Source organism: Delphinapterus leucas, chromosome 21 (assembly GCF_059928025.1).
Source record: "Delphinapterus leucas isolate spDelLeu-1000000601 "Yukka" chromosome 21, BTC_Dleu_Yukka2, whole genome shotgun sequence".
Lineage (NCBI taxonomy): Eukaryota > Metazoa > Chordata > Mammalia > Artiodactyla > Monodontidae > Delphinapterus > Delphinapterus leucas.
This window is the reverse complement of record NC_143149.1, coordinates 29,347,967-29,922,300: the sequence shown is the minus strand read 5'-3', so window position 1 is coordinate 29,922,300 and position 574,334 is coordinate 29,347,967. Positions and strand designations below refer to the sequence as shown.

At 45.4% G+C, this 574,334-nt stretch overlaps 14 protein-coding genes, 3 long non-coding RNA genes and 2 pseudogenes across 49 annotated transcripts; 10 read left to right on the top strand and 9 right to left on the bottom strand.

Annotated features, from left to right (window-relative positions):
* The first annotated feature begins 170,508 nt into the window (after positions 1 to 170,508).
* FGFR1 (fibroblast growth factor receptor 1) lies at positions 170,509 to 218,929 on the top strand. 3 transcript variants are annotated; one of them, XM_022571242.2, is made up of 18 exons: positions 170,509 to 170,805; positions 178,521 to 178,699; positions 203,510 to 203,776; positions 205,150 to 205,239; positions 205,512 to 205,684; positions 207,303 to 207,426; positions 208,489 to 208,679; positions 210,570 to 210,714; positions 212,709 to 212,905; positions 213,867 to 214,012; positions 214,483 to 214,604; positions 215,032 to 215,142; positions 215,668 to 215,858; positions 216,519 to 216,641; positions 216,778 to 216,848; positions 217,116 to 217,253; positions 217,449 to 217,554; positions 217,669 to 218,929. In XM_022571242.2, the coding sequence occupies exons 2-18, from the start codon at positions 178,609 to 178,611 to the stop codon at positions 217,843 to 217,845; spliced, it is 2,463 nt and encodes an 820-aa protein (XP_022426950.1). In that variant the 5' UTR covers positions 170,509 to 170,805; positions 178,521 to 178,608; the 3' UTR covers positions 217,846 to 218,929. The 3 variants fall into 3 exon arrangements, with proteins under 3 accessions (XP_022426950.1, XP_022426958.1, XP_022426957.1); XM_022571250.2 differs by lacking the exons at positions 170,509 to 170,805; positions 203,510 to 203,776 and having other exon boundaries at positions 178,525 to 178,699; positions 205,150 to 205,233; positions 217,669 to 218,928; XM_022571249.2 differs by lacking the exons at positions 170,509 to 170,805; positions 203,510 to 203,776 and having other exon boundaries at positions 178,525 to 178,699; positions 217,669 to 218,928.
* Positions 218,930 to 223,514: 4,585 nt separating this feature from the next.
* LOC111173522 (LETM1 domain-containing protein LETM2, mitochondrial) lies at positions 223,515 to 236,450 on the bottom strand. The gene is made up of 8 exons (XM_089903554.1): positions 236,304 to 236,450; positions 234,580 to 234,662; positions 231,866 to 232,001; positions 231,255 to 231,449; positions 229,529 to 229,648; positions 226,643 to 226,756; positions 224,144 to 224,236; positions 223,515 to 223,825 (listed from the first exon to the last, which is right to left on the bottom strand). The coding sequence occupies exons 1-8, from the start codon at positions 236,406 to 236,408 to the stop codon at positions 223,715 to 223,717; spliced, it is 957 nt and encodes a 318-aa protein (XP_089759680.1). The 5' UTR covers positions 236,409 to 236,450; the 3' UTR covers positions 223,515 to 223,714.
* An 803-nt stretch (positions 236,451 to 237,253) lies between these two features.
* Positions 237,254 to 237,755, bottom strand: LETM2 (leucine zipper and EF-hand containing transmembrane protein 2). The gene is given in 1 exon segment (XM_089903553.1): positions 237,254 to 237,755. A coding segment is annotated over 1 exon segment (384 nt). The 5' UTR covers positions 237,638 to 237,755.
* Positions 237,756 to 244,279: 6,524 nt separating this feature from the next.
* Positions 244,280 to 353,517, top strand: NSD3 (nuclear receptor binding SET domain protein 3). 12 transcript variants are annotated; one of them, XM_089903760.1, is made up of 25 exons: positions 260,758 to 260,776; positions 263,568 to 263,673; positions 280,198 to 280,916; positions 289,427 to 289,498; positions 289,866 to 290,028; positions 300,651 to 300,805; positions 302,314 to 302,829; positions 304,983 to 305,109; positions 308,573 to 308,673; positions 310,807 to 310,852; positions 313,803 to 313,933; positions 314,296 to 314,424; positions 315,063 to 315,189; positions 322,109 to 322,306; positions 322,768 to 322,941; positions 327,376 to 327,522; positions 330,799 to 330,955; positions 336,145 to 336,347; positions 337,053 to 337,165; positions 337,750 to 338,019; positions 343,736 to 343,852; positions 345,500 to 345,641; positions 347,153 to 347,259; positions 347,817 to 348,021; positions 348,450 to 349,953. In XM_089903760.1, the coding sequence occupies exons 3-25, from the start codon at positions 280,242 to 280,244 to the stop codon at positions 348,689 to 348,691; spliced, it is 4,317 nt and encodes a 1,438-aa protein (XP_089759886.1). In that variant the 5' UTR covers positions 260,758 to 260,776; positions 263,568 to 263,673; positions 280,198 to 280,241; the 3' UTR covers positions 348,692 to 349,953. The 12 variants fall into 12 exon arrangements, 11 of the variants coding, with proteins under 11 accessions (XP_089759887.1, XP_022426933.1, XP_089759886.1 ...); XM_089903761.1 differs by lacking the exons at positions 260,758 to 260,776; positions 263,568 to 263,673 and adding an exon at positions 244,280 to 244,342; XM_022571225.3 differs by lacking the exons at positions 260,758 to 260,776; positions 263,568 to 263,673 and adding an exon at positions 244,881 to 245,370.
* On the bottom strand, positions 296,864 to 298,780 carry LOC115803227 (glutathione S-transferase LANCL1 pseudogene; annotated as a pseudogene).
* A 120-nt stretch (positions 353,518 to 353,637) lies between the features above and the next one.
* On the top strand, positions 353,638 to 362,664 carry PLPP5 (phospholipid phosphatase 5). 12 transcript variants are annotated; one of them, XM_089903771.1, is made up of 8 exons: positions 353,638 to 354,812; positions 354,914 to 354,982; positions 355,464 to 355,554; positions 355,945 to 356,008; positions 356,484 to 356,608; positions 357,250 to 357,420; positions 358,302 to 358,493; positions 359,184 to 359,478. In XM_089903771.1, the coding sequence occupies exons 1-7, from the start codon at positions 354,315 to 354,317 to the stop codon at positions 358,463 to 358,465; spliced, it is 1,182 nt and encodes a 393-aa protein (XP_089759897.1). In that variant the 5' UTR covers positions 353,638 to 354,314; the 3' UTR covers positions 358,466 to 358,493; positions 359,184 to 359,478. The 12 variants fall into 12 exon arrangements, 8 of the variants coding, with proteins under 8 accessions (XP_089759897.1, XP_089759896.1, XP_022426945.2 ...); XM_089903770.1 differs by having other exon boundaries at positions 354,914 to 355,022; positions 355,393 to 355,554; XM_022571230.3 differs by having other exon boundaries at positions 354,739 to 354,777; positions 354,914 to 355,022; positions 355,393 to 355,554.
* DDHD2 (DDHD domain containing 2) lies at positions 359,790 to 388,866 on the bottom strand. Of its 2 annotated transcripts, XM_022571209.3 has the most exons (17): positions 386,095 to 388,866; positions 384,620 to 384,847; positions 383,610 to 383,800; positions 382,726 to 382,815; positions 382,047 to 382,167; positions 380,812 to 380,901; positions 379,724 to 379,859; positions 377,685 to 377,893; positions 377,336 to 377,403; positions 376,559 to 376,681; positions 375,598 to 375,693; positions 374,421 to 374,549; positions 374,158 to 374,313; positions 373,762 to 373,864; positions 373,453 to 373,623; positions 372,587 to 372,749; positions 359,790 to 363,006 (listed from the first exon to the last, which is right to left on the bottom strand). In XM_022571209.3, exons 2-17 carry the CDS (start codon positions 384,837 to 384,839, stop codon positions 362,925 to 362,927), a joined length of 2,148 nt encoding a protein of 715 aa, XP_022426917.1. In that variant the 5' UTR covers positions 384,840 to 384,847; positions 386,095 to 388,866; the 3' UTR covers positions 359,790 to 362,924. The 2 variants fall into 2 exon arrangements, with proteins under 2 accessions (XP_022426917.1, XP_089759895.1); XM_089903769.1 differs by lacking the exon at positions 386,095 to 388,866 and having other exon boundaries at positions 384,620 to 385,935.
* LOC111173515 (uncharacterized) lies at positions 385,361 to 390,855 on the top strand. The gene is made up of 3 exons (XR_002644224.3): positions 385,361 to 385,578; positions 385,713 to 386,300; positions 387,536 to 390,855. It is a non-coding gene; the product is annotated as an uncharacterized LOC111173515 (long non-coding RNA).
* Positions 390,856 to 394,798: 3,943 nt separating this feature from the next.
* BAG4 (BAG cochaperone 4) lies at positions 394,799 to 428,743 on the bottom strand. 5 transcript variants are annotated; one of them, XM_089903774.1, is made up of 6 exons: positions 428,260 to 428,604; positions 412,121 to 412,228; positions 403,667 to 403,921; positions 402,545 to 402,799; positions 401,621 to 401,816; positions 394,799 to 399,216 (listed from the first exon to the last, which is right to left on the bottom strand). In XM_089903774.1, the coding sequence occupies exons 1-6, from the start codon at positions 428,527 to 428,529 to the stop codon at positions 399,152 to 399,154; spliced, it is 1,149 nt and encodes a 382-aa protein (XP_089759900.1). In that variant the 5' UTR covers positions 428,530 to 428,604; the 3' UTR covers positions 394,799 to 399,151. The 5 variants fall into 5 exon arrangements, with proteins under 5 accessions (XP_089759900.1, XP_089759902.1, XP_089759903.1 ...); XM_089903776.1 differs by having other exon boundaries at positions 394,799 to 400,447; positions 428,260 to 428,603; XM_089903777.1 differs by having other exon boundaries at positions 394,799 to 401,816; positions 428,260 to 428,743.
* Positions 406,980 to 408,346, top strand: LOC111173625 (origin recognition complex subunit 3 pseudogene; annotated as a pseudogene).
* Positions 428,672 to 438,436, top strand: LSM1 (LSM1 homolog, mRNA degradation associated). The gene is made up of 4 exons (XM_022571214.3): positions 428,672 to 429,121; positions 433,000 to 433,068; positions 434,439 to 434,554; positions 437,926 to 438,436. Exons 1-4 carry the CDS (start codon positions 429,076 to 429,078, stop codon positions 438,094 to 438,096), a joined length of 402 nt encoding a protein of 133 aa, XP_022426922.1. The 5' UTR covers positions 428,672 to 429,075; the 3' UTR covers positions 438,097 to 438,436.
* An 8,381-nt stretch (positions 438,437 to 446,817) lies between these two features.
* LOC111173514 (uncharacterized) lies at positions 446,818 to 452,088 on the bottom strand. Its single transcript, XR_002644223.3, has 4 exons — positions 451,474 to 452,088; positions 450,338 to 451,097; positions 448,886 to 449,023; positions 446,818 to 448,439 (listed from the first exon to the last, which is right to left on the bottom strand). It is a non-coding gene; the product is annotated as an uncharacterized LOC111173514 (long non-coding RNA).
* Positions 450,053 to 457,836, top strand: STAR (steroidogenic acute regulatory protein). The gene is made up of 7 exons (XM_022571215.3): positions 450,053 to 450,189; positions 451,178 to 451,291; positions 451,579 to 451,706; positions 452,833 to 452,991; positions 453,108 to 453,292; positions 454,168 to 454,261; positions 454,789 to 457,836. Exons 1-7 carry the CDS (start codon positions 450,126 to 450,128, stop codon positions 454,900 to 454,902), a joined length of 858 nt encoding a protein of 285 aa, XP_022426923.1. The 5' UTR covers positions 450,053 to 450,125; the 3' UTR covers positions 454,903 to 457,836.
* A 367-nt stretch (positions 457,837 to 458,203) lies between these two features.
* Positions 458,204 to 485,830, bottom strand: ASH2L (ASH2 like, histone lysine methyltransferase complex subunit). 2 transcript variants are annotated; one of them, XM_022571211.3, is made up of 16 exons: positions 485,604 to 485,830; positions 484,877 to 484,943; positions 484,612 to 484,763; positions 481,599 to 481,687; positions 481,223 to 481,317; positions 477,596 to 477,691; positions 476,819 to 476,914; positions 475,875 to 475,950; positions 473,314 to 473,407; positions 472,354 to 472,571; positions 464,982 to 465,149; positions 464,498 to 464,691; positions 461,488 to 461,580; positions 459,818 to 459,916; positions 459,031 to 459,090; positions 458,204 to 458,934 (listed from the first exon to the last, which is right to left on the bottom strand). In XM_022571211.3, exons 1-16 carry the CDS (start codon positions 485,789 to 485,791, stop codon positions 458,827 to 458,829), a joined length of 1,893 nt encoding a protein of 630 aa, XP_022426919.1. In that variant the 5' UTR covers positions 485,792 to 485,830; the 3' UTR covers positions 458,204 to 458,826. The 2 variants fall into 2 exon arrangements, with proteins under 2 accessions (XP_022426919.1, XP_022426920.1); XM_022571212.3 differs by having other exon boundaries at positions 484,612 to 484,757; positions 485,604 to 485,829.
* LOC111173516 (uncharacterized) lies at positions 485,185 to 491,800 on the top strand. 3 transcript variants are annotated; one of them, XR_016391177.1, is made up of 3 exons: positions 485,185 to 485,885; positions 488,967 to 489,091; positions 489,441 to 491,800. It is a non-coding gene; the product is annotated as an uncharacterized LOC111173516 (long non-coding RNA). The 3 variants fall into 3 exon arrangements; XR_016391179.1 differs by lacking the exon at positions 485,185 to 485,885 and adding an exon at positions 485,931 to 486,010; XR_016391178.1 differs by lacking the exon at positions 485,185 to 485,885 and adding an exon at positions 486,017 to 486,458.
* Positions 491,801 to 504,439: 12,639 nt separating this feature from the next.
* On the bottom strand, positions 504,440 to 526,477 carry EIF4EBP1 (eukaryotic translation initiation factor 4E binding protein 1). The gene is made up of 3 exons (XM_022571206.3): positions 526,253 to 526,477; positions 507,064 to 507,243; positions 504,440 to 504,879 (listed from the first exon to the last, which is right to left on the bottom strand). Exons 1-3 carry the CDS (start codon positions 526,395 to 526,397, stop codon positions 504,848 to 504,850), a joined length of 357 nt encoding a protein of 118 aa, XP_022426914.1. The 5' UTR covers positions 526,398 to 526,477; the 3' UTR covers positions 504,440 to 504,847.
* Positions 526,478 to 533,495: 7,018 nt separating this feature from the next.
* LOC111173617 (biogenesis of lysosome-related organelles complex 1 subunit 5) lies at positions 533,496 to 534,350 on the bottom strand. Its single transcript, XM_022571419.2, has one exon. It carries the CDS (start codon positions 534,333 to 534,335, stop codon positions 533,739 to 533,741), a length of 597 nt encoding a protein of 198 aa, XP_022427127.1. The 5' UTR covers positions 534,336 to 534,350; the 3' UTR covers positions 533,496 to 533,738.
* Positions 534,351 to 545,159: 10,809 nt separating this feature from the next.
* On the top strand, positions 545,160 to 548,489 carry ADRB3 (adrenoceptor beta 3). The gene is given in 4 exon segments (XM_022571404.2): positions 545,160 to 546,291; positions 546,293 to 546,911; positions 546,913 to 547,300; positions 547,303 to 548,489. Coding segments are annotated over 4 exon segments (1,515 nt in total). The 5' UTR covers positions 545,160 to 545,842; the 3' UTR covers positions 547,362 to 548,489.
* Positions 548,490 to 560,876: 12,387 nt separating this feature from the next.
* Positions 560,877 to 565,659, top strand: GOT1L1 (glutamic-oxaloacetic transaminase 1 like 1). Its single transcript, XM_022571418.2, is given in 9 exon segments — positions 560,877 to 561,134; positions 562,011 to 562,192; positions 562,935 to 563,046; positions 563,303 to 563,412; positions 563,624 to 563,716; positions 563,810 to 563,960; positions 564,448 to 564,613; positions 565,092 to 565,234; positions 565,484 to 565,659. Coding segments are annotated over 9 exon segments (1,239 nt in total). The 5' UTR covers positions 560,877 to 561,028.
* The last annotated feature ends 8,675 nt before the right edge of the window (positions 565,660 to 574,334 follow it).

Here is a 574,334-nt window from a genome sequence, read left to right as displayed (position 1 = left end):
TTGGTGGGGCTAATGGCAGACTCTGGGAGAGCTCATGCCAAGGAGTACTTCCCAGAACTTCTGCTGCCCATGCCCTTGTCCTCACGGTGAGACACAGGCACCCCCCACCTCTGCAGGAGACCCTCCAACACTAGCAAGTAGGTCTGGTTCAGTCTCCTATGGTGTCACTGCTCCTTCCCCTAGGTCCTGATGCGCACACTACTTTGTGTGTGTCCTCCAAGAGTGGTGTCTCTGTTTCCCCCAGTCCTGTCGAAGTCCTGCAATCAAATCCCGCTAGCCTTCAATGTCTGATTCTCTAGGAATTCCTCCTCCCATTGCTAGACACCAGGTTGGGAAGCCTGACGTGGGGCTCAGAATCTTCTCTCCAGTGGGTGGACTTCTGTGGTATAACTGTTCTCCAGTTTGTGAGTCACCCACCCAGCAGTTATGGGATTTGATTTTATTGTGGTTGCTCCCCTCCTACCATCTCATTGAAGCTTCTCCTTTGTCTTTGGATGTGAGGTATCTTTTTTGGTGAGTTCCAGTCCCTTCCTGTCGATGATTGTTCAGCAGTTAGTTGTGATTCCAGTGCTCTCACAAGAAGAAGTGAACACACATCCTTCTACTCTGCCATCTTGAACCAATCTCCTGAAGCTTTCCTCTTGTCATCACTGATGACATGGTTTGTAGTATCTGAAAGTCATTGTTACCATCCATCTTCTGCTTGACCAGCCTGGAATGAGGTTGTATTCAGCTGACAGCAGGAGAAGGATGCACATAACCACATTCTTCATGGTGCCAAACTGCCTTTTTTTTTAAAATAAATATATTTATTTATTTTATTTATTTTTGGCTGGGTTGGGTCTTTGCTGCTTTGTGTGGGCTTTCTCTAGTTGTGGCGAGCTGGGCTACTCTTCGTTGTGGTGCATGGACCTCTCATTGTGGGGGCTTCTCTTGTTGTGGAACATGGGCTCTAGGCGTGCGGTTCAGTAGTTGCAGTGCATGGGCTCAGTAGTTGTAGCTCGTGGGCTCTAGAGCACAGGTTCAATAGTTGTGGCACACAGGCTTAGCTGCTCCATGGCATGTGGGATCTTCCCAGACCACAGATTGAACCCATGTCCCTTGCTTTGGCAGGCAGATTCTTAACCAGTGTGCCACCAGGGAAGTCCCGAGACTGCCTTCTTATTAGAACTGGAAGAAAGAAGAAAGGATGATGGGTTAGTCCTCTCATGATTCCCTGGGCTGGAATTGCTGAAGAGCTGATATTTCTGTATAAAATTGTCTTTGCAGAAATCAACTTTTCCGAATTCATTGGGAATGCAGAGCCAGGGGTCTGGCTGCATTGAGATGAAAGGGTTCATTGGGACAAAATTGGTTTTTGCCACTTTGCTACTTCGCAGAGCTGTAATGCTAAAGTCTCTCAGGGTTTTTAGTTTTTACAAGGTAATTATTTTCAGAGTCAAAAAGGTGCAGGTTCCCTTACCAAAAACCTCCTGATGCAAGAGAAATGAGATCTTGTTATACATTACTCAGATCACTCTGCTTCCTCTGTCTAAATCCACTCTGCTGGTAGAGTGAAAACCACAGCTTCATTCCCAGGTATACAGAACGACAGTAATCACGTCAAATGTTAATGTGATGAATCCATTTAAATAGAGATAAATTCCAAATGCAAATATATCTTTATTTTGAATTAACACACTTACGAAGAAAATGCTTGTGCTTTTGGAATAGAAGGCAGATTTCTGAACCACCTCTCCACAACCCTGATTAAATAAAAGATTTGCTGAGAGCAAATAGTGTCAGTTGAAAAACAGTGGCAAGAACCTACTTAGTGGTTCCTATCTTTTAATCCATATTGACAGCACAAAAAGTGTACTTTAATTATGATTTCCAAATCTCACCTTGATACTCTGTGAAGTAAAAGAGAAAACCCTACATTCTGATATGTACCATAGTTACTTTGTATTTTTCAGGTGCTCTAAGAGCGCTTTATTCCCAAAGGTTGCTGATATAAGGATTCCTCGGAGCCAGAGTGGCAGGTAGAGCCCTGCGCTAAGAGCCCCAAGGCCTGAACCAAACTGGAGTCAGATGTATCCACTATTGAAGCCACAGGCCACAGGGAAGGAGACCAAGGGTGGGACTTGCTTTGTGGAGCTGTAAGTTGCACCTTGTGGATAGAAAGCATCCCCCTGACTTCAGGTTGGTCTTATGGCTGAGGTGTAGCACTATGGCTACACCAAATGGATATTCAGAGCAAAAGTTAGGAGGTTTATGCCCTCTTCACCAGCAACAATTAGAATTTTCATCACCTAAATTGAGCCTCTAAGTAAATGAGTGTAATCTCTAGAAAGCTGAAACTGCACAAATAAACAATGGAAGGAAAGGAGAAAGGTGGTTTGAATGCAAGGGATATCTTTCTAAAATGCAAGATGAAGGTGATGTCGACTCAGAATCTTCGCCTCAATCTTTCCAAGGCCATCATAAAACTAAGTTCTGTAAAGGAACACAAAGAGACTAAAGAAACAGACTCCTAACTAGCTCACATAATGAACAGCTCATCCTCGCCGCCTCAAGCACCATCCCTGATTGAAGGGCGCTGTGAACTGTGCTCCCAACTTGCCAGCCCGGGCAGCTGAGATTGATGTGTAGACTGGGAACATGAACCCTGGGCTTCAGGAGCAGCTTGAGGTCAAGTCAGAATTTGTTTCTGTCCTGCCTTTCAATGCTTTGTTTTTATATGAACCATCCATACTAACGACTCAGCATTGCTGGGCCTGGGAGAGCCGGGGGTGGACACCTTCAAGGAGAAATCATTCAGGATGTAAATTCATTAGCTATGTGGAGGGCTGGGGCTTTTCCTATAAGGATCAATGAAAGCTGGAAATTCCCAGTTTAACCACTGACCAGGCCCTTCTACCCCACCACCCCACCAAATCCCGCCCCACCCTGATGGTTGCTCTAACCAAAATAAATCATAAATGTGTAAAGCTCAACAGTCATCCTATTCAGAGTCACTGCCACCCATTTCTAAAGCCCAGGCCGATGTAGAGTAACCCAAGATTTCAATTCTCTTCAAGGGGCTACTGCACATCCTTGGTGACAATTAAATCACAGAACCTGTGTAAGTAAGATTTTAATTTTTTTTACTCTATTTGCTTTATTGTTTGCTGTTTCTCTTCCATATACATCTAGATCGACACGTATTGATGGGATGTGATCATCACACATAAATGAAGGATAGTTCTTTAACATACTAACGCTGACAACAACTAATTAATACCTTTCCTTTGTAAAGCATTTAGAGTTTCCACCAAGTATCTTCACATGAATCATCTCTTTTATTTTCAGAACCATATCGTAGGCAGGACGTGCATTATTATTGACGTTAAGTGAATAAAGAAACTGAGACTTCCTGGAGGTTAATAGGGTTGCCTTGAGTAACAGAAATGATTGGCGTTGGTTGTAGGATTAGGACAGACTCCAAGTCCAATACTTGTTCCAAGCCATCCCACTGTCTCTACAAAGAAATCTTTCCTTCTCTGGAAAGCTTTGAATTTTATAAATTGTTTAAGTGCTTATTATTTTGTTTGATGGAAATGAAATACAGCTAACACTTGTTGAGTCATGACTAAGTCGAGTCATCGTACAGAGTATCAAGTGCTCAACGTGAACTTTCTCATTTATGGAATGGGTGTTATTATCCCTGCTGTTATAGATGAGGAAACCGAGCACAGAGAGGCTTTTACAATTTGCCCAAATCACACAGCAGGTAAGTAGCAGGGATTTGAAAACAGGCAGCATGACTCCAGAGCCTCCCAGCCTCATCTGTCTGCTGAGGTAGGCAGGTTTGCAACTTCTCGAATTGATAATCGAAGAACCATAGGTCTAGTTGCTGGTAGGCAGAACTGTCAACATTGCCAAAATGTTTGGGATCGTTTGGGTCTGTGTTGATTGTTCCAGCTAGGAGGCCAAGCTGGAATCAATAGAAATAAGCAATAAGCAATAGAAATAAACCAAATAACCAAAAGAAACCAGACACTCTGTTGTGAGATGGGGTTCCTCCCCCTGCTACTCTCCCACCCTGCGATAGCCTTCCTTCCCAATCAGTTTTTTCTCCACAGTGGCACCAGTATTACTCCTATTTCTGATACCAAAAACCACTAAGTGCCTTCTCCTTCAGGTCCCATATCCAGTCAGCTGTCAGGAATTCCTATTTCGTGGTTGTGTGCGTCTCTAGAACCTGCTTCTTCCCCTTCTCCCCTTCTGCCATGACCACAGTCCAGTTGAATAACTAGACAATAGCCTCTCCAGCTTCAGACACTTCCCACAGTGTAGTCAATGTTGTCCCCAAGCATCCTAAAAACACAGCTGTCCTCACCTCTTCCCATGCTGCGCTCCTACACATGGCACCCCATTGTCTATCGCAAGCCCTGCGGTTTACATCTTCCATTGTCTAGCTCTTCCGTTTTCTGCCCATTTTCCTACCAATTCATTGTCTCTGGCTTCTCCTTTCTTTTTTCTTTTTGGCTGCACCACGTGGCATACAGGATCCTCTTCCCCGACCGGGGATCAAACTTGCGCCCCCTGCAGCGGAAGCGCAGAGTCTTAACCACTGGACCGCCAGGGAAGCCCCCCTTCCTTCTCCTCTTGTCAAGTAGGTCTCACAGTCCCCGGCACATGCCCACGAGCCCATCGCCTCACCTCGTGCCTTCATTGTTATTTTCCCCATCCTGTTATTTCTCTTCCTTCATGCTTATCCCAATCTAGACATCCCTCCAGTCTGTGAGATCTTCTCATATTCTTCCTTCTGGGATTCCTATTGTTCCTACAGAAAGCGCCACAGAGTTTAGAGTGTTTAATTTTGTTTTCTAATTGTCTCACTATTTATCTCCTCCGCTGGACTGTAAGTTTCCTAGGTCAAGGACCCTCTCATATTTTTTTTCATGATCGTCACTGGGCATAATGGAGTATTGGACTCAGAGGAGGCGCTTGTTTGGTGGACTGATTTCACTTGGTGGAGGGACTTGGCATCAGACCAGAAGGCAAATGAGCATTGGCTGATTTAGTAGCTCTGATGAGCAAGCCAGTGACCTTGCTCCACAAGGGTTACTTCTCTAATACTTGATGCCGACGACATCGAGTGAAGGTCAGGATATTACAAACCAGACAATTTATTTTCTGTAGTAGAGTTGTCTTTTCCCTACCTCTTAAGCATCTGAGGAACCCATCTTTTCTGATTCCTTTCCCAGGTCGCAGTGGCTGTTCTCTAAGGAGGTACGATAATGGGGCGGGGTGAGGGGGGGTAAACTGAGTTGTCCAAGTGAAAGACCACCACAAGTAGAATCTGATTTATAATCTCCAAAGTAATACATTAGAAATGGAAAGTAGCTCAGGGCAGATGTTTCAGAATAATTCATGAAACAGTTTTTTACCAGAAGAGAAGTTGTTGGACACGGCGAAGCCTTTTTCAGAATCAGAATGTTTAATGGCCATTCATCCAAGTTCAAGTTGCCCCAGGCAGATTTCAGAGAGACTAGCACTTTGGAAATCTAATAGCAGAAGTAATCAAGTTAGTATATATGGACACATTTGAAAAGAGTGTCATACTTTCCAAATTGTGTTCTCAAGCACCATCTTAGGAGTTAAATCCTTTTGAGTTGGAAGGAGTTCTGAAGGTTATATGGTTGAAAGAGGTATAACATGTCTGGAATACTATTAACATAATTTTCACTTTTGTATTTCATGGGTCGACCTACCCCTTCACTTTCCCATTTTCTCAGACATATGTCCACCTTTAGATTTCTACAGCATGAATGCAAAAAAAAAAAATCTAATGTGCAGGTTCTCGCAACCCAAAATGGGAATTTTGTAGGCATAATAGCTGTAAAAACTAGGCTTTGGTGAGAGAGAAATAGGATTTCCTAAATTTATTTAGCTCCCATTTAGCATAACTTGCTAAACAGCCAAGCTTGTAGGTAGGACTCAGATCATAGAACTGCTTCCATGCATGCAAGGTCTGGTTCTGTCTATGACAACTGGGCCAGGAGGCTTGAATTGTAGAGGCAGGAAACCTGCCCATTTCTGGTCCCAAAAGACCATGAGAAGGAGAAGGGAGACAGAGGCTGGAGAGATATTCATCTTGATTTTCTGTCTCTGGGATGCCCAGAGGGGGAGGTGTGTTAGATGTTAAAATCGACACAAGGCCTCCCCTTCATCTGAGACTGCATGGAACGCAGGCTCCCCACACCCATGTGGGCGTGGCCACATCAGAGTAAACTCAGCAACACAGCGTGATTAGACAGTGGAAGGGCTAGCATTTAGCTTTCCAAGCCACCCTCAGTTCCTGTGTGGTGTGGAAGGAACTCAGAATCTCCTGTGTGTCCCTGAAGTGGGTGAGGCACAGATGCTGGTTGGAATCTGGCTAGAGAACATACCAGAGAGGAATGACCATAGTGGGGACAAGATGGCGCTGTGGGCAAGGGTTGCAAAATGAACTGCCTGGACCCTGACCTCACAACCAGACCCAGGGGCTCAACAACAAGGCGGACCCAGGGGCCCACGGTGCCAAGGGAGAGCCAGAGGCCCAGCACCAAGGGGGACCCAGGGGCGGCCAAACTAGGGAAAAAAGAAGCTGGACTCCACCTCAACCACGATAGAAAATGAACCACAAGCTACCCAACCCAGCAACAAACACCAGCCTAAAGCCAAGGAACGGGACAAGCTGAACATTTGTCGTCAACAGTCCAGAGAGCAGCCCAGACCAACCACCCTACAGCAGACATGGGGAGGATCCAGAAAATACCATGTGGACGTGAGCCTGCCCCCCTCCACCCCTGAGAAGACAGTCAGCCCCCCTCACACACCCAGGCAAAGACTGAATTATCTAAAGAAAACTGCTCCCGAGCAGGAGATTGGACTGAGATTAAAGGCTGGAGTAAACCTAGTTTCCCACACCACAGTGGGATGGGGACTCACCGAAAAACTCAGCATTTTCACAAGTCTGGGTGCTTTGGTGACGTTGCTCCCCAGCGTGACGTTCTCCTTCACGTTCGGGAAAAGGCGCATAGTGACTGTGGGAGCAGGTGAAGCAGACGTTACCATCTTCATTTTACATGTGCAGAAGCCAAGGTCCAGAGATGAAATGTCTCATCCATGGCCAAGAGGCACTGGGTGCAAAACCACAGCAGGAGTTAGACCTTCTGATTCCAGCTCCACGCTCCTCCCACAGGGCTGAGAGCCCCTCTCGTGACCAGGCAGGAGATGCCCACCTACTCCAGCCCGGGGAACAATGGTGAAAAGTGTTTATGCTCAGAAGCAGCCTTAGGTTTCCCTTTTGGGCCCCAGTCATATCTTCAGTCTTCATTCAGGGGAATGTTACGGCTGAAGATGTACCTTTGGCATATTTGCACCTGGTGGTGGAGTGGCAGAGGCATAATTCTACGTCTGTTCATGATGCCAAATGTTTGGAACCGCACAGAGCTGATAGGACAGTGATGGAACAAAATGTTTCTTTTTCTGTCTTTTCTCCCAAGGATCGCCTAAAATTGAAACCTCTATATTGGCTGCAGTTTTCATCCATCTGCAGAAACACATTAGAAAGAGAAAGAGGTTGGCAACTGACTTCAGGCTTTTCCCCCAGAGTGTTACTTACCTGACTTTAACCAGATGCTGTGCCTGTCTCTCCCCTCCATGCTCAGTGGGCAAAAGACAGAAGAAATACAAGGAATGCTTGTAACGCTCTGGACTCTCTCCCCCTCTCTTTTTCTTTCTGTCTTTCCTTTTTTTCTTTTTTAATCCCAGGACCGGATATACAAGTTCCAGAAGAGGAATATATATCCCCAGAGTCTGAAATCAAATCTGGAATTCATATCCTCTGTAAATGTACTTTATTAAAAGCAGGAATCAAGAAAGGTTTTGGAATTATTATATTGGAGAGGTTGATTGTTTAGAGAGGACTTGGAATTAGGGATAATTTTAGACATGTTTTGCAGGCAGCCACCTCCTTGGATGAATGGAAAAACTGGGTACTTTGGCATCAATCCTATCCCAAAGGTCTTAAAACCAGCCCTTAGACTGTTACCAACGCAGGAAGGAAAGCAGGACATTGCGTTAAGACACATTCATCTATAATCACCATAATAGGGTGAATTGAAAATGTTGCAGGAACACATAGTAGGTAACATTTCCAGGCATCACACTGTCAGTTTGGCGCTAATCTTTGTAAAATCCACTTGCTGCCACTTCATGATGGTTAAGTGCAACCCCACGGCTTCCAGGGATGGAAGGCATGTGTGTGTGCGTGTCGGTCTGTGTCTGTGTCTCTGTGTGTGCCTGTGTGGGCATGTGTGTGAAGAAGCTGAAAGTGTTGTTTGAGATCCAGAAATGGAGCCAGTGGAGGCTGCAAGGGGAGGAAGGAAGCGGGGCGAATCACATGCACCATCCCGGGACATGCCTGCAGCCTGTACTACCGGCCATTCTCTGGGTGGGGAACCAGGAACTTGTCCGTCGTTCCCAGAAGGCCCAGACGGTTTTATATCAGTAAACTGTCTCTGAACTATTTTTTTCCCCTCGGTTTGAAATCACATTCTTCTGAATACCATTGCAGCTCACGGTATGTCTCTGATGAAAACCATCATTTCACAGGGGTCGGCCAACTCAACAGCGGGAGCAAAGTGATTACGGGATTCACATTCCAGTAATAGAAGAAGAGCTCAGCCCTCTAACCGGTCAGAGAAAGGTGGGAGCCCCTGGTGACCCAGAAGAAACCTCTGGACCCTCAGAGGTCCCAGAAGAACGGAGAGGGAGGTAGCGGTTCTGGGCTAATTTAAAGGACAGCTTTTGCTGTATTTGATGGAAAGCTTGGAGGAAAAAGGTTGGAATGCTGAATGGATGCTTCGGTGCGGGGGCGGTGGGGGGGGCGTGGCTAGCTGGCTCTCCGCCACTGTCTAGCTCCATCACCCACATCCCTGCTTTTCATTCACATCCAGTATCTCCCCTGCTGCTTTATTTAAAAAGTCCCCTCTTTCAGAACATGTGGGAAGGTACAGCGAACATTGGGATGGCTAAGGTCCTTGAATTCTCATGTTGGCTGCCTTGCTATGACTTTTGAGTTCTTGTCTTAATTAGAGCAGCCCTAAAGGGGAATTTGAAATCACCCCTGCAGCCGCTCCCAGGAGAAGCAGCTGTGGGCTCCTCTTCCTGTGTTCCTGTCTCCTGGAGGGACCTGGGTTTCCCCCACCTCTTTCTCTCTCCCTCCGCAGGGTTCTGGCCTCCAGAGACAGCGTGGGCCTGGGGCCTCTGCTCCCAGCTTCTCTGCAGAGAGAGAGCCTGTTCAGATTCCACGCTTCCTGCCTGGACCAGGGATGCCTCTGACACCCCCTCAGGGAGATGGTTTGTAATGTTTGTCCTGTAAACTCTTAGGTAACTGTTCTTTTCCACCAGGGGAGGTCACGTGGCTTAGAGGGAAAAGATGTGTTTTTCTTGTGGGTATCTAAGGACATTGAGCCACGGCCAGGCGGCCACACCGACAGAACCCCCGCTCTGAACAGAGACCACTGTTCAGGAAGCCAAGGGGAAATGACACTCCCGGTCAAGTGCAAACCACTGTGCCGCAAAAGCTCTGGGCACTGGGCCTGTGACACGCGCCCTTCTTCCAAAACTTCCCTGCAGAAACGCCCCTTTTCAAAAGGCAGAGTCCGTGAACGGATACCCGACTGGTGAAGAAAGACTGTCTGGAATTCTCAGGCCCCTAGACCAGAGTGTTCCAGGGCTTTGGTTCTCCTTGTGTTCACTTATTTTTTAAAAATTAATTAATTATTTTTGGCTGTGTTGGGTCTTCGTTGCAGTGCGTGGGCTTTCTCTAGCTGCGGCGAGCGGGGGCTACTCTTCTTTGCGGTGCGCAGGCTTCTCACTGCGGTGGCTTCTCTTGCTGCCGAGCTCGGGCTCTAGGTGTGTGGGCTTCAGTAGTTGTGGCTCCCGGGCTCTAGAGCGCAGGCTCAGTAGTTGTGGCGCACGGGCTTAGTTGCTCCGCGGCATGCGGGATCTTCCCAGACCAGGGCTCGAAGCCGGGTGCCCTGCATTGGCAGACGGATTCTTAACCACTGCACCACCAGGGAAGTCCCGTTTGTGTTTACTTATGGCTGCGATTTCCATCATTACTTCAGCCCTGGTTCTGAGTCTCCACCTGCTTCAGCTCAGGCCACCCTGTTGGTCTCTAAGAGTCAAACGCTTTCCCCCAAATGCATTGAGACGGCGGGTTCTGCATGTCTGGGGACAAGGGAGCTGCAGCCCAGGACTCCCTGGGCCCAGGCTGGGCTCTGCCCAGAGACTTCTCCTGGTGGCCCTGCTAGCTGCCGCACCACAGGTGAAAACAGGGCCGTCACTCTCCACTAGGATGTTTTATCTTCTTCTTGGTTGTTTTTTTTTTTTTTTTAATTGGAGGTATAATTGACATACAGTAAAATGCACATATATATTTATCAAAATATTCTCCATTTAACCGCCACCCAAATCAAGCATATAGACCTTCTCCCCAGGAACTCTTCTGGCGCCCATCCTCCTATTGAACATTTGAAGTCATCACAGGAAGGTCTTGTAATGTGATCAAGCTCTCTTCTCACTTGGAGCTTCTTGCCCCACAGCGGGGTGAGGCAGCTGCAGCAGATTCCTATGACTCCTTTTTAAAACTTGAAGCTCAGAGAGGTCAAGCGATTAGCTCCTGGCCACACAGCCAGTAAGGGATGTTCAGTGGCTGGAACCCAGCTCTGGGCTCTCTTTCCTCCTCCTGGGCTCCCAGAAGAGTGCAGACCTATGTGCTACTGGAATGAGAGCAGACCAGGATGCAGACCACATGGAGGCCACAGGAGCAGATGCCAGGAGCCCACCTTTGTCCAGGTTAGACAGTGTGCAGGCTTCAGATTCCAGGCTGCTTCTCACATGGGGGCCACCCCTGCCTCGCATGTGATGTGTGTTCTCTCCCCGTGCCCCTCTTCCTTTTTCTACCCCAGATGTAAATGAGTAGTACTCTTGTCCTCAAACCTCAGGATGCCCAAGAATCCTCTGTAGAACAAATTGTACGTGCCGATTCTCAGACCTGGGGCAGGGCCCAGGAGTCTGCATTTTCACAAGGCTTGCTCTCCTCCTCTCCCTCCCCTCCACCCACCCAGGGCATCTGGGGGACCAACTGCACTTTGACCAACACTGTGTAAGGGGAGCTCTCTCAGTCTCCTCCACTGAGGAAGTAGCATCGGTTGTTTCCAAGGTTCCACCCCCATCACACCCAGATCCCACCCTTCCTGGAAGATTTCCCCTTTCCTTAATTCCTTCCTTCTTTATCGTTGCTATCTACCTTTTCCCTAGATTATTGGGTTCCTCTTGATCATGATTCTAATTTTCAACCTGCTCATCTAACCTCTAGTCCTTTCCTGAACTGTCCCTTAATCTCTAGAAAGCCTTAATGTCTGTGGTGATTTAAGGCAGTCCACACATACCAGGTACACAGATAAACACACATTCTACTGAAAACCCTTCTACAGCGTCAACTCCAGACTCCTTCAAGTAGCACTTAAGACTCTCCAGTATCTACTGCTTGCCTTCCAGTTTCATTTCCTTCTCTGAAACCTACCCTTCCTCCTTACCACGATTTTCCAGCTACTTTCACACCTTCGTGCTCAGGCAAACTCGGCTCCCTTTGCCTGGAAAAGCCCTCCCTTTGGGCCCATCTGTGAACACTTACTCAGTTTTCAGGACAAAGGTTGAAGGAAGATTCCTTCCTTCAGGAAACATCCCAGCCTCTTCCAACACCCCCCAGGAAAGAATTGCTCCTTCTTTTGGGGCTATGCCTTCTCTCCCTAGTGAATCGGGAGCCATGAATCTTTAGAGCCTGCATGGGGTCTGGGCCCACACAGTGGAGGCTGAGGGTGGAGCCCTAATCCAACACTTTCCTGGACAAAGGGCTGTGGCCATTTTTACATGGTGGTCCTGAGCTAAAATAGCATGAATGCAAATGTTTATTGTGTGTCCTATGTGCCAGGCACCGTTTTAAGTGCTTTTTTCCTGTTAAGCTTATTTGTATAAAATATGGTTTTCTCTAATGTTGGTAATTAGGGTGACCTCATGTCTGTATAGTGTAATGTCTTAGGTTTCAGAGGGAGCAACTTAACTTTTAACTGTAGCATCTACAAGAATCAGTAAAGGCCATTGTCTCCCGTTGATCTGAGGGTTCCACTTCTATGCTGAGCATCTCTGATTCATTCATCCCAGTGGGACGTTTTTTCCTTGTTTTCTTTTTCTTGTAGGCTTAAAAAGATGCTAGTTGAATAATTTGAAGGGTGATTTTATTTATTATGTCAGTTCCATCCACAGTATATCTAAAAGTTTGAATAAAAGTCAATGGGAAAAAAAAAAAAAGTCAATGGGAAAAATGATTCAAAATATACAAATGATTCAACATACAGACATTTATTTTAAAAGCAGCTCTCCTGACTGTCTGTTCCTGTCCAGACATTTGAGATGCCACAAGGAAGAGGACCATTTCTCTAGACAGAGGCTTCACGCTCCCCTCGATTTATGATTCAGGACGGAGCCGAGGTGGCTCCATGAAGAAAGGAGAAAGCAGTAACGGAACCTTCTAGATGCCTAGTGATCACTGGAATGTGCTGGCATTTCCCAGGAGGCAGTCAGTTTCAAGCCACCAAAATGTGCTTCTCGATTCATTAATCTCTTAGTTAGGGTGGGAGTGGAGACCAGGAAATCTGCTCAAGATAAGCATGAAGTGCAATATGACTTTGCCTTCTTAGAAAGAGCCATCATTCATATAAATTGCATCCTTCAACCTTTCAAGGGATTAAATGCTACAAGACAGACAGCATCTGGTTCAAACAGCAGCAAATCAAAGGGGGTAACAATACACCGCGTGGTGAATAACAGGCAGGCTCCTATATCCCTAAGAGGCCAACAGCAGAGGGAAAAAGAAACCTGTGAGAGGCACAGTAAGAAAGGGTACACCTGTAGATGTGTCGGGGAAGACAGTGATGACGGCCCGGCATAATAACGCCTTTCTTCCAAAGTGACCCAAAGCGGCCGGCAGCCGCCCTCCTTCAGGAGCTGGAACACAGCTCTCCTTGACCCAGGGACCAGAAAAGAGAATAGGGGACAGAGACTCTCCCTTCCAAAAGCCACCAGCCCGGGCCATTAATTAACGTGCAGACTCAAATTGGCTTCTTAGAGAGTCTCTTCAGAGAGCAGAGGGAGAGGCTATTCGTCTGGAATTAGATAAAAAGTAGTTGGAGTTTGACTTCTTTGTTTCGGCCTCCCTTTTCTCCTCCTCCCCTTCATCTCCATCTCAGGCTCTCATTACTCTCATGACCTCTGCCCTTTGACCCTTCCAAGGAAGGATCAGATGCATGCCATTCACACCTCTGTGTAAAGTTAATCCTCTGGCATTTCCCAGGTATTCTGTTTTAGCCATAACCCCATCTGAAAAGCTCTCCTCTGTTAAAGGAATTTCAGGTTGAGATGAGTGTCTTTTTGGGGGACTGGTAAGAACCAAATTCTGGAAGTTTTGAGTGACACCTGCCTTGAGCATCTCAGGCCACCCTTTTCTGGGACTTTCCACGACCCCCATTGGGAGTATTAACATATTGAAGGGTAGAGTGCCCAGAACTATGCTATGTGCTTTATTTATATATTAATCTCTTTTAAAGTTAGTTTTAATTTCTATCAAAGTTATACATGCACCTTTTTTTCAGTGGTTCTCAAACATGGCTGAAACTTAGACTCCTCTGGGAAAATGTTTTAAAATCCTGAAGCTTAGACTTCACTCCAGGCCAGCTAAGCAAAACACTATTGGAGGTATGGCCCAGGTCCTGGGGATTCTGAAGAGCCCCAAGTGATGCAGCCTGGATGTCAGCCATCAACATAGATTTGAGGGAGATAATCTTACAAGACCTATTTAAAACCAGACCAAACCAAACAGCAATATCCCCGAGCCTTTCCTGTCCCCACTTACTTTCCATCCTCCAGAAACAACAAATTCAACTATCTGAGCTGACGCATGTTGCCGTTACCCTCATATTTCTAAATTCCATGATTACGTTGCTACTCCTTGATTTTTTTTGGCTTTAATCATCTCTTGACTTCCCACCACGGAAAATATGATTCAGTTCTCCTCCACCACCACCACCTACACCTCTAAAAGTCACACGGCCCGGCCCTCACGTCATCCCAATACTGCTATCGTTTGGTTCCATCGATATGCAATTGTGTCCCTCTTCTCTGCTTCCTGAGTTTTCTCTGTACTCATCATTAATTCAACCCCCAACTCTTCCCAAAGTGCTCTCCTCGCGCTCGGTTGAAATCTCTTGAGGAATTCTCTCTCACTGCCCAGGGACCTCCCATCTGGACCGGCCCCTCTTCGGGCTGCTGCAGGGTGACCCTCCCACCATCAGCCCGGGGATGCCACCCTTTCTCGTGTTGGATCCCTTGTCTTCTTTTTTGGTTTTTTCCTTCTTTTGTGGATTTTATCCTCCGGGAGCTTCTGGGGAGAGAGTACATGGGAGTAAAGGTTTTGAGGTCTTGACTGTCTGAAAATTCACTATTCTCTCATGGAGTTTGGCTGGAGATAGAATTTTAGGCCGGAAATAATTTTCCCTCGGAATTTCTAAGGCATTGCTCTGTTGGCTTCTACCTTTCTAGGTTGCTATTGAGAAATCCAGTGCCATCTTGATTCTTGATAATTTAGATGAAACGCTCTCTCTCTCTCTCTCTCTCTCTGATAACTTGTTGGATCTTCTCCTTGATCCTAAAGTTCTGAAATTCCATGAGGATGTACTTGGGGCAGCTCTATTGTCATCCACTGTGCCAGGTACTCAGAGAGCCCTTTCAATCAAGAAACACAAGCCCTAGAGTCTGAGAAATTGAATTTTTTCATTAATAATTTCCTCCTTCCGTTTACTCTGTTCTCTCTTTTTGGACCTTGTCTTGTTCGAATATTGAACCCCAAGGATTTGCCCTCCAAATTTCTTATATTTTTCTCTACTATTTTCTAATTCTTTGTCTTTTGGTCCTGCTTTCTAGGTGACTTCTTCATTGCTGCTTCCAACTCTTCCATTAAATTTTTTATCTTCTGTTAAATTTCTAAGGTGTCCTGTTTTCAGGACGTCCCTTGTGTAGTGCATCCTGCTGTTTCAAGAGTGCAATATTTTGTGGAGAAGGGAACCCTCCTACACTGTTGGTGGGAATGTAAATTGGTGCAGCCACTATGGAGAGCAGTATGGAGGTTCCTTTAAAAACTAAAAATAGAGCTACCACATGATCCAGCAATCCCACTCCTGGGCATATATCCAGATAAGACAAAAACTCTAATCGAAATGATACATGCACCCCAGTGTTCATAGCAGCACTATTTACAATAGCTAAGACATGGAAGCATCCTAAATGTCCATCAACAGATGAATGAATATATAATGGACTATTATTCAGCCATAAAAAAAAGAATGAAATCATGCCATTTGCAGCAACATGGATGGACCTAGAGATTATCATACTAAGTGAAGTAAGTCAGACAGAAAGACAAATACCATATGATATCATTTATATGTGGAATCTAAAAAACGACACAAATGAACTTATTTACATAATCGAAACTGACTCACAGACATAGAAAACAAACTTATGGTTACCAAGGGGAAATGTGGAGGGAGGGATAAATGAGGAGTTTGGGATTAACATATACACGCTACTATATATAAAATAGGTAATCAACAAGGACCTACTGTAAGGCACAGGGGACTATATTCAGTGTCTTGTAATAACCTATAATGGAAAAGAATCTGGAAAAGAATAGATATATATGTATAACTGAATAACTTTGCTGTGCACCTGAAACATTGTAAATCAACTATACTTCAATAAAAGAAAAAAGAGAATGCAATATCTTATCCCATCAAGGACTTTGGACATTACACAGTGAGAAGGGCAATGTGCGGCCCCGCAGCCCAGATGTAAAACCGCCTCTGGGACTCACCCTGTTACACACCTGGGTGAAGTGAATAGGGGACCATCTCCAGGAGATGGAAGAGAGGTTTCACCAGCATAATATGTGGACAAAATAGTATACAGGCCCAGAAAGACACTGCCTCCTTCTAACCATACGGGAAGTCTCTTGTCCATTACAATTGGCCTTGAAGGTCAGAAAAGAAAGAGTAAATCCTTTTTTGATGGCTTTAGAATAATACAGAAACATTTGTTCTAATTTATAATCCATTTGTTAAAGATGAAAACTACGTAGTGAACTGTATGTCAGTAATAATCCCCTTTCTCGGACTTCCCTGGTGGCACAGTGGTTAGGAATCCGCCTGCCAATGCAGGGGACATGGGTTCGAGCCCTTGTCCGGGAAGATCCCACACGCCGCGGAGCAACTGAGCCGGGATTGTGCTTAGGTGCTGGAGGTATCGAGTTGGATAAGACACAGTTCTTGTCTCCAAATTGCCTACAATTTGGCTGAGAAGACAGATATAAACCAAAAAAGAAGCGGTTTTCTATCATCATATATGAACATATGCCTTGAAAGACCAACAGACGGCGTTAATTAATTCCACCTGGAGAATAAAAGCAGGGAAGTTTTCAAAGGCGAAAACCAAATCATCTTTATTGTTTTTTTTTTTAAATAACAGTAATACATTGTTTCAAGAAAATTCAAACAAAATATGATTCATAGAAAGTGAAGAATCACCATAACTACCTTCCCATCAAGAGATGAGTGCTACTAATTTGATGTTTATTGGGAGATGACATTTGATCTATGTTTTAAAGGACCAGCGGAGGTTTGCCTGACATGAAAGGTGGCAGAAGTTGGAAGAAGAGTTCAAGGCAAAGGAGACCTGCAAAAGGGGGGAGCTGGAAGGGTACAGCATGTTTGGGGCACAAGTGAGGGTAAATTGTGATGAAATGGCAGGAAATAAAGCAGGAGAGCAAAGCAGCTATCAGAACAGAAGGTTCTACCACGCTGAGGATTTTGGACTGCATTCTACAGAAATTGGGGAACCATGGAAGTAGTTTAAGTCGGGAAGTAGTTGAAGTCTGCATTTAATATACCAGTCAGTGGCATCGTGGGACAAGGCAAGACCAGTCAGAGAGACCAGTAAGGAAATCTAGGTGAAAATGGTGAGCTTGAACTAAGGCAGTAGAGTGAAGATAGAAAGGGAGGGGTAGATTTGATAGACTTTAGGAAGGTGGTATTAATAAGAGACAAATTAACTGGAGGTAAAGATAAAGGAATAGAGGAGTCTAGGATGGCTCTTTGATTTCTGGTTGAATAACTAACTGAGCAACTACTTATACTACTAACAAAGAGAAAAAAAATGCAGGGGGAAGGGCATGATAGGGTTAGGGGATTAAGATGTCCAAACTATTATATATAAAATAAGCTACAAGGGTATATTGAACAACATAGGGAATATAGCCATTATTTTGTAATAACTATAAACAGAGTATAACCTTTAAAAATTGTGAATCACTGTGTTGTACACCTGTAACTTATACTATGTTGTATACCTGTAACTTATTGCACATCAACTACCTCTCAATAAAAAATACAGGAAAAGGAACAGGTTTGGGGGAGAGGATAATGCCTAGAAGATGTCTCAGGGAAGCTATCCAGAAAGTATTGAATATATGACTCTGGCAATGTTGAGATCCCAGTCGTCAATCCTAGGCAACTCCCAGGACAAGTACTAGCCAAGGGAGGTTCAGCTGGACCAGAAGATATGTTTACCTGGTAGAGCAGAAAGCAGTGAGAGAGCACTGTTAGTACCAGAGGAATATTATTAAGTGTCTGATCCAAGCTGTGAATGAGAAACCACAATAGGAAATAAGTCCAAGGTCAGGAAGTTAGGGGATGAGACACAGCATCGGAGGCAGAGTATAAATTTATAAAGGCAGGGTACAGGATGTGGGCTGCAAGAGAGACAAATAGGACAGGTCCTTTTTAAATTATTGGTTCTGACTTAGGAGCTGAGAGCCCACCTCCTGGCTGACAGTGCCCTTCCCGGGTCCAGGAATGGCCTGGCCACAGTGTGTTCAGGTTTGCCCGGTGGAAACTCCAAGCCAGTCTGAGATAGGAGGGTCCTTGGAGATACCCTCTCTCTGGTTCTCTCTCTTCCTCTACACCAAGTGCTCAAGCTGGCTTCAGTTCCGGCTTGCAAGATGAAAGGAGTAGGGAAGCTAGAGACAGAAGGTGAAGGGATACGATTTCTGGTTCATTGGAAAGACCTAAGAAATGGAACTGGGGTTTGTATTAGAGTCTTACCCCATTATCACAGGATGCTGGGCCCCCTTGAGGTGGTGTCTCCAGGCTTCAAGGGCAACAATTTCTCACTTCCAAACCAAATGGATGGCCTCAATCAGTACCTGCTTGGCTCTAAATCTTCACCAGAGCCTTCTTTTTATTTCCCAGAGAAGTGGTCATACTTGCTGTATGCTTGATTTAGATGGGCCAGGATTGGGGCAGATGTAAAAAAGCCCTTAAAAGAATCTCGCTGCAGCAGAAGTCCAGACAAAGTCTCATCCTCCTCAGTTGGACTGTATTAATACTGCAAGGGCCTCAGAAGAGTCCAGCCAGTGGGCTCCTATGGGACCAGGTCCCATAAGAATAAAATGTGAACACTCCTGTTTTTATGTCCCAGGGTGTAAAGAGGTTCTACTCACTAGACCAAAGGACTTCGATCAGAGTAACGTATAAACTAAAGAGGGTTATTAAGGCTTTGAGTCTTTAAAATGCCCCAGGTGAATCAGAAATGCAGGATTCCTCCCCACCCGCCCTCTGAGATATTTAATCAGGTTGGAAGATATCCAGAAAAATCCAAGCACCTGTAGGAAAACAGACTGGTCTGCAGTGCCATCTGCTGTTTGTAGTCTGATGCCCTGGTTTCAGTGGGGTGACAGCGCCCCACCCTCACCCCCAGCATTGAGAGCCTCACCAGCATCTCCTCCCGCGCTGGCTCCTGCGTCGACAGTTGTGTTGGTCAAACCAAGGCGAGACAACACCTTCCCAGATGTCCTGGACCGCACCCCGACTCAGGTCTGCAGTTGGGACCCCTCACCTTTCCTCTCCTTCTCATCCCACCCCACCAACACAACCCATACCCCAAAGCGGAGACAGATAAGAATAAAGAGAGGGATGGAGGCGGGGAAAGGAGGGAAAGAGGGAAGAAATATGTTCTTTACTTCAGAGGAAAGGAAAAGGAGTTAAGAGAGTTCCCATCTGAAGGCTCCTGTTTCTCTGGGTGGATTAGAAGGACTGATATGATGAAAGGCCAAAGCAGTGAGGGCACTGAACCCTTGGGGAGGGTGAGGTGGAACTGACAATGAGGGGGTCTAGTTGCGGGGCAGGGTTGGAGGAGCAGGGGAGTGAACCTAGGGGACCACTGATAACCTGTGAGAACAGGAAGTGAATGAGGACGGGATAATGTGATGCAGCTGAAAAGCACATTCACTGGGAGTAGAAAACTGGGTAGGGAAGCAGGTGTGGAAGGCTGAACAAAGCCCCCGCCCCCCAAAAAAGATATCCATGACCCAATCCCTACTCTAGGGCCTGTGATTGTTACCTTATATGGCTAAAAAAAAAAAAAAAAAAAAAAAACTTTGCCGATGTGATTCAGTTAGGGATCTTGAGATGGAGAGATTATTCTGAGTTATCCAGGTAGGCTGTAAATGCAATCACAAGGGTCCTTACAAAGGGATGTCTGACACACAGAAGAGGAGAAGGCAGAGACTGAAGTGAGGTGGCCACAAGCCAAGGACCGTGTGCAGCCACCAGAAGCTGAAAGAGGCAAGAATTCTCCCCTAGAGCCTCCAGAGGGAGGAAGGTAAGGGCCCTGCCAACACCCTGATTTCAGCGCAGTAATACTGCTTTTGGACTTCTAGCCTCTGGAACTGTGAGACACTAAATATCTGTGGTTTTAAACCACCAAGTTTGCAGTGATTTGTTACAGCAGCCTCAGGGAACTAATACAGCTGGTTACGCAGATAAGATCACAGAGTCGTACATCACGAGAGGAGAGTTGTTTGGGGTGAGAATAAAATCCAACCTGTAGCCATGTGATTGCTAAAGCAGAGTGAAGTGAAGTGAAGTTGAAATAATCTTCACAAGCACTTACCCGGTGCTCAGCATCTGAAGTGCATTATTGCATTCAATTCTTACAGCCATTTCTTAAGGTGGGTTTCTTATCCCATCTTCTTTTGTAGGTGAGGAGATTGAAGTGCAGAGTGATTAGGAACATGCTGATGGTGGAAGTGGAACTTTGAGGTCCCATATATCCATCTCCAAAGTTGGGGTTCTATTCGCAACACCCAGCAAAGCTGAGACTTGAATGATTACTAGGTTCCCAGTACAGACACTGAAGGGGATGACAGAAGTTGGAGAGGAGAGGAAGACTAAAGTGTCTTTAATAAATGCTCAACCCCTCCCCTGAATCTCAGATGCACATGTGCTTTGAAAGGCTGGGAGGGGAGTATTGGGCCCTTCGCTTGAGAGGGTTTCAGGGACAATGGCATCATCAGGGCAAAGCCAGCCCAGTTAGGACAAGAAAGCAGAGTGGGCACATTCCAGAAAAGCCTGAGGATGAAGGGAACTTCCTTGGCTGTGAAACTGGTAATTACACAAGGCACAGTGAGAGGCATCAGGAAGGGGACCTTAGAGACCAGCCAGTGGCTGTAGGGTAGCATAGAAACCCTCTCATACGAACACTGAGAAAATTCTTATAAAATAAAACTCTTAAAATGCATGACAACAACAACAATAAAATAACCCGATTAAACCATGGGCAAAGGACTTCAACAGACATTTCTCCAAAGAAAATATACAAATGGCCAATAAGCACATGAAAAGATGCTCAACTGGTCATCAGGGAAATGGAAACCAAAACCACAATGAGATACCACTTCTTACTCATTAGGAGGGCTGCTATAAAAACGAAACAGAAAAATAGAAAATAGCAAGTGTTAGCTGGGATGTGGAGAAACTGGAACACTTGTGCACTGTTGGTGGGAATGTAAAATGGTGCAGCTGCTATGAAGAATGATATAGCAGTTCCTCAAAAAATTAGAAATAGAACTACCATATGATTGGCAATTCCTCTTCCGGGTACATGTCCAAAAGAATTGAAAACGGGGTGTTGAAGAGATATTTGCACACCCACATTCCTAGCAGCATTATTCACAATAAGCAAAAGGTGGAGGCCACCCAAGTGTCCATCCAGGGATGAATGGGTAAACGAAATGCGCTGTATGCATACAGCAGAGTATTATTCAGCCTTAAAAAAGAAGGCAATTCTAACACATACTACAACATAGATGAACTTTGAAGTCATAAGGCTAAGTGAAATATGCCCATCACAAAAGGACAGATTGTATGATTCCACTTATAGGAGACAAATTCATAGAGACAGAAAGTAGAATGGTGGGTACCAGGGGTTGGGGAAGGGGCAGATGGGGAGCTATATCGTCTCATGGGTACAAAATGTCAGTTTTGTAAGATGAAAAGAGTTCCGTGGATGGATGGTGGTGATGGTGACGCAAAAATGTGAACTGGTTAAGATGGTACATTTTATGCTATGTGTATTTAATCATGATTTTATTTTTTTTCTTTTTTTTTTTGCTGTACACAGGCCTCTCACTGTTGTGGCCTCTCCCGTTGCGGAGCACAGGCTCCGGACGCACAGGCTCAGCAGCCATGGCTCACGGGCCCAGCCGCTCCGCGGCATGTGGGATCTTCCCAGACCGGGGCACGAACCCGTGTCCCCTACATTGGCAGGCGGACTCTCAACCACTGTGCCACCAGGGAAGCCCTTTAATCATGATTTTTAAAAATAAATAAAGCACGGACAAACTTAATAGGTAGAACAGGGAATTTTCAGAGTCCAAAGTGAAGAGAAAACCGAAAGCTGGAACAGCAGACTCTGGAACGTATGCTGCAGTGGTCATGGGGAGATGATCTGACCCAGAAATGGCTGTGGACTTGGATTTTAACACCCATGCAGGGACGGGAGATGAGTTCTCAAGTCTGGGTGAAACGAGGGGTTGGAACTGAGTCCCCTACATAAAGCCCAGATGCTCTCAGAGAAGCCAAACATCAACCCAGAAAGACATCAAAGGAAGCTCATCTCTACCCTGACTCTAAATGGGGAAAAATAGTCCCCCATGAAAATTCAAAACCCCAGTCATGTGCCTGGCGGAAGTTCAGAGTCCAAATATCTACTACCTGCACCACAAGAAAACCCCAAGCCAAGAAATTAACATAAAATTGGTCTTTCACCAGTGATACCCCTAGGATACCTGACAGGAGCAAATATAAAACCACTCTGAAATTAAACTTCAACACTCCAGGCCACAGAGAATTCCCACAGGAGAAGAAAGCTCTGCTTGCAATAAAAAATTATAAAAACAGAAGGAAATAATCTACCATGTGTAAGAGTCAGCCGTCAAAAATAAACAGCAGGATTAAACTCTGCAAAACTTTAGATAGTAGATAAACTACTAAATAGAGACAATAAAATTAGTGTTTTTGTATGATTTTACAAATCAAAGAAGGACATTCCTAAGAATAGTATAAGACACTATTTTTAAAAAATAGATCCGAGGGCTTCCCTGGTGGTGCAGTGGTTGAGAGTCCGCCTGCCGATGCAGGGGACATGGGTTTGTGCCCCGGTCCGGGAGGATCCCACATGCCGTGGAGCGGCTAGGCCCATGGGCCATGGCCGCTGAGCCTGTGCTCTGCAACGGGAGAGGCCACAACAGTGAGAGGCCCGCATACCGCAAAAAAAAAAAAAAAAAAAAAAAGATCTGAAATGAGACAGAGGGAACTTTTAGAAATGAAAAATATGGTTACTGAAACTAAAAGTGCAAGGGGTGCTTGAATAGCAGAATAGACACACACAAGAGAGAATTAGTGAAATGGAGGAGAGATCTGCAGAAATATTTCAGAATGCTCCACAGAGAGACAAAGAGATTAAATACATAGAAAAAAACAGGTGAAAAGACAAGGATGAATGAAAATAGTCAACATATGTCTCCTAGGAGTACAGAAAAGATAATAGAAAGAAGAAATGATATTCAAAATTTAATATCTGGATTCAAAAACTGGCCTTGCCAATTACTATCTTACCTTGGGCAAATAATTTAACCTCTCTGTGACCCAATTTCCTTGACTGTATAATGGATATAGGACTCTGTTGTGAGAAATAAGATAACATATGTAAAGCAGAGCACATAAGAAATGTATAATATATGCGGCTATTATTGTTATTAATGAGAATTATTCCAGATTGGTAAAAGATTCAAACCACTGTTTAAAGAATCACGTCCTACTGTAGAGCACATAGAACTATATTCAATCTCCTGTGATAAACCATAATGGAAAAGAATATAAAAAAGAATGTATATACATGTATAGCTGAGTCACTTTGCTGTACAGCAGAAATTAACACATTGTAAATCAACTATAGTTCAATTTTTAAAAAATCAATATCTTAGACTTAAATTTTTTTTTAATTTATTTTTTTTCATTTTAACATCTTTATTGGAGTATAATTGCTTTACAATGGTATGTTAGTTTCAGCTTCACAGCAAAATGAATCAGTTATATATATACATATGTTCCCATATCTCTTCCCGCTTGCATCTCCCTCCCTCCCACCCTCCCTATCCCACCCCTCCAGGCGGTCACAAAGCACCGAGCTGATCTCCCTGTGCTATGCGGCTGCTTCCCACTAGCTATCTACCTTACGTTTGGTAGTATATATATGTCCATGCCTCTCTCTCGCTTTGTCACAGTTTACCCTTCCCCCTCCCCATATAGACTTCAAATTTTTAAAAAATTTAAATAAAGAATCACGTGGAAGATAAATAAAAATAAATCCATACCTAGATACATTATATTAAACTGCAGGACATCACAGACAAAGAGAAAAACCTTAAAAGCAACCAGAAAGGAAAGACATATTTCTTACAAAGTGACAATAACTAGACTCACAGTGAGGATCCTTCTCAACGGCAACAAAAGAGGCCAGAAGAGAAAGGAAAATGTCTTCAACTCACGCAGGGAAAAAACAGTCAACTTAAAATTCAATACCCAGATAAACTGCCATTTCCAATTGAGGGTGAAATAAAGGTACTTTTCAAATTAAAATGGGACTTATTAATTTTTTTTACCACTCACAAACTCTCACCCAAAGAACCACTAAAGGATGTACTTCAAGAAAGAAATTGTGGAATTCCCTGGAGGTGCAGTGGCTAGGACCCCACACTTTAACTGCCGGGCCTGGGTTCGATCCCTGGTCAGGCAACTAAGATCCTACAAGCTGCGTGGCAAAAAAAAAAAGAAGGAAACTGATTCCAGAGGGAAGACATGGTGTGGAAGAAGCAGTTGTGAGAAAAGAGGAGGATCTTGTTGGGGTACGGGTTGGGGGTGGGAGAAGATTCAAGGAAAAGGGTCTGCCGGAGAGGAAAGGGGGCCAAAGGAGTTGAAGCCCTGATGACCATCACAAGTCACAGAGGAGGCTGCAGTGAGGATTAAGGAATCGTGGACAAGAGAAGAGAATGAAATGGACAAGCTTTGTGCCGCTGATTAGAATCTTGGTGAAGGGACATAGGTCCCCTCCCAGGGGTTTTGAAGGAACCAAGTGGCTTTCTGGACCTCAATTTCCTCGTCTGTAGTGGGGGGTTGGAGTTAACAATCTCCAATGTCCCTCCCAGCTCTGACGTTCCATAGCATTGGATAAAGTGAGGGACATGGGAAGTTCTTGAGAATAGCTGGGCTAAGTGTATGGAGACTTTGAAAGGTGAGCTCAACCCATTTCTGAAAGCAAGGCGGCAACCGATATCGGACTAAAGTCCCAATGAAAAGGGAAAAAGAGGTGCATTGAGATGACCAGAGCAGAGGATGGGCCTGAGCCTGGCCCAGACAAAAATGCAAGAGGTACAGTTAGGACAGGGGAAGTCCTCAAAAGCCACATCCTGACTTCCAAACTGCTTTCCAAAGGCTCTCAGTTTGACAGAAATTCAAACATGTCTTGTCTCAGGCACTTTCCCCTTTAATTTTCAAACTGATGTATATTTTGAGGGAAACTTAATCCATGTGGCTCTGAATCATGTACAACAAACTTCTCTAAGAGACACTTGATGCTGGGAGCTTTTCCAGAACTTGGAACAGTTCATTACATGATGCTCTTTTTTAACTGATTCTGTTTCCAGACTCTCTCTAGCCCTCCACCCAAGGTCCAAGATTTTGGTCAGATGCTAGGAACCTGCTGGATCAGGGCTCTGCACTTTTCTTCCTCTTCTTCCTTGGCGGTCAAAGGGAACGCATCCAAGCCATGGGGGCGTAGGGCTTGGCTCTGTCAAAGAAACAGTGTGGTCCTTGATGCTCGCACGAACAGGGCCTGAATTGGCTTCTCCGGCACAGTGGCTGCATTTGAGGCAGGGCTGGCAAACAGAACTCCAGTTTCCAAGCCATGTTTCCTTAGGTTTCAATAAGGGCTCCACCCACTCTTGTTAAACAGTGCAAACTCCACATGCTGGTGGTTCCTACCCTTCTGCTAACCAGAGCCTGGTCCCACAATCTCCGGGAGAGGAAGGCATTCAGCCAGGATGGGCTGCACAGTGTCTTCCTTTAATCGTTCTCAAGATCCGCTGACTCACTGTGCGTGGTCCCAGCTGACCTCGATGCTTCAGCGGTCCTGTGGTGTACCTCACTTCCAGGAATCCTACACAGCCCGGGGCCGAGAGCCTTGTCACGTCTTTACCCACAGACTGGTTCCAAGATGTAGAATCAAAGCACTGGAAAGAATCCAGTCTGTGACTTTGGACCCCGCAATTTCCACATTTGCTTTACAACCGGTAATGATATAGGTGTCCCTTTAAAGCACATCCCTCATACTTTCACGTTCTTACCCATTTAATTTTTTAGCTGACCTTGAGCCGGGCTACACAAACCAATCCAATGGAAGAGTCAAATCTTGCCACTTAAAAAGTGTCATGGGAGCCGAAAACCACCTCGGGGCTGGTTTTCTACATTGTTTTCTTTTTTTCTTGTTTAGGGTTGGAGTTACTCAAAGTAACTGCTTATGTGGCATAATCTTAAGGATGACTTTCCTTCAATAATATCAGTGACATCTGTTATTCCATTATGAACTGTTATTAGCCATCCTTTCTGGGTCAAGACTGTTGGAGGAGAAAAGGAGGGGAATTTGGAATATGCTTGTAAAATGCGTATACTCTTAAAAATGAAGGCACATTGAGTCCAAAACAGCCTGATGTAAATGAGTTAATTAGAGCACGAAGCCCAGCGAGACAATGTGGTTTAGCAGAAAGAACGCTGGGCTTGGAGTCCAAAAAAATAGGGATTGAATTCTGGCTCTGCTGTCTTTCTCTGCCTTAATTTCCTCGTCTGTAAATGGGCGATAGCCATCCCTGTCTCTTTATAAAGGTGTGATCAAGATCTAAGAGAGAGAGAGAGAGAGAGAGAGTGTGTGTGTGTGTGTGTCCATGAACATACTCTCTGTAATGACTCTGTGAATGTCGGCACATCACCAGGGCGGGGACCACAGGAAAGGATGGAGGAAGGAGGACGGGGCTCCAGGGTTTGCTACTGGCTGGTGCAGTACAGGGTCCTAATGAACCCCCCGGGGGCTAGTCACTGAGCGTGCCAGCTTACCGCTGGACCAGGCTTCCCCATGGTGATGCTCAGGAACTGAAAAAGGACTGGGGTTCCACTCCAACTCACCCCAGAGCCTATCTGAGTTAGCCCGTCAGCCCTGGTTCCCTCCCTCGCCGGATGAGGGTCTGCCCTCCGCCCTGACCTGTCAGTGGAAGGCTTGGAGAGCAGCCTGGACCACTGGAAGCCCCCGGTGGCATTTTAATGAAGACTGTTGTACCTCAGGTGTAACTTTTACTGACTCCTGGGGAAACCTGCTCACCTCTGCTTGGGGCACCTTTACCCTGGCTTCATAAAAAATTGTTTATAAGGCCAGGCTCAAATAAAGCTAGAATAGCACCGCAGAGCGGTGGGGATGGCTTATGAAAGACTCCAGCCCGTTACACAAGCAGATTCCCTTGTAGCCCCTGGGTCTGGAGGCTGGTGGATCGCTCCCAAGAGTTCTTTTTCTATTCATTTTGGCAGATTTTTCCCCCCAAAGCAGGCCTCTGGAGCTGCCAGACCAGGGTAATGGGGAGAAACGTGGAGCTGGCATGTGAGCCTCAGCAGCAGGGCCAGGGGAGTTGTTTCACCTCCAGGTTTGGAAATGTAGCCTGACTTTTGGGCGGGAGCCTAACTGACTCTACCGGTGGCGGCCGGCACTGTGGTGGAGACCCCTGGGGCCAGGGTACCAGCCCCGAAGGCACACACACTTCCTTTAATTAACAGGAGCATGATGCCAACAGACACACCAGCATCTGGGAAGTGAGGGCGGCTAAATGGGAAACCTCTTGACTGCCTCAGGGAGCGGCCTGCCTGCCAGGATTGTCCCCTCTTCCTGTTTCCTCACAAAAAAGCCCCTGTGTTTCTTGAGAGGCCTGCCCAGGCGGTGGCAGAGCCCCAGCCTGGCTGCACTGCCTGGGCTTGTCTGCCCGCCTCCCTGGCAGGGATGTTTTCCTTGAGTAGCTGGTTTGAAGCATTTAGAAAAGCCAAGAGACCTTCCCAGGGTTGTCCCGGCCTTAAATGGTCATCTTCTGCCAATCTCATCCACTCATTTGGCACTTCAGCACTTTGGTTTTTTCTGTTGATCAGCTGCATCTCCTTCTCTCTCCAGGCGTCCCACAGTCGCCACCTCCCCTCGCCCCATGCAGGGTGCGATGTAGTCTCCACACGCGTGAAGCTGGTCCAGGCAAAGGGGGTGACACAGCCCGTGGCTTTCCTTGCTGACAAGGTCAGGGCCTTTCATTTCCAGAGTAGTCTTTTCAATGCTCTGTGAGTCTCTTTTGATTATTGGGCATTGCCAGCCTGGCCGAGAGACAGTGATTCATTCAACAGGCATATATATCCAGTGTCTGATGTGTGCCAGGCACTGTGCTGGGTGCGGAGGATTCCAGGCACCTGAGGTGGGACTCCGCCCCAGGTAAGGGGCCAGAGGCAGGAACTGAAGCAAGAGCACACTGTGAGGGGCTCCGATAGGTACATCCAAGAGGCTATGGGCAGACAGGGGAAGGACCATCCTGGCTGTGCACAGACCATCTGAACCAGATTCAGACTTGTTACAAATGTAGATTCCCAGAACTTCCAAATCATAATCTCAGGGAGATTATTTTAATGAAGAAGATGTATTTTAATGAGTTTCTCAGTTGATTCTTATTCACACTAAACTTTGAGAACCACTGACCAATTTAAAAGCCACTGGCCAAGGGGTAGTTAGGGAGAGTGATGACATTTGGGTTTTTTTTTTTTTTAAGGAATAGCCTTTATTTAAATTTTGATTTTCCTTGAAAGAAATCCTCAAAAGATACTTTGTCATTATGTCCTTTATATACGGAGAGGATCCCACTTTCATGGGGCAGTAAGACTCGTGTGGCCCTTTTTATCTTAATTATTTTTATTATTATTATTATTTTTGTGTGTGTGGTACGCGGGCCTCTCACTGCTGTGGCCTCTCCCGTTGCGGAGCACAGGCTCCGGACGCGCAGGCTCAGCGGCCACGGCTCACGGGCCCAGCCGCTCCGCGGCATGTGGAATCTTCCCGGACCGGGGCACGAGCCCGCGTCCCCTGCATCGGCAGGCGGACTCTCGATCCCACATGTCGCGGAGCGGCTGGGCCCGTGAGCCGTGGCCGCTGAGCCTGCGCGTCCGGAGCCTGTGCTCCGCAACGGGAGAGGCCACAGCAGTGAGAGGCCCGCGTACCGCAAAAGAAAAAAGAAAGAAAGAAAGAGGGTCATTTTGGGCCTAGAGTTAATCATACTAAGAGCACTAAGTCAGACAAAGAAAAACGAATATTATATGACATCACTTACGTGTGGAATCTAAAAAAAAAAACATGAGACAAATGAACTTATTTACAAAACAGAAACAGACTCACAGACATAGAAAACAAACTTATGGTTACCAAAGGGGAAAGGGGGGTAGGGATAAATTAGGAGTTTGGGATTGACATATACACACTGCTATACCTAAAATAGATAATCAACAAGGACCTACTGTATAGCACAGGGAACTCTGCTCAACATGGTGAGGGAGAAAAAGAAAGAGGGTCATTTAATACATAAATTCACTCTCTCAGCACCACTAACACAGATAAGAGATACGTATATGTTTGTATATAATATAGACACTCATTCAACAATTACTTTTGGCAAGTCTACTATGGGCCAGGCTCTTCTATAAGGCAAGCATTGTTATCTCCTTTTACACAAGAGATAACTGAAGCTCAGAGAACTTGATAAGTGGTGGAAAGAGAATTCAAGCCAAGGTCTTTAAGCTATGTGTATAAAGCCCATTTTGACCGATTTGGGGTTTTTTCAGTAATGCAACTAGGAGAACTCTGTCTCTCTGTGTCCCTGAGTTGGGATTAGATCCTGCAGGCAACAGACACTGAGTGTTTTTGAGCAAAGGGATTACATTATCAGATCTTTGTCTTGGAAAGATAACTCTGATCACCAGATATAATCCAGGCAGGAAATGACAAAGGCAAGAAACGATGGAGGCCACTGCAGTGGAAATAGAGGACAGGAGAAGGGCTGGGAAAATAGAAGGTCTTCGATAAGACTGGGAAGGAGATGGAGATGTGTAAATGCTCCAAAACAATTCTCTCCTGTGGCTTTAGAAAACTGAGTGGGCAGTCCTGCCGCTCCCCGAGGGAGAGAAATCCCAGAAGAAGACAAGTGTGACTGTCATGAGGACACAGTGTCTGAGATACTGGACCACTGCTCCTCTCCCTCCCCCACAGGGCACTGGGGTTTCCCAACCCAGTTCTTTACCGTCTTCCCAATGTCTGACAAGCTCTCACACAGTGCATGAGAACATCATCGCCGCTCAGCTCTGGGCAAGAGAAAACAGTGGGTTTGGTAAGTGCTTTGCCCATGACGGGATTTTACCATAATGTCTGTGGGTAGCTTCACGATTCCCGATTCAGACAGTTCTCTCAACTGCAAAAGCCACTGAAAGGTCTCTGGGTGAGCATCTCATGCTCTCTGTCTACTGCAGAGAGGTGAGGGATACCATTCATTTGCAGATGTTTTTCTGGTCAGTGGCTTTCACAAACCACACACAAGGCAACAAGTCACATCCGACAAGCAGACCCGAGCTTGCACGGTACTTGGTGGCACTGTTTGATGTACCCACAGCCGGGGGACCCTCTGGCAAACCCAGAGCAGTGACCGAGGCCGAGTCAATCACCGAAAGGAGTTTTCAGAGCCTTGAAATGGAAAGAGCTGGTACCCATTTGGTCCCAGGAAAAAGTGTGTTGCCATCAGATGCCCTGGTTCTGCTGAGCCTGGACAAAGCGCAGGCTGAGCTGAAGGCCAGAGTACAGAGTTGCAGTTGACCCAGAAGGGGATGGTGTTCAGTGATAGTGGCTGAAAACAACACATATGTGTTTTTTCACAGAGTTCCTGTGGGTCTGGAAGCTAGGAGCAGCTTGGTCGGTGGTTCTGGCTCAGTGACTCTTATGAGGTTGTCATCAAGCTATTGGCTGGGCTAAGTCATCTGAAGACTCGAATGGGGCTGGAGGATCCATTTCCCAGCTCGTTCACATGGCTGCTTGTGGAAAGTCTCAATTCCTTGCTCTGTGGGCCAGCTTTCATGCCATGGAAGCTGGCTTTGCCCAGTGCACATGGGAGAGAGAGAGAAAGAGAAAGAGAGAGAGAGAAAGAGAGAGGTGGAAGCCACAGTGTTTTTGAAAATCTAATCTCAGAAGTGCATACCATTACTTCTACCATATTCTATTGGTTACCCAGGCCAACCCTGGGACGGTGGGAGAGAGCCACACAAGATTGCGAACACCAGGATGCAGGGATCCCCGGGGCCATGTTGGAGGATGACTACCATACGGTGAAATTTCTGGTGAGCACAGGACACCTGTTAAACGGCCAGAAGGAAAGACAATTCAGCCCATGATACTTTCTCTTCATGTGCTTTTCCCAACCTTATTACAACGTAGGAAACTTTGTGAACTTTAAGTTGCCTGCATTTTGACCACAAGCTTTTCCATCCCATTCCCTCCCGTGAACCCTAAGGTACCTGAACCCTCTAAACTTCAATTGCATTTTGACTCAACGCTATACAGCTCACACTTTATCATTTTCTTTTTGTTTTACATGTACTTAGCTGGTTTCCCCCACTAGACTGTGGGCTCCTGATGAGAAAGGACCACATCTTTTTATCTGTAAGGGGTCATAGCAGCAAGCCCGATGCCCGACACAGGGTAGTTGTTTAATCAAGATGATTCACTGACTGATTTAGGGGCTGTCCTCAGGCAAGAAGACGGGTTCTCAATCTGGGGCTCAGAGGCTGCCCGCGGCATTTACTGGGGTTAACAATCAAGCCTGTCTTGCCCTGAGCTGCCCAATAACTCACGAGGCTGTTGGAAGCCTCGTTTCTGTACAACCCCGGCTGGTTGTGCGCGGTCTGCAGGGCAAGCAGTGATGCTGCAGAAGGAAATGGTTCCTAACAAGAGGAACTTCCCTCTACATGTCTTGGTGATTTGTTGTTGTTGTTTTATACATTTATTTATTTATTTATTTATGGCTGCGTTGGGTCTTCATGCGGTGCACGGGCTTCTCACTGCGGTGGATTCTCTTGTTGCAGAGCACGGGCTCTAGGCGCGTGGGCTTCAGTAGTTGTGGCTTGCGGGCTCTAGAGAACAGGCTCAGTAGTTGTGGTGCACGGGCTCAGTAGTTGCAGCACGTGGGCTCAGTGGTTGTGGCATGTGGGCTCAGTAGTTGCAGCATGTGGGCTCAGTAGTTGTGGCTCGCGGGCTCTAGAGTGCAAGCCCAGTCGTTGCGGTGCATGGGCTTAGTGGCTCCGTGGCATGTGGGATCTTCCCAGACCAAGGCTTGAGCCCGTGTCCCCTGCACTGGCAGACGGATTCTTAACCACTGCGCCACCAGCGAAGTCCCTCTCTCGGTGATTTGTGACAGGGCTCTGAAATGGGAAGCAGGTCTGCTCTGCAGAGCGGAAGAAGGGCACTTGCCTGTGCCATGCCATCAGCACACACCAGTGGGTCCTATGGATCTGATTCCAGTCTGCGCCTCAGCACCAGATCAGACGAGAGTCGGTGATGAGGAAAGGAAGCTGTATTCAGCCCGGTGCTAGTGAAAGAAGACAGTGGTGCCACCAATTGCCATCTGCAGTTGACGTATCTAAGTGGCAGCACCAATATCTTGGACTGAAATCCCAGTGAGGAAAACTAGCCCCCAATCCCCGCCCTGCCTGGGTTCACCTGGGGTAAATGGGTCCCCACCGTGTTGGGTTGTTCAAAATGGCCTTTGGAAAACTGTGCCTTTTTTTCTTTCAGTAAATTTACCTTGGTTCCTGTGTTGTCTGCACCTCAGCTTTTCCTACCAGTGGTTTTACATTTGTGGTAGGTGAGGGAGAATGCCTGTGAAAAATGCTTTGTTATATTACATTGCCCCCTGGCTCCAATGAATTGCTCCGTAAATCACGTTATTGTTAAAGTGTCCTGGCAAAACCACACCACTTTCAGGGTCTGAGAGAGCACAGGATATTAATCAGAGGCAACCGTTGCAGAAGGGACATTTAAAAAAATAAAACAGAAAAAAACATAAAAAACACAGTTTTTAATGTGTGGAGTCTGGAGAAGAGTATACATTGGGACTGGGGCCAAACCAGACCATCTTGACTCTTTCATAAATACTCCGATATAGGAATGCATTATCGCGGAACACTTTAAGCCCATTTAGTTTTATAGCAAAACAATATTGAATACCTGCTGCATCCTAACGATCTAGTTCAAGCAACACAGGGTGAGGATGGGGGGTGGGAATGGGGGCTCCATAAATCAGGAAGGACTTTTAATCTCGTTCAGCCTGGACCCGCAGCGTTTGCTGAGAGGACGACAGGCACCAGCATCTCACGGATGTTCCCGGGAGCGCCTGTCCCTGACCATAGCACAACAGCGGCAGTGAACGAAGCTCCTCGAGTCCAAGGCTCTAAGTGCAAACCTTAGGCAGGGGAAATGGGTGCAACAGCGTTATAACAGATTATTGCTGAGGACAGCTAGTTCGCGGGCCAACAGCCTTTACTGAGAGTCTGTAAACCCCTCGACCTTAGGTGTGATGGAAGAACACAAGCGAAAAGAAAGCCAAATTCTGCTGTAACAAACTCTAAATTCTGGTACTTTGGTCAACAGCACATTGCTCCAAATAAGGGGCACTTCCCTGTCTTGTTACTCGGATTTCTTGTTACAGGATTTGGTTTCTTCTTTTCTTTTCCCAGCTTTACTGAGATACAGTTGAAACACAACATTGCATGAGTTTAGTTTGTACAATGTGATGATTTTTTCTTTTACTTAATGGTTATTGGAGTATAGTTGATTTACAATGTTGTGTTAGTTTTGGGTGTACAGCAAAGCGAATCAGTTATACATATATCCACTCTTTTTTAGATTCTATTCCCATATAAGTCATTACAGAATTGAGATCCCTGTCTTACACAGCACGTTCTTAGTAGTTATCTATTTTATATATAGTAGTGTGTATATGTCAATCTCAATCTCCCAATGTATCCCTCCCCCCACTTCAGCCTTGGTAACCATAAGTTTGTTTTCTACATCTGTGACTCTATTTCTGTTTTGTAAATAGGTTCATTTGTACCATTTTTTAGATTCCACATATAAGCCACATCGTATGGTATTTGTCTTTCTGTCTGACTTACTTCACTCAGTATGACAATCTCTAGGTCCACCCATGTCACTGCAAATGGCATCATTTCATTCTCTTCAACATGATGATTTGAAACACGTAGACACTGTGAAATGTTTACCACAATGAGGTTAGTTAACACAACCTTCACGTCACATCATTTCCATGTTGTTGTTGTCATGGTGAGAACACTAAACCTCTACTCTTTTTTGTTTAATTGAAGTATAGTTGGTGTGCAATATTATATAAATTACAGGTGTACGATATGCTGATTCAGAATTTTTAAAGTTCATACCCCATTTATAGCTATTATAAAATATTTGCTATATTCCCCATGTTGTACAATATATCCTTGCAGCTTATTTTATACCTAATAGTTTGTACCCCTTAATCCCCTCCCCCTATATTGCCCCTCCCCCTTCCCTCTTAAAGCTCTACTCTTGTGGCATCTTTGAAGTATACAGTACTGTGACTTAAATCCCTAAACTTACTATATAGATATAGATCTATCTCACATATTCTTTCTTATTGAAGTATAGTTGATGTACAATATAATATGTTACAATTGTACAATGTAGTGATTTACAATTTTAAAGGTTTTACTCCATGTATAGTTATTATAAAATATTGGGTATATTCCCTGTGTTGTACTATATATCTTATTTTATACTTAACAGTTTGTATCTCTCAATCCCCTACCCTTACACTACCTCTCCCCTGTTCCCTGTCCCCACTGGTAACCACTAGCTTGTTCTCTATATCTGTGAGTCTGCTTCTTTTTTGTTATATTCACTCGTTTGTTGTATTTTTTAGACTCCACATATAAGTGATATCATACAGTATTTGTCTTTCTCTGCCTGACTTATTTCACTTAACATACTACCCTGCAAGTCCATCCATGTTGCTGAAAATGGCAAAATTTTTTTACAGCTGAGTAGTATTCCATTGTACATAGATGCCACATCTTCTTTATCCATTCATCTCAATCACATATTCTCTATCCATTCACCCAGTGATGGACACTTAGGTCGTTTCCATGTCTTTGGGAATGATCCCACAGCGAACATGGGGATGCAGATATCTCTTCATGGCAGTGGTTTCATTTCCTTCAGATGTACAAACAGAAGCAGAACTGCTGGACCATATGCTAGTTCTATTCTTAGTTTTTTGAGGATTCCCCGTATTGTTTTCCGCAGTGGCTGCACCCACCATTCCCACCAACAGTAAAAAAGGGTTCCCTTTCCTCTACATCCTTGCCAACACTTATCTCTTGTCTTTTTTGATGACAGACTTTCTAACAGGTATGAGGTGATATTTCTTTGTTGTTTTGATTTGCTTTTCAGGGTTTGCTTTCTAAGGGACTCTGACTTAAAGTAGATGGCTTATTCCCTCAGAAGACTTATCATCTAATGATATGTGACAACCACAAAAAAGTACTGTCCCTAAACATAGATTAGAGACAGCTGTTTAAACCCCAGACCTCACAAACAAAATCTAACAAATGGGGAGAGAGGTGGTATTCCACTGATAAATTGCAAAGAAAACATTGCAACAACGGTCAACCTTTTCAAACCTCTTCTTATTGCTTCACCCTCTTCCTCACTCCCTAAACACACAAAGAAAATAAAGCCCACTTGACATGACTTCCCCTTTTAATATTTTGATTATGGTCTATAATGATTATGATCAAGCAGACAGACTCTGGGGTCCGCAGGCCTAGGTGTGAATCATGGCTCTATGTGCCCCTGGTCAATTACATAAAGTTTCTAGACCTCAGTTTCTTCATCAGTAAAATAGAAAGAATAATAGCACTAACCTCATATAACTGTTGTGAGAATGAACTAAGACAATCTACATAAGGGACTCAGAACATTCCCAGGCAAGCAGTAAGTGCTCAGTAATACTATTATTATAAGCATTATTATATATACATAGATCATTGCCATATTATTTATGTATACACACATTCACAGACTCTTTTTTTAAAAAAAGGGATCATAGGGGCTTCCCTGGTGGCACAGTGGTTGAGAGTCCGCCTGCCGATGCAGGGGACGTGGGTTCGTGCCCCGGTCCGGGAGGATCCCACATGCCGCGGAGCGGCTAGGCCCGTGAGCCATGGCCACTGAGCCTGCGGGTCCGGAGCCTGTGCTCCGCAACGGGAGAGGCCACAACAGTGACAGGCCCGCGTACTGCAAAAAAAAAAAAAAAAAAAAAAAAAAAAAAGGATCATACTTTACATACTGTTTTGGTAATCTTTTTTAAACTTACGATGTAGTACGAACATTTTTACACATCCTTAGTCTCCCACAACATCATTTTTAATGGTTTCCAAGTACGCAATTACATGAATGTACCCCGAAGTGTTTAACCAACCTCCTATTGTCAGACAGTTAGGTTATTTCCATTGTTTGACTTTATAAACACCCTGGGAGGAACCACCTCATAGAACTTTCTTGTACACATTTTTGTTTGTTGCCTTAGGATGAATTCCCAGAACTGGATCAAAAGAAATGCAATTAAAATATTCTAAAAAGAATATAAACACATTACAGAAAACAGGAAAAAGAGGGGAAAAAATACAATTCTACCACACTAATACAACTACTAATATAATTGGGACGGTTAAGATATTCCGAGGTTTTCATTTTTACGTAGAAGAATACAGGCTTCAAACAAAAAGTGGGCAGATGTTTGTTTATTATTTCTGCTCCTTTCTGAAATCCACTAAAATGACAAAAAAGAACTAAAAAGAAATTAATAATAAGCATAAACCCACAATGAAAAGGAGAATGGAAATGGATGACAACAACCGGAAGATGTGATCAAGATTCTGAGAACTGAAAAGCAGGCCAGAGGAGTGATAACTGACTTAGTGGATGGGAGGAAACTAAAATCCGTGCCATGACTTAAAATCCACGACTGACTTTAGAAGAAGCAGCTCGACCCTCCAGAGCCCCTCCTTGACCCTGAAAGGCAGAAGGTTTACCCTCTAGAGAGGCTGAACCGGACGGGTTCTGGATCAAGGACATCAGGCACTGCTGAGGGAAGGAGGAAGCATCTTAGTGAAAGAAGCGCACTTAAGTGAAAGTGGACATACCTACTGAAAGGTAAGATTCTCCGCCCTTTCCCCAGCTTGGTTCCCAGAATGCCGGCAGCAAAGCTCACGCACTGCCCACCCCCACCCTAGACAGGAGACCGGAAAACTCTTCTGTGAGCAACTTACAGATCTAAGAGAAAAGGCTGGGGAGTTTGCCCCAAGGAAATGTCAGCTACCTGCATAAGCTATGGTGAAGCTTGTCCCTGCGTGGAGGGCAAGCACCCTCCCACCACATCGGAAAAGATCAAGAGACATTTGAGAAGGGCCCCTAACATGAAACACCCCAAAACAAACCAGACTAACCAAAAAGAAGAACTCAGAAAAAACAAGGAGGACACAAGAGAATGTCTCTAAAAAAGAGAAAATACTGCATTCTTGAAATAAGAGCAAGAAGCTCTAAAAGATTTAGAAAGCAAGAAAATGCTCTGAGCAGTTAAATGTATGAGAAAAAAATATCAACTTTTCTTTTGAAAGATAAAGTTGAGGAAATCTTCCAGAAAGTGGAAAAAAAGAAAAAGTTATAGAAGTCATAAAGGATAGGAAATTTGGAGACAGAGGCTCTAGAAAGCAAGAACCAAGAAAATGAATGGGAGGAAATCATTCAAAAATTAATACTGGGTCTGAACTGAAGGACAGCATAGTGAATGAGGAAAGGCATGCCCAAGCGCATCATTCTAAAATTTCATATCATCAAGAATAAAAAAATCATGAAAGTTTCTAAAAAGAAAAAAATTTTTTTAATTAATTTTTTTATTAGTTATCCATTTAATACATATTAGTGTATATATGTCAATCCCAATCTCCCAATTCATCCCACCACCACCCGCCACCCACCACTTTCCCCCCTTGGTGTCCATACGTTTGTTCTCTACATCTGTGTCTCTATTTCTGCCCTGCAAACCAGTTCATCTGTATCATTTTTCTAGATTCCACATATATGCATTAATATATGATATTTGTTTTTCTCTTTCTGACTTGCTTCACTCTGTATGACAGTCTCTAGGTCCATCCACGTCTCTCTGCAAATGACCCAATTTTGTTCCTTTTTATGGCTGAGTAATATTCCATCGTATATATGTACCACATCTTCTTTAGCCATTCATCTGTCAAAGGGCATTTAGGTTTCTTCCATGACCTAGCTATTGTAAATAGTGCTGCAATGAACATTGGGGTGCATGTGTCTTTTTTTTTTTTTTTTTTTTTTGCTGTGTTGGGTCTTCGTTGCTGTGCGCAGGCTTTCTCTAGTTGCAGTGAGCGGGAGGCTACTCTTCGTTGCGGTGCACAGGCTTCTCATTGTGGTGGCTTCTCTTGTTGCGGAGCCCAGGTTCTAGATGCGTGGGCTTCAGAAGTTGTGGCTCACAGGCTCTAGAGCGCAGGCCCAGTAGTTGTGGCACATGGGCTTAGTTGCTCCACGACATGTGGGATCTTCCCGAACCAGGGCTCGAACCTGTGTCCCCTGCATTGGCAGGCATATTCTTAACACTGCGCCACCAGGGAAGCCCATATATGTCTTTCTGAATGATGGTTTTCTCAGGGTATATGCCCAGTAGTGGGATTGCTGGGTCATATGGTAATTCTAATTGTAGTTTTTTAAGGAACCTCCATACTATTCTCCATAGTGGCTATACCAACTTACATTCCCACCAACAGGGCAAGAGGGTTCCCTTTCCTCCACACCCTCTCTAGCTTGTTGTTTATAGATTTTCTGATGATGCCCATTTAGAAAAAAAATTTGTAAAGTCATTTAAAAAGACTGAGAATTAGAATAGCAATTGAAGACAAAGGAGAAATTCTGAGGGAGATGGTTTTAACCCTGAATTCTCTTCCCAGCCAAACTATAAATCAAGTGCACTCATATAAAAACACAGTTTCAGACACTCAATGTCTCAAGAAATGTGCCTTCTTTTCTCAGGAAGCTCTTGATGGATGTGCTTTGATAAAACAGGGGAGTAAGGAAAGGAGAAGAAGAAATGGTGATGGGAAAGCTGACTGGAGATCCAAAAAGAATTTAGTGGCTAATGAAGACATAATTTTTCCCCCCTCACATAACAGTCAAAGGTAAGTGCTCCAGGTCTGCAGGGTAAATCTGCTCCATTTAGTCATTCAGGGAACCAGATTCCTTCTATCTTGCTTCTCTGCCGCCCCTTACAGCAGTGGTGCTCGCAGAGTGATCCTACCAGCATCACTTGAGAACCTGTTAGAAATGCACGTTTTCAGGTCCCAACATCAGGTCTAAAGAATCGGAAACTCTGGGATGGATCCCAGAAATGTGTTTTAACAAGGCTTCCTTGTAATTTTGATAGATGCTAAAGTTTGAGAATGACTATTTTAGGACATTGTCCTTTTCTATATGATCAAAGTTCGATTGCAGGCACTTTCATGTTCCAGTTCACTAGAGGGAAAAGTGTGGAGGTTTTTATGGAAAGGCCAGGAAGTGGCATACATTGCTTCCACTTGCATCCACTGGCAAAACCTAGTCACGTGGTAAAGCCTAGCTTCAAGGGTGAGTTGGGAAGTGTAGTCTTCAGCTGGGTAGCCACATATTAGATACAATTCCGTTCCTGTGGAAGAAGGAAAGAATGGATTTGGGAGGATAAACAGCAGTTTCTACCATGTATATGATCCAGGCAACCAGGACTCCAGTACAGGAAAGCAGAAAAGATAAATGCCAGGATGATGTTCTAGGGACCTCCCAGAATGTCCCAGTCACAAACCAGAGCTGTGACTCAGGTCACAGAGCAACCAGTCCAGATGAACAGGAGACCTGCAAAAGCTCCAGGAGGATTGCCAAGGAAAATAATGAACCCAAGAGAATACCTGTATTTGAATGTATTGACAGGAGATTTTGTGGATGAATTAATAGTAGGTACATAGAACACTAAACAGAATACAAAAAAAAAAGATAGAAAAGTATTAATTCCAGGGAAAACAAAAAGTTGAGTGAGAAAGGAAACATAATTACATGATTCTATGTGGCTTAGCTGGGAATAATATTTACATAGTCATAATGTAAATACTTAATATTGAGCTAACCAAAAACGGTGATGTAACTATACTGGTAGAATGAGCAGAGGGAAAATGTGTGCAGGCCAGGTTAGCGATGATAAACAACATTCATATAGCTGCGTATATTATACTGTGTGCCAGAAATTATTCTAAGCTCTTTATATATTCAACTTTTAATCTTTATAAACATTCTAGGAGGTAAATACTATTACCATCCATATTACACATGGGAAAACTGAGGCACACAGCAGTTAAGCAACTTGCATAAATTCACAAAATTAATAAGTATTAGACTTGGGATTTAAACCAGGTAATTTCTCTCCAGACTCCACGCTCTCAGTTACTATGCCACCTAGTCTCACTTTCCGTGGTAGAAGTCAAGAGACAAGACTTGGGCTTCCCTGGTGGCGCAGTGGTTGAGAGTCCGCCTGCTGATGCAGGCTACACGGATTCGTGCCCCGGTCCGGGAAGATCCCACATGCCGCGGAGCGGCGGGGCCCGTGAGCCATGGCCGCTGAGCCTGCGCGTCCGGAGCCTGTGCTCCGCAACGGGAGAGGCCACAAAGGTGAGAGGCCCGCGAACCGAAAAGAAAAAAAAAAAAAGACAAGACCTAAAAAAATCAATAAACTGAGAAATACAAGCTAAGTATGTTATTTACAAGGACATAAATCCTGAGAAGAAACAGATAAGTTTAAAGTGATTGCTTCTGATCAGGAGGTAACTGGAAGTGGTCCAGGAATTGCTGTTTCTCTTGTTATGGTCGTTACAGGCCCAGTAGTCATGTTTGTTTGGCTTTTTAAATCTTTTAAACAGCACTTTGATCAAAATAAATTTTTAAAAAGAGAGATGACAGAAAGAATGGGGCTGGCTAAGTTACCTTAGAGAATGGAGAGAGTGACCCAGAAGAGAAGGTCAAAAAGTCCCTAATGGGTAAAATAGGCAAGGGAGCTATGAACTGGGAAAGTTACAGAAAAAGAGAGAAGTTTCCACAAGAAGTGGAAGCAAAAGGATGGTATTCTTGGAGAAATGACAAGCAGAAAGTAAGAGAGCCAGACAGAATGAGAAGGGGAGAGATTGAATAAGATGGAGCAGAGACATTTGTCCTGGGCTGTACACCCAAAATGGGAGCAGCAAACTCCATGGAAATTCTGGGGGCTAAATCCAGGGAATCTTCTGAGGTAGCATTCCAGGGGCTTGTAGAGCAGTTTTGACGTGTGCCTCTATCATGAGACTCCTTCCTCAGCTGAAATAAACAACTCTGGCCTTAAAACTGAAGGTAGCAGGAAGGATGAACTGCAAAGCCATACTGAGGTGACTGATTAAAAGCCAATTGCGTGCCAATCTAAGCCAAACCAAAGTAAGTAAGAAAACGTTAGTTGTCTACTCTGTGGCCTTGGGGCAGGCAGGTAAGTCAATTTCTCCCAGCCTGGTGTTTCTGTTGCAAAAAAAATTCGCTATGTAACAAATCCTGCATACGTATAGTACTCATAACTTTCAGAGTCATTTTTCATTTTCCATTCCCCTGAGCCAGTTTTTCCGGAGATAAAATTGAGGGGGGGGAGGTGTGGAGGGGTGGGAGGGGGTGAGGAATGAGATGTGTTGCACAAAATCACATAACTAGTTAATAGTGGAACCCAAATTCTAGTCCCACACATAGTTCACTTTTGTTTGTAAACATTGTCTCAACTGAGTCAGTAGAAAAACAAGCAAACAACAAAAATATATACGTATGTATGTATATATGATTCCAATTTATAAAGGAGGAAACCAAGATATAGCTCACATCAGCTGGCTGGCTGGCATCAGAACCAGGACACAAACCCAAGTGTTTCGGTGCTAAATTAAGGGCTTTTCAAATACACAATATCTGTTGTGAGTAAATAAGACAGTCAATTATAATTACGGGGCGGGAGGAGAGAAGCAGCGGCTCCCAGCCTCCGGGTTGGAGACCAGCAGACATGGGCGTGGGCACCCGTCTCCCCAGGAAGGCCAGATTTTAAACTCTGTCCTGTTTTCAGAACATCCATTTGCCCGATGTTTGTTTTTTTTGTTTTGTTTTGTTTTGTTCTTTGCGGTACGCGGGCCTCTCACCGCTGTGGCCTCTCCCGTTGCGGAGCCCAGGCTCCGGACGCGCAGGCTCAGCGGCCATGGCTCACGGGCCCAGCCGCTCCGCGGCATGTGGGATCTTCCCAGACCGGGGCACGAACTCGTGTCCCCTGCATCGGCAGGCGGACTCTCAACCACTGCGCCACCAGGGAAGCCCCTGCCCGATGTTTTGATTTAGAAAATACGATCATAGAAATAGTGACAGCTAAGATTTACTCATGGGCCGTGACTGTGGTGAGTCCAGGTCACGGATTCAGGAGACACAGCTGAGCGAAGCTAGAGGCGGGAGGGCCGAGGGCATAACCCCTGCATTTCCTCCGGTTCTGGGCCCTGGGCCACAGCATCCCTCCCGGAGCAGCCCCGCTCGCAGCCCCGTCGGCCCCGCGCTCACATCAGGAGGCCGCTCCGCCCTCCCCACGGGGCCGCGAGCCGGAATCCGGGCCCTAGGCCGGCGCTTCAGGCCCAGCTCGGCCCACGTGGCCGGTCCCAGACACTCCCTCCGGGTCTGCGTTCCGGTCTCCAAGCCTGGCCCGCAGTGATCGCGACAGGAACGAGCCGCCGGGCCCTCGGCCGCCGCGGAGCCGGGAAGCTTGCGCGGCCTGCCCTGCCGGGCTCCCCGAGGAGGCCCGGCAGCGGCCACGGAGGGGCGATCGGAGAGCCGGGCCCCGCGGCCCACCGTCCCGGAGACCCTCCTCTCTGGGAGGGACAGCTGGGCTTCCAGGGCCACGCCTCCCGGTGGACGCCGAGGCTCGGCGTCCCAGACCAGCAAAGCAAAGATTTACCCGGCTGCCCGGGGCCCGCACCCCTGCCCGCGGCCGTGCGCCCCACCCCACCGCCTTTTAACGGGGAATGCTGACAAGTCGAATACAGCGGGAATAACAGCCATTTGTTCTGGTTATCGCTGCCGGTATTGAAGCCAGATGTGTGTGTTGCTGACATTGACATGGTACATCTGGCTGGGTTTTTGGTTTCCATCGCGGAGTCTACCACATCCACCCTGGTCTGCGGGAAGAGAGGACGTGACCATCTGGAAGTCATTGCAGCTGTCACGCTTCAAGGGGACCCTGTACCACAGAGAAGAGAATTCAATACATAACTGAGCGAAATTATCCAGCTCGTCTTGTCAGTCCAGATTTCAAACACATGCAGGAAAACAGCACCCGCGTTCTGGCGCCCTTCCTCCGCCGGTGGTGCCCGCGGGCACCTTCACCCACCGCGCCAGGGGCCTGAGGGGTCCCTGTGGGAAGACACTGGCTGCGAGGTCGCGTTCATCACTGCCAGAATCTTTTGTTGCTCTTGGGTAGGCGGGGCTCAAAAGGCTCTTTCTTCTTCCTTTTGATCGCAGTTTGCTGGAAGTTTTAAATTAAACATTGCTTAGTCTTTCCCCCCCACTTCCGCTTATAACCCCCTCCTTCTCATGGCATTCAAGGCTCTAGCCCTACCCTACCCATTCAATTTCGTCTCCCTTCCTTTCCCAAGGCAAATACTACTCACCATCAAGGCTGAAATGGGTCATGCTTATTCTGATCCCAACCTTGCCTTTTGTCTGAAATCCCTTTCTCTGTTCTCTTCATGCCAATCCAAATCTTTTTTTTTTTTGATGTGGACAGTTTTAAAAGTTTTTGTTGAATTTATTGCAATATTGCTTCTGTTTTATGTTTTGGGTTTTTTTGGCCGCAAGGCATGTGGGATCTTAGCTTCCCGACCAGGGATCGAACCTGCACCCCGCTGCACTAACCACTGGACCGCCAGGGAAGTCCCAATCCAAATCTTCCTAAGGCTTCAAGATCTACCTCAAGTTTATTTTCATCGTTGAAGCCCTTCCTGACCACTCAAGCCTCCACTGATCTTTCCTTCTGTGTGTTTTAATGAAGTATAAACACTTGGAGAGGAAATACTGGTTTACATTTTTCTTCTATCTCCTTCAGCAGCCAGCATTGCATCCTAAAGTATAGTAAGCCATCCATAAACACCTGTCAAATAAAAGCACAAGTTAGTGTTTTCTTTCCACATAATTTCCTTGCCTTCTACTTTACCTTTCATGACAAGACTCAATGTCTATGTAAAATGTGTCTTGAACTATTTGGAAAGATGGGTTTAAAAAGCTAGCAAATGAGTAATATTAATATTTGAAGAGGGACTTCCCTGGCAGTCCAGTGGCTGAGACTTCGCCTCCCAAGGCAGGGGGTGCGGGTTGGATCCCTAGTCGGGGAGCTAGGATCCCACATGCCTCGTGGCCAAGAAGCCAGAACATAGAACAGAAGCAATGTTGTAACAAATTCAATAAAGACTTTAAAAGATGGACCACATTAAAAATATATATATATTTAAAAACAAAAATACTTGAAGAATTCTATCAGTTGGAGAGTCCATTAATTTGGAGTCTTCCTGCTACAGTGCACTGATAATTGATTTTTTTTTTTTTAAGTGAAGTGCATTGGAAACAGAGCAAGATCATAAGACAGGGGGTCTGAATCCTATTCCCGAGAGTGTCCCTGACTTGCTTGGTGACCTTGGACAGTCACTTACCTTCCTTATACCTCAAATCTCCCTCTGTAAAAAGGGTGGGATGTAGCCTCTTCCTGGTAATGAACAGAGCTGGGGCCGCTTTCCTGTGAAGAGGTAGATTCCTCACAGAACAGCTTTTCTCCACCAGTTCTGGAACTATTCTGGAGTTAGAGGGCAGCAATCTTCATCATTTAGTGTTTCACCTGCCCAGCACCAAAACAACATGTATACATAAATGACGTGGAGGAAATGCAGAGTAAGGAATCAGGCACGTGGAAGAGTGGGATTTAACCTTTGTGAGGGTCCAACATTTTCCAAATCAAGACAAGCCATTGCAGCAAGTGTTGGGAAAGACTGGGCATTCCAGCCATAGATAAAGTCTCTTGGGGGGTGTTCCTCTTTGTGCATTGACAAGGACGCGAAGCGCCCTGATCTAGCCTTGCTATAGAGGATGGATAAGAGCACAGGAGGATAAGTAGAATCTAGAAATAAAGGGGAGGGATGGAGAGAGGGGAATACTAAAGAAGAAAGAGAATACACCTCCCTGGTGGGACCACCCAGCCAAAGAGGATGTTTAACTTGCTGGGAAGAAGCCACGTTACAGGAAAAGAAGGGAATCGGCAGACCGAGGTTCCAGTAGGTCTCAGCTCTGTGGGTGAGCAGGTGCATTTTCCTCTCTGACCCTCATCTGTAAAATGAGACACTTAGATGAATTATATCTAAGGTCTGTTAGCTCTTACATTATATAATTCATTTAGAAACCATCTCTGAGCCCAAACCAGCATTTCCTTCTGACTAAACTCCAAATCCCAGCCCTAGTCTGTCCTGAACTCTTGGGGCTCTAAGACGTAGAAGGGAGTTTCAGGCATCAAATTCCTGAAATCTCTTTATTCCATTCCTTCAAATTTCTTCAAATGGAAGAAGAAACTTTCTTCCCTTCTCCCAGACAAGTTACAGTAGGAAGATTGCAGATTAATGACCTAGAAAAATCTTCCTCAAGTGGAATGATAATTAAGCTCCATTAAATCATAACTCCTGGCTTCTGCTTTTGGCTCTTGCTACAAAGTCCAGAATTGAATAATTCCTGCCCCCCCCCCCCCGGGGCTGTTGGATTAAAAGTGCATAAGCTCTAGGGAACAATCTGCTCACTTCCACTATATCCGCAGTCACCCTCCTTCCTGTCTGAACACTCAAAAAAAAAAAATCACTAGGCATGTCTGACTCCAGGAACTAGGATGGTCATTTCTAATTTGTCTCGGTTTATGGACAACTTGACAATCCGACTAACTACTAAAGATCCAGGACTGTATCATCCTCTCATAAAAAGCCAATAAAAAAGCCTATTAATGCAGCCCATTAGTTGGCAAAAAATGAGAGGTTATGCAATCATTGTCTTAGCTGAGAGAAACTAAGCTCTCCAGGAAGAGTTCACTCCACACCCAGAGGCATCAAAAGGGAAGTTCATGTCTCTCTGCTGCCATTTGCTTGGCTTAGATATTTAAGCATGTGACCCTTTCTTCTCTCCCTGAACTATTCTTCTGTCTAAGTGGACCTCTTGCTTTCCTTGTAAAATGCCTTTCTCCAAATCTACTCCCTCTCCAGGACACTTCCTTTCGCCTTTCTCTGCTGTGCTGTCTTGTGGGTGAAGCCCTACAAGTCTCCATTCTTAGGCCTTCCTTACATCATCACGCAATTTGAGGGGTTCCAGGAAAGCCTTCAAAAAATGCTCTCCTCAATTCTGCTCTTAGATTCCTCAGGACCCTTGAAAGCCCCCTGGATGGCATTATGGGTGCCACATCCTTTTATCCTGAGCAAAGGGTTCTCTCCTTTTCTAAATTCCTAGAGTTCTGAGTGATTTCTCCGGCACTCTTCATCCGGCGATTTGCTCTAGGACCTTGGGCAGATCACTTTCCTTTCTAGACCACAGTTTCCCCTTTGTAGAATGACTACAAGAAGAGACACCGTAACTCGTAGCAGGAAACTCTGGCGCAGCCCAAAGACAAGCTCTGGCTGGAAAGATGGTAGAAGAACCAAGTCTCAACAATCTTTCATTCTGACCACATAGGGCCAAACCACCTTGACATGCAGTCTCATCTCTGTGGGCATCTTGTCACACGTGTGTGTATTAAAAGGATGATGTGTGGACCATGTTAGGTCCCCTCCACTTGCCTAGCATTGTCTAGAACATGAAAATTAATATGTGATTGATTTCATCTTGTGCTCAACTTAACTTTCAATATAACTCAAGGTACCTCTGAAGAAGGATATAGTTCAGGATCCATCTAAATGGAATCCATCTGAAGGAATCAGAAGGAATTGATACTTTCTGGCACGGAGAATGTTCTGCTTCTGATATTTTAGCAATAAATTCAGACTTTGTTTTTCTGGCAGCCAAGGCATAAGGGGTCATGCTTGCTGGACAAATAGTGGGTTCAATAAATATCTTTTTTCATTGACTCTCGACCACCTTTTAGATGGGAAGGAAAAATACTGATTGAGAAGTCCTAGAAGAATGGAGAATAGGATAAGTGGATAGAGAGGTCTTCAGCAAAGGAAGAACCCTAAAAACAAGCTTCAAACTCCCTTGTTTCCACCCTGTTGCCAAGGGTGGACCCTTCTGAGAAATTCCCATGATGCATGCGGGCCACCGGCATGGCCCCGGGGTGTGCGGCATGTCCATGACTCCACGGCCAACGGGCGCAGGCCCCGTGGCTCCCCACAGCAGTTCCCTTCTAGGAAGGAAGCTCCATCTTGATCTGAAGGTCAGATGATTCTTTGAGGAGAATATACTATTTTCTCTTTTACCCAATCACACATCTTTGGAAGGGAGAAAAAGCAACCCTCTACCATAGATCCTAAGGAGAGCCCTGAGAGCCCACCAGCTGCACAGCTGTCCCAGAGAACCCCTCATTACATAAAGCCTCTGCCACTGATTAGGGGATGAACGCAGCAACCCACCCCCCGCCCCCTGCCCCACCGGCAGTCAGCTGTTGCCCCTCAGATTCCCAAAGCCTGCCCCTGGGATCCATTGTCAAGCCCAAGCTCAGCCCCAATCGTCCTTGTGTGAAAGGTTGCTTAGTTAGATCCCTGAAATTCTCTGGCTTTCCCAACAGATGGGGAAGTCCTCTTTATCCTTACTTCTCCTCAGCTGCCACACTCCTGCCCAGCTGCCACTCTGAAAAGCACTTTCTCTGCTGCTCTCTCCCAGATGCATGCTCTTTCTACCATGGGATCCTCAAAGTTATTTCTGTTTGCTCCAGTGGGGCGCGTAAGTCCCCCCAACCCTGTATCTGGCATCCTTACGGCCCTCTCCACCAACTCAGTCGCATTTGGAGACCTAATTGGCCTTGCTCCACGGTGCCCCAACCCCGGACTCTTAAGACCAATAAGACAGGGTTGGAAATGACCTTACGAGGTCATGGGGTCCAGCCTCTTGGACAGGTGAACATGCAAATCATATTGAGACAATGATTCTACCCCATCTCCCGCTGAACCACCCTTGCAGGTGATGAGTTCTTCCTTAAATAAACCTGACTTTTTCCTGCCCTAATTGAGGCTCCAATTCTCATCTCGTCCATTGGGTCCGTGACAAATCCCTAACTAGTGTTTTCTTTCTGTCCTTGGCTTTCTCCTCAGCAGGGAAAGTTTCCCCAGAAATAAAACTCTGATTCTTCTGCTCCTTCCTTCCCGCCCGCCTCCTCTAAGCACCCTCTAAATCAGACCCAAGGCTCCAGAGGGACTAATATCCTTTCTCTCGCAGCTGGTCTGAGTTTTGCCGTCTGGGAGACTGGGCTTAGAGCAGCTTGAAGTTAGCACAGAGGCGAAAGAAGCTTTAAATCTCCAGCACTTAACAGCTTCTCTGCAGCCTCAGAGGTAACCGGATTTTGTTGCCTGCTTCCTCTCATCTCTCGGTATATCTATGTAATCTCTGTTCACTGGAACCTGACTCCAACTCTCTGTCTGCAGTGCTGAAAGAGAGAAGGTGGGAGAAGAAAAATTAATAGACACGGACCCATAAAAATAACAGGCTCTCTAGAGCACACATGAAGAAATAATTAAACAGATTAAATTTGGAGGGTGGGGAGAGGGGCAGAGGGCTGAGCAGGCTGAGACTGGTGCCTCTGACTTCCACTCTTGGAGGGACTATGGCTCAGCGGAGAGGGATTTGGGGGCTTTTTTCCTTTGTTCTGTTGGGTTGGACTCTCTAAGCTCTTTAAAGGCTGGGAGGGTGCCTTATACTTCTTTGTATTCCCCATAGGGTTCTCAAACCATGCCGCACCCCAGTGAGAAAAGGAAATTTGATATTTATTGAGGGTTCATTGTGTGCCAGGTACAGTGTCGGATGCTTTACGTCCTGGCTGATGATCAGTGAGTGTGTTTCAGACTTCAGAGATGCCTGCAATCTCTTTCCAGTGCCGCGGGATCAATCCCACATCCCTACTACTTCAAGAGCTTGTGATGCTGAGGCCAAAAAATACCTTCTCACACCTTACCTGGACTACCTTCTTCCTTTCCTCCCTTCAGTTGGCAGAAGCTTTTGCTGTGATGGCAAGGGAAGGAAGGAGGCTAGTATTTAGAGATCACTTAAATATCTAAAAATGTGTAAGTCAGGACTTCCCTGGTGGTCCAGTGGTTAAGACTCTGCACTTCCACTGCAGGGGTCGTGGGTTGGATCCCTGGTCGGGGACCTAAGATCCCACATGCATGTGGTGTGGGCAAAAAAACAGAAATAAAACAAAAAACTACACTTCAATATTTTTTAATTAATTAAAAAATAAAAATGTGCAGATTAGGATAGGGAGAGGACTGAGGGATGGATACGGCGTCCTCCCTTTCTCACAAGTCTGTCCATCCCTCTTGCCTCCATCATTTTTTTTTCTTTTTTGCCTTCATCATTTTGACTAAAGGAAAATACCTTGAAGAGGAACGATCCTCCGCTGCTATGACTTTCCATCAATACTCTGTGATCATTACTTTCTAATTTTTCAACAATTTGAGGATAAATATGTGATGTTGTGATTTATAATAAGAAATATGTGTTTGGTCTTCATCCCTGTGTGAGACTAGTTCTTCAGCCCTTGGAACTGCCTAAGTGAGGAGAGCCTTGAAGGTGTCTTTAGTTATGTTAAGGAGGTGACTTTGGGAAAGCCCTTAGGTCACCTAGGATGGGAGCTGGTCACTAGGGAAACCAACCGTGTGTTTAGAGGTTTGAAACTCCAAGTCCCGCCCCCACCCCACCTCACAGACACCTTCGGGGGAGGGGGGAGGAGCTGGAGACTGAGTTCAATCACCAATGGCCAATGTGTTAATCAATCATGCATGTGTGACAAAGCCTCCGTAACACCCAGAAGGTTGGGGTTCAGAGAGCTTCCGGGTTGTGGAGATGTGAAGCGAATGGCTCCCCTGGAGGGGGCGTGGAAACTCCGCACCCCTTCCCACATAACTTGCTCTGCACATCTCTTGCATCGGGCTGTTCCTGAATTGCATCCTTTTATAATAAACTGGTGATCTAGTAAGTAAAACTTTCTTAGTTCTGTGAGTCACTCCAGCAAAGTAACCGAACCCAAGGTCATAGGAATCTCCAATCTGTAGTTGGTGGGTCAGAAGCATAGGTAATAATGTGGACTTGCAGTTGACATCTGAAGGGGAGGGGGGTGGGGGCTGGAGGTAGTCTCGTGGGACTAAGCCCTTAACCTGTGGGATCGGATGCTCTCTCCGGGTCAATAGTGGCAGAGTTGGGTTCAATTGTAGGACACCCAGCTGGTGTCTGAGAACTGCCTGGTGTAGAAAAGCCCCCCAGTATCATAATTTTTTTTTTGGCGGTACGCGGGCCTCTCACTGTTGTGGCCTCTCCCGTTGCGGAGCACAGGCTCCGGACGCGCAGGCTCAGCGGCCATGGCTCACGGGCCCAGCCGCTCCACGGCATGTGGGATCTTCCCAGACCAGGGCACGAACCCGTGTCCCCTGCATCGGCAGGCGGACTCTCAACCACCGCGCCACCAGGGAAGCCCCAATATCATAATATTAAATGAGAAGTTTCAGAATACAGAGAAGGCAGACCTGGATGAGCACCCGGAACAGCAACTGGCAGCGGGAACGCTGAGCATTGGGAATAAGACAGACTGGATTCACCTCCTGATTCCTTCGTTTCCCATCTGTGGAAATGTTACTTCACTTCTCTGGATGCCTCTCTCACTCTTTTGCTCTATTTTTAATTAATAGACTATATTTTTAAAAAATGGTCATGAAGAACCTAGGGGCAGGATGGGAATAAATACGCAGACCTACTAGAGAATGGACTTGAGGACATGGGGAGGGGGAAGGGTAAGCTGTGACAAAGTGAGAGAGTGGCAGGGACATATATACACTACCAAACGTAAAACAGATAGCTAGTGGGAAGCAGCCGCATAGCACAGGGAGATCAGCTCGGTGCTTTGTGACCACCTAGAGGGGTGGGATGGGGAGGGAGACGCAAGAGGGAAGAGATGTGGGGATATATGTATATGTATAGCTGATTCACTTCATTATAAAGCAGAAACTAACACACCACTGTAAAGCAATTATACTCCAATAAAGATGTTAAAGAAAAGTAGACTATATTTTTGAGCAGTTTCAGGTCTACAGAAAAATTGAGCAGAAAGTAGAGTTCCCTTAAACCCTCGCATCTGCCACCCTCAGTTTCCCCTGTCATTAATACCTTCACTCTCGGTGGTGTACATTCTAGGGGTTTTGACAAATGTATAATGACATGTATCCTCATTGCAGTAACATATAGACTCATTTCGCTGCCTAAAAGTCCTCTGTGCTCCACCTATTCATCCTTCCCCTACCCCAACCCCAGGCAACCAATCATCTTTTGACTGTCTCTATAGTTTTTCCTTTCCCAGAACATCATATCGTTGGCGTCATATAGTATGCAGCCTTGGCTTCTCTCATTTAGCAATGGGCATTTAAAGATCTCTTGTGTCTTTTTGTGGCTTGGTAGCTCATTTGTCTTTATCACTGAATCTAATTTTTTTTATTGAAGCATAACACATATACATTAAATCCCAATGAATTTTTACAAAGTGAGCACCCAAATGCATTAGGATAGTTACCAGCACCCCAGCACTCATTTCCCCTAGAGCCCCCTCCCAGTTATTACCAACCCCCCCAAAAAATGACCACATTAGCCCTTCTAGAATCATAAATTAATTCAGCCAGTCTTTGAAGTTCATTTAAATGCAATCATAAAGTAAGTACTCTTTTGTGCCTGGTTTCTTTTCTTTGATATTTAGGTTCATCTGATCATAGTAATTTGTTCTTTTTTTAATTGCATGGTATACCACAATTCATCTCTCCATTTTACTGTTTACTGGGAAAATCTCTCTCTCTCTCTCTCTCTCTCTCTCTTTTTTTTTTTTGGCTGCACTGCAGGGCTTGCGGGATCTTAGCTCCCAGACCTTGGATTGAACCCGGGCCCTCGGCAGTGAAAGCCTGGAGTCCTAACCACTGGACTGCCGGGGAATTACCGCTGCATTTTACTGTTGATGAGCATTTGTGTTACTTCCAGCTTGGGATTATTACAATACTGCTGCTATGAATATTCTTATACAGGTCTTTCAGTGAACATATGCTCACATTCCATTTGGGAATACACCCAAGAGTGGAATTTCCTGGGTATCTGTATTTTTAACTCTAATAGATAATGCCAGTTTACCAAAGTACCTGGATCAGTTTACACTCCCACAGTTTTTCAACCTCACCAACACTTTGTATTGTCAATATTTTCTTTTCAGCCATTTTAGTCACGTGGTAGCTTGAGTTTGTATTATTCTGATGACTAATCAAATTGAGGACTGTCTCAGGTCAGGTCCTTGAGAAGCAGACTGAGATGGAGATTTATATGCAGGAAGCTGGTTGGAGAACGCCCCTCAGAAGAGAGAAGGCAGCAGGATTGACATCCCACTGAAATCGGCTTCTGCAGATCCCATGGGCAGCTCTGGAGCTGGCAGGACCTTCAGGATTGTCCTGCCTTGAGACGGAGGCCAGATCTTCATACCAGTACTGACCAATCGCTGGGATGTGGGCTGTCCCTGGGGAGGAGTATGACTTGGGGTAAAACGTTCTCTTTTGCCAAAGGCAATTCTCAGAGAGGGACACAGCTGAGTGCAACTCTCCCAGAAGCTAAGGGATTGAGTGCTTTAGTCCTGAAGGAGATCTGAGCTGCAGACTGTAGCCCCATCTATAAGCACCTCTTCACATGCTCATTGGTTACTTAGAGATCCTCTCTTGTGAATTACCTATACTGGCCATTTGCCAAATTCATTGTTTATTGGGTTGTCTTTTTTTTTTTTTCTTTTACTGAGTTGTATGAGTTCTTTGTATATTTTGAAGAAGAGTCCTTTGTCAGATATATGTAGTACAAAAACATATTGACTTTTCACTCATCGTGGTCTTTTTTAATGAATGGAAAGTCTTAATTTAAACAAAGTTTTCTCCTTTTTGATGAGTTGGTTTGTGTGTGTGTGTGTGTGTGTGTGTGTGTGTGTGTGTGACCTGTTTATAAATCTTTACATACCATAAGGTCATGAAAATGTTCACATATGTTATCTTCTAGAAAATTTGTTTTACCCTTCACATTTGTCTTTGATCCTCCCAGAATTGTGTATAGCTGTGTGGTAGGGATCTAATGTTTTTATCCAGTTGGACATGTATTTAATCTAGTAACATTTATTAAAATGATCGTCCTTATCTCACTACATTTTAGTGATACCTTTGCCATGAGCCGGTGACTGCATGTATGAGGATCTGTTTCTGAATCCTATTCTGTTCTATTGGTCTGTATGTCTATTTTTGCACCAATTCCACACAGTTTTAATTATGGTAAATCTATGTCTTATATCTGATAATATAACTCATGGGGCCTCATTTCTTTTCTTCAAGGTGGTCTTTGCTTTCCATTTCCACACAGATTTTAGAATCAGCTTGTCAATTTCCACCAAAGAAACAACTCTGCTTGGATTTCTGTTGGAATTGTATTGAGTCTATTGATAAATTTGGGGGGAACTGACTCTTCACAGTACTGACTTTCCAGTCCTTGAACATGGTATCTTCCATGGTGTATTTAATTACCTCTTCTTTACTATCTTTCAATAATGTTTTGTAATTTTCAGTGAAGAGATCTTACATATCTTTTGTTAGATTTAGCCCTAAATATTTGACTGTTTATGTTGTTATAAATGGTATCATTTAAAAGTTTTCATTTCCTAAGTGTTATTGCTAGAATATAGAAATACAATTGATTTTTGCATATTGCTTTTTTTTTCTTGAAGTGTAGTTGATTTACAATGTTGTGTTAGTTTCAGGTATACAGCAAAGTGATTCAGTTTTACATACATATATTTTTTTCAGATTCTTTTCCCTTATAGGTTATCACAAAATATTGAGTATAGTTCCCTGTGCTATACAGTAGCTCCTTGTTAGTTATCTATTTTATATATAGTAGTGTGTATATCTCAATCTCAAACTCCTAATTTATCCTTCCCGCCACCTTTACCCTTTGGCAACCATAAGTTTGTTTTCTATGTCTGTGGGTGTATTTCTGCTTTGTATATAAGTTCATTTGTATCTTTTTTTTTCTTTTTATATCTAGTGACCTTGATAAAATCACTTATTAATTCTGAGTTTATCTGAGGATTCTCTCAGATTTCCCAAGTATACAGTCATGTAACCTGTGAGCAATGACAATTTTGTTTCTTTCTCTCTAATCCTTTTACTTTTTATTTCTCTTTATTGCCCTTAAAAGTGAAAATTAAAAGAAATATCTATAAAACACCTAATATTGATATATAGTTCCAGGTTTGTTGAATGAATATACGAATAATCTATCCCTAGGCAAAAACCCATTTATCGGTATATAATTCATTTACACTTATAGGTTCCTATGCTGGATTAGGGAACGGCTAGAATAAAATAAAAAGAAGAACAGAACATGGGGGAAGAGATGAAAAAGTGAGATGGGGGACTTCCCTGGTGGTGCAGTGGTTAAGAATCCGCCTGCCAATGCAGGGGACACGGGTTCAAGCCCTGGTCCAGGAAGATCCCACATGTTGCAGAGCAACTAAGCCCGTGCGCCACAACTACTGAGCCTGCACTCTAGAGCCCGTGAGCCACAACTACTGAGCCCACACGCCACAACTACTGAAGCCCATGTGCCTAGAGCCCGTGCTCCGCAACAAGAGAAACCACTGCAATGAGAAGCCCATGCTCCACAACACAGAGTAGCCCCCACTCGCCACAACTAGAGAAAGCCCGTGTGCAGCAACGAAGACCAAATGCAGCCAAAAAAAAAAAAATTTAATTAATTAGTTAATTAAAAAAAAAGTGAGATGGAAGGCCATACCATTCATTCATGTTCATTCACTTAAACGAATATTTGTTAAGTGCCTACTCGGTGCCAGGCTCCATCTCTGGACAGAATCTGCCTCTCATGGATTTACAGGCAAACAATTTAAAAATGAAAAACAAGATAATTTAATTTTATGATTTGTCTCTGAAGGAATCAGGAAGTCCCAGATCTTGAGCATATTAGTGGGGATTTGACTATCTCAGGAGTCAGTGGGGCATTCACCCCAAGGCTTTCAGGGCATCTGGCCTTGACAGTGACCTGGTCTTATACACTGTTTCGAAACTCTGCCTCTTTGGAATTTGCTGGAATGTCACTGAGGGTTTTTCCCACCCCCAGATGTGAGCTCTCTTCCTTTCTGCCTCCAAAGGCTCTGGAAGACAGAGCTCAGAGTTAGCTTGTCTAGAGTAGACCTCAGATGCTCTCATCAGTGTTCTCATCCAGGAAAACTCTGGAGGCCCTTGGAGTGGAAGGAGCTCACTGAACAAACCCTGGACAGTCTCCACCCCTTGATGAGGCTTCTTCTAACTCTGGGTGGGCTATCTGACGTCCTAGATCCTACCAGCCCCAGGGACTGGGACAGGACAAGCCTCCTTGTGGACAGACCTAACCGCTAGCCCCAAAGATGTCTTCTCCACTTCTGACTCATAAAATAGTCCTGAGAGCCAGACCTGATTAACCAGATTTCATGAGGTCCCCCCTTCACTATGACACTCACTAAGTTTGAACTCTACCCACAATATATAAATTTCTTATTTATTGATTCCTTATTTATAAAGCACTTTGACTCACATGATCTCATAAAATCACAACTATCTGAATATAGAGATGAGGAACCTGAGGTTCACAAAGGCCAACAGGCCTTCCCAAGGTCACGCTTCTGGTGAATAGGCAGGACAGAATTCAAGGCAAAATCTTCTGACCTTACAATGGGCTGGTGGGCTGACAGGAAGAGAAACCTGGCAGGCCTGTCTGCAAATGGTGAGACTTCGCAGGTCCCCATGGAGATCTCCTCCAGCTCTGAATAAAGCCATCTCCTAAGGCTCTTGTTCTTGTCTAAGGGGACAGAATCTCAACCTCCAGCCAGGCTCTTCCCCTCCCTATTTCTTCTGCTTTTCCACTGGGTAGTTGGAAGCCAAGAGTGTGAAAACTGGAGGCATTTCAGGGCTGAGGTGCCCATCATCCTGATGAATGGCTGTCTCCTTCATCCCCAGGCTGGGTGAGGAGCCAGCTGCCAGGGCCAGCCCATCTGTAGGCACCCCTCCCCAGCTGGCATCAGAAGTCGGGGCACCCTCTGCCCAGGGTGCAAGGCTGTCTGTACTGAAGCATCCGACTTGAGCTAATGAGCTCTTGGCGTGGACGGCCAATTATTTGAGCTCTTTATAAACCTGCCAAACTCTCTTTTTTTCACCATGGCATTCCCTTAATGACTGAGGACTGAAATCAAATCCTGTGTCAAAGGCATCGGCCCTGGCCTAGGACACTCTCCACCCCTTTTACTGCCTCAGGCCATGGGCCCAAGAGTAGAGTGGAGCCAGCATGTTTTCCCCTGGAGCCTAACTCACTTCAACTCCCCACACCTCAGAGGCCAGAATCCAAGGAGGGGCTCGGAAGCCTTGCTCCATTGCAGGAGGCCCCAGCGTATTCCTGGACCAGAACAGAGGCCAAGGCCTCTCACCTGAGTCCTGGAGCCCCAGTGAGCTCCTGCCTCCAGAGGGACCGGAAGCCTTCAGGATGGGTGTGTTGTGGACCTGGACTGCAGCTCCCGACACAACTCCAGCTCCCCTGGCCTCCCACTCCCCACAATGTGGTGCCCTAGTGGCTCTTTCCCCAGCCTGTAAGCTGCTCCCAATAGAGAGCCTGACAAGCCACGTCTCCAACCTCAAGTACTTGTATCAAAGAAGACACACCCGTTGGAGTGGGCGCCGTGGAGCACATTCTCCAAATGGCACCATTTCACACTTTTTTTTTTTTTTAAAAGAAGATGTTGGGGGCAGGAGTTTATTAATTAATTTATTTTCGCTGTGTTGGGTCTTCGTTTCTGTGCGAGGGCTTTCTCTAGTTGCGGCAATTGGGGGGCCACTCTTCATCGCGGTGCGTGGGCCTCTCACTATCGCGGCCTCTCTAGTTGCCAAGCACAGGCTCCAGACGCGCAGGTTCAGTAGTTGTGGCTCACGGGCCTAATCGCTCCGCGGCATGTGGGATCTTCCCAGACCAGGGCTCGAACCCCAGGCGGATTCTCAACCACTGCGCCACCAGGGAAGCCCCCATTTCACACTTTTTAAAGGTAGCTACTAGACATGATGACTGTAAGACCCCTCTGAGCACATAGTGGATGGGGCCGTGAGAAAGCAGGCCTGTGTGGGGCAGAGACAAGGCTGTCCAAGGCTAGGCCCCTGTTAGGAACTCGCTCTCCATGGGCTGGACGCCCAGGCTCTGCCTGGCCGCCGTCAACTCCGGGGTCTGCGCAGAGCACCGTGGGCTTTGCAGGATGGAGAAGCCCCCTTGCTGCTTCCCAGGGAAAGTCATCAGCCTCCTTTCTGCCCAATAGCGCAGCAGGGTAGCAGGGTAGCCAGAGGGAGATGCTCACTCCTTCTGCGCCTGGCGCAGCAGCCCATCCAGGAACCACAACCCAGGGGCCCAAGGGAGCGCTCTCCTCTTCCCCCTCTCGGCCCAGCTCTTTGTCCCTCCCTCTCTCCTCCCCATCATTTTCCCCCTGCTCCTCCCCCACAGAGACCGTTTCTCTGGCAGTGTCCTTCTTCATGGAGAGCTCTTAGAACCCAGGCGCACGAGGTCCCTCCCAGAGACGGGCCGGCCTCTCCTGCCTGATTTGTGCCGCCCACTCCTTGCACACAGCAGGGCTCACGGTCTCCACAGCAGGCGAGGCTGTGGTGTCTTGTTCTTTCCCGGCCTTAAAGAAGGGGTCCAGATAACAGGTGGAAGACGGTACAGGTGTGGAGCCATTCATCCGGATTGATTTCTCCGGGTCTCTCTGTCCACTCAGTGAGGGCTGTTTATTGCGCATGGCTCTGGGCTGGGGTCCCGGAAGCGGAGGTGAGTGATGGGACGGAGGCCGTATCCATCCGCGGTGAAGAGCTCCAGCCTTCGTCACGTGGAACCCCCCGGGAATTGTTCTGTCTCTGTGCCTCAGACAAGTTATTCCAAGCCTCTCTTGGCTTCTTTGTAAAATTAAACTTCGATTTCATTAAATGACGTGGTGCACTTAGCGTAGTGCTGTCCATGTAAGCTCTCAAGATGTGTCAGCAAAGATGGTGGTGATGATGCAGGGATGCAGGGTCGGAATCTTTCCCTCTGGTAACTTTCGTCTAGAGAGGGAGAGCAGACAGCAACTCAAGGTGGACAAGGAAATCAGGAAGGCACAGATGAAGAACTCCGGGGGGTGAGGGGGAAAACCCCTCTCCTTGCAGTGATGAAGGAAGACTTTGCGGAGAAGGCAGCCCTCAGCAGAACACGGGAGGGCGCGAGTTAGATGTGCCACAGCCAGGGAGACATTCCCGGTGGAGGAGGCTCCATAAGCAAAGGTCCAGCAACAGGAAAGTGGGTGGCTCATTCAGGGAATGGAGATAGTATCTCTAAAATTGATACGTGTGTGAAATAAAGAGGGGCAGTGAGAGAGAGTCTGGAAAGCCAGTTTAGGATTACTAGAACTTTTGCAGTCACACGGTAGAGCGGTACTTTGCTGCATTTGTGCACTGGATCACATCCCCTCTTGTCTGTTCAAGGACATCTCTCCAGCGATTTCCCTTCCTCTCCTGCATCACAGCTTCTCCTTTCCATTCCCATCACCATACAAACATACTGTTATTTCACCTACATTAACTTAACAACATAAAACAAAACAAATAAACCTCCTTGACACCACTTCTCTGCTCCCCTTTGAGCAAAGCTCCTAGACAGGCAGCTACACTCGCCCCAATTCTTTTCCACTCCATCTCTCTCAACCCATTCATTCCAGCTTTTGTTCCCACCGTTCCACTGAAATTGTTCCTGCCAAGGTCATCAGTGGCCCCCACATTGCTCAATCCAATGTTTATCTTTCTTGACCCTCAAGAGCCTTTGACACAGTGAATCAACCCCTTCACTGTGGGGCACTTTCTCCACTTGGCTTCCAGACACCACCCTCCTCCCACCTTATTAGATGCTGCTTGTCATCAGGCTCTTCTACATTCTCCCCAGCTCCCTGACCTCCTCTTGTTGGAGTACCCCAGGGCTCTGATTTGGACCTCCTCACTTTTTTGGGAAGCCAGTGTTTGTTTATTTTAACTTTAAAAATTATTTTAACTATGGTAAAATATATATAACATGAAATTTACCATCTTACTCTTTCTTTTCTTTTTTCACCATGCCAAGTGGCTTGCGGGGATCTTAGTTCCCTGACCAGGGATTGAACCCATGCCCTCGGCAGTGAAAGTGCAGAGTCCTAACCACTGGACCACCAGGGAATTCCCACTATCTTACTCTTTTTTTTTTTTTTTTTTTTTTTGCGGTACGCGGGCCTGTCACTGTTGTGGCCTCTCCCGTTGTGGAGCACAGGCTCCGGATGCGCAGGCTCAGAGGCCATGGCTCACGGGCCCAGCCGCTCCGCGGCATGTGGGATCTTCCCGGACCGGGACACTAACCCGTGTCTGCTGCATCGGCAAGCGGACTCTCAACCACTGCGCCACCAGGGAAGCCCCCATCTTACTCATTTTTAAGCTACCTCCAGAACTCTTTTCATCTTGGAAACCTGAAACTCCATACCCACTAAACATCGACTCCCCTGTCTCCCCTCCCCCAGCCCCTGGCAACCACTATTCTATTTTCTGTCTCTATGAATGGGACGACTCTAGGTACCCCTTATACGTAAAATCATACAGTATTTGTCTCTTTGTGACTGGTTCATTTCACTTAGCATGATGCCCTCTGGGTTCATCCATGTTGTAGATGTGACAGGATCTCTTTCTCTTTTTAGGTTGAATAATATTCCACTGTATGTACAGACCCTATTTTGTTTATGCATTCATCCATCGATGGACACGTGGGTTGCTTCTGCCTCTTGGCTATTGTGAATAATGCTGCTATGGACATGGGTGTGCAAATATCTCTTTGAGACCCTGTTTTCAACTCTTTTGGGTATTTACCCGGAGGTGGAATTGCTAATCACACGGTGGACTTCTTCACTTCTCTCCATGCCATGGTGACCTCATCCAGTCCCATAGATTGAAATATATTTGCTGATGACTTCCAAATTTACCTCTCCAGCTCAGACCTTTCCCCTGATCTCTCGACTTGTATATCCAACAGTCTACCTACATCTCCATTTGGATATCCAGTAGGCATCTAGAACTGAATTTGTAATTCTCTCACCATAACCTGATCTTCCCCTAGTCTTCTCATTTGATAGCAACCCCATCCTTCCACATGCTCCATCAAAAAATGTGGGGTCATCCTTGCCTCCCTCTTTCTCTCACATCTTACGCCCAGTCCATCAGAAAATCCTGTTGGCTCTATTTCACAATAAATTCAGATTCTAACCACTTCCCATCACCTGGACTGCTACTCCCATGGTCCAAGCCAGCATCATCTCATCTGGATTATTGCAATAGCCTGCGAACAGGTCTCCCTGCTTCCATAACTGCCCCCTTTTCTAAATCTCTTCTCCAGGCAGCAATCAAAATAATCTTTTCGAAGATTTTAAAGTCCGATTACATCCCATCCCACTTCTCCTTTAAACCCTCTGATGGCTCCTGCCTCACCCAGGAAAATGCCAAAGGGCTTTCATAAACAACAAACTCGACAGGTCCAGATCCCATTAGGTCTGTGATCTCATCTCTTACTGGTCTCCCCTTGGGCGTGACTTATCTATGACTGCATAACAAATTACCCCCAAGCTTAGTGACCTACAACAGCAAACATTTCTTACCTCAGTTTCCTGGCAGGAGACAGGGTGTGGCGGCATAGTTGTGTCCTAGGGCTCTGCGCGTCTCTCACGAGGCTGCCATCATGGTGTGACTTGGAACCGAGGTCATCTCAAGGCTCAACACTTCCAAGCTCACCCACCTGATTGTTGGCAGGACTCAGAGCCTCGTGGGCTCTGGGACTGAGGGCCTCAGCCGCTCACTGGCTGTAGGCGGCAGGCCATGGGGTCTCTCCAGAAGGAGCTCACGACATGGCAGGCACTTCCATCAGAGCAAGTGAGCAAACAAGAGGAGGAAGGCGAGGCAGAAGCCAGAGTCTTTTGGTTACTTTTTGCCAGAAATGGCAAACCATCATCTTTGCCATGTTATATTTGTTGGAAGCAAACCTCTAGGTCCAGCCCACACTCAAGGGCAGGGGATTATATAAAAGCATGGCCCCCAGGAAGCAGGGAGCAGCGGAGCCACTGTAGCAATGGCTGCGTCTTCATCTGCCCTGGCCTCCTGTCCTTCCTTCCACACAGGAGGTGCTCCAACCTCGGACCTTTGTCCCAGTGGGTCCCCCGCCTGGACCACGCTTCCCACATGGCTCCCTCAAGTCTCCGCTCAAGCGTTACCTCTTCACTCCACACTCTCTATTCCTTCTCCCGCCTTTACTTTTCTCCATAACACTTAACGCCTTCAAACATCCCACAGTGTTGTCTTGTCTGTTTGTCTGTCTCTGTTAGCACACAAGCTCCGGAGGGCAGGGCTTTTTGTCTGTTTCACTGCTGTATCCCCAGTACTTAGAACAATGTCTGGTACATAGTAGGTGCTCAATAAATGAATGAAGCCTGTAGGCCAGGGACTTTCAACTTCCCAGTGCGTAGCCCTCTCTTCAAAAAATATTGTAAGGGACTCCCATACATCAGACAAATAAAAGCAAAGGGGACACGCAGCCCTGCTCAAGCTCCCACCCCCCACCCTGTTACTCCCCTTTGTGGTGTTTGAGGGGCTCACAGACCCCAGGCTCTCGGACACCGTGAGACATTCCATTCAAAGCTCACGGCTCCAGCCCCTGTGTGAGTACTGGATGCTGCTGGAAACTGGCCTGGGAATTTGAGCTATAATAAAGGAGCCCTGTAGCCCCGTCCAATTCCTACCACAGCCATTAATGACTCAGTGTGTGTACCCAGCTCTCTCCCATTCAAAACTGCTCTATTCCTGGCCTCTGAAAAGCGAGAAAACACTCAGAGACTCCCAGAGAGTCACTGTTGGAAAAGACCTTAGACGTCACTTAACACTACCTTCTGCCCTATGGTTTTTTTTTTGTTTGTTTGCGGTACGCGGGCCTCTCACTGCTGCGGAGCACAGGTTCTGGACACGCAGGCCCGGCGGCCATGGCTCACGGGCCCAGCCACTCCGCGACATGTGGGATCCTCCCGGACCGGGGCACGAACCCGCGTCCCCTGCATCGGCAGGCAGACTCCCAACCACTGCGCCACCAGGGAAGCTTGCCCTATGGTTTTTAATCATTAATTCATTCAGCAAACATTGAGTACCTGCTATGTACATGCCGGGCACTCTCTAGAGACATAAAAAGCAGGGTACCTCCCTTCCAGAAGCACATGAGGAGACAGCAGATACTGAGATGCCCCTCTCCAAATTCCCTCTGTTTGAATGCCTCCAGTGCTGGGGAGCTCACTACCTCCCAAGGCTACACATTCCACTGCCCGATGCCACCAGCAGCAAAACTGTTCTTCTTTTTATTGAGCCCTACATCTGCTTTCTTATAACTTCTACCTTTGGTCTTAATTTTCTCCTCTGGCTCCACACCAAATAAATGTACCTCTCTTCCAAATGATAGCCTGTTAAGTACTTGAAAACAGTAATCAAGTCCCACAGAGAGTTCTCCATAGACCTGTGGCCACTTTGGGGGGCCTGTGTTTGGCGGCTGCCGCTAACGACCTGGGATTTTGGAACCAGACGGAGCTCAGTTGCTCCTGATCATGGAACAGGGCTCTAGTGCTGGGAACTCCCTCTCAGAGTCGGGGTCCCACCCCACCCTAGCAAGAGGGAGTTCCAAAATGCTTTCACTAGAGGGGTGAAGGGTTCAAGCAAGAATCCAGCCCTGGACCACAGGTTTCCTGCTGTCTCCGTACTGCCCTGTCTAGTGGGACAGCTTCTCCTCCGGGTGCAGGGTTTCAACCTGCTTGTTTGATTTCAAAGCAGCCGAGTCCCAGTTCTCTGGGGTGAGCGGGGCACAGTGAGGGAAACCATCGGTGACACGGGAAAGCATAGCCATAGTTGGGGGAGACAGCAACAAGGAATTCCATGATTTTTTTGGTCTGTTCTTCGTTTCCACAAAACATAGTTTTCCAAGTAATTGTTTGCCTGATGCAATAGGGCCCGCTGGGCCTCCGGTGTAAATCTTCCCAACAAGGGGGCAGAGTTCTGCTTTTCCTGCAAGGCCAAAGCCCTGCTCTCTCTCTGGGCCAGCCCAGCAGGTCTTGCATTCATTAGTTCAGGCCACTTGGCTATACTGTCTCTGGCATTTCTGCCAGAGCTGTGGGCACCTCTGCACACTCCTGTCTGCCCTTGAATGCAAGAGGCCAGGCTCACCCAGGAGAGAAGAGGGAGGTTAGTTCGGTGGAGGAGAGAAAGGAGGGGGACGGGAGGAGGGGCCCAGTTGGGGAGGGGCAGGGAGAGGGGAGAGAGCCTTCACTATTTGCTGCCTGGCTGGGAAGCCTCAGCGGGAGGAGAAAAAGCCTCACAAAATATTCGCAGTCTCAGAAGAAGAGCCAGGATGTTTTTCAGGATACGTGTGCATCTACCCTGCACCACTGCCCAAGGAAGCATGTTCCTGAGAAATATCTTGGGTCCTGGCTGCAGGGAGAGTAAAGGGATAAGAGGCCATTTTTTTTTTTTTTTTTTTTTTGCGGTACGCGGACCTCTCATTGCTGTGGCCTCTCCCGTTGCGGAGCACAGGCTCTGGACACGCAGGCTCAGCGGCCATGGCTCATGGGCCCAGCCGCTCCGCGGCATGTGGGATCCTCCCGGACCGGGGCACGAACCCGTGTCCCTCGCATCGGCGGGCGGACTCTCAACCACTGCGCCACCAGGGAAGCCCAAGAGGCCCATTTTGGAGGGACTGAAAAGCCTCTGGACTGCACTTCCCTTCCCTGGCCTTCTCTTTTTCCCATGCACTTGTTTCCATGTAGAATGTAAAGAAAGACCATTCTGAGCTTCTTTTCCTTCCTCCTCCTTCCCCTTCTTCACCCCCAACTCCCTGCCCATCTCACATTCCATCCTAGCCCCACTTCTTCAACACTCACAAGTGCCGGAGGAAATGGGACTCTTCGCTGCTTCCCAACAGCGTCCCTCTCTCAGTGGCACCTGCTTCCCCTTTCCCATTAAGTCACCTGTGATTACACGAAGTGGAGTCTTGGCATCCTTGGTGACATCAACGCATCTTAAATGAACAGAGAAGAGAAAAGTTCTGTCCTTCAAAGTTCATTAGAACATGAGCTCGTTGAGGGCAGGAATACATCGGGAATCCACAAGCTCCCATCACATGGCGTCCCCCAGATTCCACCCATCAATCCACCTCTACCAACCCCACCCCCCTGACTTCCAATAGAACAGGGCCATTCTGGTCTACAAAGGCCTGTAACCCATGATCTTAAGTCAAGGCTTTGGGCAGAACTGTTCATTGGGTACCAGTTCCACTCCTTTGCAAACCCGTCCCTACCAAGTTTGTAAAACCTAGAGCCCGGCAAAACATGCCCTTAGGAAAATACTTTGAGCTCAATCCTTTAGACTTATGTGTGAATTTAAAACCCTGGTTAGGTCAACCTAGAGATATTTGCTTTTCAATCATCCCTAATCATGGAATTAAAGGTTTTAAAATGACCTCAGGCAGCATCGATCAAGGGAAAGGAGTTTAAGGGAGCAACGGTGCTCTTTCATTTTCCTCATGTAGACTCTGTAGGCAGCTGCATCCTCATTGCCCTCCGAGGCCAGCCTAGAACCCAATCCTGGAAACCAAGTTAAGAGGCTTCTCGTCCTCACTTCTGGGCTAGAGAAGGACTATGAAATGCCACCAGCAATGAACAAGGGCACTTGTGAAATCATCCCTCCCGTCCCACCAGTCTGAAGAGACACAGCTCAGTGTACTCGTTATAATTAGGTGAACCTAGATACATTCCTGCCCGGACACAGAATCCTGGGCTGGAGGCTCTGGGAGCCCCGTTTTCATGGGCTCTCTACGGGCACAGCCCATGGTTTCTACCCGAGCTGGACACAGCAAGAAACCCCACGTCTCACTCTAGGGCTTGGATCAAAACAGCAGCACCGCCTGGTGTGTGGTTATACAGGGGGAGAACATTTGTCTGGGACTTTGATGTGCATCTCGCCCAAGAGTTCTTTGGGGAGCGATGCTATCACACCAACATCGTCATCAAATGGCACTTTTTCTCAGAGTGTCCAGATGCGCATGACACCGTGATGGGCCAATTAAGTGGCTCACTCTGCAGTGTTTGGAGTTTTCAGCATCAAGAGCTGTTGCTTATTATACACCCATATGATTGTGTTCTACACCCAGCCTCTCCTCTCTGTGTTAGTCTGAAAGTAGAAGGCGAGCAAACTTATCTTCTCCAAAAAGGCTGCAGAGGTCTTTGGGGATCTTGCGGAGGCTAAACCACAACCCTTATTTGATTTGGTTAGTGGTCTGGGCCACAGAGCTAATGAGCTGCAAATACTCCCCTTCAAAAGGTTGGGCTGAGCCTTTGAAGCCTGGGGACCCGCCCAGAAAGAACACCATAGCCTCCAGCCACAGCCAGCACTTGGAGAGCTCCTTGGGATGGCAATCAGAGGGCATCCTCCAGCCACCCTCCAGGGCACACCCAGCCTCGCCTCCCCATTGGAAAAGTGGAGCTGTTTTGCTTTGCACCCTGCATTTTGGGCTTGACAGGAAGAGTATAACAAGCACCATTTGTTGAGTAATTAATTCCATGCCAGCCCCTGTGCCAAGCACTGTCCATGTGTCATTTTCTCTGTTTCTCCCACAGGTCTTATTTTAAAGATACAGAAACTGGGGCACAGAGAGGTGCCATAATTAGACCAAGTTCACACAGCTAGTAGGTGACAGATCCAGAACTCAATCCCAAGTCTAGCTGACTTCCAAGACCATACATTTCAACACATGGCAACTGGTTTTCTTTCTATAAAATCCTAGAAATAAGCCTTGATCTACATGTGTCTGGGAGTCATGTGCTTAAGACCAAATAGAACTTGGTCTACGGTTGAAAGAAAACGTGCCATTGGGCCAATGACCATCTCTGAGAGAACATGGGGAGAAGCTCTCTCATTTAGAGCACCTCCCCGCTCTTCAGCTAAGCATCTGTTTGGTGGGAAGATTTTGAGTATATACACTGTCAACGCTAGTGAAAGGAGTGGTTGTAATTGGGCAGCCAGATAGGATCTCAGCTTCCTAAGGATTTCTGAGAACTGGCTGGAGGTTACCTGCCTGATCCCTGCACAGGAGCAGCCAGCACCGGGACAAGAAGGCAGAGAGTCAAGCAGAATGAAAGAAAAGCAAGTCGTGGAAGTAGAAAAAGAGCACCGGAAAACTAACAAGACTGTATTGGGTACGTGTTGGGTCAGCCAAAACGTTCATTCGGTTTTAAGTAAAAATAAAAGACGCATATTTCATTTTCACCAAGAACTTTATTGAACAACGTATTCATTAACCAAACGAACTTTTTGGCCAACCCAGTACCTAATGCTTAAAACTCATAGCAGTATGTGTGCGTGTATCTGTGTGTGTGTGTCTGTGTGTGTCTGTTGGGTCAGAGAGGATGGGGAAGGGGAGAAACTTGCAAACTAGTTGAAAAGTGACCAATATTATATATAAAATAACAGTCCAGAGTGGTTTGCATCGCTCCATGTGTAAGTGTGAGATGATTCAGTACCGACTATAACAGCAGTCGGGGGCCGGAGAGCAGTCAGCAGGGGCTTCTTGGAGTACGAAGGGGACGTCAGCTGGCCAAGAAGGCGGAGTGAGAGGCAATCGGGGGCCGAGGACAGGAGGGCTTTCCTGCCAAGGAGCACACATAGGAAGACTGGACATAAAAGCTCAAATCACATCTGCATTGTACTTAAAATCACAAGCTGTTAGGGCTCAAAGGGATCTCAGAGGCCGTGGAGTTCAGCCCTTCCCTTTGCCGACAAGAGGACAGAGGCCAGGAGAAAACAAGTTGCGGTGGATGAGCCATTAACCTCCTTGGGCTCAGTGCATGTTGGTCTCCACAGAAGCGGGATTGCTTGGTAGGCAAGATCTCCGTTAACCCTTGGGAACCGGCCAGACACGGAGATGGTGACCAGAGCAGTGGTGGAGATTTGATCCCTTGTGTTGTAGTGAGTTGGAAAAGAACCAGGTCCCCCAACTGTGCTGTGTCAGACTCCCCAGCTGCAAAGCCGTTGGAAAGGGGGTGCTGTGTGAAAGATGGGGGATGAGGGCAACATTAGCCTCCTACTGGTCTCCTAGCATCCACTTCTCCTCCCTTCCCATCTGCTCAGCACACTGCAGCCAGGTATGATTTTGTACAGTAAAACTCACCCATTTCAAGTGCGAAGTTCGATAAAATTTTAGTGACTGCATATACTCCTGGACACATGACCACACTCAAGATACAGATGTTTCCATCACCATAAAAACTTTACCTGAGCAACCATTGTGTCGATCCTTCCACCGACCCTTGCCCCAGGTGGCCACTGATCTGTTTTCTGTCACTATAACTTCGCCTTTTCTAAAATTCCATGTAAATGGACTGAGGCAGTATGCAGTCATTTGTTTTGACTTTGTTCACTTAGCAAGGTGTTTTTGAGATTCATTCATGTTGCCTGTGTTAATATTTCATTCCTTTTTATTGCCAAGTGGTGGATGGATATTCCACAATCTGATTATCTATTCTGCAGTAGATAGACATTGGAATTCTTTCCCATTTTTAGATATTTTAAATAAAGCTTCTAGGAACATTCATGTACAGGTCTTTGTGTGGACATTTTTCATTTCTCTTGGGTAAATATCTAGGAGTGGGATTGCTGGGTCACAGGGTGAGTATATGTTTAATTTTGTAAGACACTGCCAAACTGCTTTCTAAAGTGGCTGTATAATTTTGCATTCCCTCGAGCAATGTGGAAGAGTTCTGGTTGCTCCACATCCTTGTCAACACTTGGTTTTATCAGTCTTTGTAACTTTACCCACTTAGTGGGTATGTAGTAATATTTCATTGGAGGGTTAATATGCATTTACCTCATAACTAGTGATGTTGGCATTTTTTTATATGTTTACTGGTCATTCTTTTTTTTTAATATTTATTTATTTATTTATCTTTGGCCACATTGGGTCTTCATTGCTGTGCGCGGGCTTTCTCTAGTTGCAGCGAGTGGGGGCTACTCTTCGTTGTGGTGTGTGGGCTTCTCATTGCGGTGGCTTCTCTTGTTGCGGAGCATGGGCTCTAGGCATGCAGGATCCAGTAGTTGTGGCATGCGGGCTCAGTAGTTGTGGCGCACAGGCTTAGTTGCTCCGTGGCATGTGGGATCTTCCTGGACTGGGCTCGAACCTGTGTTCTCTGCATTGGCAGGAGGATTCTTAACCACTGTGCCACCAGGGAAGCCCTACTGGCCATTCTTATATCTTCTGTATCTATTCAAACTGTTTGCCCTTTTTTTTTTTTTTTTTTTGGCCATGCTGCACAGCTTGCAGGATCTTAGTTCCCTGACCAGGGATCGAACCCAGGCCCATGGCAGTGAAAGCACAGAGTCCTAACCACTGGACTTCCAGGGAATTCCTGCCCATTTTTTTTTAACCTGTTGCTTGTCTTATTATTGAGCTGTAAGAGTTCTCCATATGTTCTGAATACATATCCTTTGTCATAAATATGCTTTGCAAATACTTTTTCTCAATCAGAGACGTGTTTTTGTTTTCTTAACTGTATCTTTTGAAGAGCAAAAGTCTTTAATTTTGATGAAGCTGATTTTATCAACTGATTTGTACCCTCTGTATCTTTATGAAATGTTTGCTTAACCTAATGTAACAGAGGTACTTATTTGATATTTTCTTCCAGATTTAGTTCTCACCTTTAGGTCTATAATTCATTTTGAGTTAATTTTTCTGCATGGTTTAAGGTAAGGAACAAGGTTTAATATTTTTCATACACTTATTCAGTGGTCCCAGCACCATATGTTGAAAAGTCTATTTTTTTCTAAGTGAATTGCCTTGGCACTTTTTTTTTTTTTTTTTTTTTTGGCTTTCTTCTGATTTAGTTCTGCGGCCTTTTCTCGCAACCCATTTCATTATTCTGATTTAGGAAAGCCCAGGTGAGTCTCTGGACCATGTTCCCCCACCTTCAACTTGGACCTCCCCCTTTGTATGCCTTGGCACTTTTGTCAAAAATCAGTTGTTGGGCTTCCCTGGTGGCACAGTGGTTAAGAATCCGCCTACTAATGCAGGGGACACGGGTTCGAGCCCTGGGCCAGGAAGATCCCACATGCTACAGAGCAACTAAGCCCATGCGCCACAACTACTAAGCCCACACACCTAGAGCCCTTGAGCCACAACTACTGAGCCCATGTGCCACAACTACTGAAGCCCACACGCTGAGGGCCCTTGCTCCACAACAAGGGAAGCCACCGCAATGAGAAGCCCGCACACCCCAATAAAGAGTAACCCCCGCTCGCCACAACTAGAGAAAGCCCGCGCACAGCAACGAAGACCCACGCACAGCAAAGGAGCCAAAAATAAATAAAAATTTAAATAAATAAATAAAAGTAATGAGTCCTATTAATTGAATGCCCACCGTGAAAAGTAGCCCTTTCCTTTATTTGTCCTAGAATTACTTCTTTCAAGTGTTGGAGGCTGTCCCGAACCCCAAGTTGGGGATTTTCAGATGAGGTAGCCATGTCTGTGTTCACCTTTCTACCATGTTTTTGCAGCCTTCTCTTCTCTTAAAACGCATTTGATTTTCCAGTCAAAAAGGGCTTCCTCTCTGGAGTCTCTTTATACTTGGCCAGACTTCAGCCCCTAGAGTACGTTATTCCTTTCTTCTAGAATCTGTCAAACTCTATCATGGATTATTGGTCAGCCAAGATCAGAAATGCCCATAGAACTGTGTTCAACGGCTAGGATCTTGCATCAAAGAAGGATGGCTCTTCCTCCTTCTTTCCAGTCCTTGTCCTGATGAGCAAGTCAATCAAATCCTTGGAGAGTCAGTGTCTTCATCTGTAAAACAGCAGCAGTGTCTGATGTACTAGTTATATGTTGCTGAGTAACAAAACACCCCAAAATTTAGTGCCTTAAAACAATCATTTTATTTGCTCATGACTATTGTGAGTCAACTATTTGGGTTGGGTTCAGTTGGCAGTTCTTCTGCTGGACGCTGACCGCCAGGGTCACTCATGCAGCTACAGTCAGCTATCAGGTCATCTGGAGGCTGGTTGGTTTAGGGAGCCTCAACTGGGACAGTCTTCTCTGCCCCTTGAAGTCTCATTCTCTGTAGGCCAGTCCAGGCTTCTTCACGTGATAGCAGAAGAGTTCCCAGCAACAAGAGAAGGCGAACCCCCATTATCTAAGCACCTTTCGAGCCTATACTTGTATTACACTTACTAATATTCCATTGTCCAAAGCAAGTCATCAAGCCAAGCTCAGAATCATTGTCAAAGGGGCTACACAAAGAAAAGACGTAGATACGGGAAGAATGATTCATTAAGGACCATCACTGTAACAACCTACCACATCTGTTTCCTCCAGAGACCCATGGCAAGGATCAAAGGAGATGGTGTTTGCACACCACAAGGTACAATGCAAGTTATTATTTTGTAATGTATGTAATTCCATTACTTTCATCTTATTTGCAATGTATCTGAGGTCTTTCAATGTCCCCTCTGAAATTCAAGTTCCTTTGGGATAGAATTTGGGTAAAAAAAATATTGTATTGCCCCCAAAAGACAAGTTGACCTTATTTGGAAATAAGGTCACTACAGTTGTAATCAGTTAAGATGAGGTCATACTAGTGCAGGGTGGGTCCTTAATCCAGTATGACTGGTGTCTTTATAAGAAGATGGCCATGGAAAGACATGGAAATACACAGGGAGAGCGCCATGTAAAAACCAAGTGGAGACTGGAGTTATGCTGCCGTAAACCAAGGAACATCTCGGACTACCAGAAGCTAGAAGAAGCAAGGAAGGTTCCTCCCCCGAAGGGTTCAGAAGGAGCATGGCCCCCTTGATTTTGGACTTCTAGCCTCCAGAACCATGAGAGCAAATATTTCTATTATTTTAAGCCATCCAGTTTGTGATACATTTTTACTGCCTCCCTAGGAAACTAATACAGGTGGTAAGTATCTTTAACCCGCTTCATCTAAAGAGGTATGAGATAGAATGGACCACGAGTCTTTGATTGAGAGTCAAGAGTGCAGGCCGTCACCATTGGTGGAACTTGAGCAAGTCACTCAACCGCTCTGGGCCTTAGTTTTCATATCTGTTCAGGAAGAGGGTTGCAGGAAATCCACGTTTCCAAAAGCATGGTGTGGAGGTACCACAGTAAGGTACTTGGGATCATTTTACATGGGTACATGGGAAAACATTTTTAAATTTTAATGGTTAATATTGATCATGGTTATCTTAAATGAGTGGCAGGTAAGGCTGGTTTTCCGTTTATGTTGGTAATATAAAAAATGCAGGTTTTTGAAAAGTCTCAATTTAAATAAAGCTATGAGTAAATAATAGAACGGTTGGCATATGTATATGGCAAAAACTGTGAAAGTGGTGTGTGAAAGACTGACATTTGGGGAAATGCTGAATTACGTATTCTCAAAGGATTCTTCCAGATGGGAAATGCTAGGATTCTGTGGATCCATAAATATGACCACTAAAGTAAAAGACAGGCGAGGCTCTAGGGGAAGACAGGTGGGCAGTTAATGAGAGGTGAGAGAGGCTTCGGCAGCTCTGCCAGAATCCAAGAGGGGCAGTGAGTCCCTTGTTACTCTTGGGAAGTGTCGTCTGATTCAGTACCTGTTTGCTCTGTATCCATCATATATCCTTACCCCCAAAGCCGCCATCTCACTATGTGTCTTTGCCAGGATATGTCTTACCCTGTTTAAGCTTCCATGAATGGAAGTCCCAGGTCCTGAGACACAAACCACCTCTCCACTCAAGAGGCAAACGGAGGTAACTGTCAAGGTGTTTAGTTGGAGAACCTTACAGTTAGGCTTTGTGCTGTGGTCTGGTTTTCACAGTTGGATGTAATATGGGGTCACATTTGACTGTAAGTGGCTAATGGTGGCTGAAGAAAGGGCGAGGAGTATAAAGAGGTATGACTCATAGCCTCATAGAGGTCCCTAAGTGCAGGGGGAGACTGTGGAAGTCATCTAGCCTCCAGTGCATCCCCACTGGATATCTCCCAGCTCCACAGAGACATATCCATTGACGAGATAACCATTCCATTGTCAAATGGCACTTAGGGTAAGAAATGTTCTTCTCTATGATGGGCTACAGTCTCCCTTCTATTAACTAACATTAGTGGATCTCTGAGCTGGAAGGACCCTCAAGCAATCATCTTGTTGGCCCCTGCCTTTGCACAGGGCAGGTGTTTTTATTTTTCATAGGAGACAGCTGAGACCCAGAGGGGTTAATGGCAGAGGGAGGCTCCCCTCTTCCAGTTCCATAACTTCCAGCTATGCCACAGTGTTTCATGCACATTCTGATTGACCTCTTAGAGTTGAGTGGACCAAAAGGACATCAGTCCTTCTTTCCTCCCATGCAGGCCTGGCTCCTACAGCATGTTTGATGTGTGGCCATGTTTATCACCTTCCCTCCAAACCCTGTGCTTGCTCTCACCATCCTCCACCAGTCCCAGGAGAAAATCTAAAGCCTAGTTATCAAATATACTTGTCTGGTTTCTGTTCCATTGTTGGCACTGACTTGGTTTTTGTATTATTACCCCTTGGTCCCTGTTCTGCACTCAGTATCTCTCTGCAGTAAGCCCTTCTTCCAGCTAGCAACCCTCCACGTACTTGATAAGATCCCTCTCACATCCATGTAAATCTCGCCTTCTGTAGACTAGCATTGCCAATTCTCCCACTGTTTCCCAAGGTCACAGTTTCCAAGTCTCCGGACACTTTTGCTGTGGTCTTCTCGAGTGCTCCAACCTGTGATGCTCAGAACTGAATTCAATAGTCTAGATACAGCACAGTTGTAATGTCACCACTATTATCTGGCCGCTAAGCTTCTGTTAATGCAACATTGGCTTTTGGGCAACCACAGGACCCTCAGGACTCTTGGTGAGCTTGCAGTCAACTAAATCCCTAAGTTATGAACCATTGTTAGACTAGGGTTTCCATACCTTTTGTTTGTACAATGGATATTTTTAACCTAATTTTTAAAAAAATCTCAGATATTCATGTGGATTACTTGCTCATCTCCTTCAGGTCTTTGCATAAATGTCATCTTCTTGGTGAGGTCTTCTGGACAAGCCCATCAGACTTTGCCTAAACACAGCTTTTCTAGCGTTTCCTATCTCCTCTGCTTTATTTTTCTCTATAGCAGTGGTCCCCAACCTTTTTGGCACCGGGGACCATTTTTGTGGAAGACAACTTTTCCACAGATGGAGGGGAGTGGGGGAGGGATGATTCAGGCGGTAATGTGAGCGATGGGGAGCGATGGGGATCGGCAGATGAAGCTTCTCTCACTCGCCCGCCGCTCACCTCCTGCTGTGCGGCCCGGTTCCTAACAGGCCACAGACCAGTACCGGTCCACGGCCCGCGGGGTTGGAGACCCCTGCTCTATAGTATTGATCGCCGTTTAACATTTACTGTACTTATTTAACATATTTACTGTACTTATTCATTCTTTTTTTCTGTCTGTCTTTCCCCCATTAGAACGTAAGCTCCACGGGGAAGGAACTTTTTTATCTATTTGTTCACCACCACCCCACAGAGATAGTAGTTCCTGACGCAGTAAACACTCAGTAAATACTGGTTGTATCAGTAGGTGAATACAACGTAGCTGTGTTAGGCAGCTGGGGCTGCTATCACAAATACCATAGACTGGGTGGCTTAAACAAAAGAGATTTTTTTCTCACAGCTCTAGAAGCTGGGAAGTCCAAGATCAGCGTCCAGCAGGGTTTGACTTCTGGTGAGGGCTCTTGTCTGCAGATGGCTGCCTTCTCACTGGGCCAAACATGGCCTTTACTCGGTGTGTGTGCATGGAGATCTCTCTCTCTCTCTCTTTCTCTTTTATTATAAGGCCACTAATACTATGGGATTAGAACCCCACCCTTAGGACCTCAGTTAACCTTAATTACCTCCCCAAAGCCCTAGCTCCGAAAACAGTCAACTCAGGAGTTGAGGGGGGACACAATCCAGCCATAGCGGCAGGACACTGGGGATAGCCTACTAAACCATTCATACAGTAAGGAAACTAGGGCCCTGAGATGCTGAGGCAACATCTTGCGCGTTCACCTGCCAAGAAGCCCTCATGTAAGGGCTACCAAAGGGGCCTTGGGATTGATGTGGGCTCCATCCAGAAATCATATGTGAATCTAGTGGCTCAGTTCTCCTTCTTGCTGCAGCCTCATCTCCAAATTTCAGGACCAAAGACCCTCCTTCCAATCTACCCTATGGAAGATGGTCAGGTGAACAACCCTCTTCCACTGGAAGAACTTGCCATCTTTCCAAGAACCCATCCGTCAACCTGAACTTACTGAGTCCATCCCAGTCTGCAACCAGTCTGGGCTCTCTAAGTGATGACGACAAGCTGGTAAGACAGAGCTAATTTTCATGAAGCTGTTAGAGAAAAATTAAGTGCTAAAAGCATGTGTGGGACCAACTCCAGGATGTCAAGAGTTCCAAGAAGAGAGGAATTACAGTGAGTGGCAGGGAGCCTCATGGAAGCCGTGGGACTTGAGTCAGGTCTGGAAGGATGTGTGGGACCTGGACAAGCAGAGGGAGGAAGGAGGACATTGCAGATGACGGAAAGAGTGGGGTTGGTGACAGTTCGTTATGAACTATGAACGAAGGGCTGAATGGGGTTGGGAGGGGGATGAGAGGTCCAGTGTTCATGTTGAGGATGTGGGAGAAAAGCACTGGGAGAGACAACCTCTTTTGCCAAGTTGAATTATTTTATTCTTTTTTTTTCCTTCTCCCCACCTGGGTTGGCCAAGGCAGAGAGGCCCAGAGCTTCTCTAACAGGGTTTGTAGGGAGCTTCCCAAGAATGTTTATCAACAGCAGATCTTTTATTTTTCCATCAGCACAGGCAGCTCCTCAGATTTCTTTGCTGTCCTTTGTTACCCAGATTTTTCCTCCACCAGCAGCCAGTTTGGGGGCTGGGGAGCTTCAACTCACTCACTTGAGCAGAGTCCAAGTTCCCTGGGGTCTGAGGTACAGCGGGGTAAAGGGTTTGGCCCATAGGTCCCTTCCTTCTTGGGTTAGACAAGAAGTGGGAAGGTCAGAGGCAGCTGTGCTGAGTATTTATGTTACGCAGAAGGCCGACTCAGCCCTCCTTCCTGCCAAGGTCAGCAAGCTGTGTTCCGGGCAGTTTGGGTGTGTGGGTGTCTTCTGGACAAGCAGGAACGTGGGCCAGGAGCCCAGGCCTTCGCCTGTGGGACCCCACGGAGCCTGGGGGGTTTCTGTGCCCACGAGGAGCGCCAGGGACCTCTTGGATCTCTTCTTTCACCCCGACCTTCCACCCTTTCTTCTCTAGGCTTCTCTGTTCACCCGTGGAAACAGGCTCCCGTGGGGGGGCTAAGGGTTGCGAAGAGGGGGCCCTGGAGAGGCTGTGGCAGGGTGTGGTGCAGAGAGACTGCAGTCATGCATCCGCTGACACAGCTTCCGTCAAAGCCCCGGGGGGGGGTCGCCTCCCCAGCCCCACCAAGGTCATCTGCCGCCACATTCACACACATTCTCAGCCCCTCAGGGTTCACCTCCAGGTCCAGCTTCTCCGGAAAGCCCTCCATCCCTCATCCATCTCCCATGAACCAGGGACCCTGAGGTTCAGAATACATCTAAGTAAACCTCCGCCCACTGAGCTCTTGGAGAAGACTGGATGATATGATTCTACCACCTCGAATTTCCCTGGGTCCTTAAAGACCTAAGCCACCCCAATTCACTGTCAAGAAAGACACAAAGAGCAAGAAGAGTGGGCTGGCAAGAGAAACACAGGAAGAGAGGCCATCAAGTGTTTTCCCTAGAGATGTGTTTGAAATAAAGCTCAAGGCCTCTTCCCAGCATCAGTGCAGGGCCCCAGCCCTCTGCAGCCACTGCGGAGGCAAGCAGGGAACTCCCTCACCCCCTCACCCCCCTACCCTCCCCCCGAGCCGGTCGTCTCTGCAGGTAGCATTCAAGAGTATGACCTGCCCGGTGGGGCCTGAAAGGCAGAGTCTGGTGCTGAGCTCTCTGTAAGCGAGACCCAGGAGCCCCAGTTTAATTAGAATTCCTGCCCGGGATGAAGGCTTACGGCTGCCAGCCCAGGCCTTGAGCCATTAGTCATGGCCCATAAAGGCCACACATGAGACATGGATCCAGGGCGGGGCCTGCTTCCCTGGAGGGGGCAGCCTCAGAAGTTTCTGTGATCCCTGCCTGCAACCCCAAGCTCCCCAGGACTCCATCAAAAAGCCCCCTCTCTGTAGGTCACATGTGTAATGACACCCGAGGAGGACTTGGACCTCTCTTCTGGGCCACTCAGGGGGGTTTCTGTGCTCTCCCCATGCCTTCCAAGAGGCCATTCCAGTCGCCAGCATCCCAGCTGCGGGGACTGCCGTTCAAGGCCCCATGTGTCCAAGACGGCTGCGGGGTTGGCACGAGGACCAAGCCGACCTGCCCCAGGAGGGTGAGTAGTTCGAGAAGATTTACATCAAAAGCACACTTTTAAAACTGTGAAATATGCTATAAACTTCATACCAGGTTTGCTAACGACAGAGTTGGTGGTGGCTGGCAGCTGCTATGCTCTGCAATGTTCCCCAGCAGAGCCAGCAGAGACCATGAACACGGGTCTGCAGGCAGCATGGGGCAAGGCTGAGGCTCCGCCCAGCTCCATCCTCCTGGCAGCCAGGTCACCAAACAATGGGAGCCCACCGGTCTGCAGAGTGTGACCCCGAAGGGTCCAAATCCCACTCACAACACACATTCCAGAAGTTACTTCAGATTCCACCTTTAATAAAGCTTCATCCCTTCAGTTTATCATTCCAGATCCTGCTAAAATGTTTTCCAGGGAGGGGTATCCCTCTAAGGGATTCTCAGTCCTTTACACTTTAGTGTGAATGAAGGCTCCGAGACCAGATTAATTTAGAAAATTACGAGGTGGGAGCCTAGGGTACCAGGGTTCTGAGGGGAAGGGATGTACCCAACTGAGCCAAAGACAGACGAAGTCATTTAAGTCAGGGCAAGTTCTGCTCCTTCATCAGTGATGCAGTGGCTGAGGGTGTTATTGAGGCCAGATCGCTGAGGCTCTGAGTCCTAGAGCTGCCACGTATTCGCCACTAACTGTGTGCCTGTTTCCTCAGCTGTAAAAGGAAACTCTTAGCACCATACTGTAACATTGTGGTAAGGATTTAGCAAGTCAATGCATGTGCAAAGCATCTTGAGAACAGAGTGCGGCACAGAAGCTGTAAGTAAGCACCACATCAGTGTTGCCATTATTATCTACAAAATGAAGGACCAAGATGGGACAGTCTTGGCATCCTGTTGTCAGGTGTGCAGTGCTGCTGAAAGCCATCTTTGCGAATGGTCTCCTGCTTGGAAAGGGACTACCTCTTCTCCCCTGAGAAAGGCTCCTGGAGTGGCTGGGCAGGGAAAAGTTCAAAGATATCCCCGCGGAGGCTACCTCAGTGGCCCCAAACCCTCCATCCCTCTGCCTGCAAAATCCCACTCTGGGTTATTACCAACTTTCTGTCTTGCATGCAAATGTGGTGTCGTGCTAATAAATCAATTCCCAGCCATTAGAAGCCTGTAATAATCCCTTTCTCTTGGCCCTTCAAGCCTTTTTCCCCCAGCACCTAATTAACAAATAGCTAAGACTTGGGGCTTCTTTGTCCTGGGTAACTCGTCACCGTCACCGAATCCCTCCCCGCAGAGTGCTCCCCTGTTCCCTTAGGTTGTCTTGCTGTCAGAACCCATCTCACAGGGTGGATTGGCCCAGCCAGGAGATGATCAAGCAATTAGAATGTGGGAAGATGGGGCCACTATACTAATGGAGATGAGGGATAAATAAAAACATTTAATTTAATTAACCAAGCAATCAATCATGACTCAAATGTTATATCCTCCCTGTAAGGTCCTATCTTAATGTTTCTACTAAGAGAAGTCAATAAATCATAATGTTAATCTATGAGGGAGGCCTCAGTTTGCTCCCTCTCCACACTTACTTATTTTCAAAATAGTCATATTCTTCAAAATCGAGCTCTAACTCATTCGTTATTCATCCGTCCCATACCTACTGCATGTCAGGCCCTGAGCGAGGCATGGGGGGTACAAACATGCACTGAGAGCAGTGGTCTCCCAAAGGGCTACACACACCCTGGGGAGGGGCACCAGGTGAGTTAGGGATCGGTAGGAAAATATTGGAAGTTCCATTTCTATCTATTTTTAAGCGTGCCTTCTATTAATTTCTATTTTTGTGCTTCCTTTATTATGACTGTAATATATGAATACAGAAGTACATGGATGTCATTTTTAAATTAATAAATACCCAAATATTGAGGGTACGTGCTTAAAGATTTTAATCCACAGGTACCCAATCCAAAAAGTTTAGAGACAACAGGAGTAGAGCAGTGGTTCTCCAAGAGGAAAGTGGGAAGTGGGTGAGAGAATCAGAATCCTCTGGAGAGGGCTTCCCTGGTGGCGCAGTGGTTGAGAAACTGCCTGTTAATGCAGGGGACACGGGTTCGAGTCCTGGTCTGGGAAGATCCCACATGCCGTGGAGCAACTAGGCCCGTGAGCCACAACTACTGAGCCTGCGCGTCTGGAGCTTGCGCTCCGCAACTGGAGAGGCCGCGACAGAGAGACCCGCACACCGCGATGAAGCGTGGCCCCCGCTCGCCGCAACTAGAGAAAGCCCGCGCACAGAAACTAAGACCCAACACAGCAAAAATAAATAAATAAATAAAATTTTAAAAAAAGAATCCTCTGGAGAGAACCTTTCCAAAATGCTCTTGCCCATCCCCCTGCCAAAAGCCCTAAGAATCACAGGAGAAAGATGGAAACAGGATGCAATTTTTTAAATCTCCAGGTGGTTCTGATACTAATCCTACCCCTCCCTAGTCCCTGGCGAGAATTGTCCAATCACTGACTTCTTTGGGGAAGTTCTCCTCCACCCGCTCCCCAGCCTGCACTGGACGGTCCTGGGGTGTCCAGGTCTGAGGGTAGGCTCAGTGCCAGATACCACACTGCTGGGGTGCCTCTTTCCAGAAGGTAGGAGAAGGGGAAGACATTGCATTAAAACACACACGTCATGGGGCAGGGCTGGAAGGGGGATATCTGGGACTTGGTCACCTTGCGAGTCCCTGAGGTCTCACCCCTCCAGGCAGGACACAGAGAGCCAGGCTGCTCGGCACACGGCCTCACCACCCTTTCTGTGGACCTTTTCTCCCGACTTTCAGCACCCCTCCTCTCCAGCAGCACCCACTGCCCTCCTGTTGCCTCTCTTGTCCCAGAGGAATTGACACTGAGGGAAAGTATAGACTTAGCCCGTCCAGAGGGCTGATTTGGGAAGAGAAGACGTTGGGAAGGGACTGAACGATCGCTGTGAAGCAAGCGCTCCAACCAGACCTGTCAGTTACAAAGCTGCCCCGCCCAGAACTCTGCCGGAGGGGGCGGCGCCAAGAGGCTCTGCCCGGGGCTGGCCCGAGTGGGAGACCCCAGGGCATCCCGCCCACAGGCCGGCTGGCATCCCTCGAGGTGGCCTGACGGGAAGAATCCGGCCCATCTGACTGCATGCGTGACGTAGACAGAGAAGATGGGGAAGCTGGTCAGAAATGGGACACCCGGAGAGAAGGAGTGTGCGGGGCCGGGGAGACCACGTAGCCAGAGCGAGCTCTGCGGCGAGCGGGCTCCAGAGCCGCCTTGGCGCGGCTGCAACTCCTGCTTCTGGTTCCGAGGCAGCGCTGCCCCTTGCTCTCCAGGGGGTCTGGGAGCATCGGGTCCTTGCACCAGCCAGAGCCAGGCAAAGCCAAACCTCGGTTAATTGACCCCTTCCCAGGCGGGGCCTCCAGGTATGGAAGGGGGAACAGACACGTGGGCAAGGCCACCCCACGTCCCCCCACCTCACAGCAGCCACCCTGGCCTGCTCCGGTCCCCACAGGACATCTTCGGAGGGACCCAGGCAAGAGAGCCATCTGGGGCTCCGCAAACCGCTGGCCCAACTCTGTGACAAGCAGGCAGCCCCAGCCAGGAATCTGCAGAGGACATGAGCTAAGATCTGGGTCCGCTGAGGACCCATGCCTCCTCCTTCACTAGAACCAAGGCAAGGCTTGAGGCTGGACTCCCCGTCTGCACACCCACCTTGGATTTCAGGCTGAACTGTGACCTTTCCACGTTCAGGTCAGCCCTGGACAGTCACAGCAGCGGGATTCCCCCACTAAAAAACACTGACTGGGAAAGAAACCTACTGAGGTTCCCCTTTCCCCTCAGGGATTGTCCGAAACCCAGCCCTCCCTGGAGGTAGCCCAAAGGCTAGGTGAGCTTCTTTCTGAGGCAGCTTGGACCTTGGGGACTTGTCTCCATCTTCACATGGTCTCTTCTAGGAGGACATCAGTCCTACTGGGTTAGCGGTCCCCTGCCCCAGGAGTCTGCTCTCTCTTACCTTAGAGAATCGGGAGCAGGTGGCCACACGTCACAGCCTGTTCAGGCTCCTCTGGCGAAGCAGAGGGTCTGCTCTAAAGGAGGGAACCAGGTGATGGATGGGACTCTGCTGGTTGCCCAGGATAATGGCCAGGACCCAGGATGAGGGCAAGAGAGGCAAACTACAGTCAGACCTCACGTTCTATGTTCAGTGCTACCAACCAGGTCACCTAGGACAGGTGAAGAGGAGCCAGAAACAGCAGGGCTGCCACCAGCCCAGGCCATAGGAGGTGGATCTGAGGACAAGAAGCAGGGACACTGGTCTGAAGAACACCGTGGTGATCATGAGGGTGCTTTCTGTGACCCAAAGAGGAGTAAGGGGGACTCCAAGAGAACCACTAATCAAGGTTAGAAATGCCTGAAAGAAGGAAAGACTGGCATCTCATCCCCCACTAGACAATGACAGAGCTGCAGAACTTACTGGAATGGAAGGTGACGAGAAACTCTTCAAAGAACCTTCTGGAAGCCTAAGCGCATGAGGCAATGGCGTTTCAGCCTCCCTCCTCCACCCATGGGCACCAAAAAGAGGGTGCTTGTCATGTGTTCCTTTACATTTGTGAGCAGAGGTACTATCTCAGTTTCCCAGGGCTGCCATAACAAAGAACCACAGATAGGGTGGCATAAGACAACACATATTTATTGCCTCTCAGTTCTGGAGATCAGAAGTCCGAAATCAAGGTGTGGGCAGTGCCGTGCTCCCTCTGAAGCCTGCAGGGGAGAATCCCTCCCTGCCTCTCCCTGGCTTCTGGTGGCTTGCCAGCAAGCCTTAGGGTTCCTTGGCTTGTAGCTGCAACACTTCAATCTCTGCCTCTGTCATCATATGGCATCCTCCCTGTGTCTGCCTTCACATGGTCCCTTCTTACAAGGACATCAGTCATCTTAGATTAGGAGTCCACCCTCCTCCAGACCTCATCCTAACCAATTATATCTACAGTGACCCTGTTTCCAAGTAAGGTCACATTCTGGGGTACCAGAGTTTAAGATTCAACATAGCTTTTGGGGGGGGGACACAATTCCACCCATAACAGATACTGTTATGGAGCATTTCTGGGCCAAAGAATTTCTGAAGGTGGAAGGCTCACTGGACTGGCCAGTGCCAGCTGAACATGAAGGGTCGGAAGCATAGAGCACCTAAAAGGAAGGCCGGCCGGTAACTCCCATCTATTCCAGTGCTCTGTGGATGCCGGAGGATATAGAGATGAGCCCGGGGACTCCTATGGTTGTGTGTGAAGGGGTCTATGGTTAGCAGACAGGACCAGCGGCTCTGGGGCAGCCATAGGGCCACGTAGTAGGGCATCCAAACCAGAAGCGGCGCACGCTCCACACAGGACCAAAAGGAGCTTCTGCTGTCCCTGCAACCCCAAAGGGTGTTCCTCACCTTGAAGGAGGCCAGGGTGAAGCTGAACATCACCCCCAAGAAAGCCAGGCTGGAACACCTCCCCACATTGACACAGGGCTGGTCCGGGAAAGAAATCTCTACCTCCTGTACCCGTCCTTCCTGCCCCGCAACCCCTTCCAGGAGAGACAAAAGGAGCAAGGGTCTCAGAAACAGACTGCACCCTCTTCCCGCTCTGTAAGCAGCTGGGAGTCAACACTCTTGCCAGCCCAAGAGGAGGGAGGGGACAAGCCTTGTTTTGTGCTTAAGACTGAAGTCTTAAATACTGGAATGAGACAGGGCAGATGACTCAAAGTGACAGGAAATTCAGCACACAGCCAAGAAGTCATTAAGGAATGCACTAACCAGTGGGACAGAGCGTCTACACTGTATAAATAAAAGCAGTGACTGGAAAAAAATCATGCCGTTTCAAGATCACACTCCAACAAATTGAGATTCCTCCATCTACTAGCTACAATGAGTTTCTCTGAAACTGATTTATAAAAGTGTCACATGCAGGCTGCTGCCCCCACCAGATAGGCTGTGCCCTTCATCATGTACTTGGGACCTGAGCTCAGACAGCCGTCTTCCTGTCCAGGTGAGAACAGGTCCCAGCCCTCATCACTCCAAAACCAGACCCTAAACGACACATAGAGGCCTTTGTCGGCATTCATCCTCGGAGGATCTCAATATTCCTCCCATCAGATTGCAAGTGTCAGAAAGCAAGGAACTTTCTCCAAGGAGGTACAGCTAAGTAAGGGCTGTTGGGCTACCAAGAAGCCAGCTCCACCATGTATTTCACAGAACCAAGCTTTTCAGAGTGACACAGACCAGGGAGAAAAATGCTACGGGCAACTGACTTCTTCTTGAGCTTGTTACTGCTCCAGGGCAAGGTATGAAGAAAGCATTCTGACAGATGCTGCACTGTGGAAATAAGGTGTAAGGAGTAGGAGAACCTTGCTCACTGCTAACAGGTAACAACAGCAAAACGAAAGAGCAGGAGAACGTGGCCAAACAATTCAGTTAGACTAAATCCATCAAATACTTATCAGGAACCCAATGTTGTAAGGCATAGTTAGGAATACAAACATGGGTAGGGCAGGATCCTTGCTCTCAAGCTTGAAATCCAGGAGGAAGGGCCTAGGAAAAGTCCACAAGTAACTGTAAATCAGGACAGGATATAATATGTGCCACAAGGGATAAAAATTAATGGCATGGGATTTTCAAGAAAAGGAGCAATCATCTGGTTGGGAGAATCAGGAAATGCTTTAGGAAGAAGGTAGTATTTGGACAATGGATAATAAAATTCATTTTTTAATTGCACATGATTTTTTTTAATTCCGAAAGAATCATACTTAATGGTGAGAAACTCAAAGCCTTCCCTTTAGGATCAGGTACAAAGCAGGATTTTCCCTCTCACCACTCCTTTTCAACATTGTACTGGAAGTTCTAGTTAATGCAAAAGACAAGAAAATAAATAAAGGGTATACAGGAACTTCCCTGGTGGTGCAGTGGTTAAGAATCCTCTTGCCAATGCAGGAGATACGGGTTCGAGCCCTGGTCTGGGAAGATCCTACGTGCCGCGGAGCAACAAAGCCCGTGAGCCACAACTACTGAGCCTGCGCTCTAGAGCCCATGAGCTACAACTACTGAGCCTGTGTGTCATAACTACTAAAGCCTGTGCGCCTAGAGCCCATGCTCCATGACAAGGGAAGCCACTGCAATGAGAACCCTGTGCACTGCAACGAAGAGTAGCCCCCACTCACCGCAACTAGAGAAAGCCCTCATGCAGCAACAAAGACCCAACACAGCCAAAAAATAAATAAATAAGTAAAATTTAAAAAAAAAAAAAAAAGGTATACAGATTGGGATGGAAGAAATAAAACTGAGATCTAAAAAAAAAAAAAAGTGTTCATGGACCTCCACTACGTTCTGTGTAAATTATGAGACTCAGTTACTCTTCACATGCCTATTTCTCCCTGAATCTAGATGATTCTCCTCCTTGATTTCCACACAGATCAATTTTTCTAAAAATTTTATGTGTTTTTTATTGGGTACAGGGCTCTCTAAATCTCCATTAGATCAAGCTTAAAAATTGTATTACTCAAGTCTTCTGTACTCTTACTAATTTTTTGGCCTAATTGACCTATTAATTATTAAGAGAGAAATATAAAAATTTACCACTGTGATTATAAAACTACCAATTTCTTCTTCTAAGTCAGTCCACTTTTGTTTATACTTTTTTTTTTTCTTTTTCTTTTTTGCAGTATGCGGGCCTCTCACCGCTGTGGCCTCTTCTGTTGCGGAACACAGGCTCAGGACGTGCAGGCTCAGCAGCCATGGCTCACGGGCCCAGCCGCTCCACGGCCTGTGGGATCCTCCCGGACCGGGGCACGAACCCGTGTCCCCTGCATCGGCAGGCGGACTCTCAACCACTGCGCCACCAGGGAAGCCCTGTTTATACTTTTTGAGGCTATATTATTGATATATACATGTTCATAATTGTTGTCCTAAGGATTTGTACCTTATATTGTGTATCTTCACCCTAATAATCCTTTTTATCTTGAATCTATTTTGTCAGTTATTAGTATAGCTACACCAGCTTTTTTTTAGCTGGTATTGTTTTTTTTACATTCAGTTTTTCCTGTAGACTGATGTTTTAGGTGTGCATGTTCAGAGCTTATTTTGCTTTTTTGTTCCTTGAAACAATCTGGCAATCTGTATTTTAACGGGCAAGCTAATCCAGTTACATTCATTATGATTACTGATATATTTAGATTTATTTCTACCATGTTATATTTATAACTACCATGTTATGTTTCACCGATTTTTTTCCATACCAATTCAATTTTCTTCTTCTCTTGTTTTAGAAATTATATTTTATACTTCAATTTTGAGGAGTTGTTCTCTAAACTTTTTTTTTGGCTGCGTTGGGTCTTTGCTGCTGTGCTCAGGCTTTCTCTAGTTGCGTTGAGTGGGAGCTACTCTTTGTTGTGGTGCGTGGGCTTCTCATTGGGGTGGCTTCTCTTGTTGCGGAGCATGGGCTCTAGGCACACAGGCTTCAGTAGTTGTGGTGTGCAGGCTCAGTAGTTGTGACTCACAGGCTCTAGAGTGCAGGCTCAGCAGTTGTGGCGCATGGGCTTAGTTGCTCTGCGGCACGTGGGATCTTCCCAGACGAGGGCTCGAACCTGTGTCCCCTGCATTGGCAGGTGGATTCTTAACCATTGCACCACCAGGGAAGCCCCGTGTTCCCTAAACTTTTTAACCTGTATCACAAGTTCAGGTTCTTCTGGAAACAAATGCTGAGATGGAAGTATTTGTGCAAAGGGATTTTGGGGGAGTAACACTGTGAAAGAGAAAAGAAGCAGGCGGAATTGAGCAAGGGGGAGCTTTCAGACTATGGTGCAGGTTCAACAAAGTCTCTGCTGGTCCCACAGGAAGCTGTGAAGTCCCACATCAGATAGAAATAGCCAGGCCCTTGTTCCACAACCTTAGCTACTATCACCTTGCTCAGTCATTGGCCAGAGGCTGCTCCGAGAATAGCATGACCTTGACTTGGAAGCCAAAGTAGATTCTGATGAAACTAGAAACTGGAGGCTGCCAGGTATCCTTGAAGCTGGGCTACAAGTGTTTTCTGGAAGGAAGAGTTAGGCTGTACATTTCCATGTCTGCCATAGCATGTATATTTGCCTTCATCAATATCTCTAGCCCCTTTCTAAATAATAATAGAATTTTAGCATTCTAACTCCAATCATTTCTGCCCATCTTTTATGTAGTTGTCTAGTACCTACCTCTTGTTACACCTTCCAAATTAATCATCATTATCATTATTTTGTAAAATCAGTACTTGTTCAGATTTTTGTATATTTACTAATTTCTTTGTTCATCATTCCTACTTACACCTCAATCCTTCCCTTTGCTTTCAGTCTTACTCTTTCTTAAGAACATCTTCTACTTCTTTCAACAAGGGTGTGTTAGAGCCTCGCAGTCTTCATTCTGAAAATGTTTTTATTTAGCCCTCGCTCTTGAATGATAGTTTAGCCAGGTATAAAAATTTTTGTCAGCCTTCTGAAATTTTACTACATGATTTTCAGGCTTCTGTTATTACTGTTGAGAAATCTGGTAATTATCTAATTGCTCTTTCTTTGTGGATTGCTCTGTTTTGAAGACTTCCTTTTAGTCTCTGCTGTTCTGACTTTTTACCACAATGTGTCTAGTTGTGGATTTAGTTTAATTTATTCTGCCATGAATCTACAACCCATGTCTGTCATCAACTCTGGAAAATTATTAGTCATTACCCCTTTAAATATTGACTCTCCTTCATTCTTTTATTTATTTTTCTTTCTGGAACTTCTATTAGCTATATATTGAAACATTTTACTCTATCCCCCATGTCTCTTAACATTTCTTTAATATTTCATATCTCTTTAACCCTTTGCAATAAATTCTGGACAATGTCTTCAGCTCTAGCTTTCAGTTTGTTTATTCTTTTTTGTGTATCAATTTGCTGTTTCATACAATTATTATGTTTTCATTTCATATGCCCACTATGTTTCCATTATATCTTTCTCTTTTCTTGCATTTTTATTACTTCATTTATGTCTTTAATCATTTTAAGCATCTATTTTTAAGAATTCATATCTCTTACATTTTCCAAAATTCTTAGTCATATCCATGGACACATATTCATTATGGATTGTTTCCTTGTGAGTTTTAAGTTTTGAGCCCATATTCAGCAGAACTCCATCTGTGAGAATCCTGTGTCAGGGTGTGTCCTTCTAGTGGGATTTTGTGTTTGCTTTTTCCAGTCTCCCTGGAGGTATCACCAGCCTTGGGCCATGTGTATGTTAATGTCTTAGCCTGAGGATTCCTGGACCACCCGGATAGTATAAATTAGAACCAAACTCAGGCAAGGTACAGGCTGTGACTACAAGTTCTCAGGGAGTACTCTCCCCCATCCAGACCCAACCCAAAGCAGACAAGTGTCTTTGCTGGCTCCTTCTGCTGATGAGTGGATATTTTTTTAGCCCATGATTTTACTGAGCATGTAGCCCATAAGTGACTCTAGCTTTAGGCAAGAGCCTCAGTTCCAACCCCCCTGCTTGATGCAGGTCCAAGGCTTTGTCTCCTAGGGGTTTCAGACCGAATCCCTATCCGTTACCAAGTCTGAGAACAAGCTGGCCTCCTCCCAGGGCTGCTACAGTCTTTGATCACATATTGTATTTACCAGTCTGGTTTTCAGTTTGCTCTTCATTTTGGGCCCCAGGGATTTCTTTTACTTTTTTATAAGCTTAGCTATGTATTGAAAAGGGTGTTTGTTCTATCGTATCCAAGACTTTTAGGTGTTTTGTAGCAAAAGAGTTCCGCAAATCATATTGGTTCACCATACTGACGAAGTCTGAACCTCCTCATAGTTGCTGCCTTCTCATGGTTTGCTGATTCAGATACTTTATTACTCCCATACTAATAATTTTATTGCCTCTCTGGGCAATATGTCAGCCTCAGCTCCTCTTGTTAAATACATGGCCTCTCCACCTGTCTTTTTTTTTTTTATGATTTATTGATTCATTCAACAATTACTTATTGTCTGTTAGGCAGTATTCTTGATGCTGGGGAATACAGCAGCCAGAGATTTTTCTTAGGGCAATTTAGAACATATCCATGCTAATGGAACCAGTGCTGTGTTTTTTTTTGTTTGTGTTTTGGGGGGTTTTATGGCCACACCACATGGCATGTGGGATCTTAGTTCCCCGACCAGGGATCAAACCCATGCCCCCTGCATTGGAAGTGCGGAATCTTAACTACTGGACCACCAGGGAGGCCCCCTTCCACCTGTCTTAATACAAATTCCTGGGAATAGGTACTGTCTTGGGCCAGTCCACTGGGCCATGGGCAGCACATGAGTCGGCTGCTTTTGAGTCAGGTCCAGTCAGATGCAGCCAGAGGAGGAGAGGGGTCCCATGGTGTAAGATACTGTAGCCTGATGCTGCCTCAAGCAACATAATTTCCTCAGAAGGGCCTGTGGATACAGCAGGCCCTGCCGTAGACATTTCGAACCCAGTCCTCCACCCAGCACCATCGGAACAAGATTCCATCCTCGTCCGAGTAGCATTTTTCCCGTGAACAAATGAATAAATGCACAAATAGCTAGTCGAACAGCCCATAGCCAATTGTGATGGTGAATATAGGTTCGATTGGAAAGGCAGTCTCTAATGGGCTGCTGGTCAACATTTTTTGTCCATGATTTAGACGTTGAGATGAGTCAGTTTATAAATTTAATGCATGAGACAAAGCTGAAAGGGACGGATAACACATTCCAGAAACAAAGTTCAAATGGTTTCGACTGATGAGAATAAACAGGATTAAATGTAATAAGGATTAGGTAAAGCCCTGAAGTTAGGTCCAAAATACCAATTGGGAAGCACAGGATTGCTGGCTTGACAGCAATTCGTGGACAAAGGACCTGGGGGTTTCAGCAACCATAACTGCAACCTGACCCTGGCTGGTCCTGCTCAGCTTCCACTCAAATCCTCCTAGCCTTGGTGAGACGCACGGGCCCGCAGAAAATAGCTCCCCCGTGGTCGCCCAGCACCCATAGGCTTAGAGGCTAAATTGCTTCATCAGACCCACACTTACTCTGACCTCTGCGCATTCGCTTCTATACCCCAACCTACTCCCTCTCGTTTTATCCACAGTTTGGTTTCTTGGAGCCTCCTTTCACATCTCTGCTCCTTAGACATTTTACTTGGAGCCTTTTGGGTCTCTGAAAGCCACTTCACACTAGGACCTTGGAAGAAACTAAGGAAACATTATCCTGGAGAAGAGACCGTGGGAAGCATAACGGGCATCCCTGAATGGAAGCAGGAGCAGACACGTCATGTGTTGCTCCAGGCAGAGGGGAGAGTCACATGGAGCAGATATGTCTGTTCAACAGAAGGCGTTCGTGTTTCAATTAGTATGTGCAAGCAGTCATTCTACGCAATGTAATAGGTGCCCTGGGCCATCCAAAGGAAGGACTTTGCAACAAACGGAATTAATTCCAGCTAGCTGCAGTGTTGGAGGGGGATCCCTGACCCTTTATCAGGAGTACTGCAGAGTTGATTCCTGCCCTGGAGAAGCAGGGCTAGACTCTGACCTGTAAGGTCCCATCTGATGGCAAAATTCTGGTTCTATCATATTATATTCAAGCCAGGCCAGCTCGCTCAGAAAAGCACCGACAAGAACTAATCTTTTGAACGCAGAAAGGGTGACGACCACAGCTTGTCATTCCAAAAGAATCAGAATGGCCTGCAAAAACACCTGCAAATACCTCTCTACCTATCCACTTTGCTTCTGGTCCTTTAAGTCAGCCCAACCCAACCCCAGGCTGTACCTGCAGAAGATAAAGCCTGGCTGAAAATAGCCACGGGTGTTCAGAGCAATTTCCCAGAACCTCCATCCTGATTGGGCTCAGATTCCATCTCACCCTCCTCCAGTCTCTTGGCTCTGACTTTACCTCAGTTATTTGAACCTTGGCTTTACTTATCCTGCAGACCAGAGAGTTTCGGGTTTTAGCATTAGAATCACCAAGAGGACTTGTTAAAACATGATTGCTGGTCTCCATCCCCAGAGTTTTGAGTTAAATAGTTCTGGGATGGCCCAAGAATTCACATTTCTGACAAGTTTCCAGGGAACACTGATGCTGCTGGTCCAGGGACCACGCTTTGGGACCCGCTGCTCTAGACCGTGGCCCAGCTCCCACCTCTGCAGGAACCCCCAGTCTAACTCAGCCCCATCTCTGTCCCCTAAGCTGCTGCAGCCCCAGCCATCCCCCTGGTACCAGTGGTGTCTTTGGATGCTATCGACAGAGGGATGCCTAAAATTCCCCAGGTTGCATTCCTGAGGCCACAGGCTTCCTTGATCTGTTCAAATGCAAGTGCTCCAGAAGGTATTTTGCCACAGTTTTATAGAAATAATTAATTACAAATCCTCTGGGTATGGTGTTCTTTCCTTGAGAGTGAGCATGTTTAAAAAAAACAAAACCCAAAAAATCTCATTCCCCCACATCTTCTTAAGTCAGTGGAGACCCAGCTGGTGACCTTCTAGCTGCAGGACTGAAGGGCCTGAGCAAACAGCTGAAGGTAGACAGTGGGGGCCAATTATTAAAGCTAACTCTAAGTTAACTCTCATTTTGTGCCAGGCTCTCTCATAAGCACTTTACATATATTTGTTGTTGCATTCCTCATAGCCAAACTGTAAGGAAGATATTATTATTATCCTCATTTCACAGATGAGACAATCGGGCACAGAGAGGTCAGGTAACTTGCTTTAGGTCACACAGCTAGATCCTGACAGAGCCAGGATCAACCCCTGGAGCAGGGGCCCCAGAGTGCATTCCCGACTACACTGCAAGCCTGGGGTGACTTGCAGACTCTGAAATCTGTGTTCTGGGTTCAGGCTCCTCTTTCTGCTGAAACTTTAACCCCAGTTGGGTGCCAATTCTCAGGTCTTCTACCCCTTCCTCACCACCCCCATTCACACTGAGACTTGTTCCCTTGTCTGAGAACATAATTTCAGGTGTCAGCAAACAGAAGATTTGGGGGAGCCAATGGGGAGGGCCTAAGCCCATTCTGGGTGTACCCAGCTGACCATGAACATAAACCTGGCTTTAATTAGGGTCTTGGGGACTTCCCTGGTGGCGCAGTGGTTAAGAACTCCCCTGCCAATGCAAGGGACACGGGTTCAATCCCTGGTCCGGGAAGATCTCACATGCCACGGAGCAACTAAGCCCATGCACCACGATTACTGAGGCTGCGCTCTAGAGCCCATGAGCCACAACCACTGAGCCTGCATGCCACAACTACTGAAGCCCACACCCCTAGAGCTGTGCTCCGCAACAAGAGAAGCCACCACAATGAGACGCCCGCGCACCGCAACGAAGAGTAGCCCCTGCTCGCCACAACTAGAGAAAGCCCACGTGCAGCAACAAAGACCAAACACAGACAAAAATAAATAAATAAATAAATTTATTTTTAAAAATTAGGGTCCTGACTCTTTTCCAATGACTTAGTGGAGGCGGGAACTCTGGGAGCACAGGGTTCTTCAGCGCTGCCTGAGACGGTAGGCATCCTTGCAAGTCAAGGTAGGTCTGAACCACTTTTAGGTTTTGAAGATATTTCCAAAAGAGGGGCTATTACAAATGTTTACATCAAGCAAACATCTTTAAAACAAGAAATATACAGTGCAACATAATGGTGAAATTCACAAGATGACTGATTCCAGGATTCAATGAAACACCTGTGAACTCAGTGTGCCCTGGTCATGCGGTGGGGTAACAGTCTGCCATCTGAGGGTGGCGTGAGGGGTCTCCTCCCACACCTGTCGGGTAGCTCGATGCCTGTGTATGAAACCTCGTTTGCAGAGAATATCCACACCCCAATGCTGGGGCCCTCTCTCGTGCCCGATGGCCATCACTCCCACCTGGGATGGTCCCAGCTCCCTGGAGATGCTGAGGCTCCAGCAGCAGAAGGGCTTCCCCTCCGGTTTCTCTCGGAGTCTGGACCAGCCTGTCCCAGCACCTCTGTCCGCCCCTGGTCTTCTCTCTTCAGACCTTCTCCCTTCCTACATCTCTGCTGAATTTCTCCCAGTCCCATTCACTGCTGCCTGAAAACGGAAAATTCATGATGTTCCAGCTGAATACCAACAGTTTAATTGGTATCTAATGGCTGTCTCAAATCCAGGAACACGTCTCTAAACCTTTATGTTATTTCCACCTCTGGCTGTGAAACTTGACCAAATAAACAGAGTCCTTGGCCTGCCTATTCTATCAGAAGAGAGGGGCACTGTTCTGTTTTGGGTTTGCCTCTCTAACCTTTCAGAGGGGCTGTACATCCACACAGAACCTGTTCCCACCTGATATCTGCTTACAAGAAAACCACAGCTGGACCAAGAGCTGAACTTTTTCTAGGAGTGGGTGCATCTCAGCAGACTGATAAGGTTGGCAGATAAGATACAGGATGCCCAGTCAAATTTGAATTTCAGATAAACAATGAATACTTTTGTAGTATAAGTATACCCCAGGCAATATGGAGGACCTATTGTAACATAGAGTATAAGTTACTTTAAAGGTATTTGCTGTTTATCTGAAATTCAGATTTAATTGAACATGCTGTATTTTTATTTGCTAAATTTGGCAACACTAAGAATATATCAGATAAGCCAGTTAAATAAGAGTTCTACGAAAATGTTAAAATACTACCAATAAGTACAGGCATTCAGCTGGCCTAGCAAAGCTCATGTGCTGCCCCTCAGCTAAGGGCAGGCAGGCGTCTGATTAACCATCACAACTGATCCAGTGGAGGAGGGTTAATTCTCCAAAAGCGTGTCGCAGTGCTACTCAAAAAAGAAAAGAAAAAGAGAGAATAAGAAACACTCCTTGGGGGCTTCCCTGGTGGCGCAGTGGTTAAGAATCCTCCTGCCGATGCAGGGGACACAAGTTCGAGCCCAGTTCCAGGAAGATCCCACATGCCATGGAGCAACTAAGCCCGTGTGCCACAACTACTGAGCCTGTGTGCCACAACTACTGAAGCCCACGCACCTAGAGCCTGTGCTCGGCAACAAGAGAAGCCACTGCAGTGAGAAGCCCGCACACTGCAACGAAGAGTAGCCTCCACTCGCCGCAACTAGAGAAAGCCCACACGCAGCAATGTAGATCCAACACACATATATGTATAGCTGATTCACTTTGTTATACAGCAGAAACTAACACACCATTGTAAAGCAATTATACTCCAAGAAAGATGTTAAAAAAATAAAAAGACCCAACACAGCCATAAATAAATTTATATATTAAAAAAAAAAAAAAGCAAAGGGAGATTAAGGAGTTGGATGTCCTTTTTCTGCCCCAGGATTGATCCCTGCATGATTTGGGACCACACACTTTATAGTAACCCCACCCCATCCGCAGTGCCTACATTTCATCCTAGATGCAAAACCAATTTCTCCTGTATCCGGAAATCATCTTAAGGTCCTCAGAAGAAAAAGTGGGAAATAGTCAAGGAAGCCTTCTACCTTCTAAATAACTAGCTACACTGAGGTAGCCCTGCCCCTCAGATGAAAGGGGAGGAAAACAGCCTCATTAGAAAACATTTTTTAATAAAAAATTTTATCAGAAACATTCACAGAAGGATTTTAATCAAATGACACAATAATTTTACGGCAATAATAACCATACTTTTGAAAGCCAGTGCCGATTACCAGGTGTATTAAAAACGGCCTTGGGGGAAATCTCTGTACAAATATTTCTTTATTAGTTTCAAAGGGAGGATATCTGAAGTAGTAAAGTAGCGATCATTTGCACCTGGACAGCCTATGTTTCATCCTAGAATCTGGAGCATTTTGCGCACAGATGGAAGAGCCCGTGTGTGCCCAGGGAGCCCTGGGGTCGGGGGGAGGGGCATGGCAGAGAGACGAGGTGCCCCTGACAAGGTCAAACGGAAAAACAGGTGGACTTGAGGGCTCCGCTCCCACCTGATTACTATCACGGAGCCTCTCTGCTCTGAAGGGAGCATGGACGTGCTATGCGGGGTCCCTCCCATAGGGAGCTTCGGGATCGCAGCCTCTGCAGCTACAGGGAAGCCGAGGAGGCTAGGGCCAAGTTCACTGAGCATCTGCTACGTGCACAGCACTGTTAGGCATCCTGGGGGAGGATGCAGGTGGACACGACACATTCTCCAACAAGTGTGAGGCTAGCTCACAAGACTCTTTGGGAAGATATGAGACCTGCCAATGAGGATGTGGTGGGTATTCAGACCTTTCCCTTGGCCTCCAAGCCTAGGAGGGTGTAGATACAGATGTTCACAAATGTGTCAGGACACCCTATATCCTACCCAACTGAAGAACCCCTGTCTTTTCCCCATGTCATGCCAAGGCAGCTCAATGCTGGCCTCCAAGCTGTTTGCTGAAGATCAGACCTGTGTGGTCTCCTCCAAGAAGTTCAGAAGGGATTTTGGATGGTGTGCTCCCATTCTGTTTGTGTTTTGCTTTGCGTTTGTGTTTGTTTCGCCCCACCCAGTCCTTTCTTCTGCTCTCTCTTTTCTTCTTTTCCTTCCCGCAGAAGAAAAACACATGCTTAGACCTCAAGACAAGGAGAGCAGAGAAGCTTCTGGATTCTCACCCATTTCCCTGAACTGTTGGGCAACCATGGTTCATGTTAGGGCTGAACCAGGGCCTGTGCCCAGAGGAGGGCCTGACTGACAAGCGTGCGCCCATTTGTCTCCATTCTTTAAACGATCTGGAATAAAGGATGAGATGGAGGTCAGCGGATGGGAGTCACCAGGGGACCCACCATCACTCACTACCGCAATGTGGCCACCAGGCAGCCTGGATTTTCTAGGACAGTTCCAACTTCAGATATCCTGTTGACCCCATAATCCATCCAAATGGCCTGGAAATTATAACATTTCAGTGTCCAAACTACAGTTTCAAAACTGCCCCTCACTTTGGAATTGGTACAAAAATCTCTCATCACCCAAATGTCCCAGCTGGGTTTTAGAAACTGTGATCACTGCAGCTAGAGACTGATTGGAAAGGAGGTGTGTTTGGTCCTCACGCTGTCCCCATGTCCGTCCCCTGTCAGCTATGCTCTCCCCTCACACAGTACTTCCTGCTGCCCACTCCAATCCATCCTCCCGCTGGTCTCCCCTTGGTTGAAAACAGCCCCAGGTGGGGTCTGGTAAGAGCACAGGGGAGCTAGGTGTCTGAAGAGGATGTTAGGCTCTGTGCATCCTCACAAGAGGTAGGGTCTTGAGACCAAAGGGTGGAATCCTAATAAGGAATTAGGGGATAAGTAAACTATAAGAGAATCTGGGGGGATGGAGAGAGAGGGGTCTCTGGAGCCCCTTGAGCTAAGTGGCTGCTACCCGCTCTGCCTGTGTGCCAGCTTAAACCTCCTGCCTCTGAATGCGGTGGAGGAAACACAGCTGCCACGGTCGAAGGAGAGGGCAGGTATCAAGCAGGTATCAAGTAGGTCTGAGCATCCCTCAGTGAGTGGTCGCACACGCTTCTGAAGGCAAGGCCACGTGGCAGGAATATGCACCCTGATGGCCACACCCGAGGACCCCCGGCTGCTGGCTGCAAGCCTGAAGGTGACTCCTATATATTTCTGCACTTCTGCCCCAGGGAAAACATGAACGCTGCCCGCCAGAAAGCTGCACAGTGGCTGATACAACAGTACCCAGACCTCTGGGGCACTGAGCTACCCACCGTGATGGTCTTCATGTCACAGGGGCCACAGCCTCTGGGGACAAGGGTCACTCTGGCCTGAGACAGGGGAAGCAGAGGTCTGCTATGGCTCATCACAGGACGTGAGCCCAGACTCCCACCCAGAACATGGTCTCCCTCAGTCGGGGGAGTCTTGCTGGGACCCACCTAAAAGGCGCACCCCCCAGGCTGCCCAGGGCTGGAGGTCTAGGTCCTGAGCAGCTCCCCCTGCTCTGCCCACCCCATGCTCACTCCTCTCCACTCTGCTCCCTGATAGATGACAACTGTCTCGCCTCTGCTCTGCCTCCAGCAACTCAGCTAGGGCCTGCCTAGCACCTTCCGAGTCTCCTGTTTGCTTTCATTCTCTCCTCTGTTGTTCTCTCCACTGCAGAAGAGTAACCTTCAGCCTTTCCAAATCCTTCCTCTGGTAAAAGAGGATACATGACAGTCGTTGAAGAAAGTGTCCATAGCAGGTTGTCTCACCCTCAACTTTTTTCCTCTGACTCTTCCTCTTATGGCCAGATATTTCCACACTTAGAAATTAATTTCTTTGACTTTGTGAAAATACTAATAAGCTGGGGAAAGGTAACTGCTATTTGTGTTTCAGAGTAAATGTGCTTATTCTGAGGGCATACTTTAACAGAGAGAGAATTTCCTTTGATAGAGAGAGAAAGAATTGGAGAAAAAGAATTGGCAAATAAAGGAGTTAGGAACAGTTAAGAGATGCCTCAAACAGGGAGCAACTGCAGAACAGAAAGATGGAAGGGGGCCCAAGGCACACTTTTCCTGTTTCAGAGCTTTGCACTCGCCGAATGAATTTGAGCCAGGTCTCAAATCAACAAGGGGAAAGGGGAGGGATATACTGGCGCCAGTTCAGGCATTAAACACAAAGACCTACTTTAGTCTGGAGACTATGTAGGCACCAGGGATGCAAAGACCCAGCTCCTGCCCTCAAGGAGATCACGGACTCATGGGGAGAAACACATCACCTGAGTGATGCACACAGGAGAGGTGCATGGTGACCGGGGATGGACACAGCCTGGGGAAGGGGGAGGATCTGACAAGTGGGCTGACTATTAAGATACAAGTAAGAAGGAATCTAGCAGCAGAGGGAAAGGAACACCTGGCAGAGGGAACAGCCTAAGCAAAGTCTCATGAAAAAGCAAACTTCGATGTGGTTGGAGTCTAGGGTCCTTAAGGTGATGTGACGGGAGATGGGGCTGGAAAGGTGCCTGGCCATCCGAGCACTGAAGGTCATGCCCAGACATGTAAAAGCTTTCTTAGGAAAGCAGCGAGGAGCTCGCTGGTGGGTCTTAAGCAGGGGTCTACAAGGGCAGTTTGCATCTGAATGATCATCTGAAGGTAGGCAGGTGATGGAGCGGAAGGGAATGAGGCTAGAGACAGGAGGTGCTGGTAATAGATGCGAGAGGAAGGACTGACCCAACGCAGGGGCAGAGGGGCTGGAGGAAGCTTGGGAAGTAGCACCTATGAGACCCGGGGACCAATGCAGGCACAGAGGGAATGTAAGAAGGTAAAAACAATGCCTGGATTTCTGGAAGGGCCACTGGGGAATGGTTTACTGTCCACTGAGAAAGGAATGCAGGGGAGTCATCCAGGGATGAGGTTTGGAAGTCTGGATATAAGTATAACCTCATTAGGTCAACATTCTGCTTGAAAATCCCTTCAATTACCCATAAACTCCGGTTGCTTTGGAAGAGTCCCATCCTCTCTCTCATCCTCACTCCAGGGCTTTCAGTCATGGGTTGGATGACCGGCAGGTACCCCAAGCATCGTTTAAGTCAGAGGTTCTCAACGGAGAGGCTGCATGTTAGATCCACCTGGGGTTAAGATGATGGCTGAGTCCCACCCCCAGAGGTTCTGACTTAACCCTCTGAAGCACAGCCTGGGGATCTGGATGAGCAAAAGCTCCTGGGAGATTCTAAAGTGCGGACAAGGTTGAGACTCTCTGATTCAGATTGTTCGCTCTCCTTCTCAATGCATCTGAATTCCCATGAGTTAAAGGTCAATGAGTGAGTTCCGTGTGTGACTTATGGTGACTGGCAGAGGTTCAAACAGAGGCATCTTCGGCCCTCCCCTAATGATCCCTCTGGATCTCATAGTAAATGTTTATCCAGGCAGCCCCGGGTCCAGCAGTGGCTCCTGATTGCTGGGTACACTTGATAGCATGGGGAAGAAGCTCTTCCAGACAGTAGTTCCAGACAGCTTGGCTCAGAAACACAAACAAACAGAAAATAGTCCCTCTGCCTCCCAACCTGTTCATCACTGGGGAGGCAGTGGGATGAGGATCGGGGAAGATTTCAAACAAGGGCAACATTTACTAGGCTTTTCCAACCTGTGCGAGAATAGTTATTACTGCAAAGAGCCATTTGGGCTGCTACGAGTCTATAATTTCCACCTCTGAAGTAACATGTTCTCAGAGCCCCTGGTATCTCATTTTTGGTGACACAACGAGGAAAGTCCAGGGACAGGGTGTAAGGCAAGTCTCACCCCCCCAGCTGCTGGTGCTGTGACTACCAGGATCTTCAAAATCAGGTTCTGAGATTTTACAAGGAGGATCCTCCAGGTGCAGGTTGGGGCTTAATTCTTCTTTTTCTTGCCATCCTTGTAATCTGCATACCTTCCCCTTAAAATGGTCCTAGTTGCTCTGGGTATCTTCCCTGGAGCATCTTTGAAATGCTAACTTACCTAGTGAACCTTGACCCATCAGAGACAATGGCTACTGAGTCAATTTATCCACGAGCCCGTAGCATGGCCTTCTAGCTCAGCAATCAGACCAGAAAAGCCACACGCATCTGGAGTGGAGGCCACCAAGCATAGCGGAGACCCCCTCAGCTACTCCCTCTTCCCTGACCCCTAGGGCAACAGTAGGGCATCCCCATGAGGGCCCTGGGAGAAGAAGAGGTACACAGTCTTAGTCTTTGGGGGGAAGAAAGGTATATACCAGCCCCAGCCTTTGGGGCACTTAAATCCAATCAGTGTTCATCAAGCCCCGGACAGAGAAGGCTCAAGACACCAGATGAAAACCTGAACTCTGGGGAGCCCCAAGGTTGATCCTGATTTCCTAGAGCTGCAGCTTTAACCCATTATGAAGGCAGCTCTGTAGTGGGAGCCCAGACCAGCCAGCCCACCAGTGAGCCAGGGCAAGAGCTTTGGTAGTGCGAGTCAGCCCCAGGCGCCCAGCTGACCGGCTCCTGTGTGCCTCGCTGTGCTGTGTGAGTAACCCCAACCCTGCTGACAGCCGGTCACCCTGTGACAAGTGTCTTCTAACTCGAGGATGAGGGACAGGGATGCTCATCTTTCTCTTGGGGAGTCCCCAGATGTGCAGCGACTTCAGCAGGTGGCTGTGAAGTTCTCCAAACCAAAGTCATTTGAATTCATTGGCATTTTTTTTTTAATTAATACCTAATCAGAGAGTACTTAGTGGGAGCCAAGTAGAAGGAAAGATGTCACAAATTTTACAAATTCCTCTTTGTTTTAGTTGTCATATTTGATTGACACATTTACACAATTCATTCATTTCAACAGATACCCACCATGTGCCTAGTTCTGTGTGATGTCCCTGAGCTTCGAACAGGAATCAGGCAGGGCCTTGGCCTGACAAGGTCTCGATTTGGTTTACGAGGCAGGTGATTGTCAGAGTGTGTGAACAATAGTGTGTGTGGGACTAACAGAGGTGCTGTGGCAGCCCACATGGTGTGCTAGCACTGCCCAGGGTGTCAGGAAAATGTGCGGAAAGATTGGGAGGAATTCACCAGGACCTAAAAACAAGAAGTGCAGGGAGGGGTGGTGGGCGCAGAGTTACAGAGGCGTGGGGAAAGGTGATGCCTTCAGGAGTCAACTTCTGCAGGCCTGGACCTCACCCTGGGTGCCCGGCTGAGGCAAACCACGGGATGCTGGTGCTCTGCCTGGTCCAGGAACTTTCCTGGCACTTTCTTAGTGAAATTTCTTCTCCACCCACACTGGGTCAATGTGCACATGTCTGATAAGCACCGCAATAGGTATGTGGCCTTCAAAGTCACCTACGTCATCCTATTCGGGATGCTAAAAGTAACTTACCCATCTGCTGCCTGCCCCATCTCACCTGTCCAGACAGAAGGTGGGCAGGTGGGCCGCGTCAGAAGCGGAAGTTGGCAGAAGGGGACTCTGGAAATTTTGCACCGTTTGAGTAACTATCCACTGGCTTCCAAGCGTATCGGGAGACGAGAGTCTTGCCCCACAAAGACACTGGCCTAGAGGACCCTCCAAAGGAGAAGAGAGGACAGCCAGTGCTTATTGATGGTCCACTCTCCGTCAGCCCAGTGTCAGCTGCTTCTTGTATGTTACCGTCATCTCTGCTTAAAGAGGAACTCCAGGATGCCAGCCCCCCAGCTGGAAGGGCTTAGGTCAACCCCATGCCCACACCTGTCGGCACTCACACCGCCCTCCCTTCACCTTCCTGGCTTCCCCCTCACCCCCTCACCTGCACCACCTTGGCTGCTGGGTTTGGAGGGGCCTCATTCTGGGCTGTGACCCCTCCTTTCCACACAACTGCTCCAGCGGGAGCTGTCAGCACCGGCACACACGGGAGCGGGTGTTCGCGAACATTCGGAACTACCTTCCTTTAACGACGATAATGTGTGGATCCTTGAACAGGTAGCATATTTGTGTATTTTTTTCCAAGACAAGCCCTCACTTGCATGCATCAGAGAAAAGGAATATGGGACAGAAGACACAGAAGAAAATAAAAGAAAATCAGGTTTGGAAATTAAATCCTTACACGTTTAAAAAAAAATGAAACTAACAGGGAATTCCCTGGCGGTTCAGTGTTTAGGACTTCGCGCTTTCACTGCTATGGCCGGGGTTCAGTCCCTAGTTGGGGAGTTAACATCCCGCGAGGCGCAGCCAAAAAGTAAAATAAATAAAATAAAGTAAAATGAAATATAACTGGGCATTTGTAGTAAAGAAAAAAAGAAACCAACAAATTCCTAACCCTTTTTTCCACACACAAGTACCCCCATGGAACCCTAGAGTTTGGGGTCCCCCTGTGATAGGACATGATGTCCACTTATTTCAATGCCTCTGAATGTCCGCCACTCTGTAACACATGCACCTTCTCAGGGCATGGTTCCCTGGCCCGCCATGTCCTACGAGGCACCCAATCTCTCTTCTCACTTCCTCCCCACCCTTCCCCACCCCCCCCCCCAAAGCCAGGGCAACAGGAAGTTTTTCTGACTCTTCTGACTTCTGCTCCATTCAGAAAACACTGCCTTTAGCTCATTTCTCCTGAACCTTCAGTCTCAGAGATGCTATTGTTTCTCTGCTTTTTAGAAGTTATCACCCGTGAGTCATCTCTTCATTTTCACTCTTCTTCTCTCTCTCTAGTCTCCTACTTATGCCCCATTCAAGGATGTGAGAGTTCAACCTTATCTTTGACTCGAGACATGAAAGAAGGGTGAGGGAGACAAGTCCGTGTGTGACCACACAGAGGATGCAGGGCAGAATCGCAGAGGAGGTAGAGGGCTAAGGAGTCGGGGTGGGTGTACGGAGGGAGTTGGGAGGGAAGCTGATGAGAGGAAAGAGCTGAAACTCTGGAGTTAGACTTCACTTTTTCCCCTATGCTTCAGTTTCCTTTTCCATAAAATGGGAAAGATAATACCCAACAGGAAAGGTTATTAAAGGACTAACTTGATGCGTAGTACTTTACCTACTTGACCTCACACTCTGACTCCCTTTTTTTTTCTTAACAAGTGAAGAGATTAGAGCTTCAAGGTGAAGTAACTTGCCCAAAGCCACAAGACTGGTAAACAGCAGAGTGGAGATCCAAACCCAAGCTGGTCTGCTTCCCCCACCCCTGCTTTTAGTCACCACCGATGCTGCGATGCTGCCTCACACTTTACATCCGGCATCGAATTCTCAGGAGCACCATGTCCTCAGCTGACAAATCACAGCTACTGCATCTCAAGGAAGGAGTATGTACCTCCCAATCTTAATCATCTCTAGGAGAGAGATCCTTTCCCCCCTAACCATTCCCCCCCTCACCCACTCCTCTTTATCACTTAACATACAGGTTGGTCAACAACCTGCCAGGTTAACTATGACTCTATTATCGCCAGAGCTGCGATGCCCCAGAGGGGAACGGATACAGGCTCCTTGAAAGCAAGGACCATTTATTCCCTTCAGATCTATCTCCTCAGCTAGTGAGGCATTTACTAACTGCCCAATTAAATACAGTCATCCTTGGTCTCTTGGTAGGGGGTAGGGAGATTGGTTCCAGGACTCCCGAGGATACCAAAATCCGAGGATGCTCAAGACCCTTACATAAAATGGCATAGTATTTGTGTATAACCTATAACACATCCTCCCTTATACTTTAAATCATCTCTAGATTACTTAGGAGAACTAATACAATGTAAATGCTATGTAAATCGTTGTAAACACAATGTAAATACTATCGCAAATTCAGCAAAGCAGAAGTTTTGCTTTTTGGAACTTTCTGGATTTTTTTCTTCTTGCATATCTTCAGTCCGCGATTGGTTGAAACACTGATGCAGAACCCACGGATACGGAAGGCAACTGTAGTTATTTGTTGATATCCAGCCAAGACAAGGACTGGTAAAGGATGGGAGTAACCATATTTCTCATAACGTCTGTGGTTCACTGTGAGATCCTGCCTTCTTAAAATGTGTCACTGGCAGACAGGCCACTGAACAGCCTCTGGGTCCCAAGTGCCATTCAATTCTGAATTCTCAGGGGACCCCAGGAGCCTGGGGCAGATAGAGGAGGGAGAAACATATATCATCTCATAACATTCGTGTGGATTTTAAGTGTTTAGTTTTTTTGGGTTTTTTTTTTTGCGGTACGCGGGCCTCTCACTGTTGTGGCTTCTCCCGTTGCGGAGCACAGGCTCCGGACGAGCAGGCTCAGCGGCCATGGCTCACAGGCCGAGCCGCTCCGCGGCATGTGGGATCTTCCCGGACCGGGGCACGAACCCGCGTCCCCTGCATCGGCAGGCGGACTCTCAGCCACTGCGCCACCAGGGAAGCCCTAAGTGTTTAGTTTTAATCACAATTGGTAGGTTTCATTTTTTAAAAAATCCTTAGAAGTAATTTACATGAAAACATGTCCTCACCAAAATTTGCACGCGAATGTTCATAGCAGCATTATTCAGAATAGCCAAAAGTGGGAAATAATCCAAATGTCCATTAACCAATGAATGGATACATGAAATGTGGTTATCTCCATAAAATAGAATATTATTCAGGAAAAAAAAATGAATGAAGCACTGATACATACTACAACATGAAGGAACCTTGAAAATTATGCTAAGTGAAAGAAGCCAGACACAAAAGACCGTGCATGGTATGAGTCCATTTATATGAAATATCCAGAGAGAGAAAAGCAGATTTGTAGTTGCCAGGGGCTAAAAGGAGATGGGGAAAATGGGGAATGACTGCTAATGTGTATGGGGTTTATTTGAGGGTGATGAAAATGTTCTAAAATTGAGCATGGTGACGACTGCACAACTCTGAGAATATACTAAAAACTCATTGAATTCTACAGTTCAAATGGGTGACTCATATAGTATATGAATGATTCCTCAATAAAGTTGTTACAAATAAAAAATAATTTACAGTGAACACAATTGTTTTTTACAATTGATACTGACTTCAGTTATGCCAACCATTGAGATGTCTTCTCTTTTAAGGTAGCTCTTTTTCACCTTGTTTACTCTCAAATCAGCTCCTTTTCAAGGACACTTACTGATTTTATTTTCCTTTCAAGCCCACAAAAAAAAGGCACAAGGATTTTTTTTCAAATCTGAGATGTTTTTATGATCAAAGTGATACATTGTTAAAAATTCATACAATACAGAAATAGTATAATAAACATCAAACATCTACTCATAACCCCTTTCCCAAAGATTGACACTCTAATAGTTTGGTTTACAGCCTTCCTGAGTTTTAATGCATATATAAATATAGGGGCTTCCCCGGTGGCGCAGTGGTTGAGAGTCCGCCTGCCGATGCAGGGGACGCGGGTTCATGCCCCGGTCTGGGAATATCCCACATGCTGTGGAGCGTCTGGGCCCGTGAGCCATGGCCGCTGAGCCTGCACGTCCGGAGCCTGTGCTCCGCAACGGGAGAGTCCACAACAGTGAGAGGCCCGCGTACCGCAAAAAAAAAAAAAAAAAAAAAAAAATATATATATATATATATATAAATGTAATTTGCACGCACTTGATCATCCAAATACACTGTTCTGAGACCAGCTTTCTTTCTTTGACAGTCTGTCATAGATAGCTTTCAATGACCAAACGTTTTGATATACACCATAATTTTTAACACCTGCTTAATATTCTGTTGAAGAGACAACCCCCCAGTTATAGCAGTCAACACCACATTAATGTGTTATTTAAGCTGTTGTCATGGTTTTGCTATGCTAAACAAGTTACAATGGACGTTCTTTGAGATAAATTCCCAGAAATGGGAACGCTTGGCCAAAGGAGTTGCATATTTTACATTTGGATGTATATTCCTCCATCACCTTCTAGAAAGGAGGCTAATTGAGAAGATCCTACATAAAGAAGTATCTTTCCTACCTGGGCATCAAGAGCCAGGGAACTGGCAAGGGGCTCCATTCGGCTGTCCATCACTCCCCACCTGGAGGCAGAGGTGGGGACATCACATCTCTTCATGATTTCTTGTGTGTTTCCACAGGTGGGAACCAGGCAAATTCTTGAATTATAGCTATGTTTTCAATTCTAAGATTCCAAGGATTTCCCCTCTCAATTTCTAGTTCATGGTGATTTCCCAATTTAGACAAAATTCATTATGTCTGAAAGTAACTATAAGAAAGTGAACGGTCACAGAGTACACAATATGTTAGTACCGACTGAGGATAAGTTGACAGAACTAGTTAGAGCAAAAGGAATAACTTTCCGAGATTCCAAAGCACCACTTGATCTTTCTGATCTTCTCCAAAACAAGCTCATTTTCGGAACCAGGCTTTCAAGATGGTCTAACTACGTGGCCTAGCTCCATGGTAAACTTTAAAGCCTACATCCCCTAAAGAAACCCCACTTTTCTCTAGTGAAACAGAAGTTATTGCCTCTTCCTTGGACATTTGGACTTTCTTGTTTTGTGTCTTTGTAGTTAATAATAAAAAGCTGACACCATTTCCTGAGAATATATTATACGCCAGGACCCTACTATGTGCTTTTGGTGGGATATTTAAGGTAATCTTCGAGCAGTTCTATGAGGCAAGTACTATTTCTCCCCATAAACATATAAGGGAAAATGAAGCTCAGAAAGGTTGAGTGACTTACCTAGAGCCACACAGCCATTCAGAGAAACCAGGTCATCCTAATGCCAATGCTTCTGCTCTAAATCTCTCCCCTGCATTGCCTGTCATCCCCCACTCTCTCCAGCTCCCAACAATCTAAATCCCTCAAGATGCAGCTCAAATCCCATCTCTTCTGACAGCTGCCCACCTTCAACCCAATGGAAGTTGTCTTTCATCATTCTGAATTCTTGTTGTCTGAACTCTGAAGGGAGTATTGTCCTCGACACAGTTTGCCACTCCTTTTTTCAGTTTAATTCATTCAGTTGTCCCTTCCTTCATGTCTTTTCCATGAGCCAGGCTCTGCCAGATGCCCAGCCCGCAGCCGCAGTTCTCAAGGAGGTGAGACCAGGATTGTACCTGCCCCTAGACTTCGGACTCATCAGAGGCAGGGGTGATGGTTACTCTCTGTATTCCCCGGAGCAGCGGCAGAGCCCATGAGGCACGCAGCAGACATTTCTGGATTCATTGGTGAGTTGGATGGTCAATGACAGTGCAGGGGGAGGGCTGCTTTTCTCCCCCCAAAGCAGTGCCACTGAGTCTCTCCCTGTACCCCATGACCTGCCTATTCTGTAAATTCACCCCTTCCTGCTCTGAGGCATTTCTCCTCTCACCCGGGAGGCAGCTCTGGCCAGATCATTTATCTCCGTGCCCTGTCTTCTGCAGAGAGGGACGTGCAGCCCAGCAGGTGCCAGATAACAAGCCCATTAAACTTCCGTCTCTGCTCTCGGCATGAGCTGCAGGCGCTCCACGGTGTTTATCTTCCCTACCAAGCAGCTGGGTGGATGACGAGGGTCTCCCTCAACGTGAGAAAAGCAGGAAAGAGACTGTACCTGGAGCCCCAGGTCACGGAACAACAGGCACGGCACCCAGTGTGGTGCCCCCCATCCTGAGTACCAGGGTTGGGCCCAGACTACGAGAAAACCAAACCCTGATGTCTACCCCCATTCATCCTTCCGACGGCTCTTCTGGCCCAAGACACACACACACACACACACACACACACATATATACGGACAGCCCCTCCTTCCCTGGCCCCCTGGCAGGAAAATTCAAAAGAGAACACATAAAGCAACTCTACTCCAAAAAAATTAATTAAAAAAAAAAGAACACAGGTGACGGAAAAGCCAAGGAAACTACCTTGTACGAGGGAACTGGGGTAGGTGGTCCCCGATCCCCGTGCTGCAATTTGAGAGCATCAGGCAGGACTAACTCCTCAGCCACCTGGCACCAGGGCCTGAAAGTTCTCATTTAGGGTTGTTTTCTGAGATGGCCCCAAAGTCTCTCTTTGAGGGCTGGCTTCATGGCACTCGGAAGGGCCCTACACGTAGTTTTACGCTCTTCTGGGGCCATATTGAGAATCTAACAATTTTTTAATGAGAGTGACCCTGTGTTTTCATTGTGCACTGGGCCCCACGAATCACAAAGCAAGATTCTTCAGGAAATGGATGCAGGACGGAACAGGCTCTTGATGGGGGGAGAGGGGCTGGTGAGGGCCAAAGGGCTGACCCTGAGGGCTGGGGCAGCTTCAGTGGCCCCGCTCAAGCCCCAGCAGCTCAGAGAACCTAACTGAAGCTGGGCCACCCTGTGTCTTGTCCCTCCGCCACCAGCCTTTCCCAAGACACCGAAGCCAGCAGAGCACTGAGAGCTTCTGGGTCTCACTGTGTCCCTGGGAAGACGCCAGAAAGCGTCCCCCGAATGTAAACTGGTGCAGCCACTATGGAGAACAGTATGGAGGTTCCTTAAGAAACTAAAAATAGAACTACCCTGTGATCCAACAATCCCACTCCTGGGCATATATCTGGAAAAGTTGAAAGCTCTAATTCAAAAAGATACATGCACCCCAGTGTTCATAGCAGCCCTATTTACAATAGCCAAGATATGAAGCAACTCAGGTGCCCATCAAGAGATGACTGGATAAGGAAGATGTGGTATATATATATATACAATGGAATATTACTCAGCCATAAAAAGAATGAAATAAGGCCATTTTCAGCAACATGGATGGACCTAGAGATTATCATACTAAGTGAAGTAAGTCAGACAGAGAAAGACAAATACCACGTGATATCACTTCTATATGCAATCTAAAAAAAATACAAATGAATCTATATACAAAACAGAATCACAAACATTGAAAACAAACTTATGGTTACCAAAGGGGAAGCAGAGGGAGGGATATATTAGAAATATGGAATTAACAGATACAAACTACTACACATAAAATAGATAAGCAACAAGGATTTATTGTATAGCACAGGGAACTATATTCAATATCTTGGAAAATAATCTGAACTATATATATGTATATATATAAACTGAATCACTTTGCTGTACACCTGGAACCAACACAATATTGTAAATCAACTACACTCTAATTAAAAAAAAAAAAAGCATCCCCCTGCCTCCCAGCCCTGGGTGTGCACACGGAGTGTGATGGTGGCTCACCCCCATGGTTACACGCTTCTGTCCGTCTACCAGGCCCTGGGCTCAGCCTCCAGCTGCAAATCCTCCTACAGCCACCAGGGCTGTAACAAGGTCAACTCTAAGGACCGTGCTGTAGTTTGCCGGGTGCCTTCAGCCACAGCAAAATGGGACTGGAAGCCCCTGGTTCACTAGGGCTGAGCCCACCCCACAGAGAGCCCATTTCAGACTCCTTGTGATTCAAAGCCCAACTAGGGAGCAAAAGTTCACCCCCAACCCCATCCCCATCAGAAGCCCTGCCCCCTCTTCTGGGAAAACCAGCACTTTATTAAAGCGGGGAGTTGGGTGTGTGGCGTGAGAGTGAAAGGAGGGGGCTCCTTTCAGGCAAGAGCCAGGTCTTAGACTCCTTTGCATCCCAGTGTCAAGCTCAGAGCCCTGGTAGGAAAGAAGGAAGGAAAGAGGGAGGGAGGGAGGGAGGGAAGGATTACCTAGGCAGAATTATTTAGGATAGCACCTAGGAAACCCTCCTATCTTCCAATCTCCTCCAAAACAGCCTGTCAGGTTCCACCAATATTACTGCATTTCTTAAGGACCTTTTGAAGCCTTCAGAAGCCCCAATAAAATTCAAATATTCCTGGAAATAACTCTGTGAGCTTTCTTCCAGGGAGATAAAGGGTGGTACTTAGAGTCTGGTGAAAGCAGAAGGAAGGCAGGGAGAGGGGGAGAGGCAGCGGTGACAAAGGAAGGAACACACGGGCGGCCACACTGTGGAGGAGCCCTGTGCAGTCACTTGTGGCTACAGAGCAGACAGACGCGGCTCCAAGTGGCTTCTGAGCCGTGGCTTGCTGAGTTTTGCTTGTCCTAAGCTTCTTCCTGTCCCAGCTCCCTGCTGCCCCGGATCCTGAATCCCCCTCCCTTCCTGAGCAATAGAAAAGCAGGCCCTCCCTTCATGGAGGGGAAGAACCAAGCTACATAGCGGGTGGGAGCACGGATGGGCGGCTGGCACTCCTGCAAAGTGTCCCCGAGCCCTGCCTTCCAGCCCCTCTTCCCAGCATCCTGCCTGCCTGTGTGGATGTTGGCCCAGCCCAGCCCACTGAGGCCCCAAGGAGGCTGCGCTGAAACAGGCCTCCCACTTGGTCCTACCTCAGAGGGGCGTCGGGAAAGAAGGACCTGGAGGGCCTGCCCCCAGACACTCCCTGGAAACCCGGTCCCACTCAGCAGAATGAGACCTCATTAGGAGGGCCTGCTGCAAAGCGGATTAGGCATCCCAGTGAGTTCCCGTCACGCGCTTGTTATTATCAGTAGTTTTCATCATAATTCAGGACTCATAAGTAGTTCGGAACCGGTGCCCCTCTCGCCAGCTGCAGCTGCCCCGGGATCAGCTGATCAGCACCAGGCCCCCCCAAACCTACATTCCCACTTCAAATCCACAAGCATGTGGATTCATCAAGGGCTCGGGCCTCTAGACCTGCCTGAAAGTGCAGGGGAGCCTCCCCTCCCCGAGAAGGGAGAATCAGCGCTAGCGGTCCTTGGGGAGGCCTCCGGAGGGGGCAGGGGCAGAGCTGGGTCTAGCAGGATGGGGACAGGGGCACCTGAATTGGGGGGTGCAGCAAAGGCAGCCAGAGATCTCTTTCTACCTTAAGCACGTCTCTGCTCCCCTGCCTGGTCCCTAATAGCCTGGAAGTTTCCCTGTAACTGCCCCCAAAGCAGCAAAAAGCATTCTCCTGTGAATTCTAGGGATCAAAGTGGTCTTTTCTACCCTCCCCTAAGTTCCCCCATAGACCTGGGGAGTGAGGATAATGTATCTCAGTTCCTCTTCATACCTGCTGCTGCAACCCGTCAGAGGGCAGCCTCCAGGGTCCTCCACCCTCTCCATCCTGCTCCAACCTGGAACTGTCTCCTGGGGTGTCTCTAAGGCTGGAGGACAATTCAGCCCCAGGGAGCCCCTTAGCTAGTTCTCAATGCTCTCCTGACTGGAGAAGCTCATCTCAGGGCTGGACAGGGTTGCTGTTCTCACACACAAGGACGGCCCTGCAGGTAGTGGCCCCCAGGATCCTGTCTCACCCATCCATGTTCACTCATTGGCTCCGCTGGACATCTGCTGAGGACCTCAAGCCGAGTGCTTGCCGGGACAGAGGACAGCAAACCCTTCATCCTCACTGAGCTCCCCACCTGGGGAGCAGATAAGGAGCAGAGCTGGGGTGGAGGTCGTCCATTGTGTAGGAGGCACCGCTGGGAGTTCCACGGCCTTTGCCCTCAAGGAGCTTAGAGTCTCCAAGCTGACACAGTGTGATGAGGCTGGGGGCAGGGGGTGCCAGCAGGATGCAGAGTGAGCAGCTGTGGCGGGGGGGCCTAAGCAGTGCTAAAGAAGGGGGGGAGCAAGGGACAGAGGCCTGGCAGGCCTAACAGCCATGGATCTGGGAACTGGAGCTCAGGAAGAAGAGGAGAAGCGCTCTGCTCTAAACAGAGCCAGGCACGGTCAGATTTACATTCTAGAAGGTGACTGGCCAGAGCTGAAGGACGCTGTCCTGGAAGAGCCTGCCTTCTTTGTCTAGTGAGCGATGCCTGACAACTGCACTAAAGCGACGGAGGTGAGGCAGCGCAGAGGGACAGAGTGGATGGATTTAAGGAGGGTGCACGGACAGGATGTGGCAACTAATGGAAGCAGGTTGTGCGTGAGAAGGAAGACGACACCAGCTTCTGGCTTGATCGGCCGGGAGGACAGCTGAGCAATTAACAAAGGCTGGGAATACGGACAAGGGGCAGGATGGTAGGGATGATAAAGGGCTCAGTTTTAAACTCGTTGACTTTGAGGTGTTTGTGGGATGAATAGGAGACGCTGAAAAACTGTTAGACGGTGTTATGGATTTGGAAGATAATGGCAAACTGAAAGCATACAAGTACTTGAGGTCATCCAGTTTGTAAATGACAGCAAGGTTAAACCTCGAGGAAGGGCTTCCCTGGTGGCGCAGTGGTTGAGAGTCCGCCTGCTGATGCAGGGGACACGGGTTCGTGCCCCGGTCCGGGAAGATTCCACATGCCGCAGAGCGGCTGGGCCCGTGAGCCATGGCCGCTGAGCCTGCGCGTCTAGAGCCTGTGCTCCGCAACGGGAGAGGCCACAACAGTGAGAGGCCCGCGTACCGCAAAAAAAAAAAAAAAAACAAAAAACCCGAGGAACACCATCATATAATCCAAAGGAAAAGGAAGAGGGACCTGGGGAAAGTTGAATGGAATGATCAGAGATAGAAGAAAAATCAGGAGAGAAAGAGAGGACTTTTCTGCATGTAATCAAAGGACTGCATGTAATCAGGACTTTTCTGCATGTAATCAAAGAAGCCAATGCAAACTGGCCTAAATAATAAAAGTGATTTAAAGGTGCGTGTAATTGGAAATCCAGGGCCAACACTGGCTTCAGGTTTAGTTTGATCCAGCTGCTCAACAATGACATCAAGGATTCAGTTTCTTTCTGTCTCTTGGCTCTGCCTTATGTGGGATTAGCGTTCTTCTAATGCCAATTGCCAAAACTCCTAGGTTTCATATCGTCCCCTCTGAGTTCAGAGGAAAAAGACCCACACACCCAGATATCTCCCAGAGGAGCAAGAAACTTTCTTACCTGGAAAGCTATCAAATTTTTCCCCACCCCTGAACCAATGTCTGTGGCTCTAATTAGATGTGCAAACCATTTTCCCCAGATTTAGAGCATGAGATGGACTTGATTTTCCACAAAGTGCATACACAGAGGAGTAGAGTCCTTAAATTAAAAAAAAAAAAGTATTACCAAAAAAATAGAAAGAATGGATGTTAGAGGAAAGTATTGCAGATGAGATATTTTCAAGGAGGAAGTGGTCAACAGCATCAAAAACAGAGAGATTAAGGGTCACCTTTTTTTGAATGAGGTGGGATGGTAATAGCCATCCATCCTACGGTTATTAGGAAGGGGGGGTCCATCTAGAAATTCTTCCTGGAAATTGTGGTACCCAAGGGAGTCAAACCATGCCTAGGCTTTGGACAGTATGTGTGAGCAGAAGTGCATATGTGTGAGTACAGCGGATCACATGGCCACAGTGAATTTTAGGAAACTCACTCTGGCCTCAGAGTAGGGATGCAGTGAAGGAGCCAGGGGCAGGCAACAAGAGCAGGGGAGGCTCTCACAGGTACTTGGGAGGCCTCATCCAGGTGATGGTGGTGATGGTGGCCAGGGATGGAGAAGAGGATAGAGTGAGCAATATTAAAGAGGATAAGACAGGGCTTCCCTGATGGCGCAGTGGTTAAGAATCCACCTAGCAATGCAGGGGACACGGCTTCAATCCCTGGTCTGGGAAGATCCCACATGCCACGGAGCACCTAAGCCCGTGCGCCACAACTACCAAGCCTGTGCTCTAGAGCCCACGAGCCACAACTACTGAGCCCACGTGCCACAACTACTGAAGCCCACATGCCTACAACCCATGCTCTGCAACAAGAGAAGCCACTGCAATGAGAAGCCCGCGCACCGCAACGAAGATCCAATGCCGCCAAAAATAAATAAATAAAACAAATAAATTTTTTTTAAAAAAAGAGAGCGGATAGGACAAAGATCCAATGCCGCCAAAAATAAATAAATAAAACAAATAAATTTTTTTAAAAAAAAGAGAGCGGATAGGACAGCAGGACTGGGGGGTGTTTGGAAATGAAGCGTGAGGAGGGGAGGTACCCTGGATGTGAGGGCAGGACTGGACAGCCCCCACCAGCCACCACCAAGGATGAGGGCCCAGCCAGAACTCTCCTTCCCTCCCCAGCCAGTTCATCCACTGAGATGCCAGTGATGTCAGATGTGCTGCCACGGTCAGGATGACTAACTATTCACCGTGGAAAGGAAATTGCATATACACGTGTGGGAAATGCTTCAGGCTCCAGCTGGCTCCCCCGGTGGGGGGAGGAGGGTGAGCTCCAAGAGGAAGGAACTAAAGGGGAGAGATGCTCCCCCATTAAATGTTTTATAGAAATGCAAGTAGAAGAGAATTTTGCCCCAAGGAGCAGAAGAACAGGATCCTAAGTCTTCATTTTGGAGGCAGCTCCCTCAGTGGCTGGTGATTTTTCTTCTGGAAGGTAAAGTGTTTGCAGTCTCTGTTCCAAGAACTTGGACCCCAAGTCTTTTTTTTTTTTTTTTTTTTCTCCCAGACTTTGGCTTTGGTCGAATAGGCGATGCTGGAATCCTTTCTGCAGGAGACCGGACCCAGTTGCACTCTTGGCCACGCTTCCTTGGCCCTGGCTCCAGTTTGGGGGGAAAGGGAGAGGGCTGGGGGACTGATGGAGTGGAGAACACACAAGGGGATGATGGAGGAGGGATGGACCGCTCTTCCCAACAGGAAGAGAGAGTCCTGGCAAAACAGCTAATCCCCTGCCTCTGCTTTCTCGCTTAGCATCCTCAGGCCTGAACTTCTTGCCCTCGTCTGACTCTAGGGGAGGAAGAGGTGGAAGAGCTGTGGACGAACGTGTTTCCAAGACCCGCTCCACCAAAACACAAGCCACCAATCTGGAAAACACAACCCCTGGCTCACCACGGCCGCACCTGCCTCCACCCACACAAGTGAGGCCACTCCGTTTGTGTCTCCAGGATGTGGTCCACATCCAACCCTGGCGTCCAAGGAAAGAGGCGGGAGCTGCAGTTGGCTGGAGGATGTCTACGCTCAATGCTTTGGCCTTCTCTGCCCCAAAGCAGCAGGAGAATCTGGAAAGAGTCAAACCAGAGGTCCCGGTTACTATTTTCAGAAGATGCTCAAGGAAATCTCTTCTTCAATCTAAAAACCTCTCCACCCAATCACCAGGAAGGCCACAAGGTCAAAAGCGGCCTTTTGCCTCATACTCCGCCCCTTCTTCCCCCTCACTGAGCACCAAGAATAACTTCCTGCTGGGGGTGAGGTGGGTAAAAAAAGATTTAATTACAGTTTCTGTTTCTGACCTCACTCCCCCACCCCAGGGGCCGCCATGCTGCCCTGCCTGGCTGTGGTGTCAATAAAAGGGCACCAGCCTGGCTGACACCACCGCAGGCCAAGACGCCACCCAGAGAGAGCCTGGGAGCTGGAGGGTCATCTATCTCCAAGGCCAAGCTCACTCGTTCTCACAGCAATCCCTGAGCAATCTCTGGTAATACCAGAACATTTGGTCTTGGGGTATCTTCTTCAGATGCCTAAGGCAGGATGGAAGGGGCTTCTAAGTCTTTGAAAGAGAGGGTCGTTTTCCCCTGGATATCTCTAGGCCAGCATTGCCTTCTCCTCCAGTTTCCAAATCTCGCCCCTTACCCCCCTACCCTCACCCTGACCACATCCTTGCTGCTCTGTGGCTGTCCATCAGGACTGCTTCCTGCTAAGTGCCTTCTCACACGCAGCTCTCAGCAGCATGAAACAGGGCTTCGTATTGTGTGGCCTGCCCTCCATTGTTGACAAGCCCGGGTAACACACCTCTCTGGATCCTCCACCCTCACCTCCGGCTTCCAATGGAAAATTTTTTTAAGTCCAGTATTCACCAAGCAAACATTTTGCAAGTCGTTCTCTGCCCATGGCCAGCCCTTAGCTATCCTCTTAAACTCTGACAAGCAGGTGAAGAGGGTCCTTCTCCCCACAAAGCCCCCTAAACTCCTTACAGTTTGAACCTGGTCATCAGATGTTTCTGAAAAATGAAGGCTGATCCAGGAAGGGCATCTATGGCGCTGTGTGAAAGCTATTTTTCTGATTTGGGACCTCACCCACTGGGATTCCGTTAACAGCCTTTGTTGTCCAAGAATGTGAGTTAGGAATCCCTCCAGGAGGTAAGAGGGGTGATTAAAACGAAGAAGAGAATAAAAGCTTTTAGACATGGTCCCTCCGTGCCAAGAACCGCTCCGGAGGCTTACAAGTGCTCGCAGGCCCATCAAAGGGAAGCCGGGGCCGATAACGCTGTTTGTTGACTCGGTGAAATACTACATCTCAGGGTTATTGCCACTGAAAACATCTCCTCTATCTGGGATCTTTTCTACACCAAGCACACAATTGCTTCATTCATCTCCTCAGAGGAATCTGTCACCAAATCCATAAGCTGCCTCTGCCAGCAGGCGGGTTGGGACACCCACCTGCCCAGCCTCCGCCCACTGGGATGAGACAAGGATGCGGTTAATAAAACCCAGATTCTCTCCCACCCTGTGGGCAGAACACTCCTCCCTCCCCCGACCTAGCCCAGCCCGCCTCACCATCAGAAAAAACCAAAGCAAGGGGAGAGGGATGGGAGCAGGAATTTGGTCTCAGTCAATGTTCAGGGAGCTTCACATACACATACGATGTAGTCCTCTGCCCAAGAAAGGAAATCTAACCTCACAGTGTGCCTTCTACGTGCCAGGTATATGCTATGTCACACGACTGATCTTTACAATGACCCAGTGAGGCTGGTCTTTCGTGGAGGAAAAAGTTGCCCAAGATCACAGTGGCAAGAGTAGGACTCGAAAGCAACTCCCACCCCTGACGGGAAGAATGTGGGCAAACCATGGCGAATCTGAGCTCTGTGTCACCTGCCTCTTTACTGAGGGTAGTAATGGTACCTCCGCGCCCCACCTCCCAGCCCTGTGCAGAGGGGAATCGAGCATAAGTCTAAGTGCGCTGTAACCTGGAAAGCAGTAGCCAAACGTCAACGGGGCTGTGACTTCATCGAGGGCAGCAGGGTGTCCTGCTTCATCTCCGTGTCCTGGTACCCAGATCACCCTCTATGGATGTCGGGGTGGGAATGAAGCAGTGCCCACAATCACGGGCCATAGGGAGCAGGGAGAGACCTCCCCATGGTGCGGTGGGGTGTAGAGATAGATTGGGGCTGGAGAGGTGGCAGGGGAGCCAGGCTTCACGTGGCGGACCACCCCGAGGGAAGATTAAGCACGTGCTCTGTTCTGGGAGTGGGAAGCGGCTCAGGGGACCCTCCGCCCGACAAGGCTAGTCAGTCAGATCAGCAAAATCTGCTGAGGTCTTACAGGAAGAGCCATGTGACCCTGTCAGAAGAGGTGAGAGCTGAATCGATGCCCAAAGCACTCTCACTCTGATGGAACAGTGGGGCAGGCAGAGGGGTGATGCCTGCCTGATGCCACCTTAAAGAAGCCCTGCAGCTCCTAACAGAAAGGCAGCCCCTGCCGCGCGGGCTTGACTCATCTAAGAGCAAAAAGCAGCTGCTCTGGGCAGGTTTTAGCTGGGGGGAGTGGGGTCCCCACAGACCCAGGTCAGCCTTGTAGGGAGGGGGCTCCTGCCAGAGACACCAACATCACCATCACCTCACACCTCTGGGGACGCCCCCTCTGCCCCCTATGAGAGAGGCTGAATCCCCAGGGCACTTCTCTGTACCTATTAGTGCACTGACTGCTTTCTGAGTTTTCCTGCAGGCCCTGCGGTCCTGTCTCTTCCTTGTGGAACCGAGGGCGGGGCCCTTATGCCTCCTGTGTCCTCTCAGCAGCTCCCACGGGGCCCCGCCTGGCGAGTGTGCGCCACGGACAGCCGTGAAGATGAAGGTGGGTTCAGGTGAGGAAGGGGATGAACGCAGAGGAACGTCGGAATGGCCCGCTTATCCCATCGCCCCCTGCCCTGCCGGCCCACCGCCCACCCCAGGCCCCCCGACATGGCCCTCCGGGGTGCCAGGCACATTTCAGGCCTGCCCCCCCCCTCCCCAGGTCCCCAGATCCCCAGGTCAGCCGGGTGTGAGCCCGAGCGCCGCCTCCCCGCCCCGGCAGGAAGCGCTGCCGCGGCTTCACCGCATCTGCATCACGGCCATAATGGAGCCCCGCTCCCCTGGAGTGATTTGTGTGTCGAAAATACGCCCAGGCTGTGAAGGAAGGCGGTAGGAAGCTCTGTCGCCTGTTTTCCTGCTCAACCAGAGGGAGACGAAATGTACTACCACGGGCTCCCCAGTCTGCAAAACCGCGTCTGATTTCAGAGGAGATTTGTAACAGGCATTAGCGCGGGCCAGTGCTGGGGGGGCCGGGCTCCCGGCGCTCCCTCCCGCCCTCCTCCTCCGCAGCTGGGGCTTAACCGGCGGGGGACCTGAGGACCAGGTGCCCGACAAGCCCTGGTGTTCAAGAGTAGCTGCTCCAGCGCTTCCCTGGTGGCGCAGTGGTTGAGAGTCCGCCTGCCGATGCAGGAGACACGGGTTCGTGCCGCGGTCCGGGAAGATCCCACATGCCGCGGAGCGGCTGGGCCCGTGAGCCGTGGCCGCTGAGCCTGTGCGTCCGGAGCCTGTGCTCCGCAACGGGAGAGGCCAAAGCAGTGAGAGGCCCGCGCACCGCAAAAAAAAAAAAGGCGGAGGATTCCTCCCCAGGAGAATCTGTGGGTAATTTTCCACTGCCCAGTTCAATGGAGCTCTCACCTGCCCTGACTGGTCACAGTGAGGAGAGCAGGAAGGTGGGGAACCCGCACGGAAGCCCCGCCCCCCATCCCTGCAGCATCCGTGCGCGTCCCGAGTAGGTTTTGTTTGTTTCCCCTGGGCCCCAGCTCCCCCTTACTATCCCCTGGTCCTGGAACGCCGGGGTGTGTGAAGGTGCTGTCGGTGGGAACCAGGCACCCTCTGGGTAAGAACGAGAGAATCAAGGCCCGGGTTTCAGGGAGCGGGGACAAAAGCCAGTGAGTCGCCTCCCTCGCTAGGACACCCGGCGCGGGTGGATGCACCCTCCTTCTCTCCCTCCCAGCCTCCCTGCCTCCCTGCCTCTGCTCCTCCCCCTCCCCGGAACCGCTCCCACCCCCAGCCCTGAGCCGCTGATGCCCTCTGGGTCCTGTTTTCATTCCAGGCTGTGGATCCGGTCGTGGGAAGCAGGTAGGAAACCATGATTCTGGAGGTTAAATGAAGAACTATATTTAGTGCTCACAGAAAGCCAAATATTGGGTTAGCAGCCAGAAACGGAGAGGGAAAAAACCCAAAGCAAACAGCAGAGGAAAGAAATTCCTACCAAACAAGGTCCCTATTCATCCTTCCAATCCCAGGTGCAGGGGCCTGCAGGGGTGAGACCCGCTGAATGCGAGCAGCCCATCCTGTGTTTGTGGCTACGGACAAACGCGTGGACCCCAGACTTTGATGAGCCCCCAAACTCTGATCCCTTACTGCCTGTCCCCATGGGACCCAGGGACTCTCAGCCCTGCCCACAAAGGTTGTCCATATCTCCACTGGCAGGGGTACCCCAAGCTCACTGTGTTGGCCCCAAAGCCCTTTGGGAGCCAGGGGTGGGGTAAGGAGGGGCAAAGCAAAGTGAAATGTCCCTGGTTTGACCTCAGATGAGTGATTTAACCTCCCTGAGCCTCACGTATGGAACGCAGGGCTGGATTATGATTTCACAGCTCCTAACATTCTATTATTCTGTTTCTGCCTAAAATAAATAGTAAGAGTAAGAGCGTGAACAAGACCGCGACAGCAGTACCTATCTGCTTCCATCAGAGCTTAGGGTGAGGCCCAGACATAACGTGCTGTACTCCCCACACCCGCCGGGGAACCTACCCTAACCCTAACCCCGGACTTCGACCCTCCGCAGAGTGAACTTCTGGGATCTGAGCTGACTCCGCTGGACTCCAGTGATGTTTCTGGAACCTGCTCTGACTGCTGTGAAGTCAGATAACAGCCTGGGCTGGGGGAGGACTGGAGGTTCAGGAAGAGGTTGAGAGTAGGTGGGAGAGAGAAGGAGGAACCATCGCAGACCCCGCCCAGTCCCCTCTCCCCAGCCAGCATCTTCTGTGGGATCACGGGAGAAGGCAGTTTATCCTCCTAACTCCAAGGCTCATTTGTATCCAGCCTCTGGATTTTCTAATTATCTTCCCCTCCTATGGATTTCTCCCGCGGGGGAGACCTATGGTAGGAGGCTGGATCCCAGGTAATGAAGGACCTTTAAAAGAAAAGTTGCTAGTCAGGGGGCAAAGCACTGAATTCTGACCAACCAGAGAGGAAAGACTGCTCCTAAGTCTATCTGTTTGTCTCTATGTGTCTCTATTTATTTCTCAAATGCTTGACGCTCTCTGCCTCCCATGCCTTAGTTGCATTTCCTGTACACTGATGAACGCTCACTCCAAAGAGCTCAGCCTGAGGGCAGACCTGTCTACTAGCTCATCCCCCACCCATCCCTGTCTTCCCAGGTTCCAGCCCTCATCAGCAGGGACTCAGAAACAGGTGTCTGTCTGGTGAGTCAGGGCCAGAACCTCGGGAGAGGACACACAGAGCCACCCACTGACAAAATTGTGAAATAAAATGAATTCCCACAAACCTGCCACTTCTTTTGCATGCCTTAAGCTCAGCAAGTTACACCACCTTCCACCAGTCTCCCAGAAGCTAAAAATCGCCCTTGCCATCCATCCAATCCGCCACCTCCTATTTATCTCCCCAATTTATCTCTGAAATCTCACCAGCCCCACTACAATGGTATTGGGAGGATAAAGGGACAAAAGAGTATCTGCATGTGTTGAGAAGGAAGGGAGAGAGCCCTAAAGCCTTATTGTCTATGGATGGAAGTCTATCAATGATACCTAGAGCTGAAAAATAAAGAGACAGGAATAGAAGCATATTTTTTAGCGATATAGAGGTAAACGCCAAAAAAATCAGTTAGAAGAGTTGAAAAACGTTACCTCTGGAGAAGGGGAAAGGAGAGGCAGGGAGTAGGGGTCCACCGTTTTTCATAACAAGTCTTACAGAGCTACTTAACTTTTTCATTTAAATGTATGTATGATTTCAAGCAAAGATGAAACTAAAAAAAACGATAAGAGCAGAAATTACCAAAACAAAAAAACCAAAGAAACAACAGAAAGGATCAATGTAAAATGCTGGTTCTTGAAAGAAAATTCTAAACCAGACAAATCTCTAGCACACCTTGACCATTAAAAAAGAAAGAAAGATCCACTAACAAACAAAATTAGGAATAAAAAATGTACAGTCTCCACCTACACAGAAGATTTTCAAATACAGTGAATGACTTTGTGTGTTTGAAAACTCAGATGAAATGGATAATTTTCTAGAAATAAATAAATTACCAAAGTTGGTGCAAAAATAACTAGAAAGCTATTAAAATTTTTAAATTGATAATCAGAGGTCTCTCACCCTAAAAGATATCTGGTTCAGATGGTTTTAGAAGCTCATTTTCTTAAACTTTAAGGCACAAGTAAATTCTTAAACAAATGTCATCCTCCCAAATCCTTCTGATAAAAGTTTTGCAGGACACAGGATCACCCACCTATAAGCTACGTTTCCCAGCCTCCCTTGCAACTAGGCGTGGCCATATGACTAAATTCCCACCTTTAATTATGAGCAGAAGTGGTTGGCTACTTCTCCACCACTTGCCGTATTAATTCCCTAGGGCTGCTGTGACAAAGTACCACAAACTGCATGACTTAAGCAACAGAAATGTATTCTCTCACAGTCGAAGGAAGCTAGAAGTCCGAGATCAAGGAGTCATTGCAGTTGGTCCCTTCTGAGGGTTATGAGGGGAAATCTGTTCCATCCCTCCTAACTTCTGATAGTTTACTGGAAATCTGTGGTATTCCTTGGCCAATCTCTGTCTTCATGTTCGTGTGGCATTCTCCCTGTATCACTTCATCTCAACTGCAACCCCTTTATTCGTTTGCTCAATTATATCTGCAATGACACTGGTTCCAAATAAGGTCACATTTTGAAGTACTGAGGGTTAGAACATCAACGTATGAATTTGAGGAACACAATACTTGCTTAAAAGGAAATCGCTTGTCCTCCACTTTCTTATTTTCCCCTTCCCATCGGCTGGAACACAGACACAGAACTGAACCACCTTTGACCATGTTGATGAAGACAGATACCTTAGGAGATGACAGAAACATAAAATGGAAAACCCCTGGGTCTCCACATGACTACACGGAGGAGATCTGGACCATTCATTTCCAGACTGTGAGTGAGAAAGAGACTTCCATCTTATTTAAGCAACTGTACTTGGGTGGCTTGTCATAGGAGCTTAGCTTTTACCCCAACAAATACAGCTACTCAACTTACTTTATAAGAATCTTAACTTTAATACCAAAACCCAATAAGCACAGAATAAACAGAAAAAATGTAGAAGCATATCAGTTATAATCATAGATGCAGATAAAGAAATGCTAGCAAATTAAATTCTAGGAAATGTATATTAAAAATAAAGCATGACGGGCTTCCCTGGTGGCGCAGTGGTTGAGAGTCCGCCTGCCGATGCAGGGGACACGGGTTTGTGCCCCGGTCCGGGAAGATCCCACATGCCGCAGAGCGGCTGGGCCCGTGAGCCATGGCCGCTAAGCCTGCGCGTCTGGAGCCTGTGCTCCGCAACGGGAGAGGCCACAACAGTGAGAGGCCCACGTACCACAAAATAAATAAATAAAGCATGACCTAGTGTGTTTGTCTCAGTAATTCAAAAATGGAATGGTTCAACAGAAAATCTATTAAAGTTTGCTAATTTAACAGATTAAAAGAGAAAAAACCCACTTAATTAGCACAATCGATTCTGAAAAAATATTTACCGAAGCTCAATACTAATACAATTGGGTACACAAACAAAGAGTGCATAGTTAATAATGGGAAGGATTTCTTGTTAAATTTGTTTGGTAATAGCACTACAGTTATTTTTCTTTTTTAAAGAATTCTTATCTTAAAAAAAAAAAAAGAATTCTTATCTTTTAGGTATAGACACTAAAATGTTTAGAGGTAACATGGTGTAATATCTGACATTTGTTTCAAATGACACAGAATGGGGAGAAGTTAGCAGAGTATGGATAAAACAAGACTGACCATGTGCCAACAGTTATTGAGGCTGTGTAATGCATAGACAGAGGTTTATTATATTAGTCTGTGTGTTTTTATATGTTTAATTTTCCTATAACGAGGAGTTAAGAACATTCAAACTCATTCATGACTTTAAAAGGAAGTAGGAACAGAAGTCAATGTGCTTAACCTGACAAAAGTCATCTATCAAACTTAGAGGAAAAATCACTTTTGTAGGGAAACTTAAAAGCATTGCCATTAAGTTGAAGAACTAGACAAAGATGCCTGTTGTTGCTGCTTCTACCCAACTACTAGAGGTCCTAGCCTATGCAAGAAAAGAAAGAAGAGAAGATGTATAAGTATTGGGGATTGAGGGAAGAGACTAAACTATCCCTATGTACAGATAATATGATAGTATATAGAAAATCCAAAAAAACCTGACAAACTATTAAAACTAATAGTAGAGCTCAGCAAGGAAATCTAATTTTTAAAAAACATGATATTCACAGTAACAACAAAAATGATCCAGTACCCAGGAATACTTCTGATAAAAGATTTGTTTTCTGAAGAAAATTATAAAACATTATTAAAAACCTAAGAGGAGACTTGAATAAATGGATAGGTATATCATGTTTATGGAGAGGAGGACTCACACTTGTAAAGATATCAATTATCCCAAAATTAATATATTAATTCAATGCAATGCCAATCAAAATCCCAACCAGATTTTTCTTGTAACTTGACAATCTTATCCTAAAATTCATGTGAAAGATCAAGTGTCAAGAAAAGCTAAACAATTTTGAAAAGCAAGGTGAGAGAACTTCTTCTAAATCTGTAATAGTTATTTCAGTAAGATAACTGAGTAGGAATAGACAATCAGACCAATGAAATAGAATAAAGAGCCCAGAAACCCACATATCTTTGGAAATTTGATATATGACAGAGGAGATATCTCTAAACATCAGTAGGGAAAGAATGAATTATTTGGTAAATGGTACCAGGGCACTGGTTATTCACCTGGAAAAAAAATTAGATGTCTACTTCACACCATATAGAACACATAAATTCCAGGCGTTCAAAAGACATAAATATAAAAAAGGAAAAATTTTAATTTTCAGAAGAAAATGTAAGAGGAAACAAGAAAATACAGTAGGATACCTTTATGACCTCAGTATTGAAAAGGAGTACTTAAATAGAACATAAAATCCTGACCCATAAAGGAAATGATTGATAAATCTGACTATAATAAGATGTAAAGCTTCATTCAAGAAGAGAAAACCTCTAAAAATTTAAAGACCAGGACTAGAAAAAGATACGTGCAGCACACACAATAAGAGTTTAGGGAATTCCCTGGTGGTCCAGTGGTTAGGACTCGCATTTTCACTGCTGAGGGCACGTGTTCAGTCCCTGGCAGGGAACTGAGATCCCACAAGCTGTGTGGCGTGGCCAAAAAAAAAAAGAAAGAAAGAAAAAGAAAGAGTTTAATAAACTAACACAACATTGTAAATTAACTATACTTCAATTTAAAAAAGATAGTTTAATATCAGTATTTTATCCATACTTTATAAGGACCTCTTAAAGATCAGTTTAAGAGAGGTTCCATTTCCAGTGGATGGAGTAAGCATGTCCTGCCTGCCTCCGCCATTGAATGCAACTATAAATCCCACACAGATTGTGTGGGGCAGTTAGCTCTCCAAGGACACTGAAAAGTAAGTGGTAATAGGCTGATGGGAGAAGGATGCCAGAATTCAAAGTTCTACCCAGTCAGTGGTGAGGGTACCTATTTTTCCCCTTTGATATCACCTGACCTGAAGGAAACCCGAAACCCAGAAGTACATACTAGATGAGGACAGAAAGAGCTCCCAGGGAAACCTTTTCCTGGTCTGTAGAAGGGGAAAAGGGTCAGAAAGGGTTCAGTACTTTTGTTGTTGCTGTTCTCTTTTTTAGCTCTCTCCCACTCCAATCGCCAGGTATTACCAAAGTGAAGGCATGATATTGGCAAGTGCCAAAGCCCTGAGGGACACAGAGGAGGGGTGGCCTCCAGAGTGGGGGGCAAATTTCCTGTTTGTTACTCTCTGATTTGAATGACTGAAGATTTCTCATCAGATACCATAGAGGCCAGAAGGAGGAGGAACAACATTTTTCAAGTGCTGAAAGGAAAAAAACTGAACCAAGAATTCTATATCCAATTCAACACAATGCTTATCAAAGTTCCAACTGTGTTTTTTGTCAGAAATAGACAAGCCGACCCTAAAATTCATACAGAATGACAAGGGACCTTTAATAGCCAAATCAATTTTGAAAAAGAGGAATAGGGAGTTTCCTGGTGGTCTAATGGTAAAGAAGCTGCCTTACAATGCAGGGGACGCAGGTTGGATCCCTTGTCAGGGAACAAAGATCCCATGTGCCACGGGGCAACTAAGCCTGCGTGCCACAACTACTGAGCTTGGGCACCTCAACTAGAGCCCACATGCCACAAACAACAGAGCCCACGCACTCTGGAACCCACACGCTGCAACTACAGAGCCCATGTTCCCTGGAGCCTGTGCACCACAACTAGAGAAGAGAAAACCCACATGCCACAACTAGAGAGAAGCCCACGCACCACAACAAAGAACTTGCCCACTGCAACAAAAGATCCCATGCGCCGCAACTAAGGCCCAACACAGCCAAAACTAAATAAAATAAATAAATAATAAATCTTAAAAAAAAAAAGAAAAAGAGGAATGAAGTTGGAGGACTCATACTTCCCACTTTCAAAACTTACTACAAAGCTACAGTAATCAAAAAAGTGTAGTACTCAACAGACGAATGGAAAAAGATGTGATACACACACACACAATAGAATATTACTCAGCCATAAAAAAGAATGAAATAAGGCCATTTGAAGCAACATGGATGGACCTAGATATAATCATACTAAGTGAAGTAAGTCAGACAGAGGAAGACAAATGTCATATGATATCACTCACATGTGGAATCTAAAAAAAAATGATACAAATGAACTTATTTACAAAACAGGAATAAACTCACAGACATAGAAAACAAACTTATTGTTACCAGAAGGGAAGGGGGGGTGGTAAATTAGGAGTTTGGAATTAACAGATACATAGTACTATATATAAAATAGATAAACAACAAGGACCTGATATATAGCACAGGGAGCTATATTCAGTATCTTGTAACAACCTATAATGGAAAAGAATCTGAAAAATATATATACTCTTTATTATATATATTCTATATAATATATATTATATATACATATATATAACTGAATCACTTTGCGGTACACCTGAAACATTGTAAATCAACTATATTTCAATAAAAAAAAGAACAGTGTAGTTACTGGCATAAGGATAAACATATAGATCAAGGGAATAGAACTGAGAGTCCAGAAATAAACCCATTTATCTATAGTCAATTGATTGTTGACAAGGGTGTCAAGACTGTTGCATGGAGGAAAGAACAGTCTTCAACAAATAATACTGGAACAACTAGATAACCAAAAATACAAAAGACTGAAATTGGGCTCTTACCTCACATTATATACAAAAAATAACTCAAAATAGATCAAAGACCCAACTACAAGAGTTAAAACAATAAATCTCTCAGAATAAAACATAGACGTAGCTCTCTGTGATCTTAAATTTGGTAATAAAGTCTTAGATATGACACAAAAGGCATAAGCAACAAAATAAGAAATAGAAAAATTGGACTTTATCAAAAGTTTAAACTTCTTTAAATCAAAAGACACTGTCAAGGAAGTGAAAAGACAATCTACAGAATAGGAGAAAATATTTATATATCATATATCTAGTATCTATGATATATAAAGAACTCTTACAACTCAACAACAAAAAGACAAATAAACCAATTCAAAAATGGACAAAAGACTTGGCCAGATATTTATCTAAAGAAGATATACAAATGGCCAATAAGCACATGAAAAGATACTCAACGTCATTAGTTATTAGGAAAATACAAATTAAAAAAAAACAGTGAGATACCACTTCACATCCACTAGGTTGGCTATAATAAAATAAAATAAACAGGAAATAACAAGTGTTAGTAAGGCTGTGGAAAAATTGGAACCCTCATAATTTGCTGGTGGGAATATATAATGGTGCAGCCACTGTGGAAAACATTTTGGCAGCTTCTCAAAAAGTTAAACATAGAATTATTACATGACCTAGCAATTCTATTCCTAGATCTATATCCAAGAGAATTGAAAACAGGTGTTCACACAAAAACTTGTACACAGATGTTCATAGCAGCATTATCCATAATAGCTGAGAAGTGAAAACAACCCAAATGTCTGTTGACTGATGAATGGAAAAACAAAATGTGATATATCCATACAATGCAACATTAACTAATCATAGGAAAGAATGAAATATTGATACAAGCTACAACGTGGATAAACCTTGAAAACATTGTGCCAAGTGAAAGAAGCCAAACATAAAAGTCACATATTGCATGACTCCATTTATATGAAATGTCCAGAATAGGTAAATCCATAAAGACAGAAAGTAGATTAGTGGGAACGGGGACAGGGGGAAATAGGGAGAAACTGCTTAATGAGTAGAATTTCTTTTTTGGGGTAATGAAGATGTTTTGGAGGTAGATACTGGTGATGGTTGAGCAACATTATGAATGTACTAAAAGCCACTAAATTGTGCAGTTTAAAATGGTTAAAATGGTAGATTATCTATCACATGAATTTTATCTCAGTTTTTAAAAAAGCATTCTAAATCCAGTGAAAATATTCTTCAAGAATGAGAGTGAAATAAAGATATTCTCAGATAAAAGAAAACTAAGATAATTTGTCATCAGCAGACTTGTTCTAAAATAAATGCTAAAGGGATTTCCTTGGCAGTCCAGTGGTTAAAACTCCACACTTCCAGTGCAGGGGGCACAGGTTCAATTCCTGGTCGGGGAACTAAGATCCCAGGTGCCACACAGCCCAAAATAAATAAAAATATAATAAATGCTAAAGAAAATTCTTCAAGCTAGGAGGAAAATGATACCTAAAAGAAACTTAGGGCATCAGGAATGAAGAAAGAGAAAAATGGTAAATAGAATAGAGTATTTGTCTCCTCTTAAGTTCTTTAAAATATGTATGACAATTGAAAGCAAAAATTATAACATGGTTCAGTGAATTTCTGGTGTACATAGATGTGATACACATGACAACTACAAGATGAAGGGAGAGGGTAAAGGAACCTATAGCGTGGTAAACTTTCTACATGTTACATGAAGTGGTAAAATATTAAATATATATTATAATCCCTGGAGAAACCACTGAAAACAATTATTTAAAACTATGCAAAGAGACACAGTTAAAAGCTCAACAGATAAACTGGAATACAAAATACTAAAAATGTTGACCTAGTTTTAAACATATCAATACACATATGAAATAAAAGTTGTCTAAAAAGACAGGGATTGTCAGATTCAATTTAAAATGAAACAAACAACAAGATCCAACTATTTGCTGTCTACAATTTTGTAGTATAGATACGTTAAAAGTATAACAATGGAAAAAGAAATACCGTACAAACACTAATCAAAAGAAAGGTGAAGTGGCTGTATTAACGTTAGACGAAAGAGACTGCATAGCAAGGATAATTTCCAAGAATAAAGAGGAGAAATATACAATAATTAAAGAATCAATTCACCAAGAAGATGTAACAGTTTTAAATGTGTATGCACTTAGCAAAAGAGCTTCAAAATACACACAGCAAATGCTGATAGAATTGAGAGAATTAGACAAATCCACAATTATAGTTGGAGACTTCAACACTCCTCTCTCAGTAATTGATAAACAAGCCAACAGAAAATCAGCAAATATATAGAAGAACTGAACTATTCCATCTAGCAACTGATCCAATTGATATTTACAGAACACTCCACCCAACAAGCAGAGAATACATTCTTCTCAAATGATAGATCATATGCAGAGTCATAAAACAATACACACAATAGACTTGAAATCATACAAAGTATGTTCTCTGACCATAATGGAATTAAACTAGTAATCAATAACAGAAAGATAACTGGAAAAACTCCAAACACTTGGAAATTAAACAACATAATAATCCATGGGTCAAAGAGGAAGTCTTGAGGGAAATTAAAAAATACTTTGACCTGAATGAAAACACCACATATCAGAATTTGTGGGATGCAGCTAAAGCCATGCTTAGAGGGAAATGTATACTGTTAAATGCTTCTATTAATAATTGAAATGAAGGAAGATCTCAAGACAATATTCTAAACTCCCACATTAAGAAAGTAGAAAAAGAAGAGCAAAGTAAACCCAAAACAATTAGAATGAAGGAAAGAAAGACAAAAAAGAAACCAATGAAATTAAAAGCAAAAACAATAGAGAACATCAAGGATAAGCTCAAAGCTGATTCTTTGAAAATTGCAATAAAAGTAGATAAATCTCTAGCTAGAGTAACAAAAAAGGGGGTGGAGCAGAAGAGAAGACACAAATTACAGTCCTCCATCGTTATCTGGGAGGGATTCGTTTCACGACTCACCTCAGATACCAAAGTCTGTGGATGCTTAAGTCCCTTAAGTCCCTTATATAAAATGGCAAAGTACAGTAAGCTCTCTGAATCCACGGGTTCCACATCCACCAATAGGGAGGGCCGACCATACCAACTTCTGGAGTAACAGAGAGGATTCCCCTATAGACCCCACAGACATTGAAAGAATAATAAGAGAATACTAGGAACAATTCTACACGAATAAATTTGACAATTTAGATAGAATGAACCAATTCCTTGAAAGCCACAAATTAACAAAGTTTACCTAAGAAGAGATAGATGACCCAAATAATACTGTATCTATTAAAGACATTGAATTTATAGTTTAAAGTATTCTCATAGTTTCTTTTAATTTCATTGGTTTCTTTTTTTTTAACATGTGTTAAGACTTAGAACTGCAAAACCCCCTCCTCGAAAAATTCAATTTTACTCTGATTTTTAAAATCAATTAAGAAAAAAACCAAATGAATAAATATCAAGGCGGACATAAGTAAGTAGAAAATTCACACAAGAAACAAAGAAAAACTATGAAGACGTTCAACTTCCCTAGTAATCAGAGAATGCAATTAAGATGACAGTAAGAAGTCATTTGGTACCCAGAGTTTGATCACAGCAAGTACTGGGAAGATGCAGAACCACAGGGCTGTCACTTACTTCTGGTAGGAATACAGTTGGCCAATCCGTTTGGAGAGGAATTTCACAAGATAAAGATAAAAATGGTCCTGCCTTTCCCCGCAGCAATGCCCCTTCTAAAATTATCAAAGGAGTGCAAAAGAGAACATGCCAAGAAAGTTCATTGCAGCATTGTCTGTAAAAATATTTTATGCAAAATATTTTTAAGCCAGAGATTTATACATGGTGTATTATTCATATGATGTAATACTATACGATATTTTAAATGCTATTTGATAATATGCTATTTTAAATAAATGACCTTAGAACCATGGAATCAACATAGATAAAAATCTCAAAGATAGAATGTGGAGCGCAAAAGCAAGCTGTAAAGTGACACTATGTATGTAAAGTTTGAAAACATGCAAAACAATGTTATATATGGGTACATGCAAATGCTTTAATAGTATAAAAATATGCCTTGGAAATGTAAACACAAATTCAGGGCAGGCATTACCTCAGGGGATAGAGAGGAATGTGTTCAGTGTAGAATACACAAGGGGACTTCAACTGTACCTATAATTGCTTTTCTTTCTTTCTCCTTTTTTTTTTTTTTTTTGACCGTGCTGCGTGGCCTGCGAGATCCCAGTTCCCCAACCAGGGATTGAACCCAGGCCCTCGGCAGTGAAGGCATGGAGTCCCAACCACTGGGCCACCAGGGAATCCCCTCTTTTCATTTTTAAGAAATACGATGCAAGCAAGGCAAAATGCTGGAATTCAATGGAGATGGATGATGGGATTCACGGGATTTCATTATGTTATTCTTTGTATTTTTCTAGACATTTGAAGTATTTCATAATGGAAATGATAATCACCATTGCACACAGTAATGCATTCTAGTGGGTTAGAGTCCTTAGCCATGAGCACTGCGGCTCGGCTGCCCAGGCTCCGATGCCACTTGTGCTTCTCCCTGGTTGCGGGACTTAGGAAAATTACTTAACTTCTCTGGGCCTCAGTTTCCTGAACTATAAAATAAGGATAATATTAGGACTTTCCTTACAGTATTTTTGTGAGGGTTACATGAGATAAAATGTAAGATGCTTGGTATAATGCCAGGCACATAGCAAATATAATTTGTGTTAGTTTTTTTAATTATATTTTTTCCTCAACCTTTGAAACTCAACTATCAACTCTGTGCCACCGTCCCCAACACTGCCTTCATGTCAAATCCATCTATCAACCCTGGACTAAGGAGAGCTGGGCACTCCATTCTGACTGTTCACCTTGCTCACCTGTGTAGCTTAGCTATTTGTTTTGCCTGTCTTCCTGACTATACTATTTTCTTATTTACCTTTGCATCCCAAATGTCTGGCAATGGTAGGAATATGAGTCATTATGGATGCCTAAAAGAACAAAACAAACAAATGAACGTGAATATCCCCCCGTCTCCAAATAAACCCACTAGTGTTTTCTCTCCCTACCCCCTCCTCTTCCCAAGGGCCCTGGACCTTTACAGACCAGCTCAAATCCCTCGAATCACAGAAGAAATACTTAAGGGTCAGTACTCCGAACACATGTGTAGAAGACAAGCTTAAAACAGAAGAAGAGTCTCTAATGGTGGAATTTCAGACCCTAAGGGGCACATACCACACACACACACACACACACACACACGCACACACACGCACACACACCATCTATCTCTGCTCAGAGAGGAACTATATCAACCAGTAAGAAATATTGAAAGATAATGTGGGAACAGAGCTCTCAGAAAAAATAAAGTTGTGAATGTTATCTTGAAAAGTTGTGGTGAGTCACACTTAAAAAAAAAACAACACACAAATCATATTCTTTGTGAATAAAAGAATGTTTTTCATTTACCGGCGAAGAGGGCTAGTTAAGTCTTCTTGTGAATTCTTTATTAAAGACTGAAGTAAGGAATTCTTTTGTTAAGTAAATATTCAGTCCCTTCCTTGCCAAAGAGCTTTTGAAATCCTTGCTGTAATTATGCTGATGTTTTCTGTGTTTATATGTTAAATGCCTAGAGCTTAATTGTTAATGGGCAAATAAGAGAAACCGCACAGTCCCTGCCAAAGGAGGCCGGATCGCTGGGGCCGGGAGGACAATGGCTCGGCAGGACTCCCCGGAGGGGCTGGAGGGCGGTTAGGACAGAGCGGTGGCCCCGGCTCTGCTCTCTGTGGACGCGGCTCACTTGGGCCAGGGAAGACACAGCCCTACAGGGAGAACAAAGGCAATGGTCAGGTCGTGGACCTGGGCCTGAACTCTAGACCGAGTTTCCTTTCTCCTCACCGCCCCCAGGTCAAGAATTCCCGCTGCCCCAAGAAACCAGCTGGAGAATTCTGATGCTGTCCGAATAACCAGAAACCAGGCGGAGAGCTTGGTCACAGGCTCTTATCCCAGGGCAGGTGTCCTGGGCTGGAGACCCACACCCCGCACTCACCAGCCACGCTCGCTCTTTCCTCCCTTTCCGGGGTCCTCATCGGCAGGATGGGGATGAGGGTACCCTTTCATAAGGGTTTTATGAAAATTAAATCAATGCATATTGTAGAAGCATGCTTAGAACCATGTCTGGCACAAAGTAAGTGCTATTTAAGTTAAAGATTTAACTGAGAGTTCAAAAAATATTGTGTTAAGTTTCCAGGTATTGAATTCATCTGGAACAGAAGTGCAAGTAACACCCTATGCGTGGATCTTGCGGATCGTTTGCGGCGTTACAGGGAACTGCCGTACATATGTGGTTGGTCCTCCCACACATCAATGCATGTTTAATTATAGTGTAGTCTTTCTCGTCTCTGCCAACATCCTCTGGAAGATTACACACAGAAGATGGGAATTAGTGAGGAAACTTCTGTGTACCCCTACTGAAAGTCAAACAGGGCCTGGTCTGATCAACCCTGTCTTCTCTTTCTCTTAAACTCCTCCCCTTTAGGGGTTGGGGTCCTGGCAGAAGCGGGCTGGGACCTGCGGAGCCTGCTAGGGTATCTCCAAGATAATCTGAGCTATTCCATGCAAAATAACCTTAAATCCAAAGTTAGAAGATCCGTTGGAAGGAAGGAGTTAACTGGAAATCTCCCTAAGAATGTTTGCTGAGAAGCCTTCCAGTAGTGTTGGAGTGGGGAGGAGAGCAGAGGAAACTCAGAGGGTGCAGGCTTGGTGCAGAGACTCAGTCGGCCAAGGCAAGGTAGTACCCTCTGAGATCCAGACCTTCAGATGGGTTGAATGTGGTCAGAGATAAGGTTCTCACACAAGTAGCAGGGGTGGGGGGGAAAGCTCTCAAGGCTTATTAGGCTCTTAAAATTTCAGAGTTGAAAAGGGGCATTTCAGCCCTCAGCTACCAGCAGCTAGCCAAGAGCTGAGTTTCCATGTTTCTGGGCACGAAAAGCTCCTTGGTTCTCAGCATCACTGGACCAGCGCCTACTTGGGCGTGAACTCCTTCAAGCACAGCCCCCGCCCGTCTGTCCTCTCTCCTGGAGAGAGGAATTCATCAAAGCACTGTCACATAATCTCCTTGGCTCTGCACAACCACATCTTTGGGATAGACAGAGAGGTGATATTAAGGCATTTGACAGCCGAGGAAGCAGATGCTCATGGTGGCTAATGACATGCCCAGGACCACGTGGCTGCTTCACCAGACTTAGGTACCCCCTCTCGGTTTCTGAGAGATTCCCAAGGGAAGGAGGAAAAGCCAGGGTTCTACTCCTTGTGCAGGCACCAGGACCTGTTCCCCATCTTCCGATTAGAACCATGGCCAGTGGCCACATCAGGTGAAGGCCAGTCAGCAAGGACCGCACACAGACCTCGGTGCTCACGAGCCCCTCCTTCCTCGGCACCTTCAGAAGCAGCTGGTCCTGATCGATGCCCAGAGGTGGGCTCTCCAGAAGCCCCTCCACTTCCTTCTGCCTGGGATACTGGGAAGAGGGGGGTTTTCAGAGATGCTGGAGACCACACTCCATAGGTGCCCGCACTTCCATCATGTGACAGCTCAATTCCCCTCACTCTGTGAAGGGGGCACAGATATTGGAGAGCCTCCTGCCAAGACCCTGGGAGGAAGCCAGGAAGAGATGCCTGGCCAGGGAAGGGGTGAGCCCCATGGGGAAAGGACTGCTCACAGTTGAGAAGATTATTCAAAGAGACTTGGACTTGGAAAGGGCCCTGGAGATGGTGCGGTCCAGTCCCGGAAACTGGCTGAGGAGCATTGGAGCAAGAGACCGAAACCAGCCAAGTAGAGGAGGACGGGAAGGAGAGGGTTGAACAGTGATCAGAAAGACAAAGAACAGGCGGTTTGGAAGAGCCAAGAGCGTAATCATAAATCGCTTGCAGACGCCGGTGCAATACACAACCGAGGCTCCCGCGGGGGTGCCCGTTCGGGCACGTCTACTCAGCACAGTGGGTGTGAGCCTGTGCGTGTGAGCAAAACCCCCAGTGAGTCATCCAGTGCATGTAATGGTCCTGTCAGTTCGTGAATCATGGAGTGTGTGTCAGAGCTGGGGTGTGTGTGCGTGTGTGTGTTTCAGTGCACAAGGCAGTGATGCCCAGAGTGATGCCGGGAGGAGGATGAAAGCCAGCCCTCCCGGGGTGAACTGTGTTTAAAGGGCACCACGCTTCATTCACACCCTGCATCACGCTCCACATTTCTGAACCTGGTCCAGAGAAAGCCATCTGTCCTCCCTTCCTGATGAAACCCCCCCTATGGAGCAGCAGTGTGAAATTCTTCAGGATTGTGGGGTTGTTTTCAGAGTCAGAGATGGCCAGGATCTTAGAATCCCAAATTTCAACCCCTGCATTTTAAAGACAGAGGAACAGCGGCAGGGAAAGCCAGCCCCACGGTCCCAGAGTCACAGGGAGAGCTCATAGCAAAGCCAGATGCAGACCCAGGTATCCTGGCCACCCCCATCCTGCTGTCCTTGTTCCACCTGCAGGTCCTTTTCCCTTTTTGCTCAAGGATGTGATGAGATCACTCCTTTTTACTAAAATGCACTGGACCCACCCATGAAGTGAAACACTGTTGTTGCGTCTTAGAGGCTGGAGTCCATGAATAACCTCATAGGCAAAGCTGGGGTGTCTCCGGCCAGGTGGCTTAGACTGAGCGTCATTTCACCTCTTCTCCCAGAGCCTCACTCTCACCCCATCCAGGTCAGGAGGAGCCAGAGGGAGACCGCTCTTCGGTCTGTGTCCATAACTGGCGGGGCCCCTTGGCAGACGATACTGTGATTCAGAAGTTGCTTATGAGCCATCTATGAATGTCTCACTCAGGACGCCTAGCTCTTTCTCCTTTCACCTTCCTAGGGGCTGTTTCACTGCTCAATTGCTCCAGAAAAAATGAAAAAATAAATACAGCAGAGGATTTACTTTAGCAGTCCTGAGGAAGAGTTTACTAGGTAAAGAGCCTGAACCTATTAACTATTAAGATGGGGTTTAGGATAACCTGTGAGTTTCAATTATCCATTCCATTCATTCTTCTCCGATGGCTTAGAGTTGACCCGAACTTCAAAGGCAGCACTTCAGCCCCTGGATTTATTGTTCTTATTTCATATTAATTAAGTACTTACTATACACCCAGCATGGCTGAGACCGTTCAGTGGACACAGACTCTGCCCTGCATCCCTGGAGAGCAGAGACTGATTATCTCATCTATCTGGGCTTCAAAGGCCTTTACCTCCAATAGCATCTTGTCACTGAATGTGGAGGTGGCTGGGATGCCGAGGGTGCAACAGGACAGAGTGAATAAAAGGAGCAGAGAAATCACGGCTCCGGGTCAGGTGTGGAGTGATCTTACGTCTGAGCCCAGGTTCTGCAGTCACAGGAAGGTGTGCCCTGCAGTCAACAGGGCTCTGCTAAACGTACACATTGGGGAAGGGAGTTAGGAAGCCTTCTTGTGTGCCGGACCAAGTAAACATTGATATAGTTAAGTGTCCTTCATACACGACACACGGGCCAAAGGAGAATAACCAAATGTTTCCTTGAATATAAATAAGTGTATTTACAAAGGTATTTATTTCAGCAGTGTATGTAATAGCAAAAAGCTGTAAACAGCCCCCAAAAATCCATTAATAGGAGATTAGTAAAATAAATGATGGTACATCCATTCAATGAAAAACAATGCAGCTGTGAAGAAGAATGGGTTATATCTACATACATTAACTTGAAAAGAGATCTATGATTATTAAGTTTTGAGAAAGCAAGTTATAGAAGATGATGTTATCTGTATTAAAAAATTTTAAAGGGTATCCTATAAATAGATACATATGTTTCTATATATCTGTACATGTTTTAAAATGTGGGGGAAATGTGGAACCTAAGTATATGGGAGAATGAGGAAGGATACATATGAATCTGGTTACATTGTTTACTTCAGAGGGTGGAGTTGGAATGGATAAGAAAATCTATTTTTCTATACTCTGTACTGTTTGACTTTAAGTATGAATTATTTTTATAACTTCAATAAAGAGCAAAATGTATTGTGAAAATAAAGAGAATAAAAATAGGTTTGTCGATGCTTCCCAGACACCCTCAACACTGGAGCTTGCCCCCATGTGAAATGCCTCGCCTGTTATGACATTTGGAGAGCTGGCAGCCATCGCTTGAGAAAACATGGCACATTTGGCCTCTGCGGCAGCGTCATGGAACAAACAGAGACTTCGGCTGTCAGCTCCAAAGAAAAATACTGATTTGCGTACACTTATGTGACCTAAACTTATTCAGTGACTTTGAGATATCTCACTCTAATCAGATAAAGTTAATTAAGAGGAGCACAAGTTTCTGGCAACTGTACTCCACCTCCTCCATTATTGATCCAGGACATTGGAAATCGGAATACATCACAGATTCTTCAATCCCAGCATGAGTCGGGAGGAGGGAAAGGGCAGGGAAGGAGGGTTTGCTGTATGTGCCGGGTCCTGGGATGGGCACCGTGCCTACACCATCCCACTGGATCCTCGTGATGATCCAGCAAGGTAGGAGGAAAGGATGTGAACGTACACACACACACACACACACACACACACACTGGAGCATGCACTAGAAACTACAGAACAAGACAGAAAGGGAGAGCCCAAGACCCAGGGAAGAAACACACCCATGGCCTGAGAGCGGGCACCAGGCAGGTTACTCATCAGGCCAGGAGAGTAGTGATTCTGGGGCCCCTCGGACACCTTGGCCAGGAGCCTGGCTATGTTGACACCGCCTGGGTCTACTTTATTCCCACTGAGGGTCTGAAGCTCTGGGGACTGGGGCCAAAGCACGAGAGGAAGCTGTTGTAGCCAGGACTGAAATCTAACTCAAACCAGCTTTGGCAAAACATTGTTATTTGGCTCTTGGAACTAAAAATGTCCATGAGTAGATGGCTCACTGGAATTAGGACTCAACTAATGTCAGTCAGGGTTCATCCTGTTTCTGTATTTCTCAGCTCTGGTTTCCTCCGTGCTGTCTTCGTTTTTCAGGCAAGCTCTTCTGATGTGGCAGCAAAGGTGGTCCCAGAAATTCCGTGTTACTTGGTTCCTTGCAACTACCCATTCCCATGAAAAGCAAGCATTTTTTTCCCCAATAGTTGCAGCATGAGTGCCAGGGATGGCTCTCAGGGGACCAGCTAGGGTCATGCGCCCATTTCTCAATTAATTACCATGGCGACCTGATTGGTTTTTCCCAGCCTTTTCCAGATCACATGGATTAGGGACGAGGGAGTGGTCTCCCTCTCCAAAATTGGAGGGATAGTACCAAAGCAAGAAGGGAAGGATGCTGGGCAAGCTGACCACAGATGTTCATCACAGCGTCACAGAGACACCTACAAGGAGATTGTAAACTGAGAAACTGGTAGGTGTTGGTTATTTATACCTGTCACCTCTTGGCAACCATAAGACCCTTGGAAATTGTTCAACACAATGATATAAGCTCTGAAGACACTACTGACCCTGGTCTCCCATTGTTTGCCCTCTACTCTTGGAGACCCAGTCCCTACCCCTCCCTACTTTGAATCTGGGAGGATGAGGGTGGACGCAGAGGCATGGGCTGCAAGGGGCACGTGTGTCGTGGCATTGGGGGGGAGGGGCAGGCAGGAAGCATGAGCAAGTGAGGGGAGGGGCACATGCGTGTTCTCACTGGGGGCTGCCGCGTGCTGGGGTTCAGGAAAGCTCTCTGCTGGGCACGGCCAGGGTAGGGCTGCCTTGCACACTTGTTCAAGCTGGGCCACAAAATACTAAATACAACCAAATTTTACTTGAGGAAGGAGCCTCCTCATTTGCACAGAGATGCCATAAGGGCAAGAGGAGCCCTGCTAGTAAGTGACGGAGAGAGAGACCCAGACCCCACTCCATCATCAGCTGTGTGACTTTGAGGATAAAAACATGATCATGGACGTTACGGCGCTTTTTGAAAAGTCATAAACACAAGGTATTCTAAATCACTCTCCAGTTCTCCAGCCAGCGGAGTGCTAGAGGTTACCTAATTTGTTCCCAGGCTCTAGTCATATGAGAGCACAGACTGTGGGAGAGATTGATGACTGCGGTTCCCTTGAAAACATCACACCCACGGCAATCTCTCGTTTTTCCATTTCTATTACATATAGGACTGCATCAGGTATTTATGCCCACAATTTTTTTCTTTGTTTTTCTTTTTTTTTCTTTGGCCACGCCACTCAGCTTGCAGGATCTTAGTTCCCCAACCAAGGACTGAACCCCAGGCCCTCGGCAGTGAAAGCACAGAGTCCTAACCACTGGACCGCCAGGGAATTCTGTATCAGATATTTAGAAGTTAGTGTGCTTTACAATGTTAATAACCTTTCTTCGAGTGGATGCAGTATATGTGTTGTTGGAGGGGGAGGCTGTCTATGTAGGGACAGGGAACGTATGTGTCCATCCTCAGTCGGACTCTAAACTCCTAGAGAATGACATTGTCCTTCGTTGTATGTCCCATGTCAATTATTTTTTTCCCTTGGTCACTGTGTTGAGTTAAACAAATGAAAACACTTCTGATAGAGATGAAATTAAATAACTTATAAATGATGCCTAGACAGTACTTGGTCTATGAAAGATGCTTTCATATATATATGAAAGATATATATTTCTTTCCCCTCACTCCTCTTCTGATGCAGAAAGAATAAGAACATTCATTTAACCGTATTAATTTGAGGCCACTTGTTAATTGCCAGGCATTGTGCTGGGCACTGGAGACACAATGATACATGAGAAATAATCTCTCAAGTTCTGTGGTCCATCTGGCCAGAAGAAAACCCTTGATTGTAATCTTTCACATGTTATATGGGCTTGTAAACAAGGCGCTCTTGGATGGAGGACAGTGGAAGGATAGTTTGATGGTTTTAATGATTTTCTGGGGTTGGAAGGGCAGTAGGAGATGCCAGCTTGGAAGGTGATGTTTGAATAGGGTCTTGAAGGATGAACAGGAGTTCACGAGGCCAAAAAGCAGCAAGAGTGTTACAAGCAGAGGAAACAGAACAATACTAAAAGTTAGCTTGAAAATAACTTCCTTCTTGAACAGAACTATGATCCGTTGCAACTGCCAGGGAAAGGACCCCAAATCAACAGCTGTTGATTGGAAGAAAGAAAAGGGCTTCAGAGCTGGGCTCCATCAATCATCTCAAACTTAGGGCTCTTCAGGGCCTGGCACCTGCCTTTACATACTTTCAGTTTAAAGATGTTTGGAGCTTTTTAAATTATGCATGTTATTATTTTCCATTATCTAGAAAGGAACTGTTTTTAAAGCTGAAGACCGAAAGTTGAAATCCCCAGGAATTTATTTTAAACTTGGGAATTTCCCAGAGGTCTGGAATTTGGTGTCTGGGTTCCAGATTTGGGCCTAATTGTTGGGTTCCCTTCTCAGACTCTGCCTCTGTGTGTGTCTACTGCCTCCCCCGCCCCCATCTGTACCATCTGTTCAGCAGGGCACAGCTTTCCAAAGCCCTGGGTCAGGCCTATCCTGGTAACTCTACCTGGGGAGAAAAGCAGCTCTGATGACCCACCAGATCAAAGATAAAGCCCAAAGTGTTTACAGTATTAGCTATCGCTCCCTGGAGAGAAGGACTGTATCTTTCTCTATGGCTGCAGAACCCAACTGTAGCTTTTTTGAATGACTGGCCCTGTTGGCACCTCCAGGCCCAGGATCCCAGCTGCTGCCCTAGCCCAGCCCAGGGAGGGAGGGAGGCAGGCCGCTGACAGGACGCCCCTCATGAGAACAAAGCTATCAGCCCCATCTTCGCAGGGTACCAGCCTCACCCTCACACCTGCCAGGCGGGGCCTCCTCTTTCTTGGTAAACTTCTTTGTCCCTTAGTTCAGTGATGGGAACGTGGGGGACTCAGTTAGGGCTTGTGGTTTATTAGCAGCTGGTTTTGCGACAAGACATTAAGATCTGGAATCAGGAGACCTGGGTTGATACTCTTCTTCCACCTGTGACCAATTGCCTGTCTGAGCCTTGGTTTCCTCATCTTCAAAACAGTGATGATAATTATGCCTCTCAAATCTGTTCACTCATTTACAAGGGCAACATGGAGTAGAAGAAGCAGAGTGGGGTGGAGGCCAGGGCTCAGTTCCTGCATTGGTACAGTGCCGGGTTCACATACAGTCTGTTATTCCCTAGTTAGGTGACCCTCAGTGTTCCTCATCTGTGAAATGGGATCATAATCGCTCCTCTTTCACGGGGTCTTTAGGAGGATTAAATGAGGTATACTCATGACGAGCTGAGCACAGTGTCTGGCACATAATAAAGTTTATCCAGGATCTACTCTGTTCTCAGTGCTGTGGAAGGTGCTGGGGTTCCAGAGGTCAAAGGCACAGAGCTCACAGTGGGGTAACTGTGAAGAGACTCAAATATCAATAAAATAACTAATGCAAATGCAAATCAGGTCTTAGCCCTCCTCACGCACCTCACTTCAAAAATCTCACCCAGTGTGTGTGTGTGTGTGTGTGTGTGTGTGTGTGCATCCTCACCGCATGGCATGGCCCGTGCCTGCCTCTCCAGTGTGTGTGTGTGTGTGTGTGTGTGTGTGCGCGCGCGCGTCCTCACCGCATGGCATGGCCCGTGCCTACCTCTCCAGTGTGTGTGTGTGTGTGTGTGTGTGTGTGTGTGTGTGCATCCTCACCGCATGGCATGGCCTGTGCCTACCTCTACAGCACCTTGTTCTTTGTCTCCCAGCTACACTGGACTCATTTCTAGCCCTTGAACCCACCAAGCTCTTTCCTGCCTCAAGCCCTCCGCTGGGGTCCCTTCTGCCTTGAACAGTGGTTCCAGCACTGGAAGGGTCTCAGCATCTTCCACGAACCTGCTGGAAATGAAAATTCCCCAGCCCTGCCCCAGCACTACTGAATCAGAAATCCCCCCCCTCCCCCGCCGACCCCGGGCAGGCTCAGCGCCCTGTGCATTCCAATGCGCTAACATTTAAGAACATCTGGCCCTTACCCCCTTCCCTCTGCTCTTCATTTGGCCCCTTCCTCAGGGACGGATTCCCCCTTATCCTCTCAGAGAGCCCCTGCGGCCAGAAGACGTCTGTGAGGTGTCCTGTGCTTTCCTTGTTGACCTGTCATTTAGTCTGGAAGAAATGAGGTCTCTTTAAGAAGCCAGTTTGGAGCCCACAGGACCAGCTCTGGATGGATGACATCAGCGAAGCTGTGGGCAGCACAGGGATGACACACGCGGACCTCCTGGCCACACGGCCTGGTTCACAGAGAGAAAACGGGAGGCGCAGGGGCCTGCAGCAGGTGAACAGGCTTAAGTGGAGAGAAACTAAGTCACTTGGGGATATTTAGCACCTAATGGAAAAGCAGAAATGTTGAGGACGTAATTAACACCTATATTCTAATCTCACCAGTAGCTAAGTAGGACTTAGCCCTAAGCTTGAAAAATAACAAATTAGCCCCAGGAAGACAAAAGCAAATCTAGAAAGATGTTGCTAAAAGTTAAGTTAGTGATACCTAGGAAGCTCGTTTCCTTGTCCTTTGAACATAGCGGCTCACTGTAGTTTAGCAAAAACTCAAAGTTCCCCCAAGTTAGAGTTGTTGCTTAAATATTTGTCACTGCAGGAGTGAGTATACTCCTGCCATCGCTTGGGTCTGCATTACTCAGGCAGTCCTGCTACCCACACACTCACCTGACAAATAGCAGCTTCCTCACAGTCAAAACAGAGACCCTGCGGCTTCCCTGGTGGCGCAGTGGTTGAGGGTCCGCCTGCCGACGCAGTGGATGCGGGCTCGTGCCCCGGTCTGGGAAGATCCCACATGTCGCGGAGCGGCTGGGCCCGTGAGCCATGGCCGCTGAGCCTGCGCGTCCGGAGCCTGTGCTCCGCAACGGGAGAGGCCAGAACAGTGAGAGGCCCGCGTACCGCAAAAAACAAACAAACAGAGACCCTGGAAACGACCAAAAGGTGCCATTTTCGCACCAAAAGGCAACAAGGTCCTGGACAGGGAACAGCACGGACCTGCGGGCATGGAGGAGGGCCCGGCGGCTGACGTGCACAGCAGGCCTCCTCATTCCGTGTGCTTCTGCAGAAATAATGCAATTGTGAGGGGCTAGGGAAGCCACAAATAGAATAAAGAAAGGAAGGGAAAAATCGATAGCTGTGGAGAGGAGGAAGGGAGGCGGACGTGCTGCCTGAGCCTTGCTGTCAAGAACAGCAAAGAGGCAGCAGTGCTGGCCGGCATCCCTCACCCACAATTCAGGCCTGGGCATGGACCGGGCTCCCAGGTCACTTCCTCGGCAACCTCCACCCAGCCTCTCCCCGGCAGACACTAGTGTCCATCTCCCGCAGGTGGGAATGGCGAGGCAGAAAGACTACATAAGTTGCTCCAATTCCCAACATAAATAAAAGCACTGAGACTTGCACCCAGGGCCCCCCATCCATCAGCCCGAGCCTTCCTCAGCCACCACAGCTGCATGGTCCATGAGAGCACAGCTTTCTGGTCCAGGAGGGCACTCACGCAACAGGAGCCCAAGCGAGTTTGGCAGGAGAGAGGACCACTTTACCTGTGTGTATGGAGTTGGCTTCCCAAGGCTGATTCACCTGGGAAACAGCCTCTGGGGAAACTTGATCCCTACCCCCCGCCCCAGCGCAACACAAACTGATGTGTATCTCTCTGAAAGCAGGCAGAGTGACACCAGCAAGTGGCCTTCACAGGACCTCAGAAGACGCACACCTTGCTCCTTGGGATTTGCTCGTTCTTCCCCCTTCCTGGAGGGCCTGCAAAAAAAAAAGGTCATGAAGAACCTAGGGGTAAGACAGGAATAAAGACACAGACCGACTAGAGAATGGACTTGAGGATATGGGGAGGGGGAAGGGTAAGCTGTGACAAAGCGAGAGAGAGGCATGGACATATATACACTACCAAACGTAAGGTAGATAGCTAGTGGGAGGCAGCTGCATAGCACAGGGAGATCAGCTCGGTGTTTTGTGACCGCCTGGAGGGGTGGGATAGGGAGGGTGGGAGGGAGGGAGATGCAAGAGAGAAGAGATATGGGAACATATGTATATGTATAACTGATTCAATTTGTTATAAAGCAGAAACTAACACACCATTGTAAAGCAATTATACTCCAATAAAGATGTAAAAAAAGAGAGAGGGGGACTCAGAGAAGCAGGACACAGCAGGCGTGGGGCTCCCGGGGAGCAGGGGGGAAGCGGGGTCTCCCCTTCGTTGATCCACACCCCGAGCCTCTGGGACCCAGCATCCGCCCTCTCCCTCCTCTCGTTCTGCAGTGTTTTAGTTGGAAAGTAAGACCCAACTCGCTAAATCAAAGTGGTTTCCCCAGCAACACTGGGAGAAGCCGGTTTACTTACAACAGGTAAATAATGCATGAGCTCAGGCTGAGAAATACGGCAACCAAGTTCATGTTACTAACGGGTTCACTGAACCTGGAGGCTCGGCTCCTGAGCCCAAGTCCCAGGGGATAAGGTTGCAATTTCCCGCCTGCCCGTCCTCTCCTAAGGAATCCTTTCTGTATTCAGGTTGTGTGTGTGTGTGTGTGTGTGTGTGTGTGTGTGTGTGTGTGTGTGTGGTTTTCTTTTTTCTCCTTTTTTTTCCTGGCTATTTCCTACTCTCTAAATCAAACTGCCTCTGCCTTCAAGAGCAAGGGACTAGGCACCCATCCTCCGTGTGGCTTCTCCCGTCTTTAAAGACAGGGTGCTGAGAAAGGCTCTCTTTTGCAAAGTCGGGTAAAGCAGCACAGGCCAGCACCAGGCTCCCTGGTCTGCCAGGAGACGGGTTCGTTTCCAAATCCAGTCGGTGTACCTGACAGGTCTGTCAGGACCCCGCGCGCCCTGGTACAGATGCACTCTGCCAAAAAGAGATGCAAACCGAACCAAATTGTGAAAGAACATTTTTTTTTTTTTTTTTTTTTGCAGTACGCGGGCCTCTCACTGCTGTGGCCTCTCCTGTTGCAGAGCACAGGTTCTGTGGCCATGGCTCATGGGCCCAGCCGCTCTGCGGCACGTGGGATCTTCCCAGACCAGGGCACAAACCCGTGTCCCCTGCATCGGCAGGCAGACTCTCAACCACTGCGCCACCAGGGAAGCCCAGAACAACTCTTGATAAAGACAGTGTGCTCCTCCCTCCCCCTGAGAATAACTGATACTGAATCTACATCTCTCTACCCTCCAGGAAAGATGCTGGGCTTTCTCTGAGTGGCCCTCTGGAAGTAGTAAGTTCTGTTTTTAATTTTATAAAGATGAAATGATAGTAGACTAGAGAAAACGCTTTTTCAAATTACACAGCGCCCTCCCAGTTTGACATCGCTCTGCACCCCCATGCCAAAAAAAATCACTCATTTAGACGATCGAAAATTCAGTACAAGGAGAAATTTTAAAATGCCAATCATAATAAACTGGCAGGTTTTATGGCAGGAGGAGGTGAAGCTTTAGTTCCTACCCCAAAAGATAGGCAAGCTTTGGGGTTCCCTTCTGAGGATAGTTACCCTCCAAATCCCATAAGGTGAAGCATTTACAGACGTGTATAGCACTGACTTATCTTGTCCACCTGTGCCAGCAGATGTGGAGAGAGTAGCTGGGTCTCTGTTTACCTTGGTTCACTGTCTTGTACACAGCAGATACCATCTAGGTGAATAAGAGAAGCTGATGAAAGCATCTCACTCTATTGAAAATTTAAAAAATTAAGAACTTGCCTCAACACGAGCAATGAGATTTAGGCAACTATGGCCACTTGTTGCATCTGTTCAAACAGATTTGTGGTATTATAAAGTGGCCTGACTCAGAGATTGTATGGAACGTCAAGGAGTTAATGAATAACTCTCTGTGGAAATGCTCCTATTGGAAATCCCCCAGTTTCTCAGGTGGAAAGGAAATAATTCACACTGACAATAGATACTGCTCCGTGACTGCAAAACGAGGCACGTCTTCAGTGAGTATCATAGCAACCTAGTTGGTCTGTGAAAATTATGGCAGTTTTGCATTAAAGGCTGAAAACTGAACAGGCGAATCTGTTAGAAAAACTACTCTTCAAAGAGGAAATTCTGACATGTGCTGCAATATGGATGAAATTTGAAGACATTACACTAAGTGAGATAAGCCAGCTACAAAAAGACAAATACTGTAAGATTCCCCTTAAGGGGGGTGCTTAGCGTAGTCAAGTTCATAGAGACAGAAAGGAGAATGGCGGTTGCCAGAGACTGGGGGCAGAGAGGAATGGGGAGTTATTGTTTAATGGGTTTAGAGGTTCCGTTTTACAAGATGAAATGGGTTCTGGAGATGGATGGTGGTGACAGTTGTATGACATTACAAATATATTGGATACTACTGAACTGTATGATTAAAAATGGTTCAGGGGCTTCCCTGGTGGCGCAGTGGTTGAGAGTCCGCCTGCCGATGCAGAGGAAAACGGGTTCGTGCCCCGGTCCGGGAAGATCCCACATGCCGCGGAGCGGCTAGGCCCGTGAGCCATGGCCGCTGAGCCTGCGCGTCCGGAGCCTGTGCTCCGCAACAGGAGAGGCCACAGCAGTGACAGGCCCGCGTACTGCAAAAAAAAAAAAAAAAAGGTTCAGGTGGTAAATTTTACATTATGTGTATCTTACCGCCATAAAAAGACGGGGAAGAAAAAGACCCAGGAACACATGTAAACAGGACGACTGAAAAACCTTCAGGTAGCTACTGAAGCAGTTTAGACGAAACCATCCAGATAAAACAATGTCTGACTTGTGACCAAAATAAAGTGAGGTGTTTGGTCTGGACTGAAAATTTGTTTAGTTGATCCCAGATCATGCATTCACCACTAAACATTATGACAGGCACCTAAGAAATGAAAACGTACTCAGGAACAACCAACCGAGGAAATGATGGAAGGCATCATTGGAGGGCACGCACCCTGTCGGTCGCAGATGACGCAGCAGGTATTTAACAATTACCCAGCAGTAGGCAGCCTGCAAGTGTGGACTGCCCCATGCATGGTGCAACACGATAGCAAATACCGAAGAATGCTTTGGAGAATCACCACCACAAAATGTACTGGGATTGCGCTGTAACAGCACATCAACAAATCTTGTCCCATGGAGCAAACAGTCTGTCTGTTGGAGAAAATGAATAATTACTGTGGAAGTTATTGACAGAAGCACAAAAGTCTTAGGAGAAACATCACAAAACCTACTGAGAATAATAAAACAATGAATGTCCCTGGCAGAAAGGCTCTAGAGGAACAATGCAACCTGAGACACTCGTGGAGTAAAACCTGTTACCCCTTTGGAAACCGGAGAGGTATCTGGACACTCACTGCCCATCTCACAGGCATCAGGATCTCACCCGCTTTGGCATCAGTTCAAAAGGCAGTACATCGAAACAATTACATATCAGTGTGACATTCTTGTCCCAACTACAGATTATGTTCACATTCTTGGCTAACACAGCAGGGACTGTTATAATAAGTTACACAAACCCACTAAGGTTATACCTTAATGCTTTGCAGTATAGGTAGTACTTCCAAAGCATGATTGGACCTCTTATCAAATGTGTACTTTTGTTTCTATTCTCCCATTTTTACTACCCCAAGAAAATCGTGAGACTAGTTGAAGCAGCATTTTACAGGAGAAAAAACTAAATCCAGGCTGGGCCTTCCCAGGCCTGTCTTTGTGGCCTGACCCATCACTGTAGCTACACTTGGACATTCATCCCTCGTGGACATGTCCTTACAGGTCAGGATGTATCATCCAAATGCTACCCTGTAACACTTTACATGCTTTCCCTGGGTTACCCCAATAACTGAGAAGGAAAAATAGAAGTGTTAGGGCCTCAGGCTGATGGACAATTGGCAAACCTTTGCCTCACTTAGTGCCATGTAAGCCAAGAGATCTCTATGGCTCTGAGAGCTGGCAGGCACCCCTCCCGCCCCATAGGCTGCCCTGCCACATCACCAGGACGCACATCCCTCCAGGACGACCTTACCCTGGGCTCTGACTCACCTAATCACAGCCCTGTGCCTCTCCATGAACTACGGGGAGTAATTTAGGAGTTTGGGCCTCTAGAGTGCCAATCAGCCCAGCCAGGGAGGGAGGGCCCCGCAGAATCGCTGAGGCCTCGGGTCAGGGCAGCGGTGGCTGCCGAGCAGAAGAGGAAAGGCCAGTGGCCAGCCGGGCAGAGGGCCAAACAGGAATCGGGCGGTGCTCACAGAGGGCTCTGTCCTATGACACAGTGATTCCCGCCCACAAGCACATCCCTGGCACAGTTAAGAACTCAAGAGTGGACCTCTCTGCAGGGCAATGGGTGTGGCCTGCATCCTAAGACTCTGATGGGTTTTGAGGGGCTCTGGGGAGTCCCCAGTTACTGTCGGAAGGAATTATCCACAGCCACAGGGGCTGGGTCTCCCTCTACTGGACCAGACTTCACCCCACACGCCTGCAAGCCTGGCTTCCCTCCCCCAGTTTTTCCAGAATTCTTTGCTGCTCTTAAAATACCAAGAGCTCCAGTTTAACTGCCCTGACCACTGCCTCCACCCCCTTGCTCCTCTCCCCGCGCTGCCCCTACAGCCCCCCACCCTTGCAGGAGGAACTCCTCTTCAAGCTTCCTTTACCTCTTTGCAAACTGGGGCACACGTTATTTTCCTCCAAATCCTTGACCTACAGCAGGGCAGTGAAGGGAAATTACAGCATCATTGGGAAGCCAGGCTCTCCTTTGAAACTGCTTGTGAAGGGCATGTGGAAGCACAGGACATCAGAAGATCTGCCCAGAACCAGGCCCGGGGCCAGCACCAAGGGACAGCCCGCGGGAGAGCACGGCCCCTCCCACGCGGGCAGCTCCCACTGTCGGGCGGTGCACCCCGACTCCCAGCCTCTGCTGTGGGACAGGCACCCTCTGTTCTGGGTTCCTTCTGAAGGAAGACTCCGCGGCACTGCTGGGCCTCTGAGACTTCAGCGGCCTAATGGGATGCAAATTGGAATTTGCTCCCTTAAAGATGTATTATGCATGGACTTTCTATTAGATTTCACTTGGGGACTCATCATCCATCACCCCAGCAGGGCCTGCACAAAATCGGGCCTGTGTCAGCAGTTTCTTGTCAGCTGGGATCTGATGCCAAATTCATCTCCCTCACAGGGGGGTCTGGGGGACACCAAAGGTTTGGAACGCGACCGGGGTGGATCGCGAAACCACTTCCGGGCGTCCTCCGAGGCGGTCGGGTCCTGGCTGGGAGGGGGCGGGGCCAAGATGGGAAGGCGGGGCCTCACCCGCCGCAGCAGGGGCTGGAGTGGCTTGACTAAAGATGCCGCAGCGCCCAGTGGACCCCTATGATGAGAGAGAGAGGCCTGGGCTGGGAGGGGAAGAGGGAGTGAAGGCTTTGTCCGAGGGCCCAGACTTCAGTCTTTTACCCAAGGGGTGAAAAAAATTCCTGAGTCATCTAACAGGATTAGTTTGGAAGACTTCTCCTCCCTTGGGTCACACACAAGCCATATCCCTGTACCCCTGCACCCACTCACAGCCGCCACACATGCACACATCCAACCCACCCATACCCTCACGTTCACACATACAGCATTCACACACATGCTCACACTCTCACACACGTGCGGTATACACACATGCTCACACGCACCGCACCCCCTGCTCATACATGCACACGCTCACACGCACCCATATGCCCCCTGACTTACACCCATGCAAACACACGCAACACTGCAACACACACACCCGTACCCTCGCACCTACACTCACACACGTGCACATGCTTATACATGCACACTCACAATCACATCCATACAACACACATCCTCATATCCCACCCCCAACATGCAACACGTACACCCACACCCTCACACACCCTCATTCACAGGTAGTCACACCCTGGACACCACACACACACACACACACACACACACACACACACACACACACAGACTCACATCCAGCATTACCTCTGAGGCCACAGAAGGCAGAGAGAGCTTTTCTTCATTCATGAAAGGCTGTGGAGGCAACCTTCCAGAGTCGCTAGGATACAGACTCTGTGGGTGTTATCCAAGCAATGGTAGCTGATTTCCAGGCTCTGGGGAGCAGTGACTGGGGAAGTGGGAGCCATGTTACCTTCCACTGCGTCTTCCCACCGACAGAAAGGCAGGTGGGCAATGAGGCACAAGGACCCCAACAGGAAGAATCAACTGGGCGCTGGAGGTATGATAAAGTGCCAGGTGGGAAAGAGAGGTTTCAGCCCTTGAACACTCTGAAACAATAAATTCATCGGGGACTTCCCTGGTGGCACAGTGGTTAAGAATCCACCTGCCAATGCAGGGGACACGGGTTCGAGCCCTGGTCCCGGAAGATCCCACATGCCGCGGAGCAACTGAGCCGGTGCACCACAGCTACTGAGCCTGTGCTCTAGAGATCTCGAGCCACAACTCCGGACCCCACGCACCACAACTCCTGAAGCCCATGTACCTAGAGCCCGTGCTACACAACGAGAAGCCACCGTAATGAGAAGCCCACTCACCGCAACGAAGAGTAGCCCCCGCTCGCTGCAACTAGAGAAAACCCGTGCACAGTAACGAAGACCCAATGCAGCTATAAATAAATAAAAATTTAAAGATAAATAAATAAATAAACTCATCAGCCACTGTTGACTGAGCATCTCCTCTGTGCCAGAGTTGAGCTAGGGGCCTTGAGACCCAGAGCCTGCTTGTCAGGAGACATCAAGCCAATTCACAAAAGATAGCCCACAGTCCTGGGCCGTACATGGGTGGTATGTCAAACAAGGGCTTTCAAACCGGAAGTGCTCGTCGGGACAGTCAGAGAGGCAAAGTCACCGTGGGCTGGAGCGATCAGGGAAGGAGGAGAGGGGAGAGCACGGCAGGTGGAGAGACAGGTGTGGGCTAACACTTAAAGGCAGGACTATGGGAGGCACGGGGAGAGAAGCCAGCCCTGAAGAATTGGGTGATAAGGGCCTGGTCCCTAGGTTGCACTGAGGTTAGGAGCCTGGCTTTAAACTCACCTCTGCCTCATCCGAGGAAGGAGAAAGGCCTCTGTTTGTCCTTTAGCCATGCTTTTGGGCTCACCTCCTCCAGGAAGCCACCCAAGATCTCTCCCTCCTCAGAACCCAGCATATTTGTTGCTTCTAAGACTTTAATTTCTTGTGGTCCCAGATTTAGACCAATTCAGCACATAGTGAGTTTTCATGATCAGTCCCTGATGTAAAGAGTAGAATTCCTGTCTACCAGAGACAGTCGTATAAACTAAGAGCTACACTAGCAATGCCACACCTTACACAGAGTAGTATAAGGGCTCAGAAGAGGAAGAGCAGATATCCAGATAAGACAATTAGAAAAGGCTCCATAGAGGCGATGGTGTTCAAGGACAGGCTGAATGTGCTTTGTCACTGCTCATCAGCTGGCATCTGGTCCCCACTCTAAATTTTGTTCACTACGTCCTGTACCTCTCCATTCCCTATCATGCCTAGCACAAAACAAGGTATCGGTAAGTCCTTAATAAATTTATTATCCTGTTCATTCATTCAACATCTCCTTGCTTCCTTTCTTGCTCACTGGTGGAACTTCTAGAATGCTTCTTCAGGACTTCCCTGGTGGTCCAGTGGTTAAGACTCCACGCTTCCACTTCAGGGGGCACGGCTTCGATCCCTGGTCGGGGACCTAAGATCCCGCATGCCACGCGGCGCAGCCAAATAAATAAATAAGTAACTAAATAAAAATAGAATGCTTCTTCACCCTCCAAAACATGGGAGTCCACATCCAGCCTGCTCCCAGGTATGAGAGGGTGGCACGTCTAGGGAGGATGGAGGGCTCCCTGGGTGGTCTTGTGGCTGCCGCCTTTTCTCTGTAGGTCAGAGTATAGTCAGGGAATACAACTGAGAATCGTAGAACCAGGACCTCAGAGATGTTCTGTATCTTCCTTCTACAGCCAGGGACTAGAGATAGTAAGTGGGTGTGCAAAGTCCCAAAGGTGGTTTGATGAGATCAAAGGAAATCATACGTTACCAACTGTGCTTTGATATAACTTGACAGTGGAGAATCCTAACAAATACTACCTCAGACGGGTGGCTTCCTGGAGGAGGTGAGCCTTATCAGCAGTGATAAGTCATGTTGATAGTATCCACTCTCGATGTGATGGACTGAAAATGGCACTTTACTTCTGTGCTCTTCCTCCCCAGCCTAATCATGAGAAAAACATCTGACAAGTCCCAGTTGAGGAGCCTTCGACAGCATACCTGACCAATCTTCCTCCAGCAGCTAAGGTCATCCAAGACAAGGAAAGTCTGAGAAACTGTCACAGCCAAGCACGGGCTATGGAGACATGACAAAGGTAATGTGGGATCCTGGATGAGAACAGAAAAAGGACTTTAAGGAAATCCGTATGAAGTTGGGACTTTAGTTAATAATAATAATAACAATGTATCAACATTCGTTCATTACTTTTTTTTTCTGTGGTACGCGGGCCTCTCACTGTTGTGGCCTCTCCCGTTGCGGAGCACACGCTCCGGACGCGGAGGCTCAGCAGCCATGGCTCATGGGCCCAGCCGCTCCGCGGCACGTGGGATCTTCCCGGACCGGGGCACGAACCCGTGTCCCCTGCATCGGCAGGTGGACTCTCAACCACTGCTTCACCAGGGAAGACCCCGTTCATTACTTTTAACAAATGTACCATACTCATGTGAGATGTTAGTAATAGTGGAAACTAGGTCCTGGTGTATGGGAACCCTCTGTACTATCTTCGCTTTTTTCTGTAAATCTAAAACTGTTCTAGGGAATTCCCTGGCAGTCCAGTGGTTAGGACTCTGTGCCTTCACTGCTGAGGGCCCAGGTTCAATCCCTGGTCAGGGAACTAAGATCACGCAAGCCTCATGGCGTGGCCAAAACAAAAACAAAAACAAAAAACTGTCCTAAAAGAAAATTTTAAATAAAAAAAATGCTGCTTTGCAACAAAAACCTGTCCTAAAAGAAAATTTTTATTAAAAGAAATGCTTTGCAGTAAAATCACGCTGCCCATCCTAGTTCTAACTAGTTTTAATAACAGACTCTCGGGCTTCCCTGGTGGCACAGTGGTTGAGAGTCCACCTGCCAATGCAGGGGACACAGGTTCGTGCCCCGGTCCAGGAAGATCCCACGTGCCGCGGAGCGGCTGGGCCCGTGAGCCATGGCCGCTGAGCCTGCGCGTCCAGAGCCTGTGCTCCGCAACGGGAGAGGCCACAACAGTGAGAGGCCCGCGTACTGCAAAAAATAATAATAAATAACAGACTCTCAGTCCAGTGCTTGCCCTGTCCTACCACATGGCTGTTGGAGACGTTAAGGTCTCTTTAAGCTCTTCTTGCTTCTGACAGTTTCTCAGACTTTCCTTGTCTTGGATGACCTCAGTGGTCTTGAGAAGGACTGGTTGGGTATTTTGTAGAATGTCTCACAATCAGGATTTGACTGATTTTTTTTTTCTCAACTTGATTGCAAGTTCCTTAGAACCACAGCGGGGCCACCTCTTTCCCCTGGGCAGGTTAGAGAGAGAGGTACCTGCACTCCCCTCCATTATGAAGCCTGTGTGCAGCGCAGGTGAGAAACCAGCCCTAGCATCCTTGCTCTAGAAGCACTGGGCCTGATGTATCTCTCAGCTTCGCCTCACGTGGGAGGTTCAGCCTCCATCAAGGATAGGTCCAAGAGAGAGTCTTGGCTTGGGACTGGGTATTGCAGAGGACTAGCTCTGCTGGTGTCTCTCTGAGGGACAGGTTTCTTCTCCACAGCCAGCTTCAGTGTGTCCACTGGGACGGTGTGACTGAGGATACTGGGGCCTATGAGTGGTTGCCCTGACAACCCAACCTTCCAGGTGTGGGGGAGAGAGGGAGGTGCCTGTGTGAGTTCCAAAAGGGACAGGATGCTAGCTGAGCTGCCCCTAAGGGTGTTGTCATCTTTATCTCCCCCGGGTCCCTTCATTATACAGTTTCTTAGCCTCAGTCCTCAGTTCCAGCCACTCCTCCTAGGATGCAGCCCTGATGAGGGGGAGGCAGCCACCGGACACTGAACTGTGTGGGTTTGACCGAGCTGGCAGGCAAACCCAGCAAGCTAAATCCAGTGGACCATTCGAGATGTCTAGACAGGAAGCCAGGCTGGGAGAAAAGCAATTCCACTCCCTCAGGGTAGAGCCCGGAGGCTGCCACTGCTTCAGGAGCCCAGAGGATATGTCCCCAGGGGCCTGAGTGCCAGCTCAGGGCACATCCTTATGAAAGTAAAAGGTGTGCCTTGCCCTCGAGCAAGTGCAGCAGGGGGGTACCAGGTGGAGCAGATATCCCTCAGGGGGTGGTGCTCAGGTGACAGTGGCCCACCCTGACCTTGAGGTTAAGGTGGAGTGGGTACACCTGGCATCAGGGTTCCAGGCTATCATCCCAGAGCCAGCACTGGGCATGCTCTGAACATCACTTGACATCCAAGCGGGGGGTGGGGCGGGGACGGGGGGAGTGGAGAGCCAGCCAGGGTCCAGCACTGGGACCATGAACAAGTTAGCCCATCTCTCAGTTTCCCCGTTTGTAAAATGGGGCTAATCATATACTTGCCGTGCCTGCCTCATGGGCCATTAGGAGGAGCAGATGACATGCTATAAGGAAAAGACTTGTGTCAAGTGCTTGGCAGGCATGACTATCACAAATGATGTTTATACTGTAAGCTTCAAGGCTGTGGCGATATTCAGTTCCATTGAACTGGTAGACTTGGGTTCTTTGGCTGGCAGTCGCTGACTTGCTTAGATTTTTACAGGTCATTTAGTCCAACACACCCATCTCGTCCTTGACAAAAGCTAGATGTGGTCCTGTGACCTTCCAAGGTCCCAAACAAGTTAGTATCTGAGCCGGGCCTGCAGCCCAGGGCTCCCGATTCCCACTCAGGGCTGGAGCCTTGTGCCACCCTGCCTCTCTGCCAGGGCGAGTCCTCTGGCGCATCCACATCCCAGCTCCACCACCAAGATCTGGTCCCCACCGCCTTCATTTGCATTTTAGCACACACCCACTCTCAACAGCTTATCCTAGAACCGAACACCTCTGCCAGATTCTGGGATCTTTAAGGAAATACAAAAGGGTGAAAGACACAACAGAAAGAAGATAAGCAAGTGTTCCTTTGGAGCTCGGCCAGTGTGGATCGGCAGGTTGCCTGAAACTCCCGCCCTCAATCTGTTCACCAAACTGTTTCTCTCCCCATTCAAGCTGCTCCTGAAAGCCTCTCTGGGAAGTCTTCCCAGATCAGCTAGGCACTGGCAGCGTCCATGGGCTGGCCCTGTCTGAACCTAGCACTTCCCTGGGTGTCGCTCACCACCGTCCACCTCGGCAGGCACTTGGCCTTGCCCTCCGTGCCCAGCTGCTGGGCCAGGCTCTCTCCTCCTCTCTTGGCTTCTGTGCAAGAACGCTTCCCCGGTCTCTGCCTTAATCCCAGCTGTGTGCTTGACATACATTTGATGTCGATACGTTATGGTCTCTTGATGTATTCGCACCCTGCTTTGATTTGGTCAGGAGGCTGCCCTCTCCTTATTTCTTCACATCTGTGCTGTTGGCCTGAGACACTTAGAACTCAGGGGGTCTCATTATCAAGAATGGAGAATTGCTCTCCCCGCTCTTTGGTTGAGTCAATCAGGAGGTGACAGGACTCCACTCCCCATGCTGTAAGCAGGTCCCAATTCCATGTCTCATCAGCCTCAGCTACAAAGCTGAATTCCCGCTATGCAGTTTCTTTACTATTGTGTGACGATTCTGTCTTTGATTTAAAATCCAAACTACCGGACAGACAGACAAGTCCATCTTTTTCTTCCCCAGACTTTCTCCTTACTCTGACCTTTTACTGTCGGTTGATAGTGTTGTTTAAAAGGAAACTGCAGGGCTTCCCTGGTGGCACAGTGGTTGAGAGTCCGCCTGCCCGTGCAGGGGACACAGGTTCGCGCCCCGGTCCGGGAAGATCCCACATGCCGCGGAGCGGCTGGGCCCGTGAGCCATGGCCGCTGAGCCTGCGCGTCCGGAGGCTGTGCTCCGCAACGGGAGGGGCCACAGCAGTGAGAGGCCCGCGTACCACAAAAAAATAAATAAATAAAAAATAAAAATAAATAAATAGAAGGAAGCTGCAGATGTGCTACCCGTGTATAAAAAGGAGGGGGAGGGAAGGTACTGTAGAATACAAACATACACGCATGCACACACACAGGTGTGCATGTATGTTTTGCTGTCAAATATAACTTATCTCTGAACGATGTAAGTATCAATTGTCTCTGTAAGTATACATGATTTCTGAACGATGCACAACCATCTGAAAATATCAATTGTCATCAAAGAAAGATTCTCATTACATACCTTTCCCTACCTTTCGAACTTGAAAATTTTTAATAATGAATTATTTCATATGTACAAAAACATATGAGATGAATGTATATATTGAGATAGGATAATAAACAATTCTGCCTTGTGGATCCACCACCCATTATAAGAAATGGAGCATTACAACAGGGCTGAGACTTCCTGCATCACGTCCCTGGTTCCACAGAGGTCACTGCTATCCTGTTATCCTCAATCTCACCTGCCTTTAGAGTTTTATCATAAACGTATATGTCCCTGACTGATATAGCCTTCACTTGACTTGTTTGGAACTTTGCAAAGATGGTGTCAAACTGTATGTATTTTTCTATGACGAGCTAACTTCTCTCACCATAGTTCTAAGATTCATTCATGTTGATGCTTGATTCATGTGTGTTTATTGTTAATTAATGTTCCATTGAGTGAATATACCCACTTTATTCATCCATTTTCCTAGTGTTAGACATTGGATTATTTCCCATTTTTGCTGCTATGGGCTTCCTATGCCTATCTTTTGGGGCACACATGCAATAGGGATCTAGGGTTTGATCCTGGCAGTGGTGCTGCTGGGCCAGTGGGTAGATATACCTTCAACTCACTGACTATTTGCCAAATGGTTTCCAAGGTAGTTGTACCATTCACATTCCCACCCACAGCATGAAGGGTATTTGTTCCTCTGCCTTCTCACCAACACTTGATACTAACAGACTTTACATCTAGTGGGTGTAAAATGGTGTGATAATATGAGCTTAATTTACATTTCTCTGGTGACATTGAGAGCATCTTCTTATGTTTATTTCCATTCATGTTTCCTCTTCCATGACTTTCTGAATTTTGAACCATGTGAACATATTACCTATTCAAAAACATACATGTATTAAAATGGGCTTGTAATATCTCATTTCTCATATGCAAAGGGATCCACCACTCTTCCCCCAAAGCACACAAATACTATCTCTGAAAAGTGTCACCATAAATAAAACTGCTAACAATACATTGGTGAGTGTTATGGGCTAAATTGGATGCCCCCCCGCCCCCCCCGCCCCCGCCGAATTCATATATTGAAGTAAGTGCTAACTCCTAATACCTCAGAATGTAACAGTATTTGGAGATAAGGTCTTTAAAGAGGTAATTAGGTTAAAATGAAGTCTATACGGTGGGCCTTAATCCAATATGACTGATGTCCCTACAAGTAAAGGAAATTAGGACACAAACAACACAGACCAAGGGAGACCACGTGAGGACACAGTTGGAAGACGGCAGTCTGCAAGCCAAGGAGCGAGGCCTCGGGAAAACAAAACCTGCCAGCAGCTTCATCTTGGACTTCCAGCCTCCAGAACTGTGAGAAAATAGTACATTTCTGTTGTTTAATCCAGACGGTCTGTGGTACCTTGTCCTGGCAGCCCAAGAGGACTGATACAGCGAGCACATTACAGTTTACACAGTGCCTTCACATACTCATTCATCTACTCACTTGTCATCAAATATTAATGGAGCACAGCCTGGGTCGAAGGGTACATTTCATTGTTAAATCCTCCCTGCAGTCATTCAGGTCGGGAATAGCGATCCCTGAATTTAAAATGAGGGAACTGAGGCTCACCGAATTTGGGTGAGTGCAGAGGGGGGAAAACCAGATTGGCAAAGGAATGGAAGGCAGCTTGTCAGGGGCCAGAGAAAACTCAGGCAGATGCGATCATCACCTTTAAATACAAGATGAATGTCACATGGGAGAGGGAGTCTATTTTTCTTTATGGCCCTAAGGGATAGAAGTATGATGAATAGGAAGAAACATCAGGAAGACAAATTTCACCTAAACAGAAAGAAAAACACTGTCACAGTCAGAATTGTCTAAAGATTCAGCAAGATGTTTTAAATGTAGTGGGTTGTTCCTATAGAAGCTGGACAACCCACTTTATGAGGGATGGTGTGTGTGTATGTGTGTTTGTGCGTGTGCGTGTGTGTGTGTGTGTGCGTGTGTGGAGAATAAGGGTCAAGCTTCAGGTATGTGGTTGGAGGACACGACCTTGAAGGTCCCTCTCCATCCAGAGAGTCACTGATGTCTCTGAGACCAGGTGGTGGACCAAGAAGAGAGCCTCTTTTCTGGATTCTGATTCTCTATTCTTCCCACCAAGCCAAGCTGCCTCTAAACAGATTAGTGGCTGGACAAATGCGTTCTAATGATGACAGCATTCACTGAGCAGCCTGGGGACAGGACACAGCAACAGGGAGTACACAGCTTTTGAAGTGAGAGAATTATTTACTCGCTTTCCCCTTCTCAGAAGTCTTGATTACAGCCAGGTAGGTAGCAGGAAGCAGGAGGGAACAAGCAATTTTGAGAACGTACTTAAGAGCTAGGGTTTTCATACACCTTGATCATTATTTCACCTTTACATTAGCTCCAGCTGTAATATCATTTTTTATCTCCACTTTACAGATGTGGAAGCTGAGTCTCCAAAGAGGCTAGGCAACTGTCCAAGCTTACAAAACTAAATGTAATGACACAGCAATGACCTTGACCAAATTCCCTACCTCAGTCTTGGAGCCAAAGCCTGCCTGGTTCCAAAATCCATCACATCTTGTTACCCAATGGATATTGGAATGTAAAAAATGTGGGTTTTCTTTCTCTAAATCCAGACTGGTGTCCTTGAGTACTAAACCCAGGATAAACACGTTGTCTTGAATAGGACTTACACACCAGAAGGAGGGGGTGGGGACTTCCTTCTATTCTCTGATTGGACAATTGACACCTTCTCAGTCTCAGGTAAAGGACCTGCTCCTCCGTAACCAAGTTCTCTCCTAACATATTTAACATTCCCTCTGCAGTGAGAGTTCTCTTCTCCTTCCCTCTCTGAACGCTTTTATCCCAGGAGGTGGTAAGGCCCACATCTAGCACAGTCTCTCCGCAGAGAAGGGCTGGACCACTGGCCATGGCACAAAGGCCTGAATGGGCCCCATTTCAAGCTGAATGATTTTTACTTTTTTTTTTTTTTTTTTAACCCCAAGGCAAAATGCAACTTCTGTTTTCATCTGAGCCCCGCCCTCCTTGGTTAGAACAAATAAACAGAAAGCTGGCCATGGTCGCCGCCCCCCGCCAGACAGTAACAATGCAAGGGAAAGGAATGGGATGGTTGTTTTTGCCTGGGAGCTGGAGGGCTGGATGAACCCACTCCCCAGTTCAGCCATCTGCCAGGGAGAGGAAGCACGGAAGTTTCCAGAACAGGAAGGAGACTTCCCTGCTCTCTACCAGCGTTTGTCTGATTTCTGGGGCTTCACACGCCTTCCTCCATGTCTAGAAGTGTCAGAACCTAGGTCCTTCCCGATGCAGCCTCATCCTGGGACTGAAGGATGGAGCCTCTTTAAGCTCCAGGGTCTGCTAGGATAAGGGTTTCCTCTCTCACCTCCAGCTTTGCTTTAAGAATCCTTCCCTCCACCATCCTCTCCTCTCCTACCCCTCCTCCCAGCTCCAGTCTGCCACATTATTCAATCTATCTGACCTTTCTGGAACTCCGAACAGAGGGCGTTGCATTGTTATAGATAATAGACCCAAAGGGGTGGAGAGTCACAGAACAAAGAGAAGAAACGGTTTTTTCCCTCAGGAAGTTTAACTTAGGTCAGGTGAGCACAAAGGTAAGCCAGGTACATACAGAATTTATGAGCCAGTGAGTGGCACAGCGCACCCCTCCTGCAGGTCAGACCTGGGAGTGCTGCGAGGTGGGAGGTTCATTTCTGCCTTTTAGGGGCTTTGTGGAGGAGGCCAGCTGTCAGCTGTCGTGCACGGGAGGGCCGGGCTGCTGTCTGCTTTATAAGGGGAGATGAGGTACTCCACGCAACGGAGCAAATGCAGAGTCAGAGGCAGTTGGTTAGAAAAGAGAGAATGACGCTCTAATACTAAAACCAGGGAAACAGGGAGGTCACCACACTTTCAGGGACCACGCACTGTTTGTCACACACTCCAAGGCTCAGTCACACAAAATCCCCAGAATGGGGAAAATGAAGAAAATAGGCATGGCATGGGGACTTCCCTGGTGGTCCAGTGGTTAGGGCTCTCCACTTCCACCACAGGAGGCATGGGTTCAATCCCTGGCGGGGGAACTAAGATCCCACATGCTTCAGGGCCAGAAAAGAAAATAAGCACGTCGTGGCATGGCAGAGGGTGCCTATCTGCCATGTGACCTTGGACAGGTCCCTTGAGTTTGTTGGGCCTCAGTTTCCCCACCTCCATGAGCAATGGGTTGAATTTGATCAATGATTCCCAAACTTTGGTCCAGTCCTATTGACTAAAAGTTTACAAAAACTTTTTACATTGCCAGATAAGGATATTTTAAAAATAATATCTCCATCTCCTCTCACTATCAGTTAAAAAAGAAAGCGCATTTCAGTACTAAGAAAAGAGAAGAGACACAATCTTAGAGTATGAAGGAGAGTCCTGTAAAGAGACATGGAAAAATCCAGTATGTGATCTTACTTTTCTCATTTCAATGCAGACTTTTGAAAGCTTCATCACAGAGGGAAATCAATTCAAGAAATGGGAAACTTCCTAGCATCCTAGCTCCTAAGATTCCATGATTTGAAGCCCAACTGGGCAAGTCACCCAACCTCCCTCTGACCCATGCTTGGCGCTTTCCAAAGCCTGAAGCACAGTGATGGGAGTGTATGGTGACTGTTAACTCCCTGTGCAGGTGACTCCTGATACCTGGAATGCAAGGATCATTTCCCTTCTTGAGCCATCATTTTCCTCCTGTCTCCTGAGATGCAAAGGGAGCTTCCTCTGGAAGGTTCTGTCATCGGGACAGGGGCTGGTGGGTGCTGCCAGCAGAAAACTGAGATATGCCTCTTTCCTTCATCCACTGGAGGCAATAAGTCACTCGGGGGCAGGGGGACGGGGCTGCCTCTTGCTCAACTTGGACGCCCTTGAAGCGCTTGTTCGTAGAGTCTTTCCACGAATAGATACCGGAGTTAATGTCTGTATGCTGAGGTCCAGAGATGCTGGAGCCCACACAGGGGAAACTGGTTGTATGTGCACAATGTGAACAGAACCCACTGCAAGGAGGCTACGGGCTCTGGAACTTAGGACCAGATCAGCCAGGGGAAGGGAAGTGCTCTCCCTGGAAGTGGTGTCTTGGGGAGCAGGTCCCCACATGGCCCCAGGAGCCTGGGCCCGGCCGGAGGACAGCCGCCTGGGGCCGCGCAAAGCGCAGTGGGATTGTCTGCTGGAACTGCTGTCTGGAGACCATGCAGCTCGTGTGACAGCCCCTGAGTCCCTTCTGGAACCCTCCCACAATAGCCCAGCTCCCTGTCTGCCCCTGGCAGTGACAGTAGCTGTGTGGCATCCCCCTCCTGCGTTTCTCTCCCCTCTTTCCCTTTCTGGTCCTCTTTGTCTTCGAGCTACTTTAACCCTCCTGGTCCCTTTTTTTTTTTTTTTTTTGTCGGTACGTGGGCCTCTCACTGTTGTGGCCTCTCCCGTTGCAGAGCACAGGCTCCGGACGCACAGGCTCAGTGGCCATGGCTCACGAGCCCAGCCGCTCAGCAGCATGTGGGATCTTCCCAGACCGGGGCACGAACCCGTGTCGCCTGCACCGGCAGGCGGACTCCCAACCACTGTGCCACCGGGGAAGCCCCCTGGTCCCTTTTGACCTCTTCCTGCTTCTGTTCTGTCCTCCTCTTACACACAAAATCACCCCTCCCGTGGCCAAGTGACCCCACCACTCCTGGATCTCACGGCTGGACGGCCGCTCCCACCCCAAGGAGGCTGCTTTTATCTAGCTTTCTCGGCTGCAGGGAGTATGGGGGAGTCGGCAACGTTTAGCGATTGAAAATAAAAAGCACCCGTAATGTAAGTTAATTGTAAGCGCTGCCATTCCCTCTCCAAGTTAAAGATCCCCCAGGCACGAGCCAAACAGCTTCTTTTTCTCTGCCGGAAAGGTCTGATCCAGGAGGTGTCTTCCTGCTCTCACGTTCTCCATCTGCAGGGAAAGGGGCCACGTGCAGCCGGGCAACCCAACCCTGGGCACAAGGTCCCATTAGGGCATCTCCTGGGTGCCTTCCCTTCAGCCTGGCTGCGGGGCTTGGGGCTGCCTATGGGTCAGTAAGAAGCTCCACCACTGGGGAGGATCAGGCTCTGCCACTGCCAGCTTTTCCTGACCATTCACGCCTCCCCCTGCACTCCCATAGGAAACAGAGCTGTGGAAAAAACAGCCTTGATGAATGGGAACTACCAGGCTCTGTGTTTTACAAGACGCGGGCAGGAAATGCTGAGGGTCCTCCTTAGTTTCCTAGTGGACTGATTCCCTGGAGGAGGATAATGCGGTGGAAGAGGGATTGAAAGCGGCCTTCTGAAATAGAAAGGTCAGCAAGTTCTGTCCAGGAGGAGAGAAGCGAGGCAGAGGGCAGAAGCCAGGGCCAGGAACATCATGGACATTCCATTAAGCTTCAGTCTTACATCATTCATTCGAAACCTGGCTGTGAGGTGCTGAGAGGAAGAGAATCTGAGGCCAGAGAGAGACTGCCAAGGAGGTTATTGAGAAAAAGGAATTTGAGAATCACCAAGCTGTTTCATTCGCCTTGATTGCTCACCTTTTGTTTCTCTTTGCTTCCATCACTTCTTCTTTGATATGCATCTTTATGAGACCTGGGCGCTGTGGGTACATTTCAGTATCAAATGCTGAGTGGCAATGGGGCCAGATGAAGCCCATTGATGGTGGTGAGAAGAAGGAAGGCAAAGGACGCAGGAAGCCCCTGCCTCTGTAGACCGGGATAAACCTGGGTGACAGCTTTAGCATCGCTCAGTGGAGTGGCCAGCCTGATTCCCACGCCCTCACCCCCCCAGCCCCATGAATGGATTTTAAGCTAGAGTCTCGTTCAGGCCTTCTTGCCCTTTGGTGCTCCTGGTACACTGTACAGTAGCTCAGGTAAAGGCAGGCCACATTTAATGAGCACCTACTATATGTCAGGCACTGTGTGGAGGGCTTTAGATGGATTGTTTTGGGGTTTTGTTTGTTTTGTTTTGTTTTTTTACATCCTCACCACCCTATGTATCCATTTTACAATTTAGGAAATTGAGGCCCAGAGAAGCTGCTAAACTTGCCAAGGTGACAAAAGAAAAAAATTCATATGCCGGACCCACCAATGCTTACCTAGCCCCAGGTGAATATGGGAAAATCACAGAAGTAAAAGGTAGGAGGTCTCTGGTTATCCTGTATTTTTGATTAAGGCTAAAGAAAGTCTCATTTAGATCCTCCAACGGGCTTTAGAGTTTCAATAAAAGGCCACCTGAAGCAGAAACAGGAAATGGAGGGCAGGAACAGGGCCTGACAGCTCACCAGTCCCAGGACAAAGCACCTTCATCCCGGGCAGGGGCGACACGACCTGCCGTCTGGGTCAACCCGGGTGTGCGTTCCCTGTCCCTATGTGTTCCCAGCAATTCTCTACCTGTCATCAATACTCTATTTTTTTTGCTGCCACCAACACACGATAATCTGATCTGGAAGGGAAAAAAGGGAGTGGAGTATCTGCAGAAACAAACATCATCAAATGTCCTGGCTCCCTTCCCGGCACTTCAATAAAAATGCAGGAAGGAAGAAATCACAGAGCTGAACCCCAGCGGCCAGTCTGCCTGAGTCTCCATTAAGTCATTAAGAGAGGACTTTGCAGCATCAGAACCGATTGCCAGGGTGCTGCCGTGGCCCTCGTGGTGGAGCAACAGGCTTAGTAACAGGGACACACAGTCTGAGTCAGGTGCTAGTCTTTCTTCAAGGAAGGATGGTTCCCCTCCTTCACCCACACGTTCAACTTTTTGTCCTAACTTTCTCCCCGATTGTTTCATGATGTTTACTGCATTTAAGACCTGGGTCTGGAATCATACTTTTAAGCACAGCTCTCATTTAGGCAACTAGTGGCCCTAATTATATATAGACCTGCTTCTGGGATCTTTCTTCTTTTCTTTTGGCTGTGCCGTGCAGCTTACGGGATCTTAGTTCCCCAACCAGAGATTGAACCCACGCCCTTGGTAGTAAAAGCACCAAGTCCTAACCACTGGACCACCAGGGAACTCCCTGGGACCTTTTATAGAGTCAAGAAAATACCACAGCCAAACAAGAGTTTCTGGTGAGGGTAAGCCGGCAGCCAGGTAAAAGACCAAATCATTTCTCTAATCAGAATGCCGCCCCTTGCCCCTCTTCTCCAAACTTTGAAAGACAGAAGGAGATGGAATTATAAGCGGGAGGGGCTGGGGGTATGGAAAAAGATTAAAATGAAAAATAAACTTGAAACATACCTAGCAGAAAGCACATTTGATTTGAAAGATTCCTTCCATCTCAATTCCCTGTGGACCTATTCATAACAGAGATATGGTTACTTAAAATACAGTTTCTGCACTGGCTGGTTGAGTCTCCTTAAAAATGCCTTCCATATTTTCCCAAGCCCCTGCTTCAGCTTTAACGTGTAATTCCTGAACAACAGCTCCTATGGGACCAGGTGAACTTGAGCAGAGTGATTCTGAAACCTAGTGACACCCCTAAGTGACACTGAGACTTGGGCCCACTGGTGCCAGATTTTAGCTCTTTTTTCCCCCACCACCCCACTTCACTCCCTACCCCCGACACACACACACACACACACACACACACACACACACACACACTCACGAGATCCCACAAGGCAGAACTGTTTCAGAAAAAATGGCACTGGTATTGATTCAAGCAGACTAATAATAAGTTGTCTTTAAAATACACACTCAAACTGTGACAATTCCGTTTGCTGTGGTTTAACCTTTTTTTAATTTTTTAATAATTGAGTTTTCAAAGAAAGAGAGATTTTAAAGTCCCTTCTGCAGACACTGCTAAATCAAGAGCATCTTCTTTTCCCAAGGTAAAACGGCTGGCAGTCAAGGCTCTGGAGTCAGACTGTCTGGATTTGTAGCCTGGCTTCCTTATCTCATCACTTGTGGGTCCAGTTAGCCCCCCCCCAAGCCTCAGTTTTCTCATCTGTGAAATGGGAGTCATACCTCTCTCATTGTTGTGCAGTTTAAATGAGATGACCTCACTTAGCAAATGTAAAAGCACATAGCAAGGTGCCTGCATGGCAAGCATTCATTAACTATTAGCTATTGGGGATGCCAAACAAAACATTTTTTTTAAAGGCATAAGCAGAGAGATCACACCTAACACTTCTATTTGCATTTTCTATCCACTTCTTAGAAAATAAGCTCACATGCTTGGAAACCTATCAGAGTCAAACAAGTGGCTTAAGGAATACAACAGTGAATTATTATCCTCTGCCTAGCCTTGGTAAGAAACTTCCTGGAAGATTGAACACCCATCTGGATTGCTTCCTAGTTAGGTCTCAGAAATCCACCCCAGCTCACTCAGCTTACACCTCCCCTTCGGCTGCTGACCAAAGGTGCAGGGCACTGCGGGAAAGGGCCCAGCTTCTGACTCAGGCAGGTTTCCTGAGGGCCCTGCACTGGCTGGCGTGGAGGAGAGCAGGTTTCAGGAAAGACTCATAATGAGAGGGGTCTGCAGCCCTTCCTGAATCCATTTGCATTGTCCAAACCTCTGCAATTTTGGAAATCAACTTTCACGTTGTCCCTCTCTCTCTTCAGATGAGGGGCCATTATGCACGGTGTCTTGGGTTGTGGGTCACTGTGGGTGAGGGATTAGGTGCATCTGTGAAGGCCTGAGCATGGCCACTTAAACGCTGTCCCAGTGGACTTGCCTGGGCAGGACATGTCTTCATGATCACTCTTCTTGCCTAAAGATAAAATCACAGCACTCGGTGCACGTTTGCTTTTTCCACATATGCTATAATAATTATTATTATTATCATTTTGCTGATCATAAAAGTAGTACCCGGTCAGGGGTGGAAGATGGTGCCATTTCCTCTGGGCAGAGGTAAGGGCAGCAGCACACAGAATTTCAGCCCCTGAAACATACACCCAGGATGCAACCTGCTCAACCGTACAGGCCATCCTGTAAACACACTCCTTCCCAAAACCTCAAACGATGCAAATGTGTGTAAAAAAAAAGTGTAACTCTCCTATAATCATATCCCAAAAGAAACCACTATTAATGGTTTAGCTAATAAACCTTTGTTTTGTTTTTAACAGAGAATGACATTCAACTAGAGGGAAATATATAGACACACGATGAAATTTTTAAATAGTACCAAACAAGGTAGTTTGAAAGTCCCCTTCCCACTTCTGCCCCCCTAGACATTCAATTCACCTGTTGTATGTGTGTGTGAGTTTCCTTCCAGGTAATCTACTTATAGATCAATATATACATATGTAGGTATCTGTATGTGTAAGTGTGTGTGTGCCCCTGGTTTTTTTTTCTTTAACACAAGTGATCTGTTATACATACAGTACAAAGCTTCTTGCTCTTTCCCTTCCATATAGATACATCTTATTCCTTTTAACAGATTCACAATTTTGCATTTACAGACTTACCATGATTTATTTCACCAAGTCCCCTGTGAACCAGTCAGTACATTGTTTTCAGTGTTTTGCAACCACAACACTGCAATGATTATCATGTATATCATATACACATATCTATATATACATTATACGCACGGTCTTTCTACACATATGCAAGGACATCTGTATGTTAAATTCCTAGAAGAATTGTTGGGTCAAAGAGTATGTGAAGTATGTACCTTTTAAATGTTGATAAATATTATGACATGGTCCACAAGAAGTCTATCCAATCAGCACTCCCCCCAACAAGGGTTTGGGGTGCCTGTATTCCCACACTCTCACTGACACCTTTATCTTCCCACCTTTTTTTTTTTTTTTTTTGTGGTACTCGGGCCTCTCACCGTTGTGGACCGGGGCACGAACCCGTGTCCCCTGCATCGGCAGGCGGACTCTCAACCACTGCGCCACCAGGGAAGCCCTATATTCCCATCTTTTAAAATGCATGTCTATCTTCCCTAACCTAACACTGTCTATTTTTAAATTCTCTTCCTCTCTGACCCCACCCATCCCGATATCACCAAAAGTTCTTAACGACCCAGGAGAGGTCATCTGCAGCTTGGTTAGCATATCCTTGGATGGAATCCACTTCAAAGTTGAATCCTCAAGTATCCCAGTCTAACCCTGCAACTTTGATCTTTGTCCCTGGGCAGGGCAGAAGCCTCAGGAACCGGGTTCTCTACTCCTGGGGAGTCCTCAGAAATGCAAATGCCCACTGTTCGGCCGCTGCCTCTCTGTCACCTCTCCAGTCCCCAGCACGGTGGTTTGGATGGGCAACTTTGACTGGGAGAGGGTTTGGAGGTTGGGGTCAGAAAGAGGGGAGAGTTTAGGGAGCTCTGAAGAAAACCAGAGGACAAAAGGCCAGCTGGTTTGCCATGAGCATCCCAAAGGGGGTCTGAAACCTAGACCAGTGACCACAGCTGTTAGGATCATGGAGGTTTTATAAGACTTGTTAGCTTCTCCATATGTGTTCTTGTGATTTTCTTCTTGTTTCACAGTTAAATCTGTAACAAAAGGGGCTGCTTATCTTGATGGGGTCAACAAGGAAGGGGGAGATAAGTGGGAAAAATATATCCTTTACTGCAGATCTTGGGAGACAGAGAATCTGAGGGTGGTGGTGATTGGATGGTAACACCACAAGGATACCTGGAGAAAAAAGGCTCCGAAAGAGGTGTTCCTGGGCTAAAATATAACAAGGTTACCATATATTGAGCACTTGCTCTGCGCCAGGCATGGAGTTCTTCTCTGCAGAGCAAGATAATACAGAATAATCAACACCCCTGCACAAACTCTCCAGTCTGGCCTTCCTCAATCATCCCGCCTGAGCTTGTGGGTTTCACATGCTGTCAGCCTTCAAGGTTCAGGCATCACTTCCCCTGAGCATCTCTTTTCCTGATGTCTCCTCCCCAAATACCCTGCAGGTGCTCCTGGTCTCCCCGACCAGACCAGGCTGTCAGCTCCCAGAGGCTGCACCTTCATCTCGTTCATCTTTGGATCCACTGTGCCCGGCACAGTACCTGGCACATGAGACGTGTCCCACACACCGCCAACCCCTGCCCCAGTGTTCGGTGAATGAATGTGGCACTAGGGCCAGAGAAGCTGAGCTGCCACGGCTGAGAGCTCCCTTTCCCACTCCCAGTGGGTCGGAGAGAGTGAAATGTTATTTACAGAAACACCAAGCCAAACAAGACCCTCCCTTCCCTGATATGCCGAAGCTGTGCTGAGAACAGCCGGGGGTCACCAAATGGCAGCCAGATGGTAACTGGCTGCCGCAGGGGCCTGGGGCAAAAGGCTAGGCTGCCCACCTGCTCCCAGGGACCTGGGAACCTCCACTGTGGAGGGAGAAACCCAGACAGTTCCCTCCTTCCGAGTGTGCCCCCCTGCAGCCAGCCCTCAGAGCTGAGCCTCTGCCGGTCCCCCACCAGTCTGCGGGACTCCCAAGGCCAGCTGGAGTTGCTCTCCGGCCCACCCTGCCCCAGTGGGTGTAGAGGTTGCTAGCCTCCCCCAACTTCTTCCATAACAGAGAGGTGTTAACTCCGCAGGACTAAGCCAGGGTAGTAGGGGGTGCTCATCCCTGGTGGGAAGAGCTGAGCCCTAAAATAACTAAACTCTGATGGAGCAGGGGAGCCCTGGGGAGGGGAAGGGCTGCCTCCTCCGTGGAAGACGTCTGAGGACACTGGAGGAAAAGGGAAGGGATCTTCTGCAGTGTTTCCAAACAAAGACACCCGATCGGGCTTTGGGGAGAGCTCTTTTCCCCTCGGTTTCATTCAGCACCGCTCTCCCTCTTCCCACAGATGCAAGAGGCAACAGGCCCCCAGCTGGTTATCAGGTCCTCGAGCTGTGAGGGCCTCTGTACCCCCCTCAGACATCTCACTAGCAGGGCAAGGGGCCTACAAATCCTCCCTGACCCTCCCAGCTCTTTGTTATCTCGGAGGGAAGATTACATTTCTGTGTGGGGAGGCAAGGTGCCAGGCGTCCTCAGAGCAGGACAGAGGCAGCAGGGCGACGGCCTGACCCCCTCTGCCTGGAGCAGCTCGGGGCTACCCTGAGGAGGCTCTCCCTCCAACGGCCTGGGGCCCATCCTGAAGTGGAGGGTCTGCATTTCAGGAAGAGGAGGGGAAGCAGCAGTTCCGAAGGGGAGCTGGGCTGGGAGGAGAGAAGACTCGTGCTCTCAGTTATTCAGGATCCCCGTCTGTGGTTTGTGGACAGGCCCTTCGTTCGTTCCCTGGGTTTCTCACCTTCCCCACTGCGTTGTCTTTGGTGGTTTCCCTGAGAACTGGGGGTGGGAGAGCTATCAAGTTGACCACTTGCTTTCATTTTGGTTTCTTGCTACATCTACAGAGAAATTTGTTCAGCACCAGGTCGATGCCGTTCAACACCAAACAGGCAGGCATCAAAACCATTTTCTTTCTGTTCAAACCAAGGGCACGTTCTTCAGCCTCGTCTTTGGGGTTCAAGATACCCCTAAAGTGCTTCTAAATCAGAAGGCAAAGGGGCTGGATTTAAAAAACCCTGTTTCAGAAGAATCAGAAAGAGGAAGTGTGAACTATTCTCTTCCAGTAACAAAGTGGGAAAGCAGTAGCTGGATGTTAAATGCTGGATCGTCCTTTGCTTGTCTCCCCAATCATATTCCCTCAAACTGTATTTCCTCATCTAGTCACCCAGGTTTATAATCAAGTCCATCAACAATATAACGAAACGCCTCCGGAGGGGAGTCCTGAGCTAGGTCAAATACATAGATGGGATCCGGGCTCTAGAACAGTTTAGCAGCTGGTTAGAGAGAAACAGTAAAAAAGACAAGTAACAAAGTAATGTTAAATATCAAATCAATGGGATATACCAGAAGGTCAGTAGAGGCTCCAGGGACTGACAGAGCTGGGATTGGCTGCGAAGGCCCCTCCAAGGGGGAGGGGTGTAAGTTTGGCCTTCTAACAGGCCTGGAATGAGCATGATTTAAAATGAAGGAGGGGGGCTTCCCTGGTGGCACAGTGGTTAAGAATCCGACTGCTACTGCAGGAGACACGGGTTCGAGCCCTGGTCCGGGAAGATCCCACATGCTGCGGAGCAACTAAGCCCGTGCACCACAACTACTGAGCCCATGCACCACAACTACTAAGCCTGTGCTCTAGAGCCTGAGAGCCACAACTACTGAAGCCCACGTGCCTAGAGCCCATGCTCCACAAGAAGAGAAGCCACTGCAATGAGAAGCCCATGCACTGCAACGAAGAGTAGCCCCTGCTTGCCGCAACTAGAGAAAGCCTGTGTCCAGCAATGAAGACCCAACGCAGCCAAAAATAAATAATAAATAAATAATTAAAATAAAAATAAAAATAAAATAAAATGAAGGAGGGGGACTTCCCTTGTGGCGCAGTGGCTAAGAATCCACCTGCCAATGCAGGGTACACAGGTTCAAGCCCTGGTCTGGGGAGATCCCACATGCCACAGAGCAACTAAGCCCATGTGCCACAACTACTGAGCCTGCGCTCTAGAGCCCGCGAGCCACAACTACTGAAGCCTGTGCACCTAGAGCCCGTGCTCCGCAACAAGAGAAGCCACCGCAATGAGAAGCCCGCGCACCGCAATGAAGAGTAGCCCCCACTCGCCACAACTAGAGAAAGCCCGCGCGCAGCAGCAAGGACCGAACACAGGCATAAATAAATAAATAAATAAATTTATAAAAAATCATAAAATGAAGGAGGCCTAATGGATGGGCAGCTTATATGGGAGGATAAATAGAGTCTGATCAGGAGCAGAAGGGTTGAAGGGCGGAGAGATAGGCTTATAACCCTATAAACAATGACTGAAGTCCATTTACTCCACAAATATGTGAGTTCCTGCTTTTTATTTAGTTTAATTTTCCTTCACTTGCATAAATATTTATTTATTTACTCTTCAGTCAGTTCACAAACATTTATTGAGCTCCTACTATGTGAATGACACTACAGTGATCACTATTCTTTCTCCTGCTAGTCCAATAAAAAAAAATAACTTGGAGAGAATTCCCTGGCGGTCCAGTGGTTAGGACTTTCACTGCTAGGGCCAGGTTCGATCCATGGTTGGGGAACTAAGATCCCACAAGCCGTGCTGCATGGCCAAAAAAAAAAGAAGAAGAAGAAAAAGAAAGAAGGAAAGAAAAAAAAAAAGAAATAACTTGGAGACCCTTCCTTAAATGGTAGGGGCGGGGGTGGAGGGGGGTTATCTTATTCAGTTTTTGAGCTTCCAGAATCTTGTGGGTTAGGTGAGAATGAGGGAACAGACCCTACCATTAACTTCCATAGTAACTTTATTTATATCAAAACTAGCACTTTGAATGCACTGACATCCATTATTTCATTTGATTCTGGTGACAACTTTGTGAGGCAGTCCCAACCAATTGGGGGAAAATATATAAACAGGCCTTGATTTCTTTCAGATGCATGACCTGTCCAAAATCAAACAGTTCCTAAGTAGTGGGCCATAATGGAGGTACCTTTCATACCTAGGATGACATACTTCTCACCCTTCCGGTGGTCCCCTACTGACACAGTGTGAGCGGTAGAAAAAAAAACCTCTTTGCTCCTTCTTGGGACAGCCTGATTCCTCGAGTCTGAGCAGGTCTAAGAGTTTGTATTTTTTAGAAGTTCCTCGGAGGACAGATGCCCATCTGGATTAGGGAACCTACTAGATTATACCACTCTGAGGAAGGACCCAGGGGAAAGGGCATTTTAGCCACTTTTCCTCGGGTTCCATAGAGTACTGGAGTGTGCACTGGGTGGGCTCTGATTAATTTCCAAACCAACAACACCCCCCACAGCTCCTCTCACTTACTCTTTGCTTCCGAAACGTTCTCCGCAGGCTGAATACTTCTGGAGGCCAAGAACGGTGCCGTAGAATTGACAAAACCCAGCTCCCTGGACCACAAAACCTAGGCTATGTGGCTGGGGAAAGTGAAGGGTCTGAGGAGGGAGCAGACCTCCTCATGAATAAAAGCAGCTTGGATTTACTGAGTAACTATGTGCCAGGCTATCATTTAATCCTCAACTCTATGCGGAAAGTACTCTTATCCCCCTTTTACAGATGAGAAAACTGAGATGTAGAGCGAGAACATCGTTTCCCCAAGGCACACAGTCCGACTCCAAAGCCCATGCTACCATGTGCAACCTCAGGGCTACAGCGTCTCCCCACCTCATCCTCACAACTGCTCATTCGGCCACCGCCCGAAATTTGGGCGCGCTCCTGGCGGTACTCAGATGGAGGGGCACGCGCGCCAAAGGAGGCCAGACCGCAGGAAAGGAGCAGCGGAGCGCGGGGCGGCTCAGCCCGCTCCCCCTTCTCGGGGGCCGCGGCTCGGAAACTACAAGGCCCAGCAGGCAGCTGCAGGGGGAGGAGGAGGAGGTGGGACCAGCGCGGGGTGGGAGTGAGAGAGCGAGTCCTCGCGCCCCGCCGGCGCACAGCGCTCGGAGCGCTCCTGCGGGCACTGGTGCGGCGGCTTCCGCGGCGGCGGCGGCGGCGGCGGCGAGCGGGAGCCCGAACTCTGGTCCAGCCGCAGCGCGCGGAGGAGCCCGGGCTGTGCCCGGAGCTGGGCGGCGACGTCCAGACAGGACCGAGACTCTGCTTAGCGCATTGCGGCGACCTCGCCTTCCCCGGCCGCCAGTGCGCGCCGCAGCTGGAAGAGCGGCGGAGCCCGAAGACTTTTCTCCGGTCCGAGGGGCGCCCCACGGGGCGCAGAGGACCAGTGCGGCAGTCGGGCAAGCCGCGGCGCCGGGGCCCCGGCAGGGCTATGGAGCCCGGGCTGCCAGAAGCGTGAGGGCCGCCGCCCGGTGCTGGAGAGGGGGGCTACGGGGTCTGGAGATCCCGGGCGGCGGACCGGAGCCCTCCCCCCGCCCCGCCTCCGGGGCACCAGCTTCGGCTCCATTGTTCCCGCCCGGGCCGGAGGCGCCGAGCTCCGAGCGCCACTGGGAGTCGAGCACCGGCAGTGGGGCTCTCGCGGCCCCGCCAGGACCCGAGTGGAGCCCGGGGGCGGCGGGCCGGAGCCGGGGACGCGGGCGCCCGCCCGCCCGCACAAGCCACGGCGGACCCTCCAGAGGCGGAACCGAAACGCCGAGTGAGGTAAGAGCCGCGGCGCCCCCGGATCCGGGGCGGGCTCCGCGTCCCGAGCGGCCCCCGGCGCTGGAGCCTCCCGGCTGCGCGCTCTCCCCGGCCGCAACCCAGTCGGGTCCGGCGCCTCCCTCCACTCGTTACCCGCCCCCCTCCACCCCCGGCTCCCTCCCCAGCGCTCGACGCCCCCCTTTTGTCTCCCCTCCCTTCCCTCCACTCGCGTCGCCTCCTGCGCCCCCTCCCCGAGCCGGTCCCACCGATCCGCCCGCCGCTCAACTTTTCCGCCAACTCGCGCTGGGGAGGTGGCGAGGCGGCGGCGGCTCGGCGGTGAGTCCGGGCAGGGACAGGGCCGGGGCCGAGGCGGCGGCGGCCCTCGGTTTCCTGGGACTGGGGAGGCGGGCGGGAGTGGGCAGCGAGGTGGGGTGTGTGTGCGCGCGCGCGCCGCATTCCACTCCATCTCCTTTTAGTCCACCCGTGGGGACTCACCCCAATCCAGCAGGTAGCTTTGGGTGGCACGCTAAAATTCCGGGGTCTTTCTAAGTCCTTTTCCACCTCCGGGAAGGTCTGGGGTCGCAGTTGCGGGTGGGTGGGCGGCTGGGGGCCTGAAGGGGGAAGGAAGTGGAGGGGTAGGTTAGCTTCTCTTCGAATAGGTTTTAAGGGGGTGTCGTCACCAAATGGCTGAATCTGCCTTAGCGGAGAGCGAGAAAGGAATTCCCTTTTCCAGAGGCGCTTATCTTCGACTTAGTCCATCTCTGAAAGGATCGGAAGTTTGGGGAAGGGGAGGGCGCCCAGCGGGTGATGTTAAGCCCCATTATGGGGTCGGGGGGGGAGGGGAATGTTCAGTTCCAATCTGGTTCGAGGAGGTGGGGGAAGGGATGAGGGTTTTGTCCCGTGCGGTTCACTCGGCTGCGATGCAGGTTGCTTCTCGGGCCCAGAACCCTCTGCCCCCGCTCCGCGTTCCCGTTATGTTTGGGGTTAGTAGAAGAGGGGCTAGAACGCTCATTTGCAGAGGAATTTGTTGACTTTGTAGTCGGAGTTCATTTAACTCATAGCCTGTGAAGGCAGCCAGACGCCTTTGGGCGAGGGGGTGGGGGGCGAGGGGGAGCGGTGAAGCCTGCTTCTCCTTTCTGGGCCCAGAAGCTTTAGCCCTTTTCAAAGTTTCTGCGGTGTCTTTCTCCCCCACCACTCCCCCCCGCCCCCATTTTCCAGATGTAGCCGCCGCATCTGGTTCCGTTTCACCCCACACGGGTACACCGCAGTCACAAGAACATCCCTCTTCCTCCCTCTCCCCTCCCCCAGATTAAAACTGGGATTCTTCAGCTTGGCCTTACCACCTCGCTCTTTAAGATTTCTTAAGACTTGGGGATGAGGCGTTGGGATTTGAGGAGAAGAGAAGTTGCCCTGGATGCCAAGTTATTTAGGATCTGATATGGAGGTGGTGCTTTCTGGCTCGTGTGAAAAAGAGGCATCGTAGGAGAGGGGGCCAAGTTTTTCGGGGGTGGCCCATCTCATCTGCTAGAGGTGGTCAGACCCAGAACTGGCCCTGACGGAAGTTTCTGGAACCAAAGCATTGCATTCTCCTCCCTTCAGTTACAGCTGGAGCAGCGGGAACGTCTGACCCTGTCCGGAGCCCGCCGCCGGGTCTCGGGCCGCCCGGTGGTGGCGTCACGCGTCCCTTTTCCACCCTCCCTGGAGCGAGCCCGGGGCGCAGCGGCCCGGGCGTGGGAGGGAGGCCCCGGGCTGTCGCTCCCTGGGTGTTTTTAAGGAGTTCTTTGGACGGCAGCTCCCGGACGCTGAAGTGGGGCGTTTTACCAAGTCAGTACCGGCTGCAGGTTTGAAAGGGATTGGACTGTGGAGGGTTTTTCTGGTTCTAACCTCTGAGGCAGGAAAGCACTTTCTGGCTCCAAAGTTGCAGGAGGGTGGGGAGAGTTGTTCTCTCATCCTCTCCTTTCCAGCCTCTTTCAAATTGAAAACACTTCTCTGGTTTCCTCCTTTGGGCAGTAGTTTGGAGGCTGTAATGAAATCGCACTTTCTCTAGACATGGTAATTAAGGTGACTGTTTCCTCTGCAGATGTGCCCTGCCCTTTGCACCTCCGGCCCAGAGCTTTTTTTGGAATACCTTCTAAATTGTAGAACCTTAGCCTTGAGACTGTTGAGCAGAAAGTGGCCATTTTCCCCTGTTGGCCCGGGCTCCTGGTTTCCTCTCTGAGGCTTGTTTAAGAGCTAAGTAGCAGGGCCCCGTGGGACATGCCTCTGTCTGGCTGATTACCCCCAAGCCTGGGTCATAGCCCTTCCTTCGAGTGAGTGACGGAGCGAGAGCCCTTGCAGAGGACCCAGCTACCTTACGGGACTACCTCCCTAATGACTTGTTTACATATTTCCCCCCAGTTGGTTGGGAGAAGCTCCAGGGCTGCTGCAGACCCCCGGAGGAGCGCAGGGTGTCTGGGGACAGGGAGGCTGCTGGAGGCTTGGCTCCAGCTGGGATGGTTGTGTACTGCATCGGTGGCGAGCTCCTTGAAACGTCTGTTGCGCTTGCTCTTAGTCATAGCTGAGTGTCAGCTTTTTAATGAGGGCCATCCGGGCGGAGAGTCACTTGGATAGTGTGCTCTCACTGTGGGCTTTGACCAAGCCCGTAGAAATGTGCATTTTGGAGGCATTTCACAAATGGGATTCGGGCCAGAGTGGGCACCTCTTCCTTTGGCTCCAGAGTAGGCAGTCTTGGGTCCTTCTTTTCCCTGGCTCCTGGCCATGGAGGATGTGAGAAAGTTCCGTTAGGCACCCTTAGAAGAGCAAGTGAAGCAGAAGCACGGGAAGACATTGAGAGGAGCATGGTGGTTGCTCTGACCCCACCATGCCTTGAGGAAGAGGATCAGAGCATCTCCAGGCATCCCTAAGCCTGGCCCAGCTTTGTTCCTGGCGCACTCCGGAGGCTTGGAGAACTGAGTTGAGCATCCAGTAGGTAGACTCCAGCCATGGAGACCGAGAAAAGTCCATGAGATTTTGCTTTGTTTGCTTTTGGGTGTCAACCTGGAGCGAGACCCCTAAAACAGGAGATTTGCTCCTGTGAGCTTGGGCTTTCAGCAGCCTCTGAATGCTTCCTTGGGCCTCCATTGTTTAATCTGTCTCATCAAAATGGCTGTTAGTTAAGAGCTTCCTAGGAAAGTTTGAGCCTGTTGCTGCTGAAGGAAAAGAAGGTAGAGAGAAGGGGTCCAAACATCTTGCTCTGAAAGGGCCTCACATCACTTAAGAGGAGCTTAATTTCCTCTTGGGAAATACATCTTGCATATTTCATCCCGAGAGCTTTGGGAAAGGTCTGAGTGAACCCGGGACTGGTGGGAGTCCAGATGCAGAACTTCAGAGAAGGTTCTGGGGTTTCCGGAGAGGATTAAAAACCAGACGTGGGCTAGGAGAGTTGCTTTTCTCCCTAAGCTTGCATTTCCCTTAGAAATTCTCTCCTCATCACCATTCCACTTGCAATTAAAAAAGCCATGTTTGGGCTCCAAGTAAATAGCCCTCACCTGGGTGAACACCTCCAAGCATGTGATGGTCCACAAGCCCATCCTGTCTTCAGTAGCAAGGCTGCCTAGATTACCGTGGAGCAGTTAGGGTTTCTCTTATTACTACTTGCTTTTTACATACCTCACTCCCAAGGACATTTGGGCACTCTTTTTGACAGAGACTAAAAACTTTTAAATTAGCGTTTCTCTTGGAGCCGGTACAATTTCTCAAGCTGAGCTGCATGTGTTTTTTCAGATGTTTATTAAGAACTTGTCCTGCCACTCTCACCAATGAGTAGGGATGCTCATTGTTGGTCACTTTTGGGGAAAGCCACCATTTCTGTTAAGAAGTCTTACTCCCGTCTAAAGGGATTAAAGTTTGGGCGTCACTTCCTCAAGTCTGAGGAATCGAGATGTTTAGAAAATGTCCGGGTTGGTATGCTTTGAGATCGAGTTTGGCTGGCTAACAAGGAGTGCTGGACGATTTCCTCTGGCATTGTCAACCTCTTCTCTGCAAGCGTGGCTCTGTCAGTTTCATTTCCATCGGCCTCTCTTTGTTTCATTCATTTATGCCTCCAGTTCCCAAATGTACCAGCACCTGCCGTGTAGGTGTTAGGTGCTAAGGTCATTGACAAAGGTTAATTGGGTATAGACCCTGCTCTTAAGGAGCTTGAGACCCTATGGTGTTTTTGGAAATTCAGAGGATCCTCCCAAGGCCCAAGAAAGACTTGTAGAAGAGGACGTGGCTGTTTGAGGTGGGGCTTGGCGAATGAGAGAGCCCGCTGAAGACAGAGGAAGGGCAAAGAAAAAACGCTTGGCAGGGCACGGAGGTTGCCCAGAGCTGTCCTGTCCCCTACAGTGTAACACAGGCCACATGGAATCTCAGATTTTTCCAGTAGCCACGCTTTTTGTTTTTTTTGCGGTACGCGGGCCTCTCACTGTTGTGGCCTCTCCCGTTGCGGAGCACAGGCTCCGGACGTGCAGGCTTCAGTGGCCGTGGCTCACGGGCCCAGCCGCTCCGCGGCATGTGGGATCTTCCGGGACTGGGGCACGAACCCGTGTCCCCTGCATCGGCAGGCGGACTCCCAACCACTGCGCCACCAGGGAAGCCCGGTAGCCACGTTTGAAATTAAGAAAAAGGTGAAATTCATTTTCCTTAATTCGTTTGTTTCAGTTTTTATAATGTATTTGCTTTAGCCCAATATATGTGGAATATCATCTTTTGAACATGTAATCAGTTTAAGAAAATCAATGAAAGGCTCCACATTCTTGTATGTATTTTTCATTTCTAGCACATCCTGCCTCGCACTGGCCACATTTCAAGTGCTCTGTAGCCACGAGGGGCCACCTAATGGGACAGCTAGGTCTAGAGTGTGGGGTTTGTAAAGATGGATGGTGAGAAATGCCTTTGTAAAGGCAGGAAGTTCATGTCCTCTGGTTGCCAATTACCAGAGTCTCCTGAGATTGCTATCAAGAAGTGACTCAAAGCACAATGTTTATATATAATTCCTTACATTTGATGAGGGCTTGAGAGAGGAGAGAGCAGATACTTTCACCCATGCCCCCCATTTGAAGCTCGTAACCTCCTGTGGTGTAGGCAAGGCAACTGTTTTAGCTCCCTCTGATGACAAGTGGGATAAGTGAGATGGCGTGTGTCCCCCAACTCTCCTCGTTCCCCAGTGAGGACCTCTGCACCCAGAGCAGGAGCTGGGCTGCCAGTCCCAGGAGACGTGACTGATGGGGAGAGGCTGAGGGGCCGGCTGCTGTGTGCACCTGCAGGGCTACAGGTCACATCTGTCAGGCAGTGGAGGAAGGAGACTGTTCCTAAGAGACTTAAAGAATTCATTAATTAGTAGAATGGGAAGAAGGTGAGGTGAAGGGGGAGGTGGCAGTCCCTAGGGTCCCAGATAGTCTGGGGACTAGTTCGCGTCACTGTGTTTTCCACAATAGATTGTGAGCCCGCTTACCCCTTCTCATTCCAGGAGTGGGTGCCTGGGGCCGGGGGGTGGGGGGGGTGGGGCTGGGTTTTCTGAACATCCTTTGTTTTACAGATGTGGGACTCAAGGTCCAGGGGGGGAGGAGAGGAAGAGACTTTTGCAGGGAAGCTGCCAGATTATTTTGAAGTGCATTGATCACAGAGCTGAAAGAGGGCAGTCAGCAGGCAGACCACACCTGCGAGGAGGTAGACAGGCTTTTCGGGGACAGAGCGGCCGAGTGGTGGTGGGAGCTGCCTGTCTGCTACCTTTGCAAACAAACTTCATCATCTCGAGATGATACCACCCTTTCCTGTTGGATACTAAACATTCATTCATGACTCTGGCCATTACTATGGGATTTACTTAGGTCCTTAGTCAGGTGTACCTTTCTCGGTGACTGGCCTGTATCCATTTGCTGTATCTTTGGGATGTAATGAGATGTGGAATGTGGTTTTGGGATGTCCTCTGGCAAGCATCACTTCTATCCCCGGCCAGGAATCATGCCCCATCCTGTGTCCTAGGTGGCATATCCATGAGCTGCTTCCAAGGGTCTTTCTCTAGAGCAAAGGAAAGGAGAATCAAAGGCTCTCCCATTGCCAGAGTCACCTCGGATCTGTCCTTATTTACATGGCTTTTGTGTGACACAGGGATGCCCTCTGGAGAAAATGAGCTTGCGTCCAGTAGAGCCAGGTTTGATCACCCCCTTATTGTTTCCTCCCACCCTGGCCTCTGGCATCCGAAAACCCAGGTGATGTAGACCCGGTGCCCTTGCCCATCTCACTGCACATCTTTGGGCAAAGCACTTAACCTCTTTGCATCTCAGTTGCTTAAAGGGCAGTAATAATTCCCACCCCTCCCCTTAAGTTCACAGTGGGGAAGAAATGAAGTTTTATAGTCTAAAATCTTACTTAGTCCATGCTTGGCACATAGTGAGTATTCAGTAAATACTTGTTCGATTCTGCCTTGTCTAGTCCCTTTCCTAAATTTAGAAAAATAGAAGTGTTTACTTCTCCTTTGGTTTGAAATCATTAAAAAATTTCAGGAAAGCCTTGGGAGGGAGCTAGCAGCAGCAGTGCATGCGTCTTCCCGCTGGCAGGCGCTTGTGAACGAGGCCAAGAATCTGGGGGGTTTTCTGCCAGCCGCGCCTGACTCACTCACAAGGGGCCCTGTCTGGCTCAGGGGGAGGCCCGGCTGAAGCACCACATTAGGGCATGTTCCGGGGAAGTGGATTCTCTGAATAACTTGGATGGTTCCCTGGAGTATTTAGGGCAAAAGCCACCTGGAAGACAGAGAGGGTCACCCCCTCGTAGCCCAAACGGTGCCCAGAAAGTCTTATCACTTGGTAAATGTTTAGCGGAAAAGACCATTATCCTGAAGACGTTGGAGGGTTGTTTTAAATTTTACCCATTCGGACCTGAGAAGGATAAAGGACTGCAGTCTGTGCCTTTCACCGGGGCTGGCACGAGCCATCTTTGAGTCAGGCCTTGCAAGAACCCTTATTCTTCAGCACGACCTTTCCCCACTTCTGGATCCATTTCTGTTGGACATCTGCCGTCACCTCTCAGCCTCGGGGAGAACTGGATCCAGCTCACGGCTCCCTACTCTGAGGCCCTTTTTATGTAGCTGGTGAGAGTTGTGTTCTCTCTGTGAGGGAAGCTGGTAGAACCAGAGGTCCCTGTGATGCATCCAGTTTTAGAGACAAAAAGAAAGAACCTTGGAGATGGTGTATTTCAGCTTCCTCACCACGTAGGTGCAGAGAGGGTCAGCATCTCACCTGGCTCCCATTTCCCAGTTCTGGGCTTCTTCCATAATTCCTCATCTCTCTTTATCCCTCACCGAAGGGTTGGTGTGCCCTAGAGGGAGTGAAGTCTTAAACTGGGAGAGGTCACATCTGCACACCCAGGTCACCTATGGGAGACGTTCCTGAGGCCGTTCGCTTTCCCAGCACAAATGATCTTGGGGCTCATGCCTCGGGGAACTTTCTGATGATTTTCCCAACATGGGAAACAGTCCACACTCAATAAATAGTTGTAGGACTGAATTGAACCACTCCTTGGTCTAATTAAGACGCATAACCTTGAATTCACCGTTGGGACAGGACCACAGTTCCTTTCTTGTGTCTGAAGGAGTAAGTTATTGCTTCAGGCACCCTTGTGGGCAGGGTGGCCATGTAACATGCCTCCCCTCTTTTTCTCCTTGCCCCTCGTCCCCCGTGCAGACCCTCCTAACTTTCGGGGTTTTTTTCTCTCCCCAGAGTCAGCTTGCACAGGAGGATCAAGCCCACGGCAGAGTCTCCATGGAGGTGTGGAGCCTTGTCACCAACCTCTAACTGCAGAACTGGGATGTGGAGCTGGAAGTGTCTCCTGTTCTGGGCTGTGCTGGTCACAGCCGCGCTCTGCACTGCCAGGCCAGCGCCAACCTTGCCGGAACAAGGTAAGGCGCGGGCCGAGGAGCAGCCTGGGCTCCCGGTCCTCAGCAACAAGGTGGGCTGGGACAGACGTGATGTGGTCAACTGCGAAGGCTCCATCCCAGGTGGAGCAGAGGGCTCCTGGACTGTAGGAGAGGCTCCCAAGGTACCTGGGCTGGTGGGGGCCTGGCTGCAGACACAGCCAGCTTCATCAGAGGTTGGGTCGTGAAGGCTGGTGACATCCATCTGCCAGAGGTGACGTGCTCAGGGGGGAGGTTTATGCTTTTCTCCTTCTGAAAAAGGAACTTCTGATTGGGACCCAAGAGCTAGCTCCCTAACCTAGATGATGTATATAAAGTGGGGTTGGGCAGTGCAGTGGGTGCGAGTGACCTGTGAATTTGGGTTTAGAACTTGGATCGGGGTCCAAGGGATGTGCAGGGTTGTGGGAGCTTCATAAAGACCTCCAGCTTCTAGAAAATTTTTCCAAAGACATACCTTCTATGAGGGTCGGCCATCATGGCCACGTGCCTGCCATTTTGTCTTTCTTGACCATCTCTCACAGGCCCTGTTTGGAGGCCTGGTAAGAGGTTTGCTTTGGATATACTGCTGGAGGGATTTCAAAGAGATTGAGAACCAGGGAGCATTACGGGGCATAGGCGCTGGTAGACACCTGTAGTTTATTGGGAATTCGGAGGGATTATTAGTAACGGAAAAGACTTGTACCCACTGCTGATGGGATTTTTCCGGACTTGTGAAAATACTTCATGGAAATTACAGGTACAGCACACCTGGCAGCTTTTGAAGGTCTCTGGGAACTAATATTTGGGCATTTCTGCTGCCAAAGGGTAGTGTGGCTTGTGACCCAGTGGCTGATGACAGAAGCAGAGGAGGTTGGCAGGTGGTGGGTAAAGGGCTCAGGTGTGCACACAACATGGCGGCTGCGTTTAAAGGGCCACCAGTCTCGCTGCCAGGACCTGTGTGAGTGACGAATGAGGAGTGAGGATATTTGCCCTCTTGTAGGGTGATGGAGAAGGGGGGACGGGTGGGGGGGGCTTTCTAAAAGATGCACTGGCTGGGGCAGGCAGATTCGTGTTGTATTCAGTGACAGAATTGAAGGCAAGGCCTGACCTGGAACACGCTGGGGACCCGGAGTGGGAGGGACCATCTCTGCCCACAGGGAATTCACCATCGGGTAGAGGATGACAAGCACAGAGGCAGCTAAACTCAAGGTGGACCGTGTTTAAACCACGCAGTGGAGTTATAACACAATGCAGTGGGAATGCTGGGGGAGAGGGACAGCCACCGTCATTGAGATGGTCCAGAGAGCTGGGCAGGGGCCTGGGAGGGAGATGAAGGGTGTTCCAGGTGGAGCAGCATGAGTGAGGGTGCTGGGGCAGGACGTATAAGGTGTACAGAGAACAACTTACCTGGTGTGTAGGTAGTCGGGGGACGGAATGCCTGGACAAATTGGACTGAGTTAGCGTATGGAAAGCTGTAATGCCCTGCTGAGGAAACTGTACCTAAATGGGTAGATACTGGGAGTCTTGAAAAGTTTTGAGCAGGAAAGTGACACAATCCAGCTTTCAGATTTTCAGGCAGCTGAGTTTGGATGGATGGGAGGAAGAAGTCAGGCGGACCTAGGTTTAAATTGTGCTCTGCAGGGCTTCCCTGGTGGCACAGGGGTTAAGAATCCGCTTGCCAATGCAGGGGACACGGGTTCGAGCCCTGGTCTGGGAAGATCCCACATGCCGCGGAGCAACTAAGCCCGTGTGCCACAACTACTGAGCCTGTGCTCTAGAGCCCGTGCACCACAGCTACTGAGCTTGCGCTCCAGAGCCCGTGAGCCACAACTACTGAGCCCCCATGCCACAACTACTGAAGCCCGCGCACCTAGAGCCTGTGCTCCGAAACACGAGAAGCCACCGCAATGAGAAGCCCACGCACTGCAACGAAGAGTAGCCCCCGCTCGCTGCAACTAGAGAAAGCCCGCGCGCAGCAACGAAGACCCAATGCAGCCGTAAATGAATGAACGAATGAATAAATAATTAATTAATTAAATTTATTTTTTAAAAATTCTAAAAAAAAAAATCGTGCTCCACCACTTAATAGCTGCATTACTTGGTTTGACCAATTACTCAGACACAGGAAGTCTTAGTTTGCTTATCTTTAAAATGGAGCAGTAATACAGGATTAAGTGAGATAACCCAGGTAAAGCACTGACAGGCAAAGCGTTAGGAGTTATTACTGCTGCTACCACTGTTGCCAGAAAGACGAGTTGCTTAAACGGTTGTTCTGAATGTCTAGCTAGAGAAAGGCAGTGAACTAGAGTGGAGGATTGTAAAGGAAGGAAAAATAACAGAGACACTATAGAAATAGAATCTACAGGTTTAGGATTTCCCTGGTGGCGCAGTGGTTAAGAATCCGCCTGCCAATGCAGGGGACACGGGTTCGAGCCCTGGTGGAGAGCAGCTAAGCCCGTGCGCCAACTAAGCAACTGAAGCAACTAAGCCTGTGTGCCACAACTACTGAGCCCACACACCACAACTACTGAGCCTGCACCCTAGAGCCCGCGAGCCACAGCTGCTGAGCCCGTGTGCCATGACTACTGAAGTCCGTGTGCCTAGAGCCTGCGCACCACAACGAAGAAGAGTAGTCGCTGCTCACCACAACTAGAGAAAGCCCATGCGCAGCAACGAAGACCCACTGCAGCCAAAAAAATAAATTTAATTAAAAAAAAAAAACACTACGGGTTTAAGTAGGTTGGATGTCAACTCCGGGTGACTAAAGACACAGACAAGATGCGAGTAAAGGGAGTGAGTCAGAGTGGGAGGTTTCTGAGGAGTAGATAGAGATTTGGGTCAGCCACAGCATAGGTGGCAATGAGGAGGGGTGGATAAGGTTTGGGAATATGAATTTATGGTGGACCCTAAAGTATTTTTTTTAACCTTCTGTAACAAACCGTTTTGCAGCCCAGGGATGGAGGGTGGAGAAAGTGAATAGTACGCATCTCGGACCTGGGTACTTGTAAGCAGGAAGGGAGTATCGTATCCAAGGGTCGAAACATAAGGAGTAGGGGTTGAGGGGGTGATGGTGGTCCTGAAGCTTCTGGTTGTGCATCCAGACTGGGAAAGGAAGCCGGGGCAGTGATGGAGGGTGGAGTCAAGGGGCTGAAAGTCTTGAAAATGACGAAGTCCCGCTCTGCAAACAGGAGGGAGCGGGTAGGAGAGGTGAGGAGGGCTATGAGGAGGCGATGTGGCAGTGAAGAGTGAAGTTACGCTGCCATTTTTAAAAAATCAACTTAATTGAGGTATCATTTGCATTCTATAAAATGCACCAATTTTAAGCGTGCAGTTTGAAGTGTTTTGATAAATGTAGCATTGTCCCATGTAACTGTCAATCAAGATATGAAACATTTTCATCACCCCCCAAACTTGCCTCCTGCCCCTCTGCAGTCAGCTCCCTTTGCAGCACCGGACCCAGGCAACCACGGATCTACTTTCTGTCACTGTAGGTTAGTTTTGCCTGTTCTAGAATTTCACATAATGGAATTATATGGAGAATGTGTATCCATTCACTTGATGCTGGCCATTTGGGTTGCTAACACTTTGGGCTATTATTACTAAAACTCTTGTGAGCGTTCGTGTACAAGTCTGTGGGCACACGTTTTCCCTGGACTGCCTTGGTTTTGATTTGGGCTCCATTGCTTGCCGACTGTTGGCTGTTGGGAAAGCTCCTCTCTGACACTCTATAATCTATATTGGTAATGAACATCTCCTTCTAAGGTCGTTGTGAATATCATGCAAATGCCTGCAAAGCTCTAAGAACCATGCCTGGACATAGTCAATGAGCCATAAATGGTAGATGTGGGTACCTTTTCCTGGGACCCCACAGGAGACACCGCGTGGTAAAGGGCTTGTTTCATGGATGGACTTGGAGTGCCTTAGGACGCAGAAGCGGAAACCCACGAGACTTGGATGGACATCAGGTCCCAGGTCCCCATTGGGTTGAGTCAGTCCCTCTCGTGGTTCAGCCCCTTCTCCTAGATCATCCCTTCTGAGCTTTGTGATAGCGGAACATGGGCCCCACCGTCTTCAGAGACCTGAAGTCCTAAGGGAAGAATCTATCTCCACGCTTTGTAAACTATAAGGTATCTCACAAATGTAAAGTATTGCCGTAGTCTCGGCCCTGCTGATTATTCAATAACAATGCTGCTGTTGTCCTCAGAAAAGACTGGACTCTGTATGTAAAAGGTTTGCCCAAAAGTTTAAAGCAAATTACCCCAAACCCTGCTCCCACTGACTGAGAGCTTTTGCCCTTTAGAAAGGCTTTGCTGTGTGTGTGTGTGTGTGTGTGTCGGGAGCCCCTCCCCCAGTCTGCAAATGCTCCTCAGGGAGTGGGGAGGGCCTGAAGTTTCTGGCTGTCCTTGGAAAGTTGATTTAATAAGGGTTCCAGGAAAACCAGCCTCCCTCCTTCCTCCCTCTCCTTTCCCTTCTCTAGTTTGGGATCTTAAAGAGGCTGAGCTTGTTTCAGACCAGGCTTTGTGGGGAGGGGGGCGGGGGAGACTGAAGCGGGGTCGTGGGCCGGGGAATAGAATGCCCCTTTAAAAAGATAAGCGCTAGCTTGAAAGACACTTTGAGCTCGAAGAGGCTTGTTTTTGTGTATTTTTCTCTCGTTTAGAATAAGACTTGCAGAAAAGCAAGTGGGTGAATCCAAAACTGTTTACAAGGCCGCTTCTCATAATTGGGAATGGGGATCCTAACCCCCTTTTCAGCAGTAACCTGGGCTAAAGCCCCCAGACCCCACATGGTGGAGGGCACGGTATGAGCCTTGCCGTCTCAAAATACTTGCCTACATGCTCAGAAACCTGCAACTAATAAACGATTTAATGGCCGGGGTTTTACAGCTCCTCCCACCTACCCAGATTTGAAGGAGTCTGGTGGCCGCTTGAAGAGGGAGAGGTTACACTTAATGGAAAAGCCGCACGATTCCATTTCTGGCTGCAAGCCCCCTGGATGCCAGGCACCACAAAGCAAGGCTTTGTCTTTGTGTTCTGCAGAAACCTGGGCCCGTGGCGGGGAGCTGCAAATGGTGCCAGAGACATCACCCCAGCTTGAAGTCCGGCCCTGGGCCCTGGCCGCCACTGGCAACCCCCCAGGGGCTTCCGCAGCTGTCTTTGGCCCGAAGGGGTATGCATTTCAGCCTGGCTGCAGGGGGAGCCCCGAACAAGTACCGGAGGGTATCCCACTACCAGCCTTGCACAGGCCGAGGTCCTACTGGCTGCGGCCAGTGGGCGTGGCCGGAGGACCTGCGGCCTGGGGGCCAGTGTCCTGTGGACCAGTGTTGGGTGGCTGCCGGGGGTGGGAGGGGAACATTCAGGAGCACTGCTGCACCCCACCCCGTCCGCAACATAATTTTTTCTTGTGAAAAGAACCTGTTTACTTCTAATTCACACTGGACATTGAAGAGGAGTTTCTCCCCCTTGGGCCGGAAGGCGGGTGGAATTCCACAGGGCAGAGAGCAATGTGGGGAGATCCACTGGAGTGCAAGGCTGGAGGGTTTCGGGCTGTGGGAATCTGCGCGGCACGGAGCCACCAGGTTTCCCCGGGGCACTCCACTCAGTCCCTCACCCCCTCTCCAGAGAGAGGTAGCTCGGTGCCTTCGGAAGGGCGTGTTTGCAAGCGTTCCTGGAGCTGAGCTTTGCAGAGGGTGGGTGCAGGGAGAGAATGTGAGGCAGGAGCCGGAGGGCTCACGTGTCCACTTGACCACACCGGGCAGAGCCACCCCAGGGCCGTGTTCTTGGCCCTGCCTGCAGCATTGCTGCACCATTAGCTTCACTGATTTTCCACTCTGGCTTTGCCGGCCAGCTCCCCGAAGTCAGGGAGGAGGAATTTCTCAGGGAAGAACAAATGTCTGTCCAGAGCCCTGGCCAGGGAGGGGGAAGGGAGGGAGCCCAAACAGAGAAGCAGGCCGCGCTGCTGCCCCCGGGTTTCTGTGACGACCTGGGTGGGCAGGAACTGGAGAGAGAGGGTCAGGGATGCCTCTGGGGCCTGTGGCCCCTGCCTGGAGGTGGGTCAGCAGGGCCCGGCCGGGATGCTTGCTCCCGGTCAGGCCGAAATAGTGAGTGATGGCTCGTGTCTGGGGCCGTGAGGGATGGCCTTGGGAGAAGTGAGTTCTGGGGAGTCATTATCCGGGAGGGAGAGGTCCGGGGTCAGAGATCCTGACCGGCAGCTGTGCCCTGTTTTTACAGGGCCTCGATCCTCGGGGGCCACTGGGGGCTCCAGCTCCCCCTGTAGACGCCACCTTTGCCTCTTCCCTCCCCAAAGCCTGGCAACGAGACAACTGTTTCCCTGCTGACCGGGAAAGTCCAGCTCCTCTGGCCCTGCTGGTCTCCCAAATTCAGCTGCCCAGGCCGCCCTGTTCATTCTGGAGAGGAGGCTCATCCACAGACTTACGCCCAGCATTCCCTTCTCTCGGCCCACCCTGTCCCCGACCTCCGCCCCCCAAGTGATTCAGCAGCAAGTTAACTGCTCTACCTAGGCTCTTAAGGCCTGGAATAAATCCCAAACTGCTTCCTCTTAGGAGAAGCCTTCTAGGCCAGGGGGTCCCCAAGCCCCGGGCCACGGACTGGTACCGGCCTGTGGCCTGTTAGGAACAGGGCCGCACAGCAGGAGGTGAGGGGGGCGGTGAGTGAGCAAAGCTGCATCTGTATTTACAGCTGCTCCCCATCGCTTCCATTACTGCCTGAGCTCCGCCTCCTGTCAGCATTATGGTGAGCTGTATAATTACTTCATTATATATTACAATGTAATGATAATAGAAATCAAGTGCACAATAAATGTAATGCGCCTGAATCATCCCGAAACCGTACGCTCCCCCACCCCGGTCCATGGAAAAAGTGTCTTCCACGAAGCCAGTCCCTGGTGCCAAAAAGGTCGGGGACTGCTGTTCTAGACTGTGGGCTGCTTCTGAACTTGGGAGCTGGCTCTGACTTACAGCCGCTGACGGCCAAGTTGGGGGGGACATTTGCCTGATGGGCTGCTTGTGGCTTGTACCCTGAGTCCCCCCTCTCCTGTTCTTGGTTCGCACCGACCCTCCCCTCCCCCCCCCCTTGCCAAATGAGGTGCCCACTGCCTTCATTTAAAGGCTGTCTCCTTGCAAACTGGAAACCTCGGGAGAGGGGTTTGTCCAGTCAGTTCCAATCACGAGAACCGTTGGCTCAGATGGAGCTTGAAACTCAGTGCTCCTTCCTGAGCCCACGTGTTGTATCGTGGCCAAGGCTCCTGGGATGGGTGGTGTAAAAGAAGGTGAATGTTGGTGTGAATGTGGCTGTGTTTCCCAGGCCCTGGATGTTTAGGTGCATCAAGCCTCAAGTGGGTGAGAGGGTCAAGGAGTTCGGGGAAGAGTGAACATTAGTGGTCATGAGCTTGGGCAGGGAAAGAGGTTAAAAACCATGAATGCTGGAGAGTCATATATTTGATCAACAAAGAAAGTTGAACTTAGAGCTTAGCCCCTCCTCTGTTTTCTCTACAGACGAAAACTAGCCCCTGGCTAATGGTCCCTTCACCATTTGTTTACTGATTTAGTTTTCCTCCTCCCTTCCTTCCTTCCTCTCGCCCTCCCTCCCTCCCTTCCTTCCTTTCCTCCCTGTCTCCCATTCATCCATCCATCCATCTGGCCAAATAAGACTTCCTCTTCGCTTGTTTAATACAACATACACATTCATACATAACAACTGTTTATCCTGGTCCCTTAGCTGGAAATGTCCATCCCTATCCTTTCCTGCTTTCACTGTTTGTAATTTCTACTCTTAGCTTAAGGAGTAGCTTAAGGGCCACCTCCCTCTTGAAGCCCTCCTCTGTCTCCAAATTAATCACTCCTTTCCCCCCCACCCACCCCCTTTCTGTGTAACTTTCAATCTGGCACTTACTTTCCTCTGCCTTACATTATGGAGTTTTTTGTTTGTTTGTTTGTTTTGCGGTTCGCGGGCCTCTCACTGTTGTGGCCTCTCCTGTTGTGGAGCACGGGCTCCGGATGCGCAGGCTCAGCGGCCATGGCTCACGGGCCCAGCTGCTCCGCGGCATGTGGGATCTTCCCGGACCAGGTCATGAACCCGTGTCCCCTGCATCGCCAGGCGGACTCTCAACCACTGCGCCACCAAGGAAGCCCACATTATGGAGTTTTTAACATATGGCTGTTTCCTCCACTAGAGCAAAGTTGTATGCAGTCAGAAAGAATGTTTTTATTGCTCTTTTAAAACATGGATATTTTGATATGTAATCTGGGTTCATTGTGGAAAATTTAGAAATTATAGACTTGTAAAGAGAAAAAGAAAGTCTCTGATATGCCCATCATCCAAAAATAATCACTGTTATTGGTGAATCTATTTATATAGATCTTTTTCCCTGCATTTATACAAGCATAACTTTTCAAAAATGGAATTTATATGTTATATACTGGTTTGTAACGTAAGCAGGTACTTCCTGCCATGCAGAGACGTTTCCATCATGCTTAAGTAACTATGTAGTAGTATGGGTGTGCAAAATTTATTTACCCAGTCCTTTACTGTTGGGCACTTAAGTTATTCTCAATAGTTTGCATTTAAGTGAACATACTTTTACAAATAAAATTTGCCCATGTATCCAAGGATACTTATATTCTAAAAGTTGTGATTACCTAGTACCAAATAGCCCCAGAAAGGTAATACCAGTAAAGGTCTTTAAAAATAATAATTAATAAACACTATTTATTACATTTTCACATTCCACATCCTTTACATATTTTTACCTCTACATTGATCCCATGGCCATAGGTTTTAATTTCAAAATCAGATGAGGAAACTGAGGTTCAGGGAGTTAAGTAATTTGTCTAAGGTCGTCTAGTTGATAGGCAGTGAAAGTGGGATTCAGGTTCAGGTAGGTCTGACTCCAATTTTTTTTTTCCAGTGTATTATACTATGTCCCTCTATCAAACTGGGTTTCTTCCCAAAATACAGGCAGACCAACATGTGAATTTAAACATTGCTGGGTCAGTCCCTTTTATCTCACAGGAATTAGGCTTCACCTCCCTTTTGGGGGTGGTATGTACATGTGTGTGGTTGGGGTAAGGGCAGCTGGAGACACTTGTGCATTTCTTGTGTGACATTCTTCTGCTCTTGGCTGCGAGGTTGTGCATCGGTCATAGGTCTATGAGCTGCCCTAATGAAAGTGATTCCCTAGCTTAGAATAATCAATGGAACGAAAACCCCATTGAGGCTGCCTTTTGCACAGTAGCTGAGACCTCCTACTTGGAGAAGGTCTGGGATCGGAGGGCTCTAAAGCATCAGAGGCCACACCTGAGTTTTCCTTGTAGGTCACACTTATTCTAGAATATAGTGGTATTGCCCAGACACAATAAACCACCTGGAATGTTTCTAAAGTAGTCCAACAATGTCTCATGGATGGGAATAAACATGTTAGAAGGTTCAGCAAGCCTGAAGCATTAGCATTGTTTTGAGGCTACCAGTAGATATTTATTTAAAGCGTGAAGAAAAGCAAAAAAAAACCCCACAAGCGTCCTGAAATTTTGTTTTTCTTAGTGTTTACATCTAACAAATTAATGTTTTAAACAAAAATATATATAATACGATGTGGTTGGGCTAGTCACAAAATAATTACAGGATTTTCAAAATTAATTAATTTGTGGTGTACTGTCTGAGGTGTGCCCCAGGAATAGAACACAGATTTATTGCAAGTTTTTTGGTAAATATTTTCTTCCAGTTCTGTCAGTAACTATCTGTGTGCCCTTTTGGGGAAAACACAAAAATTCTTGGAGGCCCCTCTTGACTGGGAGGCCCAGGACAAATGGCAACCCTACCCCAGCCTCACCATGGGTCAGGCCCAGCCCTGGCCAGTGTCGCTCTTACTACGCATAGGCAAATACAATAAGTGACTCATTTAAAAAACGTCATCCGGGGCTTTCCTGGTGGCGCAGTGGTTGAGAGTCCGCCTGCCGATTCAGGGGACGCGGGTTCGTGCCCCAGTCCGGGAAGATCCCACATGCCGCAGAGTGGCTAGGCCCGTGAGCCATGGCAGCTGAACCTGCGCATCCAGAGCCTGTGCTCCGTAACGGGAGAGGCCACAACAGTGAGAGGCCTGCGTACCGCAAAAAATAAAATAAAATATAAAACATCATCCAGTGACAACCTCAAATAAGGACATAAAACTCAGGTTATGAGGACATCTGACACCACAGGTGAGGGCCTCTTCCCTAAAGTGAAGGGGCAGATTGACTGTCGTTTGTGGGCTGTGATGTGTGTGCACACATATATCATGAAGGCAGAGGTGTCGTTCGTTCCTTTGTTTACCCCAGCACCTTAGAATAGTGTCTGATACATGTTAGGCACTCCATGAATACTTTTTGAAGAAATGAATGCATGCATGAACGCACAGCGAGGTAACCATCCATTTTCTTTTTTGAAAAAGATACCTACAACTAGTAAGGACCTACTGTATAGCACAGGGAACTCTACTCAGTACTCTGTAACGGCCTATCTGGGAAAAGAATCTTAAAAAGAGTGGCTATATGTATATGTTTAACAGATTCACATTGCTGTACAGCAGAAACTAACACAGCATTGTCAAGCAACTATACTACCCCCCAAAATTTTTTAAATAATAAAGGAACTAGGGAAAAAAAGATACCTACAATTTCTAGCTTTAAAAAAGGGGAAGATAGGAATGAAATCCTTTTCAATAGGAAGGTAAGGAAAGTAGGTGAGAAATAATTATTGCTACCCCACAGTGAGTCCTTTATATCACTTAATGCAGTGGTTCTCAGGTTTTCCCAGCAGGCACATCACCCAGTGGGCTTGTTAAAACCCCTTGCCGGAACTTCCCTGGTGGCGCAGTGGTTAAGAATCCGCCTGCCAGTGCAGGGGACACGGGTTCAAGCCCCGGTCTGGGAAGATCCCACATGCCACAGAGCAGCTAAGCCTGTGCACCACAACTACTGAGCCTGCGCTCTAGAGCCTGTGAGCCACAACTACTGAGCCTGTGCACTAGAGCCCGCGAGCCACAACTACTGAGCCCACGCACCACAACTGTTGAGCCTGCATGCCTAGGGCAAGTGCCCAGCAACAAGAAAAGCCACAGCAGTGAGAAGTCTGCACACCCCAATGAAGAATAGGCCCCGCTCGCTGCAGCTAAAGAAATCCCACACACAGCAAGACCCAACGCAGCCAAAAATAAATAAATTAATTAATTTTTTAAAAAACCTTTGCCACAGTCCACCCCCAGGGCTCTGGATTCTGCAGCGGGACCCGAGCTGGGTGGTTCTAACAAGTTCCCAGAGGATGCTGATACTGCCATCCAGGGACCACACTTTGAGAATCTGATATCAATTAATTGTGTATAAGGTAGGTGATGTGTGTCCATTTCACGGTTTAGGAAACTGACACAGAGAGGTCAAAATGAACACTTGCCAGGTTAAACAGCTAAAATAAATGGTGTAGCTAGAGTTCGATTCAGGTCTATTTAATATCAGTGCCTACGGCTCTAACCCCTGTACTGGGAGGTGGGGGAAACGAGGAAGTAGAAGAGGGCTGAGTCCGATTGCCGGGGTTTATTGGAGGAAGGAAGGACCAGGAGTAGAAAGTTGTCTAAAAGCTTGTCTGGAAGGAAGGAGACCCTCTTCCTGGAACGCCCTTCTTCTGTGTTGCTCGGGGCTTTAAGTCAGTTATCACCACCTTTGGAATGTGGATCAGCTCTCCCATCGTTGGAAGGGTCCTTTTGCATTCGGAAATCTCTGCCCCTTTATTATCCAACTTCAGGGTTGACTTTGGGAATTAAGGTTTATTTTCCTTCGGTTTTAGGAATTAGTTTTTAAATCTTAGAAGAGTCAGGTTCTTTGACTGACGTACTGAATGAAGGTCTCGCTTCGGCATCTAAAGCTTTCGTCCACGTTATTTGCACTCTCAAGGCTGTATTAATGCCTGAAGGGTATGCTTGGAAGACGCATTTATTTCAGAACATGTGTCCTTTCCCCACCACCCTCAGACTCCCAGTCCATTTTTAAAATTTATTTGCCTAATGAGTTCTCATGGAGTCTCTCATGAGCATCAAAAAAGGACAGTGAAATAAATCCTTCTAGAATACCTGGGCTCCCAGCTTTCTGCCAGTCACAGCCTCTGAGCTACTCCATACCCTCGGCCCTGAGGCTTCTTCTGGAACATCTCGGGCCAGAGGGAAAAGATGAAGGGAGACATGTGTTGAAGGTGCTGGTGGCCGCAGCTCTGTGGCCAAATCAGAATCCCCTCTTCTTCTTTTTTTTTAAGTATTGACTGTATTCTCCGTGCTGTGCATTACATCCTTGTGTCTTATTTATTTGTTTGTTTATTTATTTATATATATATATATTTATTTATTTATTTTTGGCCGTGTTGGGTCTTCGTTGTTGCACGTGGGCTTTTCTCCAGTTGCAGCAAGCGGGGCCCACTCTTCGTTGCGGTGCACGGGCCTCTCATTGTGGTGGCCTCTCTCTGTTGGGGAGCACGGGCTGTAGGCGCACGGGCTTCAGTAGTTGTGGCACATGGGCCCAGCAGCTGTGGCTCGCGGGCTCTAGAGCGCAGGCTCAGTAGTTGTGGTGCATGGGCTTAGTTGCTCCGCGGCACGTGGCATCCTCCTGGACCAGGGCCCGAACCTGTGTCCCCTGCACTGGCAGGCAGACTCCCAACCACTGCGCCACCAGGGAAGTCCCATGTGTCTTTTTTTTTTTTTTTTCGGCCTTACCACACGGCATGTGGGATCTTAGTTCCCTGACCAGGGATCGATCCCGCACCCCCTGCAGTGGGCCGCCAGGGGAGTCCCCTCCCCTCTTCTTAAGGAAAATTAACTTGCAGTCTCCTGCCCTCCCTCATGGCGGAGGGCCACCTGTGCTGGTGGAGGCTGGAGGGGATGTAGTGAATGGTACTCAACTCCCAAGGCCCAGCTGAAACTTGGAATGTTGGTTAGAGCTGTTGGAGTTGCCCAGAGCTTGTCCAGTCAGCCTTCCCATCTCACAGTTGAGCACACGGAGGCCGAGAGGGGAGATGATGTGGCCCGGGTCACACAGGAGTGGCAGGGCCAGTCATCCCAGTGACTTCCAGTCAGATACTCCTTCTGCTGCTCCCAGCCAGTTACAACCACCTGGGGCTCAAGCAGAGTTTGGTACTGCGTGGTTTTCACAAGGATTTCAAATGAGGCTCTCATCCCTTAGGACACCCGGAATGTGGACATTGCCCAGAGTAGGGAATCTCCCACAGGAGGCTCATTGTTTAAGATCAACCAGCTTGTCCGATCACAGGACTCCCCAGTGTAGACATTGGCCTTCCAAGCAGCCTTTGGTCCTGGTTCTCCTACCTGCTCTCTGTCTGAGTGCCATTCCATCTCAGGGAGAAATATCCCCAAACCACGCTCTTTTAGTTTCTGAAAACAGTACTAAATGCTCTACTTTCACAGTGTGTGTGAAGGAGGAGAAAGAGAAGAATGAATACGTGGTATGTCAGTGGGTCCTCTGGGCCATCACTTTCCTGCCAGTCTGTGGAACAGACCATTGGCCCCAGATTTTTAGGTTCCATGGGCCAGTCAAATTTCCCCCCCCGCCCCGATATTTTGGGTTGACAATTTATTTTGCCACGTAAGAACATCTTTAAAAAACCAACACTGTCCACTACCGGTACTTCTTTTAATTGTGGTAAAATATACATACTATACAACTCAACCATTTTTAAGTGTACAGGTCCTTGGCATTAAGTACATTCGTGTTGTGCAACCATCACCACTGTCCATCTCCAGAACTTGTCACCTTCCTGACTGAAACTCTACCTGTTAAACATGTAACTCCCCAGTCTTCTCTCCTCCAGCCCCTGGCAACCACCTTTTACACCATTTCCTTTTAAAAGGATGTCTGTTGGGACTTCCCTGGCGGTCCAGTGGTTAGGACTCTGTGCTTTCACTGCCGAGAGCCCGGGTTCGATCCCTGGTCGGGGAACTGAGATCCCACCAGCTGCATGGCGTGGCCAAAAAAATAAATAAAAGGATGTCTATCACCTTTATTCTCGTAATGTAAAAATAAGGGATGTTTCTTTAACATTGAAAAAAATAGCTCACTTTATGAAGAGTCCCTTCCTTTCTCCACTGCAGTGGGTGGTGAGCGTCCTTGCACTGGGCATGGTGACCCAGACCCACCACTGCAGCCACGGGACCAGCCAGGGAGGGAAGGTGGCACAGAGCCGGAGGGGAGCTGATAGCCCTGGTGCGTGTGCTCTCAAGCATCCACTGAGGTTTGGGGAGGGGGCAAAAGGCAAATTCTGAAACAGCTGTGGCCTCGACTAATTCATGAGCAAGTTTAGGGAGCGGCAGCGTTTTCCTACGCAGCTACTGGTGCTTCCTTCCCCAAACCAGCTCCGAGGAGCTTGGGGGAGGGGAGGCCGTCCCGAGGCCCTGGGAGGGGGCGCGGTGGGGGGAAAGCCATACATTCTTTTCTTCAAGGAACCTGACCGGACTCTAAGGTCAGCGCCCGGCGGATTGGGAGCTGCAGGGCTACCTCTTGGCTGTCCTCCTTCCCCCACTCTTAATGATCTTTCCATTACAGAACCCAGACCAGGAAGTGCCTGACAGGTCACAGCTGCAGACACATGGCTGGGAGGCCTGGGCTCTGGGCCAGTGGTGGGAGGGTCTGAGTTCCCCTTCGAGCAGCAGGACCCCTACACACACACACACACACACGCACACGCACACGCACGCACACCCCACTTCAGCTAGTTGTCCAGCTTTTCCCTGACAGCTCAGGGGAAGGTGTTCTTACTTCTGTGTTGTCACAGTTGGTGGCCGGTGGTACTTTTGCTTTGAGCTTAGGATGTGATTGTAATAAAGGCAGGAGAAGTCCCCCAGCTGAGGGTCCAGATCCCCTGTGCTTACAGCCCACACAAGTGTCCTTACTGGGCTTGCGGTTCTTTGGGGGAAGTTTTCCATCAATGAACAAGGCTCTCCAGCTTCTTTTCCCAAAATAGGAACCCCCCCGAACATGGCTCTAGAAGCTTCCTGGGCGCCCAGGGCAGTTGTAAGGCACAGCCTTAATGCTGCCCAAACAACCACTCTGATTCTATCAAGATACCCAGTTCAAAACATTTTGCGGGAAAGGTCTAGAGGCAGGAGCATGGGCTCTGCAAACACACAGACCTGGGTGGGCAGAGCCCCCTTCATTTTATCCTCTTCACCGAGGCCAGCTCCTTCCACATACAAGTTTGCTCAGGAAATGTTAATTTACCCTAAACTGTGTCCGAGGGGGGCAGTTGTCACACAGGAATTTCTGTCTCCACCGCCAGCTGTGTTGTTGGCTTTCTTCCCTGAATCTGCCAAGGCTGATTCCTCTGGTGCCAAATGTGAGCCGGTGACACAAACTTCTAGGAACCGGGAGCTGAGGCCCTCCCTTCCTGGTGGCTGCAAGGCACCTACCTTTGCTCTTTACGCTTCTTCCTGCACGTCTTAGGTGAACTTGCCCCTTCCCAGAGCAGCTCTCTCTTCCAGGTAAGGTAGAGCAGCCAAGGGTACTGGGAATCCTTTTGGGAAATGGGTGGAGGACGCATTTTTCTTTTCAGCTCTGCCCAGAGTGCGTCTGTAAACATTGGGGAGAGAGGAAGAGGGGAGATTTCTTTTAAAAACAACTCCTGGGCGCATTCCTTTGTTAATCACCTAATTACAGCCCTCTCCCCGGCCTGAAAGTGTTCTCCTCCTCGTGGTGGGAGGTATTGGGGAGGGTGGGTGTCACCCAATCCCTAGGAGGGAAGAAAGTACATGTACCGAGGAGGCAGCAGCTGGAACCCAGCACTGGGGCTTGAACCCCAGACTCCACTTTGATGCTGGGTTACCCGTCGCCACATCTTTGGGAGGGTTTGCACAGAATGCTGGGCCTCCCCTGCCCAACCACTTCCTGCGGAGCTGGTTTTGGGGGGTCTTGGGGTGGGTGCAGGGCCCTGGCTGTGGCTTTGGCCAGCACAGGCGGCTCTGCGCTAAATTACAGTGACGAGATGGGACAACACAAAAGCCCCAAAATCTTTTTTTAATAAAAACAAAACACACCTCCCAGCCCCAAGCCCCTGGGCTGCTGAATGGCGATGGCTTCCTGTCAGGATTAGCTGGGCTGCCTGGGCATGTGTGCACTGCCTTTCTCCTCAGGAAATACCTTTAGTAAGCCCTGGTGGGGTCCCCATGGCAACGCGAGAGGGGACCTGCTGACTGAGGCCATTCAGCTCCCATTGTTGCCGGGCCCCTTTGTGGGGAGCTGTATTGCAGCGTCTCTGGCAAACACAGCAGTTTGCACCGTTTTGTCAGGCTGAACGTGGAGTCTTTACATTTTAATGGGCTCTTGTGGCAGTGGCCCATTTGCATGCAAAATGCTCCTTCTTACTTCTGTCCCTTTTTCTATTAAAAACAAAAAACAAAAAAACCAAACCCTACACTCCAAATCTCCCTGGGTCAGGGGCCCGGTGAACACGGCTGGATCTGGGTGTCAGGCCCCGCTAATTGATTTGGTGTCCCCGGCTCCCCTCCCACCCATGGCCGTGCGCCCCATTTCTGCAGCTCTCCCTGCATGTCGGGGATGCCTCACATCCAGGGAATCTCACATCTGGAGGGCTTCCTCCATGGACCCTCCCACCGTTGCAGGATGACCGTTGTTCCCTGGGATTTCGGTGAGAACCCCCTCTGACCTGGCCTTGCCAGACTAAAGTAAGTTTTCAGTTCCATTTCAAAGCCAAAGTAACGTAATAAAAACCTCGGCCGAGGGCTCCCGGAGCCCCACTGGGCTGTTCTGTGTTTCTTTTAAGTTGCTTTCAAAGCCACCCCGAGTTCCTCCCCCACCCACAATTGCCCCCTCATTTATCTCTGGGGAGTTTGTGCCGAGACTGTAAACATTCCTGGACCACCAGTTCCCCATGTTACCGAAGAGGATAGCCCTTCTCTCCTAACTTTCTCAACCCAGAGACGCAAAAGCAAAAGGATTTCATAGGGATGACGGCAATGGAGAACCCCTGCCCGAGACAACACGCATGGATTTGTGGAGGGCTGGTTATTCAAGCCCTACACCCTTCCCCTTCGGAGTGCGGCATAGACACGACACCACACCTGATCTCAGAGGGTAGATGAGACATATACTTATGGACCAGCCCTCAGCCGAGCAGCTTGAATGAGTGCATGATAAAGCCATGAATTTTTTAAAAAATTTTTATTGGAGTATAGTTGATTTACAGTGTTGTGTTAGTTTCAGGTATACAGCAAAGTGAATCCGTTACACATATATCCATTCTTCTTCAGATTCTTTTCCCCATATAGGCCATTACAGAGTATTCTGTAGAGTAGAGTTCCCTGTGCTATAACGTAGGCCCTTGTTAGTTAGCTGTTTTATATATAGAAATGTGTATATGTCAATCCCAATCTCCCAATTTATCCCTCCCCCTTCCCCTCACCCCGTGGTAACCACAAGCTTATTTCCTATGTCACATTACAAAAGAGAGGAGGAACAGAGCCGCGGAAGTCTCCGGAGAGTGAGTTTTCACGTCTGGGGAAGTGGTGGAGAGATAGGAAAACAAGGTGTTTTAGGAGAAAGCAAAATAAAGGGCAGTGAGGGTATTGGCTGCAGAGGTAGAACCAGGAGAGCTGGGTGGGAGGAGGTAGCTGAGAGACCCCCAGGTCCTGGAGGAGGGGGACACAAACTGCGCTCTCGGGGGGGCCTGAGGGGATGGGATGCAGAGGGCCAGGAGTGCGACACTCAGGATGTGTAATCAGGAGAGCTGGCCCGAGGGAAGGGGTGGCCAGCCTCTTTGCCTAACGTTCTGGATCATCTCAGTGGATCAGGCAGGGGTCATCGGAGGGCATCAGTTCAGCTGTAAGCTGCGCTCGAGAGGGAGAGGTTGGGACCAGAGAAGGTGTCAGAGATTGAGCCAGGGACCCAGGCAGGAGGGAGGGGTCGTGCCGCGTACCTGTGGCCAAGGCAGAGCTGTAGGTACCTCCCGATGCCACGTGTGCTGGGTGAAGGGCCCAGGACCCAGCAGACCCAGCACCTAGAGCCAGCGCTGAGCCCTGTTTTGTGACTTTGGGAGAAGTCTCTCTGCCTCCACTGTCTTGTGTCTAAATGGAATAAATGCAAATGAACATGAACGTGGATGAATGCGCCTTGTAAAGTATCAGGTGCCATACCGAAATAGGGCATGACTGTTGGTCCTGGTCTGCCACTGTCCCAGTGCCACCGCACCCACTCCACAATTTCCTCATCCGCCACGTGTGCACAGTCACACCTCCTCAACTTTGAGTAGCTCAGCATGGCTGGGAAAGTACATTTGTAAGTAAGAAAACAGAGTTATAAAGCAGTAATTTTGGGGCAGATGAAAAGGGAAGGATGAGGCCAAAGTAACCAACTGCAGAATCCCCTGTGAGAAGGTAGGAGACATGGGCGCCATCAGACAGGACCCTGGGGCCGACCAGAAAGCGTTTCCGTTGTCTTCTGGAAGTCAAGGATTGCAAAGACAGTGAAAATAAGGGCTGCCTTTCAAAGCGGTAGACCTGGGCTCTGGATGTGTGAGGATTGTGGAGAGCCAGGCCACCTGGGTGCGAATCCCTGCTCAGCCACTTAACTGACTAGGTGGGCCGCCTTGGACACATCCTGAACCTCCAGGTGCCTCAGGGTCCCCTCTGTAAAATGAGGATGATAGTACCCACTCCACAGGGTTGTGGAGCAGCTGTCAGTTTCTATACCCACAGGGTAGAGATAAGAGTCGTTATCGGGCTTCCCTGGTGGCGCAGTGGTTGAGAGTCCGCCTGCCGATGCAGGGGACACAGGTTCGTGCCCCGGTCCGGGAAGATCCCACATGCCGCGGAGCGGCTGGGCCCGTGAGCCATGGCCGCTGAGCCTGCACATCCGGAGCCTGTGCTCCGCAACGGGAGAGGCCACAACAGTGAGAGGCCCGCGTGCCACAAAAAAAAAAAAAAAAAAAAAAAAAAAGAGTGGTTATCAACCTCATAGGGTTGCTGTGAGGGTTCAGTGATAGTGTGTGTTAAAAGTGTTCGCAGGATGTGGGGTGTATATAGTAAGCATACTGCCCGTTTTGGTGTTACTGTTTTCAGAGTTGTTTAAGGATCCCAAGATAATATATGGGGAGGCGCGTGGTCAGTTGCAAAGCGCTATGCAAGTATGTTGTTATTCCTTCCTGGGTTCGTGCAAAGTTGTGAGGCTCGGGGATGGATGACTTCCAGACCGAACTGGTTCTTATGGGACCAGGGCTGGTGAAATGGTATTTCAGTAATACGTTTTCAGGCATATTCGTCCTTGTGACATGAAAGGCCTGCATTCACAGTCTCTGCAGAGAAATGTGTTCCCTGGGACTTCTTGAGTGGTTCTGTTCTATCCCCCACCTTATAAGTTGAAATCACCTTGGGGGCTGTTTTCTACTATGTTTTCTTTTGTTCCAAGCAGGCCATGCATCTGACCTCATCTCCCATCCCCTTCATCCCGAGGCACAGCACTGCTCATAAGCACCTCATCCTTTTCTGCTCCCCCCAAAGTTTCGCTCCCTTTCCCTACCGTCATGTTCCCCTGTGCTGTGAACATCGCCGTCTGCCCTGACCACCAGTACTTGAGTTCTGAAACCTCAGAGCCTGTGCTGGATCACCTGTCCTGGGCTCTCTCACCTGTCCCGTTGCCTCGTGTTGTATGATCAAGTATCGCATAAATCTTATCACCCTGGTTAGCACAAGGTTAACCAGCCCTTCTGCTGCTTAGTTTAATCCTTTACATCTCTTTGCCCAGTAACAGGGGCTCACAGAGACACCTAGTGATAGCCATTCTGGAGAAAGCCTCTGTCTTCTTGGATTTTTTGGAAACTGGGGTTTCATCTTCTAATGACAACGTTTGGATGGATTGGAGCCTCCTCAAGGCCATTCCCTACCCTACACGGTGCCCATGGCTGGCAGAAGACTCAGAGTTTAGAATCAAGAACTTGGATCTGATCTGATGAACCCAGGGCAGAACTGCCTGCTAGATGACAGTGGCAGATTTCTGCCAGTCCTGCCATAAGCCAAATGCTACATCCTGTTGGCTTGTTGGGAATTACAAAGCCCTGGTATTTTGGAGGAAAGTAGGAAGGGAGAGGGACACAGTAGGGCCCCGTTAACGTTAATCATGTTCCTAGACTTGAGAGCACTGCCCCTCACCTCTAGCTGCTTCCTTGAGGATTACTAAAAAGTCTGGGTCCCGTATCTGCTCCTAATTCCCCCTGGAGGATGGAGGGGCTCCATCAGAGAAGCAGGACGGGGTTGAATCCCTTTCCCTCCCACTAAAGGGGGTACCAGGTCCAGCCTGCACAGCCTTCCACAGTCCACCTGCCAGCTGCACCATCCCAGGAGCTGCCCAGGACTACAGTGCTCCTGAACCCCAGATTCAGGCAGCTATGCAGGAGGCTTTGTCCTCTCCTTGTCTTCTGGAGAGATGGCCAAGTTGTTGACGGCCTTAATCCTCTAAGGGTGTGCAAGTTCAGCCCTAACCCTAAGCCTAACCATCTAGCTCCCGGTGGTGATGGTAGTGACTGATGTGGGCGTGGAAGCATGATACACCGTTTTCCCACAGTGCACTCCAAGCGCATTGCACCCAGAGCCTGGTCACCACGGAATCCAGATACCACATGTCCTCCAGCCTCTGTTCCCCATCCCTCAGGAAGCGCGGGACACATAAAGCACGTGTGTGGGTTTGCCGTCTCCCTCAGCATCCCCATTCCAATTCATCACGTGCTCCAAGAGTTGGAATGTCTTTTCAAGTTGCTGAGCAATAAACTGCTTTCTCTTCTTCATCGTTCACGGCCAGCCCAGTAAAGCTGTCAGTTGGCTCCTTTCTTGACTGCTAACAACACATAGAGCCCTGGTCCATGGGTCTCGGCCAGAGAAAGGCCAGCTCAGTAGAGATGGAGCCACAGATACAAGGGCCTTTCCAATGAGGGCATAAATGGGGGACCCTGGAAAGACCAAAAGAGAATGGAGAGTAGTGACGTGATTGTCGCAGGCGGCCGGTGAACAGTGATGTCCTTCATCAGCCACCTTACAGAGGACTCTCCAAGGTCGGGGCTGCTACTCCAGGGGGTGACGTAGAGGGGCAGGGCCCGGTAAACCAGCAAGCAGTCCATTACCGTTCCATCACCTCCTAAAAGAAAGCGGTGTTTACCTGCTTTGTAAGTGGAGACTTTGACACACGTCCGAGAGCACTATTAGCCATGAAGAAAATCACCCAAGAGCCGTCAGCTGGTTTTTGGTTCTTCCAAAAATCAGTCTGTGCCAGACGCGAGCTTCAGTTCAAGGCCTACTGAGTATTTTCTGAGTTTCTGACGTGGTTAGGCACTGTGGGAAAACTATGACAGGCAATTCTGCCCTGAGTTGCTGGCTGTTTCTTAGGCGAGACATGGACCCTTTTGACAGTTAGGAAATAGTGCGCCCAAATTTCCATCAACCGATGAATGGATTAATAAAACGTGGTACATCCACTCAACGGAATATTATTTGGCCGTTACAAGGAATGAAGTACTGAGACATGATACAACATGGAAGAACCATGAAAACATGCTCAAAGAAAGAAGGAGGACACAAAAGACTGTATATTGTACAGATCCATTGATATGAACTATCGAGTGTAGGCACATCTATACAGACAAAGCAGATCAGTGGTTGCCTAGACTGGGGGAGGGGGAGAGGACAGGGAGTGACTCCTAATGGGTACAGGGTTTCTCTTGGGGGCGATGCAAATGTTCTAAAGTCAGATGGTGGCGATTGCTGCATAATTCGGTGAATGTGCTGAAAAGCATTGAATGATACACTCTAAATGGGCGAATTTATGTGAATAAGTAATAATTTATGGCATGTGCATTGTCATCTCAATAAACTTGTTTGAAAAAGCAACAGTGCAACACGGTACGGAACTGAGTGTGCATCTTTGTGGTTCAGACGGTTACTGTTGTACAGAAAATGAGGGTAGAGACCACTCGTGCCAGCAGAAGGCTTCCTGGGTGTCTCGGATGGTACACTTTGAGTAGGTGGGTAGGAGGGCTCTAGAGAGATGCCCGACAGTCTTGAGCAGAAGTAAGCTTCATTGTGGGGCAGAAGTAAGGCAGTTCGTGCAGGAAACATTCAGACTTGGAGCAAAAAGTGGGGACGAGGTCGCATGTGGAGGTGGGAACAGACTGTGACGAGTGTTGAATGCCAAGCACGGGGTTAGAATACATCCTCTACACAGCACAGGATATCGATCAGGAGAATGAATGGGACTAGCTCACCAGGGCCTGGAACATCATGGGGAGCTTTACCTCCAGCAGCAGGGACAAGAAAGCTGGCTCTTGAGGCTTTAATGGACCACGTACAAGAGTTTTGTTCGCACGTCCTGGCTGGAATGAGTGGGAAGTTTAGGATCCAAGCTAGAATCAGCCAGAGCTTGGTCTCAGCAGGACCAGTCTCCATTTGCTGCTTTCTCCTGGGGAAACGCCGGTGTGCTCCTTGCTACCTTTTTGTTTCTGGGACCTGTCAAAATAGGCTGTGATGCCAGAGGCTAAGAATTTGAGTTTACCGGAGTTTACTGTTTGACCAACGGCTGGTACAGATCACGAGCTGCAAAATATTTAATCAGTGAGGTCATTGCAGGGAAATAAGATTTGATCCACAGGAGCGTCTTCTGTTCTCCTTAAGGGTCAAGTCTGAACGGCTTTTCTTCTGCCTTCTTTTGGCAAAACCACAAACCATTAAAAATGGAAAGAATAACTTTTTTTTTAAGACCCACAAAAGCTTATATTTAATGAGCTGTGTGGTCTGCTCACCTTTGGTGACGTTCCTCTTGACGTGACTCACAGAAATAAATGAGTGCGGGCCTAGTGGTTTTCAAAGCCTTTTAAAGCAGCACGCCCTTTCTGATGACTCCATGTTTGCCCAATATTTAAGACAGAGCCCTTGGGTCGAAGGGTGCCGGGGCCTGCAGCCTTGGCCTCTGAGCCTTATCCGAGGCCCCTCTGAGCAAAACTACTGTTAGTCCTTGGCTCCCAGGACACTCATTTCTTCATTGGTGAGGTTTCTAGAAGAAACCTGTTTGGGACTTCAGAAAGAGTTTTTTAAAATGAGGTGGTGAAGGAGAAGAGGGAGTTTGGAAGGGAATTTGATGAAGAAACAGTGCATCATTGTTACGTCATTCAGCGTGCATTTATTGCCAGCTGTCATGTGCCAGGGCCCTACCGGGTGCTGGGATTTGAAGGTAAATGTGACACGTCCCCACACTCACAACCCAGTCGAGAAAGGGGACTTTCCTTCAGTGTGACAAGTGAGAAGGGAGAGCACCTGACCCAGAGTGGAGTCAGAAAGGGCTTTGAGGGACTTCCTTGGTGGTCCAGTGGTTAAGACTCTGAGCTTCCAATGCAGGGGGTGCGGGTTCAGTCCCTGGTCGGGGAACTAAGATCCCACGTGGCAGCGTGGCCAAAACAACAAACAAACAAACAAAAAAGAGAGGAAGGGTTTGAGGCAGTTTCCAGCCAGGCTGAGAACCGGAGGGTGTGTGGACGGAGCCAGGCAGAGATGCAAGGCCCAGCAGGGCAGTAGGGCCAGGTGCCTTTCAGAGCCTCGCGCATCAGGGGCCTGCAGGGCAGGGGGCCCCCTGGCGAGCCTCTGGTGATGAACCCATGGTGAGAAAGAAGGAAGGTTCCAAAAGGCAGCAGAAACTAGTCAGGTGGTAGACGGGAACTGCAGCAGATGTGTTCTTCTGGTGGGCGATGGACAGTGGACAGAAGATGCCGAGAGCAGGCTTGCACGTCCCAAGAGGAACTAGGAGCTGCGTTTCCCCCTTGTTAGTGCAGAGGGGTCCGCCTGGGATGGTGGCCTCTTTCTGTGTCCGGCCTCAGGCCTTCTTGTTAGCGTGAGTGCAGTGTTGCTGGTGGAGAGGGATGGGTGTGCGGATCCCCAGACTCTGGGGAAGGAGAGGTGAGGGGAAGTAGATGTGTGTGCCCGTGTGTCGGTGGGGGGCAGGGGAGAGGAAGGTGGGGGGCTGGAGAGGGGGAGCCCTGCAGTGGGACGAGGAGAAAGGAGCTTTGTGTGCAATGGCTTTTGCTGCCAGAGCAAGTGTGGGTTTTGTGGCAGCTGCCGGCCTCCGTTCCTAATATAGTCAAAAGGTCCGAATCCTCTGGCCCAACACCTGTTAGCTAGAGGCTCCCCTGAGCTGACCTTCTCTTGAGCTGTCTCTCCCACATATGCACCCTGTGTATCAGACCCATTGCGGGGCTCAGACCCCCCAGTGCTGAATCACTTGAACCCAGACACCCCCCATGACAAACTGCCCCCCACGTGGATCGGGGCTGCTAGGTTTGTGGCAGGGGGGCTTGTTCAACGGTTCCGAGGGAAAGGGGTAAGGCTGCCCCAGCCAGAAGCAAACGGGGTGTTCCTCCGGGAAGCGGCCACTCTTGGCAAAGAGCTGAGTGTGTGGGGAGGGGACACTCTGGACGCACAGGGGTCCTGGGAAGGGCCGGCTGTCCCCCTAGGATGGAGAGAAATGAACCCTGAACCGCTTAATGCTGCTGCAGCTGCTTCCTAACTTTGCCTCTTTCTTCCTTTGCCCTCTGGAGGAGTGGGGTGGAGAAGAAGCGATGGGGGTGCCCAGGTAGCCAGCCGTCTCCCGACTGACCCGTCTTCCCATTCCCCCCTCCCCAGCTCCGTAGCCCCTGGGATGCTGCAACTCAGTGCGGCTGGCATAATGCCCTTTGTCTTTCCCCCCCTCCCCCCCACCCCGCTTCCTCTTCCCGGCCCCTGTGGCGGCAGCAGCCCAGCCCTGGGGAGCCCCCGTGGAAGTGGAGTCCCTCCTGGTCCACCCCGGTGACCTGCTGCAGCTCCGCTGTCGGCTGCGGGACGATGTTCAGAGCATCAACTGGCTGCGGGACGGGGTGCAGCTGGTGGAAAGCAACCGCACCCGCATCACGGGGGAGGAGGTGGAGGTGCGGGATTCCGTGCCCGCCGACTCCGGCCTCTACGCCTGCGTGACCAGCAGCCCCTCGGGCAGCGATACCACCTACTTCTCCGTCAACGTCTCAGGTTGGTAGCAAAGCCCGCCCTCCCCCTCCCTCAGACCCCCTGCCCTCCAACCCTGTCTGCTGGTTTCGGGGGGAGGCAGGCCCTCTGCCCGGCTGTGATCTGCCCCTACTCTGCTGCAGAAGCTGCTGCCCACTAACATCGCTCCCTGCCCGCCGCGTGGCTTAGCTCTCAGGGGTGACCCGTGGTGCCGGCCTCAGGCCAGAGAGCAGGGGCTTCCGGGACCTACCTCGGAGGTGATTGCTGACACATCGGGGGCAGTGAGACACTGTGATTTCTCCACCCCAGCTTGCCCAGTCCTCCGGGTGCTACGAGGGCCGAGGCAACTTCCACCCTCTCATTCCCTGGCCATTTGGACTTGGTACTTGGCTTAGTAATTAGCACCCCCGCATACGTGGTGAGGTCCCCGGGTGATGGGGGATGATCCAGGTGCGCCGCCGTATCCACGGCTTGACGGAAAACATCTGTCCTCCGGCTTCCAGAGCTGTTAGGGCAGCCAGGGAACCCTAGGGCTCTGTGACTTTGGGGATCTGCCACTTGTAGGATGCGACTTGTACAAAACCTTAGGATTAAATAAGGTAGAGCTGAAATCGTCTTTATGCCGTTTGTGCGTCCCCGGGTGCGGGCCTGGCATCTCCTCCCCTGGGCATCATCTAGAACCTGCCCCTAACTGAGGGACTTGCCTCCTTTTTTTCCCTCCAGACCCCCAAAAGCACTAGAAAGGACTGGAAAAAGATCTGGCATGAACCCTGATTGGTGACCACATGCTAAAAGGGGTGGATACTTGTTGGGGACAGGTGTTGGCAGCTGCGGACTGTGTTGTGGGCTCCCTGTCTGCTCTGGTTAAGAAGGGCAGCTCCCAGACCTCAGCAGATGCGTGCTAGGAAAAATCCAACTCCACGTCGTTCAGCCCATGGCTTCGGAAATGGCTTCTGGCCGCAGTGCCTAGATCTGGGTTTCCAAAGGAGGACACAGGTTCCCTGGCTGCTAGTTCTGAGACCCTGCGCATCCAGGCGATGCTGAGTTGAGTGAGCCTCTGAATGCAGGGTGGAGTTAAATTGAAGAGAGCCCACCTGCCCGACATGGAGCTGCCCAGTGTAAAGGCTTCTTCTGGGCAGAGGAGGGCAGGGCGTTGGGGTCGGTGGAGGAGGGCGACACGCATAGAGCATGCAGTTCTTAAATAAACCGTGTCTCTCCCTCCGAGGGACAGGCACTAAGGGAGGAGTGGGACCGGGGGACAGTATGGGGAGGGGTAGCTGCGGTCATCTATAACTGGGCTGGCCTTTGTGTTCTTTGGGTGGCTGTTGATTGGATGGGAATCTCGCCAGCCCCTGTTCCCTTGGAGGGACGTCAGTACCCCCTTCTCCTTCCCGTAGATGCTCTCCCCTCCTCGGAGGACGATGATGACGATGATGACTCCTCTTCAGAGGAGAAAGAGACAGATAACACCAAACCAAACCGTATGCGTGAGACACTGTTTCCTACCTTACTGCCCTTTGGGCCTGGGTGTTGGGTTTGAACGGGAAGAGGGGCGCTCGGGTGATTGTCTGGAGAAGGGGAGGAGGGGGCATGTGGGGTCACAGTGCTTGGCCCTGGGATCCCTCGGGGGTCCGGATCAGTGCAGGCGTCATCCACAGGTGGTGGGCGGGTGGGCGGGAGGGCGGAGGCCCTCGCTCCTGAGCCTGACCAGGCCCTGCCCGTCTCTCTCTCTGTCTCTCTCTCGGCTTTCCCCGGGCAGCCGTGGCTCCCTACTGGACGTCGCCAGAAAAGATGGAAAAGAAACTGCACGCAGTGCCAGCTGCCAAGACAGTGAAGTTCAAATGCCCTTCCAGTGGGACCCCTAACCCCACGCTGCGCTGGCTGAAAAATGGCAAAGAATTCAAGCCTGACCACAGGATCGGAGGCTACAAGGTACCTGTGTTTATATGAAAGTTAGAAGCAGGGGAACAGGAGCCGCTGCTTAGAAAAATCCTTCTTTATATTCTTTAATTGTGTTAAATAACGCTTTCTATCTATAAAATTAAAAATTTTTCAAATACAAAAGAGTGTATATAAAGTTAAAACTTTTCAGTCTTTTTTTCTGTGTATACATACGGTTTTTACTTGGATGATCACGTCTGTATAATTTCTTGTCAGTTGTTAACATTATGAGTCTTTTGTCATGTGTTTGAAAGATAATTTTTCATGGCTTTATAATATCCCGGTTTTAAAACGTTCCATAATTTAATGAACTATTTTGCAATGCTAGTTATTTTCCAGTTTTTCACTGCTATAAATAATGTTGCGGTGAATATCTTTGTGCTTAAGTCTATGTCAGCATTTTAAAATATTCTTCTTTAGGACAGATTGAGGGAAGTTACTAGATCAAAGTGTAAGCATTTTTTAAGCCCTTGATGCACGCTACCCAATTACCTTTTTTTCCTGATAATTAGGTAATTTTATCCATTCATTCATGTATTCATTTATTACATGAACATTTCTCGAACACGTCTTTCCAGAAAATGTACTAGGCAACAGAGTTCAAAGTACAATGGGAAGACATAAAATTTTACTGTGATATTTGCTCTAATGGAGGATGATGTAATCAGTTGGGGTGCGATTTTATTTTTTATTTTATTGTGTAACAGCTACTTTCTTGAAGAGAAAATGAACTTTCCCTCCCATAGCGGAGTATGAGAATGACAAGCTCACTCTACCTTTGCCAACAAATTTGATAGATGAGAGTATCGCATTGTTCTCTGTGGGCTCTTTTGCTTAGTAACGAACTTAGAATTTTCATGTGTTCATAAGTGATTTCCATTTCCTGTTGTGGGAATTGTTTATCCGTGTCCTTTGCCCATTTACAATTCCAGGAAGAACATCTTCATCTAATCCCTCCTTTAAAGTCTCTGATCATCCTTATCGTTCCTGTTTCTCTTCCATTTCACTTAGCTGCTCTTTTCTCATTATTCTTGTATAAGAAAAGCAAAGGAGATCAGAAAAAATATGGAAACTGTTTAAATTAATTCACCCAACACTTGCTGTATGCAAGGCTCTGTGCTCTGAGTCTCATGAGGCAGTATCCTGCCCATACAGAATTCTGTCTAATAAGATGGCAGATATCCGTGGGCACTGCACCTGCAAGGTACAGAGGGACGGAGAGAACAGGTTTGGCCGGAGATGGGGCTGGAGGAGATGGACTTTGAAATGAGATGTCAAGGGCAGGCAGGGCTGGACTCGTAGCGGGGAGCTGTTCTGGCACAAGAACAGGGTGGACAGGGGTGCAGGGTTGGGGAAGTTCCCAGTATATTTGGGAGGGTGCAAAAGGCACATTTGTACAGATCACGATGGCCTTGGCCTTTGTGGGGAGACTTTCTGGGTCCTCACACCCGTCTGCCTGATGCCTTCTTGCAGAGTATAAATGGGCTGGGGTCACTGTGCAGCCGGGCTGCGTCCTCCGTGCTCTGATTGGAGGGTAAGCGCCTCGGGGCAACAGCACCGCCTCTTCCTCCAGACCCGCAGTAGAACCCTTTGGCATGTTTCCGCTCAGGTCCGTTATGCCACCTGGAGCATCATAATGGACTCCGTGGTGCCTTCTGATAAGGGCAACTACACCTGCGTCGTGGAGAACGAGTATGGCAGCATCAACCACACCTACCAGCTTGATGTCGTGGGTAAGAAGGGACAGGAGTAGGAGCTTAGAGTAAAGAGCAGGGACGCTGAGAAAACAGCCTGGAGCCAGGTTTACTTAGGGTTGGAGTCCGGATGGTGTGGCATTTATTAGCTCTGTCACCTGCCTCTTTCCTTACCTGTAAATAGAGGTGGGAGGATGAGCCCTACCACAGACTCATTGTAAAGTGACAGGTGCTGTTGGTAGTCCCTTCTGCAGCAGGTGACTGGAGTAGTGGTGGTAAATTTAGCTTAATAGTAGCTATCACTCCCTGGATGCCAGCGGTCTGCTGGGTGCAGTAACTACACCACGGGCAATTCTCCTGGCACCCCTGCAAGAGAGGCACTGTTGGGCTTCCCAGGTGGCGCAGTGGTTGGGAGTCCGCCTGCCGATGCAGGGGACACGGGTTCGTGCCCCGGTCCGGGAAGATCCCACATGCCGCGGAGCGGCTGGGCCCGTTAGCCATGGCCACTGAGCCTGTGCGTCCGGAGCCTGTGCTCCGCAACGGGAGAGGCCACAGCAGTGAGAGGCCCGCGTACCGAAGAAAAAAAAAAAAAAAAAAAAAGAGGCGCTGTTGTTCCCAGTGTACGGAAGAGCAGACTGAGAGGCTCAGAGAGGACAGGCCCCAGGTGAATGCAGACTCCAGGCATTGCATGAGACACTAGGAAAATGTCACGCCTCTGGGTGCTGTGACTGCAGCCTCTTCCTTCTAGAGGTTCTGAGTCTCATTCTCTAGCAACCTTAAGGTAAAGAGTTTCCCAGCCAGCATTCTGCTTCGGCTTTGAGGCTATGGTCTTGTAAAAAGAAGCTTCCGGTCCGGGAGGTCTGGGGTTGGGTCTGAGGTTCGATGTTTCTCACAAGCCGGTGATGCTGCCGCTGCTGCCCTTGGACCACACTTTGAACAGCAAGCGTCTAAGTGACTGTGGTTTTAGCTAAGGACGGGTAGGCTGGGCTGAGGTCCCGGAGTGCTTCTCTTTGGTGGCCTTTGGGGTGCCCTCTGTCAGCACCTCAGCCAGGAGCAGCCGTGGCAGAGCCTGACGAGCCTCTCCCCTCCCTCCCTCCACAGAGCGGTCCCCTCACCGGCCCATCCTGCAGGCAGGGTTGCCAGCCAACAAGACAGTGGCCCTGGGCAGCAATGTGGAGTTCATGTGTAAGGTGTACAGCGACCCGCAGCCCCATATCCAGTGGCTAAAGCACATCGAGGTGAATGGGAGTAAGATTGGTCCGGACAACCTGCCTTATGTCCAGATCTTGAAGGTAATCCCTGGCCCCAGTCTCCGTGGGCTGGGCTCTGAGAAAGAGGCCTGTATCTCCCGGGGCCCAGGTTGCTGTGGTCAGGCTCAGTGCCCACGATGGGGCCCCATCCCTTCTCTTTGGATACAGGCTCCATCTTCAATGGGGACCCAGCCACATTCCGCAGGACCAGTGGCAGGTCACGGGTGGAGGCGTGAGGGGCACAGAAGGCTGGGGGTGGGCATTGCTGGTTTCTAAAGAGCATCAACAGTGACTGTGCCCAAGCTTTCGGGTCAGCTACTCCAGGAAGGCGTTGGCATTCCTGCTTTTCCATTGCCCATGACCACAGCCTTTCTAGGCAGCATCACCCAGTCTCTGCCCTGGTTCCCAAGTCACATTCTTTCTGGCACGTGGGCTGAATGACAGGCACGGCTTAGGTAGGGTTGGAAGAGCAAAGGCCACAGGTCAGTCCTCAGCGGTTTCAGGAGTAATTGGCATTTTCTTCCTTTTTCCTCCCACCCCCAGACTTTGATTGTCCCTGAATGCTCCATTAATCCAGGGAAGCTAATTGCCTAATTCTCCAGTGGATCTTGCAACAGGAAGTCACCAGAAGCTGGGAAAGTGGTTTCCCTCCTGGTCCCAGCATTAGACCTCATCCTCCCGGGCTTGGCCATCCCAGAGATTTACCGGCCACCCTGCTCTTCACCTCGGGTGCTGAAACTGCCATGTAGGAAGTGGGGCCGTGGCCGTGGCCTTGGCCTTGGCCTTGGCCTTGGCCGCCCTCTCCATTCACAGTCCCTGCCCTCGTCCTGGAGGAGGGGGTTTAACACAAACAGGACGTTTGCTTGGGGGCAGTGATTTTTTTCTTTAGTTTATTTTTCGGTCAACTGCTCTGGACTTTCAAAGTCCACTTGTGTTGTCCTAACAAGGGGAACATGGCGAGTCTCACTTCAGCCTCCCTTTGCCTTAGCTCCTGGGCCTGCATGGGAGCAAAATACAGCCACATCTCAGTGTTGGCCCAACTGATGGCGTGTCGTTGGTCTGTTCCAGCATTCGGGGATAAATAGCTCGGATGCGGAGGTGCTGACCCTGTTCAATGTGACAGAGGCCCAGAGCGGGGAGTATGTGTGTAAGGTTTCCAATTATATTGGTGAAGCTAACCAGTCTGCGTGGCTCACAGTCACCAGACCTGTGGCAAAAGGTAACGGGGAGCTGGAGGGACCCCTGTGCTGGGAGTTCGATTGAGGCCCCGAGCTGCTGGGGCAGGTGGGGAGGCCAGCGCCCCACTCCCCCTGTTACCCTGCTGTGTTTCTAGTGCCCGGAGCCATGGAAAAATACCCGGCCTTGGGAGGCTGGTTTGGTTTGGTTCTGTGTTGGTGTCGCCCCCTCTGTGCCTTGTGTGTGTTCCTTGGCTGTGTGTGGGGTGCGTCCCGGCTGGTCATGCAGACGGAGGGTCTGAGTGATGGAGAGAAGAGTGGACCAGCGTCCGCGGGCGTGTGTGCGTGTGTGGCTGCCGCCCTCTCCATCCCTCCTGTGTGCGCCCTCTGGAAACCAAACAGCCCCCCACGCTCCGGGCCCCATTTCTCCATGCGCTCGCCGCCGCATGCCGGGCCGGGCCGGGGCTGCCAGCATCTGGTGACGGGTGTAACCAGCCATTCGTGTCGTCTCAGGTCTGCCGAGCTCCTCCTCAGGGTCCCACTCTCTTCTTCTAACAGGTCTCGCGCTGCCTGGTGGTTTTTGTTTGTTCCTTGTTGCAAAGGAGACGCTGGGGAGCATTTCTTCCTCTGGTTTTTTTTGTTTTTGTTTTTGTTTTTGTTTTTTCCTTTTCCTCTTCCTCCCTCCCTCCCTCCCTCTGCGCCTCTGAGAGGTCTCAGGTCCCGGGCTTGTCCATGTTGCTTCCGTTGTCTCTTCTAGACGGCCGGAGTTAATACCACCGACAAAGAGATGGAGGTGCTGCACTTAAGGAATGTCTCCTTTGAGGACGCGGGGGAGTATACATGCTTGGCGGGTAACTCTATCGGACTCTCCCATCACTCTGCATGGTTGACCGTTCTGGAAGGTATACACTGTACTTCTCCTCTCGATGTCCTGCCCTCGCCATGGGCACGGGTGGAGCATGCATCGCGGGGCTGGGGGAGACACAGAGCCGGGCTCCGAGGGCCAGCAGGTGGCTCCAGCAATTTGTCCGGCTCTGCAGGTCGAATCCTCTCGGTTCACACAGGTGCTTTCCTCGTGATGCAGGAACGCGGAGGTGTCCCGCCTGTGTGCCTGCCTCTGGCTCTCCCCTGGGCCAGTGTGATGCATGCGTGGGACCTGGATTTAACCTGCAGCTGGGCTCTCCTCCAGGGCAGGCTCCTTCCCTCCTTGGGTCCGGCGGCCTTCCTTAGCTTGTCTGATCCTTTATCGCCAGCACCCCCCAAAAGTCTCAGAAAGGCCCGCTCCCCCTGTAACTGAACGTAGGCACCCTGGAACGAGGGGCTTGCTCTTGGCAAGGATCATGCTCTGCTAACTCCCATGCTGCCACCTCACAGTGAGCGAGGCTCCACCCAGACCCAGACAGTGGACTGGAGCTGCATCGAGCGAGTCCTTTCCCAGGCACACAGGGGGCCTGATGGTGCCCATTTATCCTCCTTGGCTCCGACGTCTCCTCTCTCCAGAGGGGAGGTGTGTGCACCGGTCCGGGAAGGCAGGAGCCTGCAGCCTGCTCGGGGTGGTGGGCTGGTGCCTCTGCAGGGCCTGCACGTGGGCTGTGCGCTGTGCTGCTCTGGTTCCTGCAGACTCTGTCCTCTTGTCTCCTCTCTCCCTCTCTCCTCCTCTGATAACACCCCCGCTGGAGGGAGAGAAGCGTTCTGTTTTTCTCCTCGTCGCTGTCTTTGTCCTGTGTGTGCTCCCACTTGGTTGTCTGTGTTTCTCGACGCTGGGGAAAGAGAAAAACAGAACCGCTTCTCCTTGTTATCAGCACTGCTGTCCCCTTGTCAGGCCTCGGGAGGTTCCCTTTGGGCTCCTTTGGGGTCATGCCTGGGGCCTCCCGGGGGAGGTCCTCGGGGTGCTGGCCCCTGTGGCTGGCGGGGGTCTTTAAAAGGGGAGGAGTGGGTGGAGAGCTGTGGGGGGAGAGGGACCCTCCCCTCGTGGGGAATGTGTGTTCTGTGAAGTGGTGCTGGTTGGAACCCTCCCAGCCTCCGCGTGGGGGCTTAAACTGCACGGGCTTCTGTGGGGATGGGAAGGGCGAGATTCTAAACGGAGAAGAGAATAAAACAACCCCCCTCCATGTCCTTCTTCAGCTTTAGGAGTTAGACCTGTGAGTAGAAGTCTTAAGAGAAGTTTACATTTTCCATCTTTAGCAGTCCAGACGTATTTGGAAATTAAGTTAGTTTTACCTGTGGTTTGGCGGGGCGTGGATATTTACACGTCTGACCTGACACAGGGGACGTTAGGTGAAGGTGAGAGACGAAGTCAGGATACACACTGGTTTTCTTCTTTCCTTCCCTCCCCTTCATTGTCCCCATGCTGTGAGTGCCACTAGATGCCAGGCGCTGTGGCCTACACACATGGATAAGGTGCCATCTGAGCCCTCAAGGTACTTGTGGGCTGTCAGTGATGAAAGATCGATGGACAGTTCAGCTGTCCCCTGTGATGGGGGACACAGTGCTCAGGCGCTGCAGAGAAGGGCCAAGTTTTCATGGGGACACTCTGGAAGGCATCTAGCACAAGTGAGTTCTCAGCCATCTCTTGCAGGGCACCAGGTACCCTTCCAGCCCAGCCGTCTCGCTGAGCAAGGAGGGCTCCTGAGTTCATGAGGATGGGCTTCGGGTAGCAAGATACAGTCCATCCCTCTTGGGATACGAGTCAGGATCAGGAAGCCTCAGCGATCACAGAACGTCTGATGTGTGCTCAGTGGCAGAACCCCAATCCTAGCTGGGACCTGGCTTGGTTCTTCTCTGCCCTGAAGATTCCCAGAGGAAAGGAGATGGGTGTTGAGTTTCTTATGGAGCTGGGACCCTAGTGGACGGGCCCCGCCCCGAGCCCGCTAACACCCTGTTCGCACTGACCCAGCCCTGGAAGAGAGACCGGCGGTGATGACCTCGCCCCTGTACCTGGAGATCATCATCTATTGCACGGGGGCCTTCCTCATCTCCTGCATGGTGGGGTCTGTCATCATCTATAAGATGAAGAGTGGCACCAAGAAGAGTGACTTCCACAGCCAGATGGCTGTGCACAAGCTGGCCAAGAGCATCCCTCTGCGCAGACAGGTAACAGAAAGTAGATGGGGGGTTTGCACACTCTGTCTCATGCTGTGCGCCATCCCCGTGCCTCGGGGCCTTCCCCGGGACCCTCTAATGCCCTGTCCTCGCCACGGTGCCCAGCCAACTGCTTCGGGCTTTGGCTTCTGGGCCAGGGCAGGGGAATGTCCTGTCCCAAGTGCTCCAAGTCAGGCTCCAAGCTGTTCTGGTCCGTGAGCCCATCTTACCCCAGCCACGGTGACCTGCTCACCCGGCATGTGGATTGGAAGACAGTTCTAGCTGGGCTGAGTGCACAGCTGGTACTGCGAGTTTGAACTGCCCCCCAGGGCCCATTAGAGGTGCAAAGGTGGGGAGTCCCCTGGCGGTCCAGTGGTTAGGACTCCACGCTTTCACTGCCAAGGGCTCGGGTTCGATCCCGGGTCGGGCAACTAAGATCCCACAAGCCACGAGGCGTGGCCAAAAAAATTAAAAAGTGAGGAGAATAGAGGTGCAAAGGTACAGAGTGGGGGAGAGGACCTGAGTTGGGTCCCAAGATGCCCTCCCTCTCCTGTGCACCCCTCATCCCAGAAATGGAACGGAGGGTGAAGGTGTGTGAAAGGAGGCCACCTTCGCTAAGAGCTGGGCTAATTCTGGAAGGAGCTTTGGGAGTCAGGAATCCCTAATCCGGGGCAGGGTTTTCACAAAGAATGGGGACAAGAATAGAGTTGCTACTGCAGTGGTAAGATACACAATGTCAGTCTGGAACGCTCATGTGAAAGGTGAGTAAATCAAAGCCCAGAAAGGCTAGTGGGGAAAAGAAGTCAGTTTTAGAACCTAGGTCTTCCGACCCCCCGTGGCCTTTCTGCCACTCTGTGCTGGGGAAGGAGCATCAGATGACAGGTACATACCTCTGCCGTTGGCGAAAAGCCCTAACTGGGGATGAGAGGAATCCCCGTCCCCGCTGGAAGGGTGACCCCACGCTTCCCCGTAGGTGTCGGCCGACTCCAGTGCATCCATGAACTCTGGGGTCCTGCTGGTCCGGCCCTCGCGTCTCTCCTCCAGCGGGACCCCCATGCTGGCTGGGGTCTCTGAATACGAGCTTCCCGAAGACCCTCGCTGGGAGCTGCCTCGGGACAGGTAACCCTCTCCACTTTCTGGGGAACCCCCGCTTGTTATTCTAACGCTGGCAGTGGTGTGTGCTCCGACCTTCGAGGGAGCGACGGTCGTCGCATCAGACCTGACCTGACACAGGGGACGTTAGGTGAAGCTGAGAGACGAAGTCAGGATACACACTGGTTTTCTTCTTTCCTTCCCTCCCCTTCATTGTCCCCATGCTGTGAGTGCCACTAGATGCCAGGCGCTGTGGCCTACACACATGGATAAGGTGCCATCTGAGCCCTCAAGGTACTTGTGGGCTGTCAGTGATGAAAGATCGATGGACAGTTCAGCTGTCCCCTGTGATAGGGGGAGGTGCATCAGAAAGGGTGATTTCTACCTTCTGCTCTCGGCTGGGGGAGCTACGTGGAGGCGGGGAGGAATGGGGTGTCCTGTCAGGTTTGAACTTTACCGCCCCCGGCTTATACCACCACCCTTTGTTTCCCCGAAAGACTGGTTTTAGGCAAACCCCTGGGAGAGGGCTGCTTTGGGCAGGTGGTGTTGGCGGAGGCCATTGGGCTGGACAAGGACAAACCCAACCGGGTGACCAAAGTGGCTGTGAAGATGCTGAAGTGTAAGTGATGCTCGTGTCCCTGCAAAAACAATCCCTTCCCTTTCCAAGCAAACTGTGGGCCTCGGGCCATTGCCCACACCCGCTACGTGGCCTGCTTAGGGATGTCCGGGAGTGGGAGGCATTCTGCACCCCAAGATCACTACGATCTCACTTTGTTCCTTGGCATCCACCTGGGTTGTCATCAGGTATTGCCAACTGATTTTCCTGACGTAGCCTCTGCCCTACTCATTACCGCTCATGGCAACACCGGCTCTCGTAAGAGGGATGGGAGGATACATTTGGATGTGAAAAAGGGAGGAGAGAAGCAAGTCCCAGAGAAAAGGGACCCCTGGGTGCTCACTTCATCCCCCTCCCTTAGTTTTTCTCCTGTCGGCCTCCCTTCCAAAGCAAACGAGTCTCAATTCCCTTCTCTGGCTTGTCCACAAAGCGGATGCAACCGAGAAAGACCTGTCGGACCTGATCTCCGAAATGGAGATGATGAAGATGATTGGGAAACACAAGAACATCATCAACCTGCTGGGGGCCTGCACGCAGGACGGTAGGCGCTGAGCCCGCAGGCTTCCCACCCGTGTCAGGAGGGGCTCAGGAGGGAACCCCGGGCTTCCTGCTGCCTGTCAGTCAGGGAGCAGATAACTAGCTGGGGTGTCAGCGACCCGGCATCTCTCAGCCACGCTTCGGGAAGTGGGTTGGGAGGAGAGTTTGGTTTAGCAGTAGTTGGAATGTGATTCTCAGGGTCTGGGCTGGTGCCCATTGGGGTTCATACAGGTACCAGGATTCACACACACTGTGTGGACAGGAACAGCTGAGTTACTGTGGTCTAGGTTAGGGCTCTTGCCCCCAGCTTTGCTTGGGAACTTCCTGGACTGTGCAGGGAAGAATGATTTTGCTGGGTTTTTTTGGGGAGTTGGAATGAATTTGCGGGGTTCCCTAAAAGGGGAGGTTAGGCTTGGGGAACAGGCTCACAGTTCCCCCAGTGCCGTTGGGGGCGGAGTTCCTGGGGTGAAACTAGGCCCGTGTGCCTGTGCGGCGGCCCTGACGGCCTCTCGGTCCTCGTGTCCCCAAGGCCCCCTGTATGTCATCGTGGAGTACGCCTCCAAGGGCAACCTCCGAGAGTACCTGCAGGCCCGGAGGCCGCCGGGGCTGGAATACTGCTACAATCCCAGCCGTCATCCCGAGGAACAGCTGTCCTCCAAGGACCTGGTATCCTGCGCCTATCAGGTGGCCCGAGGCATGGAGTATCTCGCCTCCAAGAAGGTGTGGTTCCTGAAGGCTCCCCTGGCTGGGGTGGGGGATGTGTGGGCCGCTCTTAGGGGACGTCAGAGTCAGGAGAGCCAGTGCGGCCTTGTGGCCTTGGGGTCAGGGTGGATTAGGTTCCAGTCCCTGCACTGGCACTCTCTATGCAGCCTCAGGCAGCCGCCTCCTTACTCTTCCTCAAACGTGAAGTCAGAATAATACCGCCTGCGTTGTAGAACGGCTACGGGGGAAAATGAGGTCCTGTGGGAGACTTAAGTACAGCTTTTGGTGCTCGGTAAATGCTGCTTTGTTTGAACCCAGTCTGGTGTGGATGTGCTTCGCCCAGGGAGATGGGGCGTGAGAGCTCGTACACACTGGACAGAAGCGAAAGGTTCCGCTTGCTGGGTGCAAATCCAAAGCTAAGAGCTGGGAGAGGCAGGAAAAGGGGTCGATATGGAGGGTTTGCTGGCGTGATCGAGGGGCCCAGAGCTGGGGGTGTTTGGACGGCTGGCTCTGATGTGCGGGCGAGGGCCATCGTAGCGGGCAGCTGGACCGTTCGGGGAGGTCGAGTGGTGAGGTGGGCGAAGGCCTGCGAGGGGAGCGGGCCCACAGACGGCTGCAGACCCTCCCCTGCGCCCCGCCCTCCTCACTCCTATCCGTCTTCCCTTCCTGGCTCCGCAGTGCATACACCGAGACCTGGCCGCCAGGAACGTGCTGGTGACGGAGGACAACGTGATGAAGATCGCAGACTTTGGCCTAGCTCGTGACATCCACCACATCGACTACTATAAAAAGACGACCAACGTAAGTGCTGGCGCCGCCCTCGGTGCCCGTCCTCTGCCCGGGGCTCCGCTCCACTGTGGTGGGGTGAGCCAAGTCCAGCCCTGCATGTGCCCCCGCCTGCCCCGGGCCACCGCCAGTGTCCCCGTGCTGCTTGCAGGGCCGACTGCCTGTTAAGTGGATGGCACCCGAGGCCTTGTTTGACCGGATCTACACCCACCAGAGCGACGTGTGAGTCTGAGATAAGCAGTTGCCAGGGATGCTGGGAGAGAGTTTCCTGGGCGGTAGAGTCTGGCATTCCATCTCTGAGAGAAAAAAACATTGTATGTGCCCCTTCACTCTGTTCCCGGAGGTCACGGTTCCCTGGAGTCCCCTGGGGTTAGGGACTTGGGTTGCGGGCCGGGGCCGGGTTCAGGGTGCGTGCCTGCCGTGCTGGGGAGGGAGAGCGGCAAGGACTGCAGGGTGGCCTAGCTCTGTGCCCGGAACGCTCCTCCACAGGTGGTCTTTTGGGGTGCTTCTGTGGGAAATCTTCACTCTGGGCGGCTCCCCGTACCCTGGCGTCCCTGTGGAGGAGCTTTTCAAGCTGCTGAAGGAGGGTCATCGTATGGACAAGCCCAGTAACTGCACCAATGAGCTGTAAGCCGGAGAAGATGCCTGGGGTCCAGGCCTGGACCCTGGGGGAGAGATGGGCTGGGCAGGCAGAGGGAAGAAGGGGTGCTTAGTCAGACAGACACCACAGCCCTCCCCGGTCACTCCTCCCGTGGTCCCTCCGCCCTGAGCCTTGTTATCAGCTCTGGTCCTCCCTCCCCCGCCCTCACCGGCCTGCCTCAGGTACATGATGATGCGAGACTGCTGGCACGCGGTACCCTCTCAAAGACCTACCTTCAAGCAGCTGGTGGAAGACCTGGACCGCATAGTGGCCTTGACCTCCAACCAGGTGAGGCTGCCCTGCCCAGACCTTCAGGCCCCGCCGGCCGGGTTCTCTCTGAGTTCCTCCTGCCGCTGCCGGGAGGAGAGTGCGGGTCCAGCGTCCTTCTGTCCCCTCCCACAGGAGTACCTGGACCTATCAATGCCCCTGGACCAGTACTCCCCCAGCTTCCCCGACACCCGCAGCTCTACCTGCTCCTCTGGGGAGGATTCCGTCTTCTCTCACGAGCCCTTGCCCGAGGAGCCCTGTCTGCCCCGACACCCGGCCCAGCTGGCCAATGGCGGACTCAAACGGCGCTGACTAGCACCCCGCACCCCTCCCCGGACTCCATCCTCAGCTACGGCCCCAGCCCCGCTCCCGCTGGACTCACCGCCTCCTTTCTGCCCTTCCTGCTGGCAGGAGCCAGCTGTCGCCCCCGAGCTCCCCTCTCCTCTTCCTCTCAGCCTGCCGCTGACACAGACGAGCAGGGAGGCGGGGACTTGTTGATGGCCACTTGGTTCCGTCCCAAATGTTGGACCGGGACCCCTCCCAGCCGCCTGGCACTGCCTGGAGGGTCAGGCAGTGGGGGCACGGGCAGCACACGAGGGAGAGCCGACCGAGCTTTTCTGTGTTGGTTTTGTCTGCTCCGTGCAGCCTGTGTTCCCGTGGCAGGTGCCCGGTCCTCGGGCTACAGCAGGAGTGAGGGGGGGTGGTCAGCACTCGGGCCTCCGTGGAAGGCGACCTCTGCTCCAGATGGATGGTGCCAGTGGCTTATTAATTCCGATACTAATTTGCTTTGCTGACCAAATACCTGGTACCGGAGGATGGGGACGCAAAGGCTGGGAGCAGTGTCGTGGCCCTGGGGCCCAGCCCCAAAGCAGGGGCTTTGTACATAGCTATGAAGAAAACACAAAGTGTATAAATCTGAGTATATATTTACATGTCTTTTTAAAAGGGTCGTTACCAGAGATTTACCCATTGGGTAAGATGCTCCTGGTGGCTGGGAGGCATCAGTTGCTATATGTTAAAAACAAAGAAAAAAGAAAAAAAAAAGGAAAATGTTTTTAAAAAGGTCATATATTTTTTGCTACTTTTGCTGTTTTATTTTTTTAAATTATGTTCTAAACCTATTTTCAGTTTAGGTCCCTCAATAAAAATTGCTGCTGCTTCATTTTTATACGGGCTGTGTGACACGGGAGAGAATGTCAGCTGCAGAGGAGCAAGGTTGACGGGCTCTGGGGCTGTCTGTCCAGAGGGCACTACGTGCTCTCTGTGGTTCCCCACTCCCAACCGGCTCTTGCCCTCAGGTCCTGCACTGAGGCCTCCGGACAAGCCTCCTAGCTCTGCGATGCTTTGGGAAAGACAGGGAAAGAAGACGGCTGCATGATGGGCAGGGAGCAGAGAAGCTGGGCCTGGGGCCAGGCCCTGCGGCCCTCGCCACCACGGACCGTTTCCTCGGGGGAGAGGGTGAGGCCAGGTGGGGTCTGAGGGTCAGACAGGGAGCTGGGGGCTGACCTCAGAAGAGCCAGCGAGTAGGCTAAGCGTGATTCGACGAGGGCCTGCAGGCACTCAGGCCCAGATGCGCGGCTGCCCCTCTGTGTGTGGGTGTGGCTTTGCCCGTGCTTCTGTGTGAAGGAGGACTTGTCCCCTAAGACGAGCTTTACCTTCAGGCCCCCTTGCTTCATGTTTCTTGCCTCCCAGGCTATTCTGTGTCCATGATTCCCCCTCCCCCCTACCCATCCACGCTTCCTGAATTCGTGTGATCAGATTGCGTGTGTTGGGACTATCACACATCTTGGCTTCCTATGGTTCTTCCTATACAAACTCCACCCCAGCCCTCAGGAAAGGGAGAACATTGTCTGAATGTTTGTGCTTTGGCTGCTTGGAAATTTTCTTCCTCCACCACCTGCTGGTTAGTACTGCCCTCACCAAGTAGGTCCTGGCTCCTTGGAACCTCAGTGCTCAGCCTACTGGTACTCGGCTTCTACCCCCAAATCTTGCCCTTTGCTGGATTCCTTCTGAGTGCAAAAGGAAGTCCAGTACGCTTTCATTCCTGTCGGGAGAATGGGCTTGCTCCTGAATTTTCCTTTCTGAGCTATTTCTCGGCAGCTGTGGGGCTCGCCACTGTTGTAAAGTTCTCTCTTCTCCTGGGCCTCCTCTGTGAATGAATATGCAACTGTCAACATATCGTGATTTGTGTTTATGTTTAAAGAAGGCATACGGTTGGCAGAGCCAGGAAATGAATTTTAGCACTTAAAACCATTCGCCTGACACCTTCTAGTGGGGCCTTTCCTTGTAAACCCGTGATGATTTCTGCCCACGGCTGTGTGGACGGATGGGCGATCTTTTACAAAGGGCTTTCTGTACCTTCGGGAGAGGTGCTGGGAGATAGAAGGCACTGTTATTGTAACAGTGATGTCCTCGCTGTTACTACTGAAATCCCCCGTGAATTTCCCGAGAGACTGAGCTGACTGGCAAATAAAAGATAGTGAAATTGACCTGAGAGAAAATGAAATGGCCATTTTACTCAGTTGACCAGATTGGGTCTCCCGAGGAAAGGAATCCAGCTTATCTAATGAAGATGTCGTGCTGTCAAGGCACTGAGTGTCTGGTTTCCTGAGGGTTAAAAGATTAGGGTCTGGGATCACCACAGCATCGATCGATACTGCCTTCCCGCCCTTTCTAATTGCCACAAGCTGGGGAGCATCCTTCCCCGGGCACCGCTACTGTACCGTATTGATCTCAGGTAAGTAAGATCAAACCTCAGCTGGAAAGAATCTGTCTCAATGACAACAGAGTCGCTGTGTTGATCAGCCGCCAGTGGGGGGAGCCAGCAAGCCAGAATCAAAGATTAAGTAACGTGCCAGTCGGCTTTCACGTTCCGTTAGTCTGACCTTACCTACAGCTGTGCGCTGGTGGTGACCGGGAAATCTTTAGTCTAGGTTTTAACGTTATAGAGCATTTATTCGATATCACCAGTGTGACCTGTAATGATCGAAATACAGGATTAGACATGGCACAGTGCAGGTCCACACATGTCAGATGCCACCAACACTTTTCTTTTGGAGCAGAATTCTCAGTGTGTGAGACAAGGGCCAAGTCTGACATCACCACTGGGGTTGGGCTTTAGAAAATGCCTGAAGTTATGCTCAGATTATCAGCAGCCGGTACAGCCACAGTATCTGCATGTGTGGGGAAGAGTAGCGAGCGGGGGAAGGAGACAGGCTTCCATTCCCTCAGCTGCTGAGAGCCAGATCGGCAGGAACCCTGGTGTTCAGAAACACTCGGTTGGGGCAGGTTCTCTCTAGGTTGGCACTTAACAGTATTTATGGCCATTTACACGGTACTGCCTCCCAGATGCCTGTGTCAGTACATGGAACTGATACAGTTGCTGCATGCACCAGTTAGAGGTTTAAGTGTCTCTCGTTCCTCCAGGAGGCCTAGGGTCTGTTAAGTATGGTGTCTTGAGCTGATCGTGTACATCTCTTCCCAACTCTGCATTGTTCGGTGACCTCCTGTTGGTAGCTTGAAAATCAACCTTGTGGGAGTACTTACATCACCGTAATCTGCGAAGGCTACAAATCAGGGCTCCCCCTGCAACCACGGCCCCTGCCAGAGTTGGGTGTTAATCATTTACCAGAACACCGCTAGCTTGGTTTCAGCAGGGGGCTGCATCTAACGATCATGGGACCCACCAGCCAAGTGCTCTCGATGATGAAACAAAGCAACAACCTTGACCTCTCTGAGGACTCTCAGAAGAAGGGGAGGAGAGGTGTGTCAAGTGTCTTAGATGCCTATTTATGAAGCAAAAATGGGTGAAGTCCAACTGAGGTCCAAACCCCTTGAGCTAACCAGTCCCACTCTGCTCATGGGGAAAGCCAGGAAGAGTTGTAGAGCAGCCCAGCAGCACCCTTGAGGCATCCAGCTGAAACAGGGTGGAGCAAGTGCACTAGCTCATCCCTTTCTCACGTGTAACACCTGAAATGTGAACTAATTAAACAACCATCACTTGAAAAATGGGAAAATTTATTGTGAATCACCTCGCGAAGCCAATGCTGAGATGCCCGGAAGGCCGCACGGTCGGGATTCGTCATAGTCGAGGCACTGGCGTTCCTCGGCAGGACATGGTGAGGCGGAGAGGAGGTTTAGGAAGTGTTTTAAAGTTCCTTGCTGCGAAATGCTGATGACATTCCTCATTTAGATGATCCCAGGTGGGGAGATTTGAGTTTTCCTTGGTTCCATTGACTCCCATCTAACTGCTTTCAATTTCACAGCAAGTAAAGGAATCCAATTTCATCACCCACAGCTGAAATACCTCTCCCCTTCTAAGCACTCCCCAAGGGAAGAAGGCTGGTGGTCAGCTGCAGGGCAACCTATTTATTATGTTAAGTTTTTTCAGTATGGACAACACTGAAGACACCCAACGTAAATATCTGAACATGATACTTGTTACTGGGTAGCGTAGGGATGATATCAGACTCTAACAACCCCTGTGACTAACAGATAGTCTTGTTTGTGAAAGACAAACAGACCAGAAAGACACGCACCCAGCACAAACAAATGGTTAAGTCTTAAACCCTTAATTATGTTTCCTAGCAAATGGAGGCTAATGGAAGCCATATGTGCTGGAAGAGTGGCAGCCTCCCAGATCCCTGCAGCCTCTGCAGGCCCGAGAGGGGCTGTCTCAGAACAGCCAAGCCGCGGCCAAGTCTTTCTGATTGCCAGTCTGTTGAACTCCCCATTTGCTTCTCCAAGAAGCTTTTTCTTCTTTATATCCAGGAAGACTTAACTGGGGAGTTATATCCATTCTGTCTCAGAAGGTACTTTGTTTCCAGGGCACTGTTCCTACTGATGGGTCAGTCTGAAAGAGTTGGTCAGGCACTCTCACCATCACTGGCTTCGGAGGTACCCAAGTTCTTACCCGGGTTACCAAGCCAGAGGAGACAAGAGGTATCTAAGGCACCAAGCTGATTCCATTATGCAAAAAATGTCCTCCCTTAAAGGACACGAAGCTGTTGGAAAACAACATGGCGGGTGGGCCTTACACAAGGTCCAGTGGAATGACCTAATGCTACAGGGGAAATGGACTTTGCAATTATAGTTTTCCAAATGGTCTGAACTTGGTCTTGCTGCTGACATCATCTGAATGGTTACAAGGCCTCAAAAGACTGCCCCAAGGACTAAATGTCTGATCTTATATCTGAAACCAGACATAGGTAGTCTTGGCTGGGCTGTCCTTTACGGATGCCATTGCTGAGGGCAGGAAGCCAGAGAGAGGGCGCTCCATCCTCCATGAGTCCTTATGCTCCATTCGAATTAGCCTTGCTGTTCTGGGTTATCTTGTGATTCTGACTGGAGTGTCGGGGTACAAAACATAAGGATTTTAGGGACTGGTCACAGTGAGAAAGAAGACATGCAAACAAGGCCTAAACATCTGGGAGTTCATTGGTTCTCTCCTTGGTTCTCAGGAGTCAGCAAAGCCACTCCATAACTCAACTCTCCCGTGACCCCCTGCTGTTCAGGGCAGCAGGCTTTCTGCTCTCGCCCCCAAATGGGAAAAGTGGATAGTTAAGTAATTTCTTATTTACATGCACTTCTCAGATTTAAATTGCTTTCCTGCTAGTATTTCCTGACATCTGAAGCCTGTGCGAAATACACAACATATGGGAACTATTTCCATCTGGTGCAACAGAAAATAAGAATCTGCCTATATTGTAATTAGCTTCTAGACTTAACATGGTTAGGTCTGATCCACGATTGCGTTTGTTGATTTTTTTTTTTTTTTCTTTCTTTCACTTTTGGGTCATGGGGGTTTTTTTGTTTTCTTTTTTTGGCGGTACGCGGGCCTCTCACTGCCTTGGCCTCTCCCGTCGTGGAGCACAGGCCCCGGATGCACAGGCCCAGCAGCCATGGCCCACGGGCCCAGCCGCTCCACGGCACGCGGTATCCTCCCGGACCAGGCCATGAACCCGCGCACCCCGCATCGGCAGGCGGACCCTCAACCACTGCGCCACCAGGGAAGCCCTGGGTCATGGAGTTTTTAAAAAATATAGTGGTTATAAAGATGACTAAAGTTCAGCCTCCAGCTTCCTGTTTGGAAGACGGAGACAGGGTGCGGTGTTTTGCAACAGTTATAATTCTAGATTCTCACTGCCCTTAAAAGTAACTAGAGGGAAAGGGTTTTCTTTTTTTAGAAACTTACAGCTTCTTTAGCAGAAGTGATGGATCCTTTACATAATGAAATAGGCTTTGATGGTGTAAGTGATGATGTAGCTGGCGGCAGCTGTATTAGTTTTTCATCCTTAAACATCAGAGCTGAGAGTTGGGTTACTGACTTACAGCAAAAGGTATATTGGGTCTACAGTCACCCTGCCATGGCTGCCAGGAGCTTGAAACAGCTACTTCACATCTGGCACTGGACTCAACAAGCAAAATCTGGAACCTAAGTACATATAGCCAGATGTTGAACTTTCTTAGAAACAGATCAAGCAGTACCAAAAAAAAAATCCATATTAAAGAACACCACTGTATTGAAATTCAGTTTCATTCAGGCGGTGAAAAATAGAGAAATGAACTTCTTGTTATTTTTACTTAAGCAAATGAAAAGTAATTGTCTAACCTTAGTTCCCTTCAGTTGAAGTGCTAAACCCGCCATGTTCTCTTTAGATTCAGAGGAAGTGGGTGATCCCACGGGAATATCCATCTTGGGAGCCTAGGGAGAGAAATGTTTTATATAAGCTAAGCCTTCTGTTCTTCCTGAAACTCAGAAGCACTTCTACAGTAGTCGGTACTTTCCAGCACAATTTGCTTTCCACTAAATCCCTGACTTCCTTTATGAGTAACATATTGAAGTACATGTCCCTGAAATAGCAACTTAGTATTATTTATCTTTTGAGTTTTGAGCACCCTAGTTGCACTCTAATTAGATTCTGATACTTAAAATCCTCTGTTATTAACAAGCTACTGATTTGCCAATTCTGATCCTGTTCTCTCAAAAAAAAAAAAAACACAAAAGTTGCCATTTCTCATTTACCCATCAGTTTCTAATAGCATTGATATAACTTAGTCAAAAGTGACATCTTTATATGGTGTCTAATAATAAGTGATAAACTTGTCTGACCTATTCAAATGGTAGGTGCTGCCTAATAGATGCCCCTGCAACACCAGGAAAATGGAGGGAGGGAGTAGTATTTTAGAAGAGCTAGCTAATCTGTCTTCAACAATTACATTAATTAGATTTGAAAAGTAAATATATCACTGCTCTTTGGAAGTAAGTAATTTCTTCATGTACTTTGGAGGGAAAGGGGCTACGTATATCCAAAACTATAGTATATTCAGTTTGATGTCTCTCAGTTCTCTACTGAACCTAGTATGCTACTTGTTTTCATTTTGTATATATGGAGAAGTTTAAAAGCATGGATTTAAAAAAACAACAACAATAAAATGCCTAGGAGCTTGTCCTTACTTCTTAGGTCTTTATTAACCATTCCAGAAAGCAACATCTGGATCAAGAGTTTATGCCCCTCTAGAATAATTCTGAAACTCAAGTTTAGCTCTAAGACATTTTGCTACTCCAAAATTTCTTTGCCACTGAAGGGCAGTCTAAAAATGACAAATAGCTGGTCTGTTTCAGAGAAAATGTAAGAACCCAGCAGCCTATTAGAACATGGTTTATGTTCCAGAATTGCTCCTAGTCTCCCTAGAATCCTTCTGGACAAAGCCCAAATCCAGATTAGTCTCTGGAAATATGGAAAGGGAAAGTAAGATGGTGTTTCCTGAAGTACATTATTATTATTATTTTTTTGGCTGTCCTCCACAAGCTTTATTGACGATTAGGATCCTTAAGCGTTAGTTTTATTCTTCAGGTATCACTTGAGCACATCCAAAGCATACTGAAATATGATTAGGCCCTACCTCTTCCAAGACCCTCATCTCACTTCCCTTTCAGAAGTCACATTTATGAATCAGGTCCAAAACTACTGAAATACATTTTTCATGCTAGACGTTGTATCATTTTTGTTGGCTTGCCCAAGGAGTCAATAGCATAACTAAGATTTAAAATGATTGGTCCTCACTCCAAAGTACTTAGTTCAATCTGCTCAGTCACATGTGTAGCATCTTCTATCATTGATGCATGTTCTGAGTCAGACATGAAGCCACAAAGTGGGGAAGCGAGAGGCCCTTTCTGATGGACCCAGAGCAAGATGCTCTAGTGATTGGGCCAGTCCTGGGTTCTTCAGTAAAACACCAGGAGAAAAAAAGGCTGCTGAGTTCAAGGCAATAAAAAAATGATTAAGGAAAAGAGTTGAAGGAAGACAAAAAGAACTGTTTATATTCTAGATTGGCCATTCACTGCTTAAAAAGTAACAGAAATCTGGGGACTTCCCTGGTGGTCCAGTGGTTAAGACTCCCCCTTCCAGTGAAGGGGGCTGCAGGTTCAATCCCTGGTCGGGGAGCTAAGATCCCACATGCCTCGCAGCCAAAAAAACAAAACATAAAACAGAAACAATATTGTAACAAATTCAATAAAGATTTTAAAAATGGTCCACATCAAAAAAAAAACCTTAAAAAAATTAATAGGAATCTGGACAAATGAAATAGACATGAAAGAACAGGAACCATTCAGTCTCAAAGGAGAAAGAATGGTGGGAAAAAAAAAAAAACCACTAAAAAGACTAGATACTTAAGGAGAAAGAATAAACTGGACTCCTAATGAGACTCCTAAATCAAATAAGACTCCTAAAGATAGTAACAGCTACATGGCTAGAGGTGGTTTGAGCGATTTTCATTTCTTAAAGATTTTTAAAGCCACTTGGGCCAAATTCCAAGATACGCCAAAAGAAATGCCTACTCGGGCTTCCCCAGTGGCGCAGGTGTTGAGAGTCTGCCTGCCGATGCAGGGGACATGGGTTCGTGCCCCGGTCAGGGAAGATCCCACATGCTGAGCCTCGCTGAGCCTATGCTCTGCAATGGGAGAGGCCACAACAGTGAGGGGCCCACGTACTGCAAAAAAAAAAAAAGAAAAAAAGAAATGCCTACTCTGACTGTAACGGGAAATGGAGGTTTGCGGAGAGGCCCCAGTCCTGGGGTCCAGGTTCCCCACCGACCCAGGACTTACCTCCCCACTGAGTGGTATCTCAGTTGGCTTTGGCTTCACATCTATCAGGTAGAAGGTTCGGGACAGAAGCAAAAGAGAAGGAGGGACATTCTCCTTCAGGTGGAGTTCCTGCCACTGGAGAATGGGGGGAGGATGAAACATGACAATCACAGGACGTGAGAGCTGGACCCACGGTCATCTACTCTTCCCTGGTTTTACAGCCCCCAGGCGCACGCTGAGTACTAAGGGCAGAACAAGGACAGGGACATGTCTCCTGGCTTCTGCACCAGTGCTTGGGCCCTGCAGCCTCTCGCTTTCGGAGTCTGAGAGGGAGGTTCAGTTAAACTCTCAAACCAGTTGTGGATCAAAGTAGCTAAGTATCTTCTCTTCAGTATGAAGTCGATAATGTGAAAGAATACATCAGCCTCATTCATAACCAAAGAAATTAACATTAGAATGAGATGTAAGTTTTCAAGTACCAAATGGCCAAACTTTAAATGTATGTATGTATATGTATGTGTATATAGACAGATATAATACACGCACAAGAGAAAAAATTCAAAAGGTAAATAAAATCTAATCAATAAAAATAAGCCTGCCTTCTACCCTATTCTCTAGCTACCCTATTTCCCTCCCTGGAAGCAACCACTGATACCAGTTCCTGATACAATATTCCAGAGATATTCTGTGCATATAAAATAGATATTTTTATGTTTATCTTTACATCAAGTGTGACATATACACACTGTTTTGTCCTTTGCTTTCTGAAATATCTTGGAAACTGATTCATACCAGATGATGTAGAGCTGCCTTCTTTTTAAACGTCTGTAAAGGAATCCATTGTACGGAAATGCCATAATTTGATTATTCTACGGTTTTCCATCTTTTGCTATCATAAATGGTGCTGCAATAGATAACCTTGTAGATATACCATTTTGCACATGTGCAAGAATATAGGATAAATTCCTAGAAGTGAAATTTCTAGGGCAAAGTAAATGCATTTTTAAAATTTGAAAGCTATTGCCAAACATCCATGGAGGATTTTACCAGCAATGCATGAGTGCCTCTCTCCTCACATCCTCTCCAACTCGGTGTGTCACCAGACTCTGACCTTTCCCAACGTAACAGGTGAATGTGGAGTCTCATAGTTTTTTGTATGTTTGTTTGTTTGTTTTTGACTGCACCATGTGGCTTGTGGGATCTTAGTTCCCCGACTAGGGATTAAACCCTGGCCCTCAGCAGTGAAAGTGTGGAGTCCTAACCACTGGACCACCAGGGAATTCCCAAATTATATAGTTTTAATTTATCTTTTTCTGAAGTTAAGATGTTTCCTATGTTTACCATTTTTAGCTTTTCCTTTCTGTGAAATGTCAGCCGTATCCTAGCATAGGATTTTTGGAATTACAATACAGAGTGCTGAATATTGTATGGTTGGATTAGTATTCTCACCCCCTTGAAGTGCATTGTAAAATGATACATCCTTTCAAGAAAGCAGTTTGACAGTATGAAGTCACTTAATACTCTATGTTCAGGAAATAAATGATGTTTAAATACCCCTTGATAACATGCTCACCTTCCAACCAGAGCAGGTCCAAAATGGAAGAGGAAATAGCTACCTGACGGGGTTCAAAGTCACAACAGTGGCTCCTATTCCCAGATAATTTGTGTACACTCCATAGTACTTTATACAGTTACGGGAATGAGGATTATAATAGGAGTTATTCCTTTGTTGTAAAGCATTGACACTCAGTTAAAATCTCTTATTTGAGGGAGACTATGTTATCTGAGGGGAAATCTGTTACAAAGCTAACACTTGACCCTGGTTTGGGGCACAAACTGGGAAAGCAGCCCCAGCTGAGCCACCGGCAAGGTGGCTCCAGATGGATTCACACGGATGACAGGCCTTCTATCAGAGCTTTTGCCCAGGCCCTTACAATACCCAGAGGAAGTACAATTCGAAGATGGTCCCAAGATTTCCAGTCCCTCGTGTACCCACACCTTCTCCCAGTTATTCAATTAAACGCTAATCTAGGTGCTGCCATGAAGGGATTTTGCAGATATAATTCAAGTCCCAAGTCAGTTGACCTTAAAATAGGAAGATTATCCTGGTAGGTCTTACCTAATCACGTGAGACCTTAAATCTGCTGCTAGACGTCATGTGAGAAGTTCACGCAGGTGGAGGGGCCTCCGGGGCTGAGAGTAGCCTGGGGTTGGGAGCCAGTGAGGAAACAGGGACCTCACTCCACAGCTGCAAGGAACTAAATTCAGCCAACAAACTGAATGAGCTTGGAAGTGGAGTCTCCCACACAGCCTCCAGAAAGGAAAACAGCCTGCACTTCTGACCTGCAGAACCATGAGCCTATAATGGGTGCTGCTTTGAGCCCCTACATTTGTGGTGGTGTGTTAGCAGCAATAGAGAACTCTTTAATAGAGTACCTACCACGTCTCTGTCAAAAATAAATCCAGGGCTTCCCTGGTGGCGCAGTGGTTAAGAATCCGCCTGCCAGTGCAGGGGACACGGGTTCGAGCCCTGGTCCGGGAAGATCCCACATGCCACGGAGCACCTAAGCCCGTGCATCACAACTGCTGAGCCTGCGCTCTAGAGCCCGCGAGCCGCGACTACTGAGCCCACGTGCCACAAGTACTGAAGCCCTCGCGCCTAGAGCCCATGCTCCGCAACAAGAGAAGCCACTGCAATGAGAAGCCCTCACACTACAACGAAGACCCAACACAGTCAAAAATAAATTAATTAATTAAAAAAAAATAAATCCAGCTTCTTCAGCTGCCAACGGCTCAACTAAACAAGGCAAATTAGGTAAGATGGCAAAGCACAAATCACAAAACGAGGTCTGCAGATGGCAGGGGAGAGAGTTCCGGGGAAGAGGGTCCAGTAAAGCTGCTACTTGCCTCTGTGAGCTGCTGCTTCAGCTGCTCCTCAGTGAGACCCAGTGAGCGCATCCCCCGGGCCCTGCAGGCCGCTTGCAGCTCTGACAGGCTCAGAGCACTCACCCCTTCCTTGGCAATTACCTGAAACAAACGTAAGGAACGGTATTGGATCCTTTGGTTCCAATTTTACCTAATTCCAACAAATCGGGGGAAACGCAGAATCTGTCACTTTCCCACTTTGTCCCCCACGCTGACTGCTGCAAAAGCCAGGCAATTAATAAAGCAAGGTGACCTCGGGAGGTGCAGTGGTTGACATGAAGGGAATCCCGCCAACAGGTATTAATAATATCAGAGAAGTTGACAGAACTCCTCAACTGCCTGTCCCCAAGGTAATTCTTTCCCCTCTTGCGTTGCCTTTCGCCTGGTTGTGACAGCTCTCCTCCACTTCCCTTTCGCGGCAGCTTTAAGACTCATAGAAAAATATTCCACTTCAAAAGCTTTCAATGGACCATTTGTTGCACGTCTGGGTGGTGGTCCTCCCCGACCCCAGGAACGGCCCCAGCTCCCTGGTCTGCAAAACTCCCTCAGTAAACAACTTAACACAGTTTCTGCTTGGTATGACCCCAAACTGTGGTACTTCTGGGACCGGTATTGTTTATTCCAAAGTTCTAAAATCAACCCCTAAACATCTAAATGGGGCCGATGGGATCCTGCCTTCTCAGTTCTGGGAGCTCTGCTCCCTCAGGCAGAATGCTTTTAAAGCAACTGATTCAGATTCAAGAAACATTCTTCCCACTTTTTTTTTTTTTTGCGGTACGCGGGCCTCTCACTGTTGTGGCCTCTCCCGCTGCGGAGCACAGGCTCCGGACGCGCAGGCTCAGCGGCCATGGCTCACGGGCCCAGCCGCTCCGCGGCACGTGGGATCTTCCCGGACCGGGGCACGAACCCGTGTCCCCTGCTTCGGCAGGCGGACTCTCAACCACTGCGCCACCAGGGAAGCCCCTCTTCCCACTTTTTAAGGACTCTAATTAGTAGCTATAGTCCAAATGGTGCCTTTTTCTTCCAGAAGATGTCGAGGTCCTGCCTTCCCTCCCTGCATTATCCTTTGTCACCCCTTCGTACCAGGCGGGCTCACCCAGCTGTGTGGGGAGAAGCAGAGGGGAGGTACAGGGAGTCGCGCGCTGTCCTTGGCAGTGGAATCTACTGTTCTCAGGGATCTACTGGGTTGCTGTTCCTTCCCAGCAGACCCTAACTGCTTTAGATTAGTACCAGCTAAGACATCCAAACTACTAACTGCTTACAAGGGCCTTCTAAAGAATACGACAGACAACTCCTAAAGTGAGTAATCAAGGTTCAGGTTGTCAGCGGTTGTTTAAACCCGTGGTCCCCAACCTCTTTGGCACCAGGGACCGGTTTCGTGGAAGACGACTTGTCCACCGAGACGGGGGTGGCCGGGTGACGAGGGGGATGGTTCAGATGATCATGAGAGCGATGGGGGGGCGGCAGACGCAGCTTTGCTCTCTCACCCGCCGCTTACCTCCTGCTGTGCGGCCCCAGTTCCTAACAAGCCACAGGCCGGTTCTGGTCCATGGCCCGGGGGTTGGGGACCCCCTGGTTTAAACCACTCATTCTTCCAGAACCAGCCCCTGAGCAGACCTAACAGAAGACACTGCACTTTGTCACAAAGCCACCCTAAGACAGTCCCCAAGGCCGGGCTAATACCCTACAGCTGTAGTTCAGCTCTCGCTTCATCATCTACTCTCATAGATTTCAGCTTCGTCAGGAGCTGGAGGCAGAGCAGGTTGTTGGTTCCAAAGAACTGCAGTTCCGGAAGTTTGCAAAGGGCCACCAGCTGAGATCGATCGAGGTGCTCCAAGGTCAGCTCATCCTCAAAGAGTTTGGAAAAGCGAACTATCTCCTTTGTGCTGGGCTTGTGGCCTGTCTGGACCTAGGTAGTGGGACGAAGGGGCTGATTAAAACGTGCTTCCTACTTAACTGAATCTTCCCTGTAGACTATTTGAAAGACGCCGAAGCATTTATGGATTGTGTCTTCTGTCTGGAAGTGGAAGCGTGCCCTGTGTTACAAAGAGGAGTTAAGAAATGAAAAGTCTGTCGGAAGTCAGCCTAAATCAACTGAAAAATTAGGAGCAGTTCAGAAGTCTGAGTCTCACTCTACTGTTCTTTCCAAGAAGTTATCAACATCTTCAACACATTGATGGCTTTAAGATAGGTTTTTCTGCAAACTCCCATAAATGTTTGCAATATTATATCTCTGTAACTTAGATATTTGCAAATTCAGAGATTATAAACAAGTTGGAAGCTCCATGATGATATGTTGTCCGGTTTTATATAAAAGACTGACATCTGTTTGATGTAGGATGCGAACTGGGTGGAGGTATCCTCCAGCTGCGCCCTGTTCCTCCTTGCCATTTCTGCAATCGTTTCTTGAAGGAATTTTGCTAGTTCCAACTTTGCCGCCATTTTCTTTTTCTTCCTTCATAATAGAAGAGGAAAAAGTTAATCAAAGTTAATTCTTCGTGATTACAACTTGGTAGATAAAGATGAGAGAAAAATAACTGTGGCTTTGTTGTCGGTCATCCCTATTTCACGTATGAATATTATTTTCAGACCTAACTGAAGGCGCTTTGTGATAACCAGAGCAAATTAAAAAGTAGCCTTGATTTGCAGCTTGTCTCCTTAATCTTACCTTTTATTTTTCATTGATACAATGATCATAAGTATTTGATAGACCCAAAATGTCCCCTCAATGGAAGCCTTTGTCACTATTTAGAACAGATGCATACTGTCTCTTAACCTGGTGCAAGCCATCTAGGCCGTTGGTCAAGTCAACCCCTAGTGTGAGTGGCCCCAGATTTTGCTTGGGCCACAAACTAAAGAAAACTAGGAAATTAACTCTAAGCTAAAGTAGCTTACAGGTTAAGAAGAAAACAAAAAGAATCAATTATAAGACAATGAGTTAAGTGCTATAACAGATATGAACAAAGCACTATATAAAAGAGAATTAAATGTATACTCTTAAGACACTATGTTGACCAGTATTTCTACATCCTCATTCATTATCACAGATGCAGTGTGGTAGTATTTTCAAAATAACCATGGGGCTTCCCTGGTGGCGCAGTGGTTGAGAGTCCGCCTGCCGAGGCAGGGCACACAGGTTCGTGCCCCGGTCCAGGAAGATCCCACATGCCGCGGAGCGGCTGGGCCTGTGAGCCACAGCCGCTGAGCCTGCGCATCTGGAGCCTGTGCTCCGGACGGGAGAGGCCACAACAGTGAGAGATCCGTGTACCAAAAAAAATAAAATAAAAAAAAATAACCATGATCAGGGTGAGTAGAGAGGAACAGGAATATGTGTGTGTGTGTGTGTGTGTGTGTATAGTATAGTATATATATATACACACACACATATATATATTTTATATATATATATATATATATATACATTTCCCCCTTAAGTTGCCCAAGAGATTCTAATGACCAGCCAATCACAGCAATCATTGATTTTTTTAGAAAGATCTTAAAAGAATCAGCCCCCCAAAATTACACAATGGCAATACTATCATTAAAACCCATTTAGCCACCCATTTCATTCATCTGTATCCATCCATCCATTTATTTATTGAGCATCCACTGTGTGCTAGGTGCTGGGATAAAGTGAGCAAAAACAAATAAGAATCCCTTCCCTCATGGAACTTCTAGTCTAATGGGAGAGACAACCATTATTGACTAATGATAATCCAGTAATTCCACAAATTAATGTGAAAGCATACCAGATAAGTACCATGAAAGAGAAGCGCATGATCCTGTGACCTGGTGTGAGTAGAAAGCTAGCACAATCACGCTCACTCTCGTGCTCCCCTTCTGTTCATGGAACAAAGAAAAGAAGACAGTATTTTCTAAAACTGTGGCCATGATGTGTATATATGTATGTCTGGGGAATGAGTAGTGCTGAGGAAAGAGGAATATTTAGATAAATCACTTCCTCATTCCCCCCATCTTCCTGCATTCACTAATGCCTTCCTTGGAATCCTATGGTATTAATTCTAGATCCTGTTTACTTTAAATGTAAGTAAACTAAACCACTGCCAGGCAGTTAAATATTGCAATTTGATTCTACCCCTTAAATCTGTCTCAAATCTATCTTCTTTTTTTTTTTTTTTGCGGTACGTGGGCCTCTCCCGTTGCGGAGCACAGGCTCCGGATGTGCAGGCCCAGCGGCCATGGCTCACGGGCCCAGCCGCTCCGCGGCATGTGGGATCCTCCCAGACCGGGGCACAAACCCGTGTCCCCTGCATCGGCAGGTGGACTCTCAACCACTGCGCCACCAGGGAAGCCCTATCTTCTTCTTTTTTTAAGAAATGTTATTTTATTTACTGTTATTATTATATTTTATTTATTTACTTTGGCTGCGCCCGGTCTTCGTTGCGGCACTCGGGATCTTCATTGCAGCATGCATGTGGGACCTAGTTCTCTGACCAGGGATAGAACTCAGGCCCCCTGCATTGGGAGCGCAGAGTCTTACCCACTAGGCCACCAGGGAAGTCCCTCAAATCTATCTTCAAGTTTTCACTCCTGATGCAACTTTCATAATTCTGGCTTTTTCATCTCTTTCTTGTGCTGCTGCAAAAACATTCCGGCTGGTTTTCCTCACTTGGCTCTGCCCTCTTTAATCCTTCCTGCCAGCAACTTGTTTTTCTAAAATACAACTCTAATCATGGTTAATTAGATTATTTAGATTGATCTAAAATAGAGATTACTGTTTTTCTCACCCCCTGCTTACATACACCTTCCATTACTCACCACTGTCAAATTCTGAATTCCTTAGGGTGGTAGATGCTTTCCAACCTGACCCCAACACATCACGTTTGTCTCATTTTCTCCCACCCATCCCCTTGTACTCCCTGCTCCAACCACAAAGAATCAGTCAGTGGTCTCTGAATGGCATACTCTTTTACACTGTTAAGCCATCTTAAGTGCTATTCCTTCTATCCAGAGTGCCTTTCAAACAGTGTGGTAAAATTCTACTACTCTTAAAGTCTCAGGTCCATGGTCACCTCTTCCGTGAAACATTTCCTGGTCTGCTTTCAAAGTTGCCCTCTCTGTCCTCTGCTAGTGTTGTGTCCACGCCTTCATCCATCTGTCTGGGAGAGTGGCACAGATGGAGAGGATGCAGGGGCTGCCTCGGTGGTCCAGCGCTTCACCTTCACAGTGACCATCAAAGAAGGACACCCTCTTCCCAGGGACTACTCACAAGCACTAAATGGTCTGTTTGGCTGAATAAATCATGCGTACTGTTCAACTAGTCACTGCAGTAACAGGTGATTTTTGTTTTCTTTATTTTTTCATGGTAAAAAGTTAAAATTGAGTGGAGAAGGGATAGTTTTTTTCAGCAAATGATGCTAGAAAAACTGGATATCCACAGGCCAAAAAAAAAAAAAAAAGAGCTTGACACTCATGTTACACCTGTCACAAAATTAATTCAAAATGTAAAACTCAAAACTATAAAACTCCTAGAAGAAAACACAGGAGAAAATATAGGTGACCTTGGGTTTGGCAGTGAGTTTTTAGATACAACACCAAAAGCATGATCCAAGAAAGAAAAAAATTGATGAGTTGTACTTCATTAAAATTAAAAAGATTTGCTCTGAAAAAGACACAGTTAAGACTGGGAGAAAATATGTGCAAAACACATATCTGATAAAGAACTTGTACCCAAAATATACTAAGAACCCTTAAAACTCAACAAAAAGAAAACACCCCGATTGAAAAGTGGGCGAAAGATTTGAACAGACACCTCCCCAAAGAAGATACACAGATGGCAAATAAGCATGTGAAAAGATGCTCAATGTCATGTGTTATTAGAGAATTGCAAATTAAAATAACAATGAGATACCACTACACACCAATTAGAATAGCTAATAGTCAAAGCACCGACAGCACTAAATGCTGAGGAAGCCACAGGAACTTTCATTGCTTGCTGGTGGGAATGCAAAATGGTACAGCTACTTTAGAAGACAGTTTGTCTATTTCTCTTGAAACTAAACATAGCCTTACCATACAATCCAACAATTTGCTCTCCTAGGTATTTATCCAGATGAATTGAGAGCCTGTGTCCACACAAAAACCTGCACATGAGTATTTACAACAGCTTTATTGATAATTGCCAAAAACTGGAAGCAACTAAGATGTCTTTCAAATAGATGAATGGATAAATGGTGGTACATCCGTACGATGGAATGTTATGCATTGACAGAAAGAAATGAGCCAGGAAAAGACATGGAGGAACCTTAAATGCATCTTCTAAGTGAAAGAAGGCAGTCTGAGAAAGTTACACACTGTACGATTCCAACTACATGACATTTTGGAAAAAGCAGAACTATAGAGTAAAAAGATCAGTGATTGCCCCGGGTTAGGGGAAGAGGGAAGAGGGACTAAAAGGTGGAGCACAGGGGATTTTTAGGGCAGGGAAACTATTCTGTATGATACTGTGATAGCGGATACATGACATTATTTTTTTTTCAAAACCCATTGAACTATACGACACAAAGAGTGGACCCTAATGTAAAGTATGAGATTTAATTAATACTGATGTATAGATACTGGTCCTTCGATTGTACCAAGTGTACCACACGAATGCAAGATGCTAATAATGGGGGAAATAACAAGGGGAGGGAGATATGTGGGGACCCTCTGTACTTTCTGCTCAATTTTTCTGTAAACCTAAAAACTGCTCTAAAAAACAAAATCTATTAATTTTTTAAAAAGTTTAAAATCCTACATACCTTTTTGGATTCACTTTCAAAGATGATGGCAACATCTCTGGGAAGAGTTTCAGAAACGCTGGCAATAAGGATTCCATGAAGGGAACAATGATGAACACCATAAATGGAACCAGGCGGAATAAATCAGCACACGTTCTCAACAGCTAAAGAATCAAATGCATATGCAAATAGTCATTATTTTAGGACACGCCAAAAACAAAAACAAAAGCCTGCCTTGGTTCTTAAAGTGTTAAAAAAACCCAAGACGGATTTTCTGCAGCCGTTTATAAAATGGAAAGGCCGGATTTTCCTCTGTACCATAGCTCTGAAGTAATATTTATGGGATATCTTCAATGAAATCTATGACAATCAAAACATGTTATTGGTGTCTCTGAGCTTTTATCTAAGTTAGGGGTCTGTACTTTAATAACATGGTATCTGTTAAAATTGCTTTTTCAAATGCGTATACTTAATATATTAACAGCAGTTTCTACTCCAGATGCACAGATCAAACTTGAAGCCTCTCAACCCCTTGGAGAAATTAGAAAACACAATTATAACCATTCCATGGACAAATATACACAAATTTTAGGAACGCTGCCTAAAGTTGTACAGCAAGTCAGTTGCAGACAAGTAAGAAATTCTGATTCTCACCATGAGTTACTATTCCTACTCTGGGATTTTTAAGATGAACTTGAAGTGGAACTTAAAAGTTGGTTCCAGGGCTTCCCTGGTGGCGCAGTGGTTGGGGGTCCACCTGCCAATGCAGGGGATGCGGGTTCGTGCCCTGGTCCGGGAAGATCCCACATGACGCAGAGCGACTGGGCCCGTGAGCCATGGCCGCTGGGCCTGCACGTCCGGAGCCTGTGCTCTGCAACGGGAGAGGCCACAACAGTGACAGGCCCGCATATCGCCAAAAAAAAAAAAAGTTGGTTCCAAATAGTTCATTTTAACTTTCCATTTTCTTTCACAAATATGACTCTTGCCCTACCCTTCATCCCTCTCGTCTGGTCAGCACCTGTCCATGCAACAGCCTCCAAACCATTCTGGCAGCAACTTTGGTGTCAATCCAAAGCAAATAGAATCCATTGTGATAATATTTAAGTTCATCCATAATTATCTGCCTATAAGATCGCTTTTCTTCCTTAATCTTCACTCCAGTTTCTTCTGTTGGCTGAGGGCTTGGCACCTGTGGCTTCTTTGTGGTTTGCTCCAGCTGAGGTTTACCCGGGACCTCCTGCAGCCAGTAAGCAGATGTGTGCAGCTTTTGTATTACTCTAGTCCTTAAGTGAAGTACTTTATGGCCTGTCTGAGTAGGCTAGGAGTACTTCTTGCTGCCATAGTTCTTCATATATGTTTTATATAAATGGGAATCTGGTAAGTGAAGAAATGCAAATGATGGGGAGTGAGAAGAGCTGGTGGGATGGACACAATGGCTAGGGAATCTGGAATAAAGAACAACATCCTCTGAGTTGAGCACATACTATTACAAGACAAAAAATTAAAGAAATAGATATTTTATCTGGTAAAAATAGAACAATCATTTTTAAGCCTGCATTTTAAAAGTAGATTATGTTCATGAATGAATGAAATATAACTGTTTAGCCCAGGTGAAGGATAGTGTGCTTTATGGGTGAATGATATACTCTAAGAGAAATATTAATAAGTTAATTCCTAAGAATAATTGCCGTATTACAAGTTAGAAACTCTGTGACTATTGATTTAAAAAGCAAACATTCTTTTACCCTGGGTTATGTTTGAAAGTTTTGTCTCTATTTTCATAAAACAGGTGGAACACTTGTGTCTTTAGCTAGTCTACTGATGATATATATATTGTTTGAATGAGACATTTCATGGTCCCTGTGGGGATAAACCAATCACACAATACTGCTTTGTCTATGCAGTGCCCAGGGACTCCTTCAAATGAGAGGGACTTACTACTGAAATGCCCTTCACCTAAGATTCCTAAAGAATGTTAGGAATAAGAGTTAGAATTGGGCTCCGCATACAGATGAACCGGTTTGCGGAGCAGAAATAGAGACATAGATGTAGAGAACAAACATATGGACACCAAGGGGGGAAAGTGGCGGGGGGTGGGTGGTGGTGGGATGAATTGGGAGATTGGGATTGACATATATACACTAATATGTATAAAATAGATAACTAATAAGAACCTGCTGCATAAATAAATAAATAAAATTCAAAAAAAAAAAAAAAAAAAAAGGAATTGGGCTCCCCAGCCAGGGATCTCTACAATCTAGTTTTGTGACAACTCACAATCTTCAGCTAGACTGACGCATCAGATTGTTTGAAAGTAAAAATAAGACCCATCTAGGCAAAGACAACTTCTGGCAAAGAGACTTCTTTGGGCAAAGAGATGGCTTTTTCCATTCTTTCAGACTATTTTTGAAGCATGCCAAGTATAGCACTTTTTGAATGGCCAAAAGGGAAAATATACAACATATCTGGCATGCAGTAAGTTCTCAGTGAATATTCTTTGGAACAAATAAGTGATAACAGACCTTACTGGGGCAGGTATATACCCTAGAATTGGCTTGTTTACCAGCCGTTTTACACCTTTTTACATCTAAGGGCCTCATTACAGAGGTGTCACTCTAAAGCCATTACATCTTGTATCTTACCTGTTCCCACACTTCTACAAAATTACTCAGCCTGAGTTCTAAAGCATATAGAAAATCTGGGGTAAGTTTAAATACATTAAAATGTCAGCTTCCTAAAAACCAACACAATTAAAACCAACAAAGCTTTAATTTTGTACTAAACCTATCCTTTTACATGTATCTTTTCCAACTAGAAAAATAAAGTTTATATAAATATTGGGGGGTGGAATTCCAAGGCTTACCTTGCTCGGGCAATAGCTAAGACTGTTTTATAACTGTAGAAGGCCATATTTGTGTTTGTCTCAACAAGTCAACATAGGGACCTAGACAGAAGGAGTAAGTAAACAATTCAGTACTTTAAAGACACATCAGGGCTTCCCTGGTGGTGCAGTGGTTAAGAATCCGCCTGCCAGTGCAGGGGACACGGGTTCGAGCCCTGGTCCGGGAAGATCCCACATGCCGCGGAATAGCTAAGACCGTGCACCACAACTACTGAGCCCGCGTGCCACAACTACTGAAGCCCAAGCGCCTAGAGCCCATGCTCCGCAACAAGAGAAACCACTGCAATGAGAAGCCCGCACACTGCAACAAAGAGTAGCCCCGGCTCGCAGCAACCATAGAAAGCCACCAGGCAGCAAGGAAGACCCAATGCAGCCAAAGGAAAAAGAAAAAAAATCAATTATACAGATATCAGGATTTAAGTGTTTTTAACTATTGCAAGGGTAGAAAATTTGCATATTCTATTCAAGGTGTAAAATTTCCTTCAAGAGCATTTCCAACAATCACGAATAATATTTTCTTAGCCCTGGATTTGAGAATGGTTATTTGAGATCCCAACAAATAGAAATGATCTCGAATATGATGATGTTCATGATGGTGATATGGTCTTCAAAGACATTTTGATTTCTGGTCAACAGTACTGAGTAATTTACTTGAACGGTTGCCAAGTAGTTAAGAAATCAAGACAAGCTTATTTGTAGCCTAAAATTACAGGTAGACAGTAAATATTCTGGATTTGTTTTCAATTAGCTTTTTTCCATACTTGGACAAGCTGCTGCCAACATTTAAAGATTGAAAGTACTCATTCAGCAATGAAAATATGCATGGCACCTACTAATAATTCAAGTGGAGGTAATTCAAGTGGGTTTCCTATGCTCGTGACCCTCCAAAGAGCCCAAACTGAGCTTTAAACCTTTAAGCTTTACCAAAATTTTTCTGCATCCTACGGCGCTCTTCAGCCAACGGCAGCAAGAGCCTTATTATCTCGCAGTGTCAACTCTGCTTTCCTGAAGCTGGGAAAGGAGTAGCAATCCCTCCGGTACGGAAACCTCAACCACAGACCTGACATTTAGAGCAAGAATTCAAATAATACTTCGGAACATCTGCACCCAGACCAAGGGCGTGTGGCCCCCTGCTGGAGGAAGGCCAGACCCGATCGGGCAGTTAATCTGCTCTCGGGCCACGGGCGCTCGCCGCCTGGACTGTGGGCAACCACTTCCCAGGAGCGCCCGGCCGTGACCGGGGAGGGGCGGGGCCGGGCGGCGAGCGGGGCGGAGCCAGGCGGCGAGCCCCGCCTGCGCTTATGCGCCGCCACGCCCGCTCGCCCGGGCCCCAGGCTCCCCCCGTTACCCTTGCCTTAGGCTCTCGACGTCACGGTGGCAAAACGCGCTCTCGGCCTCCCCAACCGGTGACTTTTGTGCGCGTTGTGTGTTGCTGGGCTGCGTTTGCTGTGCTGGGGTCCCGGGGCGGGGGGCGGGGTCTTTGGGTTTTTTTTGGAGCGGGCGTGTTGCAGGCACGAGGACCAAGAGCCTTGGCGACCCAAGTTTATGGAAGGAAGGCGAGAAGAATCGGGACACAGGGTACGGAAAAGAAATGAGGAGGCCAAGCATGGAAAGAGGGGGGATGGAGGCTGAGCCCCAAAGTTGGGGTGCGGGCGGGGGGCTGAGGTCAGGGGCTGAGGAGAGCGCGGGGTGGGGCCTCGAAGCTGTCTGGAAATCTGGGCGCTGATGGGAGGAGCAGGATGCGGAGGGAGCGGGCTCCGGAGGAAAACAGGCAGGCGCGGTCCACCAAGTAACAGCCTGAGGACTTGGCCCGCCCACCCCTACTTCCTACGGCAGGCTCCCCGGAACTGCTGCCTCAGTCCTCCAGCGCCTTCCCAATTCCCCTCCTCCCACAGCTCCCCCAGCTAGAAGGGCCAGAAGCCAACTCTCTATGGCTCCACCTCTTTCCTCAGCCATTACGTCACTCTGAGTGACGACACCACCCACCAATGAGCTCTCAGATTCTGGGGCGCTAAGGCGTCCCTCGCGATGGCAGCCCAGGGGACCGCAAGGTCTGGTTCTCACCGGCGAAATGACTTCTCTACTGGGTTTAGTTTAAGGAGTGTTTATGCTGGGGGGCTCAATACTGACGCTTTTCTGCCTGTTCACACTCTGTAGCTGTGGATTCACCACCCCCAAAAAAACACCCTTCCTTGAAGCTGGATTAAAGAAGCTCTTACCCTACCAGTCGCGTAATATGCCTGATAGTCGCCATGGTGACTATCTGGGAGTCACCAATTACATCACTCTGATATATTCCCCCACCTTCCAACTCCGCAACTGCGGGCGGGGAAATCAGTGAGGGGAGGGAGTGGCAGAAAGGGCGGGAATGGTGAGGAAAACATCCCCTCTCCTATATCCAGGGCCAAAAACTAGAATGCTATGAAATCTTCATATGGAAATCTGAATTCCACTAAATAAAATTGCTTTATAAATGTTCTCTTAACAGATATTGGTTATGTTCAGTAGTTTGTGTTTCTCAAATAACATTTAAAATGTATATTATAGTAGCTGTGCAATGACATTGGCACTGCAGGTTTGGGGGCACTTCAGTTCCTAGGATGGGGAACTGAGCCATCTTGGGAAAGTGAAAGATCTAAAAATGTACTCTATCCCCAGTTATCTCTACCCATCCATTTTATCTGGCTCTAGAAGGAAAACAAAATTTTGGTGGCTCTACTTTAACACGACAGGAAGGAATTGCTTTCACACGGAGAATACTTCTCTTAACATGTGACTGACCACAGACCTTACTCATCTGGGCTGCACATTTGTAAGAGTAAAAGATGGCGGTATATAAATTTTCATTTTTTAAAAAAATGTAGACTGCTTTTAATCCACAAAGCATTTTTTAGCTAATAACCAAATGGATCCACTGTTACATAGGCAAAACTTTTCAGTTTGGCCACTAGAGGGCCCTTTGTGCGTGTCTGATACCCAACTTTAGACCGAAAGGATTCACTTCAAGTTCTATGTTTACGAGAGTGAACAAAATCTACAAAGCTTTATAAAGTCTCTTTACCTTTCCTTCCCTGAAAATTCCCGATGGTAAATTTTGAACTCTAAAAGGCTAGGTAGGTATAATTTTCACATTAATTTCATAAATTAATCACTGCACTATCATGTACATGTACTTTTCTGCAAAAGATCATAAAAGATGCAAAAATATTCTTCTCAGTTCCCTGGGAGACATTTTATGCCGGGAAATATTCTTATTCATGCATTGTATTCATTTACAACCAGGCACAGTGAAAATCATTAAGTATTCATAAACCAGATGAACGATTCCAAGCCCAGTATTTGAAAGATGAGCTAGATTTTCTACCATGGCCATATGTCAGCAATCCCATTTTAAAAAGGGAAGGTTTAAGAATCTTTCTTATTGAAATCCATTGGTTCAAAACAATGTCTGCCTTCTCTTATCAGGCCTGGTGATTTTTTTGACTTTCAGGATAAGTGATTTATCATGTAATGAGTTTCTTAATATAATCTTCAGAAGACAAACAAAAATGTTTTTTTCTCCCTAATCTTGGTCCTGAGAATTGTGTTAGATTGCTCTCTTTTTAGAAAAAAATTGTAAATTTTCTTAAATTTATTTTTGGCTGCTTTGGGTCTTGTTTCTGCACGCAGGCTTTCTCTAGTTGTGACGAGCAGGGGCTACTCTTCGTTGTGATGTATGGGCTTCTCATTGCGGTGGCTTCTCTTGTTGCAGAGCATGGGCTCTAGGCGCGCAGGCTCAGTAGTTGTGGCACATGGGCTTAGTTGCTCCGCGGCATGTGGGATCTTCCCTGGCCAGGGCTCAAACCTGTGTCCTCTGCATTGGCAGGCGGATTCTTAACCACTACACCACCAAGGAAGTCCCAGATTGCTTTCTTAATGAACTGTTTGCTCACTTTCTATGAAGAATTGAAAACATGCTCTGAACCTTATAAGATGTTAGATGCTAAAAATGTAAATTATTATTTTAATGGCCATTTCCCTAAGTACGGCTCCAAATCAAATATTAACAATGTGTATGTTATGCAGGAAGAGACTATGCATTTACTTCACGTAAGTTTAATTTTAAACTCTTGTCAATACAGGAAGGTGGGAAAGAAGGATGAAGATAGAAAGGATCATAGGAAAGGAGAAAAAAAGACCAATTTAACCTCTCTTTCCAGGAGATGGAATCAACCATTTGAAATAAGCTCAGGTGGTGTGGCCCCCTTTGGAGAAGACATTTAAAACAAAACTGTGCTTTTATTGATTCCTTTAACTTTTGGTACCACAAGCATATGAACCACACAAGCATAGATTTAGAAATAGTTAATGATTAACAGTACTGGGAATGCTTAATTCTGAATATCATCCTTAGCATTATTAACAGGGTTGTGTGTGTGTGTGTGTGTTTTAAACGAATGCAAAATTAGAAATCGTGAAAATAATTGGTCTGTAGGAATCTTTTAATTTCCTGTTTAAGTGGTATTTAAAGATAAAGGTAGCAGGGATTGCCCGTAACGGTACCAAATAGATACAGCACTGTAACGTCGATGGAGAGTCTAAGGTCTAGTGCTGATATGACTTTATTATTCTCAGAACGGAGTATTGGTTTCCTCATCTGGTCGCTGCCTGTGTTTCCTTTGTACTTTCATGTCTGTGCTACGACGTTCTAAGTCATTATCACCAGGCCCCAGGAAATATCACCAAATCGGCCCACTCCTGCAAGAGGAGTTTACTGTGTCACGTACCTGGTACCTTCTATTGTTTCACATAAATTTCCTAGGATGGGGAGGGATATAGGGTTACAGAGAATCTTGACTCCCGCTTCGTCCTCTCATTCTTGCGTACGTGAGCTCTGTCTGGGACAAACGCCCTCATCCCTCAAAGCGCAGGTCTAGCCGCGAGCAGCGCAGGGCCCGGCACGTGACGGGCGGGGAGCCCGCTGGTCCCTCTGGGTTGGGGTGCGGAAGGCTCTGCTTTCCTTCCCCCTGTTACCCACAAGCCCCCGGGCCCGCGGGGCGAGAAGGAAGCAGGCGTGTGGGGCCCGGGGCCTGCCAGGGAGGCGTCCGAGGAGCCTGCCATTCGAGACTGTCCCCCAAGGCTCCGGTCGGAAATCGCTGCCACACGCAGAGCCCGGTGGGACAGGGAGCTCCTCTGTGACAGCTGTCGGGCGGGAGACAACCAGGGTGGCACAGAAATCGCTGTCCCCTTTCCCGCTCATCTTAACCGGGCGCCCGTTTGTAGGGGATTTCTAAGGTCTAGGGAGGGCATCGCAGTGTCACCCCAAGCAGTCCCACCTGGTGACTGACATGTGCTGTTAGAAGCATCAAAGAACACGCACAAGCACACTTTCGCCTCCCAGGCCCAACCTCTATCCTGCCTTCTAGTTTTGTTTTGTTTTTCACTTTCCTCCGCGTCGTGCCTTTCTGTCTCTCTGCCTTTATCGCCTGCGGTCTCACTTCTGGTCGAGACCCCGCCGGGCCGCTGGCGCTTCAGGCTCTCCCCCAGCCCCTCCTTTCCGCCCGCCGACTGGCTTCTTCCTCCTTTAGCCCACTGCGCCCCGAGCCCCGGACTGCATTTCCCGGCAGGCGCCGCGGCCAGCGGCCAATGAGCGGCTGAGGATTTGGCGGCGGCGGCGCCCCGAGAGTCGGGGTGGGGGGGGGCTTTGTGCGCGGCGGCGGCGGCGGCGGTGGCGGTGCCTGTGGCGGCGGGAGCGGGCGGCGGCGGCGACCAAGACGGAGGTGGAGGCGGAGGGGGACTGTCCACTGGTCGCCGCGGAGAGGCGTGCGAGGCCGAGTCGAGCCCCGACGACGACCCTGCTGCCCCAGCCCGGCCGCCAGCCACGGGCTGGTCTCTGGCAGCTGCAGCTGCGCGGCGACCCCCATCCCTCCGGCTCCGCTGCCCACCCCACCGCCCGCAGTCTTCCTCCTCTTGCTGCGCGCCCGGCCCGGCCTGGCCGTGGCCCTCCTCGGTGCCGGCCGCCATGGCAGAGGCGTCCGGCGCGGGGGAAATCTAGCCCGGGGATTTCATGCGGCCTAGCTTGGTTCCGCCTCCTCCTCCCGCGGCCCCGGCGGCTGCCTGCACCCCAGCCCTACTCCGGGCCTCCGTGTGTCTCCTGTGATCGTACTGACACGGCCGGGGGGTTAGAATGGAACAAAGTGAAGGTAAAGTGAATGCGTGTGTGTGTGTGTGTTTGTGTGCGCGCGCGCTGGAAGGAAGCGCTGAGGTGGAGGGGGCGACCTAGGGATGGGACCCGGGTAGGGAGAGAGACCTTAGCAGGGATGGGAGGACTAGCGGGTGGCCTGAAAGGGTTCGAGGGGAGTCTAGAAGGATGAAGCAAGGCGGGGGATGTGGAGGGGATTGGGAGGTGGGGCAGGAGAGGTAGGATTGGGATAAGGGATGGAGTGGCGCTAAGCTGGGAATTGGGAGTAGAGGTGGGATGGGGGCGGGGATAAAGATGGAACGGGGGAGGGGCAGGGGGAGAGGAGAAGAGTTAGGTTTGGAGATTAGAGACCTGGGCGGACAGAGAAGTAGGCAGGTTTGGGGGTGGAGTATGGGAACTAGGAGAGTCTGGGGGAGGGAGAAAGAATTAGGTGGAGAGATGGGGCCTCAAGGGAGACACGAGGGAATGGAAGTGGAGGAAAATGTGGATTAGGAAAAAGGGATGAGAAATGCTTGAGACAGGATGCAATAGGAAGATAGGAAATAGACTCAGGAACTGGGAGACCCAGGATCGGGCTCGGGAAGGAAATTAACTGAATGTTCAGAAGGATGAGAACTATGGACCAAGCGTCACAGAGTGGGAGGAAAAGAAGGGGAAGGGGGTTGTTAAAGTGTTAGGAAGGGAAAGCCTTTTGTTCCTATATTTGTGTGTATTCTGTGCCTTTTCTTTCAAGGCTAGATAATGGAGAAGCTAGTGGTTATGGTGTTGTGAAATGGGGAGGTGTGGGTTTTACAGCTTTGAGGTGCTTTGAGGGAGGAGGAGGTGTGTTCGTGTAATGGTAGCAAGACAGAGGGAGACATGGCCATAATTTCATGGTTTTGGTGAGGAGTGAAGACTATTCAGATTTAAAGGGGGCAGGGGCAGCCATGTTTGCTGCCAGGCACTGCAGTGTAAATAAATTCCTTCTCTCCGACATCAGCATGAATCTGGAAGGGGCCAGTTCAGATTGTTAACCCCCTTTCTTTCTATTCATGAACTCTTCCCATACATCTTGGGGTCATTTAAAATTATTCATAACCACCAAAGGAGGTAGTAATGTTTTCCATCTTGTGTGTTTTGCTGCCCCCCCCTTCCCTTTTTCCTTCTGGTTGCGAACAAGGCATGCTAATGAACTGCGGTGTAAAATTTAACCCCTTTAATAAAGTTAAAACTATATTTTTTACTAGCTGAAGGAATCCTTACTACTCTTATTTCAAACATGATCATGAAAAGGCTTTTAAATATTGAAAATTCATTTGTTTCAGAAGCCTCAGAAGCAGTCAACATGTTTTCTGCAATTCTTTAAGTAAACAAGGAAATTGCCTCGGTTATTTTACTTGGGCTTGTGCTCTCGGCAAAGCACTGTGTGAGGGAAGAGGAGGGGTAGGAAGGTCTGCTGTGGTACATTATCTGCTTGCTGTAGTTTGCGTGTTGGAAAATTAGAAATGTGTGTATTTTAAAATGGTGTTTCTGATGGCTCTTGCTTATAGGTGATGGGTGTGTTAAGAAGTGTTTTTCTTTTTTAAAATAAACTCTCTTCCATCCTTTCTCTTTGCTTTCATACAATTGCCCGGTACAATCTCCAAATGTCAGTTCAGCACAGCGCAGTGACCTATGAAGCAGGCATGCAGAGCTCAGAGAGTCATTCAGGTGCCAGGATTTTTTGGTGGGAACTTCAGGTCACTCTCAGGAAAGCTACAGTAACTCTCAAATGTATTCAAGTGTACCTACTTATGTGATTTGAAATAGTTACTATTCTAAAGCTTTAAATACTAACAAACTTACAGTAGCTGAACTAAGTGGAGCCTATTTTATTTTCATATTGAAAAGGATTAAATGTGTGTGACCTTTTGTTTTTGTTTTATTATTGTAATTGGGAGAATCCAAACTTTAATCCGTCATATTGGTATTGAAACTGTTCTCTAATACCAGGAAGGCCTGTTAAAATTGTAATATGATGGACTCAAACCAGTTGTGCTACATACTGATTTAACCTATCCTAATTCCTCATCCTTTCAAGTTGTTATATAGAATTTTAGGATGTGTTCTTGGTCTGCTGGAAAAATTAAATTGAATATTGTTAGAGTGTTACTTTGGGAGAGCACTTTTAGTATAGAGGTCAGATATACAACTTATTTTGATTTGATAATATTCAGCCTGAATTTTTAAAAATCTTATGAGAAAAAGTTCCACTCAAAAAATCCATTCAGTATGCTTTTTTGGGATTTATTTTTATGGAGATTTCATTTTTATATCTCTCACTTGATTGACATGTTATTTGTAATTAATTTGTGAATGAACCATCAGTGCCATAAATTTTTAGGAAAATGAGAAATTGTTGTATATTAAAATAAGAAAAGACTCTTGAAAGCTTGAATTACTTTAAAAAAAAAGTTTATTCCTAGATATTCAGCATTTTGTAAAGATAAATGTCTCCTGCCCAGTTGTCATGAGTATTCTGGCTCCTGGCTAGGTATCCACATGTAATGAAGAAGGCTACTCTAGTTAGTTGATACTTAATTAAAACCCAGACTGTGCTCTGATTACCATGTCCCTCATCAGCTCACCTGCTACCTGTGATAGCTTTTTGTTTTTTTAACTTTAAGTTAATAGATATGCCCTTTTTAATACTGATCAGATTGAATGAGTTTGGGGTAAAGGAAATTGGTTGCCTTTGAGATTGGTCATCCTTGAATGAATTGTCGAAGTCTTTAGTCAGTTTTCTGATTCTAAAAGACACTCCATTTCTGGAATTTATAATAATATTTATAATAAGCCTAGTAATGGCTACTAATAGCTGTTGTCCTCTAACAGTGTGCTGCGCTAAATGTCTTATATGGATGATTTCCTTTCATCCTCTCAACAGTTGTGGGAGGGTTAGTACTGTTAACTCCTTTTTTACAGATGGAGAGATTGAGGTTAAACACCTTAATAACACACAGATGGTAAACAGCAAAGCCAGTATACGAACCCAGGTCTTTTCTAATTATAAAACCTGATCAGCAGACCTTTACTTTTATTTTCTTGTAAAGATTCATAAAAATAATACACGTTCATTATTTAATTTTTTTGAAATATTATAAAAGACTATAAGAGGTTTAAAAAAAAGTTAACACTCTGTTCTCCACTGACAACCATTTTGAAGTTTCTTGGGTGTCCTAGAAAATTTCTGTACGTATGTACGTACATCTGTCTTAAAATACATACAAATTCTATCACACAGTTTGCATTTTGCTTTTTTGTTTTAGTAGGCTACCTGGGACATCCTTTCAAACAAGCACATATAGACCTACAGCTTTCTTTTTTTTAAGGGTCATATAGTATTCCATTGTTTGAAATATTGATTAATATTAACATTAAGTTGTTAACAAGTTTTTGCTATTACAAGTAATGTAGCAGGGCCTGAATTAAGTCCCTAACAGCCTATTTAAATAGAAGAGATATAGTCCAACTACTTTATTTTACAAGAGAAATCACTGAGACCAGAAAAGTTAAGTCCAAGGCTTTGGTGAAAAACCTGTCACTTGACTCTTTATACCACATCACATTACTTTATTATTGTGGAAGTATTTGTGCATTCTGTGAAAGCTCAAGGTGAGGGGGAATACTCAAGGTTAGGCATGGTTAGTATAATGAGCACAAGGGGATTAAGTTGCAGTGAGGTAAAGGCTCTTGCTTCTCTTTTTCCATACTTTGTTCACCATGTTGTACATATAGCATTTATACAAAATAATTTTACATGCATAAATGAGTCTTGTCCAGGTATCTTGAAGTTTGTATTTTGGGTAATGAAGTGGTTTTGGCAGAATTTTTCCTGTTTTAACAAAATTATCAATGAAATAAAAAAATAAGAGGTCTGTCATGGTCCTGGAAAAGAACTTGGAAAGAATACCTAATTGAAAACAAGTTTTAAAGAAATCTTAGGCATCACTGATTATTTTTTACTATCAAGAAGAAAATTCGTAACCGTGGATGCTTATTCATTGAATTCCTTTAAAACAAAAAGTCTGTTTTAGACACTTAAAAAATTAAAATCATTAAAGCTTTAAAAAGGTTTAGAATTTGGTATCTATCTATAAAATCTATTTTGGTGCATTGCTGTTTTTAGTTTTACTAAAAAAAAAATAGGAGTCTATTATTTTTTGAAAGAGCAACTAAGATGATTTATTCATGTGTTAATAAATAACATGTCCAGCATTTGAGTTTTTTTGGTTTTTTTTGTTTTTGCGGTACGCGGGCCTCTCACTGTTTGTGGCGTCTCCCGTTGCGGAGCACAGGCTCCGGACGCAGAGGCTCCGGACGCACAGGCTCAGCGGCCATAGCTCACGGGCCTAACCGCTCCGCGGCATGTGGGATCTTCCCGGACCAGGGCACGAACCCGTGTCCCCTGCATCGGCAGGCAGACTCTCAGCCACTGTGCCACCAGGGAAGCCGGCATTTGAGTTTTTAAATGAATGATGAGCTTTATTTCTGCAGGCTAATCTTTTAATAAATACAAATAAAGATAAATTTAAGAAACCGATTATACTACGACTACCTAACACATTTTTTAAATACTCAGAGGTTTTTCATTTTGTTTTTATTGTTGACCTTACTAAGTACTTAATAAGTACTTTTAAACACTTATGTATTATGTTGTGCTAGTACAGGGTGGCATGAAAAGAAGGAAAAAGGCATATTTAAAATTTTGTGATTTAGAGAATGTTCAGTTTTTACTAGATAGATGTGTTTTGTTACTTCTAAAGTACATCTGCTTATTGACAAAATTTTGCATTTGAAAAGCTCTTTGATAAATGATTCTTGGCTTATTCTTAAATTTTAAATGTGAATCTGTGTTATCATTGATCTACAATGAGAATTCTTTTTTCTACTATGTTCCCTCTTTCATCTAGATTTAGAACTATATTGAGAGAGTGAATAGGAAAATTTTACAAATTTATGTTCATATAGTTTCCATTTTAACCATATACATATACGAATATTATTATCTAATAATACTTTGTTTTACGTGATATCTTCTGAGATGTTGGATAGAATTCCAGCACAATAACTTGTGTGTGTGTGTGTGTGAAGTTGGAAAGCACAATAATTATTTAACTCAATTTAAATAAGTAGCTATTTTAAATTTAAGAAGTGTGTGGCTTCCTGGGATTTTGTGGGTAAAATAAAATTTAGTTCATCAAATTTATTTGAGATTCAAAAGATTAGGAAGTCTCATGTGGAGGCTTGCCTACTGGCATTTTGGCTGTAGCCAAGATGGTATTGTGTCTAGTGAGTCTTGTGTTACTCACATCTCTTAGCTGTGGAGTCTTAAGAAAGCTGTACATAAAAAACAAGCAAACAAGCAAAGACTTTTTAAAGTGCATTTTAAAGACTTTTGTAAAACATGACATATAAAGATAAAAGCGTAAAACCTGAATGTACGGTATAAACAAATAATTAGAAAACAAACATCATGTAGTCACCACCCAGGTAATATGCCTTGTAAGAAAAGCTGCAGAGACAGTCTCATTGGTTTAAGTGGTATTGTCTTGGTGGTAGTTGGACTTGAGGGATAACACTGTGCTGAAAAGAAAGCTGAAAAATTAATAACCATGAGGAGTCAGCCCAGGTAAAAACTGAATCGCCAGGTTTTTTTTGTTGTTATCAAAAGAGTTATCTAGGCAATTAAAAAAAGTTTCCTAACATTTAGTGTAGTCATTTAGTCATTTGAAATCTTGGTGCTTTACTAATGAATGTGAAACAAAAAGTAATGCTGAATCCTACAAGAATCATGCCATGTTGCATAAAGCTGTTTCTTCAGAGTTCATCTCTGATGCGGTTTTTGGTAGGATTCAGTGACTACTGGTTTTAGATTTATGTGCAGACTCTAACAATGGCTTTTGCTTAGGAAATGTCAGATTTGCCTGTATCTGTGCCTGATACCTAACTTAAGTGTATCTTATTTACAAAAACTAGTTTGACTCTCTTGCTTTCACATTAATGTAACCATTAGAAAAAGTATTAACCTGAACAGTGGCAATCTATGTTGACTCTTCCATCCTTGGTGCCTCTTGATTCTTACCTTGTCTGCATCTTGGCTAGGTGAACCAGATTTCTTTTTTAACTGGAGAAACCTACTTTAATGTGCTTCCCTGACTTTCTAGACATATTTTCTTATATGTATGGAAAGGTTAAATGTTGACTTTGGAGGATTTTGATAGCAGAAAACAGTTGAATTTTTAAAAATTTTATTATTTATTTATTCATTTTTGGCTGCGTTGGGTCTTCATTGCTGCGCGCGGGCTTTCTCTTGTTGTGGAGAGCGGGGGCTACTTTTCGTTGTGGTGCACGGGCTTCTTATTGCGGTGGCTTCTCTTGTTGCGGAGCACGGGCTCTAGGCGCGCGGGCTTCAGTAGTTGTGGTGCATGGCCTCAGTAGTTGTGGCTCGCAGGCTCTAGAGCGCAGGCTAAGTAGTTGTGACGCATGGGCTTAGTTGCTCCGTGGCATGTGGGATCTTCCCAGGGCTCGAACCCGTGTCCCCTGCATTGGCAGGTGGATTCTTAACCACCACGCCACCAGGGAAGTCCCAAAGTTAAATTATTTTTCCCTCTGACTACCTGATGAATACAGACTATTTGCATAAAATTCTGCGATGTGGACTTTACGAAGGACATTTTAATAACACATCTGCATACATAAATTAAAGCCTTTATTTGGCTATTATAATTTTGTTACTTTAAGCTGTCTGTGTTTTTCTTGATCTCTGCCGGATCCAAATACATTGCAATATGGTATTTCGTATTTGATTGTGGTGAGAAACTTCATGCTATGCTTCACCTAAAATTCCAATAGAATGTTGTTCTTTTTTATTCTGGGTGAAGGTTAAATACATCCCTTGCTATTTTTTTCTCCTGCAAGGATGAGAAATAATTATTTTAAATCTTGAAATGACTGTATATGTTGAGTTTTCCTAGATGTGGAAACACACATAATTTAATGTAATAGTTTTTTAAACCTAAAGTAGGTAATTTGGCTTTGTATATGAAGTAGGGTTAATATACTTTTGGTTATCTCATGCTTTCTGTGTTGTTATCACCTGTACAATTTAGCCTTGATCATTAGAATTTATTTTATTGTGTCATAGAATTAGGGTGTTGAGGTTAAGGTCTTAATTAAGGTATTACATCCATATGCATATAGGTCCACACACACAGTACCCCTAAGAAATGCTGATAGCCCTATTAGGTTTTTTCTTATAGAATCTTTTTTTTTAATTTAATTTATTTTTATACAGCAGGTTCTTATTATCTATTTCATACATATTAGTGTATACATGTCATTCCCAATCTCCCAATTCATCCCACCACCACCACTACCCCCAGCACTATTAGTTTTTAATTTTTAATGGAAAATTGGTACTTTCCAAAGTGGCTGGTAGTTTTAAAATAACATTTATTATGTTTAAGTTACGAAAGGGTTGTTTACTGTAGAGAAATTGAACACCAGTGAGATATAAAGAAGGTTAAAATCACCTGAAATCCTACCAACTGGAAACAGCTACAGTTAACATTTTGTTCTGTATCTTTCAAGTGTTTTTCTTATGCATACCTGTATTTTTTTTTTACAAATTGGAATAGTATATAATATTATTTTATAACCTGCTTTATTGTGAAATAAATTTTTTTGAGAATGTGATTTTTTAAACTGATATATAATTTCATTGTATGGTTGTGCCATATCTGTTTACCATTATTCTGTTGATGGCGTTTTAGGCAGTTTGCAATTTTTAGATAAAATTTGATGAACATTCTTACATATTTAAAAAGTTGTATGACTGTAATGATTTGATTACAATAAATTCCTAAAAGTAGAATTACTTAACAGGTCTGAACATTACAAAAGTTTTTGACACATATTTCCAATATTTTCTCCAGAAAGGTTTTTTTTTTAATAACAGTTTCGTTGAGAAATAATTCACATACCGTACAAGTTACCCATTTAAAATGTACAATGCAGTGGTTTTTAGTATATTCATAGAATTGTGCACCATCACCACAGTCGATTTTAGAACATTTCCAGCAAGGTTTGAACCAATTTAAACTCCTAGCAATATCAGAAAGGCTTTGTTTTAAAAAACTGCATTTATTTGTGGTTTTTAAAGTGTAGTACAGGTATACAAGAACGCAGCAGCTTGTGTGATACATTTTTTCTTTATAATTCCTATCACTTATTTTGAAAAATTATATTTCCAGCCTTATTGAGTTGTAATTGATGATATATACTTTATATCAATTTATGGAGATTTTAAAAGTCATCTATGAAAACAAGACGCTCATATTCTTGTGTTAAGAAAACATGACATAAAGTTTAAGCTTATAAAACAAAGGATGTGGTAGATTTTTTGAATTATAAAATTATCTTTCCGTTCAGTCACGATGCCTTTATTGAGAAAGCGTTGTATGTGGTTTAAAATACCTTTCTTTTGGGCTTCCCTGGTGGCGCAGTGGTTGGGAGTCCGCCTGCCGATGCAGGGGACGCGGGTTTGTGCCCCGGTCCGCGAGGATCCCGCATGCCGCGGAGCGGCTGGGCCCGTGAGCCATGGCCGCTGGGCCTGCGCGTCCAGAGCCTGTGCTCCGCAATGGGAGAGGCCACAACAGTGAGACGCCCGCGTACCGCAAAAATAAATAAATAAATAAAATAAAATACCTTTCTTTTAATTCAAATTTTATTCAGAAACACCTTATATTAGGAAATGTCTATGGAAAGTATGCTATACCTATGTAGTTAACTATAGCAAACTTATTGTATAAAATGTATGGCTTTCTTTTTATTGAGAGGTTTGCTTTGCTGTAACTGACCTTCACCCTGAAAGTTGTTCTGTTTGCTTTAAGCCATTTAACAAAACTTTTTTTTTTTTAACTCGATGGGCAGTGCAGTGTAGGGCAAGTGTCAGGGAGACCCGAGTTCTTATTCCCACCGTACCTCTACCACTGGGGCTCAGTATTCTTACCTCTGAATTGGAGATGAAAATGACTACTTTTTGCAATTATAGGGATCTAAACTAGAAGTGCTAGAGTGTGCCTAGAACTGGACCAGGCATGTAGCTGATAATAAATGACTTTTTAAAAAATATAAGAATAATAGCATATGCAAAATGAGTTAGTCTTTAGTCGAATGTTTCATCGATGAAGATGTGAATCAGTTGGCCTAAACTCACTTTTATAGAAGTTAAAAGTTGAATGTTAGTTAGTGCTTGAGCAGAATCTTTGCGTGGGTTATATGGGTGTTTCTCAGTTGGTAAAGAGAATTCATGCTGTTACAAGTAGGAACATGAAGTTAATTTTCCAGTCCAAATTTACTTCCACTGTTGTTATTACAAAAGCATGATGGCTGTAGCTTCACCAACGCTTCATGTTCTGATTAAGCAAATAGGTGATAATGTAAAATTTGAATATAGTATGAAGTTCCTTATGTTCTTTTATTGTTTATTTTAAAAATGAAATGTTGAATATAATTGAACCTAAAATACTAAAGTGATAAACCTGATGAACCAAAAAAAAAAAAAAAAGAAGAAAAACCCCTGGTCTTTATAGGAAAAATAAACTTAGTAAATTATCATTTTAGATATTATGATAAATTAATTGCTTAGTACTTTAAAAACTACATTATAATTTCTGTGATACCTTGCCTTGATATGGTAAAAGAAAGTAAAATTTGAACAATCTCAAACCTGTTTTCTGTAATTTAAAAATTTGTTAGGGAAAGAGGAAGGAAAATATGTGGATGAACTTGTTAGTTTACTAGATTTCATAGTGAATGGAACAAGATGACTGATATAAGTTACTTAGTTTGTCATAAATTTCACTGTGAGCCAGTCCCTTGATGTAAGGGATTGGAAAATAATGTAATGTGAATTTTCTTCCAGTCATAATACCATGTCTGTTGTTGCCGGGTGTGGTCAAGAACAAAGTGAAGACTTCGAGGTTAAACCAAATAGATAAGGGAAATTGCATGTTTTATTAGTAAGTTTTGTATTGGTACAAGGCAGTTCAATAAGTAATGTGGTTTAGTCAGGAAAAAAAAAGAACTACAAAGCAACCTAAAATGTTGTGTAACTTAATAGAATCATAGTCAGGTGAAAATTGTGTGACTGTATTTAGTGACAGGGGTTTTTTTGGTGTTTAATTGTGTTTCATTTCACATAGGTGATACAGGATATTTTCATGTCCTTGACCATCATCTTTCTCTTAACACAATTTTAGTGGAAAATTATTAAGTGAAAATTTCAGAATATATTTGGGGTGATGATACTAGAGTTAAACAGATTATGGAGTAGTACCGTTATGTTTTAACAATAGTATTACTCTATTACTAGTGGTATAAACTAAGGAAAATTAAAAATGATAAGAAAAGGTGCTACTTCTCTAATACACCTTGATTACTTAGAGAATTTTGTAGAAAGAAATATGGTGGTCATGCTTTACCCCCTAAAATCTTATTTAGGCAAATAGGTGTTGGTTGTGAATTTCAAATAATTGTTTGTTATTGCAAATAACGAACATCTTTAAATAATGTTGAGAGGGTAGGTAAGACATTAAAGTTAATTTTTAAAATCGCGTATGTTCTTGTCAGAATGCAAATCCAACCCCTACATTTATGTACTGGTGACTAGGAGGAATCACAGCTCACTTTCCCATTGTTTGGGGTCATTTCAGGTGATCGGATCACCTGATTTAACCTCTATTATGGGCTATAAACAGAAGCCCAAATATGTCTATCTCTTCAGAGAGGTAGACTCACAGCTAAAACTCAAGACTCATGACTGCAAGACCAATGTCAGAGCGCATTTTTCCTTGTCCCCGATTTATCTTACCCTTATTTTATTCTTGCATATGTGTCTGCTAAATTTCCTCATATGTGATTTCTGTCTAGTTATATGGTACTATTCACCAATTTCTTTAAAAAGTTTATAATTAACCTTATTTTTATAAGCTTTCTTAGGATGTTTTTGTTTGGGTCAAATTTGAGAAATGATTTACATCAGCACTGACCAAGAGAATTTTCTGCAGTGATGGAAATACCCTGTGTCTGTGCTGTCCTGTATAGTAGCCACCCACCATGTGTGGATTTTGAACACATGAAATGTGGCTAGTGTACTTGAGAACTGAATTTTTAATTTAATTTTAATTTGTTTACAATTCAGTAGCCACGTGTGATTAGCACAGATTTAGATATTATTAGTGAAGGGAAAGAATTAAGTAGAAGTGGACATTTTCACATTCTTTGCTCTTGTGATTACTTTTGTTGTGTTTTTGTGGGGTTGGGACTTTAAAATCTCATTTTTCCAAATGCTTACTCTCTTAGATAATGAATAAATCCATTCACAGGGAACAACTTAGTAATAGTTATTTGATTATTGTTTTAAAATATACAAATTTTAAATATTTTTAAAATATTTAAGAGAGGCCCGGTACGCAGGCCTCTGACTGTTGTGGCCTCTCCCGTCGCGGAGCACAGGCTCCGGACGCGCAGGCTCAGCGGCCATGGCTCATGGGCCCAGCCGCTCCGCGGCATGTGGGATCTTCCTGGACCGGGGCACGAACCCACGTCCCCTGCATCGGCAGGCGGACTCTCAACCACTGCGCCACCAGGGAAGCCCTTTTTTTAAAATATAAAAGTATTTTTAAAAACTCTTTTAATCAATACAGTTATTAACAGACTATGTACTGCTGACCAACAAAATGATTTCATTTCAGTAGTACTCTAGAGTAGTTATGGTTAAATAATGTGGAAATCTTAAACTTTTTATATTACTTGGAATACTTGACTGTTATTTAAATATTTTTACTATAACCTTAGAAGCCTCTGAAACAAAGAGAACTTGAAAGGAAATAAAAGATATGTCTGATGATCACCTCTTCATGTGTCTTCCTCTAATCTTTCTATATGATTAGTTCCTGGTTTGGATTCCATTAGTCCTTTTTATAACAATCCAGACCCCCAGTCACTGTGTCCTATTACCCTGTTTTATAGTAGCTTATCGTTTTCTGAAATTTTCATGTTTATTTAAGCTGTATGAGATCAGAATCATATTTCCTTTGATTTCCCAGGATCTAGAATAGGGCCTGGTACATAGTTGGTGTTCAGTAATGAACCGTGTCACAAACAAAACAAAAAAAGGACTTTGTGAGGAATTAGATATATATCTGGAATAACAAACCACTTAGAGTCTGGGAATAGGCAAGGTGAGGCCCGGCTTTTGATTATCTTGGTGGTGTTGATATGGGTAATTTACGGCGATTAGTTTAGAATGAGTCTGTATAGAAACATTTCTGTGGGAACTTTTACTTTAAAAATAGACAAACTTTTGTCCAGGCATGCACATATGTACTAAATAAATCCTCTCCACATAAAACATCATAGAGTTGGGGCCTCCCTGGTGGCGCAGTGGTTAAGAATCCACCTGCCAATGCAGGGGACATGGGTTCGAACCCTGGTCCGGGAAGATCCCACATGCCGTGGAGCAACTAAGCCCGTGCGCCACAACTACTGACCCTGCGCTCTAGAGCCCACGAACCACAACTACTGAGCCCACGTGCCACAACTACCGAAGCCCACATGACTAGAGCCCGTGTTCCGCAACAAGAGAAGCCACCGCAGTGAGAAGCCCGCGCACCGCAATGAAGAGTAGCTCTCGCTCGCCACAACTAGAGAAAGCCCACGCGCAGCAACAGAGAGCCAACGCAGCCAAAAATAAATAAATAAATTTATTTAAAAAATCATAGAGTTGACAAAATGGAAAAACAAGTGAGAAAATATTGCCATCATTGGTTTTTGAGTATTCAGCCTCATTTCGTAACCTTTTAGAGATTAAGGGATTTACTCGAAGTCATTTATTTGTATGCCATTGGTCAGAACAGAGAGAACTGCCAAATCCTAGTTTTCCAGTGTGTTGTTTTGACTTGTCATCTATGAATGGACATCACTGTGTAGCAGACATAGGCACTTTACCTGATAAAAGCGGTATTTAACTGATAGTGGTTTGAGTTATCTGTGAGTAGTCAGAGATCAAATGTTCTCATGCAGTAAATTAGGTCATTTAATTTCTGATATTTAAATGCCAACATGATAAGTGTGGAAAGGGTTTTATTTTTACTCATCTATTCCTATACATAGTCTTAAATAGTTAATGTTTTGAGATATGAATCAGTCTTTTTATTTAGGGAACTTATACATTATTCACCTTTACAAAATAAACTTCCAGTTAGAGGTTATTCATTATAAAAAAATGTTGACTCAGTAGAGTTCTTTGGGATGGCTGCAAGGGGCTTTTCTTTATTAACTGTGGCTATTATATGTTTAAATTAACAGACTTTAAAAAATGGTTCTTAACCATAGTGCTGTCTTTACTACTGCGAGTTTTCTCCACACCCACCACATATTTTTGTGAAAATCAGCCACAGAATCCAGTGTGGCCCAGAGATTTTAGTTGTCAGAAATGGAAAGATACAGTAAGTATTTTAGTAATAAAAGGACCCATAACGTTATTGTGTCATGCGTGGTGTTGGCTTTGCTGCCACATCGCTGTTTGTATCACATCTCCAACTAGAATGAAAGTTAACTCCAGAGGATAGAAAGCAGGAGTGACTGCCAACAAAACGGGAAGAAATCACGTACTTCTCTTCTGCAGCGTAAAAGGTGATAGCAGCGTCCTCTGAGCAATTGCAGGCTGATGGCTTTCCTGGCTGTCCAGGGACAGGTTGTAGGCCACATTAGCATATTTGTAGCCATAGATAGGACTATTCATGTTGTCATGGGGTAAGACCTTTAAAAGTGCTCTTTCTGGGGCTTCCCTGGTGACACAGTGGTTGAGAGTCCACCTGCTGATGCAGGGGACACGGGTTCGTGCCCCGGTCCGGGAAGATCCCACATGCCGCAGAGCGGCTGGGCCCGTGAGCCATGGCCGCTGAGCCTGCGCGTCCGGAGCCTGTGCTCCGCAACGGGAGAGGCCCCAACAGTGAGAGGCCCGTGTACTGCAAAAAAAAAAAAAAAAAAAAAAGTGCTCTTTCTGTTTCACGTTCCCCACATCTTAGGTTAAGGAAGCTAAGGGAATTCTCCTCCTTCCTGTCCTAGGTTCTATAGGGATGTTACTAGAACTAATGAAGACAAGGGAGTGTTTAGAAATGCTGTCAGAGAAGACTCTATATTAGTTTCCTTTTGCCTCTCTAACAAATGATGTCAAACTTAGTGGCTTAAACACAGCAAAATTTTAAACAATACAAATTTATTATCTTATAGTTCTGGATGTTATAAGGCCAACATGGGTCTCTCTGGGCTAAGATCTAGGTATGAGCAGGGCTGCATTCCTTCTGGAGGTTCTCGAGGAGAATCTGTTCCCTGCCTTTTCCACCTTCTGTAGGTGCCTGCGTTCCCTGGCTTACGGTCCGCTTCCTCTTATATTCAAAGCCAGCACAGAGCATCTTCAGATCTCTCTCTGACTCTTCTCCATCCCTTTTTCTCTTGTAAGTATCCTAGTGATTATACTGGGCCCACCTGGATAATCCAGAATAATCTCTCCATTGTAAGATCCTTGACTTAATCAGATCTGCAAAGCCCCTTTTGCCACATCAGGTAACATGTTCACGGGTTCTAGGGATTAGGATGTGGGTATTTCGTGGGGGGTCATTATTCTGTCTATCACAGCCTCTTTACAAGTTGAAGATGCTGGCTTTGTTAATTGTAGTGATGTTTTCTGAAGCAGTAATGGTTGCCTTTCTGAATTAATACAGACATGACAGAAAAGTGGTTCAGTGGTCAGTGACAGTGTAGCATGTGGTAAAGGGTGCAGGTCATGAAGCAAGACTGCCTGGATTTGACTCCTGGCTCTACCCCTTACTTTATGTGTGACCTTGGACAGGCCACCTAACCTGTCTCTTTCAGTTTCCTCATCTGTAAAATGGAGATACTAGTATCCATTTTGCAGGAGTTTTCTGACGATTAAATGAGATAATACTCGTAAAGCACTTGGAACATCACATTGTAAGTCTTCAGTAAATTATATTATTTTACTTGAAGCATGTTTAAAGTATTTTTTGTTTGAAATTTTAGAGAGATTCTTATACAGATTAAAATCTGGATCTATTCTGAGTTGTTGCAGCTTCTTTTGTTTAACCTTTTGAATACTCAGAAATATGGCATATTCAGGAAAACATCTGTGTGTATTAGTCATTGAAAAATAGGATAGAAGCCGAATAAATATGAGCATTTTCTTGATTTATAATTAATGAATTGTATTTTTTCTTTTGAAGAGACATATTAACATTTTTATATGTTCATTATAGAATCTACAGAGAAGTAAAAGGCAGAGCAAAAGAGAACAGACTACAGTAAGCATTTCCATTTTGGTGAACATCCTTTTAGGGCAGTAGTTCTCAACCCTAGGGCGATTTTGCCCTCCAAGGAACATTTGGCAATGTCTAGAGACATCTTTTATTATTACTGGCAGGTGGTACTACTGGCATCTAGTGCGTAGAGGCCAGGATGCTGCTAAATATCTTTTTTTTTTTTTTTTTTTTTTTTTTTGCGGTACGCGGGCCTCTCACTGTTGTGGCCTCTCCCGTTGCGGAGCACAGGCTCCGGACGCGCAGGCTCAACGGCCATGGCTCACAGGCCCAGCCGCTCCGCGGCATGTGGGATCCTCCCGGACCGGGGCACGAACCCGTGTCCCCTGCATCGGCAGGCGGACTCCCAACCACTGCGCCACCAGGGAAGCCCGCTGCTAAACATCTTGAATGCTCATGACAGCCTTCCTCAACAAGTGTTAGTAGTGCCAGGGTTCAAAAACGTTGTTTAAGAGTGCGAACTCATTGATAAGTGTGTTGCCTTCTTAGTCTGATTCTCAGTCATATATTTGAGTTTTGGATCACTTCTTGATCAGTGGGTTATGTAAAGTCCAGATACTAAAAACCAAATTTGATTTGGTAACTCATATCTGGCTCTTGGGAAATGTTAGTAATTTTAGAGATTAGTATAACAACACAGAGATTTGATGAGGTCCACACTGAAATTATCTGCATAATTTTAGATTATGGAGTTGAAGTCCTGTTACAGCGTATACTAATGCTGTGATTTGGGGCTGTACTTTTGACTGTAGTTTGAGAGCCAAAACACATTTTCTTCTGTCTTCGTTACTTGGATGGAAATGAACGTTCAGTAAAATAGCGGTTCTAATTTCCGCTTGTCTTTTCTGCCATTCCTATATTCATTTAACAGCCTTTTTCATTCCCTTACGGTACTGGGGGATTAGGGTTACAGCAGTGAGCAAAAGATAAAAGTACCCAGTACCTTTGCTAGAAGTGAAGTAGTTTTGTTTTGTTGCCTGGTTGGTTTTTCCATGACCAAAGAGGCACTGCTACCCTTTGCTTTGGAAATTAAAGATAAATATGAACTTCAGAAATCTGAACACATTTTGCAATTCTCTGAATGCTGAAGTTACTCAAAGTTGCCTCAAATACAGGTTGGCATTCTAATATAAACTGGTTTTATGTTTAGTACAGGTTTTGTATTAGGCTATAAATGATTCAAAAAAGGGAAGTCATTTTATTAGAAATTCATTAGAGTTTTATATTCTTCTTATCCTGTGTTATGCTCAACAGTGATAATGTTGTGACAGTTTCTCTTAATCCCATTAGTAATGATTGCAGTTTTTATACACTGAACGAAAGACAGAGCTTCATTTCATAATATAACTACTGTTTTGGAAAATATGAACCCTAATATGTTAATAGTTTAAATGTGGTTTTTTTTTTTTTGACCACACCTTGCAGCATGTGGGACCTTAATTCTCTAACCAGGGATCGAACCCATGCCCTCTGCATTGGAAGGCGGAGTCTTAACCACTGAACCACTAGGGAAGTCCCTATGTTAATAGTTTATGTATGCCTGTAGAATTATTAGATTCATGGTAGTGAGCTTCGAATTAAATATGGTTATGTAAATACATTTCTTGTCAGCCAGTGACTCTTTTTTTGTGATGTGTTTATACTCTGAATTTCCAGCACTTAATAAAATATCTTCTACTCTAATTCTGATGAAAAGGTTACTTGATAAAATATATAGTCAGATTACATACTAAACTTTTGAAAAAGTTTAAAAATAATAGGGGGAAATTTCATTTTGTTCTATTTCCTCTTAGTGACCTGATTACCTGCTGCTTGTTTGGTTTTGTGCAGCTACTTCCCAGCTTTATTCATGATCTTTTTAGGAGGGAGAAAGTAAATCTGTACAGTCAGTTCTAAATGCATGCTGCTAACACCTGTGGTATTTCAGTAACACTAGTTACTTAACAATTATGAGCTCATGTTAAAATACTCACATTGTTAATCTAATCCTGTGGCTCCTTACTGCAGTACTCCTTTCTGTTTGTGATCAATCTGTTTATTGATAATGTGCTAGCCACTGTAGTTGGCTGGGTTTCACAGATGAAGCAGTCCCATGTCCTCATCATAAACTTCCAGTCTTGCCATATTCTCTGGCATGTAAGTTGTTTTTATACCCCTGAATTATGTAGTGTGCTTTCATCAAATTCTTGTAATTTGGTTTTGCAACATATCAAGAAATATATAATCTAGATCATTTAGAAGATGTGAAACTAAGAAGCCAAGGAAGTTCTTAACCATTTTAGGTGATGGTTAATATAGATCTTTGTAAAGGAGTTCCCCTCCCTTCCACAGGTTACGACTTTTTGTTTCCTATACTTGGAAATGTCTCAGGTCCCCTGCATCCTCTCTCTGTCCCACATCCCCCAGCTCCTCAGCCTTGGATGTTTTCCTTTGTCATCCAGGGCACTTGTCCCTTATGTCCACAGGGACTCTGTCTTGCTCATCTTTTATCTCTAGTACTTAGGACTAAACATAATACAGGCACTCGATATGAAATGAATAAATGTGTATTACTGAGCCTCCAGCACATTCCCTTTATTGCTTTTCTCTCTCCGGTAATAATGCAACTGTATAATTCCAAGAACCATGTCTGAATTTTCATCTCTACAACTTTAGTGCTTAGTGCGATGTCTGGCATGTAGTAGGTGCTCAATAAATATGTGCTTTATTAGAGGAGCCTGTATAGGTTGGGGTGGGGACAACCTGGCTGTAACTTTTGGTCTCCTTCCCATTGTAGTAGCAGCAGAATGGGAAGGAAGGAGGAGCTGGCATGAACCTCCGCCCAACATTGTCTCAGCCTACAGAGGGCAATTAACAGACAGCAGCTGGTATCCAGAATGGATGTAATCAAGTATTTTATTCTTATTTCTTACACAGATGTTTTGAGATCATGTTCGCTTACATGCACACACACACCCGTCATTTAGGTCAAGATGGTCCTCTGTGATATATTAGTGCTGTTGTAGAGTATAGGTAGGATGCTATCAGGGACTTCAGAGGGTGGGTGAGGGGTGGTCTGGGAAAGCTTCTTGGAGTATTTTAACACATCTGTACAAAAGCTAAGTGGTTGATGAGAGAGGAAATGATAGAATGGTGGAAGGCAAAGTGGGAAAGCAGAAACAGGAGGAGGGGAGGCTGGACAGGTAGGCAGGGGCCAAATCAAGAGAGACCTTTTGCTTTGAGGAGTTTATCCTAAGGCATGGAGAGCCATGGGAGGTTATTAAATTTGGGGGTGGCGGGGTGGGGGGAAACGGTTGTTTTCTTTTTAAGAACTGTCAGTGGTAGAGAGGGTAGATTGGAGGTGGACAACTCTGAAAGCAGGAAGAGCAGTTTGAAGTTGTTACTCTAATTCAGATGAGATGATAAGGCACAGCCAGTGAGCATAGCAAGAACTGAGGAAAGTTGGCAGAAGGTTGGAGGGTAGAACCCAGCTTTGTTTTAATGAATTGCCCTCTCACTTGTTTGTGTGATCTTGTGGTATACAGTTTTTTAAAAAAATATTGTTGCTTTTATTCATCAATGTGTTTTTTACTGTTTATGTATTGTTTAAGAAATCCTTCCCCACCTTGAGTTCATAATGATCTACTTCCGTTTTATGTTTTTGTTTTTCCTTAAAAATGTTTTAAGTTTTACTTTTTATATCTGGTCTTTAATCCACCTGGAGCTGCTATATTATATGGTGAGGATCTAATTTTTTTTCTATATGGATAAACAGTTGTCCCAGTACCATTCTTTAAATATTCTGTCCTTTCTTCAGTCATCTGCAGTGATTCTTCTGTTACATGCCAAATTCCCATATCGACTTGGGTCTGTGTCTCGGATCTTAGTCTGTTTCATTGTCTGTCTCTTTGCCAGTACCTCACCTTTTAATTGCTGTAGCTTAATAAGTGTAGAGCTTTTTATTTTTTTTAATTTTATTTATTTATTTATTTATTTGTTTTTGCGGTATGTGGGCCTCTCACTGTTGTGGCCTCTCCCGTTGCAGAGCACAGGCTCCAGACGCGCAGGCTCAACAGCCATGGCACATGGGCCCAGCCGCTCCGCGGCATGTGGGATCTTCCCGGACCGGGGCATGAACCCGTGTCCACTGCATCGGCAGGCAGACTCTCAACCACTGCGCCACCAGGGAAGCCCATATTTTAAGTACAGTGTACATGTGTGTTGAAACCAGTAAATCTTTGTATAGGTATTGTAGACTTCATTGTTGAGAAACATACGCAAATACTTTCTTGATTTCTTCTAGACATTCCTTTTCTTTTTTTTGAGATACAGTTCACCTTTTTAAACGGTACAGTTCTGCGGTTTTTATTATATTCAGAAGGTTGTGCAACCAGCCACTAATTCCAGAACATTTTCATCACCCAAAAAGAGATCCCATACCCACTAGCAGTTAGCTTCCATTCCTTCCTCCTCGCAGCCCCTGGCAGCCACTGCTCTGCTTTCTGTGTCTATGGATTTGCCTGTTCTGGACATTTCATGTAAATGGAATAATACAATATGTAGCTTTTTGTGACAGCATTCTTATTTAAATTGAGTAAAATTAATAGATTACAGGGCATTCTGTAGGAATACTACTGTGTCTTTGAGAAAGTAGGACAACAGCCACTATGGAGAACAGTATGTACGTTCCTCAAAAAACTAAAAATAGAACTACCATATGACCCAGCAATCCCACTACTGGGCATATACCCTGAGAAAACCATGATTCAAAAAGAGTCATGTACCAAAATGTTCATTGCAGCTCTATTTACAATAGCCAGGACATGGAAGCAACTGAAGTGTCCATCGACAGATGACTGTATAAAGAAGATGTGGCACATATATACAATGGAATATTAGTCAGCCATAAAAAGGAATGAAACTGAGTTATTTGTAGTGAGGTGGATGGGCCTAGAGACTGTCATACAGAGTGAAGTAAGTCAGAAAGAGAAAAACAAATACTGTATGCTAACACATATATATGGAATCTTAAAAAAAAAAAAAAAAGGTCATGAAGAACCTAGGGGCAAGACAGGAATAAAGACACAGACCTACTAGAGAATGGACTTGAGGACATGGGGAGGGGGAAGGGTAAGCTGGGACAAAGTGAGAGAGTGGCATGGACATATATACACTACCAAACGTAAAACAGACAGCTAGTGGGAAGCAGCCGCATAGCACAGGGAGATCAGCTTGGTGCTTTGTGACCACCTAGAGGGGTGGGATGGGGAGGGTGGGAGGGAGGGAGATGCAAGAGGGAGGAGATATGGGAACATATATATATGTATAACTGATTCACTTTGTTATAAAGCAGAAACTAACATACCGTTGTAAAGCAATTAAACTCCAATAAAGATGTTAAAAAAAAAAAAAAGTAGGACAAAAATACTGTACCTGAGTAGGGAGCAAGAAGAGAAAACCTCACCACTATTTATTTCTGTTTTGTTTTTATTTAAGCATCATACTCATATTTTATTTCTTCATTTATTGAAGAGAGTGGCCAATCTTATGCCTTTGCTTAGTTGTTTAATGAATAAATGTCATGTAACAAATCCTATTCTAGAAAGGTATCTTCTATTGATACATCTTGAGTTTATTAGATATAGATGGAGTAAAACTACTTTGATTTGGGTGCATGTTGTCAGTAATTGTATAAAAATGACATGATTCCCTTTGTATCTTGGTGGATAAATGAGTAAAATCACATGACGATATAAAGGGAATATATTCTCTCTTGAATTATTTTTTAAAGCAAGCATATTTTCCACTTTAACCCAGAAATTAGTCAGCAGCTTAGAGTTCTTTTTAAAAGGCTACCTCAGGGGCTTCCCTGGTGGCGCAGTGGTTGAGAGTCCACCTGCCGAAGCAGGGGACACGGGTTCGTGCCCCGGTCCGGGAGGATCCCACATGCCGCGGAGCGGCTGGGCCCGTGAGCCATGGCCGCTGAGCCTGCACGTCCGGAGCCTGTGCTCCGTAACGGGAGAGGCCACAGCAGTGAGAGGCCTGCGTACCGCAAAAAAAAAAAAAAAAGCCTACCTCGGAAAGTACCTTTAAGTCAAGATATCCATATAAGGTTTACTAATATAGAACATTTATTTAACATACTACAATACTGCAAGCCTTTTGTATCATTTGGAGAATTGATGTTTTATTAGTGTAATTGCTGAAACATAGTTCAGAAAATAAAATGTTTTTCCCTAAATCATAGCATTAAACTTTTTTTGGCGGGGGGCCGGGGTGGGGGGCCCACCTTGCGGCTTGCGGGATCTTAGTTCCTGACCAGGGATCAAACCCAGACCCCTGGCAGTGGAAGCGAGGAGTCCTAACCACTGGATGGCCAGGGAATTCCCCGCACTTTTTTTTTTTTTCCATTAAACTTTCAAAGAGTTAGCCTCAACCAGAGTGGCAGTAAACCTCTTTAAATGATTCAAAAGGGCTTCCCTGGTGGCGCAGTGGTTAAGAATCCGCCTGCCAATGCAGGGCACACGGGTTCGAGGCCTGGTCTGGGAAGATCTCACATGCCGCGAAGCAACTAAGCCCGTGAGCCACAACTACTGAGCCTGCGGTCTAGAGCCCACGAGCCACAACTACTGAAGCCCGAGTGCCAAGAACCCGTGCTCCGCAACAAGAAAAGCCACTGCAGTGAGAAGCCCGCGCACCGCAACAAAGAGTACTCCCCAGCGCCCCCCCCCGCTCGCCACAACTAGAGAAAGCCCGCACACAGCAATGAGGACCCATCACAGCCAAAAATAAATAAATACATTTATTTAAAAAAAAGAATTTTCAAGCAGGATACGTTTTGTTTGAAAGATTGATGTTGAGTTGTGTAGTCACTGTACCAAATTCAGTTATTGCTTTTTGTCTATAACAGAGCCAGATTAGATGCTATCAATTCTAGCTACTTTTAGTAAACAAAAGGTGAATATTGTTGTTCATTTCCTTTTTGATGTTGTAGAGGCATGGTCAAGTTCTTAGAACCAAGTGGTTGATTTTCTTTTTTCCATAACCCTACCCCCTTTTTTGTGTGTGTGGTGAAGTTAAAATGTAGAAAGGCTTCTGAAAGAAGAATATTAATTTTTAGAGTAATATGCATCTTGTTGATTTTTAGTAGCAGTTTGTGTTTGCTGATTTTTAAAGGTGTGTGTTTGGGCTCTTTAAAAATATTTATCTCTTATTTCCAAAAAGGGTGAATGATTTACCGATTTAAAATAGATAATTATAACAAAATAATATACCTGTTTTTTTTAACAATACACCTTTGTTATTACATTACTATCAATTAAACACTTTTTAAATTATGAAAGACAAAATGGGTAATACAGAATTTATGGCTTATAGTCAAAGGATCACTCTGATCATATAATTAGATTTTAAAATATGAATAGAACACACAACCAAGAAGAATGGAGTCTCTTTTAAAACCCTGGCATTAAAAAAAAAAAACCCTGGCATTAGGGGATTTTAGCATTCTTCCTATATAGATTATGCATGTTTTTTCAAGTTTTTACTTTATAGAGGCTCTGGTTTCACCCTTGCAAACCTAAGTACTGAAAATAATGGACCATATTTAAAAAAAAAAATTAACTCCCCTTACCATTTTCTTCTTGGTGTAGATTTGGGGAAAAAATAGTAAAATGAAAATCTCCCTTGATGCTGTCATCCAAAAATCCTCATATTCTGTCATTAAGTGCGAGTTGTAGTTGAAATTTTCTGGAGGGGTATGTGTGTATGTATTAAATGGATTTCAAATGCAGGATCTGGTTTTCAAACATTAGTGATCATTCAGTTATAAATCAGTATATGACTATATTTGATAGCTTTCTCTTGTTACACGTCAAAGAGTATATACTTAAGCTTAATTTCAATTCTTTGCTTTAAAACAAAATGACTCTAATTTTTGAACATCATGTATCATTTTTATAGTGTTTTGCCGCAGAAATTGACAAACAGTAAAAATGCCAGGTTTTCAAGAACCAGCATAGCTGGTTCACTACTGTAGACTGTCTGCGTGCACTCCATTCCTGTTACTATAGAAACACACACAGACTGTGGATTTATCATAAACCTTGAGAAATATTTCTTGCACAGTTCACATAAAGAAACATCTGGATCCCTTGTTTATCCTGGGGTAAAGGAAGACCACCCTCTTCCTCTGTGCTGTGGGAATCACGTTATATTCCACTATATTTCTTTAGCTGTAAAACTTCTAATGTTGATGTATCAAATTCGCTTTGTATTTTAGTAGGATTGATTATAATTACTGGAATACATTTGGAAAATGAGGATTCATGTTCATGCCAGTTCAATTAACTATGACTGTGAAAATTGTATTTTGAGAGCTTCCACATTCTGAATTTCAGATCTACAGTATTAATAACACTAGGGTTTTAAATAGATATGCTTATAAAGGAGTTTTTGATATCTTTTGGTCTTTTGTTGGGTTAATAGACTCTCCCTGGAAATTCATTTGACTTCATGCCAGTCTCTTGGGGTTTTAAGCCTTGCAGGGAAGTGTAGCCCAGAACTAAGGAGAATCTCAGTAGTGGCTAGGTAACTGGTTATCAGTCAAATTTTGCCAAGGATATTCCTGAGGAGACCATAGTTGCGTTTATATTATCTTGCATTCTTCACAGCAAGATCCTCAACAAGTCTTTAAAGCATTTCATTTATATGTAATAACTCCCATAAGTTTAAACAGTTCAGTTTAAAAGGTTCATTAAGCCTCTCCTCTGAGCCTTTGCTTTGGGTTCTAGGAGCAGATGGATGAATAAAATGACTTCCTGCTCTTAAGAAAATCACATAAGGAGATTGTTTCATGATTAATTCTAAGAGGTTTTATCTTAGGAACACAGAGGAAAGTTACCCAGACTAGCCTAGAACTTAAGTGACTACTCCTTGGAAATGACTTTCTGAGCTCAAAAGATGACTAAAAGTCAAGCCAAAAAAAAAAAAAAGTAAAAGGGCATATTAGGCATAGGAGATAACATTAGTAAAAGGCACAGTGGTACGAAATCATGTGTGTACGGTAATTCTCAGTAACCTGACATTACTAGTGTACAAAAGTGACTTAAGGTTGGAGATATGGATAGAAACCTTGCTTAGAGGGCCTGCGTGCTCTGTTGGCTGAAGTGCTTTGACTTTTTCTAGGAATCATTGAAGGGTTTTAATCAGGAAAGTGATGCGGTTAGATTTACAAATTAAGTAACCTAGGAATGTATTGAAGGGGCAGTTGGGTCTGAAGACAGAAATAGGTAATTTATATGACACCTTTAGAACTACTTCTGATTCCAAAAAGCCTGAATAATGATATCAATATGAGGGATTTTGATCCATAATAAAATATAGTTTTTTTCTTATTGAGAAGAAACTGGTGTTAAACATAGGAAAATAAGTATATACAGCACAGCATGTAATTCTGTAAAGTGGAATCTAGCAATATGTACAGTCTACCAAAGGGTATTGTTCATTTTAAGAATTTGTTATAGTGACTTAGACTAAACATTTAACACATCATGAATACTTAATTGATGTTTATAGCTTCAAGCTGTTCATCTGAAACATAACATGCTTCCTTTTTCTTTTAACTCTGTATCTAAGATTGACTTAAGTAAACTTTTCTGTTATCACTCCCCTCATGAATAAGTTGGTGTATGAATGAATGAATGACCTAAAGCTTTAGTTGATAACTTTCAACTTTTTTCCTTTAAAAATGTCTGTGGGGGCTTCCCTGGTGGCACAGTGGTTGAGAGTCCACCTGCTGATGCAGGGGACATGGGTTTGTGCCCCGGTCCGGGAAGATCCCACATGCCGCGGAGCGGCTGGGCCCGTGAGCCATGGCTGCTGAGCCTGCGTGCGTCCGGAGCCTGTGCTCCGCAACGGGAGGGGCCACGACAGTGAGAGGCCTGCGTACCGCAAAAAAAAAAAAAAGTCTGTGAACGGCCTCAACAAAATTAAGAAAAAAGTATTCATTTATTGATTTCTTTCATCTCTTTTTTTCATTCACTGATTTCTTGCATCTCAAAACAAAACAAAAACCAATGTGGAAACATTGTTCAGAGGAAGAATTTGTCCTAAATTGTTTGCCTGTGATGGTTTCATTTACTTGGCAGTACATATTAGAATGGGCAGAACACTAGTTCGCTAAGTCTCCCACCAAATTGTTAGCTCTGGGCAGCGGGATCGGGAAGTGTGTGATGTAAAGTGAATGTTTGGGTTGCTGTTTTCTCAACATACTTAGGGATGGTGAGAAATGAGTTTACTGGCCAAGAGCCAGTGCTGTGGGACAGAGGGCCTGTGTGTGAATCCTCCATTTACAGGATGTCTGACTGTGGGCAAGTCACTTAATCATGCTGGCCTTCATTTTTCACTTGTGAAACAGGGGAAGCAATAGTATTTCCTCGAAGAGGTGTTATAAGGAGTGAAATAATATAACAAATGTGAAGCATTTAGAGTAGCATTGACACAGAGTAAGTCCTCAAATGTTAGTCATTATTATTATTACTTTAGTAATACAAAAAATTTAAAACATACATCTTTATCAGGGATTTTTTGTTTGTTTGTTTGTTTTTTGTTTGGTTTTTTTTTGTTTTTTTGCAGTACGCGGGCCTCTCACTGTTGTGGCCTCTCCCGTTGCGGAGCACAGTCTCCGGACGTGCAGGCTCAGCAGCCATGGCTCACGGGCCCAGCCGCTCCGCGGCATGTGGGATCTTCCCGGACCGGGGCACGAACCCGTGTCCCCTGCATCGGCAGGCAGACTCTCAACCACTGCGCCACCAGGGAAGCCCCAGGGATTTATTAATGACAAAGGTATGAGAGTTTTTGGTGGCCTCTGTGGAGGAGTTTTAAAATGTGTGGTTGAGGGACTTCCCTGGATGTCCAGTGGTTAGGACTCCGAGCTTCCACTGTAGGGGGGCCCGGGTTCGATCCCTAGTCAGAGAACTAAGATCTTGCAAGCCGTGTGGCACGGCCAAAAAAAAAAAAAAAAAAAAAGTGTGGGTGAAAAACACCTAACTTCCTATCCTGCCTGTCTTTTGTGGCCTAAATGCCTCCTTCCCCAGTGAGCACCATCCTCAAATGTCTTCTAATTCTGATGGCACACAATGTAATTCTTAGTCACCTTCTGTTTAATGTGTTTACATATGAGTCTTGCCCATAGAATCCTATATTGTCTAATATACTAAAGAGATTGTGAATGCCTTCAGGTCAGAGATCAGGTTTTTCACAAGTTCTGTGTGCCCAGCATTGTACTGAATGATAACAGTAATAATAGCCAATAGATACTGGGCTCTAACTATACTCGGGGCACTGTCCGAAGTACTGCTCATGGATTAACTTATTTCTTACAGAAACACTGTAGACAATTAAAGTATCCACGGTTTCTGGGTAAGAAAACTGAGATTTAGGGAGATTAAGTTGCCAAAAGTCACATAGCTAAGGAGCCTTGGCTCTGGGTTTTGAACCTAGCAGTTTAATTCTGTCAACCATAGTACTCACTAGAGCGCCTCCTAATTCTGTAATGTCAGTTGGTGTGTCTGCTGTTTGAAAGCTGGCCGCCAGACTGCAGTATGTATAAAAATCACTATGTGGGCTTCCCTGGTGGCGCAGTGGTTGAGAGTCCGCCTGCCGATGCAGGGGACACGGGTTCGTGCCTGGTCCGGGAAGATCCCACATGCTGTGGAGCGGCTGGGCCCGTGAGCCATGGCCGCTGAGCCTGCACGTCTGGGGCCTGTGCTCTGCAACGGGAGAGGCCACAACAGTGTACCCGCGTACCGCAAAAAAAAAAAAAAAATCACTATGTAAAGGAATTTAGTTATAGTCCTAAAATATCTTATTTTTTCATTATCAAAACTACTTTCTTGATTGCATTATTGTACTCTTTGGAGGTATAATATGAAAAAGTGTGGCTCTATTCATGCTTAGACTTTCTAGAAAATATGATACAGTGGACCATTTAGCTGAGTTGGTCAGAATATGGTGTCAGGATTTAATGCATGCTTTTCCACCTTAAGAAGCAGTTGCTTTTTCTTTTCAATACTTCTTCTAACCCCTTAGCTAAATTATTTATTTTTATTTTTCCCCAACATTTTACTTTAAAAAATTTCAAGCCTTTAGGAAAGTTAAAAGAATATTATAGTCAACACCTGGATTAGTGAATTGTTAACATTTTGCCTCCTTTGTTTTACTCTAGGTATATGTACTTTTAAAATCTTAAGCCATTTGTAAGTTGTGGATCACATGACACTAAATGTTTCAGCATAGCTCACCTAAGAATAGGGACATTTTCTTACATAAACAGAACACTGTTATACCTTTGAAAATTAGTAGCTCCATTGTTTAGTAGCTAGTTCACATTTTAAATTCTCATTTTCTCCAAAACATTATTTTTATGTTCGTGTGTATGTTTAAATCCAGGATTTTATCAAAGTTCACCCATTATTGCATTGGTTGTTAAATCTTGTCTTTTAAAATATAGAATAGTCTTTCCACCTTTTGTTTGTAACATTAACTTTTGAAGAGCTGAGGCCAGTTTTCTGAGAGAAGGTCCCACGTTTTGGATTTGTCTGATTGTTTCCTCGTTTTGAGATTCATTGTAAGTGCTGGGAAGAGAACTTCGGAGATGATGATGTGTTCATGAATCACACCACAAGGCACAGGAGGCCTGTCCGCTTGGCTTCTGGTAACGCCATATCTCCTCACTTGTCTGAAATGCTGCCCGCCACAGCTCTCTCCTGTACATATTTCTGTTTGCAATTAGTAAGTAACCTGTGGAGTGATGAATATTTAAACTGTCATTTCACTTGTCTTATTTTTACGCAAAAACCCTTAGTGGATCTCTCCCCATTTCCTAGAATGTAAGAGTATAAGGGTATTCTTTGTTAAATATGTATTTTGCAAATATTTTCTCTCTGCCTATAATTCACCTTTTTTTTTTGGCATTTAAATTTTTTTATTTGTAAATTTTCTATTGAGGTATACTTGATTGACAATGTTGTGTTAGTTTCACACCTTTTTGTTTTCTTAACTGTGACGTTTGAAGAGCAGGAGTTTTTAATTTTGAAGTCCATTTTATCAGTCTTTTTCTTTCATAGTTCATGGTATTTGTGTCCTGTTTAAGAAATCTTCTGCCTAACACAGTGGTATATTTTCTCCCACGTTTTATTCTGGAAGTTTTATGGTTTGACTTTAGTACCAGGTTTATGAACTAATTTTAGTTATTTTTTGTGTATAATGTAAAGAAACGGTGAGGTTCGCTTTTTCTATACAGATATCCAGTCATTTTTTCCCGGCTCCGTCTGTTGAAAATACCATCGTTTCCCCTTGAATTACCTTGGCACCTTTGCGGAAGATCAGTTGACCATGTAACTATGGGTGTCAGTGTTTTATTTGTTTGCTTGTTTGTTTTTTACAATGAGCATAATACATTTTTACCAAACAAGGGATTAGTGGGTGAGTAAAGTTACGTTATAGGCTAATACCCCCAGAAGTCCTGCAGGTCAGTGGAGGTGTACTAGTTTTAAGCCCTTTGAGGTCAGGGACTCTCATTCATCTGTTAATTGAACAGTATTGAGCGTCCAGCATTGAATAAGACATCCATGGTCCCTGCACTTACAGAGCATGCAGTGGAATGAGGGAGACAGACCATAAGAAGGCGAATGCATACCTGAATAATAACATATTGTGGTGAGTCCTATAAAGGATGAAAAATAGGCTTGCAGAGGACCTCGGAAGTCCTATCTGAGAGGTTTTTAAGCTGGAGCAGCACATATGAGAATCCCGATTGCAGAAATGAAGTTGGCACATTTGAGAAATTGAAAAGAAGCCCCTGGAGTGTAATGCTTCCAGTGGAGAGTGTTCGTAGATAACTTTGGAAATGTAAACTGAGGCCTGACCATGCAGGGACTTGCTGGGATGATACGTAGTCTGGATTTTATTTGAGTGCACTGGGAAGGCATTGAAGGTTTTGTTGCTTGTTTTTGCTTATTTTAGCAAATCATGTAATTACTGTCTAGATCAATAAATTAAACATAACTAGCAGCTTAAAAACCTCCCTTATGGCCCCCCTCCAGTGTTTACAGCATGCCGTCCAAAAAAAAGCAACTACTGTTCTGACAGCTATCTCCATGGATTTAGTTTTAACTTCATCCTGTTTTTGAACCTTGTGTAAATGAAATCACACTGTGTACTATATAAGTGGAATCGTGATGTCTGGGTTCTTTCATTCAAAATGACTTTTGTGAGAGTCATCCATGTTGTCGCTCATTTTTCCCTGCTGTAGTCTGAGGAGTCATCACGTGATCAGGTTAGCTTTTAAAAGGCGGCGGGCTGTCCTCTGGGGAAGTAGGCTCTGAGAGGCAGGAGAAGCAGCCTGGAGACTGCGGAGGCAGCTGTGCAGGAGCCAAGGGGAGGTGCAGGGGCCAGCGTGAGGGGCTGGAGACGTGGCATGAGGCAGACAAGTGTGAGACGTGCACTTGGGAGGTAAGACTCTGGGAGTTCACTGACAGATTGGGCAACAGTAGGAGTGAGGGGAAGGGGTGTGTCATGATCCCCAGGTTTCTGGCTTTGACAACTGATAGATGGAAGTTTCATCTCCTTCTCATAGGAGGGACTGGGGGAAGGACACACTTAAGTAAAATAAAAACTAAGAGTTCATTATTAGGTATTTTAAGATGCTTGTGAGGTATGAGAGAAGCTGTCAAACAGGCATTTGTATTATGGGTATGGAGCATATTGGATTAAAATGGGAAGTTTGGATAGTTTGCATATTATGAGGCAGCTGCCATGTAAAGAGTTCTGTATTGGAGTTAGAAGATCTGAGCTTCACCATTTTACTCAACTTCTGTTGGCTGCGTGACTAAGGGCAAATCACTTGATCTTTTTGAGCTCCATTCCTTCTCATCTGTAAAATGGGAATGCTACTTTGCTTCATAGGATTAAACAATGTGTAATATATATTAGGCCTCAGTTTATAGATTTTTGGCCTAGCGGATGCTCAGAAAAGTTCATTCATGCACATGCAATTTGGATTGGTAGGAGAAAGTGGGATTATGGAAAATTTTGAAAGGCATGGAAGGGACTTGGTGTGGTATGGAGTTCAGAGTGTCTTAATATGGGAGTAGACCCAGTGCAGTTTGGTTTAGATGAAACTAAAGAAGAAGTAGTTAGAGGTGAGAAATACCTAGAAAATCAGTCGTTGCAGGTCCAGGATAAGGCGCTGACGAGGGCCTGGCCTGACATGGATGTAGAGATCAAAGAACAAATCAGAGTTCAAAGGAAGAGACTAGACTTGTCCAAGGATTAGTTTTACGGCCTCACAGAGAGGGAAGAATCAGTCACCTGTGAACCTGAGGCTGCTAGCCTGGGAAGCTAGAAAAATAGTGGAAGCCACGGCCGATCTGGGGTAGTCTGAAAGGAAAGCCGAATTAAGGAAGGACAGTCTGTTCAGCTTTGAACGTATGACTCTTAAGGTTATAGTATGTTGTCTGTGGGTGGTTGGATATTCTCTGACAGTGAGATCTTGTGGAAGAGGTTAGAAGCTAAGAGGTTGCTTTTTCAGGCTTAATCACTAATTAGCTTTGTAGTCTTGGGAAATTCAGCAAATATTGAATGTAGTTATCTGAAAAATGAAGCTAACACCTCCCCTGTCAGCTTTACAGGCTTGTTTTGTGCCTTAAATAAGAATGTATATGAGGGGACTTCCCTGGTGGTGCAGTGGTTAAGACTCGGAGCTCCCAAGGCAGGGGGCCTGGGTTTGATCCCTGGTCAGGGAACTAGATCCCACACGCACGCCGCAACTAACAGTTCGCATGCTACAACTAAGTAGCAGGCGAGCCTCAACTAAGACCCGGCACAACCAAATTAATTAATTTAAAAAAATGTATATGAAAACACTGTAATTGTAAACTCTTATACTATAATTGTAATAGGGTAATGTTATTTCTGTTCTTAGTTCAAACTAAAATAAAATATTTGGTTATAGAGCTAGAGAAGAGAAGGGGGAAAATACCAAACTTCTTAGAAGTTTGTGTTTGGAACTAAATCGAAAGCATCAGAAATCTTAGTCTCTGAATACATGTGCCTGAAAACCTCTGTGGACTATAAAATTTGGGGAGACTATCTGGAAGCTGATCTTGTGTACAACAATTATGAGAACCAAAAACACAGGTTGCATCTTGTCAATTGTTGGTATTTAACTTGCCTTCAAGTTGGAAGTTTGGAGAACTTTTGAATTCTACCTGTGTACTTGCCCCATGTGTGTTTATGGAATTTTATTTTATTTTTTTTCTATTTTTATTTTCTTTTTCACATCTGACTTTTACTACAGGATAATGATTTAATTAAGTATTCCTTTACTTTTTAAAATTAATTAATTTATTTTCATTTTGGCTGCGTTGGGTCTTTGTTGCTTCACGTGGGCTCTCTCTGTTGCGGCAGGCGGGGACTTCTCTTCGTTGCAGTGCGCGGGCTTCTCATTGCGGTGGCTTCTTTTGCTGCGGAGCATGGGCTCTAGGTGCATAGGCTTCAGTAGTTGTGGCACACGGGCTCAGTAGTTGTGGCTCGCGGGCTCTAGAGCGCAAGCTCAGTAGTTGTGGCACATGGGCTTAGTGGCTCTGTGGCATGTGGGATCTTCCCGGACCAGGGCTTGAACCCGTGTCCCTGCATTGGCAGGCGGATTCTTAACCACCGCGCCACCAGGGAAGTCCCTGTTTATGGAATTTTAGAACATACCCTTCTAGTGTCTGTGAGCTATATACATTTTTGCCAAGGGTCAGAGTAGGGTAATGTTTCAACTCTTAAGCTATATATATAAAGAAATGATTTCTAACCTTTGTCAGCATTATCAGTACAGTATGCTGGTTAGGATCACAGACTCTGAAACCAGACTGCCTGGCTCGAATCCCAGCTGTCAGCTAATGACTAGCCTTGTGCATTTGAGCAAGTCATAACCTCTCTTGCCTCTGTTTCCCCATCCATAATGGGAACTGACATTAATGTCTAGCTGAAGGTTGTTGGGAGCATTAAATGTAGTACTGTATTTAGAGTGCTTAACAGCTCCTGCCACACTCAATAAGCGCTCTTTAAGTGTCAGCGGTGGTTATTATAGAATAGTTAGTCGTTATTTTGGCAGTGACCAAGGAATAAAAGCACATGAAGGAAAGAAACAAATCCTCTCAGAACCTACAGCTGAAGAAAATGGAAGTGGCCTAGTGGCAAAAGTCTTGGGCTTTAGAGTCAGAGATGCTTACATTCAAATCCTAATTCGGCCCCCTGGTTATAGGGGTTTAAGCAAGACACCTAACCCCTCTGAAACACACTTTCTTTACCTAGGAGACAGGAATCAGATACCTTGCAGAGTTGTTTTGAGGATTAAATGAGATACATATAAAGTGCTTGGCCCAGAGTAGATGCTAAAAAAGCGGGAGTGCTCTCTCACACCCCATGCCCCCCATGCCTCACTCCACTATAGAGCAGTAAGGGCAGTTTGATTTCCTATATGCTCGCATATTCATTGTTTGCAATTTTAGAACTTCTAAAATTCTTTCCATTTGCTAAGAGCAGAATAAACAACAGCTGTTTAATTGGATACACCTTGGAAAGTGTTGTCAGCTTTTGTTTCCCTCTTCCCTTTGCTGTTCTGGGTTACTTGCTTTATCATTATGGTAAATCCTACTAGAACCAAGATGGTGGACATTATTAGTTGGTCATGGAATTGAACTGGACTGTAGCTTCAGAATCCTCTTCCCAGTATTCCGGCAGCTACAGTCAATTCATCAGACTTGATACAGTAGTGAAATCCTCTCAGCCTTAGAGGTTTTTAGAAGAAATGTTTATAGGATTTTCAAAATAATATCTGGGCAGTCCATTAATCCTCTGTCTGAAGATGTGAGACTGTCAAACCTTATGACAAAGCAGAGTGGTCTTAGAGCGTTTCCTAGCAGATGCTTATCCATATTATAACCTTGTTACACAGTGTGGGCATTTTCAGACACCTTCTAGAGAAGGCACAATAATTGTGAGCGTATAATGCGGTGAGCCAACCAGGAGTGGGCATCAGTGTGAGCTGGAATGTGGCCTTAAAATACTCATGCTCTAGGCCTCACCCCAGATTTACTGAATCAGAGTCATCAGTATATAGATCTTGACATGTGCCTTTTGTAAAAGTAAAGATGATTCTGCTGTACATACCACTGATTAAAAACGAGTAGATACTGGCAAGAGTATAGGAAATCAGGCACCCCCTCACACTACTGGTATGAGTATAAATTGATATAGTACAGCCTATAAAACAGTTTTGCAGTATCTATCAAAATTCAGATCTGTCCTGGAAGAATACATATATGCATAAAGATACAGTTTCAAGAAAGTTTCCTGTAAACCTGTTTATAATACCAAACAGTTGTGAGCAACTCAATGATTGTCAGTACGCAAATGGTTAAACATGTTAGGGTAGATTACACAGTTGTTTACTGTGCAACCACTGAAAGAGTGGAGTACGTATGAGAGTGATCTGTACATGCTGATGTAGAAAGATATCTAGGACATACTTTAAGTTGAATAAGCAAGTCACAGAATAAACTATTTTAAACATTTTGTGTATAAATATGTAGAGAAATATTTGGAAGAGTACCTACTAAAGTATTTACAGTGGTTATCCATGACTTAGGAGAATGGGAATGGTGGAGTGGGAGAGGATTTGGCCTTTTAATTTTTGTATTTAAAATATTTACAATAAGATTTTATTATTTTTGTAATAACAGAACCACTGGATAAAATATGAATGATTTAAGGAAAGCACACATGGAACCTAATTTGTATGTGTCAGGACACTGCTTATTTTGCAATTTACAGTTTTAACTGAGACTTATAATCTCTAATTTAGGAAACAGAAAGGAATGTCAAAACTGTTTTGCATGATGGCAAAGAGGATAAAATTTTGTTACTCAAGTTATTGTGAAAGTAATTGAGTTTCAAACAGATAAGCTTTTTTTTTTTTTTTTTTGCGGTACGCGGGCCTCTCACTGTTGTGGCCTCTCCCGTTGCGGAGCACAGGCTCCAGACACGCAGGCTCAGCGGCCATGGCTCACGGGCCCAGCCGCTCCGCGGCATGTGGGATCTTCCCGGACCGGGGCACGAGCCCGCGTCCCCCGCACCGGCAGGCGGACTCTCAACCACTGCGCCACCAGGGAAGCCCACAGATAAGCATTTAAGATAAAAAGTATTTGCTCTGTGTCAGAATTATATTGGCTACCTGTTTTAAAAATTTAGTTTGTGCAAATCTGGATATGAAAATTGGATTCAGAATATTTTACTTTAATCCTTTTGCAGTTGATTAGCCTCTAGTCTTTGAGGATGTTAACTAACACCTTTTAATCTCTCTTTTAAAACTTTAGGCCCGATGAGAGAAAGGGAAAGTTAAGGATGCTGGAGCAGAACAATGGATTTCTCTTTCTCTTTCATGCAAGGGATCATGGGAAACACAATTCAGCAACCACCTCAACTCATTGACTCCGCCAACATCCGTCAGGAGGATGCCTTTGATAACAACAGTGACATTGTTGAAGATGGTGGCCAGACACCATACGAAGCTACCTTGCAGCAAGGCTTTCAGTACCCACCTACAACAGAAGATCTTCCTCCACTCACGAATGGCTACCCATCATCAATCAGCATGTACGAAACTCAAACCAAATACCAGTCCTATAACCAGTATCCCAATGGGTCGGCCAATGGCTTTGGTGCAGTTAGAAACTTTAGCCCCACTGACTATTACCATTCAGAAATTCCAAACACAAGACCACATGAAATTCTGGAAAAACCTTCTCCTCCACAGCCACCACCTCCTCCTTCAGTACCACAGACTGTGATTCCAAAGAAGACTGGCTCACCTGAAATTAAACTAAAAATAACCAAAACTATCCAGAATGGCAGGGAATTGTTTGAGTCTTCCCTTTGTGGAGACCTTTTAAATGAAGTACAGGCAAGTGAGCACACAAAGTCAAAGCATGAAAGCAGAAAAGAAAAGAGGAAAAAAAGCAACAAGCACGATTCATCTAGATCTGAAGAGCGCAAGTCACACAAAATCCCCAGATTAGAACCAGAGGAACAAAATGTAAGTTGAAACATCTTTTTGAAAAAATTTGTAATATTTCACATTTACTGGAAGTCCAAGAGACCTTTTTCAGTTTTTCTCTCTCCAAATATAAATATTTCTGATAACTTCTTTCATCTGATCCCTAGCATGGAGCTTGGGATGTTATGATAGGTGGTAAGTAAATATTTGCTGAATAAATGAATGGACGACATCTGAGTAAAGAAATATTTTAGAAACATGTGACACTAAAAATCTTGCCTCCTATGTTTCTTTGTTTAATAGCCTCACTTAATTTTGCTCGTAATAAACTGGTTTCTGCGAAATTGATTTATTTTTAGTGAGGAGTATGGACCTAGAGTGTGTCATACAGAGTGAAGTAAATCAGAAAGAGAAAAACAAATACCGTATGCTAGCACATATATATGGAATCTTAAAAAAAAAAAGTTTTGAAGAACCTAGGGGCAGGACGGGAATAAAGATGCAGACGTAGAGAATGGACTTGAGGACATGGAGAGGGGTAAGGGTAAGCTGGGACGAAGTGAGAGAGTGGCATGGACATATATACACTACCAAATGTAAAATAGATAGCTAGTGGGAAGCAGCCGCATAGCACAGGGAGATCAGCTTGGTTCTTTGTGACCACCTAGAGGGGTGGGATAAGGAGGGTGGGAGGGAGATGCAAGAGGGAAGGGATGTGGGAAAATATGTATGCGTATAGCTGATTCACGTTGTTACACAGCAGAAACTAACACAGCACTGTAAAGCAATTATAGTCCAATAAAGATGTTAAAAAAACCCAAACAAACAAACAAAAAACTCCTGGTTTCTGAAGATGAAGAGGAAGGGCAGAGAGAGATGGTTAATGATATTGGTTTTCCATTGTTCCAGACCAACTTTTGCTAGTAGAGCTTAGATTTAACCCTCATTACTAGTGTGTTTGCCACAAAATAACCTGAAGTAAATAAAGGAACTCTTTTTATAAAATCAGAGTTAGTATTCATACATATTCACTAAATCTTCAGGTAGAGGTTTTATAAAAGTCATTCTTTAATGGTAACTTAAGATGCATGCTGCTAATTTCTTTTTAACATCTCTGAGGTTTCAGTATTAATTTTCTTAATAAGAAAAGTATGTAACAAATCAATGCTAGCTTGAATGAAGAGTTTTTAGTTAGTATTCTAATACATGGTGTTACTTGAAGATGTCCCCAGACATTGATTTGGGAAGAAATGAATATCTATGAATTTTTGTGACAGTTGTATGCTTTTCTATCTGCTATGCCTGAATAAGTTAATTTATCATCTTCTGTTCAAAGTAATGTTTACATCTTACCAACTCACCTTTTCCTTGGTAGCTGGGTTCCACTACTTCACACAACTCAAATATGGTGTTTTTCTGGAGTAAAGGTCACACTGGTTCTAGGCTCTCACAAGTCTCAGTGTGATATTTCAGTATGTTTTTCTCATTTTTCTATAGTTTTCTTATTTATTCATTTAACAAATACCAACTGAGTACCTAATGTATGCTAGACGCTTTTCTAAGAATTGAAAGTCGGGCAGTGAATGAAAAGTAAAGATGCCTACTTTCAGGGTACTAATATTCTAAGAAGAGGCAGAAAATACACACATACGTATGTAAATGAGTCTAAGTTTAGATAGTGGTAGGTGCTATGAAGAAAATAAAACTGGGCGATGAGATAAAGAGTAATTGCAGACACTAGTAGTTCTTCCATCTTAGTTCTGCAGCTGTAAAATGAAGGCTTTGAAACTAAGTGGTTTCTGGAATGCCTTTGAATTTATGTCATTTATTAAATGCCCCCCACAGAACTTAGCTCACATAGTATCTTACACTGTTTATTAAATGAATGAATCAGTGGAAGGAGAGAAGTTAACTTTTTACTCTCCAGAGACTTCCACTCTAGCAGTTCTTTCATGGACCTGCAGTGAAAAGACATGTGATGCACTATGATCCTTAGCAATCACGAAAATGCATAAAACCTGCATTTGGTTTTAGCTTAGGTCCTAAGAACCATCTTGCTGGCCCGTCTTGCTTCTGCTCTAGAGAATCTGGCAAATAGGAGAATATCCAATTTTATTTATTAGGCTAGACTTCTTGCCTTTATTGGTAAAAATATTAAATTATATAGTTTAAAATATGTCACAAAATAGAAATAGGGCTGGAAGCAGAGGCAGGAGAAGATAGTCTGTTCATTTTTTGTATCCACTCTTTGTTTTATTGGAATCTAGGAAAAAAATTCAGTGCAGTGATGTGATATTTCTAGTAGTCACTTTTCAGTGAGATTTTAAAGCCAGTTCTGTCTTTGTTGGATGTCTGCTATGTCTGGCCGTTTATATCACTTAAACCTTCAGTTAACTGTTATATCCAGGAATTAGAATGGTTAGATGTAATTTAAGAGTTTTAGTTCATTTTCCTTTTTAGTAAATCATGTGGGGCATAATTTAATATTTCATTATTTAGGATCTTACAGTATCTTGGGGTAAAGGAATGTCACTTTGACTGAAGGTATAGATGTGTTAAGTGGCATTGATTGCACTAAATGTTACCAAGACCATTGCCTGAAAGTTGAGCTTTGGGGGAAAATCCAGGGGTTTTTCTTTCAAAGAAATATGGTGAAAAGCTAAGCTCTTGTTAGTTGAATTTGATTAATTAAACTTTTATCACACATGGGAGGCAGTTATAAGCTTAAGAGATGGTGCCATAAAAGTGATGCTCCATTCTGACAGTAGAACTTTGGGCTGGAGCCCCCAAAGGCCCTGCTTGTTGTTAGTGCCGTGTCTCTGCTAAGCCATGCGGACAAGGGATGTGCCCAAATCAACCTGGTTTTTTTTAACTGTGTATGTGTTTAATGGGGTTTTCTTAACTTGAACAACATCCCTTTTGCTTTCTTCAGGACAGTTGTTTTTAAGTGCTTTAATTTTTGATGCTCTTGTGCCTCCTGGTTGTCACTGGGGGTCCAACGCCCTTGGTGTTCAGCATTGTAGCGGGCGTAGAAGGGAAAGAAGCCCACGTAAGAGTTTGCCCACACCACGGGACAGCTCCCCTCCCCCAGATGCTTGAGGGAAGCATAGTGAGAACTGTGTGCCTGGGATGACTGTCCTCAAGCTGGGTTTGCAGATATGTAGATAGATACAGCTATAGCTATAGATATATGGATATAGATGTAGACTTCTTCATTAAAACTCGCTCATAGGTTCTTTTCTGAGACAAACAAAGCAAACAGAATCTCATCTAAAATAATACACTTCAAGATTTCACTTCTTTTTTCTTTCCTTTTTTCTTCATATTTGATCTACAAGTATTTCCTCCCAATTCTGAGCTGTTTGGCCTTCTAAAGAGTGGCTGTTCTTTGGAACAACCTAAGTATATCTTCTCAACAATGAAAATGTGTCCAAATATCCAGGCAGCAGGAGACCTGAGATCACTACTGAAATTGTATATTTTGTAAAGCTGCTTTAAGCTGTTTTCTCTCCCACCAAATTAGAAACATGTGGAAATGTTTCTGCATTTCTTCCTCCTTGGCAGGTGTAATGCCTCAGGCATGTGAGTGTAGGCCCTATTCAAACATTGGTCTTCTACTAGCACTTTGGTGGGCTTATCCACTAAGGCCAGTCTCATTAACTCTTAGCTTGCCATTTTCACTTATAAAAAGCCAGATGGCTGGTTTGGTCCCATTAGCACTAAGTTAGAGGTTATATTTGGTTCTCCAGCCTCAGAGTGTTAGGTCTTAGAATTCTTAGAAACTGTTCGTATGCATTGTGAACTTACAGTTATTCAGAAAGTAAAAGAAAAATGCACAAACAATTTACTGACTTCACATTTTTCTTTCTACCTTAAAAGATGACATAAGTTTTTGGTTCTTTTAGAGAATATGATTTTACTTAATGTTTTGAAAACTATTAAGGATTTTGAATTCTGCCAGATTTGATGAGTATTATTCATCCTGATAAATCTCTTGGGTTTTAATTTTAAAAAGACCATTTTTATTTATTTATTTTTGTCTACACCACACGACTTGTGGGATCTTAGTTCCCTGACCAGGGACTGAACCTGGGCCCTCAGCAGTGAAAGCACCGAGTCCTAACCACTGGACTGCCAGGGAATTCCCCCTAATTTTTTTTGTTTTTTACTTTATTTTTGGTTGCTTTGGGTCTTCCTTGCTGCACTCGGGCTTTCTCTAGGTGCGGCGAACGGGGGGCTACTCTTTGTTCAGGTGCACGGGCTTCTCATTGCAGTGGCTTCTCTTGTTGTGGTGCGTGGGCTTCAGTAGTTGTAGCATGCAGGCTCAGTAATTGTGGCTTCCGGGCTCTTGAGCACTGGCTCAGTAGTTGTGGCGCACGGGCTTAGTTGCTCCACGGCATGTGGGATCTTCCCGGACCAGGGCTCAAACCCATGTTCCCTGCATTGGCAGGCAGATTCTTAACCACTGTGCCACCAGGGAAGCCCTCATTTAAAATTAAGATAACTTGGGCTTCCCTGGTGGTGCAGTGGTTGAGAATCCGCCTGCCAATGTAAGGGGCACGGGTTCGAGCCCTGGTCCGGGAAGATCCCACATGCCGTGGAGCAACTAAGCCTGTGCATCCCAACTACTGAGCCTGCGCTCTAGAGCCCGCGTGCCACAACTACTGAAGCCCGCGTGCCTAGAGCCCGTGCTCGGCAACAAGAGAAGCCACCGCAATGAGAAGCCCGCGCACCGCAACGAAGAGTAGCCCCGGCTCGCCACAACTAGAGAAAGCCCGCGTGCAGCAATGAAGACCCAATGCAGCCAAAAATAAATAAATAAAATAAATAAATTTATTTAAAAAAAAATTAAGATGACTCGAACACTATGGGGAGCTCACTCACTGTCACCTTTTCTCTGATGCTTTCTCTTTCTGAAGCAGCACTGCTAGTACCAAAAAAGGTGTCTTCAGTCCCTATTTGATTTTAATCTCTTTTTTTTTTTTTTTTTTTTTGCGGTACGTGGGCCTCTCACTGCTGCGGCCTCTCCCGTTGCGGAGCACAGGCTCTGGACGTGCAGGCTCAGCGGCCATGGCTCACGGGCCCAGCACTCCGCGGCATGTGGGATCGTCCTGGACCGGGGCACGAACCCGTGTCCCCTGCATCAGCAGGCGGACTCTCAACCACTGCGCCACCAGGGAAGCCCTGATTTTAATCTCTTTAAAGCTTATCCTTTGAACAACTGAAGGAAAATGGATTTTATACCCAGCAGTATTTTATCTGTTGGCAATTTCTGACTCCTTATTTTTCTTGACTCCTAAGCATTTGGCTTCCTTTGACCATTTAATCTTAAAAACTCCCCTTCCTAATTGGTATTTGTGATACTATGTTCTCTCTCTTTACCTTTCTTTTGAGCTCAAGTCATAGGTCTCTAAATGCCTAGTAAGTATGACTGTTTTGTTCACGCATTAGCACATTTTACCATGTATATTCCCTTTCTGTCACTGCAGCATCCTTCTTTGACTTTTTTTTCTTCTTTTATTTTTATAGTCTTGAAAGCTTAGAATAAATCTTCTTGGGCCTCTTTTTCTCCCTTGCCATTTCTTGCCTTTTAAAATGACTGTGTAAAAAAATCTCAGTTCTTTGAAAGTGATTTTAACAGTGTTTCAAGCCACCCTGGAGGAAATGTGAACAATATGGAACAAACAAAAAAAATCAAGAAGAGGTAAGACATTTGAATAATAAAAAGGTTTTGGAGGAAATCCTGTCTTTAATCCAGAAAGGGAAAAATGTTACTGAGCTTCAGACGAGTTCTTAACAACAGTAGGGTTCTGTCGTTTGGCAAAGATGAGTCACTCCATATCTATCTGCCCTCAGAGTTACAGAGATCCCTAACACCCCAGCATCAGAAGACTGAATGTGCCCAGGAGGAGGACTCGCATTCTTGGCTTCATATGTACTTCCCCAGGTGGTCCTGTCCTCCTGCTGTAGCTTGAGAATGAGAAGCTGAGGTGAAGGTTTAAGCTACGTTTGTGGACTGAAATGAAGCTGCCGGACGGGCCTACGCAAATGTGGACCGTATTTTTATTTTTTTATTTTTATTTTTTTGCGGTACGCAGGCCTCTCACTGCTGTGGCCTCTCCCGTTGCGGAGCACAGGCTCCGGACGCGCAGGCTCAGCGGCCACGGCTCACGGGCCCAGCTGCTCCGCGGCATGTGGGATCTTCCCGGACCGGGGCACGAACCCGCGTCCCCTGCATCAGCAGGCGGACTCTCAACCACTGCGCCACCAGGGAAGCCCTGGACCGTATTTTTAAACTGTCTCATTACACCAGAGATAAGGACAAAAGTTCCCATTTGAACATAGATTTTTCTTTCCTTGCTCAGTGAGCGTGTCCTGTTGGATTAGCTAGTCATGGTGCCACCACAGACGCATCTGACAGAGCTAATTTAGTGCCCACCAACAGCTGCCACTACTTCTTTCACTTGGGCTATTTCCAATATTTTCAGTAGCCTCCTAATTAGACATTCTGCTTCCCCTCTTGCTCCCTTCCAAAACATTCTCCATGTAACAGCTAACGTGATCCTTTTAAAACAGAAATTGGCCGTGTATTACTTCTCTACCTAATCCTCTTCAGAGGCTTTCGGTGCACTTAGGATAAAACACTTAAGTGTGGCTTACAAGGCCCTGGTGATGTAGCCTCCTCTCCACTCCCATCTTGTAACCTCTCTCTTCCTTGGGGCAGTTAAGTCCGTTGTAATGGCTTTTTTGAAGTTTCTACCTTTGTTTAACCTCAGGGACTTCACACATGCCACTCCTCTCTGGAGTGGTCTTTCCCCCACTTTTTACTAGATTAACTCCTCCTCTTTTGATTCAGATTATACTTTCTCAGAGAGGCCTTTCCTGACCTTCATATCATAGCTACATACAGACACACCATTATTTCTCTTTTTACATTTACATTGTATGAGTGTATGTTTGTGTTTGTTTAATGTCTGTCTCTTCTACCCAACTGTGAGCTCTTTGAGGTCAGGGATCCTATCTGTCTGTTACAACATTGTATACCCAACTTGTAGAACAGTGCCTGGAAAGTTGTAGGCACTGCTGAATGAATGAATGATACTTGGGGTTTGGCATATGAGTCTGACTTATCATTTCCTCATCATTTTTACAGTTTCTTTTATTTAATAAAACTTTGTTTTTATAGCAGAGTCTTAAACTGCTTGAATTAATTGAATGAGAATTTTAAGTAACTTCTAGAATTAGCAATACTTTTTAAGTGGAATTAGAGCTAAGTTAATGGATATATTTCTCTTTTTTTAAGCCATCTAAACTAAATTCTGTTCTTTGACAAGAAAAGTTTTTAAACCTTTTAAATTACAAAAGTAATTTGCTTTTTACAGAAAACACAAATAATATACAAGTATAGATCTTCCCTCACCGCTTCCCTAATCTTGTTCCTCAAAGATAACTACTCTTATCAATTTATTGTACAATGTATCACATATTTTTCAAGGTGTATACAGGCTATTTTAAAATAAAAAGTAGGAAAAAAAAAAGTAGGAAGATTTTGATAGATGTGGATTAGTGACTTGAAATAATGTTGTAGTTACCATCCCTCTGCTTAGATTTTCTCATTTTGTGTGTTTCTGTAGGATAGGTTCCTAAAATATAATTGTTAAATTGAAGAGTGTACATATTTTGAATTTTGATAGATACTTCCAAATTGCCTCCTCAGAGGATTGTAGAAATCAATTTTTAAATAACGTATTTGTGGGGTTTATGATTAGAAAAGTAATGTGATGTTTATTATAAGCAATTTGACCAATATAGAAAAGCACATCCAAGAAAATCACTTATTCCATCACCTGGTGGTATCCTTCTCGTCTTTTTCTTCTGTACACATAAGAAATTATTTTTCCAAGATTGGAATCACACTATACAAACCGCTTTTCAATTTGCTGTTTTCAAATAACATTATATTGTTATTTTTCCGTGTCATTAAAAAATTTATATTATTCCACTATCTAGTTGTAGTACAATTTATTTAACGAATTCTGTACTTTTGGACATCTAGACTAATGTCTAATTCTAATATTTGCTCTTAAAAATAGCACTGGTGTGCTTATCTTTGTGTGTATCTATCAGTATGTGTATATATCAGTGCTTTTTCAGTATACACTTTTAGAAGTAGATTTGCAGGGTCAGAGTCTGAAAATTTAAGGCTTTTCATACATATTGCCAAATGACTCTCTAGAAGAATTCCAAGTTACATCTTACTAGCAATCTCAGAGTGCCCATTTTTCTGCACTCTGTTAGGTTAAAAAAAAAATGAAAATCAACAAATTAAGTTTTAAAAGTGATAAAGTAAGCAATGGGAGCTATAGCTGTGGTGTAGAATGGACAATGGATGTTAAGACACAGCATCACATACTATGTAAGTTGTATTTTTCCTCCTTACATTATTCAGCTAATAAATGTCCTTTATTCCCTTTGCTGTTTAGTTTTCTTTGACTCTTTGTGTGTGTCACTGTTCTTTGGTTTGCTGCCATTTTATTCTTTTCACATAGAGACCAAATGAGAGGGTTGACACTGTATCAGAAAAACCAAGAGAAGATCCAGTACTGAAAGAGGAGCTCCCGGTGAGTGGCTTCAGTGAATACTGTCTAACCAAACATGGTGTGAGAAGGTGGAAGCAGAGTGATTAAATTAGAACACACATAGCGTGTATTATTACTTCAGAAGTTATACTGAAATAAATCTTGGAGCTGGTTTTAAAAGGTAGATATTTTTAGCGAATTATTTTCCTTTTCAAAACTATGACCACTTTTTAATAGATGTGAATTTTTGAGATGCCTTATCAATAATTTGGCAACAGAAACCACCAGTCCTCTTTTCAATATTTGGGGTGGGGCCTATCTTCCTCCTCTCTTCTTCCCTTTTGCTAGATACCGATAGCAGGCATCAGAGAAAAGTATGAGTGAAGTTTTTTATGACCTTTTCCTACAGGTTCAGCCGATGTTACCTTCTGTTCCAACAACAGAAGTGTCTGCTGGTGTTAAGTTCCAGGTTGGCGATCTTGTTTGGTCTAAGGTGGGAACCTATCCTTGGTGGCCTTGTATGGTTTCAAGTGATCCCCAACTCGAGGTTCACACCAAAATTAACACAAGAGGTAAGAAAAGGCATAAATGGACATTAGTAAAAAGTTGTGGCAAAAAAGTGAATCTAAAATGTTGTTTATGAATATAATACATACGTGATAATATAATCTGACACCCAAACACATATCAGTATCAGTTTTTAAAGAACAGTGAAATAATTAGGTCATCTTAACTGGCAGAGAGCCTCTACAGCTGACATGGTCCTTGTTTTCCTTTAGAACACCCTATGTTTTATCATTTCTTTCACACTTATTTTTTTAAAAAACCTTAATCTGACCTCCAAAAGCAAGCAGACCGATAGGTAATGAGATGTCGTATATGAGCGTAATAGACATTTGGGCCAAGCTTTCTTTGAACATTTTAATTTCATCTTTGACTACTGTGGGTAGTAATTTTTTACTCAGACAAGTGCTTTTCATCCTGATAAATTTTGCAAGATGCCTTTTTCCTCCTTCTTTCCATTTTTTTTGTTTTTTTTTTTTTGCGGGGGGTGGTTTGTTTGTTTTTAATGAAAAAAATTTTTTTTACTCCATTTTTGAATCTGTAAATTTACTGGGACATCCTTATAAATTCAATATGAAATAGAAGTATGGTTTGAAGCCAGCTACATGGCATAGAATCCTACCTTAGGAATGTTAATAAATGTTAAAAAAACATGTATTCTAACTTTACTCCTTTTCCAGAGTTTGACCAAAACCTGTAGAATAGATTCCTGAGATTTTAGCATTTGGAATGGACTTGCTTAGTAGCCAGAGGAAGGTTGGAGTTGGGAATTTATTTCTGGATATTTGCTTTGCGAACTCACTTGTTGAGTCCCTTATTGTCTGTGACAACTTTGCACCTATTTCTTTTTTTTTTTTAATTAATTTATTTATTCATTTATTTAATTTTTGGCTGCATTGGGTCTTCGCTGCTGCACACGGGCTTTCTCTAGTTGCAGTGAGCGGGGGCTACTCTTTGTTGCGGGGTGCAGCCTTCTCATTGTGGTGGCTTCTCTTGTTGCAGAGCACAGGCTCTAGGCGCACGGGCCTCAGTAGTTGTGGCACACGGGCTTCAGTAGTTGTGGCACACGGGCCTAGTTGCTCCATGGCATGTGGGATCTTCCCGGACCAGGGCTCAAACCCGTGTCGCCTGCATTGGCAGGTGGATTCTTAACCACTGTGCCACCAGGGAAGCCCTGCACCTATTTCTTTTTCTCTCATTTTAAACTTTCTGTCTTGGTCCCTGTTCACTGTTATGAGGAGAAGAAGTGTCTGGCAAGTCAGATTTGTGACGGGATCCGCCATATTTGTAACTCTTGTGCTACCCAGCAAGAAATCCACCCAGATACAGAAGGCAATCATCTTGTCACTATAATCTACTGATTAAAGGTTGGGGTGACTAGAAGTATCGATGGGGCAGAAGTTTAAAAAAAAAACCAACACTGTTGGATGTCCACTCCTGTGCAAGGCACAGTGTTAAACAATTCTCTTGTAGGACTTCCCTGGCGGTCCAATGGTTAAGACTCCACGCTTCCAACGCGTGGGGCATGGGTTGGATCCCTGGTTGGGCAGCTGAGACCCGACGTGCTGCATGACGTGGCCAAAAAATAAATGAAAAAACAAACAATTCTCTTGTATATTTTCTTAAGCAGTCCTCATAGCAGCGACACTATGAAGTAGGTACTATTATCCTTACGTTTTGGATCTGTAAATAGAGTCTCAAAGAAATCTTAGTCCCTAACCTCCACTCTTATCTACTACTGTATAATAAAAGGAAAGTAATTGAATTCCCCTACTCATAATTTACAGAGACTGGGGGAGGCAGTCCTAGCCCCCTTCATTTATATAGTGGGGCTGTTGGACTGTTAATCTCTTGAGTACTTTGCACATTTAATAATCTGTGATTCTTGAATGGGAGAAGAAAGGGACAAGCCTTCTTAGATAAAACAATACACAAGTCCCTATCTGGGCCTCCAGAGCACTCTAAGATATTACATCACGTGAGAGTTGTGGCTCTTCAGTTCTGTCCCCTTAGGAAGGCATCCTTTTGAGATTATATAAAGAATTTCACATTTAATTACTCTATGAAAACGTACTAATACAGCTTTTTTCTAGGGTACAAATGAAAGCATAATCTGTGCTTCATCTTGTATTCGAAAGGAAGTGTTTAAATTTATTTTATGAATTAATCTGGTCTGGTCCTCCCTACTTTAGTGCTGGAAAAACTGATTTTGTTTGTATTGTTGAGGAAACCGAAATCTGAGAATTTAGGTTTGAAAAATGTACATGCTGATAACATTTTAAATTTTCTCTTTCCTGCAGTAGTTTTTAAAATAATAGCCTTCTTGAGATATCATTTACATGCCATAAAATTCACCCTTTTAAAGCCTGCAAGTTAATGATGTTTTAGTACGTTTCCAGAGTTGTGTGACCAATTACCACAATCTAACTTTATCACTTCTTTCATCAGCCCAAAAAAGAAATCCCACATCCATTAGGAGTCACTTCCCATTCCCCCCTCTGCTCCCCAGCCCTAAGAAGCCACTAATTACTTTTTGTCTCTATAGATTTGCCTTTTCTGGACATTTCATATAAAGCTAATCATATAATATGTGGCCTTTTATGTCTGGTTTCTTTCACTTAGCATCATGTTTAGAGGTTCATCTGTGTTGTGGCATGTATCAGTACTTTGTCTCTTTTTATTGCCAAATAATATTTCATTGCATGGCTGTGCAGTGCAGTTTTAAATGAAGTAGTTTTTTGACTACTGAAGTAGTTTTTCTAAAAACCAGAAACAGTATGAAACTTCATTTTGTTGATTATGTTCCACACATGATACCTGTGAAACATTTTGTGTTGCTTATTATCTAAACTACTTTGTAAAATTTGTCTTGAATTTTATATAGTAATCAATGGTTTCCATACTGTTATTAGTCAGTATTGTTATTAGTCAGATTCTCAGCATTGGAAAACGTATTTAACAGTTTTCACACTTACAGATATAATTCTTTGAAGAGCACATTGAAAGATGTTTGGATTACATGTCTATTTTGTTTAGATCTCATTTTAAGTGTAAAGATTAAAAATGAAATGCTCTTTCTGCTTATGACAATACAGTATATATGTTCAGAAGGCAGAGTTGCCCATAGTCTCATCCTCCAGATATGTAACAACTATTAAGAGTTTGGGAGTAATTCCGGGAATTCCCTGACAGTCCAGTGGTTAGGACTCTGTGCTGTCACTGCCAGGGCACCAAGGTTCAGTCCCTGGTGGGGGAACTAAGATCCCACAAGCCTCGAGGTGCGGCCAAAAGAGAAAAAGAGTTTGGGAGTAATTCTTTTTCTCTTTGCATGTTGTAATTAATAGATATGAAAAGAAAGATTTTTAACTGAGAGTTTTAAATGGTATCACATTATACCTGTTGTAACTTTTAATCCCAATATATTTTTAGAAATTTAAAACCGGACAGTTTTACCTATATTATTTTTGTTATATAAAAATGTTTCCTCCACATTTTTCTATTGGAAATTTAGCTCATTATTCAGAGACAGATGTGCTTGTTTCTCCATCTGTCAGGTCTTTGGGTTTTCATTTCACTCTTTTTTATAGTTTTCCAGCCAGCAGGAAACAAAGTGCCAACAAAGAGACAAATTGTTTGATTTGTTTCTTCTGTAGTAAGTGATTTAATGGAGGAAGAAGTTGAAAATAAAGATTAAAATGAGCTTATGTTATCTGTGAGTTTTTGTTTTCATGTTTTTAAGTATAATTCAAAATCTTTTGGGATTATCTGTTTGGTTCTAAATAAGTAACTCTGACTTTTGGAAACAGATTATGTCCTATGTTCTTTTTTTTTTTTTTTTTTTAATAGTCCTAATAAAATTTCGTTGAGAACCAGTTAAGTCAAATCCTTTACGGAACATAGAAATACATACAATTCCAGCCCTTTCCAGTAAATGGCTATATAACATTGGCGTAGGATCCCTGAATATCCTACTCTGATATGTACCTGTAGGAGAGAAACAGTTCTTCTACAGCTTAACAATACAGAAGTGGGGTGCTCTGACCTATTTAGGGGGAGCAGCAGTGAAGTCAGAATTGAGTATGAATAACAAAGGATTATAGATGAGTTCAAGTAGCCAAAGGAGTAGATGAATAAGTGTTTACTCTTCACATTTTGTATTTCAAACTCAGTCAAGAGAAGGCAGGGCATTATAAGATGAGACACAAATTAACCCGAGGACTTATGAGCAAAGTACACCTCTCAATTAAGTCATGCCGGGAAGTTGTAATAGGAGAGAAAATGGCCACTTTTACCTAAAACTCTACCTACCGTGAAGGCTTTTGATTCCAAATAATTGGAAGTGACATCAAAGATGAAAAGAGGGTCAAATGACTCTAAGGATTAAAGACGGACTTCTTGATGGGACCAATAGGATTGATGTAAATAACTGATCGTGATGTTCATAGAAGCACACGACAAGATAAATGAATACTACTTGACAAGGTTTTAAGGTTTCACTACCTAGTCTTTACATGGAGATAAAAGATACTACTCAGTTTTCTGGGAAGCAGTTTTGTGCATTTTTTCATTTTGTTTTGTTTTCTAACCAAAAAAAACATCTGAGGGAAAAATGATGTAACAGAAATAGAACTGAAATGATGCCTCTTCCTTTCAAAACTAAGAAACTTCATGTAAAAGTTTCAGTTTCTACCATGGTGTTAGGGTATTAGTCTGAGTTTTATAGCCTTTGCCTGAGTTTAAAATCCTATCAAACTTTCTGAGCTCTTAAACGTAAATAAACAATGGCACAAATATAAAATCTTGCCAGTTTAATAACTTAAAAGGCTAAAGAAAAAAATGAAAACTGGATTGTGTTTGTATAGATAAATTTGTTAATGGATGGCAGTAGCTAAACAGCAATCTAAATAGGAATAAGAATCTTATTCAAAGTGTTCTTCTCCCTGCCTTGATGTCTTCCTGGGGTTAAATTAATTAAGGTGTTTGGTGAAGCACTGTGATCAGTCTCCTCCAGTTAAGAGAAAGTGTTTTGTTATTTTTCCCTTGGTTAGTAACTATAGTAGCTAAAAGTGCAGGAAAAGTATAGTAAGACATTTAACTAAACCAAATGGGGTCTGTTTTTTCAAGCTGGACACCCATCCAAAGGCAGATTAGCTTTCCTGTGGATGCTGACACTGTTCATGTGACACGTTCACGAGAAAGGCACGGCTTGCACAGAGCTTGCCAGCAGTGCTTCAAATCTGAGAGGCACAAGGTTGTCCCCAGCTAGCATGAGTCACAGAGGAACAAGCTAATCCTGGGAACTGAGCAGTGGGCTGTGTTTTAGATCCTACTGTCAGTAGCCTTTAAAGGGTCAGGCAATTGCCAATAATATTAGCTATTTTGGTGCTAAATGGAAAATAATAGGGGATTGCTATCCACGGGAACCAACATGTACTCAGTGGGGATTTGGTTCACAGTTCCAATAAAAATAGCATGTTTTTGTGACCGAGAGAGCCGTGAAATAGGCACATTAAAAATTTTTAGAGCCTGTTTTCTTAAAAGCTGTAAAACGTTTCAAAATCAGTCAAAATACATAGAAAAGACAAACAAGCCTGGGAAAGTCAGCAATGGAAGGAGGAGGAATGGGAGCTGATGAGTCAAAACACTTGTACAGAATTTGAAGCACCAGGGATTCCTCACCTACCATATCAGTACCTGATCCTGAGGGCTCAGAAATGGATGAGTGTTAAAGCCTAGGCTATGCAAAGAGACAAAAGCCATTTGTTCTAAGAATAATCACCGGATAATACCTTCTCAGGAACCAGCATTCCTGTCAAAAGCTTAGCGATTTTGCAGTATAGCACCCCTCCCCCTTTTTAAACAAGTAGAATGCTCTACTATTTAGTGAAAAGATCAACATCTAGACAGATAGGAAGGAAAATATCTTATGGCTTCTTCCCAGCAACCAACGCTTTATAAAGCATCGTCATTGCAAAGTAAGTAAAACACAAAGTTTAGAAGGTCAGTCAGAAAGGGTGGACTCAATCATAATATATTTACACACAGAAATCTCATTTCCTGATCTTACAGTTATTCCAAAGAAGAAACAAATTTACATAAGTAGTTCCAAAACATACTAGCATATTTGGACAAAACAAACCTTTTGTTAGCTTATCTAGAAATAACCTTCAAATCAGAATTTTCATATAACGACCATCACATTTCAGAAGTTTTTGATAAAGATGTTGGATTGTAGAGCCTGGATGCTCTACTAACAAAAAGAGGCAAATTTGAAAGTATGTTTATCTCTAGTTTAAGCATTGTGAATCTGAGAAATGGTGTTCGGGCCCCTATAGCCCAGTTGGCAACTCTTTCAATTTTTGACCTGGAAGCATATAGTTATATTTTTGTCCCGTTTCATAATCAACCACTCAGAGAAAAGCAAAGTCATAAAAGTGTCATAAAAAAAAATACCAAAGGGAAGAGGTGGATGTCAATATCCAGCGATAAGCATGTATTTATCTACATTTAGTTTCTTTTAAACATTTTTAGAACTGTAACAGATGGTTATATTCATAAGCTTGAGTAAAGAATACGACTGCCTCCAAGTTCTGAAATAAATGCATATATGCCCTCAAAATACTGTACACATCACCTACCCTCCCTTTAGGAGAAACTGAAGTTAATTAAGATTTCCCTGGATATTTTAAAATAAAAGTAAATAATAAAAAGGCACTGAACTAAAGACATATTCTGGAAAAACAAAATCAACTAAAGTACACAGTTTGACTCTACTGTTGCTTTCGCCCGGGTTTGATGTATAGAGAGGCCCATGCAGTGAGTTGCGGTGAGGGGACCTTCCTTTTACAGTTCAAATGCAGGGAACCTGGCTTTTGTGGGCCCTAGCAGGTCAGCCAAGAAATGAATTGTTCCAGCCGTTCCTTCAAAGAGGGAGAAGGGGGTGTCTGGTGCGCTGCATCTGTGTTCTCCATAATCTAAGCACCATTCAGCGAACTTACAGGCCCCGTACAGGTACTTCGCGTCCTGCGTGAGGTTGTGCAGCGACAGGAAGGCCGTAGGCATTCCCTGCAGCGCCGTGGCACAGCCCGTACCCCTTCTTCAGCGAGCCACACTGCCCGATCACATCAGCACGCTGATAGGCATCACTGAGAGACTGTTCCTCTTTGAACACCTTATAGGCCTGAATGAGCATGTAGATTACCCCAGGAGAACCGTGGCACCAGTGAACTAGCAGATCCCGAGTACTGTCCACACGAGGAGGATAATTGCCGGAAGGGAATTTCAGCTGGCAGACGTAGTCTACACTAGGCTTGACCAAACTGTGTAACTTCCCATGGCTCACTTGAAGGCTGGGCTGCCTCAGGTGGTAATAAATTCCTGCCAGGCCATGAGCAGCCCCGACATGGTATTCTAGGTACCATACATACACCAGTGGAGTCTTTCTAGCTAGGTCTTCTCCAGAGGTTAAGACTGTTTCACAAATCTGCTGAACATGGCTTTGAGGAATCTTTTCCACTCCAGAGTTCTTCTTCACAAAGAGAAGAGCATAGATGTAGCCCATTCGACCATAGAGCATTTCATTTGGAGCATATGGGGATCAGTCTTATTTAGGTGAATTAGCTGGGTGATGCAGTCCTCTGCCCGCTTCTCATTGTTCATCTTGTGATGCACCACAGCGGCCACTGCCAGGGGGCCCCTATCCCCGCAAAGGAAGGTGATGGAATGCTTGGTCAGATAGTTCGGACTTTGCTTTACATAGCCATGTGCCATCTGTAGGTAGGTAGGGTCCCCAAACACATCCTAGAGGTGTAAGTAAAGCACAGCAATACCTGCCCAGCCAGTGTAAACAGTGCTGTCCCGAGTGTCTGCAGACTTTAGCCTTCTCTCCATTCGCTGAAGAAGCTCTCGAATCTTATTGTTCAAGAGTTGTGAGAATTCAGTAGTCATCCCAGCAGAATCAGAGTGGCCTTCAGCCAGGGATTTGTTATAATCGGCATAAGGATTCGGGGAGGCCCTTTGCGCCATGGTGCCAGAAATGAGCCCCGCGGCCTCGGGACAAAACGAGAAGCACCGCTTTCACCTGTCCTGTGTTCTTCTAACCCTACTGCTTGTACCCACCACCCTGTCCTCCAAACCTACCTATTAGTTGAGGCTGTATTTTTGTTCTTGTCCTCCAAAACGCTTGGACTTTTAATAAACCTCCTTTGATTGATTACAATCAAATTTATGCTTGGCTCTTCTCAGATTAGATGATATGGAAAACCAAGTTGTGTATGTTTCTCTTTTCTCACAGGCTATTTTACATATGAAATTTTAATTTGGTTTAAAAATAATTCCTTAAGTAATCTCCCGTTAATGTCTAATAAAATTTAAAAATTTCAAATCCAAGATATAATCCTTTTCCTGTAACTTAGTCAGTTGAGTTTACGCTGATACCCATACTTTCTGTCAAGATCTGCTTGTCCTTCTCTCCATACCTGCCTTACCTTGGATTCCCCAAGAGGACCAGTTTTCACATTTCTCTGTTGACCTGAGACATTTTCTTTACAGTGATGTTTTTCAAACTGTTATTGGTAAAGGACTAGTTTTTTGCTCTTTTAAAAAAATTTTCCAGTCCACCATGGACCAATACTTCTGTAAAATACGATAAAATTAACTATTAGGGAAATGAAAGGCCTCCCCTTACAAAAAAAATACACGGTACAGGATCCCTGATCATGGGCCTAGATGTCACGCAATGTCAAATTATCATAGTTTCTAAATGCTCACTCTTACCTTCTCTGCTTGTTTTGTGGCAGACTGGTTTGCCCTGGGAACCACACTCAGAGTAGCACTGCCAGAGAGCAGTGGTTCTTAGGTGCTTTGGTCCCAGAACCCCTTTTACTCTTAAAATTTGAGGACTCTAAATGCTTTTGTTTACATAGGTTATATCTATTACTGTTGATGTTAATTTAGAAATTAAAGCTGAGAAAAAATTTTAATATTTACCAGTTCATTTTTAAAAAGCTACTGTATGTTACATTATTAATTCTGTTTTTATGAAAAATATTTTCTCAAGCAAAAAAATTGAGAAGAATGGTATTTTTACATTTTTGCAAATCTCTTTAATGACTCGCTTAACTGAAGACACTAGATTCTCGTATCTGCTTCTACATTCAGTCTGTTATGGTTTGTTGTTTTGGTTGAAGAAAATGAAGATAATCTGGCCTCACACAGATGTGTAGTTGGAAAAGGGAAGAGTATTTTAATAATAGCCTTTTCAGATAATTGTGGGTATATTTCTTTGATATTGCCCCCAAACTCAGCAAGTGCTGGGGTAGTTGCAATATGGAATCTGAAATCCTATCAATAAACTTTTTGTACTTGGTTTCTGTCTTGCACTTTGAATGGATCATTTGCCTTTCATGACTTTGTAACATCATACATTGGCCATTTAAAAAATATTGTATGCATATCTTCCAAATGTTGACACATTCCTTTATAGATATTTTTAAAATCACATTCGTTGTCACCACTTATTTCATCAGAAAATTCTTAGATTATTTGGAAATTGGAAGACTCATAGGGGCAGATACTAGTTTTCCAATATTTTGATTTTTCTTGGAAGATCAAATTTTATTATTGGCAACAAATACTATCAGCTGTTTTCCTTGAAGTGACAAACTTGCTTGTTCACTTTTGAGAAAATACCTGCCAAATTCTCAAGTTCAAATAACCGTAGTTTTTCTCTTAGTCATGTTCCATGAAGAAGTGGCCAGTTCACCTTGCAGTTCAATCACAGAAGTGCTTTCCCTCAAGGCAACCTTCATACTTGCAGCGTGCAGAAGTGCTTTATGCACCCTTCCCATTTTGTCACAAGGAATACTAGAAAGACGTGTTCAAGGGTTGAGATTTAGTAAAAGTAATTTTTACTGCTTCATCAAGGATATTAAGTAAGACTGGCTTTTTTGTTTGTTTGTTTGTAACTGCCAGCATATGGCTGTGAAGGATACGGCACTAGTATAATTTGGTGTCATCACTGCCTTTATTTGTGCTGAGATGCCAGCAGTCTGACCCACCATTGCTTTTGCCGTATTAAGTGCAAATGTCAACATCATGAAAAAGACAACATCTTGGTGTTATTGTGAAGATGGTTTTGACCTTGCAGGATCCCTGGGAGAGTCTCAGTAGCCTGTCCTCCCCTTACCACCCCCAGGTCTGTGAGCCACACGTTTATGTCATTAGAAAAGCAGTTTGACCAGCAATTGGCTTTTGAAAGTCCAAGAAAATACGTTACACATTTTTTTGAAGGAAAAATTATTTATTTGTACCCAGATTTGTTTGTAAAAAGGTTTGAGGCCAGTAAAAATAAATTGTGTAACCAAGGTAACAAATCTGACAATTAGCAGAATTTCTGATTTTTTTTTTTTTTCTCTTAAAACTTGCTGTACCAAGTTTAATCATTTGGGGTGATTTTTACAGTAACAATTAGTTGTGTTATTGGTAGGTGTTGGATTACATCTTTGGACAATCCAAAAATAACACGTTTTAATAGGAGTAAACTAGGGAACCTGGCTTAGGTCCACATTTTTGGCAAAGTATATGTGGCTGCTTATGCTCTGAAAGGGCTAATAAGAATTTTTACTTACAGGTGCCCGGGAATATCACGTCCAATTTTTTAGCAACCAGCCAGAGAGGGCGTGGGTTCACGAAAAGCGGGTCCGAGAGTACAAAGGTCACAAGCAGTATGAAGAACTACTGGCCGAGGCGACCAGACAAGCCAGCAATCACTCTGAGAAACAGAAGGTGACTGATGACATAGGAACATGGTCAATTGAATGTGGACTGTAAAGGACTTAATAATTTAGCAGAGCTTTTCATACTTGAATTCAAGCAATTAGAATGACTTATTTTAGTCCTCTAAGTTCAATTTTAATAATTCATTGTGTCAATAAATTTTATGTCATATAAACAACATTATAGTCCTACTGAAAACTTTATCTGCTTAATACAATTTTGGATTCTATTTTGAATTGAATTCAAATGTATGTAGTCTAGTAGATGCTAGTGAAATGTGGATTTTGTCAGAGATTTTTATGTTTTTTCCTATTTCAGCATTTTCCCCTAATTCCCCTTTATTCTTATTTAGCAAAATTGTTTTATGAAAGTAAGGTTTTAAAAATATTTAGTACTTACTCTGAGACAGGCACTGTTTTTAAGCATTTTATATATGTATTAATCCATTTAATCTTCATTACAACTTTGGTGAGGTAGATACTGTTATTCTTATTTCTGCAGATGAAGAAATTGAGGCACAGAACCCTTAAGTAGCGGGTTCAGCCAGGGTCACACTAGTGATGGAACTAAAGATGTTTGTTGTGGTGGTGGACATACTAGAATTTTGACATGAACTCTTGATAATCTGTCTGGTTGAGATTTTAAAACTCAACTAATTTAGTGTGGGCCTCTGGTGATTCAGAAATTTGTCATATTTTCACTCTAAGCTAAATATTTTCACAGAGGATTTTGATTACTTTTATCAAACTTAACACTTCACAGTGTTTAACAGTGTTTGACATATACTGTACCGTCTCCTTGTTTCATTAGCTAATTTCTGGCTACCTCAGTCTAACCCCCTGGATAATTCCTAATTGCTTTGCTCATCTCACATACCTTTATTCAAAATTTTCTTACCTGTTTTGCCAATCCAAAGTCTTCTGATCAGGACTCTGGAAACTGTGATGCAGGTTTATTTTTCCTCTCATACGATCCTGTTTTCTTGTGTTGTATCAATTTCCACGTGTTCCTCGGGGCTCCCCTTTCTCTGCATTCTGCCCCTGTTTGCATTCTGGCACAGGCTGGCCGCTCAGCTCCACATGCTGGCTCTGTGCCACTTACTTAGCTTTGCTGTGGTCTGTGTGGCACCCCTGAGCTTTAGGGTGTTGTCTTTAATGTTAGTGTTTTATTGGCCCCTGAAAGTTATCCTTTCTGTAATCTTTCTTCTCTCTGCCATCATCACTGCCAGCTTTTTAGGAATGTGACATGAGGAGGACGACTCCCTCTTGGAGGGACTTGTCCAGCAGAGTGGGCAACAAAGAAGGGTTTACTGTAAAAGAGTGGACCTGCATGTCCTTGATAGCAGCGCTGATTCATCAAAGTCATGGAGTTGGAACATTTCCCTTGTTTGACTGAAGACCCTGAAGATGTTTATGCATACCTGGAAAGATGATAAGACCACATGGGAAATACGTGCTTTTTGAACTGTCCCTGTTAGATTAAAGCATGTTCCATAATGCCTGTATCTTTCTTTACAGATTCGGAAACCCCGGCCTCAGAGAGAACGTGCTCAGTGGGATATCGGCATTGCCCACGCAGAGAAAGCGTTGAAAATGACCCGGGAGGAAAGAATTGAACAGTATACTTTTATCTACATTGATAAACAGCCTGAGGAGGCTTTATCCCAAGCAAAAAAGAATGTTGCCTCCAAGGCCGAAGTTAAAAAAACCCGAAGGCCAAGATCAGTGCTGAATACTCAGCCAGAACAGACCAGTGCAGGCGAGGCGGCCTCCTCACTATCAGGTACTGAAATTCGGAGACACAGCCAGAGGCGGCACACAAGCGTGGAAGAGGACGAACCACCTCCCGTTAAAGTAGCCTGGAAAACGGCAGCTGCGAGGAAATCCTTACCAGCTTCCATCACAATGCACAAAGGGAGCCTGGATTTGCAGAAGTGTAACATGTCTCCAGTTGTGAAAATTGAACAAGTGTTTGCTCTTCAGAATGCTACAGGAGATGGGAAATTTATCGATCAGTTTGTTTATTCAACGAAGGTACCTTCTTTTCTCACGGGTTTTTTGGGGGAACCTAGGTATCTAGTAAGTAGTCAACCTTGGCATTTAAAAAAACGCCAGGGCTTCCCTGGTGGCGCAGTGGTTGAGAGGCCGCCTGCCGATTCAGGGGACACGGGTTCGTGCCCCGGCCCGGGAAGATCCCACATGCCGCGGAGCAGCTGGGCCCGTGAGCCATGGCTGCTGAGCCTGCACGTCTGGAGCCTGTGCTCCGCAACGGGAGAGGCCACAACAGTGAGAGGCCCGCGTACCGCAAAAAAAAAACACCAAAAAACCCAAACAACACAAGGTCATAATTTGAATACCCTTTGTATTCACTGCACTTGAAATGTACAGTCAGTTTACTCTGTTTAAGATGGGGGCAAAAAAGACATAGGCAAAAAAGCTTTGCTTTTCTTCTTTTTTTTTTCTCTCTTTTGTAATATCCCCATCTGTACTAGATTAATCTTGAGCTGTGCAGCCAAAATTGAGCTGAGCTCCCTAAAATCATGGAAAAAAACTGGGCACTTTGCCTGTTTCTGGTTTGTGCGGTTAGTTTTTCTTAGTTGCAAAGTATGCTTCTTATTAAATCATTTCTGTCAGTTATCTGAATTAACCATTGTAATCATTATACCTGTTGCTCTGTTTGGTTGCACCAGCAATTTTGTTTGGCTCATGTTGACCTGGGATAGCTCATACATTTTAGAGAAATACCAGAACTGTGTTTGTTCTGTCACAATGAACTGTGGTGACAGCTTGTGTAACGGGGTGAAAGTAGCCTCTTCAAACGGAATGCCTCCCTCAGACAGCCCTGGGCCTCCATTTAGGGCACTTACACTTTAGCTTGAAGACTTTAAAACTCTTTTACAACATTTGTAATTTCTATTCCGTGTACCTCTTCACTACCCTCCCAGCCGACACCACAACTGTGGGCTTGTGAATCCAAATTTAGTGGCACCTCATGGATGTGTGCTATTTTTAAAGAATTCTGTGCTTATTTCCTAACGTTGTCATATGCACATTAAAATAAATATAGGTACACCTCATCAGTGATATATTTTCCTAAAGAAAAGCATAAGGGTCCTCTGTTAACCTGTTTCTGCCTATAGGTTCAACCCATTTCAGTAAGGCGAAGCTCCTTGGAAAAACTTAAGTTACAGTCCCCACTTGGTTCTGTTGACAGCTTTGACTTGCAAGTAAATACTTTGCATCTTTTTCGAATGCGAATTGGCTTCATTCTTGGAGCTGGTTTTTATCTGCTTTTGGATGCACAAATCAAACTTTGTCACCGCCCCCCCCCCCCCCCCCCGCAAAGAGTGCTATTTAAATCAAATTTGAGATAAAACTGACCTTTTAAAAATGAAAGCTTTAAAATACATATACTATATTTATAAATCACTCCTTTATTTCACTGCATTAAAAATACCTAAAATGAGACAGAACTGTAATTCTCCCTGCCTTCTCTCTGCTCCAGATTGCTTATGGGGTGCACATTTTCATCACACTTCTGTAATCTAAGGATATCCTTGTCTTTCAAAGACGTGTTGATATTTTTATCTGTAGTAGGGTACTTTACCACATGAAAATGACTATAGTTCTCTTACTGTGATATGGGTAAAGGGAGAGACTATTCAGACCAGAAAATATTTTGGTTTTGACAGAAAATTAGATGATACAGGTTTATTTTTTAGTGATATTCATCATCTGGACTTAGAAAACAGGTTTTTTTTCCCCCACATAGTCTCATTGTACATTTTAGAGTACATCCTGATGACTTAATAAAATTGTTCTGATAATGGCTAAGATAATAAATTAACTGCAATCAAAGACCATATAAAATCCAAGCACAGGGCTTCCCTGGTGGCGCAGTGGTTGAGAGTCCGCCTGCCGATGCAGGGGACGCGGGTTCGTGCCCCGGTCCGGGAAGATCCCACGTGCCGCGGGGCGGCTGGGCCCGTGAGCCACGGCCACTGAGCCTGCGCGTCCGGAGCCTGTGCTCCGCAACGGGAGAGGCCACAACCGTGAGAGGCCCGCGTACCGCAAAAAAAAAAAAAAAAAAAATCCAAGCACATTATGATGGTCTTAAGGCATCTTTATAAGCCAATGATGCCATTTGCCTGGTAATCACCTATTTTTTAATTTGCCTTATTTTGAAGGGAATTGGTAACAAAACAGAAATAAGTGTCAGGGGACAAGACAGACTTATAATTTCTACACCAAACCAGAGGAATGAAAAGGCAACTCAGAATATGTCATCTCCTGAAACAGCATCTGGTCCTGCAGGTGGGTATGAATGTAGAGTACATTCCCATTGGAGTTCTTGGTTCTGCTTGACTGTCACATGGCAGCTCTGTTCCTATCAAAATCAAGTTATATTTTAAAAATGAAATTATAAAAGTGATTATTTCAATAGGAAAGAATGGTTTAGGGGCCAGAGAGCTTTATTGATAGTAATAGTTATTTTTCCTACAGGAATTTAAACAATAGGATTCTGTAATGAAAAGACTATAGTTATACAGTCTGTACATACCTGACTAGATGCACCATTTGATGATCTCTCTGCATGAGAATAACAGCTTTAATTTTCCAGCACTATTAACACATTCTTACTGTTTCCTCCTTTATCCCCTATTGGACACAAATTGGTAGATGCCCACACTCTTTCCATTACTTAGGTGTGCTAGATGTCAGCAGTTGAGGGGTTCGGGCCTAGCTCTCTTATGATCTTCTCTGATTAACAGATACCATGAATTGAAAATCAAGCTACATTATTGTTGCTCAAGGAAGAAATGCCTGTATTTAGTAAGATCGTGCCTTTGGAATAGGCAAAGTAATTTTTATTAAGAGGCTGACTGAGGATCTTATAGAAGCTTAATTGAGTGTCTGGTGGATTTGGTTTATATAAAGCAAAGAGTTAGATACCAACTAACTTGGTCATTTGAAATCTTAGGAGGAAGGAGTTTGTTTCAATTTGTTCTCTCAAATTTTTTTTTGGAATCTCAGAAGTGACCAAATAATTTTCTAGAAGGATTAAAGTCTTAAGACCCAAGGTTGTAATCTTGGATCAGTAGTAGCTCAGGCAAACCTGTAATTGAGCGGCACTAAGGGGTAAGTATTTTTGTAAGGGAAATTTTGAGTAAGATTCTTCTTATAATAAAAGCTAAATAAAAACAATCATTATTCAGGAAAGTTCATTATTCAGGAAACAACTTGCAGCCCTTTATTTTCAAGAAAGGGCTGCAGGATGGGGAGAGGTGTTGCCATGTATGGGACAGGGCATAGTAAATAGAATGCCTTTATTCAACAATGAGTTGGGAAAGGAAGCTGCAGTAAAGTAAGGAGGGAGTAGCAAAGTCCAGAACCAGATTTGCAACTTGTATCACTTCAAAATACTGTATAAAAAATGAAATTATAATGAAGCAATGAATAATGGACTTAGAAGATTTTGCATTAATTAGCCATAATTGAAAATGTTTGTTACCTTCTTTGATACCACAAGACTCTTTTGGCCTCAGTGCTCTGTAGTTAGGTCTATCAGTTTTGTCATCTTTCTTTACACTAAACTGTTAGTAATTTGTCTGAATGTAAGTGTGATATTTAGACTAGGAGGATCATTACTTAAACACCTGCATTCTCCGAACTAGGGAGAAAGTAAATTCTTCATAGGATATTAGATTGATCTTAAATATTAAACTTTTACTTTTAATGGAGATTGTTTTTTCTGCCCCTCAGCTACTGAACATTTTATCTTCATGTAGTCTTTTCATTTCAATTTAAGTTCTGCTGTGGATTTTCTTCTTTTCCTTCTTTTTTTTTTTTCTTTTCTAGTGAAAGCTAAAGGTGGAAGGTTATAATTCTTTATATCAAGAAAAAGCCCAGTTCCTTCCTCAGGCAGACATAACGTAATGAGATTGTAAATTAATGTTGTAGCCTTAATTTAGGGATGAGCGCTCTAAAGCTTTGACCTTGGTTTAAATTTGGTTACCAGCCGTAGTTGATAAGCATATTTTATCTTTTTACATGACCATTTTGTTCCTTGTGAAAATAACTTTGGTAGTTGAAAAGTCAGAAAAGAGACCCGAGCTCCCTTCAGAAACTCATTATACCATTATCTCATTTGGTGTTAACTACTCATGGGGAGTTCTCCAGCCTTTTCTTAGTAAATTTAGGTGCTACATAGGATGTGTGGCACTGCTACATTTCTGTGGTTTGAGGAGTTGTATCTGCATTTCTACCAGATTTCTAAGCTATTTTCCAAATCCAGAGATGCTCACTTCTCCTCTCTTAGAACATAAACATAATACTTTTTGGTGTCTTTAAATGTAGTAGAATGTATATGTTCTTCGGGTAGCTTTCAGAATAATTTTAAGGAGTCACCACATTGTCTTATCTTTATAAGACAATAGAGCAAATATCATTTGCCCTTGCTAGAACAATTTTGTTGTCATTCTCAAAACAAGGTTTTTTGTTTGTTTGTTTTACGCAGTTCTATTTTCATTTTCCTCTTCCCTGGTAGGTCTTGAGTGTTGATGACTATACTGAAATACGGATCTCTGGAATACTCAGGTGTCTGTGAGGGTAGGATACCTGTTGTCTTAGTTAACATTTTCATCATTGTAAGGAGAAGAGTGAGAGTAAAGGACACCTTCATTTTGTGACTTCTCTGCTAGAAATTAATTAAGCACAACTCAGAAACAATACATTATCATCAAACTACCTACTCCTTCCCCCCCAAAAGTAGTGGGATCCTTCTTTGTTTTGGCTTTGAACAAAGGTGAGGAAAGCCCTTTCCACATAGACAAGAACAATGAAAGCAGAAAATATACAGGTGATATGGAACACTTCATTGAGGTAGCTTCTGCAAGGTGATTATTATCTAGCAAGGACCGTTTAGGTGGTCCAAGCACTGAAAAGATGGAGAACAGCTGTGCTGAAGGTATCATTCCTTCTTAGGGTCACAGAATGAATCATTCTGTGATTCATTCCTGACTTAGTGTTTCTTCACATTGTGGCCTTCAATCTTAAGTTTTATCCTTTCCAAAATGGGGTCCATGTGAGTTTTCTTTCAAAGAATTTTACTGTTTAAAAATCTTCATAGTTTCTTTTTTTCACCATTTAATATTAAATAGCTTGATAATTTGTTTCAGCTAGTTTTCCGTGACTAATTATTTCTAAGGTATACAAGTCCCTTGATAGTCAAATTAATGATTCAGTTTTAGTCCCATTTTTGTGCCTTTCCTGCTTTTTTCTCTTTGGTTGTTAATGATATAACAATAGCAAAACCAGCACCTAGCACTGTTAAGCATTTTATGTGTAGAATTAATTTATTAAAATGCAAAATACATAGTACCGATTGAATTTTGAACCATTAATTCCTAATGTCAACTGAGAATAAAATCATTTTCATCCATCCCCTCAGTCCCTTCATCCCTTCAATTATTATTACCTAAATGTGTTTATCTGCTGTTTTGGTTTGACTTTACAGTTTTTAAAAATCCAATCCCTCTTTATCTGTATAGTTCAGAGTGCGTTATGACTCCTAGTCTCAACCCATCAGCTTTTACAATTTGATCTATACAATTTTTTTAATGTACTCCCAAGTGTTTAATAGTTTTTTTAATGAGTTATAGTTAAAAGACCAAAAGTAATGGATAAGAAAAGGAAGGAATTTGGTCAGATCTTAATTACTTGAATGTCAGTTACTCAAGTGAGGATTTATTGTTTGTTCGTTTCAATTGTCTTTTAGGCTCAGTAGAAAAGAAGCAACAGAGAAGATCCATTAGAACCCGTTCCGAATCAGAGAAATCCACTGAGGTCGTGCCAAAGAAGAAGATCAAAAAGGAGCAGGTTGGCTTCCCACATGTAGAGGGTTAACCGTCGTATTTGTGAGTGTCGTGGCTTATGCTGGTGTCTTAAAAGAAAGAGAGACTCCCCCCACACTGGCTTTCCTTTCCGGACTACCTAATGCTTCTGTCCTGGTGAATCCCAGTGCCCAGTCCTAATACAACCATCCCTGTGATGCTGCTTCAAGCATTTTCACAGAAAACAATCAGGCTTCAGGAGATGGGAAGTCAGTGGTACAAGACTTTTAAAGAATTCCTCACATTGATTTTGACATTTCAGTTACGAGCAAAATGATTTCATGTTTTCGTGATTTTTATTTGGAACCATCATTGAGTTCCCTTTTTTTTTTTTAATTTTAATTTTTGGTTTAAGCTGCTGGTATATATTATTTTTATTTTTTAAACAGACCAAATTAATTTACCTATAAGAGTTTTATTTAAGAAACAGATAATCATAGATGATCTGGTTTTTCTGTTGGTATCACAGATTTTTTGGAATGTTATTTTCCCAGTGGAATGGCATTCACCTGTTACTAAGTTATCAGATACACACTATTTATGTAAAAAGAAGGAGGGGTATTTTTGACGGAAGGGTATTCAGCCAGTGTAATCAATACAGCAATAGGCATATTAAATTACCTTTTCAAAGAAATTTTTGGAAATCGTTAACTCCTTTAACTTAAACTCACAGTCAGAATTTTTCTTAATTTGTTAAAGTGAAAGAATATCCAGTTTTATACCCAGACAGCTGCTACTAAACAAAAAGAATTGTGAATAGTATTAGTTCCAATAGGCTTTATATTTTTAAAACCACTTAAATATGGAAGAATGTGAAGTTTTTTATTTAAATTATTTCCTTCAGAATTTTAAACTTCCAAACTTAAGAGGTGATTTTGTGGGTACTCTATGGTATCATCAGACATGTAAAACAGTTTTCCCAGAAATATTTAACAAAAATTTAAATAATATACTAATTTGTCATTCATTTATCATAATTAGCTTTCATACTTAGGAAATTATATTCCAAAAAATCTTTCTAACCTCTTGCAGATCTCCAGTATTCCTTTCCAAAATGAAGTTGTGATTTTGCCAGCTGGTTCCCAAATTCAGTCTGTGACCAGTCAGTCTAAAATTAATAAGGAGAATGAGTACAAAAAATGGGACGGATTGTTAATGCCACTGTGTTTATAGTTAGTAGTAAAACAATACCAGTGATTGTTTAGAAGATTTTATATTTGTATTACTAATTGTATCTTATAAAAGCACTTCTGTTGTATGTTTTTTTTACTTGTTGTAAAAAAAAAATAAAATTTTTTTTAAAAAGCTTAGAATAATCCTTAAATATTTACAAAATGTGTTGCAACATGCATATTTCACCACTCAGAGAAACATAAAATCCAATTCATAGCTTAAGCAGGTACTCCTCCAAATGGCATCCTTTCTTTAATTCCAACGGTTCAATCCTCAAATTACCACGTGTTTTACATAAACATTGGCAGAATAACTTCTGATCTCGCTCTCCTAATGTAGGATCAAGACACTGTTCATAAGACACTCAAGAAAGTGCTTTTGCAATATCACAAACTTATTTTCTTAAGTTTGTACTAGCAGCAAAAGTATTGAGCTTCCAGCTGTATGGAGCCCTGTAGCACTCTCTACAGAGAGGGTCCTGATTCCCAGCAACTTAGATGTGAGTGCAGGCGCGGAAGGGTCTTAAAGTGGCGTGAGTTACATTAACCTGAGTATCATAGTAAGTAAAAATTTATCCTAACGTCTTTGGGGCGGGAGGGGTTTATAGCAACATCGGGGCTGGTTGCAGAAACAACCCCTCTCCTGCCTCCCAGACACTGAGGAAAGTATTTGTGTTCTTTTCATATACCAAGGGAATGGTGGGAAAGGTCGTTGCTCAAAAGCATGTGGCTGTGTGTTGTCACTTGGCATCCAGCACAGGCAGCTAGAATTTAAAACCTCCCTGACCCTGAGACAGAGAACTTTACCAGAAAATGGGACCGAGTCCAGATTTCAGATACATTAATCACTCATCATTACTTAGATTGATCGAAGTATTATTTTTTTCCCTCTGTTAATTAAGTGAAAAAAAATTCCCCATTAATGCTGTATTTTTCTGTCCAAACAGGTTGAAACAGTTCCTCAGGCTACAGTGAAGACTGGATTACAAAAAGGTGAGTTATTATAATGTTGCTCTGCATTTCCTTGATTAAAAACAATTTGAAAGAATTATTTGTACTTCATGTATTTTTGTGTGTCTCTGTAAATCACTTGTTGCTCTTCAGTCGATAATTTGTGTGAAATTGAAGTATTCCCGTGTTTGTGTGTGTGTGCGCGCATGCGTGCGTGTGTGTCTTTTAGAATTGATCTTACTCTGTGCCTCCATGTGAAAAGTCTTATTTGTTTTGGTAAATTGGAGAACACCACGTAGGCTTGATACTGTTTCCAACTTTTCTCCATAAGATTCTGGGGTTTCACTGGTTTATAAACTAGGGATGTGACGAATCCACTTTTTTTGGTATTCGACTGAATACCGAATAGTAGCTATGTCAATAGTGGTCAAACATGGACTATGACAAATCAGACAAGACAACCTGATTGAAAAAAAAAAAATCTTGCCACATTTATTTTTACAGTGCTGTAAAATCTTTTTGTATATTAAAATGATTCGTAGCATATTTATGGCCATTATTTGATGACCTTATGCAGAATCTATTTGAGATATGCACAAAGTTTAAGAAACCTTAATCTTAAGTCTGTACTTTTCTGTGTGCAATTTGACTACAGTACAAACTCCATAGCATGATTCGTGCGTTTTTGGTGAGATCAGACTGTATTTAATACCTATAGTTTACTCTGGGCAAATTGCATTATTTAAAAAAAAAAAAAAAAAAAAAAACACCAGCCTCTCTGCATTCTCGGGGAGAAGTCTGCAGCGATGGTCTCCGTGGAGATCCTCAGCAGAACTGAACAGCCTCTCGGAGGGAACACTGCTTGGCGGAGCTCCAAGAAAAGACATCGCGATCGCTGCGAGATTAGGAGGCCTGATTGCGTTGTGTTTCCACCATTCCACAGGGTCGGCGGACCGGGGAGTGCAGGGCTCTGTCAGATTCAGTGACAGCTCCGTCTCCGCAGCGAGTGAGGAAACTGTGGACTGAGATTCCTGTACAATTTCATCCCAGAAACTCCAGACTTGTAGTCTCCATGCAAGATTTCTTTGTCGGCGGCTCGATAAACAGTTTCTTTGTTTTCAATTTTGATTTTGCCAATCATCATTATGGGCATTTTCCTGCCTGATTTCTTTTTCAAGACTCTGAACAATTGCTTTAACATTCAAATGATTTTTTTTTTCTTTTCTTTTTTTTTTTTTTTTTTTTTTTTTTGTCTGAGCTGGATGGGTACAGCTTAAATCATGGGTCCAGCCTAAAAACCACCGTTTAACTTACACTGATCAATTCCAACATGGACTGTTTTTGGGTTTTTTTGTTTTTGTTTTTGTTTTTTTTTTTAAATAAAGCGTCATTAATGCACATCTGCAGGGTTTTGCCAAACAGCCCAAACTGTATACATTACAATCATTAAAAGCTCTTATTTTTTTTAACATTAGTGCCGTTATCATGGAGAACAGCGTGGTGGCTGCCTTTGGCAGCCTGTCCTTTTTCTAGCATTTTCAGAAACTCATCGGAAATGGCGGTACCTGTGTTTCCCTTCGAAAGCCTCTCAGTACAGCACTCCTGTTCCTCTGTTAAAACTCCTTGTTAATCCAGTGATCTTTTAGGCCAAGGAAATATTTTGTGGTGGTGTTCTGGGTCCATACACCAGCAATGAAGGAGATAGATTTGTGTACTTGTGTTTTTAAATCAGCGTTAACACGGGCAGGCACCCTCATTTGTAGATGTAAGGAAACATTCAGTGAAAACCTTGTAGGATGGGATGTGATAACGAGGTTCCAGTAACCTGAGCAGTCTAACGAGGTCCACATCCTCCTGCACAGACCGTGCCGCACACCAAGTGCTGTTCCCGCTCAGCCTTTGCGGATCTTCATGGCCTCGGGAGACCTGTTTCTCCATGGTCTCTTCTGGACTGCACACTTCCACCATAGCTTGCTGGGCTGATCTAGATGTCTGTTTGTTGTATGGAAATTTTGGGGGAGAAAAAAATCTAAAACACAAACTGTGGGTTGAAATATTAACCGTCTCCTTGGTTCCTTGGTATTCACCGTGCCTGATCTGCACATTTCATCGTGGCTGTTTCTGTATAGCCTATACTGCATTAGCCCAAGAGATTGTTGCTTTGTAACTTTTTGCACTATTGTTTTGGCTGGATTTGTATTACACACCGTTTTAAAAAAAAAATTCCACACTATTCTCTGCCTTTTTTTTTTTTTTTTCATATTTATTCCTTCCCTCACCAAGTCCACACAGAGGCCTCTCATCCAGCTCTTCGTGATTTGGCTGCATTTGAACATTGTCTGTTTACAGCCCTCAGCACTGTGCCTCCTAGATGGCATGACGTATGTAGCTGTGCTGCAACACTTGTAATGGTCACAGTAAATGCCCTTCACCCAGGAAGTCTCAGATGAACAATTGTGAACATCCAGGATTTATCTGGGGGGCAATAATCAACTGAATTGCAAAATTCGGGGGAAAATGGCACTATCCGTGTACGAATCGAATACAAATCAAAGATTTGTCACATCCCTAATAAAAACAAGATGGAGGTGTCTCTGCGACCATATTTGTAAGCTACACAGTGTGTTGGGTTTTATGTCTTCCCCCTCCAAATTGAATGGTTCTTTGGATTGCTCCAAATCGATCAGCTGTCCTACAGTTTTGATGGCATTGGTTTTTAGGTTGGAACTTGGGCTCTGTTGCCCGAAAATAGCTTTAGAGCAGGAGCACGGAATTAAGTGTTTTAATAGAGCGGTTGTAAATTACATCACTCACTATCAGGAAGGTCAGAAGCTTATGAAATTTTGACTCGTGACTTCAGTGTTACAAAGAGAGCTATGCTTTTTTTCACACTACAGATGAGTTTGGGGAAAGAAAATATTCTCCCACAAAAAAATTAAAACAACAAACTTTAACTACTATTTTAGGATTAATTTCGGTGTGTTGTATTAAGGTGCCAGCGAGATTTCAGATTCCTGTAAACCTCTAAAGAAAAGGAGCCGCGCCTCAACTGATGTAGAAATGGCTAGTTCCACGTACAGAGACACGTCTGACTCCGATTCCAGAGGACTGAGTGACCTGCAGGTAAATATGTCCCAGGGCCTGGGTGCAGTGTTGTCTCGCTTTGCCAGACCAAGCAACCAAGTAGTGCTTTGCCTCACTTTCTCGGCGAGAACAGGGAATTTTTTTTTAAGTGCTGGTAGAAAAGAAATCATTTTGTAACTTACGGGTCTCTTAATTTTGCTGACCTCTTACATAACAGGAGCGTAGTTTTTGAATTGTAACAGTTTCTCTCAAAACACCAGACATTGGGTATCCAGGGGTTTTAGAAGGGAGGAAGAGGTTGTGTGAAGGTTTCTTTGAGCAAGTCTTACTAGGATTTTCGTAGCACCTAATTTTGAGGAAACTTTTGTTTTTCTTAAAAATGTGTTCTGTTTTCCATGTAGGTAGGCTTTGGAAAGCAGGTCGATAGCCCTTCAGCTACTGCAGACGCAGATGCTTCTGACGTGCAGTCCGTGGATTCAAGTTTGTCAAGAAGAGGCACGGGAATGAGTAGGAAGGACACTGTATGTCAGGTAGGCAGGCAACCTGTCCTGCAGCTTGAACCAAAGGCTGTAATATCCTGCCAGTAATACACTTCCCTCCTGTTTGAGAGGTTAGTATCTTTCTAAGTTATGATACTGCTTTCAAGCTACAGATCTACAAGCCACTTCAGGCTCTTTTCTTCCCTTTCGGAGTTGGAATACTTACTATTCACGTGTAAGTGCCAGTCTTCATTGTGATGCTCCCTTACTAATTGGAAGTAAATGACAGATGGCTGACTTCAAAAACATCTTCTCAAATTGAAGTTGGTATTAAAGTTTTTAATGTATATTTACCCTTTTTGAAAAATACTGCTTTGCACTCTGAAGAAGAGTTAAAGTATGCAGATTCCAAAGAAGGAATCATAAAAGATCAAGTATGACTTTTAAACTTTATACATATTGGGTCTGGAAATAGTTATCTGGTTCAGCGGTTCTCAAAGTGAGGGCCAAGGACCAGCAGCATTGGCATTGTCAGGGTGCTTATTGGAAATGCAGATTCTCGAGCCCCACCCGAGACCCGCTGAATCAGAAACTGTGGACCCAGTAATCTGTGTCTTAACAGACCCCCCCCAGTGGTCCTGATGCCTGCTACAGTTTGAGAACAGCTGGGGTTTCTTGCCGTGTCACAGATCTGTGAAAGCTCTGGGGATTCTCTGATTCCTTGCGAGGGAGAGTGCTGCAAACACTTCCACCTGGAGTGCCTGGGATTGACATCATTCCCTGATGGAAAGTTCATCTGCGTCGAATGTAAAACTGGTGAGCGTCCTGGCAGACGTGAGAAGATGGGGGTGAGGGCGGAGAAAGTGCAGTGCCCGCATCTCCCATGACGTCACACTCTCTTACCATGTTTATGTAGCTCGTACCTCCTCTCCCATAGCTATTCCAACAAATTAAGACCATCCAGTGATTAGGCTTCCTGACATCAAAAGAGCAGTTCGTAATATTATTGTCAGATCTCCTCCCACTAGTGCCTTTACCGTAAAATCTGTCAAATCATCGAGATGTATTTATGTTTTATCTAAAGAGCTATACAAAGTTTGTAGAGTGAATTATTTTTCAGGTGGGTTTGAGATTTTTGTGCTCAATAAATTGATCTAAAATCCCTTGACTTTATAGACCAGAATAAGTGTCCATCACAGACTATAACCATGGGGATTGTATTTTTAGTGGAAAGATGGAACTATCAGAAATTGTTTTTAAAACATGGGGGTTTTGGAGTCATCATTTACCTCTTGTACCCCATGTATAGACTGCCACCTGTCAAAATAACTTACAGAGAAAGAAATATGTAAGTTTATATTTCTTCTCTGTGTAGCCATGATTCTAGTTAAGTCATGGAAAGCAGAAAATAGAATTGTTTAATTTGTACCAATAAGGTAAGTGAAAAGTCACCTGGAGATGGCCTGGTAGTGCTTCTAGGAACCATGTTCACATGTTTTTGTGGGTTTTGTTTTGGTTTTGCTGTGAGAAGCTATGAGCCAATTGGATGTCAAGTATTTACGATATGCTGACCTTACCTTTGTACCTTATTATTTTCCTGCTCCTTTCCTCCCATTATTTGGATTCTCATAGATACTTATTTTATTCTTTTTTACTCGTAGGCCTCCAAAAATCCTTTGTATATTCTAGATTCCATTAGAACAGTAACTTTGTTTTTAACCAAATACTTTCTAAATGCCAGGTGCTCTTAGTACTAAGCGTTTTATCTTCTTATCTCATTTGCTCCTCACTACACTATGAGATAGATACTATTATTATTTCCATTTTACAGAATGTGGAACTGAGGATTAGAGAGTTTGTTTTCCAGCCTTGCCCAGAGTCACAAAGACACACATGGTGAAACTGGGGTTCAGGCCCAGGAGGCAGAGCTTGACCCCAGAGTCCTTGCCCTTTACCGTTGCCTTCTGCCACCTTGACTCAGTAGGATGGGGATCACATATCACATATCCTGACCACATACACACACACGCTCACCTACATACACAGGCAAAAATTAAGCTACACAAGCTGTTTTAAACAAATAACTTATATTTTTTCCCTATGTAAAATATCATTTTATTTATCACATTTAGACTCTGCAGTAAAGCTTTTGAACAGTTTGCCAGCTGGCAGCCTCAGGGTCAGATTATCTGCACATTGTTTTGTTTGGCCCTCAGAATGAGTTTTGAATGTGTTAACTTGGATCAGGCACATACTCCTTGTTCCCCACATTCCCTACCAGACACTTTTTCTAAAACCCTGTCACTCAGTCATTGATGTAATCTGCCTGGCCCCATTAAGCATTCACATGTGCAGCCTGATAAGTTACTGATAGGAAGGACCATGTATCTCAGTATTAAAACACTCTTAGGGCTTCTCTTCTAACTATAGAATCCAGCAGAATTCTGCCAACAAAGGTTCGATATAATCTAACTGGGTACACAACTAACAGAAAATTTAAGAAGGAAATTTGCTTTAAAAACAATTAAGTAGAACAAAGTTGGAGGACTCACACTTTCTGATTTCAAAATTTACTACAAAGCTACAGTAATTAAAGCAGTGTGGTACTGGCATAAAGGCATGTAAACCAATAGAATAGAATAGGGAGCCCAGAAATAAACTCACATATATGGTCAAATGATTTTTTTAACAAGGGTGCAAACACTGTTCAATGGGGAAAGGATAGTCTTTTCAATAAATGGTGCTGGGAAAATTAGATCCACATGCAAAAGAAGTTGGACCCTTATCTTATACCATACACAAAAATTAATTCAAAATGGATCAAAAACCAAAACATAAGAACTGAAACTATAAAACTCTTAGAAGAAAACACCAAAAACCCCCAAATAACCCAATTCAAAATTGGGCAAAGGACTTGAAGAGACATTTCTCCAAAGAAATACACAAATGGCTAGTAAGACATGAAAAAATGTTCAACATCATTAGTAATCCAGGAAATGCAAATCAAAACCACAAAAGTAATTGTTTTTCAAACTGCTTTTGATATATTTACTATCACATGAAAATCAGTTTGATACCAATGTGGTACACTACCAACATACTAGGAGTGAAAACTCAGATTCTTCAAACCATTGTTTAAGATCATTTACGAAGTCTTTTTTTGTTTATCAAAAGATAAAACACTTCACATGTAAAAAGTATTACAGGGTACATGCCTGATAAGTTCTTATACTGCCACTTTCTGTTGTTTAAGACAAATGTGATTTCTGGAAAGAAAGCATTTTCATTTGCCCTTGTGAATAAAATGTGTAACAGGTAATTTTACTTATTACTTTCTTATTCTAAAGGAAGACCATGTGCTAGTGAGGAGGGGAGGGTAGTGGAAGCGTGCCCATGCTGGAGCTCTAAACGTAAGTCTCACAGGGGTTTATAGCTCAGTCAGCTCTGTTAGTGTGACGGTACCACTAATTACAACAATTTTCATTTATATTAGACTTACTTTGATCATTATGCAAGTGAAAGCCTATTTCATTTTTACGTAGGGCAGTTTATGCATTAGGTGAAGTCACACCTTTTAAACTTTAAAATAATTTTCTTTTAATTTTTAAAATTTCTAAAAGTTATTTTATTTTTTTATGGTTTTTAAGAAAATATTTATTTTATTTATTTATTTTTGGCTGCATTGGGTCTTTGTTGCTGCGCGCGGGCTTTCTCTAGTTGCAGTGAGCGGGGGCTACTCTTCGTTGTGGTGCGCGGGCTTCTCATTGCGGTGGCTTCTCTTGTTGCAGAGCATGAGCTCTAGGCCCCCGGGCTTCCGTAGTTGCAGTGCACGGGCTCAGTAGCTGTGGCTCGCGGGCTCTAGAGCTCAAGCTCAGTAGTTGTGGCGCACGGGCTCAGCTGCTCCGCGGCATGTGGGATCTTCCCGGACCAGGGCTCGAACCCGTGTGCCCTGCATTGGCAGGCGGATTCCGAACCACTGCGCCACCAGGGAAGCCCTAAAAGTTTTTAAAAACAGTACTATTGGCCTTCCCTGGTGGCGCAGTGGTTCGGAATCCGCCTGCCAATGCAGGGCACACGGGTTCGAGCCCTGGTCCGGGAAGATCCCACATGCCGCGGAGCAGCTGAGCCCGTGCTCCGCAACAAGAGAAGCCACAGCAATGAGAAACCCATGCACCGCAACAAAGAGTAGCCCCCGCTCGCCACAACTAAAGAAATCCTGTGTGCAGCAACAAAGACCCGATGCAGCCAAAAATAAATAAATAAATAAATTTATTTAAAAAACAAAACAAAACAGTACTATTGCTTTCAGATCTACCAATATGTTAAAATATAGTTTGAAATAATATATATGCAACAGGACATCAACAACAAAAATAACCCTGCTGTACTCTGTTTTATTTGTATAACGAAGCCAAAAAAAAAAAATTTTTGAATGTCACAGTTGTAAGTACTAATTTTAAAGAATTTTTATGATTCAGCCAGTTTAACACTGCTCTATTTTATTTCTACAACAAAGCTAATTAACAACAACAAAAATTTGAATATCACAGTTTTAACTCCTGATTTTAAAGGAGTTTTATGACTTAGACAATTTGTAATGGTTAGGTACTTCCAAAACCAAATATAACTTTCTGTAAAAAATCAAAACAAAAAACTATTCCTTGTATTTTTTGTCCTTCAGAATTTTATAGCATCATAAGAAAAATGGGCAAAAGACTTGAACACTTCCCAAAAGATGATATCCAAATAAATAGTCACTTATGATTTCCATATGTAACACAGACACAAAAGGAAAACGCTAATCCTAATTTTAAAAGACAGATAATTACAGCTTTCAGTCGTATGCGGTTGCAAACAATGCTTCAGTCAACATCCTTTTATACGTACAAGTCTTCCCTCTAACACAGACAGCAAGGAGTATTATAGAATTTCTAGGCCACAGGAAGTCAATGCCTCCTTTTAGAATGGATACTGCCCTGTTGCCTTCTAAGACAGTTCCTTCCAACTTAAACTCCTACCAGCAGTACATAAGAGTGCCTGTTTCTCCACGCCCTGATCAATGATGGGTATTATCAGATTCTAAGTTTTTTCCTATTTGATGAATTTTTAAAATGTCACTTGTGGTTTTAGTTAGTATTTATCTGATTACTAGCAAAGTTGAGCATTTTGGCATATGTTTATTGGCTATCTGTCTTTCTGCTTTCTGTCAATTTCCTGTTCATACTAGTTGTCCACTTTTATATTAGGCCGTTTCTACATTGATTTGTAGTTCTTTATAAGTCTTCTTATCTTTTCTTGTATATGTTACATTTTTTTTTCCATATGTGAACTCTTTTTTCCCCCATGATTCTGCTTTATTTTGTATTGATTAATTGGTTAAAGTATAGTTGGTTTATAATATTATATTAGTTTCAGGCGTACAACATAATGATTCAATATAGATTATATTACTTTTAAAGTTGTTATAAAATATTGGCTGTATTCCCTGTGCTGTACAATATATTCTTGTATCTTACCTATTTTATTATGTATAGTAGTTTGTACCTCTTAAACCCCTGCCCCATCTAGTGCCCCTCCCCCCATTCCTCTCCCCAGTGGTAACCATTAGTTTCTTCTCTGTATCTGTGAGACTGTTTTGTTATTTCCTTTTTTTTTTTTAAGATTTTATTTATTTTTTGGCTGGGTTGCATCTTCATTGCTGTGTGCAGGCTTTTCTCTAGGTGCGGTGAGCGGAGGCTACCCTTTGTTGCGGTGCACGGGCTTCCCATTGTGGTGGCTTCTCTTGTTGCAGAGCACAGGCTTTAGCCACGCAGGCTTCAGTAGTTGTGGCTCACGGGATCTAGACGTGCAGCCTTCAGTAGTTGCAGCACGCAGGCTCAGTAGTTGTGGCTCGCGGGCTCTAGAGCGCAGGCTCAGTAGTTGTGGCGCACAGGCTTAGTTGTTCTGCAGCATGTGGGATCTTCCTGGACCAGGGCTCAAACCCGTGTCCCCTGCATTGGCCGGTGGATTCTTTTTTTTTTTTTTTTTTTTGCAGTACATGGACCTCTCACTGTCGTGGCCTCTCCCACTGCGGAGCACAGGCTCCGGACACGCAGGCTCAGCGGTCCGGACACGCAGGCTCAGCGGCCATGGCTCACGGGCCCAGCCCCTCCGCTGCATGTGGGATCCTCGTGGACCGGGGCACGAACCCGTGTCCCCTGCATCGGCAGGCGGACTCTCAACCACTGTGCCACCAGGGAAGCCCTGGCTGGTGGATTCTTAACCACTGTGCCACCAGGGAAGTCCCTGTTTTGTTATTTTCATTAATTTGTTTTAATTTTTAGATTCTACATATAAGTGATAACATCATATGTGAACTCTTTATATAACAAAACATAATCCTTTGTCATCCTTGTTGCATTTATTTTTCTACATCTGTTTTTCACTTGTTCCTTTTTTTTTTCTTTTCTATTCTAATTGTTTCTTTCTTAACATGTTTGGCAGTTGGAAGGTTTCTAGTGTTGGAAGGTTTCTAATTATAGTTTCAATTTCTTAAATAGATTATAGAACTGTCATTTTTTCTATTTAATATTTTTGTGCCAGTGTTGGTAAGTTCTGTTTTTCTAGGAATCTGTTGATTTATCTAAACTTTCAAATTTATTGGCAAAAATATAGTGATGTCCTTTTATTATTTTTTAAACAACTGTAGGATTTGTAGTGATGTATCATTTTTCATTTCTGATGTTAACATTGTTGTTTTTTTTCCCTTTTTTTATTAGTTACTTGTTTCCAGGGATATCAGTTTATTAACCTTTTTCAAAGAACCAACTTTTGGTTTTATTAATTCTCCCCATGACTTCACTTCCTTCTTGAAGAGTACATTCAGGGCTTCCCTGGTGGCGCAGTGGTTGAGAGTCTGCCTGCTGATGCAGGGGACGTGGGTTCATGCCCTGGTCTGGGAAGATCCCACATGCCACAGAGCGGCTGGGCCCGTGAGCCATGGCCGCTGAGCCTGCGTGTCCGGAGCCTGTGCTCTGCAACGGGAGAGGCCACAACAGTGAGAGGCCCGCGTACCGCAAAAAAAAAAAAAAAAAAAGAGTACATTCACTGGGCGTAGAATTCTGGCTGGTGACAGTTTTCTTTGAGCGCTTACTGATAGCATCCCCTGTTTTCTGGCTTCCATCTTTCTCTTTCAGTCAGCAGTCTTGCTTCTTTGAAGGTAGTTGTCTTTTTCTGTGGGTGATTTTAATATTTTCTGTTTGTCCTTGATTTTCTACAGTTTGAATAAGATGTGTAGATATAACTTTTTGTTTTTATTAGGATTATGAGTTTTCATTTTATGTCTGTTTTACAAATGGAAATTGTGATTATCTAATGGAATCTGCCTTTTTATCAGTAATTTCTTTATTCTATGTTGGGAAGACCTTGCCACTCTCAGCTGCCAGGTGTTGAAAATTCTGTTCTAGATTTTCTATGGAATTTCAGTATAAAGTGACAAGTGGAGATCTAAATTGTTCTTGGTGCTATATCCTCAAATTGACGATCAATTATTGTAGCAAATCAATTATTCTAGCAAGTTTTATTAAGTCATATTTTAACTTAACTATTTTCAGTGCCTTTTTTGTATGTTAAAAATCTTACACACAATAGTAGAATCTTTGGGGATTAGTTCTTCGGTGTCAGTGACTGCTTCTATTTAAAAGGAATATGCTTTAATCAGATTTTATTTAATCTGTGTTCCTCACCAATTTTCCAGGAGAGCACCCGTGTTTTTCATGTAAAGTGTCTGGTACAGACGTGAAGCGTTGCTCTGTTGGTGCTTGTGGGAAATTTTACCATGAAGCCTGTGTCCGCAAATTCCCCACTGCCATCTTTGAATCAAAAGGATTCCGCTGTCCCCAGCACTGCTGCTCTGCCTGCTGTATGGAGAAAGATATCCACAAAGCAAGTAAAGGTAAAACAGAGCTAAGGAAGGGGACAGTTGTTTTTTTTGTAAGTTCAGTAGCAAACAGTAAGCACATTATTATAAAGAACACCAGGCATTTTCCCTCTGTTTATCTATAGCTATTACAGCTCAGCCACAAAAGATAGTAAGGTAAGTGGATTCTAGGTTCTAATTCAGACCATGGGAAGAAAATTCCATATGTTCAAAATTACCCTTGAAAATTCCTTAAACAGGTGCCATATTGGAGACCAGCATCTCTCCAGCACTGGCACAGACACATTTTTCTTTGAGTGACCTCTAGATGAGCACTGCATTTAGGGGCCATACAGCATAGGAACAGCAGAGTCAAACTAGGGAAGAAAAAGATTTTTGTATTACTGTAACCAGCATCACATTGGATCCCAAAAGATCTCATTTTATATCAGCTGATTCTTTCTTACATAGATTCCTTTTTGATCGTCTTTCAACAGGTCGCATGATGAGATGTTTGAGGTGCCCAGTAGCCTACCACTCTGGAGATGCTTGCATTGCTGCCGGCAGCATATTTGTGTCTTCCTACGTTCTCATCTGTAGTAATCATTCCAAACGGAGCAGTAACTCTTCCTCTGCTGTAAATGTAGGCTTTTGTTTCGTTTGTGCAAGAGGTGAGTGTCAGCCTTTTCTCTTTATGTCTTTCTGGGTTCATTGGCATATTTCCCCCATTAAAATCGAGTTTCAGTAATATCCCTGAGAGAGATTAACACTTCCAGTAACTCGTCCCTTTTATAACATTAGACACTCAAACTGTTAGAATATTAATTCTTCCATAAATTAAGCTAAAATCTACATCTGTTTAGTAACTTAGAATTATAGATGAGTCCTTAGTGTTCCTATTTGGAGCATCAAAAGATTAATCTACAGTTGACCCTTGAACCACATGGGTTTGAACTGCGCAGATCCACTCTGTGCACATTTTTCTCAGTGGCGTACTCCAGTACTACGTGATTGAAGGTTGGTGGAATCCACAGGTGGTGAGGGGGGGGCAACTTAAAGTTACAGGGGATTCCAACTGCGTGGCGGTCCACACACCTGACCGCGGCATTGTTCAAGGATCAGCTAGCTCTCTTCCCTTGTGCAAACAGTTCTTCTATTCGAAGTAGACTCTTCTCATGTCATATTCTTTAATCCAGAGTTTTCAACTAATTGAGATTTCACTTGGAAGGCAAGAAGAGCACATTTATTTTTTAATTGTTTATGTTGTATTTTATCATGTTTTGGTCTGGCATTGAGGAAGACCTGGTGGAATACAGCCAAGGCAACATATGTGGCGTATTAGTTAAGAGCCTGCAGTACAGGCTTTCTTACTTGCCAGCTGTTGATATTTAAGTCTGCCACTTAAGATTGATCACTTCAAAACAATATTGCGTCCCTGAGGGCATCACTGAACTTGAGTTCGTAATAAATATAAAGTAGAACTTTTTCAGTTGAATATGATACAGAGTACCCAACTTTACAGAGCGTCTCAGCTATATTATAATAAAAGAATTTTTAGTGTTTAGTAAGCATTTTAGAAACAACTAATATCCCCAAGTGCAGTTTTTTTGTTTACTCATAAGTGCTACTAAGTTTTCTAAACTTCCCTTAGTGTGAAATATTTGAAAGGACTGTGTGGCATATCAGGCCTGTTAGATTATATTTAGCCCATACTGAAAATGAAGTTTTGGATCATGTTTTGTTTTTTATTTGTTTTTGGTTTTTTTGTTTGTTTTTTTATTAATTTATTTATCTTTTTTTTAAAATTATTTTTGGACACTTCGGGTCGTCTTTGCTGCACGCACGGGCCATGTCTAGTTGCAGCGAGCGAGGGCTACTGTTCATTGCGGTGCGCGGGCTTCTCATCATGGTGGCTTCTCCTGTTGTGGAGCATGGGCTCCAGGCATGCGGGCTTCAGTAGTTGTGGCACGGGGGCTCAGTAGCTGTGCCTCCTGGGCTCTAGAGCGCAGGCTCAGTAGTTGTGGCGCATGGGCCGAGTTGCTCCGCGGCATGTGGGATCTTCTTGGACCAGGGCTCGAACCCGTGTCCCCTGCACTGGCAGGCAGACTCTTAACCACTGCGCCACCAGGGAAGTTCCTGTTTTTGTTTTTTTGCTTTAGGAGACAGTTCTTTTAATTTGGTGAAAGTACTATAGAGTATTTTTAATAGAATTTAGCTAGTATGATAGATCTTGAGTTGTTCTGGTTTTGAAACTCTCATTAAAAAAAAGAAAAATAACCAGAGGGGGTGGACGGTACAAGATTAAGTAAGTGGTAGTCCTCTCCGCGGCAGCCTCCTGGGTCCATTGTACACACTGCTTTGAGTTTTTCAGTTTGAAAGGGCGCGGGGCGGTCTGCAGGTAGAAGGGGGTGTGGTGTAGAGTAGTGACGACAGCTGCGTCCTGCTCTGAAGTCTGGACGGCACGGGGGGAGAAGGCCTGAAGTGTTTCGTGCCACACTGTATTAGCCAAAGAAATAAAAAGTCACGTGCCTTTTCCATCTCTCCACTCCTAGGAAAATAATGCTAGGATGAAAATCCTGAGTTATCAACTGAATGACTAGCTTTAGGACTTTCAAATAGATGAGTGTCAGTGATAACATAAAGTCTGTCACTTTGTAAATATTTTATTCTACCCTTCTAGGCGCTCACTTTTACTAGGAGGGGTGGAGGGGTGTGGGTGTATAGGTGTGTTGGTGTGTGTGGGTGTGTGTGTAAGTAACTGAGCCAACATTTTAAATACCAAGTCTAAAACTATCATGTTGGCTTACTTTGGAGTATATTCTGAATCAAGTACCATCAGTTAAGTATATCGACCAATATTTTCTTTTGCTCTGTTTCATTTAATAATTGGGTGACCTTTAAAGCAGGTGTTTTCCTTTAAGATAGACAGAAAATGACCCATTGTCAAGGAACCTAGTTTTAGAGAAACTTCTAACCATTTTGTTAAGTTTAAGTTATATGCCTTGATTAAAAGCTTGAGATAATGGAAATGAGGGGAAAACTCATGTTTTAACAACAGGGTGCTGTTTGCATCTTATCAATTTGGCAATTATTCTGAAAGATGTGCTGTATTTAAATGCCTCTTTAAAGAGCAAGATTATTTAATCCCCAAATATTTTAACTGTAACTTTGCACAGTAAGCAGAAACTCTCATTTTCCTTTCCAGCATTTTACAGAAACTTATTCTAAATAGATCAGATGTTGGGATTTGAGAAGGGCTTAAAAGTTCTCCAGAAGTAAATGACATGTGTTCTTTTACCAGAATTTATAGAGGTCTTCTTTTTTAAGGAGATCTAGCTGTAATAAATCCACACATGAAAAGGGATACTGCAATTGTTTATGTTTTGGTGTTAGAAAACTCAGCTTGTTTTGCCTTTGTTTCTTGTCACGTACAGTTTCTCCCTCTGCACAGAGGATTTTTGTCTTAGTTCTTGGTTGTTTAAAATCATTAAGCTAATTATTTTTCTTTTTTTTTTTTAAATAAGTTTATTTATTTATTTTTGGTTGCATTGGGTCTTCGTTGCTGCACGCGGGCTCTCTCTAGTTGTGACGAGCAGGGGCTACTCTTCGTTGCATTGCGCGGGCTTCTCATTGCAGTGGCTTCTCTCGCTGCAGGGCACGGGCTCCAGGCGCGCAGGCTTCAGTAGTTGTGGCGCACGGGCTCGTTTGCTCCATGGCACGTGGGATCCCCCCGGACCGGGGCATGAACCCACATCCCCTGCATTGGCAGACGGATTCCCAACCACTGCCACCAGGGAAGCCCTAAGCTAATCTTTAGGACTGAAATATCTGGAAGTATTTTTAGAAATGCTTCAGCATTTAGAGAAACATTCCTCCTCCCCTGCCCCCCATGGTGCCATAGGGTGTGTTCAGTTATATTTCAGTGTAGTATAGATTCTTCAGCATTTCCTTTCATCTGGAGGGTGGTGTAAAATAAAAGTTACTTAATATTCTAAGTTGTTCTTTCTTATTTAAAAGCCATTGCACCACCTTTCTCTGTTAAATGTATGAAATGTTCATTCAACATTATATAACCTTTATTCGAAAATTCTTATGTATTGCCGATTAGCAATTTCAAGTTCCATTCACATGAGAAATATCATTATTTCTTGAATCTGCCTCAGTGTAGGATAGCATCAAATGAAGATAAAATCCACAGAAAATAGTAAATGGTCACCCCTTTAAAAACAAAACTCTTCCCTCTTCTCCAAATGATCTCTGTGAAACTGCGGTCATGATTTGACCAGTAACCAAATAGAGAAAGTTTCCCTGGTCTCAGAGGTCCTGGGTTTAGGAGTGGCCATAGCTACAGGATGGACTTAACTCAGGGGAAAGGTGGGTGTCACGGGTAGTTTAGAGCAGATGCTGTTTTCCTCCAACAGGACAGCTGTACTGGTAGATTGAAAGGACTGTTTTTATAAACCCTTAAGTTGGTAAGCGTTTAAGTCAGTTATTATCATGGCAGGACAAAACTTTAACGGTTTGCATTACCTCAGTGAACTTCAACAACTTATATCTTCTCTGAAGTCATGTATCATACGGATAGAGAAAAGCTTCATTGTCTGGCTGAGAAAGCTGGAATTTGAGGGTATCTAAAGATCTGAGCAGAGAGGAGAAGAAGCCCAATTCTGCCTTTCAGCACTGCTTGATGTACTGAAAGTGACCAGGGTCTCTAGTGTGTCATGTAGACAGTTCTTATTTCCAGCAATTAAGTGATACATCATTTTGTTCTTTGGGTTGTCGTCATAGTACTTCTAAACCTTAAGGAATGTAGCTTTGTTTTCCAGAGGGGGTTTTCAGAATGACGTCAAAGCAGTTTACATCCTCAAATTAAATTGGAGTTTCCTTCTGGGTATATAGGTTTCTGTATAGGGATAAGGCATTGAGTAGCTTAAACTCCTTTTAATAACGATGGAAAGCCTTGTCTGTCAGATCTTTCTTTTTCTTCCTATTCTTTCCCCCCCCAGCTTTAAGCACAGCTACATAGTAGGTGTTGGTTTATTTTTTCCTCACGGAATCATGGGTAGTTTCATTGCAGCTCACATCTTTCTGTTTGTCTCGTATAGGGCTGATAGTGCAGGACCATTCAGACCCCATGTTCAGTTCCTATGCCTATAAGTCCCACTACCTACTGAACGAATCAAATCGTGCAGAGTTGATGAAATTACCTATGATTCCTTCTTCGTCAGCTTCCAAAAAGAAATGTGAGAAAGGTAATAATCAAAATAGTTTATCTCTTACTTTTATTTTTGCATTTCCTATTTTTTCTCTTTAAATGAAGGGGGGAAATGTATGCCTGTCAAGCACCATCTGTTGCTTTTGGTAAATTCTACCTTGGTGGCTGTGGCTGTCTTCATATGGCTGCAAAATTATTAAAAAGGGCTTAAAATAATTCCATTATGACAAATTTTTACTTACTCTTCTTGAATAAATTTTCACACCTTCCATGTATCTATAGTCATTAAAATTGAAAGACTAGGATTCTGCTTAATATAGAAGCATGTTCTGAGGGCTCTTTCTCTTTTGCCTGATGTAGAACCGTATCATTCACGTTAGAATAGAATAGACATGATATCATTTGTTACTAACTTTCAGCTAAATAACAAGACAGGTTATAGAGGGAAACAAAGATACTGACACTTAAAATTTTGATTCTGAAATACATTCTATCATTTTGTTTCTTAAATGTTTTTGTTATGGTGCTATGAAAACTAGTTGCCCTTCTCTTAGGAGACATTGGTGGGCAGCTGGGAAAATGCTGCAAATACTGGATAGTGAAAGGCAGCCCAGCTGAATTGAAGAATTGCTAATAGATAATTTATCCACTGAGATCCAAGAGCTAAATGTATATTTATATTCTCCAAGTTCATTTAATCTATGGAAGAAAAATCTTGTGTTTTGCTTTATATAGCCTACATGTAATAAAAGGGAAAAAAGTGGTTTAACAATAATGTATTATTTGGGGAGTTATCCCAGAGGGTAAAATAAATAACTTGGAAGGTGAAAGCCTTTTCCTGTATACATTGCCATTATGATCTGAGGCCAGGCTCAGAATCTTTAAAGAAAATTTAATTCTTTTTTTTTCTTTTCATGCTTTGTGTTGCCTGCTGATGACGTATGTTTGCTGTTTGTCAGACATCTGAAGTGGCAACCCATGACTAAAAGAAAGTATAACTAAGCAAGTTGATTAGAACCCATGAAGAGGGAGGTTGGAGAGACTTTTGTTGACTCTTTTGTCTGTTTTCCATTGAAGTCACAGTATGGCATCTTACTGGTGATACCAACTGTTTCCAAAACAAAGATGGACATGGGTCTGACTAATTCCATAGTGCAATAAAATTAGACTACCTGAGGCATTTTAGGAAATGCCTTATTTTCCTGCTGGCGCCTTTATAAAATTAGACTAATTCAATTGTCGTTTACTTTCTTTTCAGTACTCGGTATTGACCTTGACATGAATTGAAATTATTTTGAGCCCTCTGTTTGCTTAGCTTGAACCATATCTTTCTTCTCTCGCATCCTAAAGCAGTTTTCTTGCATAGCACCAAGGTGGATTGTTCATATTTTTATTTTTCTATTTCCCTTGTGTATTTTTGTCAAAAAATCGTGATGATTTTCACTGATGATTCAGGGTCTGTATTTCCTCTGAAATAAGACTTAAAATTTAGGACTGTTCCATAATGTTAAAAAATGGCCAGACTGACCTTTCCACACCAACCCTAATAATCACTTGTCCTCTAAAGGTATTTGCAAAGACCGCTCTCCCTATCGGTCATTTCTTTCTGATGGAAAAATGAATTATCTCATTTTACTTTAAACTTACAGAAGAATTCCCTACCTAGGCTAAGAGCACTCAGGCAGCTAATCTCTAGGTTGGAGAATTGGAACAGTTAATCCATATTGAGATCTGCAGACAAAGGGGAAAATCCCAATGATTGAAGTAAAAGCTTTTAAGCAGAGGAAATATAGTAATTTAATTCATCACTGATTGTATATGGATTTTCTTTTTGTTTTTATGTTAATCAGTTAGAAGTTTGAAAGTCTACAGGAAGATGAGATTTTCTGGAAAATTGATAGCAAACCCTCAAAAGGTTGGAGCATGTGATTTGATAAAGTTGTATAGAGGGCTCTTAACCTTTTGCTTATGAGACTTTAAATCTCAGTACACTCATGGGTTGTAGACTTGGTTTTCCAATGGAAAGATTTTTTTTTTTTTCAGTAAATGTCTTTATTGCATTTCATCTTCAGTGGTTAACATTCTTTTCTGTCACTTGTTGAAATACAACAATAAAGAGAAAATACAACAATAAAGAGATTTCTCCCCGAAATCTCTTTAATTTTTTGGATTTAAAAATAATATTGTTTTGTTTGCCGCACCTGCTTTGGTCTTGATCCAGAGATCGTTTTGTGTATTTAAAAGGAGGGGATTTTGCTAGGGTACTTGGAGGCATCTCCTTGTGTGTGGTACTTGATTCTACACTGATACTTACTTATTTTATGCTATAAAGCAGTGGTTCTCAATATGACATCAGGAAATATTACAAACAAAATTCTGAACTATATTTAACAGTTCAGAAAGTCTAACAGAATCAGACATTTGTGTAAAATACAGTGGTGTGAGTTTCTTTATATTTGGCTATGCTTTTAGCAATTTAATGTGATAATACCAGTTTTGTTATTGGGATCAGAAGCTCTGATTGGCTGTTATATATTTCTTTGGTTAATTAAAACAGAAGAAAATAATTGTTACTTTTAAAATGTTTTTTGGTTTTGGTGGGTTTTTTGTTTGTTAAAATACTTGAAAACATATGGATCCATGAGAAAGGGAAAGGGGATCCTTGGTGATGAAAAAGTTGCAAACCACTGCTTTATAGCCTGTTTGACTTTATTTGTCTTCACTGAAAAGGTAATGATAATGTAATCACCAATTCAAGATTCTTTTCCTTTTTTGTATTCTTACATGGGAAGAAAAAAGTACTGGTCAACCTATTGGCTGTTTTCATTCTTGCTAATGTTGTTATAAAGGGATGTAGTTAACTGTGCCTCTGGATTAAAATACAAAGATGACCATTGCTTGCTTTCTTAGCTCTCGAGGAGAAAAAGAGAGTTGCTACATATTTCTCTGAAAATCTGTTCTCAAATCTACTCAGTCTAAAGATTTTATGCTCTATTTGTCATATGTTAATAGTCTTAGCTGCCTGCTAAACTGGTACTTCAATAGCCCACATTTTAGAGGGATAAAGAGTAATGTTTTTCCTACTACTCAAAGGCTTTGAGTTTCTGGCCACTGAAGCCCTCCCTGGAAAGGGCTACTTCAGCTAAATCTGTTCATTGCTTTGTATTTTAATCCATCACTAAAATATAACTCAATCCCTTTGTTAATTTCCCTCAATCTGAATCAGATTTAATGCAGGTAAAAGATAACTTTCTCTCTTGTCTCTCTCTCTTTCCTCTTTTCTCAGTTATTAAGACTGTTTGTTTGTTTCAAGGTGGAAGATTGCTCTGCTGTGAGTCGTGCCCGGCTTCCTTCCACCCGGAGTGCCTGAGCATAGAGATGCCAGAAGGCTGCTGGAATTGCAATGACTGTAAAGCTGGCAAGAAACTACATTACAAGCAGATTGTTTGGGTCAAATTGGGAAATTACAGGCAAGTTTTTCCAAGGACAAAGAGGAAGTATTCAGTTACTGTTCAGTAGTTCATAACCTGTACACAAAGTGGCTAGGAGATAGGTAGAAAAAGCAGCACAGTGCTGCAACTTCCTTAGAAAAAGAAAGAGAAGAAACATATTTTGAGTCTGGGTTTTTAGAAGACTGGGAAGGTTAGTGGTTGATGGATATTTTTTATTAGTTGGTTGACTTTTGTTTTTAAGTTCTGAAAGTTACTTTTTCCTAATGAACTATGGTACTAATAGATTTTAAAAGGTTTCACGTGGAGAGTGGGGAAGATTTTTTTTTTTTTTTTGCACTCTAATTAGATTTATATTAATTTCTGATTTCTAATAAAGTTAAGAGTTTATATCCTGGCCAAAATAGCTCTTTTTACCCCTAAATCTAGTCCATTATAGTTCTAGCTAGAAGCTCTAAATTGTGTGCAAAGAGAGAGCTTTTTAGAATTTAAAGAGAGAGATTATTTCATTAGGAGCCTTTAGATCTTAAGGGAATGAAGCAAGAAGTATGTGTGATTGCCATTATTTTAATAAATCTTCCTCCTTTTAAGAAGCCTGTTTTTAACAAGCCTTTAAGTGAATAGGAATAATGATGTTTTTTTAAACTCTGCATTTTACATTTTGAGGCATATGTTTATAATTTTACTAAGAAAATAGATACTATTCAAGAGAACACACAGAGGACTTTGAAGGCAGTGAAAATGCTCTGTATAATATTATAATGATGAATAAATGCCACTATGCATTGGTCTAAACCCATAAAATGTACAACACACCAAGAGTGAATTCGAAGGTAAACTAGGTGATTATGATGTGTCAGTGTAAGTCCATCCTTGGTTTAAAAAAAAAACAAACACACACACAGTAGAGTTCTGCTTTTCAATTAGAATCCTAAGTATAATATGTTTCTGTAGACTTTCAAACATACTGTAATTTTTTTTAACAAGGGCTATGTCATTTTCTCTGTTTTAAATACACTGCTTGCTTACCTATTTAACCTTAAAAACTTAATTTTTAGCTGAGATAAGGGGCATTGAGAAGCTCCCCCCCCCAGCTATTTTTTTTTAACATATGTCAGGGAAACCTCCAAGTTCTTTTTAAAAAATGGACAGTTTGAATACATAAATAATTTTATACTCTATGGCAAAAGATACAAAGTTTTAAAAGGCAAATATCAAACCAGGGGAACTCTTCCACTCTCAGTAAGGAAAGAAAAATACCTTCCCTAGAAAAAGGAGCTGGGCTTCCCTGGTGGCGCAGTGATTGAGAGTCCGCCTGCCGATGCAGGGGACACGGGTTTGTGCCCCGGTCCGGGAAGATCCCACATGCCGCGGAGCGGCTGGGCCTGTGAGCCATGGCCGCTGAGCCTGCACGTCCGGAGCCTGTGCTCTGCAACGGGAGAGGCCACAACAGTGAGAGGCCCACGTACCGCAAAAAAAAAAAAAAAAAAAGAAAAAGGAGCAAAGAAGAGAAAGAGCCAGTTTGCAAAAGAATAGCAAATAGAAAATAGACATGTAAAAAATGCTCAGCCTCACTAAAAATCAATGTACATTAAAAACAAAGAGTTAATTTTTCAGTTAACAGACTTGCAAAGGTTTAAGAGTAATAATTTTGCAGCTCGGGAGGGCATGGGGAGACAAGTGCTCCTGTACAAGTAAGGCATCACGTATCAGGCTTGTAACTGTGCATCCCTTTGACCCAGTAGTTCCCCTTCAGGGAATTTATCTAAGGAAAAGAATTGGACAAATGGGCAGAAATGTACTTTTGGGGGTGTTCATTGCAGTATTATTTCTAATTGCAAAAATTTGAATAATCCAAATGTTCAGTCAGTAGGGTATTTGTCAGATAAATTGTAGTGTATCCATATTGTAGAATGCCTGGAAGCCAAAAGAAGGATAATGCAGGTGCGTATTGTAACATGGGAGGGTATCCACAATATATAGATAATTTTAGGAATTATGTTAAACAGTATATACGTTATCTCTCCATGTGTTTATACAACTTTTAAAAACTGTAGATCTAGATATAATATGTTTTTATTATTACCTGGAAAAAAACATCTAATGTTAATAGTCTGAGGCATGAGATTATAAGGGGGAGCCATTTTCAGTTTTTCTGTTATACATTTCTGCACTGTTTTAATTTTTAAAAGAAACACACATTGCTTTTTTTTCCATAAAGTTACATTTAATAATTTTAAAGATATATTCTTTTTTTTTTTATTGAAGTGTAGTTGATTTACAGTGCTGTGTTGTGCTAATTTCTGCTGTTACAGCAAACTGACTCAGTGATACACATGTATACATTTGTTTTTTATATTCTTTTCCATTATGGTTTATCCCAGGAGATTGGATATAGTTCCCTGTGCTGTACAATAGGACCTTGTTGTTTATTCATCCTATGTATAATAGTTTGCATCTGCTAATCCCAAACTCCCAGTGCATCCCTCTCCCTCCCCTCCAGCCCCCTTGACAACCGCAAGTCTGTTCTCTATGCCTGTGAGTCTGTTTCTGTTTTGTAGATAGGTTCATTTGTGTCATATTTCAGATTCCACATATAAGTGATATCATATGGTCTTTCTCTTTCTGACTTTCTTCACTTAGTATGATAATTTCTAGATGCATCCATGGTGCTGCAAATGGCATTTTTCATTCTTTTTTATGGCTGAGTAGTATTCCATTGTATATATGTACCACCTCTTCTTTATTCATTCGTCTGTCGATGGACATTTAGGTTGTTTCCATGTCTTGGCTATTGTGAATAGTGCTGCTGTGAACATAGGGGTGCATGTATCTTTTTGAATTATAGTTTTGTCCAGGCATATGCCCAGCAGTGGGATTGCTGGATCACATGGTAACTCTATTTTTAGTTTTCTGAGGAACCTCCCTGCTGTTCTCCATAGTGGCTGCACCAACTTACACTCCCACCAACAGTGTAGGAGGGTGCCCTTTTCTCCACACCCTTTCCAGCATTTGTTATGTGTAGACTTTTTAGTGACGGCGATTCTGACCAGCACACATTGCTTTTATAATTAAAAATATATATCTTTCCAGGAGGGGAGGGGTGCAGTTTTGACAAATAATAGAGAAGACATTTCTGGATAAGAAATATCTAAAACAGTGTAAGGAGCGTTTAGATCTTCAAACACACTTCAGAATATTTCCTTTTTAAAAGTTTTTTTGCCTTTTTTTTGAAATATAATCGACATTATATTAGTTTCAGGTATACAACACGATGACTCGACATTTGTCTGTATTGCCAAATGATCACAGTAAGTCTAGTTAACATCCGTCACCATATATAGTTACACATTTTTTTTTCTTGTGATGAGAACTTTTTTTGTGTGTGGTGAAGGAAGGTGCAGTGTTTATGACAGGGAGCCAAGCTAGGAGTTCAGGACAGCTAGTGCCGGAAAAGCCTGAACTCCGATGAGAACTTTTAAAATTTGCTCTCTTAGCAGCTTTCAAATATAGTCTCTTAGCAGTGACTGTAGTCACTGTGCCGTACATTACATATTTCCTTTTATAAAAAACTTATGAATACGAAAATAGATTTGACTTAATTTTAATACTTAAATTTTAATCACATTACATTTTTTTAACATCTTTATTGGAGTATAACTGCTTTACAGTAGTGTGTTAGTTTCTGCTATATAATAAAGTGAATCAACTATACGTATACCTATACCCCCATATCCCCTCCCTCTTGCGTCTCCCTCCCGCCCTCCCCATCCCACCCCTCTAGGTGGTCACAAAGCACCGAGCTGATGCCCCTGCGCTGTCACATTACATTTTAAAGAAGCCCAAAGCAGTGCCCCCAACCACAGTTCACTGAGATTTCATATGCAGCGCACATTCTCCTTGTTCATTTTGCGAAGACTCACATCCATGAACTAATTCTTAATGTATTTTTTCCAATCAGGCCTTTCTGGGCCCCACGAAACTGTTTCTTTTCAATAGCTAGTTATTCTGATGTGAAGCTTCCTGGGGGAGGTGTGTGCCTGGAACAAGGCTGGCAGAAAGCGCGCCTCTGTCTACCTGAGCCAGTGCTTGCACTTACCGCGTGCTCCCGGCACGCCTTGACGCGATTCGGAAATACGACCACCGCCCAGCCTGCTTTGAGGGGGAGCTAAATACTGATTACACAAAAGAGTGTTGTTTTGTTTTAACAATTTGAGCACAGACTTCTACCCACGTTTTTAATTAACTCTTAGATGGACACGGAGTGCTTTTAGGTGAAGCGTGTTCATGGTCGCACTATAAATCTGGGAATGCGACCGTGCCATCATTTATCTTCTCAATAATGTCATTGTTCATTAAATAAACAATTTTATTAGGCATCTATAAATAAGAGACTGAAAGAAATTTAAGTTTGTATATATCTACTCTTGGTATCGATGATCTTATATACTACAATTCCTGACTTGCCCAATTGTGGGAAACTGTCCAGTGAGCCTCACAGGTGGTTCCCTCAGTGATTGCTGTGGACACAGTCATTGTCGCATGAGGCAGTTATGTTTTCAGTCCTGTCCCAAATCTCCCATTTATTATGATCTAAGATGAATTAGATTCTGAAATATACACTGATATAACCCTAGTACATTTGACCAAAAAGTATTTATCCTGGTTGATTAGAGAGTCAGAAAACACCAGTTTGAATGGGAGTGGGCATTCTTTACTGTAGCATCAGTTTATTCTCAAATGATGCCCTTGATTACTAGGAATAAAGACAGACTTGGTATTAAGAATGTCACATTTGGAGAAAAACATGACTTTTCTAGGACTGAAATCTGGTTTGGAATATTATTGGTAAATTCTGATTCTTAAGTTGTATAGTGGTTTCATTGTTACTTTATTATTATTATTTTATTACTTTATTATTATTATTCTTTTCATGATATACATTCTTTTATAAATATCAAATATTAATTTTTTAAGGAAGAAACTAGATTGGGCGTTTAGGGCCTAGTTTGTTTAGTCTGTGTTCACTATTTCATTCATTAATTCATTCATTGTGTTGTTAAATGACGTGTGGTTTGGGCAGGATTAAAGATAAGCGAGGTGTTTTGTGTCCTTAGATTCTGAATGAAAATTGCAAAGTACACAACCTTTGTTTTTTGGCTCCCACCAGCCACGTAAAGCGTAGTGCGATTTCATCCTCCTGCTTTCAGGTGGTGGCCGGCGGAGATCTGCAACCCCCGGTCTGTGCCACTCAACATCCAGGGCCTCAAGCATGACCTGGGGGACTTCCCCGTGTTCTTCTTCGGTTCTCACGACTACTACTGGGTACACCAGGGCAGAGTGTTCCCTTACGTCGAAGGAGACAAAAGCTTTGCTGAGGGACAGACTAGTATTAACAAGACCTTCAAAAAAGGTACGTTGGACAACGTTCACAGTGGCTCAGAACTAACACCCCTTCGTTGATCTCTCCACACCTCCTAACTTGCATAAGACGTGTTTTCTGGTGTTAGAGAGTTTTCACCAGGTGTTATGATCCGGCCTCCATAAGTTTCCAATTACATTAGAACCACATCACAATCCAGTCAGCTGGAAAAATACATTCAGTGTAGCAGACTGTGGCTGTGTACGTGAAAGGAGTTCCCTCAGTGATCTTACTACAAACATAGAGATTATTCTGTAAATACATAGTCTTCTTAATCAAGTGAAGCTCCTTTGTAAGATAGTAAGACTAAATGCTTCCCAGGAAGAGCCTTACAGCTGCTTTTGCAACAAGTTGCCAGGAAGTTTAGCTTTCTGGGTAAGAGTAAAGTGAATTTAAATCTGGTACGAGGGGAAGAGCTGCTCTCTGGTTCACGTGGAAACCTCTGATCATTGAAGTGGGACCTCTCCTCCAAAGCAACAGCCTGCACAGGGCACAGTGTTCAGCCGTAAAGGAGTTATATCCTATTTCAGTGTTACCCTGTCCTGGTGGTAAATGGTTATTTCCAGAATATAATTTTAAAAAGAAACCCTCCGGCCAGATTCAGTGCGTTGGGAAGGCAGGGTAAAACTAATCTCTTAACGTTTTTTGTTTATTTGGTTTTTGGTATTTATATACTTTGTTTGGTCTTATTGGCAGCGTTGGAAGAAGCTGCAAAACGTTTCCAGGAATTGAAAGCGCAAAGAGAAAGTAAAGAAGCACTAGAGATTGAAAAAAACTCAAGAAAACCCCCTCCTTACAAACACATCAAAGTGAGTCTTTACCCGTGAAAACATTGCTCTTTGACAGACAAGATGAAATGCATTGCTCTCTTAGTAGTTAGAGGCCCTTGTTGTCTTATAAAAACTTTTGCTAATTACCACCCAGTCTTCTGCAGAACAACCTGAGAGCTTCTGTTGGAGTATCAGCCGGGAGCCGGGGTTGCTGCCCTGGGATGATGGGGGCTCTGATGGGCCCCTCACACCGAGGAGCAAATACGTTTGATGGGAAACCCTGTTCTTGATCCATCAGTTTGCCGTGTGACCAAATAAAAATATAGGGATTTAGCCCCTTTCTTCCAGACAGCCCACAGTGGTTTTCAGTTTTGAAATTGTCATCAACTGGTAGAAGGAGAAATACACAGGATAAATAAGTGAGAACTCACATCAGGTTTTGATATTTTTGTCAACTAAGGAGAGACAGCTGTTAATCTTAGCTTATTCATGGGGAAATTATGATCAAGATAAAGAGCCTTTCTCAGGGTCACACCACAGGGCAGTAGCAGAGCCAAGAGGGCCTGGGTGTTTCCTGTGTCCTGTTCAAATTCCTCCCTCCCATTTGTGATTTTGTTGTTCAGGCTAACAAAGTGATAGGAAAGGTACAGATCCAGGTTGCAGACCTGTCAGAGATTCCCCGCTGTAACTGCAAGCCGGCTGACGAGAACCCGTGTGGCTTGGAGTCCGAGTGCCTGAACAGAATGCTGCAGTACGAGTGTCACCCGCAGGTGTGCCCGGCCGGGGAGCGCTGCCAGAACCAGTGCTTCACCAAGAGGCTCTACCCGGACGCAGAAATCATCAAGACAGAGCGGAGAGGCTGGGGCCTCAGGACCAAAAGGAGCATCAAGAAGGTAGCGTGGGATGGGGGCAGTGGCGGAACAGACCAGGACCTATGCCTCTTAGAAATGCTTCAATAAGGATTAAATACATGGGGATTTATTCCAAAATTTTGAAACTTCCGAAGCTGAGAGTTTGGCACTTCTTGAGCAAAGAGGGAGCAGTAAAAAGAGGTAGTAATAAAATACACATAACACACCATTGTAAAGCAATTATACTCCAATAAAGATGTTAAAAAAATTTTTTTAATTAAAAAAAATAAAATACACATAACCTTTGGGTTTCCTATGATCAGTCATAAAAAGGAGAAGGGACACTGGTAATTCTATTTGAAATAATTTTTACTTGTTAAGCAAACTAGATTTAAAATTTGTAAAGGAAAAAGAGTAAAGTTAAGGGCGTACTGAGACAGAAACTAGCAACCCCAGGACTTTGCTCCAACATCATAATTCATTAGCCATGAAGCCCTGGTCAAGTCACTTAACCTCGCTGAGCCCCAGTTTCTTCATCTCTAAAATGGACATAATTCCTGCCCTACGTGTTTAAGAGTTGTTGCTAGTCTCAAACTAGATCATATATACAGAAGCAACTGGAAAAAGTTGAGATCTTTGATACTTATAAATTATCTTCATTCTTGTACTTTGAAGCAATTTTTCAAAGCAGTCTCTTTGTTTAACATGAGAAATACATGCCCATTGTAGAAGATATTTTAATGCAAATAGCTCAAAGAAAATTGAAAATCACCAGTAAATCCTGCTATTCAAACAGTGGCTCTCAACCTTTAGATATCCTGAGAATCTTCCGGGTTCCTTGTTAAAACAGTGCCACCTGAAACATTGGTGACAGGCCTGAACAATCTGTTTTAAAACAAGTCCCCACCTCCACCCTTCCCCCCACCTGCCAACATATAGAACTTGGAGCCGTGTTTAGTGAGAGAAGACGGGCCTAGTGGGAATTTAAAATTATTCTTGGCATTTTTCTGCCTTTTAAAAAATCACCTTTGTAATGAAGAATTACCATATAATGTAGTAAAGAAAATCAAACAATACAAAAAAAGATAATAAAGCATGAAATTCCTCCTTCACCCTCAATTCCTGGTCTCCTCACCAGAGAGGACCATTGTCCATAGGTTGGTATGTAGCCTTTTAGAACTTTTTCTATGCAATTCTACACATAAACACATATACAAATACATATTCATATATTCTGTATTTGTAGGGCTTTTTAAACATCAATATAATCATACATATTATTCTTTTTTCCCACTTAATGTATCAGAAAATTATTTTTATGGCCGTAGTACAGATTTCACCTCATTGTTTTTCATAGTCTCATTGTATTCCATAGTAAAATGTACCATCATTTACATAGCCTGTTTTCCAATAAATACGTGTGTGTGTGTGTGTGTGTGTGTGTGTGTGTATACACACACACACATTTTTTCATTCTGTTGATCATCTGTCGTCTATTTCTGTAGGTCAGATTGCTTGGGTGAAACTCATTCATTCAGCACGTGTTTGTTCAGCGGCTTCCCTGTGCCTGGTGCTGTTCTAGGCACTTGGAAGACAGCAGTGAGCAGGACACCTTTGTGAGTCCACCAGGGACAGATGATAGACATGTGACGCCACTTACCACCAAATGCCACCAAGAAAAATAAAGCTGTCAAAGAGGGTAGGGGTGACAGGGACTGGGTTCAGGAAGGTCTGACCCGAACGTGTGAGCGAGGAGGGCGTGCAGGCACGTGGAAGAGCAGGCCGGAGTGAAGGCCCTCCTGCGCCAGGACAGCAGGGAGCTGGAGCGGGAGCAGAGGAGGGCCGGGGAGGTGGGCGGGTGGCAAGGTAGAGGGGCAGCGGGACCAGGTCGTGCGGGGCCTCGTCGGCCTCGGGACAGGGACTTCTGGCGGGGTTTAGTAGGGAGGGCGTCCGTCTGCCTCGATGTGTTGGTTTTCTGTTGCTGCTTAACAGGATAACCACAGACTTGGCAACTTACAGCGTAACACACAGCGTACTATCCCACGGATCCTGTAGGTCAGTGCGTAGCTGGGTCCTCTACGTAGGGGCTCACCAGCTTGCGGTCAGGGCACTGACCTGGCTGGATTCTCATTCTTGTGCCTCAACTAGGGAAGGATCCGGCTTCCCAGCTTGCACGGATGCTGGCACAGTTCTGTTCTTCACGGCGCTAGGTCTGAGAGCATCAGGTGGTTTGGGTTTGGGTTTGTGGTTATTGTTGTCTTGCTGCTCTTGGCTTCTAGAGGCTCCTGCAGTTCCCTGCCAGATGGGGTTCTCCAACATGGCTGTTTGCTTCCTTACAGCCAGCGAGGGAAAGAGACGCTCCAGCAGGATGGATGCTGAAGCCCTAATGTAACAAACTCACGTAATCACATCCTGTCACTTGGGCCACATTCTGTTGCTTAGAAGCAAGTCACAGGTCCTGCTGTCTCCAGGGGAGGGGATTACACAACGGCGTGAGCACCAGCAGGCAGGGGTCACTGGGGCCACCTTAAGAGTCTGGGCTTCAGAAGAATAACTTGGGCTGTACTGTGGGGAATTTATGATCATGGAGAGAGAGCAATAAAAAGGAGACCATTACAGTCCCGGAGAGAGATGCTGGTGGCCTGGACTAACTAGGGTTGTAGTTGAGTAGGAAGGAAGTGGTTGGATTTCTGACATTTTAAAGGTAGAGCCAACAGGATTTGCCAATGCATTCATTGGGTTTGTGGATTGGGTCGCTTGGTCAAAGGCCATCTGCATTTAGAATGGCATTCTATAATGCACATGTTTTGATATTACTTTAATGCCCTGCATATCACTTGCAAATTTTTGCTTATGATTTCAGGGGAGTTTGGGGAGCCATCCTGAAATCTATCCAGTTTAATACCATGTTAACATCTTTGAATAACATTTATTTAATAACACTTATTCTAAACCATATTCTAAGTTACTAAATTAATGATATAATTAAGAGAAAAGAAAATACAATCAGGATTATTCTGCACTTTAGCACTTGAGGAATTGCTAATGTTAAGACAATTGGTGTTTTACAAAATAGCTAGAAATATACAGTCACTGAACAGCATAATCATAAAGACTTTGTAGCAACATGGAGAAGGTTTGGGTATACTTAGGGGACAGAAACCAAATAGCAAATTGAATGTACACAGTCAGTCCCCTTCTTTTCACACATAACAATTCCTAAAAACGTGTGCCAGAGTTAAACAAGGGACTTCCTGTTAATGATGTGGTTTCTTTCTTAGAAATTAAAAAAATTACATTAAGTACCGAATTAAACCCTGCCTTTTTGCCATTGCCTTTAAGGACAGATTTCTAGCATTTTAAAAGTTTTTATTTTGTTTTTTTGGCCACACTGCGCGGCTTGCTGGATCTTAGTTCCCCAACGAGGGGTTGAACCTGGGCCCTCGGCAGTGAAAGTGTGGAGTCCTAACCACAGGACCACCAGGGAATTCCCTAAAAGTTCTTTATTTTGTTATTTTTATCCATAATTGAATTCACAGTTAATGGTTTTAAGTCCAGTGAGCAACTCTTTGAGGCTAAAGATTTGTCACTTTTTGGATGCCTAAAATATTTCTTTTACAAAATAGCTAGAGACAATTTATTCACAATGGTATCGAGTTTACGAGACTTCCACGCCTCATGTTTGATATCAGCACTTTCACCTTTCTGTATTCACCAATTTTCATAGAATAGTAAATATAAACTATAATAAATGGTTTTCAGGCCTTTAAAGCCACAGAACCCTTTCTTCAAATGAAACCTTAACTTGAATCCCAATTTGTAAAAAAAACATGAAGCGGAGCTGATTTGGTTTAAATTCTGCTCTGTAGGTTTTCATTAAAGGAAACTTGCCATAGAATAAAGTAACACTAGGTGGCAGTGCAGCCAAGACGGCAATGAAATCTTCTACCTGGTGAGGGTGGTGATACCATACAAAGGTGCAGAATGTTTTCAGCAGCCGGGGTCCAAGTCCAAACCGGGTGTAGGAAAAGCCACTCCGGGCCGACAGTGCGTGGTACCTGAACGTGCAGAGCGGTCCTGTCGTGGTGTTGCAGTTAGAGATGAAGCGCGGTTCTTTTCTAACTCTCTGTCAGAGCTTGTACTGTCAGTTAAAATGGGGGAGAGAAGAAGCCTGAGGTGCACTCATGTGGTGACCAGGCCCAGCTGAAACGAGCATGTGGCTGCCTGAAGCAGACGGGGTTCCTCCCCCATCTCACCCATGGCCGGCCGGCCACCCAGGGAAAGGCTGACCCACAGGCGCCCTTCTCTTATACAGAAATCACAATCTTGTCTTTTTATCAGTAGAGAAAGGACATTGGCTTATGCTCTTAATGATTCATCAAAATCAGAAAATATAATATAGTACTCTTGAGATGACTGGTACTCTGAGTTCTGTGATACTAAGAGCTATGAGAACGGCTAGTGTTCGGGGGCCGGGGAGGAGCACAAGTCTGGTGAAGCAATAAGCAAATACATTTTAATTTACTGCCTAAGACATTTCTTTACCTTAAAAATGTATTGGTACACCAGTAAATCCTGTAGCTAATGCTGTTGTCCTAGACTGAATCAGCCACGCCTTTGAGGTAAAAGGGTTAATGCTTATGCATTTGTAAACATGAAAGGTTGAATGTACCGTGTTTACACTTATTTAAAAAGGAGCTTATCGCTACACACCTGTTAGAACAGCAAAATGAGAAATAGGGACTATACCACATGTTGGTGAGGAAGTGGGGAAACTGCATCTCTCATACCTGGGGAGAGTAGGGCGCGAATGCGAAGTGGTACAGCCACTGCGGAAAACAGTTCAGCAGTTTCTTAAAAAGTTAAACATGCGCTCACCATATGACCCAGCATGTATCCCAGAGAAATGAAAGCCTCTGTCTGCACAAAAACTTTATCAGAATGCTCACAGCGGCTTTATCTGTAATAGCCAAAACTTGGAGACCATTCACATGTTCTCCAGCCGGTGACCGGTCACACAAACTGTGGTGCGTCCTTGCTGTGGCACAGCACTCACCGGTGACAGAAGAATGAACTGTTAATACATACAACTTAGATGGATCTCAAGGGAATTAGGCTCAGTTTTTCTTTAAAAATCCAATCTCTAAAGGTTACATACTGTGATTCCATTTATAGAACACTCTCAAAATGACGAAACTATAGAGTTGGACAAGGTAGGTCCTACTGTTTTTCGCACAGGGAACTATATCCAATATCCTGTGATAAACCATAATGGAAAAGGATATAAAAAAGAATATATGTATAACTGAATCACTTTGCTGTACGGCAGAAAGTAACACAACACTGTAAATCAACTATACTTCAATAAAATAAATTTTTAGAAGAACTATAGAGTTGGAGAACAAATTAGGGATGGAGGATGGATGTGGTTATGAAGGAGAAGCACAGGGCATCTGTGCTGATGGGACAGTTCTGTATCTTGCTTGTGGTGGTGGTGACCTGACTCTACACCTGGTAGAATCCCATAGAACCACACACATGCACACATAACACACACAAATGAGTGCCTGTGAAACCGGTGAAATATGAATAAGGCCTGTAGATTGTACCAATGTCAATTTTCTGGCTTTATTTTGTACTATAGTTGTATTTCCAGGAATGTTTTTGGTTAATTCTCGGATTATACATGTGGTGTTAAGGAATGCTTTCTAATGGGATACACTGATTGTACATTTATATATTGCATGCTCCTCTGCAGGGTGAATTTGTAAATGAATATGTTGGCGAATTAATTGATGAGGAAGAATGCAGATTGCGAATCAAGCGAGCCCACGAGAACAGTGTAACTAATTTTTATATGTTAACTGTTACCAAGGTAAAATTGCTTTTTTTTTTTGGTAAGAAAAAAGGATTTTTTGGTTTAATTTGGTGGTCTTAGGTTAAACTCAGTTTCCTTCCTCTCGTTTGGTTTTTCTCAAGCAAATTATAATGGTTTGCAGTAGCCAGTGTGTGTCCCACTATAATATGCTCATTATACCAGAGTACAAAAGTGAATGATTACTGGCGCCTTGCACAGGTCATGTGAGACGCGCTGTGAGTGAGAAGATGACCAGGAACAGGGTTGACGCATCTGGATTTGAGTCCCAGCTCTTAGTCACTGAAAGACCTGGCCCTCAGTTTCTTTATCCCCAAGGGAGAGAATTAGCTCTGTAATTCTAAGTTATAAACCACCAGTAAAGTTCTGCTTTAGCAAAAATCCTAACTGTAAATTGTTCTATATATTTAAACTTTTTTTATGAGTTAGGAAAAATGAATGCTGTCAAAAGAAAAATGACAGTAAAACTTCTGGTTTAATACATGTAACTGTGAGTGCTGTTTGATGCACATTACAGCACAGCTATTTCATTTAATTTCTTCAACAGTCCTCTGGAGTATAACCTTTAAAAATTGTGACTCACTATATTGTACATCTGTAACTTATATTGTACACCAATAACTATACTTCAATAAAACTATACTTCAGTAAAAGATTTTTTAAAAAAAACGGTCCTCTGATTTACAGAGGACGAGAGACTGAGATCCAGCCATAAGTGATTTGTTGGATATCTTGTTACAGTTTAATGATGAGCCAAGACTAGTACCCATGTTTCCTGTGTTCCAGGCTGTCTCTAAAACTGAGTCAGAACAGCCTTACAAGAACCAGAAATCATTGAAAAGAAGTACTATTTTAACTGATATGTCACTGTTTGAAAGTTTTACCACCTTCATGAACATATACTTTATATACATAAAATGCCATTTATTTGTGACTGCTCATTGGCCCCTTAAATCCTAGCCTCGCTGCCGGTGACCCCTGCAGCCACCTGGACAACACTTGGGAGGCTCCGTCTTCTAGAGCTTTCCCAGACTATCAGAGTTTAAATTCAGGGAGCCAAAATGTTGAGCTTTTTATGGTATTTTGAACTTTTGTGTAAGTAAAAATAGACTATGAAGATTATATCCCAAACTCTAGCCCTTCCATCAGTCAGATCTCCAAGTCTTCATTCAGAGAAGTTCCTTGTTTTTCCTGCCTCCCTCTTTATGGCCTAAGCTCTCATCCATCTACCCCCCTACAAGCTTTGCTTCTTGCTTAGAGCAGGAAAGGAGGGCTGACAGCAAAGCACCATAGTTCCCGTCACAAGTGGCATCCGAGCCGAGAGCGGTCTACTCAGAAAATACCTGTCGCTAAGCCCACGGCCAGCTGATCTCAGTCGCATTATTCTGTGGTGTGTTTGTTTCTAGAAACAAACTTTAAAAGAAACTAAACTCCACTTTATCTTACTTGCTTTTGACTTGGTCATCATGTAAAGTAGAGAACTCAGTCAGTTGTGCCGCGAGCACATTTTCGGAGCTGTCGGTCGTCAGACCTCAGCTGGTGGCAAACAGTGCTGCCTCGTGGCTCTCGCCTGAGTTGGATGTTTCTCAGACACGCTTGTGCTCAGTTTCATGTCAAAGGAACTTTTCCTTTCTTTTCTTTCTGAAGGACCGTATCATTGACGCTGGCCCGAAGGGAAATTATTCTCGCTTTATGAACCACAGTTGTAATCCAAACTGTGAAACACAAAAGTGGACGGTGAATGGAGATGTTCGAGTTGGCCTTTTTGCTCTTTGTGACATTCCTGCAGGTAAAAGGGACTCTGCCCCCTCCCCGGAAAGCAAGTATGTCTTTGAGGGCAGGACATTCTGACACTCAAGTGTCAGACAAGTTTTGACACTCAAGTATTCATTCAAATAAGATAAAGAGCTATATTTAGAATTGTTACCTGCCCGTAGGAAGTAAACATCTATAACCTGCAAAAGGGAGCGTAGTAAGAGAGGGTATCACAGAATTCTGTGTCTATGATCCCGCTGAATTAGTTCTCCAAATTATTGCTGTCTGTATAATGTAACCAAATGTTTAAGCTTTTGTTTCCTTTTTTTTTCTTTACTATTAAAGAAAATATTAACCAGTTGTTACCATCAACTGGTCTCTTCGTTTGTTTGTGGGAGGTTGTTTTGTTTTGTATTTTAGTTTGAAAAATCAGTCTGTTTCAAATTAGACATAAAACGCTTCTCAAAGCAGAGTTACTGCTTTCATTTTTCCTTACCCATCCAGCATCAATAACAGCAAGACTTAATTTCTCGTTTGTTAAGTCTGTAGAAAAATGGGTGGGAAGAGAAATGCTGTAGCTAAAAGTGATGTAAACTGTGTTTCTAGCACTCGCTGTGGATTGCTGAGGTCCAGCTAAAGAAAGCTTGAACTGGGAATTCCCTGGCGGTCCAGTGGTTAGGACTCAGTGCTTTCACTGCGGGGGCCCAGGTTCGGTCCCTGGTTGGGGAGCTAAGATCCTTCAGCCAAGCGGTGTGGCCAAAAAAACAAAACAAAAAAACCTTTAAAATGCTAGAAATCTGTCCTTAAAGGCAACGGCAAAAAGACAGGGTTTAATTCTGTACTTAATATAATTTTTTTAATTTCTGAGAAAGAAACCACTTCATAACAGGAAGTCCCTTGTTTAACTCTGGCACACGTTTTTAGGAATCTGTTTATGTGTAAAAAGCAGGGGACTGACTGTGTACATTGAATTTGCTATTTGCTGCATGGTGTGGCCAAATTAAAAAAAAAAAAAAGAAGACGAAAGAAAGCAAGCTTAGACCTCCTAGTTTGAGTCCCTGGGTCTTTGGTGTATGTAGTAAATGTGCATTTTGAAGTCTTTTCTGATCATAATGTGAGGCATTAATTACTGGAAGTGGTATGGCTGTGACAATTCCACGGTCATCTTGTTTCTTTAGAAACTAGTGTAAATTAGTTTTAGAAAAGAGAGCTAAGCTAGAACCCATTTTTCTTGAGCACAGATTTCAGATTCTTAATCTCTGTCACATGGTCTTTGACCACTTCAGTGAAAAGAATATGATGGTCTCTGTAGAATATTTATTTTTGTTTTAATCATTGGTGGATCGGATGTTTTCCTCTAGTTTTTTGGGTTTTTTTCGTTGTTTTTTTCCTTTTTCCCATCACCGTCTTCAGTGTGGAACACGGAGGATGGAAGGGTCTTCATGTCAGAATTATGTCTCTTTTTTCGTTGTGAGGGTGTGTCTTTGACAGCATTTCTCTCCCCCCAGGACTTGAGTCTGAATACTTCTCTCTCTTGTGTTCTAGGGATGGAGCTAACATTTAATTACAACCTGGACTGTCTGGGCAATGGCAGGACGGAGTGCCACTGCGGGGCAGATAACTGCAGTGGTTTTCTCGGCGTGCGGCCAAAGGTCAGTGGCTGCAGGGGGCGCCCCTGGGGCTGGGGAGGGGCTGCTGAAGAAGCTTGTTTGGGGCTGTCTCAGGAGGTGCTGGCCAGGGGGACCTGGTTTAATTTGCAGGCCAACAGTTGCGTTTACCCAGAGTTTAGACTCCGACCTCCCACTAGAGCATATCTCAGTGAGAACTGTTAGGTTCTGAAAATGTCTGTGTTTCTGATTGAATTTGAACTTAGCAAGATCTTTTTCAAAAACTTCAAAAAAAAATTCACACTATCCTAATACACTTTAGTGTATCCGAATTATACACTTTAAATTGGTGAACTTTATGGTTTGTGTATGCTATCTCAGTTGTCTTTGCAATTTAAAAAAAAAAAACAAACACCTATTCAAAAAATCAATGAAAAATGAATTATTTTTACTACAGTTCCGTGACAGGGCAAGCCCTCCTGGTGTTTTAGGTAACCGAACAACAGGTGAATTTAAATGAACGTGAGGTTGTAGGATCTCCCTTTTACGTAAAGCTTCACGCACTGTGATCGTTAAAACCGTGACCCCCTCTCTCCTGCCAGTCGGCATGTGCGTCCACAACTGAAGAAAAGGCAAAAAACGCTAAGCTGAAGCAGAAGAGACGAAAAATCAAAACAGAGCCGAAGCAGCTGCATGAAGATCACTGCTTCCAGTGCGGGGACAGCGGCGAGCTGGTCATGTGCGACAGGAAGGATTGCCCCAAAGCCTACCACCTGCTCTGCCTCAACCTGCCCCAGCCGCCCTACGGTGAGCCCAGCCTGCAGGCCCCGCCCGACTCCATCTCTGCCCACCATGCCCGACTCAGAATACGGGCGGTCCAGTCCCCCGTGTGGAGCCGTGGGATAGGAAGCGTTGGAAAGAGCAAGCAACAGTAGCAAGCAAAGATTTTGCTAGTGAAAAATCTGTCTCAGTGCAAATGGGGGACGCCCATGGGCCAGCAAGGACTGGTGTCTTACTGTCCATTACCACAGGTGGTAGTTGGCTCCTAGCTGAGTTTGGGGCAGTAGCTCACAGCCACACCGACAGGTGCACCCAGACCTCTGTTGGCTGAGGTTTGGAGTCGTAGTCAACTGCATTCAGCCCCCAGTCCGAGAGGAAGGTGGGAAGTGGGGTGTCTCGTGGGTGTTGGGGACAGGCACTCACTGGGCTCCTTCCCTTCTTCCCGCCCACACTAGGAAAGTGGGAGTGCCCGTGGCATCAGTGCGATGAGTGCGGCGGCGCAGCTGTGTCCTTCTGTGAGTTCTGTCCACGTTCGTTTTGCAAAGATCATGAAAAGGGGGCTCTGGTGCCCTCCGCCCTGGAAGGCCGTCTCTGCTGCTCTGAACATGACCCTGTATCTCCCGTGTCACCCGAATACTGGAGCAAGATCAAATGTAAATTGGAATCACAGGATCATGGAGAAGAAGTCAAAGAATAAATGGGCAGTGATTTCCTTCTTTTTTTATTGAAACGAAGAAAGGAAAAGAAAAAAGTAGAGAATGCGTTAGTACAAGAAGAGACCGCTGCAGTGCATACAGCCTTGGCCATCAGCGCTGCCCTATTAAAGTGAAGATGGGGAACCAGGCCGTGCAGGCAGAAGCCGTTGGTGGGATCTGGTTTTTCAGTTTCGTCCTGTCAGCTTGGGGATTCTTTTGTGGAGGGTTAGGTTCCCTTGGTCTTTTCTTGCCTTTTATTGTGCTTCAATGCCTTTGCAGCTGGCAAAAGAGATGTCTTCGCTTTTAAAATAAGAACAAAGAGAAGAAGTTCTGTTAATGAGATAAATTTAAAGTCTAGGATGTGTTCTTTGGGTGTAAAAAGCAAAAGTAGCCATCATTCCTTTATTTATTTTCATTTTTTAAAATTTTGAGAAGTGTAGTTCAGATAGTCTAATCTGTGTGTGTGTGTGTGTGTGTGTGTGTGTGTGTGTGTGTGTGTGTGTTTTAAGTAGGAATTGCAGAAAGCCCTCTAGAAAAGGGTATGGTGGTCTTACATACCTCTTTCCTGAGCAGTAGGGAGGCTGGCTTCGCTTTCCCTTCCAGACGCCTCTCGTAGTCTTAGAGAAGGGCTCTGTGGGAGTATTGAATCTGGCCTCTTGAAATCAAAAGGCCTCAGTGAATATTACCTCTGTGGTCTTAAACTAGGTGGGCTTTCCGATATAACTTTACCTAGAAAGGTATATAATGTGGTTGTTGGTTTTTTGTTCTGGAGAAAAAAAGAAATGGATGCCCTCACTGAGTCTGAAACGTTCTCCACTGATAATGGGTGTTTTTGATGAAGTGTGTCTCTGTGGATATGAATACAGAGTTAGAATGGTCATTCCTGTTGTCTTGACACACTGGTAAAGGCAGCTAAAGGGAGTTGAAAGGCACAGACCAAAAGTTGGGTCAAATAAGCACCATTTTCTATCCAATTTAATGTACACCCTGGTCTGACTTGGAGAGAATTATGGGCATTTTAATTTTCTGTCTCTGCTTTCCTCTCCCAAGCAAACATTCCCTTTGTCAGCTGACCACTCAGTCACGTGTCCTGGTGAAAACTACACAAATGAATTTGAACTGTATTTGGATAGATCTTTTTGTTCAGTTCCTAATTTGGGGGTGAAAGTGGTAGCACTTGTACTTCTACAGGGTAAATGAGAGCCACACAAACACACTTCATGGCAGGAAGCACTTAGGGAGAGCTCCACAGAAAGCAGTGATAGCAGGAATGGTTGGAGCTCAGAGACGCAAGTGAACCGGAATATCTGCCCACAGAACTCACTGGCTTTGAATGCCTAGGAATATGTATATTCCAGGATTCCCTTATGAATTAATTAGTCCCGTCAGACATTGTTGTAACACTGTACTAAGTTAGAAGCCTAGGTTTAGCTTGAATGAACGTCAGCTTCTCTGTGAATTTTGACTGCTAACGATTGCCGGTACCTGGTAGCATTTATTTTCCCTCAGGAAGTACCCAGTGACCTTATAAAGGCAGGGAAGATAGATGCTCCACAGCATTTCTTCAGTTGTGCTGTGTGTTCCTTTTCCTTATCAATTTACAACTCTTCTCTGGAAAAAAGAAGAAAAAAGTCTGTTTTGTGCTTCTTTTTTTTTTTTCTTTGTATGTAAATGTGCAATTATACTGGATTTTTTCTTGTTAAAAAAAAAAAAAGACAAACAAAAAACACTACAATTCCTTTACTTAAGCTCCTAAACTGCCACTTGCCTGATTCCAGCAAATAATTCTGAGGTAACTTATTGGGCCTCCAGTAATTCTGTTGATTAGATATGGTCCCAAAAGAAAGAGCAAGATAGAAAATGCTATATGTGTTACCAAATGCGACTGCTACAAGTCACATGAATTACAGCTCACCAAAACACTAAAGTTTGCTCTTGAGCAATCATATAGTTTGATGTCCTTTTAAAAAATAATTTAAGAAAATCTAGGTTTTATCATACTAAAACTTTATTTTATATATGTATATGATAAATGTTTGCTTTTTTAAACTTACTAACATGAAGGATTTCCTTTAATATCTGAAATGCACCTCGTGTTGAAACGGTATCCAACATGGAATCTTATCTCCTTGCTTTGTTTTGGACTTAGTGCTATTTAATATCTGGTGACTTTTATATGGTAAGCCAGGGTATATATCCTGTATACTACAAATACCTTAGGTTTAAGTATTTTTATGCAGCTTCTTCATTGTGTCACATTTTGTTTGTGTATCTGTAGCAGAGCTCCGCTGAGGTTTTTTAATTTGGGGGGGGTGGGGGGTTGGCTAATAGGGTTGTTCTGCCATTTCAGAAATCAGGGCGGAAAACACCATCGCTGACCGCAGCCATGGGTCTTGGTCCGCGAGTGTCCTTTAATGGTCTGGAACGTGGCTTTAGTCCTGGCAGTGCCAGGGAGCTCTCCTCACACCTCGTACTGTTGCCTAGTTTGTATATTTTAAAGGTGCGGGCTATGGAAGCAGAAAAAGAATAAGTTGTGCTTTATATGTGCATAGTATCCATGCAGGGTGCTTGTCTGTGCTTCACCAATGAAATTTTGCAAAAGACATGTTGCTCACTGATAGCTAGAAGTTGTTATTTGTTAACTTTTAAATCTGTCTGTGGTCAGAGCATAAATGGTTGGGTTTTAATTCTTGTCCGAAAATGAAATAACTTAAAGCAGCATGGGATAACGGTGGCATTTTTTTTAACCTTATGTTGGTTCTTTGGTGGAAGAAGCGAACGTAAGATTTTTGATAATCAGCATAAATCTTCAGAAATCAGATCTGTAAGAGCTAGAGGTGAAATCCTGGAGGCCTTCCAGGCCCTGCACCGGAGGGGGCGTGAGGAATCCTGCCGCTGGCTGGCAAGGGAGGGGTGGACGGCCCTGTGCTCCCGGCAGGCCAGGCAGAAGCAGCTGGAGGGAGTGAGTCACTTCTTGAATATCTAATCGGGGCTGGAATTAGGAGTGGGATGGGTTTTATTTTCATTTTTCTTTTAACAAGTTCCCACCCTATCCTAATTCTCAGAAATTCTCTGGCCTAAGCTATAAAATAGGCTGACTTTTAGAATCATTGAAACTTGGAGATTTCTGTGTGTTCAAATCAGGAACACATCTAAAAACTAAAAAAAAAAAAGGCAGGGGGAAGGCTGCTTCCAGCTCCCAGCTGCCATTTCCCCAGAGTATTTGGAGGCACGCCTGTGAATAACGCTGGGAAACTCACAACATCGAGATGATCGCGGAAAGGACTCAGACAGGGCGGCTGTTGGACACCTTTCTTTCCTGACTCAGGAAGTAGAGTTTCCCTTCTGAGTAGCTCACTGCATGGTGTGTTCCAGTCAGGGTCCAGCCCAGATCTGCAGTTTGGAAACAGATGGGCCAGCTGTGTGGAGCGCAGTCTCTGGACTCCTGGGGATTTGTTGCTTGTCTCTCATTTCATTTTAAAACAGAAAGCTCTTCTTTAGCATTCACCTTAAAGTCAAGGTACCGCCGCATGCCATGTCCCACTAGGATAAGAGAACAAGTTACCGTGGCGTCTTGACAGCTTGGGAAGCTCACACTTGATGTCCTTCTACATTGGGAAGTTGCTTGTGCTGGGCAGTGCAAATTAGACTTGAATTACTTCTTAAAAGGCTGATGTGTCCAGCCCCCTCATTGTCCGAGCTGCTGCAGACAAGATCACTTGGAACAACTTCCTTTGGCCTCGGGCCACCTAGAATTGGTCTCTGGTTATTTGTAAACAAACAGTAGAACTCGCTTCCCTTTCCAGATAGGCTCGGGAATAGATATAATTAGCTTTGCCCTATATTGACAAATACGAAGAGTTGGGAATTTGTATATACTGAAATCTACCGACATTTATCCGGGGTGGGGTACAGGGAGAAAGGGGGTTACAGTAGGGTAGGGGAGGGGGTGTAGTGTTTACCACAGGTACGAAGTAGCCACTTTAACACTGAGACCTCTGCCTCATTGAATTCAGGTTTTTTAAGTACTTGAAACTCCTCAGATTCTCCTTATTTTACAGTTATTTTAAGATTTATGAAGTAGAAAGCATTGTTTTGTATACTGTTTTGTCTCTTACCCTCTTGAACTTGGATTAAAGGCGAAGTTCTGCAGACGGAAGTGTCCACAGTAGTTCTCTCAGATTCAGTGCACACCTTCGGGGAAGAGACTCCTGCATGAAATACCAGCAGCATTTATACGAGTACTTCATATGTATGTTCTCTGTTTTGTTATTTTGTCAACCTTATCCCCAAGCACCTCTTCTTTCCTTTTAATATATGCCTGCGTAGGGAAAAAAACAAAAATTTGCACTTATGTTACTCTCCTGAAATGCTGGGTGTAGCCTGTGTGTTTCAAACCCATTTCCGTTCTTTTCAGTCCATTGCTTAAGTGACAAGTTCAGGTTCGTGTGGCACATATGTACGAAGGAGGAAGAGAATTACCTGTCCTTTGGTGGCGTCCCAGAGTCATTAATGTTTAAGAAAAAGGGAAAAGATGAATAGTTACCAAAGTCATTTATTCAGTCCTTCGTTTTCTTATGTGACATCACTGCACCTGCTAGTTGGCAAGAAAGCACCCTCGGGTTTCCCTTCCCCACCTGCCACAGACTTATGTGTGTGAATGCCTCTCGGTATCCATCAGATGACCTAAACGAGGGATTCAAACGGTATTCTTGTCAGTTTAGAAGTGGACTGGATAAAATTTACTTTTACTTTGTTGTCACTAATATTGCTCTTTATCTCATTTGTGCTGTCACATGCCCTGTGTTAAAAAAAAAAAAAAAGAAAATCATGTTGCCACTGATAACCAAGATGCTAATTGATGACTACAACTGGTTCTTTTTATATACAAGGGTGTGTGCATAATTGGAATTGATAGGAGAAATTCATTTGTATCCACTTGTGATATTGCACAACAAAACACAGATACCTACAGATTCTGCTCTCATTTCCTCGTGATCTTTATGATAATTACCTTTGTAGATTGGTTATTTCTGTACTTTATCTGTAATAAACTTTGTAGATCCTGTGAACTGTTATTTTTTGCCTAAATCCCTTGAGACTTGAGTCTTTAATAACAAAGCATCAATATTCACTAAGTCAATCTCTTTTGAGTTTCTGTGACTTGGCTAGAAGCTCTTGACACTAAAGATTAGTGTTCATTTTCCCTGGGGGTATTCCACTAGGGCATTACTGTATAATGACTTGATGTTGCCACATAGACTTCAAGATATATGATATTTTGGGGATTTTGTTGATTGGCCTATGTTTTATTGCATAGTGTGAAATGTGTAAAGCTTGGTTAACCTGTATATAGATAGCTTATTGTTGACTAGTTACGGTGTATTAGCATTGCCTGTAATATTTAAGCTTCTTACTACTGTGTGTGCTGGTAGGAACATATAATTTTTGTACATTATATTTACTGAGATGCTGCCTTTCTTATTTTACAAATACTTTGGAATTCAAATGTGTTTTTTGCTTCCGTGAGGATTAATTTGGAAAGGTTTTTAATGACATTCCACTGATTTCAGATTTTGCTTGAGGTTGACTTCAATAAATTGTCCCGTATGTTGCAAATTAAATATGTGGACTTGTTCATTGCCCGTAATTTCTTGCTACCACTCAGTGAGCAAGAGGTCATCCTGGGCGGGAGGGGACCAGCGCGGGGCCGAAAGACCCAGCGCGTCCACCGCGCCAGCGAGGCCCGCAAGGTCCTGCGGGAGCCCGGCACGTCTTCCCGCAGCACGGGGTGTGCTTCGGGGGACTTGGATCCGGAAACGAAGGGTCCGCGTGGTCCCCGGGACGGAAGGCTCGGGCCTCTGTAAGGTACGCAACGTCGGTCGCGCGCGGGCGGGCGGGCGGGGGACAGACAGCTGGGGCAACCCCTCACTTCCGTCCGTCGCTGTCTCAGGCGCTGGGGGCCGCTCTCGCCCGGCCTCGGCCCCGCCCCGCTCCGGCCCCGCCCCGCCCTGCGCCCCCCTCCCTCGGCGCCGCCACGTCAGCCTTGAGCGCGCGCGCCGTGATGGGGAAGGAGGTGGCGGCGGAGGTGGGCCTGCGGCTCGCGCTGTTCGCGGTCTTCTTGTAAGGACTTGCGCTCCGGCCCCCGGCCCCGCCGCCCGGCCGGGCTCCGCGCGCGCTTCCGGGAAGCCGCCGACGCGCCCGCACCTTTCTGTCCCCTTTAGGGTAACAGAGCTGCTCCCGCCCTTCCAGAGGCTCATCCAGCCCGAGGAGATGTGGCTCTACCGGAATCCGTACGTGGAAGCAGAGTATTTCGCCACCAAGCCGATGTTTGTGCGTGGAGAACCAGCCTTCCTTCTGACCGCACTTCTCACGGAGCCGAACGCTAGGGAGGGAGCGGGCAGGTCCCCCTGGCTCCGCCACGGAGCTGAAGACGAGCCTTAGCGTCGTAACGGTTAAGGGCCAGGTTGAGAGAGATGTCCGTCCGCTTCGGCTCCCAGGGATAGGGTCTGGGGGCGGCTGCTCAGGGCGGCCCGGGGCAACTGGTCGTTGAGAGGAGCGGTGACGGCGGCTCCCGCGGGAGCTCGGCACCCAGCTAGCTGCAGGCAGACCCGGGACACGGCACTTGCGGGGGAGCCGGGAGGTCTGATAGGCCAGTTCTGCTGTCACTTCACCCCTCTTAATGTGGGAGCTCTCTTCCCAGCTAGCTGTCTGACGTTCTCGGGGCGGCCCTGTTTCCTTTCGCGTGCTGAGCTCTGCCGTGTCCGGGCGCAGGTCGTCGCCTTGCTGGCCCCGCTGGCCCCGGTCCTCCTGGCCAGGTGTCTGAAGAAGGCGGACGCAGTGGACAGCCGGCAGGCCTGCCTGGGTAAGCGCGGCCTCCCCAGCGCCGGAAGCAGGAGGCGGGGGCCCCCACGGGGCTTGCGGGGCGGGGGGGGGGGGCGCCGAGCTCTACGTTCCTCGGGTGACTGCGTCTCCGGGGTGCCCGCCTGCTGCCTGTGAGACGTGCTCCACGTCCTGGGTGCACCTGCGTGCACCGGACTATTTGCAGCTCCGACGAGTCCTCAGTCCGGGTAGCGCGCTCTCCCTGTGCCAAGGCGGAGTGGCCAGCGGGGGGCGGGATTATTCTCACGCTCCGCTCCGGCTGGAGCCCGAGCGCTCCTCTGTCCCCGGAGACCGCGGCTGCGCCTAATGAGACAGGGACCCGGCCGCTCCCCCTGGGCAGACGCCACCAGCAGCCACTTCCGTTGCCTTCCAGCTGCCAGCCTGGCCCTGGCTCTGAACGGCGTCTTCACCAACACAGTCAAACTGATAGTGGGGAGGTGAGTGTCCAGCGCTGCCGCCCTCGCCCCAGGAGGGCAGGCGCACGCAACTGCTGCCACATCTTCCCCGTAGCCTTTTCTCTTTATTCTCGGTCTGATCTTTCTCTTCTAACAAACACTTCCTCCCTTCCCTCTACCTCGGTCCGTTGGGTGACTCTCGGGCTCTCTTCTGTCCGGAACAGCATTTCCCACTGACACGGAGTCGGTGTCCTCCAGAGCACCCCCAGAAGCTGCAGCACGACTCACTCTTTGCCCTAAAAAGTAACTATGTGCCGCAGTGGCTTTTCTTCCTTCCTGGTTTAAATGTTGACCCCGGAAATAAGGCTTTTCTCTTAGTGGTGACTATCCAATCCCGCTTCACTGTTTTGCCTGGGACACTATTTGACTGGCAGTTAAGAAAGGTATCTAACACAACCAAAAAATAATTTCCGGAGTTGTAAATGATCCACGTTCAGACCTCGCTTATTTCTTGCAGGCCACGCCCAGACTTCTTCTACCGTTGCTTCCCCGACGGGCAAGCCCATCATGACTTGACGTGCACAGGAAATGAGGACGTGGTGAATGAGGGCCGCAAGAGCTTCCCCAGTGGACATTCTTCCTGTAAGAATACCATGTGGACTCTATATCTGTGCTTTTCTTGGGGATCATTGAATTTAACAGCTTGTGAGGATGGGAACATTTCATGCACTCTTGTTTTTGCATCTAGAAATCGGAGAGCCCCCTTCTTTAATGACAAGCTTGAACCTCGAATATTAAATATTCGAGGACAGAGGAAGTAGTTTACCTTCATGAAATTTGAACATTTTATTATTACTGTATTATTTGCCTAAATCCTGCAGTCTTGCTCCAGTCATAAAAATATTAACTAACCTTTATTGAAGAGCTACTGTATGTCAGGTGCTTCCGAAAGCATTTTAGATTCGTGTCTCGTTTGATACCATAAAGAGCCCAATGAGATGGGTACTGTTGTTTTTATGATTCCCATTTATGCATCAGGAAACTAACACATCAGGAAGTGAAGTCCCATTGCTAGGATTCCAAAACTATTCTCAGGGTAAATGTTACTCACTTTGGGAAACGGTCCTTCATTTTCCCTTTTGTTTCCTTCTCCCTCATAATTGACGATGTAGATCAATGATCTACACCAAAAGTTACCAAAAGGGATAAAAACAAATATTCATACCCGCTAACAACCTCTTTTTCTTTAAAAGACATATACTTAGAGGTTTTCCCTCTTCTAGTTGCATTTGCTGGTCTGGCCTTCGCGTCCTTCTACCTGGCAGGGAAGTTACACTGCTTCACACCACGAGGCCGAGGGGAATCTTGGAGGTTCTGTTCCTTTCTGTCACCCCTACTCTTTGCAGCTGTGATTGCACTGTCCCGCACCTGTGACTACAAGCATCACTGGCAAGGTAAGCAAGGCATCTAGGCCATGGACGCCTCCACCGTTCTCCCATCATTTCTCCCTAGCACTCGGCGCAGGAGACGCTCCCTGGGTGTCTGCTGAATGAACAGACAAGTGAGCAGAGGATGGTCTGCGTTCTGTACTGAGTATGCGTTTATTGCTACACGGAAAATGAAAAAGCACACTGTTATCTTTTAAACAGATTACCAAGGAGGAACATTCTGATTTTCCCATGACTTTGAAGCATCATAAGTTCAGAATAAACTCTGTAAGAAATTTTTTACACCCAACCTCAAAATTCAATTTACTTTCTTAAAAATTAAGTTCACTGTCGTGAGGTTTTTGTTCAGAAACGAAAGTAAAATTCAAGAAAACAGAATTGTAATTAAACCAAAGAAATTTAAGTTGAATGATTGATAGAGTAAAACATCCAAATATTTGTACAGAAAGCCCACAGTTAAAAAAAAAAAAAAAAAAAGCTGACAGTATTGCCCAGAGGACCTTAGGAGCTCAGTTTTAAAGAATAAATTTTTGCAAAGAAACGCAACTCCTGAAGAGTTTATTCCTTCCTCTAGAACACTTTAAATGGTGAGAAGGAGTTGTTGATAGCATTAAGTGAACCTTCATTATTCTTCTCAATTAAAAATATTCAATGCAGTGAACTCAGAAAAAGCCTTGTTATAACTACCCAACTAAAGATGTGTTTTGATTTGGTGTTTAGAGAACATCCTGCAACTGTACGATAAAATTAAGAAAACCCAAAAAACCCATAAGCCTGGAATTGAGGGGGTTTGCAGGCTAAACAAGTAGAGTAACCTGGAGGGCCAAGCTCCCTCTGCTGGGTGGCATCACCGTGACTGAGGGAAGGCCCGTCTCCTCTGCCTTCAGATGTCCTGGCTGGATCCACCATCGGCCTGACGTTCGCCTATGTCTGCTATAGGCAGTACTACCCTCCCCTGACGGACGCCCAGTGCCACAGACCACTGCAGCGCAGCCCTGCTCTTCCCACCGCGCAGAAGCAGCCTGGCGACCCTCGTCATTTTGATGTTTAGACACTGGAGCTGCCTCCCTGGAAAACAGGTGAATCAGCCCCTCCTAACTCACCAGGCCCAGGACAAAAATTTCTGACCTTTTACCTCCTGAGAGGTATAGGTGAGGAGAGAAGCCCCCATGATCATGCAGTTTTGCCCTGGCTCACAGGGATTTATCGCAAGGAGTCAAGGTCCTTTTTCACTACTGTTCGCCACGCATTCCAGTAACGAGATCTTTCCATGGTCTTTCCAGGTTATGAATGTGGCCCATCAGATTGGTATCCCAAGATCTGCAGTGTTTTTACACTTAACTTCAGTACTGTTCTTGGAATGATTCTGTCACAAAGAAGCTTTCACCTTAGCCCCACTTTATCCTAGAAGCTAGCGTTGATGATCAGAACTTAATTTCCATTTCCCATAGCTCAAAATCTTAAAATCTAGGGCATGAGCAATTAAATTATTTTAGTTCTGTTTACTTTCTCTGGTGGCAATTCCATCACACCTTAAATAGGAGAATCTCCAATTCTGGCTTATTTACCACTGTGCATATCTTATTCAAGTCCAGCTAAGTACTGCTGTCCATTTTGAATACTGTAAACATAAGTGATTTGATAATTTGTTGAATTACTGAGTAAACACAATAAAAAAGAAACTGGTCAGGAGCGTGGATTCAGTACTCACTGTCTCCACCTTACTTGTGTAACTAACTGTGCTTACAAGCTGCTTTCCCTCCACTCAGGACTGAAGATCCGCCCAAATGCACTAGCTGTGCCAAGCAGCCAAGGCAGGGCAGGGCAGTCAGAGACACGGTTGTCTGGAGGGCAGGTGAGTCTCCTCCCGCCCCGCCCTCACCGTAGGGTATAATGGACCATGACGGGACGTCGGCGGAACTGATGGTGTAGGACCTATAACGGCCTTTCTCTGTGTTGTGATTATATTTTATTTGTTTTCTTTTTGTGATTATATTATAAATATGACCTTGATTTGTGTATTTCTGTAACATATTTTCAATATATCTTTTTCCTAACGGTGAACGTGGTTTTTTGTGCTTAAAGTTCCATTTGAGACCTGAAACGTTTCCAAAGTTAAACACCAGATTCCCTATCTGACACAAGTGATTCCACTGTCTATAGCAGTGGCTGATGTCAATGATACCAAAGGAGCATCTCAATATTTACCTTATAATCGCCGCACTTTAAATCAACAGTCAAGGGGAAAGAACCTGAATGTTAGTTCTTTGCCCAAAACGCTTTTTAAACTTGCTTTAGTAGTACACAGGGGAAGAGAAATGGTTATTGTATTGACTCTCTTTACTTTGTGATGGATGAGCCAGGTAAAAGGAGGCAACTGGTCAATATGGTTTTATTTCGGTATTTACTAAAGTTTTAAATATAATCACATAAAAAACATTTCAGAAAGTGCAAAGTATCAGAAAGCTAATTGGTGCTACTAATCTTTCCACGCAAACCATCGCTTTTGCTGAGATGAGCAACAGCAGTTCTGCAGCTGGGAATATGGAGAAAATGATCCTCCACCAGCATTTAAAAATAGGCTTGGTCAAGAGATTGCACATGCTGCTGCTGAAGTAGTGCAAATAATATACAACCAAACAAGGAACTCAAGTCAAGCTTATTACCCTGTGGAACATACATCCGTGAAACCAGCACAGGGGGACAAACAGGATATAAAGCTCTTTTCCAGTCACCTGCCCCTCACCACCAGGAAGGAAACACTTCTTAGTACAAACAGTGGTTTATCTAGCCATCCAGGTTGATCCTGTTCATCTCTGGTTACAGGGACTCACTCTTGCTGGTCCTTTGGTTTACTCTTAAATTTTAGTTACTCTGTTAATAGGAAGACCAAATTTAAATTTGAAGACAACAACTCGATGAAAGCTTCCCCTTTAATATGTACTGAATGCTACTGAATTCTCAGTAACCCTTACTTCACACTCAGAGTTTATGTAGTAAAGAAAATAAAGTATTTCATACAGATGAGGCTTCTTAGGGGCTTAGCATTAGTGTGTAAGCAGATGGGCAAGGTAAGGCCAGGCTCTCACCTTTACCCCAACCTTAGCTCTAGGGTGACAGTAATTAACCTTCCCTCTGCTGTCAAAGAGATGGCTTATGTGAATGTTAAATTCCAGGGCTTTGGATACCATGATACATTTACTTACAAGAAACCGATATAAAAAACGAAACACAGCTTGCCTGTCTACACCGCTCTGTCCACCAGGGCCTGTAGGAACCTGAGAGGAGTGTGAAGGACTGTCACAAAGAGAACTGCAAAGACAATCACAAACTGAGACCTGTGAGAAAGAAAATACCTACAGCACAGCGGTGAGCAAGATGCCTTGGAAACAATTAGTCTCCATTCACTCGTCTTCTTCAAGGTGCATCTCACTTGCACGCTCTGACACTGACTCTGCACCAGCTGTTCCTGGCCCCATAGACGCAGGTTTGTTTTTCAGAATAAGGAACACTTCCCCCTAGCCAGATCTACCAACACTGCCTGTGCCGGGAGCCTGTTCCATAGCGACCTGCACGACGGGTACCTAAGGAGGCAACGCTGTTTATGTGCTTGAAGAGGACACTCTTCAGTACTCCCTTCACCCAAGCAGCTGTGGCAGATGGCTTACACAAATTCTATTTCACCATCAATGCACCACTGAGACATTTCATTCATCACTTAATAAGCAGTCAAAGCTGTGTAATTTCAGGTCTGTCAGCTTTTAAACCCTCAAGAACTAACAACTAAGTCGGACTTTGTCTAGAGTCTCCCAGTTTGAAGTATGATATGATATAAAAGGGCAGGTCCAGGATATATAACATCTTTGCTTTATAAAGATGCACCTGATGTGAACTAAACTGTCCACTTCAGACTGTCCACCGAGAGCAGCTCAAACAGCTGTGGAAACAATGAACAGCATCAGTGATTCCTAGCAATAAATCTGTCAGTCAGCTGTAGAGAGAGTAACCAGTATTTACAGATTTTAGTCTTTCTTCATACAGTACGTGTAGGAAATGAAAGCTGGCTCAAGAGAATCTGATGGCCACCAGTCTCCCTCACTCACTTACACTTGGCCTTCAAACGCACAGAACGCCCATGAGCGATGAGCAGACCCCAAAATGCCTTCTGAATCGCAGGGGTCCGCTTCCAGATTAGAGTATTTTCTAAAGATAAGCAATAATTTCTTAGGAAAATTTATACCCAACCCAAAACAAAAACTCAGACTTTATACCATCTCAAGTAATAAACAATAAACTGTGGTACCTAAGAGAAAAACAAATACCGTATGCTAACACATATATATGGAATCTAAGAAAAAGAAAAAAAAAGGTCATGAAGTACCTAGGGGTAAGACGGGAATAAAGACACAGACCTACTAGAGCATGGACTTGAGGATATGGGGAGGGGGAAGGGTAAGCTGTGACAAAGCGAGAGAGAGGCATAGACTTATATATACTACCAAGTGTAAAATAGCTAGCTAGTGGGAAGCAGCCACATAGCACAGGGAGATCAGCTGGGTGCTTTGTGACCACCTAGAGGGGTGGGATAGGGAGGGTGGGAGGGAGGGAGACGCAAGAGGGAGGAGATATGGGAACATATGTATATGTATAACTGATTCACTTTGTTATAAAGCAGAAACTAACACACCATTGTAAAGCAATTAGACTCCAATAAAGATGTTAAAAAAAAAAAAGTGTGGTACCTAAATACCATCATCAAAGTATTAAAGATGCAAACCACTCCCAGCTATGAAGCAAGAATGGCAAGTGTTTCTCTGAAGCCAGCGGTAAAAAGTAACAGGGTCTTCCCTTTGCTTTTCCACTCACTTCCAGACAGGAAGATTATCTTCCTAAGACCCCAGTGGTGAGCAAGGCTGGCAACCTGCAGGAAATGAGGCCGCTGAGGAGAGGAAAAAACTGCAGCAACAAAGAGGCAGGTGTTCTGGGGAAGGACCCCTCAGTGCCCGTCTAAGGGAGGGAGTTGAAGAGGTCATCACGCTGGAAGGCGACCAGAGAGAACGCCAGAGTCTGCCACACAAACTTCCTAACTACACATCTAAAGGGCTGAGTAACATAAATCCCAGGATGAGCTGTTTGTACTTAAAGCTGTAACTGTTGCCCTGGTAACTCTCAGATGGTCAACTATTAAGATTCTGAGTTTAGATCCTAAAAATGGCAAGTATTATTGGACCAAGTCGCTAACAAAACAAACATACACTAACCTTTCTCTAAGTGGCCTACTGTGCTTTTTTCCCATGAATTTTAAGCAGCGTCCCTCTAAAAATGAGTAATAACCTGGATCTTGGTGACAGGCAACAAAAAGTATATTTATAAAGAGCTGAGGCTCCACAGTTCCTCATCACATGTTAATATGTAGGAAGAGCTGAGGCTCCACAGTTCCTCGTCACATGTAATATGCTGCATACATGACATTTAAAAACTTACATTAAGCAGCCATAGGTGGTTCATTTTTACTGTAAAGGCTGATCAAGGAAGATACCCTGGGTTTGGTAGATTTCTTTGAGGACCAGCAGTACTGTATCTTCAGACTCCCTGTAGAGAAAAAATTATGTTGTAAAAAGAAGAAACTAACATTCGTACTAGATGCTTTACATATATCATCTCAATCTACACAACCACCTTATGAGTTCATTTTTTGACTGCTTAAAAAAAAATCTGACTCAGAGGTGATGTAATTGGCAGTGGTTTGTAAGGTAACCTTATAACAAACAAGTCTAGCATTATGTCCTGTAATATAAAAAAGCCAGTAGTAAATGACCAAGCCCTCCCTTTCCACAGAACTCATTCTTGGAACAACATGGAAGAGTCGTCCAATTCATCACCTTAATTTTTTAAATGTTATTCACCTTTTTCAAAAAGCCAACACAATCCTATGAATAAAAATCAAAGATATAAAAGGATATAATGAAGTCTCCTTCTCACTGTTTCTTAACCACTAGTCCCCAACTTCTGACAACCGACGTTACCAATTTCTCATGCATCTTCCAGATATTATTCAGTGTGTGTACAAGCAATTACTTATATCCAGTTTGTAAAGAAATTTGATTATAAAAATACAGCATTCGTGGATTGCCATAAGGGTATATGGCTCAAACACTTTTCTAGATCTAAGGTTTGACATTTTTAAAGTCATGGATCTATTTGAGAATCTAATGAAACCTATGGATTACTCCCCAGAAAAGACACCATATACATATATACCCGAAATTATAAATAGAATTTCACTGGACTCATAGACTTTCTTCTATTCCCCACAAGTTCCATACACAGACGGCAGGTTAAGAAACTCCTTCCTCCTATACCAGTGAGGGGAGATTAGCTAAACCAGATATTAAAATGGTGTGATCCTGGTGCATAAATAAACGGATCAATAGAAAAGAACAGGAAGTCCAGAAATAGCCTTAAATACGCACAGAAATTTAATACAATAAAGTTAGAACCTCAAATCTATTAACAGTGTTGCAACAACTGGATAGCTATCCTGAAAATGATTTGGATCAATCCTCACCTTATTATTAGGATAAATTTGAACAGAATCAAAGATTTATATGTAAAAATGAAACCCTAAAATATCAGAATAAACTGTGGTAAGGAATTCTTTGGAGAGCAAGGAAAATCTAAGTATGACACAAATTCCAGAAGCCAAAAAAGGAAAAAATAAATTTGACTACGTAAAAATCAAAATTTCTACTTAGCAAAAATTAATGTACACAATGTCAAAGACAAACTGGGGAAAAGGTATTTGCAACTCGTATCACAGATTTATCAATTAAAAAAAAGACCAAAATTTCAATATAAAAGAGAATAAAGGGTATAGATAACTCCCCAAAAAGAAAATTAAAATGGTCCTTAGATATATGTCAAGTTGCTCAACCTTATTCATAATAGGAGGAGGGCAATACGAATTACATAGCGCATGATACATACGCTGAAAACCACAAAACACTGCTGAGAGAAACTAAAGACCAAAATATACTGAGAGACAACTGTGTTCGTGGGTCAGAAGACTCAGCATTATTAAGATGTCAATTCTTCCCCCAAATTGATCTATAGATAAAATGCAATCACAATCGAAATCCCTAAAAAGCCTTTTGGCTGAAATTAAGTTCATTCTACACTATATAAGGAAATGCAGAGGACCTACAATACCTAAAATAACTACGAATAGGAACAACAAAGATGAAGGACTCACGATACCTAATTTTAAGCCTTACTATAAAGCTACAGTAATCAGGACAGTGTTTTATTGGCATAAGGACAGACAAACAGATCAGTGGAACAAAACAGAGCCAAGGCAATTCAACAGTTTCTCCATCTGAATAAACTTTTCAACAAATGTTGCTAGAACAGGAAAACCACATGCAAAACAATGAACCTCAATCCTTTCCTCACACCATCTTTAAAAATTAACTCAATCAAAATGGATCACAGAGCTAAATGTAAAAGCTAAAATGACACAGCTTCTAAAACAAAGGAGAAACCTTAATGACATTGGATTTGGCAAAGATTTCTTAAATATGTCAGAAAAGCACAAACCAGTAAAATGGACTTCATCAAAATAAAAAACTGCGCTTCAAAACCTACTTGACAGAAAAATGAAAACCAAACCACATCCTGAGGAAAAAAGTATATCTGAAAAGAACTTGTAACTAAAATGTAGAAAACTCTTGAAACTTAATGAAATAATCCAATTTTTTAAATGGGCAAAAGATTTCAACAGACAATTCACTAAAGAAGATGTATGGACAGCAAGGGGGATCGATCAACGTGGCAGAGTAAGAGGACGTGGAACTCCCCCCCCCAAAAAACACATCAAAAGTACATCTGTATGTGGAATGGAAACTGGCAGAAACACTCCTGTACAACCAAGGCTGTAAGAAAGATCCACATGTAATCATTTAGGATGAGAAGAAAAGCGATCAGGTTGGGACCTGTGCCCCTGGGAGGGGACTCAGCGGAAAAGGGAGAATGCACAGGCGGAGACCCACCCTGGGGAGTGAGCAGTGAGAGCCTCAGATTGAACGCCCCAGTCCTGGGGTCCTAATCAGGGGAGACGAGCCCCCTTGGCTAGCTGGAAGGCAGCAGGGCTGTGGGAGCACGTGCGTGCTGGCCTGCCCCCAGGCAGGGCGGAGAGTACAGTGGGAGGACTGCTCTAGTGGCTGCCAGGTCTCCCCACCTGGGTGCACAGCTCAGCTCCATGACGATGCACCACTGCACAGCATCTAGGGCCGCCACGACAGGGAGAAACACAGCCAAGGGATGCACAGGCAACCCGGGCCTGGGGCAGAGTCTGGGTGGGGTGTCAGCAGCCACTGTTGGCACTTACTCAAGCAGTGCATCAGAAGAAGCCCAGAACTCTGACGGCGGCCCCTACCCCACGGCTTACGCCCCAGCATACGCCAAGAGTCCACACAGGCCCCAGTTGCCCTGCAGTGTGGCCCCATAACAAGACAGGGGAGGCTGGGGGCAGTGATCGACTATGAGGGGCAAAGGGGACATGCACCCAAGGCTGCACACGGCAGACAGCTTGGACCTCTGTCTGCAGAGAGCCCACATGGGCCCCACTTTTGTCTGCCCTCCCCAGCTCTGGGGCAAGGGTTCCAGTGCAGGGAGGTTGGGAAACACACCTAAAGGGAACAGAGCCAGCCTGGGCCGGACCCTCAGGGCTTTGGCTCCAGCAACTTAGGATCAGACCCTGTCCCCAACTGCATGGTGACAGCCACTGAGCAGAGCGGAAGTCCCACCTCACATCCAGCTCCACCCCCACTAAGGTGATAGCTGAGGAAAGACGACTCTGTCCGTATCATCAAATCCTGCTCTCCCATCAACGGCACTGGGCACACACAGCCTGTATAAGGATGCTCCCACACAAGAATACCCCTTTCAGACTGCAATAGGTAACTGTTTCACCTAAATTCATAGTGACAGAAAAAGTTAAGCAAAATGAAAAGGCAGACAAACTGCTCTCAATTGAAACAGCAGAAGAAAACCCATGAAAAAATAATGAAACAGAAATAAACAATTTACCAGATAAAGAATTCAGAACAGTTAATTAAAAAATGTTAACTGAATTAGGGACAAGAGTAAATGAACATAGTGAGAATTTTAACAAGGAACTAGAATATATAAACAAGACCCAATCAGAAATGAAGAATTCAACAGCTGCAATAAAACACACACTGAAAGGACTGAATAGCGACTGAGTGATACAGAAGCGCACATAAGTGATCTGAAACACAGAATAATGGAAATCACCCAGTCAGAACAGCAAAAAGAAGAGAGAGATTTTAAAAAATGAAAACGGTATAAGAGATCTCTGGGCTAACATTAAATGTACCAACATTCGCATTATAGGGGTCTCAGAAGGAGAAGAGAGAGAGCAGGGCATCGAAAATGTATCTGAGGAAATTGTGGCTGAAAACTTCCCAAACCTGAAGGAAACAAATATCCAGGAACAAGAAGCACAGAGGGTCCCAAACAAGATGAACCCAAGCACACTCACACCAAGACATAACATAATTAAAATGGCAAAAGGTAAAGAGAGGCTTCTGAAGGCAGCAAGAAAAAAAGAGTCATATACAAGGGGATCCCCATAAGGCTATCAGCTGATCTCTCTTCAGAAACCTTGCAGGCCAGAAGGGAGTGGCACGATATATTCAAAGCCCTGAAAGGGAAAAACCTGCAACCCAGGATACTCTGCCCAACAAGATTATCATTTAGAATTGAAGAAGAGATAAAGAACTGCTCAGACAAGCAAAAACTGAAACAGTTCATCAATACTAAACCTGCTCTAAAAGAAATGTTAAAAGGTCCTCTCTAAGTGGAAAAGAAGTAAGAACCTATAGAAAAGGGGAAATCCCAATAGAAAAGGCAAATACATAGTAAGGACTGAGGATCAACCACTTAAATAAGCCAGTATGAAGATTAAAAGACAAAAAACTGTAAAAGCAACTATAACTACAATAAACAGTTAAGGGATAAACGTGAAGATGTGAAATATAACATCAAAACTACAAAATGCAGGGGAAGGGAGTAAAAAAACGTAGGTTGTTTAGAATATGTTTGAACTTAAATGACTGCCAGTTTAACACAAGTAGATACAGGTCAACATATAAGAACCCCATGGTAATCACAAATCAAAAAACTACAACATATACACACACACACAAAAGTAAGGAACACAAGCATACTGCTAAATAAAATCATTAAACCACAAAGGAAGAAAAAAAGAAGAAATGAATACAGAAGAACTACAAAAACAACCGGAAAACAAGTAATAAAATGGCAATAAGTACATACCTATCAATAATTACTTTAAATGTCAATGGACTAAATGCTCCAATCAAAAGACACAGGGTGGGGCTTCCCTGGTGGCGCACTGGTTAAGAATCTGCCTGCCAATGCAGGGGACACGGGTTCAAACCCTGGTCCGGGAAGATCCTGCATGCCGCGGAGCAACTAAGCCCGTGCGCCGCAACTACTGAGCCTGCGCTCTAGAGCCCGCAAGCCACAACTACTGAGCCCACATGCCACAACTACTGAAGCCCGCATGCCTAGAGCCCATGCTTCTCAACAAGAGAAGCCAAAGCAATGAGAAGCCTATGCACAGCAACGAAGACCCAACGCAGCCAAAAATAAATAAATACATTTTAAAAAAGACACAGGGTGGGTGACTGGATGAAAAACAAGACCCATCTATATGCTGCCTCCAGGAGACTCACGTCAGAGCTAAAGACACACACAGGCTGAAAATAAGGGAATGGAAAAAGGTATTTCCTGTAAATGGAAATGAAAAGAAAGCAGGGGCAGCAATATTCCTATCAGACAAAATAGACTTTAAAACAAAAGCTATAACAAAAGACAAAGGAGGGCATTCTATAATGATAAAGGGATCAATACGAGAACAGGATGTAACATTTGTTACCATATATGCATCCAAGACAGGAGAAGCTAAATATATAAAGCAAATAGTAACAGACATAAGAGGAGAAACTGACAATAATACAGTAATAGTAGGAGACTTTAACATTCCATTTTCATCAATGGACAGATCATCCAGACAGAAAATCAATAAGGCAACAGTGGCCTTAAATGACACAATAGACTAGTTGGACATAATAGATATCTACAGAACATTACATTCCAAAACAGCAGAATACACATTTTTTCCAAGTGCACATGAAATGTTCTCCAGGACAGATCACATGTTAGGCCACAAAACAAGTCTCAACAAATTTCAGAGGATAGAAATTGTATCAAGCTTTTTTCCGACCACAACGGTATGAAACTAGAAATCAATTACAGAAAGAAAAATGGGAAAAGAACAAGCACATGGAGACTAAATGACATGCTACTAAAAAATGATGGGTCAATAAAGAAATCAAAGAGGAAATCAGAAAATACCTTGAGACAAATAAAAATGGAAACACAACTCTCCAAAATCTATGGGATGAAGCAAAAGCAGATTTAAGAGGGAAGTTTATAAGTGATACAGGCCTTCCTCAAGAAATAAGAAAAATCTCAAACAAACCTACCACCTCAGGGAATTAGAAAAAGAAGAACAAAGCCCAAAGTCAACAGAAGGAAGGAAATAATAAAGATCAGAGAAGGAAATAAATAAAAGAGAGATTTAAAAAAGCAATAGAAAAGATCAATGAAAATGAGAGCTGGTTTTTTGAAAAGATAAACAAAAAGGATAAACCTTTAGACAGGCTCACCAAGAAGAAAAGAGAAAGGACCCAAATAAACAAAATAAGAAATGAAAGAGGAGAAATTACAACCGATACCACAGAGATATAAAAAATCATAAAAGGATACTATAAACAGTTATATTCCAACAAATTGGACAACCTAGAAGAAATGGACAAATTTCTAGAAACATAAAAATTGCCAAGACTGAATCAAGAAGAAACAGACCATTTAAACAGACCAAACACTAGTGAAATTAAATTTGTAATTTAAAAAAACTCTCAGGAAACAGAAGTCCAGAACTGACTTCACAGGGGAATTCTAGCAAACATACAAAGAAGAGCAAACAACTATCCTCCTTAAACTATTCCAAAAAACTGAAGAGGAGGAAATACTCCCAAATTCATTCTACGAGGCCACCATTATCCTGATACCCAAACCAGACCAATACAATACAAAAAAAGAAAATTACAGGCCAGTATCTCTGATGAATATAGATGCACAACTCCTCAACAAAATATTAGCAAACTGAATCCAACAATATGAAAAAAGGATCATACATAATGATCAAGTGGGATTTATTCCAGGGACACAAGGATGGTTCAACATTCACAAATCAATCAATGTGATATACCACATCAACGAAAGAAAGGACAAAAATCACACGATCACCAAAATGGACACAGAAATAGCATTTAATAAAATTCAACATCCATTCTTGATAAAAACGCTCATCAAAGTTGATATAGAGGGAACATATCTCAACATAACAAGGGCCATTTATGACAAACCCACAGCTAACGTCATATGCAACAATGAAAAGCTGAAAGCCCTTCCTCCAAATTCAGAAACAAGACAAAGATGCCTAATGTTGCCCCTTCTATTTAACATAGTATTGGAAGTCCTAGCCACAGCAATCAGGGAAAAAAAAAAAAGAAAGGCATCCAAATTGGAAGGGAGGAAGTAAAACTGTCACTATTTGCAGATAGCATGATACTTTATATAGAAAACCCTAAAGCCTCCACCAAAAAACTGTTAGAACTAATAAATGAATCCAGTAAAGTTGCAGGATACAAGATTAATATACAGAAATCTATTGCTTTTCTATACACTAATGATGAACTATCAGAAACAGATCCCATTTAAAATTACATCAAAAAGAATAAAATACCCTAGGAATAAACTTAACCAATGAGGTGAAAAACCTACACTCTGAAAATTATAAAAACACTGATGAAGGAAACTGAAGATGATACAAAGAAATGGAAAGATATCCTATGCTCTTGGAATGGAAGAATTAATATTGTTAAAATGGCCATACTATCCAAAGCAATCTGCAGACTTAATGCGATCCCTACCAAAATACCCATGACATTTTTCACAGACCTAGAACAAATAATCCTAAAATCTATATGGAATCACAAAAGACCCCATACTGCCAAAACAGTCTTGAGAAAAAACGAATAAAGCTGGAGATATCACCCTCCCTGACTTCAGACCATACTACAAAGCTACAGTTATCAAAACAGATTAGTACTGGCACAAAAACAGACACATAGATCAATGGAGCAGAATAAAGAGCCCAGAAATAAACCCATGCACCTATGGTTAATTAATCTACGACAAAGAAGGCAAGAATGCAAAATGGAGAAAAGACAGTTTCTTTGACAAGTGGTACTGGGAAAACTGGACAGCTACATGTAAAGGAATGAGATTAGAAAATTTCTGCACACCATTTACAAAACTAAACTCAAAATGGATGAAAGACCTAAATATAAGACTGGAGACCATAAACCCCCTAGAAGAGAACATAGGCAGAACACTCTTTCACATAAATCACAGCAATATTTTTTTGGATCTGTCTCCTAAGGCAAAAAAATAAAAGCAAATATAAACAAATGGAACCTAATTAAACTTAAAAGCTTTTACACAGCAAAGGAAACCATCAACAAAATGAAAGGAAAAGCTACTGGATGGGAGAAAATATTTGCAAATGATATGAGTGATAAGGGGTTAATATCCAAAATATATAAACAGCTCATAAAACTCAATATCAAAAAAAAAAAAACAAATAACCCAATCAAAAAATGGGCAGGAGACCTGAATAGACATTTTTCCAAGACAGACACATAAATGGATAACAGGCACATGAAAAGATGCTCAATATCACTAATCATCAGGGAAATGCAAATCAAAACCACAATGAGATGTCACCTCACACCTGTCAGAACGGCTGTCATCAAAAGGAACACAGGGCTTCCCTGGTGGCGCAGTGGTTGAGAGTCCGCCTGCCGATGCAGGGGACGCAGGTTTGTGCCCCGGTCCGGGAAGATCCCACATGCCGCGGAGCGGCTAGGCCCGTGAGCCATGGCCACTGGGCCTGCGCGTCCGGAGCCTGTGCTCCACAACGGGAGAGGCCACAACAGTGAGAGGCCCGCGTACCACAAAAAAAAAAAAAAAAAAAAAAAAAAAAAGGAACACAAAATAACAAACACTGGCGAGGATGTAGAGAAACGGGAATGCTTGTCCATTGTTGGTGGGAATGTGAAATGGTGCAGACACTGTGGAAAACAGTATGGAGACTCCTCAAAAAAATAAAAATAGAACCACCATATGATCCAGCAATTCCACTCCTGGGTATATATCCAGAAAAAACAAAAACACTAACTTGAAAAAATACACGCACCCCAATGTTCATAGCAGCGCTATTCACAATAACTAAGATATGGAAGCAACCTAAGTGTCCAGCAACAGACAAATGAATAAAGAAAATGTGGTATATATTAAAATGGAATAATACTCTGCCATAAAAAAAGATGGAATTCTGCCATTTACAGCAACGTGGATGGACCTAAAGAATATCATGCTTAGTGAAATAAGTCTTGTTTCACAGATATTTGATAGATGTAGAAAAAGGAGGATAGGCCAGTGTACATTTGGGATTAGAATGATTTCTTGTTCAGACAATTACGAAACAGCACACTCATGTCATTTGAAGAAATCTTAACAAACAATTAAGACCAAAAAACCCCAAAACAAAAACAAACACTTAGGGGCTTCCTTGGTGGCGCAGTGGTTAAGAATCTTCCTGCCAATGCAGAGGACACGGGTTCGAGCCCTGGTCCAAGAAGATCCCACATGCCGTGGAGCAACTAAGCCCGTGTGCCACAACTACTGAGCCTGCGCTCTAGAGCCGTAAGCCACAACTACAGAAGCCCGCGCCTAGAGCCCATGCTCTGCAGCAAGAGAAGCCACCGCAATGAGAAGCCCGTGACAGCAACAAAGAGTAGCCCCCGCTCGCCGCAACTAAAGAAAGACCACGCGCAGCAACGAAGACCCAACACAGCCAAAAATAAAATAAATAAAAATAAAAAAATAAATAAGTTAATTTTTTTTAAAGGTAGACAAAAAAAACAACACTTACCAGTAGCATAGATGACTTTGTAAAGCAAATAAATATTCATTAAAACTTTCAATGGGCTTCTCCTGTAGCACATAGTCGATGCGCTGGCCTCCATTCAGCATTCCCACATGGATGGGGGGAGCTTCTTGTTTAACTGCTACAAGGTTCTCTTCTGTGCTAACATCTGGATACAGAAGAACCATAATAAGAATATAAAAGCGACCAGCCCTCCAAGGTTGTCCTTACTTTCCCTCAGGCTCCAGCTTTACTGTAGGATGAGCTACCCTGCTCAGAAAGTTCTGTCTCATTTTCCTCCTCTCAATCCCCTTAAAGCTTCTCCTCAAGGCACACTGATTTTATCCAATCCCTTTTTTCCTTCCTGTACATTTAATGGCTAATTCCATTTGCCTTTGGTTTACAAACTAAATGCAAACAGGATTAAAACTCCTTAGGCAATTGAAAACTAAAGCAAAAGAATGCAACATTAACTGTGAAATTAAGAGGAAAAGTGTCCTATCTAGTCCGCAGCCAGGAAAATAAAACCAACCCATGAATACAGACACTCCCCTGTAAAAGCAAGGTTCTTCACAGTGTAGGCTCTGAGCAGCACTGCCATAGTGCCCAAGTGGGGAATGTTTTAAAGCCTCATTACTAGATGCTCAGCTTCTCTTGACATCTTCCCTCACAAACAATGTTTTTCCAAAATTTGTGGCTATTAGATGACAGAAAACACCAGCAGAGCTGAAGGCCCATTAGGACTCATAGTATTGGTCCTAAACAATAAAAAAGGAGAAAGTAAGAAGACCCTGGGAGAATAAGAACCAGACACCATGGAGTCCCTCTTATCTGGCCTGGTGCAGGAAATCAATATGTACAGTGTCACTGACCACTAGGCTTCTCTGAACTTGATTCAGGTTCTGCTTCAGTTTCTTCTGCAGTTTCTGAAGCTTGTAAGGCAGGGTATGGAGCTCTGGTAAAAGACTTCCAGGCCATCCGCAGCGAACCTAGCAAGTTGTTCTTAAGGTCCATGCTCATCCTGGTCAAGCCCTCTCTCAGTTCTGAAACATATGAAAAAGAACATTACATGGTTTACAGAGGTAAAAGGGTTCAACACAGCTAAACAAAGTGAATGAGGTCCAGTCAGTTTGCACTGACCAGAAGGTCTAGAATTATCAGGTTCTATATTCAAGGCTTACCTAAGTGCATTCGCTTCCTGCCTTTATGATGCGGGATCAGCATTGGCCCAAATTCTACTCCTGGGACCACCATTGGTTCAATCCTATAGGCCACAGGATCAAACTACATAGGAAAAACAATAGCTACATATACCTCTGCTGAAGAAAGATAATGACAGTCTCAGGAGCTATGTATCAGGCAAGAATAATTATAAGCTCATTTTTAAAAATGTAGTTGTTCTGCCCCATCACTTCCAGTATTCCAGTAATATATTCCAATAATATATACTATTATAAATTATCTCATTACTACAGAATAATATAGAAAAAAGTGAATCAACACAATAGAATATCGTACGCGCTTTACCAATAAGCCCTAATAGTCAGGTAAAACCACAAGAGCTGTCCAATGCTTACAGGGTGATAAATATTGAAGAAACCTTTGCATGTTGGAAATTTGTAGTTGGGGTCAATTCTTTTTAGGCCTCGGACAGTAAGGAACATTCCAATGGGAGATCCAAAGGCAAAGAATATTTCTGGTTTATAGATGAGCCGGGGGTATTTTACAGGCACCTGGAAGGAGGAAATAAAAGCATCTCTCATTAACAACAGAAGTTACATCTGTTCCTACCATACCAACGGCAAACAATAAAATGACCAAAGAGAATTAGTATTGTTACCTGCCCAATGCCAACATCCAGATGTTCACCATTTCCAGTACCATTAGTACTACTACAGAACTCCGATTCTTTGGGGATGTTAGACATATTCGCCCCTGCAGGTGATTGCGGGGTTGGTCTATTAATACCCTAAAGAATAAAAAATAGTTCTGTGGAACTGCTATGTAGTGAAAATATCCAAAGGATTACACAGTTTTCTACTGGTTTAAAAGGATGCTTGGGAAGGTTTTGAAATGGTAGTCAACAATTTTAAGAAGAATCTCTCAGAGAACAAGATAAAGCTGATGAAAACAAAAGTTGCCTTAAATTATGAATTGATATCCCTACATGCTCTGAAATAATGAAAGCTGTACAAAGCCATTTGGGTAGCAGTTGAAACTTTAGGCAACCATCATGAGAGAAAACGATAGCAGAGCACTGTGGAATGAATGTTGGGGATTGCTGAGGAGTTCAATGAAGTGCTATGCCTTTCTAACCAAAGTAAGTAGTTATGTCTCTATCAGCCTTAAATCAGAACTGAGCAACCTGCTAAAAGGTTGAAAAATAATTAGTTAGACTATGGAAAGGAATCAGTGGCCAAAAATGCTCAGTGCATAAGCACTGTTACAACGGGGTTATACCTTGAATACATTATACTAAGTGAAAGGAACCAGTCACAAAAGGCCACATATTGTATGACTCCATTTATATGAAATATCCAGAATAAGAAAATACATGAAGACAGAAAATAGATCAGTGGTTCACAGGAGGGAGGAATAGGGAGTGCCTGCTAATGAATATGTTGTTTCTTTCTGCGGTGATGGAAATGTTCTGGAATTAGATAGTGGTAATGGTTATACAACTCTGCAAATATACTAAAACCCACTGAATTGTATATTTTAAAACGGTGAATTTTATGGTATGTGTTGTGAATTATATTTCAATAAAGCAGTTACAAAACAAACAAAAAAAAAAAAAAGGAAAAAATTGAATGGTGGAAGTCCAGGGGAAATAAAACTTCTGAAGCTAATAACACTTTTAAAGATATAAATAAAGTAAATGTGTTTAATTTCTGAAAAGAGAGCTAAAGGTCAATTTTAAAAATTGCTTAGCTCCCTATACTAAACACCTCACAAAGCCCAAGGATACAAGGAAGTCAAAACACTGTTTAATCCTACAAGCTATATTAAGCACATACCATTGAATTTTTTCTGGTCCTTAAGTAGTTTAGTATCTTCTTTCTTGGTCCTAAGGGAATTCCCATTTCCTGAAGATCTTTGTCTGTACATAAAGCCTAAGCATAAAAAATCAAATATCTTTCTTATTTCTAGGCAAATTAAAATCAATTAAATGTCCTAAAAATAAATAAGTAAATGCCCTGTTCTCTGAGAGGAATAAGGCCTAAACACTCTGTTGTTCTTTGCTTTGCATGACTAGGACTCCCTAGTGGTAACAAAAACAAATAAACAAGCAAATATCCACAGTAGAGCTCTACAAAGTATAACAGAAAATAAGAGTTGGAAAAGTTAGTGGTCATTTATTCCTGCTCTCATGTTTCCAGAGCTCTGTGTTTTAGTCTTTGCTCCATTGCTATTAACATGGCTGCTCGGAACTCTGAACCTCCACAAAGCAAAGATCACTTTATACGATAAAAAGCACACAAATAAGGCTAAAGAGCATTACTAATGATAACGAAGTATTTATGACTAAAATGTTTCTAAAGGGCAGGCTCTTAGCAAGCAGTACGATGAAAAGAAGCAATAAAAATACTGAAAATGGGGAACTTCCCTGGTGACACAGTGGTTAAGAATCCGCCTGCCAAAGCAGGGGACACGGGTTCGATCCCTGGCCCGGGAAGATCCCACATGCCACGGAACAACTAAGCCCATGCGCCACAACTACTGAGCCTGCGCTCTAGAGCCCGCAAGCCACGACTACTAAGCCCACGCGCCTAGAGTCCATAATCCGCAACAAGAGAAGCCACCGCAATGAGAAGCCTGTGCACCGCAGCAAAGAGTAGCCCCCACTCTCTGCAACTAGAAAAAGCCCACGCGCAGCAACGAAGACCCAACGCGGCCAAAAATAAATAAATAAAATAAATTTATTAAAAAAAAATACTGAAAATGGTATAGTGCAAAGTTTTAAAAGATTATTTTTACCAGAGCTTCCTTATCTACTTTCTCCTTCTCAAAGACACTAAAGAATTCAGAGAGTTGAAGTTTCTTCAAATCTTCCTCCAGTGTCGGTGTGTCTCCTTGTTCCATGAAAATACTTGGCAAATCCTAAAAATTAAATTGTAAAGCTCGTATTCTCTAAATTCATTCAGATTTTTATTAATATTACTTTGCAATAAAGGAAAGTACTATGTTAGATATCCACAGAGACCTATCTTAACTTTGAATAAATTGTAATTTATACGAAATATAAATTAAGATGTGATTGATCTTTAAGTTTTTGTAGTCAGTTGAAACCTAGTATGTTTTTAAATAAATGAATGAGTGAATAAATGAGTATCAAAGTATTCTTCATCATCATTAATAAAGCCTTCCCTGAGCTCTTATTAATGTTTAAGGATGGCTTTCAAACAGAATTTCTATAAACTATATCAATTTGCATCCAATTCACTCTTCATTTCCTCATATGCAAATTCCATTTCAACTCAGTGATTCTATAATTCTAATAACAGATCAGTAGTGCATATTTATAATGAAAAAATAAGATACCTATAATTATTTTAGAATGTGACAAATATTTGTAGAAGCATACTACTATCTTGCTTCTATCATCCAAGAATGACAGAGATAATTACAAGTCTGTTAAAATTAAAATAAATGTAAATATTATGGTATGAGACAAAGCAAAAAACAAAAAGCCTAAAATCTAAAAACACTTACTAAGAAAGCATACAAAAGAACCTATCTGAACATCTAAATTACCTTTTTACTGTCAACATCCCCCAAAGAATCTTTCTGATTTGTTAGGATATCGAACAATATAAGTGAACCTACAAATAAAACAGAAGAAAGAAGGGACAATTTCGAAGCATTAGCACTAAATAGCTGTCTTTCATACAAAAAAAGTAATAAGCCAATTACCCATGAAGCAAAATCTAAGAAGTAGGGAGTCATTCTTTCCAATCCACCACCACCCTGCCAACCCCTTCCAAATTCTTCATCACAGACCAGTTCTAGACTTCTGAATCTGATACTGATAAAAGACACTGTACTTCAAACCCAGCTATCCTTAAAATGTGATAGTCATCTCTGGTCACAAAGAATCCGTTACCTAAACTATGACCAGCGATGGATACGCCCCCTTTGAAATCAGGGTTCCTCTGCAGAAAAAGTACATATAATCGGTTCAGTTCAGAAGCAACTGTGTCCACAATAGTCTGACAGTAGGTGGGGCTGTTGTAGAAGAAGACATCCAGAATTGTATCATTGGTGAAGTGCCTTAGGCGGTTAATGCTGGGCAGAGTTATTCGCTGCAGATCTCTGAAAAAATAGAAGATATTCTAAGCAGAAAACCTAAGTACATCCCACAGCCTCCTCTAAGTTATTATCCAAATTACACTTAGAAATTAAGATACAAAGGATAACTATCAATTTACAGGAAACAGAGGACAGACAGACATTTGTAATGAAGCCAAAGGGATGTGACCAGCAAAATTCAGTGTGAGAAACGCTGCAAGACAAAAAACCCAGCCTCCTCAAGACATAAATTACAAGAAAATAAGAGATAGAAAGGTAATCAAGAGATTAAAAGAGACTTAAAAAGACATCAACTAATTGCAATTTATGATCCCAGTTTAAACTATGTGTGTATGTGCATGTATATGTATGTATGTGTATATACAAATCATGACATTTATTAGACAATTACAAATTTGAATACTGATTGTATATTTGCTGATATTAAGAATTTTTTTAGATGTGATAATGGTGTTATATATATATTTTTAATCCTTAAAAAGATATACAAACTGAAACATTTAACAGATGAAATGATATGATGTCTAAGATTTTATCCAAAAGTAATAGAGTGGAGGGATGGGCAGTACACGGGAGATATGGATGGGGCAGAACTGGCCACGTGTTGAGGCTTGTTGGGCTGGGTAATCATAATCAATCCATGAAGATTCATTATATATGCTACTTTTGTGTACAAAATTCTCTATAATAAAGTTTTTTAAAAGATACAAGAGGCTTTTCCTAGAATTCTCAGCATTAAGGTTTTTTGATCACAAGTCAAATGATAAATGGATCATCTCTCTCTCTCTATGCCGAATTTCTAAAAGCTGAAAGAAGGTGAGACTGCCAGATGCCAAGGACAAACAGAACTCATATCTCGCAAAGGAAAACAATGTTGACGTAGTATAAATCAGCTTCCACATAAAGCTTTCTCAAAGCTCCCAGAAAGACTCCTCAAACCTTCAACATCTTCTGTAGTTTAGAGAGGGCTATGTGCCCCTAGTAACCTCTTAGCATCAGCTCAAATATGAAAGAATGTGAACTCTGTACACTAGTAAAAGCAACACCACAATGGAGCATTTGGCACGTGGAATATGCTCAAATCATAGGGTATTAAGAACTGAGAGACACGGAATCAGAAAAGCCATTTCCAAGACCAGCATGGAAACAATGCTACTTCCTTTATCTACCAGAGAAGCATCTCCTAGTTCTATCCTAGAACTATATTATGAACATACTTCTTTCTGGCAAGCCCACAGCTGAATATCCTTAATATAAGGCAACCTTCTCTGACATTACCAAAAAGTTTACAAACAGAACTACTGAGCTTGTAACTTAAGAAAGCCATCACTTATAAGTCATTGCACCAATTATACCTCAAGTTATAAACACCAATAATTTAATATTTGGGAATTTCCTTTTTTCCCCAAATTTGGACAAATATTATCTAAATGTGATCACAAAAGAAACAACAAAATACTTTGTGCATCTTGAGGTAGATTGGCTTTTGACATCTTAAGATGGAAATGCTTATAAACTATGCGGAGAAAGCAACATTTGGCTTTATGCTAAAGAAATAATAAAGCTGTAATAGTAAACACTAATGAGCCAGTAAAACATACTGGAAGAAGATACACACAACTCCCCACTCCTAACCCGAGCTAGTTAAACAAAGGGATTGGTCCGCACTTAATAATGTATCTCTAAGAAAAAGACACAGAAGTACAAAAAGTTTTCTGTTGAACAAAATTTTATATATACGATCAGCTATAGCAGAAATGTTCCTAAGCATATCAATGATCAGAAAACATTACAATCACAGTTAGCAACTCAAAGGTGTAAAGTACTACTCACACATCCACACCAGTGGAATGCAAAGGACTGTGCCAGTTGACTGGGAGAAATTCTACCCTCCCAATCTGCTGATTTTCTTGGGCTTTCTTAAAATGCGTCTGTAGCAGGTTCAAAGAAACACTGCGAAAATCATTAACTAGAAAAGAAAATTAACAATGCATTAATGGTGAAGCGATCAGTTTGTAGAGTGAAAATGCAACAGATCTTATAATTAATTATACTATATCCATCTATATCTGCTTATAGCACCTATTGACTCCAGTCAAAAGTAGAGTGAGTATTCAAGAAAAAATTAACAGTGCATGTAGGAAAAGACATTCCTTTAATATAGAACTGCTGTTACTATACAAAACATTTTTATATAAAAAAAATCACACAGTAACTTCAAAACTTCTGCCGTGTCAAGGGAACTGTTTCCATTTTTTTAAAAAACCACTTGACTATGTCAATTGGCCTTGCAGTCAGGTTCCTATCCTAACTTTCTGGTTCTTATAAACAACCTTTACCCAATATTTTAAATTTTTAAAAAATACACTGCTGTTTGGAATTCACATTGTGTCGATCTTAACCTTCTAGGAGGTTTATGCTTAGAAGCATTAGCCATTAGGATCAGACTCCCAAATTAGGGCAGTTAGACTATGAATACTACCTTTCAAAGTCAAGTTATACTAATGACCCAAATATTCCAATTAGAATATCATAAGGTTTATCACAGTATGAATTACAAAAATGGTTGAAGCTTCTGTTATTCATTTAAACTGTATTATCTTCATGGTCATATATTTATGGTTCCCTTTAAATTTAGAATGGTTATAAACAGGACCATCACGTCATAAAACAATTGTATAAGACTTGAGGGCTTATTCACTCAAGAATTATTAGTTAAGAATATAAACCTATTAGCCTAAGGAATTTACTAGCACTTTAGGTCTAAGCTGGGAAGCTTGACTACCTTGCCACCTGTCTTTATCTCTCCAAATCTTATTATGCAGCTAAGACAACAGACTAAAGACAACACTTTATCTCAACTCACAGGAGCACTAACAGTCCCCTTACATGATCTAATATGACATGCTTTGCGAACCTACCACACTGTACAATGCTTCGGAAGCGGAGATCACAGGCTGGTCCGATCCCGTGGACTACAAAAACCAAGTGATCTATCTGTAAAGGTTCCCCTACACGTGAAATTACAAAGAAAAATTACTCTATATAACGAGTCATGTATTCTAAAATCAAACATTCACAATGCGTAGACAATAGAAATGGGCAAATTAAAATATGAGCAGATATTTTAAAAGACACAGATAGCCCCATATTTAACTACTTAGTAAAAACATAGTGATGTTACTTTGTTTCTTATTTATCTTGTAATAAGTCAGTGAAAAAATTGTTCAAGTTTTTTAAACTTTTTATTTTGAAATAACTGCAATCTTATTGAAAACTTGAAAGAACAGTACAGAAACTCTCATGTACTTTTTATACAGATTCAACACTAACATTTACTACATTTGCTTTATTTCTCTATGTGTATGTGTATTCACACACATTTATTTTTCTGAACCATTTGGGAGCAGGCTGCATACATTATCAGATGGCACATATCACATCTCTTTAACCCTTTAATATTTTATTATGTATTTCCTAAGAATATGCTCTTATTTAACCACAGGGCAGTTACCAAATTCAAGTAATTTAATATTGACAGGATACTTTTACCTAATATCCTATGTTTATCAGTTGTACCAATAAAGTCTGATATGTACTTGAAGCCTGAAATTTTAAACTCATCTTTTCAAATTACAGTAAGTCTACGGCTTTGTCCAAGAGACAAGCCATCTCCTCTGAAAGATGAAAGGAATTTTATAATCCAGTTAAATATATTATAAAACCAACCATAAATGACCCTAGCTAGAGAGCAATGGATAACCATCAAGGTCCCTGAAAAAGAGTTTTCCCTGGTTGAAAACCTCCTGAAAACCTTCAGGAGTTACCAGGAATAAATTAATAATCAAGCAGGTGGAATCACACTTCTTAGAATTAGGACTAAATCAGTTCATTTGTACTTAGTGACCTCCTGATTAGTACTGTCAAATTTTATCCACCCCACCATATATACTTAGCAACTTTAAAAGAGATTTTTGTACCTATTAAGATTCTTAGCAGATGAAGTAATGCTAATCTTAATTAGAATAAGCCCATTTGATTAAAGACCATTTTTAAGCCTTGACATAATCTAAAGCCATAGAGAAAGACCATGATTTAAGTCATAAACAAATAAGTATATCAGAAGATAAGAAAAAAAATGAATGATTAACATTACCACAATGAATGTCAACAGAGATGTTCTCAACCCCTCTCTTCACTGTTCGAGGTCGGCCCTGCTCAGTGGGTGTTGAACCCCATTCATCAGACCCCGCGACTGGCTGGTAATGTACCATAAGCTTAAATAAAAAAGATCAGAGCAATAAACGTACTCTACATTAAAGACACTTCTATTTATACATTCTGAGGGGTAGGAACGGGTCTTTTAAAACATAACACATAGTCAAATCTCAACTGGAGTTTTGACATGCAACTCCTACAGCTTGAAATGAGAATCCTGAAAATACATTAGGCTAATGTTGTACACTTTAAATATCTTACTATTTTGTCAATTATACCTCAGTAAAGCTAAAAAAAAAAAAAGAAGGAAAATGAAAATTCATCAGGCTAACAGATCTTTCAACCATACCCTACACATGGAAGATGTGCCCACATAACGTGTCAGTGATTTTCTAAATCTACAGTGACATAATTTTCCCTAAGAAAATTTTTGTGTAAGAGTTGAACAAGGAAATGATGGTAAGAGCCACAGCTTCAAGTTTCATAACTGTGAATGCAATATAAAAATGTCCAAAGCTTATCTTACGTAGAATCCCCAGAAAAAGAAACCAATTAAGTTCTTACTAATGCAATTAACCTTTAATCCCAATGTTAAAGAAGGGCATTAATTTGCTAACCTTTGGATTGTGCAATATAATAACTTCTCTGTTGGGAGACTCCAGTTTCTTCTTCCATTCATCCAGAGTTACAGCAAGCATGTAAGTTTCCTTAAAAGAAAACACGTTTCATTAGATTTCTGTAATGGTTTTTCTATTAAAACTGAACTTTTTAACAAGAATACTGCTAGATAAACAATTACAATAAGAGTATCTTACTCTAATTTATCAAATTTATTTTAATTCTCTTAAAATGAGAACAGGTACTAGTATAGAACAAAGAAAAAATAATCACTTCTACTTCTATCATCTAGACTGGAGATAATCGCTGTACACATTTTGATATATTTCTTTCAGTAATGTTAACGCATGTATATTATCCATAAAATGAGGATTACATTACATATAAAGTTCTTTCTCTTGATTTGTCAAATTTATTTTAAAATTCTTTTAAAATTATGATAATAGTACAGGACAAAGGAAAAAAATCAGTCCCAATTCCATCATCAAGACTAGAAATAATCATTGTTCACATTTTGATATATTTCGTTCAATAATATTAATATCCTACTCCAATTTAAAGCAAATTTCAGAATATTTTCAGAGCAAGAAAAATAAAAGGCAAAAAAGACCAATCCTGTGGTCACATTTTAAATATTCACAAAGATCACCATTAGAGAAAAAAAATTTTAATTTAAATACATAATAGTTTCCATAGTATTTCAAAATTTGAAAATAAAACTACTTTATCCTGAAACTAACTTGCAAAAAGAAACGCTATGAACTGTGATGCAAATAGAACGAAACTCTCTCTGTAAATTCACAGAATAAGTCACAAGAGGAAGAAAAGATTATGAAATAAGAGAACACAATGAAGAAAATGAGTAAAAGGGTCACAGGAATACCTCTAACACTTGGCTGAAGCTCTCCGAGTATGGAACATACTTATTATCTTTGTCTCCCTTGTAAAACCAGGTACAGCGCCTCACTTCCGATGCTAGCTCATCCCAGTATACGGCGTACCGCATCCTCTCCCCCAAATGAACATCGTATCTGCCCCCATCAGTGGGCACAACTCTCCTATCACAGTCTTTTCCTATCAAGGAGTGGAAACGGGAAATGAAGTACATAGTATAGCAAAATAAAGCTCCCAAAATACAACTCTGAGTTATGTTCTCAATAATGTTATAAAACACACGAATGATCTGTTTCTTCTTGGCTAAACTACTTTATAAACCATCAAAATCATTCTTGGTTTTAATGAAACATGAAAAAAGTAATACCCAATGCTGTTTTGTTCTTTTTCTAAGGAGAGATAGGAGTGTCCCTTAAAAAAAAAATGTATACAAGAAAGCTTTTCTGAATTTTTTGTTTAAGGGACCAAAAGATAAATTAATGACCATCATGATGATAAAGTAGTAACCGGCATCATTCTTGTTTCCATAAAAGAAGAAAAAACAAGAGAAAAATGAAAGAATTCATTCTTTTGCAATGTGACACTGCCCGCACCACACTCTTCATAAACAGAAACTGAAACATAAGAAACATTATTGGTTAACTATGCAGGAATTACAATAGGTACTGTTTTCAAGATACAGACCAAATTCTTGAGTATTATAAATTGGCTGGATAGTAATGCAGAACTTCTATATAAAAATGCTATAGGATGTTATAAAGCAGAAACTAACACATCATTGTAAAGCAATTATGCTCCAATAAAGATGTTAAAAAGAAAAGATTATTAAGTAAAATTTGGAAAGTATAAAAAATGTAAAGCAAAAAAAATGCTATGAGACAACTAGAAAAAGATCTAAAATTTACTTCTAATAGCACTCACTATAAGGACTTTTATATTATAGTTTTAGAGAAATGACAGTAAGTCCTTGGCTATTACAAGTCATAGCTTTCACCCTACCAGAGCCGTATGCCTCTTCCAGCTGCTGTGAATCCTGAGAGTTGAAAGGAATCCATGTCTCCTTAGAATCTATTATCTTACAATAAAACCAATGAGGAGAAACGGGTTCGTACAAACTGCCAACATCCATGTCTATTAGCTCAAAGGAACTACATGAGTTTGGTGACGGGGATGGATCTGACTGGGACAATTGTTCCTCGTGTGATTCCACTGATGACATTTCTTTCTCTAAAAGACAAAAGAAAACTATCAGTAAAATTTCCTTCTATTAACAGTGTAATTGTTCACACACAAAACTGGTCATTTTTAAGGAGTCATTTCTGAAAAAAAACTAAGGGGGCTACATAATTTAAAACAGAAATAACATAAATTAACAGCTTTTTTTGGTTTTGTTTTTGGGGTTTTTTTTTTTTTTTTTGGAGTAAGGAGGCCTTAAACAAAACGCTTCTTATAGTTAGACCAACCACTTTGCACTGATCTTCCAATCCTCTCAGAAAACTGCATGGTTTTAATTAAACAAAACTGGAATCACAAGAAACACATGGTCGAAATCTTGACTGCAAAAAAAATTTTACCCCAATTTCCAATTTAAGTCTGGTCCCAAGGCAAAAACGCGTACTCCGTCTTAATAACGCCTGGTTTTAGGCTCCAGGCCCTTGTCATTACACATTTACATGACTACTGGAATCACACTATTGAAAATAAAACTATTCACTTAAGAACCAGTCACTTTTTATCAATGCTTGAAGGGTGCTTAAGTAGAGACTATGGTACAAATTCTGAAAACGCGAACCCTCGCTTGGGGCCACTGTGCGCACGCGCGCACCCACTCGCACCATCCAGGTCTCAGACGAAAAGTAACAAGTGACCTCAAAAGCCTCCTTCCCTCAAGGAAGACCGTGACCTGTGTGTTTCCGCCCCTTTAACACTCGCAGAGACTAACACAGTAGACGTCGAAAGTAAGCCCAGGCTGCTTGGAGGGGCGCGGGCAAGACCATCGCTATCTCAGCACCGAGCGCAGCGGGACCGCAAACACCCGGCCTCCCTCGAAGCGGACGCTCTCCAGCTTCCGCCACTTTATCTTTTTTCCCAGCACGAATTTACCTCCGCCACTTTGTGTGTCCCTTCTCCCCACGACCCCGGGCCTCCTGCAGCCCAGGTCTGGGACCTCAGGGTTCGCGGACGCCTCTCCCCGTCCCGCGTCCAGCCCCGCAGAGAGGAGCGGAGCGTGGATGAAAACAAGGTAATTTCCCGGTGCCTTCGGGCACGGTCGATGCAAAAGGGGCCCTGGCCGCGTCCCTGTAACCGAGGTCACCCCCACCCCGCCAGGGCTGGTCCTCCCAGCCCCCCTTCACTGCCTCGGGCATCGCGTCCTCCTTTGCCCCTGGCATCTCCATCCCGCAGTGCCTCCCACCCGCACGCCGGTCGGAGCCCTGGGCCCGGCCGCCGCCCCCAACGCGCCCCGGCAGACTCACCTTGCAGCCCCGCAGCCTTTCAAGCTCTCCTGCCTTCGCTGAGTGGGCTACGACATATCCCCAGCGGAGGCCTTCCCCGCGAGCCCAGGAGGGGCGGAGCGGAGCAGAGCAGGGCGGAGCTTGCGGCCCTAACGGGCTCGCGCCCAAAACAGGGCTCCGCCGCGCTCCCAGCGGGCGAGCAGCGGGCCAGGCTGCCAAGAGCAAAGGTGAGGTGACGGGGACCGCTGCGTGGAGGAAACGGGTGGGGCGTGGAGGCCCGCAGGGGCGCTGGCGGGAAGTGTCGCGAGAGGTGGAGGGAATCGCGCGAGATGTGCTCCTCCGAGCGGGCTGGAGGTCGGAGCGCTGGGCACGCGGGTGTTGCCGGCGGCGCGCCCCCCGCGCGCGGGGTCTGGGTGCAAGGCCTCAGGTATTTAGAAGGCAGGGATGAGGAATGAGACGTTATAGATGTGGAGCGTTTCAAATTGCAGTGAAAGCAAGGTTCTTCAAGATGACCCAGCCTCCTCACTTAATAGATGGGAAAACAGACCTCTGACCCGGTGGTACCCTGGCTAACCCTGCTCATGGGCCGGGATGGTGCAGGGACGCCGGGATGCCATGACCTTAGTGAGAAGTAGGACAGGGCGCTGGCGGTAGTTGCGCCTACCCAGACCTCCACTTCTGGGTGCTGAGAACAGATACCATTGGCATTTGCAAGGGAACAAAAGATTGTCTCTGGGTCTTTGCCCCTCTCCTTTGCGTTTACTGGGATTTAGAAGCTGCCAAAAAGATATCTTTAAAAGATGTAGAGCTGAGCCTGGCAGGATTCGAAAGCCGCAAGAGGGTTGGAGATGAGATATTTTTGTCCAGCAAGATGACATAACAGAGGTCAAGAGGTTAAAAGAATTTCCCAAGTAGTAGCCCTGCCAGCTCTCCTATTTAGTTTTCTGGAAGACTTCAATTCCTTCGGGCATGCAATAAAATACTTTCCTATTTTCTAACTAGATTATAGGGCAAGGGTTCAGGGAATGTTTTTCAGTCTTGTTATTTCTTCAAAAGCTGAGAAAAAGGAAACTAAAAGGGGTTTTTTAATAACAGATTAATTCTCTTACAGTTTAAGAGCCACACACAATTATCCACAAGTTTACTTATACCTTCTCCTCAAATTTATAACACCTGAACAGCTTCTGTTCTTTGCAGATGAAATGCAGCAGGACCCTACGGTCCCTGCCCCTCACCCCGTGTCCTCAGCCCGCCTTTTGTCTGTGGAAAAACTTTAGCCAAAGAATAAGTTTAATCAGAGAAGTGAGAAAATGCAGAAACAAAGGAAAACAGTCAAAGGAGACCAAATAATAGTTTAGTCATTAAGCATAGTCAAGGACCTTCAGTCCCTCCTCAAGGGCTATAGATAATATTCTGAGCCGTATCCTGTGAGCTGTCTTACAGATACTGAAATCCCCACCAGGTGGAAGAAGTTAACTACATGATGACCAGACTGTAGCCATGACATAAGCTGCCACAATTCCAAGAACTGGCCTCAAAGAAATGGAAACCCTGGAACTAAAGATTAAATGTTCTTAAAACAACCAAGATGATGCTGATCAGACCACCGCATTACTGGTTTCACGATGACTGTCCGAACTGACTGTGCTGTTCTGCTCCTGCCTGTGCAACCCTGAAACTCCCCTTTAAAAGCCCCTGTCCCGAGAGCAGTCGGGAGTTGGTTCTTGGACAGGAGTCCACCCTCTCCCCCAGTTGCCAGCCTCCAAAATAAAGCAAGCTTTCCTTTCCTACCAACACTCATCTCTCGAGAATTGGCTTTCCAGAGGCAAGCAGCTGGACCTGGGTTCGGTGACACAGAGAGGATGAAGAAAGCCAGGACTGTGCCCCAGCCTCTAGGATCCTGTCAGATGACTAGCTAATATAACTAATACCAGTAGCTAGCTTTTAAACTCTATGTTGTAGGTAACAACTGTAAGCATTTGACAAGTATAATCCCATTTAATTCTCACAGCAACCTGGTGAAGTAGGTTATCCCTATTTGCAGAGGTAGAATGACTCACATACTACCAGCAAGTGATGGAGCCAATATAAACACAAGGTCTGTCTTCAGAGCCTGCACCTAAGTAACTTACCTAAAATCGCAGTTAAGTGATAGAACCGGAACTTGAATTTAGGCCTTCTTTCTCCAAATCCCTGTTGCAGCCTCTATACCAGCTGTTCTCAATTTTCTTTTTTTGTCTCAGGACCCTTTATACTTTTAATTATTGAGAACTCTATAAAGAGTGTTTATGTAGATTGTATCTACCACTATTTACTGTACTAGATGTTAAAACCGAGAAATTTAAACATTTAATTCATTTAAAAATAAGAAAATCCATTTTATGTAAATATTTTTACAGAAAAATAACTAGTTTCCAAAATAATTGTTTAAAAACCAGAGAAAAGGATGACATTGCTTTACATTTTTGTAAATTTCTTTAATGTCTGGCTTGATAGAAAACCACTGGATTCTCGTATCTGCCTCTGCATTCAACCTGTTACAATTTTAGTTTTGGTTGAAGTATATAAGGAAAATCCAGCCTCACTCCACTGTGTAGTTGAAGAAAGAAGGAATCTTTTTTTTTTTTTTTTTTTTTTGTGGTACGCGGGCCTCTCACTGTTGTGGCCTCTCCCATTGCGGAGCACAGGCTCCGGACGCGCAGGCTCAGCGGCCATGGCTCACTGGGCCCAGCCGCTCCGCGGCATGTGGGATCTTCCCGGACCAGGGCACGAACCCGTGTCCCCTGCATCGCCAGGCGGACTCTCAACCACTGCGCCACCAGGGAAGCCCAAGAAGGAATCTTTTAATGGCCTTTTCAGATAATTGTGGAGTATTCTTTTTACTACTACAATAAAATTCAACAAATGGTAGGTTCTTAAAAGTTAGTTGCAATGTGGAATCTGAAAACATATTAGTGAATTTTTGTACTCTGATACTTTAAAACCCATTGGTCTTGGGCTTCCCTGGCAGTCTGGTGGTTAAGACTCTGCGCTTCTGCTGCAGGGCACGTGGGTTCAATCCCTGGTCGGGGAAGTTCCACATGCCGCAAGGTGCGGCAAAAAAACAAAAAATCCCCACCATTGGTCTATCTTGCACTTTGAATAGATCTTTTACCCATGCATGACTGATGACATCATGCATTGGTCATTTGTAAAATTCCAGTTCACTGAGCTATGCAGCCTTTCAAATGTTAACGTATTTCACTATTTTTTTAATTACCACCAATCTAATTAGAAGTCTTTTAAGTATTGGGAAGCTGTCAAGCTCATAGCAGATAAAAGTCTTCCAAAATCCTTTTTCCTGTAAAGGTCTAATTTCATTATTGGCAACAAATACTGTCAGTTGTTTTCCTTGAAGTAACAATCTCACTTTTTCTAGAAAAGTTCTGCCAAATACCTAAATCTCCATAGCCACAGTTTGTCTGTCGTTTGTACTTTCAACTAAAAATGATGTTCCATGAAAAAAAGAGTAGCTAGTTCAGTTACCAAGTCAAATAATGTCACGTGCTTTTTCCTCAAGTGACCAGCTGCAATATATTGGTCATTCAGATGAATGTATATATTAATTCACAATTCCTAGCTCACAGCTCCCAAAACCCTTGGACTTTCCTGAGCTATAAAAGCAGCGAGATAATATTTGGTCTCTTGTCCTCAGGTCCTGGAAACGCTTCAGAGAAAGTGACTTTTGGATCCCACAGAAGGAGGGTGGCTGCTTGCCAGGAGAGCCAACCATGTGATTAGAGGGTGGGACCTTTCAGTCCCAACGCCCAACCTCTGGGGAGGGCAGAGTGGCTGGAGGTTGAATCCGTTGCCAATGGCCAGTGACTGAGTCATGCCTTTGTAATGAAGCCTCACTAAAAATCCAAAGGACAAGGTTCAGAGAGCTTCCAGGTTGGGGAACATGTGAGGATTGGGGAGAGTGATGCACCTGGAGAGGGAATGGAAGGTCTGCCCCCTCTCCCCAGGCCATGCCCTATGTATCTCTATCATTCATCTTGGCTGTGGTTTTATATCCTTTTATAATAAACTGGTAATCTAGTAAATAAATGGGTTTTCCTGAGTTCTGTGAGCCGTGCTAGCAAGTTAACTGAAGCCAAGGAGGAAGTCATGGGAACGTCTGGCCTATAAGAATTGCTTGTTGGTGTGTGGAGGCCTCTACACACACACTGGAATTGGGTCCAGGAACGCTTTTCCCCAGTGTACTTCAGCCCGCAGAATTGTTTCCTGCGTACTAATCATTTTGTCACACAGAATGTGAAAAATGTGTGAACTCAAGGGTTACGAGTTAATAAAATTAATAATTTTTACTCTTCATGAAGTATATTTTTAAGTGAAACTGGCACTGTTTTTATTACAAATTCATGGCAGTGGACAATACGGTAACTGGTAGAACATGGTTTCCACTGCCTTAATTCCTGGTAAGGCGCCAGCAATTTTACCCACCATTGCTTTTCCATCAACAGTGCAAATGTCAACAGCATAGCAAAAAAGGCAAATCATGTCCTGGTACAATTAAGAAAACTGTTTTGATCTTGTGACCCCTAAAGGGGTCTCTGAGACTCCCAGCCTCCATGGACCACCCTTTGAGAACGACAACAATTAAATGTGCCTAATCTGGGGCTTGGAATACAAAAGCAATGAATAACACAATACCTACCCTGAAGGAGTTCACAGTCTCAATAGGAAACATAGGCAGGTAAACAAATAAATATATCTTGTTGAACACAGATGTAGAGAGCAAATGTATGGACACCAAGGGGGAACGGGAGGTGGGGTGGGATGAACTGGGAGACTGGGATTGACACATATACACTACTATGTATAAAACAGACAACTAATGAAAACCTACAGTACAGCCCAGAGAACTCTACTTGGTGCTCTGTGGTGACCTAAAAGGGAAGGAAATCCAAAAAAGAAGAGATATATGTAAAAAAAAAAAAAAAAAAAGAAAAAGAAAAGCACAGGAATATGAACATTTCTTCATATTCCCATGACAATAAATACTCTGGGTTCAAACCTCAAAAAAAAAAAGAAATGTATCGCGTTGACTGCTACAACAGAGGCCAGATACACCAATAGTTACAAAAGAGGGAGTAATCTCATGTCCAGGCATACCTCCAGAAATTCCCATTCAGTAGGTCTTCGGTGGGATTCAGGAATCTGCATTCTAAACAAGCCCTCTTGGTGATTTGGATGCAGACAGCATGAGATCCACACTCTGAGAAACACTGCCTTAAGAAGTATAAATTCTAGGTTTCCAAGAAGGCCCAGCAGGTAGGTAGTTTCAGAAAGAGAGAATATCTGATGATATCTCTCAAAAAACCACCAGTTGGGCTTCCCTGGTGGCACAGTGGTTAAGAATCCGCCTGCCAATGCAGGGGACACGGGTTCAAGCCCTGGTCCGGGAAGATCCCACATGCCACGGAGCAACTAAGCCCGTGCGCCACAACTACTGAGCCTGTACTCTAGAGCCTGTGAGCCACAACTACTGAAGCCCGCGCGCCTACAGCCCGTGCTCCGCAACAAGAGAAGCCACCGCAATGAGAAGCCCACACACCGCGATGAAGAGTAGCCCTCGCTCGCCGCAACTAGAGAAAGCCCGTGCACAGCAATGAAGACCCAACACAGCCAAAAATAAATTAATTTTTTTTAAAAAAGAAAGAAACCACCAGTTAATTTCACTGGCTATTGCTGTTGCAATCAAATCTTTTACCAGAAAAAGGCTTAAAAGGTAAAATCTGAAACAAAGTCTATTTTTTCCCTTTCAATGCTCCAGCACAGGAGACAACAAACTTTCTTCTGTAAAGGGCCAGATAGATATTTTAGGCTGTGTGGGCTGTAAGGTTTCTGTGGCATCTAATCAGTTTTGCTGTAGCACAAAAGCAGCCAGAGACAGTATGTAAACCACTGGGTGTGGCTGTGTCCCAATAAAACTTTATTTACAAAAACAGGCAGTGGGTTAAATTTGGTCCCTGGTGGTAGTTTGCTGACTCCATGCTCCAGTGCAAAAGATAATGCTAATGGCCAGTAAGCTGCCTAAAGAGCAAAAGCAACAGTGTAAGGGTCATGAAACAACTGGATTTCACATCTAAAGTCGGAATAATTGTTAGGCATCAAAAGGTATTGCGTTGAGTGCCTATCAAGGCATTAGGTGCTACGAGGATACATAGTTTTTGGAGACAGAAGTTCTCAACCCCTGGTGGACACGTCGGCATCAAAAGCTGAGAAAACTCCGCAGTTGTTTCTGATGATCTGACAATAAAATAACAAGGCCAGGCTGTGACAGTGATTCTCAAACTCTAATGAATAGAAGGGTATGCTAAGTAGATTCTTTAAATTTCAGGTCCAAACCCAAGATAGTTAATCAGAGGGGTCATGAATCTACATTTTAAACAAGAATATACAGGCTGCTGCTGTGCGGCAAGTACCGCTCACTGACTTTGTTTATAGAAGAATGTTAGAACTAGAGGAACCATAGAGACATCAGTGTGACGTTCTCTTCCAGCCCAAAGTTGGTGATTTTTATAAGTCCATAAACCATTCATAAAAATGCATTTTATTACTTTATAGCCACAACTGAATAGTTCCTGCCCTCAAGCTGAATAATCTTAGGTTTTTTTTTCCCCACTTTGAGGAAAGTGATTTGCCTCTCACTTCAATGAAGACTGTTTTGAGCTGATAACTTCAGTTGAAGCTGTGCAGCAAGGTGGCTCCTTGGGCCCCTGGAGGTTTCCATCAAGCCAAGGTTTCCTCTTGGCTAGGGTTGTCGAATTGAGCATATGTAAATGTAGCAAATGCAAAAGTTAAATACAACACTTTTAGGAAACAATAAGAGAAAATCTTCAGGAACTGGGGGTAGGCAATGAGTTCTTAGAGACTTGACACCAAAAGTTCTCAGAAGGAAAAACTGATAAATAGGATTGCATCAAAATTAAAAACTTTTGCTCTGTGAAAAACTCTGTTAAGAGGATGAAAAGACAAGCGACAGACTGGGATAAAATACTTGCAAAGCACCAATCTGACAAAAGACCAGTATCTAGAAAACACATAGAATTCTTAAAACTCAGCAGTGAAAAGACAAACAATGGAACCCAAATTTATTTTCAATATCATTCTTCAATAAGAGGGACCAGGGCTTCTTGGAGGAGCAAATGTTTCTAGCACTGGAACAGGAAAATATGCAGGATGAGCCTGAAGAATCATGTAGCGCCAGAAAGTGAGGAGGGCTCCAAAAAAAAAAAGCCCCCCACAATCATGGGGGTATGTCAGAAGGACACAACTGAAAGAGCTCCCAATGGCCAAAGCAAGACATTCTGAGCAACAAAATAAATAAGGTAGCATTAGATCACAACACAAAGTATAAAATAAATAAATATGAAAATAAATAAATAAATATCTATGGGTCCACACGGATATAAATGACTGATTAAACAAACAAATAAATAAATGGGAGAGAATGACCAAATCTACCTTGCAGGTAAATTCTAAAGAATTAACGTAGATAAACACCCTCAATGACATGGAGGATAACTCCCCATCCCCTAAGTGTGGAGCTGCAAATGGGGACTTCCGAAGAATACAGTAAGAAAAGGGGGAAAAAAGAAACAGTAACTGTGTAGTGGAGAAACCTGACAGACTCTACCTCAGCCAGGTGATGAAGGTTAACATCAACAGTATGAGCTATGTAGATAGTAAATACATTTGATATATGGTAAGAAAGGGCACTTACCTCTGTGGTCTTCCTCCCCCAAATCCAAGCCCAAGTGTAATTATGAGAAAAGCACCAGACAAATCCCAGTTGAGGGGCATTCTACAAAATATCTGACCTGTACTCCTCAAGACTAGCAAAGTCATCAGAAACAAGGAAAGTCATGGGCGTTCCCTGGTGGCCTAGTGGTTAGGATTCCAGGCTTTCACTGCCACGGCCCGGATCCAATCCCTGGTCGGGGAACTGAGATCCCACAAGCCATGCAGCGTGGCCAAAAAAAAAAAAAAAAAACCAAAAAACAAACAAGGAAAGTCTGAGAAACCGGCACAGCCAAGAGGTTCCTAAGGAGATATGATGACTAAATGTAATACGGTATCCCGAATGGCATCCTGGAAGAGGAAAACGGTGTTAGGTAAAACCAAAGGAAATCTGGATAAAGTATGGACTTTAGTCAACAAGAATGTATCAGTACTGATCCATTAATTGTGACAAACGTACAACACTGATTTAAGGTGTTCATAACAGGGTGTGGGGTATATGGGAACTCTGTAGTATCATCACAATTTTTCTGTACATCTAAAGTACTCTACAATAAGAAGTCTATTAAAATAAACCCAGTTAGCAAGTGGGCAAAAGACACACACAGACATTTTACAGAAGAGAATACACAGATGGCAAATAAGCACATGAAAAGATGTTCAACATCATTAACCATTAACGAAATGCAAATTAAAGCACAATGAGATATCACTACCTACCTACCCATCAGAATGGTTAAAATAAAAAGTGACACCACCAAATACTGGCAAGAATGCAGAGAGACTCATACATTGCTGGTGGGAATGTAAAATGGTACAGCCACTCTAGAATAGTTTGGTAGTTTCCAAAAAATTAAACATGCAACTTTCATATGACCCAGAACTACACTCCTGGGCATTTATCCCAAAGAAATGAAAACTATGTCCACACAAAAACCTGTACATGAATGTACATAGCAGCTTTATTCATAATAGCCCAAACTGGAAACAACCCATACATCCTTCAAGAGGTGAATGGTTGAACAAACTGTGGTACATCCATATCATAGACTACTACTTAGCAATAAAAAAGAACTACAGATACAGGAAACAACTTGGATGAATGTCAAGAGAGTTATGCTGAATGGAAAAAAAAAAAAAATCTCTAATGGTTACATACTATACAATACTATTTATACAGCATTCTCAAAAGGACAAAATTTAGAAATGGAGAACAGATTAGTGGTTGCCAGGGGTTTAGCATGGTGGGAAAGGAGAAGCAGGTGTGGCTGTGAAAGGTCAACAGGAGGAAGAGTCATGGTGATGGGACTGTTCTGTATCTTGACCATATCAATGTCGATATCCTGGCGGTGACATCACAGTAAAGTTTTACAAGATGTTACCATTGAGGGAAACTGGGTAAAGGGTACAGGAAAGCTCTGAATTATTTCATAAAACTGCATGTGAATTTACAATTATCTCAAAATAAAAACTTTAATGAAAAAAATACAATATAGGGAATTCCCTGGCAATCCAGTGGTTAGGATTCCGCACTCTCACTGCTGAGGGCTGGGTTCAATCCCTTGTCAGGGAACTAAAATCCCACCAGCCATGTGGCATGGCCAAATAAATAAATAAATAAATAACGCGATACAGTTGGTACTCCTATCGATGGGTTCCACATTCACGGACTCAACCAACTATGGACTGTATTTGGAAAGAAAAAAAATTCAGGAAAGTTCCAAAAACTTGAATTTGCTGCATACCCGGCAACTATTTACATAGTATCTACATTGTATTTACACCTATTTACACAGCATTTACATTGTATTAGGTATTATAACTAGTCTAGAGATGACTTAAAGTATATGGGAGGATATGCATGGGTTTTATGCAATACTACAACATTTTATATAAGGGACTTGAGCATCCATGGATTTTGGTATCCACGGCGGGGTCCTAGAACCAATCCCACGGATACTGAGGGATGACTGTACTCCTAGTTATCTTGGATTTCAGAAAAACAATCATTTTTAGTATAATTATGTCCCATGCCATATGTGGAACACACTGATACTAAAAGGTGACTTGTTGTTTATCTGAAATTCAAATGTAACTGAGGGTCCTATATTTTATCTGGCAATACTACCCTTGGCATTAGCTTACCAGGATAAGGTATATATTGCAAAATAAAAGAACATTTAAAAGTTGGCTACAGGGCTTCCCTGGTGGCGCAGTGGTTGAGAGTCCGCCTGCTGATGCAAGGGACACGGGTTCGTGCCCCAGTCTGGGAAGATTCCACATGCCGCGGAGCAGCTGGGCCCTTGAGCCATGGCCATTGAGCCTGCGCGTCCAGAGCCTGTGCTCCGCAAAGGGAGAGGCCACAACAGTGAGAGGCCCACATACCGCAAAATAAATAAATAAATAAAAAAAGTTGGCTACAGAAAATGTGCCCTGATCTCAGAAACCCCTAAATCCTCCCTTCTCAGCAGCTGGCATCTCCTCTGCCTAACACTTTATTACAACAAATGTGCTACTGCCCACCACTCCTGATGAGAAAAGCCACATAGAATATAAAACCCTCCTATCTTCACAGAGGAGTAAAAATTATCCAGATAATCCTCCCTTCTCAACTTCAACTCAAAATAGCTATTCCCTCCAAGAAAGATTATGAAAAAATAATAATTAAACAGAATAGTCAGGAAGCATTTTCTAGAAGCAATTTGGGGTCTCCAGTATAACAACGCTGTAAAAAACACAATCAAGAAGTAATAGACATCTGAAAAATATCTCTAACATGAAAAAGATGGAGATTGAAAAAGAAAGGAAAACGCAACTTTGTAGGAAATTTATTTGAGAAGAAAAAAAATCAAGAAATTATCATTAATATCCTCAGAGATATAAGATGCTACACCCACAAACAAGAGCAAAATCCCATAGAGAACACAGAGCACAAAAAAATTCCTAGAAACTAAAAATATGATAGATGAAACAAAATTCAGTGCAGTTGGAAGATAAAGGTGAGTAAATCCCCCACAAAGTACAGCAAAAAGGCAAAAAATGAAAGTGAAAAGATAAGTAAATCAAAGAACCAGTCTAAGAGATCTATAACAAACAGCAGGAATTCTAGAAAGATGTAACAGAGATTAGGGTAGCAGAGGAGGAAAAGAAACAAACAAACAAAACTCAAGAAAATGTTATAGGGCTTAAGGGCAGGAGTTTCCAGAACGAAATGTGCCCAGCAAAGTGGACAAAAACAGACCCACACCAACACTGTACTGTAGAGGGGACAAAAATATCCTACAAGCTTCCAGGAAGAAACACTACGTTTTAAACAAAGGATCATGAAAACACATTTTTAAATATGCCAGATGGAAAAAAATTACTTCCTATGCACCCTTTTCCAGGAAGCTACTGGGGAACATGCTCTACCAAAATGAGGGAATAAACAGAAAGAGAAAGACACAGGCTATGGAAAAAAGGAATCCAACAGAAGGGGTGGAGAGAATCCCCAGGATGAACAGAAGACACCAGAATGAAAGTATGCACCAGGAACGTACAAGTGCTGCAGTCAGAGGGCTCCAGGAACGTGTCTTCACGAGCCTAAAATTGATAAAATATGTCTGAGCACCTTAAGAGAAGATTTAGACAAATGATGGAGGGTTTGAGGTCAAATCAGTCATAAGCACACAGGCAAACAAAGTAAGTATGACAAATGATTCATTCCGGAGAAAACAAGGAGTTGTTCAGGAAAAGAAAAGTAAGCAGTTTACTGCATGACTGAGCTCTGGGCAGCATTTACATAGTATAATAACGTACAACAGAATTACCATGTAAGTGGATTGAGAAACTGGAGGGATCAGAGCTGGGATGTGTGTATGGTAGAGGCAGAGAGACCTAACCTTCATCCTCTACAACAGAAAATCAGTAGAAATGACCTAAAATTGATAAATCAAAAGGGAGCAATACAACTGTGTTATTTAAAAAATATGGAGATAATTTTTTTTAAAAACTCAATTGAAAGTAGTTACTTTTGTAGAAGGAAAAATGGCAGTGGAACCGAAGAGTGATCCTTTTCATAGAATTGACTTTTTTTTAAGATTTTTTTTTTTTGATGTGGACCATTTTTATAAAGTCTTTACTGAATCTGTTACAATATTGCTTCCGTTTTATGTTTTGGTTTTTTGGCCGCGAGGCACGTGGGATCTTAGCTCCCAGACCCGGGGTCAAACCCACACCCCCTGCATTGGAAGGTGAAGTCTTAACCACTGGACCACCAGGAAGTCCCAGAATTGACTCTTTAAACTGCTAACTTCCATAGAATTATTTGAGTCTTCAAACTCATAACTTTTTTAAAAAGAAAAAAAGATGAAAAACTCCAGTCCTCAAGTATCCATCCCCCCAAAAACTTTTTTTAACGCCAATTTAATCCATATTCTTCAACTTAAAAAAAAAATCTTCCCACCTCTAATGGTATTACATTAACCAACTACAAAACTGTTTTCAAAACCCCATTTTTCAAAGCACTTAAAAGAATTCCCCACCAACAATGTAGAGACCAGCCCATCTTGCTAATACTTCATTGGGACTTAAATTCATCTAAATATTTACATTGGCGTTTATATTTGGAACAATAGTGGCTTATTATAGAGAACATAGCTGTGTTTAACATGCCAGATCTGGATAACTTTATTCAAGATTTTGACAGAAATTATCCCCAAAGTAATATTAAACTTAGACACTTTTTAAAAGTCCAGATGTGAAATACCAAAAAAAAATTGAATTCAGTCAAGAGTCAATACTAAGTCAAAAACTGAATCAGATCCACAAAAAATGAATACTATCTTCCTTCTTATATTCACTGTATTTTCTGGCACAGGTTGCAATTTAGTTTTCCTTTCCTTGACATTGGCATTTGGAATCATTTTAGCATGGTTTACACCTTTAAGTTCTAAGTCTGTACTTACCCTGAATATCTTATTATAATTAAAATTATAAATCCAGAAGCAATAGCCCTCCCTTACAGAAAGAATCCAACTAATACATGTAGAAGGAATAAGAGAAACAAAGTCACATTCGAACACCACAGTAGTAACAAGCAAGATCTGCCAGTGGATACAAAAATGAGTGGGCAAAAGTTTAAGCAGAAACAGGACATTTGCATAGCTCACATTATCTCTAGCAAACATTTAGTCATTACAAAGGAAAACATAGTAAGTTTACAGCAGAGAATCCTAGCAGACGCCACCTCAGGTAGTGGCTAAGGTTAATAACACCAGAAATACATTACCGCATCAGGTGTCAAGATACACTGTCACAGATCGGAGGACGCTATGATGACATGACAACTAAATGCGAGGCAGGATCCTGGATTGGATCCTGAAACAGTGAAAGGACATTAGTGAAAAGACTAGAAAATCCCTACTTTCAAAACTCTCTACTTTAGTTAATAGCATTATATCAAGGCTAATTTCTTAACTTGACAAATGTTCTACAGCTATGTAAGATGTTAATATAAAGGGAAGGTGAGCGAAGAGTATAGAGAAACCGCTGTTTTTGCAACTCTTCAGGAGGTCTAAAATTATCTCAAAACAAAAAAAAACTGTTAAAAAACATACACACACACATATATGTGTGTGTGTGTATAATGTGTGATTTATAGATAAAAAAAATCAAGACCTCAGGGAAACTGGTATCTTGGGCACTCAGTTAAAAAATAGTGTTCTCTCCTGTATTAGTCATTGTCTCACTGGTTTATGTTAACTTAGCTTTAAGGTTCTCCCCCTTCTAAATATTTAGTTTCAAGTACAACTTTTAAATTTTCATAGAAAAGCCTTTTGTAACATTCCTATATTAGGCCAAAAATAAAAATCCTAGAATAAAATTGTCACTATATTATCTCATAAAATCACTCATACCAACCTAAGGCCCGGCCAGTATTTTTACTTTACTTTTTCTTGTCATATAATATGTTTGTATTGGGTTTTTTTAATAAGGAGAGGAGATGGCTGGTGGATTTATTTTCTTGTTAATAGGCCTGGCAGTCAAGAAAAAAAATCACTTGGATATCTTATTAAGAAACAGCAGTTTTTCCAATAACAGATACTGCATACTGGAACTCACTTCAGATGAAAAAAGTAAGTTATCTACCTAAGTCTCTTCTACATGATAGGATAGAGCTACCCGAGCAAATCCAGCTAAGACCCTTTCAATATCCCTTCCTTAAATCTGGCTCTAAAATGACTGTTATTAGTGATGGTAAACATCTTTTTTATAAAATAGGCAATACTGTCTATGCAATTTATTCTAGGGAAACAAAGATAAACATCAAATCTACCTTTAAAAGAAGAACACAATTTCCCACTCTAGCTATGGCTGATTCATTCCCTGAGCATGAATCCTCTTTTACCCTCGTTGTTTCTTACTGTAAACTGAGCAGATACACTGAGCTGGAATCTCCTCATAGGGATCCTGATGGTGAAGCTAATATTTTAGATGGAGAACAGCATTCCCAAATGGTTGTATTTATTACTTTTGCAGTTATTATTTCTACGTGCTGTGGCATTTAATTTTTAATCTGTGTTCATCACACTGCTCCATATGCAAGCAGCTGTAGTAAAAAGATAATTAAGGGGGAAGAAAGGAAATTTTAAAGTGGATCTTCATCCAAATACGATTAAGACAGCAAAAAAGGAAATAGCCCCATTTTCATTCCTATACCCATGCCATTTCCAAATTAACCTTCCAATAGTAACATGAAAAATAGAAGTGGTAAAACTCTAACCTAATGATCTATACAAAAAAGGAGACAATCTACCTCAGGAACTCACTACACAGTGCAATATATTCAAGTGGTGAAAAGATATAAATTCATCCAGAACTGCCACACTATCTGGCTGTCAGTATAGTCTCTTGAGTAATTATATTAAACATATTACTACAAAATGTACCAAGAAGTAGAGAATAACACTATATTTGTGAACTACAAGTAACAAAACAAAACAGAGGTCCAAGAAGGCTAAAGTCCAAGCTATAATTTACACACAAAGTGTATGGTGAAAGCAGTCACAATGTACAAAAATGTGACAAGTAATCCAGATGTTTAAAAAAACAGAGCCTGTTTGTCTCAGACAACATCCAGTCTTATCCGGTAGGTTTCTGATAAGCCTGTTACATAAGGTGGATTTCCCTCCTGCTGATAAGAAGCAGCTTGCAGATACCCATAAATTTCTTAAGGGGTGAGTCTACTTGGCAATACTGATAACTCCATAGCTTCCTATTACATTCATTGGTCTGAAAACTGAAAACAACTCATAACCCAACCGTTCTTCCAAGTCCTTTACCAGTTTTTCAAGTTTTATATCAAAGGAAAGTTGGAATGTATTGCTTCTTCTCCTCAACAGGCATTTCAAAAAGAGGGTAATTAACCAAAATCAAGAGTTCTTTGGTCAAGTTAGTAACAGGCTTCCCCTTTGTTCTAAATCCCTTCATAATCCTTTTTTTTCCAATTTTTCCAGTATGGCCTGGATTTTACAAACAGCCTCTTTCCTGGCCTGCCGGACAGAGTCCTGGCCCCCAGTTTCAACTGAATCCAGTTCCAAAAGTTCCTTGGTTAGCATTTCTTCCAAAAGCCAGTATGCTTTGTCTGTCTTTTTTCCTACGAACTCTTCTACTTCTTGCTCAAGATACTGGACCTTCTCCAGCACATGTATGATTTTTTTAATACTTGGGGGAGCCCCTTCATCTGAAGATAAACACTCTTCAGGAAGATTATGACTCTGACCTTGATTGCTGGGATGCTCGCTGGTGGCATTACCATACAGCTGAGGCTCAGCAGTATATTGGACTTGGGAATCCAAGAGCTCTGAATTATCATTGTTCACTGCTCCCGAGGACTCGTACTGATGGACATGGACACTGCAAGGAAAGTTGTGCCGGTTCATGCCTTGATCTGATTGGCTATAGGGGTATGAGGAATCCTTGGAGTAGGAGAGCAAAGAGGGGAAAAAAGCTGTTTTAATGGGGATCCATCAACGTCAGATTTGTTAGCCCACATCTTTCACCTGACCAGGAAGGTACATGAAAAGACTCCCCACCCATACAAGTGGACGGCCCTCCTTAATCATTTGAGAAGAATACAGCCCTAAAAAGATAAAAGGCAGAGAACTCCTGAGTATAAAGGCTGGAATCTACCCTGAGACAGGTCATCATCGTGAACACCTCATAATCTATCCTTACCACCTCACAATCTGTCCAGTGACTTAATAAATAGGAATTAGATAGTTTTTTCCCCTAAAGAGATAAAACCTGAAGACAAATCTTAAAAAGGAACCTGGCCACAAGCAAATGATGTTCAAGTGTGTGGTTTCATAAAACCATGCAATTTCACATTGGTTTTGTCTTCTGTCAGGAGACTGAGGTAATAAAATCTAATCTTTGATTTTGTCTAACATACCAATGGTATTACAACGAATTTAGTAAATGAGCATTCTCCTGTCGTTTAAAACAAGGAATGAACCTAAAACTGCTCTAAAAAATAAAGTCTATTTTAAATAAAAAGTAAACTGGGCTAGGTAAAGCTACAGGTAGTAGCCACCAACATTTTGAAGTTAGTCCCCATTTAACACAGACCAATGCAGAAAAAGTTCCACGCTGTGCTCTCTTAATTACCCAGACATTAAGAGGACAACGTCTAGAAGCCTCCTACCTTGGGCTGTGGGGCTGGGGGGGAAGGAGGTGGCCGAGGAGAGCCACTGCTCGGCCATGATGAAGCGCTCTCACTCATGTAGAGACTCCCAGGTGGTGCTGAGGGGGCAGCTGAAGGCCAGGGGTAACGGGCTCCCATGCCATAAGCACCCGGAGGAGCCCAGGAGTCCCCCTGGGATCGTACAGTTGGTCCTGGTTGTGGAACACTACGATTACCATCCCCATAAGGATAATGGGGCACGCTCATTCCAGGGTTCTAGATTGAGAGGAAGGAAATACACTGGTCATTGCTAAAAAACACTTAAAGAAGTAATGAAAATATTCTAGTGTAAACAGATTCAGAGATGCTTCCTCTTGGCTTAACAGGGTATATTTTAGCTGCTATGGGACTAAACTGTAGTATTTCTAATGAGTTGCAAATATTTTCTCCAAACCTAAAAAAGCTTGGTTCCAAAGATATCAGGGGCAGATTTGGTGACCATCAAACTCAGAAAAATAGGGCCTAAACTTCAGTGGCTGAAGCACAGCATAAGTCTGTCCCACAGATACTATAAATAAATGGACCCATATGCTATAAAGAAGCACAAATAAAGACATACTAGAACTCTCCTTGAAGTGAACAGAGAAATAAACATGGGATCATTCATAGAATATTAAAAAATATAAACCTAACCTTTTGGGCTTCCCTGGTGGCACAGTGGTTAAGAATCCACCTGCCAATGCAGGGGACACGGGTTCGAGCCCTGGTCCAGGAAGATCCCGCATGCTGCGGAGCAACTAAGCCCCTGCACCACAACTACTGAGCCTGTGCTCTAGAGCCCGCGAGCCACAACTACTGAGCCCGCGTGCCACATCTACTGAAGCCCACGTGCCTAGAGCCCGTGTTCCGCAACAAGAGAAGCCACCGCAATGAGAAGCCCACGCACCGCAACGAAGAGTAGCCCCCGCTCTCAGCAACTAGAGAAAAGCCCACACGCAGCAACAAAAACCCAACGCAGCCATAAATAAATATATTTATTTTTAAAAAACCCCAAAAAACCTAACCTCTTGAAGTGAACAGAAAAAAAAACTTGGTACCATTCATTAATATGAAAAAATAAAAACACAACAGATGAATGCTCACCTGTGAAGCAGGATATCCTGGAACCTGCCCCCTAAGAGGGGCTGCTTCAGTCTGGCAGTCCTGCTGGGGATACATCCAACGAGAGACTGGGGTTGGGCTGTTGCCAGGTGAACGGTAAGTGCTTGGAACCTCTGTGGAGTAATTGGTCTGAGCATACCCGGATGTGTAATAAGCCCCTGGGTATGGGGCAGTATTTGTCCCAGGGCCAGTGGGGTATGGTGGGCCATATGCTCCATTTGTATAAGAATTCAAACTCTATAAAAAAGCAAAGTTGGGAGAAAAAAAACATGAATGAGTAGATGAGCTGAAATGCCCTCACTTCGAAAACTTTGAGAAGAAAGGAGATCAGTAACTAATGAAAATATGAACTACCTAAGCAACCGTTGAGGTATTCTTTCATATATTATAATCATATACATATATTAAACTCAGATTATCACCTTAGAGTCTTTGTCATAACAATGGGTATATTGTGATGAAGGATGAAGTGATGGCCTTTAGTGCTTCTCAGCCATTTCCATAAGTGCACCTAACAATTGCACCTAACGGCAGGGAACTTGTCCCCACAAACTGAAGAGGGTGTTCCGGGAAACCTGGGAGAATGGCGAGAGAAAGAAGAAAGTAACCATAATACAACAGAAAGAAAAAAAGACCACAGAGAAAGACCTAGCCCTGCCATTGGCTTTGTGTTTACCCTCTCTGAGCTTTAGTTTCTCCAGCAGGAAAATGGAAATCATAAACATATCTTGCAGGGTTATTGTAAAAATTAATGAGATGACATATATAAAATGCTTATATATATATAAGTGTATAGTGTCTGGCACGTAGTATGCTCAATGATTTGCAATTTTTATAATACAAACTGTCGTTAGTATTAATGTGGCAAGGTCAGGAAACGAACCCAGATCTGACTCCAAGCCCATGTGCTTTGTATTGATACTATCCTACTCTGCTTCCCCAAATGATGACAGCAGACAGATTCCTCATATACTGCTTACTGCAGTTCTACGCCACCTATCCAGACTATCACTGACACCCAGAACCCTCAGTTTAGTAATCCAAACAAGATTAAAGCTAAACTCTAAACGATTACCTTAGCATTTTCTATTCATTTCTACTTTACCTTGTTAAAATGGTAAAAACAGAATCAAGTTTTCCTGGACTCATCCTTCTAAAACTAGACAATCTTTCCCATTTTAGGTAGAAGAATAAGAATCTTGTGATATTAACTAGACTTATCATGGTGATCATTTCACAGTGTATACAAATATCGAATCATTATGCTGTACATCTGAAACTAACATTATACGTCAATTATACCTCAATTAAAAAAAAAAGAATCCTGATATCTTCTACAGTTGTTAATGACTGAAGAAAATGAAATTTAAATTTGATGCCAAATCTACCACAACAAAAAGAGGGATAGATTGAAGTGGGAAGGAGGGCATAATTTTGTGGAAAATAAATTCTTAGCCACAGTTTTATGGCAAGAGGATAAAAGACAGGCTACTATCACCACACGGCCAAAGAATTCCGTTGCAGGGACAGGGGTGAGGGAAAATCCAGCCAGGCATTCCTTGAGCAGCCACTGTGAGGCTAATCAAGTCTTCTGCCTACAGGCTGCTGTGCCTAACCAAACAATCCCTTATGTAACATATACAGCTGAAGACTTAAGATTAAAAAAAAAATCATGCGACTTTTTGTACTGTTATTCAAATTCTAGAAATCCTTCCTAAGGAAATTATTCAACTAGAGAAAAAATTATAGGCATGAATTTGTTCATCACAGCATGATTCACCATCACGCAGAATTATAAACAACCTAACCGTCCTGTACTGATGGAATGATTAAGTAGACTACGGGTTATTCATTGAGGAAATTTTATTCTGTCTTAAAAGCTCACTGTTAGGGACTTCCCTGGTGGCGCAGTGGTTAAGAATCCGCCTGCCAATGCAGGGGACACGGGTTTGAGCCCTGGTCCAGGAAGATCCCACATGCCGCGGAGCAACTAAGCGCATGCGCCACAACTACAGAGCCTGCCCTCTAGACCCCGCGAGCCACAACTACTGAAGCCCGCGTGCCTAGAGCCTGTGCTCCACAACAAGAGAAGCCCACGCATCTTAACGAAGAGTAGCCCGCACTCACCACAACTAGAGAAAGCCCGCGCACAGCAACGAAGACCCAACGCAGCCAAAAAAATAAATAATAAAATTAATTAATTAATTTTAAAAAACTCACTGTTAGAACTGACCAGACATCTAATGATATCAAAGAATTATTTGGGGTTTTTTTCCTTTAAGTTTTAATAATGGCATTGCGGTAATATCTTTAAAACTTCCTTATATCTTAAAGATACATGCTTAAGTATTTACAAAAGACATAACATGATGTCTGGAATTTGCTTCAAAATACTCTAAGGATATATAAATGAAACATGATGGCCATGTATTGATACCTGTTGAAGCTGAGTAATGGGTACATGGGAGATTATTGCACTATTCTCGTTACTTTGGATTATGTTTGAAAATTTCCTTACTATTAAAAAAAAGTTTCTGTTATTTCACCCTATAACATGTAAAGTACATACGATAAATGAAAAGTCATATTAAAAGGCATATGTAAAATGAGTTGTCATATTAAAAGACAAATGTAAAGCTGTGTAAATATGATAGGGGAAAGGCTGAAAACAAATTTACCAAAATATGGATATATTAGGATGACAGAATTAGTGTTTTTTCTCCCTTTTATCTCCCAAATGTTTAGTAATAAAGTTGTATTTTATATTAAAAAAAATATGCTATTAAAAATGTCATGACGGGTTGGGCTTCCTTGGTGGCGCAGTGGTCGGGAGTCCGCCTGCCAATGCAGGAGACACAGGTTCGTGCCCCGGTCTGGGAAGATCCCACATGCCGCAGAGTGGCTGGGCCCGTGAGCCATGGCCGCTGAGCCTGCGCGTCCGGAGCCTGTGCTCCGCAATGGGAGAGGCCACAACAGTGAGAGGCCCGTGTACCGCAAAAAAAAAATGTCATGACGGGTTCGATCCCTGGTCGGGGAAGTAAGATCCAGCATGCAGTGAGGTGCAGCCAAAAAAAAAAAAAAAAGTCATGAAATCCCAAGTATGTCTAGAAACTGGTGGGCTGCTTGGACCATAGCTACTTCATCTATGTCCAAGTAGACTACTTTCATGAAGGGAAACTTGTATCTAAGGATAGCAAGCTGTGATTTGAAACTTGTCAGCTGACATGGCAACAGAAAATCTGAAACTGAGCAACTGCAAGAAGAATTAAACAAAATCTTTGATAGTCATTGAATTTCTGTAGAAGTCTCATTCTGGATTCCAGAAGAAATCAAGAGACTGGAGTTCTTAAAACTCAAAAAATATCCCAAGTGCTGTTCTTGTTCTAGGGGTAAATGTAAATATGACTTAGCATTTAAAAGTCAAAATCATGTCACATCATATGATGTCTCATTGCAAAAGCTAAAGATTATCCAGGAGGTAACACTTCTTCCAAAAGTTGGTTTTACAATTGACGGACTGTTTATAGATGTAGAATCCAAAGAGGAGAAAACTGATCAGGTCTCTCACTCAGAAAGTGATACACTTGTTCAACGGTTCCCTTTCCATTTGATACATGAATATCAAACAGCAAACAGACCCAATCCAAGTGGGAAAAAAACCTTTTTTTCCATTAGCAACACCACAATTCTTCCTGCTGTGCTTATCTTGAAAAACATGGAAGGCTTCACCACAAAAGTACTCCAAGACTTCATAATTATCAGCAGTCGACATCAACTTGAGTTTCTACTAATACTCGTTTCTGGAATTGCCAAATCTACTATCATCCACTGGTTACTTCCTCATGCAGTATCTCTCCTTATAGAACTATTCCAATTTTTGTCTCATAGGAGCTCCAAACCACAGTACTTAATAAGCTGTATTTTACAACCCAGGTCCCCTTTAAGTTAAATGAAAAGGTGTTATAGGTTCTGATGAAAGTCCTTCTGTATCATGATTTCTCAATTCAGAACATTATAAGAGGACTTCAGTTTTGTTTCTTAGAGCATTTCTATTCCCAGGCACTCAGTGTTCTGTGGTGTGATCTCCCAGAACCCAAGAGAATTAGCTTCTTTATCAGAAAATCAATGCGAAAACATCCGTCTTTCATCCTTTAGATACGTGGAAAAGAAGCTTTAGAAAAACAAGTTGCATTCATGACCAATGAGAGGATTTTAAACAAAAACACCCCACCACAATCATTACTAGAGAAGCTGTGTATTTATCATGCTTTTCCCAAGTACCCACTGGGTCAATGGATCAGAGCTACAACATGCATGTTTACAAACGATCAGCGTCGGAAGAACATATGTTAGCCTTGCAGTTGCTACAGACGTTGACTAAGGATGAGCTTATGATCATAGTTCAGAACTGTTCAAAGTTTTTAAGTCTTCTGAAGAGTAGCCTGGCAGCATAGCAAAGAAAATAAAGGAGTTCTTGGCCCAGCTTCAAAGCCCTGATACAGAGGCCAAAGAGAAAGAAAATACTACTGGGCCTTCAGAAGACAGTCCTTGATGCAAATGAAAGCGTTAAAAGCAAATAAGAAGCAATCTTAGTTTGAAGAACTCAGAAAATACCTCATGAATTTCATCAACAGTCTGGTGAGCCCAAATCTCTTGTCCTGAGCTGGTTTACTTCATACTGCCTAAACCTGCTCCACAGACCGTCCGACATGCTCCTCAACAATCCTTACTATTAGCTGAAAATGAGGAAAGCCGTATTTCAAAGACTGTCCCCTGTTCCTGCGTAGCACATAGACTGCACCTGAACACAACAGGCTAATCAGCTTTGGGGACTGCTCAGGGGCCCTCCCAACATTCATCAATTCTGAAGAAACGGATATAAATTCCACATTACCGGGGGAAAGTGCATGAAATTACGCACTCCCGGTTTATAAGAGAAGACTGATCATGTGGCAAAGCTAACATGAGGCGGCAGATAGAAGGCAAAGGAGTGAAACCATTCGATTTTTAAAAAAGGAAACCAGTCATATCTACATACCACTACAGGAGTCCATTTTTGTCAGAAGATAAATGTATAATCCCCATGTGATGCTTCACCAGAAAATACACGTGTGCTAATCCCATACAAGCATATGTCTAGATGCCTTTGGGTTTAGAATCCAACAATTTTTTTTTTTTTTTTTTTTTTGCGGTACGCGGGCCTCTCACTATTGTGGCCTTTCCCATTGCGGAGCAGAGGCTCCGGACGCGCAGGCTCAGCGGCCATGGCTCACGGGCCCAGCCACTCCGCGGCATGTGGGATCTTCCCGGACCGGGGCACGAACCCATGTCCCCTGCATCGGCAGGCGGACTCTCAACCACTGCGCCACCAGGGAAGCCCAGAATCCAACAATTTTTGTATCTAAAAGCTCTCTCAGATTATTGCTGTTGCTTTCAAAAAGTCATCACTAAATTAAAAGTGAATCTTTCTTGAATATATGTAATATACACATGTAATAAATGCCTTTATCTAAGGGGGAGAAATGTCATCTCCAAAAATAATCTTTTTTAAAAAAAATATGTTGACTCCCTTTTTTTTTTTGGCTGTGTTGGGTCTTCGTTGCTGCGTGTGGGCTTTTCTCTAGTTGAGGCAAGCAGGGGCTACTCTTCGTTGTAGGGCGCGGGCTTCTCATTGCAGTGGCTTCTATTGTTGCGGAGCATGGGCTCTAGGAGCGTGGGCTTCAGTAGTTGTGGCGCGTGGGCTCAGTAGTTGTGGCTCACGGGCTCTAGAGCGCAGGCTCGGTAGTTGTGGCGCACGGGCTTAGTTGCTCTGCAGCATGTGGGATCTTCCCAGACCAGGGCTCGAACCCGTGTCCCTGCATTGGCAGACGGATTCTTAACCACTGCGCCACCAGGGAAGTCCCCAAAAATAATCTTTATCAATAGGAACAACTGATGAAATCAGACAGATTAACATTGCTGAGAAAAACTGTGACTCATGACTTTGGGTTCTGTCTTCCTCTTACATTAACTGTAAAAGTAATGCCTGCTACTCTCCAAATTGATCTATATGCAATCTCAATGAAAATCCCAGCTGCCTTTTGTGCTGAAATTGAAAAGTTCATTTCCTCATTGGCAACCACTGTGAAAAGTAATTTGGCTATATTAAATAAAGATGTACGTATCCAAACCCACCAATTCCATACACGAGGGAAATGCTCATCTCATATGTTGTACAATAGAAAAGAGAAAAACAATGTTGAGTTAAAGAAAAGCAAGTTGCAGGAGAATGCTAGTATGAAACCACTCATATCGTTTAAAATCATGTTAAATAATACTATAAAAATGCATATACAAGTAGTAAAAGCATAAAAACACATATGAGACAATTAATATAACTTTAAGAAATGGAAAGAGGTATTATATGGGGCTTCAACTGTATTTTACTTCTTTTTAAAAATCTGAAACTTAAAAACTGACAAAGCTAGGAGCTAGATAAAAAAAGATGTACATATTTTCTGTACTCTTTCAGAATGCTTGAAATATTTTAAATTTAATATTTGTCATAAGAAGTCAAAATTTTTAACAACAAAAGCAAAGGCAACAAAACAAAAGCAAAATTAAAAAGTGGGATTACATCAAACTAAAAATTTTCTACACAGCAAAGGAAACCATCAACAAAAGGAAAGCCAGGGCTTCCCTGGCGGCGCAATGGTTAAGAATCCACCTGCCAATGCAGGGGACACGGGTTCGAGCCCTGGTCCGGGAAGATCCCACATGCCACAGAGCAACTAAGCCCGTGCGCCACAACTACCGAGCCTGTGCTCTAGAGCCCGTGAGCCACAACTACTGAGCCCACGCGCCTAGAGAAGCCACCGCAATGAGAAGCCTGCACACTGCAATGAAGAGTAGCCCACACACTGCAACGAAGAGTAGCCCACACACTGCAACGAAGAGTAGCCCTCGCTCACCGCAAGTAGAGAAAGTCCGCAGCCAGCAACGAAGACCCAACGCAGCCAAAAAAAAATTTATTAAATAAGTAAATTTAAAAAATAAAAAAAAGAAAGAAAGGCAACCTACTGAATGGAAGAAAATACCTGCAAATCATATATCTGATAAGGTAAGGAGTTAATATATAAAGAACTCATACAACTCAATAGCAAAAAATCAAACAATCTGATTTAAAAAATGGGCAGCGGATCTGAATAGACATTTTTCCAAAGACATACAAGATGGCCAACGGGTACATGAAAAGGTGCTCAACATCACTAATCATCAGGAAGTGCAAATCAAAACCACAATGACATACGACCTCACACCGGTTAGAATGGCTATTCTCAAAAAGACAAGAAATAAGTATTGGATGAGAATGTTGAGAAAAGGAAACCCTTGTGTACTGTTGATGGGAATGGAAACTGGTACAGCTACTGTGATAAACAGTATGGAGGTGCCTCAAAAAATTAAAAACAGAATTATCATATGATCCAGCAATTCCACTTCTGGGAATATATTCACGGGAAACAAAAACACTAACTCGAAAAGATATCTGCACCCCATGTTCACTGCGGCACTATTTTACAACAGCGAAGACATGGAAACACCCTAAGTGTCCATCGCTGGATGAATGGATGAAGATAATGTGATATATATATATATATATATATATATATATACACACAATGGAGTATTATTCAACCATAAAAGAGAAGGAAATCTTGCCATTGGGACAACATGGATGGACCTTGAGGGCATTATGCTAAATGAAATGTCAGCCACAGACAAATACCATAAGATCTCATTTATATGTGGAATCTAAAAAAAACAAAAAAAGCCAACTCAGATACAGAAAACAGACTGGTGGTTGCCAGAGGTGGAGCAGTGGGCTGGGGTGCAGGAACGGGTAAAGAGGGTCAAAAGGTACAAATTTCCAGCTATAAAATAAGTAAATCATAGGATGTAATGTACAGCTTGGTAACTATAGTTAACATATTGTACTGTAATATTTGAAAATTACTAAGAGAGTATATCTTAAAAGTTTTCATCACAAGAAAACAAAACTTTGTAACTGTATGGTGACAGATGTTAACTAGACTTCTGTGGCGATCATTTTGGAAAGTATACAAATATTGAACCTTTACACTGTACACCTGAAACTAATATAATGTTATATGTCAATTATAACTCCATAAAAGGTCAAATTTTTAGAAATAAGTACATTTTGCGTTCGTTGTTTCCAGGTCCTGAGAAATAATCTATCATGCATCAAGCTACCTTTGCTATAGGTAGTATCTGCCTAGATATTTCCTTATCTCTGAGCTAAAAACATTAAATTGATTAAGATAGAGTGCATTATATAACAAAAGCCCACACACCTTCACTATGAAATCTCCACAGGTTCTGAAAATAAATCGATTCATTAAGAAAAAATTCAGAAAGTCTGTCAATTTTAGACCCTACCTGGCCTTGCATTTCCGGTCTTACAGGATAAGTACTTGGGTAAGGAGCCCGAGGTCGGGCAGGAGAATTCCAATAGTTGGAATTGTAGCTAGGATATGGTGGCTGCTCCTAAGGACAAAAAGGAAAACAGATTCACTTTTACTAACATCCTTACATCATTCTGAAAAGTTGATAGAGGCAGGTATAAGTATCGAAAAAAAATAGGCAATAGACAAAAAGCAATGGAACCCCACTCTAAAATCACTCATTATTAAAATTGATGCAGATACATGGTCAATCACTTGCCCTAGAACAAAGCAAATATTAACTATTCTTGTGCATTATGACAATTATAACAAATGATATGTCTACTATGTCAAGTTAATTAGCAAAACCAGAGACATTCAATTCCTTTATCCCTCTCCAATCACTAAGCCATCACTAACTAATTTAATTAGTGCAGCACAATTGTAGTTCTTTGCCATTGTTAAGAAGAGTAGTATAATACCTATCTCAACAACTTTGAAACTTGAAGTAATATTTTAATACTAAACTTTACTTAAAATGCATACACCTTCAATACTCAACTTCTTTGCCTGGCCACACCCTAGTTTTTTCATATTCCTGTACTTTCTGCTATGGCTAAGGTTTCTGCTGGCAGCCCACAACTAATTCGGGATCAGGAATTACATAGAATAATTACCACTCCAAGGAGAAAATCTAGCTATGGCATTAATCTCTACAGCTTTCATTTCACCTCAAAAAGTTAGTGTCATCATTTTCAATAAGCCAATACACTCTGATAAGAAACTAGATCAACTCAAAACTTTTCAGGCTGTTTTAATATATACATTTGTCATCCCATAAGTTGAGTTATTTTGCTCTGAGCTTTATAGTTTAATTTTAAGCTTAAAGAGGATATTCAAATCTTCAAATATCGTTTCACAAAGAAATTCACTGGCAGTTGTAGTCTCTGAGAATTTAATTATCACCATCTGAGCTTAACTGCACTACTTACCAGTTTCATAATACTTTGTTTTCAAAGCATGCAATTATTCCACATGACATTATACAAGCTGGGCAAGTAACATCTCCCTTACATAATACAGCAACTAGAGCAATATAGAAACTAGCAACTTCAGATCCTAACAACCAAATTTCTCAATCAGGCAAATTCCCCTGACTAATCCCCCTGCTTCCCCCGGTTAAGTGGTATTTGACTAATTAATTGATTTCTCTCTACCAAGAATTTGAATCTTAATTAAAGAGGTGAAAAGACCAGAGTTGAAGCTGACTCACTCCAGCAGTGGTGAACTAACACCTAAATCCCCAGAACTTCCTTGGTTTCTGTCCTTTTCTACTGATCCTCCGAAGTACCCCACACATTTTTACTACCTCTCCACCCACCCTATCCTCACTCCTTCCTTACTCAGCTTCTCAACACCTTAAATCCCTTACCACTCTTTCCCTCGGATGTTCTCACGTGCAAAAACCTAACCCAGTTTAAACCCAATTATCCACTGGTTCCACATCTGTACTTCACCTAAATATTGGTGTAGAGAAACACAAGCTCTCTGGTTTCACACAAGCAGACACTCAGCACTGCCTAGCAACTACACCACACTTCCTCAGTATGTTCATCCCACTCACAGAACAACTATTTCACCTTCTTGTCCCCTCAAATCTCCAGTATCCTCTTATCCTACCCCCTCATTTTTCAACTGATAACTTTATCTCATATTATACTTAATATGAATTGAATTGGAGGAACAGGTATAAATTCACATATTTTTTAAATGTAATTTAAACTTGTATGCAAAACAAACAAATATGGCTAAGTGACAGCATGCCAGTTTTAAACAAAGGATTTAGGAATTAATGCAAATTCTAGGAACCCATTTGCACTCCTGCCCTCCACCATGGGCTAGCATATCCCATATAGGAGCTGTCATTTCAGCCTGAGTCCCAGAACAAGACACATGAACAAACCTGAACCCAACCCAGAACCTGGAGATGAGCCCCTGCAGCGACATCACAGAACAAAACAAGAAATATTCATTGTTGTAAGCCGCAACTCTTGGAGTTGTTTTTTACTACAGGAAAAATCAACTGATGAGATAACTAAACATCAAATTGGTAACATAACCATAGAGAAAAAAGAATTATTTCTAATGACTTTTGAATCATCTTACTTTGACTGTACACACTTAGTGGAATATATTCTAAAGACCAGATGAACTGCAAAGAAACCTAAACTGCATCCATTAGGGAACTGTTAGTCATAACATTGATATTATTATTTGTATTAACAGCTTTATTGAGATATAATTCACTACCATACAATTCGCTCATTTTAAATTGTCGAAGTCAATGATTTTTAGTATATCCATAGAGGTATGTGTGATCATCACCACAACCAATTTTAGAACATTTCAAAACCTGAACAAGAAGCACTGTTCCCTTTAGCTATACCCTCCTATCTGCCATTCCCACAGCACTACACCACCACTAATCTACTCTCTGTCTCTATAGATTTGCCTACTCTGGGTATTTCATATAAATGGAATCATATAATATGTGATATCTGGTAACTGGCTTCTTTCACTTAGCATGTTTTTGAGGTTCAGCTATGTTGTAGCATGTATCAGAGCTTCATTCCTTTTTGTAGCCAAAAAATATTCCATTGTATACAAATATCACATTTTGCTTATCCATTCTGGGCATTTGGATTGTTGCCACTTTTTGGCTATTATGAATAATGATGCTATAAACATTCATGAATAACATTTTATGTGGACATATGTTTTCAGTTCTCTTGGCTATATACCTAGAAGCGGAATTGCTGGGTCATACAGTTAACTCTAACAATTTTAAAAACTGGCATTTGTTTTCCAAAGAAGCTGCACCATTTTACATTCCCTTTTCTGATATCTGATTTGCAAGCATTTTCTTCCTTTTCATTTTCTTGATCGTGTCCCTTGAATTATAAAAGTTCTTAATTTTGACGAAGTCCAATTTGTCTATTTTTTATTCTGTTGGTTGTGCTTTTGGCGTCTTATCTAGGAAACCATTGCCAAATCTAAAGAAATGAAGATTTATCCTATGTTTTCTTCTAAGAGTTTTATAGTTTTAGTTCTTACATTTAGGTCTATGACCTACTTTGAGTTAATTTTTAAAATATTATTTATTTTTTGGCTGCATCGAGTCTTAGCTGCGGCACGTGAGATTTTCCCTGTGGTACGCCAGCTCCTTGTTGTGGCGCATGGGCTTCTCTCTAGTTGTGGCGCACAGACTCCTCTCTAGTTGTGGGCTCCAGAGTGCATGGGCTCTGTAGTTGTGGCACTCAGGCTCTCTAGTTGTGGCACGCAGGCTCAGCTGCCCCACAGCATGTTGGATCTTAGTTCCCTGACCAGGGATCGAACTGGCGTCCACTGCATTGCAAGATGGATTCTTAACAAGTGGACCACCAGGGAAGTCCCTTGAGTTAATTTTTACACATGGTGTAGGGGTCCAACTTTATTCTTTGTATGTGGCTATCCAGTTGTCATGGTACCATATGTTGTGCCATAGACTTTTCCCTCCATTGAATGGTCTTAGCATCCTTGTCAAAAACCAATTGATGGGCTTCCCTGGTGGTGCAGTGGTTAAGAATCTGCCTGCCAATGCAGGAGACACGGGTTTGAGCCCTGGTCCGGGAAGATCGCACATGCCATGGAGCAACTAAGCCCGTGTGCCACAAGTACTGAGCCTGTGGTCTAGAGTCCGTGAGCCACAACAACTGAAGCCCATATGCCTAGAGCCCGTGCTCCGCAACAAGAGAAACCACCGCAATAAGAAGCCCACACACTGCAATGAAGAGTAGCCTCCCACGCACCACGACTAGAGAAAGCCCACGCACAGCAACGAAGACCCAATGCAGCCAAAAATAAATATAAAATAAATAAATTTTTTAAAAATCAGCTGACCATAGACACTCTCAATTCTATTCCATGTAGACATATAGGTTATGTATGCCTTTTAATTTTTTTCTTGCCCGGTTGCCCTTGCTAGAACCTTCAGTATAATACTGAATAGAAGTGGCAAGAGCAGAAGTCCTTGTCTTGTTCCTGATCTTAAGGGAAAGCATCCAGTCTTTCATTATTAAATATGAGGTTGGCTGTGGGTGTTTCACAGATGTCTTTTATCAGGTTGAGGAAATTTCCTTGAATTCCTAGAGTGTTTTTATCATGAAAACGTTCTGGATTTTGCCAAATGCTTTTTCCACATCTACTGAGGTAATCATAGGGGTTTTGTTTTTTATTTGAATGATATGGTGTATTACATTAATTGATTTTCAGATATTAAACCAACCGTGCATTCCTGGAATAAATCCTATTAGGTCATGGTACATAATTCTTTTTATACATTGCTGGATTCAGTTCACTAGGGTTTTTTTGTGGATTTTTGCACATCCATATTCATAAGAGATATTGGTCTGTATTTTCTTTTCTTGTGATGTCTTTGCCTAGTTTTCCTCTCAGGGTAATAATGGCTTCACAGAATGAGTTTAGAAGTATTCTCTCCTCTTCTGTTTTTTTAGAAGAGTTTGTGAAGAATAGGTGTCAGTTCTTTAAATATTTGATAGATCCATTCAGATTTCCTATTTCTTCTTGAGTTAGTTTTGGTAGTTTATATCTTTCTAGGAATTGTCCACTTCATCTAAGGTACCTAATTTACTGGCATACAATTAGTCATAATATTCCATTATAATCCTTTTTTATTTCTGTAAGATCAGTAGTAATGTCCCCTCTTTCATTTCTGATTCTAGTAATCTGAGTCTTCTCTCTTTTTTTTCTGGTTCAATCTAGCTAAAGGTTCATCAATTTTGTTGATCTTTTCAAAGAACCAGCCTTTAGTTGAAATGATTTCATCTATGGTTTTTCTATTCTCTATTAACTCATTTCCACTCTTATTTTCATTATTTTCTTCCTCCTGCTTGCTTTACGTTTGGTTGGCTCATTTTTTTCCAGTGTCTTGAGATGGAAGATTAGGTTCTTGATTTGAGATCATTCTTCTTTCTTAATACTGGCACTTATGACTATAAATTTCCCTCTAAGCACTACTACTCTAGCTGCATCTCGTAAGTTTTGGTATGTTATGTCTTCATTTTCATTCATCTCCAAGTATTTTTTTATTTCCCTTTTGATTTATTCCTCGACTTGCTGGTTTTTTTAGGACTGTTTTATTTAATTTTGACATATTTATGAGTTGCCCAAAGTTTTTCTGGCTATTAACTTCTAATTTCATTACATTATAGTTGGAGAACATACTCTGTATATTTCTATCCTTTTATATTTATTAATATTTGTTTTATGGCTAGTATATGGTTTATCCTGCAGAATGTTCCATGTGCACTTGAGAAGAATGTATATTCTGTTGATGAATGGAGTGTTCTATAGATGTCTGGTAGGTCTAGTTGGTTTACGGTGTTGTTTACATCTTCTATTTCCTTGTTGATCTTATGTCCAGTTGTTCCATCCATTACTGAAAGTGGGGTACTGAAGTCTATTATTATTGAATTGTCTATTTCTCCTTTTATTTCAGTAAGCTTTTCCTTTGTGTATTTTGTTGTTAGGTACATACATATTTATAATTGTTATATCTTCCTGATGGACTGACCTTTTCATCATGTCCCTCTTTATCCCTAGTAATATATATATATATATATATATATGTATTTTTTTTAATTTTATTTTATTTTTTTTTTGCTGTACGCGGGCCTCTCACTGTTGTGGCCTCTCCCGTTGCGGAGCACAGGCTCCGGACGTGCAGGCTCAGCGGCCATGGCTCACAGGCCCAGCTGCTCCGCGGCATGTGGGATCTTCCCGGACCAGAGCACGAACCCGTGTCCCCTGCATCGGCAGGCGGACTCTCAACCACTGCGCCACCAGGGAAGCCCCCTAGTAATATTTTTTGTTTTAAAGTTTATTTTGTCTGATATTAGCATAGCCACTCCAGCTTTCCTATAGCTACAGTTTGCATGATATTTCTTTTTCCATCTTTTTACTTTCAAGCCATTTGTGTCTTTAAATCTGAAGTATGTCTCCTGTAGACAGCTGAGAAGGAAAAACCTCCTACTCCTACGTTTCTCCTTTATCCTCACACTGTTACCACACTCAGAACACTTCTGATACCAGATGTGGGGGCGGTTTCCCCCACACCAAGCAATTCTGCAACACCAGCTGGGTGTTCCACAATTCAACTTAATTCTGACACTTTCTATCTGGAGATAGCACCAGATTCCACCGGTTAGGGGCTCAGTCCCATGAGACTACCCACCCCTTACTTCAGATGCCAATTGCAAGTAGTAGGTCCCCAGGTTACCCACAAATTATGTCTGACTCGGCTACAGATTGGAGGTTCCCATGATCTCCTCCCTCTTGGATTTATTTGCTAGTACAGCTCAAAGACCTCAGGGAAATAAGTTTACCAATTTATTAAACGATATGATAAAGGATACAGATGAACGGGCAGATGAATAGATACATAGGGCAAGTCTGGGAGGGTCCTGAGCACAAGAGCTTCTGTCCCTTTGGAGTTAGCTGTGTCACCCTCCCAATATGTGAATGTGTTCACCAACCTGGAAGCTCTCTGAACCCCATTCTATTGGGATTTTTATGGAGGCTTCCTCATGTAGGCATGATCAACCCCTCTCCAGTCTCTAAAGAATGGGGAATGAGGCTGAAAATTCCAAGCTTCTAATCATGAGTTGGTCTTTCTGGTGACCAGCCCTATCCAGGAGCCATCCATGAAAACACCGAGAGTTGCCTCATTAGTATAAAAGACACTCCTGTCACCCAGGAAACTCCAGTGGATATAGGAGCCCTGTGTCAGGAACCAGGTTCAGACACCAAATACTAGAACAAAAGATGTTCCTAGTGCTCTTATGACTTAGGAATTTACAAGGGTTTCAGGAGCTCTACACCAGGAACCTGGGGCAGAGGCCAATATATATATTTTTTTTTTCCCATTATCTCACACAGCATATAGGTGCATCTTCTTTTTTTCAATCCAGTCTGACAGTCTCTGTCTTTGATTGGATTGTTTAATCTATTCACACTTGATGTTATTATTGATATAGTTGGATTTACATCTGCCATTTTATTTTTCTGTTTTCTATATCTCATGTTTGGTTTTGTTCCTCTATTCTTCCTTTACTGCTTCTGCATTAAGTGAATATTTTCTAATGCAGCTTTTGAATTTCTTTAATGAGTATATATAAATATATGTATTACATAGATGTATATATATGTCGATCTTTCCTCGACCACACCTAGCTGTTAAAGCTCCACAAATTTCCAGCTAATTTCTTTACTGTTTACTTGGGACATAAATTGCTCTACAAACTGATCCAATCAAATCTGGGTTCCTTGGAAGGGACACCTCCCAAAGTCAGTGTTTGAGATGTGTTCCGACCCCAGAGGGCCCCTCCCAGCGATCTCTTTCCCTAGTTCTCTCCAGCAAACTGGCTGGCCTGCAGCCTGGTCTGTATCTGCAGTGAACCTACTGATCTCCCAAATGCCTTTCACGACACTCTCCACAGTTTTTGAGAACATCCTTTGGCTTCAGCTTCTCCATATTCTGATGCAAATAAAGTCAGTTCCTTTGGGAAAAGATTAGGAGCTACCGGTTTTACAGCCTGCGTCTGCCTCCAGATAAAATGTCTGAGCTACACTCCGCAGTTGGGCTGGGGACAATGGTGTGCTTCTCTGAGAGACACCCCTGCTTTAAAAGCTGAGCATCTGGGGGGAAAGGGCAGTAGCCTCAGACCTTCCCAGCTTGCCGTACAAGCCAGGGTAAGGGTGAGCAGAGCCCCAGTGTTCTCAGCAGTGCCCTACCCAAGGTAAAGCCTCCATTCCACAGGTAGGGACAGGGCATGGGTAGGATCCACCACTATTGGCCACACTTGCCCAGAACGTGGCCTCTGCAATAGTAGCTGGGGGCAAGATGAGCAATGTCGATGTGCTGCCCACCCAGGAGGACTGGGACCTGGGGAGCGAAGAAACTTTGTTTTATTTGCCGCTCCAGGCTAATGGAGTTTCTCTCTCACTGAGCTGGGGGTTGGGGGGTGGGAGAAGTGGAGGATGGCACACAATCTCACTGTTCTTACCGAGTTCGAGTAAATTTTCTAAAATAAATATTTCCTCATTTGCTAAATTCCTTAAGACCATTTCCAGAGACTTTAATTTGGTTGTTTTTTAAAAATATTTTTCACCAGTTTCACTGAGGACTGGGCCCACAGAGCTCCTCATGCTGTCATGCCAGAGCTGCAACCTGGCATTATTTTGAACTTATTTTATATATTATTGTAGGATTGTACAAGTATTTGTAATTACCTTAATATTGTTAGGAACCAAAATTTTCCATACAAAAGTAATAAATACAATCTAAGAAGTAAAAATAATCTATGACATTAAATTTGAATTAACACAAATATGAACTTATTTATTTTTCTATTTTAAAATATTAATACTTATTCACAACATTGTAAATCAACTTCACTCCAACAAAATTTTTTTAAAATACTTATTTTATATAACTCTGTCCATTGAAAAGGTCTAGAAGCAATGACAACACAACAGCAATCAGTATACCTAGCACCCAAATGTAACTTCTGTACCAGTTATTAAGCTACTGGCCCTCAGCTCCAAACACAGCATTCTGTAACTGGCTCTGAGATGCAGGATCAGGAGTCTGCAAACATTTCTCTTTGCCACTTGCTTACTATTTGGTTCTGCCAATAGGGGGCACTAGGTTAGAGGAGGGGAGAATGGACTTGCTCCCTCCTGTTTGCTCGCCTGCTTCCCATTCCTGCCAGTGCCAGCCCAGCAAAGCCCTTCAACCTGGGGGCAGCGTCAGTCAGCAGAGTCTGCAGACTCCTGGTTTCCCGAGAACTCCCTCACAGGTACCAGCACCAGCTCGGCAGTGTCTCCTCGGTGCCAGCTATACCAGGCCATTCTTCCAAGTTTCCAGGTTCTCATACCCCCAACCTCTTCTCTTTATTCCCCAGCCCCAGGAATTGAGGCTGTTTCCTGCAGTAACTATCTTCTGTGTTACATTTTCTCTTTTTACCTTTTCAGATCTCCAATACCCACTTAACTAATTTCCTAAATCAAATTCTCTCTTTTAAAAGAACTAGTGTAGGTTCTGTTTTCCTGCCTGGATCCTGACATATATAGCTTCTAAATAAAATTCTCCAATTAAAAAACAAAACAAAACAAAACAAAAACAAGGTTTCTTAAAAGAATGGCTGATTATAACATCTGGGCCAGACTATACAATAAGCCTGGCATATCTTGTACCAGAAATCAAAGAAGCTGTCAAAAATCAATGGGTCATGTCAAAAGGACTTAGAAGCCAAGAAGAGGGGGCTCCCATTGGCATCATATGGGATCATTTAAGCAATAAAAGAATGACAGCAACTGATTGAGACACATTCAAAATACTGAATATATGTATGTGTACACATACATACATATATATTATGCAAATGAGTTCATAAAATACTTTAAAAAACAGTAAGAAACACAGTTCCCTTTCTGTAATTTTAATGGGGTTTAGAGACGAATAAAAATTAAATCTTCCACCTTATCCTAGGAGTCCTTTTTTTAAAAGATGGATAAATATTTATACCTTGATTGTGGTACTGGTTACATAACCATATGCGTTTGTCAAAACTCACAGAACTACACCTTAAAAATGGTAAAATTTACAATATGTAAATATATCATAATTTTTATATGCAAAAAAAGAATGTCCTCAATGAAGCAGTAAAAATTATTAATTTTATTAAGTCTTAATTAAAAAGACTGCCTTTGCTTTTTTTCCCCTTTTGGACAAAATGGAACAAATCTAAAAATATCCCCAGTAACAATCAAAGTCTGCAGCTCAAGGCCCTTCTAACATGACACTAATTCTATGAAATAGCGTTTGGTTTCACAGGAAGCTGGCTGAAGTTGACAGCTGTTCTATAGACCAAATTGCCAATTTTATCATGTGCCAAAGTCTCTCCAAACATTTTATGTGCTGTCTGAAACTAGACAAAGGTGATGATGTAAACTAAACAAATATGATAAAAGGTTTTCACAAGTGGGAATAATGTGAATTAAAGTTTTTGTGACAAAGGAAATTTGATTAAAATTATGCAAGAACATAATAAATTTATTTACTTTCTTCCCTTTTGAGAAGAAATACCTATATCTCAGGTGACGGCTGGAGTCAACGCCTTTCATGTTTATCATAGAACTATATAGTCCCATAAGAAGTGGATGTATGGTTTACAAAGTCACTTGCCACCATGCCTCCAAAAAATAACCCCAGCCCAAGCAAATCTAACAGTAGAGGAATCTCAGTAGTGCTGGTACTACCAGAGATCCATTTACAAGTTTGTTTATATGTTTCGTAAGAATTAGACAAAAAAAAAAATTATTAGAAAAATACATTACAAATTATTTTTATAGCGATATATTCCAAAATCACTAAAAAGCACTTTATGCTCCTGTACTGTCCATCATCACAAATTTCTCAGCTTTAACCTCATTTGGGTCTCTTCCGTGCTTCCCTACAGTGCCTCCTTTCCCCCAGCACCTGCTTCAACATTTACCATATCAAACTCCCAGTGTATCCCATCCCACTTCCTTTACCCTCAGATGACCTAGCCTCCTTCTTCATCAACAAGGACATCAAGAGCCAGGAACTCCTCCAATGCCCCTCTCCTACAACTCAAAGCTTCCTTTCTCCCCCTCTAGCTGTGGAAGGGGTTTCTCAGCTCTTCCTCACTTCTTAATCTGCTTCTCCCCAAGCCACATTCCATCCTTTTGTTAGCATCTTTTTTCTCAATCTACTAGCTTACTCTCATCAATTAAGTCTATCTGGTCTATTGTGTCATTCAAAGCTTGTGTTTCCTTATTTATTTTCTGTATGGATGATCTGTCTATTGGTGTTAAGTGGGGTGTTAAAGTCCCCCACTATTATTTTGTTACTGTTGATTTCTGCTTACAAACATCCTCAAGCCACCTCATCCTAAAAATTCTTCCCTCAATCCTGGTTCCCAGTCAAGTGACCACCTTCTCATTTACTAACAGTTTACACCACTTCTCTTGCCATCCAAACCCCCCATTCATTACTTAAATACTGTTTTAAACTCCCACCACTAAAATCAATGATACCTCTTTAATTGCCAATCCAACTGCTTCTCTCCGGTTCTCATATCACTCACCTGCAAAATAACTGTGGCCTCGCTTGGTCTGTATCACATGACATTCTGATTTTCCTTCTATCCAAGTATTCTTGCTCATTGTCTTCTGGGTCCTCTCTCTCTCTCACCCATCCTAGATCTCAAAGCTCTCCAATGGCAGCATAACCTGGTTTGGTAATTCACTTATGCTTCCATTTGATGACTCTCAAATCACTGTCTCCAAGCCCTGTCTCCCTCCTGAGCCCCACATCTATTGTTTTGTTCCCAGACAACAACTCCTCAACACCACAGACTCTAAAATTGGACATCAAAAAACCACAAAACAAAAACAGAAAATCACAGACGTCTCTCTGATCAATCACATACATTGCATCAAGAGCTTGGCTCTCAGTAACCACCGTCACTAACTGGCTTTCAGCAGAAATGAAATAAAGGCAGTACATAAACACTTGGCAAGTCTTTGTACTTTTTTTTAAGCTCCTCTATTAACCAATCACTAGTTCTTTTGGTACAAAACTAAACCAGGGCTTCGCTGGTGGCGCAGTGGTTAAGAATCCGCCTGTCAATGCAGGAGACACGGGTTCGAGCCCTGCTCCAGGAAGATCCCACATGCCGCGGAGCAGCTAAGCCCTTGCGCCACAATTACTGAGCCTGTGCTCTAGAGCCCGTGAGCCACAACTACTGAGCCCACGTGCCACAACTACTGAAGCCCACGTGCCTAGAGCCCGTGCTCCGCAACAAGAGAAGCCACCGCAATGAGAAGCTTGTGCACCGCAACGAAGAGGAACCACCACTCACCACAACTAGAGAAAGCCCGCGCGCAGCAACGAACACCCAACGCAGCCAAAAATAAAATAAATAAATAAATTTATATATATAAAAAACTAAACCATACATATCTTCCCATAAAAACCTGTTCCTCTTCTTTGTCATTCCTATGAAATCTTTAATCCTATGAAATACTAAAAATTCAGAATTACCTTCTGTTTCTCCTGCAACCCTCACTTGCGGTTGATACACACCTTTGAAAATTTTTTGAGGGACTTCTCTGGTGGCGCAGTGGGTAAGACTCTGCACTTGCAATTCAGGGGGCCAGGGTTCAATCTCTGGTCAGGGAACTAGATCCCACATGCATGCTGCAACTAAGAGTTCGCATGCCACAACTAAGGAGCTCACATGCTGCAACTAAGGAGCTGGCGAGCTGCAACTAAGGAGCCCACCTGCCACAACCAGGACCTGGTGCAGCCAAATAATTTTTTTTTTTTTAAAAAAAGAAAATGTCTTTTGAATCTATGTAACTTGGTTTTTTAAAATATTTTTTTCAATTATTTTTATTTATTTATTTTTGGCTGTATTGGGTCTTCGCTGCTGCACACGGGCTTTCTCTAGTTGCAGCAAGCGGGGGCTACTTTTCATTGTGGTGCCCAGGCTTCTCATTGCAGTGGCTTCTCTTGTTGCAGAGCATGGGCTCTAGGCATGTGGGCTCAGTAGTTGCGGTGTACAGGCTTAGTTGCTCTGCGGCATGTGGGATCTTCCCGGACCCGGGATCAAACCCGTGTCCCCTGCATTGGCAGGTGGATTCCTAACCACTGCACCACCAGGGAAGTCCCCTATGTAACTTGTTTTGAAACATATCCAAAAAATAAGATAGATACATGTGATAAACATAATAAGTGCTAACCATAGAATCTAGGTAGTGGATATATTGGTTTTCACATACAATTTCAACTTTTCTAGATGTTTGAGAATTTTTATAATAAAATGTTGAAAATAAACCTGTCTACATTCAGACATTGTTGAAACACATGCCCTTTTTGTTTCTTTTCTGACCTAATTGGGAGCCTAACTAAGCTGTCTCCCCAAACCCTCCCACTGTAGCTGTCCTCCAAGATGGCTCCCAAAGACCCCTGCCTCCTGCATTCACACGCATGTGAAGTGGCCTCCCACACTGTACTGGGGCTGGTCTCCACGGCCAGTAGTATACGGCAGAAGTGATGGTGGATCACTCCCCAGCTTAGGTTAGAAGAGACTGCAGCTTCCAGCTTGCAACTCAGCACTCTCTCAGATGACTCGTTCTGGGGGAACACGTAAATCCCCCAGGGATCTGGTTAAAATGCACATTCTGATTCGGCAGGTCTGGGGCAGAGCCTGAGATACAGCATTTCCAACAAGCTCCTAGGTGATGCGTATGCTGCTAGTGTAGGAATCAAACTGCAGTGCTGCAAGTATAGCTAACAAGGTAAGCAAAGAAAGAACACAGGGAGAGGTTCTCCGTTTTTTCCCCTGCAATATTTAAGTAGGTTAATATAAAGTCAAGCCTTTGTAGTGGTTCAGTGCAACATCATCTCAATACATTCAATTCTGCCGAGCAATGCTTCTCAAACATGAACGTGCATATGATTCACCTAAGGATCTCATTAAACTGCAGTAGCAGTAAGTCTGGAGCAGGAGAGATTTTGCATTTCTAACAAACCCCCAAGTGACACTGAAGCTTCTGGTCCACAGCCCACACTTTTTAAGGAATAAGGTTTTTTTTTTTTTTTTAATATTTATTTATTTGGATGTGCCAGGTCTTAGCTGCAGCACGTGGGATCTTTTAGTTGCAGCACGTGGGATCTAGTTCCCTGACCAGGGATTGAACCCGGGCCCCTGCATTGGGAGCGTGGAGTCTTAGCCCTGGACCACCAGGGAGTTCCAAGAGTAAGGTTTTAAAAGGCTGCTATACCTTTTTTTTTAAGTCTGACATGTTTGATTATATAAATATGTAAAATTTACATGGCAAAAGCCACAATAAAGTCAAAAGATAACGAATTTAGAAAAGAAATTTGCAACACGTGTGACAACATGTTCATCTTTTTTATTAGTTTCCTATTGCTGCATAAGAAATTATCATCCAGGGACTTCCCTGGTGGTCCAGTGGCTAAGACTCTGCGCTCCCAATGCAGGGGGCCGGATTTCGATCCCTTGTCAGGGAATGAGATCCCCCATGCCGCAACTAAAGATCCCATGTGCTGCAACTAAGACCCGATGCAGCCAAATAAATAAATAAATAAATATTTAAAATGTAAAAAAACCTATCATCCAACACTTTTCAAGTTTCAGAAACGTTACCCTGAAAGATAGACTCTTGAAATGGTTTACAAATGCCCATTACACATTCCAGCTTTAAGCCCAATCCCTCCAGCACCATCACCCACCCTGTGTGCACACCTGTACTCCACCAATACCTGACAACTCCCTGCACAATGTTAAGATCTTAACTTCTCTAACCTTAACCTGAAAACACACTTTTGTTTTGATAACATAGCAAGCCCGGGCAGTCGTCAGTTCAGCAGTCCTTCCCCTTTCCCTTCAAGTGAGCCTCGGTCTAGTTTGCCTACCTATACGCTAAGCATTTCATCTTTCTACTCTGTCATGGGGCTGAAGTCCCACGGCTACTTATTCCACATTTAGACAGAAATTATGGACCTTTCTTCACAATTAACCTCTCACTACATGTTTTTACTCATATAATTTTTAAAGATATACCATAAAACCCACCCTTTTAAAGTGTACAATTCAATGGTCTTTAGTATATTCAGAGTTGTGCAATCATCATCACTAATTCCAGAATATTTTCATCTTCCCCAAAGGAAACCCCATACCTTTTATCTATCTTCCCCAGTGTCCCCAGGCCCCCAGCCCCTGGCAATGACACATCTTTGTCTCTACAGATTTGCCTATTCTGGACATTTCACATAAATGGAATCATACAATATTTGGTCTTTGTGACTGTCTTCGTTCATGTAGCATATTTTCAAGGTGCATCCATTTGTAGAATGTCTCAGTACTTCATTCCCTTCTATGGCTAAATAATTTCATTGTATGAATATACCGTATTTTATCAGTTCTTCAGTTGATGAGCATTTGGGATATTTCCCTTTTTGGCTATGATGAATAACGCTGCTATGAACATGCATGTGCCAGTTTTCATGTGGACGTGTTTTCAGTTCTCTTGGGTGTATACCTAGGAGCAGACTTGCTGAGTAATATCCTAGCAGTATGCTTAATGTTTTGAGCAACTGCCAAAACCATTGAACCATTTTACATTCCCACAAGCAATGTTTAGAAATTTCATTATCACATTTTCAACCAATGAGGATGTTATAATTCCTGAAGCAAAGGAGACGTATGCCCCCACCGTATAACGATAATTCTCTACGAAGAATATTGCATTAACAAAACAGAAGTATATTTCCGGCACGACGACACAGAATAAAATGTTAGAGGTCCGAATATACTGAGTGAGTTAACCTTTCACAGCCAGCAGTTCTTTCACCGTAAAATAGGAACGCTGTGATGACACTTACGTTGCAGTCACCGTTAATATGAAATAAAACAATCCAAGTAAAGGTGCTTTCCTACACTGATTATCCGTGATCCAATGCGGGGCAAAGCTTTAGGGGCAAAGGGCTAAATGCCCAGTTCCCTCTCCTTCCCTCACGTTCCTTCCCGGCGGGAGGGGTTGCTGAGTGACGGAGGAGGCTGCAGCCACCTCTCTCCTCGGGGAGAGCCGACCTGACGAGCCACGCAGGAAAAATTGTTAGGACTCGAAAAGCAAGAGCCGGGCCACACCAGCCCAACCTCGTCCCCAGGCGAGAGATTCGCAGCCTGCTACTCAGCTTCACAGGTCAGCGCAGGATCTTCTTTCCTCCTTTCATGGTAAGACGTTTATTATGGTTGAAGCAGAAGACGAGGGGCAAAGAGAACACAAGCAAACCACCCCCCCACCCGCGATCCTAGTCTCTGTCTCTCCAAAGCCCCGCTAAGGAAAACACAGGAAACACGATTCATTACAAACTCTTGGAGGTGTATCAATCCCAATGGCCCTCACCCCCAAAGACTACCCTGTCGGACCCCCCGGGACAGATGGCGCAAAGCTTACCTGGTGGCCTCCTCCAGCCCGACCCGGCTCCGACCAGGCGCCTCCAGAGGGATAGTAGCCATCGCCTCCTCCGCCTTCTCCCGGCCAGGTGGTCTCAGCCGGGCCGCCCCCGCGCACTCGCCAGGAAATGGGAGGCTGGGGGGGCTCGGGGCGGGGAGGATATATGGGCGGAGGTGGGTGCACGGGTACATCTCCACCCCCAGGCCCGTAGTAGCGCCCATAAGACGGACCGTCACTGGGGCCGTAGCCTGAGCGCCTCAAGGCCGACATCGGCTCCACTGCCCCCGGACGCTTCCCGCCCCCCAAGGCCGGCCCATTGCGCAGGCGCCTGCGGGGGAGCGCGACTGGACCGCAGGGAAGGGGTGGTCGGCCGGCAACAGCCAATCCCAGGCCGGGTCCCGCCCCCTCAGCTTCCGCGTCCTGAGAGGGGAAGGACGGAGGTCCGTGGCTCTGGGCTTTGGGAAGCAGGAAAACGAGGGGCAGCACCGTGTTCCTTTAAAAGGGAGAACACATTTCCCCACTGTCTATCCAATCTAGATTCCTCTTCCCCTCTTATCAGGGTTGCGGAAAGCGTATCCCAGGACCGGGCTACGGCCCCGCCTCTTCTTGAGGACGGGCACGTGATGCCGGAAGTGGGTGGGGGTAATATGGTGGCGTTTCCGGCAGGCCCCGGCTGCTGAAAGCCGGGGCGAGAAGTTGGTACGGGTCCGGGTCCCTGTCCCGGTCCCGCTGAGGCGGCGACTGCGATAGGAGGAAGGACGTGTTGGACGCGCTGGCCCACCGCCACTATACATTGCAGCCTTATCTCAACTCAAAATGAACTATATGCCTGGCACCGCCAGCCTCATCGAGGACATCGACAGTGAGTAGTTCATCTCCTCCGAGTGAAGTATGGGGTGAGACCCTTCTTCCCAGGAGGGTGCCTCTTAGGAGGGAGCTCATAGAATGAGTCTGGGCTGGGGTCAGTGTGTTTTTAGTAAGGTTCTGGACGTCCGGCGTTGGCATCTTCCACAGGATGCAGGAGCCACGGGACACACCGTTTGCCCACCTCCTAGCCTGCTCCCTGTATCCTGTCTCTCGCAGCCTTCACCGGCCCCCGGGCAAGCTGTGGAATTCACTTCTGCTTTTCAGGGATGCGGCTGCTGAGGCCCAAGTGTGAAAGTTGGCCGCCTCCCCGGTGCATTATCTCCCACCTGCGGCATTTCGAAGTACCAGGTGTTTACTGGTGGATGAATGAGAATTCTTAGAGAAAGGATTCTTCAAGAAACGAAAAGAGTAATACAACTGCAGTTGGACTTAATTAGCACTAAACATAGGATTTATGCTGTGTGGCCGTTTGCAATCTTTTACCGTTGAGGGTATTTAGACTTTAGGATTATGGTAATGGAGACCACTGCCGGATCAGGTATTGCTTTTTCCAGAAAGATTTGAGTCACTCACTTCAAACTTACTTTTTTCTTCTGTTAGACAGTTTTCTCTCGCATTTATTAAGAGCTCCCTTATTCCTAGTCACTGTCCTGAAGAGGAGCTCACTTCTGTACAGTTGTCTTTCCTTTTTCCAAACTCTCATCTGTGAATTATTCCTTAAACATTTTTAAAGTCTCAATCGTGTGATCTGTCTCATTAACTTATAATTGCTGCAAAACGGTTTACACACAGTTCCAAACAAGTTACAGGAATCTCAACAGTTACTATGTATGTAAATTAAAGAGTGAGTTTATGATTAAATTCTCTTCCTGTCGTTTGAAATCACTTTTTAGGTCCAAATTAGTGGTTTTGCTATTGAAGGGAAATGTAGGTTGGACCAAAGTCATGTATGAATAACCACTGTACAAGCCTGTCTGTAATGGGTGATGAAATCCTCAGTCTTAGTTATCTGAGGATGCCCTTTTGCCCTCACCTCTCTTGTTATGTATCTGAATTATTTGAGGCCCCAACACATCCTGCCATTCTACTAAAAATAATTGCTTTTCTCAAGCCTCTAACCCCTTTTGTGCAGATTCCAAGCTCCTCCTTTACTGAAAGATTTGAAACCATTTCATATGTACCCTTCACTGTGACATTCAGACACTCTCCTCAGTCTTTCTCTATTTTCACTCATCCTCTCATTTGAATAGGAAGTATTCCTCCCTTTCAGTTTGTGTCTTATTTCTCTTTCCTTCCACTGCTTCTGGAACCTTCTTCCATTAATATCCTGTTGCTCTCATATCCTCTCTCGCTCCCCCTCTGAATCCTCCCCTTCATGTATGTTCTTGTCTGTCGAATTTTTTCTCAGTTGTGTTTCACCATCAAATTCCCATCCCTTTTTTCACATCTTTACCCCCAAACCTCTTGAGTAGTCTCCCATTTTAACTCTACTTCCTGACCACCTGCAATAGACCACCTACCTCTATTACCCCTGCAATCTGATTTCTTTTGTCAACACACTACTGAAACTGCAGTCTTAAAGACACCTTCTGATGCACTTCTCCGAGCTCTTCCGTCTCCTCTGCAACACTGTGATACCGTTACCATGGGATTCTTCATTTTCTTGATTTCTCCAACACTGGTACTTGATTTTCTTACCTCTGCAACCGTTATTGTTCCCTAAAATAGATGGACACTTAGGTCCCATCTTTGGCTTGCTTCTTTCTTTAAATCTCTAGGAGGGCTCCTGGACTTTAATTATTATATCACCTCTTTGTGGACTTATTCAAAAACTGCTGTGATCCTGACTTCTTTGGCCAGTCTTACATCTCCAGTTGCCAGTTGACATTTCTACATAGGTGTCCTGATACCACTTCAGAATCACTACAGCTAATCACCTTCCACTGAGCTTGCTTCTTTTACTCCCAGCTCTTGGTAAATGGTCCTCCCTGACATGATGACTCAGAATTCCTACATCTTCTTTAACTCATCTCTTCAGCACCCCACTCTCTCACACATACCCACATATACAAACACACTTGGCTGACAAATCCCATCCCTTATAACTGCAGTGTCTTGGGCCTCCCATCCTGTCCCTTCCCATCTCTCCCCTGGTTCAGGTCTCTTCTTCATGTCTCAGACTCCGGGTCTAGCCTCAAAACCGTTCTCTCTTTTCTGCCAGTTTAATCTTCAGAGTTTTCTTGTTCCCTGTGAAGTCACATCCAGACTCAGCCTCTGCTCCCAGGACTTCTCTGACTTCATCTCCTGTTATTTCCCTTCACACCCTCAACTTTTCGCCAGACATTTGGATACATAGCTCTTTTTTCTTCTGCCTCAATTACAGATTTCCCTCCTCTTCCCCTTCCCTGTCACTCTTCCTATGGCCAAAAATGTCCAACTCAGATACCTGCTCCAGCTAGATATAGTTTCTCTCAGTCTCACATAATTAAGATTTGCTCTCTTGTGGTGCTTAATTATAGACCCAGAAAGCCTATAAATTCCTTCAGGAAAGAATCACTGTCTTGTTCCTCTGTTCTGCATCTAGAAAGTACTTTATCCATGGCATTAAGGAACAAATGAATGACTTTGGCTACCTATTCTATTGACGGGCTGACTATCATTCTTCAGTGTCAGCTCAGGGTCACCTCTTCAGAGAGCTTTTCCCTAGCCACCCTCTCTTCAGTAGCTTCTTCCCCTCTTTTTCTCATCCTGCTATCTTGTTTATTATTCCACTAGACTACGCACTATAGGGCATTTTTAAAAATTTGTTTGACTTTCTCCACCAGGAATATAAGTTCCATAAGGTTGGTGACTCTAAATGTTATTCTGTACCGCAGCGGTCCCTAACCTTTTTGGCGCCAGGGACCGGTCTCACGGAAGACAGTTTTTCCACGGACTGGGTGGCGGGGCGGGGGACAGCTCAGGCGGCAGTGCGAGCTGTGGGGAGCCATGGGGAGCGGCAGATGCAGCTTCGCTCACTCGCCCACCTCTCACCTGCTGTGCGGCCCCGGTTCTTAACGGGCCTCGGACAACAGTCCACAGCCCAGGGGTTGGGGACCCCTGCTCTACTCTATATCTAGGCCCCAGAACAGCACATAGCTCTCCATAAATTTTATTGAACTTTTGCTCTAGTTGTATTATCAGTATCCTCATTCTGCATGCTGAGGTATTTTTTTTATTTAAAACCTTCCCTGATTCCAGAGTGTGAAATAGAAGCTCTCCATCTCAGTTGAGGGGAAAATAATTCTTGAATTAAGATCATAAAGATCACCTAGATTCAATTTCCAAATTTGCAGGTATAGAAACTGACATGACACGGAGAGGGTTTAACTGTCAAGCATCAGCATCTAGAACCAGTCGGTCAGGCCCCCTGACTACGTGCCCAGTCCTTCCCCACTCTGCTGCCTCCTCGGATTCTTCCATCACCAGTCTTCTCATCTAAACCGTGCTGCCGGGGTCATCCCTCTAATTCCTCAGTGAACTCTGCCTTAAATACACTGGAAGAAGAAGTGGTAGAGCTTAATCTGCTATGAACTTTGTTTTTGTTGTTAACCCTGTAAACTCACAGGCTAATGGACTTCTCATTGCAGTGGCTTCTCTTGTTGCAGAGCACGAGCTGTAGGCACATGGGCTTCAGTAGTTGTGGCTCGCGGGCTCTAGAGCACAGGCTCAGTAGTTGTGGGGTACGGGCTTAGTTGCTCTGCAGCATGTGGGATCTTCCTGGACCAGGGCTAGAACCCGTGTCCCCTGCACTGGCAGGCAGATTCTTAACCACTGCACCACCAGGGAAGTCCCAACAGTGCATTTTTTAAAGATCTTTTTTCCTCTCCCCAGAAAAGCACTTGGTCCTGCTTCGAGATGGAAGGACGCTTATAGGCTTTTTAAGAAGCATTGATCAATTTGGTACGTATTAGTCATGGACTTCTCCTGTACTCTGGATAATAAGAGCTGCCCACTGTATTTTTGTGTTGTTTCATATCGAAGTTTATTTGTCTGCAACTTTTTTCACGTGTCTGGCATAATGGAATATAAGTTTGAATCATTACATCATTGTTTTCTAAATTACAATTAGGTGGTTCAAAAGCTTGTGTTTACAAGCTTGTATTTCTAAAACTGGTTTTCACTAGAACATGTGCTGACAGTGTTTTGGACTATTTTTTATTTTCCCCATTAGAGGGAGCCAGATGATAGAAATAAACTCAGTCCACTGAAAAAGCTGCTCATTTGTACATTGGCTTGGGTGTGACTACTCTTCAAAGCAGTTCCTGCCCTGAAGGTAATCCCTCCCTGTCCAATGAAAAGTGGGTCAGAGGCCTTTGCTGAAGCTTTTCAGGGACCCCCAACATTAAGCTCAGGATTTTATACCTTGGGATACATTAGACTCAAGGTCTTGGTCTTGGTTTTGCCTCCTGCATTTTTCTAAGGAGACCTTATATTTGCTTCTGTCTTAAGGAACTTCTCAGTTCATATCAGCATTTGCTGGACATCTGCTTAGGTCAGTGGCTTTGGGCCTGAGGAAAAACAACATAATTGAAACACATGTAAGAATTATAGATGATAAGAGCACAGATACCGCGTTTCTTCACATAAGACAAACAGCACCAATTGGAAGAGGAAAAGGAATTATTCTTCACAGATTGTGGTTCTAAACCTTAAGTCAAATTCATCAGAGCACATGAGGGAAAAGTGGTAAATAGTGGCTTTACTCTCAGATTACCAGATTATGGTTATCTGACAAAGGGAAAAAATAGGTTACCGTTATATCATAATCCATGAATACCTACATTAGGTTAAATGAATCCTAAGTACTGAAACAAAGTTAAATCTTCGGTAAATCATCACACACACATACCCACGCAACATAGAAAAACGGTTTCCTTCCAAATAAACCCAGAGTTTTAATTTCTGTAGTTGTTTGGGCTTTAGAGTTTTCCAAGTGCCCTGTCATTTATATTTTCTTATAGCCATGTTGTTATTAGCAACTAACTCATAAGGAATTTAATTTTCTTCATTTATTTCCACTATCCTCCTTATTAGTGCAACATAATCCCAAATACTCTCTCAGTTTGCAGTTGTTTAAAAGTCTCCTAAGTGGTTTGTCTCAATGTAATAGGAAGAGATTGTTTGAAATTTTAGCTTTTTCCAGAACTAGAAAGTTTGAAAGTCATGTTCAGCTAAATCTTTTCTACTCAAAATAACTGATTGAGTAATGGACCTTTACCTATAAAGTAATTTGAACTAAATATCTTTGTTTCTTCCCTGTACACTTATAGCTAACTTAGTGCTACATCAGACTGTGGAGCGTATTCATGTGGGCAAAAAATACGGTGATATTCCTCGAGGGATTTTTGTGGTCAGAGGAGAAAATGTGGTCCTACTAGGAGAAATAGTAAGTGAAAACTGTTAAGCTGCTATGGCTCTTGATAATCATGCCAGTTAGGTTTCTTTTTTGTCTTTTCAAGAAGGAAAAAATATATTTTCCACCTTCACCCAGCTTCTCAAGGAAACCACCCAATTAGCTTAGGAAAGCTACATTGTAAAAGGAAAGCTACAGAGAGCAATTAACTTTGTTTCAGTGCCTCCTGGCATTTTAAAGATTTTGATCCCATTAGCAGCAAAATACCATTGATTTTTACCTGATATCATAAAAAATACTGTCCTACATGGGAATTCCCTGGCAGTCCAGTGGTTAGTACTCCCGATCTCACTGCCAAGGGCCCGGGTTCAATCCCTGGTTAGGGAACTAAGATGCCACAAGCCACACGGAGCAGCCATAGATATATATATAAATATATATATGTAAATACTGTCCCACACAAATGTGTTCGTTAGTATGTTGTTATTGTATCTCTAATAGCAGAAAATTAAAGCTTGATACCTAACAGAAGAATAATTCAATGAAATGTGGCTTGTTAACACTGGAATATTTTGCAATCATTTAAACAATTGTTTACAAATGGTTTTTCATGACATAAAGGTAATTAGTGGTGTTTGGGGGAAAGACACACTGCATATACAGTGCGATATCTATGTTTTTTAAAGCGGGGAGGGGAAAGAATGGCTGCGGAAGAAGCCTTTCTGTTAACTTTCCGAGGATGGGCTCAACTTCACTTGCATACTTAGCTCCCAGCCAAGGAGGAGAGGTACCTGTTATCTGTTGTCAGGAAAGCCAGCTGGCAGGTGAAAAGTTAAATCCTCTAAAGTGGTGTTACTGTAGGTCTATGTGTCTGTGTGTGTGAACTATTAGAAAACTCTTACCCCAAAATATATATTAGAAGTACTCAGACATTTTTAAAGAAAATAAAACTTGATTTCACATTTTACATGAGACACATTTACTCTAAAAGAAAAGTACTTTATTTAATACCTTTGACTCGATCCTCATGCTTCTGATTATTGGGTTTTCCAGGAAAATCAAACCTTGGTGTTTGCTTGATTTTATCTTTAAAGTTTTCAGTAAAGTTTCCCAATCCCTAGCCACATCTTAAATCACGTTTACAGGAGTCTTTGGAGTGAAGTAGTTTGGTCCGTAGCTGTTTTTAATGGTAGACCATTTGACAAAGTAAAGAGGTAATTTTGCCAGGGTCATGTTCGTTCAGAGACCTCATGTCGGAAACAGCTAGAAACAACTAATCAATACTGTCCAAGTATTGCTATGAAATAACTTTTTCTAATTTTAAAAATATAGTTGTGGTTGATACTTTTGGTTTCGATGTATGTTTAAGCAGCAGGAATTGTCACCTCTTTGTTTTAAAGAGGAAATGTATTACTTTGCTGTGGGGGGAAAGATTTAAGTTAAAATATCCACGCATACTGTGCTTCAGTTGTACAGTAGTAAACACCACATCCATGCTTTCTGTGCCAGTTACATTGGCACAGACATGCCCCTGTGTAGATGTATGTGAAGAGAAGTGAACTTGTGTTTATTCTTGAAGCTTCATTGTTTCCTGGGAGCCCTTTTGTGGAGAAAAGTGCTCTTTTTTTTTGTATGTTATGGTTTGGATGCTGCAGAATTCTTATAGTGGTACCACTAAAGAAATATGGTTCAGGAAATGCTTACATAGTTCTATGAATCGGTAGTCAGTTTGAAGACATTATGAACCAATTCTAGGAAAACTCAAACCTAGAAGCCATTTGGATTCTGTAAACATTCAGTTGTTTGCAGAGTCCCTGGATTCTACCTCAAGGATGATGAGACACACAGCCTTAAGTAATAAGCTGATTGTTAGGAAACAGCATTATCATAACCACATGAACAGCTCAGCACATAATACTGAAAAGCCCAAGAAGTAGTACACTAAGCCAAGAACATTATCTTCCCTCCTGCTGCCCATGGGTTGTGAGGGAAGATTACACTTGATAATATATATTTTGCTGGATGCAGTTAACTTTTGACCCAGGGCAGGGCTTGCTTATGTAATTTATGTGGCTTTCATTCTAACCTTTCTGGTGAGAGTCCTCCATCTGCTGTGTCACTGCCTGCGGGTTCCGAGGCCTTAGCAGCATCTGAAGATAAGTATCCAGTGGTCGGCTGGAACGTCTGGAGAGTTTGTGTATGTGTTGATGCCTTCCCAGAATTCTATAACTAAAAGTCAGAGAGGAGGATGAGAAATAAGAATGCCCTGTCGGTATAGGCTTTCCATGTGACTAAAACACAGAGCGACACCTGTGTACTCAAGGAGAGTGAACTGAGTCTGTAGGTAGATAATTTTTTTGTTTTGTTTTGTTTTTGTGTGTTTTTGTTGTTGTTGTTTTGCGGTACGCGGGCATCTCACTGTTGTGGCCTCTCCCGTTGCGGAGCACAGGCTCCAGACGCGCAGGCTCAGCGGCCATGGCTCACGGGCCCAGCCGCTCCGTGACATGTGGGATCTTCCCGGACCGGGGCACGAACCCGTGTCCCCTGCATCGGCAGGTGGACTCTCAACCACTGCGCCACCAGGGAAGCCCTGTAGATAGATAATTTTATAGCAAGGTTCTGCATTATAAAATTGGTTATCAGATGTTTAGAAGGTGTTCAAAAATAAAAATATTAAGCATATTATGCCATATTAAGTGGGAAAAGTAGCCAATATTTGCGAGAAATACATTGGGGCCAAAATGGTTTAGTAACCTAACTGGTCTGCTGAGGTTTTCTCTAGAAGACTTGTTGCCATGAAGGGGGAAGAAGTCCTGTGTTATAATGTAACAACTCCTGGTTAATGCGGCAGAGGGACAGTTTATTGCCTTTGGCCCGGGATGGAGCCAGGACCGGGTGTGGCCCGGGGGGTGAGGGGGGCAGGTGGTGGTGCTACTTTGAATCGGTGTTCTCTACCTTCTTACTGAGCACAAACCCCCAGAAATTAGGCTGACTTTGATCATGTATAAATACAAAATTTATTTTAAGCCATCTTGACCTCAGTACCTTCTTTCTTGGATTCCCTGGGGCTGGGGAAATAGCTGTAAGCAGCCCTAATATTTTTTTTTTTTAAGAGAAGGAGTACTTGTCTAATGTAGGACTTTACTTTGGATACACGAAAGCTTTGTTATACATGCCGATACTGATCCCTGTTAAACCACACTCACATGTGTTCTATAGGAGCATTGCCAGCCATTTCTTTGTAAAATTTATCTGTCCATAGGATATTTCTGCCCTATCTCAAGTACAAAAAATAACCCAAGCTGGATATAGGAATCCATTTAGGAACTGGTTTGCCTTTAGATCTATGATGTTTTCTATTCTTGGTCATCAGGTGAAGTTTTCCAAACCTGCTTGTTTTGTAGGACTTGGAAAAGGAGAGTGACACACCCCTCCAGCAAGTGTCTATTGAAGAAATCCTAGAAGAACAGAGGGTGGAGCAGCAGACCAAGCTGGAAGCCGAGAAGCTGAAAGTCCAGGCCCTGAAGGATCGAGGCCTGTCTATCCCTCGAGCAGATACTCTTGATGAGTATTAAGTCTTCTGCTCAGAGGCTGTAGCTCTTGGGGAGCAGGGGCTGTCACCAAACCAAGTGACACATTTGACGAGGGACTGCAGAGCTTTGAAAAGTCATTTTTATTTGGAATTCTTTCACATATGCAACGTGAAGAAATCGTGCGTTTTGTTTCGGTTTTTTTAATAACAAAATCATTTAAAGAAACAGTGGCATGGACTCCTTTCACACGTCACTGTGGAGCCAGCAACTACTTCTTTATATTGCTCTTCTCCCCCCAAATTAATGGTTACAGGGAATATTCTTCATTTGCTTGTAAATAAAATATGAATCTCAAAATTGCAATGTTATTATTTCCCAAGTTTGAGTTGCCTTCAGTGAATAGTCATTAAATTTCTGCTATCAAAGGTATAAGCAGTCCATACACACACATGCTGGGATCTCCCTTCTGTCACAATTCCAACCTACTAGTTACTTATGAAGGAATATTTTCATACCAGATATCCTGTGGGTTCTCCTTTCTCCCCTTGTCATGTTTTTTTCTGATAAGAAAAACAAGTTTTCAGGCTTGAGGAGGGCTCTCTCCGTGAAGTTTTGCACTTACTGATTATAAGAGAAGCTGGTGTTTGTTTGAGAAGCAGCTGTTTGCTTCACCAACAGCTATCCCAGCTGCGTTTCCGAGATCACATAACGGACTTCTCTAAATATTGTTAATTTCGTTAGGTTTTCTAGTCCTTTCGGTTGAGTCTTGAGCCTCCTATGCTGTGATCAAAAAGCACAGATAAAATCGTGTTGCAGTGACTGATATATCTAGGTTATTCTCAGCCAAGCCAAGTGATGCCCCTTTTCTGGAATGATGTTGATCACACAGGAAGCGTAAGAGGCTGTACTTTCCGAAACCTGGACTCTGTTCTCTCTAGCACCTTGGGCTCAAGCAAGTCACTTATCCTCCCTGATTCTCAGTTTTAACTGTAAAACTATTCCAGATACTTATTTTATAGTCTGTTGAGCAAAGACATTCTTTGCAGGGAAGATATTTATAGCCAATTCCTATGTTTGAGCTATTTTATAGTATTAAATATACCACATTTTATGAGCTCAGGTGTTTTTAAAACTGCGCCAAATGCAGACTTCTGAGCTATTCATCATTGGGTTGGTTTCAAGGTAGCTAATTTGTGAAGAACCGTCGCACTTCATGATTTATCTAGTGTGTTTCATCTCTAACCTTACTGTTGAATAGCCGGAATTTGTTATTAACTTCCCACACAAAGGGAAGACTTGTGGAAGAGGTGGCTAACTTTCACTACAAGAAGATGTTCTTGGAGAGTCAGCAGAATTACAGCATTCTGTAAGCATTCTGCACCTTCAAGAGATTCGGATTCACTGTACTCGTCTTTTCAACCTCCTTCAAACAGAATTCCAAATGCAATCAAAAGAGTCATGGTTCAAAGGAGAGAATTTCCACAGTAGTTCAGGAATTTCCAAGCCATAGCTGGGCTTCAGTTGTTATGCGTAATAACATATTGCCTTTAGACCTTTGTCACACAGGCAGCAGCAAAGAGAGCTGAAGGGTGGAATGAGACTCCCTGCTTCCCTCCTGTTAGTCTCCCTGCTGCTCAGAGCAACGGCCTGCCCTCAGCTTTGCCCAGTCCAGGCTTTTTGCAGGTACTGAAATCATGCTTTTTTCCTGGACCACTGCAGGTACTCCTCTACTGTTAATCAGGCTTCAGAATCAATCTCAGTTCTATACCTTTGTTTTGTCTTTAATAGTTTCTTCCAATAGAGGTTCCCATGAGACCACTTTCAAGGAAAACAAACAAACAAGGAAGGCCTACTGCAGCCCCTTTCCTGGCGATCTTTATTCTGATGTAACTGGGTACAGCAGCCTCTCTCTCCCTCTCCCAGCTGTTCTTTTCCCCTTTCCTTGGCCCTTGACCTTACGTCGCATGTTGTCGGCTGAATTTAAGCCACAGTATCTGCTCTCCCACCCTGCTCAGATAAACTCCCAACAGGCCCTGGATACTTAGCAGAACCAGATGCCCTCACGCTGCCATTGTGCAGGGCTTCTCAGGGATCCCACATCAGCATGAACCCCAGGGTATGACACAGATGTGATGGCTGGAGAGTGGCCTCAGTTTTGCTCACAGGAGTATGGGTGGCAGGTCAGGCAGAGCGAGGTACAGACGGCAGACGGTGCAGGCCAGCAGGCAGAGCAGATGCAGCAGGCTCTGGACGAGGCCGGAATTTCCTGTTCTCTCTGCTTAGGACATACTTGTCCCAGATAACTGCAAGAATCCTTCCCTCACGACCTGTTTTAAATAGCACACCTCCCCCCTCCCCCCTCCCCCCACCTATATCCTTGGCAGCTTTGCTTTTCACCAGAGCAAGTATCGCAATCCAACATAAGTTGCACTTCTTTACTGTCTGCTCCACTCCCCCACTAGAATGTAAACCCTTAAGGACAGAATTTTTGTCATGTTCACTCCTGTAGTCCCACATCTAGGATGATACCGGGCATATATCAAGTCTCAGTACATATTTTTGGGGTTGAGGGATGGGTTGATGGACAGATGGATGGATGGGGAATGCAGTGAATTCAGGCTGGTCAGATAAGATGCTTCAGAGACCAGTAATGCCTCAAAGGATGAGGACGGCAGGACTCACCGAGCATCCCGGAGTGGAGTGATTAGCAGAGATCCTTACACTGAATGTGGAGATGTTCTCTTACTGCCCTCACTGGAGACCACAGCCCCCCAGGCATGAAGAGTCTGGAGATGATTGGTGTGCCAACGTCTGGAAGAGCATCCCAGGGAAATGGGGTTGGGGGTGGGGGAGGACTTGTCAGGGTTGCTGGAGGCAACAGATACTCTTCAGTCTGTGTTCCTCCCAACTGCAGTGCCCCACCTCCACCTTGCATATTACCCCTTTGGGGATAAAGAGCAAGAGACTGCTTCATGGGTGCTTGCTTTTGCCAGCGAAGCAGGTTTTGTATCTAGTTAAGTGACCCAAGACCTCCTAGCCTGAAAGAATTAGGAAACCCACCCTAGAAAATGGCACGTACCTACCTGTCCCAAAGCTTTGGGGCTGTCCACCCTGGTTCACACTCCCCTAGCTGTCTACTCCTCCAGCTCTGCCAGGGCTCCTTGGGAGCAGAAAATAAAATCAAGTCCTCTTTTTTTCTCGTGTCTCACTTCACTGCTTTGCCTCTTCTCAACCTCCTATTTTGTACCTATTCTCCTTTAAAAAAAAAAAAAAAAATTTTTTTCCCCCTAACTTCAGACATTGAGCAGCGGTTGCTGCAGGACCCAGGGGTAGAAAATGGTCTCAAATGCTGCTGCTCTGGAAACACAGAGCATTGAGTGGTGTCAGAGCACCAGCCGGCCAGCAGCTAGAACCACAAGGAAGAGAGAGGGCCCAGTGCTGGCCGTATCCAAGGTCAGAAACCCAGATTGCCTGGGAATTCATCCCTAAGACCCAGTTTTATTGACGAATACGTTTGCATACAGTAAAATTCACTCTTTTTAGTGTACAATTCTGTGAGTTTTAACAACTGCATATAGTTATATCACCATCACCCCTGCCCCTGTGAATTTAACTTCTCCCTCCTTCCCCAGCCCCTGGCAACCACTGATCTGTTTTCTGTCCCTACAGTTTGTGTTGGCAACTAATTCAAAATTTTCTAAAAATAGTGTGCAGGTCAAATAAAATATCTGGGAAGTTCAACTCAGCCCACCTGCCTTCAGGTTGCTCTTCTGGTTAGGCTATTACAGAAGACAGAGAGCTTTAACTGTGGCCCCTGCCAACGTCCCTGGCTCACCTGCTGGAAACAGGCAGACGAGGACAAGGGAACCAGTGTAAGGGGATAGCTGGGCATGCTGAGCATCACCCTGAGATTTGTCAGGCATGAGAGGCAAATATGGGCCCTTTCTTTTCAGAGAGAAACAGGAGATTTTAAAATGTGAAGAGCACACAGGCATAAAAAAGAATGAAATAATGCCATCTGCAGCTACATGGATGGACCTAAAGATTATCATACTAAGTGAAGTAAGCCAGACAAAGATAAATACCATATATCACTTATATGTGGAATCTAGAATATGACACAAATGAACTTATCTACGCAACAGACACAAACTCACAGACATAGAGAACAGACTTGTGGTTGCCAAGGGGGAGGCGGGTGGGAGAGGAATGGAGTGGGAGTTTGGGATTAGCAGATGCAAACTATTATACAGAGAATGGATAAACAACAAGGTCCTACTGTAGAGCACAGGGAACTATACTCAATATCGTGTAATAAACATAATGGAAAAGACTATGAAAAAGGATATATATATGTATGTATGTATAACTGAGTCACTTTGCTGTACAGCAGCAACTAACACAACACTGTAAATCAACTGTACTTCAATAAAAAAAAAAAAAGGTGAAGAGCACAGGCTGTGCGTCCCGGTTTCTTCACTTCAGAGCTCTCCGAACTTGGTCCCACGGCACCTCTCAGCTCCTTGTCTGTAAAATGGGGATCTAATAGCACCAGCTCTTTGGGTGGTGGTAAGGAGTGAGTGAACACGTGTGAAGAGCTTAGAGCCGCCCCTGGCTCAGAAGCGCTCCACGCCAGCCGTTATCATCTGCTGAGTCCCCCCAGCCTCATGGGATGCCTTCCCTCCCCTCACTGAGCCTACACTTAGTCTCCTCTGTACAAGTAAGAATGATAACGGGGCTTCCCTGGCGGTCCAGTGGTTAAGACTCCGTGCTTCCAGTGCAGGGGACGTGGGTCCGATCCCTGGATGGGGAAGTTCTGCATGCCACGTGGCGCAGCCAAAAAAAAAAGAGTGATAACGGCAACCAACTCAAATTGAGGAATTAAGTGCTGGATTACATAAAATGTTCTCCGGGGTTCCCTGGTGGCGCAGTGGTTAAGAATCCGCCTGCCAATGCAGGCAACACGGGTTCGAGCCCTGGTCCGGGAAGATCCCACATACCGCGGGGCAGCTAAGCCCGTGCGCCACAGCTACTGGGCCTGCACTCTAGAGCCCACGAGCCACAACTACTGAAGCCCGCGCGCCTAGAGCCCGTGCTCTGCAACAAGAGAAGCCACCGCAATAAGAAGCCCACGCACCGCAACGAAGAGTAGCCCCCGCTCGCCGCAACTAGAGAAAGCCCACGCACAGCAACAAAGACCCAATGCAGCCAAAGATAAGTAAATAAAAATAAATTTATTAAAAAAAATATTCTGTGAAGGGAGGTAATCCATAATGACCTCAAGCCCAATGAGTTAAACTTGCCTTAACTTTCTGCTGCCCTCTCACAATGGCCCCTTTGGGGGAAAACACTCCACTCTTTAGATATTAAATAAGCACATACCCTATAAGCAGGAAGGAAGAGCTGGAAGAAGATCAGTACTTATTGATAATCTACAAAGTGCCAGGCTCCATGCTTCCCAATCATTTACTAAACATTTATTCAGTATCTATTAATTATCTAGCACTGTGCTAAGTGCTGGGGAATCAAGAATTTGGAAAGGATCCACGTCCTCATGGCGTTTACAGGGCCTTATGGATGGAGCTCACAGACACGGAAAGAGGGGGGATCTACAGGTGCGGGGGCAGAGGGTCTACGGGAAATCTCTGTTCCTTCCTCTCAGTTTCTCTGTGAATCTAAAACAGCTCTTAAAACAGTCTTTTAAAAAAGGTGTGTGTGGGGAACGCGTAACAGTCTTATTGTTACTGTGATCAATGTCTGTCGGGGGAGGCCCAAAGGTATTGAATTCTAACTAATGAGTAGGGGGACGGGGTGCCCAAAGGGAAGCCTTTCAGGGAGTAACGCTGTGAGCTGCCATGAACGTTGAGGGCATCTCGGGAGCGCGCTGAGCTGGGCGAGATGAGAAGGGTGGCTAGGGGGAGTCGCGAGGGCCCAGACACTGGCTGAGAAGTCGGGGCTTGGTCCTGAGGGCTCTTGATGTATTGTTACCTGATTCAAGCCTTATAACCACCCTGAGAGGATTACACAAAGAAAAAGGAAAAGAAAACATACTGCTATTTTATAGATGAGGAAGTTCAGACTGAAGTGAGGGGCTCCCAACCATAAAGTAAGTGGTGGGAGTGGGATGGGAAGTCTGTCTGAACTTGACCTCTGTGCTTTCTGCCCTCCAGTCCACAGCTTCCCCACACGCCCAAGGTCGAAGGCCGCTGGCGATGCCCAGTACTCACCTCCTTGGGGCCGGGCCACACCAGCTCCAGGTCCCCTCCTCAACTCCCGGCCTCTGCTTCCCGGGAACCTGCGGAGGAATCTTCCCACGCCCACCCAGCTGGCTCTGACCTCTGCCTCTCTCTCCAGCCTTGACTTCCCTCCGCGCCCTACGAACATTCCACAGCTGACCCCTCAGATTTCCACCCCCCCCCACCGCCCGCTCCATGCTCTACCTGGAGCGCCTGGCCCCCAGCCCCTCTCCCACCTGGCTGACTCCTTCCTAATCTGACTTCCCCCCAGAAGCACCCCCTTCCTCCTCCTGTGTCGTCAGGTGCTCCCTCCTCTGTACTTTTTTTTTTTTCCCTCCTCTGTACTTCTGAACCTCTTCATCTGCCCTACAGCTCCCCATAGGGGGTCACATGGTTTGTTTTCCCCTGTAACTGTAGAGCTACACAGTGGACACTCATCAAAGGATTGTTGAGTGAATGAGTGGGGTCCTCCCTCCCCGGCCCTGGGCCTTCCTGTCCAGCACCCTGCATGGCCTGGGCCGCATCTCTTCCCTCCTGGCCTGCGGTGCCCTCTGGTCTCCACCCTTGGGGGCTCTGCCCTCATCCAAAAGCAAAGCCAGACACAGAGGACTTCCAGAACCAGAGGGAATTCCCAGACCTCTCTGCCTACCTTCCTGCTCAGAGGGACCGTGAGAGTTAACAAGGCGCTCAGCCTGCAAAGGCTGAGGAAGAGAACCTTGGCCCAGGAGGAGGTCACCAGCACCCCACACCCATCCCAGAGTCAGTGGCAGGCTCTGACATCAGCAGAAGCCTGTGCCCCGATCCTGCAGTCTCCCCATACCACCTCCTCCCCGTCACGACGGCCATAATTCTCCCCACGACAGCAGTGGCAGGGCCTTGAACGTGATCTGCCCGGCCTGTCCCATGGTAACCCCTCCCCTCCCCACCGAGAGGCACGTGTGCACGAGGGCGCACGTGGGCCAGGACGGAGGAGAAGCCTGGGGCGGCTGGCCTGCTGCCTCCCCCCACCCCCCGCCGCCCCCAAGCCGGGCCCTCTGACCTCTTTCCACGCCACTGGCTCGGGCTGGAGACAAACAAGAGGCCAAGGTTCTCCCTCTGGTGCCAGCTTCCCTGTGACTCTGAGAGGGCTGGAAACAAAGCCCACAGGCAGCGTTCCTAAGTCAGAGTCAGCTCCCCAGCTGCTCCCTGTAGAGAAGGAGCAGGAACCTGCCCTGAGCCGCCGCCGCGGGGAGCTGAGCACTGGGAGGGCAGGGGAACCAGCCCCAGAGAGGAGACAGCAAACATGCGCACGCCATGACACAAATCAGGACCGAGACAGCCCCCCTAGGGGGACCCACAGTAAGGGACAAGCCAGTTTCAGAAGGCTGGGTAGTTAAGGCCTCACAGCTCATGCGGGCGGCGGGGGCAGGGTCCCTGGAGGGCGGGCCGGGCCGCCAGGCAGCCACTGCTCGGAGCGGGGGCCGGGACAGGCATTTCTCCGGGTCGCTGGCCGCATCCCACTGTGCCAGCACGGCCTGAAGGGGGCGTGTGGGACTCACCTGTTCCCTCTGGACACTAGGCACTCGGCCTGGCTCCAGGCAGGTCCTGTCCGTTTCGTCCTTTCTAGAGTGAGGGGGACAGCAAGACCTGGTGGGGGCCCTTCCCTCCATCTCCGTGCAGTGGTGACAGGACACGCAACTCTCTCACCTGGGGGGCAGGCCCAGGCCCAGGGCCAAATTCTATGTGATTCTCTCGACCCCCAACCTTCTTGCCAGGTGAATCTAGCTCAGAAGCAACCTCAAGGTCAACCTTAAGAGGAAAAGATGTCATTGGAGACCAGCATGCAGACTGGAATGAGATCCCCCTCACTGGGCCTGGACCGGAGCATGGGAACTGCAGAGGAGAGACTGGGCCTCTCGCGAGTCCCCGTTCAGACCACAGGGCCCCCCAAAGTGGAAAGACTGGGCTGGGCACCCCAATACCCTGTCTTTTGAACCTTTCAGCTCATGCCAGGCCCTATGGCACAGCCTGGCCAGCCTAGGTTACTCGGGAAAGCGTGAAGAAGGGCGTGGGGCATGGCCAGGCCCAGGCCCCCTCTCTTTGTGTCTCCGGCCCTGTTCTCCCCTCTGCTCTGTGAGCTGACAGGACTCAGCCCTGAGGTGTCATCCTTGCTCCAGAACTAACCCCTGAGACAGGAACTGCCCCTAAACAGGGCTTTGGTAAAGGCTGTTGATAGAAATGGATGCATCAGTAATTGAACACGCGAAGTGTCGGGGGGCGGCAGGAGGAGCCGTGAAAAGATGGGACCTGCCACCGACCAGCTGTGTGACCTTGAACAGCTCATTTCCACCGTCAGTTGAAATGCACAATGTGAGAGCTGTGACTTTTCAGTTTTGTTTGGAGACTTACCAAGGACTGTAACAGGAGCCAGCCTCCCAGCTCTGAGGAACTGCTCTGAAGCATGTGTGAGTTACGTGAAGAGGGTATGTGCAACCAAGCACATGTCTCAGGAGAAGGTTGCCGCTAGTCACAAGGAACAGGTATCTCATTTAATGATTTTAGTGCTTTATTAAGCAAGGGAAGATGCAAGAGTCCGGGTTCACAAAAGTTTTCTCCTGAAAATCTCTAACTACCTGAGGGCCAGTTCTGCCAGTTTTCCCAGAGCACGGTCTTCGCCCTGAAGTCCTTTTAGGGGTAACTATAGGTCAGCGACTGCAGGGGCTGTAGAACTGGATGATGGGCAACATTCCTCAGTTGGCAGTACCCTCCCCTTGGTCATAGTTTTGACCAAGGTTTAGGAGGCATTTCATGACCAATTTGTCCCACGGCGCTAGGAAGGCTCATTCTTAGGTCTGGTGAGGATTTCGCTGATATAGGCCACTCAATGTGCTGTTACTGAACTAGGCCCATAATAGTCTTACTAGTCTGTTATAGTTTCCCTCTTACTGGAAAATACAGGAATAGTTTCCCTCTTACTGCTTCTTCCCATATCTAGGGTTACACTATTACAATCATTGATCTTATGTAGAACTATTTATCTGGTTAATCAAGTCGCCTAGTTGTCATTATTTTCATTGGAGGGTCCTATATAGGTTGGAGAAAATCCTTTAAATGATATATTTTCTAGTATATGTAATCTTGTTACAGGTCATGAGGCATCTGATCTTCATCCAAGGATTACTGTGATAAGCTCCAGAAACAAACTTACAATGTCCTTTTAATAATTCAATTAAACTTCACAATAATGTAACAAGGAGCCAACAAAAGAAGTGAGCCCTGGGCACTAAGTACAAACTTGGAAGACAATTGACAACATTAGAACTTAATATCCACTAGAACTTTTTTTTTCTCTAAAATCACCTTCATTTCTACCAAATATAGCCCAATTAAGGCTAATTTGTTTGCAAAATAAACTTGGCCTGATTATTTACATAATGTGTAATTGATTATATAGGCTCTTTTAAATTGTTTTTCCTGGAACTTTTCATAAGGAATTTCAGATTGAACTTTTAAAAGGCCTCTCAAGTTGAGCCAGGAAAGCCATGCCAAGGGCTTGCCATTAGATTCCGCCACAATAACTATAGATTTGGGTGAATTCCTCTCTTCTCAAGGTCTCCAAAATACCTTGACATTCTTGTACCTGCCAGGAGTTGACCTTCCTTATTCACCTGATAAGGCTACTGGGAACCTGAAAGCTTCCACTTTCTGGAGGAATCAAGTAGAAAGAAAAGATAAATGTTTCAGTTCTGCTTACAAAGGTCTAATTTACCAAGCTGCTATAAGTCATACTTAGCTTAAGGTTTCCTTATACCTAGAAAACAAAGATTAAAAGCCAGTAATACTTCTGACAAAAAAATCATAAAAATTATAACCATATTCATCAGTTATCAGTCATATATAACTAATGTTTTTTAATAAATTTATTTACTTTTGGCTGCGTTGGGTCTTCGTTGCTGTGCACCGGCTTTCTCTCGTTGCGGCGAGCGGGGGCTACTCTTCGTTGTGGTGCGCGGGCTTCTCATTGCGGTGGCTTCTCTTGTTGCGGAGCACGGGCTCTAGGCATGCGGGCTTCAGTAGTTGTGAAACGCAGGCTCAGTAGTTGTGGCAGACGGGCTTAGTTGCTCTGCAGCATGTGGGATCTTCCCGGACCAGGGCTCAAACCCGTGTCCCCTGAATTGGCAGGCGGATTCTTAACCACTGCGCCACCAGGGAAGCCCTGTAACTAATCCTTGATCTTGATTCTTTAACAGTTTTATGAAGCCATCAGGGTTTCCACTAGAATTCTTTAATTTCTTACCCAGTTCAGTAGTTAGTTCCCAATTAAGTAAGTACTTGTAGGATAAGTTCCGTATGTATTTTACATCAATCTGGCTGGGGTGTTAGTCAGAGCTTGGCTTTCTGACACCCCTTAGTTGGCCTAATTGAGGAAAGACATTTGGCCAGCCTCACACCTAGTCCAGACCATTCAGTGTCTTTCTGGAGGCAGAACTGGGCGGGGCGGGGGGCACTCCCCCAGTATCTTTCAACTGGGTGTCAGGTACCTGTTATACACCACCAAATAAAACTCAGGATTACCAACCAATTATTGGGAGATCTGAGAACCAGGAGAAACTCACCCAAATTCGTCTGGACTCGCTGAGGAGGTGGATGGGAATAAAAGGCCCTTGCTGCTACCAAGGTTCTGAATCCTCATAGTGTTCAGACAGAGGAGAGAAGTTAGCTCTGTGCTCCTTCACGGTCAGCAAAACTGTCGACTGAAGAAAAACATACAACAAGAGAGCTGTGAGTTTCAGTTCTATTGGGGGACTTACTGAGGACTATAGCCTGGGAAACCCTCGCAGATTCTGAGGAACTGCTCTAAAGAGGGAGAGGTACAGGGGACGCTGGCTTACGTGTGATTTAGGGGAAGGGTACCTGCACTCAAGCACACATTTTGGTAGAAGGTTGCTCCTGGTCACAAGCAACGGGTTTCTCCGTTCATGACTTTAGTGCTTTTCTAAGTATGAGAAGATGTAAGAATCCAGATTCCTAAGAACTTTCTAAAGCATTATAAGATTGGTAACTGTCTAAGGGCTCACTTTGCCTGTTTCCCCAGAGCACAGTGTGCCTCATCCTGATCACCTTCCTCAAGTCCTTTCAGGGTGTCCTGTAGGTCAGCGACTGCAGGGGCAATGACTCGATTCTTGCAGAACCGGCTGGTGGGGGGGGGGGAGCGCCGTTCCTCCCGAGGCTTCGGGCCCCTCATGCTGGGGCTGGGTGGCCTCTGCCAGCTCTGCCTGCCTGTACCCTATCAGAAGCCCTGGGTGCTATCCCAGGGCAGAGCTTCTCAAAGCCTAGTGTACAGTTCACAGAATACCTTCATGGCCATCACCGGGGAAAATTTTTTTTAAATACAGGTTTCAGAGCCTCAATTCTAGACTTGTTAAATCTGGAATTTCTGAGCATGAGGGCTACAAAGCTGCATTTTAAACAGCTGCTGCTCGAGAACCACTGTCACATGTGCATACTTTTCTCTAAATTGCCTTGACCTCTGCTGCTCCTTTTTTTCTCTCCCCTCCATCCAGCCTGGTCAGGCACCAGCCTCCCAAGCCCTTCCCCCACCCCCACCCGCACTCCCCGCAAATGGCCAAAGGCTCCTTGTGAGGCAATCGTCCTATCCTTGGTGCCTTCCTTTACACGATGAGTGATGACTTTTTTATCTCCTGATGATGAAACACAGCCTTCAGCTGGAGGCATTTAAGGCGCAGGACGCACGGTCCGGCCGCGGCTGCAGGACCGAGGCCAACCCTGACGGCCCAGGAGAGGAGCCAAAAGCACCACCACCAGCCTCCACGCCTGCCCCACCACCAAGGAACCATGCTCCTCGCCACGTTTAAGCTGTGCGCCGGGAGTTCCTACCGACACATGCGCAACATGAAGGGTGAGCTCCTGGGGCCCCCCTGTCCGGCCGACCAGGAGCCCGCAGGCAATGTCTAGTGGGGAAGGTGTGGGCCTGGGGGGACAGGCCACTCAGGTCCCAGGGGTGCCGCTCACTGGGGGAGCCTGTGCAAGCCTTTCCCCTCCCGTACCTCAGTGTCCCCCATGCTGAAGAACGCAGCTGGATACGAAGGTTCCTGGGTGCCTTGCAGACTCTGTCGTCCCCGGCCTCCCCTCCAGTGCTCCGAGCTGTCTTGGCTTCTTCCTGACTCTGCCTGTCTCTAGAATGGGTACCAAGGGTGCCAGGGAAGTCCGAGCCGTGGTGGCAGAGGCAGGAGTCAGCCTGGACTCCAGGAAGCTGTGTTGGCAAGCCTGAGGCAGGGCAGGCGGGAGACGGGGCGAAGGACAAGAAAGGGGAGTAAGACAGCCGAGGAGCACTCAGAGAGGGAAGGTGGGTGAGGTGGGGAGTCTCGCTGTCATCAGTCAGGAGGCGGAAACCAGGGTCACTGGAGTCAGTCCGCTGCTGTCACCGTCACTGAAGGGACCACAGACAAACCTAAGCAAGTCCTTTCTAATTACATTGGGTTCAGGTGGCCACTGTTTAGATGGAAGCCGCACTTGGAAGACCTGTACCCGGCGTGGGGCTGTTCTCTCTACATCAGCGGGAACCCCCGGGCACACGGAGCAGTTACTCACGCAGAGGCCACACAGACCTCAGGGGACGGGTGTCTGTAATTCCCCTTCTGTAGCAGGATAGGTTGTTCAAAGCTTCTCTCCCTTTCAAGAAGGAAACTTCAGCAAGCTTGAGTGTGGCCCTGCCTCCAGGCCCGGCCAGCCCAGAAGGCAGGCAGGTTTCTGGCCCTGGAGGTATTCCTCATCAAGTCACTTTCTGCCCCAGGCCAGCTTCCTCCTCTGTGATGAGACGAAGGGGTGGAATATTCTCTGAGGGACTTTTCTGCTCCTAAGCAACAGTATCCCTCCCTTCCCTGCAGGGCTGAGGCACCAGGCTGTGCTGGCCATCGGCCAGGAGCTGAACCGGAGGGCCCCGGGGGGCCCGACCCCAGCTGCCTGGATTAACCAGGTTCGGGGTCGGGGCTCTCTGCTCGGTAAGTGCTGAGGCTTCTGGGGCTTCTACCAGCGGCGGGAGGCTCCGGGGGGGGGCGGGCAAACGATGTGCATGTAGCTCTGGTCCCTTCCCCCGCATCCCCCAGGCGTCCTCACTCACTTTGATGGGAATGGCATTGTTCATGGCTAGACCCCCCTCCCTGTCCCCTGTGTCTAACTTAACCTGCAGGCTGGACCATATGGCTTTGGTCTGGGCTCTTCAGAGATGAAAGGGGTGAAAGCTCGTGGGAGGCTAGGAAGCTCAGTCTCTCCGTGGCTTTGTGTCCAGGTTCTCAGCTGGAAGACACTCTCTACAGCGACCAAGAACTGGCCTATATCCAGCAGGGAGAGGAGGCCATGCAGAGGGCCCTGGGCATCCTCAGTGACCAGGAGGGCTGGAAGAAGGAGAGCCAGCGGGTAAGGGCGGGTGCGGAGGAACCCACAGCTCCTCGCTCTTCGCGGGCCATGCTCGAGGCCAGCTGGGGTCTCTGCTCCTCTCAGAAGTCCGGCCTTGTGCAAGTCACTGGGTAGCAAGCAGTTTTGAGAATTCTCCTTTCCCAAGAATATATCCCCAGATACCCCTCTCCCCCAACAAAGATGTCCTGGAGACTGCGTTTGAGAAACGTTTTTCCTGTATCCCTAGCTCCCCTCCAAAGGCACTGTACACCCATTCAGACCATGCAAAACAGGGACTCCAGGGGCAGCACAGGCCTCATCCCCCTGGGTCAGAAGTTCCAATGCCGAAGCACAGTGTCTGTGCTGTTAGCCCGCCTTATGGCTGACCTCGCAGGGGTGACCTGGGCTCACCTGCAACACGGCTGGACTGGGATACAGGTGGCCCAAGGCCCTCTGGGGGGCTCTGCTCCTGAGCACTGCCCCTTCACTGGGAGCTGGGAACAAGGCGTGTGTTAAAGGCCAACGGCTCTACCGACTTTGGCGGCTTTATCTTCACCAAAAGCTCACATGCTACCCATTGGCCAAAGTTCAGGTGAGATCTTTCCTTCTCCAAGTTCTCAGAGTTAACAGACTACAAGTTTGCGAGTTGGGAAACCTGGGATCTAGGCCCAGCAATGCTCTTAGCTAAGGGTCCTGGGGCATCTCACTGACCTTCTCTGGCCCTACATCCCTCTGGTGTAAAATGAGGGATTGGACTTTTAAAATAAACCTATGTGTGAAATTAGCTGGTTGTAAACCACCTTCCCTGCTCCCAGATGCGTCTCTCTCAGGATCTTTGAGCTTCTGAAGTCACGTAAGGGCCTTCTCAGGTGGCCCTTACCCACACCCATCAACATTTACACCCAGGAAAAAAGGGCCCAGGGAGCAGGGAGGTCACCTCCCCAGTCCTCAGCAGATGTACGAGGCAGGCAGCAGGAAAGATGACCTCCTCTACCTTAATCAGAGATGGTTCCAGGCTTACTCAGGCTTAGCCTAGAATTCCCCTGGCTGTTCCCCTCCTACCTTGCCTGGCACTGTCTACATATCCTAGACCGGGAACATTTTTTTCTAACCTTTCCCTTGGGGCTCCTCTCTTCCCTGCCGATAGGCGAATGGGGACGAAGTGTTGAGTAAAGTGATCCCAGACGTGGGCAAGGTGTTCCGGCTGGAGGTGGTAGTGGACCAGCCCATGGAGAGGCTTTACGAAGAGCTCGTGGAGCACATGGAGGCCATGGGCGAGTGGAACCCGAATGTCAAGGAGATCAAGGTGGGGAGGCCCAGGCAGAAGGATGGCCACAGCAGTCGGGAGGGGGCTGTGAGCTGCAGTGTGCCTCGGCCCCCCACCTGGCTGAGTAGTGACTCTGGTTCTCTGTGGCCTGGCAGGTCCTGCAGAAGATTGGAAAAGACACAGTCATCACTCACGAGTTGGCCGCAGAGGCGGCAGGAAACCTTGTGGGGCCCCGAGACTTCGTGAGTGTGCGCTGTACCAAGCGCCGGGGCTCCGTGTGTGTGCTGGCTGGCATGGCCACACACTACGGGGAGATGCCCGAGCAGAAGGGCGTCATCAGGTAACACTGGCAGCAGCCTCAAAAGCTCCCTTTTTTAACACAGGCTGGGGACATGCACCTGCCAAGTGTGTGATACATCCCCAGCTCTAAGAAACCAATCCTCGGTTCCTACCCTCAGCTACCTTTCACAGAGGAAGTCTCATTTTCCATTGCAGTGCGGGGAAGACAAGACTGGCCACACTTACATAACCAGTTTGTCCTGACCCTCCCAGCAAGTTTAAGAACCTTAGTAATTTTCTAAAACAAGAAGTAGGGCTGATGGGACAAAGTGAGAGAGTGGCATGGACATATATACACTACCAAATGTAAAATATAAAGCTAGTGGGAAGCAGCCGCATAGCAGAGGGAGATCAGCTCGGTGCTTTGTGACCACCTAGAGGGGTGGGATAGGGAGGGTGGGAGGGAGACGCAAGAGGGAGGGGATATGGGGATATAAGTATACGTATAGCTGATTCACTTTGTGATACAGCAGAAACTAACACAACAATGTAAGGCAATTATACTCCAATAAAGATTAAAAAAAAAAAAAAAGTAGGGCTGAGGTTTAGCTGGTATGCTCAGGTCCCACTGTAATGTTGATTAAAACAGAACCCATACCACTTAGAACAGTTGCTACCTGAGTTTGCCAGGGGCCCTAGCACCACCCTGGACCCTTCCTTGACCTCCCCGTCATCCAGCGACTAAAAGGCACCGCAGGAGGCCTCCAGGCTTCAGCTCCAGCTCCAGTCAGCATTTGTTCTGATGAGCTGGTAACCGTGCCAACTGTTAAATGTCACCCTTGGCAAAGGACACTTCTCTGATGAGATCTGGGAAGACTAGTCAGCGTTTGAGAACTCGGCCTTGTCCCCCTGACCTGACGTGTCTTCACCCGGCAGAGCTGAGCACGGCCCCACCTGCATGGTGCTCCATCCCCTGGCTGGAAGCCCCTCAAAGACCAAACTCACCTGGCTGCTCAACATTGACCTCAAGGTAAGGGGCGCGGTGGGGGGTGCTCGGGACAGGCGGTGGTGAGCAAAGTAGGCTCTTACTGCTCCCACATCATCCCGCACACAACTGGAAAGAGCCTCCATTTTGAGGGAACTAGACCGTTGCAGAGGGGACACTGGAGTGATGGCCTAACTGCTATTCCATCATCTCAGAAGCCTGCACTGACTCCCTCTTACTTCTCATATCAAATTTCAATTCTGTAGTTATTTTTAGAAACAAGGAAACTTAGGCCCAAGAAGGTATGGTAGCTAGCTCAGGGTCACACCACTGGGAAGACAGGGCTGAAATCTGCCTGGACAGCAAATCCTGCGCTTCTGACACGGTCCTGACAGCAGGGCAGTAAAGCAGTCCTCCAGCCCCTGACCCTGATCAACTGAACGGGGGCACGGACCAACAGAGCTAGAAGGCCAAGCCTAGGCAACCCACCAGGTGTGTGATCAGGCACGGCAGTGTCTGTAGAGTGAAATGTCACCCACAAGATGGCCAAATTCTTCTAACTTCAACTCTAGGGATGGCTGCCAAAGACTATCATCAACCAGGTCCTCTCGCAGACCCAGGTGGATTTTGCCAACCACCTGCGCAAGCGCCTGGAGTCCCGCCCCACTCTGGAAGCCAGGTGTTGAAGACCAGCCTGCTGCTGCCAACGGCTCCCAGCTGAGCGCGCTTACAGGCTCACGAGGAGGTCTCTGCTGGAAGCCTACAAGTCTGTTAAAGATCTTCATCCAGGGACAGTGGGATGGGATGGTGGTGCGTGTCCAGTATGATACTAGAACTCAGATGGGTAACATTTTAGTACCAAGAAAGTGGGGACAAGGCTCTTTTAACTTCATTCACTGATTAGCTGTAAAATGAAGCACAGGGGTCCCAAAATATTTGTAAAAATTTTTTTCGGGGTCCTTACTTGTCTACCTAGAAACATCTTTAAAATGCTACCAGTTAACGAACGCAGGGTGCAGAGGGTGCAAAATACAAGGATTAGGACCGCACGCTTGATGAGCTCAAGAGCTCCATTCCTTGTGGGCAATGTGTGCAGAAAGAGCAGGTCTTACATAGAGCCTCCTGAAACCCTCTGCTCCTCCACCAAGACGGTAGAGAACTGCGCCAAAGAACAAGCAACTCCCACAGCAGATACCGTCCAAAACTCTAGTTCAAGTTATCTTAATGAAAAAATACAAAACTAATTATCAGACTGATTCCCCTACTTCTTCCATGAGCAGTAGTCAGAATAAAGAATCGTAACTAACACAAAAACTTTAGTCTGTACCTGTTTTAAAATTCTACTCTTAAAATCCATGCTAGTAAATTGCAACTTCATACTAAAGGAGTCATGGATGAAGACTTTAATTAGTTAAACTAAGTCCCCTACCTCACTCAAAGGAAAAACTCCAGGGGACTTAGGTCATTAATTATGTAGGATCTATTACCGGAATCTTTCATAAAAATTTAATTTACACGATAAGCACAAGACTAAATCAGTTCTTAAAAGAACTCTATAGCTGGTAGCTGATTAACGGGCATTGGAAGATGAAGATTATGACTGAAGATTTTTATTTACCTAATTAAAAGGATAGAACCAAAGGCAAGCGACAGAATGGTATTACTAAGATAAAATCCAACAAAAGCAAATTTTATTACTTTCCCATTAGTGATTGTTTAGACCTAAAAAGGGAGCTGAATCTTTAGTTTGGAGTCTATTACATTTCCTCTTAGCTTGACTCGGGGCTGCCAATTTCTCTGCTTTAACAGGTCAATGTTTTACTGTTTTGGAGGAGATGGCTGGAAGAAGGGGTGATAGGGTGACAGCAAAATCCCTTTCCAAGATTCAGAGAATTGGTGCTTAAAAAATGTAAGTTGAGATGGGGTTATTTGGCTAAAACGTATAAGTAGGATGAAAACCTAACCATTATCACTTGAAGCTTTTCCATTCCAGTGCTAACAGCATTGATGATTTACACCATTTGGAATTAGAGTTCTAGCTTATTTATTAAACACATGAGCAGTAGCAGGAATGCTGTTATAATTTATTGAGGTATTGAGAAGTTAGAACTGATAGAGATATTTATTAATATTTATTCTGATTGTTTCTTAGTAGTCTATTTTAGGCATGGATGAAATTATGTTTATCCAGCCAGGAGCTTCAGAGTGAGATGGGATAATTGTAAAAGTGTTTCTAGAACAGAATTATCATCCACTCCCAGCTAAGAGAAAGGGTTACTTGTTGAAAGATGTGTAGAGCAACATACGCTCCGGTTTCAAGAGAACAGGCTGACAGTAAAGAAATGGGCTTTCAACACACACCATGGTTTTGAGTTTGATTATAATTTGCCTTTTTCAAACTATGCAACTCTGTCTTTGAGGTACGTGGGGAGGTATTTTCTCACTTGTTTAATTTTACACTGGAATAAAATGAATTGTCAGTGATGATCTGCTTACAGAAACCATTTCATACAGGACTATAAGAAGAGTGGGTATTCTTTGAGCCCTTCAAATGAATCTAATCAACACACACACACAGAATATGCAGTATAAACAGGCAAAAATCATTATTTCTGTAACCTCCAATGTATGAAAGCGAAATGCACAAAACCCTAATTTGACCATTTAAATGGAGAGTGGGTGCACAACTTACATGTGTGGTAATTCATGCTACAAAGAATTCATCTCCAGCTTCCTCTAGATAACACCATCCTCGTTTACTTAGAGTTCTTCAAACCCTGATGATCCAGAAGCTTTATAACCAAGTCTGCTCCATAAGACCACGAATGAATAGACCTCAGCCTGATTCTGCTGGGTTTCCTGTTAAGAGAGGTGGAATGACCGAAACAAAGACCCTGGGTCTGGGTGATTCATTAGGAGACAAATACATTAGCCAAAGCTTCTGTGTTAAGATACCAACAGTCACTTGAAATTTGGGAAATTAAACAGGCATAATATATAGGGATCCTTGGCAACATATTACCGGACTCTTGGTGAACCACTCTATTAACCTAGGTAGGAAGTTACACACAGGGAAGTCTGGAGCAATCCTGGGAGGACTGCATTGCCACTGATTAAAAGGAGGACAGGGAAGCACTTAGGGACCCCCGGGGAAGGCTCATTCTTACATTCCAGTTTTTAGTCTTCTGAAAACTGTCCTTTAATCATCAGGTATTACAAAGGAAGATAAGCAAGGCAGGAACATAACCTGCACAGATCAACACACAAGTTCAAAGGGAAGAGCTGGAGGGAGACCATTTACCCTTTTAAGTTCCTGTTCACCTTTTTTTAAAAAAAATATTTCTTTAGGACTTCCCTGGTGGCGCAGTGGTTAAGAATCCTCCAGCCAATGCAGGGGACACGGGTTCGAGCCCTGGTCCAGGAAGATCCCACATGCCTCGGAGCAACTAAGCCCATGCGCCACTACTGAGCCTGCGGTCTACAGCCCGCGCACCTAGAGCCTACGCTCCGAAACAAGAGAAGCCACCGCAACGAGAAGCCCACACACTGCAACGAAGAGTAGCCCCCGCTCGCTGCAACTAGAGAAAGCCCACGTGCAGCAACGAAGACCCAACGCAGCCAAAAATAAATAAATTTATTTAAAAATATTTATTTGGCTGTGCCGGGTCTTAGCTGTGGCACACGGGATCTTTAGTTGCGGCATATAGGATCTAGTTCCCTGACTAGGGATTGAATCTGGGCCTCCTACATTGGAAGCACGGAGCTTTAGCCATTGGACCCCCAGGGAAGTGCCCCCTGTTCACCTTCTTGAGAGGGGTTTCACAGGATAAGAGGGGGTGGTCAACAAATTGGCTGGAGGGAACGAAGCAACGGGGGAGGGTGGAGATAGAAACCTGTCTCTCCTCCAAGGCTGGCTCCCCTTCCTCAGAGTGCCTTATTGTTCCGACACTGTCGCCACATGGACCCCAACCTGAAAGGGAAGCAAAGTGCCACACACACTCGAAGACAAGTTTTATTTGGGAAGAGTTTCTAATTGTTAAAGCTGCAAGCAAGTTCCCTTCACAAGTATAGTTCTACTATAGATCCCAGTGTTCAAAGGTACACCTCAAAATTAATAACAAAAACACACCCACGGTGAAAGGGAAGAGCTGTTAGACTGATTTGGAATGTACAGCCATGGATTTCAGCTGTTCTCAGAAACAGGCCCACCACTTCCTTGGGAACCGGGCAGGATGGAGGCAATGCCCACAGAAGGACATGTCTTTAAACATGTTAGCTACTTGGGCAAGGTTACCCATTCCTTAGAAAACACAGTAAGCAGCAAGTCTCAGCTGGTGGGGTACATGGCACAGGCCCAGTTCACAGGGCGCTTATGGGATCCCAGGGTCGGCAGCTGTTGGGAATGGCACACGAAGTAAAAGCCGTGATAGAAGGGACAGTGCTGAAGGGCAAGGAGTCTCTCTCAGACCCACCCGGCCTCTAATTTGCTACAGCAGAGGCCATGTTCTGCAGTATCTTCAGGAAAACATTTGTCACAGTTAAAAAACAAAAACAAAACCCGCTCATATTATCCCCAGGAAGTCCGTGTCTGCAAAGAAAAAGGGACTTGGTCAGGGTTCCCACGGGGGACTCCGCCTCCCATCCACTTCTGTTTCCACGTGATACAAGACGTCAGCCAGAGTGTGTTCCACCACGGCGCCCCAGCCCATGTCACTCATCTGCGGGAGGAACAAGGAACAGATAGGTGAGGTGAGACTGGAGTAACTGCAGCAAGAAGACTGAGGATGCACGCAGACATGTTCAACGTTACTCACAGGGCGGTACATGAGATCCTTTGGAGGATACTTGAAGCATGGTCCAAAGTTAATGGAGACCTGGGATAAATTCAATCCAAGCAGACATGAAGAAACAAAAGAAGAAAGTAGTGAAAACCTTAATGTGACATGGGAAATTTCTCGCTTTAAATGTAGCTGTGATATTCACGGTATGACTGAAACAAATGATATACATTAATACTGCTAAAGGTGGTCAATATCCTATAATAGCCATCAAGAATTAGGTAAATAAAATAAACTTGTGCTGATTTCTGTTTATAACCTAAAAATTTCCTTATATTACTTCAATGGGGGCTACTGACAGAGTAAGAGGACATGGAAACTTCCAGGCATTGCCTTTTCAAATAATTTGGTTTCTTTAGCTGGTAGGCTCTAATGATAGTCCCTTCATGCTGGATCATATTTTTTTAAAAATCACTATAAGCAACAGTTACTAACGATGGTAGGTTATCACGACACATAACACCAAACTGATTTATGCGTGTAAATACTTTATATCCTTTATACTGAACAACAGTGACCACACAGTACATCCAAAGGAAAGGTATGGGGCTTTACAATCACTGCATGATCTTTACCTGTCCAAGCAAATACTTCGTGGAAGACCCACATGTTTTTGGAACAAGCAGTAACAGTAGGAATATGCTCCCATCCCACTCCTAGGCCTTTCACATTTCTTTCTAGAATCCCATCAATGGCTCTTTCACCACAACCGTCCACCTATCTCCCTCAAGTCGTGTTCACAGGATGAACAGACGATACGTACCGTGCAGCTCTTGTACAGCGAGATGGCCGGAAAGTAAACCCCCTCAAAAATATCTTTGTAAGCCACACCTTGATTGACACCATTTTTATAAAAAATTATCTGAAACAAAAACCATGGTTTCACTTCAGAATTGTAAAAAATAACAAACTAAAAAAGAACTCCGTTGGAGAACCCTTTATCAGCAGTATGGTGGCAGCACCTGAAGAAATCCTAAGAATAGCATGTAGCTTGTGTAATAGCAATAGCTGACATTTATGTAATACCTTAGATTTTTCAGAGCCTATCTACATGCTCTATTCCAGCTGGTTCTCAGGTTTTGGGGGTTTTTTTGAGGTGCAATGGTGCTTTTTTTTTTTTCCCCTTGGTCCTCAGGCTTATTTGCTTTCTGAATTCCTATGCTACTTATATCAAACAGTTCCACTTTCTGTTTTTCATTGCATTATATTTATAAAAGGTAACTGGTCATCCACTGATCCCTTGGAACTATACCCTTCTGAGCTCATTTATCTGTCCCCTTCCCTTGCCTCAGGTCCTCACTTCTGCATTTCTACTTTGAAAATCTCGCAGGATCTTCTGTCAAAGTCTCTGAATCCGGGCTTCCCTGGTGGTGCAGTGGTTGAGAGTCCACCTGCCGATGCAGGGGACGCGGGTTTGTGCCCCGGTCCGGGAAGATCCCACATGCCGCAGAGCGGCTGGGCCCGTGAGCCATGGCCGCTGAGCCTGCGCATCCGGAGCCCGTGCTCCCCAGCGGGAGAGGCCACAGCAGTGAGAGGCCCGCATACCGCAAAAAAAAAAAAAAAAAAAAAAAAAAAAAAAGTCTCTGAATCCTTATTTCTTTGTCCTTTCTCTCTCAAAACTATCCGGAATATTCTCTTAACCACTATGGATGGACTTCAGAAAAGGCTCCTTTTTCTGAAGTAACTTTCTCTACCTCTTCTTCCCAGCAAGAGCTATCTTCTGCCTGGCTGTATTTTCTGGCTGTGTTATCTCCTTAGTTCAATTAACTGTTTCCCTTTACTACTTTTCCCCTAAAAACAATCGGAATCCTAGTTTATTTCTCCTACATTTGCTTCTATTACTGATGCATGTGGCTTCACAGCATTTTTATGGAAAAATGTTTCCAGCTCAGAACTTTCTTCCATCCCTTCCCCTTCTATTTTGGGCCCCTGTGGTTGGTCCAGATGCACCAGCCCTTCTTTGATTGTGCCATGACCTTGGGCAAACATGTTCCCAACAACCCTGGAGAAGGGAGGCAGGAAAGTTCTAGAAGGCACTGAACGAGCCATCACAGCTCCTGCTGCCCCCCGGGTCACATACCGAGACCCTGAATCTCCTATTCCAGTTTCCTCCTTCCGCACTTGCTACCTCCTCTGACAAAGTATAAGTATCTCTGACTTGCTTCCTCAATTGCCCTCAGGCTTTCTGATTTGGCCACTGTTTTATACCCCCTTTTCTCTAAGAATCCAGGTCATTGCTCTCATAGCAGCAGCAGGTAGCCCAGAAAGAACAAAACACGGCAGGCAGGAGAGTGTGCTGGCCCTGCTGCTGCTGTGTTAGCAGAAATCCCTTCATCCCCCCTGTGGGCCTCAATTCCCTCACTTTCATAATAAGGGGGTTGGACCCAATGTTCAAATTCTTCTAATTCTGACATTTTGATGACCATGACTCACCTCGCTATGGGGAGTCTGCTTTAGGCTCTTCTCTGCTTTATCCACAAAGTCTTTTTCTTCAAAATACAAGTAACTCTTGAACTTTATCAAAGCCTTGAAAACCAAGAGAGAAGGAAAGAAAAAAAAAAAAAAAAAAGGAAAAATGAAGCATCAGCTACATCACCATGGGGAGGGGGGAAAGCCAGATTCACACAAATAGCACTGAGGCCTTGTGTTCTGAACAGAAATTTAAAATCTTTGCAGAGTCAGCTTTATTAGATTTTGAACAACTATGTGTGTCTTTAGAATTACCAGATGGCACATGCTTGTTAAATATTTTCACAAAAGGCCCTTACTAAGATTTGGCGGGGGGGTCACTTCCTTCCCTCCTAGTTCCCTACCTGTTTCTCCCACAGGTGGTCTCTGGGTCACTCCTTTCTTACTGGTTCCTAAGACTCTGTTTAACTATTCACTCCCAGGTAAACATATGACATTAATTTTTTTTTAACTTGTTTTTGTGGCCGCACCACGTGGTTCGTGGGATCTTAGTTCCCTGACCAGGGATTGAACCTGCACCCTCAGTAGTGAAAGCGTGGAGTCCTAGCCACTGGACCGCCAGGGAATTCTCTGACATTCATTTTCTTCCGAACAGTTCCACAGTATTCCATTTTATGGACATATTAGTAATTGCTTATTCAAATTAAAAACAAATTCTTATAATGGAAATGAAACAGTAAATAATTTTAAGGATTCCAATAGTATCCTCGCGGTAACCGTAGACCTCTGTGCACTGCAGAACCAAGCACTCATATGGCTGAAGGTTCTAGGTGGTGGCAGGAGTGACGACAGCAGCAGTGTGATGCCACCAATACAATGTACTCTGACTGCTTATTATCAGAACCACCTTGGAGGAGACACCACCCGATTTAAGCACTTACTCTAAAGCTACCATAATGAGGACAGTGTGGCATTGGCAGAAATAAAGGTCAACAAATAGATCAGCGGAACAGAGAGCCCAGGAATCGATCTCCACAGTCACTGGACTATTGGCAGAAATAAAGGTCAACAAATAGATCAGCGGAACAGAGAGCCCAGGAATCGATCTCCACAGTCACTGGACTGTCACAAAAGGAACCAAAGAAATGAGGAAAGGAGTTTTCAAAAAATGGGGCTAGAATAAGTGGGTATCAACACAGAAAAAAAAACCCTAAACTTGGGGGCTTCCCTGGTGGTGCAGTGGTTAAGAATCCACCTGCCAATGCAGGGGACACGGGTTCAAGCCCCGGTCTGGGAAGATCCCACATGCCGCGGAGCAACTAAGCCCGTGCGCCACAACTACTGAGCCTGCGTGCCACACCTACTGAAGCCCACACACCTACGGCCCGTGCTCTGCAACAAGAGAAGCCACCACAATAAGAAGCCCATGCACCGCAACGAAGAGTAGCTCCCGCTCGCCGCAACTAGAGAAAGCCCACGTGCAGCAACGAAGACCCAACACAGCCAAAAATAAATAAATAAATTTATTAAAAAAAAACTAACCTTGACCTCTACTCCACGTCATTCACAAGAATGAATTCAAGGTGGATCAGAAACCTAGATTAAGAGCTAAAACCATGTTTTCAAAAAAAACATGGAAGAATACCTTCATGACTTCCTGAGAGCAGGCAAAGATTTATTAACTCATAGAAAGCAATATAATTGTAAAGAAAAACCTGAGATGCACTTCATAAAAATTAAGAACTTCAGTTCATCAGAAGACACCATTAAGAAAATGAATAGAAGAGTCAGAGTAGGAGAAAAATACTTTTTAAAATGCCATTTCCAACTAAAGACTGTAATCCAGAATATATGAAGAACTCCTACAACTCATTAAGATGACGAACAACCCAATTTTTTAAAAAAGTCAAAATATTTGAACAGAAACTTCACAAAAGAAGACAGATGAATGGCCAGTAAGCACACGAAAAAATGTCCAATATCATTAGTCGCCAAAGAAATGCTAATTTAAACCAAATGAGATACTACTACACACCCACCAAAGTGGCTAGAATTGTTTGATAACAACAAACGCTAGCAAGGATGTAGTGCAACTAAAATACTCATACACTGTTAGTGGGAATGGAGAGTCTGACAATCTCCTATAAAACTAAATGTATAATGACCCAGTAATTCTATTTCTAGGCATTGACTAAAAAGAAATAAAAACATGTTGACAAAAAAGGTCTGTACAAGAATACGCATAGCAACTTTATGTATAATAAACCCGAACTTGAAATGGCCCCAGTGTCCATTAATAGGAATATGGGTAAGCACTGTGGTATCGCACAATGGAAACTACCCTGCAGTAAAAAGGAACAAACCACAGATTCCTGTAACAGCATGGAAGAATCTCAAAAGCATTATAACAAACAATAAAAGCCAGACACAAAAGATCACACACTGCATGGTTCCATTTACATGAGTTCAAGAACAAGCAAAACTAATGGAACAGAATTGTGATGCGGGTAAAATTCACAACAGTAGTTGCCTCAGTGCCGGTAGGAGCTGGCACTGACTAGGATGGAGTATGAGGGAACTTCCTGAGGTGTAAGGTTCAACGTCTCCACGGGGGGTTGGCTCAACCTCAAAACTCAGTGAACGTACACTTAAAATTTGTACATTTCATTTTATATTGTAAATTTTATATCAAAAGAAAAAACTAAACAAAAGTTAATCTCTAGCTAATGATATGCACCCTTAAGTACTTGGCGGGGGTTAAAAAAACATGGATGAATGTGTGGGTGGGTGGGTGTGTGGGTGGGTGGGTGTGCGGGTGGAGGAATGAATGCATAACATGTTAATGGCAGAATCTAGGTGATGGGTATTCAGACACTGACTTTTAAGTTCTTTCAATTTTGTTATGTCTCAAAATTTTCAAAATGAAACGTTGGGAAGGATGTAAATGGATAAGCATCATTAAGAGAACACACAGTTGAAGGCATCAGCTGCCACGGGTCTTCAACCCAGGAATCTCCCGGGAGGACAGACTCACCTTATCTTTATAGGTATCGGGCAGTGACTTGGCTGTCTCTGTGTCTTCAGGAAGACTGATATAAAATCCCAGGACATCTCCCTGTCCATAGCCAGAAGAGTAGTGTTTGCCAATGGACTGGTGGAATTTGGTCCCCTTTTTGCTCCGCCAAGAATAGCTAAATTTATCATAACCTAAGGGAGCTTGAAGGTTACCTGTCTCAATAAAAAGATATACAGGAAGTCAGAACTGCAAGTCAACTCTGGTTTGCTAAAGGAAAATATTCTCCTTTTTTTTACTTTTTTGCCAGTTTTGTAAAATGGCTAACAAACTATTTCTCACAAGCAATGAATTATAAAAATATTCCTAGGAACTGCAAACCACCTAAACCCTCAGGAATTGAATTTTATGACCACAATCCAATAAGCATACAAGTCATGAAGCTTAGCCAGATGGTCTATACCTCTCCACCAGTTGCCACGTCCGTATCATAGCCCCAGCTTACCTAACGGCTGGGACCAGCCCAGTCTGGCAGCGGTGTCTGGCGGCATCTCATCCACCGTGATTTCAAAGTACCAGGCACCTTTCCGAACCCCATGAGAAGCCCGAACCATAGAGTAGCCCTTCTCTCCAACCACAGTCAGCCGGTCATCGGAGATCTTTAACTGGGGAGCTGCAGTGATGGAGATTAAAACAAAGGCCTGCAACTTATTTGAAATACTTGGAGACAACTGCCACAAACTCTTACCCTCCAGTAAAACGAAATAAAAAATCAGAAATATCAAGTCAGGAATTTGAAATATTAGTTCAGGAGTTTAAAAGTCTCCAGATATAGATGAAGGAGGAGAAAGAAAGAAAAAGGAAGAAAGCTGTCGAGTAATCAGTTTTTATTAAATGTGATTTTTTTTTTTTTTTTTTTTTTTTTGCAGTACGTGGGCCTCTCACTGCTGTGGCCTCTCCCGTTGCGGGGCACAGGCTCCGGACGCGCAGGCTCAGCGGCCATGGCTCACGGGCCCAGCCGCTCCGCGGCATGTGGGATCTTCCCGGACCGGGGCATGAGCCCGTGTCCCCTGCATCGGCAGGCGGACTCTCAACCACTGCACCACCAGGGAAGCCCTTAAATGTGATTATTTAAGATGGCAGGTTAAAACTAATTATACTTGTCTATTCCCTAATATAACAAACCAATTGTAATGTGTTTGGATCCCGATGTGAATAAACCACCCTTTACAAGACTTTTTATTTGAAACAATTTCAAAGTTTCAAAAATAGTGGAGTCCTCACATGTCCTTCACTCGGCTTGCCAAGTGCTAACACCATCTGTGACCATCACCCAAGGATCAAAACCAGAAAACTGACACTGACACAATACTGTTACACTAATCCATAGGTCACCTTTGAGTTAAGCCAATTATCCAAATAACATCCTTTTTTTGTTCCAGAATCTAATCCAAGATCCCCCATTTCATCTAGTTGTCCTGTCTCCTCAGGTCTTTCACATGACCCTGACATTCTGAAGGGTACTGGTCACTTGGTTTGTAGAAATGTCCCTCAAACATTTGTCTGTCCGATGCTTCCTCCTGTCTGGGTCCAGGTCATGCCTCTGCCGGGACACCACTGCAGTACTGCTGGGCCTCTCAGTACGTCAGGTCAGGAAGCACATGCTGTCCAAATGGTGATGTTAAACTCTGATCACTTGGTTAAGGTGGTGCCTTCCAGGTTTCTCCACTATAAAATTACTATTTCCCCTTTGTAATTAATAAGTATTTTGTGGGAAGATAAAAAGATATTTGAGACAATCAAGGAAATCTGATTTGGACTGAATTCAGATGATAGCAAGGAATTATATGTTTTGCTAAGTGTAATAAGAGCTTGTGGCTATAAAAGCAAACTCCATACTTTTTAGAGATACATATTTTTAAGAGTACATAGGGTGAGACTTACTTCTTAAAAATTTTTAAAAAAGAGTGAAATAAAGGAGCAGATAAAACAAATACGGCAAAACCTTGATAACTGTTAAATCTGGGTGAAAACTCTATGGAGCTTCATTGTATTCACCTTTCGACCTTTGCATATAGTTTGAATCTTACTTTACTAAGAGACCATTATGTAACATAAGGGGACAATCTAAACCAACTGGAAGGGACACTGACTTGGAAGTGAAGCAAAAAATGACAAAAGGCAGGAGAGTATTTTCGTGCTGTGTAGGTTGATTTTATAGATGTAGAAGAATCTCCAACCCAATTAAGACTTAACTGAGGGAAAAGCATTTGAAATAGTATTTGTGGGACTCTAGAAGTTGTCTGAATTCTGCTGGAAGAACAAAATGTAGTTTCATTAGGTTTTATAAAGGCTTACGATTTATGAAGTACTTTCATAGGTAGGTAGGTAAGTAGGTAGACAGATGGCCAGACAGACTCCCCCTCACAACTCCCACCTCCAGTGGAGAAGCAGACCACGTGGCTGTTCAAGATCACACCGCAGTTGGCAGAGCCTGATTGAAGCCCTGGCCCTGCACTCTTTCCGTGACCTCGCAATGGCTCTTGTATTCAGGAGATACAATGATAACCTCCCTAAATTAAATGCACGTTGTTTAACAGAACTTTCTTAGGTATTTGGCAAATTCTACCTTCTCAAATACAAATACTTCTTCCTTTACTCCTTCCTGATCAATTCAGTCCTAAAGCCATTAGGTGGGGCTGAGCAAGGTTAAGTGTCTGTGACAGAACAGGATATTAAAGGGTCTACCTCCTCACAAAACTTTTTAATTACAAAGGGAAAAAAGAGTAACTTTCCAGTGGAAAAGCTACTCTTTTTGGGACACAATGGGACACATTAAAGTCCTGCACCACCTACAGGATGTAGTATGTGTGATTATTTCTGTGATATTCCTGTTGAGGATGCAGAACTTGGATCATTAGGAACAAGATGAAACCAAACTGAGGGATATTCTGTAAAATAACTGCCTTCTAACTTTCAAAAGCCTCAAGGTCAAAGTCTAGGAAAGATGGGGAAGCTGTTCCAGACTGAAGACTTAAGAGTCACGACAACTAAATGCAGCAAATGATTCTCAACTGGACCCTTCTGCTATAATGGACGTTCTGGATCAACTGGGCAAGCTTGGATAGAATATGAGCACCGGATGGTAGTAATCAGATGTTAATTTCCTGATTTTGATCGTTGTGTCAGCTCTGTAAGATGTGAAAGTTTAAAAAAATATCCACTAGTTCTTTCATATTCTTCCTTTCAAGAGGTGGAGCCTAATTTCCCTCCACTTGAGTGTGGGCTGAATTTAGCAACTAATTTCTTGTAACAAATATAATGAAGTTGAAGTGACTGTCCCACTTCAAGACAGGTCAAACTCTTTACAGCTCTCTTGGAGAACTTGCTCTAGGAGAAGTTAGCTTCCATGGATGAGGACAAATTAGCAGTCTATGGAGAGGCCCACACAGTGAGGACCTGAGGGTGTCCCGTCAAAGCCACGTGACTGAGCCATCTTGGAAACAGACCGCCATCCCCAGCTAAGAGCTTGACTGCAACTTCCTGAGTTTTCCTGAGCCAGACCACACAGCTAAGCTGCTCCCAGATTCCCAACTCTCAGAAACTATGGGATGATAAACACTGGTAGTTTTAGAATGCTAAGTTTTATGGTAATTCATTATGCAGCACTAGGTAACACAAGGAGAATGTCCTTGTTTGTAAGAAATACACAATAAAGTTCTCAAAGGTGAGACAGCATCATGGCAACTGACTCTCAAGTAGTTCAGGAAAAAAAAAAGTTTAGTACTGTTCTCACAATTTTTTTTTAAATAAATCTGAGATTATCTCAAAATAAAAAGTTTAAAAGATACAATATAGATTTATTATTAACTTTTAAAAGGCTCAGCATAAACAGCAGGCAGGCACTGCTATCCTACGTATTAAATTCTAACATGTTACTGCTAAATAAGGGCCAGTGTTCTCCCATTTTTTCCCCTCCACAATTATAGCTATTACGTATAGTGAAACACAACAAGGCTCACTTCTTAAACCCTGAAGTCACTTATTTGGCCCTTCCTTACTATCAAAGTATGCTTGTCACTCACAAGAGTCAAACCGATCCATGTACAATGGTCATTAAACTGAGGGATTACGTCCAAGTGACTTCACTTGACTCCACTTCTGAATGACTAGCATCAGTACAAGTGTTACAGCTTTTAGCATCAATTCAAGAAACAATGAATGGGCTTCCCAATGGAATAACTATATGGACATGTTTAGATTCAATTCAAAGAAACAACTGAAAGAGGCATATTTTAAACAATTGTGGAAATGTGAATATGGACTGAGTATGGAATAATTAAGAGATTATTATTCACCTCTATCAGGTAAGATAATGGCACAGTGGTTATGTTTCTTAAAATCCTTGTTGGAGGGGCTTCCCTGGTGGCACAGTGGTTGAGAGTCTGCCTGCCGATGCAGGGGACAAGGGTTCGTGCCCCAGTCTGGGAAGATCCCACATGCCGCGGAGCGGCTGGGCCCGTGAGCTATGGCCGCTGGGCCTGTGAGTCCGGGGCCTGTGCTCCACATCGGGGGAGGCTGCAGCAGTGAGAGGCCCGCATACCGCAAAAAAAAAAAAAAGCCTTGTTGGAGATAAATACTGAGATATCTAAGGGTGAAATAATATGCTATCTGGATTTGCATTAATACTTCAGAAAAACAGCAAAGAAATCCATGAGGTACACTTGTCTAAAAGTAGTTTATTTAAATTCACTTTCACATTCTAACAGATAATGAATGCTATTCTCTGAATAATTGAATAAATTATGCCATTAAAAGAACTATTATACATTAAAAAGAGTTTTGCATGACAAAAAAGTCATAAACAAAGTTAAAAGACAACTGACAAACTGGGAGAAAATGTTTACAACGTATTCCACAGACAAAGGGCTAACATCCCTAGCATATAAAGGGACAAAAGACCAAAATTCCAACAGATAAATGGGAAATAAAAACACACAAACATAATTCACAAGGTAATGACTCTTAAACATGAAAGAAAATGTTCAAACTCAAAGAAACACAAATTAAAACACTGAGATTCCCATTTCTCACCTCTCAGACTGGCCAAAATTAAAATCTAGGACAACACCTTCTGTTTGTGAGGTTATGGGGAAACAAACATTCTCTACGTTGCTGGTGGGAATGCAAACCGGCACAGCCATTTGAAGGGGAATTTGGCAATATCTAACAAAAACTAGGTATATACGTACTTACCGTTTGGTCCAGCAATTCCACTTCTAGAATTCAACCATGAACGTATACCACCAACAATACAAAAACACACACGCCCATGGTTATTCACTGCCTCTTGATGAATCCAAAATCCTGGAAACAATCTAAATGCCCATATTCAGAGTGGTTGAATAAACCATGTACATCCACATAATGCCATACCATAAAGTTAAAAAAAGAAAAAACTGAGGATGAGCTCTTTGAACTGGCATGGAGTAACCGCATGCAGCAAAATGCAAGACTATCTACAGCATGCTGCCCTTCATGTACGAAAAAAGGAGATAAAGGAAATACACGCGTGTGTGCTCACCTGTGCAGAAGACATAAAGGATGAACTAGAAACCAGAGAGACTGGTCATGTAGAGGGTGGGTGGGAAAGTGGGAGAAAAAGAGGAAATGAGAGTGGGGCAGCAGGGGTGAGGAGGGATGACACTCTGGGCAAACCTTTGTGAACAACAGTAGCTCTAGAACTACAGTAATGTTGCACATACCCTTCAAACTCTCCCCTGACACAGATGCACATGCCCCCAAGATGTGGGAGAACCCCAAATGGCATACCAACACTAACAACTGAGCCTACCGTATCACAAATGAAAAACATAAGCACACTGAAGGAGGTGGGGAAGGAAAGAACTAATCTAAGTTAGCATTATCCTGATGGGATATGCAAGGCTAAGACAGAAAGAGCTGTTCATAAATGCTGTAATCTAGTTAGGGAATGTTTCCTACAGTGGTTTGCAATTCTCAAACCACCTTATGTGCATGTTAGACATGAACGAGTAAGAAAATGTATTGGAGGTAATTAGAGTCAGGTTTTACTGTTCAAGAAAGAAGTTACAAATATGGAAAGGTGGAAGGCTGGAATAACCTTGTGGTGTTTGATTAAAATCCAAGGTAGCAAAGTAAACTCAGTATAGGCATGTATATATGTGTCGTTCAGGATACCGACATACATTTCCCACCTCAGTCCACGGAGGGAGCCTAGAAGCAACACCCTGTAACAGTAAGCACACAGAACACTCACATCTTCATTTCTAAACACCATTCTCCAATCAAAGGAACCCGGGCTCCTTGGAGACGGAGCCGATACTTGGCCTGGAGCACGGAAAATATGAGATGAACCAAAAACATCTTGTGACGTCAGCAAGTAAGGAAAAAAAAATGATGGGGCTTATCAAAAGGACACAAGATTCCATTCCCAACAACGTAGGTGGACCTGGAGGGTATTATGCTCAGTGAACTAAATCAGAGAAAGACAAATACTCTGTTATCATTTATATGTGGAATCTAAAAAACCAAATGAATGTACATGACAAAACAGAAAGAGACTGACAGATATAGAGAACAGACTAGTGGTTACCAGGAGGAGAGGGAAGGGAAGAGGGGCGAGATAGGGTTAGGGGATCAAGAGGTACAAACCACTATGCATAAAACAAACACCCAATAAAAACATAAAAAATAAATAAAGCAACTATACCCCAATTAAAAAAAAACAATGATGCTTTAAGGATATATTGTACAGCATCAGGAAATATAGCCACTATTTTATAATAACTTTAAATGGAGTATAATCTATAAAAATATTGAATCACTATGTTGTACACCCGAAAGTAATACAATATTGTAAGTCAACTATACTTCAATTAAAAAAAAAAAAAGGAACCAACCTAAAGAAGCTCCTAATGGCCAAAGCTGGAGTAATTTGAGCAACAAAATAAATATCTGTTAAATGCACACTGATAAAAATAATCAATTAAATAATAAAGAAAAGGAATAGCAAACGATCAGGCAAATACCACATTAACAACTGTTGCCGACAAGATCCACTGATGGATGCTAAAATTAGTGGGCAAAACTTTACAGAGAAACGGGATACTTGCACAGCCTCGCAGTATCTTTCCCTAAGATATTTATGAACTACAAAGGGAAAGACAATAGAGACAGCAGAAACCACCTTAACACAACCAATAATAAGACACATCGACATCACCAGCTCATGAGGTGATGCAGTGGGAAGGATTCATGTCTGCGGTGTTCTTCCAAAAGTGCAACACCTCAGTCTAATCATGAAAAAAAGTCAGACAGACCCTCCCTGGGGAACAGTCAACAAAGTAACTGATTAACACTGCAACAGACTAAGGAGAAATAACTAAATGCAATGTGAGATCCTAGAAAAGAGGCACTAGAGGAAAAATTGGTGAAATTGAAATAAAGTCTTTAGTTTCATTCATAGCATTTACTGATGTTATTTAATCTCCTGGTTTTGATAACTGTACTATGGTTATGTAAGATCTCATTATTAGGAGAAGCTTGATAAGGGATATATGGAAATTCTATTATTTTTGCAACTGTACTGTAAGTTTAAAATTAGTTCAAAATAGAAAATTAAAAAAAACCCCACATACCATATATAATTGGCTAGAGCTTATAAGAAGAGAAAAGGAAGAAATTATTTCTTGCACATCCCGGCTGGGTGTAGTCAGAGATGGGGGTAAGGGAGCGGTAGCAGAATGACGTGTCCGTCGAATTCTAGACGGGACACAGCTGACGACAGAAGTTCAAAGTAACACTGGGTCCAACACGAACATTAATAGCTTACCTACCTCGATCATGTAGGGCTAACAAAACCCGTTCATACAAGCAGGCTCTGTAGAGGTCTCCAGGAATCGGTTTTCCTGCCCAGCAGTCGAGTTCAAGCTTCTCAGGGTCAGGGGCGTGGGGATCGGGCTCAGCTAGAATATACCGATAGCCATCTTTGTTAAATGGGTGTTCCAAGGGGTAGCCATGAGGGGGAAGGCGCTGAGCAGAAAACAAAGGGTCACTGCAGAAAGGAAAAAATAAAATCAAGAAACTAAAACCCCCTCTAGCTCCAGTGCCTTCAATTCTGTAAGAAAGGCCTCTGATTTATTAGAGTTCTGCTGGAACACATGTAACTTCAAATGCTTTTCATTATTCAAATAGATGATCCTGCCCTCTGCAGGCAAAACGGGGAAATGAAAATTACTTTAATCTGTATGGATACCTATGAAACTGAGCCAGTAGACCACAGGGGAGAAAGGGTGCAGAGGAACAAGGGCAGCTGCCTTTAGCATATTTATTACTATAACTAATGAACAGAAACTCAAAAGATATGAGCATTTACTACCTGTTTCCAGGCTGAATAAGAAATGACCTGGATTTCGCCACCTCAGTACTGAACAAAGTGAAGGGAACAGCCATCAGAGGGGAGAGGCAGAAAGTTTATGTAAAAGAGCTAACATTCAGTATCTGTTTCACTCTGGTCCATCTACTCTTCCTCAAGATGCCTTAATGGAACTTTACTCCCAGGTAAATCACCACAGGTGTGCTGCCCCAGGGCTGTTGCCCCAGGGCTGTTTCACTTAGTAACAAGTTCCTAAAACAGGTCACCTAGTCTGGGGCTCATTTACCCCTCAAAGTGCTAAGGATTTGAGAAAAAGGGACAGGCTTGCGTCCTCAGACACCTGAGCCCTTCCCCGCTGACGGACTCTGCCAGCCGCAGAGGGCACTGTAACAGTGGTGATTGGGGTGGGTGTTCTGCCCACCTCCGGGCCTTCTTGGTGGTCCCTGTGGCCCCGCCATCCTGCTGTTTGCGCTTAGCTCCTCTTCCTTTTCCACTGCTTCCCGCTGCAATTCCCCCTTTAAAGAAAAGGCAGATCACTTTCAATGAGCTGTGACAGATGCCCCATGGGGATGCTAACACTCCCAGCGTGCATTTGTGTAACACCACAGGAGGATTTCCTGCCTGAAAGCAGACTGCGCTTCACCCTGGTTCTGAACGAGTCTGCCGAGCGGCTCCCACCCCAGGACTCTGAGTTCTGGCAGTAAGTCCAGTGAACCTAGCACTAACGATACCTGTGTTATAGTTTAGACCTTCACTTCTTAAATGAACTGCAACTACTAGTACACTTTCCGAGGATGTGACACAAATGCATTTTCACTCGTTCAGATTCCAAACACCCACAGCTAGAAACAAGTGCATGGATAAAACCCTTTTCCACCCAAATGAATACAAACACCCATAAGGAGAGAATATCCCCACTACAAGGGGGGTGCGCGCGTGCTTGAACTCCACATGGCGCACACTCCATAAGCATAAGAGAGGCACAGCATCTGCTAAAGCACTGGACTTGAATTTCCAACAAGACAAAAGTACACCAAACGTGGAAAACAAAAACAGAGGTACTAAAAAGGTGGTTCTGTCCAGTGCCGCTAGGCATCCAGTATGGTTGTCTGTGACACGAGCAGGAATGGCGGCTTTCAATTTAGCAGGCGATCTTTACAATTATTAAAATTGTGCCAATGCCCCAGATTTAGGTTAGACTAACCTGGCTTGTGGAATTAAGAGAAAATACCCATAGAGAATTTATAAATTTTATTTTTTAAAAAATGAGCTACATACAAGGGCCACAAGGAATACTACCTTGTATATTTCTAAAAAGGTACTCAAATATTTGTCCAGTTCTGTCATTCCTCTCAGTTTGTTTTTCGAACTTCCAGAAAATATCCCTGGACTGTAGGAAAACACCTTTATGTAAACAACTGCATGAAGTACTGTATCTTAATCTGGGGCAAGCTTGGAAATTATCAGCAGTTCCGCTGCAATAAAAAGAGGATCAATGGGCTTCCCTGGTGGCGCAGTGGTTGAGAGTCCACCTGCCGATGCAGGGGACATGGGTTCGTGCCCCAGTCCGGAAAGATCCCACATGCCACGGAGCGGCTGGGCCCGTGAGCCATGGCCGCTGAGCCTGCGCGTCCGGAGCCTGTGCTCCGCAATGGGAAAGGCCACAACAGTGAGAGGCCCGCGTACCGCAAAAAAAAAAAAAGAAGAAAAAAAAAGAGGATCAAGACACTGAAGGCAGGTCATATTCTGCGTAGACAGGACCAGATTCATGCTGAACTTCCTTTTACGAACATACCAGGTTGTCATTCCTAGTCCTCATAAAAGGCTTAATGTTAAACGGCTGCAACATTAACATCTCTAGTTCAAGTTACCTTAATCAAAAAACTATTAAGTTTTTATTGGCATCTGCATTTCAATTATTTTGAGAGAAGTTTTAGATCCATCTTGAACAAAACAAGCAACACAAAGGGGACTGCTGGCCATGTTAGGCAGAATATGACAACGTACAAGCTTCCAATTACTAACATTAAACCGGAACTACTGTTTCATATCGAGTGCTACTGCCACCATCTCCACAATGCTTTAAAAATTTAACTTAGGTTTAGCTTCTACCACAACTCAGCGAAAAGCATTTTCCAAAACACAAAATACTTAAGTCTGAGAGGCTGAAAGAAGACAGAGGAGGAATTCACCTCCAAAAGAGGCTCCACCTGTAAGAACAGAAGTGGCACCATGTATTTGTCAAATGTTAACAATTAAAAGGAGATTAAAATTACAATTATGTAATTTAACAATTACATAATTTTTACAAATAATGTAAAAAGATGAACAATACACTTAGCTATTTCCCACCCATCTTAGAATATTAGTAACAGTGGAATGATTACATATTTAAGATGCTACCACTCGAAAAGACAAGGTAATGACACCGTGTGTCAGATGAATAGCTAGCTACCTCCCCATTATACCCACTCTCATTAGATTACCATTAGCAGCAAAGGGCTTTCCTGCTCTTAGATGGGTTAGAGAGAAAAATATGCTACAGTGGGTGATCAACACAGAAATGCTCTCATGTGAATAAACTGAAGATTAAGGGCAAGAAAAATGAGAAGATGGGTAGGAAGTGTATTATATAACAGCTGAATTAAGGAAAAAGAGTGCAGAGCAAGTGAATCTAAAGTGTTAGTTATGAAGATACAGATGGGGAGTCTAATATAAACACAGCGAATCTGACCTTAAAATTGTACCTTGTTTTATGCTAAATCTGTTTCACTTAAGACCAAACTGTAGTGTCAAGTGACAAAAAGTTCTCCCCTACTACCATCTGTCAAACCCTTGGCTAGCTCCTAAAAATTGAGATTTGGGCTTTAAAGCATCTTAGTAATATCCAGTTAAGAGTCAACCCAAAGACTGCCCAATTCTAGGCACATCTGAATTCAACAGCTTACAAGTATTTCATCAATGAGACACTGAAACACTTACCATTTAGATTCCCACTGGTAGACACGGCACTGCTTTGTTTTTGGTTGTCATAAGCAGGACCAATGTTACTAAGATCCTAGAGGGAAAAATATTCAATTATAAAGGGAGGCTATCTAATCAAACCAACCTGGCAATGCTCAAAGGAACAGGAGAAATTCTAATTGAATGACAACCTAGATCTGAAAACTGCAGAGGTCCCAAACTTAGATGCTTCAGGGATCAGCCAGTATCACATGTGACGCAGCCAAGTGTAAGGCTCCAAGTGGTTTAAGAATGAGGATGAGTGGCAACCAACCCGTGCTGGGGGGTACGGCCGGGCCAAGGGCGCACCTCCCTGTGGGAACCAGACCCAGTGTAGTCAGAGCTTCGAATTTTTTTCTCTTAGAGCTTCGCATTTTACAAGAAAAGGCAGAAATCTGAATTTCTATATGAAATCTTAAATTTTCTATGTGGGCAAATCAAACATTTTAAGGCTGAAAGATTTGACCTCCTGAGATGCTGAATGTGACACCTGCCATTTAAACAAAGAGGGGAAGTTTTCTTTTTCCTCATATTATGCTAGATACACAACACAAATTCTTCTTCACAGCAAATTTTTCTTCACACTAACAAATGTTTTTAGAGCAAAATTTGAGATGGAAAGAAAAGGAGAAATAACTTGGAATGGCATATTTGTGTTACAAGTGAGGAAATGGAAGTTAAAAAAGATGAAAATGATACGCATCGAGTCCTAACATTTTAGGGAAGGGCCAGAACTCAAACACCAGTCTCCTGGTTTAAGGTGAGTGTTCTTTCTTTCCATGTGTAGTAAGAACCATTTATTTGGAACCCACCATGCTGTGGGCATTTGTACGTGGGCAAACATACAAATGTCAACAAAGCCTGATTCTCTCTGTCCCCATGGCTTAAAAATCAAAAGGGGATTATGAAGCATATTAATGTACCTGATCCAGAAGGCCAAATTTGGGGTAATCTTCTTCTGGGTCCTTACTCCCAGGATCGGGGTGTTCCTTTACTAAGAATACATCTCTTTCTTTACTCTAAAAGGAAACAGCATTTTAGTATTACTGGAAATTTTATACTTAAAATGAATGGATGATGAACCACTAACTCCAATCCCTAGGTGTAATCTCCAAATCCCAAAGCCCGCCCCCCACCAGAAAAAAACCCAACACACAACAGTATTGTTTTTCCCTGATTAGAAAATTAATGCATGACCATCAAAAAATTCAAACAATAGAGAAACTTAAAAAAATGAGAGCCACTGTCCTTCATAACCCTCACCCATCCCTGCATCTCACAGAGATACATACTGTTAACAGCTTGTGCTGACTTCTCCCCAGGTGCTCTCTCTAATTCTAAGGACAATAATGTTCAGAGTTTTTTTTTTTAATCAAAGAAAACAATTGTCTCCAATTTCAATATAAGTGCACAATATAAGTGCCAAAGTGCACTGGACAAAGGTTTCAGCATCATACATAAAACGACCATGTCTTCATTTAAAACACAATGTGCAATTTACTGATTTTGTGTGAAAACTATTAAAATTTACAATTGCGCTCCAAGATTTAATACTAGGTTGTTCTCATTTTCTCAGTCATCACATTATTTCAGTGAGACCAAAAAAATATATATACACACACATATATATATATATATAAATTCTTACAAGGAACACTGGTTTTCTAAATGTTGAGTCTAGTCAATTTTAGCCTACTTACCATCGTTTTAACAATGTTATTTGGCCAGGTCATTTTCCCAGGTCTCTGTCTGGTCGTCATGCACTCCCAATATTTATCAATAAATGGTATGATATCCTAATTTTTAAAACAAAATATACTAAAGCTTTTATAGTTGCTTTCAAAATTATATTCACAAAAAAAAAAAACCCAGCATTTTCAAAGACCTTGTCAGAATCAAAAGACAAATTCATGTTTTGCCTTTTAATAACTGAACAAATACATAACTGCATGCGAACAACATATAGGTTGTGGGGAATTTCAAACAAGTATACATATACAAGGACTTCCCTGGTGGTCCAGTGGTTAAGACTCCGCGCTTCCACTGCAGGGGGCACGGCTTCGATCCCTGGTCGGGGAACTAAGAGCCGGCATGCAGCAAGGCGCAGCCAAAAAAAAAAAAAAAAAGATTCTGATTCAAACAAGTATATACATAGTCACATAGGGCTCATAATCCAGTTAAAGGGAAAAGACCTGCCCTGACTCTGTAAGATGACTCCCAGGTACTCTCTCTCCTGAGCTCCCGTTCCTTCCCACCAGAGACATCTCCACCTGGAAACCCCGCAGGCACCTCAGACTTCTCCTGACCAAGACTGAACTCTGTACCTCACCTCATAAATCTGCTCTTAACACTCAGAATCGCCCGTCACCCAGAGTCACAGGCTTGACACACGGAGTCACTCTTGTTCTTCTCGTACAACCTGCGCATCTAAATGGTCACCAAGTGAATTTATTTTAAATATTAATTTATTTATTTATTTGGCTGTGTCGGGTCTTAGTTGCCGTGTCTTAGTTGCCGCGTGCGGGGTTCTCTCTAGTTTTGGCGCGGGCTCAAGAGTGTGAGGGCTCAGTAGTCTAGCGGCATGTGGGATCTTAGTTCCCCGACCAGGGATCAAACCCGTGTTCCCTGAACTGGAACAGCAGATTCTTAACCACTGGACAACCAGGGAAGTCCCACTAAATGAATTTTTAAATTTCAGAAACTTTTCACCAATCAGGGCTCCTTTCCACCCCCACTGCTTTGACTGTGGTCCTCGCCAGTCCCTGCTTGCATGACTACAACAATCTCTGAGCTTGATCCTCTGGCACCAACTTCCCCCCCTCCTAGGCCACCTCCCCCAGCCCACCAGAGTTTGTCTGCCGCTAACACCTTCCACCAGAATCAGTTCCGTGAACACCAAATCTTTACTAAAAGGAACCAGGCTGAATCAGGCAAAGCACAAGGGAAGACTGGGATGTTCTGTTGTTCCAGAAAGTAAGGAGAGTTCAAAGACTGAAGAGGGACATATCAAAAAGTGTCAGGAGTCAGCCGCGATGGGTCTACGCTGGTCAAATCTGAGCATCAGAAATCCAGAAATCCCATAATGGATATAAAAATCAGTGATTCTTAAAATTAAAAACAACAACAATGGTGGGGGGGAGGACTCTTCTTTACAGAAGAACTGTAAACCAGTAAATGTATTCTGTTTACAATGACCATTCTATTAACTCCTTCAGGCTAGGACAGTCAATGGCTGCTACAACCACTGCTTCAAAGGATAAATTACTTAATAATTACAAAGAAAAAGGGGTCGCTTTACAATGGAAACATCAAGTAGTTAAATTCAGGACGACTAATAAATAACCTCTTAACCCAAGTGGTCAAATTTAGGATCACTAATAATAAAACAAAGCAATATCTTATGTCTCCTGATGTGATAAACACACACTATCTACATAATATTCTTGCCAAAAATGTTTAACCCGAACCTAATCATAAGGAAATAATCAGATAAATGCAAATTGAGGAGCATCATGGCAAATAACGGTCTAGGCTCTTCAAAATTTCAAATGTTATAGCAGACTAAAATAACAAAGTAAAATAAAGGAACTATTCTAGAGATAAAAGAGACATTACAACTAAATTTAATGTGTGATCCTTGATCAGGTCCTGGATAGAAGAAAAAGCTATGACGGATATTATTTAGACAATAAAAATACTGAGAAAATATACACTCAATACACAAAAATATAATCTGTATATATAAGATAGTTGTATTGCATCAACATTAAGCTTTTTCAGTATGATCGCTGTACTGTGGTTATGAGAGAATATTGGGTAAAGTGTAATATCTACAATTTAGTCTCACATGAGCTTAGGGGGAATATATAGATATGGGGAGATAAAGCAAACACAGCAAAATGGTAACAGCTAGCAAATCTAGATAAAGAATAAACAGATGTTCATTGTACTATTTGAATTTTTCTATATATTTGAAAAATTCAGAATAACAATTTAGAGGAAAAAATAAGAGGCAAACCTAATCACAGCACACCTCTATTTAAATGCATTCTTTTTAATGCAGGAAAAAAGGTTGAGGGGGGGTGAGGCATGGGGAGGGGACCCGCTGCTGACTCCTCCGGCTTACAGGATTAAGTCTAACCTCTCTGTTTAGTAGAAAAGGCCCTGGTCAGTCTGATCCTGAATATATTCGTCTCACTAAATACCCTACACCAACCAGTGTCTTTCTTTTTCTTTTTTTTTTTTTTTTGGGCCTGGCCGCACGGCTTGCAGGATCTTAACTCCTCAACCAGGGATCGAACCCGTGCTCCCTGCAGTGGAAGCGTGGCCCCTGCAGTGGAAGCTCCAAGTCCTAACCACTGGACGGCCAGGGAATTCCCCAACCAGTGTCTTTCAAACTGAAGGCTGCAATCAATTAGTAGGCTATAAAATCAATTTTGTAGGTGAATACTAGCGTTGTCTAGAATAGAAAATATCGGCACGCAGAGGGAAAAGATCAGAGGGGGCCTCAGTTTTAAATGAGAGCGGGTACATATGCGTGTATAACAGGTCACAGCGTAAACTTCAAAGTTATAAAATTTACTTAAGTCATATTTTGTTACCGTGAGTCACAGTAGGAAAGACTCACGGACGGGCTGATCATCTAATTCTGAGTCCTGACTTTAGTCATGCGGTTTTCCAGTTTAACAATAAAGGATGAATCTTTTTAATAAACTGGCCTTTTCCCCTGACAAAATCTGTGATTGGCATCCATAAAAACAGCTCAAACTAAGCTGAGAAGGTTCACCTCAAGGTCTGATTATTAACTGTGGGACAGACAGTTGTTTGCTTCTATAAAGCCAATCAAAACTATTTAAGGATTTATGTTTCTTTTTTTTTTAAATACACTCTTTTTTAATATAAGGATTCATCCTTCTAATAGCTAAGCCAATGACACAATGAGCACACACTAGGAAGTCAGTAAATCACATGAAATGAGAACAAAGTAACCACTGAATTAGTCATATATTCATAAAAATTCGGGGGAAAGAACTTATTGTTAGACTGTACAGTTGACCCTTGAACAACTCTGGGATTAGGGGCACCGCCTGTCTACACAGTCAAAAATCCTCACGTAGGTTTACAGTCAGCCCTCTGTATTCGTGGTTCTACATCCAAGGATTCAATCAACCTTGAAATGTGTAGTACTGTAGGATGTACTTAGTGAAAAAAAACTGCATATAAATGGACCAGTGAAGTTCAAACCCATGCTGTTCAAGGGTCCACTGTATTTAGAAGTTCCTCCTGATTCTTTGGCATAATTGCAATTACAATAATTCTATCTCTACCTTATCTTTGGAGAACATGGTTTTCGGATGTTCATCCTGTGTTCGGGACTGCCAGGTTAGGTTGGCCAAAGCACTAAGGCACATTTCTTTCAAGTCTATAAAAACAAAAAGGAAGAAAAAGTTACCTGTAGTAATATATCCCTGTTACCAAAAGAATATTCAACTAGGTGGTCCACAGATTAACAACCACAGCAGCAAAGAATAGAGTCATCATTTGATCTGAAATGGACAATAGCAATTATTCAGAGCTAAGCCCCAAGGTAACTTCTACCAGCTACCAAGCAAAGGTTTCCTGATTCGGCTGAGCCCAAATCCCTTTTCTTTGCCAGCTAACCAGAGGACAGTCACTTTGCAGTACTCCGGAGTTTGTCCTTACTTGCTTGCTTCCGGAGGAAGTAGGTATTCCCACTATGATGGCATACATTGCAGTGGAAACTGTAGTTGGTCATGAAAGGTAGACAGGATCTGGAGAACAGCCAAATTGTGCAAATTAGTGAAGTTCTGAACACACACTTATGAGAAGTAAATCAACGGGGATCCTCTCCCTCAGTGAAAGTTACATAATAACGCTAATGTATTAATATACTCTTAAAACTTAAAAAGGTCACCAAGGGAATTCCCTGGCGGTCCAGTGGTTAGGGTTCCACGCTTCCATTGCAGGGGGCACAGGTTCAGTCTCTGGTCAGGGAACTAAAATCCCACATGCTGCGCAGCAGGGTCAAAAAAAAAGGTCACCAAAACAGGGCTCATATTTTTACAAATACCTGGATTTTTCTGTCACAAAAATTTAGTAAAACATTATCCACTATAGTTGATAATTCGGCATCTGCAAGGTTCTGACCTGAGCCCTATCCAAGCTAGTTTATTATAGTTTGTAAGCACCTAAAAGAGTATACCAGGCGACTTGTGGAAGACGACAAAGTAGTCTCTTTAAATATCTTTACATTTAAATATCTGTATTTATATTATATTCAAGTATCTTTGTAAAGTGCCAATACCATTGTTGGAAAGGGCAGACAGGTATAAAAAGATTAATTTTAAAATGTAAATAATTATTCAAGAACAACACAGAAGTCACAAAACATGACTTGCCTCATTACCAAGTGAATCCTACAGATGACAGTTAGTCTTATTTAAGAGTTTAAAGGACCCAAGGAGTAACTTCAGATTTAAGAGTTAGGGAAGATTTTTTGAGGACACAAATTAGGATTTGGAAAGATGAGTTGGTCTTCTTTGCTACAGGCAAACTGTTTTGTGTAGAGATGAGAAAGTGCAAACTAGGAGGCCAAGGGGCAAACTGGTGTACACAAGTTTGGCCAGGGGAGGGGAGTTGTCGGGGGTATGGTAAAAGATAAGGTTTGAAAGGTAAGAAGTACAAGAGGCCTTACATGCCCGTGGAAGTAGATCTTCTCTGTGGGTAACAGGAACATCCTGAAGGGGAAGCCACCTTGTGAAAGCAGTAAGTTTAGTGATAGGATGGGTCTGAAGGGAAGAAGAGATTAGAAACGGGAATACGGAAGAAGCTTCTGTAGCCGTTCCAGCAGAAGGTTAAAAAAAAAAAAAAAAGCCCTCACCTCGAGTGAAACAATAAAAATGGAAAGGACAAGCAAGTGCACAAGAAGAAAAAAATTGGTCAAGCTTGGTAGCTGATTTGATGGGGGCGGGCATGAAATAAAAGGAGTCCTAACCACTAAGACTGCTTGTATCATAGAGGAAATCTCCTAAGAGGTGAGCTGGGGCCAAGAGAAGGCCTGTTTGAAGGCAGAGAGGAAGAAACTGGTGGAGGGAGAGACTGAGGGCTAACAGGAACCATGCATTAGAGAAGTGTGGTGGCTGTACTGGGTGGCTGGAAAAGTATAGGGAGAGCTTGGTCCTGAAAAGGAGAAAGTAAAAGAAAAACAAAAGACTGGTTTAAGTTGGAAGAGAAGAAATCAAAATAAAGGAAGGTTTATCTTGGACTTTGCTGAAACTGGTTTAAGGTATCCTTAAAGAGATGTTCCCAAATGTGTGTCTACTGCCACCACTCAAGGAATTAAGAAATATCCTTAGGACTGTTAAGATCGAGTTCCCTTACCTTTAGCTCTCTCTAGAGCCCCTTCCATTAAACAGTCCATTGTGATAAGCTCACTTACAGAAGAGATAGGCAGGTATATAGTTACCCAATTCAAATACAATCAGGTGTTTAGAGCAGCCTTTTTCATACCCTGCTAGCTCACTCACTTCCTCCATCTCAGCCATAAACAATAATCTGTCCCACCTGCTGGGTTTTAGGTATAACTTCTCAAATTCAGGTACAAACTGGTCTCTACCAAACCTCTGAACTGTGGTTTGATTCATTGCTGGATTGTTCCACATTATCACTCTGATAAATTTCCTTTCCTAGACCTTGTTTATCCAAATTCTCCTTGGCAAAAGTGGCCCAATTTTAGGTCTTTTCTAACTGACCAGCTTATATATTTTCCCTATAGGTCTTTCTACCAAGATCACTTCTTCCTGATCCTTCAGTAATTTTCTTTCTTTTTTAAACATTCTATCCTTGCTCACCAGTCACATATTAATCAGAACATTAGTATTTCTTTAACTTTTTAACTAGAAAGCAGTTATCAAATTATAAAGGAAGGTTATTTCTTCACAAACCCATCCAAGGGGGATTAATTTCAGAATTGACATCGCAACCCTATTCTGAGACAGTCTTATCTAAATTTATTTGTATAATACGGACCATAAAGAACACCCCAGAGAGGGCAGCAGTATAGTTATTTCCATAGACAGTGAGTCAGTAATGCTGCCTTTCTAGCTGTTGACCAAATACTCAGAATAAGTAAAGGCGCCTTTCATTCTCAATCGTTCATAAAATGATTTTAATTCACTAGAAGAGGTGTAAAGACTGGAAATTGGTTTTGCTGAGGAGAGAATTCAGGACACCTAAAGGGAGTGAATTAGAAACCAAAAGGAAAAAAAGGATGGCTCAGGCATGAAGAGGACTGGCCATCTCAAATTTTTGACATCAGGCTTTTTCCACTACATACACCAACCCTTTCCCCCAAATCCACAATACCCAATACAAGGTTTAAATGACATTGTCTCAAATCTGTTTATTTAATGCTTTGTAATTACATGGTTTGTCTCCCGTCCAGGCCCTAAGTGCAAACACAGGGATAATAACTATCATTATACCTGTTAAGGGCTTGCCCTTAGTAAAGAGAAGACATGCTTAGGCTATTAAAACAATTCCTGATTCAAAGCCTACTACTCACTGAACAGGGATCAGGAGACACAGGAAACACTACGCATTTACGTTTGCCTACACACTGACTATTCAACTGTTGGACGTGTTGAGATCTAACATTTACAAAGTGATTCTTACAAAGTCTACGAAAAATACTCACGAGGTATCTATGCCAAAGGTGTCTGCTGTGAACCATTTGGTACATATCCCACACTGCAGCTCCACCTCTCCCAACTGGCGACCATTCTCTTCATCCACGGAGCCCGCCTGAGTATCCATCACCTCTGAAGTATCCCCAGCACCTTCCTGTGTCCACAGAACCATGAGAGAATCAAGTTAGTTGACCTGACTGTATTTTTGATTCGCTTAAAAACTTTAAAAACCAACCCCATTTTGCTTTGCAAACATCCAAAAGAAATACTTACTAGCATATCCTTTCCATTAGAGGATTCTGTCTCCAAGCCACCACTTACATCAACTGAGTTTGCATCCCTGTAAAATAAAGAAAGCACTCAGAAAGAAGAATTTTCAAGAGAATACACCTGAAAACGCCTATTCCCAAAGATGATGGTCAAAGTACAGCTGAACTTCACTCCTACTTTTTTCAGCAAAGACTGTTCTTAGACTGGATGTCCAGCATTAGGAAGAATGCAGCCAAGATAAACCCAAGCCCATGGCGCATCAAGGAAACCTAATCGGCCCTTACAGACAAGTCTACAGGGGATGGAACTGGTCCTGGGGGAGGTTCGAAGAGATGCAGCTTTTCCGCTCTGTTTTCAGAGGGACCATTACTTCCACCAGTCTGGCAGCGCAAAGTGGTTTCCTCTCTGGGATTTTTGAAGGGTTCCTGCTAGAAAGTGACCTATCAGCACCCTGCTGGTGTGCAAGGGCCGGGAGGTAGGAGGAGAAACTTGGCCTAAAAGGTGCGAAAGAGGCGTAGCCTGAGATACAGTTCAGAGGGGACAGGCCAAGCGGCGAGCGGGACTAAGGTCCGGGAGACAGCCGGGCGAGCGGCTGACCGCAGGGCCTGGGTTCGGAAGGGGCGGGCCGGAGGGCTCCCAGGAGCCGCGGGATTCCGAGAGGGGCGGGCCTCTCTCCCCTCCCCCCTCGTCCCCCTCCCTCCCTCCGTCCTCGGGCTGCAGGACGTCTCACCCGCTTTCGGCCTCTCCAGAGCCAGGCTCCGCGGCTGGAGCAGCAGACGTCCCCTCCCCGGCCGGAGCGGCTGCTACCGCTACTACCGGCTTCGTTTCCCCTTCTTCTGCCGGTGTTGCATTTGCAGCCACTGCCGGGCCGGGTCCTGCATTCACTCCCGGGCCGGGCACGGTTCCCGCCGCCGCCATCACTGCCGCCTCCCAGACTTCTCGCGAGAATACTGTCTGCGTCTCGCGCGAGTTGCTCACTGGCCCTCTAACCTTCAAATAGTAAAGATTCTCAGTGAGTACACCGCCTGCCAAGGGAAGGCGCGCTCTAAGCCCGCCTTAAGGTCGGGAGGGCAGACAGAGGTGGGCGGGGCCTCGGGGCTGGGTAGCTACAGACCGAGCCACGTGAAGGCGGAGGAGGTGAGATTACTCGTTGGATTTCCTCTAGGACTCACTTCATTTCAGGGTGGACGCTGCGCATTTTCGTGACCGGGACGAAATCACCGCGCAGATGAGGCGCCTTGAGAGCGCTGGCAGCCTAGAGGCTTTGAAGGCTGTGATGTGCATTGCAGACTTTCCTCACCGTTAGACGTGGGAAACGTCTTCCCGCCCCAGAAGTAGTTTGTTGTCCTGCCCTCTTGATCTGCCACTTTGAGCAGGTTTCCTAGTGGCGTCTAGAGATGGGCGGCTTAATTTTGTGACTTTAAAATTAATTGAAAATTTAAATCAAAAAAGTAATTGGGGAATTCCGTGGTTAGGATTCGGCGCTTTCACCGTGGAGGCCCAGGTTTAATCCCTGGTCAGGGAACTGAGATACCGCAAGCCGCACAACACGGCCAAAACAAAACAACAACAAAAAAAGTAATTGGTAAGAGATCACCATGTGATTTGGCATAGAACTTTGAAGTCGTTGAAAGAATTGAGTTGAACTGATTTCTAAATGGGAATCTGCTTGTTTATGTAAACAGAGGTTGTCAGCTCTTGTATCTATAAACACGAAAAATAGGAATAGAATTGATGCTGAACCTGTCTCATTCTAGCAGTAGCGATATTCATGGATATATGGATTAACTGAAAATCTAATCCTCAGTCTCATTAAGAATTGCATCTCTAATACAATTTTAATTTTTATCTTTAGTAATCAAAATGTATACTATGTTTATTCGATCAGTTGTATACTGATAATTGACTGAAGAAATATTTTAACACTAGAGATTTATGGTCACAGAAAGTATATAAAAATTTAATTTCAACTTTTATACATATTTTTATTGCAGAGAAGTATTTAGCCTTTAGTAAAAAAAAAGATATATACACATATGTATTAATTACCTATATATTTTTATATGTGGGTGCATATATATATGTTCCATTTTATCTTATGAAGGAAGAAGAACGGAAATAAGATGATGTAAAATTTCCAGCTATTAAAGAAATCTTGTTCATGTATTTTTTGTTTTTTTTAAGTATACTCTTCAGTGGTTTTTATTTATTTATTTTGCTTTTTAAGATTTTTTTTTTTAATGTGGACCTTTTTTTTTTTTTAAGTCTTTATCGAATTTGTTACGATATTGCTTCTTCTTAGGTTTTGGTTTTCTGGCCGCAAGGCATGTGGGATCTTAGGTCCCGGACCAGGGATTGAACCCGCACCCCCTGCATTGGAAGGCAAAGTCTTACACTGGACCTCCAAGGAAGTCCCTGTTTTGGGGGGTTTTCTTGGCGGTACCGCATGGCTTGTGGGATCTTAGTTCCCTGATCAGGGATTGAACCCAGGCCCTGGCAGTGGAAGTGCCAAGTCCTAACCACTGGACTGCCAGGGAATTCCCTATATCTTTTTTTTTTTTTTTAATGCCAGTAGTGACACACTAAATCGATTTGATGACCCAAATTTGAAAAACACTGGTATAGCATTGTTTTCAAAGGGCAGTGGTCTGGGGATTGAACCCTGGACAGCATCTGCATTTTAAATGAAAGTCATGAACGATCTGAAACCAAGTCCCCCTAAAACCGAGTTCCCTTACTCAATTTATGATTAATCTCTCTATCCAAAACTTCATTCCCTTTCTTGTCCCCTCTGAGCTCAATTCCTTGTTTACTGAACAGTAATCAACCAGAGTCAGATGATTAAAATTGCTGTGGTCAATAACATCGTTAATGTACTAAAATTGCTATTATAGACATCACCATTAACGTACAAACTCAGATTGTTTCTCCAGGGCAAGATGAGCTAATAGACCCTGGCCACAGAATGTAAACCAGAGACAGTCTGACTCTCGAAACTATGATTAAGAACCAGTGTTCTTTTTTTTTGCGGTACACGGGCCTCTCACTGTTGTGGCCCCAGACGCGCAGGCTCAGCGGCCATGGCTCACGGGCCCAGCCGCTCTGCGGCATGTGGGATCCTCCCGGGCCGGGGCACGAACCCGCATCCCCTGCATCGGCAGGCGGACTCTCAACCACTGCGCCACCAGGGAAGCCCAGAACCAGTGTTCTTAATCAAAATGTGAAATGTCACAAGACGGTGTTTAATCCCAGCCTCTTTGGTCTTCCCCTTTAAAACACCCCAGACTCAAAGACCAAGTTGGAGAGTGGATCTGCAGCTTGTCTCCCACTCCCTCATTTGGTGCCCTGCAATAAATGCTGTATTTTCCTTCACCACATCCTGGTGTTGGTAGATTGAATTTGCTTCACGTTTGGCCAGCAGACCTAAGTTTAGTTTGGTAACATTCATTTTAAAAGTCCTAAATGATTTCAATGGAGTAATAGAGTGGTGGGGGCAGAATTCACATTGCAATGGATTGAGAAGCGAATAGAGGGCTGGAAGTAGAAATAGCTGTGTAGACAAATCTTCCCACCTTTTCCTTTTACCTCTATAAAGAGAAAACCTGAGTCAATAGGGCAACATCTGCTAAATTTGCTAGTCTGTTGCATGATGTCTTGATGTCTCATGGCAGAAAGAATTCAGTGAGAAACAAAGTGATAGGTAAGAAGTGGATTTATTTAGAGAGAAACACACTCCACAGACAGAGTGTGGGCCATGTCAGAAGGCGAGAGCGGCCCCCAGGGTACAGGGTTGTCAGTTATAGGGGTGGGTAATTTCATAGGCTTATGAAAGGGAGGACTATTCCAAGTATTTTGGGGAAGGGGCGGATATTTCCAGGAATCGGGCCACCGCCCCCTTTTTGACCTTTATGGTTGGCCTTGGAACTGTCATGGCACCCGTGGGTGTGTTACGATGAGTCTATTCAGAAGCTCAAGGTCTAGTGGAAGTCAACTTGTCCGCCATCTTGGACCTGTTCTAATTAGTTTATGTCGTGTCCCTGGGCTATGTCATTCTTTTAAAGATTGTGCCCTGCCCCCTTCTCTCCTGTTTCAGTTCCAGCAAGGAACCAGAACCTGTGCCATCAACATCCGGCATGAGTGAAATTGCAGCTTGCCCTCTGTTTCCTATTGCTGATGACCCTGCAGCTCTACCATCTCTCACCTCCACTCCCTCCTCCAGTCAGTAACTCTTCTTTTTTTTAAAATAAATTTATTTATTTTATGTATTTATTTTTGGCTGTGTTGGGTCTTCGTTGCTGCACGCAGGCTTTCTCTAGTTGCATTGAGCAGGGGCTGCTCTTTGTTCCGGTGTGCGGGCTTCTCACTGCGGTGGCTTCTCTTGTTGCCGAGCGTGGGCTCTAGGCCCGCGGGCTTCAGTAGTTGGGGCTCGCGGACTTAGCTGCTCCGTGGCATGTGGGATCTTCCCGGACCAGGGCTCGAACCCATGTCCCCTGCATCGGCAGGCAGATCCTTAACCACTGTGCCACCAGGGAAGCCCCTCAGTAACTCTTCTTGTCTGTTCATTCAGTGCCAGCCCCTGTGTGCCAGCTGTGGTACTGGACTACTGTACTTTTCAAGGTACTGTGCTATAAGATTAAACATGTTTTCTTTATTTTTTGTTTGTTTTTTATGTATTATTTGTGTGAAAAGTATTATAAACCTATTACAGTACAGCACTATATAGATGATTGTGTTAGTTGGGTACCTAGGCTAACTTTGTTGGACTTATGAACAAATTGGACTTACGAATGCAGTCTCAAATGGAACTTGTTCATATGTAGGGGACTTACTGTAATAATGATCTTAAGGGAACAAAAGGACAAACTTAACAGGCAAGAGAATTAACAATGGCAAAGATAACAAATCAGTTGTAAAGACTCCCAGTTCTACTTCAATGGTAAGGACTAGCCTAAAGCACTGTCTTGAGCTGTTTTGCAGAATTTAAATCCCTCTTCAAGTGCTCAATCACCAGATCAACTGGAACCTAAGGGGTGATGATGTTGACCTTTTCTGACCCTCCTGACTTCAATCAACTAAAGCTTGGACTGTCCACTGCTCAAGCCCCTTCATGAACATGCACGTACCCTTAGGTTAAAACTTTCCCAATTTTGCTGTTTGGAAACACTACTTTGAGAAGGATCCCTGGTGTTCTCTTTACTTGATACAAGTAATAAATCCTTCCTTCTTCTTATCTTTGGCTTGGTTATATCTTATGGCTCGACATCCACCAAGAGGAGACCCAGTTTTCAGGTAACACCAGGACAGGTTTTTTTGTTTTGTTTTATTTTATTTTATTTTATTTTTTTTTGCGGTATGCGGGCCTCTCACTGCTGTGGCCTCTCGCGTTGCGGAGCACAGGCTCCGGACGCACAGGCTCAGCGGCCGTGGCTCACGGGCCCAGCCGCTCCGCAGCATGTGGGATCCTCCCGGACCGGGGCACGAACCCATGTCCCCTGCATCGGCAGGCGGACTCTCAACCACTGCGCCACCAGGGAAGCCCTGTTTTGTTTTATTTTTGTTTTTGTTTTGGCCGCGTGGCTTGTGGGATCTCAGTTCCCCAACCAGGGATTGAACCCGGGCCCCAGCAGTGAAAACCTGGAATCCTAACCATTAGGCCACCAGGGAACTCCCAGGACAGGTATTAAAGTGAACTAACCTACTGAAACCTAGTCCCCCAAAACCGAGTTCCCCTGCCGAGTTTATGGTTAACCTCTGTATCCAGAACTTTATTCCCTCCCTTTCTTGTCTTGTACCTGTTCCCCTAAAGATTGAGGAGCATCAGAGAAAAGGGGGATTGAAACTGCCAGGGTACAAAAGCCCTTCCCTCCCCCCCCCCCCCGCTTCTTTTTTTTTTTTTTTTTTTGGCTGTGCTGCGTGGCTTAGCCAGATTTTCATTCCCGACCAGGGATCAAACCCGTGCCCCCTGCAGGGGAAGGGGAAGCGCAAGGTCCTAACCACTGGACCACCAGGAAATTCCCCTCCCCCACTTCTTTTTGTAGGAAAAGGCTTTAGTCTCCTCCACCTTCCCTGAGTTCCAAAGACCACATTCAAGCAGTTATTAATTAGAGAAGTGAAGGAATGCAGAAGCAAAGGAAAAGCAGTCAAAAACAACAGTTCTGCCATGAAACAGAGTCCTAGTTCCTCCTCAAGGTATATACATCACAATCTGAAACAGATCTTTGGGTTGTTTTATAGGAACTAAGACCTCCCCCAACCCCACCACCCAGGTGGAGGATGGTGACTACTTGCTGAGACCCCAGACTGGTTGGAACCAGAAAGTTGATGATTGACATTCCTGGAACACCACTGTTACCTCACCACCACCCAATTAGGAGAAAGTGACACACCCTGCAGCCATCACCCCAGACGTTGCCTTTAAAAACTCTTCCCTGAAAACCATCTGGGAGTTTGGGTCTTCTGAGCACAAGCTGCCCATTCTTGCTGGGCCCTGCAATAAACCTTTCTCTGCTCCAAACGCTGATGTTTTTGGTTTGTATGGCCTCACTGTGTGTTGGGTACATGAACTTGGGTTCAACAACACTACTTCTGTCACCTTTTGAGCAGAGAAAAAATGGTCCAGACCCTTAAGGAACTGAGGATTTTCTTCTCATTTAAAAAGAAAACAGAGATACATGTGAACTGAACTGGATTCTAATTCTGCAGAAACTGACCCAAATCTGTGTCCATTTTACATCTCTGTGTCAGCACCTACACTCACCTCTTGCATGAATATTTTCTTGCTGTTCCCTCAGAAATGAATGAAGCTTTCCAGAAATTCCTACCACTTAACAACCCACTATTAGATCTGCCTCCTCCCAGGAGCCTGCCCTTAGTAAAATATAGTCATCCCTTGGAATCAGGGGGATTGGCTCCAGGGCCCCTGAGAAAACCAAAGTCTTCAGATGCTTAAGTCCCTTATATAAAATGCATACAACCTACACAAATCCTCCTGTACACTTTAAATCATCTCTATGTTACCCATAATACCTAATACAATGTAAGAGCTATGTATATAGTTGCTGGTGTATGAGATATTCAAGTTTTGCTCTTTAGAATTATCTGGAATTTAAAAAAGTATACATTTTTGATTTGCAGTTGGTTGAATCCACAGATGCAGACCCTGTTGATATGGAGGGCCAGCTGGAGTGGCTCAAGCAGTACTTCACAGAAGCCAGACATCTGGGGATGGGACCTGAGATTTCTAACAAGCTCCCAGGTGATGGCAAGGATGCTAGTCTGAGGATCACGCTTGGAGTAGCAGGGAGCAGAGTGTTTCTAGCTCTATCTCCTCTCCCCACAAGCTTCTCTAATGTGCTCCTTTTCCAAAGTGTTACTGAGCCAAACTTGGGTCCGAAGTGAAGCCAATCTACTGACATCACGTTGTGGTGAAGGAGTGTAGCATTTACTGCAGGACACCAAGAAGGGAGTCCAAGGCAGCCAGTACTCAACAGGTTGAGCTCCCAGATGGGTTTCAGGAAAGCATTTTTATTTTTTAAAAAATATTTATTTATTTGGTTGTACCAGGTCTTAGTTGCAGCATATGGGATTTAGTTCCCTGACCAGGGATCAAACCCAGGCCCCCTGCATGGGGAGCACAGAGCCTTAGTCACTGAACCACCAGGGAAGTCCCAGGGAAGCATTTTTAAAGGCAAGATGAGGAAGGGGAAGTCCCAGGATGCACAGTTCTCTGATTGGCCAGGGTGGTGTCACAGGGGTTAACAATCCTTAGGCTCCAGCAGGGCTGGGGGCTATGTGCTCACGGTCATCAAGTAGTTAATTTCTTCCATTTGGTGGTGGTTTTAGCATCTGGAAAACAACTCAGGAAATGTGCGCCAGATACTATTACCTAGGTGCTTCAGAGAGGAGCTAAAGCAGAGGATATGGGGGAGGGGTTCTGTCCTGCGAGGGCCCCATAACATCCTGCTTGGTTACAACAGGGCTTTGTTTAAAACTCACAATAACTAACCCTGCTTAGCTATTACTTGATGTAGCAGAAGAGTTCTGAAATCGTAAATTTCCCCTCTTTTCCCTCTTTAGTCTTCTTGCCACACTCCTTCCCTCTCTCCCTTTCCACAAAGTGCTTAACCCTGGCTTTGCATTAGAATCACCTGGGGCGCTTAAAAAAAAAAAAGACATGGGCGTCCCTGGTGGCGCAGTGGTTGAGAGTCCGCCTGCCAATGCAGGGTACACGGGCTCCTGACCCGGTCTGGGAAGGTGCCACATGCCGCGGAGCGGCTGGGCCCGTGAGCCATGGCCACTGAGCCTGCGCGTCCGGAGCCTGTGCTCCGCAACGGGAGAGACCACAACAGTGAGAGGCCCGCATACCAAAAAAAAAAAAAAAAAAAAAAAAAAAAAAAGAGACAGTGGGCTTCCCTGGTGGCGCAGTGGTTGAGAATCTGCCTGCTAATGCAGGGGACACGGGTTTGAGCCCTGGTCTGGGAGGATCCCACATGCCGCGGATCAACTAGGCCCGTGAGCCACAACTACTGAGCCTTCGCGTCTGGAGCCTGTGCTCCGCAACAAGAGAAGCCGTGGTAGTAAGAGGCCCGTGCACCGCGATGAAGAGTGGTCCCCGCTTGCCACAACTAGAGAAAGCCCTCACACAGAAACGAAGACCCAACACAGCAAAAATTAATTAATTAATTAATAAACTCCTATTCCCAACATCTTATTAAAAAAAAAAGACAATACCCTTTGGACAATATAACTGAACCCTGTAAAAGAGGGATCCAGAAACTGAGAGCGTTAAAAAAGCTTCCCACGTGGTTCTAATGTGCCTCCGGGAGAAAGCGCTGCATGAAAAAGAAATAGCCTTTACAGGGACTTCCGTGGTGGCCCAGTGGTTAGGACTCTGCGCTTCCATTGCTGGCGGCGCTGGTTCGATCCCCGGTTGGGGAACTAAGATCTCACAAAGCTGTGTGGCAAAAAAAAAAAACCCTATAATACACGTTCTTAGAAGAACAGAAAGGACGCTGCACATAACTAAGATGTTTGGGGTAAATGCTTTTTCCTCCCACACGAAGAGATTACCCGGGAGATGAGAAAGGGATGGGCCATGACTATGTAGTAAGTCCAGATAGACTGGGACTCAGCCTTGCGGAGATGTGGGTGCCCTGGTGTGGCCCAGAGGAGGCAGGAAGACTCCCGTGTCCTCTAACCTGGTCCATATGTAGCGGAGGGAGCAGCCGGAGCTGAAGGGCCAAGGCTTCAATGACACACGTGGGCCCATAACTGGATACCAGGTGGGACGAGGGAAGGCTCGGTGGATGCCTAAATGCATAGATAGCATCAAGCACCAGCTGCCCGGACCCTGACACCTGAAACCCTGTCCCGAGGAAGAGAGAGGAGCCTCAAATGAAGCCTGGATGTACCACCCGCAACAGAACACAGTTCACAAGAAATTCTGTGTTGGATTATACAAAGAAATGTAAAGAGAATGTAATGAGAAATTAGGTTGGATTATGTGGATGAAAAATGTCACCTGCCACATCAGTAGACAAAGGATGTTGCAGCCATCAAGCCATCACATTATAGCCGCCCCAGCTGTGCACCCTGAGGGGCTTTAGGATGGAGAAAGCAGGATGCTGGCCCTAGATAGCTAAGGTGCACATCAAAGGAATGATTTCAGTGAGCCCAGACTCTTGCATCATCCATGCACAGAAAAGCACACTAAATTCATTAACTTGAGATGTCTGGTTTTCTTTAATTAACAATAATCTTTTATTTTTTCATCTTTGGCTGCATTGGGTCTTTGTTGCTGTGCACAAGTTTTTTTCTCTAGTTGTGGCGAGCGGGGGCTACTCTTCGTTGCGGTGCATGGGCTTCTCATTGTGGTGGCTTCTCTTGTTGCGGAGCACGGGCTCTAGGTGCTTGGGCTTCAGTAGTTGTGGCATGTGGGCTCAGTAGTTGTGGCACACGGGCTTAGTTGCTCCGCGGCATGTGGGATCTTCCCGGACCAGGGCTCGAACCCGTGTCCCCTGCATTGGCAGGCGGATTCTTAACCACTGTGCCACCAGGGAAGTCCCAACAGTAATCTTTTGATGTTCCGACTACGGGGTCTTTGTTGCAAAAACTCCTACATACCCTGGCTCTTCCCTTACCTCTTCAGAGCAGTCCCTCAGAACTATCTGAGAGGCTGGCTTCTGAGCTTAAGTCCTCAGTTTCGTCTGCAAAATAAAACATACTTCTCAACTTTTAGGTTGTGCATTTTTTTCAGTCGACAGTTATAAAAAGATATATTCCTTGCCATCTTGAGCTGTGGACCAAGAATTACATCCATGACACTGGCAAAGATGAAAGTGTTTGCCCTCCAGAAGAATTGTATGTGTACTTTATAGAGAGGATTCTGGACTCCCAAAGGCTTCAGTGTCTTACGGAGAGAACTTGTACGGAAACAAGCATGCCCCATCCCTGTACCAGCCTTTGCCAAAAGTCTCTGGATATTTTCCTTAAAAAGTGCACTTGGTTAGATGCCCAGAACCCTAGATTCCTAGGGTTCCCCCTGCTCTCCCCCCCCCACCCCATGCCCCAGTGGTTTTTTAATCCTCTATAAAGCAAAACAAAGCACTCTGTGTTCCTTGTAATTGTCCAAATTATTGTGGTGTTTCATCTCACTAGAGCATTCCTTTAGTCTCTGCTGGAGCTCTTGGACCTTAATCTCTAGTGTTTATAAACTGAGTTGACTAAAGACTCCTGATTACTTCCAGTAACCAGGTATCTGGGTCCTACTCAACACATTTAAAAAGAGTTCTATTCTTCCTTTTATTAGAAAGAGGTAATTCTCCATGTGGGTAGGGATTTTTATCTATTTTGTTCACTGATGTATCCCAGACACCTAGCCCAATGGCTGGCACATAGAAAACACTCAAGAAATGTTTGTTGATGAACGGTATTGCATTTCTCTCCTATGAATGAGGCTTGTCTCACTGTGAGGCCAAAGTTGTCACCAATCCCTGGGGAAAGCAGCCCAGAGGGTTCAGTAACGGGCTCCTCTGGCATCTGAGAAGTTTGGAAACAAGTTGTCTTTGTCTATCCAAGGACACAAGGGCACCGACCGGCTGGTTCTCCACTCTGGCCCTTGTCGTGGATGTAGGTTTGCTGTGATAGGCTTGGATGAGTGGAGCTGATGTTGTCAAATTATGTACCTCAGCAGTTTTTAAAGTGCATTCCCAGGACTGGCAGCATCAGGCTCATCTGGGGACTTATTAGAAATAAAAATTCTCAGGCTCCACTGCAAGACCTAGAATCAGAAACTCAGGGGGTTCCACCCAGCGACCTGTGTCTTACCAAGCCCTCCAGGTCATTCTGATACCCTCTAAAGTTGAGAAGCGCTGGGACTTCCCTGGTGCTCCAGTGGTTAAGACTCTGCACTTCCACTGCAAGGGGTGCAGGCTCGTCACCTGGTCAGGGAACTAAGATCCCGCAGGCCGGGCTTCCCTGGTGGCACAGTGGTTGAGAGTTCGCCTGTCGATGCAGGGGACGCGGGTTCGTGCCCCGGTCCGGGAAGATCCCACATGCCGCAGAGCGGCTGCGCCCATGAGCCATGGCCGCTGAGCCTGCGCGTCCGGAGCCTGTGCTCCGCAACGGAAGATCCCGCAGGCCGTGTGGTGTGGCCCAGAAAAACTTGAGAAGCGCTGATGTGGCAGGGTGATAAGGAGGAACAGTGTTGGAAGCTCAGGTCCCATCCTGAGCGCTACGAGGGCATGGACCTACTGATGCTGGTACCAATTCCAGTGCGTGGGGAGAGGGTTTCCCCCATACCACCAGGCAATTCTCAGGGTGACCTACAATTTAATTCTGACACTGTCTACCTGGAGATGGCATCAGCTCCCACAGGTTAGGGTCTCAGTCCTACAAGACTGTCCCTCCTCCCCCACTTCAGACACCAATAGCGAGTCCACGTTGTCACCTGTGCCTCTGACCGACTGGGTAGAGATCAGAGGTTCCCATGCCCTGCACCCCACTCGGGTTCCATTAGTTTGCCAGAGCAGCTGACAGAGCTCAGAGAAATTGTTTACTTCCAGATGGAAGGGATGCATAAGACAAGGTGTGGGGAGAGGGTGCAGCGCTTCCGTGCTCTCACAGCACCCCACTCTCTCCACATCTCCCCACATGCTCACGAGCAAGGAAGCTCTCTGAACCCTCTCCTTCTGGGTTTTTATGGAGGCTTCATTACACAGGCATGATTGATTAATCACTGACCACTGGTGACTGAGTTCAGTCTCCAGCCCCTCTCCCCTCTCAGGTCATGGGCGGGACCGAAAGTTCCAACCTTCTAACCATGTGATTGGCTCCCCTGGTGACCTGTGCCCGGCATCTTTAGATTTCACAAAGTCACCTCATTAACTTACCAGTAGACACCTGTATTACTCTCATCACAGGAAATTCCAAGGGTCTTAGGAGCTCTGCCTTAGGACTGGGATGAAGATTATTTATTTATTCATGCCGCACAGCGTGGATTGAGGGACACCCAGGCCCTCGGCAGTGAAGGCACCAAGCCCTAACCACTGGACCACCAGGGAACTCCCCGTATTTATTTAAATCACAGCATGCAAACAAGATGCATCCCTCCTCCTCCAGTTCTTCCGGGAGCTCGTGATAGAGCCTGTTTAGAATGCGTGGGTTAGGCCCTAGGGAGTTTCTCCGGGGAGTCCCCAGGGAAAGCTTTCTGTTGAAGGCCAGAAAGGTGGGCAGGGAAAGAGTGAGGGTAAATTTTCCCTTGCTCTAGTCCTATCAAGTCCTAACCAGGCTGTGGTAGGTGGTTGTTCTGCTGGAATTGCGGGGCATGAGCTGTAGTGAGAAGCTGAGTGTAAAGGAAGCTGTGTGGTACAGGAACCCCCAACCATCTGGGGAAGGTCAAGAGGACAGCAGTTATCTGAGGAGACTCAAAGTAGGGGACACCTGAGAGTGAGCTTGCCTCATTCAGGTGTAGGAAGAGACGAAATTTTTTCTTTTTTTTTTGGCACGGCTTGTAGGATTTTAGTTCCCTGAACAGGGATCGAACCGGGGCCACAGCAGTGAAAGTGCAGAATCCTAACCACTGGACCACCAGAGAATTCCTTTTTAATCCTTTTTTTTTTTTGGCTGGGCCACACGGCTTGCGGGATCTGTTCCCAGACCAGGGATCGAACCCATGCTCCCTGCAGTAGAAGTGCGGAGTCCTAACCCCTGGACCGCCAGGGAAGTCCCAAGAGACAAAATCTTGACCTCCTTTCTTTCCCCTCCTCAACAAAAGGAAGGTTCTGAGTGAACCACCAACTTTCACGCAGTTACTCCAGGATTTAAGTGTTCATGATGCAGGCCCAAGAGCCAGGGTCCTCTGCTATCCCCTCCACCCTGAACGCAATTACCCCTCTGGTCACATACACGGTGTGTGGCACCCACATGTGAGTGTCACACACGCAGGCCAGCTGTCTCACGGGTCAGGATCAACAGCTCTCCCTCCTGTTTCCGATGACCCATCCTCAACCCTGCAGGTCCGGAGCAAGAAGAAGCTGGAGTCTCCAGGAGGCATAGAGGAGCCAGTGGCTGAAGGTTCTGGTTGGAGATGCTAAATAGGACATTCTGTCAACATTCTGTCACTGTTGAGTGGTGCTTCCAATAAATTTTTTTTTGGCTGCATCACACGGTTTGTGGGATCTTAGCTCCCCGACTGGGGATCGAACTTGTGCCCCCTGCAGTGGAAGTGTGGAGTCTTAACCACTGAACCGCCAAGGAAGTCCCCAATTAAATCCTGACTACAGCGAAGAATGGTGCTGCCATCGTGTCCTCTGCGGTTGGAGCGCTTCCATACCTAGGGCTGAACAGGTGGAGGGGATGAACCACAGGACACACACTCTACAAAGTGCCCACACACAAAGATCTCTTTTGCCCCTGGGCAGCGGGGATGGCCCCTTGCCCGGAAAAGGCCAATCTAGGCTGCCATCTACACAGGTTCAGAGAGAGAAAGTCAGACTACTCTCTCTCCCCAGATCGGACCAGGTCCACTGGCATAACTGGTCAGTGAATTGAGTACAAGGCGTAGCAAGTTCATCAGGTTGCAGAGTATTTGGGTGTCAACACGCCTCTTGGCAGACATCAGAGCTTTCTAGCTTGCTGTAGAGGTCCCTCGTCTGTTAGAGGCTCAGCTTGGGAGCCAGGAGACACAGCTCTGGGTGGGCTTCCGGTGATTCTCAGAGGGCTCAGAAGCAGAAACTGTCCCAGGAGTTGGGGGATTGCCTGAGTGACAAGTACACTTATATCCAGGATTCCAATGCAAATCGGAACCTCTCCTACAGAGGCTCATAAGTTTTTAACAGTTCCAAGTCCTGCCTGTCCTTTTGGAGGGCAGTCTTGCTTCTCCCAGGTTGGGGTGGACGGACTAGGAGAAGTTTGAACACAGGCACCGCCCTTAGCTTTTCTTCACCTAAGGGAATGAACGGCACTGAGTCACTTTGAGAGGGATGCTCCCTTCCTTGTTTTAACGGAGTCTTCCAGCAGGAGGCAGCACCGAGTTGAATATCGTACCTGGAAACTAAAAACCTTCCTTCCTCTTCAGAACAAAATGACAGCTCAAAGTCTTCCTTTTAAAACTGTCTCCCTGTGCTCTGGCCTCTGAACAGCTAGGGGGAGGAGGGATGCACCTCTGCTTTGGTCATGGGGCCTCCTCTCTGCCACTCTCCCTGCAGGACACATTCAAGTCATACTCTTCAGAATGTGTGCATTCAAGAAAACCTAACCTTTTTTTTCTTTTTTTTTTAAATGTCGGCTGCACCGGGTCTCAGTTGCGGCAGGCACACTCCTTAGTTGCGGCGTGCGTGTGGGATCTAGTTCCCTGACCAGGGATCCAACCCGGGCTCCCTGCACTGGGAGCGTGGAGTCTTGCCCACTGGACCACCAGGGAAGTCCCAAGAAAACCTAATCTTTAAGTGCCACACTTTTCTCCAATTAATCTGCAGCTTCCTTACCATCTCACACTCCTTCAACTGGCTGCAGAGAGGAGAGAAGCTTGTTCTAGTTAGTTCCAGGAACTGAGGCGTCTGTTGCCTATCGCTGGGGTGCTGGCTCTTCCACACGGGATTAATTGTCCTGAAGCAAGGGGCGCGTGTCCCCTGAGGGGGGTCAGGGAGGCCTGGACGCGCTAAATCCTGAAGCTTATTTTGAGGAGGCCAGGTTTGTGATTTCAGCAATGAAAGCTGGATGCACAAAGCAAGAATCACACTTGCCTCAATTGCTAAAGGCATGTTGCCTCGCCAGGTCGGCTCTGGAAAGCAAGGCTTTGCTTTGCTCTCCAGTGCCTAAAACAGTGCCTGCACATAGGCACACGGTAGGTACCCGATAAATAACATTTGCACAAATGAGAAAATGCCACCAATCTCCTAAAGCCCAGACCTCAGTTCCAACCAATATGGTACAAAGGGCATGGGTTTTGGGCTTCCCTGGTGGCGCAGTGGTTAAGAATCCGCCTGCCAATGCAGGGGACACGGGTTTAAGCCCTGGTCTGGGAAGATCCCACATGCCACGGAGCAACTAAGCCTGTGCACCACAACTACTGAGCCTGCACTCTAGAGCCAGCGAGCCACAACTACTGAGCCCACATGCCACAACTACTGAAGCCCGCACACCTAGAGCCCATGCTCTGCAACAAGAGAAGCCACCGCAATGAGAAGCCCATGCACTGCAACAAAGAGTAGCCCCCGCTCACAAGAGAAAGCCCATGCACAGCAAGGAAGACCCACTGCAGCCAAAACATAAATAAATAAATTTATTTTTAAAAAAGCATGGGTTTTGGAGCTGGACAGAGTTGGAATCCTAATTCTGACACACACTAGCCATGGACATGTGTGAAATGGAAATAAAAACACTCAGCTTATGTTATTGGGACCATAAATAAGATTGTAGTAAATCTCCAGACATAGAGAAGGCATTCAACCAGTTTTTCCCCTCAGTAATCTAATGCTGTGCTACCTCAGTTTACCTGGTGCTACCCAACACTCTTCAGCCTCACATGACACCCTTACACACACCATGTCCATCCCAGACACACCCACGCTCACTGGTCCCCTCTACGGCCTCCGCGTCATCTGCACTCTCCACCTGCTCCTGTCCCACTGGCCTGTCACTCTCAGTCACTGGCACTTAATCGCACCTCCTGGGATTACTTCATACTTTCTCAGGTGTTTGTCTTGAAATTCTCTTGTATCGCTTCAAGGCCTGGCATCATGCTGCGTGTGCACGAGGTTTAGCAAAGGCTCGTTAAATCAGAACGAGGGTGGACTTAGCTGGAAAAGACCCCATGCTGGGTCTGTCGGTGAAGCCCGCCCTTCCTGAAGTACTGGTTTCAGACCATGGGACCTCGTGCTTGGCCCTGTGTCCTTGGGCCTTTTTTTGAGTCCTTTAGCGGTGACCATCACACTAGAGGGTACCAGTAGAAAGATGGCCTACGATGGAACCTCAGTCTGGCTACCTGGGAGTTGGAGGTATGCCCACAGCTGTGCCAACAGCAGTGGAGATTAGAAAAATCATTTGATCAGGCCCTACGCTCTGCTTGTGCTTGCTAGAAACATTCCCCAAGGTTCTGTTTTGGCCTTCTCACTGCTTACTCTGTGCCACCCCTAAACTGGCATTCCTCTCTGGGTCACTCAGACCATGATTTCCTCCACCTCACCAAGTGGTCAGAGGCTATACCTCTTCCCATCTGCACTACCCTTGGGTAGCCTCTTGATTCACATTCAGAAAACCCACCAGCTTTGACATTCCTCCAGCTAATGTGCTCTCCTGGCCCCTGTACCTCAGGCCATCCATGATCCAGGAAGGCCCCCCCTACATTAAAACCCTACCTGTCGGGCTTCCCTGGTGGCTCAGTGGTTAAGAATCCGCCTGCCAATGCAGGGGACACGGGTTTGAGCTCTGGTCCAGGAAGATTCCACATGCCGTGGAGCAACTAAGGCCGTGCGCCACAGCCACTGAGCCTGCACTCTAGAGCCTGCGAGCCACAACTACTGAGCCCACGCGCCACAACTTCTGAAGCCTGTGCACCTAGAGCCCGTGCCTCGCAACAAGAGAAGCCACCACAATGAGAAGCCCAAGCACGGCAACGAAGAGTAGCCCCTGCTCGCCGCAACTAGAGAAAGCCCACGCCCAGCAACGAAGACCCAACGCAGCCAAAGATAAAATAAAATTTAAAAAATAAATTTATTAAAAAAAAAAAAACCCTACCTGTCCTACAAAATCCCTTCTCCTCCGTGAAGGTTCTCCTGTTCCCTTAACCCATGGCATCGACACAGCCTCCGCGCATTGGACAATAATGTCAACATTGCTTTATGACATCTCTTGGTGTCCTTCTACCACTCACAGTACCCCTCATCTCTGGATCAGGTTGTAAGCTCCTTGGGAAACACACAGTGTAGCTTAATAGTTGTATTTTCCTGGTTCATAGCATGCGGCACCTGCCCCACAGTTGTCACTGGGTCCCCCGAATGCAAAAACAGAGCTTTTGGTGATGCCCAAGGGTGGGCAGGCCCAACTATGAAGGTTTCCTTGAATATCTCAGTGGATGTTAAATGGGACCATGGGGGCCTTATCTCCCCAACAAGATTTTAACTTCCTCGAGGACAAGGACTGTGTCACAGACCTTTGCCACTCCACAGCACCCAGCCAGGATGATGCTCAAGAAATACTTGGGTTTTCTGGAGGAGATACTTGTGTTCTGTGGGAAAGGCTCACAACTTGTGAAGAATGTTCTTATTGTCAGAGACGCCAACTTTTTTTTTTTTTTTTTTTTTTTTTCCCGGTACGAGGGCCTCTCACTGTTGTGGCCTCTCCCGTTGCGGAGCACAGGCTCCGGACGCGCAGGCTCAGCGGCCATGGCTCACGGGCCCAGCCGCTCCGTGGCATGTGGGATCTTCCCGGACCGGGGCACGAACCCACGTCCCCTGCATCAGCAGGCGGACTCTCAACCACTGCGCCACCAGGGAAGCCCCTGAGAGGCCAACTTTTATACTCTGTCCCTTGGATCCTGAGAGGCAGGACCAAGAAGGGGAATGCACTTGTGATCATGTAGACTTGTGAGCAAGGCCTCTGGTTGCATGTCAGAAGGGGAGAGGGAGACGCTTCTAGGGGAAAAGCTGAGGCATTGGGAAGACTGGGCCAATCTCTAGTTTGATCCTAGTTGGGGCTTTAGTTGCTGCCTTTGCTCAGGTGGTGGCCCCTCCACCATCTTACTCCCTAGCCATGGGAAAAGGATGTGCTGCGTGCCTAGAGTCAACATGTCCCCACGGCCGGGTCCTTCTGCACACTGTCACCAGGCACAGGGATTCCAGCTGCCGTCACATTCTTTGCCAGGAGAGGAGACTCCAACTCAGCTATAGAAAAAAACCAGGCAAGGGGCTTCCCTGGTGGCACAGTGGTTGGGAGTCCGCCTGCTGATGCAGGGGACACGGGTTCGTGCCCCGGTCTAGGAAGATCCCACGTGCCGCGGAGCGGCTGGACCTGGGAGCCATGGCCACTGAGACTGTGCGTCCGGAGCCTGTGCTCCGCAACGGGAGAGGCCACAACAGTGAGAGGCCCGCGTACCGAAAAAAAAAACAAACAAAAAACAGGCAAGGGACCTGGCCACTAAGGCCTTCTGCTCCCCAAACGGCAGGTTGACGAGTGCTGAATCCAGAGCTGGTGAGGCCCAGGTCAGCCATGCCCTCGTGGTCAAAGGCCACCCCCCCCAGCATACCCCGTGATGAGAAACACCTGCTGCTTCTCAGCAGGGACCTCTACCTGGCATTCAGGGCCCTTAGAAATCTGGCCCCCCTTTTTTGGTCATTCATAAGCCACCCCTACCCTCACAAATTGCCCGCTCTGGCCAAAGTGGGGAACTTGATGTCTTGTCCTTGTACAGCCTGGTTCCCCAAGACCACCTGCCCTTGGCAACATGGGCCCCTGCCTCCCCCCAGCCAGTCATTCTCAGGACCCAGCAGTAGCATCACCTCCATGAAGCCTCCCCTTGCATGGACCACTCGCTGGTTACCAACCCTATACAACCTCTTTTACGCTACCTTGTCTCATAGGCAAATCTTACATTTCAGTGAAATCCCCAAGGCAGACAGCTTCTCACGTCCGTGTTCCCCTGGCAGCTCATACAAAGGGACACTTGACAGACACCAGGGGCACGTGGATCAGTAAGTCGATGTCAGCGGGGGGTCAGGCTCTCCTTCCCTTTGATGCTTGCAGGGAAGGGCCCGCAGAGCTAAGGTGACTGAGCCACTGGACACGTTTGGGGGCGACACAGCCCAGAAAAGAGGTAGCACCTAGCACCGCAAAACAGGAGATGGAGAGTAGTAGAGCTCCAACCCTGCCCCGATGACATCTGTCCTGGACCCGCGTGTGCTGTTACCTTCCCGAGCTGGACAGCGAGGCCAACACGTGCTCTACTCACCCCATGGGATCCGTGTGACGGTCAAGTGAGATGCTGTATAGAAAGCGCCTGACAAGCATGGTACAGAGTAGTAGGCATTAGCTATCCACATGGAGGTGAAAAGAGCTCAGACAGGGGCCAACTTTTGGCCCTAGGGCGAAGGCTTTTATTTCCTTTCCTGGGAAGGGAGGGGGAGGGGAGCTTTCCCACACACCAACCTGAGGAAGGGGTGGGTGCGCCCCCCGGAGGAGGGGGCTGGGAGAGCCGGAGCATGTCCACTAGCTGGCCCTGGGCTGCAGGGTGTGCCTGAGGTCACTGCCCTCGGGATGACAGCTCCTGCAGGGCTGGAGGCACACGGAGGTATCTGCTGGTGTCCACGAAGGGGGAGGGGAGCAGGTGCCCTGAGCGAGGGAGCAGCGGGCGGGGCTGGAAGGCTCCACACGGACAGCTGCCCAGGATGGTAACTTTCACAAAGCCTGGCTGGTGTGACTCTTCTCCCGAGACGGGCCTCTGGGGCCCAAGCGGCATTGCTCACTCCGACGGCTGGCCCTTTAAATGTCCATCTCAAATTGTGACTCTTCACCTGGGGAGAGAAGAGACAGAGGGCCAGGTGAGCCATGGGCATGTGGTAGCGCTGACATTCTAGAGGCCAAGAAGAGGCGTGGTTTCCCATTCTGCTGTTCCCACAAGGAGAGCAGGGCCAGGTTTGTGCTTCCAAGGAGAATGGAGAGAGGGCAGGACCAGGAATTCCTGGAAACACACGTCCAGCTGTGCTCCCTCCCCCAATCCCAAATGAAGCACAGAGACCACGTCTCCCCACAGGAGAGGTGACAGCCCTGAATTTTGTAATAAGAGTGAATGGCTCCTTGTGATTTGAAATAAATACAACTTCCCAAATGTTTCTTAAACGTAAGTCCTTTCTGAGCACATGTCCCAACTTCTTGTTTAGAAAGTGGTACCCTGACCTACTAGGCATGCATCCGATTCCCCACAGAACAGCCTGACCCTGCGATACAGAAGTTATTTGGGTAATTCAGCCACTCACTGCCCTTGTCCAACTCTTACCATTAAAATTTTCAAGTAATTCATGCTGCAGCAGCTTGTTTTTTTCTTTTTTAAAAAAATTAATTTATTTATTTGGCTGTGCGTGGTCTTAGTTGTGGCCCTCGGGATCTTCGTTGCCGTGTGAGGGATCTTTTAGCTGTGGCTTGCGGGATCTAGTTCCCTGACCAGGGATTGAACCCAGGCCCCCTGCACTGGGAGCGTGGAGTCTTAACCACTGGAGCGCCAGGGAATTCCCTTGTTTTCCTTTTTAATGTAACTGCCTCCTTCACGGTCTCCTGGCCAAGGCTGCTCCAAAGTTCCACAGGGCAGGATGCCTGCTGTGACGCCCAGAGGGGAACAACTACCCTCGTCTACCCACAAATATGTGGGTCCAAGGGCAGGAGCCTTGGCTTCTCATAGCCAGTTAAGCAAAATGGAAAATCATGTCCCCCTCCTCCACTACACCCCATCCCAACAACCATGCAGACCACTAGGCTGTTACTGTGGGGTCAGGGCTGTCGGCCTGGGGCACTGCTGGGCTAACCTGCATTTGTTATGGGCCACAGCAGTTCTAGAAACTGGGAGGGAAGAGGGTGTGCAAGTGCGGGCGATGGACAGCCTTCAGGTAGTGGTGACACAACCATTTCAGGTGTTGATAACCTTCCATCCTCAACTACCAGTCTTTGGTTTAAGCAGGGGGACCGACCACGTGACTCTATCCCTCCTTCTCTCCATCCTGTAACAAAGGGCAGGGAACTGCGCTGCCTGGGGCCGTCCTTCCTACTGCGCTCTCTGTGCCCGAGTCCACCTTCCTTCCCTCCAAGGCTCTCCAAGTCTGAAGGCAAGGCAACTGGGGCCTGTCTTGGGAGGTGGGGTTCCCGAGTTAATAATGAACCACATCCTGCAGGCGATGAGTTCTGGGGAGATGGGTTCTCTGCTGCTGTCAGCACAGCCAGCCCAGCCTGAGGTCCCAGCTGCTTCCTGTCTGGGCTTGGTGTACCGCCTTTGGGTGAAGGGTCAGCGGCCTCCAGGCTGACTCAGGTTGTCTCCGAGTGCTTATGCTGCGTCCTCCACGTAGCGGGAGCGCACAGATGCTCCGGCCAGCCGGTGCCGATGCCACAAAGAGGGCATTCACACGCCTCTGTCGGGGTGGCTGCTCTGATCGCTTGGCAGGGGGTGTGGGGAACGGACACCAGGAAGGACCCAGCTACCCCATGTGGTACCTGCAGAAACAACTGGTTGCACTGTTTCTACAGTCTCCAGAATCCGCTATGGACACCCTAACAGAAGGCATCCCGGATGCCTTTCTGATCCCACAGACATGTAATTTCCTAGAGGGTGAGGACGCAGTGACTTTGATGTCACCTCCTGCCCACAAATATCGTGGGTGGGTTCCGAGTATCACAGACACACGGAAACACTTCAGGGACAATTACACAAAGGTTATTAAAGTGCTTATCAAAGTGGCTGCGTGATCCCCTGGCAAGCTCCCCACTAATGAGATTATCTGAGGCCACATCGCCTTTCCTCCGGTTCCTGGGCCCCTTTCCCTGGGAAAGCTGGTTCCGATGAAAGTTCTACACTCCAGTCCCTACCCGCACCCTCTGGACTCTGGGCAGTTCCAAGCAGAAGCATCATTCCCCTCCCTGTAACTCCCCCTGAGTGGATGGGACCACACGCATTCCCTTCCCCAGGGAGAGCCTGGCCGAGCCCGGCCACTCACCGCCCGCCGGCTTGTCCTCTGGGCTGCTGCTCAGGTGGTCCTGGCTGGCTTCTGTAGGGGGCTCATGACCCACAGGGCTAGTGACCCCGGGAATGGTGGGCAGGTCCCGCGGGGGCGTTTTGGTCACAGGTGAGTTCCGACACTCCATTAGGAACTTCCGGTCGTAGATGATCCTGGTACCTGGCAGGGGGCGGGGACATTGATAACGCCATGGCGGACCGCCCGCTCCCCGCCAGCCTGCTGTTTTCCCCCATGTCTTTGAGGTGTGGCTGCAGCGCAGGTGGCAGGTTTTCCTGCAAAAGCCCGGACGGAGGAGTGAGGCTTACTCATGCCTGGCTGCAGCCCAGGACCCTGCTGCTACCAAACTGCCCCGGCTCCCCGTCCCGCGGACGATCCTGTGGCCGCCTGACCGCATCCATCCTCCCCTGTGCTTGCTGCTCACAGCCCACCAACTCACTCCCAGACCCTGTGCTCGGTGTCGCCACTCATGACAATCACATCCGACAGCGGAGAAAGTGCGTTTTTTATGCATTTTTCAATTCTGTCCTTACAGCACCCTCGTGGGATATCCAGAATCTTTAACTCCATTTTACAGAGAGGCAAAGAGAAAAATCAAGTGATCCCCCCAACCAGTAAAAAATGAGAACGCTTCCTGTCTGGACTCAAGCCCTCCCGCCCCACGCCGCTCTTCACTCAGCCCATCTCCCCTGAGACACCCCCGCCCCCAGCATCCTTTACCTATCTGCTCCGATGCGTCCCTGCACTTCAGGGCTTCTACACAGGAGAGAGGGTGACTCTCCTTTCTCAAGTGTCACCCTAGGGTGAGGAACCATGTCTTATGATTCACTATCCTTAAAGCACCCAGGACCCCTCCTATGAGGGCAGCTGCCTGGGAGACTCCTTAAAAAGGGAGTGTTTTCTCAAGCAGAGGACCCAGGAGCCTGGTGGGAGGCCAGCTGATTCCTCAAACAAAGTGAAGACCGAGGTTACTCCCGTTGGGCCCTTGTTTAATCCTGATTATCTCAGAAGCACCAGCGTGGTCCTAGTAACATAACACCTCCTGAACATTTGCTGACGGCTCCCTTCTCAACAGGAGCAGGCCCCAGGCTCCTAGCCATCACCAGGCAGAGGAATCTAGCCAGAATTTAAAACTGTCTTCTTGTCATTATGTTTCTTTTTATAGCTACCTTCTATTTACAGCAAGTGAGTCTGGTTTTTCCATATACAGTTGTGATATCAAGCTTCCTTTTAATAAATAAAATAGGATATAATTGAATATGGTAATAGTATGTTATATATTACATGATATATGTAATAATAAAAACTAAATTTAAAAGAGAAGGTGATATAAAAAGAAATATTAAATATATGTACAAGTAGAATGCAAAGTATGATAAAGACTGCAGAGGGGGGATTTCCCTGGTGGTGGAGTGGTTAAGAATCCACTTGACCACTTAAGGGTTCGAGCCCTGGTCTGGGAAGATCCCACATGCTGCGGAGCAGCTAAGCCTGTGAGTCACAACTACTGAGCCTGCGCTCTAGAGCCCGCGAGCCACAACTACTGGGCCCGTGTGCCACAACTACTGAAGCCCACGCACCAAGAGCCCGTGCTCCGCAACAAGAGAAGCCACTACAACAAGAAGCCCGCGCACTGCAATGAAGAGTAGCCCCTGCTCGCTACAACTGCAATGAAGAGTAGCACCCGCTCGCTACAACTAGAGAAAAGCCTGCGTGCAGCAACGAAGACCCAATGCAGCCCTAAATAAATAAATAAATAAATAAAAGACTGCAGATGAGGGAGAGGAATAAGTTAGGAGTTTGGGATTAACATATACACACTACTATATATAAAATAGATAACCACCAAGGGCCTACTGTACAGCACAGGAAACTATATTCAATGTCTTGTAATAACCTGTAATGGAAGAGAATCTGAAAAGGAATAGATTTATATATATATGTATTGCATAACTGGATCACTGGGCTGTACACTTGAAACTAACACAACATTGTAAATCAGCTATATTCCAATGAAAAAATAAATAAATAAAGGCTGCAGACGGACGGTGAATGGCCCCAGTTTAGAAACCAGGATGCAAGGACTTCAGGAATGCCCTTCCTTATCAACAGCCCTGAAATACGTCCCTCACTTAATGGCTCTGCTGAGTGACATTCCAAGAGCTGAGATTCATTTCTCGATGTTGAGCAGTGCCTCTCTGTTAACCCTTGGAGCCAGGAGAGGGACCGGTTTGCATCTGAGCTCTGATGTGAGTTAATAAGACTGGGCTCCAGTGCTGAGGATGACCCGGGCTACTGGAGAGCAGAGGATGGTGAGAAATACCCAAGGTGAACTCTGCCTCCTTGCTGAGTTGTCCCAGTCAGACTCGGGCCTGTCTAGGCAGCCGCCCAGTCTTGCTCTCCTCTTCTGAGAGGCAGTATTGCTGAGGCTGACAGCCCTGCCCCTCATCACCAGCAAGACAAAAGCTCAGAGCTCACGTTTCCCAGGGGGAGGCGTGGACAGCAAAGCACACAGAACGGCGCTGTATGTTAGGCTCTGCTATCAACCAGCCGGGTGGCCCTGTGCACCTCACCCTCTGTGCCTGCCTCCGGCCCCCCGCCGTTCGGGCCTCACCTGTACCATGAAGGGCTGTGTGCCTATGAGCCCAGTGGGCTACAAATGGAGAACAACGGAGCCCTCTCCTTGAGGGAGGACGTCCTGGCTTCAGAGATGGGACCATTTTTCTGTTTCTTAGTTCTCACGGCCTGGCACTTTACTGCACGGCATGTGGAACTTCCCTGACCAGGGATCGAACCCGCGCCTCCTGCAGTGGAAGGGTGGAATCTTACCCACTGGACCACCAGGGAAGTCCATCATTTTTTTCTTTATTTTTATTGAAGTATAGTTGATTTACAATAGTGTGTTAGTTTCTGGTGTACAGCAAAGTGATTCAGTCACATATATATACACACACACATATACATACATACATATATATACATTCTTTTCATGTTCTTTTCCATTATGGTTTATCACAGCATATTGAATACAGTTCCTTGTGCTGTACAGTAGGACCTTTTTAATCTGTTTTATATATAAGAGTTTATATCTGCTAATCCCAAACTCCTTAATACCATCTTGGCTTTTTTCGTTGGTTTGTTCACCACAGAGTAGGGAACTGGCCCCATTGGAGTTGAACCTAAGAGCTGGAGATTCAATCGTCTCAAAAAAGAACTTGGAGGGCTTCCCTGGTGGCACAGTGGTTAAGAATCTGCCTGCCAATGCAGGGGACATGGGTTTGAGCCCTGGTCCGGGAAAGATCCCACATGCCATGCAACAATTAAGCCCGTCCGCCACAACTACTGAGCCTGCACTCTAGAGCCCACGAGCCACAACTACTGAGCCCATGTGCCACAACTACTGAACCCCGCGGGCCTAGGGCCCATGCTCCACAACAAGAGAAGCGACCACAACGAGAAGCCTGCACATTACAACGAAGAGTAGCCCCCGCTCGCCGCCGCAACTAGAGAAAGCCCGCGCGCAGCAACCAAGACCCAACGCAGACAAAAATAAATAGATAAAATAAATTAATTTAAAAAAAAAAGAACTTGGAGGTCAGCAGCTTCTGGGGAGGTTCTTTCAAGGTCACTAGCCCTCCGCAATTTTTTAAACGAGTGTGGTAAAACAGGAATAACATAAAACTTACCATCTGAACTAATCTTAAAATGTACAGTTGAGTAGTGTAAGTACATCCGCGTGGTTGTACAACCCATCTCCAGGACTGTTTTCATCCTGCCAAACTGAAACTCTATCCAGGAAACAACTCCCCCCTCTCCCAGCCCCTGGCAACCACCGCTCCACTTTCTGTCTCTCTGAGCCGGACTGCTCTCGGTGCTTCAAATAAGTGGAATCATACAGTATTTGTCTTTTTGCAACTGGCTCGTTTCACTTAGCATAATGTCCTCAAGGTTCATCTACATGGTTGGACCCCATGTGGGAATTTCCTTCCATTTAGGGCTGAATAACATTCAATTGTATGGCTATACCAATTTCGTTTATCCACAGACATTCGGGTTGCATCTACCTTTTGGTTATTGTGAATAATGCTACTAGGAACATGGATGTGCAAATATCTTGAGACCCTCCTTTCAATTCTTCAGGGTACATACTCAGAAGTAGCCCCCAGCATTTGAAAAGTCAGTAATTACGCTTAAAAGAGAAAAAGAAATCAACAATGTGCCCTTTATCCTATGGCTAGTGCACTTATGTAAAAATAAAAATCCTCATTTCAGTTAATAAAATCCATAATCTAAGTGCCAGCAGAGGTGGCACCCAAGACAGCCACCATCAGAATAATTCAGCCAGGGATGGAGGCTGTAGGATGGTAAACAGGGCATTCAGAAAGTCAGCTGACAAGGCATGGAGCCTGGGAGGGGAGGAGACCACAAAGCCACCACTGACTAATTTGGGGCTGGTAAAGGATAGGAGCTGGAGATGAAGCTGCTTTGGCTTTTTAACCCTTTCTTCTTCCAACCCTTCATGGGATCCACCATCACACAGCTTCAGTGAACAGTGATCTTCCGGAAATTCCCTAAGCCTCCCACAGAGGATGCAAACTTTACAAAACACACACAGTCCCATACTGTCAAAAACAGGAAACCTTAGGTGACAAGGCTGCTGCTGTCTCCCAGAACTGGGGACGTGGCCAGGAAGTGGGAACCAGCAGGGGATGCCACGGTCCCTGCGAGGCTGAGCGAGGTGCTGGTCAAGTGTGATCCTCTGGCGCATGTGGGTGTCACACCAGCCGGTGCCCACGTAACACTCTTTAGCTGAGGGCCTACTTCCTCTCCATGTAAGGGAAAATGACCCACCTCCATTAGGTTTCTATAAACAAAAGCTTTTGAGGATCTAGGCAGCTTCCAGCTGGTAGAGCCAAGAACTGCTGCTTCTCTCACAAGTTGTGCAAAACACCAAGAACAAGTAGAAGCACATGCTCCCACCTGGATGCAAAAGGGGCTCCAGCTGTTCTCCAAATCACGATATATGAAGACAGAAAGTGAATGGAGTTGTGGTTCTAACAGAGAGAAGGAAAGGGTGACAACTTAATGCAGGAAGGTGGCAGTGGAGGTTACAACAGGAAGCAAGCGGGGTCAGAACCCAGGAAGGTTCAGGAATTAGAGGCATCAAGGAAAATGGGGATGGGGACTGAGAACAGGGAGAGGTGCCACACATTCCTCACCCAGGAGGAGGGGTGACAGGGAAAATAAGTAAAGCTGATCTCCTGAACGGTGGCCTCAAATCCCCAGCCCTGCCCTGCCTCAGAATCAAGAGTAAAGATAAAGATCTGTAGAAACGGATTTTGGGAGGCGGGTATCCCAAATGCAAAAAAACCAACTAGCCACTAGATTGAGTCCACCAGTCTCCACAACTCACAAGGGGCTTCCGGTCAGCTCTTAAGCACCTCACGCTTAAATATAAACAGTCAAATGTCTCCTTGCATTTCTGAAAAAAGCTCACAACATTTAATGAGAGACTCAAATAAACCAACAGGGACTTCCCTGGTGGTGCAGTGGTTAAGAATCTGCCTGCCAATGCAGGGGACATGGGTTCAAGCCCTGGTCTGGGAAGATCCCACATGCCGAGGAGCAACTAAGCCCGTGTGCCACAACTACTGAGCCCGTGTTGTAAAGCCCACGAGCCACAACTACTGAGCCCATGTGCCACAACTACTGAAGCCCGCATGCCTAGAACCCGTGCTCCGCAACAAGAGAACCCACTGCAATAAGCATGCGCACTGCAACGAAGAGTAGCCCCTGCTCGACACAACTAGAGAAAGCTGCACGCAGCAACAAAGACCCAATGCAGCCAAAATAAATAAATAAATAGATAAATAAATAAATTAAAAAAAAAAAAAAAGAATCTGCCTGCCAATGCAGGGGACACAGGTTCGAGCCCTGGTCCGGGAAGATTGCACATGCCGCGGAGCAACTAAGCCCACGTGCCACAACTACTAAGCCTGCACTCTGGAGCCCACGAGCTACAACTACTGAGCCCGCGCTCTAGAGCCCACGAGCTACAAATACCGAGCCTGTGCTCTAGAGCCTGCGAGCCACAACTATGGAGCCCACACGCCACCACTACTGAAGCCCGTGTGCTCTAGGGCCCATGCTCCGCTACAAGAGAAGCCACTGCAATGAGAAGCCTGTGCACCTCAACGAAGAGTAGCCCCTGCTCACCGCAACTAGAGAAAGCCTGCACACAGCAATCAAAAACAAAACAAAACAAATCAAAACCAACAGGAGGAAACAGATAATAAAGGGAGCAGAAGACAAAAAGATAACCAATTAGAGATAGTACCCAAATCCTGGATAATAGGAAGTCAAGAAAGAGAGAAAAGAAAATTTGATCAAAAGAATATACTTAAATAGAAAAAAAGAAAAGAGACTTTTCCTGAATTGAGAGATGTCTTTTTTCTTTTTTCTTTTTAAATCAGTTTACGGTTTTTATTTTTTAAATTTTTATTTATTTATTTTTTGGCTGCATTGGGTCTTCATTGCCGCATGGGGGCTTTCTCTAGTTGCGGTGAGTGGCAGCTACTCTTCATTGAGGTGTGTGGGCTTCTCATTGTGGTGGCTTCTTTTGTTGCAGAGCACGGACTCTAGGCGCGCCGGCTTCAGTAGTTGTGGCGTGTGGGCTCAGTAGTTGTGGCTTGCGGGCTCTACAGCACAGGCTCAGTAGTTGTGGCTTGTGGGCTTAGTTGCTCTGCGGCATGTGGGATTTTCCCGGACCAGGGCTCGAACCCGTGTCCCATGCCTTGGCAGGCAATTCTTAATCACTGCGCCACCAGGGAAGTCCCTGTCTACTTTTTTAAAAATAAATTTATTTATTTACTTGTTTATCTATCTATCTACTTATTTTTGGCTACATTGAGTCTTTGTTGCTGCACGCAGGCTTTCTCTAGTTGCAGCGAGTGGGGGCTACTCTTCCTTGCAGTGTGCAGGTTTCTCATTGTGGTGGCTTCTTGTTACGGAACATGGGCTCTGAGCGCGCGGGCTTCAGTAGTTGTGGCACGCGGGCTCAATAGTTCTGGCGCACGGGCTTAGTTGCTCTGCAGCATGTGGGATCTTCCAGGACCAGGGCTTGAACCTGTGTCCCCTGCATTGGCAGGCGGATTCTTAACCACGGAGCCACCAGGAAGTCCTATAACTTTATATATATACAACTTTGATTTTTTTTTTTTAAACTAAGGGACAGGTTAAATAAGTTATGGATCAGACCTACAATGCAATGCTGTGCAGGTACTATTTGGAATAAGAAAAGTGTACACTGTCCACAGTATTTCATGAAAACGTCACAGAACTATATTTTGTGTTTGGTTATCTCTGGGGGTGAGATAAGGATTAAGGCAAAGAAAACATCTTTTACACTGAACTTTTTTTTTTTAATACAGAACTGTAATAAGGATATAGGGATATTAAGCAAACACATAAATAAGGATATAAGGTCAGAATCTCCTTTCCTAGTAAGTCAAGTTAAAACTGCCGTGGCTGGAACAAGATAGCCTCCCCACCCCATGAAAGCCCAGGGGGCTCTCTGCTGGGCTGGGGAAGGAGTGGTAAGCTCACTCCTCCAGCACCTCCAGGCCATGTGTACCAGCCCCGTCCACGCTAGACTTTAACTCCAGAACTGTATTCAAGGATCAGGAGGAGTGTTAACACTCACCCACAAAACTGCCGGGCTTTGCTCAATCCCATGCCCTGAGAGTAGGTGTGCTGGGTCGGTCGCGTATTCACTCACTCAACCCCTTTGTTTGTTTGTTTTTGGGCCGCGCCATGGGGCTTGCGGGGATCTTAGTTCCCCGACCAGGGATCAAACCTGTGCCCCCTGCAGCGGAAGCGCTGAGTCCTAACCACTGGACCGCCAGGGAAAAGTCCCTCACTGAACCCCTTTGGACCACAGTAGGTCAGGTGTGAGGGAGGTAAGGGGCCGTTAGATATAGGAACAGCTCCCTGATCTCAGACACACACTTAGTCGGAGGAGAAAGACCTGGAAACAAACGATTACTGTCAAGTGTGTGGAGTCTAAAAATGGAGGCATAGGTGGGGATCACAGAGGGACAGGGAGAGACCTACCCCATGTGTACTGCTGGCGACAGAGAATCCAAGCCCCCTGACCCTAACCTCCTGAGCCAGAGAATCATCCAAATCACCCCAATTCTGCACTGCCCCGAACTGGGGGGTGGTCCATGGGCGACTCAGATGGGAGGTACTGGAGGTGCAGAGCAGGGGAATCCAGAACCTGCCACCCTGCAGGGCTGGGGGGAGAAGAGAGGCGGACCACCCCCACCCCCATCACACTTCCAACCGTTTGTGTAGCTGGGATCCTGTTGGGTGTTGGGGGAGAGTTCAAGGTTGGGTCTCGAACTACATATAGAGAATAACTGAGGCTGCCTTCTAACTGAAAGCCCGTTCAAATGCATCGCCGTAAGTCCAGCGGGCTGCCAGAGTTCCCAGCTATGGAGAGAAAGGGTGGGAACAACACTGGAGTAGGGGTTGGTGGGAGAGAATACAGCGCTGCTCTTCCTACAGCCTAGTGGTCAGAGACCCAGCTCTCCCACTTGCTGGCTGTACCCACTCTGGGCGTTATTGCTCCATGTCTCTGTGCCTCGATTTCTTCCTCTGTGAAATGGGGATGATGGTGATGACGACAGTGCAACTTCACAGGGTCACTGCGTGGGGCAGCACAGTGGCTGACACAAAGTAAGCCCTAAACAAACCAAACCCTAGCTATTACCATGGCCAGTGTGGCTTCAGGTGACATACTTTACCCTTTATTCAGTCCCATCCACACCAGGGATCAGTTGTATGGGGGCCAAAACAAAGAAACACAAAGAACTGGGACAAATCAGAGGGAAGGCAAGCAACCCTGCGAAGAGACTTGTGGGGAAAGGGCAAGGGTGGAAATGGGGGAGGGTAAAGGCGTCCTCCATCCTTTTTTGGTCCACAGAAACATGCTTCAAGAACCACCACAAGGTGACTTCCCTGGGGGCGCAGTGGGTAAGACGACGTGCTCCCAACACAGGCGGCTGGGGTTCGATCCCTGGTAAGGGAACTAGATCCCACATGCATGCCGCCACTAAGAGTTCGCAAGCCGCAACTAAGGAGCCCACCTGCCACAACTAAGGAGCCCACGGGCCGCAACCAAGGAGCCCGCCTGCCATAACTAAGACCCGGCACAACCAAATAAATAAATAATTTAATTTAAAAACAGCAACAGAAACAAAAAAAAAAACACCACAAGGGAACTTCCCTGGCGGTCCAGTGGTTAAGACTCTGCGCTTCCACTGCAGGGGGCGTGGGTTGGATCCCCGGTGGGGGAACTAAGATCCCATGTGCTGTACAGTGTGGCCAAAAAATTAAAAAGAACCATGGCATGTTTGATAACTGGTGTCATCTGGGACTTTAAACTCCTTATGTGCACCAAATGCAAGAATGGCATTTTTCCTCCAGGCAGGTTTTGGGGTGAGGACAGCTTGTTTGAACATATAAAGCAAGGCAGACCTTCCCTAGGTTCTGGTTTCCTCACCGGTAAACAAGGGCTTGTTCTGGGCTCATTCTAACTATTTTTAAAGCACCAAGCCCGTGCCAGGATTTAGAGGTAATCTCTCAGGTCTGTTTCAGCTCTGACACCAACCGTTTATTTTTAGGATCTCCTTGTGGGCAGGTGCTTTTCAAGTGTAACTAGCTCGGGGCCGGGGACACAGCAGTTCTGGGCTCAAACCCGGGTGTGCCACACACCAGCCCTCACCTCCCAGTCCCAGCTTCATTCCACAGCTCGGTGCCAACAAGACCCGCGCTTCCCAGGAGTGGCCTGAAGATCACATCACCACGTGAGCCCTGTCTGCCTGTGGGCAGAGGGGCGGCGCTCAGAGCCTGACCTGCTAGGTCTCCATGGCCCCCTCGACCCCCAGGAGGGAGACACATTGTCCTCGACTCGCAGACAGGAAACTGAGGCTCAGAAACGCCGGCCCCTCGCAGCCATCCTGAGGCAGACACAGTCCATGTCGCCTCCGACCCTAAACACCAGCCTCGGTTTATAACGAGCAGGGCAGCGGGGCCACCGCACCGGCCACTGGGGAAGTCGCAGGGGTCTCCAGATTTCTGCCTCCTTTCCCGCCTGTTTGGCCAGAACAGGACGTTCCCTGGGAGGGAGGCCTCCTAGATTCCTTCTTCATCCCCCGCCCGCCCTGCGGTCCCGCCCTCCCCTCGGGGCCAAGCTGCGTCTGGATGCGGCGGCTCCTGTAAGTTGAGACGCTGGTCCCTCGCTCTCCCCGGGCCTCCCAGGCAGAAGCGCTCCTCCCCAGGACGTGAGGCCCAACAAGAGTACAAGCGCGGAATTCCTAGAACTGCTGTTCCCCTTCCAGGGGCGGGAGAGCATTTCACAACACGGTCAGGCGGAGGGCCGGACGCCTGTGCTCGGACGCGGGCCAGCCTCCCGGGAGCCACGCACTCGGATGAGCTTACAGCCGGCTCACCGGCGGTGCCCCGACGACCGGGAGGCACTGCTGCAGCCGCGCGGGCCCGCAGGGCTCTCCCTCCCTGTCCTTGCCTGGGCGGCTGTTCTTACTGGGCGGTCTGCTTGGCAAGCAGAGCCGACCGGTCTGGGAGAGAATCTTGGTAGAGACGCAGAAGAGCACGCTCCCTCCAAGCCTGCCCTTCACGTCTGGCCCCGCCAGCTCTGCAGAGAGAGCCAAGATGCCCATGTTCTCAAGGGTCAAGGGGTCTTATGAAGGTCCTGGAGTAACAAAGGTGCCACCAGCGAGTGGCAAAGGGCCCCCCCCCTTCAGGCCCCATGAGGGAATAGGCCAGTTGATTCGAAAATTAAGCAGAAGGGACAAGGCTTTTACAGGGACGTTCAGAACAAAATAGTTGAATGAATTCTAGGGCCGGCCCAGCTCCTCCCCGTTCCCTGTGCACCTGGCAGAGCCAGGTAAGGCTGCCTCTGAAACTCACTACCAACAGGGGAGTGCCCGTCTGAAATGCCCCACCCCTGTTGTTGCTGGAAATGGGAGGGGCCCTGTTTTTTGTGAATGGCACCCCCCAAATTCACATGCAGAAGCCCCAACCCCTAGTACCTCAGTGTAACCCTAATTGGAGAGAAGGTCTTTTAAACAGGCCATTATGTTAAAATGAGGCCGTTGGGTAGGGGCCCTAAAACAACATGCTGGTGTCCTTGTAAGAGGAGAGAGAGATTCCACAGAGGAAGGACACCCACCAGGTGCAGAGGCAGCAAGAGGGCTGCGGTCTGCAAGCCAAGGACAGGGCCTCAGGAGAAACCAAGCCTGCCGGCACTTTGATCTTGGACTTCCAGCTTCCAGACCAAGGAGAAAATAAACTTGTTGTTTAAACTACCCAGTCTGTGGATTTTGTTACGGGAGCCCTAGCAAATTAATATAGGCCCACTTTCCCCTTTTGTTCAGAAGAGCAGAAGAGAGAAGCCCAGGGCTTCCCTGGTGGCACAGTGGTTAAGAATCCGCCTGCCTGGGCTTCCCTGGTGGCACAGTGGTTGAGAGTCTGCCTGCCAATGCAGGGGACACGGGTTCGAGCCCCGGTCTGGGAAAATCCCACATACCGCGGAGCAACTAGGCCCGTGAGCCACAAGTACTGAGCCTGCACGTCGGGAGCCTGTGCTCCACAACAAGAGAGGCCGCGACAGTGAGAGGCCCGACCATCGTGATGAAGAGTGGCCCCCACTCTCTGCAACTAGAGAAAGCCCATGCACAGAAACGAAGACCCAACACAGCCATAAATAAATAAATAAATTAAAAAAAAAAAAAAAAAAAAGAATCCGCCTGCCAATGCAGGGGACACGGGTTCGAGCCCTGGTCTGGGAAGATCCCACATGCCACGGAACAACTAAGCCCGTGTGCCACAACTACTGAGCCTGTGCTCTAGAGCCCGTGAGCCACAACTACTGAGCCCCCATGCTGCAACTAATGAAGCCCACGTGTCTAGAGCCCGTGCTCTGCAACAGGAGAAGCCACCACAATGAGAAGCCCGCTCACCTCAGCGAACAGTAGCTCCCGCACCGCAGGCAGAGAAAGCCCGCGCAGAGCAACAAAGACCCAACACAGCCAAAAAAAAAAAATAATAATAAAATAAAATAGATTTTAAAAAATTTAAAAAATAAAATAAAACCCAAGTCTGCTTCCTTTGTGAAGTCTCCCTGCCACTCCCCAGAGCCCTTTTAAAAAAAAAAAAAAGAGAGAAGCCCACTTATACACACCCACTCTTTAAGGCAAGAGACCCAGTTCTTCACCTCCACACCGTGTGCCTCACCAGGCGTGTGCTGACTGTGAACCCACCTGCACCCCCAGTAGTCTCCCTCCCACCCACCTGTGGACTGCTGGGCTCAGACACCTGACATCATCCTCTTGCCAGTATTCCAGAAAGTCAAGGATGTTCAAATGCGAGTGCTGAGCAGGGCTGGGCAAGCACGGGCTCCTCTGAAGGGTGTACCCAAAGCCCGGCTGCTTGAAAGGGAAAGAGGTAGGCTGGGCGGCACTTAGTAAGAGAAGGCATGACACCAAGTGAATGTATGGCCCAGTGGCCTGGCACCATGGCCATCTGTATGGTTTGCGTTCTGGAGCTGGACAGAAGGGCTTGAAAATGGGGCATGGGATCTATGACTCAATATTATCAGGAAGGTGTCCTCTGTTCTTAAACCAACGGTCAATACACAGGCTTGTGATTCCTGTCTGCTTCTACACCTGGCCCTGGCTCTGCTGGCCACACAGCAGGACGGGCAGTTAAGTCTCCTTAAAGGACTGTTCTTTGAGGCTTGGCCCTTGTGGAACATCGTCTAAAAGTGTGGTCCGCATAAATCCTCCAATCCCTGTTTGCACATGCGGCTTCCCTCATTCAAAGGAGTTATTTTCCCCTCTCGTTGAATCTGGGCTAGCCTGCAGCTTGCCTTGACTGACAGAATACCATGTCAGTGACATTATATGACTTCTGAGCCTAGGCCTTAAGAGGCCTTGCAAACTGCCATGTAAATAAGCCCACATTCTGAATGATGTGAGACCACGAGGACAGAAAGAGAGCCCAACTTTCCAGCTGTCCCCAGCAATGCCCAGACAGGTGGCTAAGGCCATCTTGGACCTTCCAGCCCAGGGCAATCCAGCTGCCAACTGTATGCAGAAGTAGCTCAGGCAAGATGATCAAAAAATGCCCAACTGGCCCAAAGAATGAAGAGAAATAACAGATTGCAGTTGTTGTTGAAGTTACTAAGTTTAGGGATGGCTTGTTATACAGCAGTAGCTAACTGATACAGCCATTCTCATCAAGACAAGTATCTCTGGGTCTAGTATCTGAGCTCTCCCCATGAACCTTCATGGGCATAAGCAATGGGGTTACAAGGCCCATGTCTTGAGCATCCAAATGCCATGGATAGATGTCACCTATTTCCACCTAGTCAGCAATACTGGCTGCAAACAAGTAAATAAAGAGCAGCAATCCTAGTGTCTAAGACCTGGGCCCCAATACTGACTTGCTCAGTATAAAAAGTCACTTCCTTCCACTTTCTGCTCCATAATGATTGGGAATAATACTGGGATAAGTGGGAAAGTTCAGAGAAAGTTAGCTTCTGCCTCTGGGACTTTCCAAGATAAATAACTATACCTGTAACTGAAAGGACAGAAAAGAAAATTCTAAATATTCTTCCTAAGCCAGCTCAGACCCAGGCCTGGTGGTAGAGACACTAGGTTACCCTGAGAATGCTTTCACTGCAGGAGTCTTTTCAACCCTTCACCTTCTAGACATCACACGTAGCTGGTGGCACTGCAAAATAAGCCGTCTCTGAAAGAACTTCCTATCTAACCTAGGGAACAAACACGTAAACAAATACACATGATTCACTGTTATGAATCATAAAGCAGGAAGAATGCTGGCATGGATCTCAGTAAGATGAGAAAGTAACAGATTTTTCCTTTGTTTGTTTGAACACACAAGGATCTATGCACACAAATGAATACCTTTTGTCCATTTCACCTTAAGAAGCAATCCTTTTTTCAGTAATGCTGCCCTTTCCTAATTCCTCTTCCAGGAATGACATCAAATAACGACCTGACAAGCAAACGCCTCACTACTTTATACCAAGAGAACAATATGGTACCATCCTGCTGGCCCTTTCATCAAATGTGGTAATGGAGGACTTCTTTGCTCTTTCAGGAAAAAACAAAAAAACTCCTTTTTCAAATAATGAGCCCCTGCCACCTTTGAGGACAAAAATACATAAGCTTCTGAAGGCAATTCAAATCCAACAGCTGTGTCTGCATTGTTAGAATGTAAGGCCTACCAGGCCGACTACTTAGAGCGGGCAATTCTCACTTAATATCATACAGGTTCTCAGGGGTGGCGTGGGGTGTCTGTCTAATTGCTTCAGTCTATAGATAAAACGCTGATGCTTATAATTCTATTTCAGGTGTGACTTCATCTTTCTAACTTGCAACGCAAGCCCTCGAGGTCACACTGTCTTCCCATGCCATAAAGGCCTTAAGAACAGGGAGGCCATGGGCATTGGAGGGAGTCTGGGATGCTCTACACCAGGGTCCTCGTCAAAGTCTTTAATGAGGCACATAGTGTGGAATGTTCCAAACGCTTTAAAAGGAAGCTCAGGTCAGTGTAAAAGGAGGCCCATTACAGTTCCCTCCTTGCCTTAATGTCAAGTTCTTTTAACCTGTAATAAAGAGATAATGTGGACTTCCCTGGTGGCGCAGTGGTTAAGAATCCACCTGCTAATGCAGGGGACACGGGTTCGATCCCTGATCAAGGAAGATCCCACATGCCACGGAGCAACTAAGCCCGTGCGCCACAACTACTGAGCTTGTGCTCTAGAGCCCGCGAGCCACAACTACTGAGCCCGCGTGCCACAATTACTGAAGCCCGCGTGCCTAGAGTCCGTGGTCCGCAATAAGAGAAGCCACCGCAATGAAAAGCCAGCGCGCCACAACGAAGAGTAGCCCCTTGCTCACCGCCAACTAGAGAAAGCCCGCGCACAGCAACGAAGACCTAACGCAGACAAAAATAAATAAATAAAATAAATAAATTTATTTAAAAAAAAAAAAGAGACAATGTGACTAAGGTCTGGGGACACTGGCTGTACCCCAGCTTCAGTGCCCAGCCCACCTCCCCATCTTCCCGGCACTGTCTGTTCCACAGCCAGACCTGGGAGCTGCCCTAAGGTAAGCTTCCTGGGCACAGACTTTGTTTGTCTAACCAAATAGGGTGCCAGTAACACCTGTAGTCCTACCTGCGTACCTCTGATTAACCTTATCCAGGTCCGGGGCTTAGGTATGACTACCACCCAAGCAACAACCCCTATAGCTTTGGGGTCAAACATCCAATAAGGAACTGGGAACGTAGAGGTTGGTGGGGGAAGGGTGGATGAAGGTATCTGACCCACTCAAAGGTTCTGCTGGTTTATGGTGTTACTGGAGATTTTTAAGACTTCACAGATATAGAGAACAGACTTGTTGCTAAGGGAAAGGGGTGGTGGGGAAGGGAAGGATTGGGAGTTTGGGATTAGCAGATGCAAACTATTCTAATATATATAGAATGGATAAACTACAAGGTCCTACTGTATAGCACAGGGAACTATATTCAGTATGCTGTGATAAACCCTAATGGAGGGACTTCCCTGGCAGTCCAGTGAATAGGACTCTGTGCTTCCAAGGCAGGGGGCACAGGTTCGATTCCTGGTCAGGGAACAGGTTCGATCCCTGGTCAGGGAACTAAGGTCCCTCATGCCGCAGAGCGTGGCCAAAAAAGAAAAAAAAAAAAACAACCCTAATGGAAAAGAATATGAAAAGGAATATATATGTATAACTGAATCACTTTGCTGTACAGTGAAATTAACACATTGTAAATCAACTATACTTCAATAAAATTAAAAAAAACCCCACAAGACTCCACAGACTCAAATATTCATCTGTGACACTCCCTGAAGTAAATTTCTCTTAAGTTCTCCAGATACCTAACTTCAGATCAGTGACTCAGCCTGTGTAGGGTTAATGACCATGGAAAGCAAAGTGAGTCACAGGCATGGAGATGGCTCAGGTCACCTGCTCTCATTCTGCCCCAGGGACAGACACTGCAGTGCTCTTCCCAGCAAGAGTGACCGGCAGACACTTTACTCCAGTAGCTCCTGACACTTCCCACCAAGGAAGACTCTGTCAAAAGCCTGGCTCACCAGACCCTGATTTAAAGATGGATGCCAAACCCAACCTCAAGAGAAGTTTACCTGGATAGAAGCATCACTTTTGGTCAGACCGCAGAGGACTGAAACGGTGAGGGCTGTCACATTCCACTAATTCCTGGGTACTCGGAGTGTGGTACTTACACCAATCACTGGGAGCTAGTTAGATATCCCAGCAATCCCACTACTGGGCATATACCCTGAGAAAACCATAATTTAAAAAGAGTCATGTACCAAAATGTTCATTGCAGCTCTATTTACAATAGCCCGGAGATGGAAACAACCTAAGTGTCCATCATGGGATGAATGGATAAAGAAGATGTGGCACATATATACAATGAATATTACTCAGCCATAAAAAGAAATGAAATTGAGCTATTTGTAATGAGATGGATAGACCTAGAGTCTGTCATACAGAGTGAAGTAAGTCAGAAGGAGAAAGACAAATACCATATGCTAACACATATATATGGAATTTAAGAAAAAAAAATGTCACGAAGAACCTAGGGGTACGACAGGAATAAAGACACAGACCTACTAGAGAATGGACTTGAGGATATGGGGAGGGGGAAGGGTAAGCTGTGACAAAGCGAGAGAGAGGCATGGACATATATACACTACCAAACATAAGGTAGATAGCTAGTGGGAAGCAGCCGCATAGCACAGGGAGATCAGCTCGGTGCTTTGTGACCGCCTGGAGGGGTGGGATAGGGAGGGTGGGAGGGAGGGAGACGCAAGAGGGAAGAGATATGGGAACATATGTATATGTATAACTGATTCACTTTTTATAAAGCAGAAACTAACACACCATTGTAAAGCAATTATACTCCAATAAAGATTTTAAAAAAAAGAAAAGAAAAAGAAATGCAGAATCTTAGGCCCAACCGCAAACCTACAGAATCAGAATCTGCATTGAAATGAGGTCCCCAGGTAATTCGTATGCACATCGAAGACTGAGAAACAGCACTCCAGACTGAAGCAGAAGGGGGCCAGGAATGACCTTTTCTCATTAGGTCAAGCTCCTCTGCCCTGGGCAAAGGGGCGGCAAAGGGTTGGGCTGAAGTGGGCTTTGGAGGAAGACTCCACGACTTGGCTGAGGCAGAGGCAAGCCTGGGTCCTCCAGGTTATGGGCTGTGAGCTGTGCCTCCCCAGCTGGACACCCCAGACAAGAAAGACCTGGCTTTAGGCTCCGGGCACTGCTAGCTTCCTTCCTGTTGGCCTCAGAAATGAAGTTACACTCTGATGCCCCTTCTTCTCTCTCTCAACTGAAGACCTTCGAAAGGAGGAAGATTGGCTGAGGTCTGCCCCAAAGCCCTATTTCCCAGTGCAAAGTGAGAAGTGGGAGCTACCTATCAACGGCACCCCTGGCTATTGCTCCAATCCGACCCACCCCATCTAGCAACAAAGCTGCAAAATCGGGCCACCTGAGCCTCAGGCCTGCCTCAGTGCCCACCCCGAACAGATCAAGCACAGGTTCACACCCTCACTTGAAGGAGCCCCAAAACTGTCCAGAAAAGTCCCGGTAGGCACATCATGACACAGAAAAAGCAGAACAGCATGGACTATATAAGTTCCAGCATGGAAAGAGAATTTGAGTCAAAGAGGGGTAGGAAGGGTTGCTGGGAACTTTTCTTTGGATCATTTTTAATAGATGAGGCAGCATTTCTCCCCTCTATGCTTGGCTGCTATTTCTTCTTCAATCTGTGGAGACGGTGTGACACTGCACAGTGAGCATGTATTTGGGGCCTCAGTACCGCGTTCCATAGAATAAGGCGGCACCGTTGTACAAGAACGTCTAAGATCGCTAACAGCTCTAACATTGTATGTTTTGGATCAAACAGCTCCGGACCTCGGATCTGGCAGTGCTCGCTGGTGGCGGGACAGCTGCCTGAGAAACTAAGCATGTGGCCCCGACGCTGGCAGGCGACGAGGCTGCAGCCCCGCCCGCGCGCGTCCGTCCCCACCCGTGTGTCTCAGCGGAGCGCCAGAATCTGCGGCGGTTTTCGAGTAGTTTGGGAAGGAGCGGTGGAAGAGGGTGTAAGAGGAGGGGGGAAGGGCAGAAGCGGGTGAGAACAGCGCGAGGACGAGAGGGAAGTGGTGAGCACGAGGGTTTCATCATGCAAACGCGCGGGCAAGTTTCATCAGCGCCCGTGCGCCGGGACTCCGGGACTGGGAGGGAACGCCAGGCTCCCGAGGACAGCCCAAGGCGGGCCCCCACCCGCGCCAGCTCAGCTTCCTCTTCCTCATCCATTCTCAGGGAGGTCACACGGTTCCCTCCCCTCCCCCCTGGACAGAAGAACGTGTTTTTCTGCACAGCGCTGCCCGCGGCCCCAAGTCCCTTCGCTGAGAACCACACGCGTAAAAGGGCGATCTGCCACCCGTGTCGTCGAGGCACTGCTGGAGCAGGCGAGCACCCTCAGCCCAAAGCTGGGGGTGCCTCGGGAAGGAAAAAGGGCTCTGCAAGAGGCAGTGACGCCAACAACCTATTCCATAAAAACCCCAGGCTCGGCCTCTTCTTGGTTCGTGGGTCACCCTGACCCCACCCTATTCCGCCTCAGAACTGCCCCCAGCACCCACAGGGGCAGCACACCTTGGCATGTGGCAGTCCTGGAAGCGTGCGTTTGTTTGGGTGAGAGGACTCAGCTGTCTCTCCCAGAAAGAAGGAAACTAATGTGGTGGCATTTGCAGCCGCGGCTCTGGAGTTCGCACCCAGAGGGCGGGCTATGGAAGGCGGCCCCCCGTGCGCTCCCTGTGGCCACCTCCGTGACCCTCACCGCCTCCCTGATGCCCCGTATCCGTTCTTCCCAGTCGCCGCGCCCCGGAGCCAGGTCGCCACGTCCAGCTGGCGGTTACCGAGCCCTCGAGCTCTGCCCAGTCCGTTCTCCACACCGCCCGCACCCAGAGCGGGAGCGCGGCGACCCCCGAGCCCGTGCCTACCTCCCGGGGTGGTACTGAAGAGCGTGCCGCCGGGGGTGGTGCTGTAGTCCCCGGGCGGCAGGTGCACGCCGTCGCTGAGGACCACCCGGCGAGTGGCGGGGATGGCCCGGCTTGGGGTCTGGCTGCAGCTGCTGCCGCTGGACATGGTCTCCCGAGCGCTCCGCCAGCAGCCGGAGCGGGGCCCTCACACCCCTCTGGCCTCGTTCAGTCTCGCTCGGGCCCGCCCCGCCAGAGACCGCCCCTTCCGCCTCTCGGGGTGACGCCCCCTGGGATTTGTAGTTCCTCCCGCGCCGCCGCCACGCCCACCTCTCCCCGGGCCGAGTGCTCTGCTGTTCCTCCCCTGCGCTGGGTCGGAGGCCTCTTACCCACCCGCTCCAGCGCGCCGAAGCCTGCGCCCCGCCCCCGTTCCTTTCGGGTACCTCGCGGTCACGCCCCATTCCTTTCGGGTCCCCAGTGGCCACGCCCCTGTTCCTTTCGGGTCCCCAGCTGACACGCCGGCAGGGACGGGTTGGTTGGGGTTGGTGGTCGGGAAGCTTGCCTACGTTAATGCCTTGCTGGGTTGGGGGCGCGTCTCAGGCTGTGCGGGGATCCTAGCCCATCCGGCCCCCTGTGGGAAGGCTAGTTTCAATACTGGGACATCAGGCCTGAAGGTCCCCTCAACCCTCCCTGTTTCGTGCTCTAGTTCCTCAGATGAGAAAGTGGGGATTGGTTGGTTGGTCATTCATCGGTTTATCGAACATTCGTGATATGGCAGGCGTGGAAGAAAGCGCCAAGAATGCACATTCCTTGCCCTGGAGGCTGTGGGAGAAGGACATGGGGACAAACCATCCAGCTGGGTGACGACGAGGGGTAAACCTGGAGCGAGGTGGGGCTTCGAGAGACTGGACCTCGGTGGGGCGAGCGTGTGGGGAGGGGTAAGAGTCGGTCAGAGAAGGTGCCTTACACCCTTTGAGTTGGGTCCGTCCCCCCGCCCCGACGCTGCCTGACGTTTAGTAGTGCTTCTTGAATGAACGAAGGAAGGAACGAATCCTCAAGGAGATCCCCAAGTGGAGGACAGAAAAGCCTGTGGTGGCCACCTCTTGGAAGGGAAGAGGAGAGAGAAAAGTTTAAAAGGGAAATTAGGGCTGGATTGTGAAGGGTCTTTTATTATGCATTTCTTTTTTTTTAATAAATATTTTATTTATTTATTATTTTTGGCTGCGTTGGGTCTTGGTTGCTGCGCGCGGGCTTTCTCTAGTTGCGGTGAGCGGGGGGTTACTCTTCATTGTGGTGCGCGGGCTTCTCATTTCGGTGGCTTCTCTTGCTGTGGAGCACGGGTTCTAGGCGCACGGGCTTCAGTAGCTGTGGTGCATGGGCTCAGTAGTTGTGGCGCATGGGCTCAGTAGTTGTGGTGCACGGGCTTAGTTGCTCCGCGGCATGTGGGATCTTCCCGGACCAGGGCCCAAACCCGTGTCCCCTGCATTGGCAGGCGGATTTTTTAACCACTGTGCCACCAGGGAAGCCGTAGAGGGTCTTTTAAATCATGACAGGTGTGCAGACCTTGTCTTCCAAGAGCAGGAGATATCAGACATCTTTTAAGCTGGGGAGCGACACGATGTTCTTTTTATAATGGACTATAGGAGGGTGGGGCCCGAGGTATGAAGTCTGGTTGGGTTTGGTCACTGCTGAGCTAAACCCTAGGCCTGTGCTGTCCAGCATGGTAGCCAGTGGCCACAAGTGCCCACTGAGCACTTGGAGTGTGGTTAGTCCACAATCACAAATACACACTGGATTTCAAAGACTTAGTACGAAAAAAATAATGTCATATATCTCAATAATTTGTTTTATACTAATTACATGATGAAATAATATTTTGAATATATCGGGCTAAGTAAAATCTATTATTAAAATTAACTTCACCTGCTTTTTATTTTTTTTGATGGGACTAGAAGAAATATATATGTGTATATATACACACACACACACACACACACATATATATATGGCTCCTAGTATGTTTCTATTGGACAGTGCTGCTGTAGAATGAGGTGGTATGAAAGCAATACAAAAGATCTCAAAACCGTCCTCCCAGAAAACTATGGAATCATCAAATGTTAACTCTGGCCAGGCACTTTATAGGTCATCCAGGACAATAGTTATCTCCATCTTATTAAAAAACAAAACAAACCAACCAACAAACAAAAAACAAAGGCCCAGAGAGGAAGGGGAGGGTTTGCTTAAGATCAGGCAGCTGTGAAATGCCTGAGGCAGGACCAGGACCCAGTCTTGCCTCCCTTCCAGGCCAGCCCTGTTCTCACCACACAAGAAAACAAAGTGGCCCATCCCCCTCCCTTGGGTGGGACTGTTTTGAAACGGTTTGTTTTGTTCCTTATCAGACCTGCATATTTGGTTAGAGCAGAGTTTCTAGGGAAGGGGCCTGCTTAGAAAACTCCACCCTCACAATGACCTGAGCAAGAGGGCTGCCAAGGGCTGCTGCGGGGAGTCTGAGGACTGCAGGGGAGCCACAGGGCGGGGGCCGTGGATATGGGAAGAATACTAGCCTGGGCCTGGTGCTGCCACCACAGAACTCTTTAGTCCTGGACCAGACTGAAGAGCTATTTCCTTCTCTGGGCCTTTTTCTCAGCATCTTTGTTTCAGCATCTATCAGATGAGGGGGGTGTGTTTGAACATCTCTGAGGACGCTGAGCATTGACATTTTATGTCTTTGACAAACTGCTGAATTCTGTTTCCCGCCCAGACATTTCACCTATGGTGATTTCTGCCTCTTTACGGAGCAGGGACTCATTCATAGGAAGCCTTGTAATCAAGTATCAGCTCCTACGGGCAGGCACCGTAGGTTTACTCTCACTCTTGACAAAGGCCACTGGAATACTTTTGGGTGCTTCTACTAAGAGCCAAACTTACGTTTCTGTCTTCCCTTCGAGCAAGGGAAGGTCAAAAGAAAGAAAACAGAGTGAGCCAAGGATTTTTTAAGGAGGACATGGCGGGTAGGACAGTTTCCATCCCACCTTACTCTACTTGACCTGTAGACAGGGAGGGGCAAGGGTCCCATCTTATCAGTTGAAGGAAGTGGAATTTCTCTGAGTAGCAAGCAGGCACACAGGCCCAGTCCTTGCAGTATGAAATGCTCTGTGAGGTTAACAGATAATATCAGGGGAAATTAAGGACAGCCCTAAGTGGGCACCGGCCCTCCCTGGAGTCCATCTCAACAAGGCTGTGCCGAGCTGGACCAGGGTGGGGAAGCAGTGCTGGGAGAGGGTCCTGGGAGTGGCTGCCTGGGGAGGATGGAGCAGGGGCCACAAGAGGAGAAAGGCTTCCAGAATCAGGGAGGAATCACACTCCAGTGGAAGCCAGGGAGTGTAGGGGAGGCAGTGAGAGAGAAGTGAGCTGGTGTGTTTGTTTGTTTGAATCCATTCCTGTTATTTGATGCTGAAAATTCTCCTGGTTCACCACTGGGACTCCTTCCTATTAGCTGGCGTGTCCTGTTGCCAATCCCCCAGTGGTCTTTGGAGGCTATTGTGCTCTTTTGTACAATAAGGGATTCTGGGCTCCTCTTCTATACTTACCGCCCCAGATGTAGATGCAGCCTTTCTTCATGGAGCTGTGGTTTCCATTCCAGACACATCTGTAGCATCATTGCCTGGTGGACTCTGTGAGTGGTTCCGTGGCCCTTGTCCATCCTGATCCTGGCTGGCCATCTGTCTCCTCATACTATCTCTCTCCTATTTCATTTTTGGATGGCCCTGCTTGCAAACCCAAGCTGATGGTTGACTGACGCACACCTTCATGCCGTGTCTCCGGGCCCCCCAGCATTCAGCCCTTTTGTGTACCCGTGACTCTTAGCGCTGCTTTGCTTCTGATAAGCTCAACGGCAAGGCTACTTCTTACGCTAAGAGCTCTTTCTTTTCAACGATCCTCTGTTATCCTCTAGTCAGTGGAGAATCTCCCTGTTTTCTTTTGTATACTTTTTTTTGGCCACACCGTGTGGCATGCAGGATCTTAGTTCCCCAACCAGGGATCCAACTCATGCCCCCTGCAGTGGAAGCGTGGAGTCTTAACCACTGGACCGCCACAGAAGTCCTGCCTATTTTCTTTAACGTCTTTTTTTTTTTTGGTACCTTTGGACCACCTTCACCCATTTCCCCTAATCCCCACCCCCTGCCTCTGACACCACCAATCTGTACTCTCTGTATCTATGAGCTTGTTTGTTTTTAAACAGCTCTTTTGTAAATGGTTGAATCTCCATCTGGGGCAGGAAGGTTAGGAGTCACTTGTCGTATAAGAGGGCACAAGAGCCTGTAAAGAACACGGGGCCATGGTGACAGGACACATGAGCTGATGTGAAGGATTCTCAATGATGAATTTAAAGTTTTAGTGTAGTTTCGGGGCTTAGAGTTCGCAAGAAAAGTTTTAATGGCTCAGAGCAGGGTCTACAATCTTTACCTGGACTTCAAGAACAGACTGTTGGGCTTAATTCCTTGGGAATCGTCATCTTCCCACTGTGGGAACAATGCAAGGGTGCTGGAGGGGGTGGGTGTGTTGACCTCTAGGTAGGGCGGTTTGCCTGGGGGGCCCTCCTATGGATGACCCTGGGTGTGTCCACCTGAGATGCGGCCTCACAGGCTTCGAAGGTATTGTGTGTTGGCCAGGAGAGCAGAACAGCTGAGAGGTTTTGGTGGCAACTGAGGAAGAGTGGCACTGCGGTCACCAGGGGCCAGCGGGAGGCCAGATCCTTGGCCCTAACCAGCCTTTAGGGATGTGTCCGTCAGGGTCACTTAAGTCAGGTAGTTTGAGGAGAGTTTAGTAACGGGATGATCTACAAAGTTGAGGGCAGGAGGTTGGAAAACCAAAAGGGAAATCGTGGTGCCTGGGGCCAGAATTGGGCCTGAAGGAGTGAGGAAGGTGTTTACTGGAATCCAGAGAGACAGAGAGACAGAGAGAGGTAGAGAGGGAAAGGCCTCACAGGAGCTGTCACCTGCCATCCTGGCTGGGCACAGGGAAAGAGCTGGAAGGTAGAAACTCACCCTCGCTGGCCTCCTGCCCTCGGCTCTGCTGCCAGGCTCCTTGATGGCCCAGTCCAGCCAGAAGACAGAGGACAAGGGGGCCCATTGATGCTGCCCTGTGGGCCAACCTCCTGGGGCACCAAGCAGGGGCAACAGAAGATTCCAGCACAGCAAGTAGAGGGGAAATTGGGAGGGGTGTGTGTGGAGCAGTCCTGAGCAAGTGCGTGAGTTTGTGTGTGTGTATGTGTGTTGAGCCTCACAACACACTCTTCTTGCTTTGGGGTGAGAGCGGTGACCTGTGTCCCCAGTCCCCTTGAAACAGGAGGGAAGGGGGCAGGGCACAACCTTTGAAACAATAACATAGCTCGAGGACATGGCATAAACTGATCAGCACCAAATAGGTCCAAGCCTTGAGCCTTAGTATCTGCTCAGTGCAGCACATCAGCAAGCTAAACGACACACCCACAGGAGCCATGACAGTTCCAAGGCCGCCCATAAAGGTCAAAAAGTGGGCTGTGGCCCAATTTCTGGAAATCCCCACCCCTTTCCCCAAAATAGCTGGAATACTCTTCCCACTCATTGGCCTACGAAACGACTCACTCCTATAAAAACTGACAACCCCATACCATGGGGCCTTCTAGGTGGCCCACACTCTGTCTGTGGAGTGTGTTTCTCTCTAAATAAATCCACTCCTTACCTATCACTTTGTCTCTCACTGAATTCTTTCTGCAATGAGACATCAAGAACCTGAGCTTCATTAAGTCCTGAGACCAGGTGTGTGATCTCAGATAAAAGAGCATGGGTTCGGGTTTCCCTGGTGGCGCAGTGGTTGAGAGTCCGCCTGCCGATGCAGGGGACACGGGTTCGTGCCCCGGTCCAGGAAAATCCCACATGCCATGGAGCGGCTGGGCCCGTGAGCCATGGCCACTGAGCCTGCGCGTCCGGGGCCTGTGCTCTGCAACGGGAGGGGCCACAGCAGTGAGAGGCCCGCGTATCACACACACACAAAAAAGAGCATGGGTTCAAGTCCCAATCTGAATTGCACGGTTTCACCCTTATGCTCAAGATCCTCAGTCCCCAAATGTTCTCCCCCACCCCCAAATATCTCCTCCACTCACAGGTTGACGCCTGAAATCCCCTGTTTGTTTGTTTTTTTTCTCCTCTATTAACTTTAATCACATTTTCAACATGCAGCCAAGAATGAAGCTTTGACAGCAAGCCATAACTTTACACAAGCAAGCACTGTCACTTTTCTGCAGTAGCAACACTGAGATAACACAAGAGTTGAGTATTTTCTTTCTTGTGCCTTTCTTTACTGAAGAGCAATAAAAAAAAAAAAAAAAAAGACCTGAAAGATTTATCCATACCTCAAATTCATTTGCCATAAATCTCTTGAAATTATTGCATTTAATTCTGCTTGGTTTATGGCAAATAAAAAATCAACTTAGTTCCTCAATTAGATCGGTAAATGCAGATTTTTAAAGATCACAGTGATGACAGAACTGGTACATGTTTCATCTTAATACACCTGCTTATGAGAACAGACATTAAACACTAAAAAGGATTTACATTTAACATGGATCATTTGCCATGTGGGCAAATACTTCTGGTTTACTCAGAGCCAGAATCTTTATATGGTTCCAGAGGGACGCCTTGGCAGATTTTGCTGATTACTCATTAAACAGCTGAAACATGTATAGACATGATTTATCTTACAAAGCTTACCCACAGCAAAACACACGTAAAAATGAGGTAAATCTATGGGCAAGATTATGGTTCTTGGAAAGGTTAAAAGTCAACTCTATTTTTGGTAAGCTTTTCCTTGTGAGCACATTTTAAAAGCTGAAAATATGAAGTGCTGGAAGGCCACAAACTTAACAAGCATGTCTTGTCATCCAGTGAAACACGGCATTACGCTGCCATTTAAAATCTGCAACTTCTCCCAACAGAGGCCAATTCAGAAACCAAAGCGGCTCTCTTTGAAGAGCAGAGACAAAGTTTTGACTCTCTTCAATGTGGTCTCTGCTCCCAGGACAGTTGTTTCTCAGTACATTACTCATGGAATAACACTGTACACACTCTTCCAAGAGCCAGGGAGGCTCTGACAGGCAGCCACCATATCGGCCTTCGGAGCCACAATAATGAAGTAACATTAGCCCTGCATAAGAACGAATTAAATTACTTTTCTAAGAAGTCTGTATTTACAGTTCTCCGAGATAATCAATGGAAACTAAGACCAATCCTCATTAACAAAGAGCATGTTTATACCATTTTCCTCCTACTTCTCCCCATTTAGAGATACAGGCAGATACAGGAAATTAAAACTGGGAAGATGTGGCATTCTTCTTCTAGGAAACAGCTAAGACTCCGGTAGCAGTTTCTTTCTTCTGCAGAAGAGTGACACTGAATACGCTGCTCAACTTGAGGCAGAGGCTGAGCGGTTTCTGAGGGGAAGGCAGTATTTTCTCATCAGTCTGTCACTGTTACGGCTCAAGTTCTCCAAAGGCTGGGTATTTTGCCAGGCCCCTCTCCATCTCGGCGTATTGTTCTTTCAGCCTCTCCATGGCTGTTCTGTGCTCTTCGTCCACTTCAGCCTGTTTGCTGTGCTGTTCTTTCATGAAATCCTCCCACTGCATTATATGCTGTTTCTCACTAGCTATTAAATGGTCATTATGCATCTTGTTTCGCTCCCGTTCCCTCTGTTGGAGCCTACAGACCGAGTCTGTAGCTGCTTGCAATCTCTGGAGAACTTGGTTTAAGTTGTCTTGCATTGTTTCCCTACACGTGGGAAGAGTATGTTCATTTGTTTCATGGATCATATTCTTCAAATTTTCAAGAACTCGCATTTCTCGAAGACCACGTTTTTCTTCAAATTCTTTCACAAAATAACGGGTTTCACCTTGGATAACTGGTCTGTGATCTAACAGCCTTGAATGAATTTCTCCAAGATCCTTGATAATGAGGTGGGCTGGCGAGCCCACGGTCCCCAGCGAGTCCTTCTTCTTGCCGCCGCCGCCGCCGCCGCCGCCGCCCGAGGCGGCCTCACAAACCACGGGGGTCTCCGTCCCTCCGCCGCTCATCCCGGCCAGCTCCGCCCACCCGCGGCCGCGCTGCCGAAATCCCCTGTTTTTAAAAAGCTTTCTGTCCTGAGCTAAAGGTTCCGCTAACTGTAAAGTGACCTTCACATTCATGACACCACAAGCAAGGAGGAAAGGAAACGGACACTTCCTGTGTTCTTGCTCTGTCCCTGACCCACATGTGAGAGGTCTGACATTGACAAGACTGATAAATGGCCCCAGGACATTGTAGGACAAGTATAACAAGTATTCCTAATTCACACATGGGGCTTGGTGGGGTAGGAGTTTAGCCTGCCCATGCCACAGCTCACATTTAGCTATTTGTATGACCTGCTTGGTCCAAAGCCCATACATTTCATCACCACCCCCTGTGATTCCCAAACCTCAGAGTGCTTCAGATGAGCAGAGAAGCTTGTGAAATAGGTGGGATCTTTATCTGGGAGCTGGTCTTGATGTGAGGAGAGGGGGAAGCCGTCCCAAAGCACAGAAAGGATACAGTGGAGGCAAGGGTGGTGTCCAACACCACAGACTGGGCGACGTAAACAACAGACATTGATTTCTCAGTTCCGGAGACTTGCGAGTCCACGATCAAGGTGCTGGCAGATATGGTTCCGGGTGAGACCCCTCTTCCTGGTTTGCAGACAGTGCCTTCTCAGTCTGTCCTCACACGGTGGTGGGGAGAGAGAACTCTGGTCACTCCTCTCTTTTTATAAGGACACCAATCCCATGATGGGAGGGGAGCCCACCCTCGTGACCCCATCTAAACCTAACTCTAACCTCCCAAAAGCCCCCATCTCTAAATACCATCCCAGGACCTCCCCGGTGGTCCAGTAGTTAAGATTCTGCACTCCACCACAGGGGCGCAGGTTTGATCCCTGGTTGAGCAACTAAGATGCCGCAGTGTGGCCAAAAAAAGCACCAAAAACCAAAAAAAACCCCAGTAAAACCCCCAACCATCCCATTGCGGGGGTAACCATCATACATGCATGAATCTGGGGCTAGACACAAACATTCAGTCCATAGCAGAAGGAACCTTGAAGATTTTTGCCAAGGGCGGGTCCACCCCGCCCTTCTGAGTGCTGACCGTGCCTTTCTTCAGCTCCCCAGGAAGGGCTGCAACGTAACTCCCTCTCTTTCCCCTCCCCTGACTCCAACTGAACCCCAGCTTTCAGTCTCCAGCCTCACTGGATCCCACAGAAAGCAGTGCCTTCAGTAGCGACATCTTTGAACTCAAAGATGATGGCACAGTGTTAATTCCACGGGTTTTGTAAAGAAAACGTCCCGAGTTCACAATCCACTTATTATCTACGTAACCTTTGCCAATCACTCTGAAATGCAATTTTCTCATCTGTAAAATGGAGGTAACGCTATCTACCTGGGTTAAAACGTGTAGCACAACCTTTGGGACCTGGTGGGCTTCCGGTGAGTGTAAAGAGCTGTCTAGAAGCCCGCCTCCTGATTTCCCGGCCTGGGCTTCTGCCTGTGACACTCCATTTCCTTTATTTGAGGCGCAAAATGTGACATTTATTCAGCGTCCCGGGGCTGGGGGCCTTGCACTGCCCATAGATGGCTGGCCATCCTGACCTCGGGGTCAGTGGGTTGGCTTGTACACACGAGAAAACGTGCAGACGAACAAAAAGGAAAGGAAGCCATAAGGGGTGATGGGAGGGGGTGGCGGGGTTTACTCTTCTGAAGCCACCCCAGAGCGTGGGAAGCGCTAGGGGAACCCCAAGAGCCTCCCCGCCTTTGTTCCCCAGCCTCTTGGCTGCTGGGCTGGCGCGCCCTCTAGTGGTCCTCCCGCTGCAAACATTTCTTTTTAATTAGATCAGTTCCTTTGACAGTCTGTCCTTGAGGCCACTCAGCAAATTTTTACTGAGAGACTTCTTTGCCGGGGAATATTCTAGGCATTGGAGATATACCAGTAAACAAAACAAAACAAAGCCCTGCAGTGTTCTTTCTCTAAACTAACTCTATAGCCGGTTAGTGACTTCCGTCTGGATCCCTGAAGCCTGTTATTTGTTCCTTCTTTTGTATTTTGCCAAAGGTGAATTTTTAAAAACTAGCATGCGTAGACCCACCAAATAAAATGAAACCAGAGCATCGCGTAATATTGGTGCAAATTTGAAGAGTGAGGTTTTTAGCTCAATTTTAAGTGACTTGTCATATCTTAGTGCTTTTTCCTTTGTTATAGATTATGATTCTGGTTTTCCCCCGCTTTTTATGTTTGTTCATGAGTGTATTTACAAAGAGAGGTTCCTCTAGATCTGCACTATCCACATATGACTATTTAAATTAAATTAATTACAATTTAATAAGATTAAAAATGTAGTTTCTTACTTGCACTGTTCACATTTCCAGTGTTTACTACCCACATGTGACTGGTGGCTATCTTGTTGGAAAGCACAGATATATAATATATAATATTTCCATTGTGGAGGGTTCCACTGGACAACACTGTTGCAGTGATGGGGATTCGGCTGTAGGAATGTCGAGTTATGTTAATGTGAAGGTGTAATCTCTCCACTCCTTCCTTCTGTCTTCTTACCTGCAGTTTGGACAGTGACCACTGGCTGCAGGGAGCCAGAGGGGTGTGAGCTGGAAGACTTAACTTCCTACTGTTTGCTGACCCAGTTAGGAGATGTGCCCACCTTCTCTGTTCCTCCTTTTTTAAAAAAAATTTATTTATTTATTAAAAAAATTTTTTTTGTCTGCGCTGCACCACTTGCAGGATCTTAGTTCCCCAACCAAGGATTGAACCCCTGCCACTGCAGTGAAAGGGCTGAGTCCTAACCACTGGATTGCCAGGGAATTTCCTCTGTTCTCTTTGGTCCAAGTGCACATCAAACCAACAGAGGGAGCAGGTTCCCAGGCTGATCAGCCCTGTGGTTGCTTCTTTGTTGGGAGACTTCAGTTGCCAAAGCTTTGTCTCTCTGCCCATTTGTTCTTGGGTTGCCAGCTCTGCTCTTGACCTCTGCCCTTTCTTGTTCTAATTATGGGCTAGAAGGGACTTGGGGAACCCTCTTATCAAGCGCTTGTGCACAGGGAAGACTTTGATCTCCTCCTACAAGAGAGCAAGTGGGCAATGAATGCCAGGGTGTCTGAAAGTTGAAAGTCTCCACTTCTTGAGCCACTACCATTAACTTAGGAGCAGAGGTAGCTGGGCTGAGCATCCTGGTCCACGGGCTCTTCCCATTTCTTCTGCTAAAGCGCTCTGCGACTTCAGGCAAGTTATTCTCTCAGCCCAAGCCTCAGTGTCTTCATATGTAGTGAGGGATGTGGGACTTGATGATTGCCAAGGTCTGCTGAAATTCTAGAGTTTGTAACTTGGCCAACGCCCTTGTGACTCCAGTGCACAAAGAAGTTATGATCAAGATAAAGCAGATTCCCTTCCCAAAAAGTAATCTCCTGGCTCAGATGGTTTCACTCCAGTTTCAAACACCTAAAGAAGGATAAGCAGCAATTTTGCACAAACTCTTCCAGGAAATAGAGGAGGGAACACTTCCCAACTTACTTTTAGGCCAGTATTATCTCGATATGAAAACCAGATAAAGACGGTACTAAAAAAAACCTATAAACCAATATCTCTCATGAGATATAGCAAATTGAATCCATTGTTCTAAAATAATTATAAATATCAGAAGAATTATATACTATGACCAAGTAGGATTTATTCCACATATATAGTCTGATTCAATATTCAGAATTCCACGATATCAAGTGGTCAATAAAGTTTAGATTAAAAATAATGTCCAGGGACTTCCCTGGTGGTCCAGTGGCTAAGACTCCACGCTCCCAATGCAGGGGGCCTGGGTTTGATCCCTGGTCAGGGAACCAGATCCCACATTCCATAGCTAACAGTTCGCATGCCTGCCATAACTCAAAAAAGATCCCACGTGCCGCAAGTAAAAAGAAAAAAAAAAAGATCCTGCATGCCACAACTAAAAGACCCGCGTGCTGAAACTAAAGATCCCGCATGCTGCAACGGAGATCCCGCATGGAACTAAGACCCAGCGCAGCCAAATAAATAAATAAATATTTTTTTTAAATGTCCATCGTAGCAACAGGTTAATTAGAAAAATCATCATCTTATCAACTAGTACAGAAAAGGCATCTGACAAAATCCAACACCTAGTCATGATTAAAAATTCTCAGCAAGTTAGGAAGATAGTGGAACTACCTCAGTTTGATAAAGACACCTACAGAAAGTCTACAGCTAACATCACAGTTGATGGTGAAAGACTGAATGCTCTCTCCCTAAGACGGGGAACAAGGCAAGGATGCTTCCTCTCACTACTCTTATTCAATACAGCACTGGAAGTTCTAGCCACTGCAAAAAATAAAAATAAAAATAAAAAAAGGCATACAGAGTGGAAAGAAAGAAAGAAAACTGTCCTTATTTGCAGATGTTATAATTGTGTATGCAGAAAATCCCAAAGACTCTACAAAAAAGCTCCTACAACTGCTATGTGAGTTCTGCAATGTCACAGGATACAAGATCGATGCACGAAACCAATCACGTTTCTACATACTAAGAACAAACAGGCAGAAACTGTAAATGCTATATCATGGATAATTGTTACAAAGAAAATGAGACACCTAGTTACAAATTTAACAAAATATGTGTAGAATCTGTAGGCCGAAAATTACTAAATGCTGATAAAGTCAATCAAAGAAGACCTAAATAAATGGAGACATACATTGTGGTCATGGACTGGATGACTCAACATAGTAAACATGCCAATTCTTCCCAAATTCATGTATAGGTTTAATGTAATTCCTATCAAAATCCCAGCAAGATATTCTGTAGACATAGATAAGCTTATTCTAACACTTAGATGAGAAAGCACAGGCCCTAACACGCCTAAACCAATCTTAAAAATAAATAAATTGGACATAAGATACTGTAGGAGACCAGGATGAAATAAAAGGAGGATCAAATCCTGGCCAGCCCTTTCCTGAAAGTAGAGATGGAACCTCCTCCAAAAAGTCTTCCGGATTAGCTCCTATACTTACTTAACTAGCCCCTGCATATACCCTACTTGAATTGTATTAAATTATTTTGCCTTCATTAACATGAGAGTTGGTGAGTATTCCTATTTTTCAGCTGTGTATTCAATAATCTACAATACATGGGGCTTGGTGAGAGCAATATTGTGGCTTCTACCTTTTTGCATTTCTCACCAGGCCCAGGAAGGTGCTCCTGGGGTATTCAGTTATTTTGCAGAAAGAACAGACTAAGATGAATATTCTCATCCTGCTCTTCTCAGGGCTTCCTGGTCCCCACCAAGCATCTTGTCTCCACTGTGCATCAGGAACCAAGATCCCAGCTCAAGACCTCAGAGGCTTCATCACCTCCCAGCACCAGCTGCCGAGCCCATTACCCACAGCTGGGCAGGAAAAGCCCGAGGTCTCCTGAAAAGTGATGACATCAGGATAGCCCTCCTTCCCCCTCTGCCAAGCTCTGCTCTGGAGCCCCTGAGGCCACCAGGCCCCCCCATCGTGCTGACATTTCCTCTTCTGGTACTCAATGGCTCATTAGGAGTGGAGGGCTTGGTTGGGGGCCAGGAGAAGTGGGAACAGTGGAATGAAAGGCAGGAGCGTGGACCCTTTGGTTTCTAGGCTGGAAGCATTTGGAAGGGGCAGCATTTCATTTTTATATTGAGGAGGTGGAGGAGGTCATGGCAAGACTACTTTGCAGGGACTTCCTTTCTGTAGCCTATAGAGAGGATTCCAGATGCTAGAAGTGGTTAAAAAGATAATCCCTCCATGGGCCCCATGGTGTTTCCCTGGCGATCACGGATGGCGTCTGAGTGCTTTTTCTGTTCCCTGCAAGCCCAGGAATTCCTTATTCCCATCGCACCATCCTGGAATGCCTTCCTGGCTCCTGGGGCTGCTTGCTGCCTTTGGTCTTAAATAGTATCATGACATTGGAATCACTTCCTAATCTGGGGGGAGATGTGAGTCCAAGCATGTGAGTGGAAAGTAAGCCAAACCAAGCAAAGAAACTCAAGTAAGAAGTGAGCCCTGGGGGCTTCCCTGGTGGCACAGTGGTTGAGAGTCCTCCTGCCGAGGCAGGGGACACGGGTTCGTGCCCCGGTCCGGGAAGATCCCACATGTCGCAGAGCGGCTGGGCCCACGAGCCATGGCCGCTGAGCCTGCATGCGTCCGGAGCCTGTGCTCCGCGATGGGAGAGGCTGCGACAGTGAGAGGCCCGCGTACCGCAAAAAAAAAAAAAAAAAAGGAAAGAAGTGAGCCCTGGGCTTCCCTAGTGGCGCAGTGGTTAAGGGTCCGCCTGCCAATGCAGGGGACACGGGTTCGAGCCCTGGTCCGGGAAGATCCCACATGCTGTGGAGCAACTAAGCCAGTGCACCACAACTACTGAGCCTGCACTCTAGAGCCCGTGAGCCACAACTACTGAGCCTGCGTGCTGCAGCTGCTAAAGCCCACGCGCCTAGAGCCCATGCTCCGCAACAAGAGAAGCCACCGCAATGAGAAGGCCACGCACTGCAACAAAGCGTAGCCCCCAACCAGAAAACTAGTTTTCTCTAGTTCTCGCTGCAACTAGAGAAAGCCCGCGTGCAGCAATGAAGACCCAACACAACCAAAAATAAATATAAATAAATAAATTAATTTAAAAAAAAAAAAGGGTTTGCGGGACTCAGCTTCCTTCCTTTTCCAGATGGGAAAGCTCCTCACTCCATCTTAACTGGAGGGTCTCATATGCAAGGCGTGGGTCTCCCCGTCGGAGGAGAAACCGTCCCCTTGTTTTGCTCCCTTTTCTTCCAAGCACCGGATACTCCTTGTTCAGTACTTGTTCCCGGCGAAAACTGTGGGCTGATGTGAGAGAAAGGCCAGAGACTGTGCAGCTTGAGTGCCAGACAGGCTCTAGCCTTGTTGGAGCTTTCCTTCCCAGGGAGAGGGAGGGAAGAGACCACAGATGCAAGCAGCATGGCGGATCTGCCCTCTTCCAGGCTGCACAGAAAATCAGCGGAAGCAGTATCCAGGGGTGACTCGGAAGGCATGATCTGAGGGTTGGTGAGCACCCTCTCCTGCTCTCTCCCTCTCCCACCCTCCTGATCGCTCCCCGACCTCCCCGGGAGAGGGTGCCTTCCTGAACCCCAAGAAACTCTTGTCCGGGCTGCAGGTGGGCTGTGTGACCTTGCCCTGTCCCTGGGGAGCAGCCTCTCTAATAGTCAAGGATTTTAATCACTATTCAAAGAGATTAGAACATGGATTTCTCTCCCTACTGCAGGAGGGAAAGAAACATTTCTGATCCCCTCTTTCGTGGATGACCAGGAACAAGAGAAAAGGCACTGCGAGAAAATCCTAAGCGTACACCCCTGTCTCTGCCTGAATAAGGCTCTTGTCCCCGGCCAGCTCTTAGGCACAAGAGGACCTTTTGGTTTCTGAAGATGGAGGCTCCTTCCCTGCCTCTCCTTCAAGCTCCTTGCCTTGGGAAACACCAGATGTGTGGAGAGTAGCCATGGCATGTTGTAGAAGACAAAGAAAGTGTTAGGTTGCGGGCTTCTTTTCAGCTCTGGGGGCTGGGCGGTGGTCCTTTCCGAGCCTTGCCTCCCCTCCAGAGGACAGGCTGGCAGGTGGCACCGGCCACAGACTGCCAGGGAGTGTGGGGGAGGCGCTTGGGAAGAGTTACCCGGCTCCTCAGATGCCTGTACTCCTGCTGGAAAGGAACCTTCACTGTGAGATTATGGTTTTTTTTTTTGTTTTTTTTTTTTTTTTGCGGTACGCGGGCCTCTCACTGTTGTGGCCTCTCCCGTTACGGAGCACAGGCTCCGGACGCGCAGGCTCAGCGGCCATGGCTCACGGGCCCAGCCGCTCCGCGGCATGTGGGACCCTCCCGGACCGGGGCACGAACCCGCGTCCCCTGCATTGGCAGGTGGACTCTCAAACACTGCACCACCGGGGAAGCCCCGGACCTCAGCTTTTTAATTCTGTAAAATGTTGGTGCTGGATTTGATCTTTCAGATCCCTTTTAGCTCATCATTCTACCCTCCTGGACTAATTGCAACAAAAGGAGAAACAGCGAACACCAAGCCGGCTGTTCAGAGGCCACACCTACGCACAGCGTTTCAAGCATCGCATGGCATGGACGCTTACAGTGGAAGAAGAGAGACAGGATGAGAGGGGAAAGCTTGAACACACGTAGCCTTGGACAAAGTACAGGGCTCAGTCGCCTGAGCTAGGCTTCCTCCTACCCCGTCACATAAACAGGCACACAGCCACACGCACATGCATGGACCCGGTCCTGAGGCTCAGAGGACAGACCAGGAGCTAAAACCAACAAAGGGAGGAGAGCACACCCTGCTCCTAGAACTTCTGCCCACGGGGCAGGGCAGCTGCTGCCTCTTTCTGGCTCTGCTCACCGCATTTTCTAAATCACAGACCATCACACACCTGGCCTCTGACACAACAGGATGACCCGCATCCTTGGAGCCCTCAACACATAGACAGCAGCAGCCTAGGGGCCTGAACTCGGCAGATTCAGAGGTCCGCATGCACAGTCTACCTCCAAGGGCACAGAACAAAGGTCATCCAGGGGCCCAGGGCCAGGGTAAAGCTCCCTCTGGGCAATGCACGCTTCTCTCCACAGTTGGATGACCTCTACAGACCCGACAGCCTAACTCCCTGGGGCCAGTCGTTTGGGTGATTTCCCAAAGCAGCGGGACACTTACCTCCCACCCCTCACTGGCCATCAGAAGCGATGGCAAGAGGGTAAGTGGGTACATTGCCTGGAGAGGGAAATCTGGTAATATCTTTTAAATTTGCAAACTATATACCACATGATATAGCGATTCTATTTACAGGAATTTATTCTACAAATATACTCACAGACGTGTGGAACGACACGATTACAAGTGATTCATTGCAACATCATCTACTAGGCACGATTGGAAGTAAATTAGATGTCTATTAATAGCCGATCGGTTTCATAGATTATGGTATATCCATACAATGGAATACTGAAAATGGCAGGCTTTTGTGCATTGGTATGGAAGCGTCACAGATACATATTGTTAAGGTAAGATAAGCAAGGTTCAGGACAGTCGGTATATTTTACTACTATTTGGGTCGAAAAGAAACGACAAAGCCATATGTATTTGCATTGACCTGTTTATATATAAAATATTACTGGAAAGATAAACAAGAGACTAATTAATGGTGGTTACCTGTTAGGGAGTTGAAAACCGGGCTGAAGGCAACTTTGTATTACATGCATTTTGTATATTTTGATGGCTGAATAATGTGGATGCATCACCTAGTCAAAAGAGAAAAGTAAGAAACACAAAAGCGTGATAAAAAAGAGACCAGGGCTTCCCTGGTGGCTCAGTGGTTGAGAGTCCGCCTGCCGATGCGGGGACACAGGTTCGTGCCCCGGTCCGGGAGGACCTCACATGCCGCAGAGCAGCTGGGCCCGTGAGCCATGGCCACTGAGGCTGCGCGTCCGGAGCCTGGTGCTCCGCAATGGGAGAGGCCACAACAGTGAGAGGCCCGCGTACCGCAAAAAAAAAAAAAAAAAAGAGACCAAAGTGGTAAAGGAGGGACCCCTTCTCCCTGCGGGCCCCAAGGTAGTCGGTGAGGTGGGGAGGCCAGACTGAGAAAGGTGGGATAGGGGATGGGCCAGAGCAAAGGAGGAAGCTCTCCAGGTGCTGGGTCATTGCTCTCTGCTGGCTCCTAAACGCCTCCACTAACAGGGGCCCGAATTCCTCTCCTCACAGTCTCCTTCGGTTATGGGCCTCATCATTCCCCAAACGCAGGCACGCTCACGTGGTTTGGGAAATCTTGTCTTTTTTTGAAATGTAAACACTTTTACCCACTTCCTCGGGTTAACAAGGTCACCCCTAGAGCAGCAGCAGCCTTTGAAGCCGCTTGACTTCCTGGCACCCCTCTCCCTTTCCCCCACCAACTCTGGCACCCTGGAAAAAACAAAAAACAAAAAACCCTGCTGCACGACATGGATTTGTTTTAGAGATTACTCTTGGAGAATCTTCTGTCACCCCTTTGTGGTAACTGGCAACACTCTCTGGGGTGTTGCAAAACCCAACTTGGGAGTGACTGCCCTGATGGTCAGCAAGCGGCCACGGTCAAGACTCTGGCCAGCTGGGGCCTGCAAAGCTTGGTAGTGACTGGAGGTTGGGGGTAGAGGCCGGGCCTCCCCACCTTTACCCACGATGCACTTCCCTGGATCCAAAGGCCTGCCTGGGGTACAGCATGGGCACAAAAGGCATTTGCTTGGGAGCCACTGACCAACCCTGCTCGTTGGTAGGCAGCTGGGTTCTTTCTCCTTGGGGATAATTTTCGGTCCTCACTTCCCCTCCAGTCTCTCTAACTCCCAGGCCCTGGCTCAGCCTCCCAGAGGGATTGCTTAGACCGGTGACTCTACAGGGTTCTTTTGAAATATAGAGGTGTTCAAAAGACTCTCGCTAAGGCATGGCCCGGGAGGCATTTTCCATGATAATTTCCCCCCCTTTTGTCCCATTGTTTCAGGGGAGGAGGCAAGAAGTTTCAAGGTTCGGGATCGATAGGACTTAATAAAGGTGTCATACCTTCCTGCTCTTCAGCTTGAACACTGTTTTGCAGCCTAATCTCCCCACACCCACTTTGAGAGGAACTGGCTTAGCCACCGGGAGAGCCGGGCTGGGAACCAGGCATCAGTGTGGGTGAGGGAAAGGGGAAGGGAGGAGGCCGTGGGCTTCTTCAGGTGAAGGGATCCTCTGATGGGATTGTAAGAGAGACTTCAACGGACACTACAATACCAGGCCTGTGGTTCCACACGCTCCAAGACGCAACGTGTGGATTCCTCAGCTCAGTGTCTTCTACTTTTCAAATGTTCATGAATAAAATCTTCAGGGAAGTAGAGAGAAGACTTTGCCATGGTGATGGAAGATTTGTGGAGAGCTGGGGGTGACGGTGGATAAGCCTCAACCTGGAACCCCTTTGTTCATTTTTAACACGTCTCTACAACAGGAGCATTTTAAGAGAAGGGCTCACCTAGAAGCTTTCTTGGTGGAAAGTGTGTGGAGGGGGCAATGTGGAAGACGGAGAAATGGAAACTCAGCATCTTAGGCTACCTGAGGCCAAATCCAAATTCAAATGAGCCGGCAATGATAAAGACTCCTGGAAAATGGAAGATTTGAAAAGAAAAAAAAAAAAAAGAAGGGAAACTAGAGTGACAGGGAGGGTAAGTGGATAGAAGGGAAGGGGGTCAGATCTCATTGGAAGGGGGTCTTGGGAGAAGAGGGAAGACCCTGGCTTCCCTCTATGACTTAACTTACAATATCTTAGGGGGAGGGACACCCAAGTGGAAGAGGGGCTGCTGTGGGTCGTCTTGTTTGCCTTGGGAGGGTTACCTTTTCCTCCGACAAGATAAAGGGTTGGGGGCTTCTCCTGTGTCTTCCCCGAGAGCTGCTGCTGGACCTTCCGGGGAAATTGGTGCAGAAAACCCACGCCGCTGGAGCGCTGCGCTGAGTGTGTCAGCGCAGGCGCCGGTCATGGCAGGAGCGGACACATCGTGGCACAGAACACACGGCGTGACCTACCTCTTACACATCTTACTCCGGATTTGGCTAATGGAGGAGTCAAGCATCCGTCGTGCTTCCCTACGCACGCCTCAATTTCCCTACAGACGCCGAGCGTCGCGACTATTGGCCGCTGCCCCTTTAAGGGCCGCCACTCCTCCTCCCACCCGGGGGCAGGCTGTGCGTTCTCGCGGGTCAACTGGGGAGGATGGCCGAGGCCGGGGGAATCGCTCCCACGGCCCGCTGCCCCGTCCCCTGAGCCTGGTAAGCTGCGAGACCCCTTCCCTCTTTCCCTCCCGCCCCGCGCGCGACGCGGGAATGGCTCCCTGGCTGCACGGGAACAGCCCTCTGGCCCCGTGGCCAGATGTCCCCACCCGGGCGCCCAATACTGCCAACGCGAGCGGGCTGCCAGGGGTGCCGTGGCACTAGCGGGGCTCTGTTGGCGCTGGCGGTGCTGGCCACCGTGGGGGGCAACCTGCTGGTAATCGTGGCCATCGCCCGGACGCCGAGACTCCAGACCATGACCGACGTGTTCGTGACTTCGCTGGCCACAGCCGACCTGGTGGTGGGGTTCCTGGTAGTGCCGCGGGGGGCCACGTTGGCGCTGACCGGCCACTGGCCCCTGGGCGCCACCGGTTGCGAGCTGTGGACCTCGGTGGGCGTGCTGTGTGTGACCGCCAGCATGGAAACCCTGTGCGCCCTGGCGGTGGATCGCTACCTGGCCGTGACCGACCCGCTGCGCTACGGCGCGCTGGTCACCAAACGCCGAGCCCGGGCAGCAGCGGTCCCGGTGGGGGTCGTGTCCGCCTTGGTGTCGTTTGCGCCCATCATGAGCAAATGGTGGCGCGTCGGGGCCGACGCCGAGGCGCAGCGTTGCCACTGCAATCCGCGCTGCTGCGCCTTCGCCTCCAACATGCCCTACGCGCCGCTCTCCTCCTCCGTCTCCTTCTACCTTCCGCTCCTGGTGATGCTCTTCGTCTACGCGCGAGTTTTCGCGGTGGCTACGCGCCAGCTGCGCTTTCTGCTCCGGGAGCTGGGCCGCTTTCCCGCCAGAGGAGTCTCCGCGGGCTCGGTCTTGCTCCCTGTGCCCCGCCCCGGCGGGGCCGTGCGCCTGGCCCGCAGGGGTGCCCTCCTACGGTCGGCGGCCGGCGCGCCTTCTGCCTCTGAGGGAACACCGCGCCCTGCTCACCTTGGGGCTCATCATGGGAACCTTCACTCTCTGCTGGTTGCCCTTCTTTGTAGTCAACGTGCTGCGCGCCCTCGGGGGCCCCTCTCTAGTGCCCGGCCCCGCTTTCCTCGCCCTTAACTGTCTAGACTATGCCAACTCTGCCTTCAACCCGCTCATCCACTGCCGCAGCCCTGACTTTCGCAGCGCCTTCCGCCGCCTGCTGGGCCGCTGCCGGCCCGAGGAGCACCCCGCCGCCGCCTCCCCGCCCCCGCGGCCCTGACCAGCCCCGCAGAATCCAGGCAGCGCCCACCGCTCGACTGGTAGGTAGCCAAGGCGAAGGGGTTGACGGCTCGGGATCAGGAAGCATTCGGTATCTCCTTCGGTCAATTTTTTTTTTTTTTTGCGGTACGCGGGCCTCTCACTGTTGTGGCCTCTCCCGTTGCGGAGCACAGGCTCCGGACGCGCAGGCTCAGCGGCCATGGCTCATGGGCCCAGCCGCTCCGCGGCATGTGGGACCTTCCCGGACCGGGACACGAACCCGTGTCCCCTGCATCGGCAGGCGGACTCTCAACCACTGCGCCACCAGGGCAGCCCCTTCAGTTTTTTGAGCTTGGGGTTCGGTAGGAGAAGATGGGGCTGGGGTCTCTGCATCGAGGGAAGTGGGGCATGGAGTAGGGAACCGAAGTGGAACCCAGGGCCCTTTCTTTTCCCGCATCCCAACCCACCCTGCCCTGGGGTTGAAGCAAAGGAGGGCGGGCCGGTTGTTCTCCACCCCAGGAGCAAGGGGGGGCCCGGGATGGGGTGGGTCCCGCTGTGCCCGAGGGTCCCCCTCGCCTGGTCAGCTCTAGTTTTGGTGTTGTAGCTCAGTTTCTTTGCCCAGATTTCTTGCCACCTCTTGGGCTGGCTTTGACTAGACTAGAGGTCCCCCAAAGCCCTCGGGCTCAGCTTTGGTTTCTTTGAAAGGTTTGATAGCTATGAAGGTGAGAATCCACTTCTGGGATGAAGGCTAGACAGGTTCTGGAACGTGTGAGTGCGAATTCTTCCCGGGTAGGAACCGGGCCGGGTTGAAGCTGGGTTGGGCTTTGTGGCAGGGTGGGTCCCCAAGGCTTTTGTGTAACCGCACGTGCCCCTCAAGGTCCCTGACCTTCACCCATTTCCCTCTCCTGTTCCCACCCTCTGCCCCCTCACCCCAAGATACCTCATCTCCATTTTTTTTCAGGGCTTCCTGGGGACTTTCTTAGGCCTTGAAGAAACAACTCCATTGATCCAGAACCTTTGGAGAGCCTCTGGCCTGTTCGGAATGAGCCCTGTGGAGTTTCCCAGCTGGAAAACTCTGCCCTCGGGAACCTGACCACTAGGCCGTGAGAGGGGGAGGGGGTCTGGCTTGGGAGGGGCAACCCTTACCAAGTGGGTTTTCACCATTCTCTCTCTCTCTCTCCTTCCAAAAGATGTTTTCTAAACCCCACCCCTGAACTTCACCACTACCTCAGCAGCTTGAGTGTCTGGCTGTCCTTGCAGCAGCCGGGCTGGCTTTGGCTGGGCACCCATCCCCTTGCTCACTTGAGTGCTGTGTGCTTAGGGCAAAGAGAGCACCCTCGTTCCATTCCTTCTGCCACCCAGACCCTGATGAACCAGTCAGTGTACTGGAGGCCCTGGCGACCCAGGCTGAGAAGAAGCAGCTAGAAAAGGTCAAGGTTTGGGGTTTGGTTCCTGGCTCCCTCACTACAGCCCTCTAAGCTCCAGCCTCCCTCACTTTAGACACAGGACGGCTCTGATCTACCCCACAGCAGGGTCAGAAGGACTTCTTTAGAGTTTTGGGGGGCTCCTGGGTTCATGGGAAGGTGAACCATTAGAATGGATTCCTTCTTTTCCTTTTAAAATCAAATTAATAAATATTACTGAATGCAAAGTATCCATTGTCCTCTTTTCTCTCCATTTGTTTTCTTTGCATAATCCACTTTCTCCCTTCTTAGAGCTGGCTTTTGACTGAGGCAATAAATTTGGACTAATCCTTGCCCCTTTCTTCTTAATCCTCATGAAACGAAAAATGAAGTCTGTTTGGGTGAAGGAGATGGAGTTTGAGCCTTTGACACTCCTGTCTCCCCACCCTTTCCAAAATTCCTGGAAGCCATTCTACCCACGGGATTGAGCAGTGTGTCCACAGGAGGATGGGGCTGCTGTGCCTGGGATCAGGGCATATGGAGCTCTCGTGCTATAAGCCGGTGGTGGATTCAGGAACCAGTTTTGTTTGGTGCTGTACGTGTGTGTGTCTGGACATGCAGACCGTTGTTTGTGTTGGGCAGATGTCTTGGGTTATAAATATATTCTGACATTTCCCTTCCTTTCCATAACCTCTACCTTCCCACTCCCTTTCCTGGGAGGCAGGAATCTATATTATCCTCTTGAAGTAAAACTGGAGTTCCAAGTTTGAGGTCGTTGATAGTTTTTTTCCCTTATTTCAATTTTTATGAACTTTATCAGGCAGTTTCCTATGGAAAGAAAATTGCAGTGGAAATCCCTGGGTCATTTTGTGGGTTCTTATTTAAACTCCATGAGCAGAGACCATTGTCCGGGTTGATTTACAGGATAGCCAGTAAATCGTCAAAAGTTTAACGTGCTGGATGACAGAGCATACAATGCATTGGCTAAATTCAGGGGCTCCAGGGATATGAAACTCTGATCTGCCCTGAGGATAAGCTCGGTGGATTTCCACATATGGGTGTTCCCTGTGAATTGGACCTGGCCTCAGCTGCTTTCTTTTGTCCAGGAGTCCAGGTTTTATTCCTTAGGATGTTTGCATACCAAAGATGACTTTCTCCTTTTCAACCCAGAGCAGTGTGAGATCTCTGGTGTCTGAGGTATGGACAGTTTCTTGGCAAGGACTCAACTGTTGAACCCTTAGGGGAGAAGGAAATCTCGCTTTAGCCTGGGGACACATAAGAGGGCCTCTGCTCTCTCCCCACCTGTGGATATTTTCCCAGCATGGCCGAGGGAAGTTGCCCAGTCAGTGCTAGGCAGGGGAGAAGAATGATTTGGGGGAGGAAGGGCGCTCTGGTGTGTAGAATTGTCCTTGAACGCTATCTAGGGGCTCATAAGGCTTGAGTCTTGCTCGACATGCACCCGTGTGCCAGCTGTCAGTCTCCTCTGGAGTGTTTAGACTTGCACCGGGGCTGTGGACTCCATCTGCGAATTGTCACCGGTGCATCTGATGGAGAGGCAGCCAGCTGCTCTGGTCATTTCTCCAGCAACTTGTGGCCAGGTGTCAGGCTGAGGGGGATTTACATCCTTGGATGCCAAGCGGGCTGCTCTCGCTAGCACTAGCATGGGGCCTGAGCACTTGAACTGTGGAAGACAAACAACCATCCTCTGAGCCTAGGGGTGTGAAGACTTACAGACCAGTGAGAACAAAAGGGCCCTCTGAACAGCTGGCCCTGCCTGGGCATGGGCAGAAGTGAGGGGGTGGGAGGGGAGAGTGCTGAGCTGGAGGACAGGGGATGAGGGGTGACTGGGTTTTTCAGAGGGAACCTTCCTTCTGCATCAGGTGGGACTGCTGAGGGGCAGGCAGAATTAGGGAGAGGGGGAGCTTGATAACAGACTTTCCTAGGACTCTCCCCGTGGTAGATTCTTCTGGGGAGTGATGGTAAGTGCAGGCTGTGGTCCTTGTGGGGGGTCACGGGGCTATCATTCCACACCAGCTTCATTCTTCAACCCTTACAGAGTTGAGCAGCTTCTCCCTGTCGTCCTGGGGCCATGGAAACAGTGTCCTTCATGGTTCCATCCTAAAAGCCAGAGATCCAGGCTCCCTCTCAGACCCCCTTGGCGGAGGGAGTATGTCTTTGTTTGTGTGTCTGTCCCGGGAAAAAATGGGAGCCGGCAATGGGGGTACAGATCTGCTAATGCCCGCCCCAGCCCCCTGCCAAACGCCCTGCGGACAGTCTGCCTTAGGCCAATGAGTGAGCAGTTGAAGTATGATGCTCAACTGTCTAATGAGCAGAAGCTCCATAAGGCCATCGACTCTTTCATAGCTCATTCTATTATGCGATTAAGGAAAATCAGAATGCATTCCTCAGTTTCCTCATCTATAAAATAAACTGAGAATAACCCTTTCTCTCCTCTCTTGCCTTTAGAAGGGGAATGAGGGTGACTGGGACGGCTGGCTCTCATCGACCTCTGGGGAGCCCTAGGCAGAGCTTTGCAGCTTCAGCGTTTATGCAGAGCTTTTGTGCTCCATCCAAGGCATAAGCGGTGCGAGGCGCCCCCTGACGGCGGTTTAAAGTACAACAGGTGTGGACAGAGTTTGCAAGTTGCCCTGACTTGCAAAAACTTGAAGAGACCCTAGGAATGGTTTAGCCCAATCCTTTGATAAAATGGATGAAGAAACTGACTTCTAGAGAGGTGAATTGTGAGTAGCCAAGATTAGTGTAGTCAATGAAAGGCAACACTGCACGGAACTTGGAGCTGGAAAAAACAAATAAAAAAGGAAGGAAGGGAATGACCCATCAATAAGTATGCCAACACTCTAAGAGGTGCTCTCCAAATGTTATGTTGTAGTGACAACAAAGAAAAAATACAGCTGCATAGAAATCAAAGAGCTTGCTGTGCTGATTCTAACCCAGTCTACCAGGCTCCCAAGTTCACTTTCTTTTCCCTGCACTCACTGCTCACCACCAGTCACACAGAGCAAGTGATTTAACATCTCCGTTTGCCTGTGAATCAAACGCAGATTATATTACGCTCTACTCAGTTCCTGCACACTGGTTTTGAAGCTCAGATGAGAGGCTGTATGTGAAAAGATTTGGAAACTGAAAGGGCTCCTCCAGTGTAAGGGGTGTCATGGAGTATGGAGCTCGGACTAGTCCCAGGTCCCCTGGCTTTGGTCTTTGTTTGGTCCTGCTTCTGTTGACAGCCTGGATCTTGGACCCACTTGCCTTTGGTCACTGTGGGCATGTCCTGCCTGATCTTTCTTCCACAGGTTCATCCCTACCTCAGGCTGATTCCACTGGTGTCACCTCCATGTCACTGTACACCTCCCCCTCCAGCTCTCTTTTCACGTTCAGACCCTGATCTGGCCTGTGCCTGACCTTTTGGTCATGGTTTGGCTCACCCTACCATTGCGGTGCAGCATTTATAATGAGGCAATTTTAAGGATGGACAGAAGGTTTAAGAGAGAGGGCACTTTTAGATGTCTGTGCTTTATGGTACATTTGTGAGAATGTACCCTAAGGAACCGGAAGAGGGAGATGGTATATTAGTTTGCTAAACCTTCCATAACAAATCACCACAAACAGAAAATTATTCAGTTCTAGAGGCTAGAAGTCCAAAATCAAGGTGTTGGCAGGATCATGCTCCCTCTGAAGGCTCTGGGGGAAGAATCCCCTTTTGCCTCTTGTAGCTTCTGGTGGCTGCCAGCAAGCCTGGGTGTCGCCTGACTCATAGCTGCCTCACTGCAACTTCTGCCTCCATCTTTGTCTGGCTTTCTCCCCCAGGTGTCTGTGTCCAAATTTCCCTCCTCTTATAAGGACACCAGCCATTGGATCAGGGCCCAGCATAATTCCGTAAGACATCATTTTAACTTGATTATATATGCAAAGACCCTATTTCCAAATAAGGTCACATTCTGGGGTACCAGAGTTTAAGATTCAACATCTCTTTTAGGGGGACACAATTCTACCCACAGCTGAGGGTGTGATGGGGAAGCAGGAACACTCTTAACTCTCCATGCTCATCTTATTACTGCTGTCTCAAACCCACATTTCCCAGGCTCTGTTTCATCCTATAATCAGTCAGAAGGGTAGTGGGCGTGCTATGCACTCCTGGATTTCCATTTACGAGCCTTTTTTCCCATCTCCCTGGGCCCCAGATTTGAGAGGCGATTCATCAAGTCAGACTTTGTGTTTGTTGTCTCCTGTGGGCAGAATTTGCTGTCCATTCTCCATTCTTCCCTTCTTCCTTGAGTAACAGAACCCTTAAGTTTTATTGGGGCACGTGGCCTCCCTAAAAACACATTGCGGCCTCACCTGCAGCTAGGTGTGACTAAGTGACTTAAGTCCTAGCTGACTGAAGTGTGCAGCTTCCAGGTCTGAAAGGGAAAGGGTGTATCCCCCATGTCTGCTTGTCCACTTCCAGCCGGCTGGAATGCAGATGTGATGGTAAGAACTGAAGCAGCCACATTGGGTCATGAGATGGCAACCATGTGTTGCCAATGGCAGAAGAACCAGACATGGGGAGCCTGGGTGTCCAACGGTGTGAAGTCATCTTTTTAGCCCTGAACTGCTTATGTTTAAAACTCTTAAACGAAAGAGAAATAAATGTCTATCCTGTTAAGCTACAGTTGTTTTCGCTTTTTTTTTTTTAATAGCTGCTGAATCAAACACATTCATCAGTGAAGGGAGGCAACAAAAGGATAACAATGAATGGACATCTCCTACATTCTGTAATGAATGTGGCTTGGCTTACAAGGCTGCCTTGCTTTGGTTCCCCTAGGGCATCTCTGGGAACTGGCATTTCTCTAGAGTCTGAGTTCGTGTCGTACCTGTGGCCACCAAGCCCATCTCCTGGACATTAATTCACATGGGGACAGTGAGCGTGCTCGTTTCCCAAGACCGCCGCAACAAGTAACCACAGCCTTGGAGCCTTAAAACAGCAGAAATTCATTCTCTCACAGTTCTGGAGGCCAGGAGTCTGAAATCAAGGTGTTGACAGGGCTGGTTCCTTCTGGAGGCCCTGAAGGAGAGTCCATTCCAGGCCCCGTTCCCAGCCTCTGATGGCTGTGGCAATTCTTGGCTTTCATTGACTTACAGACGCATAGCTTTGATGTCTACCTCTGTCTTCACTTTCCCCTGGTGTCCCTGTGTGTCCTCTCCTTTCCTGTCTCTTATAAAGGCACAGATGTGTCTTTGTAAGAGACAGATCGGATTTGGATTTGGGGCCTATTCTAATCCAGGATGATCTCGTCTCAAGATCTTTGCCTTAATTATATCAGCAAAGACCCTTCTTCCAAATCGGGTCACATTCTGAGGTTCTGGTTGACATACCTTTTGGTAGGCGGCACTGTGCAAACCCATTACAGTGAGAGATCCATGTGAACTCTTTAACGAATAGTTCTGATCTCATGAAATTGTCATCCACTCCAGTCACCCCTCACGGAAGGGCTGTTTTCTCCAGAAGCTCTTGGACTCTGTGGCAGGCAGAATTCTGAGATGACCTCCAAGGACCCATGTCCTTATATAATCCCCTCCCCTTGAACGCGGGTGGGGCCTGTAATTTGCTTCTAACAAATAAAAAATGCCGAAAGTGATGGGATGTTACTCTTGTGATTATGTCATGTTATGTGGCAGAGGGGAAGGGATTTTGAAGATGTAATTAAGGTCCCTAATCCATTGACTTAGGTTAACAGAAAGGGAGATTATCCTCAGGTGGGCCTGACTTAATCAGGTGAGCCCTTTAAAAGAAGGTCAGAGGGCAGAGAAGAGAGATGCACCTACTAGCCTTGAGGAAGCCAGCCACGGTGAGCTCTATAGCTGCAAGGAAATGGGTTCTGTGTGAACCTGAAAGAGGACCCTGAGCCCCAGGTGAGACTGCAGCCCTGGCCAACACGGTCATTGCAGCCTGGTGAGACCCTGAGCAGAAAACCCAGGCTCCTGACCCATGGAAACTGAAATAATAAATGTGTGTTGTTCTGAGCTGCTTTGTGGTAATCTCTGGCCCAATAATAGAAAAACAAATATAAACTTACTTCCCAATTCTGTCCCAGGCTGCTCTTTCTAACAGTCCTTCTCTGGTCCTGTTTTTAAAGATTTCCTATCAGAAACCAAAATACAATGGGACCCCAAGCTCAGGAAGGTCCCATGATCTGCCATGGCCTGCTTTTCTCCAAAGGACTCTGGGAAACTCTTGCTTGACTGGTCCAGGAAGAGCATCTCTCAGCCTCCGTCCTTCACTCCTGAGGGAATGACCAGTCATTCTATGATTCCTTCTCCCCAGCCTTTTAAGAAAATTAGGAGCTAAAGAACCCATTTCACTACAGTTTTCATTTCTGAGTTGCTAGTGAGGAACCACACTTTATAACACACAGTAAACACAGTTCCCAAAGCCTCTTCGGCAAGAAACAAGATGAAGTCTTATTGCTTCTGCTGTTGGTATTCCCAGAAGGAAGAGTGGATGGGTCAGTTCTTCCCAGAGAAGAGAGTGCTGGGCACGGGAGAGCTTTGCATCAGCTCAGCGCGCCACCCACGGCTTCTCTGTTTTCTCTCCCCGTCACTGGATCATGTGACTGAGCCCTTCCTCTGCGGGCTCCCCTTGGGCCAAAGTCTGAATCTAACTGACGTCGGAACCCTCTCCCAGGGCCACAGGCAGCGGCTTTCCCAATGAAGAAATTCTTACCATTCGGGGGGAAGGAGAAACATATGAGGCTGGTGGCAAACATCACCGCTACGTGAAGACGCAGAGGGGAGAACACATTTTAAGAGCAAACTAGTCCTTTCTCCCTAACCCGAACTCTCATGCCCATCCCCTTGGTAGGCTTGCTGGCTACCTGGTTTGACCCGTTCTGGTATTGCACTTCTGACCCTGTAGAATGAAACAGTTTTGAAAACTTTGCCTTGCTTTCCTTTAACATTTCTTGCAAGTTGTTGTAAGGAAAAAGATGTTTCTTAAAAAAAAAAAAAAAAAAGGTAGAAAAGTTGGACAAAAGTAAGTGAATATTATTAATGACACATAAGATATTGTTTAAATTAAGCAGGTATTTCGCAGAACTGACGTCTCCCTCCAGGCTTGGTGTGGTGCCCGGTATTTTTATGGAGGACATCTGGTGAGTTTACCCGGTACCCACAGCGTATCTCAGGCCTTCAACACTTAACCGAATTAACTCAGATAGTCTTCACTGGGCCTTCTTGCCTAGCTCTGGCTTCCCTCCAGTTCATCTCCCACAAGCCCACAGATGGATTTTTCTAAAGTATAAATCTGTGTCATTCCTTTTCTCAAAATCATTCAGTGATTTTCTGAAGCGTTTGGGGTAGGATTCAGACCCCTTAACACAAGGGCCTGGCATTAGATGGACAAGTGTCTACCCTCCTAACCTGATTTCACACCACTCCTCTCCCCCGTACACTTTTATTCCAACCACACTTAATTTTTAGTTTTTGGCCACACTGCGCAGCCTATGGGATCTTCGTTCCCCAACCAGGGATTGGGGGGCCCTCGGCATTGAACGTGCAGAGTCCTACCACTGGACCACCAGGGAATTCCCCCAACGACATTTAAATTCACTAAAGAGCTAATTTTTCTTTGTACCTTCACACAGACTGTACCCTCTGTCGCCCATCCAAACACAGATTGTACCCTCCACTCATCCACTCACCCATCCCTTCCAGCAATAAGTAATAATTTTAAAGTGAACAGATTCTAAATATGTTACAAAGTAAAACTGACAGGGTTTGCTGATGGCTTGGAGGTAGGGTGTAAGAGAAAGAGAGAAGCCCGGGATGCGACCAAGAGTTTTGGGCTGAGAATCTGGCAGAAGGGACTTGCCACTTACTAAAATGGGGAGAAATGATGGGAGGATATGAAACTATGAGTTAGTTTTTAGATACAGTAAATTTGAAACGTCTATGAATGATTTATTGGAATACTATGTAGGTGTTTGGATTTCCAAGTCGGAAGTTAGGAAAGAAGCTGGAGTTAGATATATAAGTGTATGGTCAGGCCACCCAAGATGGCTGTTCTCTTGCTCTCTGTACATCCCCTGCTGGGCCAGTCCCTGCTTCACCTACACCCTACTCACCTGACTGACCTTCCCTCTTAATCACAGAGCCTACAGTAGATGCCTACGTACTTACCCTGGCCCTAGCTAGTGATTGTTCTAATCTTTAGATCAGAACTATTTCAACTATGACAGTTTACCAAAGGAGCCATGAGGGGTGCACCCCTTTGCTGGTTTCTCTGTTAACTGATGAGCCATTCTGACGTCAAGTCCCCTATAACTGGTAATCTCTCTGTTACCCCAGGAGCGAAGACTACTGCCTTGTCCTGCGTGCTGTCTGCCACACACAGTGGGGTGTCGCTCCAAGACCTTGCTTCAGACATGTAAGGTCCCTCTCATCCATTACACCATTGATGTCTCTGTTGCTGACTCTGGGCTCTTGAGCCTGGACAAATACATGGCTTGCAGGCCTGTGGGTGCAGCTCAACAATAAGTCTGACAGATTGATTCCAGCAGTGAAAAGCTGGAAGAAGGGCCTCAGTCCTTGTCTTCTTTGAAGAAAGAATTCAGCAAAGAGACCAAGATTGTGAAAAAGATAAAAGAAGTGGTTATTAGAAGCAAAGTATGTGGGACTTCCCTGGTGGTGCAGCGGCTAAGAATCTGCCTGCCAATGCAGGGAACATGGGTTCAAGCCCTGGTCCAGGAAGATCCCACATGCCACGGAGCAACTAAGCCCATGCACCACAACTACTGAGCCTGCGCTCTAGAGCCCGTGAGCCACAACTACTGAGCCCGTGTGTCACAACTCTGAAGCCCGGGCCCCTAGAGCGTGGGCTGGTGTTCTAGGGAACACCCCAGGAATGATCAGAACTTGGGGCCACAAACACTGCATCCCCAGTTATTGGCTGATCAGCTTCCAGGCAGAGCCTCAGGCACAAGCCAACCGCCCCCTCCGTTACTCCCCACATGCTGTCACTCTCCGGAGCCTGGGGTAGACCAGAAAGGAACCTTCCCTCTGCTGCTGAGACAGCAATGCGGACCATGGATGTTTAACACCTTTGGAAGCACAAAGCCAACACACATAAAAATAGCCATTAAAGATGGTGGTTCCTGGGGACTTCCCTGGTGGTCCAGTGGTTAAGAATCCACCTTCCAGCACAGGGGACGTGAGTTAGATCCCTGGTCGGGGAACTAAGATCCCACATGCTGTGGGGCAACTAAGCCCGCGCTGCAACTAGAAGAGCCCATGCGGCCAAAATTTAAAAAAAAAAAAAAAAAAAATGGTGGTTCTTAAGCCTTGGGAATGGGTGATTCAGTGAACACTCTCTGACTGCCTTTCCAGCATCCCTTCTCCACTCTCCCATTTCTGAGAACACCTGGCATCTCTTTTAGGGAATGCTTCTGTCCATTCTTAGCTGTGCAGTTTGGGAGGGATGAACACCCCCCCTCAGCTCTAGGTGATTGGTTTACACTCACCAGAGTATCCCATCCTTGGTCAGGGATGGGCCAGTGACCCACTGCAGCCAGAGAAAGGAGGCCGGGGGCTTCGAGGAGGGAAGCTTCCTCGTTCTTGCAAGGAGCCAAGAGAAGAGACGCTTTCTCTTCTTCTGGATAGTGAGGATGTAACTTTTGGAAAGGCTGCAGCCATTGTTTGAAAACATAAACACTTTTTTTTTTTGCGGTACGCGGGCCTCTCACTGCTGTGGCCTCTCCCATTGCGGAGCACAGGCTCCGGACGCACAGGCCCAGTGGCCATGGCTCACGGGCCCAGCCGCTCCGCGGCATGTGGGATCCTCCCGGACCGGGGCACGAACCCGTGTCCCCTGCATCGGCAGGCGGACTCTCACCCACTGTGCCACCAGGGAAGCCCATAAACACTTTTTAAATGAGAAATCATATGCAGGTGGTCTAACATTTCCAAGGCGCAACGTGGTGTCCAGTGGAAAGCAAGTCAGGGTTATTCTCTGTCCTTGTCCACCAGCCAGCCTGTTCCAGTTTGCAGAGGTGATCACAGTTACCTGCTTCTCATGCACCCTTCCAGAGATTTTCTAGGCATATACATGCAAATGCATCTTTTATTGATATATCCCCCCAAATATTCCCCACTTTGCTATCTATTTGTACCTCCTTTGTTCTTAATGATGTATCTTGAATATTTTTATACATTTGTACACATAGGGCTGCCTTTAACACCTGCCTGGAATTCCATTATATGGATATCCCATTATTAATGTAAACATTCCTTCAGGAATTGGCATTTAGTTTATTTGCAAATAGAGCTGCAATGTAAATTCCTCAGATGCATTTCCTCTGCACATGTGCTACATTGGCATTTGCTCCCGTGCCCAGAGTCAGCCCGAGAACAGAGCAGAAACATCCGGAAGAGCAGAGCCAAGGGAACCACAGAAAAGGGAGCTGGAACCCTGACGACTCATTACGCTCTGGCCTGAACGATGAGTGAGGTCAGATGTACCCTGGGCTGCCCCGTTATAGAGCCAAGAAATTCCTTCTCTTTCTCAAGCTAGTTTAGGTTGGGTTTTTTATTACCTGCTGCATGAAAAGTTCTCATTGGCACAGATGTTAAAATTGTCACAACTGAAATGTGTAGTGAAAACAAGAATGATGAAAAATGACACGGCAATTTTGATCTCCATAATCTTTTTTTTTTTCTGGCTGTGTTGGGTCTTCGTTGCTGCACGCGGGCTTTCTGTAGTTGCGGCGAGCAGGGGCTACTCTTCCTCGTGGTGTGCGGGCTTCTCTTGTTGCGGAGCACAGGCTCTAGGTGTGCAGGTTTCAGTAGTTGTGGCACAAAGGCTCAGTAGTTGTGGCTCGCGGAGTCTAGAACACAGGCTCAGTAGTTGTGGCACACGGGCTTAGTTACTCCACAGCATGTGGGATCTTCCCAGACCAGGAATCGAACCAGTGTTTCCTGCATTGGCAGGCGGATTCTTAACCACTGCGCAATCAGGGAAGTCCCAATAACCATCATCTTAAAATATAAACATCTTAGAGAAGAAACCAGAGGGGTGTACACCAAAATGTTAACTGTGGTTGTGGATTGATTGTAGGACATCGGTGCTCTTTTTTATTGTTTTTTGAAGTTTTAAAGTTTTCTACAATAATAAGGATAACTTCCACTATCATTGTCTCAAGGCAGGTTCCCTGGAAGCACAGGCTGAGACAGAGATTTGGGGCACGTGATTTTCAGAGGGAATGCCCTGTAGGAGGAACCTGTAAGGAAGTGAGGGAAACACGATTGTGAAGGGGAGGGGGCCATGCAAGGATGGGGCCTTGGCCTGATTGGGGGATGGGCCCTAAAGTGCAAATTGAGCCACATGCATCCCCCAAGGCAAGAGGGCTGGCTTTTTGTATGCCAGGATCAGGCAGTCCTGGGGGTGTAAGTGTGATGCTAATGGGGGTGTAACCTGCCAGGTGGTTTCCTGTTGCCAAGGACAATCTGGAAGGTAGATCTGAAAGATAAGCCTTATCCATCAACAGGGCTGGAAAATGTATTTGAGTGAGACACCAGCAGTGTCTGCAAGGATCACAAAGTCATTTGGAAAAAAAAAGAAAGCAAAATGCAAGACTGATCCTGCAGAGGCCAACACTTTCTGCCTTTGATCTCTGCCTTCTACACTTGCTGCTCAGCCACCACTGAAACAGTTTGCAAATGTAGAAGTCTTGTCTGTAAATAACAGAGAAATAGGATTGGCTTAGAGAGTTGCAAGTTATACTGTTCTAAACGTAGGACTCTTTATGAAAATAACTGTAGAAGAAAACAGTGATTTCTTTCTATTAAAAAAAAAATCTGGAGCCCTGAGCAAAATGAAAGTAGAAGCTTTTAAAATGTATCCCTTGACTCACGTTACTGCTGGGTCAGAGATTCTCCCATCTGCAGGAGGAGCCCTCACCGGGCTCATGGCTGCCTGCGTTGCCCCATCTTCTAAGGGGCTGACTTGTTATTTTGGATTAGGTGACGAGAGGAGCCAGTGAGTTAGGGAGAGGTGCCTGGGAATTCCAGGTCCTCCCTACGCCCTCCCCTGGCCCCCTCTCTCAGAGGGTTCTCCCCAGTTGTCTTGCAGTATTCCCGTAGCCCTGGAGGATGGCCACCGCGGAGACAGTGAGTGGTGGGGTTCTGTTGCTCTGGTGACCAGTTGTCCGGAGCCTCTGCATTGGAGTTGCCAAGGTTCTGGGAAGAGGCTTGGTCTGTCGGGTCCAGACTTGGAGGAATGCTGCAGAGCAGAAGCCTTCGGGAGCGGAAGCATAGTCTTGGCTCTACTTTCCCTCAACGATGTCTGTGTTCACAGATGTGCCCCTAGCCCAGAAGCTAGAAGGCAGCTTGCTGAAGACCTACAAACAAGATGACCACCCTAACAAGATGTTCCTGGCCTATAAAGGTAGGTGCCTCGTAGTTTTGGAGTGTGAGACCTAGTCTACCATCATTGCCTCTAGGAGGGCCGTATCGGGAGAGAACCCAAGCCTCCCCAGACAGACAGCTCTGCTCCTGTTAACAGAATTGCCCAGTGGGTAAATAAAAGAGCAGAAAACCTCCTGGGTCATTCTGTGCCCTCTGCCCTTCTCTGCGGGTTTCCTGGGATTTGATAAGAGCTGTATCCTCTCCCCCAGCTCTATGCTTGGGGCCTGCGTGGACACTGTACTTTCTTCAGCCTCTTCATTCTACCCCCTCCCTCCTCCGCTCCTGTACTGAGAATGGCTCCTAAAATGGACTGTTCAGGGATGCAGCCAGCCCTTGTTATGGTGAAAGTCAGTGTCACCTTTGTTCAGTCTCATGTACCTACAACTCTCATGTTGTCTATCATTTTTGCCCTTTAAATGGCATAGGTTTCTGTTGCCTTTTTTAAAAAGATGAAAGTTAGATACATTCACTAACAACACATTGTTTTGATAAAAGGGGAAAAAGAAAAGGAAAGTTGTCTTTTCCTACATGACTTCCCAAAGTCCCAAGAGAGGCAGGACAGATCTGTGGGCTTTCTGAAGAGCCCAAACTCACAGATGCTGAGGTGGGCATTAAGAGCCCCCTCTTCGGGCTTCCCTGGTGGCGCAGTGGTTGAGAGTCCGCCTGCCGATGCAGGGGACATGGGTTCGTGCCCCGGTCCGGGAAGATCCCACATGCCACGGAGCGGCTGGGCCCGTGAGCCATGGCCGCTGAGCCTGCACGTCCGGAGCCTGTGCTCCGCAACAGGAGAGGCCACAACAGTGAGAGGCCCGCATACCGCAAAAAAAAAGAGCCCCCTCTTCCCTTACCCTCACAGTCTGCATGACCAGCCAAGGCCAGCCCTGGGTGTCCTCTGTCGTGCGCAAGACCCGAATGCAGATCGCCCAGGATCCCTCACTGACCTATGAGTACACGCCAGTGATGGGCATGAAATCATTCATCCAGGCCTCCTTGAACCTCCTCTTTGGAAAGGACAGCCAAGTCATTATGGAGAACAGGGTGAGAAGCAGGGCCCTTTCCTTACTCGCTGAGACACGAGGAGTGGAGATCGGGGATCGGGGATGTACAATCATAAACCTGAAAGAGACTATGGAGGGGACCCTTGAAGCTCAAAGAGTCCCCAGCTTGGTCACTGGAGGGCAGAGCCAGGATCAGGACCCCAAACCAGGGCTCTCACACCAGCCCACGTGATCATGTGCAAGCTCTTTTAAGAAGGGGATGACCTGAATCTGAAGTGGGGCTGGTATCACCATCACTCTTTTTTTTTTTTTTTTTAATGGTTGAAAATCAAAGAGGGGTAATATTTTGGGACACATGAAAATTATATGAAATTCAAATTCCAGTGTCCAGAAAATGTTATTGGAGCATGGCCACGATCATTTGCTTGCCTTGTCGAGAGCTGTCTTTTGCTATAAAGGCAGACTTGAGTAGTTATACAGCCTGAAAGCCTAAAACATTGACTACTTGGCCCTTTGTAGACAAAGGCTGCCCATGCCTGGTATGGACGTGATCACCACAGGGGTGGAAGGTGTTCTTTTTGTTCCCTTATGCATCCCAAGTGCCTACTACAGTGTCTGGCACATAGTAGGTGCTCAGTAAATCTGGTTGAATGAGTCAACGGAGGCGTATGTGTTGGAGCATGTTGCTTTGACCTCCATGAGGAAGTGACCCTCCTTCTCCAACTCTTTCTGGGAAACATCAGCGCCTGCGGGTGCTACTCCTGCTTCTGGTTTGCTGGCAGGCAGGGGGCGTGCACACTGTAGGTGACAGCGGTGCTTTCCAGCTGGGGGCCCAGTTCCTCAAAACTTGGCGTCGGGATTCTCAAATAGTTTACATCATTTCTTCTCAAAAAGGTGAGTGTTAGGCAAGTGAGGGCGACAGCAGACCCCCGTCCTGTGTTCCTGATTCCCACCCCATTTGCAATCTCCCCTGCTGTCCTCTGCACTCTGTCATGAGAAACACGGTGCACGAGCCGAGGTATGCTTGTCCCTCTCCTGTTACTGTCCTGCCTTCGGCCACTGACCTGCCCCCTCAGGCTCACTCTCTGGTGTGGCTGCTTCCATCTTTCCGCCTGCCGGGTACCAGCTGGTGGGGGATGTCTCCCCACAGAACCGCATGGACTCGTCTTCCAGGACATGGGCTTTACAGTTTATGAACACATCTTCTGGGACTCCGCACGGCTGTGCTTGGACCCCAGCATGCTCCTCAATGTGGTGGAGGTAGATGTGCTCGCTCAGAAGCACCCCCCGAGACTTGATTCACAGTTTCCCTTTCCTTTCCCGCCCCCTTCAATCATCAAGGCCTTTTCTAGGCTTGGATTCGTAGCCCTTTAGTAGGAGCCAACATGAAGGACCACGTCTCCTCCCAATGTCCCGTTGCCACGACCTACGTGGTCAAGGAAGCGCCTGACGAGACAGTCTCTACCTGCAGCAGGCCCCGCATGGCTGTATCTTCGTGATTGGGAACATCGGCAACTGCAAGCTGACACAGGGTCAGTGGACACAGTTGATGGTCCTCATGAAGGTGAGCCCACCCTCCCGCCTGGCTCCCCTCCCTCTCACCACCTGCCGCGCCTCCATCAGTCCCTTCCTTTTCTCATTCTCCTTTCTCCTACAGAGCAAGCAGATCTTTCCATTTTTTGACATTCCCTATCAAGGTTTAGCGACTGGTGACCTGGAAGAAGATGCTAGATTCTTACAATACTTTGTGTCTCGAGGCTTTGAGTTCTTCTGCAGCCAGTCTCTGTCCAAGAACTTTGGTATTTATGGTATGACGTGGGCAGGAGGAGAAGGGAAGGCCTGGTGGTGCCCCACCCTGGGCACAAGCAACGCGTTTGACATCTCCTACCCTCTGGAGAGAACCCAGGCCTCCAGAGAGGGCACCGGCGGCAGGAGGGAAGGGCACTGAGCTACCAGTCAGGTTCTGTGGTATGGTCTTAGCTCAGCTGCTAAAACTGACTCTAGCTGACCCATCTCACGCCTCTCAGGCTTCTGTTTCCTCCACTATAAGACGAGGGGTGGAAGTTAGTGATCTTTCAAGTCCCTTCCACCTTTAAGGCTTTTACCTGTGGCTACTTTTTCCTGCAAGAGGAGACTGTGGCAGCTTCCCGGGGCATGGATGCCAACTTGGTGGGGCTGGGTGGCGAGCCCCGCGGTCCAGCCCTCTCTTCAGCAAGGCAAGGGGCAGAGACTGCGCGCACGGCTCGGGAATGGCAGAGGGGGCGCTGAGACAGGCTGTCTGTCCCAATGCTGCAGACGAAGGAGTGGGGATCCTCGTGGTGGTGGCACTCAGTAACGAGCTCCTGCTGTGCGTCCTCTCGCAGCTGATGGACTTCGCGCGGGCCCTGTGGCTAAACCCTCCTACCACGGGTGCTCGCATTATCACCTCTGTCCTCTGTAACCCGGCTATGCAGGGAGAATGGTAAGGGGGAGGGGTGGGGCAGGACGGGTGGGCAGAGCCTCTGGATACCCACAGACTTGCTGACTCACAGGATGCAGTGGCTGCTTCTCTTCCTGCCCACATTGCCTCTTTACTCTTTACTGAGGAGCCCCTGTGTACCAATGGCAGCGGCTATGCTGAGGGTTGCCCAGCCTGCGGCAGTGGGTAATAGGATGCTCTTTTTGGACCCAGGTCAAACTATTATTGAATTATTTGAACATTCCCAGATTGCAGGAGGAGATGAGGAAGCACCAAGGGCCTGCTACTCTGGCAGTCTGCCTGAGAGTCTGCTTCCCTTGCTTACATTAATATGGACTGAAACCCCCTCCCATTTATAACCATCCCAGGTGGATGCCTGGCTCCACCACTTTTGAAGGGAGAAGAGGGGAAAGGCAATGAGGAGGCTGAGAGCACGGGGAGACCTTATACTCTTAATTTCCTGATGTCTTTCTCTTGGCAGGAAACAGAGTCTGGAAGGGGTTGTAGAGAACGTCATGATGACCAAGGAAAAAGTGAAGGAGAAGCTCCGGCTCCTGGGAACCCCAGGCTCCTGGGATCACATCACTGAGCAGAAGGGGTCCCATAGCTATCTTGGACTCAACCGTAAGTGTCTAGGAAGGGACAGCTCCCCACTTTCTGACCTTGTATTTGAGCATAAACTTCATGGACTAGGTGACCAGTCCCTAGCTTCACCCCAGATTTTGATCCTTTCCTGAGGAAGGTAGAGCTGCTTTCAAGATTCTTCTGGATCCCCAGAAAGGCTGACACTCCCTCTCCTCCATAATTCACCGTAGGCTAGAGGGGAGCTAGAGGTGGCCACCTCAGGATCTGAGACCCTATGGTCGTCACCAGCCCAACAGGTGGACTACTTGGTCAAGAAAAAGCATATCTATATCCCCAAGAACGGGCGGATCAACTTCACCTGTGTCAATTCCTACAACATAGACTACATCACTGAGAGCATCACTGAGGCTGTCCTCTTCACGAAGGACTCAGAGAAATAGCTTCCAAAAGTAAATGACTCCTGATTGGAATAAAACCTTTGGTCTCTAAAAATATCCTGTGCTGATTATTTATTGCTGCAATTCATTTCTCTGCAAAACACTCTCTGTCTCTCTCTCCATCCATTGATGAAGCATTGGTCTGGCCTCAGCAAAGAGACCCAGAGAAAAAGGGAATGTTTACGTTCATTGACCATCTCATATTTGTTGAGCATCTGGTGTCTTAGTGCATTTGGTCTGCTATAACAAAATATCATAGACTGGGTGTCTTGTAAACAACAGAAATTCGTTAAGATTCTTAGAGTTCTGGAGGCTGGGAAGTCCAAGATTAAGTCACCAACAGATTCAGTGCCTAGTGAAAGCCCACCTCCTGGTTCATAAACAGCACCTCTGCCTGTAGCCTCACATGGTAGAAGGAGTGAGGGATCTCTGAGTCATCTTTCATAAGGGCACTAATCCCATCCATGAGGGCTCCGCGTTCATGACCTAATGACATCCCAATACCATCACATTGGTGATTAGGTTCCAACATATGCATGTTGAGGAGACACAAACATTCAGACCATAACATCTGGGCATCAAAAGGTATGCAAAAAACAGGCACGGTCCAGTTCTTTTTCTCTGGAAGTTTATAGCCTAGTTAGAAGATGAGCCTTAATCACATGAAACAGAAGTGACTATTGGGTGTCTGTTAATACATGGAACTCTGCAAGCCCCCAGGATACTAAAAGGTATAAGATACTGTTGCTGCTCTTATGATGTCCTCCACCCCAGCTGGGGAAATACAACTCACTTGGTAAAAAAGAAGTTAATCATAAAAGGTGGCACGTAATAAGTGCTAAGTAAGTTTCAGGAAAATGTTAACACAGCAGGACTTAGTTGCCCAAACTCTATACATTCCAAGGGGCTTCAGGACTGGCCCTTGACCAGTTACTGGGAAATGAATTTTGAGCCCTTGGAGTTTCCTGCCTGACAAGAGTGGTTTGTATGATGGAACCCTTGGGTCATGCTGTGTCAGTTTGATGTCTAGGGGCTGAAGACTGGGTAGTTAAGGTGAGTTATGCAGGCACTGCATGCCCATGTGATTAACCCCCAATAAAAACTTTGGATATCAAAGTCTTGGTGTGCCTCGTTGGCAACACCTCACACATGTTGTCACACGTTGGTGCTGAGAAAATTGAGCACTGTCTGTGCAACTGGAACAGGACAACTGGACAGGAAACTGGAAGCTCGTGCTTGGTATCTCCTGCACCCCACCCTATCTGCCTTTTTCCTTTGCTGATTTCAGTCCTATCCTTTCACTGTAATAAACTGTAACCATGAATGTAACAGCTTTACTGGGTCCTGTGAGTCCTTCTAATGAATCATTGAACCTTGGGGACTCCTGAAACACACATTAAATTAGGTGCAGAGCTTTTTTTTTTTTTTTCCGGCTGCATCGAGTCTTAGTTGTGACACGCGGACTCTCTAGTTGCTTGTCCCGCCGCATGTGGGATCTTTGTTCCGCCATCAGGGATCGAACCAGTGTCCCCTGCATTGCAAGACGGATTCTCAACCACTGGACCACCAGGGAAGTCCCAGAGCTGCATATAGCACAAGGATTTAGGCAAGTCCGTTCTCAGCTTCCTTGCGTTCCCTGAAGATTGTTCTTACAGGGAGTGCAGACAAGTGAGCAGCCTCATGGGTTTGGGCTTAAGATACCCAAACCTGTCTATCAAGGCTGGTGGCTCCTTCCTGGAAAATAAATAATACCTTTTCCATAAATTGTAGTTCTTATGAGAGGAAGCAGAGGTTCTGTCTACAGGTCTTATAATTGAGGAGGATTGCAAGCAAGCTCATGGAGCAAATGAGGCCATCTCCTTTGGTTTCCTGATGCTTAGAGATGAATTTATCTTTTTTTTTTTTTTTTTTTTTTTTTTTTTGCGGTACGCGGGCCTCTCACTGCTGTGGCCTCTCCCGTTGCGGAGCACAGGCTCCGGAGGCTCAGGCCCAGTGGCCATGGCTCACGGACCCAGCCGCTCCGCGGCATGTGGGATCTTCCCGGACCGGGGCACGAACCCGCGTCCCCTGCATCGGCAGGCGGACTCGCAACCACCGCGCCACCAGGGAAGCCCCCTCCCTGTATTTTTGGAACTAAGAATATAAATCTAGAGGCTTGATCAGATTCAGCATTTTTTTTTTTTGTCTTGGCAAGGCCACATCACAGATGGTATGTTGTGTTTTATCAGGAAGCAGGGGATGCTAGTTGTTTTACTGTGATGTCAGCGGTCACAGAGGGTCATTGCCGAGCTCCATTAACTCATTAGTGTTGAAGAATGGTGATACAGGTGTTCTAATTCTAACATCATTTATTCATTAGCTGGAATACTTTTATGAATAGAAATTTCCCCTCACTGTGATTTAATGTGAGGTATACTTCCCATAGGAAAGGCAGAATTAGTTTTGATGCTTTCCCTTCCTTTACTAGTGATTAAATTAATGAATTGGTGTACTAGCAATCCCCAAAGGTGGTTGATAAGGTGTGTTTTTAATCTTTATGAATTTATGGATTTAAAATGATTTGTGTTGTAGTCTACTGTGACCATCATCCTTATTGATGGGAAAAATGTCCCATCTTTGACCTGTCAGAGCCAATTCAAATTAGTTTCTAAGATCTTTGATAGAAGCCTAGCAGTTTTGGAGAGCTCCTTTAAGACTTAATCTTAAATCTTCTTTAAGATTTTTGAGAGCTTCTGGCATGACAAGACATTCCAGGAAAAGTTGAACATTTTCTGCTGCAGATCCGGAATCAGTCTTTTCTCGAAGGAGCCCTAATCATTTTAGCAGATAAAAGTATTTACACACCACAATCTGCGCTCTTAAGGTTCTCGTCGATACTGATTAGTCATTATTTCCAGGTGTTTTCAGTAAACTAAAATATATTGAGTGAAAGATTTAACTCAAAATGGATCATAGGCCTACATGTATAACCTAACACCCTAAAACTTCTAGAAGGAAGCAAAGGAGAATATCTCTGTGACCTTGGGTTAGGCAAAGTTTTCTTAGATACAACATCACAGCATGATCCGTAAAGGAAAGAATAGATGAATTCGAATTAAAATTAAACATTTCTGTTATTTAAAGTCATTTTTAAGAGAACTGAAAATCAAGCCACAAACTGGGAAAAATATTTACAAATCATAGAGCTGGTAGAGGACTGGTAACTAGAATATATAAATAGCTCTAAAAAAGTAACAAGAAAACAAACAATACAACTTTTAAAATGTTCAAAAGATTTGAACAGGTACTTCACACACAGCCCCAAAGCTATATGAATGTCAAATAAAGCATATGAAAATATGTTCACCATCAGTAGTCAAAAAGGAAGTACAGGGCTTCCCTGGTGGCGCAGTGGTTGAGAGTCCTCCTGCCGATGCAGGGGAAACGGGTTCGTGCCCTGGTCCGGGAATATCCCACATGCTGCAGAGCGGCTGGGCCCGTGAGCCATGGCCGCTGAGCCTGTGAGTCCGGAGCCTGTGCTCCGCAACGGGAGAGGCCACAACAGTGAGAGGCCCGCGTACCGCAAAAATAAAAATAAAAAAATATATAAAAAAAGGAAGTACAAATTAGAAGACTGACCATACTAAAATGTTGGTGAGAAAGTAGAGGAACTGAAACTCTCATACACTGCTGCTGGGAACATATAATTATCATGTCATCCAGCTATTCCATTACTAGGTATTTACCCAAGAGTAAAGGAAATATATGTCCCTACAGAATCTTATACATGAATGTTCATAGTAGTTTTATTTGTAATAGCCAGATGTTCATAAACAGGTGAATGGATTTGAATGGGTTAACAAATTGTGATATATTTATACCGTGGAGCACTACTCAACAATAAAAATGAAAGAACTACTGATATACAGGGACTTCCCCGGCAGTCCAGTGGTTAAGACTCTGCGCTTCCACTGCAGGGGACGCGGGTTTCATCCCTGGTGGGGGAACTAAAATCCCACATGCAGCTCAGTGCGGCCAAAAGATTAAAAAAAAAAAAAAAAAAGAACTACCAATATACACAACATGAATGAATCTCAAAATAATTATGCTGAGTAAAAGAGCTAGACAAAACAGTACATACTCTATGATTCCATTTGTATAATATACTAGAAAATGCAAACTAATCTTTAGTGACAAAAAGATCAGTGGTTGCCTGAGAGGGAGGGATTACCAAGGGTCACAAGGAAGCTTTTGCAGGTGGTAGATATGTTCACCATCTTGATGGTGGTGATGATTTCATAGGTGAATACAGATGTCAAAGCTTCTCAAATTGCACATTTTAAATATGTGCAGTTTATTGTTATGTCAATTATACCTCAGGTTTTAAAAAAGATATGAAAGGAGTGACAGAGAATGAAAAAGTCATGGGGGCTAGTGAGTTAGAGGTCTTGAAATCAGAGAAGTATAGAAGGTGGTGGTCTGCGGGCAGGAAGTATGAAGTCAGTATCTCGGTCACAGTACATTTTCGGGTAATGCAATGACGTGGGTGTGACCATGTGAGTGGGTGGCCAGGTGAAATGAGAATATTGCTGTACAGGAGGACTATTCGCTCACTTCTTAAGCAGAAGTCTTGCTTTATGTTCCGAAAAAGGGAGGTTTTCCTTGCCACCCTGCCTAAATAGATTACTCTGTGATCCAGCAATTCCATTTCTCAGAGTTTATTCTAAGGGAATAAAGAAGTGCCCAAGAATGTGTGTACAAATATGTTTATTATCAAAGTTTCTTATGATCAAAAATTGATATCTAAGTGTTAAACAAGAGGATTGGTTCAATAAATTATATCTATTCTTCTGAATACTATGCACTCATTAAGAACGAGAAGATAAATGTCAGTTTAATGACCTGTAAAGTGAGGCAGAAGCATAAGGTGGGGTTAAGTATGTGGCCCCTGCCACCTCTTACATGTGTGGCCTTTGGCAAGTCGCTTAACGTTCCTGGGACTGAGTTTTCCTCATCTGTAAAATGGGATATCAATCAAGTGTTACCTCATTGAGCTATTATGAGGATTAAATGAGTTAACATAGGTAAAACACTTTAGAATAGGGCTTGGTACATAGTAAGCACCATATTAAGAGTTAGTTATTATTATAATACTTATGATGCCTTAAGTGAAAATTAGGTTACAAAACAGTATGTACCATAGGACTCCATTTTTCTAAGCAAATCACATTAAAAATTAATATATATTTATATTCAGAAAAGTCTGGAAGGGTATGCTTCTAAGACATCTCTGAGTGATGGGATTACAAATAACATTCATTTTTTATTTGTATATTTTAACTTTTTATTACTTTCATATAAAAAACTACTTTTATTTAAAGTGTATGTATTAGGTGGTTCTCAGTGATCAGGTCTGTATAGCTTTTGGAGAAATAAACTTTAAAAGAAAAATATTAAAATAAATCATGGTTAACTTTTATTTTAAAAGTTTTATTAACGAAGATTACATAGCGGCATCATCTAATGAAAATTTGTGAACAACTTAAGAGTCCAACTGTAAGGGAATCATATCAATTTAGTGGAATATTATGATCCATTAAAATGATTGTTATTAATACCAATACCAAGTAGTATACTTATGCAACCAGGGAAATACTTATATAATAAGTGATAAAAGAACACAAAATTCTATGTATGTAAGCCAGGTATAACATGAAAGACTGAAAATAGTGATTTTTTAGGAATGGTAGGAGGTGGGCAATTTTTCCGTTTGGATTTCTTCACACTGGGATGGCAATAGCACGAGAAGGAATACTTTTTCATTTTTTGTTCCTAGGAGCCTGTCTTCCTTTGCCTAGGACCCTGGAGACACGGGGGCTTCGATCGAGTACATTGTCAGTAAACGCATCTGGCTCTTCCAAGGAGTCCAGACTGTAACAGTGACCATTACTATCATCTGTAACAATGACCATTACTATCATCTGTAACAATGACCATTACTATCATCTGTAACAATGACCATTACTATCATGGCTAATGGTTGTGGAACGCTACCTGGAACTGCGCTATGCTAAGCACTTATGTCTATCTTGTCATTTAATCTTCATAACAATTCAAAAAGGTAGCTATTTTATTTTATTTTATTTTAATTTTATTACCATCATCACCTTCGTTTACAGTCTCAGTGAGCATCAGTAAACTGCCCAGCCCAGGGCACACAGCTGAAAAGGGCTGCAGGGGTCCATGTGCTCCGTCGGTGCCTTGACCCCTGCTACAGGCGCTGCCTTCCTCCATGCCGGCTGCTCCCATCACCCCTTCATTCTCGTCCCCCAAGGGCTCTGGCTCCCAACCCCGAGGAGGTAATAAGCACCCAGAGCGGGGCCCAGAGGGAGGCTGCTGGGGCCCAGAGGAGCCTCCAGGGTTCGCGCGCCCGGAGCCAACTGTACCGCCTGCGCCTTGCGGAGAATCAAGAGCTGCAGAACTGCGTCCCCTCCGAGCAGACAGTCCTCTGCGCAGAGGGGAAAGCTTGCTCACCGTGGGGCTGGTGAGGACATGGAGATGAAGGAACGGGTAGGAGGGAGGGACTGGTTCGCAGGCTTTCTTAGGACCGGAAAGCCCTGCACGAGGACGCGGTCGCCACCAGCCGCGCAAGAGCAGTCGCGGCCGGCGAGGCTGCGGGGAGGCCAGGTCCCAGGCCCCGGGGAGGCCAGGTCCCAGGCCCCGGGTCCGGAGATTCTGCACCGACACTGCGGCCTCACCTTTCCTGGTGCCGGGCAGGTTCCTCCCGGGCATAGCTGACGCCGCTGGGGACCTGGCTGGTCCAGGCTTCTTCAAGTATCTGATGTGTGCGTGTTGGGGAGGAAGGCGCCGGGGAGGCAGTATTTCCGAAGTGCAGTCAGCTCCACCCCCCGACCTGCTGTCGGGGATCTTGGTCTTCAAGTGAATCCGCCTCTCTCGGTGGCCCGCGACTCCAAGGTTATCCAAGCCTGGGCAAGCTGGGATTCCAGAGGGTTCCAGAGGATCCCGGGGACAGGCGTCCCCGTGTTTTTGCTCACAGATGCGGGCGCCGAGCCCAGCAGTTTGTAGTGCGCGCACTGAGCTTTCTGGGGCTGCCTTCTCCCCTTTTCTATCGGCTGTGGGTCCCAGCAAGACCTCGCAGTAAAAGAAAATTTGCGAGTTTGTTCCGATTTTCCCTGGTCGACAAGTGGCTGCAGACGCACAAGGAGAAGCCTGGGCCCTGGGCGCATCTTCCAGGAAACCCCGTTGTCCGCAGGCAGAGATGGCCCCAGGCTCAGCTCCAAATCCCGTGTGTGTGTGTGTGTGTGTGTGTGTGTGTGTGTGCGCGCGCGCGCGCGCGTGTTGGGGGGCCCAGGGTTGGGAGGACGCCCAACTCGAGCTGAGGAAAGTCGAGAATGGGGTTACACGGTGGGGCAAGCGCGCAGCCTCCCGGACGGAGCGGACCTAGCAGAGCCGGGCGGTACCCGGGGCCGAGCATCCGACCGCGGGCGGCGAGGTCACCTGGCCAAGCACCGGCCAGCGGGTAGAGGGGAACCCAGAGGTGGGAGAAAGGCGTTCTTTACCTAGGAGTCGGCCTGAGTCCCTGGTCTAAGGCTGGGGTTCTGGTCCCTGGACAAGGCCTCGAGGGCTGACCCGCTGTGGGATGCGGGGTAGGGGCCGTGGTGGAGGATGGACTCGGAACTGCTCCTGAGCGCCCCCAGCAGGCCTTCGCCTTCGCTCGCGATTCCACTCCTGCCCGGGCTCTAGGGTCATCCCCGGGAAGCGAAATTCTTGTGCTCGCCTACGCCTCTCCCGTGGACTTGTAACAGGGACCCTCACTCCGCACCGTGATTTGAGAGTTAAGTGCCCTTCTCTCGCTTTCTCACCACACTCCAGCCACACCGGTCTTCTTCCAGTTCCTCCAATATAAACAGGTCTTCCAGTCTCAGGGCCTTTGCACAGTCTCTCCTGCCCAGTAACGCCCTCTCTGCTTTTTGCAAGGTCAGTTCTTTCTCATGGTGTGGGTCGCAGATCTCAGCTTAAATGTCGCCCCCGCCCCCGCCAAAGACTTGTATGTAACCATCCTACAAAGTAAGGTCTCCCTTCCCCCACAAATATATTTTATTTCCTTTCCCTCTTGTTTCCTTTATGCTTCTTGCCGCACTTTGTATTTATTTTGCTTTATTCTCTGACTTTGCCAGTTTAATGTAAAATAGCACAAGGAACATATTTGTCTTGTCAAGTGGGCACATAAAAATATCACAAATATTTGTGGTAGCATTTTAAAAAAAATAAATTTATTTATTTATTTTTGGCTGCATTGGGTCTTTGTTGTTGTGGGCTTTCTCTAGTTGAGGTGGGCGGGGGCTACTCTTTGTGCCCGTGCATGGGCTTCACATTGCAGTGGCTTCTCTTGTCGCCAAGCACGGGCTCTAGGCGCACGGGCTTTAGTAGTTGTGGCACGTGGGCTCCGTAGTTGTGGTGCACAGGCTTAGTTGCTCCGTGGCATGTGGGATCTTCCCCGAACAGGGATCGAACCCGTGTCCCCTGCATTGGCAGGCAGATTCTTAACCACTGCGCCACCAGGGAAGTCCCTGTGATAGCATTTTTATTAACTAATCGCCTCCTTGCTCCATAGAACATTAGAACCAGAATACGCCTCCCGGACAGGGCAGTTCTGCAGAAATCTGTGCTACTTGCAGCAGCCCCAATCTGTCAAGGTAGAG

What these genes read in the sequence shown, in the direction of transcription:
- FGFR1 (XM_022571242.2), top strand. Translation starts at nt 178,609, where the DNA reads ATGTGGAGCTGGAAGTGTCTCCTGTTCTGGGCTGTGCTGGTCACAGCC. An exon ending in ACAGGATCGGAGGCTACAAG is followed by an intron (nt 205,685 to 207,302) that starts GTACCTGTGTTT and finishes GTTTCCGCTCAG; the next exon opens with GTCCGTTATGCCACCTGGAG. An exon ending in GCATCCCTCTGCGCAGACAG is followed by an intron (nt 212,906 to 213,866) that starts GTAACAGAAAGT and finishes GCTTCCCCGTAG; the next exon opens with GTGTCGGCCGACTCCAGTGC.
- LOC111173522 (XM_089903554.1), bottom strand. Translation starts at nt 236,408, where the DNA reads ATGGTGTTCATCATTGTTCCCTTCATGGAATCCTTATTGCCAGCGTTT. An exon ending in GGAAATGTTTCACGGAAGAG is followed by an intron (nt 232,002 to 234,579) that starts GTGACCATGGAC and finishes TCTATTATGAAG; the next exon opens with GAAGAAAAAGAAAATGGCGG. An exon ending in TTCAACTGAAGGGAACTAAG is followed by an intron (nt 223,826 to 224,143) that starts GTTAGACAATTA and finishes CTGATGTTTAAG; the next exon opens with GATGAAAAACTAATACAGCT.
- NSD3 (XM_089903761.1), top strand. Translation starts at nt 280,242, where the DNA reads ATGGATTTCTCTTTCTCTTTCATGCAAGGGATCATGGGAAACACAATT. An exon ending in ATATGTTAACTGTTACCAAG is followed by an intron (nt 343,853 to 345,499) that starts GTAAAATTGCTT and finishes TTCTTTCTGAAG; the next exon opens with GACCGTATCATTGACGCTGG. An exon ending in CCTGCCCCAGCCGCCCTACG is followed by an intron (nt 348,022 to 348,449) that starts GTGAGCCCAGCC and finishes CGCCCACACTAG; the next exon opens with GAAAGTGGGAGTGCCCGTGG.
- PLPP5 (XM_089903770.1), top strand. Translation starts at nt 354,315, where the DNA reads ATGTGGACTTGTTCATTGCCCGTAATTTCTTGCTACCACTCAGTGAGC. An exon ending in TCGCCACCAAGCCGATGTTT is followed by an intron (nt 355,023 to 355,392) that starts GTGCGTGGAGAA and finishes CTCTCTTCCCAG; the next exon opens with CTAGCTGTCTGACGTTCTCG. An exon ending in CTACAAGCATCACTGGCAAG is followed by an intron (nt 357,421 to 358,301) that starts GTAAGCAAGGCA and finishes CTCTGCCTTCAG; the next exon opens with ATGTCCTGGCTGGATCCACC.
- DDHD2 (XM_022571209.3), bottom strand. Translation starts at nt 384,839, where the DNA reads ATGTCATCAGTGGAATCACACGAGGAACAATTGTCCCAGTCAGATCCA. An exon ending in CATTCCACTGGTGTGGATGT is followed by an intron (nt 377,894 to 379,723) that starts GTGAGTAGTACT and finishes CTATTTTTTCAG; the next exon opens with AGATCTGCAGCGAATAACTC. An exon ending in AAGTAGATAAGGAAGCTCTG is followed by an intron (nt 375,694 to 376,558) that starts GTAAAAATAATC and finishes TTTTATGCTTAG; the next exon opens with GCTTTATGTACAGACAAAGA.
- BAG4 (XM_089903777.1), bottom strand. Translation starts at nt 428,529, where the DNA reads ATGTCGGCCTTGAGGCGCTCAGGCTACGGCCCCAGTGACGGTCCGTCT. An exon ending in GGGCTGGAGGAGGCCACCAG is followed by an intron (nt 412,229 to 428,259) that starts GTAAGCTTTGCG and finishes TTTTGTCCTTAG; the next exon opens with GAGCAGCCACCATATCCTAG. An exon ending in GACCGGAAATGCAAGGCCAG is followed by an intron (nt 403,922 to 412,120) that starts GTAGGGTCTAAA and finishes GCTTTTTTATAG; the next exon opens with AGTTTGAATTCTTATACAAA.
- LSM1 (XM_022571214.3), top strand. Translation starts at nt 429,076, where the DNA reads ATGAACTATATGCCTGGCACCGCCAGCCTCATCGAGGACATCGACA. An exon ending in CCTCATCGAGGACATCGACA is followed by an intron (nt 429,122 to 432,999) that starts GTGAGTAGTTCA and finishes TCCTCTCCCCAG; the next exon opens with AAAAGCACTTGGTCCTGCTT. An exon ending in TGGTCCTACTAGGAGAAATA is followed by an intron (nt 434,555 to 437,925) that starts GTAAGTGAAAAC and finishes CTTGTTTTGTAG; the next exon opens with GACTTGGAAAAGGAGAGTGA.
- STAR (XM_022571215.3), top strand. Translation starts at nt 450,126, where the DNA reads ATGCTCCTCGCCACGTTTAAGCTGTGCGCCGGGAGTTCCTACCGACAC. An exon ending in CGAATGTCAAGGAGATCAAG is followed by an intron (nt 452,992 to 453,107) that starts GTGGGGAGGCCC and finishes GTGGCCTGGCAG; the next exon opens with GTCCTGCAGAAGATTGGAAA. An exon ending in TGCTCAACATTGACCTCAAG is followed by an intron (nt 454,262 to 454,788) that starts GTAAGGGGCGCG and finishes CTTCAACTCTAG; the next exon opens with GGATGGCTGCCAAAGACTAT.
- ASH2L (XM_022571211.3), bottom strand. Translation starts at nt 485,791, where the DNA reads ATGGCGGCGGCGGGAACCGTGCCCGGCCCGGGAGTGAATGCAGGACCC. An exon ending in CTAATGGAAAGGATATGCTA is followed by an intron (nt 484,764 to 484,876) that starts GTAAGTATTTCT and finishes ATGGTTCTGTGG; the next exon opens with ACACAGGAAGGTGCTGGGGA. An exon ending in ATAACATTGTTAAAACGATG is followed by an intron (nt 476,915 to 477,595) that starts GTAAGTAGGCTA and finishes GTTTCCTTTTAG; the next exon opens with AGTAAAGAAAGAGATGTATT.
- EIF4EBP1 (XM_022571206.3), bottom strand. Translation starts at nt 526,397, where the DNA reads ATGTCCAGCGGCAGCAGCTGCAGCCAGACCCCAAGCCGGGCCATCCCC. An exon ending in CTTCAGTACCACCCCGGGAG is followed by an intron (nt 507,244 to 526,252) that starts GTAGGCACGGGC and finishes GCCCCCTGCCAG; the next exon opens with GTACCAGGATCATCTACGAC. An exon ending in AGAGGACAAGCCGGCGGGCG is followed by an intron (nt 504,880 to 507,063) that starts GTGAGTGGCCGG and finishes TTCTCTCCCCAG; the next exon opens with GTGAAGAGTCACAATTTGAG.
- LOC111173617 (XM_022571419.2), bottom strand. Translation starts at nt 534,335, where the DNA reads ATGAGCGGCGGAGGGACGGAGACCCCCGTGGTTTGTGAGGCCGCCTCG.